Genomic DNA, 576,716 nt, shown 5'->3' with positions numbered 1-576,716 from the left:
AGGAGGGATAAGACGAAGGAGGTAGGAAGCTTGCAGCTTTAACTAAGATGATCAGAGTCAGCATCTTTGAGAAATATGGTGTTAGTGTGTTACTGGGTTGTTAGGCACTTCCCTGGGGTTGCTGAGTGCTCTTCTGCCCAGAAAAGAGAAAGAGGCACTGTCTGTAGTTGTTCCAAAGGGTCTAGCCGACAGTGAGGGGGAAATATGTTCTTTTCTCCTGGCTGCTCCTCTGGTTGGCATTCCTGGAAGTTAATCATGGTGAAAATTGCAGTCATGTCTGGAAGACACAAGGGGTAGAACAGAAGGCCTTATAACCAGTTTCCCTGAGGAGTGGTATTTGAGCCTTGGGTGCCTTGAATAATAGGTGAGTTAGGCCTCTGAATTTTCTCCTTCCTCAAAGGGAAAAGCCCAATATCATGATAGTCCCTCTTTCTAGGTCTCAGCAACTCTGAGGGTTGGGGTAGCTCATTAAAAATAAGTTTTCAGGGACTATACACTTTGCTCCCAGCCTAAAATTTTAATTTTGAGGTTTGTGTTATTTTGATTTCCTTTCAATGCATAGCTGGCTTTGTTCTGGAAGTCTCAGTACCTAATTCATCAGCCTGAGGGTGAAGATGTCTTGTGTTATCTAGCTGCTCTCTCGTTTGACTTCTGTTTTGTAGATTTTCTTATAGTTCCCTTGCTTGCTGTTTCCTAACCCTTCTACTATTTCATTATTTTTCCTGTTACCTCTTCCCTTTTTTCTTTACATGAAGCTGATAGGCAACAAAAATCCCTTAGGCCAGACTGCTGTTTGGTAATTGACTGGAAGCTAAAATTCCTACCTAATGTGTAGAGATGTAATGTCTTATTTCTGTCCTTGGGTTATGTAGAATGCTTCTTGTGGACATCAAGCTCTCAGCCTGTTTGTTATACTGTATGCCATTTGAGGTAGCTGAGAGGTTCAGGGTACCTGTACACTCTGTTTTTAGTTATTTATATCATCAATTTGTGCAGTTGCAATATACAAGGAGACCTATTTGCCATGCTAAAAAATGTGCTATTTTTGATATAAGATTTTAGAAGAAAGGCTCTTAATGAACTTGGGATTGATGCTTAAGAAAAATCTGTTACTTTTAGGCAGAGAGGGTCCTAGGCAGATATCACATTGCTTTTCTTTGTCAGGGTTTGCTGCATGTCAGACTTGACGTCATAGATTCTCACCACATACGCTCAAGTGGTACAGTAATGTATGACTGATATTGTGAATTTTAAAGCCAGTGGCTGTTAATTGGTTATGTTATTATTTTTCTGTAGTGGTTAAAAAGGTCTCAGTGTAACTGACCAAGTAGTTTTGCTTTATTAGTAGAAATGCTTTTAACATAGCTTAGTTTGCTAGTGATAGTTGTTTTTTTCAGTAGTATTGTTTCTGGGGTTTGTATTAACAGGCCCTTATAGTCCTAACAGAGCTAGAAATCTGGCAGTGTGGATTTCAGATGAGTTCGGTAACACCATCTGACAGAGAGGGAAATGCAGGACAGTGTCTGGTAATATTCTTTTTCTTATGGAGCCTTTCTATAAGAAAGAAATTCAGTTTTAACAAGATCACATTGAGGTAGGTAATATAACAGTGAAGTGACATTTTCTTCCAACAACAAGTCTATAATATATTTTACCTGAATTTGTGATCAAAAGCATTCGATTTATTTAAAAGTGTTACATAAACATGATGAGTGCCATTTCTGTCATCCTTATAAAATTTTTTTCCTTCTCCTTTCTTGGTAGGCAAAATAGTGATACAGTGATTTAATTCGCATCTCAGATACTTGATGGAAGGAAACAAATTGTTGACGTGTGGTGCTGCTAGGCTCTGCACTTCATAGGGATGACACAGGCAACAAGGGATTACATTTTTATAAGGATTGAAATCCTTACTTAAAATGTCACAGTCCTAATCAAAATAATGTGACTGAGTTGAAACTGTTAAAGGAGAGGCTACAAAATTAGACCAGATAGTAATAATGTGGGGTTTATTTACTTTTCATAGATTGGTTAACTACTTTATTAAGAGCAAATTTAAAGATATAGTTTTGAGTAAGATAAACTTCTTTGCACAGTTGGCAGTTTTAGATCCTGTAGAGCAAAGAAATAACCAGGATTTTTGCTTTGAGGAACAAACAAGAATTGAGGAAGGTTTCTGTAGGTCAACACTGTTTAGGAGAAATCATATCTTGATTAAGCTCAGCGTTCTTCAGGGAGAGGAAGAATAAAATCTTATCATGTGGGGATTCATTTTTAAGAAAGTGAGCTGCGATAAAGTATGTACAGTAGGAAAAGTGGAAAGATTTCAAATAGCAGATAATCCACTGAAAGTTTAAAGACTTAAAAACCATTTTATTAGAAAGCAAGGGATCAAAAGCACCATACAAAACAGATGGTCATTTGGCATAGTCACAGAGGCTGTGGAGAGGAGAAAAGCATCTTTAAAAAACACTTAAAAACATTTTCAGTCAAGACCGAAGAAACCCACAAAGTGATGGTTAATCATGCATGGTGCCTAGAAATTTTAGGTGAAAGAAGAAAAACATGTTGAATTAGTTAAGTTCTTTGCTAAACTGATGGTAAGAGTTTTTGTTTTTGCTTTTTTAAGAAGACCGTTAGAAAATTGGTAAGACTACTCTATCATGGTGTGAAAGATCCATTCAGAGATGAAGAGGTTGGAGAATTTTCACTTCTGTTTTTCCCTCTTGCCAAGCAGTTTAAAGCTTCTGGTCAAATGATGATAAATGCTTAACTTTAAAAAATAAGAAATTAGGACATGAATTAATCTCTTTTAATGCATATAAAGTACAGAAAAATGTATAGAAGTCCCAGAAGTTATTCCACAAGTGGTAATATTTAGTTAGTCGTTCCGACACATGTTTTTTTCCCGTAGCTGCTTAACTTTTCTGGATCAGATCTCTAAACTTGATGAGATTAAATCTGTCTATCCTAGAATTTAGGAAAAAATTCAAGGATAAACTGTAACTCTTAGTTTTCACTAAGAGTTTTGAAGTACATCACTTCAAATTAAGTAGCATGATCATTACACAAAGGGACTGGAGTAGATTTCACCATAAGAAGGGTTTGGAGGTGGAGAGAATAAAATCTATATTAGAAAGTTGATCAAATGTAAATTAAAGATTGAGATGGCTTGGTGTCATTAATATAGCTTACTGGGGCCAAAGCGATGGGTTAATTTACATAAAGAGAAGTCACATATGACAAATCATTGACAGTTGTGTGTGGGCAGAGTGGTTACCAGTGGACATCGTTTAGTTTTATTAAAGTCAGGCAAAGGCTATTTAAAAACTTTAGTCTTGGAATGGGAGAAAATGTTTTGTTTTGTGTTAGTAAACTGACTTTCTCACAGTAATCACATCCATGTAGGCCTATAGTTCCTTCTCTGTAGTTCTAAAACCCCCAAATTCTGAAAGCTGTTTTTTTTTTTTTTAAGGTAGGCACAAACCTGACTTCAGCTAATGAGGCTATTTATGGTTGTTTTCATTGTTGTTCTGTTTCAAGTAAATATTTATTCATTTTGTTGTAAGAATATTAATGAGTTTGATGTCAGGGTGCTATTCCAGTTTCTACTGAGAGTATTATACTGTATGGTATATTAATTATCTCAGCTTTTTATAGGTGAAATAACAGAGGCTCAGATAAGTGCAGTGACTTGCCCAAGATTCTTGAACATCTACAGGTAGAGTAAGACTAGAATTGAGCTTTTCCTGCTTCCTCCTTTGTTTTGTTTTTTTTCCATTGCACTGTGCTGGTTTCTCATGACATTACCTCCAGAAATCATCTCAATGATAAGTTCTTCTAGGTGGAAGGGTTTAAGCAGTGACACTCATTTTATTTGACAGTTTAATAAATGTTTTACAAAAGTGACATATTCAGGTTTTCTCATGACACTAAGCTCTTTCAAGTGCTTAGGTTCCCAAATTGTTTAAGATTATGCTTCCAAAGTATCTTGGCTGTGTGGAAGGGATGAAAACTCGAAGATGAACTTCAGTGTGGATAGTATTACATTAAAAGGAGGCAGAAAGTCCAAACCACTCTGCTAGCATGAGTATTTCAGCCCCTAGAGGAGCCTGGAAATCTTGGTAAGCTATTCCTTGAAAAATTAGTTCAGTGTGCTGCCAGGGAAATGCTAGGCATCATTAGGAAGAGAACTAAAGAAAGATAAAAAATAAACTTCCCCCTGTACAATTGTCCATATTGTGCCTTCTTTTCATCCCTAAGAAGTATGTATCAGAACTGAAGACCAAATGAAGTGAAGGCTTTAATGAAAATATGTAAAATGATAAAAAAAAAAAAGTCCAGTTTTTAAAGACAGAGGGAATATTATCAGACTCCATCAAGTGATGAGAAGAACTTGTTCACCAGTTCTTAGGATCTGTATTGGATAGAGAGAACCTTTTCAAATTAGAAATAAATTTAGCTTAATTACTGGATTGCTCTTATCAATAGTAAATAAATAAAATTTGTTAACACTAGAGGTAGTAGAAATTAGAAATAGGGTCTAGAAGTGTTTTTTGTGTGGTTTTTTTTTTAATTAAAACTTTTAAGATAATTGTAGGAGTCTCATGCATTTGTAAGGATAACACAGAGGGAACCTTTGTACCCTTTACCAGTTTCCCCTGGTGGTAATGTCATGCAAATATAGTACAATATCATACCCAGATATTGACATTGATACAATCTACCCAGGTTGTTCAGATTTCCCTAGTTTTAGTTGTAGCACTTATGAGTGTGTGTATTTGTGTTAGTCACTCAGTTGTGTCCAACTCTGTGACCCTGTGGACTGTAGCCCATTAGACTCCTCTGTCCATGGAATTCTCCAGGCAAGAATACTGGAGTGGGTGCCACTGCCTTCTCCAGGGGATCTTTCCAACCCAGGGATCAAACCTGGGTCTCCTGCACTGCAGGCAGATTCTTTACCATCTGAGCCACCAGAGAATTCCCACCACAGTCAAGATACAGAACCACAGGTAAAGGTACAGGTACAGGTACAAGTACCACAAAGGTACCTGACATTGCCCTTTTATACCTACTTCACTCCTGCCTCTCATAAGATTTTTGATAAATTATTGGATTAATATGTTTTGTAACTTGTAAGGGAATCCAGGAATATTTGGAAAAGTATATTTTTTATAATATTATTTTTAAATATTTTATTTATCAGATTAATTGTTGTCATTCGGTCGCTAAGTGGTGTCCGACTCTTTGCAACCCCATGGACTGCAGCACACCAGGCTCCTTTGCGCTCTGCTATCTCCCAGAGTTTGCTCAAATTCATGTCCATTGAGTTGGTGATGCTGTCTAACCGTCTTATCCTCTGCCGCCCTCTTCTCCTTTTGCCTTCAATCTTTCCCAGCATCAGGTCTTTTCCAATGCGTTGGCTCTTGGCATCAGGTGGCCAAAGTATTGGAGCTTCAGCTTCAGCAACAGTCCTTCCAGTGAATATTCAGGGTTGATTTCCTTTAGGATTGACTGGTTTGATCTCCTTGCAGTCCAAGATACTCACCACCACCAAAATTCAAAAGCATCAATTCTTCGCCTCTCAGCTTTCCTTATGGACCAACTCTCTCGTACATGACTGCTGGAAAAACCATGGCTTTGACTATACAGACCTCTGGCAGCAAGGTGATGTCTCTGCTTTTTAATACACTGTCTAGGTTTGTCATAGCTTTCTTCAAAGGAGCAGCATCTTTTAATTTTGTGGCTGCAGTCACTGTCTGCAGTGATTTTGGAGCCCAATAAAATCTGTCACTGCTTCCACTTTTTCCCTTTCTATTTTGCCATGAAATGATGAGACCGGATGCCATGATCTTAGTTTTATGAATATTGAGTTTCTAGCCAGCTTTTTCGCTCTCCTCTCACACCTTCATCAAGATGCTCTTTAGTTTTCACTTTCTGCCATCCAGTTCAGTTCAGTTCAGTCGCTCAGTCGTGTCCGACTCTTTGCGACCCCATGAATTGCAGCACGCCAGGCCTCTCTGTCCATCACCAACTCCCGGAGTCTACCCAAACCCATGTCCATCAAGTCAGTGATGCCATCCAACCATCTCATCCTCTGTTGTCCCGTTCTCCTCCTGCCCCCAATCCTACCCAGCATTAGGGTCTTTTCCAATGAGTCAACTCTTCGCATGAGGTGGCCAAAGTATTGGAGTTTCAGCTTCAACATCAGTCCTTCCAATGAACACCCAGGATTGATCTCCTTTAGGATGGATTGATTGGATCTCCTTGCAGTCCAAGGGACTCTCACGAGTCTTCTCCAACACCACAGCATAATCAGTATTATCAGATTAATATGTACACTTTTTTTGTTTTTGTCCTCTCATGAGTTTTATATTAAAGGTCAAATATTGCTTTTAATGAAAATCTGTAATCCACTGTTTTTTTTCAAAGTACACTTTTTTATGTATCAAATATAAGGTACAAAGTAAATGATAATAAATGTTTTTGAAGCTAGGAAAGTAGGTATGCCATTCCCAGTCAGATGCAAACTTAGTTATCACATACATAAATCAAAAATGACACGAAACAGGAAAAACAGAAGAACTTCCTTTGCTTTCCGAAAACAGCTAAGAAACCAAAGAAAACTATTTTTAAAAACTCAGAGAAGACTTTTTTTTTCATAGTAGCCAACATGCCTTCCTTAGGCATTAAGACATATTTCTGTTCATAACCTTACTACAGCCATATTTTTACTCTTTATGAAAATCAGGTCTCCTAGTAAAAATGGTATTTTACCATACTAATCTTTCAATTCCATCACTAAAAATGAAGTTATACTGACCAAATTCTAACCTCTTGGAACATTCTGCATAATGAACTTTAGTCACCGGAATGAGTAATTGCCCAGAAAAGCAGCACTGTCTGAACTGTGGTATGATTTATAGTCAATATTCTTGTTTTCCAGTAAAAAGGAGATCTCATAAGAAGAAACACTGGGCTCCTAGTGGTTTCATTGATCAAGAGAATGTTTCTGATCTGCTTCTGAGCAAACATTTCTTAATAGGTCGATCACCAATCTGGGGTCTTCACTCCTCATAATGGCACTGCCAGACACGATCATGTTAGCTCCTGCCTTTGGCATCATATCTTCCATGAATTTTTGCCCTCCAAACCTGGGTTCCGCTGTCATAACCAATGCTATATCTGTCTGATTAGCCCATGGTGCCAAATACTCAACTGTAGTTACTGGTTTGATCACAATGCCAGTTCAGTTTGTTTCAGTCGCTCAGTCGTGTCCGACTCTTTGCGACCACATGAGCTGCAGCACGCCAGGCCTCCCTGTCCAATATCAACTCCCAGAGCCCACCCAAACTCATGTCCATTGAGTCGGTGATGCCATCCAACCATCTTATCCTCTGTCGTCCCCGTCTCCTCCTGCCCTTAATCTTTCCCAGCATCAGGGTCTTTTCCAATGAATCAGCTCTTTGCATCAGGTGGCCAAAGTATTGGAGTTTCAGCTTCAACATCAGACCTTCCAATGAACACCCAGAACTGATCTCCTTTAGGATGGAGTGTTTGGATCTCTTTGCAGTCCAAGGGACTCTTACGAGTCTTCTCCAACACCACAGTTCAAGAGCATCAATTCTTTGGCGCGCAGCTTTCTTTATAGTCCAGCTCTCACATCCATACATGACCACTGGAAAAACCATAGCCTTGACTAGACGGACCTTTGTCGGCAAAGTAATGTCTCTGCTTTCTAATATGCTGTCTAGGTTGGTCATAACTTTCCTTCCTAGGAGTAGGTGTCTTTTAATTTCATGGCTGCAGTCACCATCTGCAGTGATTTTGGAGCCCAAAAAAAGAAAGTCTCTCACTATTTCCCATGAAGTGATGGGACCAGATGCCATGATCTTAGGTTTCTGAATGTTGAGCTTTGAGACAACTTTTTCACTCTCCTCTTTCACTTTCATCAAGAGGCTCTTTAGTTCCTCTTCACTTCTGCCCTAAGAGTGGTGTCATCTGCATATCTGAGGTTCTTGATCTTTCTCCCGGGAATCTTGATTCCAGCTTGTGCTTCCTCCAGCCCAGTGTTTTCTCATGATGTACTCTGTATATAAGTTAAATAAGTAGGGTGACAATATACAGCTTTGACGTACTCCTTTTCCTGTTTGGAATCAATCTGTTGTGTGAGATGAGTGCAATTGTGCGGTAGTTTGAGCATTCTTTGGCATTTCCTTTCTTTGGGATTGGAATGAAAGCTGATTCCAGTCCTGTGGCCACTCGTAATGCCAACCTTCATTCTACTCTCCTTTGTGTCTTTGATCAAAGCTTCTGGGTTCTCAGTAGTCTCGAAATGAAAGATATATTGATTGGCTCCTGCTATAGCCATTGTTTTTACCCACTTTTCTGGCCTGGACACCTTCATGTACATGTCAAAGAAAGGGTCCTGGTCTAGCTGCTTTTGGAGGCTTTCTGCCACAGGATGACCAAAGGTGATGTTAAGAGCAAAATGCCCGCCCGCCTGGTACATCCAGGTGCTGATAATCAACCTCAGAGTCCAGCATCTGGAGGCACTTGGCCCCTAAATGGCCACATCACTGTTGAGGGTGGACAAGCCAGTTTGTAGCCAGACGCCGTGGTGCTGTTTCTCTAGAGCAAGTTACTGCTCAAGAGCCCCAGCTAGATGAAGGCGCCTTACCCCAATTGGCCATGCCGTTTTTAGTAATCCACTATTTACCCCTTCCCATCACCAAGTCTCACTCCCAGTAGGCAACTGCTTTAAGATTTTCAGTCTTTTTCTTGTATTTACTTCTGTATTTCTAAAAAATAATATACTATCCTATTGTGCTCTCCTTATCAAATCAAATTTTTGCTTTTATCAGTATCCATTATTTATTAAGTAAATATTGAACTATTTAGTATACTACTATGTTTTCTTATACAACTTACGTTTTTTTCCCAGGGTTTAATATCATTAATTACCTCAGTGTTTTTAGTTTGTTATTATAATTTATTCAGACTCTCCAACAGATCTGTAAATCTCCTCACAATATAGTGAGGCCCAGGGTAATCCTTAAATGTAGTTTCTTTCCTTCTTTCCTTTCTTTTCCATCCCTCTAAATATCCTAACCTGTGAAGACTACTGGCCTGATTCCTGTGATCACATGAAATGCTATTTTAGGAACAGGACCATGATCCAGTAGTATAGTCCTTTTATTCATAAGTGTATGATTTTACCTTTTTTAAAAAAGATAATGTGCATATAATAAAGTGCATTGAGTATACCAATCTTCAGTGCATAACTCAGTTTTGCATGTGTATGTGGCCATATAACTACCATCCAGTTCAAGATAACAGAGTATTTCCAACATCTCACAAGTTTCCCTCATGCTTCTTCCCAGTCAGTAAACTCCTCTCAGAAATGGCCATTTTTCTGATTTCTGTCCTCTTTGATTCATAGGTGTTTAAAATGTGATACCTGGACAGTTTTAAGTCTGATAGAATGTATCATACATTTAAGTATGAGGGCTCTCAAGGGTTGGTTATGTCCTGGTTTGTGGGCTAGCCCTATTTTGGGTAACAGCTCTACATGGATGAGGCTGAGGGCCGAGAATATTCTGGAGCAGTTAGGCATTTTAAGAAATGTGAGGACTGGATTGTTTTCTAACTTTTTCCCTAGACTCTTAATAAATCTGTATCCTTTATCTGTATCTTAGAAGAAAGAGAAATCCACTCACTGTTCTGGTAAGTTTGAAGCCTGGTAGGTAATTGAGACAGTTTATAACTAGTGACAAATCAAGCTCAAGTAAGAATGAAGAAGAGAAATGGCAGCCTTGGCACTGTTATGGTTGTGCCCATTGAGGAAAGCAGTGTTCATTCACTCATTTATTGACCAAAATATTTATTGAGGGAGGACTGTGACCCAAACTCTGTTATTAGGATATAATGATGAACAAAAGAGACTCAGCCTCTTGCTCTCAGGGTCCATGCAGTCAGGTGGAAGAAACAAATGTTAATCAAATCATCGCACTGGGAGGTGGGGTGTGAGCAGGGAATGTCTGAGGTAAACGCCGTGCGGCAGTAAGGTGGGAATGGGGTGCAGAGGACAGAGTGTGGCCCTGAGAGAAGGCTGGAGAAGTCAGTCTGGCTTAGATATCCTAAAGGATGTGTGTGTGGATCCCACTATTTTTATGGTTAGTCTGAGTGTAGATACTATCTTTTGATAGAGAAGTTTTCTTTATGTACGCTTTAGAGTTACTATAGGATAGTAGTTAAGAGACTTAGAAAGGGAGATGAGATCTAGAATATAATATAAAAATGAAGGTAATTCCTCATGTTTCCTGAAAAATGCCTGAGTTTTTTCCTTTCCCTCATTCCTGTGAACTTGACCCATATTATTCCCTGTTTTAGAGGTGAGGAGACTGAGCCATAGAAAAGCTTTGCCGTAACAGTTCTGTGTGGAGGGCCAGTTTCTTAAATCTCCTGATTCCTAAGCTAACTCCACTTTTTTCTTGAGAATTTGAAATCACCTCTTTAGTATATAAAGTTTATCTCTGGGGAAGAGAACTGAATTATAAAGGGTTACAGAGCCCTTCAGTTGTTAGGAGATGGGGGATGGTAGAGCTTTATCATCTACTTTAGATGATCTTTGCCTTCTGCTTCTTGGCCTACTTACACACAGGCCTTGGTAAGGGTTTTCTCTGTGAACCAGTTCTACCAGTGAATCCCTGTAGGGTTGGGACTGAATTATTTACATGTTTAGTGTGCTATTTAGCCTATTTGAAATGTATGCTGGTACTAAGCAGTATTGACAAACACCAAGGCTCTAAACCTGAGCCCTGTTGAATAGCTTTGTCTAGTGGAAGTGTCAGTTGATTATGTGAAATGAAACAGGTCAAACCTCATAGTCTTTGTCTGAGAATAGCAGTCTGTGAAGACCATAAAACTATTCATGATATGCAGCATATAAACACTGAGGGACTGAGAGATGCTACACTTTTGCTCTTGTGTCCTTAAGTGACACATGGTCAGAGGAGCTCTGCTGAATTGGATCCATCTTCTCAAAGTGGCACTGTTAGTCTGTCTTTATTTGATTCCCATTGGAGATATAAGCTAAGAGCTGTGGTACTTGAGGATATGACACAGTTCCTTTGTTACAGTAATTAATGTAATAAATTAAGGGAGAGACCCAAAGGAAAGTTGATTGTTTGTCGTTAGAGCCCTAGTTGGAAATTCAGTTGATTAGTGAGGTCTAGTGTGGCAGGTAGAGAGGGAGATGCCTGTTCTTCCAGCTGGATAAGCTGAGTCACCACTGAGGGTTTACATGTTGTACTGGCCTCACCTGAGGTTGACTGAATATGATGTGATTTCAGGGTAGCATCTGAAATTCAGGGAAGATGGTATAATTTGGTTTTCTTCTTGCAACTTTTGTTTTATCCCACTGATTTAGTGACAGTTTCCCGGGACATCAAACCCTGTGAACCTCACACAGTTTAGGTTTGAAGGCCTGTCACGGGTAGGGGTGGTGGTAGTTGGCTCAACAAACTAGTAAATTGGAACAGTTTGTAGAAGAGATAATCCAGATGTTAAAACCATGAGCTTTGGGATTGGTACCTTGGCCATGAGGGATTTTTGAAGCAAAATGGAGTCTTTCTGTCAGTCACTATAGTGTAGAGTTTCATGAGCCACATCTGAAGGTACTCCTAGCCTCAGTGGGAAACCAGAACAACTGAGTAGTTGAAAGAAGAAAGGATTGCGATTTTCTTTCATAAAACTCAAATGGATATCAGTACTACCTATAATTTAATTTGTAAAAGGTTTTCAAATATTTATTTTTCCTTTATTTAAAATGCTTTAGATCCCTGTACAGCTGTTAAACAATCCTGTTTTAGTTGAGACCGTAGAACATTATGAGAATATTTGGGTCGTTTTATTTTTTTGAGTTGTCACATTTTTCAGATTTGGATCCTCATAATATGCTTAGAACCATGATGGATTTTCCCTCCATTTTATAATAAGAAAATTAATATTTAATAAAGCAACTTGACTAACATCCTGGCTAGGGTCATTGGAAATTTGAGTCTGGAAATCACTTCTCTTGATTCTAAGCTCAGTTTTGGTTTTTTCTACACAATGCTGCCTTCCTGGAATTGAGCATAACCTATTTTTCTTTGTCCATACACCTTTTGGTGAGAACTAGCTAGCCAAGACTGATCACCCTCACATCCAAATGCGTATGACCTGTCTGGTCACGAGCAGATAATACTCACTCAAACATAACTGTCACTTGCTCAGACCAAAGCCTGTGAGAAGATTGATCCGAAAACTGTAACAAGAGGGGAGGACAGTTAAATTTACAGTGAAACAGCACTGGACAATTTGCTACTTAGACCAGATTAGCTATAGGTAATTGGCAGTTAAAGAGATCCTGTCTCTTTGAAGTCCTCTAGGATGGATATAGAGCTCTATCTAGCAGAAAAAGAAGTATTAGTTTTCTTATTGTGTTTGGACATAAGTAGGGTCAACTGCTGTTTATGTCCTCTGGGCAGAGCCAGAGTCCTCTCATGAAGACTCTTTTTCCCATTTTTAGCCTGTAAGAGAGGCCTTGCTCATTACTGAGGTAGGGAGGTGGTGTGATCTATGGCATATGCCCTGATAAAAAGCAATTAATGACCTGAAATATGTGATTACAAACCAGTCTGTGGGCTGGAAGTCTGAGAGATGGAGTTGGGTTCCAGAGAGGAAACGGGAATTTGAACATTTGTTGTTATAGACACAGGGAATGGGGAGTGATTGTCATGGCCTATTTTGGTCCCTTAGCTATAGCCACTCAGAGGAGAGTTCTTGATGATCAGGTGCAGAACAAAGTGCAATGGCAATGGCAAGTAATTCCAGAATTTGGTACATAGGGAAGTATAGTACAGTTAGGCAGAAGGAGACAAGAGAGGAAAATATATACAGAAACTCCTGCAAGTTGAAAGTGCCTTGTGGTCTTTGTAAGGTATTGGTTCTCCTGATTCTGTACTTTCTCTGCCATGGAAGTAGCAGGTCAGTGCTTTTCATTTCCAGCTACCATGTTGGTTACCCTTCCTCCTGTGGTTAGACATCTCTGCAGTGACCTGTCAGAGAGTTGGTTATTAGCTGCATAAAGCCAGGGATGCTGGAGGGAGCAGAGGGAAAGTGATTTGGCTGCTACAGCCAGACTGGTAAAGAATCCTTGGCAGTTTTTCAGTATATCTTTGGAAAGGTACCATTGAAGTTACTATGAAGGCTGCTGGGTTTGGAAAGCTGAAATTCTGAAGAGTCACCTGGTTGAAAAGTAGTTTTAACACACTCAGAAATAGGAGGGCGTTGCTCTCTATAGAACATCAGGACCACTACTTATTGGTTCTCAGGATATGTTTTCTTTGTTTTCATTCTGGTCATTCAGAAATTCTAGGTAGTTTTCTAGTAGGGAAGGCACTTTTTGATAGGTACATTAATAGAACTTCAGATTTGAAAAAGGCCCTGGGCATGTCCAGGCTACCCCTACCACACACAGAAGAATTCTTCGTGTAATTAGCTTGACAGGAGATGATGCTTTTTCTGATCACTGCTTTCAGTGATAGAGATATGGCTTCATTAAGCATTGTGGGTCATTGTTGGGAATTTCAGATTATTACATTTTTTTTTCCCTGAACTAAACATCTGTGTTTCTGTAACTTCTACTCACTGGTTCTGTTTATACCCTCAGCATCACAGAATAAGTTTCTCTTCCACATTGCAACCTTCATACCCATCTGCCTTCAATTAACTCCTTTCCATACTAAAGAATACCAGTTTCTAAGACCTTTTCTCTTATGAAATGGCTTCTTGATGTTTTACAATACTCTTGGCTATCTCTCCATTTCATGAATATCTCACTGAAGATGTGGAACCTGAAAATGAGCACAGACCATCAGATGTTCTTTTCATCTCCAGATACTTTTTAGGAAGCACTTTTAAAAAAATGTTAATGGCAATATTTCTGCTTACTAGAAAAACCAAAGCAATTTGCCACAACAATTTGGAATTGGGACAAAAAGAATTTGAGGAAGTCTTTTTCTTTTCTTTTTCTACTGATATTAAGGCTGTAATTTTTGAGGTTTGACATTATTATAAGCATTGATTTTGCCTCATATCTTCTCCAGGAATATATGCATTGAGTTTACTCTTAAGATTATAAAAATAATTTGATATTTATGTTTACAGGAATTATTCATATTTATGCTACACTGAAGTGACTTTAATGCTTCAGATAGTTTTTAACAAGATGGATATGTGTGTGTTACGTAATGGAAAAATCCATAGTTTTAACACATTACAAACAACTTGACTCAGTGTAAGATTCTTGAAAAATAACTTTCTCTTCAAAACTATAATTTTTTATTCTTTTTTAACATTTAATGTTACAGAACAGTCTGAATGTTACAGAACAGTCTGAGGTTGGCCTAATTTTTGTTCTTTGTAATTTAAAATTTCGCTAGAATGTGTGCAAGTTTGGCTTTTTAAAAAATTCATTTTGCTGAAAAAATAGTGAACTTTTTCAAGATCTTTTTCAGTTCAAGGTGTTACTTATTTATTATGTCTTGATGGGTTGCTTTTTTCCCATTTGTTCTAGTCTCTTCAGTTTTGCTTTGAGGATTATTAAATACTTCCTTTTAATTTCCCTCATTATTTTCTTTTTGCTGTCCTTTTTCCTTTGAAATAGGATCCTCTACTATTGGAATAGTATCCTCTACTACTCCAGAGGAGTATCTCAAATTTTCTTGTAATTTCTTCCACAGTTTTAGTTCTGTGCTTTTTTGATTTCTGTGTGAGTTTTGATTGGTGTTACATTTTTCATTTCCTTGCATATTCCTTTAAAAAAAAAATTACATTCTTTTAAGTTCATATCTTTTCACTTCAGCCTGGTATCTTCTTAATGCTCTGCCTTCCTTACTGTCATGCTTTGTTTATCTCGCTCCATACTTGACAGGTCAGCCCATACAGTAGAGTGAGAACTATCAGGAGCTCTCAGTGAGCATTAACATTTTCTTGTACTTTATATTCTTTCCTTTACATACCCTTCCAGAGTCTCTGTTTCATTACCATCCTGTTTTGTAGAGGAAGAGTTTTTGTTTGTTTTTTAGAGGAAGGTCTTCTGAAAGTTCTGTTGTTTTTCCAAGAATAAAAAAGCATGGGATTGGTCTAATGGTTTACATTACATGCTAATGATGGGGCAGCTCCAGAGGAAAGAGGGTCAGTGGTAGGTGAATGTGGGTTGTGCTCTAAGCCTCACCACAGTTGCAGAGATTGAAGAGGTGATAAATTATGATGTCAGGCAGAACTACGCTTTAATAATCCTTTGTAGTGCAGATTCAGTTGGTGTTCCCATTTCTTTGCCCTTCATAATACAATTATTTTCAGTATCATGTTCCACTGCCTTATTCACTCTCATTTTCTGCTGTATTTCCAGTGCATAGTTTAGTGCCTGGGACTTAGTAGGCAATTAATACATATTTTTTTTTAATGAATCAGTAGATAGTATAGAGAATTCCAAGCATTTTACTAAAAATTTCTTCAGAGTTTTAGATCATTTTCAGTGGTGTCATTTCTCTAATTCAGAGATTATGTTGCTTTTACCTTGCAGGTGGCATTTTTTCATAGTTCTTATGTTTTCCCTCATGGTTTTTGTTCATCCTTTTATGAAGTAAGATCTGTGTGGACTCAATACCAACTGTGGTCGGTTGCTGTTGGCACTAAGCTCTCTACTTGGTTAAAGGGTGTATTTTCTTCTCAGTGTGTGTGTGCTAAGTGATGTCAGTCTTAACCGACTCTTCATGATCCTAGAGACTGTAGCCCACCAGGCTCCTCTGTCCTTGGGATTTTCCAGGCAAGAATACTGGAGGAGGTTGCCATGCCCTCCTCCAGGGGATCTTCTGACCCAGGGATCAAACCTGCATCTTATGCCTCCTTGTTGGCAGGCGGGTTCTTTAGCAGTAGTGATTTTCTTCTCAGATCTGTGGCTAAATGGCAGATTAATGTGCAGCCTTTTTTCTCTTAAATCCCAGTTGCTCTCAAGCATTCACTTGGTATAGCTCTGTTCTCCTAGGGTGACATCTTCTCTTGAACAGGTTCTCTTGAACCCTGGTTCTTTGACACTGCCTTGAGAGAGTAGGCAGAAAAGTACAATTTGTCTTGTCCCTGTTCTATCTATAGCATTTACCTGTTAGATATTTACTTCGTAGGATTCATTGTGCCCCCTCTGGTTTCCTCTTTCTGCTCTGCCATCTTCTGAGAGTTATTTTCTAAATGCACATAGAAAGATGGTAAACAAGGGAGTAAGTAAGAACAGAATTCTTTGGCTTCATCATAAAGTAATATCTGGATGGTATATTTTGGCTGTTAGGTTTTCGAGATGGTACACTCCCCAAGGAAATATATATATTTCCTTTTTTACCACCTACTTCACCCACCCCTCTTTTTAGCTATCTCTGTTCCATGTTGTGAGGCCCTGATGTTTATCAATATAGTGTCATCAATCTTACAAGAATAGGGAGACTTATACCACATTCTAACATTAAGTTTTTTAGTACTGTGCAGTTATTGATAGCGTAACATTTTTTTCTCTGTGTGAATGTGTGTCTGTGTATCTTCATGAGGATTTTAGTGGGAAAGAGTACATTGAATTCTGCTATTTAGACATAATTTGAAACCTGGAGTTTAATAAGGCTGGCTTAACTGAATGTAAGCTGATGGGTTAAATCCTCTTTGAGGATTGTCTCCTCTAATTGCAGTTTTTGTCCCTATCCTGATATTGTATTTTTCCCCAGTCCTGTTTACTTTTCTCTTTTGCTTACCTACAATTAGATACCTTCCCCCTGTCCCATATTATTTTTAGTAGGAACAGGCCTGTTAGTAGAGGGATTTAGCCTTTGCTAGGCAATGTTCTAAATCTCTGATAATTCAAGAAGAAGCATGGAGAAGAGATGTGAGTAAAATTGTGCTGGGGGATGTGCCAGGGCCCATATTGACTGAGGGAAGATTGCCAGCTGGCAGTGGTAGTAGAAATCAGTCTCTTGGGAATGGGAAACTAGAGAATTCCTAGTTAAGTCTTAGCACAGAATCTCCGGGCAGTTGGAAATATTGTACTCTCCCCTGGGGAGATGGAGTGGGAATTAGCTTTTTCCTTGATCCAATGTGACTTGGTTGGAAATACAACTGAACCTGTTTGTCTTGTCCATTGTGATGTGATAGCCACCTCGCAAGGGACTGTTTTGTGTGGGAGTTTATTTCAGGCTGTCTCTTTGCCTGTATTGTTTCCTTTAACAGCTCTTTACATTTTCTTTTTCCAGCAATGATGTTGTCCACTGGGCATGTACTGACCAATGTGGCAGGTCTGAGAACGTAGCTGAAGCTGAAACTAGGAAAGCTGGGGGCAAGGAAGAGCCTTGAATCTTGAGGTGGGACGTTGACTCTAAGATGTCCTTGAGCAGTGGAGCCTCCGGAGGGAAAGGAGTGGATGCAAACCCGGTTGAGACATACGACAGTGGGGATGAATGGGACATTGGCGTAGGGAATCTCATCATTGACCTGGACGCCGATCTGGAAAAGGACCAGCAGAAACTGGAAATGTCAGGCTCAAAGGAGGTGGGGATACCAGCTCCCAATGCTGTGGCCACACTGCCAGACAACATCAAGTTTGTGACCCCAGTGCCAGGTCCTCAAGGAAAGGAAGGCAAATCCAAATCCAAAAGGAATAAGAGTGGCAAAGACACTAGCAAACCCACTCCAGGGACGTCCCTGTTCACTCCGAGTGAGGGGGCAGCTAGCAAGAAAGAGGTACAGGGACGCTCAGGAGATGGTGCCAATGCAGGAAGCCTGGTTGCTGCTATTGCTCCCAAGGGCTCAGAGAAGGCGGCTAAGGCATCCCGCAGTGTAGCGGGCTCCAAAAAGGAGAAGGAGAACAGCTCGTCTAAGAGCAAGAAGGAGAGAAGCGAAGGAGTGGGGACTTGTGCAGAAAAGGATCCTGGGGTCCTCCAGCCAGTGCCCTTGGGAGGACGGGGTGGTCAGTATGATGGAAGTGCAGGGGTGGATCCAGGAGCTGTGGAGCCACTCGGGAGTATAGCTATTGAGCCTGGGGCAGCACTCAACCCTTTGGGAGCTAAACCGGAGCCAGAGGAAGGGGAGAATGAGTGTCGCCCGCTAAAGAAAGTCAAGTCTGAAAAGGTAAGAGGTGGCCAGATCTGGCTGCCCACTGCCAGTCAGAACTGCCCCGGACTAACCACCTAATGCTATGTGCACTCTGTGGGAGGCTCATTAGTTTGTGGGTAATGACCAATTACAAGGTCAGAGCAGCTGGTAATGATAATGTGGTTTTGTTCCAAATTAGGGGATTCCCTGCAGATTCATTAACAGCAGGCCTGGACATTTTGGAGAAGGATATCTGTTGTTGGGGGCAGCTGCATGATAGAATGAATTTTCTATAAGCCAAGAACCTCCCACCTTGTCCTTGGCCCACCTGAGTCACTTGTTACTAGAGATTGGCATCAGCCTTTATGTGGTTCCCAGCTTGACTGACATTTCATCCTTAGAGTGATTGATAAACTTAACAAGTTGATAAGCTTAATAGGCTTTCAGTTGAGTGCTGTTTTTAATGGGATAAATGGTGATGCTGGCTGTCTGGAAGAGAAAAGGGTTAAATAATTTTCATTATGTGTAATCTACCAAATGTTCTATTGGTGACTGCCAGAGAGCAAAAGGACCCATTTGGGGCAAGTAAACAATGGAGCAAGGGGTCCTGAGGTACTTAATCAGCTCTTTTGAACTAGTGTTGTGGTCATGAAATTTTGGCCTTGAAAGAGATTCTTTGGCCACTAACATATAGTTCTTGGCCAGGTATCTCCCTCAACTATTGGGAATCGAAGTCTCCTGGTGGTTTAATAGCTGCCAAACAGTGTAATGATACCTTGCCTTCTGCTTGACTTGGAAGGACAGGTGCCTGCAGCCCCACTAGGGGCTCTCCTCCTTTGGGAAAATGGAGCTTGCAGGCCTGGAGCAGAGTGGTTGTGAGTGTAGGGTCAGCTCAGGCTGCCTTAAACTTCTGCAGCTTACAATTTCCTACAAAGCGGCTGGCCTGGTAATGAGCTGTTCATTGGCTCTTGATTTTCTGCTCTCTGCTCACCCTGTGCTTTCAGCTGATCCCAGCAGATGCAATATAAATTGACTTCTCTGTAATTGCATCAGCTGCAACAGGGAATACCTATTTCCATATGTAAGTGTTAATAAATAGAGGCTGGATGTGTATGTTTGGGTGGTGGTGTCCTCTCAGTGCTAGCTGTGTTTTCTTTGCTGTAGGTATTTTGGTCCTTGCCTCTGGCACATCTGTAAGTCTTAGCAACATCTGGGCTTCCTTGGTAACAGGGCTGTGAATTTTTTTCCACTAATAACCCAATGGTTTATTCCCTTTTACCAGTGGCAGCTGCCAGAGAGACTGGCTGTTTAGGTGACAGATGCTACAGGCCACCTCAGCAGAGTCAAGTCCCAGCAGGTTACTGGCGTGGTGCATCCTGTGCTGGCTGTGATTTACCATCTTCTTTGGGGTGCAGATGGGTAATACTGTTTTTAGGAGTACCAGGAGTTCTTGCTTCTGTTCCAGGCCCTTTAGACTGTTCCCTACACCTGGCATCAGTAAGCTTTGGCTACATATCTTCATGTTCATAATCTTTGTTCTTCCTGTGCTGAAAAGTGGCCACTTCTGAAGGTGACCTTCATTTTCCTTTCTGTTTAGAACTCTTGACTCATATTGCAATCTTCTAAGCCCAGTAGTGGTCTGTGGGTGAAAGGATTAATGATGCTTAGCTTCATGTTGAGTTTAAGTCTAAATGTCCTTGAGAGTCTCCAACAGAGAAGCAAATGGAACCGTTTTTCTCTTACAGGTTCAGGGACTAGGTAGGTGGCTGCCCTTCAGATTATAATTGGGCTGAAAGATACAGTATGTTCAGCTAAGAATATATTTTGGTCAAAGGAGGTTTGCTTCTTAATAAGGTAGCTGTATTATACACCTTGTCTCCCAAAAAGACTGAGAATGGGGCAGTGGAATGAGAGAGAAAAAAGAGAGACTGTGCTTCTGTTTTTGGAGGAAAGATGAAAGTGCTGAGAAGTACTTTTAAAAGAGGAAATTTGCTGCGCAGTTTGGTGTTACTCTGGGCAAGAGCCTGCTTTCTCAATTCTTTACCTTGTTCCCTCAAGCCTTCTGAACGGTCTGATTCTGGGGGCTGCCATTCTAAAGCATTTGGCCGTCAGAATAGATAATTATGTAAATAAATGTTTGGAAGTTGCTAGGAGATGAAAACACTGTGCAGAGAGACAGCATTTCTGGAATGGGAGGAGGGGAAGATGCAAAAGGGAACCAGGTTAGGAATCTTGGAGTAGAGTAGCTTTTGAGAAACAAGGACCCCAGGCTTTGGGGCATAAGGGGTTTTTGAGTCAGTGTTTGGTGATTGATACTTTACCTTAAAAGCTAAGTCTTTGAAAACTTCTTTAGGATTTTTCTCTCTGAGATATGGGCTTGCCTATTGCTTAACTGGTTTGGAATGTTCCGTCCATGTGGGGACAACCAACAGAACCAAAACAGCAAAACAGATGTTTTGATATAATCTAGGAATTACATATGCTGAACTGGAAATTGTCATGAAGAGGGGAAACTCATAAAATTTGGAAGCGTTCTTAGCTGGAGTCTCCTTAACCCATACCCACTTCTCTAGCCCCTTGGAAACAGGAGAGAAGAGAATGGAGTTTGTGGTGTAGGACAGAATTGTTACATGTCTACTGCTAGCTAATGAGGGAGATTTGAATATTCAAATTCTCTACTTCAGTATGTTCTCTCAGTCTATGGCTGAGCTAATTCCTATCAGCAAAGGAAGTAGATTTCCCTTCATGGGATCTCACTTCTGCTCCCCATACTTCTCTCTGGCAAGGCTCACTGTGCTGTTTCCCAGAGTTCTAGGAGAGACCAGAGATGGCTCTTAGCAACTACTGCTGCCCTGAATTGTCATCGAACACTCCTGCCTCGTACTTCCTGCCAGCTGAAGAGATGGGGGAAGAGAATGTTGTGGCATAAACAAGGCAGAGCCTTCCGGCTCCTGTCTGTTCCCTTGCCTTTGATTTGATTGATAGGTTGTTAAGTTAAGGATGGAGGGGGAGGTAGGACGAGGGAGGGTGCTGGTCTGAATGTCCCTAGCTTAGTGCTCGCGCTGCTGCTCTGACAGGCAAGAAAAAGAATTTCCGTACCACCGAAGGCAGTGATCTGTCTTGACTTTGAGATAGGGCTTAAGCCAGGAATTTAAGGTGAGGCTCCCCCCCGCCTCCCCACCTAATCATGTAAAGTAAAGCTCTAGTGGCTAAAGGATCTAGAAGTTTGCAACCAGAAGCTCTCCTTGTCTCTTTAGCTGCTGTTTTTGATCTTGGAAGGTGGAAACACTGCAGTGTGCTTTCCCCATATTTGTGTCTCAGCTTTTGCTGCTCTCAGAATGCTGCATACGCATACTTACCACTTCCCCCATTAGTTTAGGATACAAAGAAAGCTCAAGTGTGCTCTTTGCTCTTTCGCCTTCCGATCATGCTTGCTATCATATCCTGTGTTCTAAGAGCATCTTCCTTTGCCCTTGATTTTGTTTTCTTGCCCAGTTTATGCCTTCCAGCTCATTTCTCTCATGTTGCAATCCCTCATTGCTCAACCAAGGTCAGATCTCTTTTATTCCTTATGATCCAAGGCTTTCTCTCTTAACACCTTCCTCGTTTGCTAGCTGTTCTTTCTCAGCTATAGATGACATAGCAGTTAGCCTTGCTTCCTGAAGCCACATGCCCTCAAGCATTTTCCTTCATGGAAAAAAGTAAAAAGAAGTTGAATTGATATTTATGGGGGACAGAGATGCATTCTCAAACTACAATGAAGTCTGAGCTTAATTTTAGTTTTTCTTTAGCACCTCTGTTTTCCATCTGGGTGTTGTAATTCAAGGAGGGCCCTGAGAAAGATTATCTAGTCCAATCGCCTCACTTTATAGAAGAGGGAACTGAGACCAGGGAGGTCATGCGCCTTACCTAGACTCTCAGAGGTAGTCAGTGGCATAGCCGGATTTTTGTTTCCAAGCTCTTGTAGCATATCGTTACTCTGGGATTCTTAACAAATCCTTCATTATGAAGGATTCTATTTTCCCACTCTAAAGACTACCTTAACAACATTGGGTGTATTAATAAATGCCCAGATGCTCTTAAGACTGCTTTCATTGGTTTTCTGTATTGATTTTAATATTGTAGACACTCAGTAAACAATGGATCTTTGAGTTTCGCTTTCTTTGGTAAGGTGATGATGTTTACAAAGAACAGCCATTTGTAGCTGATGCTGAGCCTCTTCTATTGTATATACAGAGGGAAGAATGTACTTTGAGCTTGACTTACTGAGAGTGTGTGTTTGTGTTCTGGAGTATTATTGTTCAGTCAAATTTTCATTGTTATCACTGAGACATTGCCAGCTCCCTCTTTATTTGGCAGTTGCAGCTATGAAAAAACAAAACCCTGCCTTTGTGCTTCTTGAATATATCACTAATAGGCAGACCTTAAATGTATTAATATTGTGGATATTAACCATTTTGTGAAGAGATGATATACTGTTAGATACCATTATCATCTCTCATTCATTCTATGTATTAATTGAGTGAGTTTTAGATTCCAGGTATTATTCTTAGTGCTGGATATATACTGATGAATAGAACAGAAATGGTTGCTGCTCTTTGAGGAGCTTACAGTTTACCAGCTGCAGCAGAGTTCTTGAAATTGTGGCCCACAAAACCATGTGCATCATATCATTCGAGTGTCAGAAATGCAGATCCTTGAACTCTACCCCAAATCTGCTAAATAAGTTTTAGGGGTAGGGACCCAGAAATCTGTATTTCCAGAAAACTCGCCAGATAATTGCTGAATACTTTAATGTTTGTGAATTTTCTTTAACCATTGTCAAAGATGGGCACTTCATAAGGTGGGTATTGGGAGCCACTTCTAACCTAAAACACCAGTCTTGTAAACTTAAATTGCACATTAGCTCTTACTTATAACTTAATGGTTAAGAATATAAACTCTGGAGCCAAACTACCAGGGTTTGTATCCCAGCTTTGCCACTTATTAACTGAGTGATACTGAACAAATTACTTAACTGAGCTGCCTCAGTTTTCTCATCTGCACAATGAGGAAAACAATAGTTCCTTACTAGAATTTTTATGAAAGTAAATTAGTTAATCCATATAAAACACTTACAAAAGTGCTTGGCACATAGGGAACATTCAATAAATATTAGAAAAGAAGAGAAACGTGATTTGAGTTGAAATATGTCTCAGTTGACTCTAGGCAATAGTGAGCTGAAATATCACAACATTCCACCTATACAGGAAGCCCAGTATAAATAGATAAGCATGTTGGCTAAGACTTTCAGCACTGTTCTCAGAAGACGTTCCAAAGCTGGATTGGGACCTCTGTATGCTTGTGATGTGTTCTAAAGGCCTTGGTATTTATAGTGGGGTTTGGTGAGGTAGACGACCAGAAATTGATTTCCAAAGATATTGCAGTGGCCTGTTCAAATTCAGATTTCATATGAATTGAGTTTCCTTTTTGGCCAGAGCCCTGGTGTGGGGTTGAGTATGTTGGATAGATATTGCTGTGGGTTTGCCAGCATGTGCAATCTCATGTATGCTGGAAGAGCACTGAATGTTTTTGTTTCTGCACAAGAGTGCATGAAAAATCTAAGTCCTAGTCCTTAATCTTCCTCCCCCAGTGTGAACTTGTATTTTTGCCATTTGGGTATAAGAGCTGTTACCAACAGAGCTCATCCAGGGAGGCAGCAGGGCTTGGGCTTTCAGGCTGGAGGTGGCAGTAACATGCACAGCTGAGATCCTGCCACTGCTGGCTGTCTGAGCCCTCCTCTCTGTGGTTTTCACTCTTCAAGCCATGCTTGAGTAACCCGCCTCCAGAGCTGCTGACAGGGCTGTGTTCAGAGGCCTTGGAAATTACACTGTTCATTTCCTTATCATCCCCTGACCTGCAGTGCAGATCCTTCTGGTGCAGGAACAAGGCAGAAAGAAATCCAGACGGCTCCCAGCCAGCATGTGTCAGGGACTACAAAGAAGGAAATTGGACTTGCTCACTGAAAAACCATGGGGTTAGGCTTTGATTTTTGGTTCCTGCCGAGAGTTATTTGTGTGTGTGCGCATGTTCTGTCTCAGTGTGCATGTATAGAATGAGTCTGTACATGGCAGAGCTGTAGAGGAGGAGTGTCTGAAAGTAGAAAGCAGAAAGGAGATTGCTTTTCTCATCAGTTAATTTCCCAGTCTTGCCACTGGGTTGGGCCTGGAAGGATTACCGTCAGGAAGGTGCCAGGCCATATTAGTATTTTAAAATATATATCTCTCCAGGTACAGTTTAGTCATGGTTGAGAGCCCCACCCAAGTAAGAAGCTTCCCAGGCTAGCTGAAGAGACATTTTTAACAAATCCTGTTCTCTGAAGTTGTTCATCCTAGATGACATTGACATAGTCAATATTTAAGCTACCTAAGAAAGTAGAGTTCAGTCAATATCGGGTAAAAGGGGTAGCTCTTTTGTGATGGGGGATAGTATGACAAGGAAAGATAGGAAGAATTTATAGCATTTTGTGACTTTTTTTTTTTTAATTTCTGGTGCAAAATTCTATTATGTTTTCAGAGCCTGTCCTTGTGTTTTTAGTCTTATGATCATATGAAACAGTCTACTTCTTTTTTTCTTTTGGCATTTCTCTTGCCCTAGGAGACCCAAAGGAAACACTTTTCAGACTGAAGAAGTACTATGTGTATGGTAAGGTTCTTGAGCAGAGTGTATAGCCATTCAGACCTTAATTTTCCTTTTTCTGTATTTCCACTCCTTTAATGTCCCTCGTGTCTCAGCTGGTAAAGAATCTGCCTGCAATGTGGGAGACCTGGGTTCCATCCCTGGGTTGGGAAGATCCCCTGGAGAAGGGAACAGCTACCCACTCCAGTATTCTGGCCTGGAGAATTCCATGGACTATGTCCATGGGGTCGCAAAGAGTCAGACATGACTGAGTGACTTTCACTTTCACTCTAGTCTATAAAATGCTTGCTTTCTGCAGAGCTGTAATATTATGCTGTCTGCTTGCAATGTTGGTTGATATAAGAAATGGCCAATGTCATTTGTGATACTGGAGCCCTTGTGAAGTGGGAAAAAAAGAAGTCTTTTAAACTTTCAGTCCCTAGAGATATTTTTAAATCCTAAGTGTCTCTTTTGTTGGAAGTGCTCTGTAGAGAAGTGTTTTTACATGAGAAACATGACAGCTAAGATGAGAGGGAATTATTTCCTTTTGTTGTTGTTGTTCAGTCACTAAGTCGTGTTCGCCTCTTTGCAACCCCACGAACTGCAGCATGCCAGGCTTCTCTGTACATCACTGCCTCCCTGATGTTCATTGAGTCAGTGATGTCATCCAACCATCTCATCCTCTGTCACCCCCTTCTCCTCTTGCCCTCAGTTTTTTCTAGTATCAGGATCTTTTCCATTGAGTCAGCTCTTCTCATCAGGTGACCAGAGTATTGGAGCTTCAGCTTCAGCATCAGTCCTTTCAATGAATATTCAGGACTGATTTCCTTTAGGATTGACTGGTTTGATCTCCTTGCTGTTCAAGGGACTCTCAAGAGTCTTCTCCAACACCACAGTTGGAAAGCGTCAATTCTTTGGTGCTCAGCCTTCTTTACCGTCCAACTCTCACATCCATACATGACTACTGGAAAAACCACAGCTTTGACTATACGGACCTTTGTTGGCAAAGGGATGTCTCTGGTTTTTAATACACTGTCTAGGTTTATCATAGCTATTCTTACCTTCTTATAAAGCAGTGATCCCTACATCAGCAACATCAGCATGGCACCTGGAAACTTGTTAGAAATTCAAGTATCAAACCCCACCCCACGTCCCCAAATCAGAAACTTCAGGCTTAAGGCCCAGCAATTTACGTTTTACCATTCACTCTCCCACTGATCATGTTATGTGTTAAGGTTTGAGATCCACTGTGGTAGAGCACATTTCCTCTTAATAGTGAAGATCAAATTCACCAAAAAGTTTAAAAGGTAAAAAATAACTCTGGACAGTAGGTATAATTTTTTTTCTCTTGACTGATGTTCAGATATATCTTTTTCTTTATGGACAAACTGACGGGAACCTAAAATTGGAAGAAATATCTAAGGATTTGGGACTTTGAAAGCAGAAGAGATATTTAAATTATTTATAACTTTTCTAATCCTCACTTATCTATAATGTGGAAGTGAATAGTGACTTCATAGGGTTATTATGAGTAGATTAAATAAAGAACACTCAGCACAATGTCTAGCCTGTAAAGTTGAAAGTAAAGTTGTTAGTTGCTCAGTTGTGTCTGACTTGGTGACCCATGAACTGTAGTCTGCCTGGCTTCTCTGTACATTGAATTCTCCAGGCAAGAATACTGGAGTGGATAGTCATTCCCTTCTCCAGGGGATCTTCCCAACCCAGGGATCGAACTTCAGTCTCCTGCATTGCAGGCAGATTCTTTACCATCTGAGCCATCAAGAAAGCCTATCTAACATGTAGTAAGTACTCAGTAAATGTTAGCTGTTGCTGATAGTACACTGTTACTAGCTATGAGGTGCAGGGTAATTGTGAAATTAAGGAAAAAGGATATCCTTTGAAGAGATAAGCCCCTAGAGGTTTTGGAAAGTAATGAGTTTCTGATAGCTAATACTTTGAATCCTGATTTCCAGGAAGGCCTAGGAAGAGACTGATTGAGAGCATTTGGAACCATTAAGGTTTGGGATTTTACCATTTGCTGGTTAGTTTGAAAGGATTTGTTGGACTCCTTTTGGTTACAGAGTGATCTCATGTTGAAGAACCATGGCTCTTGCTTAGCTATTTCCCATTAATAGCTAAGGCTTGATATGTACTCCAGCCTTCTGAATTATTTTTCTCAGCATTGGAACGGCTATAAAGTGATTATTTTGTGGCAGAAGTGGGGACCCATTCCAGGGCCCAAGAGTGGGCTCTTGTCTAACACTCAGAAATGTCCAAGGAGACACATGTGCTAACAAAGCAAGAGACTATTGGGAAAGGGCCAGGTGGAGAGCAGCAGGATAAGGGAACCCAGGAGGACTATTCTGCCATGTGGCTCGCAGTCTCAGGTTTTACGGTAATGGGGTTAGTTTCCAGGTTGTCTCTGGCCGATCACTCTGACTCAGGGTCCTTCCTGGTGGTGTGCGCTGCGCTCGGCCAAGATATATTCAAGTGAGAAAGAGTCTGGGAGGTTGGCAGGACATATGGATTGGAGTCTTCTCTCTCCTTTTGACTTTTCTCTAATTCTTCCTTTTGGTGGTAGCTTGTTAGTTCTGTATTCCTTACTAGGACCTCCTGTTTAAGAGAACTCATTCAAGTGGTTACTGTCAGGCCTGACTAGGGTGGGTGGTTTTAGTCAGTGGTTCCCCTAACATTTATAGTTTAGAGAGTTTTTTCTTCCCCTCTGTTAATCCTTGAAGAGTGCGGACTTTAGCCTTTTGAAAGGATTAGAACTACAGGTAGTCTAAACGGTCAAGAGAAGAATAAGGATTGAGATACTTCTTTTTGTGAATTTGTCACTAGTTGCAGGAAATAAAAGAGCAGTCCTTAGGTTTTTAGGAAGTGGTCCATTTTCAATTTGAAAAATTGTCCACTGAGAGAGTACAATTTGACTGTGTGCTTGAAAAATACACTAATTGAATATTTTTTAATTTGAAACCAAGGGTTCCAGCCTTAGTGGCACTACTAGCTTGGTTTAAATTAACCAGACCTGGCCATTAAATTCTTTCTTGTCCTTTTTTTTTTTTAATTGAGGTACAATTGACATAACAGTATGTAGTTTCAGGTGTACAATGTAATGATACCATGTTTGTGTTGCAAAATGATCATTTCGGTAAGTTCAGTTACATCCTCATTGCTACAGAAATTTTTTCTTGCATTAAGAATTTTCATGATTTACTTCCTGGCTACTTTCAAATATGCAATAGAGTATTATTAACTGTGTGTGTGTTTGTGTGTGTGTATGTTAGTCGCTCAGTCGTGTCTGACTGTTTGCAACCCCATGGATTGAAGCCCACCAGGCTCCTCTGTCCATGGGATTTCCCAGGCAAGAATATTGGAGTGGGTTGCCATTTCCTTCTCCAGGGGATCTTCCTGACCCAGGGATATGTGGTCTTAATTTTCCAGAAATCCATGACACCCCAATATAAAATAATAAAGACCTTATTCCTGAACCTGCTCCTGGACACATTCAAATTAAATACACTCTTTTAAGAAGAGACAGAATCACTTCACATAGGAATAATAAAGGTTCACTGTCTTTCTTTGCTTTTTTTTTTTTGTAAACACATACTATTTCCTTGAAATCAGGACGAAATTAAATGTTTCTGAATATAAAGTATTTCCCTGGTAGGATTCTAAATCTCATACTCAGGAAAGAGTAATTATAGTTAGAATGCTAATTGTTATCAGAGATGAACATATACTTGAACATGCTGCAAGCTCATAGCTAAAATAATTATGGAATATCATGTTTGAGGCAAAATCATAATGACATAACCTTAAATTTTCATATAATACTTTTGTTTGGTTTTTTAATTTGACTGCACTACATGGTATATGGGATCTTAGTTCCTCAACCAGGGATTGTACCCAGGCCCCTGCAGTGGAATCATGGAATCTTAACCACTGGATTGGCTAGGGAAGTTCCCATATAATAAAATTTAAAACATAGTTTTTAGTACTGATACAAGTGTTATCTATGTTTTCAAATTTTACATTAATCTGTACTTTAGATGGATCTTTTTTGGTTTTGGTGTATGCGTATACCACTGCAAAGGAGAAGGAGAAAATGGCAAATGTAGGGAAGAAATCATACAAAGTAAGTGCACATTTATGTACACCATATTAGTCTAGATCTTAGTTCTCTCAGTGTGTAGACTTCTAAACATCTGGTAGAGTGTCTGTTTTAGAAAAGATATGCCAAAAGGCATTTTTCATTTTACTTATACATATGTGCTTAGATTGAGAATGTGATTGCTTATTACAATTTCAGAAAGAGGTTGAGAAATTCTTTCATTTATGTTTGCACTTTGGTATCTCTCCTGTCCATTCCCATCTCTTACAAGGATCAGGTTCTAAAGTCAGGGTTTGAGATACTTGGTCAGAAAGTACACTTGAAGATTACATGGGTGGTACCATGTCAGAGATTGCCATACAGACTTCACAAAGTCAACATAAACAATTTTTTCTTTAGCATTGAAACCAACCATCATTTCTTTGGTTGAAGTCTCATGTAAAAGCTGGCTTTTATTTGAGGACTGAATTGGTGAAAAATATGTTTTTGTAAATACTAGAATTACCCAAACCCTTCAAAATACTTACACTATGAGGAGACACATGGAAATGGAAACCAGATAAGTTAACAGCCAGTTCAAGTCTTCCATCTCTGGCTTCCTCCAGAGTGTATATATACTCAATGGATGGAATAACTGCAAGGCCCAAACCATTCACATTATTCTTTGTGTTTGTTGTTGTTTTGCCAGTCACATAAAGTTGATTTGTTTATGTTATCTATTTAGTGTACAAAAGTATTTTATGGCGGAAGAAATCTTGGGCTCCACTTTCTCTCTATAGTGTAATATTACAGGTCCGTGGATTGAATCCAGCCTAACGATTATTCTTTTGTAGCATTCCTACCAACATAAATTTTCTTGAGTCTAGTCTCTTTCTTAGGTCTAGTGCCTTTGGTAGCCTCTTTCAGCTACTCTTCATTTTCTATCCTTTTCTGACTTATACTTAGAATCTAAATCATGCTTTTTTAATATCTTGTAGATGTTTTATAATAATTGTTTTTTGTTATTTATGATACTCAGTTTTACATTTGTGAATAGGTCCTGCCCTAACCAGGTGGGATTATATTTAGTTATGGAGATTTAGAGAGGGGGCTTTTCTTTTCCTCTACAACTGAAAATAATTAACTAGGAAAAAATAGTCATTTTTATATGTTCTATCATGAGTATTCATTACAGTCTGGGCATAGCATTGGTTGTATCAAGAAAACCACTGTACTACTAGCTACAAGTTTTTACCCATAGTTTGAAATCACTATTAGCTAATGCTTAGGGATGATACTGTTGTGAATAGAATGCCTTATTTGAAGGCTTGGTGCCAGTGCTATGCTTTTGGCTGTGTACTGGTGGCAGCTCTTGGCCAGAACATTGCAATTGTCCTATAGGACTGGAGAGACAGAAGTTTTCATGTTGAAGAGCTAAGTGCAAATGTTTCTGGGTGTAGGCCAGTACATCACTGAGGAAGAAGAAAAGTACAGTTTGCTACTCCCTGGGAAGCAATCTGGCCAGGGCAAGCCTCCCAGAACTGAAAATTTATTGATTTAGAAAGGTCTGGGGGTTTGTCCCTCAGCCTTTGTGATATGGAACTTATTTTCAAAGCAAGGGAAGGGATGGGATAGAGCAGACTTAAAAGTAATGTCACTTCTAAACTCTGTAATGCCCCTTTTAGAACTAAGCAGGTGGTGGTGGTGGTTTAGTTGCTAAGTCGTGTCCGACTCTTGCGATCCCACGGATTGTAGCCTGCCAGGCTCCTCTGTCCTTGGGATTCTCCAGGCAAGAATACTGGAGTGGGTAGCCATTTCCTTCTCCAGAGGATCTTCCTGACCCAGGAATCAAACCCAGATCTCCTGCATTGCAGGCATATTCTTTACACACTGAGCTATGAGGGACGAGCTAATATCACACAAAGAGGAGAAGATTGTTGTTTAGAAACCAAGTAGTTAAGGCTGTCCCTGGCTTCTGCTGGGTTAGTGACCCGAAGTGGCATTTAATGTAGAGAAAAGTCTGGAAAAGTAGTTGGAAAATAATACTCCAGTGACATTTTCATGTTTGACTAAAATTTTTCAGATTTTTCACTTGTTTTTATTCTGTAGTTACATTTCATCTTCTATTTCATATCTAAACAAAAGCAGGAGCAAAGGGCTAAGTAAATCACACTTTAATCCTTCCCTTTACCTTGCCTGAATAAAGCCTGATACTGAGGAAAGCGTACTGAAATAAACTGAAAGCAGCTGGATAGGTATGCCTGGAAAATTGTGAGGAGGTAGTGGAGTGGGGCTTTGAAATGTATGTGGGGAATGAGTGCGTAAATATAAACTTTGATGGTTCAGTTTTCTTTTTAATAAATAAATACTTTCCTTATCATCTGTTTACTTGCCACTGGCAAGAAAAACAGCAAATGGCTGGTTTACCACCCTTTAAGGATGGTTTTAACTAGGAATTGGAGATAGGGTAGTTTAGGAGTTAATAGTAAGAGATGATATCTTTGATATAAGTAATACAAAAAACAAACTTTTAAAGGAAACTTAATTTTATTTGTTTATTTATTTTATTTATTTATTTATTCTTTTTGGCCAAGCCAGGGGGCTTGCAGGAGTTCTCTGACGAGGGATTGAACCTGGGTTATGGCAGTGAAAGCACCGAATCTTTTTTTTTTTTTTTTTTAGCACGGAATCTTAAACAGTAGACTATGGCTTCCCTGATAGCTCAGTTGGTAAAGAATCCACCTGCAATGCAGGAGATTCAGGTTCAATTCCAGGGAATGGATTGGGAAGATCCATCCCCTGGAAGAGGGATAGGCTGTGGTGGTTTAGTCGCTAAGTCATGTCTGACTCTTGTGACCCCATGGACTGTAGCCTGCCAGGCTCCTCAGCCCACGGGGATTCTCCAGGCAAGAATACTGGAGTGGGTTGCCATTTCCTTCTCCAGGGGATCTTCCCGACTCACGAATCGAACCCAGGTCTTCTGCATTGCAGGCAGATTCTTTACTGACTGAGCTACAAGGGAAGCCCAGGGATAGGCTATCCACTCCAGTATTCTGGCCTGGAGAATTCCATGGGCTGTATAGTCCATGGGGTCGCAAAGAGACACGACTGAGTGACTTTCACTTTCATCAGGGAACTCCTGGAAACTTAGATTTTAGTGTAGTTCTGTTAATATAAATTATTTTTTCTTTAATATTCTAGTGTTAATCTTATCTTAGGAATGGTTCCTTATCATTACATTTATCCTGCTTATGTTCTTCTATGTGTTTCAGAAACATTTCCAAAGTTCGACTTGTAGCTGCTGAGTAATAAGTCTAGTAGGAGGGACAGAATGTAATCAAATAAGCACATAAACTTATGAAGGCTAAGATCAGGGAAAATATCCATGAAGATATCTGAAGAATGAATAGGATCGATAGTTAGTTTGGAGAAGGGAGTAAAATGAATGGACAGCCAAGTGGGAATGTCCCTTAAGGTCCGGAGGTTATGAGGGAAAACTGTAAATCTAAAAATGTGGGAGTCACTAATGTGAACAAATAAATGGTAATTGATGCCATGAAGGTGGGCAAGCTTACCCAAGGAGAATGTGTCTGTTGAATGAGACAAAAAGAAAGGGGCCCAGAATGGATCTCTGAGGAGCACCAAGAATGTAGCTACATAGATGGCCTATTAGGCAGTGCTTCCCTGTGTAATGGAGAGAATATAGAACTGCAACAGGGGACACATGTCTACAAAAACATTTAAAAATTCTCTGAAAGTGATTATAGAACTTGCTTAGTTCTGTAGTTAGATTTGGTTTACTGGACTGAGTCATGCTTTAAGGAAAAGTGCCTTTCCCATGCTGCTTGTGAACAATGAAAGAGTGATCTTTGCTTTTTACTTTAACCACTTTCCATACTTTTTCTGCTTTTCGCAGCCTCTTCCAAATCATGCTTATCTTCCACCGTGGAATTAAAATGAAAGCGTAGACTTTGCAATTAGACCTGTGTTCGAACCCCAGCACTGCCACTTAATAGATGTGGAATCTTGAAAACTTCCTCTTCGGATCTCATTTTCCTTAAATTTTTATGGATTAAAACCACACTGTAAGTGCACAGTATATGGTAGTCTAGTAATTGTTAACCAACAACAAATGTTTGTTCTGTTTTCTTTTTTCTTCCTTGCAGCTTCTCCTGTTTTTCCCAGGCAGGGTGATTTAAAAAAAAAAAAAAATCTGTGATCATGTTAACCTCAACTTTTCTGCTAGAGCAAAGGAGTTTTGCGTTTTTGGTAAAAGCCCTTACTAGAGAAGAAGCAGAAGGAGGGCTTCTAGAAGGTAATCCAAAAGTTTCAACAACAGCATCATTGGCAGTTGGGGCTAGGGGCAGTCCGGTGTATTGTAGGATGTTTAGCAGCAGCTTTGCTTTTACCCACTAGGTGCCAGGAGCATTCCCCCCAAGCTGGGACAACTAAAAACGTTTCCGCACATTGCCAAATGTCCCTGAGAGGCCAGAATTCCATTTGAGAACTGTTTGCTAAAGTACTTTTTCTTGATATGTTTATGAAAAGGCAGTGAGTTGCGTAATAAATGCAGTTTTCTGTTGCAAATGTTATGTTCCCACACACAAAAAAATCTGTAATTCTTTTTTCACCAAAGATGATAGAGAACCAGGCACTGATCAATAACTGTGTCTAAGTGTGTCTACATTTTCATCCTCTTTCAATCCCTAAAAGATGGGGTAGAATTAGTGGGAAGAGAGGTCTATGGTAGGATGGAAAGGCAAAAAATAGTCTCAAAATTTGGCTTCCAAACGTCTCTTTTCAACTCCTAGTTAGTAGGATGTTAAATTTCGAAGATTTCAGTATTGAACTCTGGGTTCAGGACAGAGTTGAATTATTAGCAAAACATGTATCTTCCTTCCCACCCTCTCTTCTGTACTGTGACAGCAAAAGAGAAGGTCACCCGATTTGGTGACCCTCTTTCAACTCTCGAGACCTCATTTCAACTCTTGGTACCTCACTGAACTTACTTCTGAAAGTGTTTGCTTTTATCTTTAATATAAAATCTTTCGGTTTTTCTCTACTTGGTATGGGTGAGTATGTCCTTCTGTATTGAATGATGTTGACTGCTCCCTGTGAATACTGACTGTCCCCAGAGAAGTCCTTGACTAGGACCTAAGCTGCAAGCAGTAAGTTAAGTAAACCACCTCAGTGTCTTAAGAGGAGTCCAAGAAAAGATCCCATTTTGAAGTTTGAAAGATCCTGTAAAGAGAGGGCAGGCGTTAGGCCAAACAGCCTTTGAGGTGGTAACCAGCTCATAAACGAGAACTGGCATGTGCCAACAGAATCTCTCATCCTGGCTCTAGAGTTGGCTGAGGAGGAAAATGTGTGGAAGGCTCTGTAAGTGGAAGGATTGTTCTTGGCTTTGACTGTAGTGTAGCTGGAAACAGCAGGGCAGGAGCTTGGACCTGATCTCTGGCATCTGGGTGTTTCTCTGAGAAGAAGGGTTTTTTCCCTTCTTTTTCTTGTGATATTTTTCCTCTCCCCTCCCTCCTCCTTCGTATTAACATTTCAAGGTACAGGAAATGGTTGGATATTGAGTGTTTTACAGCTCTTCTAGAACAGCCTATTAATATTGGTCTGCCAAGACGAAAGCCAGAAGGGATTTAACTAGGTAGAATCAAGGCTCATAACTTTTATGAAAGTGCCCCGAGCAAGGTATCCTCAATTTATTTGGAAATGTTTAAGTTTTACTAAAATCCCATCATTGCCAACATGTTTTTTATAAATAGGATAGACAGCCATGGTGGCTAAACCAAGGAGAAACCATAAGACCTGAAGTTGGCAGCAACACAAGCCATCTGAGGACAAAAGGAGAGCATTGGTATGGCAAAAAAATGCAGCTATGTCTCTGGACCCCTGTCCCCTCAGTATTCTTTACTGGCCCTGGCAGCTGCCAAAGCTTGCTCAATAGAGTTGTGGGCTGGGAATTGTTTCTTAATCCTTGTAAGGAGTACCAAACCTCAGCTGTGTTATCTAGGCTCTGAGCCTCTGGCACTTGGCGAAGGGACTTGCTGAGGCATCTGGTGACTCTAGACAAAAGCCTATTTTGTCAGTGAGAAGATTGGGGCAAAGTACAAGCTTTGTTATTTCGATGCCCTCAGGGCAAACTGTCTACTTGGCAAGTGGGAGAATCTTGACCTTATGAATTACAGCAACCTCTCCACTGGGTTTTCGGTTTCTTTGAGATTATTTTCTATTTGTCCACTACTAATGCTTTAAAAAAAAAAAAGTTTAAAATAAAAGCATTAAGTGCTTTATTATAAAGAATTTGGAAAATGCAGAAGGTAAAAAGAAGAGAAAAATCATGTTTAGTTCTACCATATTTATTTTCTTCGTAGAAGAATTTCTTTAATGTTGTAAAACTGGTTGAGATTATTAGTTCACAGTTGGTTTGTACATGACCTGTACCTCATGAAGCTCAACCTTGTTCCCTTAAGCGTCTTTTATTTTACCATTTGAGAACTGACCTGGTCTGGCTCTACTTAGCTAGATTTCATTACATTTGATGAAATCTCACCCTGGAGTATGAAGTTATCTTTTATATTTAAGTTTTTATAACTTGTCTCAAGCCAAGTTTTTATCTTCATCTGTGATTGTCTTTAGAAGGCTGGTTGTTTGTTTTTTAAATTAGTGATGGTGAATTAGTCTGCAGGGGAAATTGGTTTTGTTAGTGACTATAGCTGGAAAATTTGGGGGCAAGCTGTGAGCTGAACAGGTTATAGATGGAAATTTTTACCTCTCGTACATATTTTTAAAAATTAAGGTCACATTTCCTTTTTATAAGTGTTTAACTCAGTGGTTTTATAGTCACAAAAAATGGTGCTCCAGCCATCACCTTTTCTTAATTCCAGAATATTTTCATCACCCCAGTTAGCAGTCTCTCTCTCTCTCTCTCTCTCTCTCTCTCACACACACACACACACACACACACACACACACACACACACACACACACACACACACACACACACACACACACACAGCCATTCTCCCTTTCCCCCACCCCCTGTTGATAACTAGTCTACTTTCTATATCTATGGATTTGCCTATTCTGAACATTTCGTGTAAATGGAATCCCACAACGTGATCTTTCTGTGTCTGGCCCCTTTCCCTTAGCATAATGTTTTCAAGGTTCATCCATGTTGTACCATGTATCAGTACTTCATTTCTTTTTATAGCTGAATAATGTTCTATTATATGGATATATCACATTTGTTTGTCCATTCATGATTGATTGACATTTGGATTGTTTATACTTTGGGGCTGTTATGAATAATGTTGCTATGAACATTTGCGTGTAAGTTTTTGTATAGACATGTATTCATTTCTCTTGGGAATATACCTATGAGCAGAATTCCTGGGTCATGTGATATTTAACTTTTAAAGGGATTGCCACCTCTTTCCTAAAGCAACTGCACCAATTTTCCATTTCTACCAGCAATGTATGAAGAGTCCCATGTCTCCACACCTCACCAACACTTGTGATTGTCCATTTTTTGATAATAGCTATTTTAGTGAGTGTGGAGTGGTATCTCATTGTGGTTTTGATTGACATTTCCCTAATGAGTAATGAGGATCACTTCATGTGCATATTGGCCACTTATATATCTTCTTTGGAGATAATGTCTATTCAAATTCTTTGCTCATTTTTTTTTCTCTAAAATTTTGTTTTGTTTTGCCCATATTTTTAACTGAGTTGTTTGTCTTTTTATTGTTGAGTTGTTAAGTCTGTCTGTATTCTGGATACCTGTCTAGTCTCTTAATAAATATATGATAGGCAAAATTTTCTGCTGTTTCTGTAGACTGTCTCCTCAGTTTCCTGATAGTGTTCTCTGAAGCACAGAAGTTTTAAATTTTGAGAGAGTTGAGTTCATCTTTTTTTCCTTTAGTTGCTTGTGCTTTTTAGTGTCATATTTTATTTATTTATTTATTTTGCTGTGCCTTGGGGCTTGCAGGGTTTTAGTTCCCTGACCAGGGATTGAACGGGGGCAACAATGGTGAAAGCAGCATATATGAACCACTGGATCACCAGGGAACTCCCAAGGTGTCATATTTTAAATCACTGTCATGAAGATTTATGTCTATGCTTTGTTCTCTGTTTTATGATTTTAGTTTTTACCGTTTGATCTTTGATCCATTTTGAGTTAATTTGTGTACATGGTGTGAGGTAAGGGTCCAGGTTTATTCTTTTACATGTGAATATCCAGTTTTCCCATTATCATTTGTTGAAAAGGGTGTTTTTTTCCTATTGGATTGTCTTGACACTCTTGAAGAGAACTAACTGACCATAAATGTATGGGTTTTTATCTGAGCTCTCCATTCTGTTCCACAGATCTCTGTGTCTATCCTTATACCAGTATTACCATCTTGATGACCATAAGTTGTTGTTTTTTTTATAAAATTTACTTATTTATTTGGCCCCGTTGGGGTCTTAGTTGTGGCACACTTGGGATCTTTGTTGTGTCATGTGGATCTTTTGTTTTGGTGCGTGGACTTGGACTGCAGAGTGTGTGGGCTCAGTATTTGTGGCATACAGGCTTAGTTGCCCCATGGCATGTGGGAGTTTAGTTCTCCGACCAGGGATTGAACCTGCATCCCCTGCATTGCAAGGCAGATTCCCAACCACTGGACCACCAGGGAAGTCCCAATTACTATAGCTGTATAGTAAGCTTTGAAACCAAGAATTGTGAATTTTCTAACTTTGTTCTTTTTAAGAGTTTTTGGCTTCTGACTCCCTTGCATTGCCATAGGAATGGTAGAATCAGCTTGTTGATTTCTACAAACAAAAAAAGCTAGCTAGGATTTTACAGTGAATTGAATATGTCACATAATTTACAGAGTATTGCAGTCTTAACAATTTTCCAGTTCATGAACATGGGATATTTTTCCATTTATTTAGATGTTTAATTTCTTTCAGTGATGTTTTGTGGTTTTCAGAGTACAAGTCTTACACTTTTGTTAAATTTATTCTTAAGTATTTTATTCTTTTGATGCAATTTGTTTTGTTTTTCTTTTTCAAATTCTTTTCCCATTTAGGTTATTACAGAATATTGGGCAAAGTTCTCTAAGCTATATAGTAGGTCCTTGTTGGCTATCTGTTTTAAATATAGCAATGTGTACACGTCAATCCCAAGCTCCCATCTGTCCTTCTCTGCCTCCCTTCCCTGCTGGTAACCGTAAATTCTCTTAAGTCTGTGAGTCTGTTTCTGTTTTGTAAATAAGTTCATTTGTGTCCTTTTTTTTTTTTTTTTTTTTACTTTCTGTGTATAAGTAATATGATATTTGTCTTTATCTGTCAGACTTACTTCACTTACTGTGATAATCTCTAAGTCCATCCATGTTGCTGCAAATAGCAATTATATATATATATACATATATATATATATATACACACACCACATCTTCTTTATCCATTCATCTGTTGATGGACAGTGAGACTTTTTTCGCTTTATTTGTTTCGTTAATTTTGTGGCTGTGATGGGTCTTTGTTGCTGCATGTGGGCTTTCTCTGGTTGTGGTGAGTGGGGGCTACTGTCTGGTTGCAGTTCAAGGACTTCTCATTGCGGTGGCTTCTCTTGTTGTGGAGCACAGGCTCAAGGCATTTGGACTTTAGTAATTGCAGCAAGTGGGCTCAGTAATAGTGGGCTCATTAAATACAATATAATACTTGTTTCAAATGGCATATTAAAAGCAGCTAGCTTAGTGCCTATTGTATAGCAGACATTCAGTTAAAAAAAAGCTAATATTTTCTGTGTTGTCTTCTTCCACTGAGTAAGAATCATGCCTTATTTTTATGTTTGATAGTGTGGGAGATCATCAATAAACAATTGTTGAATTTGAATTTATTTACTGTGATTTGATGAAATGTTAGGAGGGTCTTATAACATTCCCTGCCAACTTGACTGCTGTTCCTTTGGGATTTAAAGGTTTTGAGTTTCCTATTAAAGTACATACCCCTGGAGAGAGATAATACCTTGCTGTGTTATCAAGAACTATCCTGTGGGAATTAGTTGCTTATCAGCTACTTTCTAATCTGCAGAAGATCTTGCAGGATGAGACTGGGTGGGGAAGAAATGGGAGAGGAAGAGATCTGAGCACATACTATCCTGGGGAACAAAATTGGTGTTTCCCATTTGCCTCAGAATTATTGACGCTCTTTCCTAATTTGTAATGAACATCACACCACCTAATATGTGGGGGCAACATTTGGTAGTCTTGGCTCTGCTCTAGAGCCACAGGATTAGACCATGTAAAAGTAAGTCATTTCTATTCCTTGAAGGTCTGAATTAGTTACCACTTTGTGATGTTACTAGCGTGATTGTGTGATTACAGACTCACTCCCTGTATAGACAATTAATAGCTTTATATTTAGTACTGAGAGAGAATATTCTAGACATAGTTCCTAATTTTGGCCAACTGTCTTGTAAATGGATGTCAGCTATCACCTACCCAATGAACTGCCCAGAGGATTGTTGAGCACAAGATCAAATGATAAACCTAAAAGCACTGAAAAGGCTACACAAATGCAAAGTGTATTATTCCGGAGTCTAATACAGTAACTCCCCTACATTCAAACAAGTTCTGTTCCCAGAGCGCATTCATAAATCCAATTTGTTCATCAGTCCAACAGGGTTACCTTAGGTACCCAGCTAACACATTCAGCTATATAGTACTGTACTGCACTAGGTTTATAATACTTGTCATACAAATAATACATAGAAAACAACACAAAAACTAAAATATTTTAAATCTTGCAGTACACTACCTTGAAAAGTACAGTAGTACAGTACAACAGCTAGCATACAAAGCACATTCGTTTCTTTGAAAGTTCATAACTTGAAGGTTTGTATGTAGAGGATTTACTGTACATGACTTTGGAAAACTCATTTAACTTCCTAGGCCTTGGTTTCCTTATCTCTAAAATGAAAAACTTGGTAAAAGGTATTTCCAATACTACTATCAGTTCTAAAATTCTGGGGTACTCTATTCTGTCTTGCCTTTTAACTGATGTCCCTTGCTTCCATGCAGTCTCAGCACATCAGCCATAGTTATTCTATTAAAGCTTGCCAGTCACTATCGTTTCTTTCCTCAGAACCCTCCATTGACCCTTTGTTTCATCCTGTTAAATCTGGTGGTCCATAATGCCGTGCACGGTCTGTACTTCTCCCTGCCTTGCCTCTATGACCTTATCTCCTATTTTCCCCCTCTCTCAACTCCCCTCCAGCTTTTCCTTTGAACATCTCAGGTGTGTTTCGGGCTCTCACACTGAAAGTTTCAGGTTCTAGAATTCACAGACGGCAGCATTATCAACTCCCTCATCTCCAAGTTTTTACTCACGTCACTGTGTTTTAAATTTGCAGCTGCCTTTTGAACTGAACTTGCACTGCCTCCTCCTTACTCCTTTACCCAGTCCCATTATTTTTTCTCAAAGTATGTATCTCCTTCCAATGTACGAAATGTGTAGTTTATTATAATGTTTATTGTCTTGACTCTATCTTAGACTATAAGCTCTATTCATCCTTGTTTCCCAAGCACCTTTCATAGTACTTGCCCCATTAAATATCTGTTAAACATGTGGATGGGCTGTGCAGTGTGGTGAATACTAATCTCATTTTTAGCTGATATAAGCCTCAGTTGACTCATTTATGAAGTGCTGGTTTTTGATCTCTATCTTTTTTGTAAGAGGTTTTCCTCAGATATTTGATAGTCCTTGGGTGTCTGCTCATGTTTTAAACATCTTTGAGATGGGAACACTCAATGATTGGAAGCTGAGTGCATCAGCAGAGCATATTATAGTGAACTTCACAGTGAGACGGTTATTAAGTTGGCAAACCCTAAATTTCAATATCTTTAGATCTTTCCTCATGAGTTTACCAGATTCCTTAGAAAAACCTCTTCTAATCCTCCTGCAAGGTAAGGACTTACTGCCAGCTTTCTTTGTCCAAGTGTAAAAAGAGGACTGGGGCCTCAGCCTTCAGCAGTCGGTATGCTTAAGTCCACATTTAACCCCCTTACATTAGATGTTCCTTGTGCCCTCCCCTATGCCTGAAGTACTCTAGTCCAGAGATTCTCTGTTTGACACTTTCCAGAGAATAAATCTCTAGGCTTCTTAGTTGGGGAGGGTATCTGAGTGAGAAGAAGGATTAAGGACATAATTGTTTCTGAAACAATTTTCAACCAGCCTTATTCAGACTAAATCACCAGGCTACCTACCACCTACCCACTCCCAGCTTGAGTTTATCTGGCACCACCAGTTCCTGAACTCTTGGAGATAAACTTCTGTGATGGTGATAGGTATAGTTGAAAAGTTTTCTCTATTGCAGGATTAGTAGTCATCATTCTTATGTTGACTTAGTCTGTTAACAGTACTTTTGTTTGCTTTCTAGATCCCAGAATGTTAACTGTTGTCTCCTCCTCTTCCCTTCCTTGTGAGTTTGTCTTTTAGAAAATCCTTCAGTGTAGTTTTAATGTGTTTTTGTCTACTATATTTATTATAGCTATTTTCTTCTCTGTCATTTGCATTTTAAAAAAATATTTATTTATTTACTGGCTGCATCAAGTCTTTAGTTGCAGCACCTGGGATCTTTCTTTTTGGGCACGTTGGCTTTTAGGTTGTATGGGTTCAGTAGTTGGGGCTTGCGGGCTTAGTTGCCCCACAGCATATGGGATCTTAGTTCCCCGACTAGGGATTGAACTTGTGTCTGCTGCATTGGAAGATGAATTCTCAGCCACTGGACCACCAGGGAAGTCCCTGTCTTTTGTTTTTAATTGACATTTTAATTGAGATAATTATTTAGAGTCACATGTAGTTAAAAGAAATAATACAAAGATTTTCTTGTACACTTTACCCATCTTCCTCCAGTAGTAACATTTTGCAAAACTACAGTATAATGTCAACCAAGATAATGACATTGATACAGTCCACCAATCTTGCTCACATTTGTTTGGTTTTGCTTGTTTCTATGCAATCTTATTGCATGTGTAGGTTTGTTTATCTACCACTATCAAGATTCTGACCCAGTCCACCACCATTACATTTACACCACATTTACATTACACCACCATTACCATTACAGTCAGCGTAATTCTCTCAAGATTCATGAGGGCTGTTGTGTGTATCAGTACTTCATTCCTTTTTATTGATGAGTTTCTGTGGTGTGGGTGTGTATGTGCCACAGTTTAACCAGTCAGCTGTTGAAGGACATTTGGACTGTTGCCTGTGCTGTGCTTAGTTGCTCAGTCATGTCCACCTCTGTGACCCCATGGACTGCAGCCTGCCAAGCTCCTCTATTCGTGGGGATTCTCCAGGCAAGAATACTGGAGTAAGTTGCCTTGCCCTCCTCCAGGGGATCTTCCCAACCCAGGGATCAAACCCAGGTCTCCCGCGTTGCAGGCAGATTCTTTACCAACTGAGCCACCAGGGAAGCCCTGGACTATTCCCAGTTTGGGGTTACAATGGAAAAATTGTGGTGAATGTTTATATTACAGGCTTTTGCAAACATAAGTTTTCATTTCTCTGGGATAAATGCCCAATAGTGCAATTTCTGGGTCATATAGTAATTGTGTGTTTAATGTTTTAAGAAACAGCCGAGTTATTTTTTCCAGAGTGGCTGTACCATTTCACATTCTTACCAGCAATGGATGAGAGATCCTTTTTTTTTTGCCCACGTCCTTGTCAGTATTAGCACTATTTTTATTTAGCACTTTAGTCATTCTAAGTGTGTGGTGATGTTTCATTGTGATTTTAATTTGCGTTTCCCTAGTGACTAACAATGTTGAAGTTTTTTTGTGTACTTGTTTGTCATTACATAACCTCTTCAGTGAAATGTCTCTAAATGTCTTCTGCCTTCAGTTAGGGTCAGTGATTCCTCCCACTTTATTTTTCTTTGTCGAGGTTGTTTTAGTTATTTATATGGAAAGGCCAGCGCCTTTAGTTTATCTGTATCTACAGAGAACCTTGGTAGTATTTTGATAAGAATTATGCTAAGGGGAGAACTGACATCTGTCAATTTTTGTTGTTTACTTATATCTGTTTTTGATCTAATGAAAGTTTATATTTTATGAAATCTGGAAGGTTGGTTTTTTTTTTAATGACTCCTGAATTTTGTGTCTAATTTAAAAAGAACTTCCTCATCCAAGGTTATAACAATATTAACCTGTTTTTTTTCTCTTTAAGTTTTTTAAACCATCTAATATTTATTTAGGTATCCTGTAGAAATCTAATATTCTGTGTTGTAAAATCCATTTGGAGAGTCAGTTGCTCTCATTATTTACTGATTATTATTCATTGATTCGAGATGCCATCTTGATCATAATCTAAGTTGTTATATGTATTTGGTCTGTTTCTGGGCTTTCTTAGTCAGTCCACTCATCTATTACATTATCACACCACACTTCTCATAATCTTTTGTAGGCCTACTAGGCAACTGGTGTCTAGGAGGAAGCACAGCATGATAGTTAAGAATTTGACATGGAGGTTCAACTTGCCAAGTTGAATGCTATTGATATTACCACCTTTACTAGCTAAATGACTTAGTACGAGTCATTGAAATTCTCTTGACCTTAGTATCATCTGTAAAATGAGGCTTATGATATTCTATACATTAGTAGGTTATTGTAAAGAGTAAAAGCATTAATATACGTAAAAGTCTTTTAATGTTGTATAACACAGAGCCATGTAAGAGTTAGACTATTGTAACAGGAAAAAGTTGTGCTAATAGTTCGTCTTTCCAGATTAGCTTTCAAAATGTTTTTTATTCTTCCCCAAATCCAATTCAGCTATTGATTGGAATTACATTGACTTTATAAATTTAGTTTGAGGGAGAAATAGTCTTTATAATAATGTAGTAAGCTATTGCATTATCATTATACGTTATTTGTTTACCACCCAAGAACATGGCATAATCTTTTCATTTATTCAAGTTTAGAGTCTTGTGTCAGTTCTGGCTTAATTGATGGAGAGAATATTTTTTGTTCTCTTCCAATCTAAAACATGAAAAGAGAGAAATATTAGAACCTATGTAAGCTTTGCAAGTATAACATTGCCTTTCTTTTCCTCTAGAATAACAATTCTGGAGAAACGTGATCCCATAGATGACATCATTAGCTGCTATGTAGGTGTTTGTACCCATGTTGGTAGTTTAAGCACATCTTCTCAGTGTTGTCTCATATTTCTTTGCCCTAAAGTGCATGAGTATTTTAGCAAATAACGAAAAAAAAAACTCAAAGAATAGTAACCTTTGGAATGATAATAAAACATAGAATATATGTGAAAAAATATATGTATATATACATGTGAATATTGAATGAATATATGGAAATGAAATATACAAATACAATTGATTCCTTTGAATCTGGCCATTGGAATTTCCCTGAGAGCCCCCCGCCCCCCCTACCGCCCCCCCACCCCCCCACCGCCAGGTCCCTGCTTTAGGAGAAAATGCCTGTATAGTCAACCCCTATATTCTTTCCTCCCCTCAGTCTTTCTTATCATCTACCTATGAACTCTAGCTATATTCTTTATATTTTAGATTATTCATTTTTAGAAGAGAAACTGCTTTTGACTGTGTGTAAATGAGACACTTGAAACCCAATTCCTAGTCTGCATGTATCAGATAACTGCTTCAAGAAAATAGCAAATTAAAAAAAAAGAAAAGAAAATACCAAATAGCATGAAAGACTCTTTAATTCCAATGAGGGCTACAGGAGATGTCACGTACACAATTTCAGTTGTACTACATAGTGATTGACAATTTTTGAAGGTTATGCTCCATTTATAGTTATTATAAAATACTGGCTGTATTCCTTCGGTTGTACAATATATCTTTGTCACTTATTTATTTTATGCATAGTAATTTGTACCTCTTAATCCCCTGCCCCTATCTTACTCCCTCCTCTCCACTCCTCTCCATGGATAACCACTGTTTGTTCTCTATATTTGTCAATCTGTTTCTTTTTTGTTATATTCACTAGTTCTTTTTATTTTTTAGATTCCACATGTAAGTGGTATTGTACAGTATTTGTCTCTCTGGCTTATTTCACTTGGTGTAACACACTCCAATCCATATATGTTGTTGCAAATAGTAAAATTTTATTTCTTCTTAGTATTAATAGTAGTCCAGTGTGTGTGTGTGTGTGTGTGTGTGTGTGTGTGTGTGTATTTATACACCTCATCTTTGTCCATTCATCTCTTGAGGGACACTTAGGTTGCTTCCATATCTTGGCTATTGTAAATAATGCTGCTATAAACATTCGGATATGTGTATCTTTTCAAGCTAGTGTTTTCATTTTTTTCAGATATGTACCCAGGAGTAGAATTGCTGGTTCATATGGTAGTTGTTTTTATTTATTTTTTAAATATATATGTATATATACATATATATATATATAAGATTTTTTTGATGTGGACCATTTTTAAAGTCTTCATTGAATTTCTTATAATAGTGCTCTGTTATGTTTTTGGCCACGAGGCATGTGGGACCTTAGTTTCCTGACCAGGGATTGAACCCACACCCCCTGCATTGGAAGGTGAAGTCTTAACCACTGGACTGCTAGGGAGGTCCCTATGGTAGTTCTGTTTATAGTTTTTTATGAGAAACCTCCATATTGTTTTCCACAGTGGCTATACCAATTTACATTCCCATCTACAATGTATTTTTATATAAATGTGGAGTCATACTTTTTTTTTTTGACATGTGGGATCTTAGTTCCCTGACCAGGAATTGAACTTGGCCCTCCTGCAGTGGAAGCGCAAAGCCTCAACAACAGGACTGCCAGGGAAATCCAGGGGTCATACACTTTTGAACCTATCAAAGTCATATACTTTATTGCATATAGTTGTAGTTTATTCACTTTCATTGATCCTTAGTAGTCCATTGTGATAATAAACGGTAATTTATTAACAGTTCTATCGTTGAATATTTGAGCATTTACACTTTTCAGGATGGGCTTCCCAGGTGGCTCAGTGGTAAAAAGAAAAAATCCACCTGCCAATGCAGGAGAAGCGGGTACAATTCCTTGGTTGGACATATCCCCTGGAGAAGGGAATGGCAACCCATTCCAGTATTCTTGTCTGGGAAATCCCATGGACAGAGTAGCCTGGAGGGCTGTAGTCCATAGGGTTGCAAAAGAGTCGGACATGATTTAGTGACCAAACAACAACAGCAAATGTTTCAGGGTACCTCTGGCCCACTTTTTAAATATTATAGGGGCTATGGACATTTTCTGAAATACACTGTTGAGGAAATCTGCAATTTCTTATTTATCAGTTCTCTACTTTAGAAGCTCCATAATAGTGAACATACACCTTTTAATTTAGAAATTTACTGTCCACGTATTCTCCAAACCCATTGTTTCAATTACCTGTAACCTCAGCTGGCTTTTGCTGTATAACAAGCACTCCCAACTTAATGGCTTAAAACAACCATTATTTACTTAGCTTTTCCTTTTTTTAATTCTGAGGGTTAGCCATTTAGGCTAGGTTCTGGGCTTCCCTGATAGCTCAGTTGATAAAGAACTCGCCTGCAATTCAGGAGACCCTGGTTTGATTCCTGGGTCGGCAAAATCTGCTGGAGAAGGGATAGGCTACCCACTCCAGTATTCTTGGGCTTCCCTTGTGGCTCAGCTGGTAAAGATTAGCCTGCAACGTGGGAGACCTGAGTTCGATCCCTGGGTTGGGAAAATCCCCTGGAGAAGGGAAAAGCTATCCACTACAGTGTTCTGGCCTGGAGAATTCCGTGGACTGTATAGTCCATGGGGTTGCAAGAAGTTGGACAGGACTGAGCGACTTTCACTTTCACTTTCTTTCTTGTGATCTGGGCCAGACCTGGCTTACCTTGGTTGGGACAACTGAGCCACCTTCTCCATTGGTTTTATATTCTGTAGCAGGCTGTCTGGGAGTTATTCACTTGGTAGTTATCCCCCTCTCCAGGAGAAAGTGTGAGATGTGTACTAGGCCTCTTGAAAAGTGCCCAGATAGAGAATTGGCAGTGCTTTGCTTCCTCAGTTTCTGTTAGCCAAAGGAAATCACAGGGACAGCACAGATTCAAGTGGTAAAGAAGCTGAATTTCATCTCTTGATGAGAGAATTGCAAGTGGGTGGGTTAGGGAGGGAAATAGTTTTTTACTTTTTTTTGCAGTCTACCATACCCATATTTTAGCATTTGTTCTTAGGGAAATAAATCCCAATGTTCCAGCTTGACTGTCATCTCTTTTGTTTTTGATATGCATTTGTATAAACTTTTTTTCACCTCTGTTTAAAACAGTGTTTGGAGCGATAAGTTGAACTACGGTATTCTTGTGTTAGAGTGGTATTTTAATTTTATTTCTTCTCTCCCTGCTTTTTTTTTCCTGTGCTAACCACCTCATCATTCAAGATGCTTAAGAATACCTCTTCAACAAGCCTTTTCTGACTTTGTGTCGCCTACCCTGTCATCTTTCCTTTGAACATCTCATGACAGTATTTAGTAACATAACATTGCATTACATTCAGTTGTTTTCATGTCTTTTTCTGTTATTAGATTCGAAGCATCTTTCTATATATATCTTCAGTATCTGACATGTAAGTTTTTAAAAATGATAGATGAAATTGTGAGAGAGCTGCTAGACTTTTTTATTTATCAGATCTGTTTTCTCCGCTTTTGTTTTGTTTTGGCCTTGCTGTGTGGCATGCGGGGATCTTAGTTCCCTGACCAGGAATTGAGCCCAGGCCTTTGGCAGTGAGAGCGTGGAATCCTAACCACTGGACCACCAGAGAATCCCCTGTCTTCTCCATTTTAGTACAGAATTGTTTGTCCCTATGCTTCTGTTGGGTGTAAATGCTGCTGCTTTGACTGGATGACAGTTAGTACTGATATTTAGATTTAGGTTACTAAGAAAGGTCAAATATCATCATCCATATATAAAATAATTGCTGTTACTTATTTTTGTAACACTTGTGTTATTTTGATTAAACATAATTTTTACTTTCTCCTAAGATACTATGCTTTTATTTAGAAAGTATTATTTTATATAAATATGCATTTAATACTTTGGAAGATGGAATAATTCACACATATAATGACATTTGTCCCTTTTTAGTGCTACCAATTATCTGAACCTCCGGCCCTTGACAAGATTTCCTCACCTGTAAGTCCAGTGTCTACTGTAAAATCAGAAAATGCCACATGCTTACTCTACTAGCTCTGTTAGCAGTAAGGGTTTGAGACCTGACCCAAGCCTCACCAGCTGAATATGTCATCCCTGGTGTTTTCAACCAGTCCCTGATGCCAAGGGGTAGTGGAAGGTTGTTTATAGTAGTGGTGACAGCACCATCCAATATCCAGTTGTATCACTGGTTCACTGGTGGCAGCAGTAGTGTACTTACCAGACTGATAGTGTGGCATGATTTTGTAAATGGTTCTGGTTGTATAGCCTCTTCCTGTGCCTACTTGTTTTCTGAGACTTACTTTTCAGACTTTCTGGGAGTTCTGTGAGTCACCCACTTGTATCATTTGCTCAAATCAGCCACAGTTAGTTTCTGTGAGCAACCGTGAGAGATACAGTAAGTAGTTGAATTTTGAGAGTGGAAACCACAGTATATATCAAAGAAGCTCATCTTATTGAGAGACAAAACTCATGAGATAGTAGATTTATGTTTAACAGGAAATTGATAGCTTATATAACACAGATTATAAGTAATATAAGGAAACGAAAGATCAGTGGAAGGGTATGAGGAAACTGATTTATAGAGAGAGTGGGACTCAAATAGTGGTAGAGTTTGGATAGAAAGAAGAAATGTTTAGAGAGTTACAAGTCTTATACCTGTATTGTAAATTATCATCACTGAGAACTTTTGAATTATTGTCAACCCTGGTTCGAAATAGGCAAGGGGATGTTAGGAATAGGAAAAGACGGGAATGGTTAGGACTACACATTAAGGAAGCTAGATAAGTTTGTGCTTTCACTATTAGCACTTCTCATGACTGTATACGTGTTACAAGTCTCCCTATGGAAAAATATGTAGACATTTACTTTTTCAGAATTTCTTGTTTTCAAGTTCACTTGAAAGCTATAAATAAAGTTTTTTGAGGACAGGGAGATGTCACTGTTTCTTTCTCTTTCTTTCTCTTAAACTTTAAAAAAAGCTGTTTGATACATGATTTATTTTTGAAGCTCATACTCCCTAAAATTTCTTGATAACCAGTAATCTGTTTGTTCATCAGTTATCCTAAGCCTCAGGGAGCATATTGGAGCTTTCTCTTTCTTCATTTGGTAAATGTATTTAATTTTATTGGAGTATAGCTGATTTACAATGTTGTGTTAGTCTTGGGTGTACAGCATGGTGTTTCAGTTATGCATATACATATATGCATTAAAAAAGGAAATTTTTTTTGTTCTTTTTCAGGTTATTTTCCCATATACGTTATTACAGCATATTGAGTAGAGTTCCCTGTGGATCTACTGTATAGATCCTTGTTGGTTATGTATTCTGTTTATAGTTGTGTGTGTATGTTAATCCCTAGCTCCTAATTTACTCCTTCCCCCAATATCCTTCCCCCGACATTTCCTCTTTAGTAACCATGGGTTTGTTTTCAAAATCTGTGAGTCTTTTTCCATTTTGTAAGTAAGTTCATTTATATCATTTTTAAAAATTAGGTTCTGCATATGTGTGATATAATATGATATTTGACTTTTCAGTCTGATTTCACTTAATATGAAAATCTCTAGATCCATCCATGTTACTGCAAATGACATTATTTCATTCTTTTTTATAGTTAAGTAGTATTCTGTTGTATATATGTACCGCATCTTCTTTATCCATTCCTCTGCAGATGGACATTTAGGTTGTTTCTGTGTCTTGGCTGTTATAAATATTGCTGCAATGAACATTGGGGTGCATGTAGCTTTTCAAATTATGTTTTTCTCAGAATATATGCCCAGGAGTGGGTTTGCTGGATCATATGGTAGTTCTATTTTTAGTTTTTTAAGGAACCTCAGTGCTGTTCTCCATAATGGTTGTACCAATTTACATTCCCACCATCATTCCCACCAGTGTAGGAGGATTCCCTTTTCTCCACATCCTCTCCAGCCTTTATTGTTTATAGACATATTGATAATGGCTATTCTGATAACTATGAAGAAGCTCACTGTAGTTTTGATTTGCATTTCTCTGATAATTAGTGATGTTGAGCAACTTGCTTTTTGGCCATCTGTATGTCTTTTCTGGATAAATGTCTATTTAGATCTTCTGCGTATTTTTTTTTATTTGGTTGGTTGGTTGTTTTTTGACATAGAGCTGCATGAGCTGTTTGTATTCTTTGGAGATTAAGTAAATATTAATGTACTTTACAGTTGACTTTGTCCAGATAAAAGTAAAGATTGAGGACTGTTCTTCTCCAGCAAATAGATTGCAAATGAGTATCCTTTTTCTTTGCTCCCAGGATTGTTTTGCACTTTATTATGGCACTGACTTGTTTTATTCTATTGTAATTTTTGTTTTTGTCTGATTCCCTCCCCTCCCTAACCTTCCCCATCCCAGTCTATGAGCTGTTTGATAAGGACCAGGACTCTTACTCATCTGTGTATCTCCAATGTCTGGCCTGTAATTGGGCTCTATAAAATTTTTTTTTAAAGATGTAATAAATTATTTCCTTTAAGTGCTCCTTAGTAGGAGTTGTGAGAAGAATTAAGATTTTTTTTAGCTCAGAGTTATCATGGACATTAGGATTGTCCAGTTGTTCTGATATGTTTGTTTTGTTTATATGAAAGATTTAAGATACCTTGGTCAAATATGATTTGTTTTGGGGTCCTTTTTTTTCAATGATTTTTTTTTTTTTTACCTTTTAGAGCATTTTCAGATTTACAGAAAAATTGATAATAGTACAGAGTTCTTATATATCCCAGATTCCTTTACTATTAACATCTTCTGTAATAATTTATATGGTATATTTATTGCTCTTATTGAAGCAGTATTAAAACATTTTATCAACTAATTTTCTTACTTTATTCAGATTTCATTAGTTTTTGCCAAATGTCCTTTTTCTGTTCCAGGATCCCATCCAGGAGATCACATTGCATATAGTTTTTTATGTCTCCTCCTCTAATTCCTCCAGCTGTGGAAGTTTCTCAGATTTTCCTTATTTTTCATGATCTTGAAAATTTGTCAAATTTTATAGAATGCCCCTCAGCTGGTATTTATCTGATATTTTTCCTGAAGATTAGACTGGAGTTACAGATTTGGAGAAGGACCAGAGCGGTAAAGTAACATTTTCATCCCATTACTTCAAAGGTAATACTGTTTACAGATTTATCACTGTTGATGATGACCTTTTTCCCCTAGCTGAGGTAGGGTTTGTCAGGTTTTCCACTGTAAAGTTACTCCCCGCCTCCCCACTTCTGTAGTCTTTTGACAGAAGTCACCCTGTATGGCACACATTTGAGTCAAAAGTCCAAGTGCTGTCCCTTCTTGAGGACAGAGTGGCTACATAAACTATTTGGAACTTTTCAGCATGGGTTATTCTGTTACGCTTTTTTCCCTTTTCTGTAATGCTTTTTAATGGTGATGGAGGAAGGTGAAAAGGTACAGGGTGCTCAGTAGAACTTCCTGTTTCCTCGCTCCAAGGATCTTGTCCCCAGGTTCTTGTTTCTGTCGGCAAAGTCATGATTCTTCAGTTGAGATTGTGCTCTAAGTGATTCTTTGGTTTAGATTGTTTTTGTTTCACCTCCTTTTGCTGCCTAGACTGTCTTTGAAGATAGTATTAATAAGCCTGTGGAAAACACCAAGAGCTTTGTCTGTGTACTGTGTCCCCAAAAAATATACCTGGGGCTCTGATGGTTTCTGAAGAGTGAGCTTCAGTTTTAAGGAAGGAAGAAGAGGTTTTATGATTACATATAGCCACTCTGCACATTGAAAGGAAATATTTGTCATAGTGCTTTAGAAGTCAGAAATCAAGATCCACTGGAGTGAATAAAAGAAGGTATATCTTCACTTTTCCTTAAATGTTTATATCTGGTATAGGACTGAAATATAACAATAGTAAATATTTCACTAGTACATTCCTAATATTCCATTAGTTTAGGGCCATGGTTTTTAGAGTGTGGGCCCCAGATCAACACTGTCACCATCATATGGAAGCCTGTGAGAAATGCAGAGTTCCATTTTCATCCCAGAGCTACCATCTTGGAAGCTCCAGCAGTGAGGCCTCGCAACCTGTCTGTCTTAAGCCCCTTAGCCCTTAATGATTCTGATACCCTGTGAAGTTTGAGTATCTGGTCTGGTTTATTGAGTGTGAATGGTAAACTGAAGAGCAGTTCTTAGGGTAGATTGGCTATGTGTAGCATTTGCTTTTCCTACAGGGCCATGAAAAATCTTTCTTCTTTTAATCAGAATGTCTGATATCTGAGATGTTAGTTTATATTTTCTTCCCTTAAGATCATATTTTGAACTGCTATATCTCTTACAGGGGTTGGCAGACCACAGACTACAGGCCAAATCAGAGACACCTCCTGTTTTTGTAGTCTAAGAATGGTTTTAACGTTTTTTTAAAAAACAGCTTTATTGACATATAATTCACGTAACATAAATTTCAGCCATTTAGAACATTCAATTGAATAGTTTACCACTATCTAATTTCATAGTGTTTTATCACCCCCCAAAAGAAGCATAGTACCCTTTAGCATTCAGACCCATTTTTGCCAACCCTCACCCTACCCTTGCCACTCTAACCCAAGGTAACCACTAATCTACTTTCTGTCTGTATAAATTTACCTATTTTGGACATTTCATATAAATGAAATTATACAGTAAATATGTGATATTCTGGGACTAGCTTCTTCCGCTTAGCGTAATGTTTTCAAGGGTCATTCATGTTACAGTCTCAATACTTTCTTCTTCCTATTGCTAAATAGTATTCCATCATATGGGTACATCACATCTTATTTATCTATTCATCAGTTAATAGACATTTGGGTTGATTTTTACGTTTTTAAATGGTGAAAAAAGAAGACTATTTTATGATGTGAAAATTACAGGAAATTCAAATTCAAATTGTCCATAAATAATATTTTATTGATACACAGCCATACCTACTCCTTTGATGTATATCATCTATGGCTATTTTCATGCTACAGTGGGAGAATTGAATAGTGACAGACTGTATAGTCTTCAAAGCTTAGAATATTTACTGTTTGGCCCTTTGGAGAATAGGTTTTTAAACAGTATTTCTCAACCTTTTTCTTCATGATTGTTTCCTAAGGAGACTTTTTAGATACTTTTTTCCCTACTTGCCTTCCTCCCAGTGAAATTTTAATACCAGAGATTCCTGTATCTCTTTGTATATTGATGCCTTGGTGGAACACAAACTGTTACAATATCTTTTTTTTTTTTTGTCTCCTCAGGGATGATATCACCCTAATTGAGAGTGATACTCTAGAGTAGTGTTCTGGTTAGGTTAATATTCCTTTGTTACAGCAGGAGGTGAAAATTTTTTTCAGATGCGTTATATATCTGTCAGAAATATATATATTATATATTTCTAATGTTGAGGTATTTAAGCATTGTATTATGATCTATCGTTAGATCTCTAAGCTATGTGTCAGCATAGAACACAAGATAGTACCATATTGACATTTCTAAATTTTGGAAAATTTTGATGATTCTTCATCAAAATACTGCTTTTGATATTTATAATATATCAAAACGAAGGCTTTTGCTTTAGTTCATATTAATAGGTTGGTTTATTAGATTATCAGTATTTATTAGTAAATTTGACTATAGGCACAGGCCAGAGAGTTTAATTTTTTAAAATTTTGTCTGTAAAGAGAAGATTTTTATTACCATTTGGTTTGTGATATTAACTCTCTGCATTTCTCCTATGCCTTATAATTCATTACAGAAAAATTCTTTTATCTTGCCCCATCCTCATCTTCTTTTCTTCCCTAGAGTATATGTTCTTCAAGAGGTAGGAATACACAGGGCTTTATGCAGATTTGAAGACTGAAGAGAAGAAGGCTGGTCAGAAGAGGAGATTCTGTTTACAATTTACTTTGTAAATTGGAGCAGTCACTGTGGAGAACGGTATGGAAGTTCTTCAAAAAACTAAAAATAGACTTGCCATATGATGCTGCAATAACAGTCCTGGGCATATATCCAGACAAAACTCTTATTAATTCGAAAAGATACGTGGACTCCAGTGTTCATAGGAGCACTATTTACAATAATCAGGATGTGGAAGTAACCTAAATGTCTATTGACTGATGAATAGGTAAAAAGATGTGGAATATTACTCAGCCATAAAAAGGAAAGAAATAATGCCATTTGCAGCAACATGGATGGACCTAGAAATTATCATATTAAGTGAAGTAAGTCAGACAAAGACAAATATCATATGATATCACTTATATGAAATCTATATCACATATGGAATCTAAAAAAATGAAACAAATGAACTTATTTACAAAACAGATAGACTCATAGAAAATAAATCTGTGGTTACCAAAGAAAGGACAGGGGGAGTGATAAAGTAGGAGTTTGGGATTAACAGGTATACACTGCTATATATCAAAATAGATAAACAACAAGGACCTATTGTATAGCACAGGGAACTATATTCAATGTCTTATAGTAATGTAACAAACAAACTATAATGGAACAGAATCTGAAAAAAGAATAGGGGTGTGTGTGTGTGTGTGTGTGTGTGTGTGTGTGTGTGTGTGTGGCTGAATCACTTTTCTGTATACCTGAAACGAACAGAACATGTAAATTAACTATGGTTCGGTTTTTTAAAATGTTTTTTAAAAAAGATTCTAATTTAAAGCAATAGAACACTGATGCTAACTACCTCTTTTCTTTTTGTCAATTGTTGATGGCTTTGCGTTTAGTAACCTAGAATAGGCCGTTCATCTGTGTGAAGACAAATGTGTTTGTTAAATGTAGATTAAAAACACTCAAGTCTAGCAGCGAAACAAAATCCAATTTTGTCCCCTTGCTGTCTTTCTTTTACCAAATAGGATGTACGGAAAAGTAGGAAAGAGCTGCATTTCTTTGGAAGGAGAATACTTGGCAGATTGGAACACTGTAAATGCATTACACTGGAATGATAACTGATTTCATGGAAAGGGAATTGTTATCCAGATGGAATCTCTTCTCTTTGCCCTAGCCTTTTGGGTTCTGCTATTTAGTGAACTGTGACTTTTTTTCTCATCAGTTTATTTCTTCTCTTTAGTTTGTTTCTCTCCTGAGAAAGGTGAGCCCAGAACTTATTCCCCAGTTCATATTTTCTGTGCTATATGAGAGGAAGGAAGCTTAAAAATGGTCTAAAGCTATCCTTCCTCAAACTTTGAACTTGCCTTACAATATTTGTAGGCCTCTTGGGAAAAATTTAAAATATAATTTTTGCCAGAATTTACTGGAATTGTTTTACAAGTAGTTTTTTTGAGAAATGGATGAAGAAATGGTAACCTATTTCAGGCTCTTACATCTATGAGGATGTTATTCCTAACTTAATATTCCTCTCTGTTATTTTTCACATCATTAATGGAATGTCAGCCCTGGAATTCTGAATAGAATTTAAATATTGTCACCTTTCAAGGTTCCATGCACTATAGTCTAGTACTCATTATATTTTAATCAACATATCTAAAATAGTTATCTTTCTACTTAAACTGGATTGTCTAGTAGTATTCTATATCTTGGCGATGCTTAATGCATATCCATTCAGTTGTTGAATCTGAAAAAGTTATTTGTCCTAGATTCTCGCCTTTTCACTTATCCAGAGTCAGAAGTCCTGTGAATGACTCCACTTGAAAATATCCTCTCTTTTCCTCTAAGACCTACAGTCCTTCAGAATCCCATCTCTGATTTTTCCTAGTTTCATCTTCTACCACTCCTCCTCTATTTCAGCCATACCAAAATACTTGCAGTTCCCTAGACATGCCATGGGGTTTTATACCTTATACCTCCTATTGTTTTATACAGTTGTGCCTTTGTATATAATTTTTTTCTCTGCCTAGAATACTTTTCTCTTCCATTTTCGATCAAATAACTTCTGAGTCTGCTTCACTAATCAGTGGAAGTTTTACTCTGGAGGGTTTTCTCCAAGACGTCATATTTATTTGTGTTATAACATTTATCACACCATATTATAAGATCTAATTCTCTTTTCCTCCCAGGCTGTAAGTTTGTTTGAGGGCAGGTGTTGTATTATCTTTATCTTAGGCTCCATACTACTTAACACAGCATCTGGTTCCAAGTAGCTTCTCCATAAATGCTCATTGACTGAATGTCACTCACATTAAAAAGAAAATGTCAATGAAGCAGACAGGTTTTCAACTTGAGCTTTAAGCCCATTTAAGTAATATTAATTAGATCCAAAGTCCAATGGAATCAAGGAATTTGAAAGCACTATGGGGCCTACTGAAATATAATTTGGTGTACTCTATATGTTTACTGATTTCTAGTATCCAGATTCTTGCAGAATGTGATTAAAGTAAATTTTAGACAAATGATACTGAAAGTTCTCTTTTCAGGCTGATTTTCATTCCTTTGTATTGAAACAGCAGGCAGCATTCTCTTTTGCTTATAATGAAGGTGTGGTTTCTTCTTCTGCCTCACCTGAAACCCCTTTACATGGCCATGGATCACTGTCATACTTCGCTCAGTTTTCTCAACAGCAATGTCAGGACTAATCCCTTCTCATAAATCCTCTAAGCTGTCAGCAAACAAACCCCTTCTTACCAGTCTAGCACGAAAGCCATGAGATAGGAATACAGAGCAGGTACATGATTTATTTAAGGGCAGTTGCTTTTCAGTTTCCAGATTGCCAGTGAGTGCTTCTTTCTCTGCTGTTGGCCCATCGAGTTGTCGGTGTTGTGCTGGGTATCAGGGTGGTGCCTAAATGTTGAACACTTGCAGAAAGCTGTGATTTCCCTGTTATGAGAGACCTCTGTACCTGTGGTTTCTGCCACTCTAATTAGCAGGTAAAAGAGATTAAGACTGGCTGCTTTCAGGATTAAGTGAGACTAGAAATCCACTTCTTTCTTAAAGCCTTTGTGTCATTCCTAGATGTACTCTCAGCTGATTCTTTTACAACCAGATCTGCTTGATGAAAGGGGAAAGGACTGATATGGTGAGAAGAGGATCCAGATAATCAGGATTTTAAAAAATTAGTTTGTTGAGGTATAATATCCATACAATAAAAATCATATATTTCAGTGTACAGACAGATGATTTTTGACAAATGATTGCATTTGTTTAACCATCATCCAAGCCAAGTTGTAGACCATTTTAATTTCTTCAGAAAGTTCCTTTGTTTCCCTTTGTAATCGGCCCCCTCCCCACAACCAAGCACTAATCTGATTTCTATCTCTATAGATTAGTTTTGCCTATAAGGAATCATATAGAATCTATTCTTGTGTGTTCAGCTTCTTTCTCTCAGAATGACATCTTTGAAACTTGTTCTTGTTGTTGTATGTATTAGCAGTTTCTTTCTTCTTCTTGTCTTATTGTCGAGTAGTATTTCACTGTATGGATATACCAAAATTTGTTTTTTCACTAACTGAAGAAATTTGAGTTATTTCTAGTATTGGGCTTTTATAATTATATGAAGCTGTAAATTGCTTTTTATGGGTTTCATTTTTCTTGGATAAATATATAAGGATGGAATTAACTGAGTCATATGGTAAGTGTAATTTAACTTTATAAGAAACAGGCAAACGATTAAGTGGTGGCACCATTTTCTACTGTGGCCAGCAATGTGTGAGAGTACTAGTTCCTGCATATCTTTGCTAAAACTTGATATTTCTCTTTTCATTGTAGCATTCTAGTGGATACGAAGTAGTATTTCATTGTGATTTTAATGTTTGATGCTGTTCTAAATGGTATATTTTTAATTTCATTTTTCATTTATTTGTTGCTAGTACACAGAAATGCAAGTGATTTTTGTATATGACCTTATATACGAGTTATTTAGTTCTTCTAGCAGTTTTTTCTTTTTGTGTGTGTATTTTTGTTTTTAGATTTCCTACATAGACAATCATGGTATTACTATTACACTTACCTTATTCAACTTTAGGCAGTAAGATGGGATCAACATAATCTGGATTTTTGGCTTGTTTAATTTTCTGGATATTTGAAAATCTTATCTTTTTAGGCCTTTGCATGCATGTTAGGATGACATAATTGAAGTATGAACCATGAATGTGAAGTGGATAAATAGAGTTGCTGTAATAATGATATGTAGAATTGGCAAGGCAGTTGGTAAAGAAGGCTCTTTCGCTTTTGAAAATTTAGAAGAAAGGCCCTGTGTTCCAAAGAACAATGGAATTTGACTCTGGCCCAAAAGAAGCACTTCCTAAAACCAGGTTACATCAGTTGATATTGGAAGTTCCTCTGGCCATGTGTAAAGCTGTTTACCAATTCATTCATTGGACAAATACTAATATTTAGTGAGTGAGTGCCCACCTGGTACTAGGTACTGTTTTGGTACTTGGGATATACTAGAGAACAAAATAGTTTAAAAAAAAATGAAAAAACCTGTTTTGACTACTTTCTTGTTGGAGGAATACACAGTAAAATATTAAGCATGAAAATCTTCCTCTTGGTCTATTTAGAGTGAACAGGGCTTTGGAGAAAAATGAGGTAGAGAAAGAGAGTAGGGGTAATATAGGAAGTCAGTTATATAGGAAGTATGTTGTTTTTAAGACCTTTATAGACTACTTGATTAAAACTGAAAAGTTGTCAGATTTATCCCAAAAACCAAGTACTAGGAGAAATATTAGTAATTAATTATTCAGTCAATAATGATCCTTTGATGAAGATAATCTCAAATTTAGATACATATTCCCTTTGTTTTCATCTCCAACCTAATTGTATTATTTGCAAGGAGTTTTCAGAAATGGTTCCAAGCAACCTGCATTAATCCCTCGTCGCAAAACATCCATTTTCACAGGAAAAGATTTGAATTTTTCAAGCATCTACAAACACAAAATAGGAAACAAAGGTCATAGTCTTACACGGTTGCATAGTTGTTCATTTTACCATCTTGCTTAGAAATGATCACTATTATGTTTGAGATCAGTAAAGAAAAGGAAATAGAAAAAGTGCTACTTTTGAGTAATTCTACTTGTGGATATTGTAAAACATCAGATTCCATAAAAACAAAACTTTATCAGATGGCTATTAAGCCTTGCTTTTCATTATAGATTGATGAATCAGTAGATATTAGTAAGCGTGCCCAGTTAATCGTACTGGTTAGAATCTCTGAAAAGAAATTCCTAGAACATTGTTCTCCACACATCTGTGGAAACAAACTACTTGAACTACTCAAAATTGTAAATGAAACCTAATGAAAAAATAAGATATAATGGATATCTTCCCTCAGTTTGTGTAAATGGTAGTGCTGCGTTACATCAGGAGTTCACCTCGAAACCTGAATACAAGTGCACAAATTGTTCTATCCAATTTTGCGTTGGAGAAACTCAATTTCGCCTGTAGATCTGACTTCCATAATAAATTATGTTTTCAAAATGGTGAATCTAATAACAATAACAAGCACTTAAAACTAGTACTCACTGAGTGCTAGGACTGTTGCTAGAAGTTCACGTATATTTGCTAATTTAATCACCACAACAGGTTAATGATATAAGTACTATTAATAGTAATGCTATCCCCTCTGTAGCTGAGGAAATAAGACATGGAGCTGTTAGGTAATTTTCCCAGGGTCACATTGCTAGGAAGTGGCAGAGCCAAGATTCAAAGCCAGGTAATCTAGTTCCAGAGTCTATACTCAGTGTTTTTGTTTTTTAATTAAAAAAACATTGTAGTAAGTCATCCCTAACATAAAATTAAACCATTTTTTAGTGTACAAATCAGTCGTGTTAAATGCATTTTTTTGTGCACCCAATCTCCAGAACTCTCTTCACCTTGCAAAACTATGTCCATTAAATAACTCCAAATTTTTCTCTTCCACTGCCCATGGCAACTACCATTCTACTTTCTGTCTCTATGAATTTCAGTACCTCATATAAGTGAAATCACACTTTTTTTGTAACTGAGCACTTTTTTTACATAGCATAATGTCCTCAGGGTTCATCCATGTTACAGCATGTGTCAGAATTTACCTCCTTTTTAAGACTGAATAATATTTCATTGTATATATGTATATATCATATTTTGTTTATACATTCATCTTTTGATGGACACTTGGATTACTTCCATCTTTTGGCTGCTGTGAATAGTGCTGCTTTAATCATATGTATGTGCAGATATTAGCTTGAGTCCCTGCTTTAAATTCTTTGGAATAAATACCTGAAAGTGGAATTACTGACTCATATTGTAATTTTCTGTTTAATTTTTTGAGAATTTCTATATTTTTTTCCATGATGGCTGTATCATTTTTTATATTCATACTAACAGTACACAAGGGTTCTGATTTCTCTACATCCTCACCAACATTTGTTATTGGTTTTTGTTCGTTAATAATTGTCCTAATGTGTACAGTGATATCTCATTTTGGTTTTGTATTTCCCTAATGACTAATAATGTTGAGCATCTTTTCATGTGCTTTTTGTGCATTCATATATCTAACTTGGAGAAATAATCTATTCAAATCTTTTGCCCATTTTTGAATTGGGTTGAATTTTTTTGTTGTTGCTGAGTTGTAGGAGTTCTTTATATATATTTTGGATATTAATCCCTTATTAGATCTATGGTCTACAAATATTTTCTCCCATTCACCTCTTGATACATGGAAGTTTTAAAATTTTGATGAAGTCCAATTTATTTTATCTCTTGTTGCCTGTGCTTTTGGTGTCCTAGTGAAGAAATTGTTGCTAAATCCAGTATCCCCTATGTTTTTGTCAAAACATTTCGTAGTTTTAGCTCTTATGTTTCAGTCTTTGATAATTCTGAGTTAATTTTTACTTATGGTATAAAGTAAAGGTCCAGCCTTTATCCTATGGCTTAATTTCTGGCCCACTGTTTTTACTTCTAGGGGTACTTAACCCTCAATTTAAAGAGTTGACATAAAGGATTTAGGAGAAGTGGGTGGTAAAAAAGTGGCAGTGGTAAAAAAGTATGGATTACTCATTTAGAAATTTTAGTAGTTAGAAGGAGGAGGAAAAGAAAAGAAATGCTTTTTTTTTTTAAAGGAGAGATTATGTTTTTTAATAACATACTCATTGAAAAAAAAATTGGAGAGCGCAAGAAAGTACTAAGAAAAAAGGTAAACATTTTGGATAACAATAATATGTAATGTTTACAGATACGTGTGTGTGTATGTATGTATGTAAAATAAGTGTTTAAAGTCTATGCTTGGCAATGATAACCCCTGAATTCTTGATACTAGTTTTACCTGGGGTGTGGGCAAATGAAGGGGAACAGGATGAGGGAAGGGTACATGTATAATGTTTTAATTTTTTTAAAAAAAGGGACATCTGAACTATTAAGACCTAATATTAAGATTCAAAAAAACTCATTGATGGGTACAAGGTATTTATGTTTATTCTAACCTGTTTGAAATATTTTAAAAATAATTTAAAACAAATAAAAGAGTAAAGCCTAGATAATTTAGTCATATTAAGGGAAGATTAGGTCTTCCTTTAACATAGGAAGGGGCAGAGAAAATAGAAAAGAACTTTGAACTGAAAAGAATAGAAATTTAAAAGAGGTCATACAAATCTGTCATACAGGTCATACAAATCTGACTCTCAATGGCAGAGTCATTTGCTGAGGGTAAGGTGGGATTAATTGAATGGTTTGGGGAGTTCCAGGTTGGTTGGGAAAGTTTGACAGATTCAGGGTAAGGAGTCATGGAGGAAGAAATAAGTTGATTGCTGCATGGCATTAAAGAGCTTCTGAAGGATGGTTATCAGAAATTTGTTGTTGGGTGAGATAAACGGTTAGGTGGATTTACTAACATTGCTCTATTATAGCCCAGGAGAAAAATAAAAGAATGAAAACAAAACAAAAGCAAAAAATTGAGTGATATGGATTGGATTAAGGTTGTATAAGGAATAATTGGGCTATAAGGAAAAGAAGTCCACTCTAACAAAAGTCAGTGGGAGAGTTGCTGTAAGGCTTCAGGAGACAATCATGACAATCATAAGGGCAACCAAAGGCAAAAGAACAGCTAGATACCTTCTGAGTACATTTCTGTCTACATCTCTTCTTCTCTCCTCTTTCTTGACTGGCCTGCTCTGCCCATGGCTCAATATGACTGACATAGCACTTACTTTGCCCAAGTCTCCACCCTCCTCATGAATTGAAGATTTGACTCATTAGTGGGTTATGAAAGCATGTTGGTTACAGTCAGCATTTTTTTAAAAAAAGAAATTCAGTACAGTTAGTAAGGTTAAGTTGTGTGTTTGAATGCATACTTATTGCAACATAAAATTAATTTATCCCACTTACTGAGTGCCTACTTTGTGGCACATAGGGATACATTAGTAAATAACCCCAACTCCCTGCCCTTTGCTTCTTCCTGTCCAAAAAACCTTTTTAAGGCAGGGAAGGCAGAGTTTAGTTGCGCCATGGGAAGACAAGGGAGTCAGTGCAAGGCATAGGGGCAGAATGATTTGAGGATACCTGCATGAGTTATATGCTATATTCATCTTGCCCTGTGTAGGAAACAGAGGTTATCTGCCACTGGGGTAATCTCCACCCCTGAGGTTCAGATGTACCGGTCCTGCCTAAGACTGAAACTGGAGGAAGAGTAATCTGTTCCCACCATTAGCCTTACACCAAGTAACAGGCTGCAGCAGTCTTGGTCAAGAACACGGAGAGATACCTTCTCTATGGCACAGGTATACAAGACCAGCTGAAAACTGAGGATGGAGCAAGAATTCTGAGAAAAATTCTCCAGCACTCTATTCCTTGCACTCAAACACAAGGTAAATTGCCAGTTCACCACTGGGAGAATTTGAAGCCTATGATGTACTAAAACTAATTAAGCAATAATAAAACCCAAACCCAGCTCACTTACTCACTAGATTGATTCAAATCCCCACCTTAATGGCCTGGCAGAAATAGAAGTGCTTATTTCTAAGCAAAATGTTGTTTTCCTCTACTGTTCTTTTAGGCACAGTACTAGTTCAATAAGAAATGAAGAGCTGCATAAAAAGGCAAGAAAGGCAGTGCAAACATAACCAGACCTAGAGTTTATCCAGATGTTGAGGCTATGACATATTGATTTAAAGAACTGGTAAAGAATCTGGAGGAAAAATTCCTACCTTTATGGAATTTATGATCTGGTGGACAGAGACAGACAATAAGCAAAATAAATATGTGGTATGTTAGATAGTGATGCGGAGAAGGCAATGGCACCCGACTCCAGTACTCTTGCCTGGAAAATCCCATGGACAGAGGAGCCTGGTAGGCCGCAGTCCATGGGGTCGCTAAGAGTCGGACATGACTGAGCGACTTCACTTTCACTTTTCCCTTTCAATCACTGGAGAAGGAAATGGCAACCCACTCCAGTATTCTTGCCTGGAGAATCCCAGGGACGGCGGAGCCTGGTGGGCTGCCGTCTAGGGGGTTGCACAGAGTTGGACACGACTGAAGCGACTTAGCAGTAGCAGTAGCAGTAGTAGATAGTGATGAATGCTGTGGGGAAAAATAAAGCAGAGAGAGGAAGTGGGGAGGATTTGTGAAGAAGAGCAGAGAAGATGACAGTTGATAAATAACCTAAAGGAGGTAAGGAAACAAGCTTAAGAGGATATTTGGAGGGAAAATGTCCTTGGAAGATTAAAAACAGCGAGTACAAAGGTACTGAGGTGAGAGGTTGCCTGCATATTCAGGGAACAACAAAGGGGTCATTGTGACTTAGATCTGAGAGAGATGAGGAGGTAAGTAGTAGGAGATAAAGTCAGGGAAGTAAGTGGTTGGGCTGGAGTACATTACAAGTATTTAGGTTTCTACTCTGAGAGTGGAAGCCATTTTAATAACTTTGTTCCAATTAACATACAGTAAATTATGCATATTTAATGTGTAGTCCTGGATAAGGAAATGGCAACCCACTCTTGTGTTCTAACCTGGAGAATCCTATTGACAGTGGAGCCTGACGTGCTACAGTCCATGGGGTCACAAAGAGCTGGACATGACTGAGTGACTAATACTTTCACTTTCGGTGTGTATAGTGATATTCTTTGATATACACACATATATATCTGTGCTATATATATATATATGAAACAGTCAAGATAATGAAGATAAGCATCAGCCAGAAAAACTTGCTGGTGCCCTTTTGTAATCTTTTCTTCCCACCCGGTTCTTTGCTCCTCATCTCTTTCTGCTCTTACCAGGTAACCATGGACCTGCTAATAGTATACATTAGTTTGCATTTTCTAGAATTTTATTTAAATGGAATATATTCTCTTTTGGGAGTGGGGGTCTAGCTTCTGTTAACATTAATAATTTGAAATTAAATTTATATATAGTTTATTCCTTTTATTCCAGAATAATATTCCATTGTATAAAATATATAGCATGATTTATTTATCCAGCTTGTTACTGGACATTTATGTGAGTTGTTTCCAGATTTGGGCTGTTACAAATTAAGCAACTCTGAACAAGTACAAGTCTTTGTATGGAGAGATGCTTCTGTTTCTTTTGAGTAAGTTGTTAGGGTTAGAATGGCTGGGTTACTTTGTAGTATATGTTTAACTCTCTAAGTAACTACCAAATTAGTTTGTCAGGTGGTTATACAATATTACATTCCTACCAGCAGTCTGAGAGTTCCAGTTGCTCCATAACTTTGCCCTCACTTAGTTTGGTTTCGGTTTGGTTTCGGTTTCTTTTTGGCTGGGGTTGGGGGGGGTGCTTTTTGTTTTTTTGTTTGTTTGCTTGGTATTTGGTTATGTATGTATTTATTTATTTACTATCTATATATCTTCTCCAGTGAAATGTCTCTTAAAAATCTATTGCTTATTTTTAATTTTTTTTTAACTCAGTTTTGAGAGTTTTTGATGTATTCTAGATACAAGTTCTCTATCATGTATCTGATTTTGAAATCTTATCTCCCAGTCTGATTTGTCTCTTCATTCTCCTATCTGTGATAAGAGAACAGAAATTCCTATAGGGAGCCCAGGCCTGGGGCTCTGTGATGACCTAGAGGGATGGGATGAGACTGGGAGGGAGGCTCAGGAGGGAGGGAATATATATATATATCAGTTCAGTTCAGTTACTCAGTCATGTCCGACTCTTTGCGACCCCATGAATATAGCAGCACGCCAGGCCTCCCAAGCTTCAGCTTCAACATCAGTCATTCCAGTGAACACCCAGGACTGATCTCCTTTAGGATGGACTGGTTGGATATCCTTGCAGTCCAAGGGACTCTCAAGAGTCTTCTCCAACACCACAGTTCAAAAGCATCAGTTCTTCAGCGCTCAGCTTTCTTCACAGTCCAACTCTCACATCCATACATGACTACTGGAAAAACCATAGCCTTGACTAGATGGACCTTTGTTAGCAGAGTAATGTCTCTGCTTTTTAATATGCTATCTAGGTTGGTCATAATTTTCCTTCCAAGGAGTAAGTGTCTTTTAATTTCATGGCTGCAGTCACCATCTGCAGTGATTTTGGAGCCCCCCAAAATAAAATCTGACACTGTTTCCACTGTTTCCCCATCCATTTCCCATAAAGTGATGGGACCAGATGCCATGATCTTAGTTTTCTGAATGTTGAGCTTTAAGCCAACTTTTTCACTCTTCTCTTTCTCTTTCATCAAGAGGCATTTTAGTTCCTCTTCACTTTCTGCCATAAGGGTGGTGTCATCTGCATATCTGAGGTTATTGATATTTCTCCCGGCAATCTTAATTCCAGTTTGTGTTTCTTCCAGCCCAGCGTTTCTCATGATGTACTCTGCATATGAGTTAAATAAGCAGGGTGACAATATACAGCCTTGACGTACTCCTTTTCCTATTTGGAACCAGTCTGTTGTTTCCTGCCCAGTTCTAACTGTTGCTTCCTGACCCGCATACAGGTTTCTCAAGAAGCAGATCAGGTGGTCTGGTATTCCCATCTCTTTCAGAATTTTCCACAGTTTATTGTGATCCACACAGTCAAAGGCTTTGGCATAGTCAATAAAGCAGAAATAGATGTTTTTCTGAAACTCTTTTGCTTTTTCGATGATCCATCAGATGTTGGCAATTTGATCTCTGGTTCCTCTGCCTTTTCTAAAACCAGCTTGACCATCTGGAAGTTCACAGTTCACGTATTGCTGAAGCCTGGCTTGGAGAATTTTGAGCATTACTTTACTAGCGTGTGAGATGAGTGCAATTGTATATATATATAAAAGTGCAGTCTCTCGGTTGTGTCTGACTCTTTGCGACCACATGGACTGTAGCCTACCAGGCTCCTCCATCCATAGGATTTTCCAGGCAAGAGTACTGGAGTGGATTGCCATTTCCTTCTCCAGTTGATCTTCCTAACCCAGGGATCGAACCCGGGTCTCCCGCATTCCGGGCTTTACCATCTGAGCCACTTATGAGAGGCAACAGAGGATGAGGTGGTTGGATGGCATCATTGACTCAATGGACATGAGTTTGAGCAAACTCTGGGAGATAGTGAAGGATAGGGAAGCCTGTCATGCTGCAGTCCATAGAGTCACAAAGAGTTGGACAGAACTGAACAACTGAACAACAATGACTGATTTGTGTTGTACGGCAGAAACCAACACAACTCTGTAAAGCAATTATCCTCTGATTAAAAATAAAATAAAATCCTTCATCTGACGTGGAAAAAAAAGCTAATTCTTCCAGGAAATATACTAAGTGTTAGAAACCATGGGGGAAAAAAAAAACAACAAAAATTCTTAATTTTAGTGTTCAGTTCATCAATACTTCCTTTAATAGGTGATGCTTTTGGTGTCATATCTTAAATCTTTGTCTGAACCAAGATGACAAAGATATTTTCTTTTTTTTTCTTCTAGAAGGTTTATAGTTCAGGTTTTATATTTTAGATCTTTCATCTGTTTTGAGTTAACTTTTGTATATGGTGCAAGGTGTAGATCAAAGTATTTGTTTTTACTTAAGAATATCGAGTGCTCTAGCACCATTTGTTGAAAAGACTTCTTTTTCTCACTGAACTGTATTTTCGCATTTGTCAAAAATCAACTAACCATTTATCATGCATGTGTGGTTGTATATCTTAATGCCACATTACATTGTCTTAAATGCTATAACTTTATAATAAATCTTGAATTGAGGTGGTATAAATCCTCCAACTTTGTTCTTTTTCAGAGTTGTTTTGGCTCTTTTATGTCCTCTGATTTTCCTATACATTTTAGAATCTGTCCATTTCTTTAAAAAAAAAAAAAGCCTGCTGTGGGAATCCACTGAATCTATTGATAAATTAAAGGAGAACTGACATCTTAACAATACTGTCTTCTGATCCATGATCACAGTATATCTCTCATTTATTTTAGGTCTTCTGTAATTTCTCTTGGCACTTTTATTTTCAGTGTATAGATTTTGCACTTTTTTGTCAGTTTTATTCTTAAGTATTTCACATTTTGATGCTGTTGTAAATTTTTGAAATTCAGTTTTCAGTGTTCATTGATATATGATAGAAATAAAATTTATTTTTGTAAATTGAACTTATATTCTGCAACCTTGCTGAACTCATATCAGTTCTTTGTAGCTTTTTGTAGTTCAGTAGAATCTAGCTAGACAAACATGTCTTCTTCAAATTAAGAGAGTTTTACTTATTCCTTTCCATATTAAATACCTTTTCTTTTTCTAGTCTTTATTGCACTGACTCTAACCTCTATAATAGCTCAAGAGAAGTGATAAGAGTCAATATCCTTACGTGGTTCCTGACTTTAGGGGGAAGGCATTCTGTTTTCATCACTAAGAATGATGTTTTATCTGTAGGTTTTTCATGCATGCATGCTTGCTCAGTTGTGTCCAACTCTGTGACTCCATGAACTGTAGTCCTCCAGGCTCCTCTACCCGTGGAATTTTCCAGGCAAGAATACTGGAGTGGGTTACCATTGCCCGCTCCAGGGGATCTTCCTGACCCAGGGATCAAACCCATGTCTCCCTGTGTCTTCTGTATTGGCAAGTGGATTCTTTACCACTGAGCCACCTGGGAAGCCCAGGTTTTTCATAGATGCCCTTTATCAGACTGAGAAAGTTCCCTTCAATTCCAGGTTTGCTGAGTATTTTATCAGGGATAGATGTTAGATTTTGCTAAGTACTCTGCATTTACTGAGATGATTACATACTTTAAAAAAATTTTAGTTTGTTACTGTTTACTCTGGTAGTGGTGAATTACACTGATTGAATTTCAGATGTTCAAACAACACGTTCCTGGGATAAAATTCAGTCATGATGTGGAAAACTTTTTTATATAGTCTTGGATTTGATTTGCTAATTTTTAAAGAAGTTTTACATCTATACTCATTAGAATATTGATCTAAAGCTTTCCTATAATATCTTTGGTTTGGGTACCAGAGTAATTCTGGCCTCATAGAATGTGCCAGGAAGTATTATTCCCACCTCTTGAAATTCCTGGAAGAGTTTGGGCAAAATTGCTATTATTTCTTCCTTTAACGTTTAGTAGAATTTACCAGAAAAGCCATCTGGGAAGTAGAATTTTTCAGGAGGTGGAGAACTGGGAAAAACAGGAGTGGGAATGCTTTTAACTAAAAATTCTATTTCTTTAACAGATGAAGGGCTATTCAGATTATATCTTTCTCCTTGAGTGAGCTCTGGTAGCTTGTGTCAAATCTGTGATCACCCTTATATTTATTTCTCTGTATGTAAGTCAGCTTTTAAATTTTCAATAAAATTTAAGTAAATTTAGTGAATAAAAATTTTTAAGCTTGGCTGCTTTAAATTTTTTTTTATCACTTGTTTTTATGAGGTTGATTCTGATGTACCTTGATGTAGTTTTCTTCATGCATCTTGTACTTGGGATTTGTTGTGATTCTTGTTGTTGTGAATTTATGGTTTTCATCATCTTCAAAAATTTTTCAGCTATTATTCAAATATTTTTCTTCCCCTCTTCGCTGACCTGAATTACATGCTTGTTATTCTACTTGAAGTTGCCTCTTTTTTTCAGATGTTTTTTCACGGTTTTTAATTTTGTATCATTTCTGTTGCTATGTTTTCTTTCTTTTTTAAATCTTTTGACTGCACCCCAGGGCTTGTGGGGTCTTAGTTCCCCTACCAGGGATTGAACCCATGCCCCCTGCACTGGCCGCTCAGGCTTAAACACTGGACTGTCAGGGAAGTCCCTGTTGTTGTATTTTTAGGTTCACCAACCTGTCTCCTGAATTGTCTCATCAGCAATTAATCTCCAACGGTGTCTGTTTCATCTTGGACACTATTGTTTCATATCTGGAAGTTTTACATAGATATTCTTTAAATATTCTTGCGCTTTATTCTGAGTCGTGGTTAGATTTCGTAGAAATAATTTGTCCTATTAAACTTGCTTAGTAGGGCCAAAGCAGCATTAAGGTAGGGCTGATTTCTTCCACGGCTAAAGCTGAACCCTAGTGTGGATCCTGTCTGATTCTCTGTGAATTACGAGGTTTCCTCCCTGATAGCAGGAACAGGCACTCGTCCTTCTCCTATGTGAGCTATGGGCATTTTTCCCTTCTAATGCTTTTGGATGACTCTCTTTCTAGACTTGGACAGTTTCCTCACAGACACGTGCTAACTGGTACCCAGCTAACAACCTATAGGAGCCTTCTGCAGATCCCCAGAACTGGGACAGCACTTTGCTTTGTTGTACTCTGCCCTGCAGACTTGGGCTGTTTTGACCTCTCCAAACTTCCAGGTCAGTCTTCTCTGGATGACTGCTGGGTTGTGATTGGGTTCCTCCTCCCTAAACAGCTGCTTCTTCTCTCAGGTAGGGCTGGGGCATTTGGAGAACTTACCTCATTTGTTTCTCATCTCTCAGGAATCATTATTTTCATTTCCTGATGTCCAGTGTCTTGAAAGCACTTCATATATTTTTATTGGTTTTATTCGTTGTGTTAGGCAGGAAGATAAATCTGATCTGTTGTTATTCATTGGAAGTGAAGGTCTCACCATTTAGTTTTTAATGGGATCCCTCTAGCCTGTCTTGAGAATGGACTGAAGATTGTCAAGAGTGGAAGCAAGGAGACCATTTGGAAGAGGAGTATATAATAGTCGAAGAGAGATGATTAAATACAATGTAATTTTCACTATATGTTACAGTCAGAGAGGATGTGAGTCATTGATGTAAATCACTCTCCATCTCTTGTTTTAAATTTTCAAAAATTTAGCTTGGATCATTTAGTAGTTCTCCTCAGAGTTAGGTCTTCAATACCTCTCATCCTCCTCTTCCCACATAGTGCCTTCAGTTATTGTAGGTGTCCCTGGAAGAGGTTGGTGTGGACGGGGCAGATTTCTTAAAGGAGGAAGAAAAGAAAGAATACTGAAGTGGAGAAAATATCTTCTTAAAAGAACTTCCAAAAGATATGTCCTAAAACAGAGTATCCATGTGTATTTTATAATAGCCTTCAAATTTTCTTTCCATATATATTTTGCCATCTTCATGTCAAGTGATGGAAGATGGCCCTAGAGCCTTTTCCAGACCTGGTCTGCTATGCCCAGCCCTTCAGGGAAAAGTCCAAGTACTGCTGAAGGGCAGATACTGATGTCCCTTAACTGCCTTTGTTCACCCTGAAAATTCAGAACTGACATTCAAGCTTCAGTTCTGGTGCATTATTGAATACAGCTTTCCAATTTGACATCCTTATGTAAAGAAAATGATTACAGAAAAAATATTATAAAGGAAATTTTTAAAATTTGAAAATTAGAACTATTTTACAGTTGAAAAAATTTAATTCTTTTTGTCTTTTTTTCTTTTCTTCCTGGGAAGGAACTGCCCTTTATTTTGAAATTGCCTTTCCACTTTTGGTCTGTAAATGTTCTTTAATAAAATTATGATGGTAAATGTAGGTGTTTGTAGGTGTTTTTTTAACTAAATAAGTTGTCAATCATGTATTTGTCTCCTTTTTTTTTTTCCATAATTAGCTGTATTCTATGAAATCCACCATAGTGAGATCCTAATTTAAATGGTCTTGAAGTCAAGCCAAGTGCAAGGAAAGTGTTGGTGAGAATCAGGTAAACCTGGAATATGAGAAATTGAAGTACTGGAGTTCTCCAGTGATTCACAGTAACTGATAGTAGGGACCTGTAGGACCAAGGGCTTAGAATTATAATTGGAGGGCTTTTGTCATTTAATATCCTAGAGATGAGGCAGTTCAGAGTGATGATGAAATCCATAGAGTAGCAATGTTTGTGGGGATAAAACTAATTGTGAAAAGTTTCATGTTATACCTTGGTCTTTTTTTTTCTTTGTTTGGTGAGGCTGTAGACTGTTGGGGCTAACCCAAGTATATTTAGTACATTGTCTAAACCAATAAAAGATCTCTTTACTTACTGCTGACTTTTGATGAAATCTAGACTCAGGATGAAGTATTTGTTTTCTCTCTACTGTCATCTTATCCTTGCTGCTACCTGCTTGTTCTTCCTTAAAGAGATGTTTTTATTGGAAGTATGCTGCATGTGGTTTGGAAAACAAGTAAAAACCATCACTTCTCTACACGTGTGGGTCCTAAATGATTTTGGTATAATCTTTTTTTTTTTAAACACAACTTTGTAATAATTGCTTTGGTAGGAATTATTTAGTAGGAATTCTAGTTGTCTCTAGTTCTCTGCATAATAGAACCCAAAGATTCTGTGTTTTTCCAACATGTAGCAATAACCACTTGTAACATTGGGTTTGTTGCTCTTATATACATTTTGCTTCCCACCACTGAGCTCCTATTACTTTTTCAAATTTTTTATTTCATTTAAAATTTTCTGTAAACAGTTTTACATGTTGCTAAATACTTCAGAGTCAAGGTGTATCATAAATTACCCAACAATTTCCTTAACTCCCTAATGTTAAAATTTTAGAGCTTTTTCAGCTTTTTATTTACAAACAAAATTTCAGATTTTTTTTTCATTAAAATAATTTTTAAAAATCTTTTGGTCATGTTGTACAGCATGTAGGATCTTAGTTCCCCAACCAGGGATTGAACCCATGTCACCTGCATTGACAGTACAGAGTCTTAACCACTGGACCACCAGAAAAGTCCTTCAGATTCTTTTAATAGACAATTTAATTTGTATTTATTTTGTGGATAGATTATTAGATATTAGTCCTATTACCATGGACACTTTGGTGCATACATCTTCATTTGTTTCTATTGGGTCAATTCTTAGAAGTAGAATAATTGAGTTGAATAATTTTTCAAATGTTTGATACCCGTTTCTATATATTTTTTGTAAATTCTGTTTTGAATTTTTTTTTTGGTTTTTTTGTTTGTTTTATCTTTGAAACTTTGTGGGTCTCAATTGATTTGTTTTAATTACTTGTATGAGCCCTTTGCTGTAACCACTAATCTGCTATCAATAATAACAGCAGCATTTATTAATTGCCACGATGCTTTGAATACAACACAGAAATCTTTGTCCTTCACTCCTAGCCACTAATAACACTGCTAATCTTTAGTATTGTGCCAGTATGCTTAATCTGACTAGATTAAGCCTCATGACATCATGTTGACTAGTACTCAGTTGTTTATACACATTGTGTTTTAACAATTATAAAATTAGCTAGATCTATTGAGATTTGTTCATAATGACTAAGATAGAGTATATATTTAAAGTATTCACCACTTCTAAGAATTTTCCATTTATATCCTATCTGCTTTGAAAAGGCCATTGAATGTAGCTTACAATAAATGAGACATACAGTAGGATTTTTAAACATTAAAGATCCAAAACCTTAAAGAGGAAACAAGATAATTATACCTCCAAATCTAAGCTCATTTGGTATTAAATTTAATTCTCCTTCCTAACATTTTTGGTCAGAATGAAATTCTGGCTCTTGAGGATAGGCCACATTTTTCACTTAAAATTGTGGTATTTGGTACGTTAGATATTATTCTGAATGCTAAAGTAGCTGCAACTCAACAGACTTGAAATATGTTGTGTTTTTTTTAACACTAGCGGGTGGTCAGAGATTTTTTTTATATATGTAATGATATTAAGGAGCATTAAGAAACTGCACAAATTTACTCTTTTCCCTCCTCTGTGAACCCATTCAAAATTGTGAAACTGTGCAAGTGTGATAAATATATTATTTGTAGGTTGAAGTATGATACAAAGTGTGAAATTGAAATATTTCTTCCAGATTTTTGTTCAGCAGAGTGTTTATTCCAAGAGCAAAAATAATTGTATCTGAGGCTGAAATTTCTGATTGGGATTGGCAGAAAACAAAGTTTTGAAGAGCGATGGAGGCGGTTTCACAAGGCTTAATAATTGGGAATGAATCCTATAGTCAGCAGAGTGCTACTAAAGACTTTTTGAGCAGGGTGGTGATATCATGAAAATGATGTTTTAGGAAGTTGAATTCTGATGGTTGTATAAAGAAGATTGTCCCGAAGGAAGAGACACCGAGAAATAACTTAATAAGCTCATTGTGGATTCTTTAGTGTCTGAGCCACCAGGGAAGCCCTTGCTGTGATATACACACTAATGATTTCTGGGTTTAAAATTGAAAGTCTTATTCAAGGTGTAAGTAAGGAGCCCCAGCTTAATCTGGTTTCTCTTAAATTTCCTTTTTTTTTTTGGCCACCCTGGTCTTTAGTTGTGGCATGCAAACTCTTAGTTGCAGCATGTGGGATCTAGTTCCCTGACTAGGGATCAAACCTGGCCCCCTGCATTGGGAATGCAGGGTCTTAACCACTGGACCACCAGTAAAGTCCCTTACATTTCCATTGTTGACCTTTTCCCAGAGCCCACTATACTGAACTTCCTTCAGTTCTTGCTGTATCTTTTCTCGAAGTTGTAATGCATATATTTCTCTGTCACACTTTTATTTTCCCTTTTTTACCATTTCTTTCCAACTCTCCCCATCACCTCCTATCTTGATGTAGAGAGAAAAATAGTCTCTATAGTACGTTAGTTCTAATCCTGGTTCTGCAGCTTCTTAGCAGTGTGACCTTGGCAAATTACTCAAGCCCTCAATTTCTTCACCTGTACAAGGTAGGTAATAATAATAATGCCTAATTCATAAGGTAGTTGAGAATCAGTTGGTTAATATATGGAATATATATAGTACTTGGTACTTAAAAAGCACCATATAATTATTACTGTTATTGTTGTCTGGCTCATCATATTCATTCTTCTGATCTCTGCTTAAATTTTACTTCTGAGAAGTCTTTCCTGACCTCAAAGCTGGGTTAAATGCACCTTTGTATTCCATTAGATTCCTGTACTTCCCTCGTCATGTTGTATTGTCACCAGCTGTTTGACTGTCACACATTCTTTTTCTGCTACCATCACATTGTCAGATCCTCATTGACTGACACATAGTAATTGCTCAATAAAAATTTGTTGTCTAGTGCACACAATTCAAATAGAAAATTAAAATTGATGCAATGTCAGAAAATTTTTTATTCAAACTAAACTATTGAGGTTTATTTCAAAGAGTTTTATTTGACAGATTCCTTTTTATAGCTTTGAAAGTCTAAAACGTTTTGGTTTGTTTTTTTCTTTCTTTCCTTTTCCTGTTACCATTTTCTTTTAGTCAGCAAGTCTTTCTTCTGGACCCAGGAAGTTAAGCTTATCTGTGTGAATTCATGCATTTACAGTTACATTCACACCCTTAGCTATGAAGAAATGCCCAGAGAGAATAATTCCCAGGCTGGGCCCTAACCTCGTGAACAATGTGGAGCCTCAAACATGTAAATTTTTCATTTTAGACTGTGCAGGTGTTATTGTTATTCTGCTTGTTCTTATTCTGCCTTAATTGCAGTGTTTGGAAAGAAAAGATGCCTTGGCTTAAAGATGGAGATTTGATTTCAGAAGATAAGGAGTGGGAAGTCAAAAGCAGACCTGACTTTCTTGGTTAGCCAGCCATGGGTAGGATGGAGGAAAACCACAAAGATTAAAGTGGCTGAGTGGCAACAACCACTGGGGCCCTGGGGTCTGATACAAAAGGGAGACTGACCGCTGGTAGTCAAGTGAGGACCTTTCAGATGGACTCCTGTGGCTAAACAACTAGAACAGCTTTTGTGTGAAGTATTCCCAATTCTGACATTTATCTGTCATCTGCTATGTTCTAGGTGCAGTGGTCATTGTTTGGGGGAATTAAAACATGACATGGTCTCCTAGAGAATTTCAGAATTTGATGGGAAAGATGTACATATAATGAATTAATTAGATTAATAATGGCTGACATTCCCCATTACTTCCAAGGATATAAATTCTGTAAAAACACAGACCATATCTGTTTTATGTGTTTGGCACATAGTAGCTACTCAATAAATATTAACTGAATAAATTAGTTTACTCCTTCCCAGTTTACAGATGTCTTCATTTAGTATTCCACCGTTCTCTCCTATTCACCCACTTTGTGTTATAAGTAGGATGGATAATAGTATCCATAAGAATAATAGTGTAACATAAGAAAGAATAAATTGAGTTAAGTAGGAGTTCAGATATGATGAGACTGTAAAGGAGGAAAAACTAATTCTGGCTTGCCAGGATCACAGAAAGCTCCTCTTAGGACATAGTCATTTTACCAGGCTTTTTAAGGAGAACAAGGTTTTGATAAACAGAGTAGAGGAGAATAGGAGCTTATGTAGCCATATCTTACACCAGATAGGTTGCTATTTATCTGTCGTGGGCTGGACCTAGAGTAACCTTTTACTCTAGGTCCTTTCAATATCTTTTACTGTTCCTACTGTAGCTCTAGTTTTTGTTTTATTTTTATCAACAAAGGATCCTTTGGCTTTCTATAACCCTTCAGGTGCCATTTCTTCTAGACAGAGTTTATATATTCCTTGTTCATATTCCTCTCATACCTAGTGAATCCCTTATTTCCTCTTCCTGGAAATGAAATACTCTTTTATGCTCATTTAGATTCTGGCAGAGGAAACTCAGGGACCTCCCTACAAAATTATCCCTTCATTTTCTGTGCATTCATATGCACGGGCACATGATTAGGAAAAGGAAGAAAAGAGAGATAAAAAAGATTTTAATTCTTGATTCTTGGCAAAAGGAAAAATAAATGATAGATAAATAAGGAGATACTGGCAAGACTTAACTGACTGGATTAGGGGAGCAAGGAATAGAAACAGGTCAAAGATGACTGAAATTCATAGAATGTGTATTGTAAGTGCTAAATTTCCTCCATACATTCCTTATAAATGTTGAAAGACTATATGAACCTGTGAACTTGAATGAGGAAACAGCATCTTTAGATTTCAGTCAGTCTCAATGTCCCTAATTTCTCTGCTTAAAAATCCTCTGACTCACTTAGTTAGAATAAAATCCAAATTCTTTTACTAAAGCCCAAAAATCCTGCATATCTTACTATGACTGCCTATTTATGTGACCTTAATCACTGTTGCTCATTCATATACCAGTCATCTGAGATTTCTATCTGGTTTTGCCTCGGAGTTTGTGTACTTGCTGGTGTGTGTGTGTGTGTGTGTGTGTGTTCAGTCGCATCCGAGATTTCTATCTGGTTTTGCCTCAGAGTTTGTGTACTTGCTGGTGTGTGTGTGTGTGTGTGTGTGTGTGTGTCTGTGTGTGTGTGTCTGTGTTCAGTCGCATCTGAGATTTCTATCTGGTTTTGCCTCAGAGTTTGTGTCTGGTTTTGCCTCAGAGTTTGTGTACTTGCTGGTGTGTGTGTGTGTGTGTGTGTGTGTGTGTGTGTGTGTTCAGTCGCATCTGAGATTTCTATCTGGTTTTGCCTCAGAGTTTGTGTCTGGTTTTGCCTCAGAGTTTGTGTACTTGCTGGTGTGTGTGTGTGTGTGTGTGTGTGTGTGTGTACTTGCTGGTGTGTGTGTGTGTGTGTGTGTGTGTACTTGCTGGTGTGTGTGTGTGTGTGTGTGTGTGTGCGTGTGCGCCGTCGCTGATCCAGGGATCAAACTTGGGTCTCCTGCATTGCAGGTGGATTCTTTACCCCTGAGCCACTGGGGAAGCCCAAGTCTTAACATAGCAAACCAAAATATATCCTAACTTCAAAAGAGTAATAATGCTACTTACTGAGATTTGATTGCTTAAGGCTTGAGCTTTCTGTATTCTAATTTCCCTTTTGCAATGCAAAACGGATTTTCTCATAGTAGTTTTCTTATCTTTCAGAGCAGATCTCTAGAGGGAAACTTGTATCTATCAAAGTCTTGTATCTACCAAAAACAATCATAGGCAACAGATTAACTGTTAACATTATGTTTCCTGTCCTCTGAGGACTAGGAACTAAACATGGGTTGTGTTGTGAGGATGAAAGTCTTTCAATTAGTATTTTTCAGAGCTGTTCAATGCATGCCGTTTTGTTAAGCTACCTTAAGAACTGGAGTTTATGCTTAAATTTAATTGAGATAAAGACGTATCTATTACTACCTGTGAAAATTTGGATATTATGTTTAATAATGTATTATCTGACATCTGAATCGTCCTTTTGAGCTTCATAGATCTCCAAACTTCTTACAAATTCCTGAGAATAAATCCCAGATCCTGGTATAAAACCTATTAATTTCATTTCAATCTTTACACTCTCCAAAGTCCACTTTTCATTCTTTTAAGTAGAAGCCTATTTATCAGTTTGGCATACTACCAAGGATATTGATGAATGTTGGTTGCCAAATAAATGTAAAAAGTCTGTTCACTAAAAGTCGCTGTAATTAGTAATAATGGCTATCATTTATTTTGAGTGTCTTCAGAGTAGACAGTGCTAGGCAATAATTTCTCTTGATAATCTCACAACAACCTTGACAAGTAGATGGTAACTATTCTCATTTTACATTTGAAGGAACTTTGGCTTAGAAACATTTAATTCTCCAAGATCATACAACTATCAAGGAGCGGAAGTTGATTTATAGTCTAGATCTGTGCATCACTTTAAAACTCGCCATCTTACCACAATCTTGCCTGTCTGTGTGGTTTAATTTGATGGAAGCACTAATATGACACCTACACTGGTCTCACATGTTACTAATGATCCCTCCGTATCACAGCCACACACATTCTTAAGAATTCCTGGTTGAGATAACTATTGAATTCTGTTATCTCTCAGCTAGACAAAGAGGAAATAGGTTTCACATTTGCAATAATCTCATGATTGCTATAATTAAACAATAACCTGAGTTTAGAAGCCAGCAAAAATTTAATCGTAGTATTAGCAGCAGCTTTGTGTGTGCTTTCATGTGTGTGCATGAGCACATGCATGCATGCCTATGAGAAGAGTTACTATGCCAAGTAAGCGGTCTGAAGTCTAATGGAGGAGGGGGTGACCTATACTTATAAAAAGAGTTAAGAAGATAACTAACTATATGCCAAACAATATATGAGCCAGATGAATGATAGTCATAGTAATTGCCCCAGTGGCCCAGAGAAGAGAGAGCTGTTGAAGTCAGGGAAGTTGCTTGTTCGGAAATCCAGTGGAGTGCAAGATAATCACATGAGAGTTGCTGTAAGCATACTAAGTGCTCTTGCTTCTCTGGCCTTATTTAAGTTGGGGGGTGGTACAAGGGAGAGGTTTTTAGCATTCAGAGGTTGAGAGCAAACAGTGAAGGTTTATTTTTACTTTTTAAAGAACTTGAAATAAAAGGTGTTTCGTTTTGTTTTTAGCCATGATATCCATCCCGTAATTAGAACTGATTCTCCAAGGTATTTTGTCACACCAGAGGTATGTTTTGTTGTAGAGCAAGTGAAGAGTACCCATTTCAGAGTGGCTTCAACCTGTATGATCTGAGTTTAATTAAACTGGCTGTATGTAACAGCATGTCAAACTCAACCACTTCCCTTCAGCCCCACCTTCATGTCTGCTTAGGCTACTAAGAATGCTGGTAAGTTACATAAGCATTTTAGTAAATGAATTTAATGTCTTTAATTTTAGAAGTATTGAATGCAAGAAAGAAAATTAGGAAATTTCAGTTTGGCAAAAAGGCATTTGAAATCATTGCTGTGGTGATTCTTATCATCTCTTAAGAGAACCAAGATGGGAAGGATACTGTACAGAATAAGCATTGTTTTGTTTTGGTTTTTTTCTTGGCTGTGGCATGTGGTGATCTTTGTTTCCCAACCAGGGATTGAACCTGTGCATCCCGCCATTGAAGCGTGATGTCTTAACCACTTGACTGCCAGTGAAGTCTCCAACAAGAATCCTTAATATTGAGCCAAGTTTCTTTTTTGTGTCCCTTAAAATTCACGATAAGTTTTGGTTAAAGTAGTGAGGGCAGTATCCACTGACTGTAAATACTGACAGTAAATAGTCAGTAAATACTGACCTATTTATTCATTTAGGTACCTTTCTGTTGTATTTTAAATGAGTCTTCTGGGGTAGTTGTGGAGAAAGAAGTAAGCATGACCATCAGTGACTGCCATCTGAGTTGTTTGCAAAATGGATTTTGTTGTATAAGAACTTCAAACAAGACTCCGTAGGTGGGTACTTGAGAATATGTGTGTATGCAATAGATATCAGAATAGGTGGCCATGATATGATTTGAAGAGACTCTTAAGAGTCAGAAATTCTAGCCATTTCTAAAAAGGCCAGTTAGCTAAACATATTTAATTAGGATTAATTTATTTAGTTGGCTTACAGTTTAAAATTAAATGTGAATTAAAGAACAGGTACAGAAGAAATTGGGAAGGTTTTAGAATTGGAGGGTCCTAAGCTGCAGGTGAGTTTCCCTGGTGGCTCAGACAGTAAAGAATCTGCCTGCAGTGTGGGAGACCCGGGTTTGATCCCTGGGTCAGGAAACTCTGTGGAGAAGGGAATGGCAACCCACTCCAGTATTTTTGCCTGGAAAATTCCATGTACAGAGGAGCCTGGGGGGCTGCAGTCCATGAGGTTGCAAAGAGTCAGACACGAATAAGTGACTAACACTTTCTTTTCTTTCAAGCTGCGAGCGAGGGAAGCGGTAGAGACTGTTGCCTTCTTCCCCATTTTACCTTGAGTGACCCTGGTTACAGTTTACTACTTCTGAGCTGCTTTTGAGAGCTAGTAGAAAGAGATTGTATTACAGCCTTGTAATATATGACTTGGTTCTGCTGGAGGCCACCATCCTCTTCCAGGTCATGGGTGGTATCACTGAGTGTCATTCAGAGGTGAGGACTGTTTCATGGCAGGCAGCCAGAAACTGCTGATAGCACAGAGGCCTTCAGTGGTAAGCTTTGGGAAATCTGATTCCCAGAAAGAGTAAACATCATAAACCCTGTAGAGTGTATAAGTTTCACCTGTTATGCAGTTATAAGGAAATAACAGGCTATAAAGGATCTGGTTCAGTAGAATTGAGAGGAAATATTTATAATTTATAAACAGACTAAATATTTTAAAAGTAGGTTTTTATTTTATACTTTCAATTGCTGTAGTGCAAACTGGCATTCTGTCTTAAAAAAATTACCAAGATAGCTTTTTAAATATAATGGACTAATTATCAATATATTGTGGCAGGAGATTTCCCCTCTCTCAGCCTTTTCTTGTGAACAGTTTAAATATGCAGAAAAGTTCAGAGTAAAATGATCACCCACCACCTATATTCAATAACTGTTCCAGTTTTGCCATATTTACTTTGTCTATATATGTGTATTTCATTTATTTGTTTTGCTGAACATTTCATAAGTTTGAGACATTGTTTCTCTCCTAAATACTTCAACATGCATTTCCAAAAAATGAGGGCATTTGCTTATACAACCAAAATACCATTAGTATATTACATAGTAATTCCTTAATATCATCTGTTATGCATGTGTAGCAAGATATTTTATTTAACCCCTTACTTAAGCATGTTTCTTCTTGCTCAAATAACCCTGCTAGCCCCAGGGCCTTATTTTTTTCTTATGACTTTGCTGTGGACCTGATGCCCAGCAGCAGTTGATGAAATTGTTTGTATGTTCACATGGCTTTAAATTTGAGAACGTCTAGGGCAATGGTTCTCAACTTGGAGTGCATTAGAATAACTTCCGTGGCCTTTAAACCGTGGTATCCCCCCTTCATTCCAGACCACATATGTCCTGATTTCTGGGGCTAGGGGACTCGGGTATCAATATTTGTTGGTTTCCCAGGTGATTTTTTAGTGCATGGCCAAGATTGAGAATCACAACTGTATAGATCCAACTGATCTTTGAGGAGACCGTTCAGAAGTGTTGAATGGTCAGTTGACATTTTTCTGACCAGTACAGAAATGAAGAGTGGTATGTGAAGATCCTTAGGCTTTTTCTTTTTCTTTCAATAAACATTTACGAAACATCTACTGTGTTTAAAGCACTGAGCTAGGAATAAGATATATTAACTGTGATGTCCTGGAAAGATTGTGGACTTGAGGGTCATAGTTCTGTGGAGTTCATTTCTAACTTTACCAGGGGACAGGTTGTATAATTTGACAACCTGAACATCAGTGAGGCTTTACTGTGAGGCCTTTCTTTCAGAGGTTAACTCTACTGCTTGTACCACCTCTCTTTGTGCTCCAGCCATACTGGCCTTCTTTCTGTTCCTCAAACATTATGAAGCTCATTCCTACTCTAGGACTTTTTTTACTAGCTCCCCTACCCCAACCTTGCAGCTCATAACACAGTTTGTCCCTTACTAGTCATTTAGGTTTCGATTTTTTTTTTTAATATTTATTTATTTTGCTGCACCAGGTATTAGTTGCAGCATATGGGATCTTTAGTTGTGGCATGTGGTATCTAGTTCCCTAACCAGGGATCAAACCCAGGTCCCCTGCATTGGGAGCATGGAGTCTTAGCCACTGGACCTCCAGGAAATTCCCTAGGTTTCAATTTAAATGTCATCTCCTTAGTGAGGCTTCCCTGACTACCTGATCTGAAGTAACCTCCCAAATAGTCCATATCTTATCATCATGTTTAATTTTCATTTTGGCACTTACTCTTCTTGAAATTTTCTTGTTTTGTTTGTTATAGACTCTCTCTTCTGTAACATGAGGACACCATGAGAACTGGGACCTTATTTGTTTTGTTTCCTGTGTTTCCAGTAACTATAGGAAAATACCTGAGATAAAGAGGATGCCTAATAAATATTTGTGGAATAAATGAATAAGTAAAGTGGTGACAGTAATCCTACCTTGCATTTGAGATAACTTGTGAAAAGCTGCTAGGGACAATCGCCTATCCATCCTCATATGTCCTTCCTTTCCCCAAGGAGCGTCTTTTCTTATGCTGAAAGCTTAGAAAATCTAAGCAGCTAGGGAGTTTCTGCTGAATGTGTAAGAGTGTGCATTGGTTGTGCCATCTCAGTAATCCCCTCCCCAGACTGGGTTTGTTGGGGTCCTTCTTGCTCTCACAGTGAGTGTCCTTGTGAAAAGGCATCAACAGTATTAGTGCCCATCTTGATACTTCTCCCTCTGAATGAGAATTTGTTGTTTAACCTTTGGGTAATTCTAGAGAAATACAATGTATTGATAAGTCAGTTTTTGTGTATCACTAAGAGTCAAGCACTATGAGGCCGCATTAGTGAACTAGTTAACTTTCTTTGTTATCTTTTACAGTCAAAAAAGCAAGTGTGTTAAATGCACATGTAATATTCATGACTTTTTTTTTTCTTCTGGTGTATTTTTTAAGCCTTAATTTATTGGTCTTATATTATATGCCAGGCACTGAATGATTAGAACCCATGTCACAATATCTCTATGTTGTTCAGTCACTTAGTCATGTCCAATTCTTTGTCTCTATGAGATAGGGACTATTTCTTATTTTTGTGTTATTTGTGAGTCTTAGGAAGTTAAGAAACTTGCCCTAGTTGGCGATTTGTGAAATCAGGATTTTTAGTTCAACTTCATATTCCACAGTTTTAACCACACTGCCTCCCATTATGGGCACCTGGGTGGTGCAGTGGTAAAGAATCAACCTGCCAATGCAAGAGACTTGGGTTCAATCCCTGGGTAGGGAAGATTCTCCTGGAGGAGGAAATGGCAACCCACTCTAGTATTCTTGTATTTTTGCTTGGAAAATTCCATGAACAGAGGAGCCCGGTAGGCTATAGTCCATGGAGGTGTACAGAGTCGGACACAACTCTGTACACAGAGCACACAGGCGAGCGTGCATGCACACACGCACCTCCTATTATATCCTTTTCTCGTCTTGTCTCAATCATTCAAATATTTCTGTAAATGCATTTGCGATGACTCGGTGAATTTATGTTTCAAAGCAATGAATACCAGGAAAACAGTTCCCAGTGGCCTTGTTCAGAATCATGTTCTATTCCAATAAGATTCTTAAAGAATATTTGCGTCTATATTTGTTAATGTGTGTTAGTGGCTAAGTCTGAAAATGGAAACCAAGTTTTTGGTAATTAAAAGAAAATAGTTTTATTCATTCTTAATTAACCACAGTTTCTTAACTAACGTGATATGTGGACGTGTTGGGATGTACATTTCCAAACTTTTGGAGTCAGATTGGATGTCAGCCATTTCCCATCCCACACTGATTTTTAATGTACTTGCTTTTAACTATAGCAGTTGAAAATCCAGTTTTGTAAAGATACAAATATAGAATGATCTAGTGTTGAAACTGCGAACTACCTTGTAGTGTGTATGTTGAGTTTGGTGTAGTTTATATTGGTAACAAACATTGCTGTGTTTCCCTCAAAATTTTTAAATATCCAGCGGTGCCTTTTTGAGTTTGTTGTACTGCCCCAGGGTACCTTAACACACAACTGGTAAACACAGAACTTTACAAAAAAAAAAAAAGCTTCTATGTAACTAATTTTATTTCACAGCACTAAACTAAAGAGCTTCTTGATGAAAGTGAAAGAGGAGAGTGAAAAAGTTGGCTTAAAGCTCAACATTCAGAAAACTAAGATCATGGCATTTGGTCCCATCACTTCATGGGAAATAGATGGGGAGACAGTGGAAACAGTGTCAGACTTTATTTTTGTGGGCTCCAAAATCACTGCTGATGGTGATTGCAGCCATGAAATTAAAAGACGCTTACTCCTTGGAAGGAAGGTTGTGACCAACCTAGATAGCTTATTTAAAAGCAGAGACATTACGTTGCCAACAAAAGTCCGTCTAGTCAAGGCTATGGTTTTTCCAGTGGTCAGGTATGGATGTGAGAGTTGGACGATGAAGAAAGCTGAGTGCCCAAGAATTGATGCTTTTGAACTGTGGTGTTGGAGAAGACTCTTAAGAGTCCCTTGGACTGCAAGGAGATCCAACCAGTCCATCCTAAAGGAGATCAGTCCTGGGTGTTCATTGGAAGGACTGATGTTGAAGCTGAAACTCCAATACTTTGGCCACCTCATGGGAAGAGTTGACTCATTGGAAAAGACCTTAATACTGGGAAGGATTGGGGGCAGGAGGAGAAGGGGACAACAGAGGGTGAGATGGTTGGATGGCATCACTAACTCGATGGACATGGGTTTGGGTAAACTCCGAGAGTTGGTGATGGACAGGGAGGCCTGGCGTGCTGCAATTCATGGGGTCGCAAAGAGTTGGACACGACTGAGTGACTGAACTGAACTGAACTGATTTCACAGCATTGCTGAAACTTTCTACTTCAGTCCCCCCAAAATTAAAAACATTAAATATTTGCCTTTCTTTATGTACAACGCACCCATTTTTTCCACTATTGGTGAATGGTGCATACACCATTCTTCTAAACTACATTTCTTCCCTCCCAAGCTGTACTTTAAGACCTATCTCTTTAGACTCTGGTTACCAGTCTGTCACCATTATTCATATTCTACTGTGGAAGGCTGGAAAAAATGTTCCTCTCAAAAGAGATCCACGTCCTAACCTCTGTTACCTGTAGAATCCCTTTACTTTGTATGGAAAAAGTGCATTTGAGGGTGTGGTTCAGATCTTGAGTCAGGAAGATTATCCTTGATCATCTAGGTGGGCTCTAAATGCAGTCACCTTATCCTTACAAGAGAGAGGCAGAGGGAGATTTGAATACACAAAAGAGAAGGTGATGTGAAGAAAGAACAGAGAAAGATTTGAAAATGCTGGCCTTGTGCATTGGAGTGATGCAGCAAAAGCCAAGGAATGCTGGCAGCCACTAGAAGCTGAAAGGGTCAGGGAACAAATCCTCTTCTAGAGCTTCCAGAGGGAGTTTGGCCCTGCCAACACTTGGTTTCAGCCTGCTGAAACAGATTTTGGACTTTAGCCTTCATAAATATGAGAATGCTATGTTGTTTTCAGCCACTAAGTTTGTGGTAATTTGTTACAGCAGTCACCAAAAACTAATACATCCACTTTCTATATTAGTTAGCACTCTTTTTGGTATATGACATATCTAGGATATTTATTCTTTATAGAGCCAAAGCCTAAGAAGTTCACTTCCAAGCTGTCAAAGTTCCCTTTGATCAGCTCGATATAAATAAATTTATATCTAATTGGTTAATTGCTTAATTTACATACATACTCATTCATTTGATAATTTTTGAGAACTTGCTATGTGCCAAACACTGTGCCAGCTATCATTTTCATGATTAAATGGTTTCTAAAAAAGGCGTCCACCCATAAGTTAATTATTGTTCTTATTTGTTGTATATCATCATTAAGGAAGGAAAATCACGTTGCTAATCCTAAAAGAATGTAATGTTATGTCCTATATTTGGGTCAAACCATATATTTTTAATGTTGAAAGGCATCTTAAAAATAATTAGCCTAACCTTCTCATTTTCTGTGCACAGGGACTCAGTTATAAAGAAGAAAAGTAATTTGCTTGAAGTAATAATAATGGCAGACCTACAATCCTATCCCAATTTATCCTTCTTGCCACTATGGGCAGAACCTAATTTACTTTAACACAGTCTTAGAATTTACATTTAACTCTGGGAATTTTGCTCTGAAGGCTATTTCCCCCCAAAATGGGGAGATTATTTCATTATGGCTTTTTTTTGGCTATGCCAGGCGGCCTGTGGGATCTTAGTTCCTCAACCAAGTGTCAAACCTGCGCCCCCTTCAGTGGAAGCACAGAGTCCTAACCACTGGACCACCAGGGAATTCCTGATTATAGCTTTTAAATACCACACCTATGCACTGAAATACTTAACTCCTTTGGATTCAATCCTTTTGCCTTCCAAACTTGAGTGTTAAAAGCCTAAGATTTCCCAAAATTGAAAGTTTATATATATCTCTTTCTTGGTTTCATTCCTATTAGAATCACCGTATTAGAACAGATTCAGGAGAGACCTGTATAATGAACAAGTTTAGTTCCCTTGTTCTCCAGGTAACCATTTTGAACTGGTGGTTCTATGGAGTAATGGAAAAGGTGCTGGATGAGGAGGGAGAGATTTAGATTCTGTTTCCAGGATCATAATGAACTACCTGTAAGTAACAAGGCAAGTTGGCAAATAACTTCCTTCCTCTGAACCTCATTTTATTCATGTGTAAAATGAAAGATTAATCTGGATAACCTCTAGCATTCTGTGATCAGTGAATCTGGGGATTTTGGCTTCTGGTTCCACACTGTCTTACTACTTACCCTCTAGAGACTTTTAAAGCATATGATCCATAAGGACAAGCTTATGTCTTTTCCTTTTTTTAAGTCCATGACATTGCCAGGAATGAGAAATCATTTTGCACAGAGTGAGAGTTGAGGTTGATACATAAATTCCTTCTTTAGGCTGTTAATCCTAAAAGGGAAAGAAAGAACTTTGAAACCTAGATCCGTCAGTGGAGCAGAAAGTCAGGCAGAGTGCTTAAGATACTTCAGTAGAATAGCTCATAATGCTGCCACTGATGCTGATGGTAGTGAGAATGACTGCCAGCATTTTTTTACTGAATATGGTGCTAAGCACTTTAAATGGATTAATTGAATGGATTAAATGTGTTAATAAAAGTAGAACACATAGAATAATGCTTGGTACATGATAAGAACTATGTAAGTAATCATTGCTATTATCGTTTTCATCGTTACGTTATTGTGGTAGTAGTAGTTATAATTAATTTTCATAGCAGCCCTAAAAGGCAGGTACTATTTTTGTTCATTTTGCAGATGAGGAAGCTAAATAACAGACGTTAAATCGAGAAATATTGACAGAATAAATCTAAACTCTAGTCTATGTAGTCAAGTCTTCATTTGGTTAGTAATGCCTAGAGATATTGGGTAGCTATTATTTTATTTAGAGCAGCCAGGGAAGGCCCCTTTGAGCAAGTGACATTTAGGCTGAAATTGAAAGATAAAAAACTAGCTATTAAAAAATGAGGGCAGGGGGTTGTGCCCTAGGATGTATTCTAGGTAGATAGTAAGGCAAGTGCAAAGGCCTGAAGACAAGAAAGGGGTTGATAAGGTTCTAAACATAGAAATGTGTCAGTTTCTTAGTGGGTACTCTAAAATTACTTGCCTACACAAACTTTCTATCCTCTCTTCCCTGTTTTATTTTCTCCCTAACACTTCTCACTGTCTCACGTATTATGCAGTTTATTTTGGTTTTGTCCACCTCACCCTGCAAAGGGATGTAAGATCCATGGGGGAGGGATTTTTGTCTGATTTATTTGTCAGTAAACCTAAGGCTTCTCTTAGGCCATTAGGCTTCTTTCAGCACATTAGAGAAAAAGTTTCCCTTCTAAGAGGTTGTAGGCCCACACCAGGACAGGCAGCCTAGCTACCTGTCTGGACTTCAGCCTTCTCCTGCCTCCTCAGCCAGAGCCTTCATATAAGACATAATCGAACAAGCATTACATGAGAGTCCTACATGCATCCATAGTACCTACAACAGTGCCAGCATGCAGGAGGCACTGAATAAATATTTACAGAATGACAGCATAGTTTGGAATGAAGGGGGTAAGAGGTTATGAGAGGAGCAGGTAGGCAGAAACCAGATCTGGTGGGGACTTGTAAGGAGTTCAATTATTTTTCCTCTAATAGCAGTCAGCTGAGAATTACTTTTCATTGAATCATAATCTTCCATATTTTTAGTAAGTAGTGCAAGTAATTCTGTAGTAGAGAATAGGCCAATTAGTAAAGTCCAGCTTTCAATACCTTTGGACCTTGGCCTCAGGAATCTGTCTCCTGCTTGCTTTATCCTTGTCTATTTGGTATTGCGGAGCTTCCCTGATAGCTCAGTTGGTAAAGAATCTGCCTGCGATGCAGGAGACCTCAGTTCAATTCCTGGGTCAGAAAGATCTGCTGGAGAAGGGATAGGCTACCCACTCCAGTATTCTTGGGCTTCCCTTGTGGCTCAGCTGGTAAAGAATCCACCTGCAATGAAGGAGACCTGGGTTTGATCCTTGGGTTGGGAAAATCCCCTGGAGAAGAGAAAGGCTACCCGCTCCAGTATTCTGATCTGGAGAATTCTATGGACTGTATAGTCCATGGGATCGCAAAGAGTTGGAGACAACTGAGCAGCTTTCACTTATTTAGCGTTGCCTTTTGTCTGCATACGTTGGTTTGTCATGTTTTATTAAGATCTGTGAGAAGGACTTTGGGATAAGCTATATATATATAATGATTATTTTTCTTATACAATCTCAAATTCAGACACAGTAGGGTAAAATTTTTCAGTGAGGGTTGTTGCAGAAAACCCAAGACCTCTGGTCCTTATGTTTGAATTGTGACTGAGCAGGGAGTTGAGGGCATCTGAGTATCACTCTCTTTTGAGACTCCCTGTATGAATTAGTCAGGACCTTCTAATTTTTCATCAGTTCCCACCCTCACCCCCCAAAAAAAACACCAACATTCACTGATGTAACTTAAGGTTCCCAGTTCACTAGGGAGATAACAGCTGGAATTTTGGCACTAAATGACTGTGTGAGCTTTTGTTTTTCTTTCATGCTGATGTTTTTTTGGTACCCAAGGCCACATTTGAGAATTTACTTTCTCTCTGAGAAGTTTTTGTTGACAGTTTTTGTCCTTGTCTTCTGTGATAGGGTAAAAACGTAGCTTGAAAAAAAAGAAGGGAACTGCAGGGGATTACTGATGGAGTTCCCGCCCCCTAGGCCTTAGGCCTAGTGTGTGCATGCTTCTGATGAATCACTGCTGGTAGTATTTAGTATTACTGATCCTCATATCCAGTATTGTAAAAAGCATAGAATTTGCCCAAGGGACTTAATAGCTGAGTAACCTACTTGATCTGTTGGTTTCTCCCCGCCTCATCTTTGTTGGTGGCTACAGGGAAGAATATGGGAGACATGAAACTGTAAGCAAGAGGAAATCTAGACTGTGTAGCTTTATTGCTGCCTGGCAAGTGGCCTGGGAGTTCAGATGCAAGGATTTGATGCTCTGTGCAGCTGCCATAAATAACCTAACTCTCATTGGGGTGAGGATGAAGTATTTCCACATGGTTGCTCAAGTGTCTGTTCTCTTTGCCCTGATGCTTCCTCCCTCTTTCTGTCTTTTCATTAATTGCTTAGCAGTTGCTGATGCAATTAAAATGAGTTGTGTCTGCAGCCTCTGTGGTTTGCTGTCAGGGCCCTCTCTCTAAGGTCTTCATCTTGCTGCTAGGGACGGGTGAACATCTGATTTTGAAGCCATAGGAGGGAGGGACCTGTGGCTGCAGTTAAATGCATTTTTTTTTTTTTTTTAATGCAGCAGCTTGCAGAGCTAGATTTCTCCTGACACTCTAATCATTTTACCAAGCCAAGTGCTGGTCCCTTGTGCTGTTCATTAATAGAGCTTATATTTGGCAGCACAATATATAGAAATGAATTCTGCTGAATTGCTTTTGTTGGTAATATAGAAAGTGCTTTTTCATTTCTAAATAGGCGAACACAAGATGGAAACAGCAATCTCAAAGTGCGGAAGAGTCAAAACTAATCCCCAGGTTTCTATGAAAAGCAAGAATCTGGAGATGTTAAGAGAGCTGGATTGCAACACTTAATCTGTTTGGGATCACTGAGTAGCATATACACTACACCTACTATTATGTGTATCTCCCTGCTGGCCAGCATTTTCAGCCTGCCTCTGACTTCTGTTCCTTTTTGCTTGTCTTTGTAATTGCCAGGAGATGCTCAGAGGATCTAACCATTGTGTTTCTTCTACTCAGTATCTGGTAGAAGAGTGCTGACTGCTCTTTACCAGTGCTGCTTGGTAATCACGTGGCACATGTGTTGCTGTGAGACATGAATTCTCCATCTGCTTACTTGCATCCCAGACCACTGTGTACGAATTTGCCTCATTCATGCTGCCTACCATAGTGAGATTCAAACTTCAGGATGCATGCACGTTACCTGGAGAGGATGTTAAAACACAGATTTCTAGGTTGAATCCACCAGATATTCTGATTGAGTAAATCTGGTGTGATGCCATTTGGCATTTTTAAGAAGTTCCCAGGAAATACTAATGCTCCCAATCTGGAGACCTTCCTTAGAGCTTAGAGTAGTACTAGTCTAGGGATAACTTTTTGCATGTAAATAAGACTCAGTATACTTTTATTGATTTGATTTTTCTTGTCTTATATGTGTTTATGATTAGACAACTGATCTGATATTGTGTGACTGGATGAAAGGTTCCAATTTTTTCCTAAGGTATGGGAGAAGTACGCAGTATGTGTTTCTTTGTGAACTCTAATTTATTCAGTTCCTTTACCCATCTTGGTTTGGTCAGATCACATTCTACCCTAGCTGCAGGGATCATTATTGTTTTTTCCTTTTAACTGACTTTACTGTTTTAGAGCAGTTTTAGATTTGCAGAAAAGTTGAGAAGGTAGTTTAGACAATTATGTATCCCCATACCCAGTTTTCCCTGTTAACATCCTATATTATTAGATGAAATACTCCTTACAATAGTGAATTAATATTGCTTTATTATTATTGTCTATATCTTATGTAGATTAACCTTTCCTTTTTCTGTTCCAGAGTCTAATCTAAGATACCACATTGCAACTAGTTGTCATGTCTCTTCAGGTTCTTCTTGGTGGTAGCAGTTTTTCAAACTTTTCCTTGTTTTTGATGACTTGGACAATTTTGAGGTGTAGTTATCGTGTATTTTGTAGATCTCACTATAGGAATTTGTCTGAAGTTTTTCTTATGATAAAATAAAGGTTATGGGTTTTTGAGAAGATAACCACAGAAGTAAAGGGCCATTTTCATCACATCATACCAAGCGTTGTACGTGTGGTTAGTCACTTCAGTTGTGTCCAACTCTTGGTGACCCCATGGACTGTGGGCCACCAGGCTTCTCTGTCCATGGTATTCTTCAGCCAAGAATACTGGAGCCAAGCCATGCCCTCCTCCATGCTTTCTTTACACATGAATCAGTGCACATCATTGTCAGAAACTATATCCAAGAACAGAGCGTAGATTTTTTTTTTCTATTCAGCCAAACTATCGGTCTTGTCTGGAAAGCTAGAATAAACTTTCAGTGTCTTAAAAAATGTCCTTCCTTCCCATGCACCATTCTCGGAAGCTACTGAAAAATGTTGTCCGCAAAATAAGGTCATAAACCAGGAAAGACGGAAACGTGATTGAGGAAATGGGAGACTCAGTAAACAAGACAAACTAGGGGATTCCTCAGATTAGAGAATGGAGATTTCAGATAAACAGTTTACCAGCACTGAGAGGGCAGCCAATCCAGATTGGAGAAGGTTCAAAGTCTCCAAGAGAGCCTTCTTTAGGAAGATGAAATAGAATACTTTATTAATATGAATGTCTTGAAAGGAAATTTAGACAATTGGCAAAGATTTTCTGGGGCAAAATGCTGATAAATAGAAATCTAAGCAAATGAGTTAAAAAGATAATACAGAAAAATAAAAAACTTGTGTAGGAAAGGAAAAGGAATCATGGTTTACTGTATGGCTCAAGTGTGAATAGGCTTACATAATCACTACTACTTACATTGAATATTGAACTAGTCAGAATTATAGTATCACTATAAAGGATAGTTTGAGAGATAGAAAGGATGCATGTGTATTTTGGGTACAGAAGGAAGAAAAGAGATCATCTTCCAAAGTGGGAAATCAATGGATAATTCACAAAACTGAAAAATCAAGAAGTAGCAACACAAGCATGTCATTTAGCATAAAGATTAGTTTGAAAATAATTACTTAAAAGAAGTGCAATGGTTTATTCTCTAGGGAGTAGAAATGGGACAGCAACAGGGGTAAGGGGCAACTTTTTTTTTTAAACGCACTTGGTAAAAATAGAACTACCATATGATCCAGCAGTTCCACTACTGGGTATCTTACCCCAAAAGCATAAGCATTAATTCAAAAAGATACACACACCCCATTATTTATAGCAGCATTATTTACAGTTGCCAAGATATGGGCACAACTGAAGTGCCGATCAAGAGTGGAATAGAGGGACTTCCCTGGCATTTGCAGCAACATTGATGGACTTCCGGGGCATTATGCTAAGTGAAGTAAGTCAGAGAGTGACGATGATATCATTTATATGTGGAATCTAAAAAATACAACAAACTAGTGAATTAAAAAAGAAAGGGACTTAGGGATATAGAGAACAAAGTAGTGGTTACCAGTGGGGAAATAGGAGGGGGAAGAGGCAAAATAGAGGTTGGGGGAGAAGTGTTATTATGGGATTATATGAAATCACGTGTGTGAAACTTTTGAAAACTGTAAAACACTATAGAATTTAAAGAATCTTTTGTTCAATTGAAAAAAAATAGTTGTATGTTAAAAAATGGTAAGGGAGAAAAACCAATTTAGAACACAGTTATTCTCTGTAAATAATAAATTTTACTATGGTGAAAATCCTACTTCAGTACATAGATCTTTGTCTACGTTTCTGATTTATCAGTTAATATGCTTTTGCTAACCCTGTTTTTAAATGGCATTAGGAAATTTCTTATCACTCATAACAGAATTTGAGAAATAGGTCAGGTGTGGGTTTTTTGTTTATTTGCTTTGGATTATATGATGATTCCAGCTTTGTAAGAATTTCATCCAAATACCACAACATGAGGTTAAGAAGGGGAATTTGCTTCTAGCTCATAGGAGCAAGAAAGCCCTTCCCAGAAGCTCCCAGCAGACTTTTATTCTTACATCTCTGACCATAACTGGGTCATAAGCCCTCTTTTAAACTAGTCACTGACTCGTGGAATGGGATTTCAATAATTGTCTTGGACTGATATTCTCAGGTGGAATGGATGTTGGAAGCTGACCACAATGTCTGCTACCCTAGTCATTATGTGTTAAGTACCTTTTGAGAAAGTTCCTCTTTCAGGAAGCTTTACTCTTTAGTTGAAGGTAAAAAAGGAGTGGATAAAGCAATCATCAATATGGACAGGGCCACAGGTCCATATTTATTGAATGAATAAGGTGAATGCAAAAAAAGCTGTTTGACATAGATGTAAGTAATTTAGGATTTGTAAATTAGGGGGAAATAAATGAAAATAGTTTAGCAACACCAGACCAGAAAGCTTCTTGAAGAAGAAAGAAGACTTAAACAACTGTTTCCTTATTAGCTAGTCACAGTGCTGGTCTACTTTGGTCCAGGGATGTGCTGGTAAATGTTTAACTACCTTGGAGGAGGAGACATGGCTTTTTGTAGTGGTTACCAATTTTCATAATGTACATAAAACCCTGGATGATTTTAATCTGTCAAGATGGAGTCAACGGCTTTGCATACCGCTTCTCTTAAAAGAGGGTTGTTTAAATTTCTAATTAATCTTCTGAGACCACATATTGACAAAAGTAACATTTCACTTTTTTAGCCTTGTAAATGATAAAAAATGAAACCTAAGTTACCAATATAAGGTAGTTGGTTTTGGTGTTTTGGACAGTGGTGTGTTAGAGAGTTGTAATTTTAAGATAATACTAAATACTGGTCTTTGTAGACTTTGAGAAATGAAAAAAATCTGCTGTTCACCTTAGACTGTAGGTGAAATGTTACTAATTCAGCTTTTATGGAGCACCAACTATGTGCTCAGTGCTGTAAAAACGAAAATAAATAAGACTAGAATCTCACGGGCCACTTTCCTCAGTCTGATAGGAAGACAAAAAATTATCAACAGATAAGTTCAAGTGGAAATGTGGTAAAGACTCTTGGGCTTTAAAGTACTGGAAGAACACAAAAGAGAAGTCAGCTAAATTTGGGGACATCATGGAAGAGAGTGTTTAAATTTTATCTTGAAAGGAAATATGGCATTTTCATTGAGGAGATGAAAGGATCATTCCAGATGATAGGAAGCACATGCTCCTAATTGTTGAGGGATGAAAAATCTAATATGTGTCGTGTTTTTTTCTGTGATGTGCAGCTAAAATCCAGGATGGGTAGAGGATAGAGAGAAAAGAAAGATAAGCCAAGGCCATATTGTGAAAGGGCTTAAGTCATATTGTGGAGTTTGGATTTCCTTATTATTGAGTATGAAACTTCTTAATATAAGATTTTAATATGAAAGTTTCTGCTACTCCGTATCTTTAATCAAACCTGGTGTTTATGAGTCTTTATAATTAATGATGATTTGATGAGGGAGATGCTTTGGACTTTTAATTTGTGCCTTCCTAGTTATTAGTATGGTTGAATATAATTTTTAAAATATATCTGTTGGTCATTTGTATTTCTTCTGTGTGTTGCTTGTTCCTAACCTTTACTCATTTTTCTCTTGAATTATTTGTTTTTCCTAATTTGTAGGAGCAATTTATATGAGCTATAGATATGAATCCTTCATTTTAAGGCTTTTCTAGCTTTTGTGATGGATGGATTGGAAGAAGGAGAGATTATTGTCATTTTGGCCAATTCACCAACATTTGGGAGATATAATCACCTATAGCCATAGACCAGAGGTGATGATGTTTTATTTAGTCACTAAGTCGTGTCCAACTCTTTTTCAACTCCATGGATTATAGCCTGCCAGGCTCCTCTGTCCCTGGGTTTTCCCAGGCAAGAACGCTGACATGGGTTGCCATTTCTTTCTCCAGAGGATCTTCCCAACCCAGGGATCGAACCCACATTTCCTGCGTTGCAGGCAGATTCTTTACCACTGAGCCACCAAGGAAGCCCCAAAGGTCTTTGATAAGACAGTTGTTGTTGTTTAGTTGCTAAGTTGCGTCTGACTCTTTTGCAACCCCATAGAGAATGTGATGTTAAACTATGGCAATGGGGGAAGAGGGCAGTAGACCAGAGATCAAGCTGCCTGCATCCAGTGGCTTTGTAGTGGAGTTTGGATTAAATGTCAGTACTACTGCCTTTTAATTTAGTGCTTTTTCTATAATACATTGTCTCCTTTACTCTCCTTTCCTTCTAATCTATGAAAGAAAAATAAAGAGAGTATTAAACAGCACAGTCTACAGTAAGGTTAAAATGAACTGAGGCTCTAATTTAGGAATCCTATATGAAAAAGAAAACATAGATGAGTATTTTTTTTTTTTCTTTTTTTTCCTTTTTCTCCATGTCTCCCCATTCACAATACAGACCAGGTAAAGGGCCTGCCTGGGCTGAGGTGTATATGGGGTGGGTTTACTCTGCCTCCTCTTTCTATATAGTCAGTGTAAGTACACAGCCTGTGGTAAGCATCGGGAGGCCCATAGATGAGTATTTTTTATTGGCTCTCAGAATATGACTGCCTTTCTAAGCATGAATGCTAGGGGAAGAAACATAAAGGAAAAAGATGGACAAATTTTTACGAAACAAAAAATTTAAATTTCGTTTTGTCCAAAAAGATCATAAACATCTCTATAGGATCCTGCTTCAGTGCAGTCCTCTCATGTTCCTTATGTCAGTCAACCTAAAAGTGGGTGTCATCTTTTTTCCTTCTTGGCACTTGCGGATCACTCTCTCTTTCCTTATTCTTTAAAACCTTCTAGGTTTGTAAGTCTTGTCTTTTGTCTATTTTAGTGATTTTATAGACTCTGGGTTGCTTCCCCTCGTTCACTCATTCATTTTGGCCATGCTGCGTGACATGTGGGATCTTAGTTCCCCAACCAGGGATGGAACCCATACGCCCTTCCCTGCATTCGGAGCACAGAGAAGTGCCCCCTCATTCTTTAATTGGAATGTTTCATTTGGTTACATTTAACATAATTACTGGTGAGATTTATGTCTGCCATTTGCTGTTTATTTTCTATATGTTTTATGTCTTTTTTGTTCCTCTATTCCTCCACCACGTGTTCTTTTGTGTTAAAGGGAAGTATTCTAATGTACCATTTAAATTCCTTGATTGTTTCTTTTAATATAACATTTAGAGCTATTTTCTTAGTGGAATAATCTAGTTTGAATTAATACCAATTTAATTTCAGTAGTATGCAAAAACTATATGTATGTGATAAGCAGAATAATGGCCACCTAGGCTTCCCTGGTGGCGCAGACGGTAAAGCATCTGCCTGCAATATGGGAGACCTGGGTTCGATCCCTGGGTCAGGAAGATCCTCTGCAGAAGGAAATGCCAACCCACTCCAGTACTCTTGCATGGAAAATCCCATGGATGGAGGAGCCTGGTTGGCTACAGTCCATGGGGTCACAAAGAGTCAGACACGACTGAGCAACTTCAAGAATATCCTATGACCCCTGGAACATGTGACCGTTACCTTACATGCATGTGTGTGTGCTCAGCCACTTCAGTCGTGTCCATGGATGGACACGTAGCCCCCCAGTTTCTTCAGCCCATGGGATTCTCCAGGCAAGAATACTGGAGTGGGTTGCCATGCCCTTCTCCAGGGGATCTTCCCAACCCAGGGATTTAGCCTGTGTCTCCTGCATTGCAGGTGGATTCTTTACCAGCTGAGCCTCCAGGGAAGCTGATTACCTTACATAGCAGAGGAATTTTCTATATGTGATGAAGGATTTTGAGATGGAGAGGGTAGCCTGGATTATCCAGGTGAGCCTAGTGTAATCACAAAAGTCCTGATAAGGGAAAGTGGGCGATAGGAAAGTAAGAGAGATTTCAGGATATTATACTGCTGGTTTTAAATATGGAGGAAGAAGGTGCCATGAGCTGGGGCACGCAGGCAGCTTCTAAAAACTGGAAACAAGAAAACAAATTTCCCCTAGAGCCTCTACAAAGAAATGTAGCCCTACCAACATCTTTTACTCTGCCATTCTACAGGAAATGCCCTTGTCAGAGTCACCAGTGACCTCTACATTGGTAAATCCAGTGATCAATTCTCAACATTTTTTAAGTAGGCATTTTCTTGAGACACAATTCACATGCCATAAAATTCACATATTAAAAATAAGAAATTCAGGGGATTTTAGTGTATTCACAGACTTATGCAACTATCACTATTATATGATCACTATTTTAGATCATTTACATCACCCCAGAAAGAAACTCTATGCCTGTTAGTAGCCAGTATACATTCCTGCCTCCTCCTCACCTTTGGAAACCATTACTCTGCTTCTGACTCAACATTTCATATCAGTGGAATTAAATAATATATGGCCCTTTGAGTCTGGTTTCTTTCACTTGGAATAGTGTTTTTAAAGATCCTCCATGTTACAGGATTTATCTATACTTTGTTCTTTTTTTTTAAAGTTTTTTTTTTTTGATTCACTAGGTCCTCAATGCTGTGCACGGGCTTTCTCTAGTTAAAGCGAGCAGAGACTACTCTCTAGTTGCAGTGTATGGACTTCATTCGCATTGTGATGGCTTCGCTTATTACAGAGGACAGGCTCTAGGCGCTCAGGCTGAGTAGTTGCGGCATGCAGGCCTTGTTGTTCTGTGGCATGTGGAATCTTCTTGGACTAGCAATCAAACCTGTGTCTCCTACGTTGACAGACAGGTTGTTAATCACTGGGCCACCAGGGAAGTCCACTTTGTCCTTTTTTATAGCCAAATATTCCATTGTATGGATATAAACACATTTTATTCATCCATTCATCAGTTGATGGACAAATTTGAGTCTCTTTTCTGGATATTATTAATAGTGTTGCTATGAACATTCATGTGCACAATTTGTGTGGACATGTGTGTTCAATTCTTTTGGTTTTATACCTAGGAGTGAAATTGCTAAGTCACGTGATAACTCTGTTTAACATTTTGAAGACCTGCCAAACTTCCAAAGTGGCTGCACCAGTTAACAGTCCTACCAGCGATGTTAGAAGGTTCCAAGTTGTCCTTACCAGCACTTGTTATCATCTTGTTGTCTTTTTATTTGAACCACCTTTGTGAATGTGAGGTGATTTTAATTTACATTTTCCTAATTATTAGTTGGGTTTCCCCAATGGCTCAGCTGGTAAAGAATCCGCCTGCAATGCAGGAGACGCAGATTCGATCCCTGGCTTGGGAAGATGCCCTGGAGTAGGAAATGTCAACCCACTGCAGTATTCTTGCCTGGATAATCCCATGTTCAGGGGAGCCTGGAGGGTACAAAGCATGGTCAGACATGACTGAGCATATGGCACATGATAATTAGTGGTTCTGATCATCTTTTCATTTGCTTGTTGGTCATTTGTATATATACTTACTTTTTTTGGGAAAAAAAAATCTCTATTTGGATCCTTTGACTTTTTTGTTGTTGTTGGTCACCCAACTTGTGGGATTGTAATTCCCTGACCAGGGACTGAACCCTGGAGCTTGGCAGTGAGATCTTAGAAGCCTAACCACTGGATCACCAGGGATTTCCCCAGATCCTTTGCCCATTTTTAATTGCGTTGTCTTTTTGTTAACAGATATGTGATTTGAAGATATTTTCCCCCACTCTCTAGTAGGTTGTCTTTTTACTTTCTTAATAGTTCTCAGTTCTCAATCCTTATCTTACTTGGCCTTTCAGCAGATTTGATTACTTTCTCTTTCTTTACTTGATTTCGAGAACATCACAGTTTCCTGATTGTTTTTCTCACCTTACTGTATTCTTCACCTCAGTCTCCTTTGCTGCTTACTTTTAATCTCTCCAAACTCTAAGCATTGAAGTGCCCATGGACTCAGTCCTATTCTCCAGTATCTCCTCTGCTCTCATTTATATGCTGACAACTTCACATTTACTATCCATCTCGTGTATTCATCTGCCTACCTGACATTTTGACTTAGATAGATATCTGATAGGCATTTCAAACTTAAAAAATGTCCAAAATCAAGACTTCTGAATTTTTTGTCCAAAACCTGATCCTCTCAGTCTTCATCATCTCAGTAAATAGCAATTCCATTTTTCTAATTGCTTGGGCCGAGGAGTTATTCTTCTCATTCTCTCCCTCTCCACATATAATCCACCAACAAACTATACTGGCTTTATCTTCAAAATATTTAGAATCTAACTCTTCTTACCACTTTCCCTGCTTCCAGCTGATCTAAACAACTGTGGATTATTGTAATAGCCCTTAACTAGTCCCCTTGTGTTTAGTGCCTTAGCAGTCAGAGTGATCCCTTTAAAGCCTATCAAATTATTTTACTCCTCTACTTAAACCCATGTAGTGGCTTCTCATATCATTCAAAAATCTCAAAGTTCTTGTAGTCACTTAGATCATCAGGCTCCTATTTTCATTCTTACCTCATTTACTGTGTCCTCTCCCTCTGTCACTCTTTTCCTTAATATTCCTCAGATGCTCCGGGCACACCCCTAGCTTATGGCCTTTATGTGTGCTGTTCCTTGGGTCTGCAGTACCCATCCTTCTGTTATTCTTAGGGCTCCAGTGACAGTGCTATGCAGACCCAAATTGCAGCCAGAAGCCCAAGGAAAAATCAGTAAGATTAATCTGATCTTTACTTAAATCTCAGTATTTTGTTTATTGTGATTTTTTGCATTAATTTTGACTTTTAAAAAATATTGTATTAAAATATCATTTCTCGATTACTGAGGTTCTTGGTACTCCCTTAAATTTTGCACCCATGGTCAATGCTTTTCATGCCTCGTTTGCCCGTCGTTTGCCTCACCCTATTCAAGAAACCAGAAATAGAAGGGAATCTCTTCCTGATAGAGAGTATCTATCATAAACCTACAGCTAACACATTAGCTAACATTGAAAAACTGAATACTTTTCGCCTTAGGATAAAGCCTGAGGTAAGGATGTCCCCTCTTACTCCTTCTATCCATCATTACTCTGGAGGTTCTAGCTAGTCCAGTAAGACCAGAAAAAAAGAAATAAAAGGCATCCAAAATTGAAAAGGAAGAAATAAAAATGTCTTTATGTAAATAAAGATGTTATGATCATTTGTGTAGAAAATGCTACGAGGAAAAAAACAGGTAACATGAGGTTTTAATAGAGAAATTTTTTTTATAATCTTAAAAAGAGAAACTCTTAAGAAAGTTACAAAAAGCTATTAAAACAATAGTAATATGTGAATTTAGCAATAGTGCAGAAGTTCATTATATTAAAATCGATTGTATTTCTGTATACTGGGAATCAGATTGAAGTTTCTAAAACATAATTTTTAATAGCATTAAAATATAAAATAGGGATAAACCTGATAAAAAGATATGTAAAACGTAAACACTGAAAACTACAAACATTGCTGAAAGAAATTTAACACATGAAAAGATACTCAACATTGCTCAGTATTAGAGAAATACAAATCAAAACCACAATGAGGTATCATCTCACGCTGGTCAGAGCGGCCACCATTAAAAAGTCTACAAACAAATGCTGGAGAGGGTATGGAGAAAAGGGAACCCTCTTACACTGTTGGTGGGAATGCAAACTGGTACAGCCACTGTGGAGAACAGTGTGGAGATTCCTTAAAAAACTGGAATGAGAACTGCCATATGACCCAGCAATCCCACTGGGGGGCATACACACTGAGGAAAGCAGAATTGAAAGAGAAATATTGAAAAAGGGTACAGTGTTCATTGCAGTGCTATTTACAATAGCCAGGACATGGAAGCAACGTAGATGTCCATCAGCAGACGAATGGATAAGGAAGGTGCGGTACATATACATGATGGAATATTACTCAGCTATAAAAAAGAATGCATTTGAGTCAGTTCTAATGAGGTGGATGAAACTGGAGCCTATTATACAGAATGAAGTAAGTCAGAAAGAGAAACACCAATACAGTGTATTAATGCATGTATATGGAATTAAGAAAGATGGTAACAACAATCCTATATGCAGAGCAGCAAAAGAGACACGGATGTTAAGAACAGACTTCTGAACTCTGTGGGAGAAGGCGAGGGTGGGGTGATTTGAGAGAATAGCATTGAAACATGTATATTATCATATGTAAAATAGATGGCCAGTGCAAGTTCGATGCATGAAGCAGGGCACTGAAAGCCCGTGTTCTGGGGCAACTCAGAAGGATGGAGTGGGGAGGGAGATGGGAGGGGGGGGTTCAGGATGAGGGGATTATATGCACCCGTGGCTGATTCTGTTGATGTATGGCAAAAACCACCACAATATTGTAAAGTAATTATCCTCCAGTTAAAATAAATTAATGTTTTTTAAAAAGATTATGTGACAAAAACCCTACGATTCCACTTGTAAGGAGTTTACCCTTGTAGAAAGTAATTGGAAACATTTTGCAATAACTTACAAACAAGGATGCTTAAAAGAAAATTCAAGGACTTCCCTGGTGATACAGTGTATAAGAATCTGCTGCCAATGCAGGGGCATGTGTTTGATCTCTGGTCTGGGGGATTCCTCCTGCTGCGGAGCAACTGGGCCTGTGTGCCGCCACTACTGAGCCTGTGCTCTACAGCCGGAGAGCCACAACTACTGAACCCACAAGCCACAACTACTAAGCCTGTGTGCTGCAACTGCAGAAGCCCATGTGCCTAGAGCCTATGCTCTGCAACAAGAGAAGCCTGCGAACCCCAACAAAGAGAAGCCCCTGATCATTGCAACTAGAGAAACCCTGTGTGCAGCAATGAAGACCTAGTGCGATCAAAAAATGAATTTTTTTTTAAAAAAATTCAAGCAACCCAAAATTCTAATAAGGAAGCAAGTTAAGATAAATTTCAGTATATATCCTAAAACTTCCTACTTTATATATATATATATATATATATTTTAATTTCTACAGTGGCTTTCTTATACTCTGAATGCTTTTTCATAATCTCTTGTTCCATGGATGCAATATCTTGTATATGATACAGTAATTTTTTCTTTTTTTCTGCTCTCTACATTTTCTCTACTTGTTTCAAGTTCATTCATTGTTTAGACTCAGAGTGTTTTTTAATCAAATGCCTTGCCATTCTTGATTATCCACTTGTGTTTAAAAGCAAAACACTACAGGGGCTTGCTTCCCCGGTAGCTCAGTGGTAAAGAATCCACCTGCCAATCCAGGAGATGCAGGACACACAGGTGTGATCCCTGAGCTGGGAAGATCCGTTTGAGGAGGAAATGGCAATCCACTCCAGTATTCTTGCTGGGAAAATCCCATGGACAAAGGAGCCTGGCAGGCTACAGTCCATGGGGTCACAAAGAGAAAGGACTGTGCAACTGAGCACGCATACACAGGAACTAAGGTTCCCAGCCAGGTGGTGTATAATAAATACTTGCTAAGATGCCAAAATAATTGAAACTTAAAGAGTGATTATAAAAGCAAAACACTACAATCCATTTTTTTAGAAGCTGTTTTTTCATTGATGAAGCTTGTCAGTTGTTAGGCTTTACTGTAGGGGTGATTGACTGTTTAGGTGAGGGTCACCCAGTCCCCAACATCTGGTCTTTTGACTTAGGGAAGAAGTCATTTTTCCCTCAGAGGAATCAGCCAATCTTTTGCCTGCTTTAGCAGAGCCCAGTGAAGGGAAAGGAGTTTTATGTTTCACTGTTGTTGTCAATGTTGTACTTTATTCTCAGTTGTGCTTGGTGTTGGTAAGTACGGAGTCTGTCTATTCAGCATATCCAGAGAATAAACCTTCAGACTTCTGCTAGAATTGTGAGGGGTAGTGGGTGGGGAGGTGAGGAAGCTGCATTGTTGGTGAAGATGGTTTAGAGTTCTGATGTATCTTTTAAAGACTTGGAGCTGATCTTCCTGTTTTGAGCCCTATCCTCTTTTTAGAAGTACCTGAGCTTTTCCTGGGTTTTGAATGTTTGCTAATATAGTTCCTTTCCTTTACCTTACAGACTGAGGTCTCTCATAGGTTTCCTTTGATCTGCTAGGTTAACATTTGTACATCTGTTTTCTAGTTTCTGAAATGTTTTTGATATCTCATGTCTCCTCTGCTCTTCTCTCTTGCTCTCTTGGTCCTCAGAGATTTGTGCCTATTTTTTTCTGTTTACACATTTTCATTTTAATTAGGTTTTGGAAGACAGAAAAGAAAAACACATATATAAGACATTCACCCTCAGCGGTACAGAGTGTGCCCTTCAGGAAGGTCCCCTCCTGAGAGGCACTGAGTAAAGGGTTGATATCCAGCCTGAGCTTGGCCCACACTGTCTTGAACCTGGTCAATATGTTGATGGCAGCTTCTCTCTAATTCAGAAAGGTCTTATGCTGATGGTAGCCCTAGATGTTTTATTTATTGCTGTTGTCTTTAGGTAATAATTTGAATCTGATATATACAGTTCTGCTTTATTTTTTCAGTTCTACAGCAAATTGTGAATGCTTTTTAACTGAGCTAAGTTACCCAACTTTTGGTAAATATCCCTATATATTCCCTTTGAATACAGTAATAAATAAATTTTATTTCTAAATTTTCTTTTTTGGCTGCGTAGCACATGGCATGTGGAATCTTGTTCTCTGACCAGGGATTGAACCCATGCCCTCTACAATGAAACACAGTCTTAAACACAGGGCTGCCAGGGAAGTCTCAGTTCCCAAATTTTCTTTTTTTTTTTTTTTTTATAAATTTATTTATTTTAGTTGGGGGCTTATTACTTTACAATATTGTAATAGTTTTTGCCATACATTGACATGAATCAGCCATGGGTTTACATGTGTTCCCCTTCCTGGACCCCCCACCCACCTCCCTCCCCATCCCATCCTTCTGGATCATCCCATTGCCCCGGCCCTGAGCCCTTGTCACATGCATCGAACATGGAATGGTGTTCTGTTTCACATATGATAATATACATGTTTCAATGCTATTCTCCCAGAACGTCCCACCCTCACCTTCTCCCTCAGAGTCCATAAAATTGTTCCATGCATCTGTGTCTCTTATTCTGTCTCGCATATAGGGTTATCGTTACCATCTTTCAAACTTTCTTAACTAGTTTGCAGTTTAGCTGCCAAGCACCTAATTGAGTATTCAGTATCCCTAGTTAATGCTTGTTTACATTTGGCCTCATTGACCCCTGTGCCAACCATACTCAGTCTAGATTTAGGCATGAATGAATTACTTCAACATTCCGAGTGTGGAATTCTTCTGCCATAAACAATGACTCACAGAGATGAAAACTGAATATATTTTGAAATGCTTTTTTTTTTTTTTTTTAGTTTTTTAATATTTTTAATGGAGATAATGTACAAAAGGAAATAATGCCTTGCAAAGTCAAATTACTGATGACTTTGTTAAATTTTCAGGAAGCAAGTTAATTGCCTAAGAAGGAAATAGAAGCATAATCCATTTTGAAGGATGTCGATTGTTCCCTTCATGTCCTACCTAATTACGCTACTCACCAACTTTCGTTTCTTAAATTTTAGGTTGGCTCTAGGAAGAAGAAGGGAGTCAGGAATAACTGGAACTGATAATAGGTGTCAGCAGCATTTTCTACTGTGGCCTTTAAAGGAATGCTGGGTAGAATGATGACTGTATTGAAACAGAATGAAAAGCAGCAAAAGTTTTGAGTTTAGTGAATTGAAGTAGTTCTCAAGCTTACAACAACCACCATTTAATGCTTGTCCATTCCTTGTCTCAAATTTTAACCTTTTTTATAAATCACAGGCAGAGGCAGCTGTAAAGTGACCACCTATGGCTCATGTCTTTTATCTCCAGAATAAAGATGTTTGTCTTCAAGATAATAATTTCTTTCCTTGATAGCTTTTCTTCCTATGAGGTATGTCTCTGCCTGTTGCTTTCTAGAAGAGATTCCAGAAGGACAGTGCTTCACTGTTTGTTCAGTGCTTTAGGAGAAGCTCGGAGAAGGCAATGGCACCCCACTCCAGTACTCTTGCCTGGAAAATCCCATGGACGGAGGAGCCTGGTAGGGTACAGTCCATGGGGTCGCTAAGAGTCGGACGACTGAGCGACTTTACTTTCACTTTTCCCTTTCATGCACTGGAGAAGGAAACGGCAACCCACTCCAGTGTTCTTGCCTGGAGAATCCCAGGGACGGCGGAGCCTGGTCGGCTGCCGTCTATGGGGTCGCACAGAGTCGGACACGACTGAAGCGACTTAGCAGCAGCAGCAGCAGGAGAAGCTACTCTGCAGAATGAAGAATAATTTAAGTCACAAGGGTACAGAGACTAAAGGAAATAGTTCATTGTTTGGAGCAGCAGAAGGAAATAGCAGCCCATTGTTTTCCACAGTGGATCTTACCACACACCATTTGTTGAAATCTCAGGCTTGCCTTTGTATACATTTCAGTGTTCTAAGAGGTCAGTGGGGACAATCCTATCCTACCATCTCCTTTATACCACCAAACGGCTGTTTTATAGACAAATGAGACTATGTCTGTCCTGTCACTGCCATGTTTTTAGCACCCAGGACAGTGCCCACTTATAGTAAGACCTTAGTAAACTTTGTTTCATAAATGCTGAAATACCTACTAATTTCTGGGACAGAGGTTCAGACAGCCAAAGAAAGGGATGAAACATGAAGTTTCTGAAGAATTGTGTGTTTTCCTACATTTGTGGAAATACTAGTAATAGTTGCCCCAGCCTAATTAGATTCTCAAGATCATTTATTCATTCAGAAATTTTTATTGTGTACTTCCCATATCGAGGCAAGTGTTAGACCTCGGGATAGAGTGTTGAAGGAGAGAAGGCCTTCCTTGATGGGATTTCCAGTTTATCATGGAAAGGAACATTATACAAAGTTATATTACATGAGATAACTGTGCTGCAGAGGAAACTTCTCCCTCTGAGATACTATGGAAGTGGACCCATTAGCTAATTTTTCTGAAAACTAACATGGTTATGCAAACCTTTTACCACTTGAAAGGGTCATTGGAAAGCTTGGCATATTTCTTCATTGTATCAATGTGTAGTTACTAGATAATAAAGAATATCTTAGTGTAATTTGTTTTCTTTTGTTAGTTTTAGATTGAGAAATGTATCCTGTTAGGGTTCAAAGAATAATGATAAAAAGAGCACATGTACGTGTTACCCACCTTACAAAGTAAAGCTTGACAATACTTTAGGTTTAGAACCTCCTGTGTGGCCCTTTCCTCATTGTACCCTCTCCTTCCTCTTTACCTCCCGCTATCTGGCATTTTATATTAGTCACCTGCTTATTTGTCTGTGTCGCTCTGCTATCTTTCTTAGTTTTACCTGATTCTTTTCTTAATTTAAGTAGAGTCACAGTGTCACACCTTTTTCTGTGACTTGCGTTTTCCTTGTCCGTGTTGCTATATGCAGTATAGTTAATTCGCATTACTTTTTGATGGGCATTTAGGCTCTTTCCAGCATTTTTCTTATCATCAACACTGCTGCTTTGAACATTGTTGTATCTCTGGGCCACAAGTGCCGAAGTTTCCCTTTTGTACAAACCTAAGGGTGGAATTGCTAGGAAGTTGGATGTGCACCTGTTCTACTTTACTAGGTATAGCCACTTTATGAAAGTGGTTGAACCTGTAGTTTATGCCTCCACCAGTCTTGCTTAATCAGTTCCTGGTACTGTCAACTTTTATTTATTTATTTATTTTAACCAGAATCATGGGTACATAATATTGTTTTAAATATGGCCAGAAAGTGATTTAAGGACAGTACGAGTACCTGTCAGTATGTTATGTACTGAAGCCTGTCTTTTCTTTCCCTTAATCTCATGCTTTGAAAGAAACAAACCCAAAGGGGGATACAAGGGTGGAAATTTTAAAATTCTCAGGCCATTCCCTAAGATTTATAAGGGGAAAAGTCTCACTTCCTCTGAGTGCTGTGAAACAAGGACAATGTGCTAAGATAACATCCTTCTAAATATATGTGCATTTAGACGTTCCACCCAGAGAAGGCAATGGTGCCACACTCCAGTATTCTTGCCTGGAAAATTCCATGGACAGAGGAGCCTGGTGGGCTGCAGTCCAGGGGGTCGCTAAGAGTCGGACACGATTGAGCGACTTCACTTTAACTTTTCACTTTCCTGCATTGGAGAAGGAAATGGCAACCCACTCCAGTGTTCTTGCCTGGAGAATCCCAGGGACGGGGGAGCCTGATGGGCTGCCGTCTATGGAGTCGCACAGAGTCGGACACAACTGAAGTGACTTAGCAGCAGCAGCAGCAGCAGCAGACGTTCCACCTGAGTGGAAAGTCTTACTTTCTCTTCCTCATCCTACTCTTACTGGAATGGTAGTGAAACAACTTGGTACTTTGCCACATGGTTTGGAATATACTGTATATGAAATGAGAGCTTCTTGGAATGTTGACTTTATTTTTTTCTACAGGAGATTAGAAAAGAAATTTTTTTATATACTGTTAGGCAAAACCTTAGTGTAAGAGAGAACAGAAAGATCTGGTTTGGGTCTGCTGGTGTAGTCTTACTATGGCACAGAATGGTGCCCATAGTGAAATTTTACTAGGAGTTTCTCTTTTGACCACTGGGATTAAGTGGATGTTGATTAAGGACGTGAGGTAAACAACAAGTTAAAAAGCATGTGTTTCTGCCACTCGGGCTTGTTAGAAATATAAATGTAATATACTTCTTCTATACTGGTCCCTTCCTCCTTTTTGGCAGTTGTGACTTGGTTTATTTTATTCTTACGTGCATGTGCCTGCTTCCTCAGTCTAAACTTCTACTTGATCAGATCCACCCAGCTTTGAGGCTAGAAATCCATAGAATCTCTTCTAGCAATCTGAGCAAAACTGTAAAGGAAAAAAAGAATATCTTTAGAACTAGACTGTAGAATACTAGAGATGTGAAAATCATACCAGGGTAGGCCATTTTAATATTTTATACACTGAAAGAACATATCTCATTGCCTAAGGGATAAATGCATCTCAACTTTTCCACTATTTATTGTATTTGAAATACACAAATCTCTATGGAGCTCTAAAATTGTGTTTCTTCCAACACCTGTCATTCTTGGACCCTATACCTGATGCTAGTCCAAAACCACTGTAGTTTAGGTGCTGCCTTTATCTCATCTGTATCATTTTGAAGAGGTTCCTGGTTGGCACTGTTTTATTTTCATACTGAAAATGTGTGTCTGAATGTAGAGGTTTCATTTTGATGAATGCCCTTATAAGAAAGCTGAAGTTAATAGCAGTGGTATTAAGGATAGCTCTACCTGACAGTCACAGGCTTCCCTTATAGCTCAGTTGGTAAAGAATCTGCCTGCAATGCAGGAGACATTGGTTTGATTCCTGGGTCGGGAAGATCCCCTGGAGAAGAAAATGGCAGTTCACTCCAGTATTCTTGCCTGGAGAATCCCTTGCACTGAGGAGCCTGCAGGCCACAGTCCATGTGGTCACAAGACTTGGACATGACTTAGCAACTAAACGACGACTTGACAGTTAACACCAGTTTGGATTTAAGAAAGATTAGAATTTAGGAATGTAAAATAAAATCCTAGCTGCTTTTTTGTTTTTTTGAATCTCATAAAGAAGCTGAGGTTAAGATAGCTTAAATGACCGCAGCTATTATCTAGAAATTTTGAAGGTGCTAGAAAATAGTCATGCTGCTGCTGCTGCTAAGTCACTTCAGTTGTGTCCAACTCTTTGCGACCCCATAGATGGCAGCCCACCAGGCTCCGCCGTCCCTGGGATTCTCCAAGAACACTGGAGTGGGTTGCCATTTCCTTCTGCAATGCATGCATGCATGCATGCTCAGTTGCTTCAATTGTGTCCTACTCTGTGTGACCCTATGGACAGCAGCCCACCAGGCTCCTCTGTCCACGGGAGTCTCTAGGCTAGAATACTGGAGTAGGTTGGAAAATAGTCATAGAAGCCAGGAAAGCTTCCTTTGCAAAATTAAGGTCTGTTGGTTAGAGAGGGCCTATATAGGAGGAACAAGACTGAGGGAGGGCCTCTCTGATCTTTTTAAATACTTTAAACAGTTTAAGTTTGTTTGAGATTCCCCATAACATGGTATGGAGAAACCTGAACAAACTTTTTGGCCAATCCAGTATTTGTGCTCTTAGGCATTTCCACCTTATTGGAAGATGTCCTACTCATTTGTTTTTCCAAAAATCCCTTCTCCAGCAGGTGATTAGACAGATGCCTCATTGAACTGATGATTAAGTGCTTTCTCTCTAACTCCTTAGAGAATTTTAGGATTAATACCATTTGTCACCTGCTGACCAGTTTTATCTGCTTAGGGAGACTGTGTGCTGGTAGATTATACAGTGTCTTCTACAAGAAGAGATGAATGTACAGACAGTTGGAGATTATGGCAGCCTCTTTCTCAGTCTCTATAGTATGACAGGGACAATGTTTCAGCTACTCATGCAAGACAGATCATTAACTACACATCAGAATGTCATTTGGGGACTTTTTCTCCTGGGTTTGTTCCTGGGTGGCTCAGAGGGACACTAGTAGAGTTCCATTCTAACTCTTCTGAGGGCGCCAGGTGTAGAGGGGTACAGAGATTATGGAACAGGTACTCACCTTGTATACACATCTCCCAACCTGAAATAAGAACAGGCTTGATAAGCTTTAAAAAAAAAAACTCATTTGATATTTTTAAATTGCTGATTTAGTAGCCAACTCTTGACCTGCTTTGAGCCTGAAAAGAGAATATTGATAGCTGACTTGTGAGCCTTCTAACCTGACCTTTACTCGTAGTAAACTCATAATAAAGGTCAGTGGATGATGCCCCTTTGGAGGATCCCTAGGCCACATTTAATAATAACAGAAACTGTAGCAGCGTTTAGCATTTATCCGAGTATGTGCCAGGTAACAAGGCTGAATGCTATTTGTATAGTATTTAATTCTCACAGTAGTTCTGTGAGACATGTATTATGATTTCCATTTTACTAATGGGAAAACTGGCTTAAAAAGGTTAAATGACTTGTCTAACATTGCACAACCTATCGTGGAGGATCTGTCTGAACCTAAGTTGACTATCATCAAAATCCATTTCTCTTAATCATCTCTTTTTACTTATCTTCACCATTTTTCTTCTGTTTGAAGATGTCTTTCAAACCCTTACACGTTCATTCTTAATCTAGAAACTTCCTCTTGTTTAGTTGCTAAGTCATGTCCGACTCTTGAGACCCCATGGACTGTGGCCTGCCAGGCTCCTCTGTCCATGGGATTTCCAGGCAAGAATACCTGGAGTGAGTTGCCATTTCCTTCTCCAGCAGATCTTCCCAACCCAGGGATCAAACCTGTGTCTCTTACATCTCCTGCATTGTCTGGCAGGTTCTTTACCCTGGCACCACCTGGGAAGCCAGTCCACATCTATGTAATTTTTCAGAGATGTCCTTTTATGTGAAATTGTCTGTTTTACAAGGTTCAGATTATAAATAAAGTAGTTAAGACAGTTTTCATATTGGAAATAGCCCCAGAAACTTGAGGTTTGTTGATTATAGAGATTTGTCAAGAAAAACTTCATAGATAAGTGACTGAAAACTGAGACTGATAGATACTGGTAAAATATTAGATGGTATGGTTGATCCTGCTGGTTATGGTAAAAGCTAGAACATCCTAGTTTACTAGAAAGTTGAAGAGCTGCCAGAAGAAGTTGGAGAGAGGAAGAAAAAAACACATACTGCACTTTGCCCCCAGTTCATTTATGAACTTAAGTCTTTCCTGTCTGTCAACTACTTGCTGGTTAGAAATCTCAAGCTCCTAACCTGTACTCCAAGAAATCTAGCCTTTTAAAGATTCCAAGCTCCCAATGCAGGGGCCCAGATACAACCCCTGATTAGGGAACTAGATCCACACCCACATGCTACCTCTAAAGATCCCACATACTGCAATGAAGATCGAAAGATCCCAAATGTCTCAACTAAGACCTGACACAGCCAAATAAATAAAAAAAGAAAGAAAGAAATCTAGCTTTTTATTGTCCTGGCTTAAGAGGCATTCAGACTCTGCCCAGTGTTCAAGCTGTGGGGCCTGAACTATTTGAATATTACCTATGGGCTCCTCTGGTGGCTCAGATGATAAAGAATCCGCCTGCAATGTGAGAGACCTGGGTTGGATCACTGGATTAGGAAGATCCCCTGGAGGAGGGCATGGCAACCACTCCAGTATTCTTGCCTGGAGAATCCCATGGGCAGAGGAGCCTGGCAGGCTACAGTGTATGGGGTTGCAAAGAGTCGGACACAACTGAGCGACTAAGCACAGCACATGGATGAATATAAGGCCATGTGTATAGGAGGAGGCATGATGTATAGGGCTTCCCTGGTGGCTCAGCTGGTAAAGAATCCGCCTGCAATGTGGGAGACCTGGGTTTGATCCCTGGGTTGGGAAGATCCCCTGGAGAAGGTAACTGCTACCCCTCCAGTATTCTGGCCTGGAGAACTCCATGGACTGTATAGTCCATGGGGTCGCAAAGAGTCGGACACAACTGAGTGACTTTCTCTCTCTCTCTCTCTCTCTCTATCTGGGTTTGGAGTAGTCATTTGTAACCCAGGAAAGGAATTAGGAATTAGTGTAGACCTTCTTAAATGAAGGCAAGAGTAGTGGTGATAAATGCCAGTTTACAGGGTTATAGTTTAATAATTTTTTTAAGCTCTAGCGAGCCTGAAAGTTGATGAAATAGTGTGTATCAAAAGCCATAAAATATGCATACCCTTTTATTCTCTAATTTCATATATAGGATATTAGCCTGTGAAAGTCATAAAATGGGTACAAGAGATGTAGCTGTTAAGATACTCTCTTAGCCTTGTTTGTGCAAGTGAAAATTGGGACAGCCTAAATATTTACCTGTAGGAAATTGGTCAAATAAATCATCGTTTGTTCAACATATTTGTGTTTGAGCACAAATATTTAAAATTATGTTTTAAATTACTTGACACAAAAATGTTTGTGGTATAGTGAAATTCTGATAATCTGGGTTTCTGCAATCTGAAAATGCTGTTTGGTCTTCAAGAAAGTTCCCATATTTAATAGTAATTCAGAATGTTCTAACAATGCAACTCTAACTCATTTCTGTAGTATAGTTGAGTAGCTAAGAAGGACTGATGTTTGCTGTCTGGCCATATTAATACTTTTGTGATGTGCCTTAACCATCCCTTAAATGTTTTGTTTGAGGCAGATGCAAAAATTTAATGCTTTTAAGAGCAGGAGAGATTTGAAGGGTTTTGTATCTTGAACAGGCATATTAAGGATGAAGCATGACTCCACCTTCTAAAAAAAAAATGGAATAAGTATTCTATCAACAGCTTATTTTAGAGGAAATAAGTAGATTGATGGTGAACCCCCTCCAGAGACAGGTATCTGGAGAGGCACTGTCATTATCTGTCTTTCTAAGAGCACAGGGACTGGGAAAAGGGCTGTTTTCTGTGGAAAATGGATACTGTGCAGACAAAAACTATAGTGTACTATGTACCTATGGTTTTAAAAATTAAAACCTGAAAAGGCAAAGACTTGGAGGGAATATGCTCAAATATTTACAAAATGTAAAGATTATAATGAGTTCCAGAAGCTGGTCCAATCAGAAGGAACTTCAGGAGTTTTGTTAAAGTGGTTAGGAAAGAACCTGTCTTTCTACTGAGTTGGAGTTAAGAGCACTGCTGCAGCTACCTTTTCACCCAGGAGGAGAGCCTGTCTGAAAGTGAAGTAGAGTGAAAAACAAACAGCACCAAGAGAGGGAGGGATAGAAACTAGGCCCCCATGGCATCATCTGAGCCCCTGTATCAGGTCATGCCTAGTTTGAGCTTTTTAAGTATTATGGTAGCCTAATTTGGACTTTTTGTTTAAGTCAGTCTGGCTGTGCTTTTCTGTCACTTGTAACTGAAAAAGTGCTCATACAATCTCCTTAGAGATCACAAAGTCCAACTACTTCATTTCATAAGGTCAAAGTTTAGAGAAGTAAAATGGCTTGTCTAAGGTTATGCAGCTAAGTAGTGGAAAACGGGGACTAAACCTGGCCTGCCACCTCCTTTATAAGCTCATTACTCCAACATAAATCAGTTTGTAAGTATGTTTGGGGTAAAGTCTTTGGTGAGTTTGAGGGTGCCATTTAAGATAAACTAAATCAGCTATATACAGTGTGTCTTTTGGAATGACAGTGATTGCTATTGGCAGAGAACTGGCTCCTGTATTTTTCAAATTATTAGATAAAAGTTCTGTCCATATGCCATAGCATTTCATGACTGATGACTTAGTGACTCAGTTATCTGTGAACTTAGTGGATAATATTTGACTAGCTGTTCTCATGTTGCCCATTTCCTGGGCCTCCTTAAGCTTCTAGAATAAGCAGCCTCAAACATTTTTGCATAGGCTTGTGTAGTAATTAAATGAAATATGGACCTCAAATGCATGCCAAGCTCTTTCCTGCCTTGGGGGTTTGCATACACTGTTCCCTCTGCCTGTATTGCTCAATCCTAGGTTCTTCATGTCTTTTCATCTTTTAGATGTCAGCTTAAATCCATCCTCGTCAGGAGGCCAAGCCGAGCTATATCCTAGGTGGCTCACATGTCCTCTGACCTCTTACTACTTGCCCTGTTTGTTCCTTAGTGGGATTCTAATTTATAGTTATTCACCAGTCTCTTTCATTTCCCACTCCATACCCAGTGTCTAGGACAAGACCTACACATAGGGAGTATGCAGTAATTATTTGTTAAGTGACTGAATTTTAAAGGTATTCAAGGCTTAAAGAAAAACAATAAAAGCACTGAGTATTGAGACCCTTCCCCTAGCCCTGTCCCAAGTACCTTAAACTGCCCACACACCTCCGACTAAACATACGGCACAAATCCTGAAGACAGCGGAAACTAAAAGCTGTCCTTAACCACTGTACTGATTATTGTCTCAGGCCATTTTTGAGTTAATATTTTATTACCTCTATTCTTTAGCTCGGAGAAGGCAATGGCACCCCACTCCAGTACTCTTGCCTGGAAAATCCCATGGACGGAGGAGCCTGGTAGGCTACAGTCCATGGGGTCGCTAAGAGTCAGACACGACTGAGCGACTTCACTTTCACTTTTCCCTTTCATGCACTGGAGAAAGAAATGGCAACCCACTCCAGTATTCTTGCCTGGAGAATCCTAGGGACGGCAGAGCCTGGTGAGCTGCCGTCTATGGGGTCGCACAGAGTCGGACACGACTGAAGCGACTTAGCATAGCATAGCATAGCATAGCATAGCATATTCTTTAGCTTGTCATGCCTTGTTTTTTCCTCTTCTCTGTGACTTCTCACCTACCCACTTGACTCTGACTCAGACTCCTCACACTGAAAGGGAGTATCGGGGAAGTGAGGTGGCCCTGAGAGCAGGGGAAGGATGGAGTGATGAGGGCCACCAGCAGTCTCTTTCAGAACTCTAATCGCTCTCAGGTCACCGCTTCAAGTCAAGAATGAGGAGGACTTTGAGTGCCTCTTTTTCTTGCACAGTGCCCTCAACTTGAGTGCTTAGCTGGCAGGCAGGCACCTTTTCCTCCTCAGTTACTGTCAGAACAACATGAAGGTCAGGCAGAGAAAGACAAATGAGAGCAGCTCAGGGAAGGGAGGTTACCACGGTAACAAGCAGGCCAGACTGCTATTTGGAAACAGGCCTAATCTTTCTCCTCCTCCTCCCTCCTTCTCAGCACAAGAAGATGGGTATTGTTTAGCTGACCTGCATCCTTGGGGTGGGAACCATAATCCTTTTCTGACAGTTCCCAGTGACACTGGAATGAGCTGCTTTGCATTTTAATTTGATAAGCAGCAGCCGCAGTTTTCTCAGAAGTGCTGGAGACATGGCTTTTTCTGGCCCTGTTCCAGGTAGGATTCTGGCTGCCACAGAGACGGGTTTGGGATTGTTGTTTATTTCTCAACAAAGAATTTGCATATTTGCACATGCGTAGAAGATACCACTCAGTTCTTGGCAATTAGAATCAAATGAATACAGGCAGTCATGGGTTATGAATATTCACCTTACAAAGGTCATAGAAATGTTCATGTAGTACTGCCCATATCCCAGCTCTTAGGAACAGAGGCCAGTCCTGTGGCCCCTTGTCCCAGTGACCTATGCAATGGAAGTACTGACTTAATGTTGTTACTTTTCTGCTTCTCCCTCCTACTTATGTGCCCCATTATTCTCACTCTTTTCACCTACCTGCCAATTTCCTCATTAGCCTAGGCCCCTTTTCTTATAATAAGCCTCCACATATGTAAATATCCCTCCCTTTCCCCTTTTCCTTTAAAATAAAAATAGCTTAACAAAACTAGAATAATAAATTTTCAATGTAATGAAAAAATCAAATAACTGAAAAATATAAGGCTGTGTGCTTAGTTGCTCAGTTGTGTCCGACTCTGTAACCCCATGGACTGTCACCCACCAGGCTCCTCTGTCCATGGGATTCTCCAGGCAAGAATACTGGAGTGGGTTGTCATGCCCTCCTCCCAAGGATCTTCCCAACCTAGGGATCGAACCCAGGTCTCTGGCATTGCAGGCGAATTCTTGACTGTCTGAGCCACCAGGGAAGCCCCCAAAATATAAAAGAAACGAAACATCATCCAGAATCTCACTACTCAAAGATTATTACAAGAATACTCTTCTAGATCTCAACTTCTCTTTCTCACTTCTGATCTGCATAGTACATAAGAAGCATATATAGGGACTTCCCTGGTGGTCTAGTGGTTAAGACCTGAGTTTCCATCCTGCATGCCACCCAGGGTGTCCAAAAAAAAAAGGAATCATATGCAGTTGCATACAATCAGTTTAACATTAATGGGCTAATTTAATACATGCTGTAGTGTAATATTTTTTTCACTCAAAAATATGCTGTAGATATGTGTCCTTGATGCTAGTTATAAATCTGTGCTATGATGGGCATTGAGATTGTTTCTGGGTTTTTGTTTATTTGGTTATTAAAAACAGCACTGAGGGCTTCCCTGGTGGTCCAGTGATTAAGAATCCACTTGCCAATGCAGGGGACAGGGGTTCGATCCCTGGTCCAGAAATATTCCATGTGCCCTGGAGCAACTAAGCTGCTGTGCCACAAATACTGAAATCTGCACACCCTGGAATCCATGCTCCTCAATGAGAGAAGCCACCACAGTGAGAAGCCTGCACACTGCAATGAAGACTTCAGCGCTCAGCTTTCTTTTTAGTTCAGTTCTCACATCCATACATGACCACTGGAAAAAACCATTTTTTTCCATACTCTTGCCAAAATGGATATTGTTCAACTCTTTCATCTACCCCTTCAGATTGTGCACGGCAGGCCCACCTCCTCCTTCTAACACACTTCCAGTCTTCTTTTCCTGGAATGCTAGCAATTAAGCAAAGTGAAAGCAATGTAAAACTAATCTCAGCCTTTCCCCAGCCTCCCCAAATCAAAACTAAACCCTGTTCCTCCTCTTTTTCCTTTCTTTTTCTTTCAGTAATAGAATGCCATTCATCTGAACTTAAGTTCCAAAGACTGGGATTTTGGTCTGTTTTGTTCGTCGCATATCTTCTGCACTTAGAATAGTGCTTGGCATGTGGCAGGTGCTTAGTAAATATTTGTGGAATGAGTAGTCTCCCAACCATATGAATTAGAAATTCTAATCGTACCTGACTCCTTCACTGATTACCTACATGTCTGATACTTCATGAAGTCTTACTTCTTATTGCTTACATACTACATGCCCTGAACTGCTTACATGCCCTGAATATCTCTTGAGCCCTCCCCCCAGGGTTTGTTGCAGCAAGCATCCATCCAGCTAGGGCCCCTCCTTTTCAGTCTCTTTTAGTCTACCTGCTTCTATTAACTTTGCTCTTAAATATACAAATGTGATATCACTCCTTTGCTTTAATTCCTTAGAAGTTTCTTAATACCTGCAAAGTGAAGTCCAAATTTTACTCTCCCTGTACTGGTCCCTATTCCAACCAAACCAAACAACCTGTGGTTCTTTGAACATACTAATTGTGTTTGTTCCTGCTTGTGTACCTTTGAACAGGCTGTTCCTTCTGCTTGGAGTATGCTCTCTTTTTTCTTTTCGTTTTTTTAAATTGAAGTATAGTTGATCTACTTTGTTGTGGTGGTCTCTGGTATACAGCAAAGTGATTCAGATATACATATGTATTCTTTTTCATATTTTTTCCCATTATGGTTTATTACAGGATACTGAATATAGTTCTCTGTGCTGCACAATAGGACCTTGTTGTTTATCCATTCTGTACATAATAGTTTGCATCTGCTAGTCCTAAATTCCCAATTCAACCCTCCCTCACCCCTCTCCCCCTTGACCACCACAGGTCTGTTCTCTATGTCTGTGAGTCTGTTTCTGTTTTTGTTTTATAAATAAGTTCATTTCTATAATTTTTTTAGATTATGCATATAAGTCAGATGATATAATATTTGTCTTTCTCTGACTTAGTATGATAATTTCTAGATCCATCTATGTTGCTGTAAATGGCATTATTTAATCCTTTTTATGGCTGAGTAATATCCCATTGTATATATGTATTATATCTTCTTTATCCATTCCTCTGTCAGTGGACATTGAGGTTGCTTCCATGTCTTGGCTAATTGTAAATAGTGCTGCAGTGAAATTGGGGTGCACATATTTTTTCAAATTATAGTTTTGTCTAGATATATGCACAGAAGTGAGATTGCTAGATCATATGGCAGCTCTGTTTTTAATTTTTTGAGAAAGCTTTTCATACTGTTCTCCATAGTGGCTACACCGATTTACATTCCCAACTGTAGTGTAGGAGGGTTCCCTTTTCTCCACTCCCTGTCTAGCATTTGCTATTTGTAACCTTTTTTATTGATGGCCATCCTGACCAGTGTGAGGTGTTACTGCATTGTAGTTTTGATTTGCATTTCTCTAATAATTAGCAGTGTTGAACATCTTTTCATGTGATTGTTGGCCATCTGTATGTCTTTGGAGAAATGCTTATTTAGGTCTGCTGCCTATTTTTTGATTGGGTTGTTTGGGGGTTTTTGTTATTGAATTGTATGAGCTCTTTATATATTTTAGAAGTAAAAAGCCCACATCATTTGCAAATATTTTCTCCCAGTCTGTAGGTTGTCTTTTCATTTTGTTTATGGTTTCCTTTGCTGTGCAGATGAAGTATGCTTTCTATTCTTTTCTTTGGAAACTCCTTAGGTCCACTCCAGTATGAGGTCTTCCCTATTGCCTCTAGCAGTAACTCCCTGGACAGGGTACTTACAGCCCTCTGTTCATCTTTGTTATGATAATTTGTTTATCAGTTTGTTTCCTAATCTAAAATAAAGTTTTCCAAGTAAGGATATAAACTTTGTGTTGACTCTACAAATACAGGATATCTGGTTTTTTTCTGAGCCTTAAGAGCTTTCCATTTTATTACTCGGATGAATGGATTTGTGAGTATTACAATAAGGACCATGTTTAATAATGAAGGCAGTAAAAATCTGTTACCTAGAATATAGTGACTCTTATTTACATTGTTGGGTTTGCCTAATGCTGTACCTTGGTGAGAGATTTTTAAGGACCGAGTTCTTTCCAGTATTGAATGCTCTGATGCCTTTGTAAGTTATGATATTTAGAAAACTTAACTTTTCTGTCCCTTGAAAGATAATTGCCCCTCTCAGTTTCTATAAGATTTTTTGAGCCCTGTATGCTAAGTATATTGTACAAAATTATAAATTTTATACAGTGTTGTTTTTTCATTTTTGTTGGTCTGTATTAGAGGAGCTAAGCTAAGGAATTGTTGAAAAGTGAAATATAGTTTAGCAAGGCTTAACTGCATTATGATAGGTATTTCATTTCCACTTCAAGAGGATATTTGTACTGAAAAATCAGAGCCGTATTATGATGCAACTTGAAGCAAAAAATTGTTGTATAAAACTAAGGATTTATCAAAACAAATGTACAAATCCAGATCTCAAAGATAGATAAAACTCTTGAACAACCTTTGTTCTTTTTACAAAAGATGGGTTTGCTTTACCAAATACTAAACAGCAAGTACAATCTTTCTTTTCTGACAAAGCACCTCAATTTTTGACAGAGTTCAAATGTCTAAATCAAAATTAATCACCCTGTAAAATTTTGAGTTTGCACACATAGTCAGAGATCCTTTTGTCCAAGGAATCCTGGTAAATTGGAGAGAACCATAAGACTGCAGACAGGCAAATGTCCACATTTTCAAAATTGTAGGCCATCAAATTTCACACTGATCTTCAGCAAAATCCTAGAACAAAATGTTAAACAGATAGTTTGTGAACTATTGACGCTCGCTCTTCTTCCTGGCCATGCCAGAGTTTCTTTGGAGTAGCATTGTGTCATGAAAAAGAGCATAAGCTAGGGAGTCGGACATACCTTGGTTCAAATCCTGACCCTGGTGCTTAGTAACTGGGTCATTATGGACAAATCAATTACCCTTCATGGGACTTTATTTTCTCTTCTTTTAAAAAAAATTTTATTTATTTATTAAAAAAATAATTTTATTAATTTATTTATTTTTGGCTTTGCTGGGTCTTTGTTGCTGCCCAGGCTTTTTTCTAGTTGCAGCAAGTGAAGGCTGCTCTCTGGTTGTACTGTGTGGGCTTCTCATTGTGGTGGCTTCTCTTCTTGCAGAGCATGGGCTCTAGGGCACACGGGCTTCAGTAGTTGCGGCATGTGGGTTCAGTAATTGCCCAGGCTCTAGAGCACAGTCTCAATAGTTGTGGCTCATGGGCTTAGTTGTTCTGCCACATGTGAGATCTTCCCAGATCAGGGATAGAAAACCCTTGTTTCCTGCTTTGGCAGGTGTGTTCGTTACCACTGAGCCACCAGGGAAGCCCAGGATTTGTTTCTTTTCTATCAAATAAAGCAATCATCCACTTCATAGGGGTGTAGGAGATTTACAAGATAACCTACGTAGAACTCATGGCACACAGTTAGGTAACTGCTGATAATCTTTCCTTCACTTGTCCACGCTTCCCTTTACCCAATGTGATTTAACCTTCTGTACCTTACCCTTTCCTGCAATTTCAGCTTTATATAACAGCAGCCTGTTTTCTTCTTAGAACTCCATTTTCCCTTGACTTCTTGTGACACCATTCAGTTCAGGTTCTCACTTTTTTATTATTGCATGGGTTCTGGAGCCAAATGGCCTGAGTTTGAATCCCAGTTTTATCATTTGGCAGGTGTGTGACCTTTGCCAGATTACCTAACTCATAGCTTTAGTATATTCATCCTTAAAAGGAGATAACTGTGTTAATTACGGCAAGGGATGTTTTCAGGAATACATATAAAATACTTTGAAAAGTGCTTGGCACACATCAATAGCAATAATTGAAGTTTGCTTCTATTACTGTGATTGTTACTATTTTAAGCTTCTTTGTAGTCCTTTCTTCCTGGATTTAAGCCTCTAAATGTTGATCATCCTTACTTTCTCTCCCCGGCTTTCTTCTTTTTATTTTCTCTTTTCTGTCCTCTATCCCTAGGGTATCTCACCCAAGCGAGCTCATGCCCTGACCTTTCTCCTGAGTTCCAGTTCTATATATCCAGCTATCTACTTAGAGCTCATATGCAAAGTTTAACTTGTTTTCTGGTTCTCTCATTCATTGCTATTGTTTTCTTTTGTCTCTTGTCCTGAGAAAATGGCACCAGAAACCTTGAAGTCAGCCCAGATTTTTCTTTACCTCTCTGATATTGAGTCACTCACCAAGTCCTATTAATTCTGCCTCTAACTCATTCCTTTCTTTCCATGACAGCTACCACTGTCTTGGTTCAAGCCATCATTATATCTTATTTGGTTTATTATAGTTGGTTTCTAACTGGTATCCTACCTTCTGATTAATCTCCCTCAAAGCCGAGGTGACATTTAAAAAAGCTTATTGGATCGTATCTCATTTCACATGCTAGTAAGGTTATGCTCAAAATCCTTCAAGCTAGACTTCATCAGTACGTGAACTGAGAACGTGCAGATGTACAAGCTAGTTTCAGAAAAGGGAGAAAAACCAGAGATCAAATTGCCAGCATTCATTGGATCATAGAGAAAGCAAGGGGATTCCAGAAAAACACCTGTTCTGCTTCATTGACTATTCTAAAGCTTTTGACTGTGTGGATCACAACAAACTGTGGAAAATTTTTAAAGACATGGGAATACCAGACGACCTTACTCGTCTCCTCAGTAACCTGTGTGTGGGTCAAGAAGCAACAGAACCTTATATGAAACCAACTGACTGGTTCAAGATTGGGAAAGGAGTACATCAGGCTGTATACTGTGACTCTGCTTATTTAACTTCTGTGCAGGGTACATCATGCAAAGTGCCAGGCTGGATGAATCACAAGCCAAAATCAAGATTGCCAGGGGAAATATCAACAACCTCAGGTATGCAGATGATAACACTCTAATGGCAGAAAGTGAAGAGGAACTGAAGAGCCTCTTGATGAGGGTGAAAGAGGAGAGGGAAAAAGCTGGCTTAAAACTCAACATTCAAAAAACTGAGATCATGGCGTCTGGTCCCATTTCTTCATGACAAATAGATGGGGAAAAAATGGAAACAGTGACAGATTTTATTTTCTTGGGCTTCAAAATCATTGCGGATGGTGACTGCATCCATGAAATTAAAAGACACTTGCTCCTGGGAAAGAAAGGTATGACAAACCTAGGCAGAGTATTAAAAAACAGAGACATCACTTTGCTGACAAAGGTCTGTATAGTCAAAGCTGTGGTTTTTCCAGTAGTCATGTATGGATGTGAGAGTTGGACTATAGAGAAAGCTGAGTGTTGAAGAATTGATGCTTTCAAATTGTGGTGCTCGAGAAGTCTCTTGAGAGTCCCTTGGACTGCAAGATCAAACCCGTTAATCTTAAAGGAAATCAACCCTGAATATTCATTGGGAAGACTGATGCTGAAGCTGAAGCTCCAATACTTTGGCCACCTTATCCCAAGAGCCAACTCTTTGGAAAAGACCCTGATAGTGAGAAAGACTGAATGCAAAAGAAGAAAGGGGCGCCAGAGGATGAGATGGTTAGATAGCACCACTGACTCAATGGACATGAATTTGAGCAAACTCTTGGAGACAGTGAAGGACAAGGGACCCTGGCATGCTGCAGTCCATGGGGTCACAAAGAGTTGGACACAACTAAGCGACTGAACAACAGCAACACAACATTGGATTTTATCACTTTCATGCTTAAAACTCCACAGTGACTTTCTTTAGCATGACATGTAATTTTCTACCACTTCCACCATTCCCTTCATGCCGAACTATTGTAGTTCCCTCTCTAACCATGTCTTTGGTATTGCATCTAACTAAAATAACCTAATTTTTCTTATCTTCCTTGAACTTGCTCTGAAAACTCAGCTGAAATATCACCTGCTTCTCTCCCAAGTGTACAGAAGTGGTTAGCCACTTTTGTGCTTACCTCTTTTTGCATCCTTTAATTACTTGTTCACATTTATTTGCCTGTCCAGACCTAGGGATAGGAATCATATTAAGATTAATCCCTTGCCATAATATAATGCTTTGATTGTAGTAAGTATTTACTGTTTCTGAATGAAGAGAGGAATCTGGGAAAGAAAATAATGCTTATTATTATTGCAGCCAAATTAAGTTCTAAAACATAACACTCTAAACTTTCTTTTCCCAAAAGAATTCTTGGATGGGTAGATTGGAGTGCCTTGATTTCTTCAAGATATTTGAAAAAGCCTGTTACGATATTCTTGATGACATGTCAGTGAAAGCTGGACAGGATGGTGATACAGTTGGGTGACTTTATAGTCGGCTGAAGAGCTCCAAATTTAAAGAATATTGGTCACTAGATGTTCGCTCGGATGAAGGTGGTATACCACAACACTCTGCCTTTTGTCTAGTCTTGTTCAGCATTTTCATTATAACTTGTGACTAAATAGAAAGTATGTATATAAATTTGTGGGTGATACGTTATGGTCAAGACTTTTTCAGTTGTGATGGAAACCTGGCTCAAGCTAGTTCAAGCAAACAAGGGATTTATAGGTTCTCACCAGTGGAGTTTTTTAGTTTTTGACAGGAGTTCAAATAATGTCACTAGGATTTTACCTTTGCTCATCTCTCTATTCTACTTTCTCCTAAATTGGCTTTATTCTCAGACAAGCCTTTTTGAAGTATTAAGGAAAAATGGCCACTAGCAGCTCCAGGGTTAATTAGTCCTTCCAGCTTAAGGGACCAGAGGAAAAAAGAATCTCTATAACCTATAGAGGGATTCCCTGGTGGCTCAAATGCTAAAGAATCCTCCTGCCAACACAGGAGACCCAGGTTTGATCCCCGAGTTGGAAAGATTCCTTGGAGAAGGGAAGGGCCCCCCACTGCAGTGTTCTTGCCTAGAGAATTCTATGGACAGAGGAGCCTAGTGGGCTACAGTCCATGGGGTCGCAAAGAGTTGGACATGACTAAATGAGTAACACTTTCACACTTCCATAACTTATGGAGAACCTATCCTGTATAGTCTGAGTAGAGTTGGGCCCACTCCTGTAGTAGAGTGATGTTGGGGGAATGGGTTTCCCACAGGAAAAAGAAATTCCTGTACAAGAGAAGGGAAAACATAATGAAGTAAAAACTATACTAGAGTGAACCACTACAGATGGATAGTTCAACTATTGAATGTCTGAATAGAGATTGACAGTGTCATAAAAGACTGAAATATTGAATTAAATTACAAGATTTTGTTATTATTACTATCATCATCATCGTTGTTGTTGGCTAATATTTATAGAACACTTACTGTGTCTTGGGCACTATACACTGTATACCAAACTTTATATTCAGTTGATTGCTACAATGACCCTATGAAGTATAGATATACTTCCATGTTTTTACAGAGCTGAGATTTCATCCAATCTTTTAGGAAAATGAGGATTTAAAGCTTAAAACAGTTACCTACATTTTTGTTCCATGAGAGATAAGGTACAGAACTGTGTGTGTAGTGCAGTGTAGTACACTTCAGAGCACAGGCTCAGTTGTGGGGCACAGGCCTAGTTGCTTAGTTGCTCTGCAGCATGTGGGATGATCTTGGACCTGGGATCGAACTCATGTTTCCTGCATTGGCAGGCAGATTCTTTACCACTGAGCCACCAGGGCAGCCCCTCAGAGACTTCTTACCCTTAGCAATTTGAGACAGATAGGCACTAGAGAGACTGATCTGCCACACACACACACCTCTTTGGTATTCTCAACTTTTTATTAATCTTTTTATTTTGAGATAATTGTAGTTATAATAAACAATTCATAGAGATCTTGTGTAACTTTTACCTAGTTTTCCCCAATGGTAACTCCTTGCAAAACTCTAGAACCAGGCCACAATAGGGATGTTGACATTGCTGCAATCCACCTATCATGTTCAAATTCTCCCCATTTTACTTGCACTCATGTCGTGTGTGAGTGTGTTTAGTTCTATGCAGTGTCATCACATGTCTAGTCAGGGTATCTACCACAAAGTCAAGAACTAAAATCTTTCAGTTTTAATTTCTAACACAGTAAATATCAACAGATATAGCCAACATAGATAAAAGCTGTGTAAGGTTCTCAATTTAAAAAATCTGTAAAGGTTTCCCAAGACAAGAAGTTTAAGAACAGCTGGCTTAAAGCAGGGAGAGTCCTTCGCATTTCTCCTTCCCAAGCTACTGCAGAGCACAATGTGGTTTGTGATGTCTCAGTTAAAATGCTCGTAGGACCATCGATGCAAATGATAATTAGGTTCTTTAGTACAATTTGTCCATCCATATTGTAGGATAAGCTGAGACTCTTCTTTGACATCTGTGATTCTGAATGGTTCAGAGAAAGGTTTAGCTTTCTGTTGTGTTTACTTAAGTGGGAGGAGAATGGAGTAGAAAAGACACGTTCCAGCCGTGACTTTTTAGGAAATGAGTAGGTAAAAGGAGGTAAGAAGTGTGTTCAGGAAGGGAAGTAGTTGTAGCCAAAGGATGAATTTTTATACAATCCTATATTCTTGAGAGCCAATTCTAGTGCTTCCTTTGGAACATTATAGGAATGGGAGGGGAGGGATCATCAACCTTCTGTGGGAAAAAACTGTGGTCAGTTTCAGAGGTAGTTCTTGGGTTCCTGTGGTTACTCATCACAGGGGATAGCTTTGCTGAAGGAAAATTGGTGAATTCAAGTGGGCAGGAGATTGCAGAGTGAGAAGACTTGGAAGAGCAAAAGAGATGCTGCATTCAGCAAAAACCTTTGCCATAGCATTGGACACTGCCGTGAGATTTGTGTTGTGCGTTGGTTTTGCTTATGAGATTTTTTTTTCCTTTGTTCAATTCCCAGTATAATTTATTCAGTCCCACACTTTGGGAGTTTTAGAAAGGCTTGAATATTAGGATCATTTGATCTGACATCTCCTCTTCACTAGAAGAGGTCTTTAGGATCTGAGCCTGAGATTCTCTCTATAGGGATCATCACAGGAGAACTCCCTATGGCTAATCTGTAGTCTTCAAATTATGTGTTGACTGCAGTTGCACTTTCTAGTGCACATTGAAACAGCCTTCAGTGCTGACCTTGACCAGGTGCTGGCTGGTTGAAATTGAATGCAAAAGTAAGTCTTCTGTGAATAATAGAATATGTAGCTTCTAAGAGCTGTTTGATGTTTGGCTATGATGCCAACTACCACATCTTTTGCTCTTTTTTCTCCTTGTCTAGTGCTTCAAAATGTTCTGAAATTAACCAGAGTTACAATAAAATTCTTCAAAGCAACCCATGTGAAATCTGGAAGTTCAGCAAACCAGCAAACTTCTTTCTCCCCCCTCTGCCTTCCTTTCCCCTCCCCTTCCCTCCTAACCCCTTCCTTCCTTCTTTTCACTCTTCCTTCCTCCCTCCCTTCCTTCTTTCATTTACTTGGAGAGACACTTGGAAAGGTACTTAATGTTTGAAAGAGGCTATTTTCTCCTTCACTACTAGTTAAACGTTAAGCTATTTTGGGATTTACAAGGAATGTTCTGTTGCATTCTGAGAAGAGCTTCATGGAGAGGAAGAATTTGGACTTTGGCCTTCATCTTCAGTTATTCCATGATTTCCACCACCAGCCTCTAGCAGTAAGAATCTTTCAGAATAAGAAAAAAAAATCCTAAATTTTTTAAAATACTTATTTATTTGGCCATGTCAGGTCTTAGTTGCAGCACATGGGATCTTTGTTATGTTGCGCAGGATCTTTTGTTGTGGAGCACAGACTCTAGTTGTGGTGCGTGGGCTCTTGAGTGCATGGGCTTAGTTGCTTGAGGCATGTGAAATCTTAGTTCCCCAACCAGGGATCAAACCAGCATCCGCTGCATTGCAAGGCAAATCCCTAACCACTGGACCACCAGGGAAGTCCCCTAAAATTTTAAAAAATATATTTATTTATTTATTTATCGTTGGCTGCACTGGGTCTTCGGTGCTTTGCACAGGCTTTCTTAGTTGTGGTGAGCAGGGGCTGCAATGGCTTCTCTTGTTGCAGAGCACAGGCTTCAGGGCATGCGGGCTTCAGTAGTTTCAGCACATAGGCTCAGTAGTTGCGATTTGTGGTCCCTAGAGCTCGCGGGCTTTGGTAGTTGTGGCCCACGGGCTTAGTTGCTCCACTGCATTTGGAATCTTCCTGGACCAGGGATCAAACTCATGTCCCCTGCTTTGGCAGAAGGATTCTTATCCACTGGGCCATCAGCAAAGTTCCAGCCCTAAATTAAAAAAAAAAAAAAAAATACAGCGAACTTATTTTATCTCAAATTGCCAATCGATAGAAGACAATTCAAATAATTTGAGAATTTTTCCCCCTGTGTTTTAGTTTGTTGTTGTTCAGTCATCAAGTCATATCCAACTATTTATGGCCCCATGGACTGCAGCACGCCGGTCTCCCCTGTCCTTTACTGTCTCCAGGAGTTTGCTCAAACTCATGTCCATTGATTCAGTGATGCCATCCAACCATCTCATCCTCTGTCGTACCCTTCTGCTGCCCTCAATCTTTCCCAGCATCAGAGTCTTTTCCAATGAGTTGGCTCTTTGCATCAGGTGGCCAAAAAAGTATTGGATCTCAGCTTTAGCATCGGTCCTACCAATGAATATTTAACTTGAGAGAAATAACACAATAAACTGATAAATAGGATTTTTTTTAATTACCTGGTTTTTTTATAATGTGTGTTAGCCACTCAGTCATGCCCAACTCTTTGTGACCCTTGGACTGTAGCCCACCAGGCTTCTCTGTCCATGGAATTCTCCAGGAAGAATACCGGAGTGGGTAGCCATTCCCTTCTCCAGGGGATCTTCCTGACCCAGGGATTGAACCCAAGACTCCAGCATTACAAGCAGATCCTTTACCATCAGAGCCACCAAGATGGCCTTGTGAGCAAATCAAGTTTGCTATACTGTACCAGGGTGAGTACTTACATTTGTCCATGAATCAAGAACATACATTACTGTTAGTGTTACTAATGCTGAGTCGCTATAAAATCTTGAAGAACCTTTGGAATTATTGAAGAAAGAAGACTTCTTATTAATGTGTATGTGTGCACACATGCCGAGTTGTGTCCAACTCTTCGCAACCCCATGGACTGTAGCCTACCTGGCTCCTCTGTCCATTGAATTTTCCAGTCAAGAATACTGAAGTGGGTTGCCATTTCCTACTCCAGGGATCTTATTAATATAGTATTTAGTATATTTGATGACATTCTACTTTCTGCACAATCTTTTCTGATTAATCTGAACATTCATCTAACCATCATCCCCAATAATCTTTCATTCTTGGATAAAAGGGGGTTTCGTAGAGCTACTGAAGTTATCAGTAGAACCAGCTTCCTTTCTGCCTTTTGAGTGTGAAGGTAATGATATCAGACTCATATTTGTGAAGGAGAAAGTCTGTCCCAAATACATTTTCGCTTCATTTTCTACCCCTAAAATTATGTTGCGGTCTTTTCCTCGGTTAGTGCCTCTCAAAAGTGTGGGAGGCAGCTGAAGTCAGTATATAATCACTTCTTGCAGGGAGATTAATGGCTCTGGCCTTTCTTTATTCTCCCAGTCCTCATTTCTGTGTCACCTGCCTATCAGCACTCAGATCCCTAATAGGTGCTATTAGGCTAATATCTAAAGGTGAATTGAAAAGAAGTATCATTAAAAGATAAAGGACACGAAATATTAGGAAACTTCAGAGATCTCCATCTTTTAAGTTTTCTGTCTCTTTTCAGGTTTCTCTTTTGTTGTGTTGTTTACCTTCCCATTTCAGCGAGCCCCTGGAGCCATGGTGGCACTTCTTAGCATTTCAGAATCTGAGAATTGGCCAGCTTTTATTGTTATCATAGCTGTGAAGGTATTCAGTGACCCTAACTGTGCCTGTTTTTATTCCTTATTTTCCCTGCTGGCATCAGTCTTTTGACAATCCCTGCCTTTTGCATCCTAGATATGCAGGAAAGATGGCAAAATGAGTCCTTTTTTGATTTTTATCCTCTCCTGGAGAAAGATAAATGAAGCTATGTTTGTTCCAATGAATAGTAGAATTTGAAATCCCGCAAAGTCACCTAACTTATTAGATGAATATCACAGAGCTGCTTATTATGCACTATGGCTTAATGTAGATTATAGATGTGACCAAACAGTAATTAGCAGAGCTAGAGCTGTAATTAAACATTATTGTGCTGCTCTGTGATTTCTCCTTAGATTTCTGTTGCAAAGTAGAAGGAAATTGAACAGTAGTTCCAAATCCGAAGGCGCGTTTCCTCCCTTCTCATTCCCCCAAATCCCTTTTAACTAATCAAATAGTTAAGTCATCCTCACACAAACAGATACTGAGCTCTACTTAGTAACTTACTAATAACTTCGATTAGTAGTAGTTTGACATATTAATCAGCTCCTCGTGTATTAATTCTGTTATTCTTAGTGATCAGTTCAGCTAAGTTTTTTCTCTTCAGATATTTAGGGTTTAATTTAACAAGCTGCTTGAATACAACAGTGGTGTTTTGTGCTTACATCTTAGATGTTGTTTTCTGAATCTGTCAGTATAGAATTGGGAGCTTACCTTTGTCCAGAATGTCAGTAGCTTATCTTTTCCCTGGCCTCCCAGCAGTACTGAATAAATTAACAGGAAATGAAACCACTTCTAGAAAAGAGCTGTCCTTGATGGCAGAGAGTGTGTAGGTGACTAGCTGGGGACTTGCTTCCTTCTCTGATTTGGATTGCTGCCTCAGCAATGGGACAGGTTGGCAATAGGTCTTGCTCAAGCCAGGCAGTCAGAAAGTTCACAGGAGTGACCTAGAAGGTTTGGGCCAATTTCTTTGTTCAAGAAAGAGGACTTTGCAGGAATTTCTCTTGCTAGTAGAAGAAAGGTATAGAAAAGGCGACAGATTCTAAGCAAAGGAAATGCACATATTAACTAACTCTGAAGTTACTTCTATCTCAATTCTTCCCCAAGAGAAAGACCCAAGAAACAGAGGCGAGGCCAAGAGTAAAGATGATCTGAATACTCTCTAATTTCCCTTTCTGATAATTCTCATGGGTGAAATCTCTAGGAAACTTTCTTTTCAAAGAGTTAATGAACCACTGTCTAAAAGCATTCCTGAGAGGGCTTAATGATTAGACCCAGAATCTAGCACTACACAGGAATAGTAGGAAATCCAGTTTATTTTTTCTGTTGTTCTTACCTTCAGATCTGTGCTTAGAAATTTTAAAGAGTTTTTCAGGGATCTAACACATCCCAAGAAGTTTGTCAGATTGAATTATAAATGCCTCATTTTCAGGAGTACAAAAGACCAAAAATGCCTCTTGGCATTTATCATTATGCAGAAGATTCACTGGACAGGCTTCCACTTTCATTTAATGAAAAGGGTGGAGTTAGGAAAGTACATGGTGGATGTGTGTAACCACAAACAGATAAGGATAATGTTTTGGCAGCTATTCGGGGACGAGAATTAATCAGAACCAGTGTTTTAGCATTCTGTGGACTCTGATAGTGATAATCTGCAAATATCACTTGATTTCTAAGCCAAGAATTCAGAGCTACTTATAGAGAATGTATTCAACACCCAGACCTCGGCTGCCAGGGTAGTGTTTGAGGCCAGGAAGATGTTTGTGAGTGCATATTTGTGTTTAAAATGAGGGAGATGGATTATAGGTAGAGTGGTGGTCATGCAGTAAACTATTTCAGGACCAGAGTCCTGTCACAGAACTGTGCAGCAGCTTTGATAGTGGGTACATGGGTCCCTCACTCTGAATGTGGGCCTGTTGAAGGAGTATATTCAAGCTGGTCTTTCACAAGGGAAAGAGTGTCCCAATCCTTGACTCCTCTTTTTTAGGTCTTCTGATTGGTATCATACATAATCTTTAGGAAGATTGTCAGTGTGTACTGAGTGCCTTTGCATGTGCCAGACACTGTTTAGTTAGGATGTGGGCACTATTATCTCAGAGTTGGTACTTTGTCAACCTGATAAATGCTAGGGTTTAAAGAATTAAGGGATTGTTGCTCTTTGTTACAACTTCTAACTCTAAATGTGTTGCTTTCTTCTTGGAATCTAAGTAAAATTGCATTCTTGTGAGAGGGTCTAGTTTTGGTGGTAGAGATTGCTGGTTCTTTGGGGGTGGGGGGCTGTGCTGGGTCTTCGTTGTCACATGCAGGCTTTCTCTAGTTGCGGGGAGCAGGGGTTACTCTCTAGTTGTTGTGCACCAACTTCTCGTTGCGGTAGCTTCTCTTGTTGCAAAGCATGGGCTCTAGGGTGCCCAAGTTTCAGTAGTTGGGGCACACAGGCTTAGTTGCCCCACAGCATGTGGGATTTTCCATGACCAGGGATTGAACCCACGTTCCCTGCATTGGCAAGCAGACTCTTAACTGCCGGACCACCAGGGAAGTCCCAGACTGCTGGTTCTTGTGTTTGACTATTCTTATGTATGTGTGTGTATTCAGCTTCATGTGCAGACTGCTGTGGATTGGCTTCTGGGTAGTAGTAGTACCTCCTGTTTCTTCTCTGCACATTTGATGTTAGATTCACACTCTGAAATGTCATTGTCGTTAACCTATGGCTGCTATAATCGCTATGGGTTAGAAACCCCCATCAGCCCTCCTGTAACTTTTAAGTACATTTCCTTCTACCCAAAGACGAACTAAAGCTCCAGTCTTCCTGGAGTGGCATTCCTAGGATCTGGATATTTCTCCCTCTCTTTATCCCCATATGTGTTCTTCGATTTTATACCTGATTAATGTATTATTTGTTGAATGATGGGTTGCAGAGCAGCAGAGTGGCAGCAGTAGAACATGCCTTAGAAGCTGAGCCTTTTCTTTCTCATCAGTCTGTGTGCTCTCTTCTCTCACTGTTGAAGTCTGGCCCTGATTCTCTTTTAGTAGATTTTTAAAAGAGACAATTTTTTTAATACACTTTTAGCCAAGCACAGTTTATGAGGAGGGCCGTTAATAAGAAATAGAGCTTCTTCTATCCCAGGGTGCACCCATCTCAACCACTTAGATTTATAGTGGTATCATGAGCTAGAACATGAAAATAAGGACTAAAGTCTTATATTTAAAGCCCTCTGCTTTCTGGCAGGAAAGGAGGTAGGACTAGATTAAATACAGAGAAGATATTTCCTGTAAATGTTCTCTTTGCAACTCATCTACTGCTTTCTCTTCCCCACAGATGGAGTCCCCTGTCTCCACACCAGCAGTGCTGCCACTGCACCTTTTGGTGCCAGTGGTCAATAATGACATCTCATCCCCCTGTGAGCAGATCATGGTTCGTACCCGATCCGTTGGGGTCAACACATGTGATGTGGCTCTGGCCACAGAGCCTGAGTGTCTGGGCCCCTGCGAACCTGGGACAAGTGTCAACCTCGAGGGCATCGTGTGGCAGGAAACCGAAGACGGTAAGTACTACGTGTGGCTTTCCTGTACCTTCTCATCCTGCTTCTGTCAACAAGGACTATGGTTGTAAATAATTCCAAGTATTTATTAGGAGTCTCATATGACCATCGTTTGCTGGTGATACCTACCCAGAAGATTATAGCAAACTTCTCTGTAAAATTGCTTAGCTTCTAGAGACTGCCAGTTTTTTTTAATTATCTCCCCTTCATAGCCATTCAACAGTGTTGGCCCTGGTATTTAAGCAGTCATTTAATAGGTGCTGGCCATATAACTCAAACTGTATCTATACTGTTTCCCTCTCTATCATTTTATATGGGAGAATTTGAATATACATGAACTTTTGGGTCAGGCTTGAAGAGAAAAAGTAACAAAAGGGCAGCTGTGGGAGTCAAGGAAATGGAAAACAGTCAGTCTTAACTTGACTTAGTGTTGACTCATTGAATATGCAAGTCTTGCCTTTTTTAACACCTGGAGGCACAGCCAGCTCCTTCCTACTAGTTGCCTCATTGCCTAGCCACCCACACCACTTTATGCATCTGTCACTTAGTACAGATTGTATAGGCCTAGGCAACAGGGAACTGTTTACATGGGCTTGTTTTCAGGCATTCAGTAAACAGTTGGCTCACTGTAGGGTGCTGCTGCTTGTATGTTCCGCTTGCCCCTGACAACAGAATCTCTTCTGTTTTGAAAGTTTGTTAACCTGAAAAATTAGGGGTGCAAAGGGACTTAACCAGATATTTTAGATCCCCTTGGTACCATCTATGGCAATTTGATTTCGGTGTACATCCTTTTTATAAAGAATCCAAGTCCTTGTCAAAGAATGTGTGGTTAGAGAGGCTGGGCCTCAGAGTCCCATCAGGTCTTTGCATCAGTAACCAGGCTTTCAAAGCGTCACCACTCTGAGGAGTTTAGAAGCTCAGAGGAGCACAGCTAATTATCTCTGATTATCATAAGCTATCTTGTCAGTCTGCCCATGGAAATTCAGGCAATTCATTTTAATCATTCCAGTAAAAAAAAAAAAAATTCTGTTTCTCTGAATATTTTGTTGTGATTCAGTTTTCCATGCAGCAGACACTGATGTGATACAGGTTAAGAATTCTGTGTTCTTGGCTCTCTTGTTGTTAGCAATATAGTAAAGTTTCAGCTTTCAGAATAACATTGCTGATGAGGTTTTATTCTGTGTCTGAGACCATAATGCAAAAAGAAGAAGAAAATAATCCCATTGTGTTAGAAACTGTGAAGAGAGAGGTTGACCTAGAGGTTGACACTGTAAGTATGTATACAATATACAGTCTGGAAATCCCAAGTGGCTATCTCTGATTTTAAAAATGTCGTCTGCCTATGGCCACATGTCTGAACAGCCAGAGTCTATTGGGATTACAAACATATCCAGATCACAGCTCTGTGCCACCAAGCAAACTTCAGGGCCTGTTGCTTCAGTATGTTGAAGATCAAAACCATCAATTTCCTGCCAATTTACTGTATTGCACCCATCTTTATAGTAGTGATTTTCTCCAAGAGCAATATACTTTTCATGTATGTAAACCTGATAAAAACTGTGAGAATGAGGCTAATAACCTTTTCCCTCTCCTGAGAACAACGGTTACCTTTTTATCTGGGGATTCTTGTTCTCCCTCCCTACTAGGGGGATGTTAGCATAGGTTTTTTTTTTTTTAATTGTTTGTTATGAAAGAGTCTGTGGTTGTCACTGGCAGCCTATTAGCAAATTCCCCTGTTACACACTTTCAGTGTACCCTGTACTTTATTTCACAGCACTTACCACACTTTGTAATATTGTATATAATTACATTTTTCTATTTTTGAAAAATATTATTTATTTATTTGGCTGTGCCAGGTCTTGCAGCATGTGGGATCTAGTTCCCTGAGCAGGGATCGAACCCAGGTCCCTTGCATTGGTAGCACTGGAGTCTTAGCCACTGGACCACCAGGGAATTCGCAGCATTTTTCTACTAATGTATATTTCTTCCACTGTTGTAAAAGTTCTGTGAGCTCAGGGACTGTGTTTTGCTCACTATTATATCCCCAATACTTAATGCCAGGCCCTCACAAACATTTATTTGAATGAATGGATGCTTACACCATCTCATTGTCATTTCTGGATCTATGTTAGTATATATGTAATAGATACTATAAACTCAGATACTTTTCAGAATTCTATACCTTCTCTGAAACTCAGAATAAATATTATTTTCACCAAGTTTAAAATCATTCTGATTTATTTAAACCTGTAAGATGTCAGTTCTCTTACTTTTAATACTGTATTTTCCCCCACTTACCATATTGTGTTTCAGGGCTTATTCTTCTCTTCTTTTTCTTTCATCCCAAGGGAAAGAGAACTGTTCTGGAGTGATACACTCTACTCTTCTTTGCTTTCTGGCCATCCCAGAGGGCCTTCACCTGTACTGTCTGTTGGCAAAGGTCTGAATTGGGATCAGAGCTGGTTCACATTTTCATCTTTAGATAACAGAGATTTCCTGCAAAGATCATTCTTGGCAAATCTAGAAGACCTAGTATACTGAGTCCATTTTCAAATTAATAGTAAGAACTATATACATACACTTTAAAAAAAAAAAAGTCCTTCCTGCTGTGTAGGTTTCTTGTCTGCTACCCCAGTTTTTTTATACTTTCTGTCTCTTTGCCCAGCAAACTACTGTCTTCAAACTGAAAAGCCCTTCTGCCTTAGAGAGAAACTATAAATGCTTGGTCTCCAAGGGGAATGGAGGGTCCTGTGCTCTCTGTAGAACTGAGCCCCCTTGCAGAGAACAGGTGTAGGGGTCATGGCCTGAGTTCTTCCTGATTTCTTTGCTTACCTGTTCTGCAGCGTTGCTTCTTTCTTTCCTATTTCTCACTATAAACCTTACCTTGGAGGTATTTTGAAATTCCTGCAGATCTCATCTCTTTTTAGGCTGTTTGTAATTCAGCCGGCATCTACAAAGATCCTCCTTAACTAGGCTCAACTTTAGGACTATTAAGAAGATCCAAGTATAACCTGGACTGTCTGTCTTCCTTTGCTTTTTTGAGATGTATTCTTAGCATTTATGCAGAGGTCTGCTTCTCCCTGATTTCACCTTGTCCTACCTTACTTCAAATCGAAATAACAGGTCCCAAGTCTATTTCTGGTTTACAAATCTTACCTTAACCCACGGTCCTGGAAACAATGTATAAGAAACCTCAATGTATAAGACCATATACTTCTGTTTAGGCAAAATTGCTTACTGGCTTCTATGGTATTTTAAAGAAAGGCAGAGCTGACTTATTAGATAAGAATTCCAGAAAGTGCTACACATTCTCCTTTCTAGACTGCAGCCTAGGTCGAAGGCCATCACTAGTGATATATTTTACTTTGGCAAATGTGCTTTCGAGACAAATTTGTGATATACTGGAAAGAGCCTTGGAGTGAAAAATCAGAAGACCTCTATGTCTCTGCCACTATTGTTGTGACCTTGGACAATTTCCTTAACTTCTTTGGACCTTAGTTACTTCATATCTTAAGTATAGTTGAATTGGATGACCAACAAGGACATATCCAAGCTTGTAAGTTATTATAATCTATGGCTTTAAACCTTGAAATCAGCATGGATCCAATACTAGTTGACTATGGCATCTTGAAAATGAATGGTTTCATATGCCAATCATGAGAGTGAAGACTGAAAAATATTAATACCATTGATGAAATTTTATTATACACTTGTTTATATAGAACAGAAAATTAATCTGCTTATCTTGCCAGTCTCAAATTCAGGAAATCTCCACCTCCCATTTTTCAACCCCCGACCCTAGACTGACAAATGAAAGAATTCACAAAACTGAGCTGTTTTTGATGCAAGTTTATGCTGGCTGACATAAAATGAGCTTGCAGTGCTGCTTGGCAATCCCCTCATTTCTCTATTACATTTGCATTCCACAGTACTTACTTCACTCTCAAGATTTCATCAGTCCAATGCATTCTCTGCTTGTGCTCTTAAATAACTAAGATCAAAGCCACCCACCTAAGTCCTCCAACTTCCCTCCTCTTTATTAAAGTGTGTTTTTCTAATGCTATTACTTCCTTTTTCTCTTATTCCAAAGATTCGTTGACTTGACACCTTGAATTTTATCTACTTTTTTCTTCATCTTCATGCTTTCCTCTTCTGTTTAAGCTCTTTCCCACTTCAATACTTCCTTATAGTGAAAATATTTTCCTCATCGTTGCTACCCCTTTGAACTACTGACCTCTCCCCTTTTCTTCACTTCTTGCTATTGCTATTTTCAGTCTCTTTTTACCTGCCCAGTATCATCTAATGTCTTGCTGTCAGATTTCTTCTGCTACCATTTGACTGAAACATTTCTCATACCAGTGATCATCTGCTTTCCAAAGGTCTTCTCTCCGCTCTTCCTAGACTTTTAAAAGCTCTGCTATTTATTCATTCTCTGAACTCACCTCTCTTCCTTTTGTAATGTTGCACTTCCCCAGATTTCCATATGTTTCTTTCTAAATTGGTTATTCTCTTTATTTTGTGTCAGTCCCTCTTCCTCCTTGTATTCATTAGGACAGAAACTCCTGATGGGTTTTAGGATGCTGAAGTATCGGTCATTCTGTCCTAGTGTCCTCTAGGGTGGGACCTGTGGCAGCTGGTGCCCTAGTCCCTTTCCTCCAGACAAGCAGCTTCATCCAGAGTATGTTTTTTCATTTACTATGTGTGCCACAGTGGGGAAAGTTGAGGAAACATTGAGTTAAGAATGGAGTTTGGCTGCTAGAAACAGAAAATGTTGTAATGTACGAAAATTCTAAAGGTAGACAATCTGAGGCTGGTATGATGGCTTCAGTGTAATCAGTGTTCCAGGCTCCTTCAAGTTACTTACTTATTATGAAATTGCTAATGTAGCTCTAGCTATCACATGTACTCTTCAGGCTTGAAAATGAAGGAGAAAAGTAAAACAGCATCTGCGTCCCACCTAATTCGTTTCCCTTTGTCAAGCTTTTGAAAAAGTTTACAAACCCCTGGTTTTATGTATTACATCTAATACACTGAAAACCCCATCAGACCACTTAAATTTTTTTCCCTTTCAATGATCTTTTATACTTCAAAGAATTCAAGAAACTAGTTTATTATATTTACCCAGACACTTCACATTTCTGTTGTTCTTCCTCCATTCCTAATGTTCTGAGTCCCCTCTGTTGTTTGCATTCTGTCTGAATATTCTCCTTTATTAATTCTTTTAGAGCAGGTCCACTGCCTATTAATTCTCTGAGAATGCCTTTATTTCACTTTTATTCCTAAAATTTTTTTCTTATATAGAAATCTAGGTTTACCTTTCTTTTAGTACTTTAAAAGTGTTTTACTTCCTTTTGCCTATTATAGTTTCTGAGAAATACACCTGTAAGTGTATTTAAGTTGTTCCCCTGTAAGTAGTATGTTATTTTCCCCGGGTCGCTTTCAAAGCTTTTCTGTCATTTTCAGCATTTTGATCATGACATGTGATGTGTCTAACATGGACTTCTTTGAGCTTATCCTGTTTCGGGGTTCACTTAACTTCTTAAGTCTGTGAATTTCCTTTTGCCAAATTTTGGGATTCTGACCTTTACTTCTTCAGACATTTATTCTGTGCCATCCTCTTTATCTTCTCCTTCTAGGACTACAGTGACATGAATATATGCCACCCACAATTCCTATGTATCTTTTCTCCTTTATTAAATTATAAGATGGTTGAGACCAGAAACCACATTTTATGTATCATTTTATTTCTCCCAAGAACTAATTCAGTCTTTACACAAAAAGTAAAATAATCAGTAAATATTTGATTAATCAAATTGTGCTTGTACCCATGTGTTCTAGGCATGCAGGTAAAAATGGTAATTTTTTATTAGCCTCTCTTGGGCTCATTTGCTATGTATTGATCAGAAATAATGAGGGATTTTGTAAGGTATTGAATACTTTCTTTTTTTAAAAAAACAGTGACTTCCACCTTCAATCTTTTGAGATTGTAAAAGTCAGAGATAGAACCTTCAGACATTTTCAGAGGAAATGGTTTGAAGTTATTCTCTGAGGAACATGAGCATGGAGGAACCTCAGAAGCAGTCAGAAGGGGTGAGAGGTGTTGAGTGGGCAGGCCCCAGCTCCACCTCTGCTACCCAACCAGATGCAACCCAGAGCTGTTCTACTTTTGGATGATTTATATGTTAAACTCCTTTGTAAACTATATTTGAAGAGGATTCTGCTGTTAAAAAAAAAAAAGTTCTGATAAGCATCTATCTAGGTTCACCCTCCCATTCCATGTAGAAAACCTTCTTAAAACATCTCTGAAATTGGTCTGATCTTTAACAAAATATCAGAAAGACAGAAGTTGTAATACTTTAAGACCAATTTTTTTAAATGGGGTATATATTTTTTGTTTGTTTTTAAGATTTACTTAAAAATCTTAAGTAAGTGCAGCAAGTGGGGGTTGCTCTCTTTTGCAGTGTGCAGGCCTCTCATTGTGGTGCCTTCTGTTACTGTCAAGCACAGGCTCTAGGCCTGTGGGCTCAGTAGTTGGAGCATGAAGGCTCAGTTGCTCCAAGGCATGTGGGATCTTTCTAAACCAGGGATTGAACCCATGTCCCCTGTATTGCAAGGTGGATTTTAACCACTGGACCACCAGGGAAGCCTTAAGACCACAGTTCTGAAGTGGGAGTAAATACAAATCCCTGGTATGCCAGAGGGTATGAAAAGCTGTATGATAAGCTTGGCCTGTCTTCCAAAGCTGAATTCTAGCTTAATGATTTGGTGGGTAGGAGAAAGTTTTCAATTTTTGCAATTGGAAAAGGTTTTGTCATATATGTGCACAAACACGGAAAGGCTGTGCATCCCCCAGCTCCACATCGGGGTATATATTTTTAGTCCAATAGCTAGGAGTGTCTGCAGCTGTTTAAGTGAGTTGTTTCAAGGAATAATAGTGCTCTAAAGGCATAGTAGTACAGAACAAATACCTCTGAACTAGAGTCTGGAGAGTTGGATTCCAGAACAGATTATACAGTTAGCGAGCAATGTGATCGTGGATAAGTCTCTGAACTTCTCCTGGCCTGAGATTTCTAATTTATGGGGCCTTGGGCTAGATCTGTCCTGTCCAGTAAAACTTTTTGTGGAGGAAAGAGACTCTTCAAAATGATAGTCTAGTGACACATGATATTGAGCACCTGAAATGTGGCACACTGAATTGAGGAACTGAATTTTAATTTTTATTAAATTTAAATATTCTTTATAGCTAGTGGTTTACCATACTGAACATCATGGGGGCTAGGTGGTCTTTAAATTACAAATATTCTGAAAGTGTGTATGTGCTCTGAGATGGAAAGAAAGGTTATCTATGGAGAAGGATGAGGGCAGGTAAATAGGTGACATCTACAAGACCCAGGGTGACTTCTGTGTACTGTGGCCCCTGTTACCTAGCAGAAAAATTGGCCCTGCTTCAGACTCTGTGGTTGAACCTTGTACTTCAGTCTGTGGGCCAAAGTTTTCTCATTATCAGAGTAGTAGGCAGTGGTTTTGCTTAGCAGGAAGTTAGTTTGCCTGTGGTAGCTCCTCTGAGAACCTGCTTCAGCACTTCTTCATCCTCATCTGCTTACAGATCCCAGCTGTGGGTCTTTGTCGTTCTCACTAAAACAAAGAGGCTGTCCGTTAATCTTGCATGAAAATAATAACCTTTATAGTTACCCTTGGTTTATTCTCTGTTATTCTGATGTAAGAAAGTATGTATGTGAACTGTGAAATAATCTAATTTTAGATATTTGTACTGAAAAGTTGGGGCTTCCCTGGTAGCTCAGCTGGTAAAGAATCTGCCTGCAATGCAGGTTCAATTCCTGGGTCAGAAAGATCCCCTGGAGAAGGAAACGGCTGTCCACTCCAGTATTCTTGGGCTTCTCTGGTAGTCCAGATGGTAAAGAATTCGCCTGCAATGAGGGAGACCTGGGTTCGATCCCTGGGTTGGGAAGATGCCCTGGAGGAGGGCATGGCAACCCACTCCAGTATTCTTGCCTGGAGAATCCCCATGGAAAGAGGAGCCTGGTGGGCTACAGTCCATGGGTTCGCAAAGAGTTGGACACAACTGAGAGACTAAGCACAAGCACGCTGAAAAGTTAAGATGGGTCTCAGCTACTGATTTTTCTTTTTCCTTAGCTTAATTAATACTCTTTCACCTTCAGTCTTGCCTCAGGCAGCACTTATGTAGAGAGAGATGGTGCACAGTGACCAGGGTTTCTCCACTGCTTAGCCAGTTGCTTACGAGCCTGACTCCTGCAGAATCAGCTGTACCCATAGCACAGTCATAGAGAGTCTAGCAGCCATTGTCTGGCACCACAAATCTTCATAGCAACAGACCACCACATGGCAACAGCAGACATACAAAGGAAACATTAGGGAAATCAATACTTAACTTTCTCCCAACGCCTCCTGTACAGCAAAGCAACAGCCAGCACATTCTTCCCACCTAGCAGTTTACTCCTAGGGGATGCTTTAGGGCAGTTACATGTTTGAACACCCTGATGGATCGTGTTATCTGTCCACTGTCATATATTTAAATTCCAAAGCCCTAAGGAAAAATTTCAGTTACAGACTAGTTTTTGAGTAGCATTTTGCAAATTGCAAAATAAACTAATCTCCAAACAGAGAGATTCTTTCATGCACTATTACCTACCTCCTCCCTGCCCGCCAGCAAAGGACAGTCAGGCAACAAGGTGGCCAGGATTTGGGCTTGCCAGATAGGTAAGGGTTATTTCAAATGAGATTCTTTCGATATTTCAGTAACAAAAGCTTCTCAGATGGGCTCAAAAAAAGACCCATGTTGTTACTAGTGCTATCCTTTAACAAATAGGTTAGTTCCTGATACTTCTGTGTGAACCTCGGTAAGTGATACCTAGGCAGTAAATATAGTTCTGGTCTAAAGTGGGGGGCTGATCACTATCCCCAGCTGATTCAGCTTTGACGTATGATTCCAAGGGAGAAAAGACTCTATTAGAAACCTTCGCATTTTCTTGCCCTGTTGATGAAGTTATTTAACTGGTCTGGGATTTAGTTGGCTCATTTGTAAAATGAGGAGGTTGGACTGCATAGCTCTGTGGTCCTTTCTGTTCTGATATTTATGATTCTCTGATCATTTGTGTGGAACAGAAGAGGGATTGTCTTTGTTTGTTCATCATTGGTTATGGTGAGATCTGCTGGAAGATGTTGTCTTACCCTCCTGTTTCAGTGCTAACAGTGCTGCTCAAAACAGGTCCTGGCCCTGCCCTGATTGATAAAGCCGCTGTAACAATGATGGGCAGAAGCTGTTAACAAACTTGGCGGCTAGCCTTTTTCTCCCACAGCAGTAGTTTCAGACCAGTTTAGACAGAGCTTTGCTTGCAGGTCGCTGCTGCTGCCTCTTAATGACCCCAGTGAGATTCTCACATTCTTTCTCTCTCCCGCCCCACGCCCCCTCTCTGTCTCTTGACTACTCTGTGAAACGAGAGGCTGTTCTCTACCTCTTCTGCTACTTCATTATCCCATCTCCCTTAGGCTTTACAGAACAAAGAAATCATAGGGCATCAACTTTGTAATTTAGGCAGCTGGAGATAATTTCCCCAGGATAGGGTGGGTAGGTAGATGCTTCCCCCTGGCATGAGGCAGCCCTGCTAAATGGCCATGTGTTTTGTCTGCCAGGCTTGGGCTTTGTTAGGCCCATTTAGGCTCCTCTGTATTTGAGTGAAATTATAGTGGCAAGCCAGGCCCATGTACTTTTAGAGGGTTAGGGGTTAGGAAAAAAAGGAAAGTGTGTCATTTATAGGCGCTGCTACTTGCTAATTACATAAGGAATTTCTGTTTAAACCACTGTCCCTGTGCTTACTGCTGCCAGATCCTTTATTTCCCTCAGTTGCTGCCTTCATGGCCTTCTCCATAGCAACAAGGTCTATGACAAAAAGGCTATGGTGAGAAATTGAGCAGTTCCCCTCCCACAAGTTGTCCTCTATTTTCTCTTAAGGATGTCTCAAAAAAGCCTGAAAGACTGCTATCAAATAATTTTCTACCCCCACTGAACTCATAATCAAATGAAAGTTTTAACCCTGAGCTAATTCAGTGAACAACCTGCTTTCTCCTTATTTGACTCTGATTATTCCCATCTTTTGAAGATTTTCCCATTTCATTCAGTACACTTGGAACACAGTGCATCTTCCCATTTAGCAAACTCCCTTCTGCTTTTTAGCTTTTACTGTGCTCCTTTGAATTGTTGTATTTTTTAAATCTACCAAAATCAAGTATCAATATGGAGAAAGAAAGTGGGAACCCCACGCCCACCCTCACATGCTGCTGCTTTAGATTCCAGACTGGTCTGCCACACTGGCGGCTGGACAGACTGCCTAAAAGATAAAACTAGTCTGCATTTCAGCTGATCCTGGCACTGATCTACAGGAGTCACAAACCCAAAGTTTTTGTTTTTATGTTAATAGATCTTACTCAGCAGTAATATAAATATAAGTATTATACAGGTCCTTGAATTTTCAAGATTAGTGTTACCCATTTTGAACACAAATAGAATATGTACTTTCTTGTGTGTTTGTATATCCTTGTAGCTGTTCAACATTATCCCAGTGAAATTCATCATGTTGTTGCATGTAGTTGTACTTTGTTTATTCTCTCTTTCTTCTTCTTCTTTTTTTTTTTTACAGTATTTTGTGAATATAACACTACTTATTTACTCAATTGTTGATGGACATTGGGCTGTTTTCAGTTTGGAGCTATTGTGAAAAGTGTTGCTGTGAAAATTTTTGTACATGTCTTTTGGGGGAATATATGTACACATTTCTATTCTGTATATATTTAGGAGTGGAATTCCTAGGTCATAAGGTAAACATATGATCAATTTTAATAGATGTTGCCAGTTTCCCAAAGTGTCTAAACCAATTTATAACTCCTACTTCCAATTAGAATCCTGGTTGCTCTGTATCCTTGTCGAAACTTGACATTATGTCTTTTTCATTTTAGCCATTCTGGTTGGTGGGTAATGGTATCTCACTATAGTATTAATTTGCATCTCTATGATAAGTCATGAAATTATTAATCATATAGTTATTGGACATTTGGATATCCCATTTTATGAAGTACATGTTCAGATCTTTTACCTATTTTTGAATTGGGCTGTATGTTTTCTTCTTACTGATTTGTTAAGAGTTCTGTTTATAGTATGGTTAAGAGTCCTTTGTTAGATATATGTATCATAAATATCTTCTCCTGGTTCCTGCATTTTCTCTTAATGGTACCTTGTCATGAATGGAAGTTCTTTGTTTTTATAAAGGCTAGTTTTTTTGCTTTCGTTTTGTGGGGTTTTTTTTAATAGTTAGTGCTTTTGTGTCCTGTTTAAGAAAACTTTGCCTTTCCCAAAATAATGAAGATATTCTCCTTTTTTTTCCTGAAATGTTATTGTTTTTCTTTTGACCTTTAGATCTGTAATGTATCTGAATTTGATTTTTGCTTAGGGTGTGAATAAGGAGTCAAGATTCTATTTTTTTCATATGGATATCTAACTGACCTAGAACCTTACTGAAAAGACCATCCTTTCCCCCACTGGACTTCAGTGTCACATAAGTCATAAATCTACTGATATTTAAGTGGATTTAGTTCTAGGCTCTCTCTTCTGTTCCAGTCATCCATTTGTCTAGTCTGTGTCAGTGCTACACTGTCTTAATGACTATAACTTTATATGTCTTGCTAGCTAGTAGTGTAAATCCTCCAACTTTATGGTACTTCAGGATTGCCTTGGCTGTTCTTGGGCTTTGGCATTTCCATATAAATTTTAGGATCAGCTTGTGAACTTTTACTTGGGGGAGGTGGCGGGAAACCTGTTGAGATTTTGATTAGGACTGCATTGAATCTACAGATCAATTCAGGGGAAGATCTAAAGTTTTATCCTTTTATTTAAGCCTAGTATTACTCAGTTGGCAGGTGGTGCAAAATCAGAGAAAGTCAGTGATATCACTTGAGGAGATTGTTTAAAATACATGTTAGCTACCCTCCCCCCCCCAACCCCCATGCTCATATTCTGAATCATCAGGTTCAGGATGGAGCTTGGGCATATTTATTGTGAAACAGTTCCCCAAGATTTATGATTTGCTGCCATCACCACCGTTTTCCACCTACCTTGTTGGCGAACTACTGACCTAGACTATAATCTCCTTGGCTAGTGGCAGTAATTCACTGAAGCTAGTTAAAGTAAAATCTGACTTGTTTAATCAATACCACTCTGCTGTTGGTGGGCTGCCATAACAATGTACCAAAAGTTGGGTGACTTAAAATGACAAATTTATCATCTCATGGTTCTGGAGTCTAGAATCAGAAATCAAGGTGTTGGCAGAGGTATGCTCTCTCTGACAGTTCAAGGGGAGAGTCTTTCCTTGCTTCTTCTAGCATCTGGTGTTTGCCATCAATCCTTGGTGTCCCTTGGCTTATAGGTGCCATCACTCCAGGTACATGGCTTTCTTTTCTTTTTTCTTTTTGGCCACACCATGGCATGTGGGATCTTAGTTCCCAGACCAGGGATCGAACCCGCAGCCCCTGCAGTGGAAGCACTGGAATTGTGGAGTCTTAACCACTGGCCACCAGGAAGTCCCTCACGTGGCTTTCTTTTCCCTGTGTGCCTTCACATTTTCTTCTTTCTGAGTGCATCTGTCACTATGTCCAAATTTATCCTTTTTATTAGGACACCAGTCATATTGGATTAGAGCCCACTTAAATAACCTCACTGAAACTTGATTATCTCTGTCAGGACCCTGTTTCAAAATAAGGTCACAGTCTGAAGTAGTGGGAGTTCAGACTTCAGTAGTGTACCTTTTTGGGGGGTGGTGGGGATACAATTCAGCCCATAACAGGGGCCATCGAAAATTTCAGAATAATTATTGTCACAAGTTAGAGAAAGGAAGGAAATCTAGAACTGCATATACTAATGAGAGGCATTACTTCCCAAGCCAGTCTGGGCAGAAGAGCATCCACCCCCTGATCCCAACTGTTCCTCTCCTACATTACTTTTCCCCCCTTCCCCTCCTCGGCTCTGAGAGCCTCAATATGGTTCAGTTCTGCTCTGTTAACAAACCCTGAAAATGCCAAGTGGAGATTACCAGCAAGACAAAGAAGCTTCAGCAGTTACCTACCTCTCTCAACCTCTAGCTGAAGAGGGCTGAAAGGAAAAGTACCTCTTGTAGGCTATCCCCTAGCTATGTTCTTATCTTGATTTTTCCTACTAGGTCTTAAAAGCAGTAAAACTGTGGCCAAGTGTGATTCCATCTCAACCCCAGGCAAATATTTCCTCAAAACTGTCCCATTGAGATGATACCTTCCTTCTTAGACCCAGAGGTTTTCAGATAAAGACTTCAGATGGACAGCCGAAGGCGTGATGGCCTCTCTGAGCCACCTCTCACTATGGGTATACGGTGTGGTTGCCTTACCAAGAGGAAAGGGAGGGTGTGAGATTTAAGGGTGTGGTGAAGCAACCTCTGTTACACTTATATAGTTTCCATGGTGTGGGAACTTGTAGGTGGGAGGAGGAACTGTTAGATCTTTAGCTTTCCTCCTCAACCTCTTGGTCTCCATGGTCTGGGGGTGGAGTGGATTACATTGGGTGGATGTTCCACTTTGGCCATACATCTCTAACGTATGCTTGAATATAGTTTTCCTGCTTAGAGTTTTAGCAGCATCAGATCTACCTAACCTACTCCCCTAATTGGTACTTGCCTGATAATGGTTTCAGTTCAGTTCAGTTTTCAGTTCAGTCGCTCAGTCGTGTCTGACTCTTTGTGACCCCATGAACCGCAGCACACCAGGCCTCCCTGTCCATAACCAACTCCCGGAGTCCACCCAAACCCATGTCCATTGAGTCGGTGATGCCATCCAACCATCTCATCCTCTGTCGTCCCCTTCTCCTCCTGCCCTCAGTCTTTCCCAGCATCAGGATCTTTTCCAACGAGTCAGCTCTTCGCATCAGGTGGCCAAAGTATTGGAGTTTCAGCTTCAACATCAGTCCTACCAGTGAACACCCAGGACTGATCTCCTTTAGGATGGACTGGTTGGATCTCCTTGCAGACCAAGGGACTCTTCTCAACAGTCTTCTGTAACACCACAGTTCAAAAGCATCAATTCTTCGGCACTCAGCTTTCTTTATAGTCCAATTCTCACATCCATACATGACCACTGGAAAAACCATAGCCTTGACTAGATGGACCTTTGTTGACAAAGCAATGTCTCTGCTTTTTAATATGCTGTCTAGGTTGGTCATAACTTTCCTTCCAAGGAGTAAGCGTCTTTTGATTTCATGGCTGTAGTCACCATCTGCAGGGATTTTGGAGCCCAGAAAAATAAAGTCAGCCACTCTTTCCCCATCTATTTGCCATGAAGTGATGGGACCAGATGCCATGATCTTAGTTTTCTGAATGTTGAGCTTTAAGCCAACTTTTTCACTGTCCTCTTTCCCTTTCATCAAGAGGCTCTTTAGTTCTTCTTCACTTTCTGCCATAAGGGTGGTGTCATCTGCATATCTGAGGTTATTGATATTTCTCCTGGCAATCTTGATTCCAGCTTGTGTTTCTTCCAGCCCAGCGTTTCTCATGATGTACACTGCATATAAGTTAAATAAGCAGGGTGACAATATACAGCCTTCACGTACTCCTTTTCCTATTTGGAACCAGTCTGTTGTTCCATGTCCAGTTCTAACTGTTGCCTCCTGACCTGCATACAGGTTTCTCAAGAGACAGGTCAGGTGGTCTGGTATTCCCATCTCTTTCAGAATTTTCCACAGTTTATTGTGATCCACACAGTCAAAAGCTTTGGCATAGTCAATAAAGCAGAAATAGATGTTTTTCTGGAACTCTCTGGCTTTTTTGATGTTTCAGCTGGTCTCTATTATTTTACCTGAATTTCTGTGGAGAGAAAACACATAGTCATGTGAAAAGGGTTCCAGGCTGTTGGGTATTACCTTTGTACTTTCTTTGGCTCATTCTGCCCCAGAGGATCCCAGAAATAAGGGTTTAGGGTTTTTGTTTTCTGTCATTCCTAGAACATCTTTGCTGCCCATTAGAATGTGGAGGTGGGGACTTAAAAAGCCCTGATGCTCAGGTCTCACCTAGTTAAATGTAATCAGAATGACTGTAGGTGGGAGCCAGGTGTCAGTATTTTTTTAAAGCTCTCCAAGTGCATCCAATGTACAGCGAGTTGGGAACCACTGCTCCATAGGTTTCATCTGCAGAAGACTTTATCCCAAATTGCTCTATTGGATAACCTCACAGATTTCTACTTAGAATGTTAGTAAAGGGCTCCTGGAAAGTGTAGATTCTCTTTGAAAGTATTCAGGTATTCTCTTTAAAGGAATAATAACCACATTTCTGCATTTGGGTTTCTGGTTTTAAAAGATCCATACATGATTTGATCCTTCCCTACAGTCAAATCTATGACTTGAAGATGAATGAATTCCTAGGATAAGTGAGATAAAAACCTGGAAATGTTGCTGTTAAGCTGATTTTAGGTTCTGCCTGCATGAGGCTTGATAAGACATAGAATTTATAGATAGTAAAACATTCTTTCTAATAATTTTCACTGCAGTAGACAGATTTGGGACTAGAGTTTTCCTTGAAATATGGCACTCTTTACAAAAGTTCCTGATGTTACTACATAGCAAACCCATAAAAAAGTGGTTTTCAGATAATAACCAATTTACAGGGAAAAAAATCTTAGTTGGTAGATGAAACACAGATGGTCCTAATTTTCCCTGGTCTTTTCAGAATTTCTGAATGCTGCTCACTCTTGTGAATTTCTGATTATATTCACCCTTTCTCTGCATCTGTGATTTGAACTTTTGTCCTGGAAGAAACAGTGCTCAGAAATTTGCATAATCTCTTATCACTTGGCAAGATTAAATATTATTCAGTAATGTACCAGAGATAAGCTATGGGCAGTGAGCGATTCCTACATTCCCCTAGTTGAGGCTTCCATGGAGGTAGTAGCACCCGCAGTTTCAAACCAGCCTTCCTCACAAACATCCCCTTGTAACTCCCTCCTAGCTAGTTTCCTGTACTATACTGCTACTGGCCAACTGCAGCTATGCTTACAGATTTCCAGAAGTTGTGACTTACTGACTTTCTTATGATCTCTTTCTCTTACCTGTGTCGCTAGAGGGGACTAGAAAACCTGAAACTAGTGTTGACTGGGAGCTGAGATTTGTTACAGATGCATTTCCCTCCTAACATTAGTAGACAAACATGTCTGTCTTTCTCCTTTAGAAAGAACGTGGACTACACAGAGCCCATTAGTAGGCTCTTGATTATTTAGTGGTGGCTTTATATAGTGATTATTTACCATGGCCCAGATAGGAGGCTTGGGAAGGGTAAGGAGGACTTTTCCAGGAAAGCAAAGAGCACAGCTGAGAAGTATACTCAGCTTCTATAGGACAGGGCTAAGTGAAGTGAAGTGAAAGTTGCTCAGTCGTTTCCTACTCTTTGCGACCCCATGGACTATGCAGTCCTTGGAATTCTCCAGGCCAGAATACTGGAGCGGGTAGCCTTTCCCTTCTCCAGTCGATCTTCCCGACCCAGGAATTGAACCAGAGGTCTCCTGCATTGCAGGTGGATTCTTTACCATCTGAGCCATCAGGGAAGCCCAGACAGTACTAAATTGAACAACAATTTGGCACTAGTATAAAAAGTGTCAGCAACAACCATTAGTGTTTATTGCTAACCATTCCCATTAGGTTTATCCCTTTTTCTAAGGTGACAAGCTTTTTAAAGAAGAGACTAACAAAGAAACAGGTTTGTTTTGTTTTGTTTTAAATAACAGGACTGGTGTTTACACACCCAGGAGTAAATCTTTTTACCAGAGCTTCTCTTGAGATGTGAGTCTTGGGGATCAATTGTAAATTGCATAAAATGTATAAAATCATTTGATACCAAAGGGCTGTTGCCAAGTGTACTAATTTTTAAGTCCAAAGTGGACACTGTCCAAAGATCTGACATCTGTAGTTGGTGAGACAAATTGACGAGCCCTTGATCCAATCTAATCTTTTTTTTACAGGAAGTAATTCTTATGGTGATTTTCACAATATTCCCCAAAACATTTTAATGTTGATTTGAACTATTTTCATTTATTGAGGTATAGTTGATTTATGAAGTAGAGAAGCTTTTATATATATCTTTGGACCAAGAGCTCCTCTACCAGGTCATGTTCTAGTAAAAGGAGGAATCTGGATACTTAAAACATTGTCTTTGTTTTAAGCTGTGTTGTACTGTGCTTTGTATTCAGAATGAGAGAAAATAAATTATACTTCCTCCTACATTTTCTACCCCACTGTTAGCAACTACTTTTTCCCCCTGATGTTTTTTAAAATTACATTTTAAAAAATGATTTTACAAGTAAGCTTTGTTCCTTGGATATGACACCAGAAGCACAGGGCAAAAAAAGAAAAAATAGATAAATTGAATTTCATGAAATTACAACATTTTGCTCATCGAAAGACAGTATCAAGATAATGAGAAAGACAACTTACAAAATGAGAAAAATATTTGCAAATAATATACCTGATAATTAACATCCAGAATATATAAAGAACTCCTGCATCTCAACAACAGCAACAACCAAAAGAACAGAACAACCCGATTCAGAACTGAGTAAAAGGACTTCCCTGGCAGTGCAGTGATTAAGACTCTCTGCTCCCATTGCAAGGGTCATGGTTTCAATCCCTGGTCAGGGAAGATCCTACATGCTGCGTGGCATGGCCAAAAAACAAACAAACAACAAAAGCAACAACCAAAACTGAGCAAAGGACTTGAATAGATGTTTTGCCAAATGACCAATAAGCACTTGAAAAGATGTTCAGCGTCATTAATAAGAGAAATGCAAATCAAAGCCACAGTGATATACCACTTCATACCCCACTAGGATGACTGTACTTTTTAAATGGAAAATAAGTGTTGGAGAGGGTGTGGAGAAGTTGGAACTTTTGTGGACCACAGGTGAGAACATACAATGTTACCGCCATTGTGGAAAACAGTTTGGTGGTCCCTCAAAAAGGTAAACATAGAATTAACAAATGATCTAGGAATTCTGTTCCTAGGTAGGTATGCACCCAAAAGAATTGCAAACAGGTATTTAAACAAAACTTGTACACAGGCATATTCATAGCAGCCTTATTCACAATAGCCAAAAGATGAAAATAGTACAGTGTCCATCGGCAGATGAATGCATAAACAAAATGTGGTATATACTTACAGTGGAATAGCAGTAGAAAGGAATGAAATTCTGATACATGTTACAATGTGTATAAACCTTGAAAATATTTTGCCAAGTGAAATAAGCCAGACAGAAAAAAATAAATGTATAATTTCACTTAGATGAGGCATCTAGAATAGGCAAATTTATAGAAACCAAAGGAGAGAATAGAGTTACTAGAAGCTAGGGGGCAGAGGGAATACGAGTTACAGCGTTTCTGTTTCAGCTCATGAAAAAGTTTTGAAAATAATAGTGAAGATGGTTCCCTTCAAAAAGTAACAGCTTTTTATTGTTGGCAATTTGGGAATCAAAGAAAAAGGAGAAATGCTAAATTTCAAAGAAGAAAATCATAAATCACCCAGAGATAAAGCCACTATTATAATTATGTTATTCATATACTTTTTTTAACAAATTGGTGCCCATCTCTCTATATTTGTAGTCTTCTTTGTTTATAGAGGAAAATACCATGAACGTTTTCCTGTAACAGTAAATGGTCTGCTATAACATTTTACATAGCTACACATTATTCCATGTTAAGGATGTATCATGATTGATTTAGGTAAGTTGTTGTTCGTTTGTTGTTCAGTTGCTAAGACATGTCTGACTTTTTGTGACCCCCATGGGCTGCAGCACGCCAGGCTTCCATGTCCTTCACTGTCTCCCCAAATTTGCTCAAACTCATGTCCATTGAGTCAGTGATGCCATCCGACCATCTCATCCTCTGTCTTCCCCTTCTCCTCTTGCCCTCAGTCTTTCCCAGCGTCAGGGTCTTTTCTAAGGAGTCTGCTCTTGTGGCCAGACTATTGGAGCTTCAGCTTCAGCATCAGTCCTTCCAGTGAGTATTCAGGGTTGATTTCCTTTAGGATAGACTGGTTTGATCTCCTTGAAGTCCAAGAGATTCTCAGGAGTCTTCTCCAGCACCACAGTTCAAAAGCATCAATTCTTTGGTGCTCAGCCTTCTTTATGGTCCAACTCTCACATCCATACATGACTACTGGAAAAAACCAAAGCTTTGACTATACTGACCTTTGTCAGCAAAGTGATGTCTCTGCTTTTTAATATGCTGTCTAGGTTTGTCATAGCTTTACTTCCAGGGAGCAAGCATCTTTTAATTTCATGGCTGCAGTCACCATCTGCAGTGATTTTGGAGCCCAAGAAAATAAAATCTGTGACTGTTTCCATTGTTTCTCCATCTATTTGCCATGAAGTGATGGGACCAGATGCCATGATCTTACTTCTTTGAATGTTGAATTTTAAGCTAGCTCTTTCACTCTCCTGTTTCACTTTCATCAAGAGGCTCTTTAGTTCCTCTTCACTTGCTGCCATTAGAGTGGTATCATCTGCATATCTCTTGTTGTTCATATTTCTCCCAGCAATCTTGATTCCAGCTTGTGATTCATCCAGCCTAGCATTTCTCATGATGTATTCTGCATATAAGTTAAATAAACAGGGTGACAATATACAGCCGTAACGTATTCCTTTCCCAGTTTTGAACCAGTCCGTTGTTCCATGTCTGGTTCTAACTGTTGCTTCTTGACCTACATACAGGTCTCTCAGGAAACAGGTAAGGTGATCTGGTATTCCCATCTCTTTAAGAATTTTCCACAGTTTGTCGTGATCCACATAGTCAAAGGCTTTAGTGTAGTCAATGAAGCAGAAGTGGATTTTTTAATTCCCTTGCTTTTTCTGTAATCCAACGGATATTTGCAGTTGGATCAAACCCATGTCTCCTGTGTCTCCTGCATTGGCAGGTGGGTTCTTTACCACTAGCACTACCTAGGAAGCCCAAGACATGAGAATTTGCAGCTCTTTAAGAACTGAGCTTCATTTCTCGTGTCATCAATAAAATACTCATAGACAAAGGGAACACATTTCCCTTTGCAAAGGGTCCCTTTGCATGGCCCTCCCTATGCAAAGGTTCTGAATCCACAGATTCAACCAAGCATGAAACAAAAATCTTCAGGAAAAAAAAAATTCTGAAAAGCAAAACTTGAATTTGACACTCACTGGGAACTGCTAGCATTTTATTTACAATTGTTTACATCGCTTTACATTGTATTAAGTATTATAAGTACTCTAGTGATGATTTAATATATATGAAAGGATGTACATTGGTTATATGCAAATATTGTGCTGTTTTATATTAGGGACTTGAGCATTCTCAGATTTTAGTACTGGGCAGGGGGTGGGAGGTATTCTAGAATCAATCCCCTGCAGATACTGAGGGATGACTACATGTGTTTCATGATAACCTTGCAGCTTTGGACTTTTGAGTTTCTATCTCCTGTTCTTTTTTCTGTTTCTATCCTCTTGGTGCCTTTTGCTTACTTTGACATTTTCTTTTTGCTTCTTGCCTCTTCTGCTCCATATATTTTTCTCTTTGCCACCAATATGCAGTTTTTATTACTGCTTCTATTTCTTTTCTGGTAGAGAGAGGTCAAACATAAAATCAATGAGCTGCTTCTCAGCCAAAAATAAACCTGTAAGTGTTGATGTCTTTCACTCTAGTCCACAATTTTATTCTCAAGTACAGTACATGGACTATTTAGTGTCTTACACCTGGAAATGTGAGCTGCTGAGAACCAAAAAAGTATATCCTCATCTTGCGAGACAGCATAGTTAAAAATACAGGCTCTAGTTTAAAGCCAGACTGATTTGGATTCAGATCCTGGCTTTGCATCTTGTTTAGCTATGTTACATTGGAACAAATTCCTCTAAGCTTCCATTTCTTCATCTGTACAATGGGAATGATACTTTTGGGGTTGTTGAGAGGATTAAATATAAGATAATACATGGATGGCTCTTAAACACAGTAAGTGGAAACTATTATCTTGAAAGCCATCAAGCCTTCACAGAAATAATGTACACACCACCTCCCCCACCAAAAATTAAAAAAAAAAAATCAGAGAAAGCAACAAAGCGTTTAACCCATTGTGTGTGGGACTAAGCATCTTTTTGTATCATTTAGGATTTGGGAAACCTCCTCAACAAAGTTAGGAGATTAAATTGGAGTCTAAATCTTAATTCAGTGGGCATATTCAGTGTGTGATGATGGTTAAAGTCTAGGATACTACTGATGGTTCATCTCATAGATGGAAAAGGAAGATGGATGCTTATCGCCAAACTTACAACAGATTTTGTCTGACAGCAGGACATAAGTAAAAGGCAAGAATTTGAACTGACTGCAGTTTTGGTTTGTTGGACAAATTCAGATATTTGCTTTTAAATATGAATCCAATGTAATAAAAACATGTTGGGTTTTTACAGTGTTTAACCCTAAGGTGATTTTGAAGAAGTAGAATTTTAACTTGAAGAGAAGCATCAGAAATTTAAGACCCCCTTTCCTTGTATTTGTTGTTCAGAAAGAAAATCTAAATCTTTACACTACATTTTAATACATTTTAATGTAAGCACACTTCATTGGCTTTCCTTCATGTTAAGAGAAAAAATATTTCTGATGTGTTAAATAAACCTTTGGAGATAAATTAGCAGCATGACTTAATTTACCCATTGCTATCAGTCACCTTCAGACAACAGCAAAAAACAAAAAAAATACCATAAACTCATTATTGTTGATAAGGATGTTGTCACTTAGGCTTTCCAACACTTCTTTCCTGAGCTCTAACCTGTGTGCACACGCACACACACACTCATGCTGCTGGAAGTTTGGTGAACCACACTGGGTTGGTAATCAGAAAGTAACTGGAATTTTTAAGTAAGTAGTTGAGGAGTTCCTATTCCCCTTGTCATCCCATCAATCAGAGGTGAGATCTGGTGCCTATCCAAACCCTACCTTGATGGATTGAACCAGTATTAGGGTTATTCATCCTGTTCAGCAGTTACTGAGTACCTACCATGTATTTATGTAGTAAAAGGAAAACTTGTAGATATCACCTCTTCTAATATAGCATCATTGGGGTTTTGGCAGGGGAGCACAGGTTATTTTTCATTTTTTACATGCAAATATAGTGGCTCAGTAGGGCTCCCCTGGTGGCCCAGATGCTAAAGAATCCACCTGCAATGTGGGAGACCCAGGTTCAATCCCTGGGTTGGGAAAATCCCCTGGAGAAGAGAATGGCAACCCATTCCAGTATCCTTGCCTGGAAAATTCCATGGACAGAGGAGCCTGGTGGGCTGTAGTCCACAGTGCACGGGGTCGCAAAGAATCAGCCACGACTTCACACACACACACACACACACACACAGTGGGTCAGTAGAACCAATTTGACAGTCCAGAAACAAGCCCTAACACACACACACACACACACACACACACACACACACACACACACACACACACACACACACACACACACACACACACACACACACACACACACACACACACACACAGTGGGTCAGTAGAACCAATTTGACAGTCCAGAAACAAGCCCTAACACACACACACACACACACACACACACACACACACACACACACACACACACACACACAGTGGGTCAGTAGAACCAATTTGACAGTCCAGAAACAAGCCCTAACTTATATGCAAACTAAGGGAAATGGAAAGGATTTTTTAGTAATCTAGGTATTGGAGAAACCCTCTGTGAGGGGAAAAAAAAAAATAGATTGACCTATCTTACACTCTCTAATGTAAGTTTACATAAACGTATACATATCTGGAATTGACACATTGTATACTTTAAATGTCTGACAATTTTACTTGTCAATTATATATTGATTTTTTTAAATAATTCTAAAATAAAAATAATTTCCAAAATAGAAAAAATAAGTTCTATGTGTACATCTATGTGTATATAAATACACATATATATTCAAGATTCTTAGGTATGTGTTTTTTTTAACTTTTATAAAGTCATTCAGTTAAAATAATACATAAGTAAATATCCAAATTTCTAGATGAAAATGCTTAGCATAAATGGAAGAAATCACAAAGATTGATGGATTTGTTATGTTAGAAATGTAAACCTTCACTAAATCAACAACTTCACCTAACGCTAATCCTACTTACTTTCAAATGAGCCAGAATTAAAAGAAATTTATACCTTTATGTGTTTTTGCCATATAATGCCAAAAAGACAGCTTTGGTTCCGAAATTTGTGGAGTTTTTTTTTCCACATTTGATTTGTATATGGGAGCTCATATTCAGGAAATTTTATAATTGAAGTATCTTCAAATAAATAATGTGTAATAAGTTAATATGTAAATAAGCCCACCAAACAACATGTGTTGAATTCTACGAATGATATAGCTACTAATAATGATATTATTGATAGTCTACTAATAAAAAACTAAGATCATGGCATCTGGTCCCATCACTTCATGGCAGATAGGCGGGGAAACAATGGAAACAGTGAGAGACTTTATTTCCTTGGGCTCCAAAATCACTATGGATGGTGACTGTAGCCATGAAATTAAAAGACGCTTGCTCCTTGGAAGAAAAGCCATGACAAACCTAGACAGTGTATTAAAAAGCAGAGACATTACTTGATTGACAAAAGTCCAAAAGTCAAAGCTTTGGTTTTTTCCAGTAGTCATGTATGGATGTGAGAGTTGGACCATAAAGAAAGCTGAGCACCAAAGAATCAATGCTTTTGAACTGTGGTGCTGGGGAAAACTCCTCAGAGTCCCTTGGACTGTAAGGAGATCAAACCAGTCAATCCTAAAGGAAATCAGTCCTGAATATTCATTGAAGGACTGATGCTGAAGCTGAAGCTCCAATACTTTGGCCACCTGATGTGAAGAACTGAGTCATTGGAAAAGATCCTGATGCTGGGAAACATTGAAGGCAGGAGAAGGGGATGACAGAGGATGAGATGGTTGGTTGGTATCACCGACTCGATGGACATGAGTTTGAGTAAACTCCAGGAGTTAGTAATGGACAAGGAGGCCTGGCGTGCTGCAGTCCATGGGGTTGCAAAAAGTCGGACAGGACTGAGCGACTGGACTGAACTGAATGATATAGCAGATGCCATATAATCAAGAACTGAAAGAGATCACATTTGGCTAAGTTACAGAGCTCAGTTCATTTTCAGTTTCTTTTGAAAGGGTCACTCTGGGTGAGGCAGCTGAGCAGACCACAGCAGCTCTTCTTCAGCCTAGTTATTTTTAACTAGGAGACCAGGTAACTGCAATAGGTACCTGTTATTATAATGGATTAGTTAGGAGCAGTGAGCCATTGCTTAGCTTCTTTTCAGTTGAGGGAGGGAGTGCTCAGCCAGTTTAATCACTAGCATTGGAGGGAAAAGAATGTAATGGGAGCTTTTAAGAGGACTATATGAGAAGGACAAATGACCTAAAGGTTTATAAGCTGCTTTGGCAGTGATAACTGAGAGTGAAGGCCTGGTTAAAAGTGTGTCACCTATGTTCGCCAGACATCAACACTATAGTTTTCTACAGATGCTCCCCTCTCGGGGAGGAAGTGGAAACTGGTTTCTCTTCACATATTATGTGTTAGCTCTCTCACCTTACTCTCTGATTAACCACTGCCATCACCACAATCCCACCATCCTCAGCTTTCTGCATGCTAGGAGTTCGGTTATTCAAATTAAAAAAAAAAATTTATAACATGCAATCTTAGAGCTCAGTCACTCTCCATCATTATACCCCATATTACATGAGACACTGAAGTCTGTACAGAACGCACACCATAGCTGTTCCTGGACAGGGCTTCTGTCTGGGCATATCAGATGCCTGTAGTCTTGGGGAACTACTACATGTACATTCAACAATAACTTCAAGCCAATTTTTTAAAAAATTATTACTAATCTTTAATGAACCCCTTGTATCCTTAGGCAGGTTAGAATATTTTTTACCTACTCTTGTTATTTCTGTGATCTCTTAACATTGCTAGAGGCTGGTGATAATGTCCTCTGTTTTATATTAAGAGTTCTATCCCTTCATTCTAAATTATATGCTTCCCGAAATCAGAGACTGAAAATTATACAATCCCACTTCTCCACCCCAAACACATACAAATAGTACAATGTTTTGAATAAATAGTTCTTTGTAGGATAAGAAACCATTACGGGGTTTGAGTTGTCTGTGACTTAAATTTATTAGCAGTGTCCAGGATGTCCCACTATCCTGGACACTGTATACAAGCCAAAGGGCAATAAAATTGGTAGAGGAGCCATCAAGTTGTTAATGAGTCATAAATTACCTCTTACTCTTTATAATGTAAAAGGAAACTTGAGTTATAAAAGACAATCTGGTTCTAGCACCATCTAGAGGAAGGCATAGAAATGGTTAACAGATTTTACTATAGCACCATATCAGTTCACTTAAATCCAAATACCACATCCTTCCTATCTCTCCTTTTGCACTAAATATGTCATGATATAATAAGGTATAATTCATTTGGCCATTCAACCAAACTTTACTCTCTTTTCATCAGCTCCTGGCTGATAGTATGTTATCTTTTTGTGTGTTTATCTGTTCCAGCTGGATTGTAAGACAGGATAGGGACCCTGGCTTAAAAAAAAAAAAAAAATGTGGAATCTGTCAGTTTTCGTGTGCAGGCTCTTGATTACAGCATGTGGGGTCTAGTTCCTTGACCATGGATTGATCCTGCACCCCTTGTGTGGGAGCACAGAGTCTCAGCCACTGGGCCACCAGGGAAGTCCCTATAACCTACTTTAATGTATTAGTACACTAATCAGTAATTAACAAGAATTTTTTTAGCATGAAATATTAGACTTTTTCAGATCTTCTTCCTGCTCTTCGACACGTAGCCTCAGCTTATTATCACATGGCTTCACTCTTCCTTATGTGTTCAAGCTCATCCCAGATCCTCTTAAAAGTTAAAAATCCTACCTATTCTTCTCTGATCTGTCTATACCACAGTATGTGTAGCATATTTTTTAAAATAATGATTTGATATATATTCATTTTCCCTCCCCCCAAACAGAATAAAATTTTCAGTTAAGTTTCAAATCTCCACTAGCACTTGGCATAATGATGAAGTATAATAAGTAATGTATATTTGCTGGCTCATTGCATGAAAGCAGTGTTTGAGGCATATTCGTCTGAGAGCAGTTTACTGGCTGGATTGACAGAGAGAATTAAAGATTGGAGTTAGAAGCATAATTCAAAGTCTGTTAGAATAATCTAGAGGTAAGTTAATGAGGACTTGGATTCTGATGGTTGTGGTTGGGGATGGGGAAGAAGATACTATTCAGAGAGAGTTCAAAGGCCGAATAGACAGGCCGTGGTGACTGGCTTGTATCCAAATGCCACAGAAAGCCAGCTCTGCTTCCTCTTTTTACTGCCAATCCCTTTTCATTTTGCCCCAAATTTCATGCTTTCTTTAGAGATCATCAGTTGCCTCTCTTTAGGGTCCTGAATTCTCATAACTTAGGAGGATTCCAACTGGGCAAGTGGATCCCCACAAGGCAAAACTGACAATAGTGGTAGAACTGGCTGGTCCCCAAGTTTCTGTCGCCCAGCATGAAGATAGCTGCAACTTAGTTAACATCTCCATAAAAAGGCAGAAGTAAAATAATGCTTGGGTTGTATGCCTTAAGTCAGCAGTCCTTAAAAATTATTGAGGAACTCTAAGAGCTTTTGTTTAATATCTATTGATATTATTGTTATTGACATTTGCCATGGTAGAAATTAAAACAGAATCTGTTAAAAATATATTTATTAATCTTTTTTTAAAAAATAATAAACCTGTTACATGTTAACATATTTATGAAAAATAACTATAGTTTATAAAACAAAAACTTAGTAAAAAGAGTAGCATTATTTTACATTTTTACAGATCTTTTTAATGTCTGGCTTAATGGGAGACACTCTGGATTCTGATATGTACTTCTGTATCCAATCTGTCGAAATATCATGTCATGCCTCCTCTGGAATTGAGAAGTTACCATAGAGATTGTGTGGTCTGCAAAGGGTAAAATAATTTGCTATGGGTTCCTGACATTAAAGGTTTATAAACCTCTGATCTACACCTTCTGGCCTGCCCTGATCTCTGACCTCATTTCTTCCCACTCTTCTTCTTACTCCACTTTAGTCTCATTCTACTTTGCTCTTCCTGAAAACATGCCAAGCACATTCTCACTACAGTGCCTTTGTACCTGCTTTCTCCTCTGCTTCAAGTGTTCCTCCTTCTAATTTCCTCATGGCTCACTCACTCAGGTTTCTCTTGCTTGCATGTCACCTTCTCAGTAAGGCTTCTCTTGACTGCTCACTGTACAACAGCAACATCCCATTCCTCACATTCTTTATTCTTTTGCTCCTTTTCATCTTTCTCCATAGGGCTTACTCTATCTAACATATATTTACTTGTTCTCTGTCTCCCGTCACTTGAATGTAAGTTGTATAAGAGCAAGAGCTGTCAATTCTGTGCATTGCTGTATCCCAGATACTCTGAGCCAAAGTAGATATTCATTTGTTGAAGGGAGCGACGGAGGTAGGTAGGAGGGAAAGGGAGATTTGCATGCTAATCTGGACTTCCCTGGTGGCTTAGACAGTAAAGCATCTGCCTATAGTGTGGGAGACCTGGGTTCAATCCCTGGGTTGGGAAGATCTCCTGGAGAACGAAATGGCAACCCACTCCAGTATTCTTGCCTAGAAAATCCCAAGGACGGAGGAGCCTGGTAGGCTACAGTCCATGGGGTCGCAAAGGGTCGATACTTCCCATAATGCCTGGCAAATAACAGAAGCTCAGTAAGTATTTGCTCCATGAAGGAATAAGTTAATTCTTTGTTGACTTAGGATAAAATACTATCATAGGTTTTCTGTTGTTATATAACAAATTATTCCCAAAATGTAAGGATCTAAAACTTAAAACTTTCTGTGGGTCAGCAATTCAAGAATGGCTTAAGTAGCTGGTTCTGTCTCAAGGTTGCTCATGAAATTGTGGTCAAAATGTCAGCTGGACTGCTATCATCTGAAAGCTTATTTGAGGATCACTTCCAAGTTGGCTCACTCACACGGCTGTTAGCAGAAGGCCTTAGTCTCTGGCTTCATGCACCTCTCCATAGGGTAGGCTACTTCAGTGTCCGTATGACATGGTAGATAACTTCCTCAAGAGAAGTAATCCAAGAAGAAAAACATTGCCTTTTATCATCTAGTCCGAGAAGGCTACGTCCACCACATTCTTGTTTGTTATAAGCAGGTAGCTAAATGTAACCCATACTCAAGGTGAGGAGAATTAGACCTCTCTTTTTTTTCCCCATGATATATATTTTTTTAATTGAAGGAAAATTGCTTTACAGTGTTGTGATGGTTTCTGCCATACAACAATGAAAAGAAGCCATAATTATACATATATCACCTTCCTCTAGAGCCTCCATCCTCTCCCTCCATCCCACCCCACTAGAGCATCGCAGAGCATCTATCTGGACTCCCTGTGTTACATAACGACTTCTCACCAGCTATCTATGTTACACATGGTAGTGTATCATCCCATTCTTTCCCCCAGTGTGTCCACAAGTCTGTTCTCTGTATCTACATCTCCATTCCTTCCCTGCAAATAGGTTGATGAATAACATTTTTTCTAGATTCCATATATATGCATTAATATATGATATTTGTTTTTCTCTTTCTGACTTACTTCACTCTCTATAACAGGCTCTAGGTTCATCCACTTCAGTAGAACTGATTCAAATTTGTTCTTTTTTATGGCTGAGTAATATTCCATTGTATATATGTACCACATCTTCTTTATCCATTCGTCTGTCGATGGACACCTAGGTTGCTTCCATGTCCTAGCTATTGTAAATAGTGCTGTTGTGAACATTGGGTTACATGTTAGACTTCTCCTTTTTGAAGGGAAGAATATCAAAGAATTTGTGGTCATACTTTAAAGCTTCCACAGTCACTCTGATACTCTGAATTGAATAAAGAGACATTTCCCATTTACAGAAAGTGAGACAGATTTCAGAGATGGTGTCATCCTGCCACTTATTTGCCCTTTTCAAGTATATTATTGCCTGTGCTCTTTCCTAAAGGGATAAAAATGTTAACATTTTTGAAATAGTCCTACCAAAATTAATGGCTATTTTTACCTTTTTTTGAATTGGTAACACATGTATATGGTACAAAAATTCAACAGTAAAATGAATATACAATGAAAAACAAGTTTCTTTACCCTGAATTCCAGCCACCCAGTTTCCCTCTGTAGGGGAGACCACTAATACTAGTTTATTTATCCTTTCAGAGACCTTCCATGCACTTATAAACAGATATTTATATGTTTGTTTGTTTTTTACACAGTGGTAGCATACTGTAATTACTGTTGTGTATCTTACTTTTCTTTTTCATTTGCCTGTATATCTCAGACTTTGTTCCACATCAGTCTGTTTAATAGTTGCTTTGTTCTTTTTAATAGCTGCATAGCATTCCATCGTGTGGATGTTCAAAAATGTATTTAATTGCTTCTTCATTGAAGCACATTTAGTTAGTTTCCCATCATTTGCTATTGTAAACACTGCTGCAGCAAGTACCTTGTTCATTTTGTACACTGAGAATATTTGCGGATAAATACCTTCAAGTGGATTTGTTGGGTCAAAGAGTATATGTTTTTTGAAAGATAATGCCAGATTGCCACCAGGGGCTGAACCAGCTTTATATACCCACCAACAACAATATGAATTTCAAGTCATGTCCATCAAGTCAGTGCTGCCATCCAACTATCTCATCCTCTGTTGTCCCCTTCTCTTCCTGCCTTCAATCTTTCCCAGCATCAGGGTCTTTTCCAGTGAGTCAGCTCTTTGCATCAGGTGGCCAAAAAAGTATTGGAGCTTCAGCTTCAGCATCAGTCCTTCCAATGAATATTCAGGACTGATTTCCTTTAGGACTGACTGGTTTGATCTCTTTGCTGTCCAAGGGACTCTGAAGAGTCTTCTCTAACACCACAGTTCAAAGGCATCAATTCTTTGGAGCTCAGCCTTCTTTATGGTCCAACTCTCACATCCATACATGACTACTGGAAAAACCATAGCTTTTACTATATAGACCTTTGTCAGCAAAGTGATGTCTCTGCTTTTAATACGCCGTCTAGGTTTGTCATAGCTTTTCTTCCAAGGAGCAAGCATCTTTTAATTTCATGGTTGCAGTCATCATCCGCAGCGATTTTGGAGCCCAAGAAAATAAAGTCTATCACTATTTTCAGTGTCAGAGGTTGGGTCATAGGGTAGATTATGTTTAGCTTTATAAGATCTGCTTAGAAATACATGAGTTTGGTAGAAATAAAATAGCTTTCCAGAGTGCTTTTACCAATATATACTCTCACTCAGATAAAATTTTTTTCTACCAGGTAAATCATATCTGAAATGACATGCCTTGTATTTCTTGCCTTGTATTTTCTTTAGCTTAAGTCTTTCATCATTGGTAAAAGTCCATAGGAAATAATATTTTATTAGCCATTTATACTTTTAATTGCTTGAGTTTCACAGCCTTTCACAGAATCACAGAATTTTAGAGGTCTAGTCCAACAAAGGAAGATAAAGTAGCTTGCCCAGAATCATACAGTTGGTTACTAACCCAGTTGAGTACAGTACATGCTTATTCAACTCACAAAATAAACCATTACTGTACTCAAACACTAGTAAGACTCCCACTATGTATAAGAATGGAACTACTTGTAAGTTTTTCTTTTATTGACTTAAATAAAACTGCCAAATATTGCTCCAGCAAAGAAGGGTTCATTCAGGACAGAGAAATGCAGTTTGGGGTCTGCAACTGTGATGAGCCACATGCAAGTTCCCATATGGCAAGGGAAGGAAAACACTTTTATAGATGGGAAATGGAAGTTGGGGAGCTAAAGAAAACAAAGAAACCCTGATTGAGTCCTTGCCAGGAAAGAAAAGGATACATTCTTCTTCCTGTTGGGCTCTGCTGTTATCACAGGGCATAAGAGCGCCTTCAAGTCTCGCAGCTCTACTTAGGTTTTTGTTTATTAATTTTTTACACATCCCCCCTCCCTCTTAAGCAAAATCTTTCTCTGAAAGTATCACTGACCAAAAGTCAGTTTAGCTAGTTGGAGTAGGTTTTTGTCTCTCAGTGCCAGGAAGGACCTTTCCTGGGTGTAAGGTCTACCGCCAGAGGGAAAGTACAGATTAGAAACCTATCTGAGGTTACATCCTAGTGACAAGGGAGGGTAGAAGGGAGAATTCTCAATCACTTCTTATTTAAAGTCCATATGTTATCAAGATCTTAAACATTCCAGATCATCTGAAGTGTTATGTCAAATAATCAGAGGTTCGGCAATAAACTTACAATAGGGCTGGTCCAGGTATCTTGGGAAAGTTGGCTTAGTGGATGTTATTGCTTCATTTCTGGGAAATCTTCATTTTCAGATAACCAGATACTGTGAGGTCCTCAGGGTTTGCTGCTTTCTTTATTTGTATCACATGACTCCCCAAGAGTCTGTTCCTTGGAGTTAGGTGGTACAGGAGTTGGTGGTGCCTGATAGGGGCCTTTACAATGAGGTATAGGAGAGTTCAGGAGAAGGAAAAGCGTGGTTATTTTTAATAGAAGCAGTTAGGCCTCTGCAATATTGGAGTATCTCTCCTTTTATTACTTGTGGGTCAAAAGAAGCAGGAGCCAAGTGCATCAGACATCTTATTACTATCTCAAAGGGTGAGAGTTTATGACTTCTAAAAGGGGTAGACCTGAAATTTGGAAGGACTAACAACAACAGTTTTAGCCTAGGTATTTGGAGGGCCTCCACCAATCTTGCAAATTGAATCTTTTTTAAAAAATATGTGTGTGTCCGAGGAAACCAGAATTGAAAGAGACGCGTGTACCCCAATGTTCATCGCAGCACTGTTTACAATAGCCAGGACATGGAAGCAACCTAGATGTCCATCAGCAGACGAATGGATAAGGAAGCTGTGGTACATATACACAATGGAATATTACTCAGCCATTAAAAAAAAATACATTTGAATCAGTTCTATTGAGATGGATGAAACTGGAGCCCATTATACAGAGTGAAGTAAGCCAGAAAGAAAAACACCAATACAGTATACTAATGCATATATATATGGAATTTGAAAGATGGTAATGATAACCCTATATGCGAGACAGAATAAGAGACACAGATGCATAGAACAGTCTTATGGACTCTGAGGGAGAAGGCGAGGGTGGGACGTTCTGGGACAATAGCATTGAAACACGTATATTATCATATGTGAAACAGAACACCATTCCAGGTTCGATGCGTGAGACAAATGCTCAGGGCCGGGGCAATGGGATGACCCAGAGGGATGGGATGGGGAGGGATGTGGGAGGGGGGTTCAGGATGGGGAACGCATGTAAACCCATGGCTGATTCGGTCTTAGTTGCAGCACAGGGATCTCTGATCTTCATTGTGGCATGCAGGGTTTAGTTGCGACACAGGGAATCTAGTTCCCTGAACAGGGATCGAACCTGGGCCCCCTGCATTGGGAGCAAGGAGTCTCAGCCTCTGGACCACCAGGAGGCATGCATGAGTGCTCAGTTGCTCAGTCGTTTATAACCTCATTTATGACCTCATGAACTGTAGCCCACCATACTCCTCTGTCTATGGGATTTCCCAGGCAAGGATACTGAAGTGGGTTGCCATGCCCTCCTCCAGGGGATCTTCCTGACCCAGGGATCAAACCCACATCTCTTGCTTCTCCTGCATTGGCAGGTGAGTTCATTACTACTGGCCACCTGGGAGGCCCTAGTTAGAGAGCTAAAGGTGCCTAAAGTACTTAAATTTGTAACAATTTCTTTTCCAATGTCCTGACTCTTTGCAATAGTAGCAGAAACTGGGGACATTTGGGTTTCGTTCAGGAGCCTTCATTTGCTGGATTTGAAGATTAAGAATTTTGGTGGTCTCCCATTTAGTCTTTTATTTAGCATGCAAGAGAGCTAGTTTGTCAGATTAAATCTCAAGTGGACACAGTTTCCCATTCTATTATGGTCCTTTTTACTAGAAGGGAAAGCTCCCAGTTCAGCTCATTAATAAACACAGAGTTGAAAATTTCTCAGGTGGCATCAACATGTGAAGGAAGACCAGAATTTTTTTTTTAATTTGAATTTGACTTAATATTTATGAACAGGTTCACCAGATTTTTCTGTGCAAACCTGAATTTTGTTTCAATTAACAGGCTTTGAAAAAGCCCTAGGAATTGCTCAGTGAAGTTGCTTAGCAATAGCTCAAACCTGATCATATAGTAAGTTAGTGGGCTGGTCTCCCAGTTGTAATTCTAGAGACATTTCAGGATTTTCCCAATTAGAAGTTTTCCTCCAGTGCTGGGCCTGGCCTTCAGCAACGTGTATATGAACTAGCTAATTTAAGCCAGGGAAACCTGTTTGGTAAATTTGAGTGATTATATTCCTCAGCAAATCTGTGAGGATCTTCCGTTACTTTGGGAAAATCTTTGACAATGGCTTACAGTTCAGTATAAGGGAATATAAGAAATTAGAAGTTTAACCTCTGAATCCTCCTCAGAAGGCTTAATTTTAAAGGAACAGGTTTTAACAAGTTGAGAAGAACAGGGAACTGGGAGAATTTCAGAGATGGGCTAAGTTCCAGGAGAAAATCTGTATGAGGGAACTGAGGGCATGGAGGAGGCATAGGCAGTATAGAAGGGAGGCGTGGAGGCAGAGTCTGGCCACAGGAAGCCAAAGGAAAGAGACAAGATGGTGCTGAAGGTGGAGGAAAAAGGTTGGTGCTGGAAACAGAAGTTTGAGTCATTAGATATGAAGAAATAACAGCAAAAGTTACTGAAGAAAAACAAGCAGAACAGCAGGAAGAAAATCAGGCCAGAGTAGTGTCCTTATCCTGAAGGCCAAATGAACAAAATGTTTCAAGAAGGAGATGGTGAAAGACTTCCCTGGTGGCTCAGTGGTAAACAATCTGCCTGCTAATGCAGGAGACATGGGTTTGATCCCTGGAAGATGCCAAGGAGCAACTAAGCCCGTGTGCCACAGCTATTAAGACTGCGAGCCCTAGAGCCTGTGCTCTCCAAGAGAAGCCACCGTAAGGAACCTGCACCCGACAACGAAGAGTAGACCCAGCTCTCTGCAACTAGAAAAAGCCTGAGCAGCAGTGAAGACCGAGCATAGTCAAAAAATAAAAGTTTAATAAAGAAGGAGAGTGGTCAACTGAGATGGTTAGATGACATCACCTATTCAATGGACATGAACTAGGGCAAACTCCAGGAGATGGTGAGTGACAGGGAGGCCTGGCATGCTGCAGTCCATGAGGTCACAAAGATTCGGACACAACTTGGTGACTGAACAACAACAGCTGAGCATGAGGCTACTAGATCCCTGAGAGAAAGAATGTACTTAGTGGAAATGGTAACAATTAGGGCTCTGGAGGTAAAATTTACTTTTTCGACTCTTGCGCTAGTATCAGTTTTGACTGCACAACTGCTTTGAACTGTCCTCTGAAAGAAAGTAGTGCTTCTTTGGCATCAAGTTGTCTTAACACTGCACTCCTGTGACTTGGGGGAACCTCACTGCTGCCTCATACCTAAGTCATTTCCCCTTTACTGTGTTCCCTTGTTGATCACCTTTAAGAAGGGAGAATACTCAAAACTTGATAATGGTTTATTGAGATTATGTCTGTGAGGCCCATGGTAAATATGCAGATAACCACCTAGAGAAACACAAAGCACTACTTTTACTTCTACTTTTAGCATTATTATTATCTTTAAATATGCCAAGTGTTTCCTTATTTTGTGAACACTTATTCAAAATAGGGAACTTTCTCAAATGAAAACCAATTTTTCTCTTTCTCTTCAGCCTCCTTGCTGCCCTATAGTTAGCCCCTAATAGTGAAACTAGGTCTGTTAAGTGTTATTTTCTGCTTTTTCCTTCCTGTTCTCTTATTCGCCCAGCTGTCTCAAGCCGGAACCTTGTAGGAAGAGAGTTATATTTCAGAAAACTGTTTGCTCTGACATTTAAACAAGCTTCCATTTTGTTTTTCCATATTAGAATTTTTTCTCTTCCCCTCTTCCACTTCCAGCACTCTGTCTGACCTGTCATCTTTTCAGCTCATAAATTATTGTTAAGGTTTGCAGATTATACCAGAGGAAGGAGACAGATTTATAAACCTGTGTTCCTGGCCAGCTGTTTAAAGAGGAGGAATAACATTCTTCTTCTTATTGTATACCTGCTCTCTGTATACATCTGTGCTCATCTGCCCTTGTTAATGAGGCACCTACTTCAAAGTCTTACCTTGTCTAGAAATAAATGGATTCTGCTCCTATTCAAATTGGTTATCCGGTAATCAGAGCAGGTTATCACTGGGAGGAGACATCCATATGAATTCACTTTGCTAACAGCCATAGAGAATTTAGCCCAATTGCTTTCTTAGGAGGTCTATCTGTGTGTACACACACACACACACACACACACACACACACCTGAATCACTTTGCTCTACACTTGGAACTAACATAACATTGTAAATTATACCTCAGTTTAAAAAATAAATACATGAGGGAAAAAAAAAGAAAATGGTAAAAAAAAAAAAAAATCCAATTGACTAAACCAAAGTTCTTTCCTGCCCTGATTTCATTAGATTGAGACTTTCTGTTAGGATAATCTTTTTTTTTTTCAGCTCCCTTGTCTGATATGGTTTTATGATAGAGCATTCTAAAATCTGATTCCAAAGAGAACAGGGGCATTAAAAAAGTACCCTTGATAAGGAATGACTGTTACTTACAGTCATTTAAATTTTTAAAAAACTCAATACATTGGATAAATTCTATCCTGTATGTTGTAGTCAAAGAAAAAAATATAAGTTGCAAGAATCAAAAACAAAGAGAAAAGAATATGAGAGATCAGTATGAATCCTAGGGAAAAAAAAAATGAAAGAAATGGCAGAAATTTAGAACACAATAGTAAAAGTGAAAATTTCCTAGAAGATGAAGGAAATCCCTTAGCATCAAAAGACAAAGAAATGGGAAATAGGTTGGAAAGATAAGAGGATTAGTCTAGAAGGTCCAAATAGTTCCAGTAAGCAAGAACAAGCAACAAGTATAACTAATAAGACAGAAAATTAATAAGGATGTACAAGATTTGAAAAACATTATCAGTCAACTTGATCTATATAGACTACCCAGCAACTGCAGAATATACATTTTGAAATATTCTTTTCAAGTGCACATGGGATATTCTTCAAGATAGGCTGTATTTTATACCTAAATTGATTCTCAATAAATTTAAGAGGATTGAAATCATATATAGTATGTTTTCTAACTACAGTAGAATTATATTAGAAATCAGAAACAAAGAGATAGTTGGAAAATTCCCAGGTATTTGAAAATTTGACAACACTCTTCTAAATAAACCCAGAATTTAAAAAAAAAGAAAGGGAAACTAGAAAATGTTTTGACCTGAATGATAATAAAAACATATTAAAACTTGTGAAATGCAACTAAAGTGGGCTACTAGGGTAATTTATACCTTCAGTGTCAGTGCTTATATTAGAAAAGAAAAAAGATCTAAAACAGGTGTTGGCGAACATTTTCTATAAAGGGCCAAATAGTAAATATTTTAGGCTTTGAGAGCCATATAGCCTCTATGACACACACTGAGCTCTGTCTGCCCTGAGGCGTGAAATCAGGCATAGACAGTGGGTAAATGAATAAATGTGGCTATGTTCCAATAAAACTTTTATTTCTGAACAATATCTGAATTTCATATAATTTCAGATGACATAAAATATTATTCTCATTATCATTTTTTTCTACCACTAAAAATGTAAAAACCATTCTTAGCTTGTTAAAGATACCTTTAAAATATTTCATGGTAGAATGTTCATGGCCTTGTGGTAAGACATAAAAAGCACAAACCATAAAGGAAAAGCTTAATATATTTTACTTCATTAAATATAAAACTAACCAAAAATAATTTAGAATTAAGGCAAAACAAACAAACAAAAAGTCCATGTCAGGGAATTCCATGGAGGTCCAGTGGTTAGTACTCCACTCTCGCTGACAAGGGCCCACGTTCAATCCCTGGTTGGGAAACTTAAGAAATCATTAAGCCATGCAGTGTGGCCAAGGGAAAAAAACAAACAAACAAAAAAAGGTCCATGTCAGACATTTTATACCATGTTAAATTCCAGATGGATGAAAGAGTCGAATATAAAAATTCAAACCATAAAAATACTAGGAGAAGCCATAAGAAAAAAAAACCGTCAATGAAGTGATGGACTGGGGGAAGCCTTTTGAAATACGACAAAAATTCTGAAGCCATAAAAGACTGATAAATCAAACAACCTAAAAGTAAGGAATTTCTACATAGCAATAACCACCATTAACAAATAACAAATATTTGTTTCTGCGACCCCATGGACTGCAGCACGCCAGGCTTCCCTGTCCATCAGCAACTCCCGGAGCTTGCTCAAACTCAGGTCCATTGAGTCAGTGATGCCATCCAACCATCTTATCCTCTGTCATCCCCTTCTCATCCTGCCTTTAATCTTTCCCAGCATCAGGGTCTTTTCCAATGAGTCAGTTCTTCACATCAGGTGGCCAAAGTATTGGAGCTTCAGCATCAGTCCTTCCAATGAATATTCAGGACTGATTTCCTTTAGGACTGACTGGTTGGATCTCCTTGCTGTACAAGGGACTCTCAAGAGTCTTCTCTAACACCACAGTTCAAAAGCATTAATTCTTTGGCACTCAGCTTTCTTTATGGTCCAGCTCTCACATCCATACATGACTATTGGAGAAACCTGGATGGACCTTTGTCAGTAAAGTAATGTCTCTGCTTTTTAATACACTGTCTAGGTTTGTCATAGCTTTTCTTCCAAGGAGCAAGTGTCTTTTAATTTCATGGCTACAGTCACCATCTGCACTGATTTTGGAGCCCAAGAAAATAAAGTCTCTCACTGTTTCCATTGTTTCCCCATCTATTTGCCATGAAGTGATGGGACCAGATGTCATGATCTTCGTTTTTTGAATGTTGAGTTTTAAGCCAACTTTTTCACTCTCCTGTTTCACTTTCATCAAGAGACTCTTTAGTTCCTTATTTCTTTCTGCTATAAGGGTGGTATCATCTGCATATCTGAGGTTATTGCTATTTCTCCCAGCGATCTTGATTCCAGCTTGTGTTTCTTCCAGCCCAGCATTTCTCATGATGTACTCTGCATATAAGTTAAATAAGTAGGGTGACAATATACAGCCTTGACGTACTCCTTTTCCTATTTGGAACCAGTCTGTTGTTCCATGCCCAGTTCTAACTGTTGCTTCCTGACCTGCATACAGGTTTCTCAAGAGACAGGTCAGATGGTCTGGTATTCCCATCTCTTTCAGAATTTTCCACAGTTTATTGTGATCCACACAGTCAAAGGCTTTGGCATAGACAATAAAGCAGAAATAGATGTTTTTCTGGAACTCTCTTGCTTTTCCGATGATCCAGCGGATGTTGGCAATTTGATCTCTGGTTCCTCTGCCTTTTCTAAAACCAGCTTGAACATCTGGAAGTTCACGGTTCATGTATAGCTGAAGCCTGGGTTGGAGAATTTTGAGCATTACTTTACTAGCTTGTGAGATGAATGCAATTGTGTGGTAGTTTGAGCATTCTTTGGCATTGCCTTTCTTTGGGATTGGAATGAAAACTGACCTTTTCCAGTCCTGTGGCCACTGCTGAGTTTTCCAGACTTGCTGGCATATCAAGTGCAGCACTTTCACAGCATCATCTTTCAGGATTTGAAATAGCTCAACTGGAATTCCATCACCTCCACTAGCTTTGTTCGTAGTGATGCTTTCTAAGGCCCACTTGACTTCACATTCCAGGATGTCGGGCTCTAGGTGAGTGATCACACCATCGTGATTATCTGGGTGAAGATCTTTTTTGTATAGTTCTTCTGTGTATTCTTGCCACCTCTTCTTAATATCTTCTGCTTCTGTTAGGTCCATACCATTTCTGTCCTTTATTGAGCCCATCTTTGCATGAAATGTTCCCTTGGTATCTCTAATTTTCTTGAAGAGATCTCTAGTCTTTGCCATTCTGTTGTTTTCCTCTATTTCTTTGCATTGATTGCTGAGGAAGGCTTTCTTATCTCTCCTTGCTATTCTTTGGAACTCTGCATTCAGATGGGAATATCTTTCCTTTTCTCCTTTGCTTTTTGCTTCTCTTCTTTTCACAGCTATTTGTAAGGCCTCCTCAGACAGCCATTTTGCTTTTTTGCATTTCTTTTCCATGGGGATGGTCTTGATCCCTGTCTCCTGTACAGTGTCACGAACCTCTGTCCATAGTTCATCAGGCACTCTGTCTATCAGATCTAGTCCCTTAAATCTATTTCTCACTTCCACTGTATAATCAGAAGGGATTTGATTTAGGTCATACCTGAATGGTCTAGTGGTTTTCCCTACTTTCTTCAGTTTAAGTCTGAATTTGGCAATAAGGAGTTCATGATCTGAGCCACAGTCCGTTCCCAGTCTTGTTTTTGATGACTGTATAGAGCTTCTCCATCTTTGGCTGCAAAGAATATAATCAGTCTGATTTCGGTGTTGACCATCTGGTGATGTCCATGTGTAGAGTCTTCTCTTGTGTTGTTGGAAGAGGGTGTTTGCTATGACCAGTGCGTTCTCTTGGCAAAACTCTATTAGCCTTTGCCCTGCTTCATTCTGTACTCCCAAGGCCAAATTTGCCTGTTACTCCAGGTGTTTCCTGACTTCCTACTTTTGCATTCCAGTCCCCTATAATGAAAATAAGCAGGGTGCTAATATACAGCCTTGACATACACCTTTCCCAATTTTGAACCAGTCCGTTGTTCCATGTCCAGTTCTAACTATTGCTTCTTGACCTGCATACAGGTTTCTCGGGAGGCAGGTAAAGTGGTCTGGTATTCCCATCTCTTTAAGAATTTTCCATAGTTAACAGTCACAAATAAGAAAAGACTATATAATTCAGTAGAAAAATGAGCAAAGGATATGAACAGACAGTTCACTAGAAAGAAAATACAGATGTTTCATGCTGGTATCTTGAAATGAAATAATATACAAACTGATAATAAGAAACATGACATTAAAAGTACGTAAAACACTATTTGTCTCCTCTCAGATTGGCAAAACCAAAAAGTTTGAGAACACTATTGCCAAAGGGAAAGAATAACAAGTATTCTCATGCACTAATGGGTTTATAAATTAGTACATCCTCTTTGAGGACAAATTGGAAGTATTTATGAAAAATACAAATACAAATACTCTGTGAGTAGCAGTTTTACTTATAGGAATTTACCTTACAAATATATTCTATAATATGTAACATAAAGCATGTGTACAAGATTAGTTATTCAGCGTTATTTGTAGTAGCAGAAGAGTGAAGCCACCCAAATGTCCATCAACAGGGAAGTGGTCAAATCAATGACGGTACAGTTTGAAATCATGCATATGCAGCCATTGAAAAGAATGAAGTAGTTCTATGTGTGATCATATAGGATGATCCAAAATATATGGTTACATGGAAATGTGCATAATGTTGGTGTACACTGCTACCATTTGAGGAAGAATATATAAACACATTTGCTTATAAATATATAAAATACCTCTGGAGGATACATGGATACCCATTGATGTTTCTGAGTAGGGTACCTGAGAAGCTGAAGAGTAGTGACAGGAGGAACACTTCATTTTATCCTGGGGTTTGTTTGCTTTTTTTTTTTGCTACCTTTTAAATTTTGGAATGTGGCTGTATTATTTATTCAAACCATTTTAAAATAAAATGAACATGTCAGGAATGTTCATTATCATGTCATTTAGGGTGAAAATGTGCAAGAAACATCTAGATTTCCATCAATAGGATGTATAAATTGTGGTCGAGTCATGCAGTGACATACTTGAGCACCATTAAAACAAATGGGTTAAGCTCTTCATGTCAACATTGATATATCTCAAATTTGTAATGTTAAGTTAGAGAGGTAAGTTATACAACCAGCATGATCCCATCATTGGCAGGTTTGAAAATATAGTAAACAATGCTTTTCAGCTATGATATTTTGTTCTTTAAAAAAGAAATTTTTTACAAGTATAGCATAAAATCTTATAAATCCATTGGGCTGCTACATGGGTACATGAGCTTTTTAAGTTAACCTTTGTATTTTTTAGTGTATTTGAAATGCTGCATAGTTTTTTTAAAAGTTAGGAAAATGTACTTTAACTAGACCATGGAATCTTTGCCAATGTTCCCCATCCTAAGGGCCCCTGGTAGTGCTGTAGGCAGTTCCTGTGGAACTATTCCAGCCTAATGCTGTTAGGCCCGTTGGGACATAGAGCACCCCCTAAACCCTCCTACGGAGCTAGAATGCTACTCAGACGGAAAATACTCTTCTCAGTGGCCAACAGCGTTTCTTTTGTGTAATTCTGAGTCTTCTTGTCTTTCAGGGATGTTAGTGGTGAATGTAACATGGAGGAACAAGACTTATGTAGGTACACTTCTTGACTGCACACGGCATGACTGGGCACCCCCGAGGTAAGCACGCTACAGCTTTTTTTCTATGTTAGTCTGAACCACCCTTATCAGTGATCCCTCATACCATTATCTTGTTAGAGTTGGATAGCTTTTAAAGGACACTCAGCTTTTAAAAGACAGTATGGTATAAAAACAAAGGAACACATCATATTCATCTGGCATTCAAGAAGAAGAAATCAGTTAGGTGTTGGTTTGGGTAGGAATGGTGAGGAGATCCTGTTTAAGCCTTTATCTCGAATGACTGAATTCCGGCTTCTACCTAAAGTCACCTCGAGACCAAGGTCAGAATCTGACTGTGGGTGAACAAGCATTCGTTGATGATGTTTTTTGATAGTAGCTATCTCTCAGAAGTTAAAACTCAAGAACATTTTCAGTTTCATGAACTCCATTAGACAATTTGGATTTCACAAAGACCTTTCAAGTTGCAGTTGGCCATAAGACTGATATTTCAGTGAATTTCGTCTTACAGCTAGTTCCTAATATTAATTTCCAGTTCATCAGGGTTGGGGGAACCCCGATCTTGGGGAATAATTTATAGCTAGCATGCAGGTAACATCCTAGAAGCTCACCAGTAATGTAGTTAGCATGTTTTCAGAAGTTTCTTTAACAAATGATATTTGTTGAAAATGATAGTTACCATCTGGACAGTTCTTCTGGAGGCTGCAGCTAACCTGGTTTGAAGGTGGCTTCTTAATAATATCTTGTTGTGTTTGTCATTTGCCAAGGTTCTGTGACTCTCCCACCAGTGACTTGGAAATGCGCAATGGTCGGGGTAGAGGCAAACGCATGCGTCCAAACAGTAACACGCCTGTCAATGAGACAGCCACAGCCTCCGACAGCAAAGGGACCAGCAGCAGCAGCAAAACCCGAGCAGGAGCCAATAGCAAAGGCCGTCGGGGCAGCCAGAATTCTTCAGAACATCGCCCACCAGCCAGTAGCACCTCTGAGGACGTCAAGGCCAGCCCTTCCTCAGCTAATAAGCGGAAAAACAAACCCCTTTCAGACATGGAGCTGAATTCTAGCTCAGAGGACTCCAAAGGGAGCAAACGTGTCCGTACGAATTCCATGGGCTCAGCCACTGGCCCCCTTCCTGGGACCAAGGTGGAACCCACTGTTCTAGACAGAAATTGTCCTTCCCCAGTCCTGATTGATTGTCCCCACCCAAACTGCAACAAAAAGTACAAGCACATCAATGGACTTAAGTACCACCAAGCTCATGCCCATACAGATGACGACAGCAAGCCAGAAGCAGATGGAGACAGTGAGTACGGAGAGGAGCCCACCCTCCATGCAGATCTCGGGAGCTGCAATGGCGCATCTGTCTCACAGAAGGGTTCCCTGTCCCCTGCCCGCTCAGCTACCCCCAAAGTTCGGCTCGTGGAGCCCCATAGCCCTTCTCCTTCAAGCAAATTCAGCACAAAAGGCCTCTGTAAGAAAAAGTTGAGTGGAGAAGGGGACACAGATCTCGGGGCCTTATCCAATGATGGCTCTGATGATGGACCCTCAGTAATGGATGAAACAAGCAATGATGCTTTTGATTCTTTGGAAAGGAAGTGTATGGAAAAGGAAAAATGTAAAAAGCCCTCTAGTTTGAAACCTGAAAAGATTCCTTCCAAAAGTTTAAAGTCAGCCCGGCCCATCGCCCCTGCCATTCCCCCACAGCAAATTTATACCTTCCAGACAGCCACCTTCACGGCAGCAAGCCCAGGCTCCTCCTCAGGCTTGACCACCACCGTGGTCCAGGCCATGCCCAGCAGCCCCCAACTGAAGCCCATTCAGCCCAAGCCCACTGTGATGGGAGAACCTTTCACAGTCAACCCTGCCTTGACTCCAGCCAAGGACAAGAAAAAGAAAGAGAAAAAAAAGAAGGAATCTTCAAAGGAACTTGAAAGTCCTCTGACCCCTGGGAAGGTATGTCGAGCAGAAGAAGGCAAAAGCCCATTCAGGGAATCATCAGGAGATGGGATGAAGATGGAGGGCCTCCTGAATGGCTCCTCAGACCCCCACCAGAGCCGACTGGCCAGCATCAAGGCAGAAGCTGACAAGATCTACAGCTTCACAGACAATGCTCCCAGCCCTTCAATTGGAGGCAGTAGCCGCCTAGATAGCACTACCCCTACCCAGCCCATGACACCATTACACGTAGTGACCCAGAATGGAGCTGAAGCCAGCTCAGTCAAAACCAACAGCCCTGCATACTCTGACATTTCTGATGCTGGGGAGGATGGAGAGGGCAAAGTGGACAGCGTCAAATCCAAGGACCCCGAACAGCTGGTCAAGGAAGGAGCCAAGAAAACTCTTTTCCCCCCTCAGCCACAAAGCAAAGACTCACCATATTACCAAGGCTTTGAAAGTTACTACTCTCCAAGCTACGCACAGTCCAGCCCAGGGGCTCTGAACCCCAGCAGCCAGGCAGGAGTGGAGAGCCAGGCTCTGAAGACAAAAAAGGATGAGGAACCTGAGAGCATAGAGGGAAAAGTGAAGAATGATGTCTGTGAGGAAAAGAAGCCGGAGCTGAGCAGTTCCAGCCAGCAACCCTCCGTCATTCAGCAGCGTCCCAACATGTACATGCAGTCCCTGTACTACAACCAGTATGCCTATGTGCCCCCCTACGGCTACAGCGACCAGAGCTACCACACCCACCTCCTGAGCACCAACTCTGCTTACCGACAGCAGTACGAAGAGCAGCAGAAACGGCAGAGCTTGGAGCAGCAGCAGCGAGGACTGGACAAGAAGGCTGAGATGGGCCTGAAGGAGCGGGAGGCAGCACTCAAGGAAGACTGGAAGCAAAAGCCGTCAATTCCACCAACTCTTACCAAGGCCCCCAGCCTCACGGACCTGGTGAAGTCAGGACCCAGCAAGACGAAGGAGCCAGGGGTGGATCCTGCCAAGTCAGTCATTATTCCCAAGTTAGATGACTCTTCCAAACTCCCCAGCCAGGCCCCAGAAGGACTTAAAGTAAAGCTGAGTGAGGCCAGCCACCTAGGCAAGGAGGCTTCTGAGGCCAAGACAGGTGCTGACTGTGGCCGACAGGCAGAGGTGGATCCAATACTCTGGTACCGACAGGTAACTGTTCTGGAAGGAAATGGAAATACTGTTGGATAGTCTTTCTTTCTTCCTCATAAATCAGGGCCATCCTTCTGTAAGGAATCAACATAGTACAGATAGCAGGAGAAGTCTATAATGTTAGGGATTCTTTACCTTTTTAAATCATTTTAATGTTTTTTTAAAAGCACTTTTTACACCAGTGAAAGAGGTTTTTCCCATTTAACAAGAGAGGCCCAGGTAAGTTAGCTTGATTTGTCTGGAGGTACTCAAGACTTCACCAGCAGAGCCAGAACTGGAACCAGGTATCTAGTGATGACTAATCGTGTCTCGTCCACTGTGTGGTTACCACGGAATGAGGAAAGGTGGTCTCTCCAGTTTTTAACGTAGGCGGAAGCACACTACTCAGACTGAATTACTCTCAAAAAGATTTTGTAGGCAGAGTTAGAGCTAAGATCTTGGTCTTACTTGTTTCTCTATTCATGAGGCTTAGGAAGGCCCCCTCTTTGTGCCGCAGTTAGCCCACCCTCCTCTGAGCGGAGCGGCTCCTTCAGCTCTCTGCCCCCAAACTTGCTCTGAAGAAGGGAAACCACCTAAATATCCTTGGAACAGGAACAGCTTCTTCCAGTCACTTCCCTCAAATGCTTGTTTTCTCATAGAGAATACCCACCAGTGGATTTTCCCTCTCTTTCCCCACATTTTATATCCTTTTGTTGGGGGGAGGGGACAGGCATTTAAGCAGGAGGGACCATAGTTGATTTTGAACGAAGGTCAGTAGAGGCCAAGATGCCGCAGCGCCCCAGGTGTCTGGTATTATCTGCTCTGCTCTGGTGTTTCTGCTGGGACCTTGGGCTTGAAATCTGTCTCTCTTATCTGTACAACACTCACGTCATTCTGTGATTGTTGCAGGAAGCAGAGCCCCGAATGTGGACGTATGTCTATCCTGCCAAGTACTCGGACATCAAGTCAGAGGATGAGCGGTGGAAAGAGGAGCGGGACCGCAAACTGAAGGAGGAAAGGATTCGGAGTAAGGACTCTGTTCCCAAGGAGGATGGGAAGGAAAGCACAAGTAGTGACTGCAAGCTGCCCACATCAGAGGAATCCCGCCTTGGGAGCAAGGAGCCCCGACCCAGTGTCCACGTGCCTGTGTCCTCCCCCCTCACCCAGCACCAGCCCTACATCCCCTACATGCACGGCTACTCCTACAGCCAGTCCTATGACCCCAGCCACCCCAGCTACCGTGGCATGCCTGCCGTGATGATGCAGAACTACCCAGGTACGGCACCGCACTCCAGCTGCTGCTCCCTTCACTGGGAAGGGAAACGAAGCAGATTTCAAATCCAGTTTTCTTGCTCAGCTTTCTTGCTAAGGCTACTGAGGCTCAGGTAGATGGTAACTCTGATGTGAATGTGGTATTGTGGTCACTCTAACCCTGAGCTCCTGTAACCCTCAGCTCCCCTACTTACAGTCTGTGGGACCCCTCCTTCCTCCCTTGCACCAGGTGAAGGGTTGACTCTGCAGTCAGTTTTTACGGATAACTGAAGGCGAAACCCCATCTCCCAGAGGCATCTTCCCTCAGCTGGGATTTTCCAAACACATACTTTAAGGACTTAACCACTGGCAGTCCAGTTGTTAAGACTCCGCTTCCACTGCAGGGGACGTGGGTTCGATCTTGGTCAGGGAACTAAGATGCCTTGGGGTATGGCCAAAAGAAAACCACATACTCTATGTTTTGCAGCATGCTAGACACTGGGGGGAATATAAAAGAAATAGAGAAGACTACTTCAGTCCCCTCAAGGAGCTCACAACTTAATTACAGCAGGACAGACACGTGGAACAAAGTAAAATTCACATCAGAGAATGCATATATTCATTTGCAAGATCACCTCACTGCAGAAAAGCAGCTCAAACAGTCTTGATATTGATGTTTTAAGGCAGATTCTAAGTAGGACATGTGAGCTTTTCAAACAGAAATAGGACATTGTCTCTTCCTGCAGTATTCCTTTCTCCTGTTACCCCAGTCCTTCTGTATAAAAACAGTAGTTCCATTTGATAAGTACTTGCTCTAGGCCAGGCACTGGACTAGGTGATTCATGTACATTATCTCATTTAATCCTGTCACCCTATGAAATCAGTGTTAATATCTTCATTTTGATGGTCAAGAAATTGAACCTCAAAAGGTTAATTTGAGTTAATGAAATTGTTCATTTGTTCAGAGGTACCCAACTGGTAAGTCTCAGAGGTCAGATTTGAGCCCAAGGACATGACTTCAAATCCAACGACCTTTCTAATCCTATGACTGTAGCACCTCTTGGTGATGAATCTGAGACTGGAGCTCTAAGGAAGTTGATTCCCCAGAAGCTGAGGGCCATGTTCCTAATATCCCTTAGCTGTTTGTCTCCGGAACTCAGTAAAGGAAGGACACACTAAGAGTCTCAGCCTGAAGACACTGTGGTGGAACATCCCTCAGCCTGAGCCTCACCAGGCTCACTGAAGCAGAATCTCTCCTGCCTCTCCCATCTCTCTGACTGCTTTATTTCTCTCTCCCAGGTTCCTACCTGCCTTCCAGCTATTCTTTCTCCCCATATGGCAGCAAGGTCTCGGGGGGTGAAGATGCTGACAAGGCCCGAGCCAGCCCCAGTGTCAGTTGTAAATCCAGCTCAGAGTCCAAAGCCCTGGACATCTTGCAGCAGCATGCCAGTCACTACAAGAGCAAGTCTCCCACGGTAAGGGACGCGCAGAAACACTGGCCATTGGCAGAGACCAGGAAGGGCAGAGCCAGGGTCTGGGAGAAGGTGGGCTGGCTTGATCCCAACAACAGTGTGGCGTGGCCGACCTGACCTGAGCTCCCCCGGGCACCTCCTTGATTCTTGGGTGTCCTGCATCTCTAAGGAGTCAAAGTGTGGGCTCAGGGCATCTTGCTTTCACGTGTGTGCCTCACAGTAGAGCTTTTGTGTCTGCTTTCCTTTCCAGATAAGTGATAAAACTTCTCAGGAGAGAGATCGGGGAGGCTGTGGGGTGGTTGGGGGTGGTGGCAGCTGTAGCAGCGTCGGGGGAGCAGGCGGGGGTGAAAGGAGTGTTGACCGGCCCCGCACCTCCCCTTCTCAGCGCCTGATGTCCACGCACCACCATCACCACCACCTGGGGTACTCACTGCTCCCAGCACAGTACAACTTACCCTATGCAGCAGGTAAGCCTCGTCTCCCCACTGCCATCCAGTAGCACTGCCATAGCAGGGGGGCCCTGGCAAGAAGCCCCTCCTCCTTTTCTTACCCTTGAGCCTCCAATCTGTCCAGAATCCTAGCCTGCAGACAATCAGTATAATCATAACATTTATTTCCTCCCTTGGAGCTCAGGGATTCTCAAACTCCTCCAGAAAATTGACTTTGATATTCAGAAGAATAAGGAACAGGTGTTCCCACAGCCAAAGAGTAACAAGCGACTGAAAAACAGAGCCTGACTGTCTATCCCCAGTTGCTCTATCTGGCCAAGTATCAGATTTTCTTCTGTCAGCACCCCAAAACTCAGTGGAGCTAGGCATTGAAGAAACTCCTCCCAGCACCCACCCAGCTGGCAGAGAGAGCGAGTGCTGCACTAACTTGTCCTCCTTCTCACTCAGGGCTTTCTTCTACAGCCATTGTTGCCAGCCAGCAAGGCTCGACTCCTTCACTCTACCCACCCCCCCGGAGGTGAGAATGGTGAGTAACTTTTTAACTCAGAGAGACAACACAGAGAGAGCAGGGATAGTTGATACCTGGATCACAGAATCCCTGTGGAGCCTCAGTGAAGGACATCTCTGGGCTGCGGTCTGAAAATGGAGCAACCCTGGCCAAGCCTCTTGTATGTTTCCCGGGGAGCCTCTGAGAGGGGCTGTGGACCACGCGCCTCCCCTAGGGACCAGGACTGGCCTCCCCTGCAGTTCATTTTCTTGGAGCGCCACCTTGTGGTGGTTTTACCAGCCGGTTGAGCACCCGGTTCTCTGTCCATGTTTCCCTTGCAGAACACCAAGTGCCCGGATAAAGTCAGCTTCACGGGCCCGGACTGGCTTACCCAAGGAGGTGCTGGAGGTGCCGTTTAGACATCAGTTAAATGGTGTTGATCATCCTGTTTGCCGTTCCCACCATGACTGAAGGCAGACCCTTGGCTATCTCGCCTCCACCAGACCCCCGGACTCCCCGACCCTCCCTCTTCCTCAGGAGCTGGAGAGCTGGTACTTAGCAAAAATATTTATTCTCTTGGCCACGGCCGGGATTGTTGTGGCCTCTGTGGAGATGAAGGCACGGGGAGCAACCAGGGGAACATGGCCTCAGCCCAGAGAAGTCACTGCTCTGTTCCCCAAGCCCTGGTCAGCTGCCGGAGCAGTACCAACCCCCCAGGGAGGGCCCCCCAAGCACTGGGTAAGGTCTGAAGACAGCACAGCAGCCATACCCCTCTCACCGTCATTACCACCACCACCAGACCCTGCATCTCCCCAGTGGTTTGGGCACTGGCAGCACGTGGAGGAATTAGAATCTCAGGAAAGAAATTGGGGGCTGTTTTCTCTGCAGTTGTGAAAACAAGGTCTTCAAACGTGAAGACTTCTCCCCTCTCACATGAGCACATGTAAACGCTCAGAGCCCGGCCTGGAAAGGGAGACCAAGGCATCCGCCCACCGTGGCCTTGGGCTGCCTATCAGGCAGAGGGCCAGAGTCCCAAGGCCAGCACTGGGCTCCCCGGGGATTCCAGGCGAGAGCTGGAGCACGAACAGAGTCTGTGAACGAGACGCTGCATCCCACCAAGTCTTGCTGCTGCTTAGCCTCCCCCTTGCCCTTTCCTCATCTCCCTCCTGACCCCCTGGTGCCTTTCCCAGGGGCATCTCATCTCTCTTCTTTTCCACTGCTTGGCTTTTAAGACTCAGGCAGGTAAAATCCTATTCCCCCAGCATGGGGAGCTTTGGAGTCTGCCGGGACGCAGGCCCTGGGAGCGCCTAGCCCTCTGAGAGATGTCCTGTCCAAGCAGCCATCCAAGTGTCGGCCTCATCAAGGGGTCCAATTCTGTCCAGCCCAGTTTCTCTGTACACAACCACATGACTTCCTATAGTTCAACCTGTAGCCCCATGCGTGCCAGTATGAGCTGTTTCTTTGTAACACACAATTTTGTTCTAGGGAACACTGCACTTCGGAAGGCGTCTGTCTGTTCCTTAGACCCTAGGACAACACATGCAAGCCATTACTTTTCAGAGCCACCAGGTGTAGTCAGTGGAGCTGTGCTCTGAGGCAGAGACAGTCCTCTGCTCTCCTTAGAAATGCAATCCAGTCCAGGCTTTATGTTCTTTGTCCTGGGAAAGTGACAGTGATCTGGTAGCTTTACTACAGTCGCTTCTTCCCCAAGGTGTGGGGAGCTTTAGCCCTTACTTTGTTTTTGAGATATCATCCCTTTGTCCTCCTCCTCTCCTGTCTTTCCTTGACCCTCTGGATTGAGAGATGAAGACTGACAGATACCAACCTAGGTTAGAGACGAGTCTTTGTAACCAGAGTGCCAAAAATGACCATTTAGGAGCAGGGATTTGGCTCTGACAGTGTGGGGCATGGAGATGGAAGACAGTAAGTAAGCACAACGCCCAGCAGAGGCTGCTTTCCAAGATCCCTGGAGCCCTATTCTAGAGAGGCTTAGGGTCTTTTGCCCAAGAGGAGCCCCTCTGATCTATAGACCTTTCCTCTAACTTCCCATGTCCTTGTTTTTGTTCAAGTTGGGTTCTGAGCCCTCTCCCAAACCCCGCTGATTTGGACCTCTTAGCAGGCCCTTGAGCAGCCTCCCTGTCCCCCTCATTCTGCCCCCCGCTGTCCTTTCGGGCAGTGCCCCGAGCAGTGACTTCCCTTTTACCCACGGAAGTCATCGGTGTGGACACCTTCACCCCAACTCACCTGAGTCGTCCCCACCCAAAAGATGGCTCTGAATTTCAGCCTGCTAATGCCCTCCCGGCTCCTGTTGGGTGGAGTCATGGGCCAATCTCTCTTCCTGTTTGTTTTTAAATATTGTTGTGTGTTTTGTATCTGTGGCGCTGCCTTACAGCGTGCTCTGTACATATTGTGAAGAAACCGTTTGGAGTAATTTTCTTTTCCGTTGGGCAGGCATAGCCCGAGATTCCTGCCCTTTCCACTTTGTTCTGTAACAGAGAAGAGGAACTTCCGTATTAGCAGGGCAGCCTTGGGTTCTGCAGAAGGGAACAGCTTTTTTTCTTTCTTTCTCCCCCTTAAAAAACATTTGGCTTTTTGATCCTTATATCCTGAAAAGCAGGAGCTGAGCTGCCCAGAAGAGCAGGTGAGAGCATCAATGGCAGAACAGCACTGCCTTTTCCTGATCCTCCTGGTCCCTGATCCTTGCCAGGCCCACTGTCCCTCCCTGAAGTAACATGAAGCAGCAGCAGTGACGGGTGAAACAGAGCCTTGAGGAGCACTTAGTGAAGGGTTTGCTGTCCACCTCTAGCCTCTCTCCCTGGGGAGGAGGACCACAGGTGGGGAACCCATGGCACTGGCAACCCAGTCATAGGGATGAGACTCTCAAGGATCCCCACCCCACTTCACCCCAGCAAAGGCTGGACGAGTTTGCTGCTAAGGGCCGAGGTCACCAGACCAAGGCTCTCTCTTGAGCTATCCCTGGCCCAGTTCTCTTGACAGACACGGCTCATCCGAGCCCCACAGAGAAGCTGGAGGGAGGCAGCCTCATGCCCAAGTAGGAAAGCCAAGGCTTGGAGACCTGCTCTTTAGGACTCACATCTGCTTCCTCCTCATTTAAGTTGTGCCAGTTCTCTTCATCCCCTTTCCCTGCCTGTACATGTATGTATACATGTATATTTCCTTCTTACCTCACCCCCTCCACACATCTCAAGGTCAACGGACCACATGCAGAAGGCTTAAGAGGGCACCCATGAAATGAAATGCTTCTTGAATCTCTTCTCTCCAGGCTCCAAGGTGGGGGTGGGAGGGCTTGGTCTTGGGAGCGGGAGGAAAAGGCTACAGAAGGGCTAGCGTCATTGTATACGGGCCACTCGTTATCCCACACACCTTATCACCATCTCAAGTGTCTACTCCGATGCCCCCAAGATTCAACTGGGCAGCTAGCTGGCCCCCTAATTCTGGGCCTTTGTTATTTGTTTTATTATTAGGGCATCCCAGGAAGCTTTCTGCTGATCCTCTGCCACGGGCCCCTCCTGGGATCGAGCCCCTCCCAGGCCCCATCCCCAGCCCCTCCTGCCCCAGCCCACCCGCTTGCCTTGGTGCTCAGCCCCCCATTGGGAGCAGGTTGGGGCGAGCTGGAGGCCCGGGCTGGAGGGGCAGTGTTGCTGTTCATAGCTTTTGTTCCATTGGCGTTGCTCTGTTGGATTTAATTTCAGTCTTCCTGATTCTTCCCTTCTGTAAAGTGTACATTACCAAGTTCCTTGTTTTTTTATATATATATATAAATATATATATATACAAACTGTACTCTTTTTGCCTTTGTACATTCAGGCAAGAAGAGAAAATAAATCTTTTTAAGAGACAATCACAAATCTGTGAGGGCTGCTGGTTATTTCTCCTGGAGTCTGCTGCTGAGCTGCCTCTCTCCCCTCCTCACTCTTCCGTCCTCCCTCAGCTCTCCTGATCTTCCGGTCCTGCTCCATACGCATCCTCAGCTTCACCTTCCCTGGCTGATGGCATGCTGTTGAGTCCAGTGTCCAGACTATATGCCCTGCAGCCCTGGCCTGGCCATGGGCTTACCCAGGAGCTTTATCCTGGGCCCTGGCCTCTCCTGTCGCCCCATGCCAACCACCCCTCCCGCCCCGCCCCCATAGATCCCGTTCACCGAAGTGGCTTTGGACACTCACCAGTGAGTGGCTTTCACACTCGCTGTGAAACTATGCAGCTGGGAGCTCTCTAAAACTTTGCACTACTTAAACCCGCCTGGGAGTTAGAATAGACGATTTTTAGGAACATGTGGGAAACTTAACAGTCCCCTAGATGCTAGTCGCCAGAGTTGCTGTGGCTAGAGCCCAGAGCATCATGCTTGGCCGTGGACTCTTGTGGCTAACCGCATCAGAACAAGGGCTACGGGCTTATGGGTCAAGAGCATTTGATCAGAATTTCAAAGGGCGGTACATTCAGAAAGGCAGCCCAACCAAACCATTGTTCCACCTCTTGAACTTTCTCCCTTCCCTCTAATTTCCTCCTCCTCCCCCTTTTTCCCTTTCTCTCTACTTCCTTTTCTTAACTGGCTTTGGAACTGAAGTATATTTTTAAATTATTTGTTGTATTTATTGAATAAAGTTTTTAATGTCCCTGTTCTTAAATTTAGACTTAGTTTGCCTTTCACATATCTCCCCTTCCAACTCCACCCTCCCACTCCCAAGATATTTCACCTTTTAAGTTGTTTTAATTGGAGTACAGAATTTGGATACCATATTTCTGTCCTGCCAGTGGTCTCATCTAGCAAAAGTTTATTATTTTTGAAAGAGAAATAAACCTGAGCTGAGTGCCCAGGTTTCCAATTCAGCCTAACTCTGGTTGTGTTAAAAGAGGATCTACCAGCAGATGGCAGCAAAGTCCCAGGTATGTTTCCTGTCCACTCTGCTAGCTTTGCAAACAGAAAACTTTTTCCTGGTTCTTGATCCCTGTGTTGTAGATTCCTTGGGTTTCAATTTAGCATTCAATCTGAATCCTAAACTGCCTACATTAACTTGGCCATTGTCAGCAGTCACATGGATTCCCATTGTAAATATCTCACTTGTAATGACTTTACAAGTGACTTGTAAAGTCATTTTTCAGACTTTATGTTATCTCTAAGGATTATCTGCTCAGTGGAAGACATTTTCAAAGTCCTTCACATTTCAGTTGAATTCATCTCTAGGCCCAGACTTTTTCTTTTTTGGCTGCACTGCATGGCATGTGGGATCAGATCCCTGACCACAGATGGAACCCATGCCCTCCTGCAGTGGGAGTGCAAATTCCTAACCACTGAACCACCAGGGAAATCCCTATGCCCAGACTTTCTCTACTAATACCACGTGGGATGGAGGTGTTGAACTCACTTCTGAAATGTTACAGAGGGTCCAAGATTAATGACTTGGTCCAGTATGAAAACACAAGCTCCACACAGAACAATGTGAAAATGCGCCAAAAACTCAGAAAGAAAATAAGGACAGCCACAGTTCAACAGTAAGTAAATAGTTCTAAAGTCGTAGGAGGTAGAAGAACATGCCCAGTACTTCATTTGGGAAAACAGAAGCAAAAAAGGGGGGAAAAAACCCACTAGTAAACCCTTAAGAAACTAAGACAACATAGGTGAAGAGGATTCCATCCCCCTCCAGTGCCACTGAGAGCTAATTCATCAGGCTGGTGGTACAGGGAAGCGCAGCCGTGCCTTAGGGCACTGGGCTCCAAAAGGAGAACACTGTCTTCCTAGGGAAGGTGAGTTCCACTTCCTTCAGACATCCCCACAAACAGGAATGTCAGGCAGCTCTGTGTGAAAGCCAGAACCCAGTTTCAGGACCTGGCTTTCTAGACATAAAAGAAGTCGGTCCTGGTATGTCTAGCCTGTATTCTGGATGAAGCTCTGTGTACATACCTGTCTCTAGGGGGCTCCAGCATTCTGTCCCAGACTCCTAGCAACCCCTTGGTTCGGGTTGTAATGTGGCCCCAGAGACCTCAGCCGTTTGTCCTGATGCAAGGCGGCTTTTTTCCTGAGAAGCGTATATCACACCCCTGCTGGGCTGGGCTCTAGACTCAAAAGACAGAAGGAAGCTGGCCCTGGTTGAGGAGTAAAGGACAGACAGACCACAACTTTAAATCAGTTTATTGACACACTAACACAACACACTTGCCTCCCTGACACCCCCCCCCCCAATCTAGATCTCTCTCCCTTCCTTCCCCCTTAGAACAAGCTGTTCAGTGAAAACAGAAAAGGGCAGGCCACTTCTACACCCTCAGTCCCACATGCGAGCCCCGTGGAACAGGGTCTCAGGCACTACTCAGAACCTGTTAGAGAGGGAGGGGGGACAGTTAGCACTAGACTCAGCCAGGCAGAGGCATCTAGTCCCTAACAGCAAATTCCCCCACAACCCCCAGGCCCTGAGTTGCTATTCCTTTTCCTCTCTGCTGTTTGTGACCCTAGGAAGGAGACACCTTGGGGCCTAGGCCTGCAGCCCCAGAGCAAGAACTCCTGGCCGTAATCTGAGAATTGGAGTTTGGCTAGTGTTTTTAAGAGCCAGGCACCCCCAAAATAAAGCCCTGGTGGTAGGAGTAAACTTCAATGCCCCTATTTTGAATGCACTGATAACAGATTAAGCCAGCTTAACCAAATGCCAGAATAACAGTAAGCTGTAAAGGAAGGGTCAGACCTGCTTTCTCCAGGCCATATACAAATGCACAGAGAGAAGCCCAGGTGGAGTGTCAAAAAACAATAGAAGGACACTGCCCAGGGGCTGAAAAGCCTATACTCCAGAGTCCCCTGGGTGACAGGAAGCAAGGAAAGAAAATACACAAGTCTTAAAAACCAAAAAAGAAAGCCCAACAGCAGGGTAACCTGAGCCTGACAGTGCTGTCCCCAGCCCTCCAGGCTTGGCCCCTGGACGCAGACAGTCCTTCCCGTCTAGGCAATGTCCTCCCCTAGGCTAGACAGAGCACATCACACAGCGCAGTTTAAAAAGCTTCTAATGCCAGTTCATAAACATCTTCATTTACTATTGGTGATTACATGTGAATAATATGTTTATACTGTTCTTTATGGAAAACAATTTCAACGAGTCAACTCCGAGAATACAATAGGTAACCCTCACCCTGAGCCCCTCAGCGTCCTTCCCTGGACAGCAAGAAGCCCCCTCCTCTGTCTCAGGGCTGCCTAACTTCCCCGCTTCCCCCACTGTGGCTCTTGGGCAAAGCATCCTCTTTGACCATTAGTCCTCATCGGACAAGTTCTGGTCCAGGGGGTAAACCATGAACATCACATCTGGTCGAGAGGGGACACAGGGATGGCCTGGACGCACAATCTCAAAGCCCAAGAAGCTGAAGGTCTTCAGGAGTGGAGCTGCAGAAAAGAGTGTAAAAAAAGATTCTGATAAGAAACAAAGGTAGGCTAAATCAAGGAGGGAAAACCCAAAACAAAGATGGAATAAATGCACTGGCCTTTCCTAAATTTGGACACAACCAATCCCATGATTTCCTAGGGTTTATACGTCAAACTCAGGAGCCCCACCTCACTAGGAGCCCCCCTTTTCCCTCCCCAGCCTGGTCTCAAGCTGCTCAGCCCCTCACCTCTGTCTTCCCGGCCCTTCCTGAAGCAGATGAAGACGTAGTTCACTTTCATCTTCTCTTCAGCAAACTCTAGCAGTGCTAACAATCTGCAGGAAGCAAAGAAAACCACTCAAGCCCACTGCCACCTGTGGACTTCACCCCACCCCTCTATACCCCCTGCCCCCAAGGCTTTTCTGAGGCTTACAGTCAGCACTGTAAATAGGGAAGCTTCAAGGAGAACTTCCTATTTCAAGACCTCAGGAGCCCTGAGTTCAGAAAAAAATAAACCACAATCACTAAGAAAACTGTTACAGAATTCTCTCTTCCAGGAATAAAGGTTCTTCGTCTGAAATTAATACTAGCCAACTTAATACTAGCCAACTTAATCAATGCAATTTACAAGAAAGTATGGCGCCTAGGAAGAGAACCCAGTTTCTCAGGGGCCCTCCAAAGTTGCCAAGTTTGATGGTGACCACCTGCTGCGGAGAGGCCTTACCACCACCTAAAAGGACTTCAAGAGGCTGGAGCCACTCGCGAGAACGCCATCCTCAGGACTGTTTCTTCCGCAACTGGGTGCTTGGAGGGCCTTGCCCAATGCATTGAAATTCCCACTGCTTCTTTGAGCTTCTGGCCGTTTAAACCACACCGTTATATGACAGGAATTTGGTTAATGTGGTAATGATCTGCTTTCATTATCATAGGCCCATTTTACTGGCTAAAACTAACCTTTAAAAAAATGGTATATACTTGGGCAGCTGAGAGCTAGGGGGAGAAGGCTGGCCATCTGCTGCCTCCAGGAAGCACACGCCCTTCTCCAGAGCGGGCTTCCAGCCCTTGCCCGGCACTTGCTCCTTACCCTTCTTTGCTCCCATCAGCTAATAATCCATCTGGAATTTCTACAAACAGGCTCTGGCTGGACAGGACTGCATCCCAGGAAGAGACCTTCACCTCGGTGACCTCATACTGGAAGTGGACGATGTGAGGCTTTCCATCATTCACAGGGAGGTCCTGGGTCACAGTGAGCTTCTCGTCCTAGGAGGAGATCAGGTCATAGGACCAGGTCACTACTGCTTCTGGCCACTTCAAAGGCTCCCCAACCTAGGTGGTGCTGGGAGCCCTCCTGGGCCAACCTCAGGGTAGCATAGGACAGCACGCTGGAACATCAGAGCAACATGCTGCCTAAATGGAGCCATCACTCATTGGGTGTGAGACCAGTTGGTGGTGGCTAAATGCCAACTTGATTGGAAGGGAATAATTTACCAAGAGCCCACTGGTTGTCAAGTACTGTACAAGGTACTTTCCTATTTTTCCATCACTACAACAAGCACTTGAGGTAAGCATCAGCACCCCCACTTTAAACCTAAGATACCAGGGGCCCGGTAGAATTAAGCACCTGACCCAAGACTCCACAGTGAGTAAACGGCAGAGCTGAGATTCAAATGGGCTCTCCCTAACTGAAAGCCATGCTTGTCCCCCCAGTATTGTGTTATTTCCCTTCCCTCTGAAACAGAATCATCAGAAACAAATGAGGATGTTCCTGAGGTTCAGCTGGGGCACAGGTCAACCCAAGCTGGCTCTGGGTGACTGCAGAGTCCATGTTGTCACCCCTGCCACCGTCTCAAGAGGCCAGGACTCAGCTGCCCTGACACCTCTCAATGCCAGTCTCAGGGAGATGCTAAACCAACCTCTGGGCTCACAGATAAAAAGGCAGCAAAAGGGGCTATCTGTCCCAGCCCAGACCAATCTCAGGACAGACTCCCAGGGTTCTCAACAGCTCCTGGGGTGTGCCCTGAGCTGCCAGGGTGATCCTCTCGTTACTACCCCCCACCCTGCAACATGCGGTGCCCCATGCCCTTGGTATGGACAAAGGGAAAAGTCCTCCTGGCCCTTGCCATTTCTCAGGAGAAAGTGAAGAGCTGCACCAGCAAGAGCTTGTGCATTCCTCCACTCACCAGCCTTCCTCCCCCTAGCTGTGCCCCCTCACTCAGGACCCAGAGCCAGCACTTAAGAGCTGACCTAAGCTGAGAAGACAACAGGGTGTCTGTTTGGTACTCCCCAAAAGCCTCCCAGCAGCCTCAGTTCAAAGTCCTCCCCAGTTCCACTACTGGCCTGAGACTCAGAAGACTAAGGAAAGCCACCGCTGCCCTTAAGCAGCCACTCAGCAGTGTCTAAGGAGGACACTGCTCCGAGCCTTCCATCCCATAGTCCCCTTACCTTATATATTAGAGCTGAGAGAGAAGGATCCCTGCCGCCCCCTCGCCCACCGGGGATCTTCGACAGTGGGTGAGGGGCATCAGGAGCACCACAGAGGCCCCGGAACAATGTGCCTGCAGCACTGGAGCTGGGGACAGTTACTCAAAGGCAAAATACTACTGCAAGAGATAAAGACAGTGAGACAGTAATCAAAGTCCTGAAGATTTAACTCAGCATTCCACCCACCCCTGCCCTGGCTCTCCCTCAACTGCCCCAGTCCTCCCCGCTACAGCTCTCACAACTCCTCCTTAAAGGCAAACCCACCGTTCTACAGAGACAGAGAGGCTCAGAGGGCTCAGGGTCAGGCCGGATGTCTGACCAAAGGAGCCCCCATCAAACATCAAACAAATTTCCATGACACCGGCAGACCTTGGGAGGAACCAGATGCTGGCTTGCCTGCTAGGCAGAGAGCCCCAGACCCCCACCAGCCCGTCTCCTCACCTTAAGTGTCTCAACAACCTGTGTGACAGAATCAGAAAGCCTCCACAATCGCCTCAGGGTGGAGAGGCATATGGGGCTTAGAAAGTCACAGGGGCTAGCACCGTTGTCCCCAAGGAACTCCCAAGGCCACTCCCAAGGCCACATCAATGATGGCCTCCCCGACCTGAACAATGGAACTAAACAAGAAATCACCCAAATCCCTCTAGGGTCAAGAACTGAGTCAAATCTAGGGATTTGGCTCCCGGAGAGGAGATGCACCACAGTAGAGTATTATGGTATCTGAGTTAGTCCCCAGCTACCACCAAACGCAGAGTTACCCTTCTTTGCTGGAATCTGACCTTGGCATGCATGAGTTCAGGTAATACCCATGTGATCAGAAGGGACACTCAAGTGAATGTATATTGCAGGCGTGGGGGTTGCTGGGAGGAATTATATACATGCTGGGACCTGAGTAAGGAAGCCAATCATCAGCTGGGCCACAGAGGGTGAATGGCTCCGAAAGAAGCCCCGTCGCCTTCAGGTGTGTGCCCTTCCTGGCTACCACAATTTTCAGGTGTACCCAACAGAGCTCCAGAGCTACTCCACTGCCTTCTTTGAATCCAATTTACTGGCTCTTTAGGCTGAGATATGGCTCACTCCACAGGTGAAGGGCAAGTGAAGCAAGCGAAGAGGAAAACTGTCTGCACATATAACACCATGACTCAGCAACAGGCCTGGCCCTGGCACAGCGGCCGAAGGCAGGAGTAACATATAGGGGAGGGTGCGGCAGCGGGGTGCTGGAGCCAGATCACCCAACTGTGCACGTCTCTTCCCAACCAAAGTTGTGTTTAATGACAGCATGTTGGTCATAGGGCGAATAGTTAAACCACAGAAATCAGCATATACCATAAACCACGGCCTTTGTTCCCTGAAAACCCTTTGTAAAATAATGAGACACCGTTCTACACACTGTCCTTTGCTTTTGATGGCACAGCGTCATCTGGATTCTTTGCTTAGGCTCAGAGTGCCAGAACTAAAACTCACACCTAACATGGAACCATAACCAGAGACACAGCCCTCTGAGACCCTCAGTACTAACAGACCTATACAGGCATTCCAGCTGAGCCAGGAAGACCCAAAGCATCACCGCTGTAGCTCGGCTCCTCTGTTCTCTCAAGAATTTCAGCCAGTGGCCTGAAATTACACTTGGAAATTTTGCTGGGAAAGGAAGTGGGCCCAGAGGAGCATCAACACCTGGGGATCAACCACATGACCACCTCCTCTGGAGAGCCTCAGGGCATCCTCATCTCCCTCACGAGGCCTCAACCAACAGCTACTAGCAGAAGGGGCATGACAGAGGACTGTGCTGTTTTCAAGATCAGGGCCTGTTTTCTCCTGGGGACAATGAGTTGTTAAAATCCTCACCTTCCAATGTGTTACGGGATAGAAAAATAGAGTCTCCAGGCCAGAAAGAAAAGAAGACAAAGGCGGGAGTTTCCCCAAGCAAAGGCACACACCCACCCCTCATGCAATGGGTCCCTCCCCATTCCCTGGAGACCACCTTCAGGCCTCAGTGGAGGTTCCTGCAGGAGCACCAGGAAGGGTGGGCCACTGGAGAAAGCTGGCTCACTTGTACTGGTCAGTAGGGCTAGCCAGGGACTGAGGGTAGATAGCTGAGATGTAGACTTGTTTATCAGGATAACTGTAGGGGTTCACAAAATAAGCAGATCGCCAAGGCCCTAGCAGTTCTAAAATTCTGGTGCTAACTCACTTCCAGGAAAATTATTCCTCAATGATCTCTAGACAGGAGAGCTACTTTCAACCCCACCCTGCATTCCAACCACCACATTTTTTCTGAACTAATTTTCACTTGCAAATAGCAGAAGTGATGGGGCCAACCCATTGAAAAGAATAAGATTGGTTTTCTCTTTTTTAGATCCAGAAGCCCCTTTGTCTTCCTAGAAATAAACCCTAGGGCCTGCCCCCCCCCCCCCCCCCCCCGTCCAGCACTCATCTATGAGCTCGTGGTGTTTCTGATGTCAGGATCTCACTCCTCCTTCAAATAAAATGCAAGACGTCTATTCCACGGTAACAAATCATTTACTTTCCCACTCACACAAGGATTCTGGGAACTTTCCTCCTCAACAAAATCTGCACAGAAAGCAACTGTGTATGTGTGCGTGCGTGCGAGTTGGGGGTGGAAGGGTGTTTCAGGTCCCCACCCTGAGATCCAGCTCCAGTTCCCTACAAGAAACAGCTGGGGTTTGGGATAAGCTTAGTAGGCAGCAGTTCACAATCGTTACTTTAATCGCCCATCATAATAGATCTGTTTTTAGTTACTTGCTGTGTAAATGCCAAACTGCTCTTTCTCAAAAAAAAAAAAAAAAACCTGTCATTTCTGACATGAAAAGGGAAGGGATATGGATACATATGTTGTGGTTAAAGTAATCAAGGGGTATAAAATTGCCCAGCAATGGCTTTCTCATATCAGCTTTAGTGTTCAAAATATTGTGGCAAAATATGCCACCAACCTTAACAGGGATGTGAATCCTGGAGGAACTTAAGCACAAAAGAAAGTGGCTTTTAAACACAAGTCTCCCTGTCACAGATCCAAATCAGGTGAGGTTTCATATTCAGTTCAGTCTTGTTTCTACTGGCTCCAATGCCCAGCTTTTTCCTTTCCTTCCCCATATCCTGCTTACTCCACTTGGGGGCAGACATGGTTTAATCTCTATCACCAAAGGATGATTTAAGAAGCTCAGTCTAGAGGCTGAAAAGATCAGACTGATTAAGGAGAATCAAATGTGTCAGACTGAACTCAAACATCTAGCTGGGCTGGTCCTGCTTTTGGAGAAGAAGAAAAAAAGACCACACTGGAAATGAGGGTGTCAGGTATCCAAGTCAATTCGGAAGAGAGACAGGAGATTAGTGCCGAGCCAATCTGTTGGTGCTTTTATTTTCTCAGTTGTTATCAGACATGTCCTTGGAAACACTCCTCAGGATACATATGAATGCTACCGACTTACCACATTCTGCTGCCTCTAATTTAAAGCATTCTGTGAAACTGCTGTCCAAAATGTCCTTAGCAGGTTATAATTTCATACACCAGCTACAGACAGGCAGCATATGCTAGATGTATTCCCGGGGAACGCTGCTAGTAAACTGACTTTTTATAATTCAAATCCTATTTTTAAATCTCTAGGATGCTTACTATTTAAAAGAAGTAACCTAAAATCTCTTCAGAAAATAAAAAGATTTCCTGCTAAAGAATCACTTCCAGTTGATTTTATGTCAGTTTTGATTTTCACATTTGGTTTGCTCAAAGAGAGTACAGTCTGCTACACAGAGTAGAGATTTATATAAAAGTAATTCTGTGGCTAGTTTCTATTCAGCTTCATTCAACAAACACTTGAATTTACATTCTCCTTGATATACTTTCGATCATGTTTCACTTGAATCAGTGGCCTAAGCTTATCGGGTCTATACCCTCTCTCTCTGATTTCCATTCCCTGATAGAGGAGGGTCAGATGGCCTTGGTATTACAGACCTTGTGGTGTCAATCGAAAAGACATAAAAAACCACATTCCCAAGCATTCTACATTCAATCCCCTCTTTCAGCCTCTTCTGACCCATTCCTGTCTCAGCCCTGCCTCACAGAACTCTCTCTCTAGGGGGCCCTGACCACCCTTCACACAGGCTGCTTTTACTCTGAGATGGTCTCTGATGACTAATCCCTATGCAGCAAAGAGAGACCAATTCAGGGCTGCCATCGCACTGAGCTAAAGAGAAATAGGAAGAAAGGTGGGAGGTGAATGGCCACCTTCAGTCTAGTGTGAGCATAGAGGCTGATTTCCAGCTGCCAATTCCTTTTCCATATGAGAAAGGGGCCTGGTCAGATGCCAGGCATAAGTCATCTCACTAGGGCTGTTATGTGTGCCAAAGGGAGTCTACTTGCTAAGCACGATTATAAAGAAAATGACATCACCACTCTGAATCACAGACTGAAAGCAACACTGGGTTCTGGTTGATTTTCCACAAGAAACACACTTACGGTGGCAGTCAGAATACCTGTGTCTCTGAGATTTGCTTAACGCGTTACACAGCTGATAACTGCTAGATCTTCCACCAAAGGTAGGCAAAACTACATATGCTGCCAGAGGTGGGGAGATGGCTAGGTGATCAAACAGGATCTTAATTTTGCATTTCAGATACCTCAATTTAGTTTGTGTAGTAAGCTCATCAACCAGTTCCAGCCTCTCTTCCCAGGACAGAATTACTTCATTGTTTACACACTATCAAAGGCCTGGGGAATTTTCTTGAGGCTTATCTTATACCAAGCATTTTACTCTGCTACTGCTAACCAGAAACAACCTATTTTGTTCACTTCAAGTAACAAAATTCTTGCTAACCTACTTGGCCATTTCTGGTCTATAGATTTCAATTCGGCATCATAGCCTTCCAAATCATGGTATCAACTTGAATCAACACTGTGTACCGTTTCAAAAAAGGGATGAATTACTTTTTTTCTAGAAATACACATATAACATTCCTCTACCCCATACTTCAGTCCCCATTTTTTATATTTCTGAGTTGCTCTGAGGCTAAATTTGAATTTCTTGGCAGACGGAGGAATTACTATTATTAGTCCATAGCTTTCTAAAGCATACCTCCAATTTGGGGGGATTCCTAACTATGCTAGGAGTGTCTCTCTCTCTCTCTGTGGGGATGACCTTGAAGGCACATCAAAGGAAAACTTGCTCTCCCTACCACTCCACACCCAACAAGTCATAATGCCAATAAATAAGGAATAATCAAAACCAAATTCTTGGTGGGAGAGACAGAAATCCCATTACTCAGGGAACCATTCACTGAAGATGCTCAGGGTCACTAGGATGTGCCCTTGTACCTTGGCTGCTCCCACCACCCCAAAAAACCACCTGTGGAACCAAATGCTTCTCCTCAAAGCCCAGCAGACACAGACTGATTATAAGGCTATGAAGCCTGGGCAAGCTCTTCTCCACACACTGTACTGTCAAAAGGTACTAAGCAAGCCCCAGACAGACACTTCCTGCCCCCACAATCCAGGGAGAGAAAGGTCCATGAAGCTTGATTTACTTGGATTTAAACCTGTTGCTCAAAAAGCATAATAAAAGTTTTTGTACTAGTGTCTTCTTCCCTCCCCCACCGTTAGGAATTTTGATATTTTGGAGGTACTGATCAGAACAAAACTGGAAAGGAAGAGCCTTGTTTAAAAAACATACTGCAGGCTCCTCTGCAACTGTTCTTCCAGGAAACCAAGCCTCCACCTCTTGAGTATTTCACTGAAGCCAGTGAAGCTCCAAAGCCCATCCCCCACCCAATGGGCGCTCCACCATAGCTCGCCCGCCCCTCGGTGGACAGAAAACATCAATACACTGACTGGGAAGAACATCCGGATCTTAATCCAAATCCTTAGTTAGAGGTCTACCAGGATTCCTTTTAGAAAGTTAGGGGCAGGCCAGAGGAGGCTCAGAAACATGCTATAGAAACAGGACTGCCATAACTCAAAGAAACCAGACACCCTGCACACACCACCCCACCCCCGGGCCAAAGTGGAGGAGCCTCATCCAAGGCCCTGCTCCTGCCCAGGCCTCGCAGGCCAGCTGGCTCCTCCCTCCACCTGCCTTTCACACAGCCAAGCCCCTCAAATTACCAACATGCTAAGCAAGGGTTCTCTGGAGACAAGCAAGCCTGTTTTGCCACTTAGGAGTCTGGAAGAAATCTTCAAAGTTAAGTGAACCCAACCCTCTCTTTTTTTAACATGTAAGCACATTGGCAAAGCCAGGACTGGAACTCACAGTGGGTGAAGACCCTTATAAACTGGTCCCAAGTGCTCAACTCCCAGGGCTCAGGCTGCAAAGGACTTGGCACCTAGACCAGTTCAGTCTGGAGGACTCTAGAGAAGGCCTGCTGAGACCGCACCACCACTTTCCAAATCCCACTGCAGAGACAAGAAGCTAAGACTAGAAAAGAAAAACCTATCTCACAAAGCCCTGGGATTTCTGGCAGGTTCCTCAGCTTCCCTCTGCCCCTGCACTTCATCATGCCCTCTCATACCTGGGTTCTATCCTCAGCACACACAGCCTTCCTTACCACAAGCAACATCTTTTGCATCCAGCACCACCCAAGTACATATCCACCTCCACCTCCTCAGCTCCAGAGGACTGGTTTAGAGAAAATGAAATAAGGGACTGCAGAGGAAGATGGACATCGAGAGTCTTCGAAAAGGGAAACAGCACCAGAATGGGGCTGTAGGTAAAGAGGGCTTGGGAGGTCGGGGTACTGGATCAAACAGGACCATTACAAACCAGGAAATGAGTGGATTTTCTTTCTGCATGTAGGGAAGAAACAAGGATGTGGGAACTAGGTAAGAGTCTAAGAACTAGAAGAAAGTGGCTAAAGGCTGAGAACTGAGTAACAAGGTAGAATTTAAGAGGCTGCTGCAGATATCTTGCATACCTCTAGAGAAATCTTGGAATAGTTCTGGAGAGTTCCTGGGAGAGAAGGACTAAGAAATCCCTGAAGATGACAACACCCTTTTCCTCGGAGAAAGGGCTGACACCCACTAAAGGAGTATGATGGGAAGGGTCTTCTCAGGGGAAGGGAGAGGAGGCAGTGTTTCTCAACCCTGGTTGCCTATTAGAGAGCTTCAAAATATATGCTAATACCAGGCCCCACCCTAGGCTAATTACACAAGATCTTTGAAGGGTGGGGGCCAAGGGATTGATTTTTCACATGTGCATCTAGGGTTGAGAAACACTGAGATGCAAAAAAAAAAAAAAAAGCTGAAAACTCAAAGGGAATATTTAAGGATGGAGCTGCTAAAGGAATGGGAAATAGCAAGTTGAGACTTTTTGTGAGAAGGGAACCCAAGTGTGAGAGAAACCTTGAGTGGTAGTTTAAGAGCTCTGTGTGAAGAAAAGCAATAAGGAGGGCTACTTTTTTAAGAGGAACTAAAATCCATTTCTTCTAGACAGACCATGGCACAACTTAAGGATGATCTGCAGGGAATGAGTCCGCTTGCAAAACAATGAGGCTCAAGTGAGAGGCAGAAGCCAGAAGGCCAAATCCGGAGACAAAGGGCCTGGTGTGGGGAACTAATGAGCTTCAAGCTCATTTTGGAGGGGGCAGCAACAAGTCTTGGGAAACAATGAGGAAGAGAATAAGAACCCAGTTTGTAAATATAAAAGCCAGCAGCTGGGGTTAAAAATCATGGGGAATTAGGAAACAATTCCACAGAAGAATCTGGGGGAGAAATATGGCATATGCTGGAGGGAGAGATGCATGACGAGGGCTGCCTTGGAGAAAAAGAGAAGTAGAGAGGAAAACTGAATAATGAACTCTGCTGAATGTCCACAGGGGGAAGTATATATGAAGCCAACTTTAGAAAACTACTGGTGCTCAGTATCAGAAAGATGTGCAGCCTTTCTCTACAATTACTGAGAGAAAGCTGGGGTCAGGTTTTGAGGCAGAAAATTTGCAAAGGCCCAGTGAACAGAGTATGAGGACTAATTTGAAAGTACTGGAGGTACAGGTAAAGAAGACAGGTCTTCAACAGAAGCTGAATGGGCTGAGTTCTGTGATCTAATATTCTAGAAATGGGGTTCAGTTAGGATGGAAGGAGTAAGAGCAGTCATGAGAGAAAGTGTTTAAAGGGTAGGAATGTTTAGAAGAGTGTTAGGGGGAACGGCATTAGGGGAACAGGATGGTGGACAGGAATCAAGCCCAAAGTGAGAAATAAAAAAGATGATGTTGGGAGACAGGGGAAACGGGGCCTAATTGGGGAGAGGGGTGTCTAAGGAGGACGGGAGAGAAAAGATGAAGCTGGAGTGAGGGACCAAGGAGAGGGCCAAGCATCACTGTAAAGACTATTAGGCCTGGGGGTGGGGCGGGGGGTGAGGATGACAGGTGGGGATAATGGGTTCAGTTGAGAACTGAAGGACGGAGCCAGACCGGCGGGGGGGGGGGGGGCGGAAGCAGCGATAAAAGAAGCATCTGGTTGGAAGGTGCAGTTGAAATAAGGGAAAGGATTCAAAGGGGAAGATGGAAACAATTTGGGGAATGGGCCACCGCTCGGTGGGGCTGAAGGGAAATGTGGACAGGACTGAAAGACTGGGTCACGGTCCGTGGGGGCTTTACGCCGCGATGAGGGGGATGGGCTGGGCTGGAGGGAGGGAAACTGAAGGACGGAAGAAGGCCCAGTTGCGGGGCTGGGGCTCGGACTGGGGTGGCTGAAGTAGGGAAGGGACCCAGTGGGGGCCGTCTGGGGCCTTGTAGGAGGGGCGAGAACCAGCTGGGTGGTTGGGGAGGAGGCCCTCTGGAGCAGACGAGGGGAGGATGGGGGCGGGGAGCCTGGACCGGGCCGTTACCTGTCCTGGGTGTTTATCATCCTCGGCGGCTCTGCTCAGGGTGGGAGGAGGCGGCGCAGGGAGTGGGTAGGTGGATGAGTGGGTGGGTGTGGGGTCGCGCGCGCGGGGCCGATCTCTGCGGGCTAAGTCCCTGTCAGGCCGCGGGCCCAGACCCTCCTCCTGCCTCAGCGAGCGCCTGCCTCCAACTGACCCTCCCCGGCCGCCGCCGACGCCGCCGCAACCGCCCCGCCCCCCGAGTGCCTCATCTGCATAGCCCCACCCCAGCACCGCGCGGTGTCCTGGGAAACTGGGGCCCACAACAAAGGGCAAAGCACCGCCCCGCTTCTGCGCAGGCGCACCAGGGGCCGATAGGGGCGGGACCCGGTAGCTGAGGGGGCCGAGCAGGGGGGTCCAGACGGAAAGCAGCTTGCGGGGTTGATCGTGGCCCGGGCGGAGTCGTGGCCGTGGCTGTGGCCTAGCGCCCGAAACGAAATGTTGAGTTTCAAGCGGCGTTTCCTGAGCATTGGTCTTGGTCTCTAGCCCTTGTTTGCATGGGGCTGAGCTGGGCTGTGTCATTTGTAGGCCCCAGGAGGATATTTTGTTAACCAAAATCGGAAATCTAGGAGTACTACACATGTATTAGTGCCATTTGAGACTAAGCCCAGGCCCACAAATCCGTTACTTCAGCTCATACGCAGATCAATAACCTCAGCTATCAGCTGAGATCAACAATCTCCGCACCTTACAGACAGGTCTCAAGGGCAAGGGCCAAGGCCTATCATTGACTGAGGTCATCTGACGTTTAATGGCTGTGGGTCAGGATCGCAGTCACCTGACAGCAGTAGTGGAAGGAACCAACGCTGATTTGTTTAGAGGAGCTTCGCATCACAATCATGCAAGGTTACTAGTTAACAGTCACTGTCCCTGCTGATCCTTATCCCAGATCAGTGCCAACAGGTTACAGTCTCCGGTGCACAGACCCCTCAGATCACAGTGACTGTGGGCCACAATCACAGACACTTCAGTAGTCATCAGAGCTTCTGACTCTGTTCATAGTCAACCCAGACTACAAATAAGAGAGGTCACATTATCTCAGATCACAATGGACAGCTATCACCTCAAATCCCATTCATTCATTTATTCAACTGATAAATTACTGACCAGCTACTTACTCTGTGCTCTTGGCATGTGCCGGAGTCCAGGAATACTCAATGATCAACTAGGCAAAGTTCCTGCCTTGGATGTCACAATCTGATCAGAGGGACACAGGCAGGCCATCATAATATGAGGTAAGTGCTCAATCTGAAGGAGGCCACAGAGAAAGTTACTAGGGAATTAGAGATGTCTTTAAAGAAAGGGTGATCACAATCACTCCAGATCAAAGGTCACTATGACCCCTAGTTGACAGTAGCCCCAAGTCACAAATGTTCCACCTTAGAGCCATTTAGGACACTATAACTCTTCTTCACAAAAACACACTTTTTTTTTTTTCACAAAAACATGGTTTTTAGATGATGGGAATTCAGGGATGGAAGAAAGGCAGAAGCTGCTGAGCTAAGGCTTTTTCAGCAAAAATTGAAGTGGTAAACCAGAACTGCCCAGATTATCACTAGATATTAAGCACAACTAGTCCCTCAGGGTCCCATACTCAGCTCACTTTAGATCCTCTACCTCGTCCCCATGATTATGCCTACCTGCTTTTCTAAGTTCAAGCCAGGTATGTTCTTAGTGCACAACAGAACTGAACAATTAAATCCAGCCCTGACCTACCCATCTCATAGTCCCAGAGACTTGGGCAATTCTCCTCCTCCCTAAAGGAGCTGGAGTAGTTCACTTCTGCCAACCCCTCACTGGATAAGTAACCCCTTGACCTAAAGGACTGTTTTTGACCAACCAGCAGATAGTAACTCACTGTGTCAATAATAGCCACCATTTATCGAGTATCATACTAAAGCGCTAATTTTTACAACAGCTGCCCACTCCCATTTTACACATGAAATGAGATTTTGCCAACTAATATTTTCAAAGGCCTATATATACCAGGCAATTTAATTTATCTGCTCTAATTCAAAGCTAGTAAGTGGTGGAGTTCGAATTCGGACCCAGAGTTGCATATCCTGTGCTTTGTTTTCACGTTGTGGAGGAGTGAGAAGGGATCTGTCACAACTTGCCGCTTGAAGGAGTGACCACCTTGATGTCTGCCTGAACAGCAAGTGAAAAACTCATAAAAACAGGGAGCCACCTTCCTCTGATCTGTACTGTCAGATATGTCAGCCACTAGCCACACATGGCTATTTAAACTTAATTAAAATGAAACAGAGTTAAAAATTCAGTTCCTCAGTCCCAGTAGCCACATTTCATATGCTTCACAGCCACGTGTGGCTGATCGCTACAGCACTGATCACTGCAGATTTTCCATCCACGCAAAGTTCCAGAGAGCCCTGTATCCCATCCTTCCCCTAACCCTATTTACAGCAGTCATCATCACAGGTTCCAGCCCCATCTCATTCATCTATCATCACCCCATCCTCACACCCACTCCCCTCTCTCTGCCCCAGATCACATCTCCCAGCCCCTGCCTTACGATATGCTACCTTCACCTCTTCACCATACCTGAAACCTGGCTCTGTCCTGAAGACACTGCTTCTTTAGCAGCCCTCTCAGGTGAATGCTATTTTCTTCTCAGTCTTGTGTACCTCAGGGTCAGGAAGAGGGTAAGCCTATTTCTTTTTCACCCTCAATGCCATTCTAAACCCCTCCTTCCTACAGCACTTCCTGTCCCTTCCACTAAACCCCGGTTCCTTGGAAGCTTCACCCTCTGGATATAACCATTTTGGTTGATGTCATCAATCAACTTCCCGGTCGATGCCCCTCATTTAGTTCTTGGCTCACTGCATCTCTCTCTGCCCTCAATTTTGTTATATTTGGAGAGCTCAACATCGCTGTGAATGGCCTCTCCAACATCCTCCTCTCATTTCCTTGACCTCCTATCTCCAGAGCTATTTCTCACAGTCCACAGCAGCTGCCCACTCCTGCACTCACACCTTCAACTTTTTCACCCAGAACCACACCACTTCCAATATATAGACTCTCCAACCACAACCTTTTCCTTAATTAAGCCTTTCTCAACAATTCATGAGCTCTGATCCCTTGACCTTATTTATTTCTCACTATTCATGAGCCCCAGTTGCTGAGTTTCTCCTTCTCTAGCTTCATTTCCATCATCCCTCACTGTAACCCCTCTCTCACCCTGTCTCCTCCTTTGGTGCTTGCTGGCAAAACCCTTATTCTGGATCAACCCACTATTTGCCTTTCCAGTGCTTTTGCTGGAGCAAAATCACATTGCCAGGTAGACTATTTTCACTTCACAAATCCAAACCTCAAACGAGCTCTCAACACTGCCTTGGATTTCCTACTACATTTCTCCAAATTTTCCATTCTCTAAGATGAATTGTATACCTACTCTCCCTCTACAAAACCTCTTTGCCTCTCATCTTAGCTGATGGCCTGACCTCTTTTTTTTCCCCCAGTTTTACTGAGCTATAATGGACATATAACCTTGTATTAGACTTCGGTGTACAATAGGATGATTGGAGATATATATATATATATATACACACACACACACATATATATATACACACATACTTACATAGGGGACTTCCCTGGCAGTCCAGTGGTCAAGACTCCACGAATAAAATGCAGGGGACCTGGGTTCAATCCCTGGTCAGAGAATTAGGATACCACATTGTGCAGTGCGGCCAAAAAAAAAACCCCAAAAGAGGGTCACGTACACACTGCTGTATTTAAAATGGATAACCAACAAGGACCTACAGTATAGCACATGGAACTCTGCTCAATGTTATGTGCCAACCTGGATGGGAGAGGGGTTTGGGGGAGAAAGGATACATGTATTTGTATGGCAGAGTCCCTTCGCTCTTCACCTGAAACTATCACAACATTGTTAATCAGCTATACCTCGATGCAAAAATAAAAATTTAAAGTTTGAGGGAAAACAAACAAACAAACAAAATGTGTGTGTGTATACACATCTCCTTAACCTCTTATGTTACTGAAGAAATAGAAGCAAAGAACTCGCTGTCATTCCTAATACAACCTCAGAGGCATCTGCTTCTCCACCCACGGGTATCCCCTTCTAGTGCCCCCTCCCTTTCAAAAGACCAGCCAGTCCCTCCACAGGAGCTATGGAAACCATCCTCTCTCCCCTTTTCAAAGACCTGGCTCAAACAATCTAATTTCACCTTTCCGCACACAAGTACGCTCTCCAGTCCTTAAAAAATAACAACACAGCCATTCTAGAAAACAGTTTGACAATTTCTTAGAAAAGTAGCCATGCAACTGTCAGGAGACCCAGAAATTGCACTCCTGGGCATTTATCCCAGAGAAATGAGAAGTTCATCCCAGAGAAGTTCACATAAAAACTTGTATGTTCCTAGCAGCTTTATTCATAATAGCCAAAAACGAATCAGCTCAGATGTCCTTCAGCAGGTGAATGGTTAAACAAACTGGTACATCCAAACTGTGGAATATAATTCAGCAATAAAAAGGACTGAACTATTAACTGGTACGTGAAACAACTTGGATGACTCTCCTAGGAATTAGGCCAATTTCAAAAAGGTCACATATGGTATTATTCCATTTATATAACCTTTTGAAATGACAAAAACTTCAGAAATAGAAAACAGATTCGTGGTTGCCAGGGTTTGAGATGGGTGGAGGAAGGCAGGAGGAAGTGGGTGTGATTACACAAGGGCAACACTGGTGGATCCCGGTGGTGATGGAACTGTTCAGCGTCTGATAGTGGTGGTGGAAACATGAACCCACTCAGGGGCTCAAACTGTATAGAATCAAACACACAGGCACATGCAAATGAGGACAGGAAAAACTGGGATAACCTGAATGAGATAGGTAGATTGCATGAATGTTGATATCCTGATCATGAGGTTACAGTATAGTAGGTTTTGCAATATGTTGCCATTGGGACAAATTGGACAAAGTGTATAAGTGCATATTATTTCTTACAACTCCATATGACTCTACAATTATCTCCATCAAATGTTCAAATAAAAGTTTATATATATATATATAAAATGTGATAAGTTTGCATTCTTGTGATAAGGTTATATACATGTATAAATACATGTGATAAGGTAATTACATATATATAAATATAACAAAAAATGTATTTAACAACAACAACAAAAGCTATGAATTAGATTATAGGGCAGAGTGTTCTAGTCCCTAGGAATTGCTCTTGCAAGTAGGCGAGTGACAAACTCAAAGGAAAAAAAAACAGATAAGTAAGGAGAAAATAGAAGAAGAAGTAAAAAGGAGGCTAGAGTGGTAATCAGTGGACCTTAGTGTCTGTAGGATCTCATTCAAGAAGGCTATGTGGTTGATATCACTTATATGTGGAATTTAAAATAAGACACAAATAAACATATCTGCAAAATAGAAACAGACTCACAAATGTAGAGAACAGACTTGTGGTGCCAAAGGAGAGGGAATGATTAGGAGTTGGGGATTAGCAGATGCAAGCTATTATATATAGGATGAATGAACAACAAGGTCCTATTGTATAGCACAGGGAACTATACTCAATATATTGTGATAAATCACCATAGAAGAGAATATGAAAAAGAAACACTTTGCTGAAGAAATTAATACAACATTATAAATTATACTTCAGTAAAATTTTTAAAAATAAAGCTATGTGCCATGTGGTTCAGACAAATCTGAGCTTGGCCATTGCCTGGCCGTATGATTTTGGGCAAGGCAGGTGGCTACTGAGGGCCTGTCTCCTCCTCAGTGAAAAAGAGGGGCCATGGCACTTCTACTCCAAGACTGCCATGGGATTAAATAAAATAGTGTGTGGGGGGACTTCTCTGGTGATCCACTGGTTAAGACACTTGAAATGCAGGGGACATGGGTTTAATCCCTAGTTGGGGAACTTAGATCCCACATGCCAGGTGGCACAGCAGAAAGATTAAAAATATAGTGTATGTGGAAACACCTAGCCCAGGGTCTAGAAGATGTTCCATAAATGTAAATTCAATCCCGCTTCTCTCTATATAAAAATCTCTCCAGAAAAGATCTGATAAAAACTAATTTATAATGATAAAATTCATGAATGGTCATTGATGCTCAAAAGGAAAGAGAGAAATTAAAGGAAGAAAACCCATCATTGATCACCTTTAGAGAATTCAAAGGAACCAACTCATTTTCTGAAAACTGGTAAGTAAAGGGAGAGAATAAAGTCAAGCATTTAACTTGCCTTTCTTATCAGAACTGTATTTCAGGTTAACAAAATGATTGATGGTAGATGATTCTGAAAACTGGTAAGAAACAAGCATTCAACCTGATTTTCTTTACAAACATGCTTCAGGACAACCAATTAGGTGATAAAATGAAGAAGGAATAATAGAGTATCACCATTTTGTAAACCCTTAATGGGATCAGTGGAGAAGGAAATGGCAAACCACTCTAGTATTCTTGCCTGGAGAGTCCCATGGACAGAGAATCCTGGCGGGCTGCAGTCCATAGGGTCGCAAAGTGTTGGAAACGACTGAGCGAAACGAGAGGAGGAATGAGATCATGATCACCAATAGCTCTTAATATGACAAAGGAAGCATATGAATGACAGTTATATGCCTCTTGATGAAAGGATACATCACCACCTATGAAGTATTTAAAAAAAAAAAAAACTTGAATCTGAATCAGAGCAAGCCTTTATATCTATCCCTGTGTGTGTGCTGAGTCGCTTAGTCACATCCAACTCTTGGCGACCCCATGGACTATACCCCATCAGGCTCCTCTGTCCAGGAGCCTGGGATTCTCCAGGCAAGAATACTGGATTATATCTAACTACAGTTTACAGTTCTGTAAAAGGAGACAAAGGAACTTGTCAAACGGCACCATGGGACTGTTAAATGCAATCAGCAAAATCCCAAATGTTGGAAATTTCTGAAGTTCAGAAATCTCTATTTTTTTCACCAGAAAATGAGAAATCTGTAGATTAAAATAGATTTAAGAGATTTATCCACCAAACATAATCAATTACCCTTTTTAGATGGCGATTCAAATAATCCAACTGTTTAAAATACACACACACACACACACACACACACACACACACACACACACACACACACACACACACACACACACACACACACACACACACACACACACACACACACACACACACACACACACACACACACACACACACACACACACACACACACACACACACACACACACACACACACACACACACACACACACACACACACACACACACACCCCTGACAGTGCACCCTGCAGGGAATTCAGGAATAAGAAAAACAGGATACTGGCCCTAGACAGCTGAGATACATATCTAAGAAATGATTGCAATCAGCCCAGACTCTTGCATCTTCTCATACATAGAAAAGGCACTAAAATAATGAATTTGAGATACCTGATTTCTTTTGTGACTAGCAGTAATCTTTTGACATTCAACTATATGGTTTGGTTTTGTTTTCCAGCAAAACTCCTATATATCCTGGCTCCTCTCTTACTCCTTTGGGAACGGTTTCTCAGAGCTGTCTCCAAGATTGGCTCTGAGGCTATAGTCCTTGGTAAGGTTCCCAAATAAAACACAATTAGAAACTTTTAGGTTGCACTTTTTCTTTAGTCAACAGCAATAGTGACCATAATTAACAATACTATGGTACATATATTTGAAAGTTGCTAAGAAAGAGTTCTCATCACAAGAAAATAAAATCTTAACTATGTGTGGTGATGGATGTTAATGTATTCTGGTAATCATTTCTCAGTATATGCATGTATCATTATGTTGTACTAAAACTAATACATGAAGTAAAATTGAAAGTGTTAGTCACTTAATCGTGTCTGACTCTCTGAGACCCCTGGACTGTAGCCTGCCAGGCTTCTCTGTCCATGGAATTCTCCAGGCAAGAATACTGGAGTGGGTAAGCCATTCCCTTCTCCAAGGGATCTTCCTGACCCAGAGATTGAACCCGGGTCTCCTGCATTGCAGGTGGATTTTTTACTGTCTGAGCCATATGTCAATTATGTCTTAAATTTAAAAAATTGGATTTTTTAGGTCTGATAATTGTATTTTTTAAAAAAAGAACCATGTATTTTTGTGAAGCCCACCGAACTATTTATGGGTGAAATGATATGCCTGAGATTAGCTTAAAAGAACAAAAGAAGAGGATATGGATGAAACCAGAAACTATGAGTTGATAATTGCTGAATCATGCTTTTAACGTGAAAGTTTGACAGTTTCTGTAAGAAAAATTTTTTAATTGAAAAAACAAAACGAGGTGAGGGGGACTTCTCTGGTGGTCCAGTGTTTAGGTCTCCAAGCTTTCACTGCTGCGGCCCAGGTTTGATCACTGGTTGGGGAACTAAGATAGCCATATGATGTGGCCCCCCAAATTTTTCTAATTGAGAAAAATACAAAAATAAATAAAAAAACAAAGAGTAATAATAGCAACAACAACAGATCTCAAACCACATCACTGATATCCACCCTACCACTCTACAAAGACTGCTCTATGTAGGGCCCCTCTAATCTCTAAGTGGCCAAATCCAGAGTTGGCTTTCTGTCCTACTGACTTCAGGAATGCTTTTCTCTTCTTTTTTTTTTTTAAATTTGTTATTTTTGGCTGCACTGGGTCTTTGTTGCTGCGTGTGGACTTTCTCTAGTTATGGCGAGCAAGGGCTACTCTCTAGTTGCGGTACATGGGATTCTCACTGTGGTGGCTTCTCTTGTTGTGGAGCATGGGCTTTAGAGTGTTCAGGCTTCAGTAGTTGCTGCACATGGGCTCCAGAGCACAGGCTCAGGAGTTGTGGTGCACAGCATGTGGGATTCTCCTGGATCAGGGATCAAACCTGTGTCCTTTGGCAAGCGGGTTCTTAACCACTGGACCATCAGGGAAGTCCTGACTTCAGGAACGCTTAAGAGTTGACCACTCCTTCCCTCTTGGGACACTCTCCTTTCTTCCATGACACTCTCCCAAGTGGCTCTCTGGCCGATTCTTCTAAATGTCCTTTTCAGTTTCACCAACTCTACCCGCCCTTCAAAGATTTAATCTCCCCAAGATCCAGTCCTGGACCCTCTTCCTTATATCCCTAGGTAATCCCTTTCACTGCCATGGATTTCAGTATCATCCTAGTCTACTAGCTCTCAAGTTGATGTCTCTAGCCTAGAATCCTCCTTTAAGTTACAGACATATAGGTCATATGACATGACATTTGACGAGGCTAGCCTGACATGTCTATTAAGTGGCTTTAACCTGACAAGCCCTTAATTCCTTAATTCCACCTGCCACCTCAAACCTGGTCCTTCCCAGGACTTCCCCATCTTTTCCATCTCCTTAAATGACCCACTAACATTCTGACTGTTCAGGCAGGTACCAAGATGCTGTTACAATTCCTCTCTTTCCCTCATTTCCCCACTCCTTGTCATCCAACTCATCATAACAAGTCCTGTCATTTCTGTCTCCAAAAGGAGTATGTGTATCCTCCATTTCTCCCACCCTGATCCAATCCACCGCCATCTTTTGCTCAGATTATTGCAGCCTCCTAATGGTCTTTCTGTCTCCTTTCTTGTCATCTTCCAATCCATTCCCCTCAAAACAACCAGAGTAACATTTTAAGTATTAAAAATATAGATTGTGTTATTCTTGTACTCTAAACCCTCCAGTGGCTTCCTATCTCACTTGTTGTTGTTGTTGTTGTTCAGTCGCTAAGTCATGTCTGACTCTTTGTGATCCCACGGACTGCAGCACACCAGGCTTCCCTGTCCTTCACTCTCTCCTGGAGTTTGCTCAAACTCACGTCTTTTGAGTTGATGGTGCCATCCAACCATCTCGTCCTCTATCACCCCCTTCTCCACCTGCCTTCAGTCTTTCCCAGCATCAAAGTCTTTTCCAATGAGTTGGTTCTTTGCATCAGGTGGCCAAAATATTGGAGCTTCAGCTTCAGCATCAAAATCCAAATTCTTCACCTCACGTGCACATGAGACCATGCAGGATCTGAGCCCTCCCATCCTCCAACTGCATCCCAAGTCCTCTCCTTCCTGGAGTGCCTCTGGCTCTTTTTCAAGGCTTAAACATGGCACACTGCTCTTTGGCTCAGCCATTTATTCCTACTACTCCCTTGGTCTGGCCCACACTTCCCCCAGATCTCTACCAGGCTAGCTCCCCATCCTTAAGACCGCTCCTAAAATGCCACCTCCTCAGAGAGCCCTGGGGAGCATTACTGTACCCTGGGCATTTCCTTCACAGCAACTGTCACATCAGTAATCATTTAGTCAGTTGTCTCCTTATGCAAAGTGTCTTGTGCCCTTTCAACTGAAAACTCTATAAGGGTGAGAAGCAAACAGCTTGGGCCATAAGAAGCAGTCAGTGAATTTTCTTTTACCATGGTAGAATTCCATGAAGCTTCTGTGAAGCACAAAAGCTTACAGTCTGGTTGGAGACATGGTTTATATGTATGAAACAATTAGGAAGCAAATGCAGATGGCATAATTAGTGTAGAAGTGGGTTGCCTAGCTTGTGAATGCAAGAATGTAGAAGAATTCACACCAGCTTCTTTATTAAGAATGAAGACAATTCATGTGCCACTTTTTCAAGGTGGAAATAGAGAATAGGGCACTGAAAAATGCAGTAAAAAAGAAAGGTTTGCAAAGGCCCAAGCAAGAGGATCAGGATACCAAGAGCATGGCATTTTTCTCCTGTTCCCTCCCAATGCATGCATGCACGTTCAGTCACTTAGTCGTGTCCGACTCTTTGTGACCCCATGGACTGTAGCCTGCAAGGCTCCTCTGACCATGGGATTCTCCAGGCAAGAATACTGGAGTGCCATGCCCTCCTCCAGGGGATCTTCCTGACCCAGGGATCAAACCAGCATCTCCCTGCATCGGCAGTTGGATTCTTTTACCACTGAGCCAACTAGGAAGCCTCCCCCACATGCCCATTCCCTCCCAGGGTTATGCCAAAATCACCTTTGAAAGTCACAGAAGGTTATAGATAGACATTGCTCTTTGTGGCTCCATTTCTCACCTAACACACAAGGTTGGGTGCAGACTCTCGAAGTCTTTTGCCTGTACTCTAGACTTTTTAGGTTTCCAAGCGACCACGTGTAGCCGGGTGAGCAATAAAGGGGCAAGAGATCACTTACAGGGTGAAACCAAAGGTCAAGGGAAAGCCGCTGGGACTCAGGGCTCATCTCAGCACGTTCTGGAACCACACTGGGTGTGTTGGGAGATCAGCCTATTGTCACCTATTCAGTAACTGCTTCTATCCACTCCCAGAGTCAGGACCCAGGGAAGAGAGGGGAGGCTGGCTTTCAGACGCAGCCAGAGATTTGTGAGGAACCCTGCCCCTTGGCTTCCAGGCCAGGAAATGCCTGGCGGAAGGCGAGGCAGTTGAAAGCTCTCAGACGAGAGCCAGCCAGCAAGGGGCAGGTCTGCCCAGGGTGTGGGGTACCGGGCCCAGGGAGAACATTATTTTAGACCCACAGGAAAAATAAAAGTCGTGGTTCCCACCAACTGCCCAGCCCCTGGAATTGGGAATCACTAGCCATCCCCAGGCCTGTGAACACTTCCACCCCTCCCGCCCCACAGAGATGGCTCTATCTAGAGAGGAAGATGAGCCCTCAGCAAGCACTGTTCCAGCACAGTCTCCATTCACAGGGCTTGCTTTTGCCTCTGGAGAAAAACTTTAGGAAAAAAAAGTCTTTTTCAGTAAGTTTCCTGGTGGCCCAGTGGTAAAGAATCTGCCTTGCAATGCAGAGGACACAGGTTTGATCCCTGATAAAGGAACTAAGCCTGCGTGCCATATGCCAAAACAAAGATCCTGAGTGCCACAACTAAGACCCACTGGAGCCAAATAAATAAATAAACATATTCCTTCAAACGACCTTTACTTCCCACCCACCCCCACGGGCCACAATCTCTCTCCAAGCTCAGCTTCAGCCCCTCATACTAGGAATCATACCCCAGTGGGAGCGTGGACACCAGTGGCCACCACGCGGTAGGAGAGGGGAAGGGGAGAGAGTTGTCAGCGATCTGGAGTTCCACAGGGATGGGGAGAAGGTGGGGAGAGAAGTCTGTGGAAGGCCAACCTCCAGGGAAACCAGCTGAGGGGTGGGGTGTGAGGTGGAGAAGGGCAGCCAGGGTGGGAGCCCAGGCCCGCCAAGGACCGGCCCTGGGTCCTGGGCCCGGCGCCCATTCTCTGATCCTCCGCATTGTTCAGCTATTTCCTCCCTGGAAGTAGTAAGCAAGCAGAGGGGGCCACGGGGGTTGTATGGTGGGAGTGAATGGAGCAGGATGGAGCGTCCACTGGGGGAGGGGACCTCTGGTCCATTCCCACGACCAGCTGCCCTTCCGGCTGCCCTGGAGCTGTGTGGGAAAAGGTCTTGGCAGTGTTGGGGACAGTGTGTATGTGTGTGTGTGTGTTTTCATTTTTGTCTGACTGCCTTGCTTGGCTTCAGTCACAGGACAAAGCCCTTTGAGAAACAGTCACCAGTCTACATTCCCACTGGGCTGTGTCCAGGGAGAGGTGTAGGAGCCTGCCTCAGTGCCTGAGAGAAGAGCCCTGCAAGCCTGAGGTCCAACTCTCTGGGGGAGTCTTGGCTTCTCGCGAGTCCACATTGGCTGACTTCCTGGGTTTATGAGGATGCTTCTGGAACCTTCTACTAAGCTCCCAGCATCCTGGTAGAGTTCTGTTACTAGCTGGATGTTGGAAAGGGGGTGGGAACTGGACATGGAGAGTGAAGTCAACCATTCCCACAGCATCTCTGTACGAAGCCCAGAATTCTTCACAACCACTTAGATCTTAGTGCCAAGCGGCTTGCCAAGAGATTATGTGACAGGCCAGTGCTCTGCCTTCAGGCAAGACTCCTTAAAGCACAGACTAGCAGTCCACAGGCCAAGTCCATCCATGCTTTGCTTGGTAAACACAGCGCTTAAAAAGATTTCAAGACAATATTGGGAGATTTCACACCAAAACCTCCATTTTTGAAAAGCCAGCAGGTGTGACTAACATTGTTGCTACATCCTCCCAAGATGGCCGTTCCTCCTGATCCCGTGACAAAACTGAAACCCCTTAGGCTAGGTGCTGTATCAGGAAGAGACCTGAAGCACGGGTTCACGAATCCACGGAAACACGTCTGAGAGAGCCAGCCCCAAACTGAAAACCAAGGTCACCTCTGGAGAGGTAGGGAGGGGACCAGAAATGGAGGAGATGGAACCAAGTTTATCCATAAAGTTTCACTATTGTACAGGGAGATTAAAACCTTACAAGACTTGAGTGTAATTAAAATTAACAAGAAACCAAAATGCCTCAGCTATGAACTGTTAGTCTGACCTCAATTACCTTCCCAGTTCATCTCAGATTACTCTCTTCCACTCAGTCTCCTGAACACACCCTCTTTCTGCTTGTATATCATTTCTCTCTTCTTCGTACCCACAATGCCTTTCTCCTCCCTCTCCCCTCCTTCACAAAGCCACCTCTAATCCACCCTTCAAGGCGGTAGTCTTCCAATAATTTAACTCATGCACACTCTAAACAAAATTTTAAATTATATACTCCACAATAAAGCTGGTTTGGGGGACTTTCCTGGTGGTCCACTGGCTAAGATTCCACCCTCTCAATGCAGTGGGCCTGGGTTTGATCCCTAGTCACAGAACTAGATCCCACATGCTGCAACTAAAGATTCCGCATGCCGCAACTAAGACCTGGTGCCAAATAAATAACTAAATATTAAAATAAATGAAAATAAAGCTGGTTGGGACTTCCCTGGTGGCACAGTGGATAAGAATCTGCCTGTCAATGCAGGGGACACGGGTTCGATTCCTGGTCCAGGAAGATTCCACATGCTGCAGAGCAACTAAGCCCATATGCCACAACTACTGAGTCCACGTGCTCAAGAGTCTGTGTACCACAGCTCTTGAACCTGTGTTTTAGAGACTGGGAGCAGCAACTACTGAAGCCTGAGCACCCTAGAACCCATGCTTCTCAACAAGAGATGCCCCGGCAATGAGAAGCCCACACACTGCAACTAGAGAGTAACCCCCTGGCTTGCTGCAACCAGAGAAAGCCCAAGCGCAGCAACAAAGACCCAGCACAGCCAAAAAGAAAGACATACCCCCCTAAAAATAAATAAAGCTCTTTTTTAAAAATCATGTATTCTCTTAAAATTTTTAAATAAGAAAAAAAAAATGTTTTCCAATCAGCTTTCAATAGTTGCAAAGGATGTGATTTCTGGTATGTCGAAAATATTGACATTTAAAAATAAAACTTAAATGTATCCAGTAGAATCACAGTGATTTTATACCCATCATCAATCCTTTGCAAAATACATAAGCAAACTCTTCTTTAAGAGAGGAAATTTATATCACTGCTTTTTCTCTTTGAACCCATATTTTCTTTCCTCTTCCCCTATATAATGCTGTCCTAATATATAGTTTATGCTTGAAAATCTCTTACTTATCATCAAACGATACTTCTCTACATAAATATATATATAATATATATAAATTAAAACAATAATGAAAAAACAAATTGTAGTATATACATCCAATGGTATATTTTTTAGTCATAAAAAGAGTTCACTCTATTTTTCACTCAGGTACTGATACATGCTACAAACATTATGCTAATTGGGTGAATCTCAAAAACATTAAGTGTAAGAAGCCAAGCACAAAGGGTCACATTATTATACAATTCAATCTATAGGAAATGTTCAGGAGAGATAAATGCATAGAGACAGAGCACAGATTATCGCCAGCAGCTGAGCAGAAGGAATGGGGTGACTGTCTCATGGGTATGAGGTTTTTCTTTGGAGTGAGGGAAACCCTTTGGAACAAGACAGAGGCAGTGAGTACATAATATTGTGGATATACTAAATGCCCTTGAATTGTTCATTTTAAAATGGTTACTTTCAAGGACTTCCCTGGCAGTCCAGTGGCGAAGACTCCACCTTCCAATGCAGGGGGCCTGGGTTCCATCCCTGCTCAAACTAGGGTCCTACCTGTTGTGAGGTGCAGCCAAAAATTAAAAATATATAAAATAAAATGGTTACTTTTAGTTATGTGAATTTTACCTCAATAAATTATGTTTTAGAAGCTTAAAAAATTAAATTTGTATCCTTTTCCTATTTTTGGTGTCGATAAGTCTCTAGAGTCTAAAGTCTTCTTCTGGACTGACTTATCATTCACTGTCGAAACAACAAATATATATCCAAATGCTGATGGGGAATTATTAAACATTAGAAGTAAAATTTTATAGGAAATACATCTCATATTGAGATAGATGTATACAAGCTGGAATGAGACAGTGATCCACACCAATTTTATTTCCACATTTCATTTTTATAGATGCTAATGCTGAGAATCATGTTCACATAGATAAGGATGCAAGAGTGGGAAAAGTTCTGCCAGAGCCCCTCAACACCAGCTTATCATCCAGCAGGTGACAACTGAATTTGTTTCACCTCCTTCAACGTTGAAAGCAAAATATTTCAAAATCTTTGATCTGCAAAAGGATTTATTGCTCAGTCATTTGGAGTCATCCACTTTCTCAATACTGAAATCATTCTTTTATTTGTTTTTATATTTTTACCTGCATTGCAAAACATGAAACTTCCCTGATCAGGGTTCAAACTTGCAGCCCTCTGCAGTAGAAGCACAGAGTCTTAACCACTGGACCACCAGGGAAGTCCTGAAATCACTCTTTTAAATTGTTTCTTTGTTTGGAACCTCAGAGAATTTTACACACCAAGGCAACATACCAAAATAAGATTTAGGATGGGCGGGAGATAAGTCCTTTATATAGTCCAGGCTGAGTTATCCTGTAGGAACAAGTAACCTCAAAATCTCAGTTCCTTAAACCAACAAAGATTCTCTTCTCCTCCACCCCAACCCCCAACTCACGATACATGTCCATCGCAGGCCAGTTGGAGGTTCTGATTCGTGCCATCCTCACTCAGGCATCCAGACTCCACCATCTGAAATGTCATCGATCACCATGGCAGAGAGAAGGTAAGAAGAAGAATCACACACTGACTCTTAAATGTGTCCACCCAGAAAAGATTCACTTTTGCTCTTGATTCACTGGCCGGAGCAAGTCACATGGCAATACCTGACTTCTAACAGGTGGGGAAGGACCTGGAAGGAGAATAGGGAAAGCAGGTGAACAGCACTAGTGATCACCAGACCTTTCTTCTGTGAAGTGGGAGTCAAGCCATCGTGAAAAGGAAGCGAGGAGAGGCATTCTCAGGTGTGGAACAGTACTTCTTCAAGGTGTTTTCTGGAAATGGATCCCCTTCAACACAACCCTGCCACCTACCCTTAGAAAAGGCTTTCTGTATCTCTAGGGGTACAGATGCCCAAGTGTGAAGACCAATGCTGCCCTGGCAAGGCTCCTCTAACTTTTAGGTACAGGGACCTCTCCCTGAGCTTCTGTTCTGGACTAGCCATTTGGAAGCTTTTAGGAATGAGTTACCTTTGATCCACGTGTACCATGTTTTCCTAACAAGCTGTAGTCTTTCAGGATGGGAACGATATCTTCAAGTTTTTATATCCCTTAGGTTACCTCGCAAGGATGCTCAGAAAATATGAGTTCTGCTTGTTGGCTGAATTGGTCACTTTCTCTGTATGCTTCAGTCTCCTCATCTGTGAAACTGGAATTGCAAGGCTTGTCCTTATGATTACAATTAAGATGACAGGAAATCTCTGTCCACTCTCCTTTATTTAACAAGGATCAGCATCTTGACACTGCACATTTGAAAAACTGTATGTGATGATGAGCCACTGAGGGCTCTTGAGAAGCTCTGGGGAAAACGGATTTGGGCAGATCAATTTGACATCAGTGATTGATGGGTGGTTGGGGTACATGGGAAACAGTTTAGGTCAGGGGCTAAGGGCGGGAGGTCCAGGTAGAACGTTTCCCAGGTGATACAGAGGTGAGGCGATAGCACCCACTGGGAGGTGAGGCAGGGAATGGCAAGCTACACTGCATCCTCAGGAATGACCCCAGATGCTTTTCCTGAACATCCACATCTGGATTCAAGACAGATCTGCAACCTTGGCAGAAATCCTCACTCGCGGCCAAAACCAATTGTTTCCTGCACCCTGCCTCTGCCCCCTGGTGGCCTCTGGAGGCATTGCAGATAGAGTGTCACGGCAAAGCGGAATGCTTCTAGTTCCCCACAGGGAGATTCGAGATTGACGTGGTACAGGGAAAGATGACCCAAGTTGCTTCTGCAGTAAAAAAAAAAAAAAAAAAATGGAACAAGGGAGGGATAGGAAGGGGCCTCAGATACCTGGGTAACTGAGAACTTGGGGGCAGTTCACAAAGTGAAAACCAGAAGCAACCTTCGATTTGCCAAACGACAGCATATGGACCTTGGTTTAGCCTGCACAACAGTTTTAAATTTTGGATAGTTGCCAACATCCAGAATCATGAATTTTCACATTAAAATCTCAATGCCCAGTTTCTCTTGAAAAATCAAAACATCAGGTCACAGGGGCTGGTCAGTCTATCCGGCTGACCAGCTGACCGGAGCTGAGGAGAAGCCCAGGCCCCATTCAGTGCAGCATGAGTTCTCCTGCCACCCAGTCACCCAGGCTGCCTCCCCCAGTCCCATCACCCCTGGCTGAGAGCTTACGACTCCTAAGGCGGGCATATCACGATGGAGAACAAGGTAAAAAAATATCAGGACAGAAGCCAACCAGTCATCCAGTGCTTGATTCGCTTGCTGAACATCCCCACTAAGCATTGTCCAGCAAGCATATGCTTGAAGACCTTCAGGGACGAAAAAAGTCACTGCCTTTATGGCAGCTCACAGCACCTTCAGATCGCTCCAACTGCTTTCACAGCGTGGTAACCTCTGTCAAGCATGCATTCCCATGAGGACACATGTCCAGAGAGAAGAGACTTGCCTTCTAAGTGTCTCAGAAGTGAAGGAACCAGTTAGCAGGCTTGTGTTATGTACCATCAGGTGCCCTAGACTATGCTGGTGAGTGAGGATGGCATGACCTATGTCTTAAAGAAACAACCTGTCTGGGCAGGGACCAGCAAAGTCCACACAGATGAGATCAATGCTTGGCAGTGCAGATAAGACTGACATATGGGTCAAGTGCACTGAAAGTGCTCAGTTGCATCTGACTCTGTGACCCCATGGACTATAGTCTGCCAGGCTCTTCTGTCCATGGGAATTTCCAGGCAAGAACACTGAAGTAGGTTGCCATTTACTTCTCCAAATTTTGCTTATATGGCTAGCTGCTTATATGGGTCTTGCCAATGACAAAATAACAAAGCTTGATAAGTTCATCCATGCCCTGTGAACTTTGTGCACTGAAGGGGAACCATCCAAATCAGAGCTCCCAGGGAGGTCTAGCCCAGCCATTCCAGAGGGTGAAAAGTCAAATATGTAAGCTCTGAAGATATCAGCTGTGGTTTTTAAACTCTATGCCATTCCTGGCTTATTACTATGGACATATTGGGATTTCAATCAGTGAGATAGAAAAGGATGCAGGTAACTGACTGGATTGTCTATGAAACCGTGAGTCAGGACACCTGAGTTTGATGTCACTTCTGCATAACTGAATGCACTTGGGCACATCTCTCTGCCTCTGAGGGCTGAGGCTTCTCCATTTGTGAACTAAGTCGGGGTGAATCCAGTTTCTCAGGACCTCATATTCACTGTCCACCTCCAGTGCCAGAGCAGGGACCGGCTACCTATAACATAAACTAGGTATAAATGGAGTAGGGGCTCCATACATGTCTGCAACTGACTACCAACTCTGCCTCTGAGAGCACTGGTCAGAAAAGAGGCTCCCAGGCAGCCCAGAGCAAATGGACCCTGAGTTTTTTTTTCCCAGGCAGAGTTCCTCCTGGAAGACCAAAAGTAAAAAGAATCAGTGAGGCATGTGAGCATTTTTGACCACAAGAGGGCACCCCAGCCTCACTCCACACGCCCAGCACCTGGAAAGAGACAGGCCAACAGTGTAGTTTTTTAAGTCTTACCTTGGGTACCTGGTAACAAGACGCCTGACATGTAGACACAGGTGGACATAGGACAAGGAGCAATGAAGAATGCAGGGGTGGCAGGACCCGCAAGGGGCCAAAGAGAGAGAAAGGGACTTGCTAGGGTCGTCGAGTGCCTAGACCTGGAGTGAGGTCTCACCAAGGCCCCACACCCCCTTGAGGATGAATGCAGTACTCAGTTTCATAGGGAAAAACCTCTCCCTGTGAGCATCTCAGAGTCTGCACATGTCTTGACTTGAGCGCACAGTGAAGAAGGGGCCAGAAGTCAGACTGGGATGAGTCTTGAATGCCTGACTCCGGCCCTCAATCCATAGGCTCTAAATAGGACCAGGAAAGAAAGCTCTTTGAAATCATGAAAGTGTATTTTGGCATGATTCATCTGGTGGCTGTAGACAGAAAGAGCTTTGTGTGTGTGTGTGTGTGTGTGTGTGTGTGTGTGTGTGTGTGTGTGTGTGTGTGTGTGTGTGTGTGTGTGTGTGTGTGTGTGTGTGTGTGTGTGTGTGTGTGTGTGTGTATCTCCATGGAATGTATAAGCAAGACATATTTGGGAGTATGGTCTTTGGGGGAAATCCTAGTGATGACCACTGCTCTTTGTTCCGCTTTTATGGTGCTTCTGCCTCCATCTCTTCTGAGCTAGTTTCCAGGAGATATACTGTTGGTTCCAGGAAGAAGAACCCAGGTCTAGAGAAGCAGGCACATTTGAGACACCTCTATGGTGAGAACCCACCTTCACCAGAGGACGGAATCTGAGTGTCTTGCTCTGGAAGCCAAGAGGGGTGACCTTGGGGTGAAAAATGGGGCATCTCCCTCCATGCCCACCTCTTAAGCTTCCCATGTAGCTGTTCTGAGAAGCCAAGCACAGAACCACACCACTACAGGCTCGCAGGAGGGTCTGTACTCATGCAGGGAGGAAGCAATGGGACAGCATGGGGGCAGGAGAGGGCACCAGCCATTTGGAAACACTGACTCCTAAATCTTCCCCTTCCTGGTTACCACCCATTTCAGTTCCTCCACAATCCAGGCCCTCAGACCCCAGGCAGGACCCTGAGAACAGTGACTGTACCACATCCTCCACCTCAGCCCCAAACACAGGCTCCAGAGAGCAGACGCTCAGTATTCGTCCAAGGGAAGGATGAATGGGTGGAGGCGTGATACTTCCCCAGGGGTGATAAGAACCCCAGAGCTCAGTGCCTCACCGCCGCAGTGGCACTCACTGCCAAATATGACTTTAACACCTCTCCAAACTTGAACTTCCTATCCATGAAATGGAGATAGCTGTTCCCTAGACTACATCCCAAAGACAGGAGGATTCGTGGCTGTGTGGATCAAAGACAGGAGGATTCGTGGCTAAGCCTGTGAACCTTGGTCCCCTTATCCCCATGTGGTTACATTATTGAAAACAACAAACTCAAGCACTTCATCATTAGTAAGTACTCCTTCAGGCAGCACTGAGGATACAGTCACTCACAGACCCTAACGAGATACTCAGACTCAGATACAGGTGGTTGATATTGACACATGAATAATCCTGCTCTGGCCAAACTAGGAAACAAGTCCACTTTAAGAGATTTCTGAGGATGAACTGGGAGATTGGGATTGACATATATACACTACCATGTATAAAATAGATAAGTAGTGAGAACCAACTGTGTAGCACAGGGAACTCTACTCAATGCTCTGTGGTGACCTAAATGGGAAGGAAATCCAAAAAAGAGGGGAGATATATATATATATATAGCTGATTCACTTTGCTGTATAGCAGAAACTAATGCAACACAACGTTGTAAAGCAACCACACTCCCATAAAAATTAATTTAAAAAGATCTTTGCTCACCCTTATCCAGTCAACCTTTTTTCCCTGCCACTAATGGTTATACCCTAATGGTTTATACCCTAATGGTTGTAGCCTTTGTTTTTCTCTTGTTGGTTGATTTCTTAGCCAGGTTACTAGAGAGGCTTGGGGAACTGCTGGCTCTTCTAACTGCTCAAGTAGGGCTTCTCTGGTCCCCATGATGCCCCTCCAGAATCCCCTAGGAGTGCTGGCCTTCATGGGATTCCTATGGCCCAGAAACCCCTAGAATCATTTAACTGTGAATGGTAATACCAGAAAACCAGGGTCTTGAGCCTTCTGCCTGCTGTTGGACCTTCTTAACTTTGGTTTCCACAAGTGCAAAAAATAGATAATAGTGCCTTTCTTGCTTATCTCATAGGGCTTCTGAGAATCACCAGAGATAGCATGTGCAAACATGTTTTGTAAACTATAAAGTTGTATATGAATGTATTACTATAACTTTCTGCTGCTGCTGCTGCTACTATTGTCAGAGCTCTGAAATCCTTCATGGTTTGATCAAAAGGCTAAAGTCAGATTCAAAGGTGCCTAAGTGCCAACAGCTAGCTCTGGGTGCTTGTAGATGGTTTCCACAGCTTCTGGGTCCCTGCCCTCTCCTTCCTCCACCTCTCCTCCCAGCAGGGAAAGGGTTAAACACCTTTCGAGGATTTAATACACTGTTAGAAATATAACCAAGGAGAGTATAAATTAGCATCAACTCAATTTCATTTCTGGTTAAGGATGAAAGAAAGATGAACCTGTGTACTTTAAAGACGACTGCAGCGAATATTTATGGACTACCTCCCCTGTATGAGGCCCATTTCTGCACTTTCATTAATTCCCACAGTAGCCCTGTGAGAAAAGGGCACAGATTTGCAAAGAAATAAGACATCCAGAGAGGAAAGATGGGCTCTCATCGAACTATACAGCCATTCTTTAGTTCTTAGACTCCTTCTACTGGGTTGAGTTGCATTTTCTCTACCATGAACAGAGGTGCAGAGACACAGTCTTGGTTCTTGCATGCCCAGATGGGTCTTGCAGACTCTGTCCTTCAGGTTAAAAAGCCAGAGAGACTGCACAGGGCTAGATTGAAGCTAGATTAGTCACTGGGGGCCCTCTCTTTGTCCCTTGATCAGGGAGCAGCACGCAGGAATCTAGAGAGAGGCCAGGCTGGAGTGTGGCAGGTAGGAGACACCAGCTCTAATCCTGACTGAAACTGCAGAGGAGGCCTCCAAGCCCACGGCCACCCTGCACCTGCTGCCTCTCTGCCCGGGTGCTAGAGAGCATGTGTGTGGTTTTGAAACAGCCATGTGGGGCAACGGACTGGGAATCAGGAGACACAGGTGGAGCACACCTTGGCCACTGTCTTCCTGACCTTAGAGCAAATCTCGTCACCTCTCTGTGCTTCAGTTTCCTCATCTGTAAAATGGGAGAGGGGACTGGATCAGAGTCTCCATGCTGAATTCTGATTCTGACAGGGAAGAGCCCTTCTGATGGTCTGCTCTAAGGTCAAGAAGACAAAATGGCCCAAGGGCACCTGACCTCACTCACTGACCTCCTTCAGACCCCTGCTGGGGCTCCCACCGGCTCACCCAGCCCAACCAGAAGCCAGAGGGTGAGGGGGCCCATGGATGTTGTCCACACTGCCCAGAGGGTGTGGGTGGGCTGCATGACAAGCGAGGAGGTCCAGGGCAAACAGGAGCTCAGGCCCCTTTCTGGTCAGCTCTGGGAACACTGCCGGGGCAGTGCCCAGCCTCTCTCCTCACAAGGGTGCACTCTCAGCTCCTATGGCCCCTCTTCTTTCCTGAGGGAGCACTTCAGGGAGGAGGGCCTGCTGTCCCGGAGGCGGCTCGCCCCAGTGGAGGCCCTGTGGATGGACAGAGGTGGGACAGGATGCAGCCAGGTAGAGAGGTTTTTGCTCCCTCCTCCTAACACTATGCGGTAAAGTCTTTGCTCCCTTCCAGGGTCCCCATCTGGCACTCTCCCTAATCCTGCCCTGAAGGCTTTGCCCTGTTTCTCAGGGATATCTGTGTTCTGTCAGGGAGCTCCTGGAGATCAGAAAGCCTGGATTCTGGGACCTCTGCAAATGAGGCAACGCAGGCATGACAGGTGGAGCAGAGGGAAGGGGTGAGGGTGAGAGCCTGAGCCTTCCCAGCATTTATCTGCACTGACTCTCCTGGAAGCTCAGTGTCAGGGCTTGGGAACCTGCTTATCTGTGAAGGCTCCAAAAGAAGCTACATCCCTAAAAACACTGGCCAGGTAGCAGCACCCAATAACCCAGTCAGGGTGACGAGCCTTGCCCTCAGTCCAGGAAGTACACAGCTGGCTTTGGGCCAGGGCCTCAACAAGCATCCACTTGCCACCAGCCTCATCCGTGTGAAGCAGGATGGGAGGCGTGTGCACTTATGAAGGCGGCCTCCTCCGCCATGGGGGAGATGTCAGCGCTGATGGGAAGGGACCTCTAAGTAAAAGAGGCCTGGTTATTCCAAGGCCTAAAATCCTTCCAGAAAGGAAAGAAGTATTTCAAGTAATCAGATCAGCTGGAAAGGAAGAAGGTGCTTTCTAAATGGGGAGTCAGGACCTGGCCGCTGCTGACCTCAGCTTACTGTGTCCTTGTCTGGAAGCCCTGACACCTCCACGCTAGGTCCAAACGTGACTGTTCACTAAGGCCTCTCTGCAAAGTCCTCACCCTGAAAAAGGCCACCATCCAGCTGGAGAGCCCCTCCTGGGATGGCCTCAGGGCCTCCTTCATGTCAGAACAGGCCCTGCTCAGTAAAGCGTGAAGGAGGCCCCCCAGGGAAGCTGCAGGAGCAGGGGCCTTTAAATTATGGAGCAGCTTTCTTAGCCCCTCTCAGACAGGCCCAGGTGCCCCAGCTAAATAATTCACTACCTCAGGAAGACCCGGTGGCTCCCGCCACAGCTGAAGTAGGTCAGGCATCGGTCTGGCCCCGGGTGGGGGCTGTGGGCCTCTGTGCCGCTTCCCCAACCAGCACTAGGTGGGGTGCCAGGCTGGGAAGGCCTTGCTTGCTTGGCAAGTGCAGAGCCGGTCCAAACACTGCAGAGGGGTCCAGGCAAGAGAAGCGTCAAGCCCCCTCCTCTTGCTGGCGTGAACACAGCCACCAACCCCCTCTCCTCCCAGAGCCTCCCTCTGGAGCCCAGATGACCCACCCACCCAGAACCCAGTTACCTAGAGGGCCAGGGCCTGGCCAGGCTCCTCCTCCCTCACAGCACCTGGGGGGCCTCCCTTCACATGCAGGTAACAGCCGGGCCTACACAGGTCACCCGAGAGCCTTTCACCGCAGACAGGCTCATCAGCAGGACACTTTAGATACAGGCTGCTCAGTGCAGGCCTGGCATTCAGGAGAGCAGGTGAGGCAGGAGTGGAGAGGGACACCCGGGGCACCTTGGTGACCAGGGCCAGCCACAGCCACTGAGGCTTCGCTTGAGCAAGGCTGGAAGGAAGTCCAGCAGGAGGGGGACTCCGGGGCCTCCTCTCCTGCCCTCCCTTTCTAGGCTCAGCATTGAGTCAGGCTGGGAAGGGTGCGGGGTGGAGGGAAGGGGCAGGGGATGGAGGCAGGGGGCAGAGACGTTAAAGACAAACAGCCATCAGGTTAGTGCTCCCACCCTCCTCCAGAAGGAAAGAACTTTAAACCACCATTTCACAGATGAGGAAACTGAGGCCCCAAACTGCAAAAGGGAAGAATCAGGGTCGGCTGCTGGCATCCTGACAGGATCCAGTGCAGCCCGGAGTCTAAGCACCTCACTGTTTCCCTGACCTGGGTACCTATACCCAGCAAGAACCTCTGGCTCCCAGCAAGAACCCGGCTCAGGAATGGGAGCTTCAGCTAGGAGCCTGCAGGGTGGGTGGGCTTAACCCTTTCTGGGCCCAATTCCCGGGTTCTCTGCTTCTCTAGCACAGGGACATGACACACACTGAAAACACTCCCACAGGAGCCCAACCCCTGAAACCACAGTCCTCCTCTACGGAAGGGCTGAAAAGGCCACGGGGTTAGGCCAGCCAGAAGACACCATCGGAAACAACGAAGGTCCCATCTGGGTGCTTAACCTGGGTGCAGGGAATCTCTGCCCCCATTCTCAGACCAGAAAGCAAAGAATGAATTTAAACACAGGCTGGGCTGACAGATAGGCCCCTGCTGCATGACCCCTGGCAGGCCACTTCCTCGGCAGACTCAAGTCACACACAAGAGGGCAGGAAGGAGAGGCCATGTGAACTGAGGCCCCGGTGCCTGCCCAGCACCTGTCCTCTGGCTGCGCCCAGCGATGGCCCTCTACAACCCAAGGAAGCACAGGTCGGAGAGCAGTTACTTTGGATGATTTCTTTTATTTTGCGTTTCATATATTATCCAGTTTCACATTCTCACAGGATCAGCAATTACAACAGCCACCTCGTCTCCCAAGTCTGAAAACGGCAAGACGGCCACAGCCGCGGCCAAAGGCGAAGCACTGATGTGCTCATGAAACAAAAAAATTGCACAATTTTTCCTTCATTTTTCTTAAACTAATGGCTGACGCTAAGGCTCACTGCTGGAGAACGGAAACCCTTTTCTTCTTCATGCCTCAAACGAAAACGTTAAACTTATCTGACAAGGCGGACAAGGTCTCTTCAATAATTAATTGCACACACACACGAAAAAATCCTTTATGTTGCATAAATATTTTGTTACACGGGGTACAAAAATACTTTCACTTTTTTGGTTGGTTTCAAAGTTTGGAAAGAATGAGGAGCCATGGCAGGGGTAGGGTGCACCGGGGAGAGGTAAGCGAAACGGGCAGAGAAAGGATTTTCTTAACAGTTATCGGCCCATCTGAGGAGGAGGAAACAGAGGACCCTGACTTGAAATGACCAGGACAATGCTCTGTCTTGGCTGCGTGGTCGTTCCTGTTCAGCCTGGAAGTGAGTGGGGTGGTAGTGGTGGTAGTGGGGTGCCAGCCGCCGGGCGGAACTGGCTGTGGGGCTTGGTCCTCACTGAAGCCGGGTGGGTGCAGGGCAGGGGTGTGGGGAGAGGGACCTGGAATGATGAGCTGTTAGTGGCCAGGCCTTGTTGCCATGGTGACACAATGTGAGAACAAACTGTACACTCACATATACACAAGTTTAAGTGTCTTAATTCATGCCAGAAAACATGCAAAATTAAACGCCTCGTGTCTTTGAGGTGGGGCTATGCAAGCAGATTTGGACTGGAGGTCAGGCCTTGCTCAGTCCCCAAAGAGGCCTCCCCGCTGGGCCTGGGGGTCCCAGCGAGAAGGCCCCTGAATCCGGCTGTAAGGCCTTGGAGTGGGGCTATGGGGTAGGTCAGGGCTGAAGAGGAAGAGAAGAAGGAAAATAGTCCACTGAGTCAGGCTTAAAATTCACAGTCTTTGGAGGGCAGCAGCAGCAGCTCTGCAGGGCCATCTGGGGGCAGGGGGCGCTAAGGGCGGCTTCCTCCCCCGTGGGTCGGGGCCTCGAGCTGTGGTGACAAGACCTGGAGGGAGGGGGGAGAGAGGGGGCTGTGAGCAGAGGTGGGAGACTGGAGCAGGACCCAGGCCCGTCCCCTTGCAAGGAAGCTGCCAGGTGGAGGGTAGGGACTGGCAGGGTTGGGGGAGTGGGGAGAACCAGCCCGAGCGCCCCCACTGCGAGCTCAGGTCGGGTGAGCACCAGCGAGCCCCCAGGACTCGAGCAGAGGAGCCGTGGCCCTGCAGGAGGCCGGGCTCTGGGAGGCTCTCTGTCCTGGTCTCAGAGCCAGCACTTACTGAAGAACTAACAGAACTGCCGATATTTCCATCCTGGCTGGGTGGTATCAGAGGAAGGGTACCAGCGCACCTGTAAGAAAAGCCAAGGTTAGGAGCTAGCTGAGCAGTCCCTTCGCTCAATGGGGGAGCCCAAGAAACATGGCCTTCTGTGCCCCTGTCCAAGTCCTGGTGCTGTCTCTGATGGCGGAGTCAGGCCAGTTACTCACCGCTGGGTGTCACTTTCCTCATCCCAAAAATGGGAGAGTCCCTTTTGATCTGCCTCTTCTACAGGATGGAGGTTCAAATGAGAGGACGCTACAAAGGTGTTCGCGCTCCTCCACTGAGTCTGGCAGTAGCGGGAGGAGTCCTGGCAGCCGGTGGGGAGTTGGGGGCACGTGGGCCCCAGTCTGCCCCTCCTCCTTAACCAGGAGAGTGTGGGACTCCTAACATCAAGGAAGGGACCTAACACATTTTCGTTCAACTTCTTTGAGTTTCAGTGTCCTCACAGCTCCAGAACAGACATGATTAAGTCACAGGGTGTGACTGAACTTGAGTAAACTCCGGGAAACAGTGGAGGACAGGGAAGCCTGGTGTGTTGCACTCCATGCGGTTGCAAAGAGTCGGATGCCACTGAGCGACTGAACAACAACAAAATCACAGGGTGTCCACAAGGATCAGATAAGACAGAATATAAAAACTCGTTAGAAACCAAAGTCCGTGTGGTCTCCAAGGGGTAAGACTCCCAGATGTTGGTCCTGGCCTTGTAGGAGTCAAGAAAGTCACAGTCATGAACCAGCCTGTGCTTCCACACCCATCCACCATCCGTCCTGTCCCCTCCATTATTACTGTTGATTAGCAGTTCAGTTGTGTCCAACTCTTGTGACCCCATGGACTACAGCCCACCAGGCCCCTCTGTCTATGGGATTTCCCAGGCAAGAATACTGGAGTGGGTTGCCATTTCCTTCCCTAGGGGATCTTCTGCATCCAGAGATTGAACCCACATATCCTGTACCGGCAGGCGAGTTCTTTACCACTGCGCCACCAGGGAAGCCCATTCCCCTCCATTACAAGACTCCTAACTCTACGGATTTGTAACCTACCAGCTGAGCCTGCCCGGAGAAGGCAATGGCACCCCACTCCAGTACTCTTGCCTGGAAAATCCCATGGACGGAGGAGCCTGGTGGGCTACAGTCCATGGGGTCGCTAAGAGTCGGACACGACTGAGCGACTTCACTTTCACTTTTCCCTTTCATGCACTGGAGAAGGAAATGGCAACCCACTCCAGTATTCTTGCCTGGAGAATCCCAGGGACAGGGGAGCCTGGTGGGCTGCCGTCTATAGGGTCGCACAGAGTTGGACACGACTGAAGCGACTTAGCAGCAGCAGCAGCAGCAGCTGAGCCTGCCAGGAGGGGCCTGGCAGCGACCTCAATCCTGCACTTGCCAGAAGGCCCCACAGAGCAGTGGCCCCGAAGCAGGATTCCCAGAGACAGGCCAGGAAACGACAGGTACTCCCTTCTCCAAGGGCCGGGAGTCTGGATTGTGAGCTGTGCTGGGGGCCGAGCCAAGACTGCGAGGAGGCTGCCTGCCCCAGTCACAGACAGCACGTTTGCCCCTGGCTGCCTGGGAGGGTGGGGGCAGGGAATCACAGGGCCCCGAGTCAGGGGTGGGGGGAGGAGAGCTCAGAGATGGGAGCCAGGCTTCTCTTAGGAAAGAGAGGGATGGCTCAGGAGAGCCCTTGATGAGGAAACTGGGCAGCAGCTGGGCACAGAGACAACCCTTATGAAACTGGACAGTCGGACCCGGCACCCACTTGGCTGCCGGGAGTCCCTGCCGCCATGAGCAGAGAAGACATCAAGCAACGCCAGGCTACCTGGCAGCTGAGAACTTGCTCCTGTGCCCCCTCAGAATTCCAGGTGCTGTTCTGTACAGCTTAGGACCACCCTGTGCTCAGCAGGAAGTCGGCGCCAGTTCTTCTGAGATGCCAGGACACTCGGCACATGGCACAACTGGGTCCCGGGCCACCTGCCCAAGGCCAGAAGGACACTCTGGGCTCCGAGGATGGGGCACTGCTGTTGCCAGCACACGGCTGACCCCGACCTGCCAGGACCACCTGGATTAGGACCCATATCACATGGACAGGGTCAAGAGCCTCATGGAGGCATCCAGCCTCAGAGGCCACCTTATTTTCTCTCGTGTCTTTTAAACATCTGGAAGCACTTCCCTCCCCTCCTGGCTGACAGCTGAGTGGGAGGAAGCCTCTCCTCCCCTTTGCTGAGCCGTGAGCTGCCCTCCCAGCTGGAAGCCCAGCTGGACACCAGAGCTCATTCCCCAAGAGAGGGACGATGAGGAAACCAGCACCGCTGCCACGGGACGAGCCTGCAGCCAGTCCAGCTCAGGGAAGTCCTAGTGGGCCCAGACCACCGCCCTTCACCCAGCCTCCGGGTGGAGCAAGGAAGCGCAAGGCAGGCTGGGTGCCCTGCAGGGCTGGAGCAGGGAGAGCGTCAGATGAGAGTGGGAGGGACCCTGGAGGCCTCCAACCCAGCCTCCTCCCCCAGCGGCTGCTGAGGGGCCCCTGCAGCAAGCCTGCCTCATCCGGCCCATCCCTCTTCACTAGGTGCTGTGCCCCGCACTCCAGAGCCTGAGACAGCCGCCGCCTCCTTGGGGAGGAAGTAGAGGAAAGCCCTCATTTCTGAGCTTGGGATGGTCGTGCCACTGAAGTGGACAGAATGTCCTTGAAGCGCTGTGCTTGCACTTTCCTCAGATGCCCGGGAGAGGCTGGTGGTCCAGGTCTCTCAGGAAGCACAGTCCCTTCCGGCCCCAGCTCAGGCTCAGGGGTCACGGCCAGCTCAGCAGGGAGCGAGCAGCCGGTCCCCTCTCAGGGCCTCCAGTCATTCACAGGGTGGGCTTGGGAGTCCTAAGTGGCCATCCCACAGGGACAGGCCATAGGCATCCAGAATGCCTACAGCTCCAAGAGGAGCAGCAACCAAACAAAGGAACTGGGGGCGCACACTCAGTCCCCCCCAAACCTGGGACTGATGGAGAAGATACACCAAAAGGTAGGCGAATGGATGAATCCACGTGAGGAGAAATAGGAACAGCCAACAGATACAGGGGCCTCTCTCATCACAAAGTCAATTTTGGGACTTCCCTAGTGGTCCAGTGGCTAAGACTCCAAGCTCCCACTGCAGGGGGCATGGGTTCGATCTGTGGTTGGGGAGTTAAGATCTCACATGCCATGTGGTGCCGCCAAATTCAACAGTACCCAGTCTTACTTAACCTAGACTGGCAAGTCTACTCTTTGACCTTGTGATAGTTCTAAGAAATTTATATTAAGGAAAACAAGTAGGACAGGTGCCCAGAGAGGTGTGAACAAGGGCGTCCATGGCAGCATAGCCTATCAGGGCAAAAAAAAAAAAAAGTGTAAACAGCCTCAGCCTCAGTTGCCTGCCATCTACAGGGAGCTCGACACCCTTACACGACGGCAGGACAGCCAGATAGATCTACACTTACTGACATGGAAGCATGTCCCAATACTTTAGTTCTAAAAATGATTAAAGATGTAATTTGTGTGAAAAGTTCATACCATGGATTTATTTACACTTCTGTGTCCAACCACCTACCAAGTCTAAGGACTAAAGGTGCTGATATTTTGGGGAGCAGCAAAGGGTAAAGGGGAAAAGCCCTATCTATTTCTTCTCATGAATGCAGACCTCTAACAGCTTAATGCTTAGGCACTTGGCACATGCCACATGCTGTTCTTAGAGGTTTTCACACACTGAGTTCATTTAATCCCCAGAAAAGCCCTGTAAAGTTGATTCTATTATCATCTCCATTATACAGATAAGAAAACAGAGGCAGTGGGGGTTGTGTAACTCATCAGTAAGTGGCTGAGCCAGTATAAGGGGGTTGGGGAGAAGGCCACAGTGAAAGATCCATATCCTCAGGTTGAAATGGAAAAAGAAGTCCAGGTTGGAGGACCCTGGGGTGCATGGGGACATGCAGAACCCTTCTTCTAGGCCAACATCTTCATGTGCCTGACGCTAGCGTGCGCCTGCCACCCATACCCTCTGAGAGGAGATGTTTCTATCAAGATGATCAGAAGGTCCAACAAGACAGCCTCATTCATGCCAATATAGATTCAGGCCTGAACCATCTATCTCATCCCCTTTCTTCCTGCAGGTCTTATCCTCACAACTACATGAGGACCCCGTTCAGTTTCGCTCAGGCTGAGCTACTGGCAAAGGGCATGAGATCAGGATGTACATGTTGGGGTACAGAATGGAAGGACCTGTGTTCATCCCCTTTTGTCTATTGTCTGCTGCCACCTCTCCAAGTCACCTCCTTACCCCCAGGGACAGAAAAACGCAGGCTACTGATCCTCTGAGCTCAGAATAACCTCCTTAGTGTCCACTTCCTTCATGTAGGCATTTGCAACCTCCACCTCTGGGGCAGCCTGTTGGGGGCAGGGAGGGGGCTCTTGGAAGTTAAAGAGAAAGTGCTACTACTTAGAAAATGCTTTTAGGACTTCCCTGGCAGTCCAGTGGTTAAGAATCAGCCTTCCAATGCAGGGGACATGGGTTCGATCCCTGACTGGGGAACTAAGATCTGACATGCTGTAGGGCAACTAAGCCTGCAAGCCACAAACCATGGAGCCAGCCTATGGGCTCTGGAGACCCCGTGTACCGCAACGTAGACTTGATGCAGCCACGAAGGGAGGAAGGGAGAGAGGAAGGAAGGAAGAAAATGCCTTCAGGCCTTTTACTGCATTTGGTCCTAACAGTGTGTTTTACTGTCAAGGACACAGCTGTCCAGAGAACTCAGGTAGCGGGGCCTGAACTAGTCACCACCTGATCCAATCGCTTATTATCAGGCTGCCTCCTGAAAAAAGCCACCATCCTTTGAGGTGGCCTTCATCCCATTCCCAGGGAGGCCAAGGTGACAGGAGCTTAGGCACAAAGAGTCCTCTAGCCTCAGAGGTGACCTGGGGGGAATTAGGTAATAATGGTATTAAATGTGTGCTTAGTTCCTCAGTCATGTCCAGCTCTTTGTCACCCCGTGGACTGTGGCCTGCCAGGTTCCTGTTTATGGAATTCTCTAGGCAAGAATACTGGAGTGGGTAGCCATTTCCTTCTCCAGAGGATCTTCCTGACCCAGGGATCGAACCAAGGTCTCCTGCATTGCAGGCAGATTCTTTACCGCCTGAGCCACCAGGAATGTTAAATAATAACCATCAGCACTCCCTCTATGCTTATAGGCTACCAACCATCCTATAAAGGAGCTACGACTATCATCATTTCACAAAGAAATGAAGACACAGAGAGGTCAAGAAAATTGCACAAGGTCACAAAGGTGTTGAAAGAGAGACAGGCCTTAGACGGAGGCAGCCACAGGGTATGGGGAGGGAGGGAGGGGGCTGGAAAGGCAGACAAGAGGCAGGCACGCAGTCCTGCTGTACAAAAGCTTAGCAACGGGGAGCAGCACACGACTCCCAGCCAGCTGGGGGCACCACCCTGAAAAGGGCAGCGATGTTGGTCCTGAATAATCTGACATCCTGACTGTCCTGGCTCCCAGACTCTGCCTCATGTGGTCATGGCCTAGCATCTCAGAGCAGACTGGGGCAGAAGCTCTCCACCCAATTTGGTCCTGCCCTCTCGTTTTACAGATGAGGACCACATGGAGGCCCAGAGGTGAAGTCACCTGCCGAAGATCAGGTGGCCAACTAGTGGCAAAGCTGGGACCAGAGGTCTCGTGGGGCCCCTGCAGTTAACCTCCCCCACCCCACTGCTTGCTGGGGAGCACCATCCACCTTCTGCACTCCGCCAGGTCAGAGAGGACTGTCTTCACTCAACGGCTCTGTGCCCACCACAGCACTGGTCTGCAGTCAATCCCCAAAGAGTGCCCAGGAGAGGAAGAGCCTTGCCACTTTTCTGCCTAGATCAATTTTCCAGTGTCTGTGGTACACAGCTGGGGAGACTGCCAAGTGCAACCACGTGTCTGCCCTTGTTCAACCCAAGCAGCCGTACCCTCTTTGTGAGGGTAGCAGCCAGGGAATCTGAGCCCTCCACCTTGGGGCTAGGTGAATCCTTCAAAGGCCTGGGATGGGACACACACTAGGCCCTCCCATGAGCAGACCCCCAAATCCTCCCATCTCAGCTTCCGGTTTCTGCAAACCCTCCGTCTTGGCTTCTCATATCCTTGAACTGCTCATCTCCTTCCACTGCGCCGGTCAAGCGACCTGTGTTCCCCACCTCTCAACAGCCAAGCTGCTCTTCCTGAGCCTCAGCTAGCTCACTTCGCTGATGAGAAGCCCAGGTGCGCTCGCCACTCACCCCAGCCCTCCTGTCCTGCCTGGCGGTGCCCTGTGACTGCAGCACCAAGGCATGGCTGAGAGCTGACCACCTGGCGTGGTACCCGGCGTGGTACTGGGCAAGCATAGAGCCCTTCCAGCCCAGCTGTTCCCCCCACCCCCAGAAGCACTGGCTGCATCTTCCGCCCCGCCTAGAGAGTGTTCAGGCTTGGTGAACACAAGGGCAAACAACTGATGGGCACCTCGGAGGTTCCAGGTGCAATTCTAGCCCTTCACATGTCTTAACATTTAATTTTCATAACAACCTGAGGCAGATAATACTATTCCTAATTTTCCAGATGAGTAAGAAAAAAACAAAAAATCCAGACAAATCTTTCAGAGCTTTCTGGAGTTCATGAAGACAGGAGAAGGCAGAGGCAAGCGGTCTTGGCCCAGTGACCACACTCCATCACCATGGGCACAACGGGTACAGCCTTCCCGCAGGCATCTGGTGGACCCACGGCGGTGCTCTCACACTCTGTGTTAGCAGCGTAGCCTGAATGTGGCCTCACAGCTTATCCTCTCCTCCCCCTGTCACATCCCAAACCCCAAAGGTACTGTCAAGCAAGAAGCAGTGCTATGGCAGTTCTGGGGAGCTGGGCAGTCCATGGCCAGGTAGGAATGGAGCCTGGCCAGCTCAGAGCCTTCCTTCTTCTCCCCCATCCTGCTTGTCCTGTGATGGGCTTACCTGAGCATGCAGGGCGGCGGCAGCTGCGGTGGCGGCTGGGTAGGTGAACGCAGTATGTGAGATGGCTGGGGTCAGCTCCGTAGTGTACAGAGGGTAGGGGGCCCAGGCCTCTGGGGATGCAGGGATCAGAGCGGCCCCCATCAGGTCATCTGCAGCGGAGACAAGAGCCCCCGTCATCAGAATGCTGGCTCCCCCTCGCACCACGCTATTCCGAGCAGAGAAGGGTACCCAACACTATCGTTGAACATGAGGTCCCTTTCTCAGCTCCCCTGAAGGACCCCAAGACTCTGGGAAAGAAACCATAGTAACTTAGCCAGGCTTGGCAAGCATCCTGTCTGCTTCAAGAAGCCCTCAGACGGGCTCGTCTCAACCAAGAGGATCAGAGCGGGCTGCGAGGAAGCTGGGCAGAACCGACAGCTCAGGAGCTCAGGCTAAAGTGCAGCAAAGGCTGTGGGGGTGGAAGGAAGCCTGGAACCCACGGGCATGGGTAACGGTGGGTGCAAGAAGCTCCTGGAAAAGGGGGCGAGCATCCACTCCCTCAGGGGTGCCTTCTGCATGCAACTTCATCCACAAGGGCCCCCAGCTCTGCCAGGTAGAAGGCAGCAGACGGCCACTGAATGCCACTCACAGGGGTCCCGTGCGATGAAGTGTGCTCCAAGGGCAGGGTGAGCATTGGTGGGATTTGGTGTAGCCATTAGCTTGTTCTTGGCCATCTTGGTGTTGGCTTTGGCAAACTCTAGCCTCAGGGTCTGCGGGTTCTCAGGATCAAAGCGAATACCCTGTGAGGAGAGGAGGAAGGGAGAGGCTTTACTCTGTGGGACCCAGACTGTCCACTGCAGACCCCGTGATCTATCCTGAAAGACTCAGCCACACAGAGGCCAAGACAGAGGACACGCTGGTTGGGCCTTGTGAGGAGTGGCATTTGGCACAGATGGTAAAGCCAGAGATTCTGCCCCAGGACGGCTGGGGAAGGTACATCTGCGGGCCCTTTCCTTAGGTGTAGAGTGGAGGAAGGTTTTCAGAAGACACGACAGAAACCCCGCTGTCTAGAAGTCTGTGGATTGGAGAAAGGCCTGTTCTCCATCTACTCACGTTCAATGCGTTCTTGGCTGCTTCTGCTCCTGCCCGGCTGTCAAAGATCACAAAACCAACAGGCTAGTAGGAAAAAAGAGAGAATACCCTTGCATCTCTCCCAACACTCCATCTCCCCCTCAAGCATACAAAACATATATATATATATATATATAAAATTCTTGTGCATATCCTCCTGATGTTCAATAGGAAGAACCGTGAAAGGTTCTTGGGCACCAAAACTCTCCCACCCAGGTACCACTTTCTGGGAAATGATGCCAATAGAGCATTATCCCACTGCGTGAAACATCACCCACTCTTTTGCTGTTGTTGTTTAACGCATGCAGGTAATTAAGTGCTAGTGTTTTGCCCAGCAAGGAAGGGAACACTGATGTATCAAGGGCATGGGAAGGAGCCAGGTTCAATCAAGGGGCAATAGGTTCAAAACTTCTCTAACTTCATTTTGCCAAGGTTCAGTCCAGACCCCAAACGGCCCCTAAAGACTCTGGGCCCCTGGGACTTCCCTGGTAGTGGAGTGGTTAAGACTTTGTGCTTCTAAGGCAAGGGATGTGAGTTCAATCCCCTATCGGGGAACTAAGATCCCATAGGCAGCAGAGCAAAAAAAATAAATAAAAAAAAAAAGACTCTGGGCCCCAGAACTCCTGGCACTAGGAGCCAGGGCATAGCCACCACCTCCATGGTCCTCAGCCTCCAGCCCCACTATAGTTTCTCAAGGGCCAGAGAGTGGGGATCAGGAGCTGACCGGTAAGGAGAGGGAACCTGTCTACTTTTTCATCCTTTTACAAAGGAGGCTACTTTTTCATCAGCCCAGGACAGGACCAGGATGACAGGGGGCAGGTCTCAGCTGCTAGATGTTTCAAGACTGAGGACAAGAGAACTATCTTAGGTCCAAGCTCAGCAGTCGGTCGGGGCTGGCAGGAAGAAAAATCTTGGAGGGAAATTACCTGTCTTGATGTGAGCTTGATCAGGGACCCTTCATACCCCTGCAGAGAGAGGTGATCATTAACAGGGAAGGTCAGACGCCTCTGTTGTGCTACCCCAGCCACTGCGCAGCCCCAACTTTCCGCAGCTCACCCTCTTCTCCCCCGCAAAGGCGATCCACCCAGATCTCCACCCCCCGCTGAGTGCCCTCAGCCCCAGAGTCCCACATCACACGGCCTAGCACATGGGGTGGGCATCACGCGGCAGCATGCATCCTTTCATGCAGGAATTCCCCTTTGCTCCATTAGCCTGTCATCTGGAAGCTCAGACCTCCCCTTTTTAAGTTTTCTTATCCGCAAATGGAAAATGCCATGCTGAATCTCAAAGATTCCTTATACGGCAAAGTCTACTGAGGTTCTACTGTCTCCACTTTACAGATGAGAAAACAGAGGCTCAGAGGGGCTCAGCAATTGACAAAAAGCCACATGTGAGTCAGCTGAACAGGGGCAGAGAGCCAGGTCTGTGATTACAGTTTCTAATAGTTCTCCTGCCGCCCAACTCGGGTCTGGACTCATTCCTGATGCTTCTCCTCCATCCGAGGCTCGGCCCATGGGGTGGCTGGGTCCAGACTCACCTTGAACGGCCTAAAGAGCAGGTAGAGTTCTCTGGGTTTAATATCCACAGGGAGCCCACTGACGAACAGTGTCCGGACCTGGGGAAGAGACCACGGTGGTGAGGACCAGGCTTACAGGAGAACAAGGATGATGCCTCCTCCTTCAGGAAACGAACTGGAATCCTTCCAGGGTTGAAGGGAGAATTCAGGATTTCCTGAGCCTCCTTTAGAGGCTGAGGCAAACGAGCACCCAGAGTTTGACAGCATTTAACTTTTCAGAACCCTTTCTGGGCCCTCCCCTCTCGCTGGATTCATCCTGCAGGGGTCACAACAAGCACGAGCCAAGTGCCTCTGTGCAGACTGTCCACTGCCGGACAGCCCCAAGGTGAGCCCTGTTTATCAAGAGCACAGACCAAGGAACCCTCTGAGGCTTGAAGAAACCTACGGTCTCTGACCTCCAAGAAAAGCACAGGTAGAAACATACATATTTTTCAGAATATGCCATAGGCTCCTGGGGGAGAGAGGCTCTGTCTGGTTTGATGGGGAGGCAAAGAAGTAAACTCTATGCCCTGGAGTGATTTCATCAGAGGGCCCAGCACTTTCATATCCATCTCTTCCTGCTTTCTAAGCCAGATGTAGGCTCCTCAGTGGCCAGGAATGTGTTGTGTTCTTGCTTCTCTGACCAGCTCTCTGTAGGGTGCTGGTACTAAATGTTTACTGAATAAGGAACTTAGGGAAGGAGCCAGAGATGGAACAATGATGCTGGGCTTTGAAGAATGAGTACGATCTTGCCAGCTTCTAGTGAGACAGAGGATGCTGTAAGTTTCAAGACTTGCCCTCAATAAAGTTACAAGTTGTTGGTGAAGCTGGGTCTCGATACCAGGTGCCCATCTCATGACCCAGGTTTGGCAAACCTGACCTCCTGAACGGTGGGTGAAGTCCAGGAGAGGACTGGCAGGAAAACTTTCTTAATTCACCTCTGCTGGTTAAATGCAGCCAGCAAGACCAGATCAGCCAATAATCATTACAAGGGAGAGAGGCTTTTCCAGAGTGTAGATCCATTAAAAACATCTTAAAACTGTGCTTTCCTGAGTAATGAAAAATCCAAAAGAGCAAAGCTTCCCAATACACTTGACTCCTGTTTTGTTTTTGGCTGCATGGCTTTTGGGACCTTAGTTCCCTGACCAGGGATCGAACCCTTGCCCTCAGTAGTGAAATCTCAGAGTTCTAACCGTTGAACTGCCAGGGAATTCCCTCAACTCCTGCTGCAAGTTGCATCTCATTCCACGAAGCCAAAAGTAAGTCTTCAACTCATCACTGACAACCAAGAACAAGTTCACATGCCTGATGGCTCAGATGGTAAAGAATCTGCCTGCAATGCAGGAGACCAGAGTTTGACCCCTGGGTCAGGAAGATCCTCTGAAGAAGGAAATGGCAACCCGCTCCAATATTCTTGCCTGGGAAATCCCATGGACAGAGGAGCCTGTCGGGCTACAGTCCCTGGGGTTGCAAAGAGTAGGACACAACTGAGTGACTAACACTTTCACATGTCTCAACCTACCCGTCACGTGGTTTATTCTTGAAAGCCCTTAGCGTGCCACATCCCCTTCCAGAGGCACCAAAGAACTTCTGTGCTCTGATGACAGCCCGCGAGATGAACCCAGGCAATAGCCTTTCTGGAGACAATGGCTTAAACCAGGAGCCCAGAGCAGTCAGGCAAAGTTACACCCAACACACACACTCTCTCTCTCCAATGACACACATGTCAACAACAGAGACAGGAACGGCAGAGGAAACCAGCCCCACCACTGCTCGTGACCCCACCCCCACCCCCACAGGAATAGCTCCAAGCCCACAGCTCACAGAACAGGTTAAGGACAGCTTCTTCTCTCACATGAGTTTCCGCCAAGAAGCAAACCCAGCAGAATCCCCTGCCAGTTAGGACACCCCTGGCCCCTTCAGTGATGCCTTCCCTCGCCACACACACTTCTGCTCCTGGGCTGGGGGTGAGGCCTCCCTATGTCTCACAGCCCTTGGCCACTGTGTCCCTGCACACACAGCTTCTGAGCACCGCCCTGTTCCAGAAACATCTGGGAGAGACCAGACAGCCCAGGCTCCAGGAGGGTTCGATCGAGCTCCTGGCCTCTAGAGGGCAGTTGTCCTCGACACCCATCTGCCCTGTGATGAAAGGCCTCTCATTTGCATGTAAACCCCCAAACAGAAGTGTCTCTCTCAGGTCATGCAGCTTGTTTTTTTAAAGGTAGAAGGACTCAAAACCCAGGTCTCCCTCCCAACTGCTCACCCAGGCTGGTAGAGACGATGCTTGCTTTGGGGTGCCAGACTGCAAAGCCCAGCCTACCCTAGAGAATGGACTGAAAGTGTACAAACCAGTCAGGGCCCTGTTCCCTCCTCCAGGATGATGGAACGTACTTTGGGTCAAAGACACAGAACCAGAGCTGCCTCGCAGCAGAAACCTCTGCCTCAGTTCTCCCCCGGGGCCACCCATCTCACCCCGGCTAATTTTAAATCCTTCCTCCAATGGCTCCTTTCTGGCCAGACTTCCCCAGGGGCCCCCTAAAATAGAAAGTTCTCAGCACAAAGTTTCCTGCTTGAGGAAGCAGACGGGAGTGAGTACGGGGGATCTTTCCCTCATTCCCAGCTCAGACCCTGGTTTCCAGCCTTCTCTGGGCTACATGACTCTTTTCTTCTGCTTCTCATCTTTTAGGTTCTAGAGGCTACAATACAGGCCCCATCCTGTCCTGGGCCATCATCTCTTAGGAAGCAAGCTGAGGTCAAAGCCACCATGGGTTAGGTGGTGGGCTCCCATCTGCCAGTTCACAGACCCTTTGCTGGGAGGCTAACCTGAATGCTCTCCTTGGTTCTTACTTGACCCTGGACACCCCAGCAAATAATGTGCCCTCTGTCTGTCCCCTTTTGCAGACATGGAAACTGAGGCCCCAGAAAGGACTCATGAAAGCTTGGTGCAGAGCTGGGTAAGACCCAGGAAACCCTGATTCAGCCATCCATGCCATTCATCTGGTTGTGGGGACAGAGGGAGCCGCGGCTGGGCAGCCTCGTCAGCTCCAAGGATGGGTCAGGTGCTCTCATGCATCGTTCCAGTAGCCAGGCCCTTTCCTGGGTGCTTGTTTAGGATGAAGGCAAAGTTTCAGTGACAGGAAGCAAGAGCTTAGCAGGCTGGCCAGTCACATGTCGAGATGACAGTTTCCAGAGCCCACCTACCCGCTGTGCTGCTTCAACTGCATCAGGGCCTGCCCCAGCCCACTGACCCTAGGTCCCCAACAAACATCCACATAGACCCGCTGCTTGGCAGCTGCTCATGCTACCCCACAGCCTGCCCCTTCCTCATTCCTTAACTAAAGGGCATCCACCCTTCAGGTCCCTCTATTTCCTCACCCCACTTTCCTTCAAGTCTTACGAAGGCCCTTAAAGACCCCCTGGTCTTTTACTGGTCCTACCAGTCTGCGCTCACCTGGACTCCAAAACCCACTGGCAGGAGAAAAGTCTCAAAACTTTTCTATCCTCCAACGTGTCTAGAGCCATGCTCAACACCTGAGACCTCCCCCATCTCTACATCCCTCGGTCCCTCCAAAGAAGGGACTCAGAGCCACAGACGAATGTGGCCGAGCGTAGCAGAGTGATGCCATAAATGGGAAAGGTTTTAGTTAGCGAGATCAGGGTTTGCATCCCAGCTTTATGCTTGGCTTGGCGAAGCTGCTTCATCTCTCCGAATCCGTTTCCTTATCTGTGCAACATAGGTATCATCTACCTTCCAGGATGACGAGCACACTTTACTCTATGCCCAGCATACAGGAGAGGCTGAACAACATGCTTGTTCACTTAGGGCTCCTGTAATCTCGGCATTTACCTGCACAAAAACCTCACCTATCAGGTACTACAGGCCATTTAGTTATAAGCCTAAGGAGGCTGGGGGGACTTCCCTGGTAGCTCAGTGATAAAGGAATCCGCCTACCAATGCAGGAGATGCAGGTACGATCCCTAGGTCTAGAAGATCCCCTGGAGAAGGAAATGGCAACTCACTCCAGTATTCTTGCCTGGAGAATCCCACGGACAGGGGAGCCTGGCAAGCTACAGTCCATAGGGTCACAAAAGAGAAGGAAAAGACTTAGCAACTCAACAACAGTGAGGCTGGATCAGGCCCAGATCAGACTGGGGCTAGGAATGTACGGGAAACGACCTTAGGCAGTTGCTGGATTCTTTAGTGTTCCTCTTCCCCAGGGAGCTCATGTCCAGGGTGGAAGGCACTGCGGAGATCAGCTAGTTCAACAACTTCATTTTATAGATGATGAAACTGAGGCTCCGAATAGGAAGCTGACAAGGTAATCTAATGGCACAGTCAGGTTCTTTAGGTCTGGCAGGGACAGACATATGCAGTTACTTCTGCAAGGTCTGGTCAACAGTCCTGTGTCTCAGGCCAGCATTGGCAACCATTGCTCCATGCCAATTACTAGTGCCAGCCTCACAACAATAGGACACAACATTCAGTAAAGAGTCAAGCACAGACAGGGAGTCAGGGACCAACTGCCACTGATACAAGATGGAAAGATTAACCAAAGAACCCACGGCCTATTCCACAAGGCTTCCCAGGTGGCTCAGATGATACAAGAATCCGCCTGCAATGTGGGAGACCTGGGTTCAATTGGGAAGATCCCCTGGAGGAGGGCGCGGCAACCTACTCCAGTATTCTTGCCTGGAGAATCCCATGGACAGAGGAGTCTGGTGGGCTACTGTCCATGGGGTAGCAAAGAGTCTGATATGACTGAGTGGCCAACACACTTTCAACACAAAAATGTTTTAGGGTAACTGGAGGAAGTGTAAGGGGTGGCTCACACAATCCCAGCTGCTGGAAAGCACCAGCCTTGTTTACCTGGGCCCTTCTTCCAAACACTCACTCTCTCTAAAAGCATTCACACAAGCCAAGAGAATACCTCTCTTGCCACGAAACATGGAAAGCAACCACGGTCCTGTTGAAATGGTCATTTTCATGGCAAGTACCAGCAGATCATGCTGGACCACAGCCTCATCCTTGGCACAATTAGAAGGCAAATTTGGAACTGGGTGGAGAAGGTAGTGATTGGGGAGAGGTAGAGAAAAGATAGGGAATCCTTCGCAATACCCTAGTGGCCCAGTGGTTAGGACTCAGCGCCTTCACTGCTGTGCGCCGCGATTAGATCCCTGGTAAGGGAACTAAAGATCCCACAACCTTCGTGGCTCAGCCAAAAAAAGAACAGAGGAGGAATCTTTAGAGGCCAGTGAAAGAAGACACATGTTGAGGAACCTGCTGGAAGCATAAAGTTCAACACGGACAAGAAATTTGGCCAGAGAGGTGTCCCCACACAGGACCATCACAGACACGGTGTCTGGCCTTCAGGATGGTCAGAAGCAGACTCACTGGAGGCCCCAGCCAGCACCAGGCCTGCCTAAGGCAACAGGCTGACCTTCAGCACAACGGTGTCCCCAGCCAGCATGGCACGGGGGCTCCCGAGGCTGCTCATTCAAGCAAGCCCTCCTGCCTATCTTTCCCTCAGGCTGCCAGAAGCCAGGGAGTCCAGCCCACAGGCTATCGCTGGTGGGCAGACTTCCTGGGGTCGGCTAGGTCTTCACTGTGTGGTCCTGGGCCCTTTTCCTCCAGCTAGGGCCAGACCTCGGGTGCATGGAGCTCCCAACGACCTCTGGCCTGCTCCTCTCTCCTCCCATGCTCTGGGGAGGGGCGGAGGAAGGCACAGGAAGTGGTGGCCTCCACCCTCAGGCTTACTTTTTTAAAAATATTTATTTATCATTATCTTGGCTGCATTGGGTCTTAGTTGGCGGTGTGCAGGATCTTCGTTTCCTCATGCGGGATTTTTCTTGTGGGGGGCACAGACTCTCCAGTTGTGGTGCATGGCCTCCAGAGTGCCCGGGCTCAGTAGCTGTGACATGTAGGCTTAGATCCTCTGAAGCCTGTGGGATCTTAGTCCCCCAGTCAGGGAGTGAACCTGCGTCCCCTACATTCCAAGGTGGATTCTTAACCACTTGACCACCAGGGAATTCCCCCTCAGCCTTTTTCGTTTTTTAGACTGTGCTGGGTCTTTGTTACCATGCATGGGCTTTCTCTAGCTGCAGCAAGCAGGGTCTACTCTCCAGCTGCAGTGCACAGGCGTCTCACTGCAATGGCTTCTCCTGTTGTGGAGCACCGGCTCTAGGGTGCACAGGCTTCAGTGGTTGTGGTACATGGACTTAGTTGCTCTGTGGCATGTGCAATCTTCCCGGACCAGGGATCGAACCTGTGTCCCCTGCCCTGGCAGGTGGATTCTTATCCCCTGGACTACCAGGGAGCCCTATCAGACTTATTTTGAGGCACACACAGGGTCCAGACCACATAGGGGGGCCTTGCAGGAGGAAAGCCCCCATGTGGGACAGGACGGGGGCGCAGGGTCCGCGAGGCTACTCCCCGAAGTCCTCCCCAGTGGGGGGGGACCCCACACTCAGTCAGCCCAGCCTGGGGCCTGGCGGCTCCACCTTCATTCGCAGCATAAACACTCAACTTCCCAGGTAAGGGCAGCAGCAGGATATTGTGGCTGAGAGGATGGGCTCTGTATGTGCCTGTTTCTTGTGTTGGGTCTCAGCTGGAGCATGCGGGTTCCTCTCTAGTTTTGGTCTGCGGGCTTAGTTGCCCCCCAGCATGTGGGAGTTTAGTTCCCTGACCAAGGATCAAACGCGTGTCCCCTGCTTTGGAAGGCCGATTCTTAACCACTGGACCACCAGGGAAGTCCCCACCAGCTTTTACAAGAGATGAAAGGGGTAAACACTGCTGTTAAAACAGTCGTTCGTCCTTGGATATTAAACCCCCTTATCCTTTAACTCCAAAAGACAACACAGCCAGCCTCCTTCCAAACCCCAGCCTTGTACTGTCCAAGATAGCACTCTGAACTCCAGGGACCCCCTGTTTGGGGCCCAGATCTTTGTCCACAAAGGATGCTGAGGTAGAAAATACCAGGGCCACCCCCATCCTTCCCCCACCCCCAAATAAATCCCAGTGGTCCACCAGGAACACTACTCACTGGGAGAGAACGTGTCAACTCGTGCCTTCTAGGCAAATCTCTGCCTCACAAGGCTAGGAAACTTGACTCTGGGCAATAGAAACATCACACCAAAGAGATAAAAAACCGTCTTTGAAAACTGATTCCTTGTAGCAATCCTTTAGCAACTCTGATAGTTAGAATCCAGTATGGAAAAGGAACTGTTTCAACTGTCCACTCCATCAAAATATCTTGCTAGCCTTGAACCCTGCCTACTTGCTGCTTAGCACAGGGAGCCCTCCTGGTGTCATCTGGATGGAAAACACCACTTACAGAAGCAGGTGGGGGAGGAGGGAAATCCAAACAGGGGAAAAACAAGCCTCTCGTAGGCCCCTCCCACATCCTTCCCCAACTCCCAGCCCTCTCCAGCAACCGAAATGCAGAATATCTGGGCTGGAAGAAACCTTATTTTTAGCTGAGATCCAGGGAGTTGCTCCAAGTCACCGAGCACGTCAAAAGTACCCCAGTGTCCCTGGGTGCCCAGCTCACAAGTCAAGGCTCTTTGGCAGACCTTGATCTCACACCACCAACCCACTCAGACACCAGTGGGGATCAGCCTTAGGTGTCCAGAACAAGTGACCTTCAGTGTCTGAGCTAAGAGGGCAGAAGGATGACTGGGGGAGCACGGGGGTTCCACTGGAGGATCCATGGTTAGTCTTAAACAGTGAGTTATATCAGGAAATCAAAGGGAACAATGACAGACTGCCAACTCTCAGCGGCTGAGTGGGAGCAGCCTTGTGCAGTGGGGAAGGGGGCTAGGAGTAGAGCAGGGCCCCTCACAGCCTCAGGAAGACCCAAGTCCAAACAGAAACCCAGGACACCTCATTTCAGTGTCTCACTACCGCCCCTACCAGCCAGATCACGGGAGTTTATGAGCTTCAGACTGCATTAGATAAAGCTTGCAGTTTTCCTGCTGCAAACGTCCACTGCCCATCATCACGCCGAGGTCAGCTCTGGCTTCTCCAAGGGGAAAAGAACCATTGAGAACCAAGACACAGGACTCAGGCTCAGCTTCCTGCTCGGCCAACAGAGCTGACAAGGAAACAAAAGAAAAAGTGCCTCAAGCCAGCTATCAAAGAGCCTGATTGAAGTCCCAGCCCTGCGGCCAGGCAAGTGGCTTCAAGGCCTTCACCACTGCCTCAGCAATAGAGAGGGAGAGTGGGCTAGACTCAGGGCCCTTCATGCTCTGACCTTCTAAGAAACCAGGGAAGGGGGAGAACGTGATGGAGTCTCCGAGTGATGCTCGGGCACTGTCCTCCATGGGCTCAGAGCTCGTACGCCTTCCTATTTTGCCCACAAGACGGCAAGGAAAGCAGGGGACAGAGGTTGAGAGGGTGAGAGAGCAGGATGCGGGAAGCCAGGCCCTAGGGGTTTCAGAGGGGTCTCTCTGCTGGGGCAACACTGGAGCTGCCAAATGGAAACCTCAGAGCAGGCACCGTACCCTTGCAGGGATCTCAGGGGCCTGGGCCTTTTCTTCTGTATACATGTGTAAGGGGTGGGGTGGGGCTTGGTTCTGCCTGGGTCCTGTGCTTAGCCTTGGCACTGGTAGGTCGCTCTTACCCCTCCCAGGGGAAATAAGTCCCTCTCAGTGGGGCCACTTGACGAGAGGTGGATGGAATGTGGTGACATGGCCTGCAGACCCAGGACTTATAAGGGCTGAACAAGGACACGGAGAAAAGAGCAAGCAGATACAGCCAGACAGTGGAGCAAACAGATACAAACACACACGCTCTCAGAACCCCAGGGCCTCCCATGTCCGCCAAGGAGCTCTGGGCTGCTCAGCTTCCAGCTAGGACACTGCCCGGCTTCCCTCCAGCAGGCCCCACCTAGGACACCTCCAAAGTCACCACAGTCTGACCTGGTGGGTAGAAGTCCAGGCTTGGGCGCTGTTCCATAGTGCTGTGCCTTCCTCTGTCAATTCCAGCCCCAAATCACACGAATCAGGGCCTGGCTCTAAGGCCCTACTTTGGGCAGCACTTTGTAATTTCCACTTCTTTCACACCTACCATGGGAGTGTGAGCCTGAAGGGCCTCTGATGTAACAGGCAGAGTGATACAGGCCCATTTTACAGATGAGGAAACCAGCTCAGGAATTAGGTGCCTGGCCAGCCAGTGGCTGAGCTGGGGGTGAAGTCCAAGTTGCCTGGGAAGTTGGGGCAGGAGGAACTAAGATGGCCTAAATAAGGCTTTGGACCTTATAGTCCAATCTACTCCTAGCCCCAAGAACGGAAAGCTCCACATCGAGGGAACACACCTGGTCACAGCCACTGCGAGCCCTGTTCTACACCTCATTAGGGAACCCAACCAAGTAGCATGAACTGTGCTATGCAGACTCCATGCTCCCAGGCTGCCTGGAGGCAGGGGCCGGGCCGGCTTTCTATCTGGTTCCAGACAGAGCCATAGGACCATGCTTTCACAGGCAACTCAGAAAGACAGGCTCACAGGACCTCCAGCACCAAGCTTCCGGGCACGGCTCCCTTGCCCTCTGTGCCATCCATCCACCCTGTCCCTCCCACTGCTGTGTGGTCAGCCAATACCTGTCTACTGCCTAACCCTGTAGCTGGCAAAGGTTGCAGGTATCACCACTGCTACACGCCACCCCACAGATTTAAGGAGTTGTCCTAGGGGAATCCTACGCCCTTCCCCTAGCTCCAAAGTCAGTACCTCCAACCCTTAAACAATGTAACATTAATCCAGTGAACACATGGCACCATGCACCTGAACACAGAGCGCTGAGCCCCTCACATCTGTACACCACCTGACTAAGGCAGACGAAGTCTGATGAGTTTCCTAAAGGGATGCTCCTGTTGGGAGAGGGTCTCTGTTCAGGGATGGAAATGCTTCTAGAACCTGTATTTTAGTTTGGAGCTGCCCTGTCTCCAACACAGGATGAACCTCTCCATCCTAAGTCGTGCCTATATATAGCTACAGCTACAGATCAGAACAGGGACCAGTCTGGGTGGAAGTTCTTCGCAGCTGTGATAGCAACAAAAGTTCCCCAAATTGGTTACAGGTCCTATTGGAGGAACTTCTCCAGATGTTTCCCAATTAAAACCCCAAACTCAGAAAAAAAACCAAAAACACTCACTTGGGAAGAGGGAGGGTGGCCAACCACAAAGAGGAGGTAGAGACTCCAGGACACTCATAGCATGGCCTGGTTCAGGTCAGGCCCTGCCCTTTCTCCTTGAGGGTGCTAGGCTTGGTCAGAACTATACAGGTAGCCTTGATGACTTGACAGTCAACGGCCTGTCCTCAGTCGGCTCTAAATGGCTATAAATGACCGATGGGCCAAGGCAGACCCTCCTACTATACCCAGCCCCTGCTATCCTCTGGAGGCACCCAACATGGATGGATCCACCAGCAGACTCTTCAGGAATGGAGGACCCAATGATCCTGCCACCTGTCTAGCCTTGACACACCTCACGAGTAACCTTATTCTTTCCATCCAAGGATGGAATAGGGAAAGAAGCTGAAAGTGGGGAGGCCATGCTGGTTCCTGGGCAGGCAGTAGACAGGGTTCGGCACAGGAAGCTTTGTGGGCTGTCTGCAGTTCCCACCTCACAGCAGCGTGGTTTCTGAAGGATAGGAGATGGGCTCTGCTCCAGGTCCTTACACTGTGCCTGGGGTGTGAGGTCCCCTCTGAGGTAGCCATGGTCATGGGTGGCAGAGAAACTGACAAGTTACCAAATGTTGCTGCTGCCCAAAATCAATGGCTGAGCAGAGGCTGGGGGCCACCAGGTGCAGCCAGAACCCAACATTCTAGTTGAGCTCTCGGTAACCAGAGTTGGGTGGCCTTGGACCAGGAGCTCAGCCCTCAAGGCGGGTAGGAGGACTCCTCTCCTCTACCTCTAGGACTCTCTGGAGAACCAGTGTCATAAATGGGGGGAGAGAAGGCAAGCTGAGTGCTGAAGAATTGATACTTTCGAACTGTGGTGCTGGAGAAGACTCCTGCGAGCCCCTTGTACAGCAAGGAGATCAAACCAGTCAATCTTAAAGGAAATCAACCCTGAATATTCATTGGAAGGACTGATGCTGAAGCTGAAGTGCCAATACTTTGGCCACCTGATGCAAAGAGCCAACTCATTGGAAAAAGACCCTGATGTCGGGAGAGACTGAAGGCAGGAGGAGGAGACAACAGAGGATGAGATGGGTGGATGGCATCACTGACTCAACAGACTTGACTTTGAGCAAACTCTGGGAGATAGTGAAGGCAGGGAAGCCTGGCATGCTGCAGTCCATGGGGTCACAGAGTTGGACACAGCTTAGTGACTAAACAACAACAACAACAACAAACGGGTAGAGAGCGTGAGAGCAGAACAAAACACCCCACGGTTCATATCTTGTCTCCAGTTACAGTACTGGCCAGCCTCCCCTGCCCTGCTCCACCCCAGAAATGGAGATGAGAAATCAGAATATCCAAACATCGAATGATACTTAGAAGCTGGTTCTTACTGGGGCAAACCAGTCAGGCTGGCCTCTTACAGGCAAAGAGGAGATAAGGAGACCCAAGAGAAAGGTAAGAGAAAGGCCTCCCAAATGAAAGGCAGTCACTTTAGAGTTACTTGAAGTAACTTTTTTTTTTTTTTTTAAAGTTAAGATGCCCAAAGCAACAGGGAATCAAGGGGTTGGGAGGTGAAGGCAGTCAGCCCCAGCACAGGCTACAAAGGGGATGTACTGTCTGTAGAGAATTCACCTGATCTGGTTTTTATCACCACACAATAACAATTCTAAACATGATCTGTGATAAAACGCTCCTCCCGCAGGGGCTGACAGCTCCCACCACCCAGTCTCAGGATGCGACCAACTCCAAGAGAACTAGTCTGGAGCCAGCCCAGGGCTTTTACTTGGGACCCTGTCATTACCTAAAGCTCAGCCCTAAAGAGCCTGAAATGCAGATCCTCTCGCCTCTCCACCCTCAAGCCTCATCCAAACCCCCTACATAAAACAGAAGAGCCAGCAGAGTGTGTTAAGAGCAAACTCTGGGTTCAAACCTCAACTTAACCATTTACAAGCTACATGAAAGCTATTTAACCTGTGTCTCAGCTTCCTCATTTATAATGTGGTAATAAAACAAGTATGTCACACTGCTGTTAGGAGAGTGAAATGAGTTAGAATGGTCAAATGCTCAAAACACCACCTGTTATGAAGACTAGATATGGGTTCACAGTACTGCAAATAGTTCAATCTCTCCATTAGGTTATCTGAACAGAGGAGACACATCCCAGCAATCCCCAGGGCAGAGGGGAGTCTGATCTACCAGAACCTGTCTGGATTGACGTGCTTGGGTCCTGTCTCCAGGTAAAAGCCCAGAAGCATAGATGCTTCCCTCCCCTTATCCCCTAGAAAGTCTTCAGACAGAGCACCAAGATGTTCCAGATCCTGGCAAATATTTTTGATGGCAGAGAAAAGAAAGGGGGCAGTGCCCAAATCACACCCTGGACCCTAAAATTCCTTCACTCATTTGAGAGCTAACCTTGACCCATCCTCCCAGAGGCTTGGGACCAAGCTGGTTCTTCAGAGACCCCTAGAGGACACATGATGGACCCTGGGGTACCAGACTTGCAGGAAGCAATTTTGACCCAACTTTAGCGGATGCAAAGGACAAAAATGGGGATGGAGAACACGGAGGGGCCAAGACCCTTAGGTCAAGCTGTAGCTCCCTTAGCCACCATTAACCCTGCCTTTCTATAACTTACCGCTAAGCTGGCTTAAAACTTTTTTAACTTTTAGAAACCTGAACCTCACCCTTACCCCAAGATTTCAAATACCACCCTCCTCATAGGGGGCCCTCAATGAGTAGTTACTGTAACTTAATACTACCTTGTATTATGAAAGTGAAGTCTCCGTTTTCAAAATAGAATATACTTTCAAACCAAATATATCTTTCCCCAGAAACACTGTAACTATCCAGCCATCCCTCAAGAATCACTAAGCCAAGACAATGCTTGGGTCTGGGTCTGGGCAGCATCAGGGGCAAGCCCAACCTGAGCTGGGTTCTTGTGCGGTGGTACATCCTCACCTCCTGGGGCTCAGGCACCAGCCAAGACACACACCTCTAGATTGAAAGGGATACTTGATTTTCTAACATATCTCCTTCCCAAGTGACAGAAAAGTGCCGATTTCCTCCCAAGCCTGCATGATCTCAGGCTGTTCACAATGTGGCCCCCAGCATCACTTCAACATAACAAATTACCCGTAGTCACCCAAACAAGTCATGTGGTTCCACAGTCCATCCCTACTTTTATATGCACTATTCCCTCTTCTTGGAATGCCTCTACCATCCCTCCAGGTCTAACAACCACCCGCTCAGCCACATCTTCCTTGATTTCCTAGGTTTGCTTTAGCTAATCTCCAACAGCCAACTGGGAAGAGCCAGCCTAGGTCAGCCGTGAGAGGAACAACCTCTGCTAAGGTGGATTTCCCCAATGGTGGCTCTTGGGGGTTGCAGAACTGCCTACCTAGGGGGCATCTAAGCTGAAGAGAATGTGTCCAGTTCCTGCTCAAACCACTGATCTAAGATGGAACCCTGGAGGAACAGTTTTTGGCCGGAGAAAAGGGGCCAACTCTCGTGCTTACGTGACCAGAGCAGATGTGGTGCTCCAAGAGATCACTGCAGCCCTTGGTTTTAGACCTCTGTAGTAACAAGAGCCCATGCTCCCTCCCCTCCCCAGCACCAACTGCACTGATTCCCTGAAGCACTACTGGGCTGTAGGCCACCTCTGCCCACAAGGAAAGAAATTCCACTTCTTGACGGTTCTGCCGTCTCTCTTAGAAAAGCTACTTAGAAAAATGTGGCCAGTACCTCAAATGATTTCCCCAAGATTCTAGACTGGCCACATGGTTCACCCTTCCCACTTCAAAGGGGTGGGTCTGGGTCTCAGACAAGGTAAAATCCTTGAAGTCAACCCTCCAGCATAAGTTGTTCTGGGTCCATGTCCAGCTTCACAGGAGATGGACAATTTCAGTAGAGACCACACACACACACACACACACACACACACCCACACAGCAACCCTGTCACCCTCCCCCACCTCTCAGGGGAGACTCTGAACAACCAGGTAAGGTTAGGATTGGGTCTTCAAAGCCAAGGGCCTGTCAGCATCAAAGTCCAAGACAGACAAGGCTTTCAGGGCCCAAAAGAACCCCAGCCCACACCACACTCGTGGACAGATGTCAGACCCTCTGGTGTAGCGCAGGGTTGTATATTCCACCTTTCCTTCCCCCCAGAAAGCGGGATCTAGACCTAGATTCTCAAGATGTCATGCCATTGGTGGACTGGGGCTGGCACCAGGCCTCTGAATTGCTAAGAGTGGGAGCGAGCCCTGTGACCCTCCCTCCACCCCTCCCACAGTGAGAAGCCCAGCCCAGCCCGGCCAGTACCGCCATTCTGCACCAAACCTATAGCACGGCGGCCGGCACCACTGGATGGGAGGCAGGCAGCATCGCCAACCCCCACCAGAGGCTCTGCGGTTTCTCCCCCAGACCAAGGGGAAGGGAGCTCAGGGTGGATAACTGGCCCTTGGTTTCCTGGGCAAGAGCATGCCGGACATGACAGGAAGGGTCTCCTGGCCCTAAAGTGACACAGCAGAGGCCCCTCCAGAAAGAGAAAGAGCAGCGAAGCCTGTCTCCTTTCCACACCAGTTTTGTCTCCGCCGGCCAAGCTTCTGGTCTCCATTCAACGATAGCCTTAAGGCTATATCCACACACCTACCCCTCCACCCCGCATACACACACCCTCCCGGGTTTTGCCACATTCAATTAACCAACCACCCAGCTGCTGGTGATTCTACGAAGCCTTCAGACACCCTCCTCCTAGCACATGGCCGGTGAACATTCCTTGTGGAATCCCACCGGGGCCAGCTTTGGGGTCCTGGCTTGGCTGCCAGGGCAAAATCCGACAGAGAACCGGGGGCCGAGAGTCTTCAGGCATCTCCTTCTCAAACCAGTCAGCTGACATCTTTGCCAAAGCCCAGGCTCTCGGGCCGTGAAGAAAGCCCGTCTATCCCGCCATGAGTACAACTCTAGGGAACCAAGGTGCCGCGCAGCCGGCCCAGGCCTCCAAGGTCACGAGGAGGGGTCAGGGTGGAAAGTGCAAGGGAGTGAGGGTGCCGCCCGCCCGCCGTGCTAATCTCGCTCAGTTTCTCTCAGCCGAGGCGGGAGTCCCGGCCTTGCGGGAGGAGCGTCTCGGAAGAGGACAGCGAGCAGCGCAGAGTGTGGCGAACGAGGGGCGCGCGGGCAGCTGGCGCGGGGCGGACGCGGCGCAGCTCGCCCACCGCGGGACGCACGGACGGCGGCCGGCGCGCTACCCGCCCCTAGCCCGGGAGGGCGGGGAGACAATGCCCGCCCGGCGGGGTAGTCCAGGCCGCACGCCCCCGCCCGCCGGACACGGGCTGCTCCTCCCCGGCCGAAGGGCAGCGGCGGGAAGGCGCCGGGAGCCACTGCCAGACCGCGCGGGGGGCCGCGCGCGCCCCGTCCCCCGCCCCCCTCCGCGTGCACTTCACCGGACCGGTCCCGGGGGCGCAGACCCACCTCCTCCTCCAGGGTGCCGCCGGAGCCCGTGCCCGTGCCGGTGCCGGTGCCCGCGCCGGTGCCGTGCTCGCCGTCCGGCTTCAGGTTGCTCATGGTGCGGGGGGTGGGGTGGGGCGGGGGTGGCGAGGGGAAGGGAGCGCTGAGGGCTAGCGCGGCGCCCGGCCCCGGCGAGGAGGTGGGGAGGGGCTCGGTGAGCAGTGCGCTCCGGGGGTGCAGGGCGGGGTGGCGGTGAGAGGGGCAGCCGCCGCGTCGGGTTGGGGGTCACATCAAGTTTGGCGGGTGCGGGAGGAGGGGAGGGGGTGCGGCGTGGGGAGGCACCGGGAACTGGAGCGGAGCCGGAGCGGCCGCCGCCTCCGCCTTTTCAATGCGACCGGCGAGTGCGCCCGCGGCGGCAGCGGCGGCGGCGGCGGCGGCGGCGGCGGGGCGGGGGGCGGGCGCCGGGGGAGGGGGCGGGCGCCGGGAGGCGGCGGGGGGCGGGGGCCGGGGGCCGGAACCGGCCTCAGCTGGGGCCCGGCCAGCCCCCTCCCCCGCCCTGGCCGCGGTCTCCGAGGGAACGCGCAGCCAATCCCCGCCGCGCGCTGCGGTCTCGCCCCGGCCCGGGCTGCGGCGCGCCAGTCTCCGGCGGGGCTTTTCCCCTCTCTCCCGCGTCCTTTCTCTCCCTCTCCCTTTCCCTTTTCCCTTCTCCACCACGAGTTTTTAAACTTGGATGAACTTACCCAGCGAACTTTCTTAAAGAGACCGCGCGCACCGCGCCGTCCCAGTCCGCCGGAGGTGGGACTGGGTGCCAAGCGCCCCGCGCTCCCTCGTCCCCTCGTCATCTTCACCCCGGCGGCCCCACGCGAGGGGGCGCCCGAGGCGGGACTCCAGGGTCGTCGGCTTCAGGAAGGAGTCTCCGCTTTGAACTCTGACCTGGGGTTATGGGTGTCCGGCGCGCTTTCACCTCCCTCCCCAGCCCATCCAGCCCCCTTCCGCCCTCTCCTTCCTCCTTCCCAGCGTCGGACTTGTGGAGGCCCAGGTTCTGGGGCTCATGGCCAAGGCGGGGCTGATACCTGGGCTTCGGCCCGGGCTAGGCGCAGTCTGCTGCGTGACCTTGAGGAAATCACTTCCCCTCTCTGGCCTCAGGCTTCCAGCCCAGAGGGTGGGACTTAGATCTCAAACTCCCCTCCCGCCGGCAGTCACAGACTAGGACCCTGGGCTGGGAGACAAGTATCGGGGATCTAAACGGTTATTAGCCGCTGGAGGCGGCGGGGGTTGGAGTGGAGGCCGTACCTCGAAGGACCGAAAAGGTTTCATTCGTGCGCCCTGCCCCCAACTTTTGGGTCCTCGCCTCCCTCGGCTTAAATACCACCCAACACACACACACACCCATCACACACATACACACGCACGCACATCTTTTCCTCCTCCTCTTCAGAGCCCGAGGCTTGGGCAAGGCTGCGGTGACTGCCCTCTCCGCGGGTCTCAAGGGCGCGGCCCCCGGTTGGGTTTTCCTTCAGACTTTTGGAAACCCGCGCCGACCGCGGCCGGCCCCTGACGCCACCTTGTGAAAACCCGAGCCCACGTCGGGTCGCGCTTGAAGCGCAGCAGCCTGGATTCCCTCGGAGCTGCTCCAGGACTGGGCTTCTCCCCAGCGCCCCCGTCCCCACCTCGAGCTCCGGAGCATCCCGGCCAGAGGCTCGGTAGAGACTGGAAAAGGCTCTGCCAGAAGAGGAGGGAAGTCCTGCGGGACGCCGCCCAGAATCAGGCGTCTCCGGGAGTGATCTTGTCACCTTGCGCCTGGTTCCTGTTCAGACTTTCCCTGCCAAACCTCGTAGCGGCACCTGTATTTTAAGGCTGGAAGCGATACACCGCGTCGGTGGAGTGGGAAAAGCTACTTTTGCAGTCATGAACCAGTTAGGATCCCAGACCTGGGACAAGTGACTCAGCCCTTCAGAGCCTCAATGTGCCTACCTCTAAATAGAGCCGGCAGTATCCTATGGGAGGATGGAGTATGGAAGTATGCAGTGTTTAATCTCCCCAACAAATTATAATCTTTCCTAACCTGCCGTTTCACAGATGAGTACTATAAATTGAGGTCTATAGATAAGCAATATCTTTCCCAATGATATTCATTTAGTAGATAATTGTTGAGCAACCACTGCCAGCTATGGCAAGGCCAGGAATACCCACCCTGGTTTCCCACCACCTCCACTGCCAACACATTGTTCAGGTCCTAGTATGAGGGAAACTGGGGCAAAGAATCCACCCGCCAATGCAGGAGACTTTCTTCGATCCCTGGGTTGGAAAGATCCCCTGGAGGAGAAAATGACAACCCATTCCAGTATTCTTGCCTGGAAAATTTTCATGGGCAGAGGAGTCTGGCTGGCTACAGTCCATGGGGCTGCAAAGAGGTGGACACAACCAAAGGGACTTAGCACATAGGCATGAGGGAAACTGCTTCCTATAGGAATCGGGCATTGCCAAGAGTGATGGAGCTTCACTTTACCCAGAGTTTTCTAGGTACATCCAGCCTCTGGCACCTCCAGACAGAACCAACCCGTGAACCCCCAGATATTCTGACCATCCTTCATAGGCCTGTCTCCAGTTTGGCTCTTTTCCCCAGCCTCTGCTCCTTTCCCTAGTGTAGATCTTTCCAGTAGGTATCTCTCCAACTTTGGCCCAGCAATGTTCTTCCTCCATTACGGTCCCCTCCCGGCCCTCCCTCCGTGTCAATCCAAGTCCTCCCTCCCCTTAAGATGTGGGGTCCACCCTCCTTGTTCCAGGAGAGGGAGGCTGGCCCATTTTCAAAACTCTGGCATCCTCTAGAAGTTAGTTTGAATTTTTCAAAGAGGAAAGATTTCTCAACTTGTCTTTCAGATCTGCCTTTTATAGACAAGGAAGCTGAAAGCCAAAGAGATGACAAATAATGCAGGATCCACAGTTGACCCCCATCACCGTATTTTTCCTAACATGAAGCTGATATTTATTGCTATTCTGATGATACAGCAATCCATGCTTATTGTTGAATAGCTTGAAGATTATAAAATAGTTCAGAGAATAATCTACCATGTAGAGAGCAAGATTATTAATATTTCCTCCTAGTCTTTTTGTCTGTGCATATTTTAAAAAACAAAATTGCTGAACAATTTAAATACTCCTTTTTTGTTCTTAAATCTATCATGAACATTTCTTTTTAAGTTCTTAAGTCATAAATTTTAATGATTGCTTAACCTCCATTAGATGTGCTGTAATTCAACTTATCTCTTGTTGTTAGGCATTTACATTATTTTTTTCTTTTTTGCCTTCATAAGAAACATCTTACATAAGGATGCTTAATGCCTCAGAGAGCTTCCTATATGTGACCAGCCCCAAGCACTTTGAAGGCATCAATTGTCTTATTCCTCCCTGTCCTCCCTGCCGTTCCCACCACGCCGCCCCCCAACCCCCACCCCAGTGCCATGCTGCACCACAGCTGCTTGTGGAATCTTAGTTCCTCAACCAGGGATGGAACCCACACTCTCAGCAGTGAAAGTACAGAATCCTAACCACTGAACTGCCAGGGAATTTCCCTCTCTCTACCCTTCACTACCCCAGGAATGGGGGAATCTCTGACCCCAAAGGGAATTGGATATCCTATAAATGCAAAGGTCCCACCCAGGACAGCACGACTTACCCATCCATGCTGACCTGGGGTTGATACAAGTAGGGCTGGAGAGAGAAGAGTTCAGGGTGTAGAAATGGCAGGTCGCCTGGCGGATGGAAACTCGCATCTGTCTTCCCTGACTGTAACCTAGTAACCCAACCTCTAGCTGCCTCTACAGGTTCTTCCCACCACCCCTAGTGCCAGGCTCCATGTCACCTCTGAGCTTCTCACATTTCTATTCCCTTTGCCTGGAACTACCTCCTTCCCAGACACCTACTCCCCTTCTAGAATGCTCTCAGAGTGCCTTCTCTATGTTCTCTTGAGCCAGGGAATGCCTTGTCTTGCAGTTCACCTACCAGATGGGAAAATCTGACTCTGAACTGTGTCCACAAACCCTGCTGGTGAATACAGCCTTAGCCCTCTACTTCTGCAGCCCCCTAGCCTCCAGGAAAGAGCTTGGTGAGTGGTGGGCATTCGCAGATGTTCAGCGAGCCATTCCTGGGGCTTCTGGGTTATCTGGTGCCTGTGGCCCTTTCTCTTTGATTTCCTGTACATACATTATCCTTTGATGTTTTGTTCTTAGGGTAAGGAAAAGAGTCAGATGGTTTCACTCCTAAGAAATGCTGTCCTGGGACCCAGCATCCTAAGGGTATGCCTGGCTACCTCAGGGTAGGTCCACATTCTAAACCCCAGTTCCCCCACCGTCAAGAAAGTCTGAGCAACAAGAAGGCAGGTAGAGAGAGTGACATTGAGGCCCAAAGGCTGGTGTATATCTGAGGTGTATTTTCTTGGCACATGAAAGTTAAGCGCAAGGGGTTTCAGGAAGGGAAGGGGGGGGGCAGGCTGCTGGCATTTATAAAGTACCTACTCCTTCCTGCCCCAAGCAGGTAAATGCCTTCTCTGGAATAATTCTTGCTATCCTGATAATAAATTAGAAAACAGGCTCAGGGAACTAGGGGAACTTGCCTAGCTACTGGTGGACAGCATGGATGGTGGAGAAAGAATGAAATAGCCCTGTTGTGAGCTTATCAGTTCATCTCTAAAATGGGGATACTAGTGCACAACTTCAGAGACATATTATATAAGAGTTCATGGTAAGCACTTGGTGATTGTGATTATTGCCTTTGGCCCTACTTCTAGTTCGAAGGTCAGGGTCAGAGTGGTAACAGGTCAAGGTTAGAGATTGGGTCATTTTAGTCCAAAATTCCTGAGCTGTCTCCTCTCCTCTTGCCCTCCTTACTCCAAGCCACATAGTTATCAAATTCCCAGGTTCAAATCCAAAGCAAACAGTATTTCCAAAACAGCTGTGCCAGACTCAAATCTGGGTTTGAGTCCAGGTGACTGTGGCAACCTGTGTGATCACGGGCAGGTAGTTTAATCTCTCTCAGAGTTTGTTTTCTCATAAAACTAGAGATGCCCTTCAGGTTCTCATAAGTTACCCAGGTTTTTGTAAGTGTTTACTGAGGTCCTGGCTCTCAGAATTCTTAGATGTCCTCAAAGCTCTAGGACAGTGACTTCCCTGGTGGTCCAGTGGCTAAGACTCCATGCTCCCAAAGCAGGGGGCCTGGGTTCAATGCCTGCTCAGGGAACTAGATCCCATATGTGACAACCAAGAGTTTGCATGCCACAACTAAAGATCCTGCATGCCACAAATAAGACCTGGCACAGCCAAATAAATATAAATACATAAATATTTTTAAAAAGAAGATCTAGGGCAACAGAAGGGTTGATTATAAAATCAGCAAAGGAATAGAACCATGAACTTCACTTCAACCTTCCCAAAAGGCAGTGTCTCCCCATCAATGCCCCTTCCCCAAAGATATTATTTCTTCTGTCTCCACATGGCTGAAAATTAGGGGAAGACCCTCTGGTCAAAGATGGTGTCTTTTTGCATCTTTGAATCCTCTGTGCCTGGCTCAGGTTCAGTAAATAATACTGAATGAATGAAAGGCTTGGGTTTCCATGGGAAGAGCTCTGAGAGGAGTATTTTTATACTCACATGTCAATGACTGCATTTCCCCTCTCCCAATGTGGGAGAAAGAATGGGATACCAGGAACCTGAAAAGGAAGCAGAAGATTTAAAACCAATGATCATAAACCCCAAAAAGGGTGTCTGGCAGGCCAGAGGTTTCTGGCCTGGACTCTGGGGGCTCCCGACTTATACCTCCCTTTCAGCATTCAAAACACCTGCCCCACTGCCACTTCCTACCCCACCACTGGGCCAGTGACCTTTGCAGATGGGGAAATTGAAATTCAGCAGCTGAAATCAACTCACTTGAGGTCACAGACAAAGTCCTGAGTTCATTTCACACTTTTTATTGAATTTTACAAACAGGTGGCTTGGAAATTTTCTAAGAAAAAATAAAACTAATCAAAGATCTTTTTGAACTGAGTCCTCAAATGGTCTCTTATTCCCCAGAAAGTCTATGTGGTTTTTTTTGTTGTTGTTGTTGTTTTTTTAATGAATTTTTAAGCTCTGGCAACAATTAAATGGTACTTGCTAAACTTTTACTGGTTTTGAGTCCTTCCCAGGGAGCCAAAGGTCATTGAGAATGGCTCTCTGGCCTGTTTCCCTGCCTGAGTTGTTGGCCTCCCAGAGCCTGGGAGAGGAGATGGCCCCCCAGACTAGAGAGACTGCAGAATTGCCAGGCATGCCCCGTAAGCTGGCCCCACTGGGCAGAGTTTCAGAGGAAGACCCAGGGGCTGAAAGTAGGAATGGTTGCACTTAACCAGGGTCCAGTGGGGCAAATGGCAATGTTTTGGTGATCAGGGCTCTGCATGGAGTGGGGTAGAGCAGGACAACCAGAGAAGATGGACTGGTTGTACCCTCGCCACTGAAGGTGGCAGCCAGGCTCCTGTGGTCTCCATCTTGACAGTCTCCTTTGCCTTCCAAAAAGCTTATTGCTCTAAAGAAGGGAGGGTGCAGGTGCAGTCACTCTGTTTAAGGCCTTAGGGGTTTAAGGAGGCAGCTTGGGGTGAGGGCAAGGCCTAACCCACAAGAGTGTTTCCTCCGAGGTGGGCATTAAGGCACATAGATCACAGATTCAGTGTTAGAAGGGGCCCTAGAGGTCAATGCAAGCCAGTGGACCTCACACTTGGCTGGAGACCAGAATCACCTTTTGAAAAAGACAGATTCCTAGGGCCCATCTGAAAACAACTACATCCACATCTCTGGGGGCGTACCTTGGGAATCTCCTTGGACCCCAACAGCTAGAACCCCAGTACCAGAATCCAACCCCCTGCATTAGACACAGAAGCTAATCCAGCCTCTGCCTGAATCTGGGGAGAGGCAACTCCACCCCTACCCCCAGCTGCTCATTCTACTGCTGCAACTCCAACTCTATTTGCAGCTGTATTTGTATCAGATAATGATTAGTGATTATTAACATTTGTTTAATACTTGGCCAATGACCTCTTAGCACAGAGGCTAAGCTTCTACATTCTAGGCTGAGACAAGCCTGGATTTAAACTTGCTTCACCTTGTTTTTGTAAATTTGGGTAAAGTAACTAAGGACTTTGAGCCTCAATTTCCTCATCTGTGAAATGGGTATAGCTTGTGTGGAATCACACAACAGTGCTTAACACAGTGCTTGGCATATGTCCTGTCAGTTAAACGTTTAAATTGTTGGGGGTTTCCCTGGTGGCTCAGAGGGTAAAGTGTCTGCCTGCAATGCAGGAGACCCAGGTTCGATCCCTGGGTTGGGACGATCCCCTGGAGAAGGAAATGGCAACCCACTCTGGTACCCTTGCCTGGAAAATCCCATGGACAGAGGAGCCTGGTAGGCTACAGTCCATGGGGTTGCAAAGAGTCGGACACGACTGAGCAACTTTACTTTCATTTTTCTCTGGTGGCTCAGTGGTGAAGAATCCGCCTGCCAGTGCAGGAGACAGAGGTTCAATCCCTGGTCTGGGAAGATCCCACATGTTGCAACTACTGAAGCCTGCTCGGTCTAGAACCTGTGCTCCACAACAAGAGAAGCCACTGCAATGAGAAGCCTGAGCCCCACGACTAGAATGTAGCCCCTGCTTGCCGCAACTAGAGATAAAGCCCGAGGAGCAACAAAGACCCAGCACAGCCATAAGTAAATAAAGTTTAAGTTGTTGGAATTTCCTGGTGGTCCAGTGGTTAGGACTCCATGCTACTAGGAATCAAGGGATCCAGGTTTGATCCCTGGTGAGGGAACTAAGATCTCACATGCCACGTGGTACGACCAAAAAAAAAGTTTAAGTTGTTCCTCCATTTAAATCCAAATCAGTCCCCCTGTGTCTCCACCCAACTCTTCCTAGCATTTGGCCCTGGGCTCCAAAGCTCCATAGAGCAAGCCGTGCTCCCTGCCCTGTCCTCACAGACAGCAGACCCCTTTCCCAGCATCTGATTCTGGTTCCTATACCCTCACACCCTGGCTGGCCCCTTTTCTGGACTGTGTGGCATTAGGGGTGGTGAAATATTATGGGAAGAGGACTCTCCTCAGCAAGTCCAGGCCTCTAGGAGTACCTTGAGCATGTGGGGAATCAGAGAAATTTATGTGAAAAAGACTGCAGAGAACACCCCCTACTAGTATAAAGCCACCAACCTAGGCTGCCAACCATGTGCCAGGCACAGGGCCGAGCATAATACACTCACTGAGTTCATTCACCTCTCGTAGCTGGCTGAGGAGACGACTTTTCCTTATTTTACCTTTGAGATGCAGAGAGGTTAACTAACTTGTATAACGATGCACAGCTGTAACTGACAGGACTGGGGTTTGAACCCAGGACTCCCTATATTCAACTTCTAGAACTCGAATGGAACAAAGGAGTTGAACCTGAATTGAGGGCCAAGTCCAAAACGCAGTGTTCTTCCAGGAGTTATCTAGATGGATATTTGCCAATTTCTTATCTAATCATAAGCCCTTACATTTATTGTATACTTTTTTACTTTTCCATGAATGTCCACCTTCATTTTTTTTTTCTTTTTCTTGGGAAGAGATGATATTTACACATGATATTCCTAGTTTAAAATTCACAAGGTGCAAAATAATTTTTTATACTCAAAATAACTCCTTTTTTATTAGAGTATAGTTGATTTACAATGTTGTGTTAGTTTCTGATATACAGCAAAGTGAGTCAGCTATACATACCATATACCACTCTCTCTATTTTTTCTTTTTTTTGACCATGCTGAGTGGCATGCCACTCAGGATCTTAGTTTCCCAAATAGGGATCAAACCTGTGCCCCTTGCAGTGGAAGCACCAAGTCCTTACCACTGAACCACCAGAAAGTTCCCCTAGCCACTCTTTTTCAGATTCTATTCCCAGATAGGTCATTACAGAATATTGAATAGAATTCCCTGTGCTATTCAATATGTTCTTATTAGTTATCTGTTCTATATATAGGTTCTCCCGGTGGCTCAGCAGTAAAGAATCTGCCTGCAATGCAGGAGACAGGAGTTCGATCCCTGAGTTGGGAAGATCCCCTGGAGCAGGAAATGGCAACCCACTCCGGTGTTCTTGCCTGGGAAATCCCATGGATGGAGGAGCCTGGCAGGCTACAGTCCATGGAGTAGCAAAAGAATTGGACATGGCTTAGTGACCAAACAACTATATATAGTAGTATGTGTATGTCAATCTCAATCTACCAATTTATCCCTCCCTCCAGTGCAAAAGAACAATGAAAATAATTTTCAGTTCTTAAAAAAGTTAAGCATGAGATTTCCCTGGTGGTCCAGTGGTTAAGAATCCACCTGCCAATGCAGGGACACAGATTCAGGAAAACCTGTGTGCAGCAACAAAGACCCAGTGCCACCAAAAATAAATAAAAATTAAATAAATAAATAAAATGTAAAGTTAAAAAAAACACAACTAAGCATGGAACTACCATATGACCCAGCAATTCCACACCTGGAAATGTACCCAAAAAGAGCTTAAAACAAGTATTCACACAAAAACCTATATATGACTGTTCATAAGAGCACTATTCACATGACCCAAAAATGGGAACCTGAATGCCCATCCCCAGATGAATGGATAAAGAAAAAGTGTTACATCCATACAATGGAATATAAAAATCCACAGACAGTAAGGACATGGATAAACTGCAAAAAACACATGGAGTGAAAAAAGCCAGACATAAACGTTCACATATTATTTGATTCCATCCTTATGAAATACCCAGAATAGACAAATCCTTGGAGACAGAAAGCAGGCTTGTGGTTGCCATGAAAGGGGAGATGGAAAGTGACTGCTACTGGGTACAGGGGTTTCTTTCTGGAGTGATGAAAATGTTGTGGAACTAGATCCAGGTGATGGTTGAACAACACTGTGAATATACTGAATTGTATACTTTTAAATGCTTAAAATGATTCATGTTATGTGAATTTTACCTCACTTTTATAAAAAGAATATTGAACATTAACCCCAACCCCATCCCTTAGCAACTGGTACAAGTTCCAGAGATGTTCTGAGCATTTCTAAACATTTGTGTGTTTAGTTTTTCATATAAATGGTAGCACCCTGTATATATTGTCCTGTACCTTGTTTCTTTCACTTGGCAGAGATCTTGGACATTATTCAACGTCAGCACTTAGCAGACTTTCTATGTTGTATTTAATGTCCCTGTACTATTCCATGTTGTAGATGTACCCTGATATGTCAAGCCTGTCCACTTCTGGTGGACACTGATTAATTTTTAAATTTATTTTCGGCTGCGCTGGGTCTTCATTGCTGCACGCAGCCTTTCTCTAGTTGTGGCAAGCGGGGGCTACTCTCTAGTTGTGGTGCACAGGTTTCTCATTGTGATGGCTTCTCTTGTTGCAGAGCACAGGCTCTAGGGCACACGGGCTTCATTAGTTGCGGCTCGCAGGCTCTAGAGTGCAGGTTTAGTAGTTGTGGCACATGGGCTTAGTTGCTGCACAGCATATGGGGTCTTAGTTCCCCGACCAGGGATCAGACCTGTACCCACTGCATTGGCAGGTGGATTCTTAACCACTGGAGCACCAAGGAAATCCTGATGGACATTTAGATTGTTTCCAGTCTTTCACTGTTTTAAACAAGGTGGCTATGAATTGCCTTGTACATGAGTCATTTCACACAGGCCTGTATCTGTGGAGAAATTCCTACAAGTGGAATTGCTGGGTCAAAGACTATGTACATTTTAATATTTCCTTGCATACTTGTTACACAAATTTCTGAGAACTCTGAAGCTTATTGGTTAAAAAATTAAAGAAGCCCTCCCCTTAACTCCAAACCCATGACTCTGGTGGAGCTGCTCCTTCTTTGTCTGCCTCCCTTTTGCAGGCACTTCCTCCCTGGCCCTGGGGTGCAGCTCTCAGAGCCACCCCTGCTTGCCTGATCCTGGGTCTCCCCTCCTCCTCCTGCCCCGCCTCTTCCTTCTCTCATCCCTTAGTAGAGACTTCCCCATCAGTGCCCAGAACCTAGGCTGGGATTGAGGTTCATAGTCAAATATAACCTGTGAAAGTGAAGTGTTAGTCTCTCAATTGTGTCTGACTCTTTGTGACCCCGTGGACTGTAGCCTGCCAGGCTCCTCTGTCCTTAGGATTCTCCAGGCAAGAATACTAGAGTGGGTTGCCATTTTCTTCTCCAGGGAATCTGCCTGACCCAGGGATCAAACCCAGGTCTCCTGAATGGCAGGCAGATTCTTTACTGTCTAAGCCACCAGGGAAGCCCCAAATATAACCTATTCCCCACTAAACCTACCAATGGCAGGCCCCTGGCAAATGCTTTCAAATCATGGAATGTTCAAACCAGAAGGTTAGGGCCTTCTCATCCAACCCTCACATTCTACCTTACATAGTTTTACACAGGAGGCAACTGAGAAAAGTATTTCACATGGTGGTAAGAGCCCTGTAAGGATAAACAGTGACTTGGGTCCAAGAGTCTTTTTTTTTCCCAATATTTATTTACTTGGCTGCGTCAGGTCTTGGTTGCTAGACACATGATCTTCGTTGTGGCCTGTGGACTCTCTAGTTGTGGTTCTCAGGCTTCAGAGCATGTGAGCTCAGTAGTTGTGGGCCAGGGGCTTAGTTGTTCTTCTGCATGTGGGATCTTCCCAGACCAGGGATCGAACCTTTGTCCCCTGCATTGCAAGGCAGATTCCTAACCACTGGACCACCAGGGAAGCCCAGGATCCAAGAGTCTTGATTGGGTGGTGATATCTGAGTTGGGACCTGAAGGATGGGAAAGAGCCAGGTAAACCATCACGTGCAAAGGTCCTAAGGTAGAAAGAAGATTTGTGTATTTGACAGACAAGAAGAAGGCCAGTGTGACTGGAGCAAACGAGGTGGCAAAGGTGACCAGGCCTAATCACTTAGAGCCCTGGAGACAGAGTGAAGTCATTTTGCAATGCCACAAGGTTAGCTTCTATGGTAAAGAGTGGTAACGAATCTGCCTGCAATGCAGGAGATCCAGGTTTGATTTCTGGGTCAGGAAGATCCACTGGAGAAGGAAATGGCAACCCACTTCACTATTCTTGCCTGGAGAACCACACAGACAGAGGAGCCTGGTGGGTTACAGTCCATGGGGTCCCAAAGAGTTGGGCATGATTGAGCCACTGAGCACACAGTTGTTAAGAGCCTTAAGTATATTAACACTTTTATAATGAGAGGCTCAACAAATCATTGTTTGTATCTCATTTGAGGCTTGGATGCCCTTTAAGTCTCAGCTGGTATCTCTGGATGTTTGCTCCAGAAATTTACACACACTCAGACACAGAGTTGTACACACAGTTAGTGGGTGATTAAGGACCTCTGAGACCTTTTTGGGCCTCTGGATAGATAATTCCTAAGGCCTCTTGTGCCTCAGATAGTGACCAGTTGGGGGAAGGTCAGGGGGAGGGCTCTGAGAGGTAGAGTGGGGACCAGGGACTTCTGGGGGTGGACAGCACAGTCTGGGACAGTGGTCAAGGCGCTGGCTGACTAGAGGCCACACAGTCTCTCTGCCAGCATCTGTAGTGTGAGCTCTAGATGGTTGTCTGCCTGCCATCCCACCCACCCCCACCCCCACCCAAATGTGGTCCACATGGCCCCTGGATGAGTTCCTTCCCAAAGTCAATGGCAAGAAAAGCCTAGCTTGGGGCAGGACCTTGGAGGAGACCCCCTAAGTCCAACTCCTGGTGGCAATAGTGGGTCGAACACAACTCTGTGCCTCCAGTGTAAAATAAAGACATGGATTAGCCTCATTCTTTCCAACTGTAGACATTTATGAGCACCTACTGCATACCAAAGACCACAATGGAAAGTTGTGAACCACTATGTTGTACACCTGAAAATTATGTAATATTATACATCAACTAAACCCCCCCCAAAAAAAAAGTGCATTAGACCCCACCAGTGATGACACAGCCTCAAGTACAAAGAACTACTCTTGCTCCCACAACGGGGAGCAAGAGGCCACTTGCAGCCTTCAGCTGGGTCAGCTGGGAAGGCCCCTGGACTCCCTGGATGCCCAGCACTGCAGCTGGACCCTGACGATGAGTAGTTGTGGGCATTCCTGGCAGAGCGCTAGGCTTCTCTGTCCATGGGATTCTCCAGGCAAGAATAGTGAAGTGGGTTACCATTTCCTTCTCCAGTGGATCTTCCTGACCCAGGAATTGAACCTGGGTCTCCTGCATTGCAGGCAGATTCTTTGCCACTCTTAACCACATAAGCTGACCTTATGGCAATGCAGAATGACTTCACTCTGTCTCCAGGGCCCTGAGTGATTAGCCCTGGGCACCTTTGCCACCTCATTTGCTCCAGTCACCCTGGCCTTCACTGGCAGATTCTTTACCATCTGAGCCAACAGGGAATCCCAGAGGGAAGGACATGGGTGTGGAAAACAGCATGTGCAGGGCCTGGAGTGTCAGGTGAACAGAGAAGACCTCTCAGGAGCAAAGAAAGGCAAACTGGGTCCGCAAGTGGCTGAGGCTCTGCCTGGTGAAGCTAGAGCAAGGGCCGTCTGGAGATGCCGACAGCAGGGCTTTAGGGATGGAGAAAGGGCCAAGCACTGGGCCTCTCTGAGCTTTGTGGGAGGGAGATGGTGGGGGACAATGACACAGGGGGCCTGGGCAGAGAACACTGGTAGTAGGACACAGAAGAAAGTTGGATTTGGTAGGATATTTGTCTCTCAAGCAGCTGGAAATGGGAGGCTGGAGCAGGGGAGAGATTAGGGAAAAGACTGCCCACAGTGATTGGCAGGCAGTGGCCACCTTCTCAGAGGGGAGATGTCCTTAGGTGATTTCAGAAGTGAGTGTGGGAGTTTCCATGGCTCCCCTCCCACCCCAGACAGTCTCTAGGAGCTTCACAAAGTGCATTATTAGCATGTGAAAGACTCAGAAAGCAGGCGGTTTAGCTCCATTCTACCCTCTTCCGCTGTCAGTAAAGAATCTGCCTGCATTGTAGGAGACCAGGGTTTGATCCCTGGGTTGGGAAGATCCCCTGGAAAAGGAAATAGCAACCTACTCCAGCATTCTCGCCTGGGAAATCCCATGGACATAGGAGGCCGTTGGGCTACAGTCCGTAGGGTCACCAAGGGTCAGACATGACTGAAGTGACTTAGCGCAGCACACACACCCACTGTGTGTGGGTCTGGGGGCTCACTGAGGCTCACACATGGACTTCCTGGAAGAACACTCCAGACAAATACATAAACTTAAGCAGGCATCAAGAAGATTTAACCACCTGTCAAAGTTAAGTAATTATGTATTTATGTGTCCGTTTGTTTATCAGTGTTTTGAAGTAAACTAGCTTCAGTTCAGGGCTAGTGGTGGGGCCTGAGCCTGTCCATCTCCACCAGAACCATCACCCCTTACAACATTTTAGCCCATGAGGTTGGAATGACTGTCTATCTTCCAGATGGGGAAGCTACAGTTCAGAGAGGTTCAGAAGCTGTCCCAAGATCACGGAGCAAGAAAGTAGGGAAGCCAGGGCTGGGCTGGAACCCAAGTGTCTCTTACCTCAGATTCCTTGCTCTTCACCTTCAGGCCTTACAAACCTGGCAATTAAACTTAACTCTTGAAAACTTGATAAGGGACTTCCCTGGTGGTCCAGTGGTTAAGAATCCGTCTTGTAATGCAGAGGTGAAAAAGTGAAAGTGTTAATTGTTCAGTTGTGTTGGACTTTTTGCGGCCCCATGGATTGGAGCCTGGAGTTAAAAAGAGTTGAACAGGACTGAGCACACATGCTTGTAAAGTGTGCAATTTGATAAGCTTTGTCATAGGTATACGTTTGTGAAACCATTATCACCTTCAAGATAATGAACATATATCACCCACAGAGGTTTCCTCCCCCCATCCCTTCTTAAGCCTTTCAGCTCCTCCCAGACCCGCACCCTAGGGAACCACTGAACTGCTTTCAGTCACTATGGATTAGTTTGCATTTTTCAGAATCTTATGTAAATGGAGTCATACAATGTATACACTTTTATCTTCTTTCAGTCGGCATAATTACTTTTAGATTCATCCATATTGTTGTATAACTTAATAGATTCATTTTTGTTGCTGAGTAGTAATCAATTTCATGGCTGTGCAACAATCTGTTTACATTCACCTCTTGCTGAACATTTGGGTTGTTTGCATGTTTTGACTGTTACAAATAAAGCTGCTATGGGGGCTTCCCCAGTGGCTCAGTGGTAAAGAATCTGCCTGCCCATGCAGGAGACATGGGTTCAGCCCATGATCCAGGAAGATCCCACATGCCACCCATGTACCACAACTATTGAGCCTGGGCTCTAGACCCTGGGAGCCCCAGCTAGAGCCCACGTGCCCTAGAGCTCATGCCCCACAACAAAAGTAGCCCACGCAATGAGAAGCCTGAGGACTGCAACCAGAGAGTAGCCCCTGCTCGCCGCAACTGGAGAAAAGCCCAAGTGGCAACGAAGACCCAGCAGAGCCAAAAATAAACAAATAAGAGAGTTATAAAAAATATTTGTTAAAAAGCTGCTTTGAACTTTCACATATGTCTCTATATGACTATGTGCTTTTATGTCTTTTACAGAAATACCTAGGAGTGGAATGGCTTGGTCATAGGATGGGTGGTCATATGGAAGTTATGTTATGCTTAACTTCTTGCAAAACTGCTAAACTGTTTTCTAAAGTGGTTACACTGTTTTACATTCCCATCAGTAATGTATGGGAGGTTCAGTTACTTCACATCTTCAGCAAACACTTGATTTCAGTCTTTATAATTTTAGAAATTCTAGTCAGTGTCCATAGTTTTAAGTTTTACCTTTAGATCTATTTTGAGTTGATTTTGGTATACACATGAGATATCAATCAAATTTCATTTTGTGTGTGTATGAGTATCAATAACCCCAGATATGCAGATGACACCACCCTTATGGCAGACAGTGAAGAGGAATTAAAGAGCCTCTTGATGAAGATGAAAGAGGAGAGTGAAAAAGCTGGCTTAAAACTCAGCATTAAAAAAACGAAGATCATGGCATCTGGTCCCATCACTTCATGGCAAATAGATTGGGAAACAATCAAAACAGTGACAGATTTTATTTTCTTGGGCTCCAAAATCACTGTGGACGGTGTCTGCAGCCATGACAATGACAAACCTAAACAGCATATTGAAAAGTAGAGACATTACTTTGTCTACAAAGATCCGTATAGTCAAAGCTATGGTTTTTCCAGTAGTCATGTACGGATATGAGAGTTGGACCATAGCTGAGCACTAAAGAACTGATGCTTTTGAACTGTGGTGCTGGAGAAGGCTCTTCCAAGTCCCTTGGGCTGCAAGGAGATCAAACCTGTCAATCCTAAAGGAAATCAACTCTAAATGTTCACTTGAAGGACGGATGCTGATGCTGAAGCTCCAGTACCTGATATGAGGAGCTGACTCGTTAGAAAAGACCCAGATGCAGGGAAAGATTGAAGGCAGGAGGAGAAGGGGACGACAGAGGATGAGATGGTTGGGTGGCATCACCAACTCAATGGACATGAGTTTGAGCAAACTGTGGGAGATGGTGAAGGACAGGGAAGCCTGGCATGCTGCTGTCAACAGGGTCACAGAGAGTCGGACATGATGGAGCAACTGAACAACGACAACGGGTATCCAATTGTTCAAGCATCGTTTGTTAAAAAGATTTTCCTGTTTACAATGAATTCACTTCTTTAATAGATACAGAGCTATTTAAATTATTTCTTTCTGAGTTAGCTTTCACACTTTGTATCTTTTATTAAGGAGTTTGTCCATTTCATCTGACTTGTCAAATTTATTGGCATAACACTTTTATGAATGATATCAACCATCTTTTCAGGTGCTTGTGCACATGCGTCCTCAGTCACTTCAGTTGTGTCCAACTGTTTGCGGCCCCATGGACTGTAGCCCTCCAGGCTCCTCTGTCCATGGGATTTTCCAGGCAAGAATACTGGAGTGGGTTGCCATCCCCTTCTCCAGGGGATCTTCCTGACCCAGGGATTGAACTCATGTCTCCTGGGTCTCTTCTATTGCAGGTGGATTCTTTACCACTGAGCCACTGGGCAAGTCCTTTTCATGTGCTTATTGGCATTTATAAATCTTATTTGGAGTAATGTCTGGTCAGAATCTTTGCCCAAATTTTTATTGATTTACTTTTCTTTTTATTGTCTACTTATTTGAACCCTTGTAAAGATTATAGATTGTATATATAAGTCCCTTATCAGATTTATGATTTGCAAATATTTTCTTCATTCTGTGAGTTTTTTCCCTTTCTTGAAAGTGTCCTTTGAAGCACAAGAAATTTTAATTTGATAAAGTTTATTTTATCTAATTGTTCTTTTGCTGCTTATGCATTTGCTGTCATATCTAAGAATCCATTGGCTAATTCAGAATTCACTACTGTGTTTTTTTCTAAGAATTTTATAATTTTATCTCTTACAATTAGGCTTTTTATCTATTTTGAGTTACTTTTTGTATATGATATGAGTTAAGAGTTTCAACTTTATTTTTTTATATGTGAATATTCAAGTGTCTCAGCACTATTTGTTGAAAAGACTCTTCTCTAATAATGGAATGGTCTTTGCACCCTTGTTGAACTGACTGTAGACACACGGTGTTTATTTTTGAACTCTCAATTCTATTCCATTGATCTGTTTGTGAGTCCTTATGCTAATACCACACTGTCTTCCTTACTGTTGGTTGCTTTGTAGTAAGTTTTGAAGTGGGGAAATAAGGATCCACCAACTTTGTTCTTTTTCAAGATTGTTTTGGCTATTCTGGGTCTCTTGCAATTCTGTATGAATTATAGGATCAGCTTGTCAGTTTCTACAAAGGTGTTAACTGGGATTCTGATACAGATTGTGTTGAATCTGCAGATCAAATGGAGAGTATTGGTATCCTAACAATATTAAGTCTCCTGATGCATGAACATGGGGATGTTTTTCCATTTATTTAGGCCTTGTTTAATTTCTTTTAATAGTGGTTTCTAATGTTTCTCATTTCTTTTGTTAAATTTATTCTTAAGTATTTTATTCTTTTTGATACTGTTGTAAGTGGAATTATTGTAATTTTATTTTCAAGTTGCTGACTTGCATATACAAATACAATTGATTTTTATATATTGATCTTTTAAAATTTTTGTTTATTTATTTATTTTTATTTTTGGCTCTGCTGGGTCTTCGTTGCTCTATGCAGGCTTTCTCTAGATGCGGTGATCAGGGGCTACTTTCTAGTTGCCGTACATGGGCTTCCCATTGTAGTGGCTTCTCTTGTCGCAGAGCATGGGCTCTAAAGCTCCAGGTCAGTAGTTGTGCACACTGGTTCAGTTGCCCTTCAGCACGTGGAATCTTTCCAAAGCAAAGATCGAACCCATGTCTTCTGCATTGGCAGGCAGATTCTCAACCACTGGACCACCAGGGAAGTCCTGTATATTGATTGACCTTTTATCCTATAGCCTTCTTGAACTTGCTTGTTAGTTATAATGATATTTTTTTCTAGATTCCTTAGAATCTTCTATATACAAGATGATGTCAACCGCAAATAGAGGTAGTTTTATTTTTTCCTTTCTAATCTTGATGCTTTTTATTTCAATTTCTAATTGCCCCTACTATTATTTTATTGCTCTCATTTTCAACTTTCAGATCTGCTAATATTTGATTTACATACTTAGGTGATTTGATGCTGAGTGCATATATATTTACAATTGCTGTATCTTCCTACTGAATGAGGCTTTTATCATTACATAATGATTTTCTTTGTCTCGAGTGCCATTTTTCGGCTAAAAGTCAACTTTTTGTGGTATAAATGTAGCCACTTCTGCTTTGTTTTGGTTACTATTTGCATGAAATACTTTTTTCCATCACTTCACTTTCAGAAGGTCTAATTGTCTCTAATGGGGCTTCCCCCGTGGCTCAAGTGGTAAATAATCCAACTTCCTGGGTTGGAAAGATCCCCTGGAGGAGAAAATGGCAATCCACTCCAATATTCCTGGCTGGAGAATCCCATGGCAAGAGGGGCCTGGCAGGTTACAGTCCATGGGGTGGCAAAGAGTAGGACACAACTGAAACATGGACTGGGGCCCACCAGGCTCCTCTGTCCATGGGATTCTTCAGACAAGAACACTGGAGTGGGTTGCCATTTCTTCTTCCAGGGGATCTTCCAGACCCAGGGATCAAACCCGTGTCTCTTGGGTCTCCTCCATTGCCAGCAGATTCTTTACCATCTGCGCCACCAGGGAAGCCCCTGGTCAGGGTTGAGCATGCATGCAATTATCTCTAATGGGTGATTCAAGACTCTGGTAGCATCCCATCCAGCAACTAGGAGGCCCAGAGGGGAAGGCTTTTATAGGCAGAAGGAGGGTGGGGCCAGGAGGTTATTAGCAAAAGGAAAGAAGGAATTGTTTCAGGCCAGGGCGCTTCTTTGGAGGGGAAGGGAAGGGCCAGGTCTTATTATGCAGATTGTCTCACTGATTAGTGCTGTTAGGACATTTAAGGTATCTCTTTAAAGACCACATTCCTGGGAGAAGTTGAAAGTGCAGTTAAGTCTTGGTTTGCTGTCCTGGGGGCAAATAACTTCATTTTGGACTTGTTACTTCTTTATAACAATTCTCCCCTTTTTTGATAAACTCTCACCCTAACAGAGAGATGTGATCAAAATTTAAGGCATTAGTGCCACTCTCAGCTATATGCATGATGTTTTGTTAGTAACTCAAAAAAAGATCTCCAATGGAAATATCTTTTTTTTTTTAATTCATTTTTGGCTGTGCTAGATCTTCATTGCTGCCCTTGGGATTTCTCTAATTGAGGTGATGGGGGCTACTCTTTGTTGTGGTGCATGGTATTCTCATTGCAGCGGCTTCTGTTGCTATATGTGCACAGACTTCAGTAGCTGGGGCTCACGGGCTTAGTTGCTTCACAACATGTGGAATCTTCCTAGATCAGGGATTGAACCTGTGTCCCCTGCACTGGGAGGTGGACTCTCAACCACTAGACCACCAGGGAAGCCCCCAAGAGTCATCTTAAGTCAAGTTTGCTCAATAATCTTATGTAACTGAGTTTCAACTTTCCCAGAAGTGTTAGCTCAGGTACAGCAACTTCACTTGTTTTGTTTCTAACCAAAAAACAAAAATCTGCTGTCCTTATTGGTATGTAATATGTCTTTTTTTCTCAGGCTGCTTTTAAGTCTAAATCACTTTTTTTTAGTATTATTTTATGAAGGAATCCACTTCCACGACTGATCAAGCCCAGGCTGAGTTAAGAGAGATGAGTTCCAGAGGTAATGACACCCAGCTCTGGACTTTCTGGTTGTAACCACTGTCTTCTATCTCTACCTCAGCTGAAAACCCAGACTCCATGAGGTGTCAATCCCTACCCTCCTATTCCTGTAAGATGCCAAAGCCAACTATGAAAGAGGCTTTTTCCGAGGAGAAGATTAATCTGTCTTCCCACAAGACAAACCCTCTACTTTGCTTTATGAGACAGATAGGAATCCCAAACCACAGACAGGTTGGGAATTCTCTTTTTTATTACTCTTTTTCTTTCTTTCTTTTCTCTGGTTTTTTTGTTTTGTTTTGTTTTGTTTTGTTTTTGGCCTGAGCTGCCACATGCAGGATCTTAGTTCCCAGTTCAGTTCAGTTCAGTCGCTCAGTCGTGTCTGACTCTTTGCGACCCCATGGACTGCAGCACGCCAGGCCTCCTTGTCCATCACTAACTCCCTGAGTTTACCCAAACTCATGTTCATTGAGTCGGTGATGCCATCCAACAATCCCATCCTCTGTTGTCCCTTTCTCCTCCCGCCTTCAATCTTTCCCAGCATCAGGGTCTTTTCAAATGAGTCACTTCTTTGCATGAGGTGGCCAAAGTATTGGAGTTTCCACTTCAACATCAGTCCTTCCAATGAACATTCAGGACTGATCTCCTTTGGGATGAACTGGTTGGATCTCCTTGCTGTCCAAGGGACTCTCAAGAGTCTTCTCCAACACCACAGTTCTAAAGCATCAATTCTTCGGTGCTCAGCTTTCTTTATGGTCCAACTCTCACATCCATACATGACTACTGGAAAAACCATAGCCTTGACTAGATGGACCATTGTTGGCAAAGTAATGTCTCTGCTTTTTAATATGTTGTCTAGGTTGGTCATAACTTTCCTTCCAAGGAGTAAGTGTCTTTTAATTTCATGGCTGCAGTCACCATCTGCAGTGATTTTGGAATCCCCCAAAATAAAGTCTGACACTGATTCCACTGTTTCCCCATCTATTTCCCATGAAGTGATGGGACCAGATGCCATGATCTTAGTTTTCTGAATGTTGAGCTTTAAGCCAACTTTTTCACTCTTTCACTCTCCTCTTTCACTTTCATCAAGAGGCTCTTTAGTTCTTCTTCGCTTTCTGCCATAAGGGTGGTGTCATCTGTCTATCTGAGGTTATTGATATTTCTCCAGAAAATCTTGATTCTAGCTTTTGCTTCATCCAGCCCAGCGTTTCTCATGATGTACTCTGCATGCAAGTTAAGTAAGCAGGGTGACAATATACAGCCTTGACGTGTTCCTTTTCCTATTTGGAACCAGTCTGTTGTTCCATGTCCAGTTCTAACTGTTGCTTCCTGACTTGCATATAGATTTCTCAAGAGGCAGGTCAGGTGGTCTGGTATTCCCATCTCTTTCAGAATTTTCCACAGTTTAATGTGATCCACACAGTCAAAGGCTTTGGCATAGTCAATAAAGCAGAAATAGATGTTTTTCTAGAACTCTCTAGGATCAAACCTGAACCCCCTGCAGTTGGAAGTGCAGAGTCTTAACCAGTAGACCACCAGAGAAGCCCCTCTTTATCACTTTTTAAAAGCAATTTGTGATATACTCTGGTATAGTTTTTTTTTTTTTTTCTGAGTAGAATGTACTTTATTGATGACAAAATGGGGTTCCCCAAGTCCCTCCCCCTCTTCAGGGGGTCTGGGGTGGAAAGTGTGTCAAGAAGGAGAGAGTCTCAGAGTGGTGGAAGATTGAGTTGAGGCAGGGACTCCCCAGCAGCTGAGCACCTCTCTCTTCTTGTGCTCTTGGTAGGGCTGGTGGTCCAGGGACTGTTACTCCTCAGAGCCACGTAGATCATAAGATCCATCACCCAGTTACAATAGTCAGATTCATTGTCATACCAGAAAATAAGCTTGATAAGGTGATTGTTGAGGGCAGTGGACTCTGTGATACCTGCTTTACCATCTTCTTTTAAAATTTTATTTAATTCTATTTTTGGCATTGCTGCCCATGGGCTTTCTCTAGTTGCAGTGAGCAGGGACTACTCTCCAGTTGCAGTGCACAGGCTTCTCGCTGCGGTGGCTTCTCTTGCTGCAGAGCACAGGCCCTAGAGCACTCAGTCTTCAATAGTCGTGGTGCACCGACTTGGTTGCCCTGCAGCATGTGGAATCTTCCTGGACCAGGAATTGAACCTGTGTCCCCTGCACTGGTAGGCAGATTCTTAACTATTGGACCACCAGGGAAGTTCTCTAACACCTTCTTTCTCCAAATGGAGGTTAGACCCAGAACCAACAGATTGTTGATGTGTATATATACATATGTGTGTGTGTGTGTGTGTGTGTGTGTGTTACAATGTGTTAACATTTAGATTTTTAACTTTTTTGTTGTTTAGTCACTAAGTTGTGTCTAACTCTTTTGTGACCCCATGGATTGTAGCCCACCAGACTCCTCTATCCATGGGATTTCCCAGGTAAAATACTGGAGTGGGTTGCCATTTCCTCCTCCAGGGGATCTTCTGGACCCAGGGATCAAGCGGTGTTTAGTGTCTTCTCACTTCTGAGCCAAAATCTCCTCTGATGCTGGCCCGCCCTCCTCAGCGCCCCATTTAGTTGTGCAGTGTCCACTCTGGTTTGTGGGAAGCAGCACTACTTGGATGATCCTCCATGGTGTGAGCTCCAAGGATGATCCTCTCTCATCCCCCTGAGTGGTGCTTCCTGGTGGTTTCCTCACGTGCAGGCCCTGAGCAGAACTACCGCTGCAGCACCCTTACAGAGCTTAGAGTTCTCTGTGTGCAGCTCTTGCCTGTGCAGTTCTCTGCCGTGGGTTCTGTTCTCCCAGCTTTTCAGGCTTCTCAGTGCCGGTGCAGGGAGGCTGTCAGAATTCACCTGTCTTCCTCTCGTGCTCTAGCCTGGAAACTTTCTTCAGGCAGTGAGGTGGGAACTTAGAGGGCTCACCTCATTTGTTTCTTTACTTCCAAAAGTCACTATTTTTCCCTGTCTGCATCCAATGTCTTGAGAACCACCGTTTCATATATTTTGTGGGGTATTTTGGTTGTCTAATCTGCCTGCAATGCAGGAGACCTGGGTTTGATCCCTGGATTGGGACGGTCCCCTGGAGAAGGGAATGGCAACCCACTCCAGTATTCTTGCCTGGAGAATTCTATGGACTGTATAGTCCATGGGGTCACAAAGAGCTGGACACGACTGAGCGAGTAACACTTTCACTTTAGTTGTCTTAGGTGAGGATGTAAAGCCCACCCCTGTTACTCCATCTCAGCTGGACGCAGAAATCCTTATGATCAGATTTCCCTGATGGTCCAGGAGCTAAGACTCCGAGCTCGATCCCTGGTTGAGGAACTAGATCCCACATGCTGCAACTAAAGATCCTGCATGCCTGCAGTGAAGATCAACAATCCCTCATGCCACTGCTGAGACCCAGCACAGCCAACAATAAATAAATAAATAAAACAGCTGGCATTTACTGAGGGCAAGCTCATGTGTGCCCACCTCCCACTGGTCTTACTGATCTCCAGGCACTCCAAATTTTCCTACCTCAGGGCTTTGACATGACCCCTGTTCTCTGACCGGCAGGCTCTTTCTAGCTGCGCTTCTTCCCTCAGCTCAGAGGGCTTCTAGGACTAATCTGTGTAAAGTGAACTGCTCTCTTGTTTGCATCACATGTATGCTTTCCTTTACAGCTTCTCTTACTATAACATAGGCAAGAATTTTTGTCTGATTCCTCACAGCCAGCTCAGGGCCAGGCACACTGTCAGTGTTCAATAAATATTTATTGAATGAGTGCAGTCTTTGTGTATTTCATGGTGCCTGTCACGTAACAGCTCAGTCAATTGGAGGTGCTTGACCGACGTGAACACAGCTCCATGACTGAAGATGCCCAACAGGGAAGGGATCCCAGGCCCCTGGACAGAGGCCACCCTCAGCTCACTTTCAGCTGCACTCTCCTTAGTGATAACCAGAGGCCCCACGTGCTGGCCAGGAGGGCTGACAGGTGGGGCTGATGAGTTGCAGACCCATGCCTCCAACAGGCACAGAACCAGAGGCTGGGCAGGAGCCAGAGCCAAACTTCCTTGATGCCGCTGTCTTCCAGGGCCCTGTCCTTGATCCACCCCCTCAGAGAGTCTGCCACCAGCCTCTGGGGAAAGATGGAGCCATCCCCCTGGTTCTAGTCCCAGATCTAGTTGTGTGACCATTGACAACTGTTAGAATGCTCACAGGAGGCGTGTGTGCTTGCTAAGTCACTTCAGTCATGTTCAACTCTTTGTGACCCCATGGACTGTAGCCAACCAGGCTCCTCTGTCCATGGGATTTTTCCAGGCAAGAATACTGGAGTGGGTAGCCATTTCCTTCTCCAGGGCACCTTCCCGACCCAGGGACCAGCGTCTCTTACATCTCCTGCATTGGCAGGAGTGTTCCTTACCACTAGTGCCACCTAGCAAGCACCTTCACAGGAGGAGAGGTTGGCTCTATAAAGTGAATGGTACTTTGTAAACTGCAGACCTTCTACAAGCACTCACGGCACCTTACAAAGTTTCTGTCCCAAACACCTACTTTTGACAGAGGAAGGGACTGAGGTTTAAATGAGATGAAGTAAGGAGACTGCTTAGCACAAGGCTGGGAACTTTGTGTTTCTATTCTAGCTGCTAACCAGCTGCCTACCTCTGGCTAAGCAACCAACAGCCTGCAACTCCTCAGCTGGGGGCCTTGACCCATCTGTCCTCAATAAAGAGGATAGCTACCATTTTTTGAGCATTTACAAGGTGCCAGGCCATGAGCTCAGCGCTTTGCATGCATCATCTAATTCTCTCGTCAGAGGATTAGATAGTTGTTATTATTCCAATGAGGAAACTGAGGCTCAAAGACATTAGGTAACCTACCCAAACCCTTGCAACTAGTAAGTGGCTTAAGCTGTGTTCAGACCCCAGGGTGTGAGATCCCCAAGCTTCTAGGTACTGGCCTCTCTTCCCTCAGCAATCTCTTCTAATAACTGGTATTACTTGCCAGCTACTCCTTCCTGGGCCTTGGGTAAAGGTTTCTGAGAGTCCTTTTGGCCAGTCACCAGATCAGGGCAAGACAGGGTCTAAACCCTCCACCTGAGCTTCTGCCCCAAGGCCCAACTACGAGCTTGTGGAGTTGACAATCAGGACATCTCTGAGGATCAAAGAAAATCCCACCCTAAAAACACAGCCCTGGGGAAGGAGGAGGGGTGGCGGGCGGAGCCCACAGACCCAGCCCGTCCCTCAGCAAGTATCCTGCCAGCTGGTTCCCTGCAGGATGGCAGGAGCTGCAGATGCAGGCAGGTGAGTGCATCCAGCCCCATGGGAGTGCCACATGGGTGAGGTTACTCTGATGGGGCCTTCAGGGGGCCTGGCCACTCCAGGAAGGAGGGAGCTTGAGCCAGCCTCAGAGCACCTAGCCAGTTTGGATGAAGGAGTAAGAGTGGGATGGGCAGCCTCTTAGCACAGAAAAACCTGGAGGGCTACTCAGACCATCCAGCCTTTCCCAGGCTCCTCACCTGTGCCCCACTGTGTGTCCATACCACGGGCTCTGAGTGAGGGGTTGTCAGTGCTTGGTAGGTGAAGACACTTAACTCAGGGTCCAAGGCTGCGGGTGGGATGGGCTGAATGCCCAGGTGGTAAGTTGGATTACCCTGAAGGAGGCCATGGGTGGCCATGGGAGGTTTCTAAGCATCAGGAGGTTACTTAGACAATGTCTGGGGTGACTTATTGCAGGGGAAGAGAGTGGAGCCAGAGGCAGTGTGGAGGCTTTTGGGGCAATCTTTTTTTTTTGGCCACACAGTGTGGTATATGGGATCTTAGTTCTCCAAGAAGGGCCCAAACCCATGCCCTCTGCAGTGGAAGCACAAAGTCTTAACCACTGGATCAATCGCCAGGGAATTCCCTGTTGGAACTGTCTTGAGGGGCTATGAGGTTGCCCTGGGCCAGGTCAAGAGCTGAAAACAGGCCTGGGGTCGAGGCTGTGCTGACGGGAGGTGCAGGGGATCTAAACAGGAGGACATCTGAAACTGCCCTGGTGGCCCAGTGGCTGACTCCGCACTCCCAATGCAGGGGGGCCGGGTTCAATCCCTGGTCAGGGAACTAGATCCCACATGCCACAACTAAGAGATCCCACATGCCGCAACCAAGACCTGGCACAGCCAAATAAATATTAAAAATAAATAATAAAAATAAACAGGCCGTGGTCTTAAAGACCGTCTACTCAACCCATTTGTTTTACACAAGGAAACTGAGGCCCAAAGAGGGAAAGGGAATTGCCCAAAGGCACAAAAGAGGTGAGTGGTAGAGCCAAGCTGGAAAGACCTGGGAAAGCTCAAGGGAGGAGCCGAGTTTCCTCCTACAATAGACCCTCCTTCCCCTAGGATCAAGCCTCACCTGAGGTTACCAGGGGTCCCAATAAAACCTAGGTTGGCTTTTGTCTCACTGTGGGCCCTGGGGGCTTCCCCTACTGCTTCCTGGGCCACAGTTGCTCATCTGTGAAATGAGGTCATGGGATGCGCTGACTGCTTTGGGCCCTGTCTGCTCTAAGCACCCAGAGGAAGAGGAGGCCAGGGCTTCTTCCTCCCTCTGGTCCTGCACCCCCTAGTCCAGCCTGACACCGATGCGCAGGTGGGACTGGCCCACTGGGCTTGCATGCCTGAGGAGTGAGCGCCTGGTCCCCAGGAGGCAACATGATCTGTAAAGGATCCCTGAGTGTCTCCTTTTGAACCCTGGAGAGGGCACCTCCGTCATGTGAGGATCACAGTGGGGGATTAGCCACGCTAGATGGAGGCTGGGGAAGCGGCCAGGGTACCTGGGGAAAGAGGGAGAGGAGGAAGCCCGAGAGGAGGGTCTCTGCGGCCTAAAGGGGGAAGAACTGAGTGGCCGGGGAGGAGCCTCGCTCCTTTGGAGGCAGAAGGGACATGTCACTTTCTGGCTGTAAGTTTCTTAGTGCGTGAACCAAGTCAAAGTGAGCTGTTCTGGAGGCCACGCCAGAAGTAGGAGGATGACCGGGCCAGGAAGCCAGGAGGAGAAGGAGGAGAGGGGTGGTGGGCCTGGGAAAAAGAGGAGGGAGTCAGGGTCCCTGCCGGGGAGCTATACAGGCAGAGGAAGGGTGTGTGTAGGGGCCTGTGAATGATGGCTGGTCCCTGATGAGTCACTGTCAGGTGTCACATACAGCCCTGGCCCCGAGGAGACTTGGCATCACGGAGGGGCAGAAAGCATGAAATTTGGAGTGGCCTGCCTCAATTTCAGACCTTCCCACTCACGGGCTGTGTGGCCCTGGACGGGTCCCTTGGCCTCTCTGAGCCTCTGACTGTAGAACCCAAATAGCAGTTGTTTCATCCTTTCTGGGCAGCTTGAGATTAGATGTCAGTCTTACCCCAGACGCTTCCATTCCCCTTGCCGGTCAAATGCCACCTCTGCATCCAAGCACACCACCCCCAGGTCCTGCCCGTGGTGCTATTTCTCAGCCTCCCACGCCCCACCTCAGTCTCTGGGGCTGCAGGAAGTCTTCTGGGAGGGCCCCAGGCCCTCTAAAGGGGTTGGAGTCAATCTAGGGTCTTTGCAGTGAGGGGACCAAATGGGGGGCTGGGGAAGGAGGTACAAGGACCCTCCCATCCCCCTTCACCCCTGTATCTCCTGTTCTCCCTGCTCTCTAATGGGATATTTGTGACTCCCTCCCCTTTTTGTAAGCTCAGGCCCTGCTCCTTTGCTCCACAACAAGGAGCAAATGTTACTTAAAAGGAGATCAGGAGATTTGCCTTAAATAGGCATGGAGTGCAGTCCTAGGGCCCAGGGTGGGGGGTGGGGGAGGAGGCCATCCTGGGTGGTAGAGAGAAAGGACTGGAACTGAAGGAGAGAACACCCTCCCCAAGGATGTGCATAGGCCTTCGTAGTTTACCCAGATTAGTCCCAGCTGCGGTGATCGCTCACACAGGGTTTATTGTACCCTACCCCCATTCTGAGGATGGGGAAACTGAGGTCAGCTCAGGGAACTGGCAGGTGTGCTAGCTGCCAAGTGGCATCTGAGGAGGATGATACGGTCTTTCTGCTTCAGCCCCCAGGAGTTGGGGCCTCTTGCATCAGGGATGGGGCTCCTGTAGGGTGTGGGGTTTGGGGTTTCCCCCCATACCTACCCCCACCACCCACCAAGGGCCTAGGCCTTTAGTTCCTGCCCCTGGGTTGCCCCGTCTGCCCTCCCAGCCCAAGCCTGTAACTGGACGCCCTCCTCACTCGGCACCTTCCCAGGTGAGCTGGGCTCTGCTTACTGAACCCAATACCAGCTGGGGGAGGGTGGGGAGGGGGCACCCCTGGGCGGGCTCTGCTGGGCAGCTGCCAGGCTGAAGGAGGGAACTGAGGGGGTGGGAGTCCATGAAGTGGAAGGTGGGCTGACTCTCGGTCTCCTCCCCACAGGGCTTGTCAGGCACCGGCTCACTGCCCTATTCAGGGTCTCCTTCCAAGCCCGTCCTCTTCCACCTCGGCCCCTCCCAGCCATTTACGTCTCAGCAGGTGATGCTCTTGGAATCAGAAAGAAATGGAGTCTTGAGTGTGGGGTTTCAGGGACAAAGCTAGGGGCCAGGAAGCACCACCTACTTCCTCCTTGTTGCAAAGGCCCTGAACTCCAGGGTGAGGCGTGAGACAGCCGGTGCCATCCCAGCTCTGCCATTCACAGCTCTGTGACCTTGAGCTGCCCACCTGCTGTGAACCTCCTCTAAACTAGGCCTAAAGATCCGGCCCCCACCCCCACCCCGGAGTCGTCAGAGACACTCAGTCGAGGTGGACAGAGGCAAGAAGAAGGGCCGCTATGACGCAGAGTCATCCACCAGGGCTAGGACTCAGGATTGTGGTGGGAAGGAGAGGGGACCATCCTCATTCTCCCCTTCCCCAGAGGCTAGGCACAACCCGGGCCTTCCAGTAGGGAAGGCTGGGCTCTGCTAATTAATTCTCTTTGTTATTCCCTGGCCACTCTAGAGGTTGGGGGGTGGGGAAAGAGAGATGAGGGGGGTTGCAGGGTGGTCTCTTTAGGTAAGTGTAATAAAGGCCAGTGGGAACTAACCAGGAGGATTTACCACATGCCTGTCCTAACTCCATGGCTAATGATGAAATTTGGGCTCGGGGTTTAGTCAGCACATCCAAGATTACACAGCAAGTGGTGGAGCCAGTATTTGGCTTCAGAGCCCTTTGCTGACCTTGCAAATACCCCCGGACCCTGGGATTTGGGTTCCAGATCCAGCTCACCGTGTGGACTTGGCCAAGACACCTAACTTTACAAGAGATTAGTTTTCTTTCCCCGTGCACTGGGGATAATGTCCCAATCTCCTCTCAGGATTATTATGAAAATCAAGGGGCTAATGAACTCAAACTATGAGACACTCAACAGATACCTGATACAAACTTCTCAACAAAGGAGCTTCCCTATGTCTACTGGCTGCCCAGCTCCTGAGGTACCCCCCACCCCCATCCAGGCACAGAGACTGGAAGACAAAGGACCTGCCAGGTCTCTGGGAAGACACTGAATGACCACTTGGCGCCACCTAGTGGCCAATTGTGTGTGGTGCTTGGGGAGCAGGAAGACTGCTCTGGGATGGAGGGGTCTGAGCACCATCATTGGCTTTGTAGGGGTGGGCAAACTCTGCCCAGACCTCAAAAAGGACGAGGTTACGCCAAGCTAGGGCTTCCCTTGTGGCTCAGACTGCAAAGAATCTTCCTGCAATGTAAGAGACCCAAGTTTCCTGGGTCGTGAAGATTCCCTGGAGAAGGGAATGGCTTCTTGCCTGGAGATTTCTATGGACAGAGGAGCCGGGTGGGCTAGAGTCCATGGGGTCATAAAAAGTCAGACACAATGAGTGACTAACACTTCATTCCTAGCTAAGCCCTCTCTTGGTCTCCCAACTGGGGGGAGGGTAAAGGTGGGCAGTCCTGCCATCTCGTGAACACCAAGGGAAGGGCACAGGATTCCAGTTCTAGCTCTGCCGCTGCCTAGCTCCCTGGACCTCAGCTACATTCTCTGCAAAATGAGAGTGAAAATCCTCACCTCTCAGGGAATGGCACTGTCCCTGAATTCTTTAAATATGAAACATTTTATGAAGTGTCTCCTTTCCAAAGTCATTGTGCGGAGGAGCACTTTGGCACACGAAGACATCTAAGCCTAGTTTCTTGCTATCAAGAGCACCACCTTATTCCCAGGGGAGACTGACATGTAAATTACTCATCATCTGCAGCTGTTGCTGCTAAGTCACTTCAGTCGTGTCCGACTCTGTGCAACCCCATAGACGGCAGCCCACCAGGCTCCCCCATCCCTGGGATTCTCCAGGCAAGAACACTGGAGTGGGTTGCCATTTCCTCCTCCAGTGCATGAAAGTGAAAAGTGAAAGTGAAGTTGCTCAGTCGTGTCCGACTCTTCACGACCCCATGGGCTGCAGCCTAACAGGCTCCTCCGTCCATGGGGTTTCCCAGGCAAGAGTACTAGAGTGGGGTGATCATCTGCAGCAGCAGATCTCAACTGACACTGAGAGAGCATTGAGGCAAGGGAGATACATGGGGGCCGGCAGGAAGGGGGAGGCATAGGAACCACCCTCCCCAGGTGGGCTCTCATCCCAAGCTGAGCTCCCTCAAGGCTAGGTCTGCTTCCCCCAACTCCCAGCTTCTCTTGCTGGACCACTGAGCTCCATCTTTCATACCTCTGTGCTTTGATCCTACACAGTTCTCCTTTCCTAAATGCCTTTCTCCAACTTGTCCACCTGACAACTCCTCTCCAGCCTTCCATCTGGGATGGAGTGCGGAGTGGGAAATACCTATGACCAGGCAAGTAGGGAGGACACGGAGGTCAAGGTGCCGCTTTCGGTGTCTTCCCACTGCCCCCACCCCCGCCCCCAACAAGCAGTGACACAGACACTGTCATCATCAGGGCAGCCGGCTCAGGTGGGTGGCAGGCCTTTCTGGTCCCCTAACTGCAGGCTTTCTGAATCCTTTCAGTCCCATATTTACTCATTCTGCCTGCTCCATTCCAGATCTCTGGGTGGGCTGGGTGGGCCCTGGGGCTGCAAGTCAGGAGGTTCAATCATGTTCTGAGGAACTTTCTGGTGCAGGAGACAAACCCACAGCAAAGAACAGCACAATGCATGTGCTCAGAGACCCGAAGTGACCATTCTGCCCAGGAAGGGGCAGGGCTAAATCCTGGGAAACTGAGGGGGTGAAGACTGAGGCAAGTCTTGAAGGGTTAATCTGGGTATTTCAGATTTGCTAGGAACATGTAGTCAAGTCAGGGAGGTGTGAGGTGGGAAGGTATCTACCCCAGAGGCCCTTTCTTTGACCATCCTAAAAGTGAGCACTCCCCAACTGGAAGGTTCTATTATTTGATTATTTGCCTCTTCTCGCAGTGTGAGGTTATTTGCCTGCTTGTTTGTAATCAATCTCCCACCTGTAACTGTATGCATCCCAAGGCAGGGCCATGTCACTCTGGTGTACTATGGGGTCTCCAGTGTCTAGCCAGCACCTGAATAAATATTTGTGGAATGAATGAATGAATAAATGAACACACAAGATGGGTGAGAAGTCTCCTTTATCCCAGTGTGACGGGATATTACCAAGATTTGCTTCCTATCGTCTTTATCCCTCCACCTCTGCCTCCAAATTCTGAGTGGGGTCACCAGACTTCTCTGTCTCCAAACTGGAAGCTCTCTGAGGGCACACCGTTTCCTGGTTTTTGCATCCTGGGTCCACTTCTCTGAGGGGATTACGTTAGGGATAAGGCGCATCGGGGGCTTTCCTGGTGGGTCAGTCAGTAAGGAAACTACTTGCAATGCAGGAGACCTGCGTTTGATCCTTGGGTTGGAAAGATGCCCTGGAGAAGGGAATGGCAACCCACTCCGGTATTCTTGCCTGGAGAATTCCATGGACAGAGGAGCCTGGTGGGCTACAGTCCATGGGGTCGAAAAGAGCTGGACATGACTGAGCGACTAACACTTTTTTTTTTTTCCCACAAGGAGTCAGAGAAGAAGGTCTCCAAGACTGGAGATCAGTGTCCCCTGGGAGCACCACAGGGAGCTGCAGGGTTCCAAAGGGCATTGTGTGAGGCCCCCAGAGAGGTTATGACTCCGGGAAAGCCTTCTCCCACCCTGCCCTTGGGCCTGGGCAGAGTTATGGCCTGTGGATGCTGGTAACTGCGGGTGTCAGCAGCTACCATGACACCCTGGAGGTGACAGGTCTGCTCCTAGAAGGCCCACTCCCTGCTTGTAAGACCTTCAGGGTGGGGAGCCCCCAGTCTTGACTGAGCGAGGGTTTCCATACACTCCCAGGGATTTAGGTTCAAAGTTAGATCAAATGAGGGCACTTCCCTGGTGGTCCAGTGGCTAAGACTCTGCACTCCCAGTGTAGGGGGCCTGGGTTCAGTCCCTGGTCAGGGAACTAGATCCCATATACTACAACTAAGAGTTCCCACAACTAAGACCCTGCATAGCCAAATAAATAAATAAATAATTTTTTAAAAGTTAGATTAAATGAGATGCCAAGAAAATAAAGAACTGGGAGGTTCCTTGCCTACGTCCCTCATGAGGCAGTCTACTCTCATGATCTGGCCTGAGGGACAGGGGTGTCTGGAGATCCCCCTTCTAGAAAACCAGTTTGCCCTCCTCCAGGAGTCTCCTGGAGAACATCTTCACCATGAGAGAGGATTGCTAAGGACAGGACTTTCTAGTGTCCAGGCGGTCTTGTGAGGAAGACATCTTTAAGCAGGGTGAGTTCATCGGAGACTAGGGAAAGCTGAGATCAGGCTCTGGTGAAGGGAAAGGGGCTGGGGGTGGTGGGGGTGCCTCAGCAGTGTGAGTCGAGGGTGGGGTCAGAGAGGAGAGTCCCAGGAGAGGGTGCAAAAGAAATAACTGCATTTCTAAGACATCTTCAAGAGTCTGACTCTGAAGGATGATGGGAAATTCATCTCTGGGCAGAAGCCTTGGTCCTTCTCGCACCTTGAGGGCATATTCAGCCTCTTGCCAATGGCTGCAGGCCCTGCACGGAAAACCAAGCTCAACCAGCAACATGCCCACCTGTTGTGTAATGGTGATTCACCTTGTCATTTCACTGTGAGTCACCAACTCAGCTACCTCAGTTTTTTGAAGTAACCAGTGATACTAACAAAATCTCACATAAGGGTGCTGTGAGCTCAGCCATCAGCACATAATAGACACCTCTGCGTAAACAGGCTGGGCAGGGGTAGCCTCCCTGCAAAGGGTTAGCCAGTGCCCCAGGCAGGGGTTCTTTATATATTTATTTTTTGGCTATGCCAGTTGGCATGAAGGATCCTAGTTTCCTGATCACGAATCGAATCTACACCCCCTGCAGTGGAAGTGTAGTCTTAACACTGGACCACCAGGGAATTCACTAGCGGTTCTCAAAGGGAACAGACGACTCAACAGTCTTCACACAGTTTACTAGTTTATTTGTCCTAAATAAATACAGTCTGAGAATATCCATACTCCCACAAACAATGTCTTTCCCAAAAGAGCAGCTTAAGATATAGATGCACATTTTTGCAGCATGTGTTCTCAAGTTAGGCTCAGGATGGTGTTTGTCCTGGCTTGTGCAGGACTGGATCTGGCTATGAAGACTCTCCCTAGGTTCCCTTCTCTGCTTCAGACCTGAGTCCCTGCTAGGACCCCTACAGCCTGTTCCTCCTCTTGGAGCACCTGCCGCCTTTTCTCTCCATAGCTCACAGGGAGCAGCGCCCACAACTGTATGGCCCTGTGGCCGGCCGCTCGCAGAGAGCTCTGTCCTGTATCACCAGCTACCACTGCAGGCCCCCTGCCAACTCCTGACCCTGGAAGCAGCTCACCCAGGACAAGGGAAGAAACTGAGGCACAGCTGGCAAATGGATGGATTGCACTTTCCCCTGAGCCCAGCCAGAAGCTGAGAGCCCCCGATGAAGAAAGAAAGGGACACTGACCACCCTCCTCCTGGGATCCCCCAGGGCCTGGCTCCCTAGGGAGCAGGAGGAGGGGGAGACCACCCTTTGTCTTCTCTTCGCAGATCAAAGGTTCGGGTCCACGTTCTCCTGGTCTGACGTTCCCTCCTCATCGTCTGGGGACTCCTATATCAGAGCCAAAGAAACCCACTCATGGGCTTGTACTGTCCCCTCGAGTCACAGCCAGAGGGCCGGCATCTCCTTCCTCCTGCCCTCACCTCCAGTGGAGCCAGAGGAGGCTTTGCCACCCCCACCCCAGTGTTCTTTGGCCTTCCCTTCATCCTAGCTCCCAGGCTACTCACGGTCACATTCCGCCCACCATTGGGTGACTCCTTCTTACCAGGCTGAGGGCCCTGTCCCGCTGCAGGGAAGCATAGAAGCTTAGCACGCGGGGGTCACAGCGAACCACCATGGGGTCAAAGTCCAACACGCGGAGGCCCTGCAGGCTACGGGCCCGGGAAAGGGCCACATAGGCCTGGCCGCTGGCAAACACACGGCCTAGAGACATCTCCACACAATCCAGGGACATGCCCTGGGGGAGGGAGAGACAGGGCTGGAGCCAGTTCAGCCTTATTCCCTTGTGCCCAAGAAGCTGACCCCACTTCCACCAGGCCAGTTATGGCCCCCGATCTCCTTGCCCCGTTCATAGAGTCTAAGCCAGAGAGACAAGATGATGGGTGTCTGAGTAAGGGGGTGTCCAGGAAATATGGATCCAAGATAAGAGCAGAGGGATAAGGGTGAAAGGGAAGAACTCAGGTCTGGGTCAGAGAGGCATGGAAATGAGTCTTGCTCTGCCTGGCACTATGACCTTGGACGAGTTACTTAACCTCTTTGACTTTGGTTTCCTCTTCTGTAAAACAGAAGTGATTATTACAACTACACCTCACAGAGTGGTCATAATATGTTAAAATTAACATACCCAATAGTGGCTCAGAAAATGGCAGGAGAGGAAAGGGGGGAAGTATATGTGTCCAGGAAAGTGATGAGGCAGGATGGGAAATGTACTAAAGAAAGGTTTATTCTACAGCTGGTCTGGAACTTTCCATCACTCCCAAGGCCTTTAAGACCCGCACCCTTCAACGTGCCCAGGTCTATCCTGCCTCTACCCTGCCCTGCTGCCACCCCCTGCACTCACCTGGCTCTTGTGGATGGAAATGGCCCAGGCCAGCTGCAGGGGCAGCTGCTGCCGGCTGAGGAGCTGGCCCCCAGTGGTCTGCACTGTCCAGCGGTCAGCACGGATGACCTCGGTGACTCCACACAGGAACCGTACCTGGGGCAGCCCTGAGGGAGGTGTGGAGAAGTCTCACCTTTTATTCCCACGTCAGGACTCCAAGGTGAGACCTGTCCTCACCTTTCCACACGAGCCTTTTCCTCCATACGCTAACCCTGGGGCCCTGCTGTGAACCCAAGCAGTAGGACTGCTTTCCCACCACTTACCTCTCCCCTCGGCCTCAAACCCGACTACCACCCCTCGGGCACCATTCACCAGGCCCCGAGACACTGCCAAGTTCTTCACCAGCATCACCTGCGAGGGAAGGAAAACTGGAAGCATAGAGAGCCGCGCATCCCTACGCCTGGTCTCAGCTCCAGGCATTGCTATGGCGGTTCTCCGAGGCTGGGGGCTATCACGGAGGGGCACTGAATCCAAGGATTCCTGGAACAAGCTGCTTTATTTCCCTAGGTTTCCCTTTGTGTCAAAGGAGAATACATTTGCTCAGTTTGCCTTAGAAGGAGGGGATAAAGAATAATAAGGTGACAGGGCTTTGACAATCACCATGTCTATTACAGGTTATGTTTATGAACCTCAGTCTTGAGCGATAACCTCCTTCCAACCACTGTGCCTCCAGTTCCCGCTGGGGGCCCTCTGAAACCTAAGGAAAGGCCTCCACACTCTCATATGGAAGGAAGGAGAGACTCACAATATAGGGGGCACTACAGAAGACAATTGTGTGTGATAGGTATTTTACTCTGAATTTATTTATTAATACTTTTGGCTGTGTTGGGTCTTTGTTGCAGTGCATGGTGTGGAGCATGAGCTCTAGAGTAGGTGGACTCAGTAGTTGTGGCTGCGTGCTCTCTAGATGCCGTACTCAGGCTTATTTGCCCTGTGGCATGTGCAATCTTAGTTTCCCAACCAGAGATCGAACCCTCATCCCCTGCATTGAAAGGCAAATTCTTTTTTTTTTTTTTTTTTGAACGGCAAATTCTTAACTACTACACCACCAAGGCAGTCCCCTCCTCTGAATTTAGAGACGAGGAAACCCAGCTTCAGCAAAAAAGAGTGATCTGTCTAAAGCAACACTGCTTGGAGCTCCAAGTGGAAGAAGAGGAGAGCAGTGGAAAATAGAAGACAGAAAGGTGGGTTGGAATGGGAGGGAAAGAGTTTGTTGTGGTCACAGGTGGGTCCTCTGGCCATGGAGCAGCCTGTACAGAAGGGCAGTGATCTGGAAGGCCCAGCCCTCAGGGTTTAGGTCCCACCTCCCACTCACCTGGGCCCCCAGCTTTAGCTGAAGGAGCTGGCTAACAGGACACTGGGCATCCAGGGTCCGGGCTTGCTCAGGGTCACTGTCCATGGCCTCAAAGCTGTGTACTTCACCTGGGGAAAGAGTCAGGCAAACAGACTACAAGTCACTGACTTGTGACTCAATTTCCAAAAAACCACATATTAGCCCAGGGCATGGGGGAGGCAGTGAGGACAGCTCAGGCCTACCTGGGGCTCTGAAATCAGAGGCCTGTTCAAGTCTCATTTTTAGCGTTTATTGGCTGAGTGACTTTGACCCAGAAAAGGTCACATCTCTCAAAGTCACAATACATCTGCAGACGTAGGGGAGTTTATGGCCATTAAGGCTAGGGACCAAGATATTCAAATGACACCAAGGGTCCAGGCTGCCTGGAGTGGGGGGTTGGGGGGAGATGTCTGCCTGATGGCCTTTCCTAGCTGGTCTGGCCTAGCTCCAGCTCCCTGCTCACCTGGTAGTTTCTGCAGCTGCCTCTCGTTGGTAAGGGCCACGTCATCCTGGTGGGTACAGAGCTTTGTGGCCACAATCCCATCTCGCCCCACCTTGTGGGCAGCTGTGGCCTGGAGCTGGCGGGTGACTTCATCTGAGCACCTGTGGAGGCCAGGTTATCAGGGCAGAGCCCAGCCGAACACCAGGGAAAGTAGGGCACGTGGCCCACGTGTGGACCACGTGTCAGGCCATGGACCAGGCCTGGGGACTGGATGGGGTACCAGAGCTAGATTTGCTGGTTCCCAGGCTGGCCAACTTGTTTCTTCCTCACTTGGACCCCAGACATGAAGCAATGGTGCATGAGTGTGATCAGGGACAGGCACCCTTCCCTGTGTCTGTCCTAAGATAGGAGCTAGCCGCCCTCCTGAGGGAGCTGGATCTGATGAGTGAGCACGGGCCAGAGATTTAGAGATGCAGATAAGGCTCTGAGGTTGAGGCTGATACCCTATAATACTGGTACCCTATCATCAGATCACCCTCCAAGGTATAATTTTCTAGTCCCTTGCCTGCTGCCTTAGAGGAAAAAAAAAATCTAGCCTGTGTTTCTATTTTCCCCATTTCAAGCCTTCCTTCTGGGGAAGACCGGGTGCTGCAGCAACTCAAGTGGGAGGAGGGGGCAGAAATTGGGACCATCTCTGACTGCTCTGCCACTCAGCCTTCCTCTTGTCCCCTATACCGCTGGTGTGTGCTGTCACCTTCCTACCTGCCGTGGAAAGCCCCTCACCGCCACCCCTCCCCGGTTTGACTTGGGTCTCAAGGCCCAGCTCTGGCTCATTTCTTCCGCCCTCTTGGCCTGCTCTCTACTCCCGTGTTAGAGCAGCTGTAGGTAGCATCTCAACCTTTTGTCCTTGCTAGGGTGGGATCACATCTGAAACCTCTCCTCCCACACCAAGTGACCCCACAGACTCTAAGAGTAGAAGGAACTTGGGTTTCAGCATCAGACCTGAGTGCAAATTCCAGCTTGGCCACTTACTAGCCATGACTCTGGGCAAGTCACTTCACCTCTTTGAACCCCAGCTTCTGCATCTATAAAATGGGGGTGTCTCTATCTGCCCATAATTCCCTGAAATGTACTCTGTGCCAGGCCCTGTGCTGGCTGATGCTCACAGAGTGACCGTCTCGTATGGGGCCATGAAGCACTTCTCCCCCTTCTCTGGGTTCCTGTACTCCTCTCTAATCCATGCTTGGATCCTCATTCAGTGGCCCCTTCTCTCTTGACCAGGCCCCACCTGCCCAGCCGCACAGCTTGCAGCAGAGAGATGAAGGTCTTGTCCGTTTGCCTCCACACCTCAGTCAGCTCCAGGGTCACTGGGACACACTTCCTCCAGCTCTTGGCCTGGTGGGGGCAAGGTGGGGGAGTCAGGGAGCAGAGCAGACCCCCCCATGGGGGTTAGGGCCGGAGGGCAAGAGGTACCTGGAAGCAGAACTGTGGGAGTTGGGATCCCTTGGTTACAGGCGGCAGCTGCAGGAAGTCCCCACAGATGATGAGCTGGATCCCTCCGAATGGCTTGTTCTGCTGCCGGACAGCTCTGGAGAGGAGCGCGGGGAGCTCTAGGGGCTGGGGTGGATGGGTTCCACCCAGAAGATCATCAGACCCGGTCCTCACTGCACATACTGACCTGGCCACGGCCTCCAGCTTGTCAAACAGGTCTGCTTCCACCATGGAGATCTCATCAATGACTAGCCGCTGGCAGTTCAGCCAACCCTGCTGTACACCGGGCCGCTGGGCCAGGGCCACACACTGGGCCAGGGGAGCCTGGCCCGAGCCAATGCCTGTGAGGGACATTATTCAGCCAGGGCTGAGATCCCAGCGTCTCAACCCTGACCTCCTCTCCCTTCCCACCAGCCTGGCTTGCTGCCAGCTTAAACGCCAGGGCTCTCACATACCTGCAAAGGCATGGAGGGTAGTACCCCCGATGTGGCAGGCTGCCACACCAGTGCTGGCAGTGGCCACAGTGCCCGTGGGAGGCAGTGAGCCCAGGATACGCTTCAGCAGATAAGACTTCCCCGTCCCTGGGCAGAGGGCAAAGTCAGGGCCACTTCTCCTCCATCCCAGCGCCACCCCTGTTCTCACCACACCCACTCTGCCCCACCACTACCTGCACTTCCAGTGAAGAAAATGCTTTGGCCTTTTAGGACAGCCCTCAGGACAGCAGCCTGTTCCTTGGAAAGCTCTGGTTTGGTGGGGGGCAATCTCAGCCTCTTCACAGGCAGAGGCCACCTTGTGACTTCCTGGGGGGAGAGCGATGTCTCAGGACCTCCCGACATCTCCTCGGCATCACCCCCTCCCTTCTTGGCCTGATAGTCCTTTGTGTCTCTGCTGGCTTTTCTCCTTGGAGCCCTTGGGCAGCCTTGGTTCACCTGGAGATTTTGCCAGTAACCACAGGGGTCCAGGTCTCTCCCTGAGGAAGGGACCAAAGCTGGATCTCCACTGACCTCGGGTGTCACCCCTAAAGTCCCCTGTCTGCAGATCTAGATTCTCCTCAGGTTCCTCTCCTGGGTTCCCTAACTCTTCTGGTCCTCTCACCCATCCTTCCTTCTCACAACGCTTCCTGTCACAAATCTGTCTCTCTGACCTACAATCTCCCAAGCCAAACCCTGCTTAGCCAGGGCGCCTTTTTGCCCCATCTCTATCTTCTCTCCAGCTTAGTCTCAAACCCCTGTGGTTTGCGATCCATCTGTTCCAGTTTGAGAACACTGTCACACCCACCAGACTTTGTCCCCGCCCCCCCATCTGATTGGACCTGTGGGCTGCCCCTAATACAGCTGATCACTTTATTCTCTCCAAAACCTCTTCTCCTCCAGGAGGACCTCATTCCTATGTTTCTTCTGAAGCACCTTCTCTGCTTTCTCTTTTAACGTGACTAAGCCCATTTTTCCTATTCTCATTGCTCAGTCTCAAGGATTGCACTATGAGAAATAGTGCACACGCACAATTCCCATATTTCCGTTAGTCTCAGAAGCCTGATGAACATCTCCTCTGAAGTAATCAGCAGCCATCTCAAATACCACCACCATCTTCCCCCCAAACTTGGGCTCCCTCGGTCTCTTCCATCTCCCACTCCCCAAGGCGACCCCCGTTTTCCTCTCCTCACGGTGCTGGGCTTGGCTCCCGCCCGAAGTTCCGTGGGCCGCTTCGCCGGCGTGGTGTCCGTGACTCGGGTGGCCGCCGCTCGCCGCAGCTCCTCAGGCTGCACGGGGCTGATGCTGACGAAATCGCAGGGCCGCGGGCCAAGCAGCTGCGTGCGGGCTGAGGCCGGCCCGGGACCCGGGGCCGCCGCCAGCTTGAGGCGTAGCGTGCGCAGGAAGCGGCGCAGGCGGTCCGGGGGGCAATCGGAGAGCAGCAGCTGGACGGCGCTGGCCCGGAGAGTGCTGTCGGCGGGGAACCGCAGAGTGCTGCGCCCGGCCGCGGCGAAGCGGGTGAAGAGGCGCGCGGCGCGCACGGGGAAGAAGCGCGGCCGCCCAGCGGGCCCGGGCGCCTGCAGCCTCAGCATCAACTCGCGGCGCTCGTTACGACCCAGGCTCAGCTCCGCGGTGCGTAGGGCCTGGCGCCTTCGCGGCTGCCCACCCGGGCTCAGCTCCTCCACAGCCACACGGCACCGCAGTTCTCCGTCCTCGCATTCTGCTGCCGCTGCCTGGGTGCCCGAAAGCATCGCTGCCGCCTCTATAGGTCTGGAAAAAGACCGGAGCACAGGGGTCACAGGGACTCAGGGGACATCATAGGTGGTACAGAAGTCTGGACAGGGAGCCCAGTCAAAGCCACAAAGGGTCCCAGGGCTGTCTCCGGTAACACAAAGGGATCACTGAGACTGTAAAAGCGCCCTGGGGCAAACTGGAAATTCTCCTAGACATTTCTCTCCCACACAATTTCCAGAGCTGCGGATGGGCAGCGTCAAGCGCACCCAGGATTGGGAAACTCTGCTGTCCGATAAGAGCCACAGAAGAATGGAGCCCCTGAACAGAAAAGAAGCTTGCTTCTAAGAGACCCAGGGCGGGCACGGGAATCTTGAGTCCTTTCCGCAAGGAAGCAGGAGACTCTCACTTCTGGAGGAAAGCAGGACTGACATGTTATCAGCGGCTTCTCTCTCCCAGCTACCTTCACTGGTTTATATGCAGCCAAGCTACTGTCACCATTTCCCATGTACAGAAGTGGAAAACAGGCTGAGAGAGACCACAACGGCTGGTAGGAGTCAGGGATCGTGTGATTCGGAAGCTCTGGTGGGTCCCATCTCTAAGGTGGGGTGGAAGTAGAAAATATTTGGCTACGGAAATAGCGGAGGGACCCTGGCTTCCGGGAACCCGTTCACGCGCCGTCTGATTCATTCGTATGCACCCTCCCAGCAGGGACCCCTTGAAGAAGAACGTTCTGCCTCCCACGTCTGGGATCAGGTGGACACTCACTTGCGCCAGCACTTGGACGAACAGTTGAGAAAAGTCGGCCTGCAGGCGAAAGTAGCACACTGGAAACTTTCAAATTCTGGGAGTAGAGAATCATCCTATCACCTGCAGGATCTTTAAATTTTCTAGCCAATCAGAGAAAGCGGGCGTGACAAGGGGCGTGTCTTTCTGTGCGTTTCTACCCTCAGAGCTTGGGCTGTACCAATGGCACGCCAGAGGAAGGAGGCTTATCGTGGTGTCGGAGCATACCAAGTCGCGCGGACGAGTGGATGTGGTGGGAGGGGACGGAGACTGCAGCTGGGCCGTGCGTGGATTAGTGCCACCAATCGCGTCTCTAAAGATTTATTTTCAAGACCTTGCCTCCAACACAGACTCCCTCCCCTCTAGCCCTCACACAGCGGCTGAACTTGGCCTTGGGGAAGAGCTGCCTCTGATCCCTCCCATCTCTGTTTACACTCACGGGACCTTTGTCCATTTCTGGGCAGACCGCTCCCCAGCCCTCGCCCCCTGACCGAGACCTGCTGCTCCCGCTGCCCCCACCCCAGCTCCTTCCACGCTTATCGGTCTTTGTGTCATTTTACTTATTTGTCTTTCCCATCCGTCTGAGACACATCAGTGAAGAACTGAGACCTGTGACCAGGTACTCAGAGAGTACAAGGGAAGTGAGCGAGCCTCCGTCTTCAGGGAATGCGTATCCCTCTCATTGCACTGAATGCATAGGGAATTTGTTTTTAATTTTCTTTTCCCTCATTAAATCTTGGAATGACATAGCTAGAAGGCATCTTACAGGTGAGTGAGCCCGCTCATTTATTGAATTGCCCACATTTTTCATATGAGGAAACCAAGGCTCCAAGAAGTTTTACCGGATGTCACATAGCTTATAGATAGCAAAACAAAGCCTGGAAGCCAAGTCTAAGCCTGTTAGTTTAACTACTACACCACGCTGCTCCCAGAGAGAGAGAGAGACAGAGAGACAGAGGCTGGTCTAACCTGGTGAAGGAAGTCCAGGCCTGGACTGGAATGTCAGCTCCTGAAAGGCACTGTGTTATGCCAGACCTGCAGGTTTGCTGTTACTCTAAGCAAGTTTCCTTAATGTCTCAAGCCTTTGTTTCCTTATATTTAAAAATGGAGAAAGATGAAAATGTGATGATTGCATAACTATCACTATACTAAACCCCATCAAATTAGTTGCTTTAAATTGTATGGTATGTGAATTTTATCTCAATAAAACTGTTAGGAAAAAATAAAAATGAAAAATATTTTTCCTCTTAAATGTTGTTTTGACATATGACTACTAGTGGCATAGAAAAAATTTTAATATCACTGTTGTAAGCAGAATAATGATACCCCCCCCAAATATGTCTACATCCTAATCCCCAGATTCCTTTTGTATGTTACTTTACATAGCAAAAGGGACTTTGCAGATGTGATAAATTAAGGATCTTGACATGGGGAGACTACCCTGGGTTGTCTGGGTAGGCTCAATTAGGATTCTTATAAGGGAGGCTAGAGAGTCAGAGGAGATGTGATGAATAAGTGGACATGTGTGTGTTTGTGTGTGTGTGAAAGAGAGAGAGAGAAAGGCTGATTTGAAGATGTTACTGCTAGCCTAGAAAATGGAAAAAAGGGCCATGAACCAAGCATATAGGATACAGGTTTCTTGAAGCTGGGAAAGGCTAGAGGAAGTGGGATCCCCCCTAGATTCGCCAGAAGGAACACAGCTCTTGATTTTAGTCCAATGAGACACATTTAGGCCTCCAGAACTGCAAGATAATAAGTTTGTCTCATTTTAAGCCACCAAATTTGTGGTAATTTGTTACAGTAGCTATAACAATAAGAAACAAATACAATCATGAGCTAGAAAATGAAAGCTGGGACTATGAACTTATGTCTGTGTCTATTTCCAAAGCCTATGTTCTCTCTTCTCACTACCCTGTGCTTAAAGTAGGCCCAGCACACTCATAGCCTGCTGCCTTCTCCCTTCTCTCTGTGTAGTACCCCAGACTAGTTCTAGGGAAAGCATGGAGACTTCCATATGAATTTTCCCCCAGTATTTTTTTTCTTTTGGACTCACCATACAGCTTGTGGGATTTTAGTTCACCAACCAGGGATCTAAACCAGCCCCTTGCAGTGAAAGCCCCAAGTCATAACCACTGGACTGCAAGGGAATTCCCTCAAAATTTTTTTTTAATTGTAAAATCTACATAACATAAAATTCACCATACTGACTGTTTTTCAGTATACAATTCATTACCATTAACTGCATTCAGATATTGTATAGCCATCACCACTATTTCCAGAAAAGTTTCATTATTCTGAAACAGAAACTTTGTACCCATTAGACAATAACTCCCATTCCTCTGCTCTCAGCCCCTGGTACCCCAAATATTTTATTCTGAAAATATATTCCAACATGTACAGAAAGATTGAAAGACTTTTACAGTGAACACCATATACCTACCATCAAGATTCTACAATTAATATTTTGCTGTATTTGTTTTGTGTGTTAGTCGCTCAGTCGTGCCTGACTCTTTGCAACCCCATGGACTATAGCCTGCCAGGCTCCTCTGTCCATGGAATTCTCCAAGTAAGAATACTGGAGTGTGTTGCCATTCCCTTTTCCAGGAGAACTCTGCAACCCAGGGATAGAACAAGGGTCTCTCGCATTGCGGGCAGATTCCTTACTGGCTGAGCCACCAGGGAAGTATTTAACACATCTATCCATCCCTGCATTCATCAATCCATCTTTTGTGATGCAGTTCAAAGTTGCAGACAACAGTATATTTCATCTCTAAACACTTCAACATGCAATGAATTAGCTAGAGTTTATGCTTACCTTTTTAATGTAAACTTTACATATAGTGAAATGCACAGATTATACAAATATGTATTCTTGTGTGTATTGGCTTCTTTCAGGCATCATGATTTTGAGATTCATCCATGTTGCTGAGTGTATCAGTAGTTGGATCCTTTTTAATGCTGAGTTGTGTTGCTTTGTATGGATATACTGCAGTTTATCCATTTTCCTGTTGATGGATATCTGGATTTTGTGGTATTTATGCTTTATTTTTTCTTGGATAAATACCTAGGTGAAAAATTGCTGAGTCTTGGAGTTTACATTTAGTTTTATATGAAACTGCAAGAGCTTTTCCCAAAGTGGTTGTCTGCTCAACCAAGTTAACAGTGAGTCCTTGGGCAAAGGAAAGCCGGACACCGATTAACGGTTCTCAGGCTCCGCCCTCTTCCCCGCCCCAGCGCCACGGGTCTTCAGCTAGATCTTGATTGGCTGATGAAGGAGGGAGGTGGAGGCAGACGAACTGCTCACATCTGTGACCGGACTTCCTCCCTATCGGTTTTGTGCCGCTTTTGCATCCGCAGGTCTTCTGCTCACTGCTGCCGCCGCGGGGTCAGTTCTAAGCGAAGCGCAACACTGCTCCCTGGTCTCCTCGCCTAACCCAAAGCCTGGTTTTAACGCAAGCTGTCTGGAGGAATGGATTTTCTTCATTATGACATTTCCTTCTCCAGAACTCTCTCTGTTCATCTTATCTGCTTTCTCCCACTTGGCGGTCTCAGTCCAGTCTCCGACTCACTAATAATGACGACATCAGCACAGAATGGGGTGGTTTAACTAATTGCACTGTTAAGGCGTTTTCTCTTTTGATACATAAAAGAGCCAGCCCTTCCCCTTTATGATCCTTTCTCGCCGTGCTCTCCCCACCTTTACAGTTCTAGGCTTACACAGTCTTGCAGAGGAGCATGAAAGGGTGTTTCGTGTTCTTCCAGCTTACGGAGCACGATTCACCTCGCACTGCTTCTTCTTCTTTGGGGCAGCTGACACTCATTTTATTGAACCTCCGGTACAGGTGATTCTGATTCTCCCTCATTAAAATACTCTCAACTTCCACAACACACATTCCCTCATTTTTCCTACATATTGGCGGCTTCATGTCATTCTCCTTTGCTGATCCCTTTTCCTCAGCTAGCCCTCTCAATGTGGGAGGACTTTTTTTTTTCTCCCGTCTTATCCAATCCCACGGATTAATTATTAGCTACATGTTAATTCTCAATATTATGACCCCCGCCTGCCCTTCTCCTCTGATCTCCAGACCATATTCATTTGTCCTCCTGATGCTATCTCCACACAGATGCCTAAATGGCATGTTAAACTCACTGTCTCCAAAACAGATTTTCATCTCCTTCTCCGTGATAGCTCAGCTGGTAAAGAATTTCCCTGCAATGCGGGAGACCTCGGTTCGATGCCTGGGTTGGGAAGATCCCCTGGAGGAGGGAAAGGCAGGCTACTCACTCCAGGATTCTGGCCTGGAGAATTCCATGGACTGTATAGTCAGTGGGGTCACAAAGAGTGAGACACAACTGAGCGACTTTCATTTTCCAATACCATATAAACTTGTTTTTCTCTTGTCTTCATCATCTCTATAAATGGCACCTCCATTTTTAGCTCCAGTTGAAAACTACACCATATTCTTGATCCCTTCTTCACCTACAACATCCAGCTCACCATTGAAAAATATTGTTTCCACCTCCAAAATGTTTGTTTTGTTTTTTAAAATTGAGGTATAGTTGATATAAACAAAATGGAAATGAAATCTATGTACTGGGCGAAAATATTTGCAAATTATGCTACTGACAAAGGCTTACTTTCCAAATATACAAACTGCTCTTACAACTTAATGACAAAAACCCCTAAACAACCCTATCAAAAACTGGGAAGAAGAACTAAATACACATTTCTCCAAAGATGACATACATCTGGCCAATTGGTATATGAAAAGATGTTCAACATCACTAATTATCAGATAAATGCAAATCAAAACTACAGTGAGGTATTGCACCAGTCAGAATGGCCATCATTAAAAAGTCCACAAACAACAAATGCTGGATAGGGTGTGGAGAATGTACACTGTTGGTGGGAATGTAAATTGTTACAGCTGAAACTGTTTGGGGTGGTTTGTGGGGAGGTGGGCTCCAAAGAGCTCCCGGTACCATAGTCCTTTATGTCTCAGTGCAGAAAAGATTTCATCGAGAGGCAGAGTGATAGATAAGAAATGATTTATTACAATAGGATGCTTGTCAGGCTTACAAGCAGGCAGACGAGGGCATGCTGCTGAGAGCTTACTGGGCTACAGTTTTACAATCAAAGGAAAAGTAGGGAGGGGAAGAACTTACTTGTCACTCTTGAGTAGATATCATAATTCCATCACTAGCTTCTCCTCTAGGGTGGGCGGGGGACTTTTCTTGTCCCTACATGGTCATGCTTTATGCGTCCAGAGAACATGTCCTAGGATCATTAACTTACTGTGTTCACTGGGCAGTATGTGTGTCTCATGCCACCATTGTTTTATTATTTGGGGCATGTCTCGTGCTTTTGTTGCATGATTTTGTTGCTAAGCAACGCTGCTTGGTTTTGTGGCTAAGCAAACCTGTTCTCTTTAGTAATCATTAATTTCCAGGGGTCTCCTATATTTTTTCTACCTACAATCCCCTGCTGGAATTAACTATTTAATCACCTATTTTATCCTTTTACTCTGTCCTTATCAAAGTCACTATGGAAAATGGAAGCTGTATGGAGGTTCTCTATACAGTGGTTAGGAATCCTCTGTACAACACAGGGGACATGGGTTCCATCCCTGGTCTGCAGGATCCCACATGCTGTGGGGCAACTAGGCCCATGAACCACAACTACTGAGCCCGTGCTCTAGAGCCCATAAGCCACAGTTACTGAAGCCCACATGCACTAGAGCCCATGCCCTGCAAAAAGAGAGGCCATCTCAATGAGAAGCCCATACACTGCAACTAGAAAGTAGCCCTTGATCGGTGCAAGTAGAGAAAGCCCAAGCACAGCAATGAAGACTCAGTGCAGCCAGAAATAAGATAAATAAATAAAAATTTTTTAAAAAGTATCACTGAAATGTATTTTAAAAGATAAAAATAAAAAAACACTAAAAATAGAGTTACTGTATGATCCAAACAATCCCACTCCTGGGCATATATCAGGAGAAAACTCTGATTCAAAAAGATACATGAAACAACAACAATAAATCCCCAGAAGATATATGCACCCCAATGTTCATAGCAGCACTTTTTACAATAGCTGAGACATAGAAGCAACCTAAATGTCCTTCGATAGTTGAATGGATAAAGAAAAATTTGAAGTATAGTTGATTTAAAATGTTTCAAGCATAGCAAAGTGATACATATATATATATAATATCCTTTTTCAGATTTTTTCTATTATAGGTTATCAAAATGTATTTTGAATCTATTCATTTCCCTCCATCCCCACACCACAACCTAGAGTTAGCAGCCTGTCAGATCTCCCCTGGAATACAAGATGTGTGCGTGCGTGCTAAATCGCTTCAGTCATGTTTGACGCTGCAACCTCATGGACTGCAGCTCACCAGGCTCCTCTGTCCATGTGATTCTCCAGGCAAGGATACTGGAGTGTGTTGCCATGCCCTCCTCCAGGGGATCTTCCCAATCCAGGGGTCAAACCCGAGTCTCATGCATTGGCAGGCAGGTTCTTTACCACTAGTGCCACCTAAGAAATTCCCTGGATTAGAGCAGTTGGCTCATAATCTCACTGGATTCCTGGATTCTGCTCTGTCCCCCCTACAATCCTTTCTCCAAACAGCAGCAGGTGGGATCTTTTCAAACACGTAAATCAGATGTTGCTACTGCTCTAGTTAAAGGCTTTCAATGCCTTCTTAGGCTATTCCTCCTTACCACAGCCTGAGGCCAACTCTCTCCCTTTCTTCCACTGTGACCTCAAATCTTCCACTTTCTTCTATTTATTGATTTAATTTATTGACTGTGCTGGGTCTTCATTGCTCCTCATGGGCTTTTCTCTAGTTGCCTTGAGCAGGAGCTTCTCTCTAGTTGCAGTGCACGGGCTTCTCATGGCAGGGCTTTTCTTGTGCAGCAGGGGCTCTAGGTGCACAGGCTTCAGTTGGTTGTGGTGGGTGGACTCAGTAGTTGTGGCTCGCAGGCTCTAGAGAACAGGCTCAATAGCTGTAGTGCACGGGCATACGCGATCTTTCCAGACCAGGGATCGAACCTGTGTCCCCTGCTTTGGCAGGCGGATTCTCAACCACTGGACCACCAGGGAAGTCCTACCACTTTCTTCTTTACTCACTGTGCTTCTGTCACACTTGTCCCCTTTGTGTTCCTTGAAGACCCCATGCCAGAGTCTGCGTTTGCTGTTTCTTTTGGATGAAATACCTCCCCCCTCTCCCCTTTGCCTCTTTTTGGGACTTTCTCTTTCTCATCTTTCATGTCTCAGCTGAAATTTCCACTCTGTGGAAAGGTTTCCGCCTCACCACTCACACCATATCTAAAATTACTATTTTATTACCTGTTTATTTCCCTTAGAAAACTTACCACATTGTGTTGTTATCGTGGTCATCTGTTTATTTGCCTATCATCGCTTTCTTCCGGCTTCAAGAGGGCAGAGATCACCCTTGTCATGTTATGGCTTTGTGCCTTGCATTCAAAACAGTGCCCGAGACATGGTAACCTCTCAACAGATATTTACTGAATGGATATTTATCAATGAATAATGAAGCCATTCTCTCCAAGTCCTGACCCTCTATCTCTACTATCTCTTGAATCTGCTTCTACCATCCATATAAACCACTGGCCTGGTTCTGGCTCCATCAACTCCAACCTGGATTTCTGTGACAGTCTCTGACCCAATGGGTCTCCATGTCTCTCTTGCCCGTCACCACTCTTCACATACTAGTTCTTTTTTTTGTTTGTTTTTTTAAAAATTTATTTTTAATTGAAGGATAATTGCTTTCAACATTGTGTTGGTCTCTGACATACATCATCAACATGAATCAGCCATAGGTATATATCCGTCCTCTCCCTCTTGAACCTCCCTCCTAACACCCATCCCTTCCCACTGCTTCTAGGTTGTCACAGAGCCCTGTTTGAGTTCCCTGAGTCATATAGCAAATTCCCACTGGCTATCTGTTTCACATATGGCAGTGTATATGTTTCCATGCTACTCTCTCCATTCATCCCACCCACACACAACAGTTCCAAAATTAAGGTATCAATATGAAAATCCATGTCAGGTCCTGTTTCAGTGCTTCAGTGGCCCCCAGCTACTTGCAGGAAAAATTTCAAGTCTCTCAGGTCAGTACTCAAGGCACTCAGTACTCTAGCTTCTGCTGCCTCCTTGGTGGCATCTTTCTGAACTCCCCACCACCATCACACACATATGACCACAGACATCTGCCTACAGTCCCCTAACAAGTCAGGGTGTTCTACAAGTTCTCTTTGTGAGACATTCCCACTTCCTAAATTCCTGTGCCTCCTCCTCTGTCCCCATCCATCTAACCCTGCTAGAATACAGCTTAGTCACTCCAGCCCTCTGGAAACCAGCTCTTAGCACACCGGGTGTACCCCTTCTCAGGTCTTATCTACCCTCCTACTGATTCATACCTCTCCAAGGCAGGGCCTGGGCTTTTGAATAGCCTGGTCACACAATGCTGCCAAAAGACATAATTGGTAGAGAGCACAGACTCTGGAGTCAGGTGAGGTTTGAATCCTTGGGCCACCACTTATCAGTCAAGTGACCTTAAATAGGTCCAAGCTTTGGATTCTTTTTTTTTGTCTGTGCTGAATCTTTGTTGCTATCAGGGCTTGTCTCTAGTTGTGGTGGGCGGGGGCTACTCTCTAGTTGCAGTGTGAAGGCTTCTCATTGTGGTGGCTTCTTTTGTTGCAGAGCACGGGCTCCAGGGTGCAAGGTTTCAGTAGTTGCCACAAATGGGCTCAGTAGTTGCCACAAATGGGCTCAGTAGTTGTGGTTCCCAGGCTCTAGAGCACAGGCTCAATAGTTGTGGCTCTCGGGCTTAGTTGCTCCTCAGCACGTGGGATCTTCTTGGATCAGAGATCAAACTTGTGTCTCCTGATTGGCAGGCAAATTCTTTACCACTGAGCCACCAGGGAGAAGACTCTTGAGATTCCCTTGGATTGCAAAGAGATCAAACCAGTCCATCCTAAAGGAAACCAGTCCTGAATATTCATTGGAAGGACTGATGCTGAAGCTGAAACTCCAATACTTTGACCACCTGATGCGAGGAACTGACTCATTGGAAAAGACCGTGATGCTGGGAAAGATTGAAGGCAGGAGGAGAAAGGGACAACAGAGGATGAGATGGTTGGGTGGCATCACCAACTCAGTGGACATGAGTTTGAGCAGGCTCTGGGAGTTGATGATGGACAGGGAAGCCTGGAGTGCTGCAGTCCATGGGGTGGCAAAGAGCTGGACACAGCTGAGCTGAACTGAACTGAATCACCAGGGAAGCCCCTAAGCTTTGGATTCTTGATCTGTAAAATGAGGATAAAAATTCTACCTATTTCATGGATGGGTACCTACTTTTGTGAGGATTAAATGAAATATATGTGAAGAGTTTAATACAGTGAGCAGATATCGGAGGTGTCCTAAGTTCTTTTGAGTGAACAGACAAATGCCAGGATGATGTATTGGAAAACATACCGTTTCAGAGGCACTCAATAAACTTTGTTGATCAAATGGCATACATGCAAAACAGACTCCATCCCTTCCAAGGCCCTAGACTTTCAATGACATCCCATTGCCCTGAGGTTAAAATGTAGTCTCTCTGACACCTTTAAGGTCCTCACTGTATGGAGCTCTGTCTTCTTCTCCAGCCTGGTCTCCCTACATCCACACACACACACACACACACACACACACACACACACACACACCTGTTTCCTGCCTCCATACCATTGCTCACATTGTTCCCTCTGCCTGGAATGCCTGTTCTGTCTCAGTTTTGGTGCCCTTCCTCTATGCATTTACCCTCACATTTAACACATAGTTTCCTCTGTTTACATGCCTTTCTCTCCTGATAAAGGACAAGGACACTTGGTCCTTCTGTTATCTTGCAGCCATTAGTGTGGGGCCTGACAAATAATCACGGCAAATAAAATATTCGTGTTGAAAGAATGTGTGTAGTGTGGAGGCAACAACTAGAGGGACAGCATAGGCTGGATGGGGAAAAACTGAGACCAAAGTGGTGATCAGTGGCTCACTCTCAGTAGCAACAGAGATGACTGAATTTCAGAACTGACCTCATTCCCACTCCATCCCCACCATGAGTTGCTTCTATGCAACCACATGAATTCCCCAGGGTCTCTGATCTCAGGCAGGTGGAACCTGAGTTTCTAGATACAGGACCTTCTGAGTCCTCAGGCATTGGGTACACCAGCTACACAGTTCTGCAGGTTGAGAGACTTATACCATGTGGTGGCTTTAAGAGGTTGTTGCCATGTACACTGACTTTCTCAGTTTCCTCAAGCTGGATTTTCTTTATCCCTTTAGATAAAGGAACCCAGGCACAGGTATGAAGAAAAAGTATGACCCCCATCTTCCTTCCCCTTGGTCCTGGAGCTCCAGGCTGCCCTTTTCCATGCTGTCTGGAAGTGACTTGGAAGTCTGAGGGCCAGTAGAAGGCAGTGAAAGTGGAGCTGGGTCAACTGGTACAGCTGCTGCTATGGCAGCCAGAGCCAAAGGAGGTCACCATTGATTCCACCCGCACTTAATTCTTCCTGCAGAGGCATTAGGCAGGGTTAACCTAGAGAGCTAAGAGGGAAGAGGGGTGTGTGTGTGTGTGTGTGTGTGTGTGTGTCTGTGTGTGCGCGTGTGTGTATGTGTGAAGGTGCTGGAGGTTGGGATATAGCCAGTCACCTTTTCTCTGTAGATCTCTGTTTCTCTAAGTGTAAAGTGAGGGCACAAGGTATAACTAACACCATTATCCTTACATTTCACTTCCCAGCAAGGTTGTCAAGGCTGCAAGATTCACTGCTGGATGGGGGTGGGTGGACCCCTCAGATATAGGAATTAGCTGCTGCTGCTGCTGCTGCTGCTGCTAAGTCGCTTCAGTCGTGTCCGACTCTGTGCGACCCCATAGTCCTTCTCCGGTGCATGAAAGGGAAGAGTGAAAGTGAAGTCGCTCAGTCGTGTCCGACTCTTAGCGACCCCATGGACTGTAGCCTACCAGGCTCCTCCATCCATGGGATTTTCCAGGCAAGAGTACTGGAGTGGGGTGCCGTTGCCTTCTCCGATAGGAATTAGAGAGGTGGACAATTCTGAGCAATGCCCAGAGAGGGCAGGATAACACTGATTTGGGGACCTGTGGCCTTCTCAGGACCTCTGGCCCTGAGAGCCAGAGGCAGACCTCCACCCCCAAAGGGACGCGGGACTCCAGACTCCCAGCCCCAGGTCTTCCCGTTATACGACTCTCTTGGGATCCCAGCTCCAGGCGCCGCCCTGCCAGGAGATTCCGGGGAGGCGGACCAGGTCGTTGCCACTACCCCAGGGTCAGGGAGGAAAGAAAGAATCTCTTGATTGCCCCCATTTCTGGGCCGTCCAGGCCGGTTAGCCCAGTCTGGCAACCGCAGCCCACTCGGTCAGATCTCAAAGGCAGGAGCAGTCAGCACCTCGGGGGCTCGCTCGCTACTGCCACACCCCGGCCCCGCCCTCGGACCCCGCCCGTTCCCCTCGCCTCCGCCTCTGGCCGGAAGCCCCCTCCCCTTCTCCCTCCCCCTGCCGGTCCCCCGCACCCCTTATTCCTTTCCAGTCCCTCTCCTCCCGCGGGTCAGGGAAACCTCTTTCCGCCCGGTCCCCTCTGTCTTCCTTCAGCTCGGGTTCCTCCATCCAAGTCCCAAGCCCCCGCCGGGCCCCGCCCAGGCTCCTCCCTCGGCCCGGCCCCGCTCCCAGTTTCCCGCCCAGACCGGGGCCTTCAGGCCCCTCTAGTCCCCTCCCCGGACCCCGCCCCCGGCCCCCGGAAGCCTCTCCCCGCCCTCGGCCCCGCCCCCCCGAAGTTTCTTGGGCCCCCGGGCAGCCAGCGGGACAGAACGCGCGGAGCCGCCGCCCGGCCGGCGGTTGATGGAGGTATTGGAGACCGCGCGGCGCCGGGAGTGAGCGGCCGAGCGGTCGAGCAGCCGGACCTCAGCGGACTCGTCATGGAAGAGGAGGTGAGCGCCGGGCCAGTCGGGGGGCCTGGGCTGGGGTCGTTGAGACTCTTGCAGCGGTTGAGGTCCCTGGCTCAGGCCCTTGTTCCAGCCAGCCCCTCTCCTGCGGCCGGCCTCCGGACACCCTCACTCACCCTGTCCACCCAATCCCCCAGGCAGAGCCTAGGCCCAATGAGATGAGGCAGGAGCGGGGGTAAGGGATCGCAGACCCATTCTCCTTCATTATTTCTGTCTTCTCCCACCAACTGTGGTCCTGGCGGTGGTGGTTGTTCCCATTGGACAGATGGGGAGACTGAGGCTCCGGTGAGTTTGATGACTTGCTGAAAGTAGCTTGCGTAGCTGGGCTCGAACCCTGGTTATCACTGACTCCCTGTGCTGTCCACGTCGGATCCTAAAAGGGCACAGTGTGTGTGTGTGTGTGTTTTGTGGTGGATCTGTGGGTTCTGGAGTCCTTGTCTCAAGGAATCTTGAGGCTGTGACCCAGTCTGGTGGCTGGAGGACTGGAGAAGTTGAATTTTCTCCCCTAAATCCCTGTAGGTCCTTTATCCCCCGTGGGTCCAGCTTCTTCCCTGATTAGGTGTCAGGCCCTGATCAGGGCTGATCCTGCCCCTGCCATCCTCACATCCCTGGAGGGCTGATTCCCTGGAGGAGCTGGGCAGCTGGACCAGCAGTGGTCCTTGAGCCTCCCTCATTCCCCTCAGGACCTTCATGGTCTGGAGTGTGGTCAGGCACTCTGTGACCCCTGCCCTTTACTTGCAAACTCAGTTCTCTGAGTAGCCCCCTCTTCCAGGCACACTGCCAGCACTTAATGTGAGACTGTGGAATGAATAAACTAGGGAGGGGCCTGCTGAGACTAGAGGATTTTGCTTCTGGCCCCCCAAGGGGGTCTCAGCTTCTGCCCCTCCCAAACCGAGGGGAGGGGCTGTGTCTCTGCCTGGATAGGTGGGGAGGAAAGATGAAACCTGCACTCTTGGGGCAACCCTGGCCAGCTGGGGACCAGACTGCCTGTGTCCCCATGCGTGCTCATCCCCCTGCTTCCTGGGACCACTGTCCAGGAGCAGCTGGGGTATCTGTCCGAGTTCCCTCAGGCCAGGCCCTGCACTTCTGTGGGATGGTAGATAAGTCACTTCCCCTCTAAGCCTGCATTTCCTCTTCTATAAAATATTGGGCCTGGTCTCCTCCCCGGGTCTTGATTGTAGCCCCTTCTCTCAGAGTGGGTGGAAATAGGAGGCACAGTCAGGCCACTATGATTTGCTGTGGTTTCTTACTGACAGGGGTGGGGCTCCCTTACCCTTGTTGTGAGGGCTGGGCTTCTAACTCTCCTCTTCTCCCAGAGGATGTGGGACAGGACTACTCGATCTCCGATCTGCTCTGGCCACCACACCCCCCTCAATTAAGGGAAGTTCTCCTGGGGCCTCCTCGGCCAATGGCTTGTCTGGTGGTCAACCCAGCCCTCTACTCCTCTGGTCTTGAGTCTCTAACATTGGCATTTACTAACTCCCAGATGCCAAAAGCTCCCTGCATACCTAGGGTATCTAAGGCTTTGCCCACCACCTCCCCACATGGCCAGGGGCTCCCTGTTCTCTACCCCTCCTTTGGCATCCCTCTTTTCCTCCCATTTCTTCTCCCCACCACTTCCTCTTGTTTCTCCAGGCCTCAGTACCCATCCTCCTTTCTCTTAAACACTGCTTAGATTATAGTTACCTTCTCTACCCCATGACCCCAGGCTGGCCTTCTCACTTCACTCCCAAATGGCTGCCTTTAGTTCTCCCCCAGCTTTGAACTTCCTCCCCAGGCACACTGGTGCCAAGGCCCCTCAGTGACCTCCTCCATATAATAGGATGATAGATTCATCAGGCTGAGGTTTGGTGCGGAAGTGAGGGTCTGGGCACTGGGCGTCTGTCCATCTGTGTTCTCGGGGCCACAGTTTCCCCATCTGTAAAATGAAGGAGGTGGGCAGTCCAGAAATGTGATGGTTTATGTGCAAAAGCTTTGAAAGCTGCAGCAATCAGTGTGAGGTTATTGTTGCAACTGGACTCAGGCTTTCCTGTCTCCGCCCTGGGGTTCTGCCCCCCTCCTGTCAGTCATGCCTTTCCCTGGCTTGGCCTCTAGTGGCACCAGGCTGCTCCTTTACCCTTACCCATCTAGAGAGAGGCAGGGCAGTGGCCTGTCCCCGTACGGGTTTTGGGACCTTAAGCTAATCTTCGACTCTTTCTGGCCTGCAGTTTCTCATCCTGTAGTGAAGGGGTTGAGAATGTAGGGTCTTTGATGCCCTTCTCTGGGCCAAGATATGTGTCTCCTTCCTCATAATCCTACCAAAACCCTTCCTTCTACAAGGGCTTCCCAAACTAACCCCAAGCCTTTACCCTACCAGAGAGCCAAGACTGGGTACCCGTCTGGGTAGGTGCTAGAGCCCTCCCGACAGACTGGGATCCTCTCAAGCAGAGGATGCCCACCCAATCCCCAGACTGGGGATTTCCTTGTGCGGGGTCTGTGTTGCGCCCATCGGACTGGAAGTTCCCCACGCAGAGCCTGTGCTTCCTCTCTCTGATTGCTCCATCACAGGGCTCTGACATGGTGGGTTCTTAGCAGAGTTTGGTCAGAGCATCATGGGGTTTAGTCCAGACCAAGAGCAAAGGTCATTATCCTAAGCTTTCTGTGATGTGAGGTGCCAGCAAGTTCTTTTCTGCTGGTCTGTCTCTCCCTGTCATGGCTCCTTTCTGTGTACAGGGCTGGGCTGACCTGGTATCTTTTTCTTTTTCTTTCTTTCTTTTTTTAAACAAATGACCCAGAGACCTTCCCCTTTCAGGCAAAGCAGAGCCAGGCTGGTGCCCGGGGGTGCCTCAGAAGCTGCTCACAGTGGGCATGGGGAGGGGCTTGAGTGAGGATGAGTGGGAGAAGAGAGGGCAAAACAGGAAGAAGAGTGGTCAGCTGGTCAGTGAGAGGAGAGAAGGCCGAGAAACTGGAGTGAGCGGGACAAAACCTTCCCTCTGAGCCCTACCAAGGCGAGGGGCTGCTTATTAAAACTTACTGGGGCATACATAGCCAGCCTCCTGTTTGGAGAGTGTCTGAGGGGCAGGGAGAGGGACTGGGTGAAGGGTGGCAGGACTCTGACCTCCAGCCAGGCCTGTCTGTTGGTGGCTGCTGCTGTGACTGATTCCTGGCCAGGAGACCCTCCCATGAGCTTGGGTTGGTGCCACCTCCAGTCCCTCAGTTGTCACCCCCATCCCCAAGTGCCTTGTCTCAGCCCCATGCTGATATCCACATCCCCAAAGGCTCCGGACTTGCTTCTGGCTCATACAATCATGGCAGTCACTGGGCACTGCTCTGCTACCCGCAGAGAGGATGCATCAGGACACAAGCTTCCAGCCTTGCCCCCGGGAGCTTCCAGCTGGCAGGAAGTTTTCACGTCTCGGGCTGTGGGTGAGGCAGGCAGGAGAGGTCACAAGTAGAGGGGCTGTGAGATCCCGTGGGGTTGTGGGTGGGCCCCTGGAAACAGGAGATGGGCTTGGAGCTCAGAGGTGGGAGATCTGGGCTGCTGCTCTTCTCTTGTGTAAGAGAAGCTTAAGTCTGCAAGTGAGGTGGGGGTGGGGGGCGGTGGCCAGCTGCTATAGTTGCTAATGGAGGGGTGTGACGTGTCAAATGTGGGGGTGGGATTTCCCTTGTCCCACTTCTTCCCCCCCAGCCCTGGGCCTAAGCCAGCTCTCAGGGGTCCCTGAGTAGCGGAGGCCTCAGTGGGTCACACAGCCCATAGGGCTGAACACAAGTGATGAGGGTGGGGCTTTGGGTACATAGTAGGATGCTAGAGCCCCCCTTCTTGTCAAAGGGCCCCGAAGTCCTTTCTCCTGATCAGGGTGGCTCATAACTAGCCTGTCAGCAAGCTTCTCACTTCCTCATTCTCCATCCGGGAACACCATTTGGGACCATTCCACTTCTCCATTTCTCTTGCCATCTATAAGTTAGGGAGAGATCTTTAGGGGGCACTTCATATTCCTGGAGCTCCTGGGGGCATTGAGGCCCAGCAGGTGAGCCCAGATAGGTCTTGTCCTGAATTCTGAACTAGGCCCAGGGACAGGGTCCCTGAGAGGCAGAGGGAAAGACAGTGACAACAGTAACAATGACAGCTGCCATTGACTAAGTTTAGGGGGTCCTAGGCATTGCTTTATAAGTTGTATCTTTTTATTTAGCAACAAATATTTATTGAGCACCTACTGTGTGCCAGACACTGTCTAGCCACTGGGGATACAACAGTAAACAAAACAAAAATCTCCGGCCTCATGGTGTTGTAGTCCTTGCAACTTCTGTCAATATCACCATGTCACCGATGAAGAAACTGAGGCTCAGAGAGATCATGTGACTTGCCTCTGGTCTGCGTGGCTTGGGCTTCAAAGCTCAGACTCCTGACCAGTGGAGTGTGCAGTGCAGTGGGGGAGGGGGCCACAGTAAGGACCAAACTGGGGGTTCCCTGCTGTGATGGAGCTCAGGGAGGCCATGCCCTGCCCCACCCCTGACAGCTCACCACTCTTCTGTCTGGACTTGTCCTTCTAAAAGCATCTGTGGCCACAAGATATCTCTGGGGAGAGATGTGCTCCTTTTAACTGGAGCCCCCTTTTTTAAGCTTTATGTAAATTATGAAGTAGTCAAAATTAGTCAGTGCTGATTTTCTTCTAGCATCCTGTAGATTCTGACATGCTCTTAGCCCCTTCTCCTCCACCCTCCTCTTCACACTCACCACTGTGGGTACCAGTCATTGAAGCAAAGTGGTTAGCAAACTGGGTGTATTTTTATTTTCATTTCACAGGTCTGTCTCAAGCACCCATTATGTGTAAAGAAACAGTACTGGGTGCTGGGTACTAAATGTGAATTTGGCCCCACCTGGTAGGCATATACCTGGCACCCAGCTACCCAGGTGGGTAACCAAGAGACACGAGATGTCAGTGACTGGCCTGAAGGCTCCAGGGTGGCTGCCGTGTCCTCTAGAAGGGTTTGAGTTTACCTCTTGTACCTGCCTGTGGTTGAAGGCAGCCCTCGTCAGGTGGGGTGGCTGCACTAAAGTCCTGACCTGGGGCACGGATGAGGGCAGTGGAACCTCCTGCTTTGGGGCTGGATGCAGGGGCTGCCGAGAGAGCTCTCTGGAAAGGCAGGGGTGAGGAGGAAGATTACCACTCTGCCTGCCTGCCTCCTCCCATCCTTCTGATTCTGCTTGGACATTCTTTTCTCTGAGAGGCCGTCCTATGCCACCCTGACCTGAACCAGGTCCCCCACTATCCTGTCTTGCTCCCTCCTCTTCACTTCACTTTCACTGATTGCTTCATAGCATTTCACACTTGTTCGTGTGTTTATCTCTGGTGTTTATTTGTTCAGCTCCTGCTTCCCCGCACTGTCAGCTCTGGGAGGGTAGAGATGTGTTATTTTTATTCTTCCCTGCCTACTCCAGCACCCGTGACATTGCGGGTGCTCAATACCACGTGTGTTGGTGTGGTTGAATGAATACATGGGAAGCAGAATAGTAGAGGGGAGTGCGAGGTCAGAGGCCCAGTGTGAATTCTGATTTTGTCCTTCCAGTGGTGTGACTTTGGTAAGTCACCTCCCCTGTTGGAACTTCAGTCTGCAGTGACATGTGGATGAGGATGCCACCACCTAGGAGGGTAGTTGCATGGGTCAAATGAGGTGGTTTGTGTAAAACATAATACACTGACTCAATATAAGGTGCCTGCGGTTATTGTTGTGTCTGCTATTATTACTGCCATTTCTGATACTGGATTGAGAGTAACTGCCTCAGGGATTGGGGGGAAAATTCACGTGGGGTGATATCCAGCAGAGGGATACATCTCCATGTGGCCTCAGGGCAGCAGCCCTCATAGTGTGTCCAAATGCTCGTTACAGGGTGTGAAGGAGGGGGGCCAGAAGCCTCGGAGCGCGCAGACGGCGGACAAGGCTGGCTGGATCAAGAAGAGCAGCGGGGGCTTCCTAGGACTCTGGAAGGACCGCTACCTGCTCCTCTGCCAGGCCCAGCTGCTGGTCTATGAGAATGAGGTAAGGACCGGCCTGCTCCTGAGTTTGAGTGTTCTGCGTTGGGGAACCAAATGAGGGCAGCCCAGGCCAGAAAGGGATCCTGGACCTGGGACTGGAAGGCCTGTTTCACTTTGGACCTGCTGTGCAACCTTGTGCAAGTGCCTGGTTTCTCTGGGCCTGTGCAGTACCAGGGTGGTACCTCTAGGTTCGAGTGTAGGGCTCCCAGGTGAGGGCTCTTTGAGGTGTATGTGGGTAGGGATGCGTGCGTCTCCTCAGCTGGCCATCTACTCTACAGCTCGCTGTCCCGGGGCTAGGTTCCACTTACGTGAATGAAGTTTCCAGAAAACCGAAGCTTGCTCCACTCAGTAATGAGAGTAGAAATAATACTTACTTCTCCTGCTTGTTTGGTGATCTTGCCTACCCCTGTTGGACGATGCTCACAACAGTACCTGAAGAGCAGCCATCGTGTCACATTCTACAGAGGAGGATCCTGAGGCCCAGGGGTGGCCAGATCCTGTTCAGCATCTCAGTGAAAGAAGGTCAGATCTAGACCCAAAGTTAGGGAGCTCTCCATCTAGCTATGCCAGCAAGTAAACTCTAAAACTTGTTTTTTATGGAAATCCTCTAAAACAGGGGTCCCCAACCTCCAGGTTGAGGACTGGTACCTCTATCAGATCAGCGGCAGCATTAGATTAGAAATAAAGTGAACGATAAACGATATGTGCTTGAATCACCCCAAAATCATCCTCCCACCCCTGCTCCATGGAAAAATTATCTTCCACAAAATAGTTCCCTGGTGACCAAAAGGTTGGGGACTGCTGCTCTAAAACATGTTGGATATTCTTGTCTGCCTGCTTCAGCAGAAGATGCTGGCCTAAACAGTCTTCCTTAGTGACTCAGTCACTAGTGAGTGGGCTGTTCCTACTGCCAGACTGTACTTTCCAGCTTTTCTTTCTCCTTTAACATCAAGCTTCCGGTTGCCTCTTTTGCTGTCCTTGTGCCTGTTACAGTCCTCGCATCTTTCCACTTTAGACTCGTGCCCCTTTTCATTTCGGCAGGCTTGGAATTTAGGCAACCCAGCACGTGGAAGTTGTGTGTCGAGTAAGTGTTGATGAAGTTCTGGGTAAAGACCTGAGGTGAAAAAGTGGTCTTTACTTGGGAATGCTCTTTGTGTTCTGGAGTTGAGGCTGTAAGAGGGCTGTTGCTGTGTGCCTCTGACCAATGGGTACGCAGGGAAGAACTGGGCCGGGGGCAGGGGAAGGGGGATCCTGCCTGTTCCCCATCAGCCCCTGTTAGCGTGCCTCAGGCTGACTTGGTCAATTCGTCCTTGTCCCAGGCCAAGAGAGATCTAGGTGTTTAAAGGAGCTGCCTTTGAGATGCACCTCACCCTTCCTGACTGAATCCCCAGGCTCGTGGAGTTGGGGTGTCAGAGAAACAGCCAGAGAAGGCCAAGGGGGTGAATCGTGCAGATAGTCCCCAGACGTTCTGCACTGCCACCAAATTAGGATATGCTGTGGTGGCAGCAGGGGGCTATTTTTATAAGTAAAGGGGGTTGTCACAGCCTCCTCCAGTCCCAGCTACCATAAGAACGGAGTGACAGGCCCCCAGCTGTCAGCTCGTCAGGTGCTGCCAGCCTTGTCCTGGGCCACCTCTCTACATCTGGCCACGTCTGGGAAGCAGGAAGGATTTCACATCCTCTAAACACGAAAAGTCTAAATCACGCTTAAAAAAAAAAAAATCACTATTAAAAACCTCAAGGCAGTTTCAAGAACTTAGCAGGGGTGGGGGAGCTTGGCACAGGAGAGGGAATTGAGAAATGTTCAATTCCCCTTTCTGATGTAAGGAACTAGGCGAGTGCGAATGACTCTTGGCCGTTTCTTTGCTGTCAGTGAGGCTGACATTCCAAAAGTGCTGCCCCCGCCCAGTGCCTGCTGGGTTATCCGGATTTTTCTGAGCTGCAGAAGGACCAGATGATTCAGCGATTCAGGTTGAGAGGAGACCCAGGTCAGGCAGCCGTGAGGAACTGGGTGTTGGAGATGGACTGACCTTTTGTTTCCAGACAGAGGAGGGTGTGTTTGGGCCAGTTATCTTCCCAGTGGGGGGAGGCCTGTGCATGTGGGGTAGGTGAGGATCTCTCTCTGGGATTGGAAGGCGGGGTGGGTTTCTTCCTGGAGTCTTGCTCTGAGTCAGGCATTCAGTTTAGCAAACTTTTCCTCTGGAGCACTGTTCCTTATAGGGCACTGGCAGGGGAACAGAAAGGAGACACAGGCAATAGAGGGGGAGAGAGGTGGCTCCAGGGAGTTAGGACATCCTTCCCCATGACAGCGTGTCCCTAGCACCTAGTAAGATGCCTGCAGATGGGGAATGTCAGAGGAGAGAGAGCACTGAGGCTCAGGCTTGTGTGGGAGAGCAGGGCGGCTTCCTGGAGCAGGTGGATTTTACCAGCCTTGTGTTGAGTGCAGACACCTGCCATGGATTGAAGACTAAGGGTTGGAAAGAGGTGCATGGAGGCAGGAATGGGAAAAGATACTTGTTTGAATCTACATGGGAGAGACAGGTCACCCTGGCTACCTATTGCCCTTTCCGTGAGGGGCTGAAGAGAGAGTAGGTCAGTGGTTACAAACCTTAGCTGTATAGTCATTTGCTTTGGAAAATACTAATGTCTGAGCTCTGTCCTCCAGGGATCCTGATGTAATTGGTCTGGGATGTTGCCTGGGCATGGGGATTTTTAAAGCGACCAGGTGCCGCCAAAGTTGAGAATTTCTGGTGTAGGACAGAGGTTTGCAAACTTTTGGAAACATCAGAATCACCTGGAGGGCTTGTTAAAACTCAGATTGCTGGCCCATTCCCCCGAGATTATGATTCACTAGGGTGGGGGCTTGGGGATGAGCATTTCTGACAAGTCCCCAGGTGATGCAACTGCTGCTGGCCCAGGTACCACACCTGGAGGACCACTGGTGCAGAGCAACCTGCTGCTAGGGCCACTGTCCAGCCTCTGGCTCTGGCTAGAAGGAGTGTGGTGCGCTAAAAGGGCTCCGGCTTGAAAGTCAGAGGATATGTGTTTCCATTTTGCACTGTTCCTATGTTTGGGTCTATGTGTGCTCAGTTGCTCAGTCATGTCCGACTCTTTTGTGATCCTATGGATTGTCACCTGCCAGGCTCCTCAGTCCATGGGATTTTCCTGGCAAGAATACTGCAGTGGGTTGCCATGTCCTCTTCCAGAGGATTTTCCTGACCCAATGTCAAACCCGCATTTCCTGTGTCTCCTGCATTGCAGGTGGATTCTTGACTGCTGAGCCACTGAGGAAGCCCATATTTGGGTCTGTGCCCTAGGGCAGATCCCTTTGCCTCCAGGTCTCATTCTTTTTCTCTATAAAATGAGGCAAATCCTGGGATTCTAGGATTTCAGGGTGCTTGAGGGACTCTGGAGAATCAGGGAGGCAAAAGGGCTTGCTAAGTGTCAGGGTTTCTTAGTAGATGAGAATTATCATGGAGGGAAATTGGGGTATTTCCTCTGCAAAGAATCGAGTCAACTGCCTGCCTCCCAGATATTCCACCCAAAACTGCGGAGCCCTGAGGTGGTCCCTGGTTGGATGCTCCTGCTGGCTCTGCATGGTGTCAACAGCAAGAGTTGACTTCACTTGCTGGCCAGTCTCCCAGGGCGTGCAACTACTTCCCTGGTATCTCCAGGGGGAGAGTGTGACACACTGAGGAAGCTATTTCAGCCTGGTCTTCCCCAGAAGAGGAAGCAGCTGACCACCATGGAGGGAGGAGCATGTCCCAGGCCGCTTGCTGGAGAGGCACCTGGTGGGTGGAGCCCTGGAGGAGAATACACTCAAGAGCCAGGGCTGGTGTGTGGGAAGGTGGCCCAGACAGTATCCAGAGGTGGCCGAGAAGAGACTGGTCAATGTCCTGTCCACCAGCCCTACTAGTGATGAATCCTCACGGTGGCAGGCTCGGGATGCTCTTGAAGGAACTCTTGCCAGGTCTACTGTGCTGGCCATGGAGAGTGGCCTCTCACCCCAGGTGAAGGGTCAGAGGAGGAAGATGCCCAGTGGGGAAGTCAACTCTGGATCACTGTGGTGAAGTCAGGTCTTATAGCCCCAAACAGCTTCTCTTCGTGGCTCTACCTGGAAAGCCTTTTTTTCCTTTCAACTTGCTCCTCCTTCAAGGCCACCTCTTGCACTGATCTCTGCCTCGCTTCTGGGCCTGCATGGACTCCCAGGCACACTTGCCTAAGCCCTTCCAGCTTCCTCTGTTTCCTCCTTTGGCCTTAAGCACATCTGAGTCAATCCTGCTACCTACCTTTGTGCTGAGAGCCCATTTCTTACATGGATGGAGAGCTTTGAGGACATCCCTCCAACCAGCGTAGACTGAACATCGTCTACTTGCCATGTCTGAATGCCGCCTCTTGGTGGTTGATTGGCAGCCCGAGGGCCCCCGCTGACCAAGCGATGCCCTCACTGAGTGGGATCAGAGTCTGGGGCGGGCCTGGGTGTTTGAGGGTCTAGGGGCATCTGGCGCTTACTGTGTTCCCTCTGTCTCCCTCCCCAGGATGAGCAGAAGTGTGTGGAGACAGTGGAGCTGGGCAGCTATGAGAAGTGCCAGGACCTTCGTGCCCTTCTCAAGCGGAAGCATCGCTTTATCCTGCTGCGGTCCCCGGGGAACAAGGTAGGGCTAAGCCCACTGCTAGCTGACCTCCCTCCAGCCAGGCTCTGCTGGGGAAGGTCACCCTGGAAGTTCTCAAGACAGGCTGGGCCCCTGGATGCAAGCCTGCTGGGTTTCTGTTCAATGTGGCAGAGCCTCAGACCCAGGTTCTGCTGTGGGTGGGACCTTTGGCTTGTTTTTGTCTTGGAGCCCCCCAGCCCCTGGTTGATAGGAGGTGTGTTTAGGGCTCTGCTGAGAGCTCCACTCCTGTCTCCCCTTCTAGACCCTGGGGGCCACCTTCCGGGCTGTAGTTGGAAAGTAGTCTTTGGGAGGTGGGCCCTTGGCATTCTCCCACTGCCTGGACACAGGAGGCCAGGGGCCGAGGCAGGAAGGCTGGGGATGAGGTCTTCACCCCACCAGGCCTCGACACCCTGCCATAGCCAGGGAACCACACCCTTCCTTCATCCCAGGCCTTCCTGGGTGGGCCACCCCTCCTACCTTCCATCCTAGCTTCAATGCTCGGACCTACAGCTCCAGCTTTCTTCCCTTTGCATTGTCCTTTCTTGGCTGAAGCTGGAGGAAGTGTCTTGCCTGAGAGGTTCATTCCCTGGGACAGGCTGTGTATGTGGACAGAGTTCGCTGTTTGTACCCCTCATCTCTGGCAGGGAGTCCGGGTGGGTGTTGCCACGTGGTGGAGTTTCACAAATGTCAGGAGGGAGATCAGCTTGGAGGCTGGTGTGTACAGTGCTGCTCGCCAGCTAGCGCCCATCTGCAGCTGGGCCGTACCTCGCCCCAGCTTCTGCTCGTCATGTGGAGCCTCGCAGAGAGGGGCTGAGTCACAAGCTGGGGGCTAGGGAGCGGGCCTGGTCTGGGCTTGCCCCAGGCCATTCTGATTCTTTCGTAGCTTTAAGGGCCAGGAGCCCAGTCCTCTCTGGTCCCCCGGGGGAGACCATGATGGCTTGACTCAATAACCTTCTGTCCCACTCGGTGGTAGGTGGGGGCAAGGAAGCATGGAGCTCTGATCCTGGGGATGGGGTTGTGCCAAGGTCAGGAGCAGGTTTCACTTGACTTCTGCTGCTTACAGTTCCATGAGGAAGATGGGGAGAGCAGCCATATTTTGGTCTTTCAGGCCCTAGAACCCCTACCCTGTTCTGGAGGCGGGCTTTCCCTCTGAGTGGTGCTGTATTTGTGTGTGTGTGTTTGGGAGATGTGTAGAGTGTGCTGTGTGTGAAGGTTGGCCTGTGTGCCTGAGGCCCGTGTGTGCACCTCTGTGTGCAGGAGAGTGTTCGCCTGGCCCAGGGGTTGTCTGCGTCTGTGTGTCCCTCAGTGAGCACCTGTGGGTGTGGGCGGAGGGGTCTTGCTTCTCTGTCCTCTGCCAGTGCCATTCTGTGGACCACCTCATTTCTCTGAGAACCAGCTGATGGTGGGCTAGATGGTTCGGGCCCCACTCAGGGTGGGACGTCACCTTCCGAGTAAGCGGCCTGTTTGTGCAGCTGCATTCTAAGCTGCTTCGGCCAACACCCTCCCTTTCATCCCCCAGTCAAGCTGGGAGTTCAGGTTGGCTCTGAGTGACTCTAGGAACAGGACAGTGAGTTGGGGAGATGGGGCTGTGGAGTGATTGGTGGGGGCTGCTGGGTAGCGGGAACACACCCCACCCTGGTTTCAGCTCAAGGGCCCCCGGCCCTCGGTACCCCAGGAGCTCACACAGAGAGTGGGGGCTCTCCAGAGATCAGATGCTGGACTGCACAGAGCACTGCTCCCCCCGCCCCCAGCTCCCCCGCATCCTCTCACCCTCCTTTCCTATCGCCTTGGGTGTTCCCGTCCTCAGTGAGGCCACAGGCTGGCCAGGAGGTCACATGACCCCGGCTGTCTGGTCCTGAGGCCGCCTTTTTTTCCCTTTAATCAAATAAACAAAGACTCCAGTGTCTTGCATGCCCCTCTCCCTCCTGCCTCCCCGTCCCCACACCCCTGCCATGAGGTCACAGGCAGACGCTGCCAGGAAGCAGGGTGGCCTCTGCTAGGCCTTGCTGCCCTGCTGGTTTCAGCCGGCTTGGCCCTTTCCTCTTTCCTGCCTCCTCTCTCCCCCTCCCACATCTTTCCTCTCTGCCATTTTGTCTTACCCCCTTTCCTAGCCAAGTGGGCTTTCTCTGTGTCCAGTCCTGTTAGCTTCTAAACTCCTGGCAGGACCTGTGCCCTGGAGCGTCTTGGGAAGGCTTGGGGAGGGACCATGGGTGCAGCCTGTGGCTCTTCAGGATGTGGGGTGGGGGTGGGGCAAGAGGAGCAACTTCTTGGTCTTCTGTCTGTCCCTATTCTCATCACCCTTCTATCTGTCCCTATTCTGATGCCTAGCTCATTCAGGCAGGATTACTGGGTTCCTTAGGGTGGGGCTGGGTCCTGTATAACCTCGTATTCCCTCTTCTGGGGAACCCCTGGGCCGGCACACTCCCCCCAGCCTGCCTAGGTGGGCTGGCCAATGGGAAAGAGTTACAGTTTGGGTTGGGTGCAGTGGTTGGATTTTTTGTTCCATTGAGGCCCCCATTAGTAAAGAGACCTTTGCAGTTCTCATTGAAGGTTAGTGGGACTAGAACTCTGATGTTGACTCCTTGGTCAATGCTTATTCTCTGCCCCACTCTTGCCGCATCTTTTTCTGAGTTCAAGTGTATGCCTCTCAAGCTGTCTGGGATGCTTAGTCCTGCACCAGGCAGGGGCCCCACCCCACTGACTCTGGGCCTGTAGGCAGGGGCAGTAGCTGGGCTGATGGGCTGCCTCGGGCCACCGTACTCACAAACCCCATCAAAGGGTTGAGCTGGCCCTTTCAGAGCTCAGATGCAGTGCTGTCCCTTCCTGAGCCTGGAGCAGCCCTGATGGCTGGGCTGAGGCAGTTGCCAAGGTGCCCTGGGGCTTCCGACTTAGCTGCCGATCTCCTGCCAGGATCGAATTTACCCTGGTCATGCAAATGAGCATTTGGCTGTGCCTGGCGTGGGGAAGTGGGTGGGACCAGGGCCCTGTATGAGGAGAACTCAGAGGCAGCCAGCAGGAAGTTATATAACGAGGATGCTAAGGGGGCCAGGCAGGCCGTGTGTTACATAACCAGGAGAATGGCAGGAGGGAAGGCGCGATCTAACACTCGGGCAGGGATGGGCAGCTGGTGACCTGCCCGACAAAGAACTAGGGCATCTCGAGGTCAGAGAGTGGGCAGAGGCCCCAAAACGGGAACCAAGGGCCAGCTCATTCATTGATGAGCTGTTCATTCCGTAACTACTTACTGAGTACCAGGCCCTTACCATGTGCCAGGCCCTGGCTTTGTTGTTATTTAGTTGCTAAGTCTTGTCCATCTCTTGTGTGACCCCATGGACTGTAGTGAACCAGGCTCCTCTGTCCATGGGATTTCCCAGTAAGTTGCCATTTCCTTCTCCAGGGATCCTCCTGACCCAGGGATTGAACTCACATTACCTGTATTGGCAGGTGGGTTCTTTACCACTGAGTCCCCAGGGCGTTCAGTTCCCTCAGCATTGCTTTTAGTAGGCAGTGGCGTTCCTTCTTCCAGATAAGGAAATTAAGACTGTTTTGTGCAGGAGAGAAATGGTGACAATTCCTATGACTGAGCACCCTGTCTGTGCCCACTTCCACATTTAACACTTTGCTACATCATTGATCTTCACAGCTCCCTGAAGTTCGGGGTCAGCTAGCTGTGAGTGCTGGTCTGTCCAGCTCAGGGGCCCTACTGCTGTGTCCTCCATGGGAGGCAGCTCCTCGGTTTGTGTGGCTTCACTCCTTCCACTATTTCCTGTCTGACCTTGGGGCCTGGCCAGGAGGGGCCTCTCTGAGCTGCCTTATGATTCTAATGTAGGAGCTTGGAGCTCCTGCCTGAGGTAGGAAGGAACCTGTGGCGTGGGTTGGGGTGAGGGGGGATGTGAGGTCGAGTCATGGGATTACTTCAGGCCACCTTGGCCAAGTCCCATCCCTCTGATGAACCTCATCTATATGATGAGGGGGCTGAAATGGACCCCCTAATGCCCTTTCTCTCTTTCAGTCCATGACTCAAGGCCATAAAGGAGACCCTGGGACTTTTTCACTTGGCCAGGACTGGGTATGGGGTCCCTGGGCATCTGTAGGTGGCCCTTGTTCTAGTAGGCCTTCTCTGATGGCCACCCCTCATGCCTGTCACGTGTGTCATTGTACTCAGCCTGGCAGATGTAGACGGGGACTATATTCCTACTTCACAGAGAAATCTCAGAGGTCAGGCTGTGGTCTAGGGGAGTCACAGAGGGTAAGACCAGATCTGGGCAAGGCCAATTTGAATCCAAATCCCTGGCAGCTGTATACATGGAGAGGGCCCCTTCTCTGATGGGTCTGTCTCCTCTCTTGCTCTGGAGCCCCCGTGTGAGACCTGATATGGGGGTCATTTTGATTTGCTCCTGACCAGCTGTGGGAAGGCAGACTTCAGGCTGTGGTGGGAAGTTTCCTTAAGACCCCAAGTGTGAACCCTTGTAAACGTCTGCCATTCATCACACCCATGCCTGTTGCAGGTCAGTGACATCAAGTTCCAGGCACCCAGTGGGGAGGAGAAGGAATCCTGGATCAAAGCCCTCAACGAAGGGATCAACCGAGGCAAGAACAAGGCTTTCGATGAGGTGCGATGCAGTCCTCTGGACTGCTATGGGTCTCTTTTCCCTCCAAGTGTGATCTCAGAGTGGACCCTGCCCCCTACCCAACACCTTGATTATGTCACTGCTACAAACACTGGGGCACCTGCTGTTGCTACCTCATTTAATTCTCATAACACACTTCAAAGTATGTGTCTGTGTTCCCATATTACAGATGAGGAAACTAAGGTGTAAGGAAATTAAGTATGTATTTTAAAATTAAAACATGGGTAGAATTTAACTGGTTGCAACCGTGCTCCTTTCCAACCCAGATCCAGCTGTAACAGCAAGTGAGCCCAGGGTAGAGAGGTCTGGGGTGAGCTGAGAGCCTGACAGCTCACTCCAGCTGGGCCGTGAAGTCTGAGCTTGACTGGCTCTAGGCCAGGCCCTCCTTACCTGTCTGCAGTGGCCATCCAGCCCCCTGTCTCTAGTGGTGATGCCAGCAGGGCCGTGATCAGGCTCTGGGTAGGAAGGGTGTCCCACGGGGCCAGATCTCCTAAAGAGGGTTTATCTTTGACATTATGGAGTCATAGCTGTTTGGGCTAAAATGGACCTGGGGGCCACGTAGAGTGACCCCTTGGATTGCAGAAGACTGAGATTTATGGGGGACTAATTCTCCCAGGCAAGTTCCCTCTTAATACCCAGGTTCCCTGACTGGCAGCCATGGCTCCCAGGTCATGTCTTATGTGACTGTGTAATATTCAGCCCTTCACTAGTTTGGTAAAGTGTCCCCGTTTCATGGAAGAGAATGTTGGAGGCCACAGGAGCATGGCCTGGGCCTCAGCCGACAGCTGGAGCAGGACACAGCTGCTCCACTGCAAAGACCCCCAGGTGGGCCTGAGTCTCACCTCGGGGGAGAAGAGTCTTAGAATACCCCCCATCACAGGGACCAGCTGTGCTGGGATTCAGTCTGGATTTCCCACATGACTCTCACTGTGGCTTCCTGGCTACTCCTTGCCCGCATTCCTCACCCTCAGAGAGGGTGCCCTCCAGGCTTCCCGACCCAGGGGGGAGTAGAGTCCGTGGTCTTTCTTGAGCTTTCTTTCAGGATCCTCAGGGGTCCTGGGAGAGTGACTGGGGCCAGAGAAGGCCTTTTCTGGAAGCCAGGTACTAGGGGATCATGGGCTGTCTCCTCCCCACTCCCCCCAGCTTAGCACAAATACAGCCACAGGGCTGCTTATATATTTGCAGTGGACTGAGAAGTGAGGGCTGATAGCCTGCATTTGGGCAGGAAGACTGAAGGACAGAGGGCAGCTGCAGAAGAGAGAGAGCCTTAGATTGCAGAGATGACAAAGGCCGTGTAGAGAGAGGGTTAGAAAAGCAGAGACCTGGACGCAGGGAGAGGCCTCAAAGAGAGACAGCGTGGGGCACTTAACCCTGTCAAGCAAGGAGGAGGTGCAGATCCCACCTCTGAGTCAGATCATCATCTGGGCATTTCTTCCCCTCCCCAAGGCTGGGTGGGGACTGACACGGTTTCCTCGTTCCCAGGTCAAGGTGGACAAGAGCTGTGTCCTGGAGCATGTGACACGGGACCGTGCACGTAGGGACCAGCGGCGCCGGCCCCCTACGAGAGTCCACCTGAAGGAGGTAAGGCCTTGCCCCCAACTTGGAAGGCTTGGGGGTCAGTTGAGTCTAGGACTGCAGCTGCTTAGGTGGCAGCGGGCTGGGGGCCACCTTGTCCCTAAGCACTCTTGGCGTCAAGCTGAGCTGACCCTTGCAGCACAGGGAGGGTTTCAGTGGGGAGACTTGGAGTGAGGGAGGTCCTGGGTGTAAGGAATGGTGTGAGTTTGAGGCCCCAGCAGGGGAGTTTAAGGTGTGCTCCATCCCTTTGACCGGGAGATGGTGTGGGAAGGTGGGGTTGGGAGAGGAAATTGTGGAGGTCTTGAAAGCAGGTTTGGGGGCAGGATGGATGGAAGGGTGCGTTCCAGATGTCAGTTGGAGGCCCTGGGTAGTATGGGGTGGGTTGATGCAGGGAAAGGCAGGAAGCCAGGAAATAGAGACAGAGGTAGGGCCTCCAGTCTCCAGGAGGGGTGAAAAGGGAGGGGCCAGTGGGAGAGACACTGGGCAGCAAGAGCCACCTGGGCTTGTGACTGAATTCAGGGCTCAGGGAGGCAAAGTGGACACAGAGGGAGGGTTGTCAGAGCGCCCCCATGCCTGGAAACCTGGACGTGGGAGGGGGAAGGACACAAGGAGGCCCTGGACACCAGGAATTGGGGAGAAGTTATGGCAAGGGGAGGGGGATGGGAGGAGTCCTTCCTCATACCATTGTTACTGATGGGGGTAGATGGTTGGGGGAGAGATCTTCGAGGACAGGAAAGAACCTCTACAAATGTTACCTTTGAGGAATGAGGGGCACAGGGAGCCAAGGAAGAGGAAGCCGGAGAGGGGTGCATCCAGAGAGAAGGGCACTGGACCGTGGGTCATCAGCCAGGTTGGCAGCCACAAGTCATGGGGCAGGACTGGGGAAAAGGCAGATGGTGATGATTGCAGCACATTTTCTCAGAGAAGGAGTCAGCTTAGGGCTCTCATGGCATGCAGAGCTGGGGGGTGCTGGCGCAAAGGAGACCGTGGCGGGGAAGGAGGGAGACAGAAGGGGGTCTAGGTCATTGGATGGTTTGCTTTTGAGATGGGACAGCCTGTTCACGTCTGTCAGCTGAGGGAAAACATCCTGCAGAGGGAGTGACTGAAGCAGCTAGAGAGGAAAGGCATGTCTGAGGGAGGAAGCCTGGGAGCTATGGGGAGGGCCAGCCTTGGAGAGGGGGACCCTCTGAGAAGAATTTAGGGAGGGACTCATGTCCAGTGACTGAGTACATGTATAGGCCTGGTCACCCTTTGTGTGTGAAAGGGAGTGAGGACCTTGAGGGACCTTGGGCAAGGGGGCTCCTGCCCAGTCTCTCTCCAGGCCCTCTGAGGAGGTGTCCCCATGACCTTGGGGCTGCTGGGTGTCCCTATGGGCCCCTGGGGCCAGGTGGGGACAACTGCTTGCTGGGTGCAGCTGTTCTCCTCTGGCGGTCAGCTGTGGTCTCGGGCTGCCCATGTCTGGGGCCACGTGTGATGACATGAGGAGAATGGGCACTGGCTGCTGAGCAGCTGGGCAGGGGAAGGCTGGAGAGCTCTGGCCCAGAGGGCTGGCCATGGGGCTGGCAGGCCAGACAGAAGTCTCCATGGCGAGTGAGCGCAGGGTGATGTGGGAGACTCGTGTGTGAGATCTGATCCTGTCGCCTGCTGGGTGGCTGGTTGCAGAGAAAGGACCCTCCCAAGGCCTACAGCCAACTAGGGGGCTGAAATAGGGCTGGAAACCATGATCCCTGCTACCTGGGCCAGCACAGTTGCGTTTCAAAAGAGCAGCCTATTACACAGGCTGGAAGAAGCCAGGCTGAGGCCTGAGAGGACACCTTGGTTCTGGCTTCCTGGCCTGTGATTCCAAAACCAGGAATTTTATGGAAGTGAGAGAGGTGAGAGGATTCATCAGAGAATCACTTTAGCTACTAATCAGGTGGCTTTGGAAGCCAGAGCAGAGGGCATGGATGGCGTGGGAGGCCAGGGGCATAGGAAGCTTGGATGAGAGGACTTGAGTACTCTTGTTGGTGGGCACAGCTGACCCAGTGGCCGGTCATCCAAGTTGATGCCATGTCCTGCCCCTGCAGGTAGCCAATGCCACATCTGATGGGCTTTCGCGTCTGGACCTCGATGTTCCGAACAGTGGGCCGCCAGTGTTAGCCCCTAGCAATGATGTCGATGCAGCCCAGCCCCGGGAGACACCCCGGCCTCCCATGCCTCCTGCCAAGCCTTCCCCAGCGCCTGAGACCAGCAGTGCTGGTGACAGAATGGAGACCCCTGTGGGGCAAAGCGCCCTCACCCCTGTCCCAGCAAGCGCTGAGGCCCACCCTGAAAGCGGAGAAGACTCGGAGACTCTGGTGGTAGAGGACAGTGACTCTGAGCAGCCCCCTGACAGGATCCTGCCTGACAAGCTGAAGGTGAGCTGGGAGAACCCCAGCCCTGAGGAGGCCCCTGACTCTGAGAGTGCAGAACCGCCCCAGGTGCCGGGTGCTGAGACTTCTGAGGCTGGGCCCAGGGAGGGTGGGAAGCCCCCTACCCCCCCGCCCAAGATCTTATCGGAGAAACTGAAAGCGTCCATGAGTGGCGTGGAGGCTTCTGGGCCAGCTCAGAGTCCTCGGGCTTCTGAGGCGTCTGCCCCAGGCCCAGCAGAGGTCTCAGTGAATGGTGTGGATGACAGTCCTGAGCCCCTCCAGTCATCCCAGGCTGCAGGCATCCCAGGAACTCCCCCAAAGGCTGCAACGACATCCACCGCCCTGCCCCCCTGGGACCCGCAACCTCAGTTCCATCCCCGCTGCTCCTCCCTGGGGGACCTGCTGGGGGAAGGCCCCCGACGTCGGAGGCAGCCTGGGGAGCGGCTGCATCGGGCTCAGCTGGAGGTGAAGGTGGCCTCGGAAAAGACAGAGAAACTGTTGAACAAGGTGCTGGGCGGTGAGTCGGCCTCCGTGAATGCCGAGACATTGCTCAGCCAGGCTGTGGAGCAGCTGAGACAAGCCACCCAGGTCCTGCAGGAGATCAGGGATCTGGAAGAGATGAGCCAGGAAGCACCTGGGCTCCAGGAGAAGAGGAGGGAGCTGGTGACCCTCTATAGGAGAAGCGCACCCTAGGGCCTGCCAGGCCAAGGACTTTCTCTGCTGGCCGGCTTAGTCCCTCAGAGCCCAGCCCTGCCGAGAAATGTGCTTCTTCAGGCTATAGAAGGCCCATCAGGCATGTCAGGGTTCGGCCAGGACCTGTAGAGACTCCTGGGATCCTTCCCTCCCTGCCCTGGCCAGAGGTGCCAGGTACCTCCCAGGGCTGCTATTTGGCTGGGCCTCTGGCTCTGGGCTTGGGCTGGGAGCACACACTCGGGACGTCTGTGCTTGCATGGTTGTTCCGAACAGCCCCAGGGCCTTGGCACAGTGCTCGGGGTTTCCGGGGGCAGCATCATCTCTACTTCCCGCCCTCAATAGTTTACATTCCTGACTTCTGAATAGAGCACAGCTGAGCCCCCTTGCAGCCTCCATGGCCAGATGTTCCCAGGCAGAGCCTCATGGCAGAGGCAGCTTCAAGCCATAACTGACCCTCCCCACCCACCTCTTCCCAGAAGTGGCTGGGGCCTCGGGTCTAAACCAGAGGTTCAGGCTTCAGTTGAGTGTGACCTGGATCCCAGCTGGGCCTCTGAAGGCAGGTGGGAGGCATCTGTGTGAGAAAGCCATCAGCTATGTGGCCTCTCCCTGGGCCCGCTGCCTATTCTGCAGGCCTCCCCTCTGGTGAGCTGGGCTGGGTGGACTCCAGGCTGGAGGAGGAGCTCGCAGGGTCTCATAGTCTCTCCCCTGCCCCTGGACCAGCTTGGGTCAGCCTTGCACATTCCTGTTCAGGTGAACCTGATGTCAGCATCAGAAAATCCTGTGTGTAATTCATTATAAATCAACATTCAGGAGGGAAGCTGCCCCAAACTTCTGTGCCTCCCAGATGGGATTTGTATCTGGGTCTCTTTGGTTCCTTCTCAACCCAGACAGGTCCAGTATCCCAGTTATTTCTTCAAATGCTGATGGGAGCTGTTGGGCCTGAAATCACCTCCCTCTCCCCTTTCCCCCTCTCCCGTGGCTCCGGCTCCACATGGACTGCTCCTCCTGAACTTCCTTGTGGAAGGAGCTTTATCTCCTATCCCTCTCCTTGTCCATCCCGTCCCTACCCGCTCCCTGCAATCTCATCTCTGGCTCTGGAGCACATCTGGTCTCTGTCCTGCTGCAGCGGCTGTACTGAGGGCAGAGTCTGTAAGGTGCAGAGGCTCTGAGGGCCACAGCTGCTCCCTGGGGCCTGTGGGAGTAGGAGCAGCTTCTGACGGGACTGCTCAGGGGTTTCTGCAAGTGCACTTTTGTTTACTGAAAGAGAGGGAGGCTCACAGCTGCATGCTTTGGCCTTCCTGCCCATCACCCCACCCCCAGCCACTAGTCATGCCCACTGAGGCCTGCAGGTGCAGGTCCCTGCCTTCTTTACCCTGCTTCTACTTGGTTCTTGAGGGTAGTGGCAGGTATCATGAGGGGCACTCTGTGTCCACTCTGTGGCCTGACTGGGCAGGGGTATGGGCGAGCAGCAATGTCATGACGCATGAGCCCCCGTTGGCCTCCCTAAACCATACTCCTTGAACAGAGAAGGCTCCCAGACCTAGCCTGTGTGAGGTTTCCTCATACATCAAGTTAGATCAAGGTCCATCCGTCTCTCCAAACGTCTCCAATATGAGAACAAGAATGTCACCAGGGGCCCACCTTCACGTAGCCCCCTGCAGTCTTCTTTGGGGAACAGCCTTCCCTCACCAGCCACCTGGGCTGGGTGAGACATTCACCAAGTCACCTCCTTCCTGGGACTAGAGCCTCAGTTTCCTGCTCTGATAAGTGACCAGGCTGAGCAAGCAGCTTCGGGGTCACCTCAGTGGCTTGATGCCATTGGTTCCTATGGGGTGCCTGTGCCTTGGCAGCCTGGACCCACAGGGGACGCCAGCTTCCAGGGGAGGGGAGGAGGATCTGGAATATGCAGAGGCTGCCTGGTTGGCCTCCCAGAGGAGGATGGCATTCCATGTCTTCTGCTTATGAAGCGCCTTTCTTGAAGTTTGGCAATAAATCCCTTTTTATGGAACTTCTCTGCCACAAGCCTGTTTGTTGGTGTGGAGACCAGCTCCAGGGCCTCATGGAAGCAGAGGATAGTTGGTGGTTGATGAGGGCATCACCAGTCGTCCAAACTCTGTTCCAGGGGCCCCTTCTCATACGCCAGGCTAGGGGGGCTCACCTTCTCACAGTGCTCCATCCTTGCTAAACTTGGTCTGGCCTTGCAGTCTCACCTCTTCCACCCAACACGTTTCTACAGCCTGAGGGCTAAGTATCATAGGGAACAGTACTTTTCAGTTTTTAAAAACTTTATTTGGAAACAATTTCAAACTTAGAGAAACACTGCAAGAGTAAGTACAGTACAAAGAACACCTATATACTCAGGTTGACCTGTTGGCTTATCTCTTGAGTGCCTTTTTTCTGTTACAGATATACAATTCTTTTGCAGAGTCTTTGGAGAATTAGTTATCATGCCCCCTTTCCTCTAAATACTTCAGTGTGTATTTCCTAAAAATAAGCATATTCTATTATTAATCATAGTACAGTTAGCAACTTCAGGAAATTTAACATGGATAGAATACCATTCATATTCTGGTTTTATCATTAGACCCATTAATATCCTTTAATCATATGTTGCCTCCAGGGTAGGGTTGAATATTGCATACATGTCCCTTTAAGTCTCCTTTAATCTGAAATGTTTCCACAGCTTCTATTTTTCATGATGTGGGTATTTTTGAAGAATACATCAAGTTAGATCAAGGTCATAGAGTCTCAGCCAGAGAACTGCACAGGTGATGTTAGGTCCTTCCCAGGACATCATATCTGGAGACAATCTCCATCTACCCTTCACTGAGAATGTTAATTTTGATCACCCAAAATGTCTAATTTTTCTACTGTATAGTTACATATTTTTCTCTTGTAACTAATAAGCAATCTGGGAGACATTTAGAGAGCATGCACAGGACTTCCCTGGTGGTCCAGTGGTAAAGACTCCATGCTTCCATTGCTGGGGCCACTGGTTCGATCGTGGTCAGGGAAATAAGATCCCGCATGCCACATAGTGCGGCCTAAAAAAAAAAAAAAAGGACCATTCATAAATGTGTTGCATCTCATCAAAATTTCCCTCTAGATCCAGTCTCCACTGATGATTCTTGCCTGAACAGGAATTTCCTATGATGGTTCAAAATTATTCCAGCTGCCATTTTAACCTCAGAGCCTGGTCCTGGTTGGGGTGAGCCTGGGCCTCACCTGATGCCTGTGGCACCCCTGACACATCTCAGCAGGACCCAGGGCTTTGCTGAGTGCTCTTTAGAAACCCCTGGGCCAGCAGACAGCTCCAAGTCAAGCAACCAAGTCAAGTCAAGCTGCTAGCAAGATGTTGAGTCCCACCAGGGACCTCAGTGAAGCTCAGCCTCTGGAGGCCTCAATTTCCTCACTCATAAAGGGGATCAAGTGCCACCCGCTCCTGACGTGGAAAAGCACCGCAAAGTGCTCCCCGAAGGCCGGCTCCCTTCCTTATCTGTGAGGGCTGCTGAACAGGCCTGGTGGTCAGCACAACAGGAAGCACCTGACCCGGGACTTACTGACTGTTCTCTGACCTTCATATTATCCCTCAGGAATTCCCCTGCCACTGGCCTGATGTGTGTCCACCATACCAAGTGGGTGGCCTGCAGAAGCAGGGGGACCCCAGGTGAATCAGTTCACTTCATGTGTGAGGGAGGTGAGGGAGAGAAGTCCCTTTACTGACTGGGGTGTGCCTTCACCCTGGCCCAGGAGCAAGGTCTCCTCCTGAGGGCCACCTTGAAGGGAGCAGCTGCTGGGAAGGTGTCAGTGGCCAGCCAGCCGCAAGACTGAGGAAGGATGTGGTGAGAACTTTCTTTCCTCCTGGCCCTGGGGGCAGGAGGCCTGTGCAGAGAAGCGGAGCCTTTTTCTTCTAAATACGAGTCCTGGTATCTCTGGTCTGAAGCCCTGTGGGGTTTTGCAAACCACAGATGGCTGCCTTCATGCAGGACTCAGGACAGAGGGGGAGGATCAGGTGGGGAAGAGGACATCCAAAGTGCTTCTGCTTCTGGTCCCACCTGAGCCTGAGCCCTGGAACCTCCCTTTCTGGAGCCACCATATTTTGTATCCCCCCAATCTTGTGTTCCTGTCTCCCCACCTTCCCGACCCCTCTCTCCTATCCCAGACAGGAGACATGTCAGAAACATGAGGCAGGGCTGTCAGAAAAAAAGACCTCATGAACTCACTCAAGTGGAGGTTTCTGAGACGTTACCAGGAGGCTCTGTGGGGGTACATGGAGGGGTGGAGAGGTCATGGTAGAATTCCACCCTGTTGTCATAATTTTACTAAAGGAACAAAGTTCCTGGAGGAAGTAGCAGGGTGTAAGTAGAAAAATATGACTTTAGATTTGGAGGCAGACACATCTAGATTCAAATTCTAGACATGAATGAGTTTACCTTAGGTAAAGCCATTTACCTTAGGTAAAATGTGCCTCTGTTTTTCCTGTTTGTCAAATGGGCTAATCTCCCTCTTCACAGGATTATTGTGGAACACTTAGCCCGTGGTCTGCCTCAGAGACAATGAGGTTAATAAACTCTAGCAGCCCAGCCTCACAGAGCCCCCGCTGTTTGGCAGGCCTGTTTTGGTCTCTCACTGTCAGCAATGGCCTCATGAGGAAGATTTCTGTAAAGTCCATTTACAGGTTAGGAAACTGAGACTTAACTTGCCTAGGAGACCACAAGTTAAGCGTGGGGACCTGGGATTCCACACCCTAGGTTCCGGGCCTGAGGTGACAATCAACTGCTTCCTGTTTCTTCTCTGGAGAGTCTGTGATTTCAGATGGATGCTCAGCCCAGGGAAATTCTCGCCGACTTGGGACATCCCCACCTTTCCTGGCCCCTAAAGGACACCCAGAGACTGGCCTGGCTCTCTACCAGCCAGCCAGGGCCCAAGGGAGAGGCTCAGGAGGCCCTTCCCTTATAAGGACAGCAACTCGGCAGTGATGAAACTTCTGGGCCTCCCAGCTGGGTGGGCGGGGGAAGGGAAATGACAGGCTCCAACGGCTACAGTTCTCAGCCTGAGCCTCTGCAGGAACTCGCCCACGAGCCTCCCCTCTCCCCTTCCTGTGTCAGCACTCAGTGGGGCTTTCCAGAGGGTCCCACTGGCCAGAGTGGGGAGGAGGAGCCAGGGCGTGGGAGCCCAGGGCAGGCGGTGGCCCATGGAGGGAAGATGCGTGAACAGGCCAAGAGAGGGGACAGGACCCTTGTAGGTCCTGCAGGAAGCACGCAATCTGGATTCCAGGGTGGCCAGGCAGGGCCATGCGAGAGGGAGGAGGCTGAGGAGAGGCTCTTGGGCAAATCTCTTTCTCCCTTTAGACCTCTAAGGTCTAGTCATAGAGGGGTGGGGACCCGGATGGGGGATGGTCAGCTTGCAGCATGACCTTCCCCTCCCCTTTCCTTAGCTGTGTCCCCAGTGGCCTGCCCTTCCCAACAAAACTTATCAGTCCAGATCCATCTGGGCAACTAGTTGAAGAATCATAGGTTATCAGGACTGATATTGATCATTGTGACCATCTAGTCCCTTCCTGCTGGTTTTAGAGTGTGGGAAGTAAGCTTGGAGGGAGGATCTGAACAACTTGCCCATCTATTTTGTTTAAAATATATATGTATATATATAATATACATACATACATATATTAGTGTGTATGTATATATGTGTATGGGACTTCCCTGGTAACTCAGACAGTAAAGAATATGCCTGCAATGCAGGAGATCTGGGTTTGATCCCTGGATTGGGAAGATCCCCTGGAGAAGGGAATGGTTACCCATTCCAGTATTCTTGCCTGGAAAATTCCATGAATAGAGGAGCCTGGTGGTCTACACTCCATGGGGTCACAAAGGTCAGACACAGTTGAGCAGTTGCTTTTTCATATACATATATGTTTGTGAGTGCTTTTTCTTGGTTTAATATTTAAAGTTACTTTTCAAGAAATCTCAACTTGTTAGTTGAAGAAAAGGACGAAGCGCTTTTTCTGCAACCAGGTCCAGTTAGCTCTGGGTGTTGGTGCTTCGCTGGAGACCTCTGAGCTTGGCAGTGGGGGTGAGGCAAGATCCTAAGGAAGAAACAGGTGTGGCAGATGGAGAATCAGTCTCTGACATGGCTGTGCATAAGTTGTGTGACCTGAAGCAGCTGTAGCCTCTCTGCAACTCAGTCTCATCTCTTCTGGAAGGGTGATCTTGAGGATAAAATGAGATTACTTCAATAAAGCATCTAGCTCAGGGCCTGGCACAGAGTAAGGGCTTAGTAAATGGGTGACATTACTGTGTTGGACACATATGCCTTGCCAATATTACATTAGGTGCTGTGAATTCCAAGGACAATAAAATAAGACAGACACCCTGACTCAGTGAATGCAATGGGATCAGCCCTGGGATAGAGGGGCAAGTTTCTGCAGTAGCATAGAGGAGAGATCAACAGGCTACTTTTGCTGGTAAAATCAGGCAAGGCCTCATGGAGGAGGTGACCTTTGCTTGGGCCTTGAAGGAGGAGTAAGTGTTTACAAATAGGAGTTGGGGAGAACATTGGAGAGAGGGAACAGAGTGTGCAAAAACAGAATCACAGCATATTATTGGAACTGGGACAAATTCTATGTAGTATCCTGTAGAAGGAGGTGCTGAGGGAAGGGTAAGGGGATGTGAAATGAGGTGGCAGAAGGCAGGGGTCATGATGTTTCCCTAAAAGCTTGAACTTAGTCCTAGTGACTAAAGAGAGTCATGGGATAGTTCTCAAGAGGCCCGGGACATGCTGGGTGGGGACTGGAAGCAGGGAGACCAGTTAGGAGATGGTTGCAATGAACCAGGTGTGGAGAGGTCAGGGGCTGAGCTGGGACACTTGCTCCTGAGGTAGAATGAAGGAATAGATCCTTTTTATTATAGGAAGCAGAATGGGGGATTTGGGGTCTTGCGGGTACAAAAGAGATGGAGTGGGGGGAGGGGAATCAGAGATGACTCTGGGGGTCAGGGCTGGGAGTGTGGAGGTGCCCTTTCCTAAGACAGGGAGCACTGGGGGAGGGGCAGCTTGGAGAGAGGATGGCTACTGTGTGGAATTGTCCAGTGAACTACCAGGACTGGGCTGGGGCAAATCTGAAGTTCACAGACATGTGGACAGTGGGTGATTGAAGCCACAAGTATGGCAGAGTTATGTATGTTACTTAGGATTAGATTTGACTGTGACTGACAAGAAGCTGTGGTATCAGGAGAGTTCATCAGAGGCTATAATCAGCTCTGGAGAAATAGCCAAGATAGCAGTGACTCAAGTTTATTTCTCTCCATGAGTTAAGTCCAGCGGGAGAGTCCATCTCCACCACAGCATCTCCACGGACTTCCAGGACCTGGCATTTCTTCCTTACCATGTGTTTTGCCATATTAGCTCTTGATACCCTCTTCATAACCCATGAGTGACACTGCTCTGGTCACCACACTTGCATTCTAACCAGTGGGAATGGAGCAGAAGTCATAAGGACACAAACCTTCCCTTTAAAGACAGTTCCTGGAAGTTGCACTTCTGACTACCTCTCCTTGGCCAGATCTTAGCCACGTGGCTACATATAACAGCAGTGGTGGTCTTGCTCCTTGATCTTTGATCCTGGTGACTACGTGTCAGCTGAAAATCAAAAGTCTTATTACCAGGACTTCCATGGTGGTTCAGTGGTTAATAGTCCACACTTCCACCACAAGGGGAAGATCCCACATTCCTTGTGCATGTGTGCATGCTAAGTCGCTTCAGTTGTGTCCAACTCTTTGCGACCCCATGGAGTGTGTAGTCCACCAGGCTCCTCAGTCCATGAGATTCTCCAGGCAAGAATACTGGAGTGGGTTGCCATTTCCTCCTCCAGGGGATCTTCCCAACCCAGGGACTGAACCTGCGTCTTTTATGTTTCCTGCATTGGCAGGCGGGTTCTTTACCACTGAGCCACCAGTGCAGCCAAAACATCTTATTACCAAAGATAGGGAGAATGTATCTAGAGCAGTGCTTTTCAACTGGGGACCCTGTTGCCCTCCAGGGGACATTCGGCAGAACTCGGAGATATTTTTGTCACAACTGGGAGGGATGCTACCGGCATGCAGTGAATAGAGACCAGGGACCCTGTCAAACATACTACAATGCCCAGTACAGCCCCCCCTCCCCCCACCCCACCCAACAATATCTGGCCCAAAATGTCAGTGGTGCTGAGGTTCAGAAACCCCGACCTTGGCAGACAATTTATAGTTCCACTGCCATGACCAGAAAAGTGTGTGCAGAGTGAACGCTTGCTGGTGGGCTGGCAAGACATCTGTCCCCAGTAGGCCGCATATCAAGGGGGGTCCAAGTGCTCAGACCTAGGCTGAGGGGATTTTTCAGATTAGCCCCAGCTTGGAGGGGCTTCTGCCCTCTTACAAAAGCGAAGAGACTTTGTTTCATTTGTGTTTCTTTGTTCCACGCATTTCTTGCTGTTGGGCTCAGAAGTACAGTTTTCCAGGCTGGACTCTTGGGGAAGGGGCTTGTTTAAGCTATAGGCGTTTCTTTGCCCACGAGCCACCAGCCCTGGCCCTCGCTGCTGGTGAGGGAAAAAGCCACATATCCTGGACAGCTGAGGCCGGGCGTGGGCTCAGTCCCTCATTCACAGTGCAGCCTTGTCAAGATCCTCTCTCCAGCCTCCTGGCCACAAGCCAGGGCTGAGTGGCCCAGGTAAGGCCCTGGTAGCCCTGGATCTTCAGAGATACCAGGGCAGCTTTGCTGGCTTTGCCCACAGCTCTGGGCTGGGCCTCTGTGCTTCCTCCCTCCCAGGCAGACTTCTAGCCAAGTCAGCGTTTCTGGGCCCCTCCCACCTTCATTTCCTTCCTGGGCTGTGGCCTTGGGCCTGAAGGGAAATAGGCCTGACCAGCTGTGGCCAGTGCCAGGCCATGCTCGGCTTAGCCTATGGGTCCCCAGAGTCTTCAGGACGTGGTGTGGCCAAGAGTGTGCCTGACTGTGAGTGGAGAGTGTGTGAATGGCTCTGCCCCTGGGGAGGGCTAGAGAGAGAACTGTCTGGGGTCCTTGCTATGAGTGAGCCAAGGTCTCCTCAGGTCAAATAGTCCCCCACTCTCCTCTGGCTGAGAAAAGACTTTCTGAAAGAAATAGGTCTCAGAAACATCCACTGAGCCTGAGCCAGGGTCAGTTCCTGCAGTAGGCCTAGGTGGTTCGGTCTTTGTAAGCTCAGAAAGGGTTAACTCCTGCCTCCCAACCTGTTTCTGGAAGTCCCGAGGGACCCTGAAGTTTTTCTACCCTTTATCAGAAGGTCTCCTCAGAGAAGTCACTCTGAACTTATCACAGAAAGTCCATGGTAGGAGGGACCTCAATAACCTGCATTTTACAGATGCAGACACTGGGAAGGGACTTGCCCAAGGTAACCCAAGGGAGCCTGTGGCAGGCTATCACTGGTCTGGGCAACATTCTTCTCCCGCCCTGTCCTGGGGCTCTCCACCCCCACTCAGGAAACAGGCCCAGTGCTTTCATTTGCACCATTGTTGGGAAGAGCCCCAGATACCAACAGGCTGTTTTCCTTCTGTCCAGCTCAGTGTTGATGTCTGGAATCAGGAAGCGGGGTGATGGGAAGTGTCCTGTCTGACGTCCTCCTGCTGGGGTGGGGGGTCGGGGCGGGAACCTCACAGGGCTGGGCTTCCTGAAATACAGTTGTGGCAGCAACTGCAGGAGTTGGCATAACATGCAGCATTCATTAAAAAAAAAAAAATCAAACATTGAGAATGATTGAGAAGGGAGGAGCGATGGGAGAGATGGAAGAAAACTAACTCTTGCTGCAGAGAATAAATTGAGTGATTCTAGAGTTGATAAATCAGGAGGTAGAGCCTGGTGGGCTACAGTCCACCAGGGGGGTTGCAAAAGAGTCGGACATGACTTAGCAACTAAACAACAATAACAAGAAGCATCAAGCATATTATCTGCAGGCAGGAAGAGAATTCACAAGAGCTAAAAATCATTACTAAGCCACTACTGAAGTGATTACCTCTGGGCAGTGGTAAAATTTAACTTCATTTGATACTTTGGAACACTATTCGAAGTGTTATCATCATTATTTGCCATATGTGTGTGTTACATCTTTAATAAAATAGTTAATGCTGAGCTCCAATGCAGGCAGGGGCTGCTTGGGCAAAGCTATAGTGTGGCTTCATTCGTCTCTAGGCTCCTTGGATGTGACACGCCCTCTGAAGTGCTTGTCAGGCATAGAGGGAATTCTGTGTCATTCAGGCTTTATCTGGGCCCTCCCTTCCTGCCCCCCAAGATCTGTTAAGATTGGCTCCAGGGGTACTTCCTTGGTGGCCCAGTGGTTAAGAATCTGCCTGCTAATGCAGGGGACACGGGTTTGATTTCTGATTTGGGAAGATTCCACATGATGTGGAACAACTAAGCCCGTGGTGGGCCCCAACTACTGAGCCCAAGCACCTAGAGCCTGAGCTCCCCAATAAGAGAAGCCACTGCACTGAGAAACCCGCGTACCACGACAGAGTAGCCCCCAATCTCTGCAAGTAGAGAAAGCCTGAGCAAAGCAACGATGACCCAGTGTAGTCAAAAATAAATAAATACAATTATTTGAAAAAAAGAACTGCTTATCAAAAGACACCTTGAATAAAATGAAAGACAAGGCTACAAACTGGGAGAAGATAATTATTTTATATAACCCACAAAGGATGAGTAGTAAGAATATATAGATGGCTTCACTGGTGGTCCAGGGGTACAGAATCCACCTGCCAGTGCAGGACACATGGGTTGGATCTCTGATCTAGGAAGATCCCACATGCCTCAGAGCAACCAAGTCAGTGTGCCACAACTAGTGAGACTGTGCTCTAGAGTCTGTGAACCACAACTACGGGGACCACGTGCTGCAACTACTGCAGCCTATGCACCCTAGAGCCCGTGCTCCGCAACAGACGAAGCCACCACGATGAGAAGCTGGCGCGCCGCAATGAAGAGTGACCCCACTCACAGCAACGAGAGAAAGCCCGTGCAGCAGTGAAGACCCTGCACAGCCAAAAATAAATAAATTAATTAAATAAAATAAAAAAGGGACACAGTTGTCTAAAAGAAAAAAAAAGAATATATAAAAAAAACCAGAATTCCTATGAATCAATTAACAAAAAGGTATATAATATGATAGACAAATGAACAAAAGATATGAATAGGCTTTTCCCTGAAGGGAAAATATATCTGACTAGAAGAAGTACTCAACCTCCTGAGCATTCAAGAAAATGCAAACACACATTATAATGAATACCATTTTACATCCATTTGGCTGCCTGAAGTTTGATAATACAAAGGCAGAAGAGGTTGTGGACAATCAGATCTCTTAAAACACAGCTATTGGGAATATACATTGGCACAACCACTCTAGAAAACAATCTGAAGGACTTCCCTGGCAGTCCAGTGGTTAAGAGCTTTTACTGCAGAGCGGGCATAAGTTCGATCCCTAGTCAGGGAACTAAGATCCTGTTTGTGGCAAGTGGTACAACCACGCTCTCCCCTGCCCCCCAAAGAAAACAGTTTGATATTTTCTTGTCAGGCTGAATATACATCTACCCAGAAGTAGATTGAATTATTATTTCCAAATGAGGAAATCAATGTACAGAGTAATTAAGTGACTTACCAAGGTTATACCTAGTGTCAGAGCTGGGGTCTGATCCAGACTGTGTAGTCCCAAAGAAAGAAGATAGGGCATTGATGAAATTCTCCCAGACACTGGGGTAACTGCAAGCTGGGGCTGAGATTTTCTCTGACCCCGGAGGGGAGAGGTAAATGATATATGTGAGAACAATACAGATGTAGACATGTGATCATAGCTTCACAGGGAGGAAGGGGCCTTCCTGGGCTTCGGGCCCTGCTGTAACGTGAGTTCTGGAATAGTAATTACAGGTGCCCCGAGTTGTGAGTACAGAAGAGATGCACCGCTTTCTCTTGCAGGTCAGCCCACTGAGATGAACATGTAAGAGGCCTAGATAGATGCTGTGCTGGGAGTTGGGGTGGGTGGGCACTTCACCCTGCAACTCATTTCACCCTGCAGGCATTTCTGTATCTCCTGAACACGTGAATCCTAGGAAGACCCTCCTGAGTTGGGGTTATCACAGGCCCTTTACAGACAGGGTGTGCAGACCCAGAGATGGCCAGTGACCTGCCATGGATACACAGTTTGGGCACAGCAGAGCAGGGTCTGGAATCCAGGCCTTCTGCTGCAAAACCCGGCATGATTCCCAGCAGGTGACCCTCCAGGCCCCCACACCGACAAACGGTTTGAACGTGCCCTCTTGTGAGCCTCAGGCTTGGCTCCTGGGGTGCAGCACCTCTCCAGCTTTCCTCCTCAGAAATGGGTCCCATCCTTCCAATCTCCCTCTTCTCATTGTCCCTCTTTGACAATGGTTGAGACAAACAGGATGAATCACTTCTAAAGCAGAAGCAAATCTGCATCACCCACAGCACCTACTCAGTCAATTTCCTGTGTTAGGTATAGGGGTTATTTCTCCAGAGTTTTCAAACTCCCACTCAGATCCAAGACCAGACTCTGCCTCCAGGGGCATGTCTTGTTTGGGGTATGATTTAGGAGACAGGGTGGGACTGTGTGGCAGGGCTTCGAGTTAAATGCACTCTTCCTGAAACACCACCACTTTCATTTCTCCAGTAGGATCCTGATAATTGAAACACATCTTGTAACTTGTCAGCCAGGATGAGTCCCATATTATAGCTCTGAAAATGCTTTAGAGTTTATGAAGTGATTTCACATCTAAAAATGTTCTTGGTCCTCAAAACAGCTATGAAAGGTAGGGCAGCAATTTAGACGCATCATGTGGGACTTCCCTGATGGTCCAGTGGTTAAGAATCTGCCTGCCAATGCAGGGGACACAAGTTCAATCCCTGGTCCAGGAAGATGCCACATGCTGTGGGGCAACTGGGCCCCAGTGCCACAGCTACTGAAGCCCACATGCCTAGAGCCCATGCTCTGTAACAAGAGAAGCCACTGCAATGAGAAGCCACTGCACTGCAACTAGAGGGTAGCCCCTGTTTGCTGCAACTAGAGAAAGACCGGGTGCAGCAACGAAGACCCAGCACAACCATAAATAAGTAAATTTAAAAAAACACATCATGTAATAGATGAGGACACTGAACAAGGCTCAAAGAGGAAGAGGACTTCATAGCTATTCAGAGCCAATATTTGAATGCAGGTCTTTTCACTCCACGGAGAAGGCACTAGCGACCCACTCCAGTACTCTTGCCTGGAGAATCCCATGGACGGAGGAGCCTGGTAGGCTGCAGTCCATGGGGTCGCTAGGAGTCGGACGCGACTGAGTGACTTCACTTTCACTTTTCACTTTCATGCATTGGAGAAGGAAATGGCAACCCACTCCAGTATTCTTGCCTGGAGAATCCCAGGGACGGGGGAGCCTGGTGGGCTGCCGTCTATGGGGTCGCACAGAGTCGGACACGACTGACGCGACTTAGCAGCAGCAGCTTTTCACTCCAAATTCCGCTTACCTCAGATAACTGGGAGTTGCCTTAAAGCAGAGGCTGACAGGACTTAGAGTAGGAGGGTTTTGATAGGAATGTGGAAAGGATGAGGGGAAAAGGTTCTGGAGAAGGGGCACCTGGATGGCAGACCTTGGCTAGAGGGAAGGGAATGAGCCCCACGGCATTGACAATTCAGGCAGGGGAAAGAGCGGCCTGGTCATGCCTGCGTGTGTGCTGTCACTTCAGTCGTGTCCGACTCTGCGACTCCATGGACTGCAGCCTGCCAGGCTCCTCTGTCCATGGGATTCTCCAGGCAAGAATACTGGAGTGGGTTACCATGCCCTCCTCCAGGGGATCTTTCCAACACAGGGATCGAACCTGGGTCTCTTATGTCTCCTGCATTGGCAGATGTGTTCTTTACCACTAGTCCCACCTGGAAATCCTGGCCTGGCCATGGGGGAGGCTGCAGAGGAGAAGTAGGTCCTGAAATCTGGGGAGTCAGAGCCTGAGGGCCTGGGGTCAGCCTCTGTTCAAGGCTTCCGTCTGTCCTCTGGGGTCTGAGGGCCTTGCAGCTCCGCACTGTCTGCTGCCTGATTCCTGGCCAAGTGTCTTGTGAGCCTGTCAGCACTGACCTACTCACACTGGCTCGTGACTCTGTTCTTCATGTGACCACAAATGAGTCAAGAAGGGAAGCAGGCGCCTAAGGGCTTTTGGGGAATTCCCGGGATGCAGGCCATTCGAGGTTTGAGTGTGAGAGGAGTCAGGGGGCCTGAGAGGCTGGGGCTCGAACGGCTGGTTGTGAAGCCACCCTCCTCCAGGTCAGGGGCCAGTTAAAATGTTCCCAGATCCAATGTAATTCTTCTCCTGCCAAGTGGCATCAGTGTGAGGACGGGCACAGAGGCCCCACTGGTGGTGGAAGGCCTGCCTCTGTGCCAAGCGGTCTGCGGGCATCTGGGGCACAGTGCCTTGATGTAACCCTGGGAGCTCCACTTTGTGGGTGAGCAAACAGAGGCTCTGTTTTTCCTAGGAGAACAAATGGAGTAACCTTAGCAGGAGCTCTAGGCCTTAGGCACAGAGATTCTCATTTCTCATTTAATATTCTCATTCTTAATTATTCTCATTTATTTGTAAACTTAATCATATTTTAAAAACCACATCTACATATTACACACATATGCTATAAAAGATAGAACTAGGCCAGTTCTTAATCTAGGGTCTGTGGGATCCCTAGAGATCAAAGGATAGAATTCAGGAGTCTGAAAGTTGGAAGGAGAAAATAAAAATTTTTATTTTCACTGACCTCTACCTGAATTTTCCTTTCCTCATCAATAATGTGGCAACATCATTGCCAGTAGCAGTATTAGCACTGGCAGTATTAGGAGAAATGATGCTAGTGTCATGGGGAGAATTACAGTTATTTTCAAATCATTTTTTTTCAGATATTTCAAAATATGGTTTACATTCATTGCTGTTTTGAAACCACATTAGTGATTATACTTGTTGCTAGATCTTGGTATTTTATGCATTGATTGAGAAGCACTGTCTACATTATTTTTTAATATTTGAAAGCTACACTTTAATATAGTTGGTTTCCTTCATAGGCCTATGTTATTTATGTTATGCATTTAAGAACATTATTCTGAGAAAGGATCCATAGGCTTCTCCATATGACAAAGGAGGTTATGGCATAGACTCACACAAGGTTACAAGCCCCTGATCTAGGCCTGTGCGTGTGTGTGCACGCGCCAGTGCTAAGTCACTTCTGTCGTGTCCAGCTCTCTGCAACTCGATGGACTGTAGACCGCCAGGCTCCTCTGTCCATGGGATACTCCAGGCAAGAATACTGGAGTGGGTTGCCATGCCCTCCTCCAGGGAATCTTTCCGACCCAGGGATTAAACTCACATCTCTTATGTCTTCTGCATATTGGCAGGTAGGTTCTTTATTACTTGTGCCACCTGGGAAGCCCCATTCTAGGTCTGCCCTACAGTCTTTTGGGAGGATCCTGATTTTTTTAAAAGACTATTTTCCAGTTACATCAGAAAGCTGAATGCTGATCTGGTTATTTTACATAATCAAGTGAAATTTAGGGATTTTCCTGGTGGACTAGTAGTTAAGACTCTGCACTTCCACTGCAAGGGGCACAGGTTTGATTACTGGTCAGGAAACTAAGATCTCACATGCTGGGCAACCAAAAAAAAAAAAAGGTGAAATTCAACTTCCTGCCTTCACTGGACGGTGAGCAACCCACAGCTCTCCAGGTGAACATATGTAACAGCCTATTAGCAGAGAAGTCTTTCCGCTGAGGGATGGCCCAGGATGGCCAGCCATCGTCTGGATAGTCGCTGTTTTCTCATTGCTACCCACTTCTCTCCTTTATCACCCTGTCTCTCTGGGGTCCTCGTTCCTCTTAACAAAATGTGCTCTGGGGGACTTCCCTGGTGGTTCAGGGGCTAGGAATTCGTGGTCCTAAAGCAGGGGATCTGGGGTTCGATCCCTGGACAGGGAACTAGATCCCACACACCGCAACTAAGAGTTTGCATACTGCAACTAAAGGTCTTGTGTGCCAGAGTGAAGATCAAAGATCTTACGTGCTGCAGCTAAGAGCCAGTACAGCCTAATTAATTAATTAATTTAAAAAAAAGTGCACTGGGAGAAAGGTCCTGAGTGAGAGGGGTTGGGGTGGAGGGAGTGGCCCACCTAACAGAGGAGCTGGTTGCAGTGCTAGCTAGGGCATGGTAGGACCAGTCACCACACTTCCCTGAGTCTTGTGTTTCTCAACTGTAAAATGGGCGTAAAGATATCTGCTCTTTTTGGCATGAACTCAATAAGATGCTAAATGAGAAAACAATAGTGGTACAAGGTCACAATGATCATCCACTCACACTAAGGTATAGGCAACTGATAAAGCTCTAAGGATGACTACTCTTGGGACTTGCCTGGTGCTCCAGTGGTTAAGACTCTGCACTTCCAATGCAGGGGACATGGGTTCCATCCCTGGTCGGGGAACTAAGATCCCACATGCATCACAACCAAAAAAAAAAAAAAGGAAAAAGATTACTATTATCAATGTGCTTGGTATTGAAATTGGGGATGGAGTTAGGTTGAAGAATCCACTTTCTTCTCTAATAGTGAGCCCTCCCTTCACACACATAGGGAAACAGCACAGATTCAGAATCATATCGAATCCTGGCTCTTCCCTGACAGATGTCTGACCTTGGACAAGATGGTTTCACTTCTTTGAGACCCATTTTACCACCTGCTTAGTGTTGACAATAACAGAATCGACCCTGAGTGTTATGAAGATTCAGTAAAAACCTGTGTCAAGAGCACTTAACCCAGAGCTTTGGGGGAAATACTGGAAAAATGTTTATTGATGAATATGATCTTGATCTTTTAGGATTCAAATCCTGGGTGGGTGACTAGGCCATGAGTCATTAAGGCAGGCTGGACCCACCAGAGGGCTAGTGTGGGGAGGAGGCTGAAGGAAGATGGAGCTCTCCCCCACCTCCCCCACAGGGCTTCCTACTAACATGGGGAAGATGCTGCCCAGAGGGCCTGGGGGGTGAGTGCAATCGACATTCCCCATGCCAGTCCCCTTGGAGCTGACCCCAGACCGCAGGGTCAGCCGGTTGGGCCCTTGCAGGTTTTGTGTCCTCCCTCAGTCCCCTGGGTTTAGGCCGCTGGACTGCCGGCAGGCCTGATGCTCAGCTGCGAGTGGATCTGGCTTCTAGGCCAGGCCTGGAGACCCATGAGGAAAGGCCCAGGAGTGGAGCTGCCTCGTGGGTGAGGCCCAGAGTCTCCCTCCTGCCTGGACGGCTCCTCAGAAAATGAGCAAGGCTGAAACTGGTAGGGACATAGCAAAGTGGGAACCAGGACCCAAAATGAGGAGCTAAAACCTAGAGAGGAAGGGGCACCCACACAGAGCATACCACATGCCAAATGGCGCTCTCCTCAGAGCTGACTGCAGCTCCCAGGGACTGCATCTCACTCTCTGAGCCTTGCAGGCCGCCCTTCCTCATGCCCACCTCCCTCCCCAGAACCTGGCAGCTCATCTCTCCTCCATCTCACCTCCCCCAGGTGAACTGGCCCCTCCACACACACCAGAGCCTGAGCTGCTTGGCTAGGACCAGACAGGTGGACCGGGTAGGGGTGGGGCACACACTCAGGAGTCGCCCAGGTGTTTGCCAACAGAGGCCCATATTTAATGCCTCCGACGGAGTGGTTACAAGGATTGCTTCTAAAGCTTCAGCCATTCATACATTACTTACTGGAGTTTTGTTACCTAAACGATTAACCATTTGATATTTCTCAACTCCTTTCAAAACTTAGACTAGTCCCAAGCAATAATATCTGTGAATTCATGAGTTTGATGGCAGATTTATTTGTTCTTGATTTATATTTGGATCAATACATTGGTTTTTGTTTTTTAAATTTGGCCACACAATGTGGTCTGTGGGATCTTAGTTCCCCAACCAGGGACTGAACCCACACCCTTGGCGGTGAAAACATGAAGTCCTAACCACTGAATTACCAGGAAATTCTCAGATCAGTATAGTAGTAAAACAATGAACAATTCATCCACATATCATCTAAACTCACCTTATGGATCAGGTTTTTAAATTCATCTTGTGGTCTGTGTGGAGGAACTATTTAGTGGAAAGACAAGGATTTTGGGATCATAGCACACAGGTGAGCTTGGGAAAGTCACTTAACCTCTCTGGGCTTCAGTTTCCTCATCTGTAAAATAAGCACAGGTGTGAATACTGAGCATAGAGTCCAGCCATGGTAGCTTTTCTCCTTCTCTGGGAATCCTGCCCACTTCCATGCAGGATAACTGAAGTAGAAATCCTAGTCTCTTCAGCCCTCTTCTTAACCATGAGGAGCTACTGCATTCTAGGGTATTCTCTACTCTAAAGGCATGACTGCGAGGAGGTGAGTGTTCCTTTGGCACCTTACTGAAGAACCCCAGGGGAAGTGCTTCCTGGCTTCTGTCCTGAGACCCTGTGCTGCAATGTCAGCTCCTGTCTTGTATTCCACCCTCAGTGGAAATGAGAGTTAGGGACCCTCCTTCATGGGCTTCCCAGGTGGTACAGTGGTAAAGAATCCACCTGCCAATACAGGAGATGCAAGAGACCCAAGTTTGATGCCTGGGTTGGGAAGATCCCCTGGAGAAGGAAATGGCAACCCACTCCAGTATTCTTGCCTGGGAAATCCCATGGACAGAGGAGTCTGCCAGGCAATAGTCCATAGGGTCACAAAAGAGTCAGACACGACTGAACACACACACACACACACACACACACACACACACACACACACGTGACAAAGGAGTCTGCCAGGCTATAGTCCATAGGGTCACAAAAGAGTCAGACACGACTGAACACACACACATACACACACACACACACACACACACACACGTCCTCCTTCAGGGAAGAGCAGCCTGATGGTGTAGAAAGGCTTGTGGGAAGCTGAGTGCAATCCTGACACCACCATTGCCTCCTTCTCTGTTTTCTCATCTGTGAAATGCGAGGTACCTTGGATGTGAACCTGGCCTCTCCTCTACGCAACTTCCCCCACTGCAGATGGGGTGGGTGGGAAGGACAGGGACTCCTGCCCTTTCCTGAAGGTAAGAGTGTTTGTCTGCCAGGCTCCTCTGTCTATGGGATTTCCCAGGCAAGAATGCTGGAGTGGGTCGCTATTCCCTTCTCCAGGGGAACTAATTTGTTTCCTACAGAGGAACTAATTTGTTTCTCTTCTGTTTGGGAATATGGGAACCAGGAGGGAGCAGGGTGAGGTCCGGTAGGAGTGGAGAGGAAGTTGCTGATGAGGGTGGGAGACTTTGCTCCTAAGCCCTTTCCCCCTGGAAACATCTTCCCTGTCCCCTCCCCCATACAACCACAGGGAAGAGTCTAGCCTAGGTTTCCAAGGATAGTATGGGAAGGGTTAGATCAATGTGAGGTGGGGAGTGTGCCTAAAGAGAAATCAAACTGTGCATGGCGTCTCCCTCTGAAGAGTGTACTCTGTATACTGATCTGTCTCCATGAATGAGAGGGTTCAGAGAGCACCTAGTCTCCACCCTGCTATTACAGAAAGGGGAGCTGAAACCTGGAGAAGTGTTGTTTGGGGATCACACAATGGCTTGGCAGCAGAGTCCCGCCCCCTGCTCCCATCCTTTCTGCCCTGCCTTCCCACCTTTCATCCCCCAAGCTCTGAGGACACTCCCAGAGAGATTTGGGCTTCTATTTAAAAAAAAATGTTCTAATTGATTCTTAACAGGAAGTGTAGGCTTTTTTTGGCTCTGAGTTGACAACCACAGCAGCTACACACATACTCAGATAAGCAACATATGCTCCCACATACATCCCCCCTTCAAGTCTGCACAGCTGCGTGCACACACACAGAGCCACCTGCTTGTACTTGTTGGCATTTAGGTGCACAGATAAGACATACCTGTGCACTTCTCTCCCTGGTGCCAGGAGAGGCCCAATCAGAGGCTCTCACCTGGTGCTCTGTGACCTGCCTTATGTTTCTGTAGTGGAGGGTGGGTTTGAAGGGGTGGAACTGAGCCAAGGGGATCAGGCATGGATTCAATGGGTAGCAAAGGCCTCCATGACCCAGGTTTGGTCCCAGAGCTGATGTCCACAGTTCTGGGCCTGGAGGGGGTGTCATTCACAGGACAGAATGAACAGGAAACCACCAATGTGGCATGGGTGGGGGGAGGTCAAAGAGCCTGAAGAATGGGGCTGTGGGGAGGTGAACTGCATGTAAATGGCAAAGCCTAGACTTGAAACCAGGCTCCTGGTTCCATAGGCACACTTTTTTTTTTGCTCCAAAGCAGCTGATCCACAGAACTTCCATGGACAAAATAAAGGAAACAGTATTAGTGGGTGTCTAGGTGGGGTTGAGGGAAGCTTCAGGGATGAGTTGGCATTTGAAGCTGATTTAAGAATGAATGAGACTTTATTATTAGGTGAGTGGGAGGAGACGGGGAAGGGCATCCCTAACAGTGGGAACAGTATAAGCCAAGGCAGTGTGAGAAGGTGCAAGGGACAGGGCAGGGCAGAGTAGCAATGGAACGGGAGCAACTGGCAAGAGAGGTGTGTGGTCAGAGCACTGGGTTGAGCTAGGGGATTGATGTGCATGTCGGGGGGGGGGGGTGGTGGAAGAACCTTGGGTGCCAGGCAAAGGCATTTGGGTGCCAGGATATCCTGGCAGGTGTGTAAGAAAGGGTGTGCCTCCATCAGTCCTGTGTTCCAGAGGCTCACTCTGCCTCCAGGAGGAAGGATGCTAGTGAGTGGAGCAAGGAGGAGAGGCTAAAGAGGGGAGTGTCCAGGCAGAGGTTGTGGGGCTAGAATCAGGCCTGGGACAGGGAGTGGAAATGAGGGGGTGGTGGCAGAAGAGAGACAGCCTGAGGATGGACAGAGGAAGGGAGAACTATGCAGCCACCGGGCAGAGCTTCTACGACCACTGAGTGCCCACCTCCTCCCCAACCCAGGCCACTGGGTTTAGGCTGGAAGGCCTCAGAGAAAGTCTTACCTCTGTTCAGACTCCCCGCCCTTTCCAGGTTCTGCCCATCTCCTCTACTTCGCTGGGAGAAGCAGCAGGGACCCCACCTGTAGGCAGAGCAGGATTTTCTCCTTTCTCTGCTAGCTGAGGAGGAATACTGAAAATTTCTCTGTAGAAGACGAGCAAAACAAAACAAACGTTTATATTCAGAGCTGGAGGGACAACACTAGCTCCCAACCACTGACAATAGACGCAGGCTCCACGAGCAGTGAACCAGGGACCCTGCCCCTACAAATGGCTGCTGGTGCCTCTGGGAAGTCAGGTGGAGCCCTGATTGCCATGTTGGATGTGTGCAGTTATTGCTTCAATAGCAGGTGTGGAATGGTCATGCTGATTGGCCCAGCCTGGTCACATGCCCAGCCTTAACTGCAAGGAAGGCTGGGAAAAGGAGTATCTGGCATACTTAGTCTCAGGCATGGAAGTTGGGATCCTCCTCATGCATGAAGACTATCCCACACATAGGAAGGGGTTTCAGATTCTGAGTGGTCAACACGAATGACAAATGTCCAATATGCTACCTTATAGAGATGTTTGTGAGAATTAAATGACTTATTCCATGTACACATGTTTTGCAAAGCATCTGGTATTGGCTTGGTCAATGTCAGCTCTCACTCTATTAAACTGTAAGCTTCATGAGGGCAGGAATTGAACCTCTTTTCTGCTCTCTACTGTATTCCTAGTGCCTAGTGTAGTGCCTGGCATATAGCAGGGCTTGACAATTTAAAAACTTTTTCATTTTTTAAAAAAAATGTGAACCATTTTTAAAGTCTTTATTGAATTAGTTACAATATTGTTTCTGTTTTATGTTTGGTTTTTTTGGCTGCGAGGGATCTTAGCTCCCCAACTACGGATAGAAACCTCACCCCCTGCATTGGAAGGAAAAGTCTTAACCACTGGACCACCAGGGAAGTCCCACAAATATTTGTTGTATGAATGTCTTGCCCCTCAAAGCTGGGCTCTGTCCAGCCTTTCTCTCCTCCCCCTTTCTTCTTTGCCTTGGCTGTGACCACAGCATTTTCCAAGGAGAAGGCACATGCCAGAACATAGAGAACAGTGTAACAGGAGTCAGGTGCCCACAGCTCAGCTCCACCATAAGCTCTGTGAGGAGGGCAAGTCACCTCCCCTCCCTTGGTCTGGGTTTCCACACCTGCAGAATGGGTACAATAACCTCAGCTGCTATGTCCCATATCTCTGGTATCAGGGACAAATGAGAAAATGTGAGAAGTTGATTGCAAAGCCACAAAAAACCTTCTGCACCTAAGCTGGGGAGGAAGTTGCTGCTCAAGCCATTCAAGGAGAAGTGTGAAGACCCCACCCCTAAGGATCCGCTTTTGAATGGGGGCCAGGGGAATGTAGGTGGGGAAATGGCCTTCCTCTTCCCTCAGTGGAAAGGCCTCGTGTTCATGCACTGTGAACTGAAGCTATTTTTATTTTTAAGCACAACTGTGATTATGACAGGGCCTCTTCCTGAAGGGGAAGGGTGGGGAGTAGACCTGAGTCATCAGTGGGGCTGCACAGCTGACACAAGTCTGCAGTGAAAATTAGTCCTATCCCCCAAAATGACTCTCACCTTCTGTCTTCCTCAGTAGAGGTGCCAAAGAGAGCCGAGGGGTGGACTACATGCTCCAGGAAGGACTAGGTCAGTCATTGGGCTCAGGGCCTGTCAATCGTGGTTGATCTTCCAGTGAGCTATGGGCTGGCAGTGTCCCTGGGCGGGAACCTGAGGACCACCGGAAAGAGCTGGAAGAGAGGACTGAACTGTGCCTGACACATCCTTCTGGCGCCCTGCTGGGATGGCCGGCTGAACTTGAAGTTCAAAGCAGCGTTACTGGGAACTGATTGTGTGTCTGCACTGTGGATATGGACTTTACATCTCCTTGACTTGAATTTTCCCAACATCCTCCCGCTTAGGTAGAGGTGACTTGCCTCGGTCTTATAGATAAGGGTGCCTAGGCTCCATGTGGATATGACTGACTCAGCTCCACTGCACTCCAGACTATGAATCCTGAGCTGAGGGAGCCAACAGGAAGGGTGATTATTTTCTTTACTGGAAGGATAGGGAAAGGCTTCCCAGAGAGGGTGACGTTTGAGCAGGCCCTAAACAATGAGCAGGATTTAGCTCTGTTAGGGGGCAGGGAGAGGAGAGAAGGAAAGGCCTGTGACACAGAGGGATATGGCGTGGACAAAGGTACAGAGGTGAGACAGTGCATGGCTTGTTGGGGCGGGGGGGGGGGGGTGAGGGTGGGGGGATGGTGTCAGGTAACTCTAGGTGACTGGGGAGTGTCACGGGCACTGAGGATGCTAGGGAGGGGCCTTGCCTGCCAGACAAGGGGTTAGGGCTCTTCAGGGTTCCCGCAGAGCTGGGTAGGCCCTCGGCATTGTCCCGGAAGTGCGGTCATGCAAAGAGAGGGGAGGGGAGCCCACAGGGGGAGGTAGTTTGGGGGGGCCGTTAGGCCCAGAGGAAACCAGATGGGTTTCCTGTCCTGGAGCCTGAGCTCAGGCATTGGTGGGCCAGGGGCCCTGCAGGCTGCTATGCCTCCATCAGAGCCTTGGCGCCTGGCTCCCCTGTGCTCCCCAGGGCTCCTCTCCTCTGCCCTTCTCTGAGCGCCTCCTCTGTGCCAGCGCCTTTGCACACAGTGTTCCCTTTAATCCTCACAAACACCTGCAAGGTGAGTGTCACCCCCGTTTTGTGAGGGAGGAAACAAGAGCTTAGGGGACTTGCTCCTGGTCACACAGCTCCTCTGGGTGATCTCATGAAGCCTCCACCATCATCCTTCAACAAAAGGGTCCTCTGAGCTCTGCTTTTAGTCAGGGCAATGACAGCCTTCTCCCTTCAGTGAGAAGGGGACCCTGAGGCCAAACCTAGCTGTTACTCACCTGCCTCCCAGGCACCCACAGTACAGATTCAGATGTTCACTCCTGAGAGCCCCGTAGAGATCATTTTGTCCCCTCTGCATATTCCAGATGGGGTAACTGAGGCCCCGAAAGGAAGAGACTTGCTTGGGTTCCCACAAATGGCCCTAGTGATGATTGGCCAGCTTCTTTTGAACAAGAGTCTCTCACTGAGGCTCTAGCTCAGCTGAGAAACTGAGAAGTGAGGGACAGGTGGGTTAGAGCAGAGGCCTGGGGGTGGTGGCAGTGTGTGGGACAGAGAATGGCCTGGGACTTCTAGGAGCTCAGAGCCAAAATGCACTCAGCCCCTTTATCCCACTCGGCTCACTTCAGACAGATGTCCTCCCCACCCTCCAACCCCAGGATGCTTTACTGCCATCTGCCTGAAGAGTGTCCTAATAACTACGCAAAACCTGGTGACATTGAGGTGACTGTGCCCCTAGAGTTGTGCAGTGCATAATTTGTACAAATGTGAGTGGCTGCCCAGCCCCGAAAATATTAACTATTCCCACTTCTCTATCCCCTCTCTTCTTCCCCTTACCTCTTCCCACAGAGCCAGGGAGCAGGAGGCCATGTCTCACCAGCGTGGGAGAGGGAAGGAGGGACAGAGACAAGGGAGGAGGGAGGCGAATGTGGAGGGCGATAGAGGGAAAGGGTAGGACTCATTTCTGCTATCAGAAACCAAAACCGAAACTCCTGACAGGAGGCAATGTGAAAGGCAGGTCTGCAGATAGACGCTAAGATTGCAAGGCGACACTGAAAGAGCACAGCCTCCATAACCACCTGGTCAGAGACTCCCGACGTTGTGTCACCTAGACCAGACCTTGCCCTTCATGCTGACAAGAAGTGTGCAAGGCCAGAGGCATTTCCTCTGTCCATGGAATTCTCCAGGCAAGAACACCGGAGTGGGTTGCCATTCCCTTCTTTAGGGAATCTTTCTGACCCAGGGATCAAATCCTCATCTCTTTTATTGGAGGCAGATTTTTTTAATGTCTGAGCTACCAGGGAAGCCCAAGGATTCAAAAGGCTCCTTTAGACATTACAGTGCCCAACTCTAGGGTTAGAATCTTTGCTGGAATACAGGAGAGGGCACTTCTCAAGCCACAGAGTCACCTAATGTCCCAAAACTAGGTGACCCTTAGCCTTAGTTGGTGTTAGTGTCTGTGTGGACATGCACACAGCAATGAAGCACGGACAGCTGGCATCAGTGTGCCTAGAAGAATGGGACTGTATTTCCTCCAAGTTGAGTTCAGGACATGTGAAGTCACATGGATTTTTGTGACCCATCTGGCTGAGATGGTTTATTTAGGTGCCACAATGTTTAGAAACCTCAATCTGAGGCTCTTGCTGCTTTATTCCAACAATGAGATGGAATGTTTGAAACTTGGGTTGCCTTTAGAAATTCAGAATTTGTATGGTTACCATTTATTATGACGTTTGTGATTCGATGAGCCAGTCCTATATCAGGGACCCAGGTGTCACCCCTCCATGGAGGTTCCTGGATACTTTATGTGGGGAGGGATGCTGTTCCCAGAGCGCCATGGCTGTTGGCTCCAGAATGGGCAGCCTCTTGTGTTTAATTAATCTTTGTATCTCTCATTATGACAAGAAGCCTCCCCTCCCCCTGGGGTTCTCAGAGTGTAAGCTCCTGGCTTCTCTGTTTGTGGGGTGACACCTACTCTGTGCTGGCCTCACAGAGATAGGGAAGAAGTGGACAAATGAAGGGGCAGGGCCTAAGGGGATCTGGCTCCATCATTTCTCAGCCCTGTGGTCTTGGACAAGTTCTGTTCCTCTCTGAGCCTCAGTTTCTTCAACTGGAGATGGGGATGACTTAAATAGCTGACTTTTCTTGAGCACATACTGTGGGTCAGGCACTTTGTTAAGCGTATTACATGCAGTAGCTTGTTCAGAAATACTGACAAGGGCTTCCAATGTGCAAGGGCCACTACAAGGTCAGCTGATGAAGTGGAGATTTGGATAAGTTAGGTGACTTCCCAAGGTTATGTGCAGATGAGTGGAAGAACTTGTACCCCAGAACCCACACTTCTAACCAACTCACTGGACTAGATGGAGCCCAGGGGGCCAGGAGGACAGGCCTGTGGAGAGCTCAGCATGGAATTGGCTTAGGTAAAGTTCGGGATGGTGGTGCTGTTATCCATGGAGGCCAGGCCCAGCTGGGCTAGAAGGTGCTCAGCCTGACTCAGGGGCTGGAGCAGGGAGAGTCCAGCCAGGTGACTCCACAGGATACTGTGGGAAAAGGTCCTCTAAGCCAGGATTCATAAAAAACATGGCCAGCAGGAGGGGTGAAGGCTCAGAGCCCTAAGAAAGGGAGCTGGGCTACCCCTGAGCAGGATCTTTCCTCTCCCCTCCCCTCGGATGCCCCCACTGAGGGCAGGAGCCTTAGAGAAAGACAGCTGAGCAAGTAATACAAGAAGGAGCAGGTCACATTCAGTTCTGCCAAACCCTCAGAACCCAGGCTGAAGAGCGTGGGTCTGGGAGTGCCCCAGAAAGCAGGTCATCGATGTGGCAACCATCAGTCCACTCACCGGGCTGCCTCTGGGGATCTGGCTTAGCCTCCCTTTGTAGTGCCACAGCAGCTGAATCCACATTGACCCTGAACCAGGACCCACACAGAGATGGCCCCGAGCAGAGGGAGTTGTGGCTTGCTTAAGGACTGCCCTCCCTGTACCCAGCTAAGGCTGGCAAATCTCTCAGCCTGCCAAAGAGGAGATGCATCTGCAGTGTACAACCCCAGGGGCTGGACACACACATACACACAGGCACACATGCCCACAGCACTCAGAAACCCAGGCTGGGTGGATGCAGAGAAGTCACAGGAAATCTAGTAGCCCAGCTAAATCCAACAGGCCAGAGTCTTTGGATCACCCTTGCTTCTTTTCTCTCATACTTCACACTCAATCTGTTAGCAAACCCTATGGGCTCACTCTGTCCCCACTGCCACCTGAGCCACCACTGTCTGTCTCTGGGACACTCTAGTAGCCCCCGCACTGACCTCCCTATTTCCATCCTTAACCTCCATAGTCTGTTCTCAACACCACAGCCAGAGTGACTATTAAAAGATCATATCATTCCTCAGAGTGAAGTCCTCCAGTGGCCCTCTTTCTCAACACACTCCACTAAGATACCATTTCCTACTGCTCCCTTCACTCTGCTCCAGCCACTCCAGCCTTTCTTCGAAACAGTCAGTTATGAGACTTCCCTGGTGGTCCAGTGCTTAAGGATCTGCCTTGCATTGCAGGGGTTATTGTTGTTGTTTAGTTGCTAAGTCATGTCCGACTCTTTGTGATCCCATGGACTGCAGCACACCAGGCCTCCCTGTCCCTCATTATCTCCCGAAGTTTGCCCAAGTTCATGTCCATTAAATTGGTGATGCTATCCAACCATCTCATCCTCTGCTGCCATCTTCTCCTTTTATCTTCAATCTGCAATGCAGGGGACGTGGATTCAATCCGTGATCTAGGAGCTAATATCCTACATGCCGCAGAGTCCTTGCACCGCAGCTACTGAGCCCATGCGCTCTGGATCCCATGTGCTACAACTAGCTGACACAGCCAAATGAAAAAAAAAAAAGGGTCAAGTGTACTGTCATATCTCTAGCATGGTCCCCTCTGCCCAGGACTCTCTTCCCTTGGATATCAGCAAGGCCTGATCCTCAGCCTGCTCAAATGTCACTGTACTTCTCAGTCTTTCAGCAGAATACAACACTCAGGATTATTCAAGTACTATTGGCAGAAATGTGGATGTAAGGAAACCCAAAGGGAGAAAGCAATGCACAAGCCCAGGAGTGTGGGGTGCCTTTAGCTGCTCCCAGGCCTGAGCGGGAAGGAAAGAAGTGGCTGCCAGAACCAAGAAGGTGAGGGAGAGGGCCAGCAGGCCAGAGCTGTGACCCCACAGGGAGAGAGCTGGGAGAATAAACCCCTCCCTCTCCTTCTTGTCTCCTCTATGAGGGCTGCCCATCGCTTAACCAGGCTGATGGCAAATGGATGTCCGTCATCTGTTTGCCTCCAATTCCCAAGTTCTCATATTTTGCCCTGTTTTCTTTCAGGGTTTTTTCCTATCATATTTACATATTCACTCGGTTATTTGTATTGTCTGTAAACTCCAGGAGGGCAAGAAATCTCATCTTTTTCATTCTCTGGGACTGATGCTGAAGCTGAAGCTCCAGTACTTTGGCCACCTGATTTGAAGAGCCAAGAGCCATTGGAAAAGACTCTGATGCTGGGAAAGATTGAGGGCAGGAGGAGAAGGGGTGACAGAGGATGAGATGGTTGGATGGCATCACCAACTCAATAACATGAGTTTGAGTGAACCCTGGGAGATAGTGAAGGACAGGGAGGCCTGGCATGCTGCAGTCCATGGGGTCGCAAAGAGTCGGACATGACTGAGCGACTGAATAATTGATGTCTACTATGTGCCAGGGATATCTGTTGTTGTTCAGGCATCAATAAATAATCCCTGAATAAATGAATGCTGGGACTTGCCTGTTTAAGAATCCGCTTTCCGATGCAGGGATCCCTGGTCAGGGACCTGAGATCGCATGTGCAGCAGATCAAGTAGGCCCATGTGCTTATACCCGTGGGCCTGTGTAGCATGTGTGCTCCTGTGCGCCACAACAGGAGAGCCCGTTTGCTGCTACAAAAGAGCCCTCATGATGCAATGAAGATCCTGTGTGCCGAAACTACGACCCAAAGCAGCCAAATAAATAAATTAAAAAAAATAAACGAATGCCTACTCAGTCTCCCTGGGCATCGGGGAGAAGGCCTTTGGGTCCTTTGGGTCCTGCCTGGGGAACGATTGGGTGAAGGACATTATTGTCTGGGGCTACGGATCAGAGAAAAGATAGCGGACCCCGGCTGGGTAGGAGGTAAGTCTGACGGCCTGTGCTGAGAGCAGCCTGCTGTATCTGAGGTTTCCAGAGCAGATCCCTGCCTCCCTGCAAGTCTGTGATGTTGAGTCCATAGGACTGTCCTTGGCAAAGGTGTTACTGTGTTTGGTCTCCTGAACAGGATGCCACTCTGTAAAATCTCCTATATTGTGAATTAGTTCTTTGAGAGTACGTCTGGCCCCTCTCCTGGACCTGCAAGGAATGTTTCTTTCAAGGTGGCCTAAGTTCACCCTGCAGTGGAGGTCTAGGAGTCACAGGCCTCCCCTGGCCAGGCCTCAGGTTCAGACAGACAGGGCTGTGGGGATCCTGCCTTACCCCACACTGCCCTTTGGGCTCTTGGGCTCTCTTTCTTGTTAGGTACCCAGAGTGCTGGGGTCTCCTCAAGACGGCATTGTCACCCCCCTCAATAAGCCTCAATGTCCTATGGAAGACAACAAGGTGACTTGCAGCCCTGCCCCCCTCAGTTGTATAGTTGTGCATTTTCTTTATGGGGCTTCCCAGGTGGCTCAGATGGTAGAAGAATCTGCCTGCAATGCGGGAGACCCAGGTTCCATCCCTTGGTCAGGAAGATCCCCTGGAGAAGGGAATGGAAACCCACTACAATATTCTTACCTGGAGAATCCCATGGACAGAGGAGCCTGATGGGCTACAGTCCATGGGGTTGCAAAGAGACTGAGCGACTAACACTTTCACGTTTTTTTTTCTTTATGGGATCTGTCAATCCAAACACCAATAGATTTGGAGAGGAAGCCTCGGAAAATGATATTAATCTTCTAGAAAAATAAACATTTGAAACTAGCAGGAAAATTCTGGAAAAGGAAAGGAATGTGCCACATAATACTTAGAAGTCTTAAAGTAAAACATTGATAATTTGAACATGTGAAAGCACTGAAAAACCTGAATGGAGAAAATTATATATATATGTGTCAAAAGCCTGTAGTCCACACTGGGAAAACTATTTGTAACACAATGTCAGATAAAGAGCTAATCTCCTTAATATACACATTTTAGAGATCAGTATTTAAAAAGACAACTAAATTTTAAAATGGGCCAAGTATATAAACAGACAATTCACAAGGAAAGAAAAATTTTTAATGAACTGTTATTACATGAAAGATACTTACCTTTCCTCATAATTAAAGAAACGCATAACAAAATAACAAATACCATTTCAACTGCCAGATTGGTACCAATTAAACTGTTTCACAATGAATAGTATCAGTAGGGAAAGTCAGACTTGAACACTGTTGGTGGAAATGTAAACTGACCATTTTGGAGGACAATTTGGAAATGCCTACCGTGGTAGAGTGAAAGTGTCCACGAATTCTTTGAGACTTCTCCCATAGGAAGATGGGGTCTGTGTCCCCTTCTCTTGAACTTGGCTAGTCTATGAGTTCTCTAATAAAATGCAGCAAAAGTGATACTGTCCTAATTCCAAGTACATCCCCTTAGCTTGTCCAGTGGGTTTCACTTCTTACATCTTACCTGAACTGTGATTACCTGACATCACCTGCTCTGATGAAGCCAAACCATGTGGGGAATCCCTGGAGGATATGACACCACATGGAGAGAGAGAATTTGAGGAGCACTGAGGCTCGGTTGCGTTAAGTGATAAAACCAGCTCAGAAGAGAACCAAAGATGAGTCATCCAACTCAGCCCTTCCTGAATTCCTGACCTAAAAATCATGACTCAAATAAAATGGTGGCATTAAACACTGAGTTTTGGGGTAGTTTGTTATACAGCCATAGGCACCTGGAACATTCAGATTTAAATTTATTCTTGAGCTTCCCTGGTGGCTCAAGAATGTGCCTGCCAATGCAGGAGACATGGGCTCCATCCCTGATCCAGAAAGATCCCAGATGCCTCAGAGCAGCTAAGCCAACGTGTCACAACTTTTGTCTGTGCTCTAGAGTCTGGGAACCACAACTACGGAGCCGGTGCGCCCGAGAGCCTGTGCTCCCCAACAAGAAAAGCCACTGCAATGAGAAACCTGTACACTACAAGGAGGGCACAGCCAAAAATAAATACATGGATAAAATAAAAAAAGAGAGAAACTTAAATAAATAAATTTATTCTTTGAGCTAGCAGTTGCCCTTCTGTGAATCTAAACTACCAAGATGTTTCCACAAGTGCACAAAAACACAACAAAAACACCTGACTGAAGAAATTCATCACAGCATTGTTTGTGATAGCCTGAGACTGGAAAAATCTATCTGCCCATCATTAGGGGAATGGTTAAATGAATTCTAGTATATCTAATTAATGTTATATACTGCACCTGCTGATACCCTGAGACAAGAAAAAGTCTAATTTATGGTTCTGTGAGCCTCGGGTGACATAACAGAAGAGTTAAGAGCATAGATTTCAGAGCCATAGACCCTGGCTCTGCCATTTATGATCTGTGTGACTTTAGGAAAATTGTTTAATCTCTCTATACCATAATGACCTCACCTGTAACACGGGAATGATAATCATAGTCCCTACTTCAGACAGCTGTGGTGAGAAATAAATGAGTTAAAATGACAAGCCTGGGATATACCTGTGATATATGTACTTTGAAGATGCAAAGAGCTTGGAATTTCAGTTGGGTTGGGCCAGATGGTTAATATCCTAAAGGGACTGCATAGCAAAGGATCTGCTGGATTGCCAGCCTAGGACAGGAAAAGAAGAGTCAACAAACAAAGGTTTGAAGGCAGTGGGTGGGAGAATGTTTGTAAAAAAGAAAAATGGACTCATCCTCTACTTCCTATTCTGCATCTTGCTTTCTTTAGGAGATTCTTCCTACCTCAGCATTCACAGACACACTTGGTTCTTTTTAACAGTTGCTCAGCATTGCATTGAATGATTGCACCTCAATTTATCTCACCATCCTCTACTGACAAGACTCTTGCATTGGTTCCTGTACTTTGCTATCATTACAGACAACACTGCAGCAGACATCCTTGCACCTTTATCTCTGCCTGCTCACTGATATTATTTCTATGATATAGATTCTTAGAGGAGTTGTCAAGCATAAAGTATATGTTTCTTTTAAAAAATTATGATAACTCTTGTCAAATTGCTTCAATATCTGGTCCCATTTTCCCCTCCACTGCTTTTGTTTCCATACCTTCCATACTGTTTGTTTGCACATTTTTTTAGCATTGTTTTGCCAAGTATTATTAGATCTTGTTTTCAAATGAATACACTAGGGCTGAATTAGCCACCCTGCATGCCTTGAAAGGTTCACTGTCTGGCAGGATTGGCGTGGGGATAGCAGTGTAGTGCGGAATGATAGCTGCGGACAGTTACTTCCATCAAGGCCAGAGCTGGCACCAAAGACAGGACCATTGGCTCTGGGAACCTGTAAGAAAGAGCAGCATTTTGGGTCTGGGGCAATCAAGGAAGCCTTCACAGAGGAGGTATTCTGCCTAACCTTTGCACTGGCTACAGAGCACTTTTAGAACACTGACTCATTGAATTCTCACAACAGCCCTTTGCACTAGGTAGTAGTATCTCCACCTTTCAGATGAGAAAACTGAGTCCTGGAGAATGAAGGTCTTGCCAAACTCTGTCCCCCTAGCTCTGAACTGCCTTTTCCCTTTCTCTTTGTTGTGCTTTCTCCATCACCTCTACCCCTAGCCCTCCTGTCCCCATCCTGTGCCACACTGATTGGGCTGGCAGAGCCCTGGGCTGTGGGCACTACCCATGGACTCAGTCCAGGCCTGGGTGGCCTCCTTACAGAGCCCTGGGACACAGACCTCATTGTGCAGGTGGACTGGGCTTTCATAGCAGGCTGGCCCTGGCTCCTCCTCTGGGGCTCACCACACGAAGCTGTCCCATTTCCCCACCCAGGAATGCCAGGTCATCACATCCCTTCTCCACATCCCTTGTCCCACTTTGCGACCCTGTGGACTGTAGCCCACCAGGCTCCTCTGTCCATGGAATTTTCCAGGCAAGAGTCCTGGAGTGGGTTGCCATTTCCCACAGTAATTTCCAAATATTCTGTACAAATAAAGTCATTCTACCTTTTCCTTCAAGATTAGAAAGGCCCGAGGTTCTCCGGGAGGTCCCTGGTGAAGTGGGAAATAAGGGGAGTGGGAATTAAACTGGAAGTTAACTCCACATTACTAACATCCCTGCCACAACTCTTCCTCACCCAAGTTCTTAGCCTGACATTCAAGGACTTTCATTGGCAATTTTGGGGAAGCCTCAGAAAAGAGAGCAGCAGGAAATCAGAGTGGAAGACACAGCAGGGAGAGCCTCCTCCTTCACCAGAGGACACAGTCAACCATAGATCAGATTACAGCCTGTGTCCACCAGCCTCTCCGGTGATCGCAACAGATTACTTATGCTCTCACTGGAGCAAATTACATCGGGTATTTCCCGATGACAGCTCTTTGCCGGCTCTGGCTCCCCCGCTTGTAGACAATGGGAACTGCAGTCGAGCAAAATAGGCTCCGCCCACTCCCGGAGGAGTTCCAGGGGGAGGTGCAGCTTGGGGAAGCAGGGCGCCCACGCGCCCCATAACTCTCTTGTCCGTTTCCTCTGCACCGGGGTGCTTGCTTGCGCTGTTTCCTGAGGTTTCCCCCCAGATCGCTTTCCTCCTAACGACAGAGCTGCCCCGTAGAGTTGGAGTACCCCCGCGGACGCTGGCCTGAAGAACGTCCTATGTCCTTATCGGCAGTCGCGGTCACTGCCCCGCCCGGGAACAGCGCTGGGTAAGGCGCCTTGGGGCACCTGAGTTCGCCTTTGGAGAAGCACAGCTGGATTCCACTCTGAACTCACACTTGCTTGCAATGTGACTCTGGGCGAGTCATTAACCTTTCTGAACTTCACTGTCTCCTCTGTAAAATGGAGCTTAGATTTATTATTTACTAGCAGTTGCATCCTAGGGTTGTAAGGATGACTCGATGGGATGGTCCAGATGGCAGGTGAGAGCAAGATAATAATCACCACCATAATGGGACACTCCCTGGGTGCAGGTAACTGCTCTAGGCATTTTGAAATGGCCCTATAAAAAGGTATCATTAACAGATGAGGTATCATCCACAGATGAAGTATCATCTACTAGTTAAGAAATTGAGATTTAGTGATTTTCCCAGAGTCAGACAACTAGAGAGGCCAAAGCTGGGACTGGAAAAAGGTGGACATGGGTACACAAGTGCTGGGAAGTGTGGGTGGGGGTCCAAGGTTTATGAGTTTAGGGGGGTGCTCAGAGGCCTGAAAAATATCCAGCTGTTCCTCCCTTTGGGTCATTATTCAATGTTTTCTGATAATGGATTATTCATGCCTTCTTAATGCTTTTGTGGGCAGAGACCTCAAAGACCATCCACACCTCTTTCGTTATGGACAGCCAGGGAGAGACTTTCCAGGGTCACATTGGCTGGGCAGCTCCGAACTGTACTGGAGCTCAGCTCCTTTCCTGTGCTCCTGCTCCTCCACCCATCCTTCTGCTTTGTGGGAGCAGTTGTAGTGGGGGATGCGCCTTCCCACCCACAAACTGCCCACTCAGTACAGGTCCCTCTCCAGAGCCTCCCACTGGCCACTGCTGACCCCACTTGGCCAGGACCTTCTGCCACTCCCCTCCTCTCCCTCCTAAAGATAGTCTCGGTCCCTCCCTCCTCACAGGGGTAATGCCCTAACCAGTGCCTCCCCTGACTCCCAAGTGCTGGCATAAAATCAGCCAATATTTTACTATTCTGTGCTTGTTCGTGTGCATCTTTGTTTTGTTTTGTTAGAAAGGGGCTAAGCAACAACAGTAGAAGGTTGTTGTGTCAGTCAGGATCCATTTGGGGAACAGAATCACTTTGAGGTTGCATGATAGAGGCTTTATGATAGTAATTTGCCTTGCACGGTTGTGGAAGGAGCTGGGGAAGACAGTGACCAGAGGGGAGTTACAGCATCAGTGGAGTCAGTAATCATTCTGAGCAGCCAAGTTGGTCCAGCTGTGAAGGGGAACCACAAGGGAGACTCCAGGAGGTCTGTGGGAAGCTGTTTCCTCTGTGTAGAGGGTGCCTCTGGGTCTGCACTGAGCATCTGTGGTGGCAGGAGGCCACTACTGGTCAGTTGGATCATCAGTTGGGAATAAAAGCTGGAGATGGAGTGGAGGAGAGAACAAGATGGATGCTGCAGGTCTTAGATAACTGACTATAACAACCTTCAGAGACTTGACTTTGAAACCTGTAAACATTTTATATAGTTCTAAAACAAAAGTACGTTAAACGTATCTAAACAGTTCACTGCTGTACGTGATATATGAAAGAGTAAATCCTAAGAGTTCTTATCACATGGGAAAATTTTTTTTCCCTTTTCTTTAATGTTGTATCTTCATGAGATGATGGATGTTCACTAAGCTTATTGTGGTAATCAATAATGTATGTAAATCACATCATTATCCACACAGTACTGTATGTCAATTACAGCTCAATAAAATTGGAATGGAAAAAAATCTAAAAAGCAAAATGAGGACTTAGCTGGTGATCCATTAGTTGAAAATCCGTCTGCCAATGCAGGGAACACTGGTTCAATCCTTGCTCTGGGAAGATTCCACATGCTGCAAGCTGCAACTACTGAGCCCATGTGCCACAACTGCTGAAGCCGGAATGCTCTAGAGCCCATGCTCTGAAATAAGAGAAGCCACTGGAATGAGAAGTCGGCACACCGCAAATTGAGAGGAGCCCCCACTCGCAGTAACTAGAGAAAGCGCTAGAGAAAGCCCACACGCAGCAGTGAAGACCCAGCACAGCCAAAAATAAATAACTAAATTATTGTTTAAAAAGCAAAATGAAATAAATAAACCTATGCCTGTTGAGTTGGTAGCATAATCACATAGAGAGGAACTATTCCAAGTGGCTTTAAAACAGTAGTGTGACTATATAGTTACCCCTTGGTATCTTCGAGGGATTGGTTCCAGCACCCGATAACCCAAATCTGCAGATGTTCAGGTTCGTTATAGAGAGGCATGGTGTTTGCATCTAGCCTACCCACATCATCCCACATTAAATTATCTCTAGATTACTCGTAATTCTGAATACAATGTAATGCTATGTCAGTATGTGACAAATTCAAGTTTTCTTTTTTTGAAAGTTTCTGGATTTTTTTTCCCAAATATTTTCGATCTGGGGCTGATTGAATCCTTGGATTCAGGCCCTGCAGATATGGAGGGCCAGCTATAGGTCCCTAGTGGGATGTATACAAAATGGCAAGACAAACTTTAAAAACAAAGTTTTCAGGAATCAAGTTATTGGTGATTGTGTTGAAATTGTTATTCTGAGACTGTTGTGAATAGATTATAGGGTAAAGTAAATGAGGAGTTCCAACATGGGAGAAAGAAAACACAGATGTAATTTTGATGATGTTAGGTAAAACCCTGTTGTCTTGAATTTGAGTTGATAGTCATGAGTAGGAACTTGTGATATATTTTATCAGAAGACAAATGAACAAACATTTCCTAGCTCTATCTACCGAAAGGTCTTAGAAATAAGATCAACCCAATAACAGTTATCACCCCTATGTTTACTGTTTATTATAAAAGGATAAAACCCAGGAACAGCCTTATGGAAGAGATGCACAGTGAAAGGATGGAGAGTGAAACCACCCCACCTCCCCCTGCCCCAGTTGCTCCAGGTCATTGCTCTCCTGGAATCTCCACGTGTTCACCAATTTGGAAGCTCTGATTCCCCTCTGTTTTGACTTTTATGGAGGTTTCATTACATAGGAATGACTGATGAAATAATTGACCACTGGTGACTGATTCAAACTCCAGCCCTTCTCCCTTCCTCAGAGTTTGGGGAGGAAAGAGGACTGAAAGTTGCCACCATCTAATCTCAACTGGCTCCCCAGGCAACAAGCTCTGAGTCTTAGGACATTTAGAAAAACGGAAGTGTTAGTTGTTCAGTCATGTCCAACTCTTTGCGACCCCATGGACTGTAGCCCACCAGGTTTCTCCATCCATGGGATTTTCCAGGCAAGAATACTGGAGTAGGTTGCCATTTCCTTCTCCGGGGGATCTTTCTGACCCCGGGATTGAACCTGGGTCTTCCGCATTGCAGGCAGACTCTTTACCATCTGAGCCACACCTAGAGGTTTACCAAATCACCTCATTAGCATAATAAAAGACACCTTTCTGGCACGCCACAGGTGCAAGGTTCCAAGGATTTTAGGAGCTATGCTCCAGGAATGGGGACAAAGACAAAATATGTATTTGTTATTATGAATCACAATATCACAGTGGTTTAAAAAACGAATTTGGGAAATCATCAATGGCTGCTAACTTCACACAAAGAAGGAAAAGATGTTTTGTACTTTTAATGAAAATGCACACCGCTTATGAAAGGAGCCTCTCTAAAACTCTATTTACAAAGTTTTTGATCAATTTATCAATTTAAAGGAAACACAGGAGGCAGAGGAGTGTGTTAAATGTTATCTTAGGGAAGTCACCAGCAAAATATAGACTGTGGGAATCTCTACAGGATACACAACCCAGTGCAGTGAATCAACAAATAAATTGTGAAGGGTAGAGGGCAGGAGAAAGAGTGCACGCACAGAGTGGAACTTGTAGATTAAGAGACTTAAGAGACAAATCAGCAATTTTACTGTATGGAGCTTATTGGAATTCTGATTAAACAATAGTACAAATATATACATATGACAGTTGGGAAAAATGGAACACTGAATTGATGATATTAAGGAATTACTGTTAACTTTCAAGTGTGAAAATGGTATTTTAGTTATGTTTTAAAATGCAGCTTTACTTATAGAGATACTGACATTTATGGATAAACTGATATTTATGAATCTGCTTCAAAATAATTCAGGAAGAGGAGAAAGTTAGCCATGGATTGCTAATTGTTGAAACTGGTTGATAGATAAGCATGTGGGTTTCATTATATTGTTTTTTGTGTATATTTGAAAATTTCCATACTATTTACAAAACTCCTATTTCTTAGATAAGATAAATATGGCAAAATATTAATATGTAATTCTATTCTTTCCACTTTTGTGTAGGTTTGAATTTTTCTTTCTTTTTTGGCTGCACTGGGTTTTTGTTGCAGCGAACCAGTTGTGACGCTCAGGCTTCTCTTGTCGTGTTGCCCCTTGGCATGTACGATCTTAGTTCCCCCCATATCCCTTGCATTGGAAGGTGAATTCTTAACCATTGAACCGTCAAGCAAGTCCCAGTTTGAATTTAGGAGAAAAGAAATTGTGGCTTTGTCTTGCTCCTTTTGCCCCAGCAGGAGTCCTCACCGCCCAGACTTTGGGCCCTTAGGGGCCCTTCTGAGCAGTCCATTGGGCCTGGAAGAAGTCTTATGGTCACAGGCTATCACCTGGAGCAGGCCCCAGATCCTGCAAGCTCAGAGTTAGGAATAAAATCTAGACATTTCTGGATTCCTTTCTGAAGTTGCCTGGGGCACCTGGAACTTTGAACCCTCGTGCTCAGGCTCCCATCAACTTGGGGAGTCCTGTGCCACTGAGACTTGCCCTCCACTGTCCCTCTGACTATCCCTCCCTCCCTGTGATTTAATGGTGAACAAAAATGCTTAAAGGGAAGTGGGGAGTGGTTAGATAACAAATGTCAACTACAAATTGGCTCCAAAATCACTGTGGATGGTGACTGCAGCCATGAAATTAAAAGCTTGCTCCTTGGAAGGAAAGCTATGACAAACCTAGACAGTGTAGTTAAAAAGCAGAGACATCAGTTTGCTGACAAAGGTCCATATAGTCAAAGTTATGGTTTTTCCAGTAGTCATGTACAGATGTGAGAGTTGGACTGAAAAGGAGGTTGAGCACCAAAGAATTAATGCCTTCGAATTGTGGTACTGGAGAAGACTCTTGAGAGTCTGTTGGACAGCAAGGAGATCAAGCCAGTCACTCCTAAAGGAAATCAACCCCAAATATTCCCTGGAGGGACTGATGCTGAAGCTGAAGCTTCAATACTTTGGTCACCGGATGAGAAGAGCTGACTCATTGGAAAAGACCCTGATGCTGGAAAAGATCGAGGGCAGGAGGAGAAGGCGGCAACAGAGGATGAGATGGTTAGATGTGACCACTGACTCAATGGACATGAATTTGAGCAAACTCCAGGAGGTAGTGAAGAAGAGGGAAGCCTGGTGTACTGCATTTTATGGAGTCACAAAAAGTCAGATATAACTTAGCAACTGAACAACAGCAACAACAAATTAGCACTTTACATGGGTACTTGCCATCTACCTCTGCAAGGATTAAATCATGTGCTGCTGCAGCTGCTGAGCTTCGACACCCCATGAAAGAGTTCAGGGTAGAGAGCAGAAATGAGGCACTCTGTGCTCAGGGAAAAAAACTGGCAAGTCAGGTCTACAGATAGTTACATATTCTCAGGAGCTGATTTTATGAGCCCAATTCTTGTATCTCCTCATATCCAGAGAGGCACTAGAATCCTTCATGGTGACGACTGTTTCTCGTGACTAGCAGAAGCTTCACGAGACCAGCAGAAACTTTCAACCAAAAAATCTGTGCCTGATTGCATGTACTCCCCCTTTACCAAAATCACATATATACTGTCCGTCCCCCCTATCTCTTTGGAGCAGTTTCTCAGAGCTATCTGAGCTGCTGTCTCTTGGGCTGTAGTCCTCATTTTGCCACAAATAAGACTTAACTCACAACTCTCATGTTGTGCATTGTTTTCTAAGTCGACACAAGCAAGTAAGCAAATATTCACATGGCATAGTGTAAATCAACTATACTTCAATTGAAAAAAAGTATTAAGCGAGGAGTCTTTTTTTTAATTTACTTTTTAGTTAGAGTATAATTGCTTCACAATGTTGTGTTAGTTTCTGCTGTACAACAACATGAATCAGCTAGGAGTATACATATATTCCCGCCCTCTTGAGCCTCCTTTCCCCCTCCACCTCCATCCTTCTCCTCTAGGTCATCAAAGAGCCCTGAGCTGAGCTTCCTGTGCCATACAACAGTTTCCCACTATGAGCTAGGAGTCTGAAGGAAGAAACTGGCTGCTTGTGGGCACCCCACAGGGCTACTGGGGGATGGAGGAAGTCCCAGTGGCAGGAGGGGTGGGCAGACCAAATTGTTTATATAAGAAATGAGGCTGGGCAGGGAACATTTGGGTGTCACAAAAGAGTCTGGTTAAGAGAGGAGAGGCAGAGCTGATTTGGGACAAGAAGTGGGGGCCCTATTGGGATGAGTGGGACTTTGAGGAAAGAGACACTGAAATACGATTTTTAGGACATTTTGTTCTGTCTGAACTTCCCTGAATTCCTTGCCACTTGTGTATTGGTTTGATATGATTTCAAACCCAGCTGTTTGTGACCCATGTGCAGTCGTTTTAATCCAATTGTTTGTGTCAAAGACAAACAACAACAAAAAAAGAGCTGTTTTTAGAAGTGAAGTTGTTTTGATATGAAAGTGAAGTAAGCTGTGCTGGGATGTCTTCATCTCATCTGTTGCTGTTGATAAGCACTTAGTGGCTCAGATGCCGAGGGACCCGGATGGGAGTTTATCGATAAGAATGTGTAGAGAAAAAGCTATTGCAAAGGGGACATTTAGACTATAAACACTGAGAGTTTGGGGGGAATATCTGAGAGTTTCAGTCTGGGCAAAACTACCTCTTGCTGATCTAGCTCTCTGAAGACCTTGGGGCATTAGCGCCTGCCCTGGTAAAGCCTACTCCTTTATCAGAGGTGGTGACAAACCATGCAGCCTAGAAGGACATCTGCCTGCCAGTCAACACAGGCACCATTTTGCCTAGCAACATGCTCTAGCAACAAGGGACTTTTTATTTTTGTGTTGGTAGCTCGATGTGGGCTTCCCTTGTGGCTCAGCTGGTAAAGAATCTGCCTGCAATGTGAGAGACCTGGGTTCAATCCCTGGGTTGGGAAGATCCCCTGGAGAGGGGAAACTCTATCCCCTCCAGTATTCTGGCCTGGAGAATTCCATGGACTATATAGTCCATGGGATCGCAAAGAGTCAGACACAACTTTCACTTTCACTTAGGGGCTTCCCTCATAGCTCAGTGGGTAAAGAATCTGCCTGCAATGCAGGAGACCCCAGTTCGATTCCTGGGTCGGGAAGATCCCCTGGAGAAGGGATAGGCTACCCACTCCAGTATTCTTGGGCTTCCCTTGTGGCTCAACTGGCCAAGAACCCGAGCTCGATGTAGCTCTCTATCGGCAAAGGTATCTCCTGAGAAACCAAAACTGGTAGAAAAGGTACACCTCAACTGAGTTTCTCTTCATCTGTCCCTGCCTGGAACAATAGTGTAATTAATCTATCATTTGTTCTGAGTATGTTATTTCTTTATTGGCTTTTTAAGATATATTACCTTGTAATATCTCTATTTCACAAGTAATAGCTTGTGAAATTGTTATAATTCCTGCAGTGAGCCTGTGTTAAATAAACTGTTGATGAAGAAAGTCCCACTTGCATTATTTTTCAAAGCTTTGGAACCACACTGGTGTTTCTTTTGAGTATGAAATGATACAACAAGGAGTTCTGAGTGGGAAGAGATGGACCCAGTGTTACTTGTGTGTCCCAGAATTACAAACTGTGACCTCTCTCTGGAGGAAAAGGCATCACGGAGAGGTTAGTAAGAGGACATGAGATAATGCTGATAAAGGACTGACACAGTAGCTGGTACACAGCTGGTGCTCAAGAAATGATGACAATTCAGAGATTAATTAGACCTGCTTGGGGAAAATAGGCATAAAAGCCTGAAAATGATGGATTGGAATGAAGTGGTGTTGACAGCTTAGAGCAGTGCTTCTCATATTTCGATGTACATAGGAATCACCAGAGATCTTGTTGAAATGCAGGTTCTGATTCAGTCAGTCTAGGGTGTGGCCCGAGATCCTGTCTTTTTAACAGAATGTCACCCAGATAACAAAGGAGCATGCAATCAACTAGGTAGATTATGAAATACAGGTCACAGTACTTTTTTTGTAAAACAAAACTCCCTGTCTAATTTCTGAAGTGATGAAGTAAGAGCAAGGAAAAACCAGGAGGGTCATCTTGTGGAGGAACTGGCCCAGTGCTAGGGGCCCTCAACCCCTCTTGGGTGATCTCAGGAAAGATCACTGTGCCTTGTCTAGCCAAGAACCATCAGAGCTGGACGGCTCACAGGTCCTACCTCCAACCCAGTGGTTTTTACAGATGAGGGGACTGAGGCCCTCAGAGGCAAAGGGACTGACCTAGATCACCAGCTAGTTATAGCAAGCATCTACAAGGGAGACTTCCTGGGAGGCTGGAAGCTAAGGGTGTGTGCTGTGGAGTTGAAGTACGGGAAGGGGTTGGATAATGGGCCAGTTTAGTCCAGACTGACATGTAAGCATGGTGCAGAGAGTTTGAATCCAGCCTCTCACACAATTTATTGCTGTGACCTCAACAAGTTATTGGACCTTTTTGAGCCTCGGTTTCCTCCTATTTAATGGAGTGACATTGTCACTCCTATTTTGCAGAATTGTTGTGAGGAGTAAGTGAGATAATGAATTAAAAGCCCGCTAACTAGGGACTTTCTGGTGGTCCAGTGGTTAAGAGTCTGCATGTCAATGCAGGGGACATGGGTTCGATCCCTCATCCGGGAGGATCCCACATGCCTCAGGGCAACTAAGCCCCTGAGACACAACTACTGACACAGCCAAAAATAAATAGATAAAATAAAAATCCCTGGCCAGAATGTGGGAGCACTGAAGGCTGGGGAGGCCTCCTAGAGGAAGCCCATAGAACCTTCCAAGTTTACCTGGAAGCACCAGATAGGTGTGGCCTGCCCTGGTCTAGGGTGGTTAGTCTGGAAGGAAGGGCCAGGCTTCTGTCGGTCGCTCAAGGGTTTCTCTAATGCTGGCTCATGGTCACTTGGGTCTCACCTCCAGGTTCACTGGGGGAAGTGTGGAGACACAGACCATCTCCTGGCAGCAGTGGCTGTAGGAAGAAGGTGATAAAGCAGCAGCCACTTCACTCTGCTGGCTCAGGGCCATGGACTTCAAGGATGGCAGCTGGGCAGCTGTGCCAGTCGACTGCTCCTTGGCATCTCTGCATCCATCTGGGAGGCCAGGGTTTGGACAATGACCAACCACCAGCTGTCTGCAGCTTTGACTCCATCAAGGGTCCTGTTTACCACCAGATCCTCATGCTGTGGTTCTTAAATCAGACCAGCTGGGTTAGAACCCTGGCTCCACCACTTACCTTGTGAGGCAGGGAGAGTTATTTACCCTCTCTGATCTTCACTTTCTCCCCCATAATCAGGTGGTACTAATGTCCATTTCATAGGGTGGGTTGGGGGACAATAGGAGATAATCCATACAGTCTTTACTGTGGGGCTCATTAATTGTGAGCTCTTCTCATTATATTATTTTCCGAAGTCCATTTCAAGTACTTCCTTCTCCAGGAAGCCTTTCTGAACTACATGAATGACTGAAAGATATTTGTCCTTCTCTGATCCCAGAAGAAATAGAAATGACTTCTTGCCTTGGGGCAGAGATGCCTGGGACCTCACTATCCCCAAATCTAAAGAAGCTGTAAATGCCCATAAGGCAAAAAAGAGGAGACATGGACACCCCCCAGGGTCTCAAGTACAACCCATTCTGTTGAGTTTAACAGTATCTTTTTGTTTGTACTATATGTATCTTTGCAAATCTGTGTTGTTTTATTGGTATCGTGTTTTAGGTCTCATTTAGTCGGTTTACTTTTTCTGTTCAGCATTTGGTGTTTCAAACCATGTTGGTGTAAACACACCAGGTCCCTTTCATCTGTAGTTGCATAGTATTTTGAATTCTCAGTGGTGTCTGACTCTTTGAAACCTAATGGACTGTATGTAGCCCGCCAGTCTCCTCTGTCCATGGGATTTTTCAGGCAAGAATACTGGAGTGGGTTGCCTTTTCCTTCTCCAGGGGATCAAACCCAAGTCTCCTGCATTGGCAGGGGGATTCTTTACCACTGAGCCACTTGGGAAGCCACCTTGCATGGTAGTATCACATTTTACTCATCCATCCACTTTCCCAATGTGGACACTTGGGTTGCCTCCAGCTCCCAGCAACCACAAAACAACAATGCAGCAATAAACGTTATCTAACATGTCCCCTTATGATCCTGTAACAGAAGGAGCCTGATTTCAGGGTCACGATTCACTGTGTTTAGTTTCCCTCATTATTGCCAAGATTCTTGGGGAGAATGGCTGCCCCAGGCTACCCCCACCAGCACTGCACCTTGTCAGAACACCCCTCAGTCCCCATCACCATTGGACATTATCCAGTTTTTCTAATTTTTGCCAGCCTAATTGGTGTAAGTGGTATCTCACTGTCATTTTAATTTGTATTTTTCTGGTCATAAACAAATCTGACCATCTCTTGAAGTGCCTTCAGGCTTGCAGAGGTTTCTGCTCTGTAAATGCCCATTCAAGCGCTGGGGGTGTGAATTTCAACGCCTGGGGGCTCCAGACCAGGCTCCCAGGGCCCTGGGGGAGGTCGTACATCCAGGCCAGGGAGAAAAGCACTGGGGAATCTGCGGAGTCCCGAGTGGCTCCCACCCACCTGGCCGTGGCCTGGTCGAAGGAGCCAGAAGAAGGACCCTCAGCCTGGCCTGGGAATAGGGGGCGAGGGGGAGGCCGCCGCACCTGTCTCCATATTATACCCAAGGTCGGCGGAGAGACGAGGGGTCTGGAGGACTGTTGACTGCACCCGGACGCTTTCGCTCCCGGGAGCCTCGTCCTAACCCCGAACTCAGCTCGCCCTTCCTCCGCTCATCCGGTCCAAGCCTGCGGACGGAGACAAGCGGCTCGCGCTCAGGCACAGTGCAGACGCGCTCCGAAGCGGAGGCACGGAGGAGGAGCTGGCGTGGGAGGCCCACGGCCGAGAGTCCGCGGGGAGGGGGCTGGGGCTGGGGCTGGGGCTGGGGCAGGGCGGGCAGACGCCGAGAGGATACCCCTCACCCCCGCAGGGGCGACCAAGGCTGCGATTGTCCTGATTGGCCACCTGCGTCATGGGCTTCTTTGTGGCGCGAGGGGAACGGGCGCCTCCTGGCGGAGGATATGGGCTGCTCGTCTGGGACTCGGAGGAGCTCCCCACCCTGGAGCGGAGAGCTTGGATGGAGGAGACATTAGCTAGAGAGCAGATGGCAATACGATCCTTTACTGAGTACATTGTGTGCCAGACTGAACCCGGGCAGGCAGTCCTCCAGGTAGGACTCACTGTTACCTCCATTTTGCAGAAGAGAATGCTGAGGCACAGAGTGATTAAACACGGTGCCCAAGATCACACAACCTTCCAGTGGCAGACATGTTGAAGGCCTCGGCTCCCTCAGCGTGTCCGGCTGGATGGGAGTGAAGATGGTGTGGTGTGTTGCAGGGGGTATGAGGACACCTCAGCGCCTCCCTCCAGGGGTGTGCTTGCTGCTCGGACCTCTAGACCGGGCAGTGGCATCCCTGTAGACTTCAGCCGGCTTGGGGACCTTTGGCTGCACTGCCTGGGTGGGGCGAGAGAAGGACTGTGCCATTGTCCTCACTGGGGTGGGGTTGGAAGTGGGGGCTCTGTCGGTGCTAAGTCTTTCCAAGGGTACAGAGTTGTGCCGGAGGCAGACATCACTTGTTCAGTCGCTCAGTAGTGTCCAACTCTTCCTGACCCCATGAACCACACACCAGGCTTCCCTGTCCTTCACCATCTCCCTGAGTTTGCTCAGGGACAGGGACAAGGAAGCCTGATGTGCTGCAGTCCACAGGGTCATGAAGAGTCGGACACAACTGAACACACACACAAAAGAGAAAGAGCTCATTTGGAAGCAGTCAAGAAAATCTAGTTTTAATTAACTATAATTTCTTAATTTAAAAGAATTCCCAATAATCATACCACTTTAATATGATTCCTGTTTCTAGTTTGAAACATGTCCTTCCAGTTTAGTCTGCTGTTCAGTACTACATGGGACTTCCCAGGTGGGGCTGGGGTAAAGAACCCACCAGCCCACGACATAAGAGACATAGGTTCCATCCCTGGGTCAGAAAGATCGCCTGGAGGAGGGCATGGCAACCCACTCCAGCGTTCTTGCCAGGAGAATTTCCATGGACAGAGGAGGCTGGTGGGCTACAGTCTGTAGGGTCACAAAGAGTCAGTATGACTGAAGCAACTGAGCATGCATGCACAACACTACACGGAAAACGTATCCTGTCCTCTTATTATTGTATTTTCCATGTAGTATCATCATATCTTCAGTTCAGTTGAGTTTAGTTCAGTTCAGTCGCTCAATCATGTCTGACTCTTTGCAACCCCATGAATCGCAGCACGCCAGGCCTCCCTGTCCATCACTGACTCCCATGGTTTACTCAAACTCATGTCCATTGAGTCCGTGATGCCATCCAACCATCTCATTCTCTGTCAGCCCCTTCTCCTCCCACCTCCAATCTTTCCCAGCATCAGGGTCTTTTCAAATGAGTCAGTTCTATGCATCAGGTGGCCAAAGTATTGGAGTTTCAGCTTCAACATCAGTCCTTCCAATGAACAACCAGGACAGATTTCCTTTGGGATGAACTGGTTGGATCTCCTTGCAGTCCAAGGGATTCTCAAGAGTCTTCTCCAAAACCACAGTTAAAGAGCATCAATTCTTCGTTGCTCAGCTTTCTTTATAGTCCAACTCCCACATCCGTACATGACTACTGGAAAAACCATAGCCTTGACTAGATGGACCTTTGTTGGCAAAGTAACATCTCTGCTTTTTAATATACTGTCTAGGTTGGTCATAACATTTCTTCCAAGGAATAAGCATCTTTTAATTTCATGGCTGCAGTCACCATCTGCAGTGATTTTGGAGCCCAAAAAAATAAAGTCTGACACTGTTCCCACTGTTTCCCCATCTATTTCCCATGAAATGATGGGATCGGATGCCATGATCTTAGTTTTCTGAATGTTGAGCTTTAAGCCAACTTTTTCACTCTCCTCTTTCCCTTTCATCAAGCGGCTTTTTAGTTCCTCTTCACTTTCTGCCATAAGGGTGGTGTCATCTGCATATCTGAGGTTATTGATATTTCTCCCGGCAATCTTGATTCCAGCTTGTGCTTCCTCCAGCCCAGCGTTTCTCATGATGTACTCTGCACAGAAGTTAAATAAGCAGGGTGACAATATACAGACTTGATGTACTCCTTTTCCTATTTGGAACCAGTCTGTTGTTCCATGTCCAGTTCTAACTGTTGCTTCCTGACTTGCATACAGATTTCTCAAGAGGCAGGTCAGGTGGTCCGACATTCCTATCTCTTTAAGAATTTTCCACAGTTTATTGTGATCCACCCATTCAAAGGCTTTGGCATAGTCAATAAAGTAGAAGTAGATGTTTTTCTGGAACTCTCTTGCTTTTTCGATAATCCAATGGATATTGGCAATTTGATCTCTGGTTCCTCTGCCTTTTCTAAAACCAGCTTGAACATCTGGAAGTTCACGGTTCATGCATTGTTGAAGCCTGGCTTGGAGAATTTTTAGCATTACTTTGCTAGCGTGTGAGATGAGTGCAATTGTTGGTCGGTTGAGCATTCTTTGGCATTGCCTTTCTTTGGGATTGGAATGAAAACTGACCTTTTCCAGTCCTGTGGCCACTGCTGAGTTTTCCAGATTTGCTGGCATATTGAGTTCAGCACTTTCACAGCATCATCTTTTAGGATTTGAAATAGCTCAACTGGAATTCCATCACCTCCCCAGCTTTGTTCGTAGTGATGCTTCCTAAGGCCCACTTGACTTCGTATTCCAGGGTGTCTGGCTATAGGTGAGTGATCATACTATCCTAATTATCTGAGTTGTGAAGATCTTTTTTGTAGAGTTCTTCTGTGTCTTCTTGCCACCTCTTCTTAATATCTTCTGCTTCTGTTAGGTCCATACCATTTCTGCCCTTTATTGAGCCCATCTTTGCATGAAATGTTCCCTTGGTATCTCTGATTTTCTTGAAGAGATCTCTAGTCTTTCCCATTCTACTGTTTCCCTCTATTTCTTTGCACTGATCACTGAGGAAGGCTTTCTTATCTCTCCTTGCTATTCTTTGGAACTCTGCATTCAAATGGGTATGTCTTTACTTTTCTCCCTTGCTTTTCACTTCTTTTCTTTTCACAGCTCTTTGTAAGGCCTCCTCAGACAGCCACTTTGCTTTTTTGCATTTCTTTTTCTTGAGGATGGTCTTGATCCCTGTCTCCTGTACAATGTCACGAACCTCCGTCCACAGTTCATCAGGCACTCTATCAGATCTAATCCCTTGAATCTATTTGTCACTTCCACTGTATAATTGTAAGGGATTTGATTTAGGTCACACCTGAATGGTCTAGTGGTTTTCCCTACTTTCTTCAATTTAAGTCTGAATTTGGCAATAAGGAGTTCATGATCTGAGCCAGTCAGCTCCCAGTCTTGTTTTTGCTGACTGTATAGAGCTTCTCCATCTTTGGCTGCAAAGAATATAATCAATCTGATTTCGGTATTGACTATCTGGTGATGTCTATGTGTACAGTCTTCTCTTGTGTTGTTGGAAGAGGGTGTTTGCTACGACCAGTGCATTCTCTTGGCAAAACTCTATTAGCCTTTGCCCTGCTTCATTCTGTACTCCAAGGCCAAATTTGCCTGTTACTCCAGGTGTTTCTTGACTTCCTACTTTTGCATTCCAGTCCCCTAAATGAAAAGAACATCTTTTTTGGGTGTTAGTGCTAGAAGGTCTTGTAGGTCTTCATAGAACCATCCCAACTTCAGCTTCTTCAGCATTACTGGTCAGGACATAGACTTGCATTACCATGATATTGGATGGTTTGCATTGGAAATGAACAGAAATAATTCTGATGTTTTTGAGATTGCATCCAACTACTGCATTTCAGATTCTTTTGTTGACTGTGATGGCTACTCCATTTCTTCTAAGGGATTTTTGCCCACAGTAGTAGATATAATGGTCATATGACTTAAATTCACCCATTCCAGTCCATTTTAGTTCGCTGATTCCTAAAATGTCGACGTTCACTCTTGCCATCTCCTGTTTGACCACTTCCAATTTGCCTTGATTCATGGACCTAACATTCCAGGTTCCTATGCAATATTACTCTTTACAGCATCGGACTTTGCTTCTATCACCAGTCACATCCACAACTGGGTGTTGTTTTTGCTTTGGCTCCATCTTTTCATTCTTTCTGGAGTTATTTCTCCACTGATCTCCAGTAGCATATTGGGCACCTACTGACCTGGGGAGTTCATCTTTCAGTGTCCTATCTTTTTGCCTTTTCGTACTGTTCATATCTGCAGAGTAAATCCTAATTATTCTTCTAACTGCTGGACAGCTAGGTTGTTTCCAATTATTCAGTAACAACTACATTTTACATTTTTATTCATATAGTATTTCCATGTTTGGGGATCTGTTCTTAGGACTGAATCTCAGCTGTGAAATTACTGCATCAAAGAATATGATCTTTTTTGAAATGACAGTATATGTTTCCACATCTCTTCCTAAGAGGGTTGTACCAATTTACATATTATTGGTAATGTATGAAAATACCTCTTTCAGCATACCCTCCCGGCACTGGATATCTACTGTTTTAAAAAATATTCTGACAATTTAGTAGATCAAAAAAATACCATCTCATTGTTTTGATTTGCATTTCTTTGGCTTTTGGTGAGATTGAAACTTTTTCCAAGTTTATGAGTTTTACTTTTTCTTATTGAGCATTCTCTGTTCATGTTCTTTTTAAAATTATCTTTGGCCATGTCACATGACTTGTGGGATCTTAATTCCCTGACGAGGGATTGGACCGAGGCCACTGAAGTATAAGTGCCAAGTCTTAGCACTTGGCACCAATTCCCACCAATTCCCTCTCTTCATTTTCTGTATATATTTATTTTGAGGGACTTGTGGATCACAATAAACTGTGGAAAATTCTGAAAGAGATGGGAATACCAGACCACCTGACCTGTCTCTTGAGAAACCTGTATGCAGGACAGGAAGCAACAGTTAGAACTGGACATGGAACAACAGACTGGTTCCAAATAGGAAAAGGAGTACATCAAGGCTGTATATTGTCATCCTGCTTATTTAACTTATATGCAGAGTACATCATGAGAAACGCTGGGCTGGAAGAAGCACAAGCTGGAATCAAGATTGCTGGGGGAAATATCAATAACTTCAGATATGCAGATGACACCACCCTTATGGCAGAAAGCAAAGAAGAACTAAAGAGCCTCTTGATGAAAGGGAAAGAGGAGAGTGAAAAAGTTGGCTTAAAGCTCAACATTCAGAAAACTAAGATCATGGCATCTGGTCCCATCACTTCATGGCAAGTAGATGGGGAAACAGTGGGAACAGTGTCAGACTTTATTTTTTTGGGCTCCAGAATCACTGCAGATGGTGATTGCAGCCATGAAATTAAAAGATGCTTACTCCTTGGAAAGAAAGTTATGACCAACCTAGAGAGCATATTAAAAAGCAGAGACATTACTCTGCCAACAAAGGTCCGTCTAGTCAAGGCTATGGTTTTTCCAGTAATCATGTATGGATGTGATTGTTGGACTGTGAAGAAAGCTGAGTGCCGAAGAATTGATGCTTTTGAATTGTGGTGTTGGAGAAGACTCTTGAGAGTCCCTTGGACTGCAAGGAGATCCAAATAGTCCATCCTAAAGGAGATCAGTCCTGGTTGTTCATTGGAAGGACTGATGTTGAAGCTGAAACTCCAATACTTTGGCCACCTCATGCAAAGAGTTGACTCATTGGAAAAGACCCTGATGCTGGGAAGGATTGGGGGCAGGAGGAGAAGGGGACGACAGAGGATGAGATGGCTGGATGGCATCACCGACTCGATGGACATGAGTTTGGGTAAACTCCGGGAGTCGGTGATGGACAGGGAGGCCTGGCATGTGTGATTCATGGGGTTGCAAAGAGTCGGACACGACTGAGCGACTGAACTGAACCGAACGCTTTCTTACTAAGTGAGCTGTTACTACCACAACTACTACCACCACCACTGTGTAGTGATACTGACACTTAGTACTGGCCCTCATTTGTTGAGCAACCATAATATGTCAAATATTGCACTAAGATCTTTACATATATTTTAAATCCTCACCACAATCCTGCATGGAGAAGGGAGACTCAGTCTCAGAGAGGCTAAACAGTTTACCCAAGTTCACATGGTCTTGGATGGTTACTTTCTGTTACAAACTCAGCCTCAGATAAAGATATGTTGTTGTTGTTGTTCAGTTGCCAAGTCATGTCTGACTCTTCGTGACCCCATGGACTATGGCACACCAGGCCTCCCTGTCTCTCACCGTTTCTCGGAGTTTGCCCAAGTTCATGTCCATTACAATGGTGATGCCATCCAAACAGCTCATCCTCTGTTGCCCTTTTCTCCTTCTGCCTTCAATCTTTCCCAGCATCAGAGTCTTTTCCAAAGAGTCAGCTGTTTGCATCAGGTGGCCAAAGTATTGGAGCTTCAGCATCAGCATCAGTCCTTGCAATAAGTATTCAGTGTTGATTTCCTTCAAGATTGATTTGTTTGATCTCCTTGCTGTCCAAGGGACTCTCAAGAGTCCTCCAGCACCACAGTTCAAAAGCATTAATTCTTTGGCACTCTGCCTTCTTTATGGTCCAGCTCTCACAACTGTACGCGACTACTGGAAAGACCATAGCCTTTACTATATGGACCTTTGTCAGCAAAATGATGTCTGCTTTTTAACACACTGTCTAGTTTTTTCATAGCTTTCTTACCAGGAAGCAATCGTCTTATAATTTCATGGCTGCAGTCACTATCTGCAGTGATTTTAGAACCCAACAAGAGGAAATCTGTCACTGCTTTCACCTTTTCCCCATCTATTTTCCATGAAGTGATGGGACCAGATGCCATGATCTTAGTTTTTTTAATATTTAGTTTTAAGCTGACTTTCTCAGTCTCTTTCTTCACCCTCATCAAGAGGTTCTTTAGTTCCTCTTCACTTTCTCCCATTAGAATGGTATCATCCACATATCTGAGGTTGTTCATATTTCTCCTGGGAATCTTGCTCCAGCTTGTGACTCATCCAGCCTGGCATTTCTCATGATGTGCTCTGCATATAAGTTAAATAAACAGGGTGACAATAAACAGCTTTGTCATATTCCTTTCTCAATCCTGAGTCAGTCAGTTGTTCTGTACAAAGTTCTAACCGATATGTCTTGACTGGCATACAGATTTCTCAGGAGACAGGTAAGATGGTCTGATATTCCCATCTCTTCAAGAGTTTCCCACAGTTTGTTATGATCCACACAGTCAAATTGACTTTAGCATAATCAATGAAACAGAGGTAGATGTTTTTCTGGAATTCCCTTGCTTTTCTATGATCCAGCAGTTGTTCGCAATTTGATCTCTGGTTCCTCTGCCTTTTCTAAACCCAGCTTGGACATCTGGAAGTTCTCGGTTCACATAATGCTGAAGCCTGTTTTTCAGGATTTTGAGCATAACCTCACTAGCATGGGAAATGAGTGCAATTGTTTGGTGGTTTGAACTTTCTTTAGTACTGCCCTTCTTGGGAATTGGGATGAGGATTGACATTTTCCAGTCCTATGCCCACTGCTGGGTTTTCCAAATTTGCTGACATATTGAGTGCAGCACTTTGATAGCATCATCTTTTAGGATTTTAAATAGCTCTGCTGGAATTCCATCCCTGCCACTAGCTTTATTGACAGCAGTGCTTCCTAAAGCCCACTTGACTTCACACTCCAGAATGTCTGGCTCTGAGTGAGTGACCACACCATTGTGGTTATCTGGGTCATTAAAATCTTTTTTGTACAGTTCTTCTGTGTATTCTTTCCATCTCTTTTTTATCTGCTTCTGCTAGGTCTTTACCTTTTATGTCCCTTATTGTGCCCATCTTTGGATGAAATGTTCCCTTGATATTTCTAGTTTTCTTGAAGAGATCTCTAGTCTTTCCCCTTCTGTTGTTTTCCTCTTTCTTTGCATTGTTCATTGAAGAAGGCCTTCTTATCTCTCCTTGCTATTCTTTGGAACTCTGAATTTAGTTGGGTGGACCTTTCCCTTTTTTCCTTGCATTTTAGTTCTCTTCTTTCTTCAGCTATTTGTAAAGCCTCTTCAGACAACTACTTTGCCTTCTTGCTTTTCTTTTTCTTTGGGATGGTTTTGTTTGCTGCCTGCTGTACAGTATCATGGACCTCTGTAGATTGTTCTTCAGGCACTCTGTTTACTAGATCTAATCCCTTGAATCTATTCATTGCCCCTATATAACCATAGGGGATTTGATTTAGGTCAAAGCTGGCTGGCCTAGTGGTTTTCCCCACTTTCTTTAAACCTGAATTTTGCTATGAGAAGTTGATGATCTGAGCCACAGTCAGCTCCAGGTCTTGTTTTTGCTGACTGTATACAGCTTTTCCGTCTTTGGCTACAAAGAATATAATCAATCTGATTTTGGTGTTGACCACTTGGTGATGTCCATGTGTAAAGTTGTCTCTTGTGCTGTTGAAAAAGGATGTTTGCTATGACCAGTATGTTCTCTTGGCAGAATTTTGTTAGCCTTTGCCCTGCTTCATTTTGTACTCCAAGGCCAAACTTGCCTGTTGCTCCAGGTATCTCTTGTCTTCCTACTTTTACATTCCAGTCCCCTATGATGAATAGGAGACTTTTTGGTGTTAGTTCTAGGAGATCTTCTAGGTTGTCATAGAACTGATCAACTTCAGCTTCTTTGGTATCAGTGGTTGGGGCATAGACTTGAATTACTGTGATGTTGAAAGATTTGCCTTGGAAATGAACCGAGATCATTCTGTCATTTTTGAGGTTGCACCTAAGTACTGCATTTTGGACTCTTTTTTTGATTATGAGTGCTTCTGCATTTCTTCTATGGGATTCTTGCTCACAGTAGTAGATATAGTGGTCACCTGAATCAAATTCAGCCATTCCTGTCCATTTTAGCTCACTGATTCCTAAGATGTCAATGTTTCCTCTTGCCATCTCCTGTTTGACCATGTCCAGTTTACCTTGATTCATGGACCTAACAGTCCAGGTTCCTATGCAATATTGTTCTTTACAGCATTGAATTTTACTTTCATCACCAGAGACATCCACAATGAGCGTCATTTCCGCTTTGGCCCAGCTGCTTCATTCTTTCTGGAGCTATTAATAGGTGTTCTCTGCTCTTCCCCAGTAGCATACTGGACACCTCCTGACCTGGGGGCTCATCTTTCAGTATCATATCTTCTTGCCCTTTTAATGCAGTTCATGGGGTTCTCACAGAAAGTATACTGGGGTGGTTTGCCATTCACTCATCCAGTGGATCACATTTTGTGCGAACTCTCCACTATGACTTGTATATCTTGGGTGGCTCTGCACAGCATGGCTCATAGTTTTATTGAGTTACGCAAGCCTCTTTGCATCGACAAGGCATTGATCCGTGCAGGGGATGTAGAGATATACTGTAGCTTTATTGACATAACAAAGATATTAACCTTTTGAGATTTTTTTTCCCAGGCCTGTCTGCCCTTTTACTTTAGCTGTTGTTTTTTTTTTGACATAGAGAAGCAGCATATAAACTGTAACTGTAAATACTTTTCAAAGCAAAACATGTCTTGGCTTTAATAGATGTCACATAATGGCCATTGAAGATAATAAAAAGACAAGACATGCTTGATTTTCTCTACAGACAAATTAGGGCCTAGATTAATGTGTTTCAAATCATCAAACAATTACTCCTATATCCTGTATTTACTAATCTTTCTCTTCCTTATTGATGTGAGTTGCATTGTTTGTCATGTATATAGTAAGATCTATATTTGGACTTGTCTTTATAAATCTAGCCTTTTCTTTGTACATTCGTCACATTGTTTTAATTACCATATCTTTATATGATTAAAACAGAATAGGGTTGACCTTCTCACAACTAATTTTTGTTCAGTACTTTCTTCCCTTTTTATTCTCCAAGTGAACTTCAGGATCATTTTGTCAATGTGGGCAAAAATTACTCTTCTTTAAAAGAAGTAACTCAGAGGAGTAGACATTTTGATTGGTATTGTATTAAACTTGTAAATTAGTTATTTTCATATGCAGTCTTCCTAACTAGGAATATAACTAGGAATAAATAACTGGTTACTTTTCCAAGTCTTACTTTATATTTTTATTATAATATGCATTTTTTCTTTATAACATCACTACGTAATATCTTAAGACTATTCCCAGGCAATATGTATGTTTTATTTATTGTTATAAACAGGACCCTTTTTTGGTTTGTTTTTGTATAGCTTCTAGTACTTAAAAATGTTATTGATTTTATATATTTTATATTAAGCTGTATTTATAAACTTCTATTCATTTTAATCGTTTATCAGATAATTCCTTTATATTTCCTAGATACACAATTTCAGTTTAGAATGATGCTTTTCTTTCTTCTTAGAAAATTCTGTCTGTAGAAAAGAGCTAACAAAGCAAGCCTGAGAATGCTATCATTAGACAGACTTGCTTGCATAGTTGGCCCTTGGCTGGCTTCTGGGAACTTGAACTTTGGGAGGGTTTCCATCATTCTCTAAGTGATGAGTGGTTTAATATTTTCAGACTGTGCAAAAATATGGCTTTCCACCTTCCTTCTGAAAGTCTGAAATTTTGTTACGTGCCAGGCAGACGCTGCTTATGTGACCAACTCCAACAAAAACTTTGGGCACTGCGTCCCTAATGAGCATCCCTGTGGACAATGCTTCACAGGTGTCATCACAACTCATTGTTGGAGGAATTAAGCACAGCTGTGTGACTCCACTGGCAAGGACCCTAGGAAGTTGATGCCTGGTTTTTTCTGCACTTCACCCCACATGCTTTTTCCCATTGCTGACTGTACTTTGTAGCCTCCTATTATAATGAACCATAGCCACAAGTACAACTATGTGTGAATCTTGTGAGTTCTTCTAGAGAATCCTTGAAATTGGTATAATTTGTATCTCTTCTGTGGGGTGCTTTTTGTCAAGTCTAGGTATCAATATAAATGAATCTTCTCTGGGTGACTTAGATGGAAGAGAGGTTTGGATCCCCTGTATGCCTGTGTGCTAAGTCGCTTCAGTCGTGTCTGACTCTGCAACCCTATGGATTGTAGCCCTCCAGGCTCCTCTGTCCAATGGGATTCTCCAGGCCAGAATACTGGAGTGGGTTGCCATGCCCTCTTCTAGGGGATCTTCCTGACCTAGGGATCGAACCCACATTTCTTATGTCTCCTGCATTGGCAGGTGGGTTCTTTACCACTAGCGCCACCTGGTAGCTCCTTTAGACCCCCTACTGATCTGACTTCCTGCCGGCTCCTCTCCTGTGCCCTCCTTTCCTGGGGCTCTGGAAAGTGGACCATGAAAATTACTGGTGCCTAGTATCTTCCTACAACTGCAAATTTTTATCAGTGTCGTATCTCTGTGATCTTTAATTTTATTTTGTGTTATTTTCCCAGTTAATTTAATTTGTCTTTCCTACCTCTCCTTCTTCCCCAAAGAATCAGCTTTTGGTTCACTTATATTTTTTCTCCTTCTTTCATTTATTTGTCTTTATCATTTTAAATCCTATTTTGCTTAGGAACTGTGTTCTTTTTTAATTAAATTGTAAATAATGTTATCTCTTTTTCATATTAAAAATACTTGGGCTGACAGAGGATGAGATGGTTGGATGGCATCACTGACTCAATGGACATGAGTTTGAGCAAACTCTGGGAGATGGTGAAAGACAGGGAAGCCTGGCGTGCTGCAGTCCATGGGGTTGCAGAGTCGGACATGACTGAGTGACTGAACAACAACAGTGGCTTTCCCTCTAAAATACAGGATCCTATACTTTTTGTTTTTTTTACATTCATCAGTTTAATTATTTACTAAAACAGTTTTAGTTATTTCATCAAAGAGATTCCCATCCTGTTCCCATGGCTGTTCAATAGTCTGAAAACGTAAAAGAAGTCATATTTAGACTAATCCCCCAGATGAAACCAACTAAAAAATGTGCAAAGATTTAAAAAACCTGAAAAGCATAATAAAGATAAGATAGTAGGGATTTATCAGGCCAAAATCTGAATGAAAATGGGGATCTGGAGGGAAACTAGAACACTGAGGTTGCTTTTGCCTCTGAAGACATCTGCCAACTAAGGAAACTTGGTTGTTATTTTTTTAAGTCCTCTGAGGGCCCATGAGTTTAGAGATTAAAGACTTAGTTGTGCAAAGATGGAGAGCATAAGAGGAAACCTTTCCCTACAAGGCTAGGATCCTAAAGGGTTATTATTTCCTCAGGTTAAGAATGAACCAGAAGTAAACCTGCTCACACTCAAATTCTCATTCCAAAGAGACACATGAAAAATAAAATCCTTTGATGCTGCACAGTGCAGAGGGAGTAAAGAAAAGAAAATCCCTACCCCGGGTAAGTTAAAACCCCATGCTGGCAGAGACTGTGGGTATGTAACCCGATTCACCTTTCCTGGTTCGTCCAAAAAATATCATGCTGTGAACTGGTCTAAAGTAGTCACGGACTGACTCTAGCTGCCTGGCCCAAATACAGATCCTCTCTGGAGGAAGGCACCATCATCCGAGGCCTTAGAGAATCTCAGAAATACGAGCAGTTAACATACTAACAAGCTCATCAGGAAATGAGACACCAGAAGCCAGATTCAGCAGAAATACACCTACAGTGGCTTCAGGTATCCTTCATTATCTACATTCTTATTTTGAATTCCAGAAACCAAATAGATTGAATTTACTAGAATTCCCACTCTGTACAAAATTTTGCCACATACTGCCCAGATTCAAGAACCTGATAGATTCAGATGATGAGATGGTAAAAATCAAAATGCAAATGACAGACAACATTCTATAAATGGGGAAAAGACCTTAACAGATCTTCACAGACAGGGATATCCAAATGCCAATAAACACATGAAAAAGTGCATACTGCTGCTACTGCTGCGTCGCTTCAGTCGTGTTCGACTCTGTGACCCCATAGACGGCAGCCCACCACGCTCCGCCGTCCCTGGGATTCTCCAGGCAAGAATACTGGAGTGGGTTGCCATTTCCTTCTCCAGTGCATGAAAGGGAAAAGTGAAAGTGAAGTCGCTCAGTCGTGTCCGACTCTTAGCGACCCCATGGACTGTAGCCTACCAGGCTCCTCCGTCCATGGAATTTTCCAGGCACAGGTACTGGAGTGGGGTGCCATTGCCTTCTCCAAAAGTGCATACAGGAATATGCAAATTAATACCACAGTATTATACCACTATACAGTCCTAGAACAGCTAAATCGAAATAGAAAGACAATATGTAAAGTATTAATGAACATGTGGATTGACTAGAAATTTCATACAGTGCCGTGGAAGTAGAACCTAATAAAGTCCATTTTGGAAGACTGCTTGCAGTATGGACCAAAGACAAAACCTATGACCTAGCAATTGCATTTACAGTTGTTTCCTTAACAGAAATGTATGCTTATGCTCCCAAAAGATGTGTACAAGAATGTCTATTACTATCTGTAATAGCCCCAATTAGAATATCTCGAATGTATATCTTCAATGGAGTGGATTAATCTATTGTGATAAATTCATACTGTGGAAGACTATACCCCATGACAGTGAAAATAAATAAAATATAACTATCTGAACAACATGGATGTATTTCATAAGCATAAAGCTGAATGAAAAAAAAGCCAAATACACACTGTGTGATTTTTTCCTATGTAAATAAAGTTCAAAAGCAGACAAAATAAATATATAATATTAAAAGTCAAGAAAGTGGCTATCCTTTGTGAGTGAGATTGGTAGCTAAAAGGGGATTTTTAGAGACATGGGATTCTGGTGATATTCTGTTTCTTAATTTGGGTGCTGGTTAGTTATCATGCTTAATTTGTCTACTTATAATTTCTAGACTTCTGTATGTATAAGTTAATAAAACCCCCCAATTTTAAAAGAGACATTGAAGAAGACATAAGTAAACTGGGAGATACACCAAATTGATAAATTTATCAATAGATCAGGTGAAATCCCAGTAAAAATCCCAGCAGGTTTTTTGTTTGTTTTTGGTGTAACTTGGCAAGTTTATTTTAAAGTTTCTGCTGAAACACAAAGCACTAAGATTAGTAAGGTCCTTGAAATTCTTGAAAAAGAATTAAAAGAAAAAGATGGATTTAGTGTACCAGGTACTATAAAACTACAGTAACTAAGACAGCAAGCTAATGGAATAGTATAGAGAAACTGGAAACAGAATACATATTTAGAAACCTGATATATGACAAGATAATATTTAATATCAGTGAGGAAAGGATGGATTTTTTGATAATAAGTTCAATTGGAGACAACTGGTTATTTATATGGTAAAAATACAGAATTGAATATCTATATCACACCATACACAAAATAAATTATAGGTGAGATAAAACCTAGAAGTGAAGGCAAAACTATAAAGCCTTTATAAAATAATGTGGAAAAATATTTCATAATTCCAGTTTAGGAAAGAAATTTCTCAAGCAGGACATGAAAAGCTTAACCATAAAAGAAAAGTTTAATAAATTAGATTCCAATAAATAAAACTTCTATTCATTAAAAGTCACCATAAAGAGACTGAAAAAGATTACAGAATGGGAAGATATTTTTGCAACACATGTAACTAACAGAGTAACAACATACAGTGAAGTGAAAGTTGCTCAGTCATGTCCGACTCTCTGTGACCCCATGGACTATACAGCCCATGGAATTCTCCAGGCCAGAATACTGGAGTGGGTAGCCTTTCCCTTCTCCAGGGGATCTTCCCAACCCAGGAATCGAACCCACATGCCTCCTACATAGTAGGCGCTCTTCTAACAAGGCTAACAACATATAGGACATCTACAAATCAGCAAGAAAAGACAGACATTACATGACAAACCTAGGCAAAAGACCTGAACAAAAGTTTTATAAAAAGAGAATTTCCAAACTGCCAATAAATATATAGAAAAGTATACAGCATCATTAATAACAAGAAAAACACATTAAAACCTCAATGAGATACCATTACAAAGTTGCGAGAATGGCTAAAATAAAAAGTCCAAAATTATAAGTGGAGCAATGTGAGCTACCAAACAGTGCTGGTAGTAGTATAAATTGGAAAACAATTTTTATAATAAAAAATAAGATGTACATACTCTACAATCCTATAATTCCACTCCTAGGCATATGCTTTAGATATAACCTTTTGCTTGGCTGACATTATACAGTACATGATAAAATAGTCAAAGTAGCATTATTTGTAATAAACAACCCCAATGTTCATTGGCAGCATATGATATATTCATACAATAGAACATTATTCAGCGTAGATATCATATGAACTGCAGCTATACAGTGAGGTGAATTTCAGACATAATATGTAGTAGAAGCTGCCTAATTTCCCTTTCCAGGCCAGGGCACCCACCCCTCAGCTCCTGTATTGGCTGATAATGGTTCACAGGTGGCCCCTGCTCTGGAAAATTGCCCTCTTTTAAAAATAAAATTATTTATTTATGACTGTGCTGGGTCTTTGTTGCTACGTGGGCTTTTCTCTACTTTCTACTGGCGAGCGGGGGCTACTTTCTACTTGCGGCTTCCTACTGCAGTGGCTTCTCTTGTTGCAGAGCACCGGCTCTAGGGCATGTGGACTCAGTAGTTGCAGCTCCCTGGCTCTAGAGCAAAGGCTTAATAGTTGTGGTGCACGGGCTTAGTTGCCCTGTGGCATGTGGGATCTTCCCAGATTAGGGGTTGAACCCACATCTCCTGCATTGGGAGACGAATTCTCTACCACTGAGCCACCAGGGAAGCTCCTGGAAAATTGCACTTGACCTGAAAAGGCCACCCCCAGTGCACCCTGGCCAAAGACTGCTTATGACCTGTGGGTCCAGCACTGTGGTGTTTTTGCTCAGGGAGTAGGCTGCAGCTGAGACTTCATCTTTGCTTAGCACTTGTAACTGCCCTGTCCCAGCTTCCTTCACTGCCTTTCTCCTGAGAACACGAGCTCCACAGATCACACACACCTGAAGCCCTGTCTTGTGTCTGCGTGGGAGGAATCTGATCTGAGACACAGTGCTAAGCTAGGGAGAAAGATATAAAAGAGTACATATTTTATGATGCACATTCAGGTGGTAAAGTAATGAAAAGTGAAGACATGGTTATCCCAGTGTCAGGATAATGTTCACCTCTGGTTCTGTTTCTTGACCTGCATGGCATTTATTTGAATGTTCACTTTATTATTTAAACAATATGTGCACATTTTATGCACCATTTTAGTACTAATCTCTGGTAATGTTATTCTGTGAATGAATGCCCTTTGCTTAGTTTTATTTCACAATGAAACAACTGTTAGGCTTGGACCCAATAAGCATCTGCACGAGATGAAGAAGCAGCTCCTCTGGAGGAGCATCTTTCCCTCATGGGCCAAAGGCTCCTCACTGCCATTAATACTATGAGCATGTGAAGTAACGAGCTGTGATGACTGCCTGAACAGAAGTATTGTAACGAAGTATTACAGATAACACACTTTGGGGAGTTAGGTGTCAGTGATTATTCTACAACTGAAAAGATCTAAGAATCAGAGGTCAGAGAAACATTATGAATGGAGTCTTTTTTGCGTATTTTTTGGTCATTTGGCCAGTATTTTCTCTCTTTTTTCGTGGAGCAGTGGTTCTTGAACTTGAACATGCATGAGAATCACCTTAAAGCAGTCTGCTGGGCCCAGCCCCAGAGATTCTGATTCTGCTGTTGTGGGGGCGGGGCTGGGGAAATGTATGTTTCTAACAAGTTTCAGGTGATGCTGAGGCTGCTGGCCCAGTATCAGGCTTTGAGAAGTGCTGGCCTAGAACACAGAAATCTTCAGTTAAATGAGCAAGAAGGCTGTGTGGCTAGTGAGTGTCTAGGACCATCATACTGCTTTTATTCATGGTATCCTTTCTCTCCCCAAAAGCTTCAGGAGTACCTGGCCCAGTCAGCCTTTGATGGACTTTTGGAACTAAGTTAATGGTCTTAATCACTGGCCCTTTATTAACATGGCTGGGTGGTTGTTGTTGTTGTTCAGTCGTGTCCAACTCTTTGTGACCCCAAGAACAGCTGGGTAATATATAATTAAAATCCACAGTTGACCCAGAAGCTTCATTAGCATTGTAACAGCAATCTTCTATCCAGGTATACTGGCAATGTCAGGAAAAAAAGAAACAGACTTTTTTTCAGAATTCTTCCCTCTCCTAACTTGGTCCTGAATATATTGAAAGAAGACTAAAGGCACAGCTGAGTCATAAGTTGGAATCCTCCCTATCAGCTCTACCTATTAAAAAGCTGTACAACTCACCTTTCCGTGGTGTGGCCTGAATTCAGCTCCTCCTCTCCTCTTTCCCTCTCTGCTGGCCTGGTACTCCTGGGCCTGCATATTTGGCATTTTTGAGCTTCCTCCCAGTAGAAAGATCATCAAAGGGGGCCCTTTCTTCTGAGCTGGTGCACTCCACGTACAGGCAAGCAGCCAGGCAAGCGAGTCCTTGTCTGCATGCTCTCTTGTGTTTGACTCTTTGTGACCCCTGCACTGTAGCCTGCCAGGCTCCTCTGTCCATGAAATTTTCCAGGCAAAAATACTGGAGTGGGTTGCCATTTCCTACTCCAGGGGATCTTCCTGACTCAGGGATGGAACCAGTGTCTCTTGCATCTCCTGCACTGGCAGGCAGATTCTTTACCAGTGTGCCACCTGGGAAGCCCAAGCAGGTCCTACTCACTTCCTTAACCAGCACTCTGGTCTAGTGCATGGACTGTACAACTTCATCAGGCCCCCATCTGCCCATCTGCAGTCCATGCCACCAGCATGACCTCCCTCAAACTCCATTCGAGCTGCACCTTGGCTTCAAAGTCTGCAGTGAGAATATGGGCCCCACAAGAGCTCCAACCCTTCTCCCTGGACCCAACAACCTTGTTGGTGTGAAAACTGCATCTATTTTCAGCTTCTTTTCCTGCCACCTCTTCTCATAATTCCCAAGCTACTGCCAAATGGAGCTACTGAGCCTGGACACGCCATACTCCTTTATTCCTGCATGGCTTTGCACATACTGGTCCTTTAATTTGAAAGCTTGTCCTTCATGCCTTTTCCCCTTGTTTTCTCAGCCCATTTCTATTATTTTAAAAAAGAATTTCACATAAAAGAAAATTTTACTTATTATTTTAAAACTTGGAAATATGAAGAATTATGGGGAAAATGTCCATAAAAAAGATAACTGTGGTCCACATTTTCTCTGGTTTATTTTTTCAAGGTCTTATATATATATATATGTACATACACACACACACACACACACACACACACACATATACTTTAATTATGGATCATACCTTAAAATAGTTTGTATCAAGCTTGTTCCACCTCATATGACACTGTAAGCTTTCTTCTCAATTTTTATAAATTATCTGAAAACATTTTCTTATATGGTTGCATTATTTTCATATATGTATGTGTGTGTGTGTATATATATATATATTATACATGAAGAGTTTGTCTAACCCTTGTTTCAGTCATTTAGATGGTTTCCTTTTCATTTTTTTGCTATTTTAAACAATGCTACAAGGAAGAGTTTTGCACATAATTGTGACAGCCCCTCTGATTATTTTCTGGAAGAGAATTCTAGAGTGGAGTCACTGGAATGGTAGAAAACAACACTTTTAGGCTCCTGATATGCACTGTCAGGTTGCTATTGAGAAAATGTGAACAGGGCTTCCCTGGTGGCTCACTGGTGAAGAATCTGCCTGCAATGCTGGAGACATGGTTCCATCCCTGGTCTGGGAAGATCTCATATGCTGTGAAGCAGCTAAGCCGGTGCACCTCAGCTGTTGAGCCTGTGCTCTAGAGCCCGTGTGCAACAACTACTGAAGCCCAAGTGCCCTAGAGCTCGTGCTGCACAACAAGAGAAGCCACTGCGATGAGAAGCCTGTGCACTGCAAGTAGAAAGTAGCCCCCACTCGCCACAACTAAAGAAAAGCCGGAACAGCAACGAAGACCCAGCACAGCCATAGGTAGGTAGATAAATAAATAAATAATTTTTGAAAAAAGAAAGAAAAGGTGGACAAATTTATAAACTCACCAGGGAGCACCAGTGTTCTTTTTATTTAATAAGAGCCCTTCTGTTATTGACAGTCATAATTATCTTTGTCTGTGGTCCTTGATAATTTGATTTAGCATTTCTTTGGTTAGACAGGAATTCTTTTTTACATTTATTAACCATATGTATTTCCTCTCATGTGGACTACTTTAGTCCTTTCTTTAGTTTTCAACTGGAGTCAAAATTGCTACTCATCTTCAATACTTGACTTCAGTATCTTCTCACTGTGCAGTTCTAACAATCCTACAGAACTACCCCGAGTTAGGGTTAGTGACAACCCTACCCTATGCAACCCCGAGTTCAGATTTTCTCTTCTAATGGGACTCTGCATGCACATTTATTATTGGGATTTCCATATTCTGTTGTAACTGTTTACGTGCTTGTCTCTCCCACTGGACAATGAGCAACTTATGGGCCAGAACTAAGTCTTATGTATTTTTTTCCTCAGCACCTAATTGCCTGGCACAAGGTATGTGTCAATTAAAACTTATTTAATAATATAATGAATAAATCAATGAAGATCATTGAAAAGTTGACTTTTGACTTAACAAGGATTTCATACAGATAGTGTATCTACATTGTGTTAGACAGAAAGGACCACTAATTCCTTGGATACTAAGTCGCTTCAGTCGTGTCCGACTCTGTGTGACCCCATAGACGGCAGCCCACCAGGCTCCGCCGTCCCTGGGATTCTCCAGGCAAGAATACTGGAGTGGGTTGCCATTTCCTTCTCCAGTGCATGAAAGGGAAAAGTGCAAGTAAAGTCACTCAGTCGTGTCTGATTCTTAGCGACCCCATGGACCATAGCCTACCAGGCTCCTCCATCCATGGGATTTTCCAGGCAAGAGTACTGGAGTGGGGTGCCATTGCCTTCTCCAATTCCTTGGATAAACCTATGCAAAATTGTTTAAAGTAACGTGTATGCTAATAGGACAGTCTATAAAAATCCATTCTATTAAACTGCTAGAGAATGAAAGGCTGCTGGTAAACTTTTACTCAAAACAATGAAACAAAACCAAAACATGAAATCCTTTTCTTTCATTTGAAGAAAAGTAATTTTCTTTGTAAAATATTATAAAATTATGCTTATTGATTCATTTGGGAACTTTTCAAATGATCTTGACAATGATCATAACACTTTCCAAAAGGAGAGCATAAAAAAATGAACTTCCTCTGACAATAAAACACACAGGCAGTTACACATTAAGTACACAAGCGAGAGTTAAAGTTGAAAACGAGTGTATTTTGCATCACATCACACTCTCAGATTATAATTCGTGTATTCCTGTGTTTGTCCATTTCACAGTTTTGGTATACACAAAAAATACAAATATATTTCCAGGTTAATACCATCTCTGAGATAAACCAGAGGTAAAAATGGGGCTGCTGCTAAACTGGAAATAAGGCAAATACTCTGGTCTTTGGAAGGCATCGCTAAATGGGGGTCTCAGGCTATTCAAACATCGCTGATTCTCCAGCTCAGAGTCTGTGTTGGGTACAAAGGGACCCCACAGATGCCAAAAGCCCTCTGAGGCCCCCAAGTGTTGTTCTGTCCAAGGTGAAAGTTCTTTGCTGCAAGCTGGGTCTGCAGTCTCTTGTTTGGTTTAACAGCTGCAGCTGTATTTTCCCCACTTTTCCCTTTTGGTCATAGTGTTGCTAACATTTGTAAACATTATGTACAATTAAAGTGCTTGGTTGTGCTCCATCTCAGCCATATCCTGCTCCAGCTTGAAACTGTATTTCTCAGGAACCTCCATAAGATCTTACCATCTCCACCAAGGGCAGAATATGGCTTTAACAGGTAGGTGTTAAGGGCATCGTCACCACGCTCAGCTGAGGCTGACTGAGCCCCGGTGAGCTTGTTGCTGTGCTGAATGCCTGGCTCTGTTATAGCCATTCGTAGTAAACATGCTTTCTGGGAAATTATACATCCCAGTCTTTCAAAGAACAATAAATCCCTCCCCACCAAAGAATCCATCAATATGATAAACCTACAAAATGGAGGTTCCAACAAACTGAAACATTTTGTAGCCTACTCCCAAATTTTCATGCCTACTGACACACTCCAAATAAGAAATTGAACTTAAAGGATAAAAGGAATGTTTTTCTTCTTTGGATTGTAGACCATAGTCACACCTTGCCTCGCATTTACTTATTTATAGCTTTGGCTCTTCACACAAGGCAGTGAGCCTTCTCTCAGGGGCTGGCCGGAGAGGGATGCTCCAAATGCCTGATCTAGTTACTTTTCACACCTCCCTTTTAGGAGCGGCATCTCTTACTCAGGCTGTAGTTGCATCAGTTGGCAAAGAAAAGATTTAAACAGGGGCAGTTGTGATACACAATAAACAAATCAAGTTTCACTAGAAATAAGGCGAATAAGAAAATTTAAGAAAAACCTATTACATAATTGTAAACAGTGGTGTTTCTTCTGGATTTAAATAAAGACTCAGAGGCCTAAGATCTCCTCAAAAAATTAGGCACAACAAGTACAAACATTGAAACAATCACTATAATTGCTTTAAGACTTTAAACATTGTTTGGGTTAGTTGCTAAGTTGCATTTGACTCTTGCGACCCCATGGACTGTAGCCCATCAGGCTCTTCTGTCTATGGGATTTCCCAGGCAAGAACAGTGGAGTGGGTTGCTATTTCCTTCTCGAGGGGATCTTCCTGATGCAGGGATCGAACCCAGTTCCCACCCCAGAGAATGAACCTGGGTCTCCTGCTTTGCAGGCAGATTCTTTAGCAACTGAGCCACCAGTTGACAATATATGAAAGTGTAGTTGCTATTATAACTCAAAATGAAAAACTCCGCTGAACTGATTCATGAATACAGAGGGACAACACATTATTAAGAATGAACAAACAGTTTTGAAAATACATTTAGATACTTTGTTATGGAACATACCTTTTAAGGATATAAATTATAAGATCTTTTTGTGGCTCATGGTTCTTTGCAGAAGATGTGATGTATTCTTGAGTTTATGTGAGAGGGTGACATAGTTATAGACTGGATTCCATGTTAGTTTGGCAAGAATTGGTGTGCCAGTTTCTATACATAAGAGGCCTTATGAAAATCTTGTGAAAAAACATTCTAAACACCGATGTTCTGAAAATGATGAAAATCCAAGGGTCCACAATTGAGATCACAGAGAGAAAGCGCAAGGCTCGGAGGTCTTCAATTTCTTCAGTGGTTCCATTTTGCTCGGGAACAGCTTTAAACGCTCCATAGTAAGCACGATACTGTTTTAAAGAAAAACATGAGATTAGGATAGCAAAAGGCCTATGGCCGCGATAAATTCCCTTACTTCGCTTAGGAAACATTATTTTTCCATAAGAATATGGCAGCTTGCCTTGTGATATTCATTTTGGCCACTGTCAGGGATGGGCGCAAGTGAGGAGCCAGGGAGGTAAAGGTCCTCCTGGAAGCCCCAGGCTAATCCCTGGAGCTAGCCTGCCGACAGTCAGAGCTGCAGGGCTAGCGTTACCTGGCGGTGCAGAGGAAGAGCTGAAGTGGGACAGATCCAGTCCACTGAACTGTTTACAGACAGGGTCACCAGACTCCCAAAGGTACTAAATTTCTTCTCTTCTTTCTTCTGCCTCCTTCCTGTTCTTGATTCTTAGCGCAGAAATAAGTCACACGTGAAATGTCACATGTGTGGAGGCACCAATGAAACAGAAACTTCCCTTTCTCTGAACTTTTTTTATTGAAGTATAACTGATTTACAGTGTTTCAGGTGTACAGCATATACATATATATACACACCCAGATGCATATATATATATACACATACACACATATATACATCTATGTGTGTATGTGTATATACATATACACATATATGTGTGTGTATATATATATCCTTTTTCAGATTCTTTTCCATTATAGGTTACTATAAGATATTGAATATAGTTTTCTCTACTATACTGTAGGTCCTTTATCTATTTTATATATAGTAGTATGTATCTGTTAATCCCAAATCCCTTATTTATCCCTCCCCCCAATTTCTCCTTTGATAACCATAGCTTTTTTTCTGTGTCTGTGAGTCCATTTGAAACAGAAGCTTTTAATCAATGTGAAAAGACAGGAAATATTCCAGTGGAGGGGCTTCCCAGGTGGAGCTAGTGGTAAAGAACCCTTCTGCCAATACGGCAGATGTAAGAGACATGTGTTTGATCTCTGGATGAGGAAGATCCCCTGGAGGAGGGCATGGCAACCCACTCCAGTATTCTTGCCTGGAGTCCATAGGGTCACATGGAGTCAGACAAGACTGAAGTGACTTGTATGCATGCATGCATTCCGGTGGAAAGACAGGAGACAACTCATGTAAAGTAGTTATTTTTAGCACAGATGCTTATCCTTCTGTGGTTGGCATCCTCTTTTCAGACAAGGAAGAAACCTACAACATTCCAGGCACTATAATTCAGGGACAGAAAGATAAGCCTACATACCTGTGCCCAGCCACTCCTATTGTCTTGCTCTTCCCTGAGGTCTCTGGCCTCTGGGAAGCCCTGCAAACTGCCTCATCCCTTTCCTGCCATTCAGTCAACACTGGTGTTTTGACCATCACTGCAACTGCCTCCCACTTGGTTGGAGGCCAGCCGCTTTTTCTCAATACCCTTACATCCCCCAAGCCCGTTGAGATTTTAAAATTCATAATGGGACAAAATGGACGCTAATGGACCAGAAAATATGCAAACCCAACATTAATGTGAGGGGATACAAATAAGTGCACAGACCAAACCCTTTCAAGGCCGTCAGGGATATGAGAAGATGTATGTTCCCATAATTGTTTCCTTACCTTTTTGTTCTCTTTTCGGTAGAGCATTTCAGCAGGCTCAGATACTCCCATCTAGTGCACTTAGGAAGACAGACGTTATCTGGAAGCCCTCCCCCATTATAACTGTTCAATAACACAAAGAGTAATAATAATGGCTAATGCCCATACAGAGTTTCATATTCCTAGGCACCATTCTAAGCATTTTACTTTAAAAAGTTTGTTTTATACTCACAAAAATCCTGTTAAGTATGTTCATTATCTCCATTTTACAGATGTGGAAATTGATCATGTGCCTAAATCCTAACTTTTTTCCAGGCCAACCTAAAGTATTACCCCCATCTCGAAGCCTCTTTGAAGTTATGGTTAAGCTCATCAGCTTTAGAGCCTGACTATCCAGGTTAGATAGAATCCTCTCACTGGCTATGACATTTCAGGCAAGTTACTCTGTTTCTTCATTTATACAATGGGGACAATCGAACCTATTTTCCAGCATCGTTACAAAATTCGAATGAGATAGTATGAGTAAAACCTTGAGAACAGGTCCTTGCATATAATAATAATTCAACAATTAGCTAATATTACTATTTTATCAATTAGGAGTTAATCCTTTCCTTTTCTAAACTCTTTTCTGGCCCTACTCACTCCCTCTCACCCCCAGGATTATAGCTCTGTGGGCAGATGTGAGGTTTTTCTCATTTTAATTCCCTGCAATGAATTACAGTGCCTGGAAAGTTGTAGGTTCCGGATTTGAGATGAATGAATAAGTGGATTGTGACAGGCTACACACTTGAGTTGATTGAAAAAGGAAACACTTCATATGACTTAAATCTTTATATTTGCTCCTTTCTCCTCAAAGTGGAGTCCAGAAAGATATAATTCTTAATATTTGAGAATGCTTGATTAGTTGGCATCTGGGTAACTGAACAATGTTTAAATTATGAAGACAAATCATTTCTGTGCAGTATTCATCAATATCAATTTTCCTGCATATCAAGTTATTTTAATTGATATTGTCAAGTCACTTGATTTGTATTAGAAATGTAATATTTATTCTACGAATGGCCTTTTAATTTTATCTATTTTTGGGGTTTACTGAATTTATGACAAATTTATTCACTTCTGATAGTGAACAAAATACATACTCTATTCAAGATATCTGTTTGAACACAATCTAGACTTTCAAAAAAATCTCTGATGATCAGTAGTATTCCCGGGAAGATACTTTATAAAACTGCTCCTATAAAAGAGGGTTGACTAAGAAACACACTCAGGATATACAATGGGCTTGTTTAAGGAATGCAGTCCATTACAGGGAAAATCAGGTGGGAAGAGTGCCCTCTGCTGAAACTAGGGATCCACGAAAAAATGTTGCTGTTGCCAGCTCTCTGGATACTTAGCTCTGATTTGCTAACTCCTGCTTCAGAGTGTGGCTCTTCAAATGCGATCTCCACATCAGCAGGTGAGGTGGAGGATGCTGAATTCTTCAAAAATGTCTGAATCAGCAACTCTGGAGAACAGGGCCAGCCAGCTATGTTTTTAAAGGTGCTGCTGATGAGTCTGAGTGTGCTAACGTTTGAAAACCATCGCTAAATACCTCCACCTATATCTTTATCTCTTTGTTTATATAGCTATATATTTATTTATTTTGGGGAGTTCCGATCCTAATCCAGACAAATATTGGCCCAATACTAAGACCTTCATTTAAGGGAAAAATCACATTATATGTCACTTTCATCTACCCTTGACAGTAATGTCCAAAACTGCTACACTGCCATAAGAAACTTAACTTTCCTATTCACATAAGTCTCAGGGGTCCAAAAACATGGACTTGACAATGAACTTATTTAAACGTTGTTCATGTTGAACAAGTCCACTGTGGAGTCAGCAGAGAAAGAGGAGCAATTCTTCCAGCCTCAGCCACTCCTATAAGTCTTGGCAGGGATCACAGGAGGAAACACCTTCAAAACGACGAAGTAATTCAATCTGCACCACCACTTGCATCAGTAAATTGAAACCCAAGACAATGGCTCTCATATCACCTCGCTTGCCAAAATAGAAACAACACCGGTCGAGACAGGTTATCAGAGCAACACAACCAGTTGAAACCTTCCTCCACACCTGTTAGTGCAAACAGCCTTTCCGCCTCTGCAGCCACCATCCCCTGCAGCGGCAGCACGGGAAAGGGCGCCCTCCCCTCCTCAGTTTACACACCAGTTTAAAAAAAAAGACTAAACTAAACCTCGCGTCTGCAAATCACTTTGGCAGGGTTACAGCTTCCCTTATTCCCTTTCCATACCAACACCGGGGGCGGGGGGTGGAGTGGGAAGAACGCCCAGATGTCATTTGCGCATTTCTGATGCCACTAAAATCGTGGGCAGGTGTAACAAAATAAAACCTAGCTTAGCCAACGGAGAGTGGGGAAGGACTCGCACTGCCGAGGAGAAGCCAAGTTCTGCTTCTCCAAGTTCTGAGGTGCAAAAATAGTCCTGAGACCTTCTCAGAGGAAAGCAGACAGCACTGGAGAGGTTCTGCCTTGCTAAGGGGACACCGTCCGGCTCCCGCTTTCCCTAAATTTCTGTGGCTTTACCTCTTTTAGCTCAACAAATTAGATTCTATCTCCTGAGGACTGCTTCTGGAGAAGGCAATGGCACCCCACTCCAGTACTCGTGCCTGGAAAATCCTATGGACTGAGGAGCCTGGTGGGCTACAGTCCGTGGGGTCGCGAAGAGTCGGACACGACTGAGTGACTTCAATTTCACTTTTCACTTTCATGCATTGGAGAAGGAAATCGCAACCCACTCCAGTGTTCTTGCCTGGAGAATCCCAGGGACGGAGGAGCCAGGTGGGCTGCCGTCTATGGGGTCGCACAGAGTTGGACACGACTGACGCGACTTAGCAGCAGCAGCCTGAGGACTGCGGAGGGAACGGAACCTGATCCGCGGAACGCGGGAACAAACCCTCCGGTCTCGGCGCAGCTACTCTTGCACCGCGCCCAACACGCCCCACCTGTCCCTCCCCTCTCCTGCAGCCCACAGCGTATCAGTCTCTCGCAGCTTTAGCGCGGACAACTCACAATTAAAGGCAGGGAGCACATGGTGAAGAGCACGGTCATGAGGGCTAGCAGAAGAAGGTGATCCAGCTCCTCCAGCTGCAGCGGGGTCGCCTCCCTCTCGCCCGCGCCCGGCTCGGCGCGTTCCCTGGGGCCAGGGCGCAGGAGTCGCCGCAGCCGCTGGTGCATGGCATAGAGGTTGCGCATGGCGCTCAGGTTGCACAGCACGATGGCGAGGACCAGCAGCAGCATGAAGCTGGCGTAGAGCACCGAGTAGCTCAGCACCGACAGCGAGCGCTCCTCGTGGACCATCTGGAAGAAGCACCAGGTGCCAGGGCAGTACTGCACGAACCTCCCGAAGCCCACGAAGGGCAAGGCGCAGAAACCGAGGCAGAAGGCGCCCACCACCGGCGCCACCATTGCGCCCCGGCGCGGGGTGAGGTGCCGTCGATAGAAGAAGGGGTGCCCCAGGGAGAGCCAGCACTCCAGGGCCATGGCCAGCAGCTGCAGCGTCGAGGCGAGCCCGAAGAAGGACATGAAGAAGGCGAAGGCTTGGCACAGAGAGCTGTCGGATCCAGGCACCAGCCCCCGCAGGCTCCGGTTCTGCGCGTAGGCGGCCAGCACGAAGGGGCTCACGAGGCACTTGCCCAGGAGGTCTGTGATCGTCAGGCCGAACACCAGCACATAGAAGACAGAGGGCGGTGGGCGCGGCGAGCGCGGCGGGTACGACCCCAGACCGGAGCGCGCCAGTAGCCCCAGGGCCAGCAGGTTGCCCACGAGGCCCGTGCTGAAGAGCACCCCGCTCATCATCGCCGAATTGCCCTTCTCCACCGACGTGGTGTTGTGGCAGCGGTACAACAGCGGCCTCATGACCGGCGGCGCGGTGAGCCGGGGCGGAGGCTGCGGGAGGAACGGGGCCGCAGGGGTCCGGGTGCAGAGAAGCCTCCCGGCCGCTCCGCGCGCGTCTCGGCCGGAGAGGTTGCGCCGCTGAGGAAGCTCCGTGGGTGGCGGGGTGTTTCCTGCGGCAGGCGCCTCCTATCCAAACTCTCTGGTCACACCCCGCCCCTCGGGGCGGGACGCGCGGCGGGGTGCGCAGCCGGCACTGGCTTTGCAGGACGCGCTGGGTCCTGAGCAGAGAGACAGACCCTCAAGACGAGTCGGGGGACTAAAAGAAGTAGGTAGTCTCTCAGCGTCGAAGACCAGTCCTTGCGAGGCAAGCGAACGTACTGAAATTGAGGGGAAATGAAGCGGCAGCCACGAGGCTGGAGAGGGGTGAGAGGAAGTGGTGGTGGCCATCCCCCTCCACCCCCCCCCAAAGACTCTGAAGTCGAGCGCCGCTGGGGCGCTCAGAAAGAGCGACACTAGGCTTCACCTTAGTGCTTTGAGGAGGGGAAAAGGTAACCAACCTTCACGTTAACACCTATGCCCTGAGACAGGGTTTTCTAGATCCTGAGATAGGAACAATGAGCTTCATTCCCTAGGTGAGGAAACACACCTTGGAAGGTCAAGTCACCTCTTAGGGTGACAGACCTAGTCGTTGGTCGAGCTGTACCTGAAACCCGAATCTGCTATTGAAAGAGCCCGTCTGTCTTGCTTCCATGGTTTCTCCTCTCAAGATTTCAGGGAAGTAGCTCCAGGAAACAGCCACAGGAGATGTTGGGTGGCATGAATCACGGTGGTTGTGTAGGCACAGTGAGAAGAGGATGGTTAAGAACGCTGATGATATCATAGCTGGATTTAAGTCCTGGTTCTACTACTCACTGCCCGTGTGACCCTGAGAGACTTGCTTAACCTCGCGAGAAGTAACGATCTAACAGCTTGTTTGCCTCTTGGGAAACATAGGGATAACGTATGTAAAGTGCAGACACATAGAAGTGCTGAGTATAGTACATTTATCTGGATTCTCCCGTGTTTTAGGGAGGCTGTTTTAGTAGCTAATGTTTAGCTGCAATCTTGAGCATGGGTTTTGAAACCAGAAAATAGGCGACTTAGTTTGGAGGTTTTTCACTCTGGTTTGTGACTACTAGGAAACATTTCTTCTCTTCTGGCCTTTGACTTGGTTATATCGGAGAGGCAAAGGAGTTAAATTGTGGTAAGTGTGGTAATATCTCTAATTAACGCTTGATACCCTGTGAGAGTGGAGAAGGAAATGGCAACCCACTCCAGTATTCTTGCCTGGAAAATCCCATGAACGAAAGAGACTGGAGGGCTACAGTCTGTGGAGTCACGAAGAATCCAACATGACTGAGTGACTAACACACACCATGAGAGAGCAACTGGCTTGAGTGTATAAATTTGAGTAGGATGACCAGGGCCCTATTACATAAGCAAGTAAATTATGCCTTGGCTTGAAGAAGCTAATTTTTAGGCTCAGTGCCTGTTCTGATGGACAGACTCAGAGAGAGAGAGAAAGACTGTTTGGCTTAAGACGTAAAAGCCTTAAGGGTAGCAAGAAAGGCTGCTTTCAGACTGAAAGCCTGGCCAGGAATTCAGGTCATGGGGTGGAGATGAAGAGTCCAAGCTTTGGAGTTAGATAGTTCTGAACTCCATCATTAACTGTGTAACCTGGGAGTTATTTTACTCAATCTCTCTTGAGTCTCATGAATAGGATATGGGACTTATGCTGACCTTGTGGGGTTATTGTGAAGCTGGGAAAGCATAGGGCATTTGTCACAGAGTAATAAAAATACTGAGAGCTAACATTTATAGGCCCTTGTTTATATATGCGGAACCCTCTGTAATCCTTTCACATCTATTCACTCAGTTAATAGGTCTTCGAGGGCTTAGTTACTTTCTCCCTCTCCTTCCTACCACCTCTCATGCCCACCTCCAGCCCCTAAAGAATAATGATGGATTTAGAAGAGCTCCATTTGCATTGATAAAGTGGAAGAAGTAGCAGTCTCAATAACCAAAGGGCATAAGAATCTGATGAATCTGAGGTCTGTTCTCTAGACAGAAACACACACAGGCACAATTTATACCAATTTCAGTGTTTTCACAGTTTCACTATGCTGCCCAGAGGAAGCCCAATGAACTCTAGCTTAAGAATCTTCCTCTAATGATGTTGTATAGGGATGTTCTCTGAGGTGAACCTATTCCCCCCTGCCTTTTTTTTTTCTTTTTGCAGTCTTATTTTTCTCTTCTAGCTGCCTTGACCTCTACAGCCCTTCCAATAATGTAAACACCCTTTTAGAAGCAACTCTAAAGTGGGACTGAAGGGGCACTGTGGATCCTTGACATGATCTCTCTATGTCATGCTTCAAAGGTTGATGGCTTTGAACGGATATAATTCAGGAAACCACATGCTTCCTCCTGACCAATGTAGCTGGCCTTTACCATGGGGTTTCTGGCCTGTTCTGCCTATTCCCTCTGGTTCATCCTGCCCTGTTTTCAGGCTTAACTTTGGAGTCTCCTGTCCCTCCTCATAAGGAATCTTGTTTTACAGCTTCACTCTTCAGCCCAGAAAAGAATCATTTGTTCATTCATCAAGTATTTTTTTGAGCTTTTACTTTGTACCAGGCATGGGGGTGAGTTGTGTGGACTTTGAGGAACATACAGCAAAGAGAGAAGCCAGTGACTGTCATGTGATTTTTACATGGTTACATTGATACATTTTTGTATCAGTTTTCAGAGTAACTAGAAGTTGACATAGGCACATAAAACATGAACTTAAACTTGAGAAGTAATGGTAGAAAATTTCTTTTTAGATTTGTGATATTTTTAATACAGTATCTGTAATAATTATCTGAAAAGATTTTAAACAGAAAACAAGTGTATGCTCATGACCAGATTTTAGGAAGGGAAAAGTAGGAAAAAGAGTAGTATTTCCTGGATCCATCCTGACTGTCCTTACCCATCCCTCACTCCCACTGAACTCTAAAGTGATATTTTGGGCTGGGAGATTGTGAAGAGCAGAGAATAGAGAGGAGGAAAGCTAAAGAGTAAAGAACAAACTTAACTAACGATTTTAGAGCATCTGCTGTGTGCTAGTAGCCATGCTGGACACTCTGCACATGCAGGGGTGAGGGGGTGGCATGTATATCAGTGTGGTAGTGATGGAGGGAGGGGAGGGTCTTTGCAGTCATACTGTGTGAATTCACATCTCAGCTTTACCCCCTTGCACAGCTTTGTACCCTTGAGCAACCTTCTAACTTTTCTAAATCTGTTTCCTTGTCTGTGAAAATGGACTGAGGAGGAGCCATTGTACTGAAGTCAATGAACACATATGGTAGTTTTGTGGCTTAAATAAAAATACTCTTCATGGAGCTATCATTCTTAGTCTTGGCTGTACTTTATTTATTCTTTTTTAATTGAAGTATAGTTGATTGACAATATTTCAGGTATATAGCAAAGTGATTCAATTAATAGGTTTATAAACCTGTAACCCATTTTGATATCTTTTGCTGCCTAAGCAAGTGATTAAATCCTCCAGAGATTCTGCCAAGTAGGTGTGTGTGTCTTGGCTCAGTGGACCTTCTGTGTCCACGTGTAAATCAGGATCAATGTGTCTGTATGTTTGGGTCTTGGAGAAAACATATTCTGAGTTATGGCTTGGCTATAATTTCAACTCTAAAGATCAGAATGAAGTTTTGAAAATGCTTTTGTGTGATGATGAGCTGGGAATAAACAAATGGTGGAATATACATTTGTTAACCCAGTTATAGGTTTGACAGTCCCCTGATTACTGAGATTTTCAAGCAGTTTGCTCGTGGTTCTAAGGAATATTGTTGACAGGTGTAGCTGGTTTGCTCCCTGTGACGCAGATGCTGAGATGGAGGCTGGCACATAGGATATTCATTAGGGAGTGCTTGGGGGATTAACATCTGTGAAAGAGAAGGAACAGAAGCAGGACTGGGTCGAGGGAGGAGTCAAGCTGTGATCCAGTTTCAGTAAAAGGCCTGAACTAACCTAACTGGAAGCTCAGAAGCTGAAAGGGGTCCTTAGAGTCGCCCTGAGCTTGGGAGCGAGGGCCTTATCGCATTGGGTAGGGTGGGCCAGACACTGGGGACTCAAAGAAGGGCTCATGGCTTTGGGTGCAGGAACTCTTTTGAGACCTGGAGGGGGCTTCCCTGGTAGCTCAGAAGGTAAAGAATTTATCTGCATTGCAGTAGACCTGGGTTCGATCCCTGGGTCAAGAAGATGCCGTGGAAAAGGGAATGACTACTCACTCCAGTATTCTTGCCTGGAGAATTCCATGGACACAGGAGCCTGGTGGGTTACAGTCCATGGGGTTGCAAAGAGCTGGACATGACTGACTGACTAACACTTACCTACTACCTGGAGGGAGCTGACAGCCAAGGGCTGTGTACCAGTAGCTGGAGGAATAAGCCCTTTAGTTTGGAGGGAGATCTGGGTGGTGCGTCAAAGCGTCCGCTACCTGGATGATACTGGTGGGGCTCTCAGCTGAGACCTGGAGGCAGTGGGCTCTTAGGCTTCACCCACACTTACCTCAGGTTTAACAAAGCCTCCCTAAACTTCTTTGTGGTGTCCCAGGCAGGTTAGGCCAATGCCTAAGTTACAGCATTCCAATACTATTTTTTTATTCATACTTTTTTTTTTTGTGATCTAGCTTTCCTCAGCATAGTCTTGGATTTTTATTTCTTCAGATTCTTCCCAGAAGTCACTCTCATCCCCAAACCTAAGAAACCCATTCTGTTGGCCTCCCTGGAAGTCCCATTGCATTTACTGTATTACATTGTGTTGTGTGTTTGCACATTGGGGTGTGAGTCTCTCATGAGCAGCCATGTCTTATTCAGCTTTCTCCCACATATCCCAGCACACACTGCTAGGCATACAATAAATATTTACTAAATGAGCAAATAACCAAAATAACTTTTATTTATTTTTTTGTCCTGAAAGACTATCCTGAATCTGAAACAATTTTCATCTTTCCTTCTAGGAAGCTAAGATATTCTTCTGTATTCAGCTGCCAGGAAGAAAGCCCAGGGTCAAACAAATTTAAGTTGTATGCATACACAAGGCTGGGTCTCAAAATTATTTTGTACATCTGTATATGTGGCTCTGGAGGAAGACCTAAAGGAAATAATGGAGACTGGATTTTTCTTTTTTTTTTTTTAATTGGAGATAGTTGCTTTACAATGTTGTGTTAGTTTCTGCTGTACAGCAAAGTGAATCAGCTATATGTATACATACGTCCCCTCTTTTTTAGATTTCCTTCCCATTTAGGTCATCATGGAGCACTGAGTGGAGTTCCTTGTGCTATACAGTAGGTTCTCATTAGTTATTTTTAATTTATGTCTGTGCTGGGTGTTTGTTGCTGTGTGTGGGCCCCTTTTCTGGTTGTAGCACTGGCTTTCTCTAGTTGCAGTGAGCTGGGGCTACTCTTTAGTTGTGGTGTGTGAGCTTCTCATTGTGGTGGCTTTTCTTGTTGCAGAGCATGGGCTCTAGAGTGCCTGTGGGCTCAGTCGTTGTGGCTCATGGGCTTAGTTGCTCTGTGGCATGTGGAATCTTCCTGGCCAGGAATCAAATCTGTGTCCTCTGCATGGGCAGGCAGATTTTTAACCACTGAACCACCCAGGGGAGGCTGGTTAGTTATTTATTTTACACGTAGTAGTGTGTGTGTGTGTATATATATATATAATGTCAATCTCCCAAGAGACTGGCTTTTGAAATCAATTGTTTTTCTGTATCTGTGCTAATTTATATGCAAGATTGTTCAGTTGATCAGTTGTGTCCAGCTTTTTTTGACCCCATGGACTGCAGCAGGCCAGGCTTCTTGTCCTTCACCATCTCCCAGAGCTTGCTCAAACTCATGTCCATTGAGTTGGTGATGCCATCCAACCATCTCATCCTCTGTTGTCACCTTCTCCTCCTACCTTCAGTCTTTCCCAGCATCAGGGTCTTTTCCAGTGAGTCAGCTCTTCGCATCAGAGTATTGAAGTTTCAGCTTCAGCATCAGTCCTTCCAAAGAAGATTCAGGATTGATTTTCTTTAGGGTTCATTGGTTAGATCTCCTTGCAGTCCAAGGGACTCTCAAGAGTCTTCTCCAACAGTTCAAAAGCATCAGTTCTTCGGCGCTCAGTCTACTTTACAGTCCAGCTCTCACATCCATATATGATTACTGGAAAAACCATAGCTTTGACTATATGAACCTTTGTTGGCAAATGTCTGCTTTTTCATACACATAGCTTTCCTTCCAAGGAGCAAGCATCTTTTAGTTTCATGACTGCAGTCACCATCTGCAGTGATTTTGGAGCCCAAGAAAGTAAAGTCTGTCACTATTTCCATTGTTTCCCCATCTATTTGCCTGAAGTGGTGGGACTGGATACCATGATCTTAGCTTTTATTTTTTTTTTGATCTTAGTGTTTTGAATGTTGAGTTTTAAGTCAGCTTCTTCACTCTCCTCTTTTACCTTCACCAAGAGGCTCTTTAGTTCCTCTTTGCTTTCTGCCATAAGGGTGGTGTCATCTGCATATCTGAGGTTGTTGATATTTCTCCTAGAAATCTTGATTCCAGCTTGTGCTTCATCCAGCCTGGCATTTCACATGATGTACTCTGCATATAAGTTGAACAAGCAGGGTGACAATATACAGCCTTGATGTACTCCATTCCCAGTTTGGAACCAGTCCATTGTTCCATGTCCTGTTCTAACTGTTGCTTCTTTAACTGCATACAGATTTCTCAGGAGGCAGGTAAACATGTGGGTAAATCTAAATAAATATATCCTATACAGAACAACAATCATAAAGCCTTGTATAGTTTAAATATGTTTAGAATTAAATGAATGATGACAATAGCACAGGAGGCATGGGGATAAATGGAGTTAAAATGTTTTAAGGTTTTAGCATTATCTAGGAAGTGGTAAAAGTATTAATATGTACACTATAGAATAATAAGTCAACAATGCATGTCATACTCTCTAGAGGTTCCTCTATATTCTATAGTGTATATATTAATATTTTTACCACTTCCTAGATAATGCTAAAACCTTAAAACATTTTAACTCCATTTATCCCCATTTCAAAAGAAGGGAAAAAGAAAAAAACATAAAATAGAAAAAGCTAATAGTGAGATGGTAGATACAAACTCAAATGTATCATCAATAATATTAAGTGTAAGTGAATTAAAGTCATTGCAGACTTTTAATTTTGAAAAATATTAAGCTGCTTCTCACTGGTTAGAAGCACATAGAACATACTAGGTACAGTGAAACTAAGAAAATTAGCAATTTACGCATCATTTAAAATTAAGTAAAATTATTTTTGCAAGCTACGGACATCTCCTCTGCCTCTTGTTTTTCCAAATGATATCTCTCATGTTTTGAAACATCAACTGGCAGTGAGGAGATAGAGTGAATGAAAGAAAAACTAAACCAAAAAAGGGAAAGGACTTACATACAGCTCTTTAAAAAACTGACCTCTATTGCCTTTGTGAAAGGCTGATGCTTAAATACTGAATAAAAACCAGGTAACTCATATTTTCAAGATATTAAAAAAGAAAGATGTTAGTACATCAATTCATGCCAATTAAATGAACATTATTATGGCTTTTTTTTTTTTTTAATAAATTTATTTATTTTAGTTGGGGGCTAATTACTTTACAATATTGTAATAGTTTTTGCCATACATTGACATGAATCAGCCATGGGTTTACATGTGTTCCCCTTCCCGGACCCCCCACCCACCTCCCTCCCCATCCCATCCTTCTGGATCATCCCATTGCCCCGGCCCTGAGCCCTTGTCACATGCATCGAACATGGAATGGTGCTCTGTTTCACATATGACAATACACATGTCTCAATGCCATTCTCCCAGAACGTCCCACCCTCACCTTCTCCCTCAGAGTCCATAAAATTGTTCCATGCGTCTGTGTCTCTTATTCTGTCTCGCATATAGGGTTATCGTTACCATCTTTCAAATTCCATATATATGCATTAGTATACTGTATTGTTGTTTTTCTTTCTGGCTTACTTCACTCTGTATAATGGGCTCCAGTTTCATCCATCTCAGTAGAACCGATTCAAATGTATTTTTTTTAATGGCTGAGTAATATTCCATTGTGTATATGTACCACAGCTTCCTTATCCATTCGTCTGCTGATGGACATCTAGGTTGCTTCCATGTCCTGGCTATTGTAAACAGTGCTGCGATGAACATTGGGGTACACGCGTCTCTTTCAATTCTGGTCTCCTCGGTGTATATGCCCAGCAGTGGGATTGCTGGGTCATATGGCAGTTCTATTCCCAGTTTTTTAAGGAATCTCCACACTGTTCTCCATAGTGGCTGTACTAGTTTGCATTCCCACCAACAGTGTAAGAGGGTTCCCTTTTCTCCACACCCTCTCCAGCATTTATTGCTTGTAGACTTTTGGATAGCAGCCATTCTGACTGGTGTGAAATGATACCTCATTGAGGTTTTGATTTGCATTTCTCTAATAATGAGTGATGTTGAGCATCTTTTCATGTGTTTGTTAGCCATCTGTATGTCTTCTTTGGAGAAATGTCTGTTTAGTTCTTTGGCCCATTTTTTGATTGGGTCGTTTATTTTTCGGGAATTCAGCTGCAGAAGTTGCTTGTATATTTTTGAGATTAATTGTTTGTCTGTTGCTTCATTTGCTATTATTTTCTCCCATTCTGAAGGCTGTCTTTTCACCTTGTTTATAGTTTCCTTTGTTGTGCAAAAGCTTTTAATTTTAATTAGGTCCCATTTGTTTATTTTTGCTTTTATTTCCAATATTCTGGGAGGTGGGTCATGGAGGATCCTGCTGTGATTTATGTCGGAGAGTGTTTTGCCTATGTTTTCCTCTAGGAGTTTTATTGTTTCTGGTCTTACGTTTAGATCTTTAATCCATTTTGAGTTTATTTTTGTGTACGGTGTTAGGAAGTGTTCTAGTTTCATTCTTTTACAAGTGGTTGACCAGTTTTCCCAGCACCACTTGTTAAAGAGATTTCCTTTTCTCCATTGTATATTCTTGCCTCCTTTGTCGAAGATAAGGTGTCCATATGTGCGTGGGTTTATCTCTGGGCTTTCTATTTTGTTCCATTGATCTATATTTCTATCTTTGTGCCAATACCATACTGTCTTGATGACTGTGGCTTTGTAGTAGAGCCTGAAGTCAGGCAGGTTGATTCCTCCAGTTCCATTCTTCTTCCTCAAGATTGCTTTGGCTATTCGAGGTTTCTTATATTTCCATACAAATTGTGAGATGATTTGTTCTAGTTCTGTGAAAAATACCATTGGTAGCTTGATAGGGATTGCATTGAATCTGTAGATTGCTTTGGGTAGAATACTCATTTTCACTATATTAATTCTTCCAATCCATGAACACGGTATATTTCTCCATCTGCTTGTGTCCTCTTTGATTTCTTTCATCAGTGTTTTATAGTTTTCTATATATAAGTCTTTTGTTTCTTTAGGTAGATATATTCCTAAGTATTTTATTCTTTTTGATGCAATGGTGAATGGTATTGTTTCCTTAATTTCTCTTTCTGTTTTCTCATTATTGGAGTATAGGAATGCAAGGGATTTCTGTGTGTTAATTTTATATCCTGCAACTTTACTATATTCATTGATCAACTCTAGTAATTTTCTAGTAGAGTCTTTAGGGTTTTCTATGTAGAGGATCATGTCATCTGCAAACAGTGAGAGTTTTACTTCTTCTTTTCCTATCTGTATTCCTTTTATTTCTTTTTCAGCTCTGATTGCTGTGGCCAAAACTTCCAAAACTATGTTGAATAGTAGTGGTGAAAGTGGGCATCCTTGCCTTGTTCCTGACTTTAGGGGAAATGCTTTCAATTTTTCACCATTGAGGATAATGTTTGCTGTGGGTTTGTCATATATAGCTTTTATTATGTTGAGATATGTTCCTTCTATTCCTGCTTTCTGGAGGGTTTTAATCATAAATGGATGCTGAATTTTGTCAAAGGCTTTTTCTGCATCTATTGAGATAACCATATTATGGCTTTTGAATGTAGGTTCTGGGACTCATGGCTAGATAGAGGCCATTTGGGAGCAATTTTTATTGCAAGTGTCTCAAACTTGGACTCCTGTTCATATGCCCCCAAATTAATAAGTTTGTAAGAATTTTTAATGTTATACTTTTATTTAAATAATTTAAAACATTTGTGTAAGTCTGTTCTGGCTAGTCAATATGACCTAGTACTGTTCCCATGTTTCTGTTCATAATCACATGGTGCCAAGGCCTTACGATGTCATAGCACAGTGTAAAAAGAAGTGTTTCACACTTACTCCAATAAACAAAAACTGTGGAAGAATCATTTTACCACGTGGCACATAATGATATAGGCCCACAGAACCCAAGAGAAACTTCAAGCCGATAGTCAATTCCATATTCATATTTACAATGGATGTTTTTGGTAGATCTACCCACTTTGCAAATTCCAGCAGCATTAAATGTAGTAGTAAAAACCCAATGAAGACTTCTCTGTTGAATTTATATTTTGGGGTACACACAAACAAATGAGCCATCAAAATCATAGATCTGTGGCTTAAAATGAGTTCACTGTAAAAAGGAAAAATAACAAAACATGAATGATGACAGTGATTCATCACCTTGAAGACCGAGTTGTAGAGAGCTATAGCTGGGCTCCCTTCGCTATGGTCCAAATGAGAGCTTGGCAACAGCCGTAAGAATGTCCCAAACAAGTAACCACAAGGATTCATGCCTTGGGTATCTTCACAAAAAGGAAACCTTGATGCTCTAGGGAAGATCAACATCAACTGACAGGAGCGTGCTCAGACTCTCTGGGTCCTTAGGAGATGAAGAAGGGTGGAACCTTGCTGACCCTTAGAGAACAAGAAAACCAAGAAACAAAAATGTTTCCTTCTGGGAGTTGCTTGCTATAAAACAGCAACAGACTGTTAAGCTATGTAGGTAAACTGGGTCTCTATGACCAGCTCCAAGAGCTGAGCTCTAAACCTAAGGAGCCAAGCTTTAGTGGAGAAGAACAACTAAAACAGGCTCCTATACACCAGAGGCACAGAAAGGGAATGGCGATCATTTGAAACAGCAACAATAGCAAATATAACAGCACTTAAGGAGATTTGAGTCTAGCTCAAAATTTTTTTCCTGAAACTAAAACCATGCGTGTCTAACACAACTTAGTAGATGAAATGAAGAAGTTGCTTTCTTTTAAGACAGAGATGCTTTCTTTGGCTGTCTGGTTGTTTATTCAAAAGTTCAGCTCCTTTTGTGGATTATGGTTGGAATGGTTCATAGCCTCTTTCTGGACCCCATCATGGCCTGAGAGATTTGGGTTTTGGACCTTAACATTTCTCTGTGTTTACCCAGGTATATTTTTCAAACTCATTTACACTGTTCCTAGGATTAGAAAACTTGATATGCCCCTGAAAACTGCCCTGAAGCCTTGTATCAGCATGCTGCTCCTCAGGCAGGTCAGCTGTCTCCCCACTGTGGGGTCAGGAATGCAGGTGCAAGACCCTTGGAGGGCTTTGCTTGAGGTTCTTTTACTTTTCTAGGGTTGCATTCCCAAGGCCTCTTCCTGGGCTCTGCAGGTACTTCACCTCCCTTTTCTCTTCACAACTTTTCCATTAGTATTAATAGTACTTAATATTAATGACTAGCAATCTACATATATGTGACCCAAAATTTTAGAGTTCTAGAATTTATGTTCGTGGTTTTTATATATTCCAGTTCTTTTGTGAAGCTTTATATCCTATCATGAATTTTTACTGAACATTTTAATCAGTTATTTTAAAGTCCATGGCAGATCATTCTAATATCTGAGTTGTCTGTAAGTATATTTCTATTGTCTGCTTTTTCTCTTGGTCCTGCCTGATCATTTTTTAATTGAATGCTGAACATTGTGTAAAAATTCTGTAGAAGCTTTAATGAAGTTATCTTTCTCCAGGGAGGGTTCACGTATCTTTTAGAGGATAACTAGAGTGAGGGCAAATGACCTTAATCCATCAGGGACTCAGGCTTCTCTGGTGGCTCAGTGGTAAAAAATCTGCCTGCTAATTCAGGAGACTTGGGTTTGATGTGCAGGAGGAAATGGGAAAATCCCCTGGAGGAGGAAATGGACATGGACAGAGGAACCTGGTGGGTTATAGTCCATGGGGTCACCAAAGAGTCAGACAGAACTAAACAACAATAACAACAATAACCAGAGACTAAGCTGACTTGAGGCTGAGTGCAAGTCTTTGTAAAGCATCCTAGGCTGAGGGAGTGAATGGGGGCTGAAATCTAGCATGTAACTGCTCCCTAAGCCATGATTCCCATTGTGATCTGCATATGCCCAGAGAAACATATGATCTATTCAATTCATACAAAAGTATGCGTATGGGCCAAGTAGTTGCCCATTTTTAGCTCTTCTCATTGCTGTCACATTCAAGGAAAATGGGAATGGAAACAAATCTTTCAATGAGGTCTTCCAGTGAGGTCTTCTGTGGCAACCTCAGTTACAGCTATGGTCTTCCAAAACTTGTTCTGAAATTCCAAGAAACTTATAAGACTAACTGAAAAGAGAAGCACCAGTCCATTAAAAAAGAACATGAGTAGCATCATGATATATAAATCTACATTTTTAATAATAAATTTGTAAAACATTGTCCTGAGGTGTTTAGATGTCTAATTAATTCCAAGCAGTATTGAGTGGCAAGTGTCAAGACAAAGGGGCCAGGATACAGAATAGATGCTCTCTGAAGAGTGACAGGCAAATTTTCTCCAAAATCCCACAGGTATGTTCAGTGGACATTTATAAGCCTTCTTGGTTTCAAGATGATGGGAACAAAGAGAGTAGTAGTTGTTGTTTTTCAGTTGCTAAATCATGTCTAACTCTTTGCAACCCCATGAACTACAGCATGCCAGGCTTCCTTGTCCTTCACTATCTCCTGGAGTTTGCTCAGATTCATGTCCATTGAGTTAGTGATGCTATCTCATCCTTTGCCACCCCCTTTTCCTTTTGCCTTCAGTCTTTCCCAGCATCAGGGTCTTTTCCAATGAGTCAGCTCTTAGCATCACATGGTCAGAGTATTGGCACTTCAGCTTCCTCATCAGTCCTTCCAGTGAATATTCAGGGTTGGTTTCTTTAGAATTGACTAGTTTGATCTCCTTGCAGTCCTAGGGACTCTCAAGAGTCTTCTCCAGCACCAGAGTTCGAAAGCATCAATTCTTCGGCGCTCAGCCTTCTTTATGGTCCAACTCTCACAGCCATACATGACTACTAGAAAAACCATAGCTTTAACTATACAGACCTTTGTTGGCAAAATGATGTCTCTGCTTTTTAACACACCATCTAGGTTTGTCATAGCTTTCCTTCCAAGGAGCAAGCATCTTTTAATTTCATGGCTTCAGTCACCATCCACAGTGATTTTTGAGCCAAAGAAAATAAAATCTGCCACTGTTTGCACTTTTCCCCCATCTATTGGCCATGAAGTGATGGGACCAGAATCTATGATCTTAGTTTTTTGAATGTTGAGTTTTAAGCCAGCTTTTTCACTCTCCTCTTTCTCCCTCATTAAGAGGCTCCTTAGTTCCTCTTTGCTTTCTACCATTAGAGTGGTATCATTGGCTTATCTGAGGTTGTTGATATTTCTCCCAGAAGTTTTGATTCCAGCTTGTGCTTCATCTACTCTGGCATTTCACATGATGTACTCTGCATAGAAGTTAAATAAGCTAGGTGACAAGAGTAGAAGACCCAGTAAATAGCTAAAATCTCTGCCAAAGCTAGAAACCAGGCTGCCTCATCAAATAGGGTCCCTTCAGACTGACCCACAATAGATATACACTTGTTCAAAATACTTCTTCACTTAGTTAAATCACTTTATTTATGACATTGGGCCTCAAACAACAAAAATATTTAGAAGTAACTCTTGCAGTTTGTTTTGACTAAAGGAAGTACCACTTCATCTGATCCCAAACAACTTTGCAGTTGGGCTTCTCTGATGGCTCAGTGGGTAAAGAATCAGTCTGCAATGCGGGAGACACAGGAGACTCAAGTTTGATCCCTGGGTCAGGAAGATCCCCTGGAGAAGGAAGTGGCAACCCACTCCAATATTCTTGCCTGAAAAATCCCATGGACAGAGGAGCCTGGTGGGCTACAGTCAAGAATTTCGCAGAGTTAGACATGACTAAGCACAGCACAACTTTACAATTACATCATATTTTCCATGAATTAGTAAATTAGGGTAAATGATATGAAACAGAAAGAGAAAGATGTTGTAGCCTCTGCTGTAAGACGGCATATTAAAAAGCAGAGATACTACTTTGCCAACAAAGGTCCATCTAGTCAAAGCTATGATTTTTCTAGTAGTCATGTATGGATATGAGAGTTGGACTATAGAGAAAGCTGAGTGCCAAAGAATTGATGCTTTTGAACTGTGGTGTTGGAGAAGACTCTTGAGAGTTCCTTGGACTGCAAGGAGATCCAACCAGTCCATCCTAAAGGAGACCAGTCCTGGGTGTTCACTGGAAGGATTGATATTGAAGCTGAAACTCCAATACTTTGGCCACCTCATGCGAAGAGCTGACTCATTGGAAAAGACCCTGATGCTGGGAAAGATTGAAGGCAGGAGGAGAAGGGAATGACAGAAGATGAGATGGTTGGATGGCATAACTGACTCGATGGACATGAGTTTGAGTAAGCTCCAGGAGTTGGCAATGGACAGGGAAGCCTGGCGTGCTACAGTCCATGGGGTTGCAGAGACACAACCCAGTTGGACACAACTGAGCGACTGAACTGAGCTAACAGATAGCTTCTAGCATATTTATGATAGTTCACACCATTTAGAGTCACTTATGAATTTCCAATTAGAGATACCTAAATATGAGAGAAAGAAATCTGGGAAAAAAGTATCTTTCATGATCTTTCCTTCTTTGTTAATGTATGTGTCTGTATCCTGTCCACAGATCTTGCCCTATGCCCTGTTTCATTGTATCTGGATATTCCCTTATGACTAAAGGCACTGTAAGTAGGAAAGTATGCGCTCCTTCACATTAGGGCTCTTCTGTTCTTCTTTCCTGTTACCCAAGTGTGACCTGTGGGTCTGGCATCTGCAATGGGAAAGGAAAAGCCCTAGGGGCAGTCACGCTGGCCATCATGTTCTATCTAAAGAATGCTGCATGGTGTGGGTGTGCTCAGTTGAGTCCAAGTCTTCGTGACCCTGGGGACCACAGCCCACCGGGTCTCCTCTGTCCATGGGATTTTCCAGGCAAGAATACTGGGGTGGGTGCCATTTCCTCCTCCAGGGGATCTTCTCGACCCAGGGACTGAACCTGCGTCTCCTGCATTGGCAGGCGGATTCTTTACCACTGAGCCACGTGGGAAGCCCAATCTAAAGTATAGTATATGGTGAAAGCTACACCCTTCATCCATTAGGGTCCAAGATTTTAGAAATTTAGAGACCTTTCTCTCTCATAACCATAAGCTCTAACATGAATTTCAAAATCCTCAGTACAAACTGAAAAGCCAAGTCTTACTTTCTTTGTTTCTTGGCTGTGTTGTTACAAGCCTTCCCCTAGGGGCTGCACAGGTGGCGCTGGTGGTAAAGAAGCTGCCTGCTACTGCAGGAGATATACGAGATGTGGATTTGGTCCTTGGGTGGGGAAGATCCCCTGGAGGAGGAAGTGGCAACCCACTCCAGTAGTCTTGCCTGGAGAATCCCGTGGACAGAGGAGCCTGGCCAGTTACAGCCCATAGGGTCGCACAGAGGCAGAAGTGACTTAGCACTCAAGCAAGGCAAAGATAGAAAACCCTTTCTGTTTGTTCTGGGGGATGGGCCAAATGTACAAGACTTCAGAAAAACTGTGATACCACATGAGGTGTCATAACAATTAAAAATATTTTTTCACAGCTAATACCCTTCATAATCTGACCAGGCCTGCTTTTTGAAAAACCTTGTCATTTATTCCCTGCCTTCCTCTACCCCCTTTCCCAGCCCCCTGCCTGCCTTCTCACTCACCATTTATCCTGTGGTCCAGCTGTTCAGGACAACTTTTCATTTCCTGAGCATGCTGTGCATTATCATGTCTCTGTTCTTTGCTCATGCTGACACTGCCTAGAATGTTCTTTCATCCTCTTACTCTCTCTGCTGCTGAAAGCTTACTATTCTTTAAGGTTCAGCTAGTGACTTCCCTGGGCTTCCCTGGTGGCTCAGTGGTAAAGAACTTGCCTGCCAATGCAGAAGATGTGGGTTCAGTCCCTGGATTGAGAAGATCCCCTGGGTGAGGAAATGGCAACCCACTCCAGTATTTCTTGCCTGGGAAATCCCATGGACCAAGGGGCTTGGCAGGCTACAGTCCATGGGGTCACAAAGAGTTGGACACAACTTAGTGACTAAACAACAACAACCACAACAATGACTTCTTTGGAGAAGCCTCTGGCCTGTGCCTTATCCTGGATTCTTCCTCTACACTTTACCAACAGGTAGTTCCTACTATTCGGAGAAGGCAATGGCACCCCACTCCAGTACTCTTGCCTGGAAAATCCCATGGACGGAGGAGCCTGGTAGGCTACAGTCCATGGGGTCACTAAGAGTCGGACACGACTGAGCGACTTCACTTTCACTTTTCCCTTTCATGCACTGGAGAAAGAAATGGCAACCCACTCCAGTATTCTTGCCTGGAGAATCCTAGGGACGGCAGAGCCTGGTGAGCTGCCGTCTATGGGGTCGCACAGAGTCGGACACGACTGAAGCGACTTAGCATAGCATAGCATAGTTCCTACTATTATAAAAAAGGCATGTATCATATCATTTATGGCCAACCCAACATCTGTGGGGTGGGTCTCCCCTGTAAAGATGAGCCCCTAGAGAGATGGAATGTTGTTCCGGGCATCTTTGAACTCCTGCTGCTTCTGCCAAGTCGCTTCAGTCGTGTCCGACTCTGTGCGACCCCATGGACTGCAGCCTACCAGGCTCCTCTGTCCATGGGATTTTTCAGGCAAGAGTACTGGAGTGGGGTGCCATTGCCTTCTCCCTTTGAACTCCTAGTGCTTAGCATATGGAAAGCATTCTATAAATGGAAAGTATTTGAATAAATGAAAAAATGAATGGGAAAAAAGCAGAGAAGTCTGAAGGAGGAACAAATTTAGATGAAGGGATGGTAATAATGGATTTGATTTTAGATACATTAAATTTGAGGATACCAGTGGGACATCCAGGTCATGCTTCCCCATCATCTAAGTTATCCCTAGTATTCCTCCTGGATTCACAGTGGCTGCTGCATGTGTCTTCAGGTTATGCTAATTGGACCCATTCAAGGTTGGAACTGTATCAGTTAGGTTCTGGCAAGAAAGAGATACCATCCTTAAGTGGGAGAATTGAAGAGAGTAATGGACTGATTACGGACTCACTGGGGGAAAGTACCTGGGGTGTTGAAGCACATACTAATAGTATATTTCTTCATCTTGAAAAGGCAAGGAGTGGTTACTGGAATTTACAAGAGTGGACCTGGGGTTGTGGTTGTAGTTGGAGCTGTAGGAGAAGCTGCCGGAGAGAAGCTGTGGTCTTTCGTGGAGGGATCCAGCCGCTGCCAGCCTGTAGTCACACGGAGGGAGCTGAAGGAATAAATATCCTGCCTTCTCGTTCCTACGTAAGGGCTTCCAAGGTAGCTCACATGGTAAAGAATCTGCCCTCAGTGTGAGAGACCTGGGTTTAATCCCTGGGTCAGGAAGATCCCCTGGAGAAGGGAATGGCAACCCAATCCAGTATTCTTGCCTGGAGGAGTCCATCGGGTTGCAGAGTTGGACATGACTGAGTGACTAACACACACACATACTCTTTCCTACTTACCCCTAAACTCCAGCCATTCCTTTCCATTGGCCTAACCCAGCTGGAAATCAGTGGACAAGGGATCCTGTTTACTATCCATGGAGTGACCTCTAGATAGTAGACAGGACCCCTTCTAGGGGCTGGAACAGGTAGAAAGGTATGGAGAGTGGATCTGGAGGGAAACCTAAGATCATCTGGTACAGAGGCTCTCTAAATCAAGCCAGCACCGCAGTTTGCATTCTTCAGCAGAGCTACCCTCTTGAGCATATGCCATTAGAGATTCCAGGTCTCATGCTGGATAGACAAGGTGATGAGCTACAAAGCAGGGATCTCAAGGGAGTAATTGTCATGGAGTATGGTAGCTAGAAGTCAGAGCTGGCTAGCAAAGCAATACCAAACCGAAGTCTATGGAGTGAGACCAATAGAGGAATGAGTGAAGGAGTTAGAACGAGAGCAGGAAGAAGCAGGATGTAGATGGCTGGAGTGGCGGGGCTGTGTGTTTCGGGAAAGGAGAACAAAGGAGGTGAGTTGTTACAGGTGAGCTCTTACCTGATCAAGCATCACAGCAGAATAAAGAGAAATGGCAGCCTCTTCAGTTAATTATGCCAGGCCAGCCCCCACATAACTTTTGTTGTCTTTGCATTGACTGTTTCCAATTGTGACCACAGTTCTTAAGCTCTGCCTTCAGCCCAGCCTACCTCTCTCAGCACTGGAGCTGCCTCCTACTTCACGTGGGTGATTGAAGTCATCAGAAGTAGGTTTGCTCAACCTCTACTCGTTGCCTCACTTCCTGTCTTCATTTCCTCTTGTCCCAGAGAAAAAGTTTTCTTTCCTCCTCTGTGTGGCTCTCTGAGCCTTCTCCTATGTCCTTGATCTCTTCATCTCCCCCATTCTCCAAAAGGAAGTTGACACATCAGTTGTCTTCTCTCTCTCTAACACTTTCCACTAGCTTTCCTTCACACTAATTAGCCTGAGAAAACAAAAATCACAGACTGATCACCCTTTTCCAGCTACTGTCCTCTCACTCCTTAACTTGCGTACGAAAACCCTAGAAAAATTAGCTCATGGTCACTGCCTCCCAATTCTACTATCTGCTCCCTCTTTACTTCTCTGTGTTTTGACTCCTTTGACCGTCTATGGGGTCGCACAGAGTCGGACACGACTGAAGCGACTTAGCAGCAGCAGCAGCAGCAGCAGCTGAACATGAAGTCTCCAGCGGCCAACTAATCAGCCCCTCAAAATTTTTTTCTCCATCTGGAGTTATGAATTGTTTGAGAGATTTTAATTATAAACAACCCTTGCCTTCTTGAAACTCTTTCCTTTATATCCATGACCTAGTGTTCTTCTGGACCTCTGCCCTCTTCTTCCAAAGTCCCTGTGCCTTCTCCAGCAGTGTTGGGCAGGGTGCAGCTCTGGAATTAGACTTCCTGGGTTCACATCCTAGCTCATCCACTTCCTATTTGTGCAGTGTTGGACAAGTCACTGTATCTTGCTGAATCTTGGTTTCCTTGTCTGATAAACAGAAGTGGGATTGGTAGCTGCCCTTTTGGGTGGTGTGAGAATTCAGTGGCATGAGAAACAAAGCACTTTGCAGGCTGCCTGGCTTGTAATAAGTGCTGCATTAGCTGTCAGCATTTTTATCTCTCCCCTCTTATCTCTGATATATTTTCTTCCATCAGGTGTACCTATACATCATTTCTTGAACTTTCTTTGTGCTTGCCTGCTTTTTGCTCACATCATTGTCCTTCCCTGGAAGGTTCCCTTCTTAACTTCATTTATTGAAATCCATCTACTTCAAGACCCACTTAAATGCCACCTTCTCTCTGAAGCTCTCCCAGGTCACTCAAGGCAAAGCTTATTTCTCCTCCAGTGAAAGCTTATAATCTTTTGTTCATTCTTCTGGCATATTTTGCTTTGTATTGTAATTATATAATTTACCTTATTTATTTTCAGTTCTTTGATTGCAAAGGGATAACTGGTGGGTGTTGAGTAGTAGGTGGTCATGAATACATTAATATGGGGCCATGTATCCTAAGACAATGAGGAAAGCATTACATTAGATTCAGTGGAAATATCTTTATAAGGAATATAGACAATCTCAAGGGAATACTGAACAGAGTTCATTTAGGTGATTTTGAAATATGATGACATGGGAAAAGCAAAAGAATGAGCACATGAATTCTTCATTTGTTTTTAATGAATACAAAACACTGGGGAAATATGTAGAAAACTGGAGGTTAAACCTCAGAAAAGCTATTTGACTTTAACACATGTAAGAATGAAGTGCTGAGTCAAAGTCAATTGTTTAGAAATTAATCAAGTAAAAAAGAAAAGTTTATATATTCCATGCCTGTTCTCAGAAACTCAGAAAATAACTGAGAGAGCTTAAATTTGGCTGAATATGAGAGAAGGAAAGAGAGATAATAGAACAGATCTTGCACATTGTGGGTCTTTGTTAAATATGAGTGAACAAATGAATTAAGAAATGCAGCCATCAAAGTAAACTCTTGCTGCTTTAAAATCACCATATTCAACAAGAGTAAATTGAATTTGATTGATTTGCCTGTGTGGCTGTGACAGTGAGCTCTTTTTACTCTGTAAGTATTTGTCACTGATGCACATTTTCTCATTAATGTTCCCTCTTGTCCTGGATCCTTTTGAGATACTGCTGTGATGGACCTAGAGATGATCATACTAAGTAAGTCAGACAAAGACAAATATCATATGGTATCACTTATATGTGGAATCTAAAAGAAATGATACAAGTGAATGTATTTACAAAACAGAAATAGATTCAGACATAGAAAACAAACTAATGGTTATTAAAGGGGAAAGAATGGTGGGGGCAGTGGGGATTAACACATACACACAATTATATATAAAATAGATAAATAATAGGGACCTACGATATATCACAGGGAACTGTATTCAACATCCTCTAATAACCTAAATGGAAAAGAATCTGAAAAAGAATATACATATATTTGTAAATAGCTGAATCACTTTACTGCATACCTGAAACTCACACAACCTTGTCAATCAGCTATGCTCCAATTAAAAAAAAATACTGCCATAGTTTTCTTCCTACTTCTCTAGCTACACATTTTCAGTATCTCTTCTTCAGCATTCCATTCTTCGAGTGTGTCTCTTCTCATTTTGCTCTCTATATCCTTTCTACATGATCCATCCATCCATGCCCATGGTTTCAAGTCTCTTTCATATACTGATAACTCTCAAATATGCATTTCCAGGCTCCAGACACACATATCCAACCAACTACTTGAAGTCTTCACATTTCACTCATCAATACTGAGCTGAACTCACTGACTTTTGCCACCCAGCCTGAGACTGAGGCACATGAGCCTCTTAGCTAGTGGTGAGCCTTCATGTCACCCTTTCAATATTGACTGATTGATTGTATAATTTATAACATATTAGTTTCAGGTGTACAGCCTAATGATTCATATATATTGCAAAATGACCACCACAATAAATCTAGTTAACCTCCTCAACCTTTATGTAGAATAGAGGCTGAGAGCTTTTGAAAGGCAGGATAGAAAAAAATCGTTAGTGTTTCAGAGCTCCAGCTTCTATTTCCCTGGCCAAATCTGCTTGGTCCCAAACTTGGATATCTCATTAAGAAAAGCAAAAGCCATGTGGCTAATCAGAACCTTCCTCCTTAGGAGTCAGTCCAGTGAGTTGCCATCTTTATTAGAATGTTTCATCACAGGGAGAGGAGTCTCAAGTGGCTTATCTGAATATTCTGTACAACTACATGTAGTGATCTCTTCCATTGAGATTCTGACCATAGTTTCCTCCTACTCCTTGTATTTCTGGTGATATTTTGGGATAATAGGCAATTTCTCCTGGAAGCTTCCCGCATAGTATGGCTCTGCCCTAACTCAAGGCTCACTTTCCTATAGAATTAGTAATCTAAGTAAATGGTACCACATTACATATTTTCCTAAGCTGGAACACCAGATGTCATCTTTATTTCTTCTTTCTCTTACTCAACCACCAGACCAGATCTGTTTCTTATTTTCTAAAATTAGCCCACTTTCTTATTTCAAATAGTTTATTCATTGAGTCTCTTGAATTCTTGCACAAGAGTGATACCATCTGTGTGTAATGATAGTTCTATTTCTTTCCTTCCAATCAGCATGCCTTTTCATCTTTCCATTGGACTGCCAGTAAAATGTTAAATGAAAATAGTGATAGCAAGCATCTGGTCAACTTCCTTTTTGAAAGGAAATATTTCTAATGATTCATCATTAAATATAATGTTTGCTGTAGATTTTTGGTGGATACTCTTATTAAATTAAGAAAATTCCCATGTATTTCTAGCCTGCTAAGGGATTTTCTTAGAAGGCTATACAGCTTTTATCAAATGTTTTTTCTATATATTTGAGATGATCATATTTTTGGACTCACACAAATCTCTATTCACTTGGAGGCTGGTCTAGATTTTTATTTTCTCCTATTGCTCTTGTCTAGGTTTAGTATCAAGCATTTACTTGCCTCATAACAAGAGATGGGTGAGTTGACCCCCTTTTTTTGACTCATTGGAACAGTTTATAAAAGCTTGAGATTATGTGTTTCTTAATGTTTTGCTGGAACTCACCTATAAGACTGACTAGACCTAATGTTTATTTCTTTCCTTTTTTTTTGGAAGATAGATTTTAGTTTCTTGAAAAGCTCTAGGCCTATTCAGGCTTTTTCTTGAGTCTGCTTTGACTAGTTTTTATAGGAATTGTTACCAAATCCAAGCTTTCACATTTACAAACATAAAAAATTTTTAATGTCTTTCTGTCTCTGAATGTGATATACTTTACTTCTTTAACTGCTCAGTAATTCTTCAAAAGTGTATAGATCATAAAAAACATGTAAAGACTAAGGAAATGTCACAGATTGGAGGAGACTGAGGAAAAATAGCAACTAAATGTAATTTGGTACCTGGATAAGATTCTGGAACAGAAAAAGACCACTAGTGGATAAATAGGTGAGATTTGAATAAGGTTTGCAGTTTAGTTAATAGTATTGTACCAGTGTTAATTTCTTAGTTTTGATAATTGTACTATGCTTATGTAACATGAGAAGTTTAGTGGAAGAACTCTTCTATTTTTTTTCAACTTTTCTGTAAGTCTAAAATTAGTTTAAAGTAAAAAGTTAAAAAACCAGATAATTCTGGTAGTGTGTAGAAAATAAACTGGGAGTGGGGGCAGGCTGGACACAGGGAAAATAAGTAACAGTTCAGGAAAGGTGGTTTGGAAGAGTAAAGATGAGAAGTGGTTGATTAATTTTAAAACTACCATGTCTGTACCTCTGTCTTATTTTTGATTCCTAATATTATTTATTTTACTGTCTCCCTTTTTTAACTTAATAAATCTTACTAAAGTTATATTGACTTTAATAGTCTTTTCAAGGAACTAAATTTTGAAAAAATTCTTTATAAATTTTTTTCTTTCTTTGCTATTACATTCTTTTTTATTATTTCCTTAATAAATATTTATTGTGCTCTTAGTATATACCAGGCATTTTCTAAACACTATAAATAAATCAGTGAACAAAAGTGACTAAGATTCCTGTCATCACATCCATGAAGTCTTAAAGTCAGAGGTGCCCAGCAGCAGCACCTAGTGAGAGGGCGATGGTACATCTGGGACTGAGACCAGGAAGAACCAGAGAGCATGAATCAACTGTGTGAGCAGATAGTCCAGAGCTCCATGTCACCCCGACAGGTGCACGGGTGCTCCTTCCCCAGCTCATACTGTGGCCATGTGGAGAGATCCTTGTGACCATGCAATGGTGGGCGTAATCCCAGGTTTGTTTACAAATGAATTGGCTGGGAATATCACGTAAGCTGAAAATTATAGCCACATTTGTCAGTGACCTTGAAAGACTTCAGAGGGTGCAAATCTTCCCAATGGATGGAATGTGAGAGGTGCACCTGGTCATCTACTTTGTGCTGAAGTGGCCTGAGGTGAGGATGCACATAGATTCCTGGGAAGTGGCCAATGGCTTGGCTGTCTGGACAGGAAATGTACTGGGAATCAGACACAAGGAAATCTGGTGTAGAGATGAATGGATGGACTGTTGGGAGTGAGCATGAAGTGTAATGATCTTTGTGTCTCTTGTAATGCCCACCAGAAAGGATCCCTCATGGGAGAGACTCTGAACAACCAAGTAGACAGACTGACTCAGCCAGTTGTCAATCAGCAGTTGTAGGCAGCCTTCATCATCAGCCACCCCAGAGCTGGTCTTATGGGCACACGACTGGAGTGGCTGCAGTGACCGAGATGAGGGCTACTGACCTTATTTAGCAACTGTGGCCTCTGAATGTCTGACTTGTTAGCAATAGAGACCAGTGCTCAGCACCTGGATATGGTACTATTCCCTGAAAAGATTTATCAGCCACCTGGTGGCAAGTCAGTTACATTAGGCTGCCTTCATCCTGGATCAGCAATTGGTTTTCACAGGGATAGATGCTTGTTTTGGGCATGCTTTTTCCCTTTCCTGCCCACAGAGCAAGCCTTAGCCAGCACCCTTATTTGGGGGCTTATAGAATGTTCAGTCCACAGGCATAGGATCCCACACAGCACAGGGTACTCATATCACAGTAAAGAACAGGTGGGAGTGAACTCATGCCCATGGGAACCATTGGTTGCCTCACAAGCCATATGCCCCAGAAGAAGCAGGTCTCAGAGAGTTCTGAAACTGTCTTCCAAAGGCACAGCTGAAGCCCCAGCCCAGCTCAGACACAATACTATGAGAGACTGGGGCATTATCTTTTAGGATGCAACATGTGTCAGAGACTTCTGTATGGCACTGGGTCCCCAAGTGAAATAATGTATGGATTGGAGAACGGAGGAGTGGAAGCATGAGTGATACCCCCCCACCCCCCCGCCCACTTTCCATCACTCCTGATGATCCACTGGGAGGTATTGTCCTTCCTGACCCTGCAACTCTCGAATTGGCAGAGTTAGAGATCCTGGTCCTTCAAAGAGGCTCATCTTTACCCAGGGACTAAAGCCCTTTGTATTTCTTGTGTCCAGGGTCAAGTAGGCAAGAAGAGGTGCCTCTGTCTCAGCAGGAAGTAGAGCTGCTGTTATACAGGGGGGCAGGAGGAACACACATGGAGCTAGATGACCCGCTAGGGGGCCTCTGGGTGGCCTCTGGCTGCTTGTAACTGTGAATGGACACATGCCCAACCTGAGAAGATGCCTCAGGAATGAAGGTTTGGGTCACACCACCAGGGAAGCCACCTAGACCTGCTAAGGTGATAGCTGAGGGTGAGGGAAATTTAGACTAATTGTGGAGGAGGGAGTTATGCCCTGGTAACTACTCCATCAATCCCCCTCCTCTAAGCTTTCCCTTAAGATTAGGGGCCATGGGAACTGTGGCCCAAACTTACCTTGAAAAATAGATCTATGCAGGTTAAGGGGTGGACTGTGGCCACCGTGGGAATGGACCACTCAGATCTTCTGCTGGGGGGAGTATAGCTGCCTGACAACCCCTCTGTACCCACCGCTATGTTCACACCGAAGCCTTGTGTCCTCTGGGTTCTTCCAGAGGAGCACAGCTGGTTGCTAGTGCTGGCCCATTCTTGAAAGTCATGGGAAAACTCTAATGGGAAACTTTGGCTCAAGGACTTCCCATCAACGTAGTCAAACTTTTTGGGAACTGAGCTGCAGTTTGAGACTCTTCCTACCCAAACCTCCTTCCTTCCTCCTCTCTTTTCACAGGTATCATCATAATCAGAAGCCTCTTTCAGCCTACTTCTGCTTCCCTTATGCTTCACAACAACATATGAATCTCTTGCACATATAATCCCATCTTGGTATCTGCTTCTTGGAGGACCGTGAGTAACACTTGATATTTAAGGTCTTGAGACTGGGGGAGGTGCTCAAGGTTGTGAGTGCAGATAGAAATGAGAAGGGAACTGAGCTCTGGGGGCTCTCCAGCATTGAGTGAAGAAGAGAAGATTAGCAGCAGAGACCAAGAAGGAGTGGCTAGCAAAGTAGCCAAGAGAATGTGGTGTTCTTGAAACCAAGTGAAGACACTGTATCTGAGAAAAGGAATAATTGACTATGTCAGGGATGCTGCCTGGTTGTGTAAACTAAGGGTCATGGATTTAGCAAGATGAAACTCACAGTGACTTTAACAAGAGCAATTTTAGTGAAGGGTTTGGATGAAGCCTGGTTGGTGTGTGTTTAAGAGATAATACGAAAACCATTTCAAGTTTTCGTACCCGGGATTTTTCAGTAGTGCTAACTAGAGCAACTTTATTGAGGAGATGTGTTGCAAAGAGAAACTGGGAAATGGGGCAGTAGCTGGCCAGGGAACTGAGGTCAATGAAAGGATTTTTTTTTTAATTAGTTTATTTTCTATTTTTTAACTTTACAATATTGTATTTGTTTTGCCATACATTGACATGAATCCACCATGGGTGTACATGTTTTCCCCTTCCAGAACCCCCCTTCCACCTCCTTCCCCATCCCATCCCTCCAGGTCATCCCGGTGCACCAGCCCCAAGCACCCTGTATCATGCGTTGAACCTGGACTGGCGATTCATTTCACATATGATAATTTACATGCTTCCATGCCATTCTCCCATATCATCCCGCCCTCGCCCTCTCCCATAGAGTCCATAATACTGTTCTATTTATCTGTGTCTCTTTTGATGTCTTGCATACAGGATTATCTTTACCAATTGACTAAATACCATATATATGTGTTAGTATACTGTATTGGTGTTTTTCTTTCTGGCTTACTTCACTCTGTATAATAGGCTCCAGTTTCATCCACCTCATTAGAACTGATTCAAATGTATTCTCAATGAAAGGATTTTTAAAGATGCTCGAGATAACGGCGTATTAGTTGTGCTGATAGTGGCTGACCCAGTAAGGATAAAAAAAAATTGTTGACATAAGCAGAAAGTGAAGCACTTGTGAAGTGGAGTGCTGGTGACTCTGTGAGAAAGGATGAGGTCACTAAAGGGGAAATCTCTTTAAAGAGGATTCACGCCAACTCCCTGCTCCTCCCAGGCCCATGCCTCACCTGAGGTCAGTTACCCTTGAGTCCCTGAAATAAAATAGAATTTCCCTTTCACAGGGAATTTCACAGAGAATTTCTCACCACTCGAATTTTCAGTTCCCTTTTTGCATTTGGTATCTAGAGATTTCACATAGCCTTTTGTGATTTTTGACTATACTTCTAAGCTTATTTTAAAACTTTAACCCATTTAGTGTTTTTGTATCTGGACTTTTTTTCTGGCTATCTCAGTTAACTATCTTAGTGGAAGTGGGAGTCTCCTGCAGGGATTTTTTTTCTCAAGTGCAGATCTTGTTAGGGTACTTCTTTGATGGTTTACAGACATAGGAATAAGATCCAGGCTTCTCATGATGATGTGTAAAACCTGTTTCTTTCTTGTCTGGCTCCTAGCTGTCCATCTCTTGCAGTTTCAGGAGACATGAATAGGTCCTAAGGCTCATCATGCTTTCTAGTGCCCTTTTATCTTTGCATATGTTGCTCTCTTCCCTATAAAGGCATCCCTTCTCCATAAGTCTGCAGCTTGCTCACTGTGTAAGACCCATTTTGGGAGCTGATGCCTAAGACCAATCTTTCCAACTCACCTCATTCCCAAGACTAGTTTAAATGCCTATCTCATGTGCTCCCACACTCATAGCTCTGGGAAAGCTTTTTGCCCTGAGTATCATTGTCTTTTTGCGTGTTGGTTTCCTCTGTCTGGTTGGCTCCTGGCTGCCTCTGGCATTTCCAGTGCTTCTACATCCTAGGCATACTGTACCTTGGTAATGTTGGGTGCTCTTCCCTGGTGGCTTAGGTGGTAAAGAATCCATCTGCAATGCAAGAGATGCAGGTTTGATCCCTGGGTCAGGGAGATTCCCTGGAGAAGGGAATGATTACCCACCCCAGTATTCTTGCCTGGAGAATTCCATGGACAGAGGAGCCTGGCAGGCTATAGTCCATGGGATTGCAAAAAGTCGGATATTACTGAGTGACTAACACGCATAAGTTTTCTGTATGAGTCATAGAAGTCTCAAAATTTCTTCTGGATAGGGAAACATATCTCAGTAATATTTTTTATAAAATATATTTTATTGATTGTTAAAGCCTTTATACAGCATTGGCACAACTCAGATAAATAAAGACCATTAGAATTTCAAATCTAGAAAGAATCTAGATATTCTTGTTGTTCAGTCACTCAGTCGTGTGTGACACTTTGTGACCCCACAGAATGCGGCACACCAGACTTCCCTGTCCTTCACTATCTCCCAGAGTTTGCTCAAACTCTTGTCCATTGAGTTGATGATGCCATCCAATCATTCATCATCCATCACCCCCTTCTCCTCCTGCCTTCGGTCTTTCCCAGCATCAGGGTCTTTTCCAATGAGTTGGCTCTACTCATCAGGTGGCCAAAGTATTGAAGCTTCAGCTTTAGCATCAGTCCTTCTAGATGGACTAGTTTGATCTCCTTGCTGTCCAAGGGACTCTCAAGAGTCTTCTCTAGCACCACAGTTCGAAAGCATCAATTCTTCAGCACTCAACCTCCTTTACGGTCGAACTCTCACATCCATACTTGTGCTTGTGCTTAGTTGCTCAGTCATGTCTGACTTTTTTGCAACCCCATGGACTATAGCCTGCCAGGCTCCTCTGTCCATGGGGATTCTCCCGGGAAGAATACTGGAGTGGTTTGCCATGCCCTCCTCCAGGGGATCTTCCCAATCCAGGGATCGAACCCAAGTCTCCTATATTGTAGGAGGATTCTTTACTGAGCCACCAGGGAAACCCAAGAATACCATAGCTTTGACAATACGGACCTTTGTTAGTAAAGTGATGTCTCTGCTTTTTAGTATACTGTCTAGGTTTGTCATAGTTTTTCTTTCAAGGAGCAAGCGTCTTTTAATTTCATGGCTGCAGTCACCATCTGCAGTGATTTTGGAGCCCAGAAAAATAAAGTCAGCCACTGTTTCCACTGTTTCCCCATTTATCTGCCATGAAGTGATGGGACTGGATGCCATGATCTTAGTTTTCTAAATGTTGAGCTTTAAGCCAACTTTTCCACTCTCCTCTTTCACTTTCATCAAGAGGCTCTTTAGTTCTTCTTCACTTTCTGCCATAAGGGTGGTGTCATCTGCATATCTGAGGTTATTGAAATTTCTCCTGGCAATCTTGATTCCAGCTGTGCTTCATCCAGCCAAGCGTAGTTAGCAAATATTTATTGAGAGCCCCCTGATAGATGCTGGAATCTACTGGAAAGAAACTACACCCAAAGTTTTCAGTCTAGCCAGGTTTGCAGATGTAAATGTTATGAGTGCTATAAAAAAACAAGAGGGGTCAAATTTATTTATTCAACATGCATCTCTTGACCTTCCTTCTTGCTTTGTGCAAAGCATAAGTGTTACATAAATTGGGAAGTAGATCAACAGAGGCTTCCTGTAAGGAGTTGAGTGCCAGCTAAAAATATAGGGACTTTCAGATGTCATAGGTAAATGAGTTGCCCTTGTAGTGCATGAGCCAGATAATCACCAAGGCACTGGCAGAAATTTCCCTCCTGTCTTCCTACTGCCTGCCACCCTGAGAGCCACACAGCACATGGACTGCCATTTCCAGGGAGGCAGCAGGGCAGCTGTGGAAGTCACCTCGAGCCAACAGGTGGAGAGGTCAGCAGAAGGACCTAAAGTGTCAGTGGAGGGGAAATGAGGCAGAGAGAGAGATATCTTCCCATCCAGGGAAGGTTCTGAGCAGGCCCAAGTGAAGAACAAGTATAGATCTCTACAGCCATGTTCTTCCCCTGTGCTCTGAAAATGGGAATTTCACATCCTTTCCAACTTAGGTGTAAATCCTAAATCACATTAAGAACCATGCCTTCCCTCCCCTCACCCAACCATTCATTCAAGCAGCCATCAAATCGTTCAGCCAAAACCTCACATTTCTCATTGAGTGGCCTTTCTCATAGAGCTCTTCCTCCATTTTTTTCCCCCTCCTGGGTGGTTTTCAACCTTGGATACATATTGGAATTATCTGGGGAGTACTTGAAAATACTGATGCTTGACTCCCATCCCAGAGATTCTGATTTAAATGGTCTGAAATATGGCCTGGGCATCATGATTTTTAAAAGCTCTCCAAGTAATTCTAATGTACTTACAAGGTTTAGACTCATTAGTCTTAAAAATAATGTGATCAATGTTCCATCTAATTCATTAGAGGAAAGAGAGCACTGATAATCATGTTCATCTGTTTGTCAGGAAAAAAATCACAAACTTGAATTAGAACCATAAGATTTTAAGTAGATATTTGGTTAGGATTGTTGTCTATAAGGAGTTTCCAGGGAAGAAAATGAAGATGGCAGTGGCCAGGGGATGGTCCTTCGAGACTGTGGGCTATAGAGGGCAGGGTGAAATATGGTGTCTTTGGGAACAGGGACAGCTCCTACATCATGAAGGACATGCTCTCAGGGCCCCATCCCAAGACCCTAGAAGAACAAGTAGCCACAGCCAAGAAGTATAATATGCAGGTGGAAGATGAGGAGCCCTGGCTGGATGATGGCATGGGATATGACAACTACTCGAAGTTCCCTAACAGTTCACAGCAGGAGAAGGATCCATGGTGTGACTGGGACCACCCAGACCTGATGTTGATCTGGGATGAACCAAGGCTCTGGGACCTGGGTGTGTATATTAGGAAATGTGTGGACGCGTCCTCCAGGCCTGTTTCTTGGAATCTCACATGTAAGCAGCTCTGCATCCTCACGGCCTTCATGACATTCATGTTTCGGGTGTGGGGAGAATTTTGCCACTCATCTGCCCATGTGTAGAACCAAAGCTGCATCCTTATACTGATCGGCAACTGGAAGTAGTCTGCAATCCCACCACAGAGATAGAGCTGGTGGTTCATCGTGAGATCTGGGGAGGCTTTGTTCCCTTTAAGTGGCTCTCTCATCCCTGGAGATTGAACCTTAATGAAATTCCTAATGAAACTTAGTGCTGTGGAAATAAAAAACAAACAAAGAAAAAAGAGGTTCTACTTCAGTGTAGAGTTGTAGAAGCAAGTCCAGAAGGAGGCAGCATGTAAATACTGTGGTGGCATCATGGACTGAGTATTTGTGTCCCCTTAGAATTCATACAGTGAAATTCTAACTCCCAATGTAATGGGAAAAGGAGGTGGGGCCTTTGGGAGGTAACCAGGTTGTGAGGGTGTAGGCCTCATTCATGGGACTAGTGCCCTTATGAAAGAGATCCCAGAAAGCTCTCTCTCTCTCTTTCTGCCCTGTGAAGATACAATGAGAAGATGGCAGTCTGCAACCTGGAAGGGGACCTTCTGTATCCATTTGGTTTTAGTATCGCCTTATTGTTTAAGCCACCTGGTCTATAACACTTCTGTTGTAGCAGTTCAAGCTAAGACATTATGACAATTAATCAAGGAAGTTAGCATAAGGGAAGGTAAGGAGTTGTAAGCAAGCATTATCATGTTGGATTTATCAGGAGAATGCCTGCCCAAAGAAATTTTATACAATTTAATCAGTTCATTTGGGCGTGTGGACAAAGGATAGGTTAATGCACTGAACAGTGACAGATAGTTCTAAGAGGAGTTGATTGCCTTCTTCAGATATCCAAAGGGTTGTGTCATAGAATGAAAATTAGATTCTTCGGAGCCAGAACAAAGAATGAGGGTCAAAAAGGCAGTGCTTCGTGAAAACATATATTCATTCAATATAAGGGGAACACTGTTGTCTTTTCAAAATGCTGCCAGGTAGTGAAGTGGGCAGCCTCAATGGGTAGAGAGATTCTTGACTCAGGAAATATTAAATCAAAGACTGCAAAATCTTTTATATGTTATTCTTTTTTTGAGAGATGGGTATATGTGAGAGAGATGGTAGGAAGAGTCATGGTATCCACCAGTCATTGTGATGTAAATACTCATGTTTAAACATGTACATATGTGTAACACACATGTATAGAACGTAGACTTTTCTTTATTAAAAAAAAAAAAATAAACCTTGAAATGAGAAAAGAAAATGCAGCCAAGGTTGAGGTCTGGATCCCATGGAAATCAAGGCCTGAGTAAGAGTCTTTCTTCTCATCTCCATTCCTTACAGTGCTCAGTGCCACTTAGAAAAAGTTGCCCAGGATAGTATCAGCAATCTGCCATGTACATACAGAGGAGGGGCTTGTGTCAGCCATCAAAAGACTGAGGCAGAGTGCCGTGTGGACTGGATACTCTCTGACCTTTCTGTTCTCCTGGTTCACATGAACCCTGTTCTTTGACCCTCAGGTCTCTAAACAATCATGGTGCCTTTCTGTTGTGCACACCTGACCCCTGCCTTCAAGGTGTCTGCTGCAGAATGCCATCCTAATGCTCTCATGTCCATTATTCTGTCCTCTCCTCTCCAACCTCCTTTCTACCAGATTCCCTCCCAAACTTTCCAGTCTGTTTAATCTCCAAATATAATGATCTGAGAAATTTATGTTAGTGTTTTGAATTGGCTCACCTGTCCTTGGGAAGCAAGAAAGTAAGTGGAGGTGCTCTGGGTTATATGTGGTGGATTTGGAGGGTAGAGGTTGGTTTGTGGACCTGCAGAGAACTTTTTTCTCGTCCTCAGTTCTAGGGCCAGGCAACCTGGAAGCCTATTTGCAAGACTGCCAAATTTAGATTTAATTTATGGGTACTGAGATGAAAAGTGCTGCCCTTCTTAGCCAGGTATTTCTTTCTTTTATAAAACTGGGCAAGTTGTAGACATTGTTCCTGTAATAATTTCTATGTACAATAATTACAAAAAATTTCTCATATAAAGTTCAGTTTTAGCGTGGAAGAGAAAGTAAGCATGGCACATTTCCAAAGTAGGAATATTTTCAGGAAGAACATCATCTGTTTCTTGTAATAAACACTCACCCGTGCAACACCCAGGGGCCTTAAGGTTTCTCTAAGAATTTTATTTCAGTAGTTTGCCATAAAAGAATAAAACTAGGAGCTTCTTTTCCTTGAGAAAAAAATAGCAAGATTTTTTTCTGTCTGGGAAGACTTTTTTTTTGGTCCGGGAAGATTAAAAAATTTTTTTTCCTGGTTTTTATTTTTATTGCATTTATTTATTTGGAGTACCCTCATCTTTATTCCTAGGTGGCGCAGTGGTAAAGAATCTGCCTGCCAATGCAGGAGAATCAAGAGACTCGGGTTTGATCCCTGGGTTGGGAAGATCCCCCGGAGGAGGGCATAGTGACCCACTCCAGAATTCTTGCCTGGAGAATCCCATGGACAGAGGAGGCTGGCAGGCTACAGTCCACAGGGTTACAAAGAGTTGGACATGACTTAGCGACTGAACAACAACAACTTCATTTGGGAAGGGGAGAAAGGGAATTCTGGGTCATCACCTGCCCCTCCCTGCTCCATGATCTAAACATGCTGTCCCCAACCCCTCTTTCTTTCTTGGGTGAGGGGAGAGAACCAGGTGGGTGTGGGCATCAGGAAGTAGCGGAGTATGAGTGTGGAGGAGGGGCAGTCATGGGGACTCCAGTGCGGGAGGGTCAACTAACATTGTGGTTGCATGCAGTGCTAGGGTGGGAGGTGGGGTGTTCCAGGAGGGGCTCACAGGAGGATGTCAATTACATGTGTATGAGTCTAGAAAGTTCAGCGGGTGTTGACCTGCTAAACGTTTTACTCCCTTCTAACCTGGCCTCCCATTTGCACTTCTAGGCTGCAGCTTGCCTTATCTGTGGCCTGAGCAGGTATTCACCCTTTCAGGCTGCATGGGGAGAGGAGGGAGGCCAGGAGTCAAGAATAGGAGCAAAGTCAGGCGGTGGCACATTGGCAGGGCGAGGGCCCCAACAGGTGCTACCGTAAATACTAGCAGAGTTTAGCCAGTCCTGAGCATACCCTGTCATATGATAAACCTGGCTCTTTCTCTGTGTCTGTCTCCCTTTTGTCCTCCTCCCCTCCCCATCTCAGCTGCCCACTCTCTGACTCCTCGCCTGCCATCATCCTTCTGGTGGGTACCACTATCATGCCCATTATTGTCTTCCTTGGAGAGGTGAGCCAGGGAACACAGACAGTGAGAAGAGGCCAGTGCCTGTGCTGAGTCCCAGCAGTGAAGGGGCTGTAGCTTCCCCAGGTGGTGGGGTCAGGGCAGGGCGAGAGCCTGAAGCTGGGAAGCTGGTGGGCTTGGAGTTTCTATCAGATAATGGAGTTCAGCTCAGGAACTGTGACCTGCTTATTAGCCCACAGGATGATTCCTAAGAACTGCTGCTACTACTCTGGGGAAAGGAAGGGCGGGCCCTGGCACTTATCCCATTCAGTCCCTTGAAGATTTCAGCTTGCTTGTGCATGTTGATGTTAAAGCTGCAGGATATTTTGTGTGCTTAGTCCCTCAGTCCTGTTCGACTCTTTTGCGACCCCATGGACTGTAGCCCACCAGGCTCCTCTGTCCATGGGATTCTCCAGGCAAGAATAATGGAGTGGGCAGTCATTCCCTTCTCCAGGGGATCTTCCCAACCCAGGGACTGAACCCACATCTCCTACATTGGCAGGAGGATTCTTCACCACTGACCGAGCCACCTGGGAGGCCCTAGGATATTTCATAGTACATCACATAATGATGCTGCGTCTCTGGCTTCTTGCTGGCCAGCTTGTCACATTCGAGTTTAAGACTATGGTACTGAGCCTGCAGCAGCTGAAACTCATCTTTGATGAGGTCGCAGGGGTCTGAGGTGGTGAATTTGAGTTGCTGGAGTGGATGTGACGAGCTGGAATGCCTGCTTTGTGCTGACATCTTGTTAAGTCATGGCAGGGTGCGCCCAGGCTCCAACTGCTCAGGGCAACCTCGCCTTTGTCCCTGCAGCACGGATCCGAAGCTCCCAGGGCCACCACTGCAGCCTCCTGTGCCTAGCCTCATCCGCTTCCTGCTTTCTGTCTTTTTACATGCCTTATCTGAATTTTGTAAATCAGACTTACCCTCCCCTAAGAGCAGAAATGTGGGTAAGAATAGCAAACATCTGAGAAAGTGAGCTGCAACAGATTTTATTTCCCCCTGCCCTAATAAAGGACTAGCAGTCTAACATAAGTTAAAATTTCTTTCTCAACACTCTCAACCTCACCTCTAGAAATTTCATCTATAAAATTTTGCCTGGTTGATAGCTGGAAGAATAATATCCACCCCCACCCCCCAACTAGCTCTCTCTCCCAATCTGGCCTCACTTTTGCCTTCACAGGCATTTTCCACAAGTTTGAAAGGGGACTTACAGTGAGACGACAATGTCCCCAAATCACATTCTTTGAGGAGCATGGCTCCCAGAAAGAGTTACCACCTGAAGCTGCGTGTTTTTCTTGTGTTGTGTTCCTGCTTGGCCAGGCCACAGAGACTGGGCAGGAAAATGAGCCACTGGCATATAGGTAGGCGGGTTCACTCCTGATTATGTAGAATAGAGCAGAGCTGTCTAACATTCATATATTTATGAATCACTGGGGATCTTGTTAAAATATAGATTCTAATTCAGTAAGCTTCTGGGATAGGGCCCAAGAGCCTACGTTTTGATGTGTTTGTAGGGGGAGAAGCGAGCTCCATGTCCTTCTACTTGGGCCATCTTGGGCTCCTCCCCCTAGAGCCTGCAGTTCTAACATGCTCTCAGTGATGCAGATGCTGCTACTCTGTGGCACAGCACACCTCTCCTTGACCTCCTCTTCTACTACCTTCTCATCAGAGAATTTTAGAACTGGAGGGAATCTTGAACATCTTGTTTAGTCAACCCTAAAATACTGGCCTATGGAGTAGCCTCATCTGAACCACTGGAAGAGCTTTAAAAACTTAGACTCCCAGAGACTCTGATTCAGTCCCAGGCATCTGTGTTCTTTCCAAGCTTCCTAGATCAACTGGAGGAGAAAAAACGCTTTGAACTATTAACTCTGTTCTTTTATAAATAAGGAAACAGGTTGTGGGTGATTATGTGACTTGTCCAACAAGACCCAGTTAGTGACAGCATCAGGACCAGACCTTAGAGACCCTTTCAGCTCACCACTCTGTTATTTCCTTTTTGGCTTCCCAAGGCAGTTGCTTGTGCTAAGAAAGGAAAGCAACTTTCCACTTCTGAGTAAATGATTCTTAAGTGTGAAATAAAAGCCAGGTTCAGTGTGGTTTACTGGGGTGCCATTTCACCCAGAACATTTTCCTCTGCTGGAAGCAAGCCCAAAGAGGTCTAATGGGCATTTGTTTCCATCCTACTCTGGAAGGAAGTTGCATGGACAAGTGCACTGTAGAAATGGAAATGGTTCACATTGTATTCCCCTGGGAGATAATTTCATACTTTAAAGGTTTTTGTCCCTAGGTGTTTTTGACACTCAATGAAAATATCACTGTTTTCAATGTAATCAGCAATCTTAAAATTGACACACTGTAATCCTTTCTTCTTAGAACTTAAAGCTTTCTTATTTATTTTCATCTCAGGTGCCATAGCTCCTGGATTGGGTTGCCTTTATCTGGTCTCTTTAAATTTTGGTGGGACACTGAAACTTGGCATGAAGTCAACGTCTCCCTCCTTACTGAGCTGTGCCAATTCAGAGAGTGGAACTATGATTTGGGTTTTTCCTTCTCTCTGGGTAATTCCTGCTTTACTATTTTTGGTTCTTTCTCTTTGAGAAGAAAATATCTCTGTTAACGTTAAAGGAAAGTATATGCTAGTCTCATTCCACATAAACAGGCCTGTTGTCCAGTTGAGGGAGTTTCTACATGTTAAAAGGGTTTTCTCCGCAGTATCTGCATTTCCAAACTGGACCATCTCCTCTGCACTTGCAGTGAGCTGTCTCAGCTGGAGAACTTCTTCCATTCTGAAGCCACACGGGCTGCTCTGGCCATTAGAGACTCCAGCCTCTGGTTACCTCCTGAAGGACATCTTGTGAGCCATCCTTGGGTTTCTCTGCTAGACACAAATCTGTTCTTACCCTGTGGATGCTGCCTCTAGAGAAAGAATAAACACACAGCCTTCATCAAGTGAATTTTCTTTCTAGAGCAGCTTTTAGGCAAGTGACCTAAAATTAATTCTTGCTTAAGGACTGTGCAAACATTTTCAGGGCACTGACTTTCAGCAGGTACCTTCCTTATACTGTGGGCTTAGCTTGGACTAAGACTAGATGGTTGAGTGCCAGCCTCAGCTCCCCTCTGCATGGTCAGGAGTCCTAGAGAGCTTCAAGCTTCCCATTCTTACAATGAGAATAACGTCACCTGGACTGTTTAAAATGGGAGGAGATATGTAAAAGCACTTAGCAAGATGTATACCTTGAAACAAATATAAGGCAGTACTATTATCACTCCAGTACTCTTGCCTGGAAAATCCTATCAACAGAGGAGCCTGGTAGGCTGCAGTCCATGGGTTCGCTAACGGTTGGACAGGACTGAGCGACTTCACTTTCACTTTTCCCTTTCATGCATCGGAGAAGGAAATGGCAACCCACTCCAGTGTTCTTGCCTGGAGAATCCCAGGGACGGGGGAGCCTGGTGGGCTGCCGTCTGTGGGGTCGCACAGAGTCGGACACGACTGAAGTGACTTAGCAGTAGCATTATCACCAAGAAATAATGTTCTACGTGTTATGTGGAATCATTGGCCTTCTTCCCTGTTAGACTTTTATAAGCTGTATAAAATATGATGTGGCAGCTATGTGGGGGTTGGGAAAATTCTCCACTCGGACCTCCTCCTTGGAAGCAGGGTTTAGCCCTTGCTAGTCGCCACAGCATCAGGCCCTATTTTCCAGGGACTGCTCCCAGCCAAGGCTACGTGTGGCAGGGGATTTAAGACATGGAAACACAGCTCCTCTGAAGGGTGATTTTGACTGAGGAGTCTCCATCAGTCTTGCTACAACTTTCCTGGGAAGTGTACAATGTTTCATACCTCCCTCCCTTCTCTCTCTCCTTTGAAGAAGTCTGAACTTATTGTAGTTTGATTGTCCTCCCTGCCTCTTCTCCCCCGGCCCCCCTCATTTTTCTCCACTGGTGTTGCCTGTTTTAATTCCTTAAAACAAACTTCTTGCCTCCCTTAATCTCAATTTACTGTGTGCTTCTTTGAGACTTGGACTAATGCAGATTGTAAACTCAACTTTCTATGACTGTTCCAGAGCATTCGGAGCTATTAGTGACAATTTGGGGAAGCTTCCTTGGATTAGGTCAGTTCTCTGGTTCTACTCATTTCTTGGGCACAAGACTGGTTCTCATACAAGTGTCCTGCTTTGGCCCCAGCACTCTCTGGACACTAACTGCCTATGTGGCACTGGTACGGACCGACCGGGACTTACTCATTAACCTCTCCACAGCCTCCCCCTCAGCCTGCCACTTCTCTCTTTAGTCCCTCATCCACAAAAGCCCTCATTTTGCCTTTTCTCACACACAGTAGTCCCTAATTTCCTCTATTAGAATGAATGAGCTTGTAATGGAGTTAAAAAAAAAAAAATCAGTGACTTAAAAGAACAATGGTTTATTTCTCTATTACCCTGTGTGTCTGCTGTGGCTTGATAGGAGGGCTCTGCTTGTTACAGTCACTTAGAGGACACAGGCTAGCGCTGAAAGAGGCTTCCTCTCAACACGTGCCATGCCGATGATGGAGGCAGAGAAGAGCAGACTGTGTGGTATGAATACTTACAATTAAATGCTTTGTCCCGGAAGTGATGTAACTGATCTGTTTGCATTTCACTGGTCAAAGCAAGCCACGTGGCCCTGCCTAACTTTCTGGGGGCAAGGATGTAAAGGGGAGCAAATGAAATGCTTAACCCCACAGTTCTTCAGAAAAGATAGGTCTGAACGAGCCCCAGTTTTTCGTTCATGAACTCAATTGATGTCCCTGGAAGCTTAGGAGAGTTAAATTCTCTGAACTGACAAAACTTTAAAGGAATGAAAGAAGTCCTGTCGGAAGCTGCCTAAGAAGGGAAACACCATCTTGATCAATCCTTGGGGACCTACACTCTCAGAGATGGATGTGGAACGATTCTTTCTCCGGCCTTGGCTAAATGAGTCTCTATACATAGCTTGTCTGACCCTTGCTTTTCCCTGTGGATGTGGAGAGGTTTCTAAGTGCCTTGGATTTAAAATGCCAAATATAGTGTGGATTGAATTTCAGTTCTGTTGGGTGAGTTGAGTGAAGGGTATTGCACATGGTACCTTAAGCAGATCAATTCAATAGAAAAATTAAGTCAGATGATTTTTTTTCATACGTGTGCAACATAATGGTCAAGTGAACTACAATGTCCATTTTCCCAGTGGCAATTTTTAGAAAATGAAAGATATAGAATATATATATAAAGTTATGTAGAGTCCTTCTTTTTAAGAGGGTAATGGAATGTGTAGTGCAAAGGGGTGAAGCATCAACGAGAGAACTTTTGAACAAATTAGCTTGAAACAGTATAAAATTCTATTTGCCTCAAAATAAGACTTTAGGTCCCAGAGTTCACTTTCTCTGAGCTATATTACTCCAGTGTAGCATTCTTGTTCCTCTAAGTTTTAAGAAATTCATTGAAAAAAATCTTATTTGCAGTCATGAGCCAGAGAGCACAGTAGGCACTGGGGATGTGTTAGTCAGTATTTCAGCATAGCTGGCAGCATGTTGCCCTCTAAAAATGGGCTAATAGCCCATTTCCTGTATGGCTGGAAGCTATTTTCTAAGAGTCAGTATTCTTACAGGCAAGTAACAGAGTCCAAGTGATATGCAATTCAAGTCCGTTAAGAGTTATGTATTAATTAGAATTACTTCAGCTGCAAATAACAAAATATCCTACTAATAGTAGCTTAACCTAAAAACATTTAAGTATTTCATTTAATAGGAACTCTAAGGGTAAGTGATTCCAAGGTTAGATACTGGCCTAACAGTATCAGGCTATTAAGTCAGCATCTCTACAGTTGTTTTGGCCTTTAAAATGTCACAAGGTATTTGTAGTAGCTTTGGCTTCCCAGGTGATGCTAGTGGCAAAGAACCCTCCTGCAAATACAGGAGACTTAAGAGACACGGGTTCAATCCCTGGGTTGGGAAGATCCCTAGAGGAGGAAATGGCAACCCACTCCAGTATTCTTGCCTAGAGAATTCCATGGACAGAGGAGCCTGGTGGGCTACGATCCATGGGGTTGCAAAGAGTCGGATACAACTGAAGTGACTTAGCACATCATGTCCACATATAATAACATCCAAAAGATAAGAAAAAGGTGACCAGAAAAACGGGACTCTCTCCTTTTGCACCTTTTCTATTGGGAGGAAAATCTTGTCCAGATACCCAGGCTTCTTCCTACAACTCATCAGCCTTACAGCATCCTCCCCTTACCGACCCATTACTGTCAAAGGGATACAAATAGGATTGTTATAACTAGTTTAAACAAATCATGATTTATCCTCAGGGACTGGGTTCATTGCCTCCTTGATAGGCAGGATAAAGGCCCTCCAAAGATTTTTTTTTTTTCTCAAAGATGTTTATGTCCTAGATCCTGGAACCTTTAAATATGTTACCTTACATGGGAAAGGGGACATTGCATATGAGATTAAGTTAAAGATCTTGATATGGGGAGAGTAGCCTAGTTTATCTAGGGGGCCCAGTATAACCACAGAGGTCCTTATGAGGTAGAGGCAGGAGGACTGAAGTCAGAGAAGGAGATGATTGAAAAAGAAATCACAGTGCTGTGGGTCCACAAACCAAGGAATACTGGCAACTTCTAGAAGTTAGAGAAGATGAGGAAATGGATTCTGCCCTGGAGTCTCCAGAAGGATTATTGACCCATTTAGACCTCTGACCTCCAAATCATAGAAGAATAAATTCTTGTTGTTTTAAGGCACTAAATTTGTGGTAATTTTTTACAGTAGCAATAGGAAACCAATGTACCTCATAAAGAAAGTTGAGATTGCGTTATTAAGAATGAAGAGGGAATAGCTGTTGGTGGATAGCTAAAAGTGTTTCCTATATTCTTGGAGAAGAATCTGAGTCATTGCAAGGCACAGTCTAGTGTATACTGAATAAAGAAAAAGCCAGTAGGTACAGCTCATGGTTTGATGGGTTTGGAGTAGATGTTTGAATGGCAGCACTTGTGGGCCTAACCCATCTGACCTGAGCACAATATGACTGAGTTGTACTTGGGGTCTAATATTACTAGATTAAGTTGTCTGCAGAAAGGTAGATCTTTAGAGAATTGTCCAGGACAAAAGAACAAGCTACAGCTGAGAAGGGCATTAGATCTCTGTAAGAGGCAGCCTGAAAAATAAGTATGGACTATTGGAAATGATAAAGCAAGGGTTTTAGAAATTAATGAAGATTTTTAGTCAGGACCCAAGTAAGTCAGAGAACTCTCTCAACTGCATGCTTTACTTAAGAAGATGCCTTGGACCTAGCATCCTTCAAGATGTTTGGTCCACTAATCCTAGGATGTGGCTTTTGTCTTCAGGTGGTCTAATGTCTCATCTGATGAAGGAAGGAAAGAAGAAGGGTAAGCTTTCTTTATTTTTTTTTAAATTGAAACATACTTGATTTATAATGTGTTAATTTCTGCTGTACTGCAAAGTGATTCAGTTATATATATATGTATGTATGTATATCTATATGTTCTTTTTAATATTATTTTATATATTAAAGTTATATATATTTATATATTATATATATTATATATAATATTATATATATAACTCAGTTATATATATTTATTATTTTTTGTATTATTTTCTGTTATGGTTTATCATAGGATATTGACTATAGTTCTCTGTGCTATGCAATGGGACCTTGTTGTTTATCCATCCTGTATATATTAGCTTGCATCTGGTAACTCCAACCTCTGACTCCATCCTTCCCCCAACCCCCTCTCCCTTGGCAACCACAAGTCTGTTCTCTATGTCTGTGAGTCTGTTTCTGTTTGTAGATAGGCTCATTTGTGTCATATTTTAGACTCCACATATCTGTGATATCATATGGTATTTGTCTTTTTCTTTCTGACTTATTTCACTTAGTATGATACTCTCTGCATCTGTATTGCTGCAAATGGGATTATTTCATTATTTTTTATGACTGAGTAGTAGTCCATAGTATGTATGTACCATGTCTTCTTGATCCATTCATCTGTTGATGGACATTTGGGTAGTTTCCATGTCTTGGCTGTTAACAATAATGCTGGTATGGACACAGGAGTGCATGTATCTTTTTCAATTAGAATTTTGTCTGGATATATGCTCAGGAGTGGGATTGCTGGGTCATATGGTAATTCTTTTGTTAGTTTTCTGAGGAACCTCTATACTGTTTTCCATACTGATGCACCAACTTACATTCCCACCTGTAGTGTACGAGAGATCCCTCTTTTCCACATCCTCTCCAGCATTTGTTATTTGTAGAGTTTTTAATGATGGCTGTTCTGACCGGTGTGAGGTCAGATATGTGATACCTCATTGTAGTTTTGATTTGATTTTGACTTTCAGTTTTGATTTCTCTAATAATTTAAGCTTTATTCATTTTAAGGAGGCATTCCAGAAATTCCATATATCACTTCTGTTTACTTTTCATTGGCCGGAACTTATTCACATGGTTGAATGAATACACTATAAAGGAAATAGGGAAATGCCATTTTTTAGCTTTATGGTGAGCACCCAATTAAAATTAGAGTGCTTGTACAAACTTCCAGCTATAAAATAAATAAGTACTGGGAATGTAATGTACAATATGATGACTTATAATTATCCTTGCTGTATGGTGTATTTGACAGTTGCTAATTGAATCAGTTCAATTCAGTTGCTCAGTCATGTCTGACTCTTTGTGACCCCTTGGACTGCAGCACACCAGGCTTCCCTGTCCATCAGCAACTCCCAGAGCTTGCTTAAACTCATGTCCATTGAGTTGGTGATGCCATCCATCCATCACATCTTCTGTTGTCCCCTTCTCCCCCTTTCTTCAATATTTCCCAGCATCAGAGTCTTTTCAAATGAGTCAGTTCTTCGCATCAGGTGGCCAAAGTATTGGAGTTTCAGCTTCAGCATCAGTCCTTCCAATGAATATTCACAACTGATTTCCTTTAGGATGGACTCCTTGCAGTCCAAGGGACTCTCAAGAGACTTCTCCAACACCACAGTTCAGAAGCATCAATTCTTCAGCACTCAGCTTTCTTTTTTTTTTTTTTTTAACTACTTATTTATTTATTTGGCTATGTTGGGTCTGAGTTGCGATACTTCGGATCTTCGTTGTGGCTCAGGGGCTTAGTTGCCCCGCAGCATGTGGGATCTTAGTTCCTTGACCAGGGATCGAACCTGCATCCTTTGCATTGGAAGGTGGATTCTTAACCACTGGACCACCAGGGAAGTCCCCAGCACTCAGCTTTCTTTATGGTCCAACTCTCACATCCATACATGACTACTGGAAAAACCATATCTTGACTAGATGGACCTTTGTTGATAAAGTAATGTCTCTGCTTTTTAATATGTTGTCTAGGTTGGTCATAGCTTTTCTTCCAAGGAGCAAGCACCTTTTAATTTCATGGCTGCAGTGATTTTGGAGCCCAAAACAATAAAGTCTGCCACTGTTTCCATTGTTTCCCCATCTATTTGCCATGAAGTGATGGGACTGGATGCCATGATCTTAGTTTTCTGAATGTTGAGTTTTAAGTCAACTTTTTCACTCTCCTCTTTCACCTTCATCAAGAGGCTCTTTAGTTCTTCTTTGCTTTCTGCCATAAGGGTGGTGTCATCTGCATATCTGAGGTTATTGATATTTCTCCTGGTGATCTTGATTCCAGCTTGTGCTTCATTCAGCCTGGTATTTTGCATGATGTACTCTGCATATAAGTTAAATAAGCAGGTTGACAATATACAACCTTGATGTATTCCTTTCCCAATTTGGAGCCAGCCCATTGTTCCATGTCCAATTCTAACTGTTGCTTCTTGACCTGCATACAAACTTCTCAGGAGGCAGGTAAGGTGGTCTAGTATTCCCATCTCTTGAAGAATTTTTCACTGTTTGTTGTGATCCACACAGTCAAAGACTTTAGTGTAGTCAGTGAAGCTGAAGTAGATGTTTTTTTGGAATTCTCTTGCTTTTTCTATGATCCAACAAATGTTGGCAATTTGATCTCTGGTTCCTCTGCCTTTTCTAAATCCAGCTTAAATGTCTGGAAGTTCTTGGTTCACCTACTATTGAAGCCTAGCTTGGAGAATTTTGAGTTCTAGGATCACGTACTGTTGAATAGATCTTAAAAGCTCTCATCATAAGGAAAAAGATTGTAACTATATGAGGTGATGGATGTTAACTAAACTTATTGTGGTAATCATTTCATAGTATATGGATATCAACTTATGATGCTGTACACCATAAACTTATTCAGTGTTAGATGTCAGTTATATCTCAATAAAACAAAAAATTTAGAGTTTTTAAGAAAAAAAGGAGAATAGATGCTGAGTCAGAACTAACAGTCTCTGTCATGGGAAGTAAGTTCAGCACTCTATAATTGGGGCACTGCAGTTTTCTTGACAGCATGAACAGTAAACCAAGAAATCTGTTTTTTTATTTCCAAAAATAATTAATAAGGTATATCCTATTTTCAAAGAAATCTGTTAGGGTTACCAATTAAATATGTTAAGCTGAACACAGACTTCTTTTGCTCTCTTCCCAATCTCTACTAGAATGACATTGACTCAATTATAAAACCAAGTGAGAATGAGGTACCTTCTGAAACCAGGAGGCTTAAGGGAAAGGTTGTGCACTGAATGGTGTGATCTCTTCCGATTATCTTTCTCTTTTTAGTGCCACAAAAGTTGGTGGTCAGATTTATTACCTCTTGTCTCCTCTTCCCATATCCCCACCCTCACCAGGCAGGAGATTGGAAGTCTTTCTGGAGAAAAGAGTGGTTTCTGAAAATATATTAACTTGAAAATACTTTAATCTAGCTATGCATAAAATTAAAAGAAAATAATAGGTTATAAGGTGTAAAATGTATGTAGTAAGAAACATGGAGAAAGAACTTGGTTGAAACAAAGTATTTCAGATTCAGAGTTATTTGCTTCAGATTAATGAAATATTGATAATTAAGGGATTCTTATATTCTGAGTGTAGCAAGAATACAGTGGACACAATTTTTGAGTCAGAGAGGCAAAGTTCTCTTTAAGTTTATCTTTTTAGTTTACACATACTTTGACTCCTTAAAGTATAATTACACATCTTCTTACATATTTAGTTACTAAGGGCAGAGAGTCTCCATGATATTTAACTTTTAAATACAGTAGTAGTTGTAATTTATAATCTTGATGGTACATAGACTGTAGAAAATTCTATTTGCAAGAGAGAATCGTGTTTGTTCGCTTAAGTTGTAAACTTTATTCCTCATGGAGGCTTGATTTTTCTGCACCTTTTTCTTATAAGTAGACCATTGATTAGAATCATGCTTGTCTTGCACAGTTAACTTTACCAGCATAAAGAGCCATATAAATTCCCTAGATATTTCCTCCTTGTCACTGTGTTAGTAGAAAATAGAGCAGAGTTTACAAGATATTCGTTTCTAAAACACAACTCAAAATCTCATTCTTGTACAGACTCAAGAGAAAAGAAAGATCTCTAAGCACTGATGCATTGTGATCCTCTGAGATGAAAGCAGCACTCTCTTCCCCATCAGGCAAACCCCACCTATGCACACAGAGCTTTCAATCACTCCTTTAAATTGCCCTACTCTTAAATATAAATGGAAATCCATGGGACATCCAGATATTTGAAGATGTCCTCCAACACCTAAGACAGAGAACAAAATAATCAAGGAGAAGCCTCTCAGAGGAAGCAGAGGCCATGCAGCAGCAGAAAACTTTAGATCAGAGAAGATATGCTATCCATAATAAATTATTGAGATTTATATAAAGATGGAATATTCAGAAATAACAAAAGAGCTTTTATAGAAATTAAAAATAAAATAGCAAATACATTTTAAAGGATTGGATACCATCAACTTTAAATTTTAAGTGGAGCAAAAAGATGCAGAGATAGACCAGAGAAGAGAAAATAAAATAAAATAAGATATCAACTCAGGAGTCCAACATCAGTCTAATAGATGGTGGACCAAGAGAGAACAAGAGAAAAATGGAAGGGGAGTAACCATCAGAGAAAAAATCAAGGCACTTTTCTAGAACTGAAGGATAAAAGTTTTCAAATTTGAAGAGTTCACTGAGAACCCTGCAAAACAGTTGAAAAAAAGATCATATCAAGGCATATTCTTGTGGAGTTTTATTTATTTTTTTTATTATTTTAAAAAATTTATGTATTTTTAATTGAAGGATAATTGCTTTACAGTATTGCATTGGTTTCTAGTGAATATCAGCATGAATCAGCCATAGGTTTACCCATGTCCCTTCCCACTTGAGCATCCCTCCCTCCAGTGGAGTTTTAGATCACTAAGAGTGAAGCCAAAGCTTTTGACTTCTTGACTTCAACACTGGAAATTAGATGAAAATGGAGTAATGTCTTCACGTTCAGAAGGGAAATGAATTTCATCCCCAAACTATTAATCAAGTATGAGTATAGAATAAAAACTGTTTTTAGACATTCAGTTTTTCAGACACTTTACCTGTCACACACCCAAGGAGACTCAAGCACAAAGGGAGATCAAGGAAGATGCACAGAACTCAAAGCGGGAAGCGCCCAGGCCTCATGGCAACTGGAGAGTCACAAGCCTGCTCCATCTTTCTCTGTCCCTTACTGGAGCTCTGGTCTCTTATCTCTGCACATCTTCTCTGTGCTTTCCATATAGACCACTTCTCTGAGTCTTTCAGTATCTGCTCAGATCCTGACTTGATTGGGATTCTGACTTTGTTGATGCTGATAGAGAGAAAATGAAGAGAGGGAGGTTCTTGAATACCTCTGACTAATATGCAAAGACAATCACAGACTTAAGTTCCAGAATAATTCAGCGAAGCTATAAATCATTAAAGACCACAGTGCTAGTGTTAAAACTTGAGGTGTGTGGCAGAGGTGAATAACTGTTTCCCGATATCCACTCTCTTCTTTCTTATAATCAGACCCCCACTTTTTAACCTAGGTACATGACTGCCAGGTAGAGACATTCTCAGGCCTCTATTGGAACTAGATAGATGTAGCCATGTGACTAGTAAGTTTCAGTCAGGGGAATGTTAGCAGAAATCATGTGTCCTCTTGTAAGTAATGTTTTACCTTTCATTGTCTCTTTATCCCTTCCCACAAACCAGAGCATGAATGGAGCTTCTATCACGAAGACTTCACTCTGGGACAAGAGTCATCAAACTGTAACCTGTGGGCCAAATGTGGCCTGCCATCTGTTCTTGTGACTGAAGTTTTATTGGAATAATGCCATACCCACTCTTTAACATATTGTCAATGGCTGCTTTCATGCTATAATGGCAGACTGAAAAGCTTACTAGCTCCTGTTCTTTGTGATTATGAATCAACAAGAGAAAAGGAGACTGAATACTTGGATGACCCCATGGAATGGAGTCTCTTATTTGCCTAGACTGTCTGCCTACCCCTGGACTATTACCAGAGAAAAATAAGTTTCTCTCATTTGAGTCACTGCATATCTGGGTCACTTTCTTATAGCAGTTTATTTAACTTAATATGCTACAAAATTTTTTTGTATTACTGAACTAAATTAACAAATTTAATTTCCTATAATGAACATATAATGAGTAAATTTAATGTTTCCATAACTGATAACTAAATTTAGCTTTTAGCCACGAGGTTAGGGTTGTCTGACAATATGGAGTCACTACCCTAATGTCGTTTAATATTTACATTCACAATTTTTTCAAAGTAAGAGTTTTCTAAACATTCTCCAGTTTTTACTGTTATTGAATAAGACCCAATGTCTGGTTCAGTCTTGTCTATTCAAAGCAGCTGTCCACAAGGTCTAATTTCTTGAAGTTTTCCAGTAAACTCCAAACATATCCTTTGGATTCAACTACAATTTCTAGCCATGGCTGAATTTAAAAATATATGTCATAGTTTTCTGTTTCTAGAAGAGATAAGGGGTTTAATACTAAAGGAAATCAGAGGTCAATTATGGAGAGCTTAAAAAGGTTGCCACAGGACAGAGTGAAGGGGAAAATAAACGAATTTCCTCTTCTGTGTGGCCTGAACTATGTTCACAGCTACCCTCTTTATGTCTGAGCTCTCTGCATTTCACCCAACAGACTAAAGGATAAAAATGTAAAAACCATGCAATTTTTGGAAAAATTACTAAAATTTACTCAAAAGAAATGAAAAAAATATATTCATATGAAAGCCTATATGTGAATGGTTAGAGTAGCTTTATTGATAATCACCAACAACTGGAAACAAGCCAAAGTCTTTCAACTAACGAACTGATAAACATTTTACTCAGCAATAAAAGTAGGATAAATACTTCTCTACAATAAAGAGGGGTACTTATTGATACTTGCAACAATATGAATGCATCTCAAGTGCATTTCCAGGGAAGAAAGCCAGATTTAAAGGCTATTCACTGGGTTATTCCATTTATATTACATTCTGGAAAAGGCAATACTGTCAAAATAGAAAGATCAATGGTTGCCGGGGACGGAGTGGGGGAGGGTTGACTACAAAGTCCAACACAAGGGAATTTTGGAGGCAATGAAAGTGTTCTGACTTGATCCAGGCCACAGTTACACAAGTCTAGGCATTTGTCAAAACTCAGAGAACTCAAAACTGAAAAGAATAAATTAAACTATATGTAAATTAAAAAAGCTAAAGAAAAGCACAAAGCTGAAAACAAGATAAAATTTTAAAAGTTGTGTGAATAGAACCTACAAGACAGATTCTACACATGAGTATTCTTCTCTTTTTGAATTTATATTTTAAAATTATTTTAATATTTACTATATTATTTTTGTTATAAAATAAAATACAGATACATAACACAAAATAAATGCATGACTTAATTATTATAAGATAAATATCCTGGTAACCAACAAGCAGGTCAAGAACTTTTCAGCCACCCACAGAGCCCCCTGAGTGCCCCATCTAATCACAAGCCCTGTCTCCCACCATAGGTAACTGTATCCTGACTTTTTTTTCCTAATTTTATTGAAGTATAGTTGATTTACAGTGTTGTATTAATTTCTGCTGTATAGCACAGTGATTCAGTTATACAAGCATATAGTCTTTTTCATATTGTTTTCCATTATAGTTTATCGCTGATAAAATATCACTATAGTTCCCTGTGCTATGCAGTAGGACCTTATTGTTACCCATCCTATATGTAATAGTTGGCATCTACGGATCCCAAACTCCCAGCCCTTCCCTCCCCAACTCCCCTTCTTCCTTGGCAATCATTCGTCTGTTCTCTATGTCTGTGAGTGTGTTTCTGTTTCATAGTTACATTCATTTTTCTCATATTTTAGATTCTATATATAAGTGGTATCATATGGTATTTGTCTTTCTTTTTCTGACTGACTTTGCTTAGTATGATAATCTCTGGGTTCATCCACATTGCTGCCAATGGCATTATTTCATTCTTTTTTATGACTGAGTAATATTTTAGTGTGTGTGTGTGTGTGTGTGTGTGTGTGTGTGTGTGTGTGTATGTCTGTTCATCTGCCCATGGATATTTAGATTCTTTCCATGTCTTGGCTATTGTAAATAGTTCTGCTATGAACATAGGAGTGCCTATGTCTTTTCAGATTATAGTTTTTTTTCTGGGTATATGCACAGGAGTGGGATTGTTGGATCATATCGCAACTCAGTTTTTAATTTTTTGAGGAACCTCCATAGTGTTTTCCATAATGGCTGCATCATCCTGACTTTTATAATAATCACTTGCTTGTCTTTATAGTTTTCTCAGTTTTGTGTGCATCCCTAGCCTCTATAAATAAAGACTTACTCATTTTTGAAGTTTATTTTTTTAAAGTCTCATATAATCTATAGATTTTCCTTCTGTCCTGTTCTTTTCCTGACATTTATCTTTGAAGAACCCAGGCCCCTTGACATGCAGTTTTCCATATCTAGACTTTGCTGCTTGCATACTCACAGTGGAGCTTAGCATGTCCCTCCCTCTGTCCCTGTATTTCGTGCAAACTGATTGCTAGATCCAGAGCTTGATCTGACTTGGACATAGGTTTAGATGCTGAGACAAGGCCACATGTGGTACTTTGTTCTTTCATCAGGAGTCCCTCTTATTGAAGATGGCAAATTGATTAATCAAAATTCACAAAAGTAAATAAATATAAATACATTTAAATAATTAAACTTCTAAATGGCAAGATTTGTGTATCTGTAACATTTATACTTTTGAAATTTTAAGGCTTAAAATTGCCCTAAAACTTTTGGGACATCCTCTTACAAAGAAAAATTACTTCATGAATTCATAATGATATGTGCTGTGTGCTCAGTCATGTCCAACTCTTTTGCAAGCCCATTGACTGTAGCCCACCAGGCTCCTCGGTCCATGGAATTTTCCAGGCTAAATACTGGAGTGGGTTGGCATTTCCTTCTCCAGGGGATCTTCGTGACCCAGGGATAGAACCCATGTCTCCTTCATTGGCAAGCAGATTCTTTACCACTGAGCCACCACGTTACCACTGAGCTCACTTCTGATTCAAATTCAAGACTCTAGGGTTTTTACTTAATTTCTTCACTTTGTTACATTTGAGTCTCCTTTTGTCTATACCAAAATTTCTGGTTCTCAAGAACATTAGAGATGAGAGAATTAAAATAGCAATGTTTGAGTATTCTTAACCATAACATTATGCCCCTGAGTATAATAACAGGGACAGAGTAAAATACTCATGATCTTGTGAAGTCTGTGCTTTGATTTAGAGACACACAGATGAAATTAATATTGTATGGGTAAACTATTTTAAACTGTATATGTGGAACTAAATTATCCCCCTCACTGTTTTTGATTCAACCTTAATATAAAGTTAAACTCAGAGGTCAGATTGTTTTGAAGCAAGAACTTGTAGGAAAACTTTAAGAAGCCATTGATACAAATGCCTTTGTAAGTTGAAACCATTGAAAGCACTGGATTAGCAATTTATTTAGGTAGCTAAGGAAGATGGTAAACATTTACAGTATGATTGGCCATAAAATGTAAGTTAAATCTATAATTACTCTGCTTCTTATCATGAGTTTGCGGCTTCCTCTAAATCTGTTTACTAAGAGGGCAAAGAGCTTCCTTTAATATTGAAAGTTTGCACTGAGAGTTTCAAAGAGTGTTGAGAGATGAATGCTTGATAACACACTTGTTGCAAGGCGGGCTCTAGAAAACTGGGTTTGTTCACTTAAGCTGTCAACTATGATTGCAAGAGGAGGCTGTTCTGACTCACCAGCTTATTGGAACTAACCAGCTGATTGTGACCTCACTGATCTGGTATTTTGCAAATTAAAAAAAAAAGATCCCTAATATCTAAATTTTAGATCATAACAGATACCCTCTTTTCTATAAAATGTATTACATATCAATATGTAAAAATTAACTTCCAGGTATCAGATGCTGCTGCTGTACTTTAAAGTTTGGCCATGAAAATATAAAAGGTCAAACTATTTTATTTGCTAGGTAAGCTATAAGATCTATCTTAAGTTGTCTGGCTTATTTTTCATTTTAAATATGTTTATACTATTTAATTTTTAAAACTGTTGAATTGGTGGGTTGAAGAGATTACCCTATAGATCTATATATCAATAGTATTTGCTACTCATTGCAAATATATATAACTCTAATAATATAAGTAAATGAGATTTTAATAAACAATAAGGGGAAATAAAGGTGAATCAATAATAAAATAGAAGATATAGGGGGAAAGACAGAAAAGCTTAAAAAGAAAGTAATGTTTAGTGATTAATTAACTGAGCAAAACAGAATGGGAAGGTTTAAATGGTATAAAAAGTTTAAACTAATAAGATAAAAATCAAAGTGAGGGTTGTCTCATATGTGATATTCATTGTTTTGCTTTGGGTATGCAAAAAAAAAAAAATGGAAATGGGGGAGCTTTCCTTATATCTCTGTGAAAATGAAAGTCACTCAGTTGTGGTCAGCTCTGTGCAACCCCATGAACTGTAGCCTGCCAGGCTCCTCTGTCCATGGGATTCTCCAGGCAAGAATACTGGATTGGTTACCATGTCCTTCTCCAGGAGATCTTCCCGACCCAGGGATCGAATTGGGTCTCCTGCATTGCAATTGCAATTCAGTCTTTGCTAATGGTGGAAAACTTAAACTTGCCAGTTCAGTTTAATTTAGTTCCTTCCAGTTTAAAATAATCTGTTATGTCTAATTTTCCTATTCATTTGACATTCTCCATCTTCCTGCTCCCTGGAGGTGGCCTGAGACTCCAGAGGCTACACAGTGTTCCAAGGGAGGGAATGCCTGTGAACTGGTCAGCCTCTGCCCTTGCTGGCCTCTTCTCTCTGGCCTTGACCTTGTTCTGTGTTCACTCAGTTCCCTTGCTGGTGTCTACAGCTCCACAGCTCCATCTTGGCTTGTAGTCAGCAAGTTCCATACACACTACTTCCTCTTTGTCCCAGTTATGAGCTGTTTTCTATCTGTAGCCTTCTCTCAAACCACCTCTGTGTTCTTCAGTTCGAATACCAGTTCCAGAAGCTCTTCTGTGTTACCTGAGTGTGCATGGGCCTCTGTGGGGCTACTGTCAAGGCAACTTACCTGGACATGACACTCAGCATTGCTGTTTCATTGCCTTGAGTCAGGTTGGACTTGAGGCTTGTCTAGGGCCCTTCTCTCAGTTTCCTTAGGGAAGTCAAGTACAAAACTCCTCGTTCTGGAGGCCCCCAAACTCATCAGAAAGTTCTCATCAACCCTGCAACGTTTGGGCTCAGCCTGTAGGAGAAGCAACCTGGGTCCAGGCTCTTCCCAGAAACTGCATCTCAGCATCATGTCCTTTTACACCTCCCTTTGTGGCCATTGGTTTATTTCTTATTTCCTTTAGGGAGGGGAAACATCTCTGATAACATCATGTACCTGTCCTCACAGAGAGACCTCAACGACCTCCTCTGAGGCCTCTGGGCCCCCAAATTAGAACGTAAACAAAGCACTTCTCATGCTTGAACTGCTAGCCTCCTCCTCCAAACCTAATCCTGGAGAGGCCTCAGAGCTGAAAACAGTAAATAAATAAAGGAAAGACTTGAGTGAAGTGCTCATGGGAAGCCGTAAGCGAATAGAACTGGTATGTGGGGGTAAGGACAGAGAGCTGGTCAGAGGCAGGCAGAGGTCCAACCCCTGAATGTCTCTCCTCTCCATCATTCTCAGAGGCTCAGAAAAGTGTGACAGAGAGGAATTTTAAAATAGAGAAGACTTGGGGTGGGAGAGATAAGCAGGGGTTTCCCAGGGGCCCAATAGCCTGATGATGAGAAAAAGTAAGAGTGGTAATTCCAAGCTGGGCACCTCCGGTGGTAAGGTCTGCCCTCACTCTGGCCCCTTAGATATGCCAGGAAAGCACGAACTAAGGCCCTGGCATCAGCCTGTCTCCTGGAGCACGTTGATAATCAGGGAAGCTGTGGAAATGACTGAAAATTGTCTACTAACATTTGTTCTCAGTTTTTTATACATTGAAAAAACATATTTTTAAACTGAACACATAATTACCCAGAATAAAAACTAAATTTCCCAGCTTCCTTTGTAGCATTCATATGATAATATTTTCTAGCAACTATATGCTGATAAATCTGGAGTTTATAAAAGTAAATTTCTGAGAAAAATATAAAATTAATATTGTCACAAAAAATAGCTTGAACAGGCCAGTAATCATTAAAGAAATTACAGTGATAGTCATCGGAGATCTTCCTCAGTCACTCTAAAAGCTCCAGACTTAGACAACTGCATAGGTAAAGGCATAGATAGATAAACAGCAAGATAATGCTGTTTAATGTAAGTTGTTTCAAAAAACAGGAGAAAAAGATGCCCAACTCTTTTCGTAAAGTGGTTTAAACTTGTTTCAAAAATTGCATAAGGAAAGAAAAGCAAAGAAAGTTATAGGCCCATTTTCACTTATTAACATAGAAATCAGAAGTAAATTATTAGCTAATCAAATCCAGCAGGGTGTGTATATGTATCTATGTATGTATATAGATATGTATATATATAAATAAATATATTAGGGTAAAGTAGTTTCTCTCAAGACTGCAAGAATAGTCTAACATCTGAGAAATCTATTAATGTAGCTCATTACTTCAATGTAATAAAAGAGAAAGATCACATGTTTATTTCAATAGTTGTAGAAAATGCATTTGATAATGTTCAACACCTAAAATAAATAAGAAAATAAACTAAGGAAAGAAGGAGTGAGTGAAAATTTCCTTAATTTCATGAAATCTGTATATCAAAAACTAATGGTAATAATCTTAAAAATGGAGAAAAGTTAGACACATTTTTTTTTAACTCAAGAAACAAACAGGGATTATCACATTACCATTATTTTGTTGCCGTAGTAACAGGTATCCTGGCTACTGCAGTAAGTCAATCAATCAATTGATTAAAAAAAAGTAAGAGGTGAAAATAAAGATAGAAAAAAAAAAGCTTTCATTATGGTAGACCAAACAATTCTGTAAAAAGAGAATCCAAGAGAACTGACAGACATACTGGAAGTAATAGTGAAATTTCATCAAAGTTATTTGATAAAAGATTCTTATACAAGAATCTGATGGCTCAGCAAGTAAAGAATCTACTTGCAGTGAAGGAGGCAGGAGACAGGAGACTCGGGTTCAATCCCTGGGTCAGGAAGATCCCCTGGAGAAGAAAATCTCAACCTACTCCAGTATTCTTGCTTAAAGAATCCCACGGACAGAGGAGCCTGGTGGGCTACAGTCCATGGAGTTGAAAAGGGTCAGACACAACTGAGTACTACAGTACATCTACACTACATCTACATACAAAAATCACATTCCTTTATACTAATGTTTGGTCAATGTAATTTTTTAAAATAAAAACATCATTTTCAAGAATAATAAGAAATAGAAAGCATTGAGTGCTTTCTATTGAATATCACAAAATATGTATCAAATCTTTGAGGTGAAAATATTAAAGAAGACCTAAATAAATGGAAAGATTTATTATTATTTTGTAAATAGATGGTGGCTCAGATGGTAAAGAATTTGCCTACAATGCAGGAGACCTGGGTTTGATCCCTGGGTTTGGGAAGATCCCGTGGAGAAGGGAATGGTTACCCACTCCAGTACTCTTGCCTGGAAAATTCCATGGACAGAGGAGGCTGGTGGGCTCCACTGTCCATGGGGTCACAAAGAGTCAGACATGAGTAAGCGACTAGCACTTTCACACTTTCAGAGTAAATAGAAAAGGTTAATAAATATTGTTAATATAACAAATCTTGAATTAATAAATATGAATACAATTAAAAACAATTAAAAATTCTATTTTTTGCAGAATTTAGTAAGTTGACTCTAAATTTAATACAAAAGAGCAAAAGGCCAAGAAGAGCCAAGAGAAATTTTAAAGATGAACTAGCAGGGAGACATGCCTTATCAGATATCAAAATTGTAATGAAACTAAGTAATTAAAACAGTGTGATTTAAGTACAGAGATAGACAAATGGAATAATAGAAACAGATAGACAAATGGAGTAATAGTACAGATTAGAGTACAGGAACAGGCCCATGCATGTAAGAAAACATGCTAAATGAATAAAGAGCTATAAATACAGATCAGCAGAAGGATGGACTATATGAGACATGGTTCTGGGGGAAATAGTTAATCATAGGAGGAAAATTAGAATGAGAGCTCCACATTTCATTATGTACAAGAGATTACTCCAGTGGAATTAGACTTTGATGTCTAAAGCAAAATTTTAACTCTTTTGGAGGAAAAATTAAAATTTCTGTATGTTGGGGTATGAAAGTATATTTTAAAAGGCAAAATAAGTTCAAACCATAAATGAAAAACTGGAAAATTTCACTAGATTTTTTTTCAAAAGTCTGTATTACAAAAGATAGCATGGAGACAGTGGGGGAAGGAGAGGATGGGATAAATTGAGAGAGTAGCATTGAAACATATATATTACCATATGTAAAATTAGATAGCCAGTGGAAATTTGCTGTATGACTCAGGCAACTCAAATCTGGTGCTGTGTGACAACCTAGCAGGTGGGATGGGGTGGGAGGTGACAGGGAGGCTCAATAGGGAGGGGACATATCTATCTAGGGCTGATTCATGTTGATATATGACAGACACCAACACAATATTGTAAAGCAATCATCTTCCAATTAAAAATAAATTAATTAATTAAAAAAGATAGCATGGAGGAAATGATAATCTATAGACTGGGAGGAAGTATTTGCAGTACAGGTGATGGACAAAGAATTGGAACTTAATATGTAAAGGATTCCTAAAACAAACAAAAAAAAGACAGATAACACAATATAGAAATGGATAAGAATATAGATAGGCAATTCATGGAGGAATAGGAGTTTAACCTTAGTGCAAATGGAAACCACAGTGAGGTGCCATTCACACTTAACATATTGGTAAAAGTTAAAAAGTCAGACCATCTCAGTGGGTAAAAACAATATGGATCAACACTGCCAAGGTGGGAGAGGAAAGTGTAAGTTGATCAATTTGGAAAAATTTAGTAAAGTTGAGAATACGTATTCACCATAATGCTGCAATTTCACATTAAGGCATCTACCCTAGAAACTCTTGCACAAGGAGGCATGTAGGTGATGCTCACTGCAGCATTGTTTGGAATAGCAAATAGGTGAAAGTCGCATCAATGTCCATCAGCAGGAGAACGAATAAATAAATGATGGTGTCTTCATACCAATTATTGGCAGTGTGATCCAGAAATAAAATCTATTAATAGCAACAGCAGCAATGGAATTAGTACTAGTAGTAATAGTAGGAGTATTTAGCAGTACAGTAAATGTCTCAACATGGCTTAATTGCACAATTAAGGGACTGGGAGAAAGAAAGTCACAGGAGAATATATACAATGTAACACCATTTGTGTAAAGTTTAGAACCATTAAAGTCATACCATATAATGTCTGTGGATACACACATATGTTATGGAATTGTAGAAATATGGATGGGAGTGATGAACACCAAATTCTGGATGGTGAAAGGGAGGTGGGAGTAAAGAGCTGCAGTATTATGTGTTTTTTTTTGAGAGTTTGCTTATTATTATTATTATTGTTTTATAAGAAAAACAAATAGCTATGCTCTCAGGAAAACAAATTTAAAAAGAAAAAACCCACAAATTTACTAACAGCATTTAAGATAAGGATTTCGAAAGATTTATTGAAATAAATTCTCTCAGTCTAAACACATATTCATCATTCTATTTTCAATTACTTCTCAACATTCTAAAAACTTTTTTATGTAAAATATAACTTTGCCAATAATTTTAGACAAGTAACACTTTAAAAAAAACCTTTTTATTTTGTATTGAAGTATAGCCGATTAACTCTGTGGATCACAACAAACTGTGGAAAATTCTTCAAGAGCTGGGAATACCACCTTACCTGCCTCCTGAGAAATCTGTATGCAGGTTAAGAAGCAACAGTTAGACTAGGACATGGAAAAATGGACTGGTTCCAAACTGGGAAAGGAATAGGTCGTTTGTATATTGTCACCCTGCTTATTTAACTTCTATGCAAAGTACATCATGCGAAATGCCCTACTCGATGAAGCACAAGCTGGAATCAAGACTGCCAGGAGAAATATCAATAACCTCAGATATGCAGATGACCCCACCCTTATGGCACAAAGCAAAGAGGAACTAAAGAGCCTCTTGTTGAAGGTGAAAGAGGAGAGTGAAAAAGTTGGCTTAAAATTCAACATTCAAAAAAGTAAGATGATAGCATCTGGTCCCATCACTTCATGGCAAATAGATGGGGAAACAATGGAAAAAGTGACAGACTTTATTTTCATGGGCTCCAAAATCACTGCAGATGGCGTCTTCAGACATGAAACTAAAAGGCGTTTGCTCCTTGGAAAAAAAACTGTGACAAACCTAGACAGCGTATGAAAAAGCGGAGACATTACTTTGCCAGCAAATGTCCATCTAGTCAAAGCTATGGTTTTTCCAGTAGTCATGTATGGATATGAGAGTTGGACCATAAAGAAGGCTGAGCCCTGAATTGATGCTTTTGAATTGTGGTGTTGAAGAAGACTCTTGAGAGTCCCTTGAACTGCAAGGAGATCAAACTAGTCAGTCCTAAAGGAAGTCAGTCCTTAATATTCAATGGAAAAACTGATGCTGAAGCTGAAGCTCCAATACTTTGGCCTCCTGATGTGAAGAGCTGACTCGTTAGAAAAGACCCTGATGCTGGGAAAGATTGAAGGCGAGAGGAGAAGGGGACGACGGAGGATGAGATGGTTGGATGGCATCACTGACTCAATGGACATGAGTTTGAGAAAGCTCCGGGAGTTGGCGTACGACAGGGAAGCCTGGCGTGCTGCAGCCCATTGGGTTGCAAAGAGTCGGACACAGCTGAGCGACTGAATAACAACAATGGCCGATTAACAGCGTTGTGACTGTTTTAGGTGAACAGCGAAGGGACTCAGCCTTACATATACATGTGTCTATTCTCCCCAAAACTCCCCTTCCATCCAGGCAGCCACATAACATTGAAATGTTAACAGTTAACATTATTAATCAGCTATACCCCAAAACAAAATAAAAAGTTTAAAACGAAGTGTTGCTTGGGCTAGGATCATACTTAATGTTTCTCATTTTCCCATTGTTCACATCCCAGTTACACATCTGCTGCTTAGAAAAATGATTAATTTAAATCGAGGAAGCTGTCATTAAAAATGCCCAAGGCAATCTCACTTCAAAAACACTTAGAAAATTATTCCATTTTGTCCTATTTGGCTCATACACAAGTTTCTTTAGAATTGGGGCTGTACTGTCTGTTTTCCTGGTCATTCAGCATGTATAAAGGTTAAAAGTACATTATACAAATTAGTTCTCTGGAATTTGAAAATAACTTTTCCATGGAATATTTTAAACAGAGTGATTAACTCCCCACCCTAATCAACAAAACCCTATTTAATCCTTGTTGTTGCTTAAAGTGAAGACAATTACGACAAACATAAGAAATCATGCGTATTTTTTCCCTCAGTACAATAAAATAACATCAGCCTCAGTAGAAGTCTCCTTTCATTGAAAAAGGAAAATACTAAATTAGCTGGCATTCTAAATTTCCTTTTCTCTCTGAGTGTTTAATAACCTCATCTGTTTGAAAATATATGACTCAACCAATTCCAAATATGCTGTAATTCAGTTCAGTTCAGTTCATTACAGTCGCTCAGTCATATCCAACTGTCTGTGACCTCATGGACTGTAGCACGCCAGGCTTCCCTGTCCATCACCAACAGAGCCTACTCAAACTCATGTCCATCGCATTGGTGATGCCATCCAACCATCTCATCCTCTGTCGTCCGCTTCTCCTGCCTTCAATCTTTCCCAGCATCAGGGTCTTTTCAAATGAGTCAGTTCTTCACATCAGGTGGCCAAAGTATTGGAGTTTTAGCTTCAGCATCAGTCCTTCCAATGAATATTCAAGACTGATTTCCTTTAGGATGGACTGCTTTGATCTGTTTGCAGTCCAAGGGACTCTCAAGAGTCTTCTTCAACACCACAGTTCAAAAGCGTCAATTCTTCAGCGCTCAGCTTTCTTTATAGTCCAGCTCTCATATCCATACATGACTACTGGAAAAACCATAGCTTTGACTAGATGGACCTTTGTTGATAAAGTAATGTCTCTGCTTTTTAATATGCTGTCTAGGTTGATCATAGCTTTTCTTCCAAGGAGGAAGCATCTTTTAATTTCATGACTGCAATCACCATCTACAGTGATTTTGGAGCCCCAAAAAATAAAGTCTGACACTGTTTCCATTGTTTCCCCATCTTTTTGCCATGAAGTGATGGGACCGGATGCCATTATCTTAGTTTTCTAAATGTTGAGTTTTAAGCCAACTTTTTCACTCTCCTCTTTCACCTTCAACAAGAGGCTCTTTAGTTCCTCTTTGCTTTGTGCCATAAGGGTGGTGTCATCTGCATATCTGAGGTTATTGATATTTCTCCTGGCAGTCTTGATTCCAGCTTGTGCTTCATCCAGCCTAGCATTTCACATGATGTACTTTGCGTAGAAGTTAAATAAGCAGGGTGACAATGAACAGCCTTGACTTACTCCTTTGCTGATTTGGAACCAGTCTGTTGTTTCATGTCCAGTTCTAACTGTTGCTTCTTAACCTGCATACAGGTTTTTCAGGAGGCAGGTCAGGTGGTCTAGAATTCCCATCTCTTTCAGAATTTTCCACAGTTTATTGTGATCCACACAGTCAAAGGCTTTGGCATAGTCAATAAAACAGAAATAGATGTTTTTCTGGAACTCTCTTGCTTTTTTGATGATCCAGCAGATGTTGGCAATTTGATCTCTGGTTCCTCTGCCTTTTCTAAATCCAACTTGACCATCTGGAAGTTCACAGTTCACATACTGTTGAAGCCTCTCTTGGAGAATTTTGAGCATTACTTTGCTAGTGTGTGAGATGAGTACAATTGTGCAGTAGTTTGAATATTCTTTAGCATTGCCTTTCTTTGGGATTGGAATGAAAACTGACCTTTTCCAGTTCTGTGGCCTCTGCTGCATTTTCCAGATTTGCTGGCATATTGAGTGTAGCACTTTCACAGCATCATCTTTTAGGATTTGAAATAGCTCAACTGGAATTCTATGACCTCCACTAGCTTTGTTCATAGTGATGCTTCCTAAGGCCCACTTGACTTCACATTCCAGGATGTCTGGCTATAGGTTAGTGATCACACCATTGTGGTTATCTGGGTCATGAAGATCTTTTTTGTGTATTACACAAAATCTTCTGTGTAATACACAGAAGATCTTCTGTGTATTCTTGCTACCTCTTCTTAATATCTTCTGCTTCTGTTAGGTTCATACCATTTCTGTCCTTTATTGTGCTCATTTTTGCATGAAATTTTCCCTTAGTATCTCTAATTTTCTTGAAGAGATCTCTAGTCTTTCCCATTCTATTGTTTTCCTCTATTTCTTTGCAATGATTGCTGAGGAAGGCTTTCTTATCTCTCCTTGCTATTCTTTGGAACTCTGCATTCGAATGGGTATATCTTTCCTTTTCTCCTTTGCCTTTAGCTTCTCCCCTTTTCTCAGCTGTTTGTAAGGCCTTGTCAGACAACCATTTAGCCTTTTTGCATTTCTTTTTCTTGGGGATGGTCTTGATCACTGCCTCCTATACAATGTCACGAATCTCCATCCATTATTCTTCAGGCACTCTATCAGATCTTATCCCTTAAATTGATTTGTCACTTCCACTGTATAATCATAAGGGATTTGATTTAGGTCATAAGTGAATGATCTAGTGGTTTTCCCTACTTCTTCAATTTAAGTCTGAATTTGGCAATAAGGAGTTCATGATCTTAGCCACAGTCAGCTCCTGGTCTTGTTTTTGCTGACTGTATGGAGCTTATCCATATACATTCTTCAGAAATGGATTTCCCTCAAAGATGTAAATTCTTAATTCAGAGCCAGCACCTCCCAATGGATCTGTGGGGACTTCCAAGGGGGCTGTCAGGAAAACCCTGCCCTAAGTCAGTCCCACTTCTTGGGTGACTGGATCCCACTCTCTCTCAGAGCGGTAGAGACAGCACTGCTAGGGAGGAGAACAGGGCATCATCAGGAAGATCCAGGTTGAAGCCAAGAAGACCACAGGCTCTAGAGGCAAAGCATCATGGACCAAGAATGAACAGGGTTGAGAAGCAGAGAGAAATTAGGTTGTTCAAAATCAAAGCTGTTGAGGGATTTCCCGGGTGATGCAGGCTAAGACTCCAAGCGCCAATGCAGGGGTCCTGAGTTTGATCCCTGATCAGGGAACTAGATCCTACATGCTGCAACTGAGAATCAGCATATCCAAATATATATTTATTTAAAAAGCACACAAATCAAGTCTGTTGATCATGAGTTTGGGCTGGAGTTCCCAGTAGATGGGAACTGTGCACCTGAGCTAGAGGCAGGGTCTTGATGGAGTTTATAGACAGGACATCTGGAGGAATTTCTTCTTGTCTTCCATCTGGAAATTAAGATCCATCTTTTTTCCTCCTTTTCGTCCTTCTCCTCTCCTTCTTTCTTTCCTCCATCTTCATTTATTTTGAAAAAACTTTTTATACATTTCAAAACTTCACATGGATAAATGTTAATATTTTATCACATTTGCTCCAAATATATTTTTTATTTTAAAAATTTATTTATTTTTTAATTGAATGATAATTGCTGTACAGAACTTTGTTGTTTTCTGTCAAACCTCAACATGACTCAGCCATAGGTATACATATATCCCCTCCCTTTTGAACCTCCCTCCCATCTCCCTCCCCATTCCACCCCTCTAGGTTGATATAGAACCCCTGTTTGAGTTTCCTGAGCCATAGAGCAAATTCCTGTTGGCTGTCTATTTTACATATGGTTATGTAAGTTTCCATGTTAGTCTCTCCATACATCTCACCCTCTCCTCCCCTCTCCCCATGTCCATGAGTCTGTTCTCTATGTCTGCTTCTCCACTGCTGCCCTGTAAATAAATTCTTCAGTACCATTTTTCTAGATTCTGTATTTATACGTTAGAATATGGTATTTATCTTTCTCTTTCTGATTTACTTCACTTTGAATAATAGGCTTTAAGTTCATCCACCTCATTAGAACTGACTCAAATCCATTCCTTTTCATGGCTGAGTAATATTCCACTGCATTATGTACCACAACTTCTTTATCCATTCATCTGTCGATGAACATATAGGTTGCTTCCATGTTCTAACTATTGTAAGTATTGCTGCAGTGAACTTTTGGGTACATATGTCTCTTTCAATTTTGGTTTCCTCAAGGTATATCCCTAGGATTGGGATTGCTGAGTCATATGGTGGTTTTAGTCCTAGTTTTTTAAGGAATCTCCATACTGTCTTCCATAGTGGTTGTATCAATTTACATTCCCACCAACAGTGCAAGAGCGTTCCCGTTTCTCCACACCCCTCTCCAGCATTTATTGTTTGTAGACTTTTTGGTGATGGCCATTCTGACTGGTGTGAGGTGATATCTCATTGTAGTTTTGGCCTGCATTACTGTAATAAGGAGCGATGTTGATCATCTTTTCATGTGTTTTGTTAGCCACCTGTGTGTCTTCTTTGGAGAAATGTCTGTTTATGTCTTTTTCTCACTTTTTGATTGGGTTGTTTGTTTTTCTGGTATTGAGTTGTATGCACTGCTTGTATATTTTGGAAATTAATCCTTTGTCAGTTGTTTCATTTGCTGTAATTTTTTCCCATTCTGAGGGTTGTCTTTTCACCTTGCTTAGAGTTTCCTTTGCTGTGCAAAAGCTTTTAAGTTTAATCAGGTCCCACTTGTTTACTTTTGTTTTTCTTTCCATTACTCTAGAAGGTGGGTCATAGAGGAGCTTGCTTTGATTTATGTCATCGAGTGTTCTGCCCATGTTTTTCTCTAAGAGTTTTACAGTTTCTGGTCTTACATTTAGATCTTTATTCCATTTTGAGTTTATCTTTGTGTATGCTGTTAGGAAGTGTTCAAATTTCATTCTTTTACATGTAGCTGTCCAGTTTTCCCAGCACCATTTGTTGAAGAGGCTGTCTTTGCCCCATTGTATATTCTCGCCTCTGTCAAAACTAAAGTACCCATAGGTGCATGGGTTTATTTCTGGGCTTTCTATCTTGTTCCATAGGTCTATATTTCTGTTTTTGTGCCAGTACCATAGTGTCTTGATGAATGCAGCTTTGTAGTATAACCTGAAGTCAGGAAGGTTGATTCCTCCAGTTCCATTCTTCTTTCTCAAGACTGCTTTGGCTATTCGGGGTCTTTTGTGTCTCCATATGAATTGTGAAATTTTTTATTCTAGTTCTATGAAGAATGCCATCAGTAATTTGATGGGGATCACATTGAATCTGTAGATTGTGTTTGGCAGTATAGTCATTTTCATAACATTGATTCTTCCTACCCAGGAACATGGAATATCTCTCCATCTGTTTATGTCACCTTGATTACTTTCATCAGTGTCTTATAATTTTCTGTGTGCAGTTCTTTTGTCTTCATAGGTAAGTTTATTCCTAGATATTTTATTCTTTTTGTTGTAATGGTGAATGGGATTGATTCCTTAATTTCTCTTTCTGATTTTTCATTGTTAGTGTATAGAAATGCAAGTGATTTCTGTGTATTGATTTTGTATTCTGTAACTTTGCTAAATTCACTGATTAGTGCTAGTAATTTTCTGATACTATCTTTAGGGTTTTCTGTGTACAGTATCATGTCATCTACAAACAGTGAGAGCTTTACTTCTTCTTTTCCTATCTGGATTCCTTTTATTTCTTTCTCTTCTCTGATTGCTGTAGCTAGGACTTCCAAAACTACGTTGAATAATAGTGATGAAAGTGGATACCCTTGTTTTGTTCCTGATTTTAGGGGGAATGCTTTCAGTTTTTCACCATTGAGAATAATGTTTACTGCAGGCTTATCATATACGGCCTTTACTATGTTGAGGTAGGTTCCTTGTATGCCTGTTTTTTAAAGAGTTTTCATCATAAATGGGTGCTGAATTTTGTCAAAGGCTTTTTCTGCATCTATTGAGATTATCATAGGGTTTTTATCTTTCAATTTGTTAATATAGTGTATCACATTGAATGATTTGTGTATATTGAAGAATCTTTGCATCCCTGGAATAAACCCAACTTGATCATGGTGTATGAGCTTTTTTGATGTGTTGCTGAATTCTGTTTGCTAAAATTTTTTGTTGAGGATTTTTGCATCTATGTTCATCAGTGATGTTGACCTGTAGTTTTCTTTTTTTGTGCTGTCTTTATTTGGTTTTGGTATCAGGGTGACGGTGGCCTCGTGGAATGAGTTTGGAAGTGTTCCTTTCTCTACAGTTTTTTGAAGGAGTTTTAGAAGGATAGGCATGAGCTCTTCTCTAAATGTTTGATAGAATTCTTCTGTGAAGCCATCTGGTCCTAGGCTTTGTTTTTTGGAAGATTTTTGATCACAGCTTCAATTTCAGTGCTTGTAATTGGGTTGTTCATAATTTCTATTTCTTCCTGGTTCAGTCTCGGAAGATTGAACTTTTTTAAGAATCTGCCCATTTCTTCCAGGTTATCCATTTTATTTATAGTTGTTCATAATATCCATTTTATCCATTTATCCATTTTATTTATAGTTGTTCATAATAGTCTCTTATAATCCTTTGTATTTCTGCATTGTCTGTTGTAACCTCTCCTTTTTCATTTCTAATTTTGTTGATTTGATTCTTCTCTCTTTTTTTTCTTGATGAGTCTGGCTAAAGGCTTGTCAATCTTGTTTATCTTCTCAAAGAACCAGCTTTTAGTTTTATTAATCTTTATGATTGTTTCTTTTATTTCTTTTTCATTTATTTCTGCTCAGATCTTTATGATTTCTTTCCTTCTACTAATTTTGGGTTTTTTTTTGTTCTTTTCCCAGTTGTTTTAGGTGTAAAGTTAGGTTGTCTAGTTGATGTTTTTCTTGTTTCTTGAGGTAGGATTGTATCGCTATAACTTCCCTGTTAGAACTGCTTTTGCTGCATCCCATAGGTTTTGAGTTGTCATGTTTTCACTGTCACTTGTTTTTTAGAAATTTTTTGATTTCCCTTTTGATTTCTTCAGCAACCTGTTGGTTATTTAGAAACATATTGTTTAATCTCCATGTGTTTGTGTTTTTTTACAGTTTTTTTCTTGTAGTTGATATCTAGTCTTATAGCATTGTGGTAGGAGAAGATGCTTGATACAATTTCAATTTTCTTAAATTTACTGAGGTTTGACTTGTGATCCAAGATGTGATCTATCCTGGAGAATGTTCCATATGCACTTGAGAAGAAGGTGTATTCTTCTGCATTTGGATGGAATGTCCTGAAGATACCAGTGAGATCCATCTCATCTACTGTATCATTTAAGACTTGTGTTTCCTGATTAATTTTATGTTTTGATGACCCATCCATTGGTGTGAGTGGGGTGTTAAAGTCTCCTACTATTATTGTGTTACTGTCAATTTCTCCTTTTATGTCTGTTAGTGTTTGTCTTATGTATTGAGGTGCTCCTATGTTGGGTACATAGATATTTACAATTGTTATGTCTTCCTCTTGGATTGATCCCTTGATCATTATGTCCTTCCTTATCTCTTGTAATATTCCTTATTTTAAGGTCTATTTTGTCTGATATGACGATTGCTACTCCAGCTTTCTTTTGCTTCCCATTTGGATGGAATATAATTTTCCATCCTCTTACTTTCAGTCTATATATGTCTTTAGATCTGAAGTGGGTTTCTTATAGACAGCATATATATGGGTCTTGTTTTTGTATCCATTCACCCAGTCTGTGTCTTTTGGTTGGAGCGTTTAATCTGTTTACATTTAAAGTAATTATTGATATATATGTTCCTATTGCCATTTTCTTAATTGTTTGGGGTTGATTTTATAGATTTTTTTCTTCTCTTGTATTTCTTGACTATATAAGTCCCTTTAATATTTGTTGTAAAGCTGGCTCCAAATATTTTTAATCAAAAAATAGTGTTCCAAATAAAATTGTCCCTCTCTTCAGCCTTGTTCATGTCTGCCCAAGCAGGTAATCCTAGGTGAGATCACTTGACAGAATTTTCTAGTATGTAAGAATATTGGCTTGAGAACCAAACTGCCTGAGCTCAAATCTTGTCTTAGTCTCCAAATAACTGAGGCTCTAGTGTTAGCAGAGGAGTTAACGTGTGTTGTTATTGTCCCTCGGTACTTTTGAATATACCTCCAATGTTTGGGTGAAGGACACCTGCCAGCACCTGGTCAGATGACACCACAGAGAAAAATGGCACAGGTGCTTTGCCTCGGTATGGAGCTGGCCAAGGCCACGGCTCAGGCCCAGTCTGGCCCAGCCATATAGAAGGGTGAGGCAGGGGGAGATAACTAGATTTCCGTCCTCCTGCACCCAGTCAAGAGGAGGAAGGAGTTGAAAGAGAGCCTGGTGGAAACAATGCCCTGACAACTAATCAAACCTGATCCACATTCCTTCTCCCCGGGGTATAAGAAGAAAGGGAGAGGAACCAAGAGAAAAGAGGAGCTTTCTGAACTTCCCCCTTCCCAGGCAGATGAACAGAGAGGTGTTCGCAATGCTGGATCCTGGTGAGTCTGGGTCCCACCTTCTTCTCAAGCCAAGACATCTGTTACAATGGTAGAGTTAAAGCTTTTGCCCAGAAATCTGCAGATAGACAAAATAGAATATGCTTATAGGAACACTGAGAGAGAAGGTAAAGAATGTCAGGAGTTTGGGTATTAGTTAAACTCTATTTAAGAGGAGTGGGAAGTTGTTGAACAGTTCTTCCATTCTCTCATCGAAATGTTAGTAAAATGAATTAGCTGTAACATGTTATGCATGCTTATGTGTATAAAACACTCATCATAAAATCATATCAAGATAGCTAAATTCAGCCCTAAAATATTAAAAAATTTCCCTTCATGTCATCTCAGAACCATATTTTACACCTTGGAATATAAACTGTTGAAAAATTTCCCTTCATGTCATCTCAGGATCATATTTCAAAGACTTGGAAAAATTCTGCTGGTTAATCTCTTAAGTCACCTAGGCTTTGGACCACAAGATTGAAAAAGTCTAACTGATGATCTGGTAGTAATTTATTATCCTGTGGCTTGGATAACTGAATTGTCATGATGTAGACAAATGATATAAAATAGTATAAGTGGTATAATGAAATTATATAAAATCTTGGTTTTTACAGAAATCTTAAAATGATTTTAAAAATAATTCATAAAGAAAAAATTTTATTTATCTAGCATCAGTGGTCCTTTTCCCCAATGTCAGAATGCTCTTTATGTTTGTTTTTATGTTTCTTTCAGTTTTTTTAAATAGGCTTTATTTTTTAGAGCAGTTTTAGGTTAACAGCAAAACTGAGTAGAATGCATGGGTTTCTCATATACCCTTTCCACCCCTCATATGTGTAGCATCCCCATTATCAACATCCTTCACAAGAGCAGCACATTTATTCTTGCGGTTTTCTTCTGCTTCCCAAGACTATGAATCAACAAGATTTGATCTTTTAAAACCTTTGCTATTTAGTTGAATCTTCTTCATCCCAGCCTTGTTAATTATCATTGACAAGACTTCTTTTACTAAATGGACATCTTTTAACTCAGCCAAATATAGCCCAGTTGATGATTGCAAGAGGGCAAGCTGGAGAGAGCACCTCCAAACTAGGATTTACAAAAAAAAAAGACAGAGTGGGAAAAAAAAAAAAAAAGGATGTGGTAACAGTTAAGAGACTTTGAATTGTGTCCCACTGCCAAAAAATGTTTAGGGGAAATACTAGCCTCATATGATTCTTCAGGAAGAAGGGTCATAATGTCAATTAAATTTGTGAAAACCACACACTATTCACCTCTCTTAGAGACTTCTGATACATATGAGTTCATAAAAGACCAAGAAATCCTCTTCTAAAAGAATCTTATTTAATTTTTTTTCTAACCCAGTATTACCTAGATTTATTTAACCACAGGGGGCACTTTTTCTTAAGTAATCCTATTCTACTAACCTTTATGGAATTTGTGCTCCATGAAAATTATTTGGAAAAGTTCTGATCAGCATTTGGCATCATGTTATCCAAGATGAAATAATGGACCGTAAAGCAAAGAGAAGCATAAGACTAAAAAAATGTCTGAGAAAAGGAGCGTGAAGAGATGAAGAGATTGAAGTTTCAGGAAAGGGATCATTAGTAGAGTCTTGTAAGAACTCCTAAGGCCTTCCCTGGAGGTCCAGTGGCTAAGACTCTGGGTTTCCACTGCAATTGTGATGGGATCTTAGTTCCTGGTCAAGGAACTAAGATCCCTGCATGTGGCACAGCCAGAAAAAAACCCAAAACAGCAACCACCACACACACAAAAAAAGCCTCTTTAATATTTCCAGCAGCCAAATGAGATAGGTATTATAAACTGACATTTGACAGTTGAGAAAATAGAGTCTCCAAAAGGTTAAGTAAGTTACCCAGGGTGATTAGTTGGTTAGTTACAGAGCTGGGCTTGAAGATCAGGTGTGCACATTAACAAATTAAAAGATGAAAACCATATGATTATCTCAGTAGATGCAGAGAAAGCCTTTGACAAAATTCAACATCTGTTTATAGTAAAAAAACCCTCCACAAAGCAGGCATAGAAGGAACATACCTCAACATAATAAAAGCCATATATGATAAACCCACAGCAAACATTATCCTCAATGGTGAAAAATTGAAAGCATTTCCTCTAAAGTCAGGAACAAGTCAAGGGTGCCCACTCTCATCACTACTATTCAACATAGATTTGGAAGTTTTAGCCACAACAATCAGAGAAGAAAAAGGAATAAAAAGAATCCAGACTGGAAAAGAAGAAGTAAAACTCTCACTGTTTGCAGATGACATGATCCTTTACATAGAAAACCCTAAAGACACCACCAGAAAATTACTAGAGCTAATCAATGAATATAGTAAAGTTGTAGGATATAAAATTAACGCACATAAATCCCTTGCATTCCTATACACTAACAATGAGAAAACAGAAAGAGAAATTAAGGAAACAATTCCATTCACCATTGCAGTGAAAAGAATAAAATACTTAGGAATAAATCTACCTAAAGAAACAAAAGACCTATATATAGAAAACTATAAAACACTGATGAAAAAAATAAAAAATGACACAAATAGATGGACAAATAGACCATGTTCATGGATCGGAAGAATCAATATGGTGAAAATGAGTATACTGCTCAAAGCAATCTATAGATTCAATGCAATCCCTATCAAGCTACCAATGATATTTTTCAGAGAACTAGAACAAATAATTTCACAATATGTATGGAAATACAAGAAACCTCGACTAGCCAAAGCAATCTTGAGAAAGAAGAATGGAGCTGAAGGAATCAACCTGCCTGATTTAAGACTATACTACAAAGCTACAGTCATCAAGACAGTATGGTACTGGCACAAAGACAGAAATACAGATCAATGGAACAAAATAGAAAGTCCAGAGATAAATCCACACACCTATGGACACCTTATCTTTGACAAAGGAGGCAAGAATATACAATGGAGAAAAGACAATCTCTTTAACAAGTGGTGCTGTGAAAACTGGTCAACCACTTGTAAAAGAATGAAACTAGAACACTTTCTAACACCATACACAAAGATAAACTCAAAATGAATTAAAGATCTAAATGTAGGACCAGAAACTATAAAACTAGAGGAAAACATAGGCAAAACACTCTCTGACATAAATCACAGCAGGATCCTCTATGACCTACCTCCCAGAGTGATGGAAATAAAAGCAAAAATAAACAAATGGGACCTAATTAAACTTAAAAGCTTTTGCACAATGAAGGAAACTATCAGCAAGGTGAAAAGACAGCCTTCAGAATGGGAGAAAATAATAGCAAATGAAGCAACTGACAAAGAATTAATTCCAAAATATTCAAGCAGGTCACGCAGCTCAATTCCAGAAAAATAAATGACCCAATCAAAAAATGGGCCAAAGAACTAAACAGACATTTCTCCAAAGAAGACATACAGATGGCTAACAAACACATGAAAAGATGCTCAACATCACTCATTATCAGAGAAATGCAAATCAAAACCACAATGAGGTACCATCTCACACCAGTCAGGATGGCTACTGTCAAAAAGTCTACAAGCAATAAATGCTGGAGAGGGTGTGGAGAAAAGGGAACCCTCTTACACTGTTGGTGGGAATGCAAACTAGCACAGCCACTATGGAGAACAGTGTGGAGATTCCTTAAAAAACTGGAAATAGAACTGCCATACGACCCAGCAATCCCACTGCTGGGCATACACACCGAGGAAACCAGAATTGAAAGAGACACAGGTACCCCAATGTTCATCACAGCACTGTTTACAATAGCTAGGACATGGAAGCACCCTAGATGTCTATCGGCAGATGAATGGATAAGGAAGCTGTGGTACATATACACAATGGAATATTACTGAGCTATTAAAAAGAATGCATTTGAATCAGTTCTAATGAGGTGGATGAAACTGGAGCCTATTATACAGAGTGAAGTAAGTCAGAAAGAAAAATACCAATACAGTATGTTAACACATATATATGGAATTTAGAAAGATGGTAACAATGACCCTATATGCGAGATAGCAAAAGAGACACAGATGTAAAGAACAGACTTTTGGACTCTGTGGGAGAAGGCGAGGGTGGGATGATTTGAGAGAATAGCATTGAAACATGTATATTACCATATGTGAAATAGATTGCCAGTCCAGGTTTGATGCATGAGACAGGGTGCTCAGGGCCGGAGCACTGGGATGACCCTGAGGGATGGGATGGGGAGGAAGGTGGGAGGCAGGGTCAGGATGGGGAACACATGTACACCCATGGCTGATTCATGTCAATGTATGGCAAAAAACATTACAATATTTTAAAGTAATTTGCCTTCAATTAAAATTAAATTAATTAAAAAAATAAAGTATTAAAATAGTAGCTTGTGTAAAAGGAAAAAAAAAGATCAGGTGTGATTCCATAGACTGTGTTCTCTCCACTGTGCTTTTTTTTTTCTGCATGGGTGCTCCTGTTCGACTCTTCGATACCCTCTGGACTGTAGCCCGCCAGGCTCCTCTGTCCATGGAATTTCCCAGGCAAAAATACTGAAGTGGGTTGCCATTTCTTCCTTTAGGGGATCTTCCCGACCCAGGGATTGAACCTGAGTTTCCTACATGGCAGGCAGATTCTTTACTGCTGAGCCACCTGGGAAGCCCTGCAATTTTTTAAGTCTTGGCAATTTAGTCTTCTAAATATTTTCCCCCAATTTTCTCTTCTTTTCATCCTTCCACTGGAGTAGTAGTGGATGATGAGTCAAGTGTCTGGACATTTTGAATTGAGGTTCACAGAGAACAAGCTTCATTTCTTCCCTTCAGTTCACTGCACATATTTCCCCTTCTGGTCTGAATACTTTGAGATCTCTTTCCTAACTCCCTATTTGCCTCCAGGCTTTTGATAAATCTCCAAAGCAAATACAGTATTAAAAAGATTATAAATTGATGGAAATATTTTGTTATGAAGAGAAGAGAATATTGACTTAAAAATAAGCTCCAAAGTGATTTAAGAATACTCTGGAAGATGTTACATCCGGAAAACATGTTGCCCGAGTAAAGCAAATACATTAGCTTATTTATCTTCATTGTTCTTGCTGTTAACTGATTTCTGGAAGAAATCTTGCTCATAATAATGTTAAAAAAATTAAACTCCAGTAATGCAAGGATATTTTAGGACAAATAAGTATAAAGATTTTAATAACATCTGTTTCCTGAGTCACATGCATTGTACTCAGTACACTGAGTAAAGAAAACAATGTTATTCCCAGAATAAGCCTACAAGGTTAAATTGAAAATGAAGCTGCTTCCAATGCATGAGAGATCTGGGGACTGACCTTTCCTCCAAAACTTCATTGTGTTCAGGGCAAAATGTTTTAGTACGGTTGCAATTGTCAATAGTGAGTAAATCCACAAACAACCTTGATCCACTACCTCCAGATCTTAGAATCACATCTTCTGTTTGCTTTCTTCACCTGTACTCCTTTCTCTTCCCTCTACTCCTGTTTATTTATTTTCTTGTGTTTATGGGTTGTTTGAAAATATCTTTAAAAATATTTGAAAAAAATTAAAAATAAATCTGTATAGTAAATGCTAAGATAATAGGATATATATCCATATATCTATATCAGCATATTATATAGCTAATAGAATATATACATATATATGTATATATGTGGATGTATATGTATATATATATATATATATATATGTATATATATCGATCTCTGCCCGTGGTTCTTGGCACAGGGTTCCCAAAATCCTTGTAAGATTCTAAGTGATGAGACCACTAGGGGCATCTTTTGTTCTAATGATGTGACTCTGAGTGGGCTCCTAAATGGCCCTGGATGAGGGCTTGCCATCAGAAGGACCAAGTCATGATTAGAAGTCTGTTATTTTAAGCCTCACCCTCCTTACCTTGTGGCTCAGCTGGTAAAGAATCTGCCTGTAATGCAGGAGACCTGGGTTGGGAAGATCCCCTGGAAAAGGGAAAAGCTACCCACTCCAGTATTCTGGCCTAGAGAATTCCATGGACTGTATAGTCCATGGGGTTGCAAAGAGTTGAACACTACTGAGCAACTTTTACTTCACTCCTCACCTTTCATCTTGAGAAGAAAGAAGTGCTGAAAATAGAGTTAATGATCCATTATGCCTATGTGATGACGCCTCCATAAAATCCCCAAAGTAAGGTTGTTTGGAGAACTTTTAAACTGATGAACACATCTATAATGGAGGTTGGTGATGCATCCCAACTCAATGGGAACAGAAACTGCTGTACTCCGGACCCTCCCAGACCTGGCCCTATGTATCTCTTCATCTGGCTATTCATCTATGTATGTGCATGCTCAACTGCTCAGTCATGTCCGACCCTGCAACTCCATGGACTGTACAGCCCACCGTGTTCCTCTGTTCGTGGAATTTCCCGGGTCAGACTACTGGAATGGGTTGCGATTTCTTCCTCCAGGGGAATCTTCATGACCCAGGGATTGAACGCGCATCTCCTGCATCTCCTGCCTTGGCAGGCGTATTCTTTACCATTGAGCCACCTGGGAAGCCCTTTATTCATCTCTATCCTTTATCATATGCTTTAATAAACTGATGAATGTGTTTCCTCAAGTTCTAGAGAATTAATCAAACTTGTCGAGGGGGGTCTTTGGAACCTCTGAATTGTATCCAAATCGGGCAGAAGTTGTGGGTAACCTGGGATCTACTAGCAATTGGCATCTGAAATGTGGTGGGAGGGGCAATCTTGTGGGACTGAGCCCTTAACCTGTGGGATCTGATGCTAAGTCCAGGTAGATGATGTCAGAATTAAATTACATTGTAGAACACCCAGCTGGTGTCGTGGAGAAAATCCTCCACATAGTTAGTGAACAGAGTCAAGTGTTCTGTGTGACTAGTAAGGGAGACACATGGGAAGGAAACACACAGTAGAAAGAAATGATTTTTTTCCTACATAGGGAGGTAGAAGACAATTTTTTCATTATATATACCATTAGAGAATTTAGGGGTGAATATAAAGATTTCCATTCTTTCTTTTGGCATCAGTTTATATATTTTCACTGTTAAAGTTGTGTTGGTTTTGTTACATTCAAATATTTATCAATAAGCATGGGAGTACAGTCAGTGGGGTATCTAGTTAGCAGAGTGGTCTTAAATAGAGAACAGCGTCTTTTGTATGCTAATAAGATTCTGATCATATTAACTCACAAGACCAGAAATATGAAAGGATAATTTGATTTTCTGGTTAGAGTTCAAACAGAAATATCTTTCTAATGCATGTATGCTTAGATGAAACCAAGCACAGTCACCTAAGGCCAACCAGAGACTTGCAACTCAAGTGCTTTGCCAGCTCTGTGAGAGAAGAATACACCATCTTTCATTTGCAAAATGTATAATCTAGTTGGGAAGACAGAGCCAGCACACAAGAAATACAAGGGAATCATGCAAGGGAGTATGCAATTCATTGTTAACTCTGGAATATACAGAACTGTCATCACATAATATTTTGACATTTGCTTTTGACATCTTCCAAGTCCTCATTTCTGTGTTCCTCTTCTCTTCCCTGGGTCTTCCTTTCTAACCTCCTAGGTACCCAGAATATACACTCTCTTTCCCACCATATCTGACCTCAAGTATGTTTGAATTCAAGATGCTATAGATGATAAAATATAGCATTATTTTTTGTACCACTATGAAAAAATCATGTCAATTAAATTATATCACAGTGCTTTCATATAATTTAAAATTTTAAATCATTTAGAATTGGACTTAAATTTTTTATATGTAATATTCTTCTGCATACACAAAAAGGAAAATAAAGTTAATGATTAAATCATTACAGTTTTCTCAGATCTTCACAACTTTCAATAAAATAATGTTATTAAACTAATTTTTATTGAGTTATAAATGACTAGTCCCTGATTTAATTTTGAGTCAACACATATTTACTGAACATCACTATATATCCTATGCTACAGAAGATCAGAGAAGTTCAGATAAAGTTAAATAAAGAGGTTAAGGTTTAACTGGACCTTGTTGAATAGATGAGATTACTCTTTTAGGGGGATGAGATGCAAGAATTATTCAATGGTAAAGGCAGAAAGTTGAAAAAGTAAACCTCTGTGATGTGAATGATTGTTCAGTTGCAAAGAGATATTGCAAGTACCAGTCTGATATCAGAAACAGACAATTCATATAAAAATAAATAAAACCAAAAACATATGAACACAGAGTTATCCATTAAAACTACCTACTCTTCAACCAAAATGTCCAAACTGAAACAAAGTTCTTAATCACAGCAATAATAAAAAAATAAATGCTAAAGCTTGGAATATTATACAGATATATAAAATATGGAAACTATTTATAGTATGGTATCAAGTAAAAAGTGGGATACAAAATTATAGCATAGTTACAGCAATAAAAAATGCATTTGCCTGTAACCCAAATTGCAGAAAGAACTTAGGTCGAAATACATATGATTCTTCCTTCTAGATTTTTTGACATTGTCTTTATAATCACTTTTAAATTATCAGTTTAAAAGTACATATGAGGAAAAGTGAACTATGAATGATATAGTAGGTAAATCAAAAAGAGATAATAAAAAGAGAAATTATTATCAGAATATATAAATGCTAACATAAACCTATTACACTTCTGCTTCATTTTAATATAGTATTCTAATAAGTTAACCAAAGAAACCAGCAAAAGAGAAGCATGCTATAACAGAGATTGCACTAGTTAAATGCCCTGTATTATTGTTTCAGGGCCAGTTTTTTCCATATACAATCTAATGAATGCTGTAATTTTTTTCTTTTGCTTATAAACAACAGAAATCTATTTCTTACAGTTCTTCAGGCTGAAAAGTGCACGATCAAAGTGATGACCAATTCAGTGTCTAGTGAGAATCTGCTTCCTCACAGACCACAAGCTTCTCACTGTGATCTCACTTGGTAGAAGGGCAACCCTGTAATTTTTTTAAAGCATGAAGCTGGAAAACTACAGTGGTCACTGACCTACTGACAGCCTAAAATATCTACATTTGGATTTCTCATACATTATATTTTCAGAATCAAAAATAGCTTTTTCTATTTTATGTATTACCATTACATGTACTCTTTATTCCTTTGTATAAATCCAAGTTTCCAACCGACTGATGCCATTTTCCTTTATCCTAAGCTTCCTTTAACACATCTTGCAGTGCAGATTTGCTGATAAGAAAATGCCTTTATTTCACCTTCTTTTTTGTTTTAGCTGTGCCACATGGCATGCGGGATCATCATTCTCCAACCAGGGATCAAACTCACGCCCCCTGAATAGGAAGACGGAGTCATGACCACTGGACTGCCAGGGGATTCCCACACCTTCATTTTTTAAAGGTTGTATTTTCTGAATATGCAGTTACAGGCTAATAACGGTTGACTGGGTCCCCTTTCCCTCTCCCTTTAGCAATTTTAAAATGTCATTCCATGTCTCTTGACTTGTGTTGGTTTTGATAACAAGTCAATCATAATTCTTATCATAGGTCCCTGTATGTATTGTTTCTTTCTCTTGGGCTGTTTTAAATATTTTCTCTTATCATTGGTTTTCAGCAGTGTAATCACAGTGAGTTTTGGTGTGATTTCCTTTGTGATTATCTCTCTTGGTGCTTGTACGTTTTAGACCAGTGTGCTGATATTTTCCATCAAATTTGAAAAAAAAAAATTCAGGCATTATTTCATCAAATATATATTCTTTCCCACTCTGTCCTATAAACCCAATTACATATATGCTGTATCATTTGATATTGATGGTGTCCCAAAGGTCACTGAACCCTTCTTCATTTTTTAAAAATTATAGACTTAATTTTTTAGAACAGTTTTAAGTTTACAGAAAAGTTGAATGAAAAGTACAGAGAGGTCTTTACCTACCTGATCATTTTGAATTTTATGCTGGATTGTGCTTATGTTTAGTACATTGTTGAGTACCTCGATCTTGTCTTGTAGGTGGTATTGAATTTTGTTCTGATGGCAGTTAATTTATTTGTGGATTGACACAGTACTGTTGAATCTTGTTTTTGAACCTGGTTGGGGAAGATCTAGTCTTTGTTTTAGACTAAAAGATCCATTGTACTAAGGTGTAGCCTTTCTTGGCTGTCAGCTGAGTACTGGGGGTCTGTGAGGTCTCTCCTGTCAGACTGGTTAACACTCCAGTGCATCCCAGCCCTGTGCAAGCTGCAGGAGACCTGTGATGGTTTTCTGTTCGCCCTCAAGGAGTCTCACACTGTGCAAGATCAGCTAAGAATTCAGTAGAAGTTACAAGGGGAACATCATGCAGATTTCTAGAGTATCCTTGTGAAGCTCCTTCCTTTCTAAGAAAATTCCATTCACCTCAACAACTTTGAAGTTTAAACTATGTTTCCTTAGCTCAGTGAAACTGCCAGCCTCTGCTTGGGTTCCCTCTCCTTACATCATGGTGAGGAAAAGTATCCCTGGTCAGAAAACAAAGGTGATTGTGAGACTTCATTTCCTTCCCTGCCATCCCAGATCACAGTCTGTCACTGCCTCTGGTCCAACATTTGACATGATTGTTTATCATAGGTACCAATTAGTCTATCACAGTCAGAAACAAACATCCTATAGAGTTTTTTATTGAAAGAATTTTTATGATGGAAAATTTCAAATACATGTAAAAGAAGATGGAGGAGTAAAATGAAGTCCTAGATAAGTAGTTCTCAACTTCAGTAATTAGTAGCTCATAGTCAATCTTGTTTCATCCATACCCATTCATTCATTTGCCTCACTCCTGTTTTATCTGGAAGCTTTTATCAGCCATCATAGCATTTCATCCACACATATTTCAGTATTTAACTCTAATAAGCAGGGTTTTTAATGCAACCACAATACCATTATCATACTTTAATAAGTTAATGATAATTCCTTAATATAATCACATAGAGAGTAAGTGTTCATAAAAGATAAGAGGTAAATACTATTCATATGTTCTTAGGTAGTTCAGTTAACTTCCTGGTGCTTCCATTTTGTAACCTATGAGTCTGTTGGAAGGAAGCTGGGTTGGCTCAGGCCCCTTACCTCCCTCTCTGTTCTACACCTGAAAATCTTGTACTCTTATATTAAAAGTCATTATCTTGGTTTTGAGCAGCTTGTATTATTATTATTTTTTTAAGTAGAGTCTTCAAGTTTCAGTTGTGTCATGAATGTTGTAATTCTTTTCACAGTGAATTTGAATTAAGACCCGAATATTTAAAAACCACAATAGAGATAGGAAAGAAGTTGGAAGGAAATTGACTCATGCAAGGCCAGGGAGTATGGAGTTACAAAAAGGGGGGATTATTGAGCAATAGCTGATGCTGCAGGAGGGTCAAATAAGAAAAGAGCTACAAACAACATGACTACTGGATTCAACAGTAAAAGTCTCAGCAAATTGCTTTGCCAGAGCAGCTTTGGTGATAGTGTGTAGGGGCAGGGAGGGAGTGCAATCCAAATCACAGGGGATTGAAGAGTAAATGGGACTTGAGGAAGTGAAGACAGGCATCAGTAAAGCTTTCAAGAGGCTTGACTATGAAGGGAAAGAGAATGGAGTGGAATGTAGGTCAAGTTTTTTTTTAAGGTGAGAAGGTCAAAATAGATATTTAAAGCTGACGTAAACACAAGCTGAAAAGACACGTTAGAGACACAGAAGCAAGATGCTGATGTCTGAAGGTGGGCTCCTGAGGAGATGGGAGGGAGTGGAGAGCAGAGCTGAGGTAAAAATGCCAGTGTTCTGTTCCCTCCATGCTGATGGAGGGTGACACCAATACAGTTGTGTAAACCTGATTGCTGGGGTGCAGGAATCTGGGCTGCATCTCATGGGATGGTATACAGTGGAAGCGAAGTTCATCTGCTGAAAGTAACAAGGGGGTGGTTAGAAGAGCAGTGAGGCTGGAGATAGGTTTCGAGGAGGGTAGCAGATAGAGAGGGAAGAGGCTCTAAGAAGGCTGAGGGCCCAGCAAAGGGTAGAGACAGATGTTTTGATGGGGCACCATCTGTGCAATGGGGTGATTTTCTTTAGCCACACTCAGGATACTGGATGTTGGTTATTGCTGTATCTACAGAATTTTTTTTTTTTTTTTTAAGAAAGCTCAAAGGGTGTAAGGAGAGTTCATTGCTTTTTCTTCGTGTTCTATCAATTTGGTGATCTTCAGATTAGATAGCCACCTTTTGGAAATCTGAGAGAGGAGGCTCATGATTCAGTGAGAGGTCTAATTAGGGAACTCTCCAATCTCTTCTTCAAAAATGCTCTATGATTTAGCCTTGATTAATACCAAATGCCTTACTTAACCCTATTTTCCCCTATCCTTCTCCACACATCTTGATCTATAACTACAGGTCTTGTACACTAATAATCTTAGCACTGCCAGGTTGGTTTTCAGCCAGATTGGATGGCTGGATCTTCCTTGTACCACCTCTGCCAAGGTCATGATACCAGGTAGCCTTCTTGGAATACCCTCTGGACTTTCCTCTTAGTGGGATCAGTTTCAGAGCAACCTCATTTCCAGTAACTCAAGCTTGATTAGTCTGTAACTCAGTCTGTTATGCTTTTCTCTGGGTGGTGACAATTAGGATTTCAGCCTTTGCTAAATAAGGATTTTTAAATGTAAATATATATACTGATGTCAGTGATAAGAGGATTCACTAAAAAAATTCCCAAATTGGCAAAGCAAATCATAAAAATCTGCTGTGATCCCAAATCTCAGAAACCTCCTAGTATCTTCTCAGTTGGTGGTTCTATGAGGTTGTAGCCAATGTTGTTTATTTCTCTCTGAAAAAGAAAACAAAACAGAATTCTTGGGAGAGAGTCTCACCATATTTAAATTAATTATGAAAGTAGTGGATAATTCTTTTCCCTTAGAAAAAAATATCTATGGCATTTGCAAGATAAAATGTCAGTAAAGACAGCAATCTAGGCATAAAGTGGTTATATCTTTTTTCCCTTTATTTTTGGAAAAAATACCTTCTAAATTCTGAGCACATTTATTTTCAGAGAACCTTGCCTAAATATCTCTTTATAGACTGAAAGCTTCCTTCATATTCACAGTGAAATGAATTATTTTCTCCTTTCTTTTTTAAAACAAATGAGCAAAATTTAACCATTAATTTTTTTTTTTTAAAGTAAACCACACACAGATATGTGTGCATCTTTCCTGGAAGACAAATTATGCATATTGTAATGAGGAGAGAAAACCAAATGCCTGGGAAATGCCTATGAGATGTGCGGTATTTTCCTGACTTAAGACTTTAGAGAAAAGCTGACCACTGAGCCAACCTCAAATGAATTGATGGAATTATGACTGGATGTGTGGCCATGGTAAGATGTAGGTGTCAGAAGGCCTCCCTACTATTGGATTTTGTGCTGTAGCAAAGTCATCTGTGCCTATCCGTCTTTTCCAGACAGCCAAAATGTTCTCATCCTGCTGCTGCTGCTGCTGCTAAGTTGCTTCAGTCGTGTCCGACTCTGTGTGACCCCATAGACGGCAGCCCACCAGGCTCCGCCATCCCTGGGATTCTCCAGGCAAGATTACTGAAGTGGGTTGCCATTTCCTTCTCCAGTGCGTGAACGGGAAAAGTGAAAGTGAAGTCACTCAGTCGTGTCCGACTCTTAGCAACCCCAGGGACTGTAGCCTACCAGGCTCCTCCATCCATGGGATTTTCCAGGCAAGAGTACTGGAGTGGGGTGCCATTGCCTTCTCCGCTCATCCTGCTAGCAGAGAGCATAAGAAGGCTTTTTCTTAGGTAGAGACAAAAGACACAATAGGGAAACCCTTTGATTGCTTTCTTCAGTTCAGTACAGTTCAGTCACTCAGTCGTGTCTGACTCTTTGCAACCGCATGGACTGCAGCATGCCAGGCTTCCCTGTCCGTCACCAACTCCGCAGTTTACTCAAACCCATGTCCATCATGTTGGTGATGCCATCCAACCATCTCATCCTCTGTCATCCCCTTCTCTTCCTGCCTTCAATCTTTCCCAGCATCAGGGTCTTTTCAAATGAGTTGGTTCTTTGCTTGAGGTGGCCAAAGTATTGGAGTTTCAGCTTCAGCATCAGACCTTCCAATGAACACCCAGGACTGATCTCCTTTGGGATGGACTGGTTGGATCTCCTTGCAGTCCAAGGGACTCTCAAGAGTCTTCTCCAACACCACACTTCGAAAGTATCAACTCTTCAGCGCTCAGCTTTCTTTATAGTCCAACTCTCACATCCATGATTGCTCTCTTGGTGTCCTGAAACTCTGACCTTACTTACTCTAAAGCGGGCTTCCTCTGAGTGTAGAGTCCTTACCAGAGCATCAGCATCAAACTTGTTAAGGATGCGTATTTCAGCTCTACCCTAGACCTGAGTGATGGGGCCCAGGAATGGTTCAACAAGTTTTCCAGGTGATTCTGGTGTATGCAGAAGTTTGAGAATCACTGATATAAAGACAAATAAAAGCCTAGCATGGAGAGAGGGGGCCGTAGTAAAGGAATCAGCAGAGAGCAGTGAGACTGACAGGAAAAGAGAAGTTAATATTGAGATCCCTAGGGATGGGAGCTGGGAAGGGCACAGGGCTTGGGAAGGAGAGACATCACCCTCTCCGAAAAAGATTTGGGAACCAAAAAAAAAAAAATAATTTTTTTTAAGTTGTAAGTGTAAGGGAGGATAGTTACAGACTTCATACTTGACCACCTCTGTGTTCTTAGAGAATTAGGTGATTAGATGGGGAATGGAGCAGAGTTGGGGGCTTGTGAAAGAGCTAGTGTTGATTTTTGAAACCAGCAAGAAAAAAGTGATAATAATAATAATCTGCCTGGCTCAATGGCATTAATTCTTTGGGAAATTTGAATTAAAACCACAAAGAGATATCACTACCCATCTGTCAGAATGGCTGAGATAAACCAAACCAAACTGCTCTGCCAAGAGCTGGCAAGAATGCAGAGCACCTCTCATATGTAGGTAGGTATTTAAGATGTGTAGCCAGTGTGGAAAGCATTTTGGTTACAACCTAGCGATTTCATTCCTGGGTATTTACCCAAGTAAAATAGAAACCTATAAATGTATGTTCATAGCACTTCACTCACAATGGCCAAAAACTGGAGACAACCCAAATGCCCATCAACTGGAGAATGGATAAACTGTGGTATATCCATATAATAGAATATTATTCAGCAATAAAAAAAGAACAGTTTATTGATATTCTCCACAATATCTGATGAATCTCAGTACTAAGTGAAAGCAGCCAGATCCACAAGGCTACATACTGGATAATTCCATTTGTATGACATTAGGAAAAAGGTAAAACTCTTGTGATATGAACAGATCACTGCTAGTCAGTGATTAAATGTTGGTGATGACTACAAATGTGTAATATGGAGGAATTGTGTTTTTTTTAAGGTGATAAAGCTACTCTGTATCTTGATGGTCATGAAGGTTGCATAATTTTATACACTTGTCAAGATTCATTGAACTGACAGTAAAAAATGAATTTTATTGTATGTAATTTAAAAAGAGAAAGATAAACTCCCTGGAATGGCCCCTTGACTCTCTCAAAACAGGATTTAACTTTTCAAGTACTACTGCTCTTTCATGGCCCAGTTCAAATGTTATCTCTCTTCTGAAACATTTTCCAATTCACAGAAGCCATTCCCTATCATAATGACTTACTTAGTCTGTATCCCTGTAGCACTTCATTTTTTTCTGTTTTCATCACCTTATTTAGTGATATTCTAAATATTTCCCCCTACCCAAAATAAATGTGAGATACATAAGAGAAGGGAATATGCCAAGAGTCTTTATCTTGTTGGTACGCCAAGCACCGTGTTTAGCACCTTACTCATGGGACACACCTAAGTGTATGTCAAAAGAAGTGAGGGGACTTCCCTGGTGATCCAGTGGCTAAGACTCCACATTCCCAATGCAGGGCCCAGGGTTTGATTCCTGGTCAGGGAACTAGATCCCACATGCCACACTAAGAGTTCTCATGCCATAACTAAAGATTCTGAGTACCACAACTAAGACCTGGTGCAGCCAAATAAATAAAATAAAATAAAATAAAAAGGGAGTGAATGGGATCAGTATGTTTGTCTGTCTTTTTTCTTTCTTTCTTTCTTTAGCTGGGCTGTTTCCAGGTTCCCCAACCAGGGATTGAGCCCAGGCCCTTGGCAGTGGAAGCGTTGAAGGGATAGCCAAAAGATTCCTTTGTCTGTCTTTAAAACCTTTTATTATGGAAAATATCAAACATATTCAAAAAAGAGAGAAAGTAGTATAACAAACCCACATGTTATACAAAAACTGCCTTCATACTCTCTGACACCCCACTAGATTATTTTAAGCAAATCTCAGATATTATATCATTCCTTCTCTTAATACATCAATGTGTATCTCTGTTAAGCAAGGGCTCCCTTTTGTTTAATATAACCACAGTGCTATTTTCCTTAAAAATAAACATATTAAAACATATTCTTAACTTCCTTAATATCTGTTATACTTCATATTGTCCAATATCCATTCAGTGTTCAAATTTCCCAGTTGTCTCATGGGTGGCTTTTTATAGTTGGCTTGTTTGAATCAGGAGCCTAAAAAGGTCCACACGTTGCATTTTTTGATAAGTTTCTTAAAATTTCTTTTGTTCTGTGACAGTTCCCCCTGCAGGTCATTTGTCCTGTAAAACTGCATGCATTCTGGATTTGTGGTTTAGGTTCACAGGTGGTGCTGTATGTATTTCCTGTTGCATCACACCAGGAAGCAATTATGCCTGTTGTCTTTCTTCTTGTGATGTTAAGATTGATCTGTGGGTTAGAGTAATTCACCCATTATAATATTCCTCATCAGCTTTTCACCTAATAACTTTAGCAGTGAAGATCCATTATTTCATTAGGGGTTATTAGTGAATGATAATGTAATTATGTCACTCCTTCTGCCTGTATTAGCTGGAATTCCATTCATATAGGAAAGGCAGAATGAATGCTTGCTTCTATCCTTTTATTTACCATTTTTCATATTAATGAATTAGTGTTCTAGTAATCTCCAAAGATGAGCATTGATTTAAAACACTATATATCATTATGGACTCCCAGGGTCTAACATCATGTATTTCAAATGTTGCATTATTTTTGATGCTTTAATTGGTCTGCCTTCAACCAGTTGAAACTTTTTTCGATTTGTCTCCAAGGTTCTTTGATTCTTTCCTTTCTTCTGAAGTGTGCCAAGATGTTCCAGATTTATTTCCTGCGTTTCCTGCTTCAGTTCAGTTCAGTTCAGTTCAGTCTCTCAGTTGTGTCCAACTCTTTGTGACCCTATGGACTGTAGCACACCAGGCCTCCCTGTCCATCACCAACTCCCTTAGTTTACTCAAACTCATGTCTATTGAGTTGGTGATGCCATCCAACCATCTCATCCTCTGTTGTCCACTACTCCTCCTGCCTTCAGTCTTTCCTAGCATCCGGGTCTTTTCAAATGAGTCAGTTCTTTGCATCAGGTGGCCAAAGTATTGGAGTTTCAGCTTCAGCATCAGTCCTTCCAATGAATATTCAGGACTGATTTCCTTTAGGATGGACTGGTTGGATCTCCTTGCAGTCCAAGGGACTCTCAAGTGTCTTCTCCAACACCACAGTTCAAAAGCATCAATTCTTTGGTGCTCAGCTTTCTTTATAGTCCAGCTCTCATATCCATACATGACTACTGGAAAAACCATAGCTTTGACTATACAGACCTTTGTTGGCAAAGTAATGTCTTTTCAATATGTTGTCTAGCTTGGTCATAATTTTTCTTCCAAGGAGTAAGCATCTTTTAATTTCATGGCTGCAGTCACCATCTGTAGTGATTTTGGAGCCCAAAACAATAAAGTCTGTCACTGTTTCCACTGTTTCCCCATCTATTTCCCATGAAGTGATGGGACCAGATGCGATGATCTTAGTTTTCTGAATGTTGAGTTTTAAGCCAACTTTTTCACTCTCCTCTTTCACTTTCATCAAGAGGCTCTTTAGTTCTTCTTTGCTTTCTGCCATAAGGGTGGTGTCATCTGCATATCTGAGGTTATTACTATTTCTCCTGGCAATCTTCCATTCCAGCTTGTACTTCATCCAGTTCAGCATTTCTGATGATGTACTCTGTATATAAGTTAAATAAGCAGGGTGACAATATACAGCCTTGACATACTCCTTTCCCTCTTTGGAACCAGTCTGTTGTTCCTTATCCAGTTCTAACTGTTGCTTCTAATTCTCTAATTAAGAGCCTGGGGTTCCTTTTAGTGAGAGATGATATTGATAGTGCTAGTTGTTCTCATTTCCAAAAGTTGACCATTGTTTCCGGGTCTTTTCAGTGGACAGTGATGGGAAAAACATTATGGCTTCATTTCCCACTTTTAAAGAAAAAAATGCGTGATTCAACCAACTTATTGGTCTTAGTTGCTACTGGATAGAATCAGTGGTTAAAATGAAGTGCTATTTAAGGTATATATTTAGGCATTTGTAACAAAATCAGAGACCAGCAAAAAAAATCACAGAATAAGTGGAGTGAGAGCCCATAAAATATAGATAGCTTACAGGTACTGAATAAGCCATTGTTAAAATAAGAGGTAGAAAATTAGAAAAATTAGACACTTAGCACAGTGCTCAGCCCATGATATTACCTCACTACATGATTACTTAACATTTTTTGGAGACACTCACATATTAAGAGTGAGACATAGTCCCAGAAAAATATATTTGTGAGCTGTTGTGGATTCCTTCCCTGTTTTTCTTGTTAACAAGATCTGGGTTGGAACTTTTTAACATCTCCCTGTAGAATTTTCAAGTGAAGAGTGAACCCTGCCTTGTACAAGTGTTTGGTATCTGAGCATGCATGCTATGAGATGCAAAGTCTTCTCAGTACCCCCCCAAATTATAACTCTGGGTAGGGGAAAGAGAGGGTGGGGGGAATGAAGAGAGTAGCATGAAAACATAAGCACTACTGTATGTAAAATAGACAACCAGTGGGAACTTGCTGTATAGCACAGAGAGCTCAGCTTGGTGCTCTGTGACAATCTAGAAGGGTGGGACAGGGTGGGAGGTTTAAGACAGAGGGGACATATGTAAACCTATGGCTAATTCATGTTGTTGTATGTCAAAAATCAAACCAATATTGTAATTATCCTTCAATTAAAAATAAATAAATTTAAAAAAGGAAAAAATAGAAAACCTAAAAAAGAAACAAAAGAGGGAGGGGACATATGTATACCTTTGGCTGATTCATGTTGATATATGGCAGAAGCCAACAGAATATTGTAAAGCAATTATCCTTCGATTAAAGATAAATAAATGAAAAAGAAAATGACCAGAGGGGATCGTCAAAAAAAAAATAAGAAGAACTTAAATGTTTTCCTAACATTTTCCTATATTGTAAAAGTTGGTTTAAGAAAGTCTCTTTTCAATTTTGAAATATTTTAAATGTAGTCTTTTGCCTAAATGAATAAATTAAAAATCCATTAGAAATTATAACTCTGGGTGGTTTCAACTAAAATATCGTGTACTTCTAATGAAAATATGCACATGTACTAATCTTATCTGGGTAGTTTCAACTGAAATAGCTTGTACTTCTAATGAAAATGTGAATGTGTACAAATCTTATCTTTGATGATCTGTATCTCATATTTTAAATTAGATTTTCATAGTTAAAATACTGTTTTTTCCTTCCAAATGAGTGAAAGCTGTAACAACAAAACCAAAGTTTATTGCTTAGTGACTCAACATTTAATCTACAGTTTCATCAATCTAGAGATTACTCGTGACGTTAAAGGTTTGATCTTTTCTGACATTTGACACAAGAATTGAAACAGGATACTGAACTAATTTTAACAATTTTGAAACCACAGTGTCTCTGCTAAAAAGTTATTTTCCTTATATAAAGGTTGCCTGAAGAGAGATGACTTGGTTCAAGTTAGAAACTTTCCAATAAATGAGATTTGGGGGGATTTTTAAATGTGGTTACAAAATCCAGATTTGAATTCATTCACTAATTGAAAGAGAATTATTGGGACTGTTCAATCTCAAAGCCCTCAGAGTACCATAAAATGAATTTTTAGAGGAAAAACACTTCCCCATACGTGATCTCCTGAACAGAGAGCCAATCTGTTTCAGAGATAATTGTAAATAAATCTTTGGTAATGTAACGGTGACTTTTATCATCAAAAGCTTAATTTATTTATCAAAGAATTTGGGGACTTACCAAGGTCAAATAAAAATCATGGAAAATGTCCAAAATTGATCATTTTGATTCTCTTTTAAGGGAGACAGTTGGTTTCCTTTAAGTGCCAATATAAATATTTTTTATAATAAATGAACATCATGAGCTGTGCAAAGATATAAAGCTTAATAAAGGACAATACTATATCAGACATATGCTCATAAATGGAAAATATTTTGTATATCTGGTCTCTGCTTGGTTAGTAGACATAAATTCAGAATAAGACCAGTGAGCTTGCCTGAGTATTCTTCTTAAAAGTACCACAGTGATGAGTTAGACTGAGGTGGACCCTCCAAGCAGCATTTAGAACCTGGTAGTATATAATATTGGAGAAGGCAATGGCACCCCACTCCAGTACTCTTGCCTGGAAAATCCCATGGACAGAGGAGCCTGGTAGGTTGCAGTCCATAGGGTCGCTAAGAGTCGGACACAACTGAGCAACTTCACTTTCACTCTTCACTTTCATGCATTGGAGAAGGAAATGGCAACCCACTCCAGTGTTCTTGCCTGGAGAATCCCAGGGACAGGGGAGCCTGGTGGGCTGCCGTCTGTGGGGTCGCACAGAGTCGGACACGACTGAAGCGACTTAGCAGCAGCAGTATATAGTATTTGTCTTTTCCTTTCTGACTTATTTCACTCTGGATAAAGGCTCTATGTTCATCCACCTCACTGGGACTGACTTAACTGAGTTCTTTTTAATTGCTGAGTAATATTCCATTGTATATATGTACCACAAATTGATGAATGGCAGAAACCAACACAATATTGTAAAGCAATTATCCTCCATAAAGAAAAAGAACCTGGTAATAAAAAAAGCAGGTCAGAGAATGAGAGTGAATAGCTGAGTACAAGCCATCACACATGTATTTACTGACACAGATATCTCACTTTTTTCCCTAATTGCATATTTTTAATCCATTTCATTACATAATGATCTCCCTGTCTTTCCATAGAGTTGTATTTATACTAGTGTCTTGATTTAATCAAGGAAACTGAGACCTAAATTGCTTAGAATTTTAATTTGGCTTTTAGAATCTCCCATCCTCTTATACAAACATAGCAAAGAAATGGAAGTTCCATTTAAGTAACACAGGACACCCAGCAGGTTTGACTTGCAACTCTGCTACAGGCTGAATTAGGGAAACAGCTTGACCTTTCTGGAGACCTATAAAACTTGATATTAATATTATCTATCTTTATGTATGATCAAACTAGAAGAGATAACACATGACAGTTATTTTAGCTTTTCAGAAAAAAAAAAAAAAAAGCCCTAGCTTTAGACAAAGTCGAGTAGAACTAGTATTAACTGTTACCCTCTTTCTTGGGTAAACCAGCTATGCCTGTTAATTATACACATGTACTTTTCAACTAGGTCTCTAAAAAAATTGTCTAACTAGAATAGATTTATTGATTTTCTTCTTATAATTGTAGTAAATTTATCATGGTAAAAGGACACTAAAAAGTAAATTGCTTTTTATTATTTCATTAGTATTTTAAAACTTTTGCCTTCTTAAAAAGTTAAATAATCCAAAGAGCATGATATTGAAAACATCCAGGGAGTTTCCTGTTGTCCCTTAGGAGTGAATGGACAGGAGCTACAGTCCTGTGCCTCTGTTGTCCCCTTGCTGGAACTGGGAACTGCCCACCTCTCTTTTTTTCTTTCTTCCATTGCTTCTGTAAAACTCTTCCATAGCTTATTATGCCCTCACTCCCATCCTGGCCAGTAATATAATGTATGGGGATCTGAGTGAGGAGAAGGAGGGCCACACAACCTCCTCCCTCTTCCTGGATAATTCCCCACCAACATGCCTTTTCCCAGTCTCTCGCTTCAGTTCCTCTGAATTCCCACCCCCCTCACCCTCTTGATCCGGTCCCATCTCCTTTCCCTGAAACTCCAGTTTCTCATCCTTCTTTTCATCCCTGAACCACACCAACCCATATGGGCATTTCTGTGCTGGTTAAAATCATGACTTGTTATGTTTCATATGTTGAAATCTTAACCCTCAATATTTCAGATATGACCTTATTTGGAAATAGGGTCATTGCAGATATAGTTAGTTATAATGAGGTCCTGCTGGAGTAGGGTGGGGCCCTCATCCAATATACCTGGTGTCCTTATCAAAAGGGGAAATTTGGACGCAGAGGCAGACATAATCGGTGGGAGAAGGTCCTGTGAAGAGATACATGGAGAAGATAGCCAACTACGAGCCAAGGAACATCTGAAGCTATCAGAAGCTAGGACAGAGGTCTGAAACGGATCTGCCCCTCATAGCCCTGAAGGAACCAATCCTGCTGATCCCTTGATTTCAAATATCTACCCTCCAGAATTGTGAGAGAGTAAATTTCTGTTGTTTTATCCGGTTTGTGGTACTTTGTTACAGCCGCCTTAGCAAAGTAACATTGGTCCTTTCAAATCAATATTCTTGAAATATCTACTGATGCTTATTTTAAAGAAGGCACTGTCAGCTCCCACTGAGGCAGGACACATTTGTGTTTCTCTTGTAATTCAATATACGTGAGTCTTTGTAATTTACTCAGGGGATGTGTTATTCCTCATAAACATCAATACCTCCTCGAGTCAACCCAGGTTCCCAGCTTCTAATCCAGCTTGACCCATTCTAGATGTCCTGCCTCAGGGCCCTGCTGATCCAGGAGCCTGCTAGCTTTGGATTAATTTACATAGAATCTGCTTTCCTGTGAATTAGGGATAAATGTTCTTTTAGTACTTTTTGTAAAATTATGGTTCTAAGCAGTGCCTTGGTATCAGAATAATCTTTGGAGCTAGTTTATAAAGATACTCATGCTTATGATGCCCAGCCTCCAAGTTTTGGGCCAATGAATGGGGATTGGGGCCAGCCTTTGGTGCTTGTTAAGAAGTCCCCTTCCATTTAGGGGTCATCACGCATAACCAGAGATGGCAACTGCTGGAGAGTCAAGAATGTAGCCCATTATCTTTCTCTACCTGGTAGAAATTAAAGAAAGTAAATTGAGGCATGGAAGAGACAATACTGTCATTGCTTTATTTCAGAGGACATTCCTTTTGTTATTAAGACAAAAAGGAAATGTAATACTTTGTTGTTGTTCAGTCACTCAGTCACGTCTCTCTTTGCGACCCCATGGACTGCAGCACGCCAGGCTTCCCTGTCCTTCACAATCTCCTGGACCTTTCTCAGACTCATGTCCATTGAGTTGGTGATCCATCCAACCATCTCATCCTCTGTTGTCCCCTTCTCCTGCCTTCAAACTTTCCCAGAATCAGGGCCTTTTCCAATGAGTCGGCTGTTCACATCAGGTGGCCAAAGTATTGAAACTTCAGCTTCAGCATCAGTCCTTCCAATGAATGTTCAGGGTTGATTTTTTTAGGATTGACTGTTTTTTTCCTACTCTTTGCACAAAATAGTCTCATCCTTTCTCTCCTCTCTTTTGAAAATATTTAAAACATTTAGACCTTTTGAGATTTGTTAAGGATTGCATATCTCAAGAGGCCTAAGTGTTTTCAAAAAAGAGGAGAGAAACAGTGAGATTGTTTTGTGCAGAGAGTAGAAAAGTCAGTGTCAAAGCTAAGAAACAGATATGGGCAGTGGAAAAGGAAGCAGGATGGTAAGTTCAGTAAGAGATGTCAGAGGTAGCCAGGGAGTCAGCCAGGACAAAGACAAGTCACCAGACAGTAATCCCTGGATGGATTACTAAGTTTTGACCCTGCTTTTCAGAGCCTCATGCTTCTCAGAGTGGGAGGGAGGTTAGGCCATGAGGAACACTGGTGGTTGATTGGTGTGGATGGTCCAAGGGCTTCCCTTGTGGCTCAGCTGGTAAAGAATCCACCTGCAATGCAGGAGACCTGGGTTTGATCCCTGGGCTGGGAAGATCCCCTGGAGAAGGGAAAGGCTAGCCACTCCAGGATTCTGGCCTGGAGAATTCCATGGACTGTATAGCCCATGGGGTCGCAAAGAGTCAGATACGACTGAGTGACTTTTACACACTCAGAGCCTCATGCTTCTCAGAGTGGGAGGGAGGTTAGGCCATGAGGAACACTGATGGTTGATTTGTGTGGATGGTCCTTGCAGCAGCACTTTTCATGTGTCTCTATCTCTCACAGCCCTCTCTTTCCCTTCCCTTACCCTTTTAGATATTGTGTGGTTTGTGTGTGGGTTGGATGAGAGCGGGTGAGGAGAGGTGTGATGTATAACAGGATGCAGTAGAGATAAGGCACTTCTTACAGAGATCAGGGGTTAATTTTGATGATTTTAATTTTTATTTTTTAAATTAAACTGTTTATTTTGAGATAACCATAGATTCATGTACACTTTTAAGAAGTAAAATAGAGAGATCCTGTGTAACCTTTACCCAGTTTCCCCCAATGGTAACATCTTGCAAAATTATAGTACAGTATCACAGCCGGGATAGTCACGTTATAAAGTCAAGATACAGAACAGAGCTGTCATCATAAGGATTGCTCATATAACCCCTTTATAACCACACCCACCTCCTTCCCACACCCTTCTCTGCCCAAATCCCTGATAGCCACTAATCTGTTCTCCATTTCTTAGTGTTGTCATTTCAAGTATATAATAGAAGTAGAATCATACATTTATATGTGTATGAAAAAAGCCTTTGAGCAATCTTGAGAAAGAAGAATGGAACTGGAGGAATCAACCTGCCTGACTTTAGGCTCTACTACAAAGCTACAGTCATCAAGACAGTATGGTACTGGCACAAAGATAGAAATATAGATCAATGGAACAAAATAGAAAGCCCAGAGATAAATCCACACACCTATGGACACCTTATCTTCGACAAAGGAGGCAAGAATATACAACGGAGAAAAGACAATCTCTTTAACAAGTGGTGCTGGGAAAACTGGTCAACCACTTGTAAAAGAATGAAACTAGAACACTTCCTAACACCATACACAAAAATAAACTCAAAATGGATTAAAGATCTAAACGTAAGACCAGAAACAATAAAACTCCTAGAGGAAAACATAGGCAAAACACTCTCTGACATAAATCACAGCAGGATCCTCCATGACCCACCTCCCAGAATATTGGAAATAAAAGCAAAAATAAACAAATGGGACCTAATTAAAATTAAAAGCTTTTGCACAACAAAGGAAACTATAAGCAAGGTGAAAAGACAGCCTTCAGAATTGGAGAAAATAATAGCAAATGAAGCAACAGACAAACAATTAATCTCAAAAATATACAAGCAACTTCTGCAGCTGAATTCCAGAAAAATAAACGACCCAATCAAAAAATGGGCCAAAGAACTAAACAGACATTTCTCCAAAGAAGACATACAGATGGCTAACAAACACATGAAAAGATGCTCAACATCACTCATTATTAGAGAAATGCAAATCAAAACCACAATGAGGTACCATTTCACACCAGTCAGAATGGCTGCAATCCAAAAGTCTACAAGCAATAAATGCTGGAGAGGCTGTGGAGAAAAGGGAACCCTCTTACACTGTTGGTGGGAATGCAAACTAGCACAGCCACTATGGAGAACAGTGTGGAGATTCCTTAAAAAACTGGAAATAGAACTGCCATATGACCCAGCAATCCCACTGCTGGGCATACACACCAAGGAAACCAGAATTGAAAGAGATGTGTGTACCCCAATGTTCATCACAGCACTGTTTACAATAGCCAGGACATGGAAGCAACCCAGATGTCCATCAGCAGACGAATGGATAAGGAAGCTGTGGTACATATACACAATGGAATATTACTCAGCCATTAAAAAAAATACATTTGAATCAGTTCTATTGAGATGGATGAAACTGGAGCCCATTATACAGAGTGAAGTAAGCCAGAAAGAAAAACACCAATACAGTATACTAATGCATATATATGGAATTTGATAGATGGTAATGATAACCCTATATGTGAGACAGAATAAGAGACACAGATGCATAGAACAGTCTTATGGACTCTGAGGGAGATGGTGAGGGTGGGACGTTCTGGGAGAATAGCATTGAAACATGTATATTATCATATGTGAAACAGAACACCATTCCATGCTCGATGCATGCGACAAATGCTCAGGGCTGGGGCAATGGGATGACCCAGAGGGATGGGATGGGGAGGGAGGTGGGAGAGGGGTCCAGGAAGGGGAACATATGTAAATCCATGGCTGATTCATGTCAATGTATGGCAAAAACTACTACAATATTGTAAAGTAATTAGCCCAACTAAAATAAATAAATTTCTTTAAAAAAAAAAGAAAAGAAAAAAGCCTTTGAGATTGACTTTTTTGATTCAGCATAATTCTCTGGAGGTTCATCAGGTTGTTGTATCTATCAATCAGTCATTCCTTTTTACTGCTGAATAATATTTCAGTACAGAAGTACCACAGTCTGTTTAATCACTCATTGAAGGATGTCTGGGTTGTTTCCAATTTTTTGGCAGTTATGAATAAGGAAGGCTCTTTATTTATGTACAGATTTTTGTGGGAACTAAGTTTCATTCTTTGGGATAAATGTCCAGGAGTGCCATTGTTGGGTCATATGATCATTGCATGCTTAAGTTTTTTTTAGCTTTTGTTTATTTTATTGAAATATAGTTGATTTTCAATATTGTGTTAGTTTCAGGTGTACAGAAAAGTGATTCCAGTTATATAAATATATATCTTTTAGATTATTTTCCATTATAGGTTATTACAAGATATTGAATGTTGTCCCTGTGTTATATGGTAAATCCTTGTTGCTTATATCTATTTAATATATGGTAGTGGGTATCTATTAATCCCATACTCCTAACTTATCCCCTCCCCTTTCCTTTCTCCTTTGGTAACTGTAGTTTTTAAAATGTCTGTGAGTCTCTTTCTGTTTTATAAATAGATTTACTTGTATTATTTTTTAGATTCCACATATAATGATATCATACAATGTTTGTCTTTCTATAACTTTCTTCACTTGATATGGTAATCTCTAGGTTCATCCATGTTGCTGCAAATGGCATTGTTGTATTCTTTCTATGGCTTAGTAGTATTCCATTATATATATATTTAACCACATCTTTTTTTTATCCATTCATCTGTCAGTGGACATTTAGGTTGCTTCCATATCTTGGCTATTATAAATAATGCTGCCATGAACATTGGGGTGCGTGTATCTTTTCAAATTAGAGTGTGTATCTTTTCTGGATATATTCCCAGGAGTGGGATTACTGGATCATATGGTAGCACTGTTTTTAGTTTTTCAAGGAAACTCTATCCTGTTTTTCATAGTGGTTGCACCAATTTATATTCCCACCAACAGTGCAAGAGGCTTTTCTTTTCTACACGCTCTTCCAGCGTCTATTGTTTGTAGACTTTTTGATGATGGCCCTTCTGACAGGTGAAGGTGATATCTCATTGTGGTTTTGATTTGCATTTCTCTAATAATTAGTGATACTGAGCATCTCTTCATATGCCTGTCAGCCCTCTACGTGTCTTCTTTGGAGAAATGTCTATTTAGGTCTTTTGTCCATTTATTGATTTGAGTTGTTTGGTTTATTTGATATTGAGTTGTACAAGCCATTTATATTTCAGAAATTTACCTCTTATCAGTCACATGGTTTGCAAATATTTTCTTCCAATCTGTTGGTTGTCTTTTCATTTTGTTGATGGTTTCCTTTGCTGTGCAAAAGCACTTATGTTTGATGAGGTCCCAATTGTTTATTTTTGCTTTTATTTCTTTTGCTTTGGGAGACTGATCTAAAAAAATATCAATATGATTTATGTCAGAGAATGTTTTGCCTGTGTTCTCTTCTAGGAGTTTTCCAGGGTCATGTCTTATATTTAAGATCATTTTGAGTTTATTTTTGTATATGATTTGAAGGAGTGTTCTAATTTCATTGATTTACATGTAACTGTCCAGCTTTCCAACACCACTTGCTGAAGAGACTGTCTTTTCTCCATTGTATATTCTTGCCTCCTTTGTTGAAGATTAATTGACTGTAGGTGTATGAGTTTATTTCTGGGCTCTCTATTCTGTTCCATTGATCTATATGTCTGTTTTTGTGCCAGTACCACACTGTTTTGGTTACTGGGATGCTTCATTTTTATAGAAACTGCCACAATATTTTTCAGAGTGGTTGTACCCTTTTGCCTTCCTACCAGTAATGCAAAAATGATTTGATTCTTCTCCAAAATTTGGTGTTATTATTATTTTTTATTTTAGCTATTTTGAGAGGTATTTGGTAATAGAGCATTGTGGTTTCAATTTGTATTTCCCTTGTGGATAATGATATTTAACATCTTTTTGTGTACTTATTGCCATTGGAATATCTTCTTTGATGAAAGGTCTATTCATGTTTTGCCCATGAGTTATTTGCTTTTTCTGTTGAGTTTTGAATTCTTTATATATTCTTTGCTTGCAAATATTTTTCCCACTATGTGGCTTGTCTTTTCATTGACTTAACAGAGCTTTCACAGAGTAAAAGTTTTTAATTTTGCTGAAGTTCATTATAACCATTTTTTTCTTTTACAGATCTTGCTTTTGGTGTCAAATTATCTTTGCCTGCCCCCTTTTCTCCTATTTTTTTTTCTAAAAGTTTTATAGTTTCATGTTAGCCTTTAAGCCTATGACCCATTCTGAGTTAATTTTTGTATAAGGTATGATGTTTAGGTCATGGCTCCCTCCTTGCCTATTGATGTGCAATTTCTTAAAGCACTGTTTGTTGAATAGACTATCTTTTCCTCCACTAAAGTGCTTTTTCATCTTTGTCAAAAATCATTTGGGCATTTTTGTATCTATTTCTGGCTTTTCTCCTATTCTATTAAACTATGTGTCTGTCCTTCCACTAATACCACACAGTCTTGATTTTTGTAACTATACAATAAGTCTTGAAATCAGATAGATGGATTCCTCTCATTTTATTTTTCTTTTTCTAAGTTCCATTAGTTAGTCTATTGATTTTCCTTTCCACATGCATTTTAAAATAAACTTGCCTATAGGTTATGACCAACCTAGATAGCATATTTAAAAGCAGAGACACTACTTTGCCAACAAAGGTCCGTCTAGTCAAGGCTATGGTTTTTCCAGTGGTCAGGTATGGATGTGAGAGTTGGACGGTGAAGAAAGCTGAGCGCCGAAGAATTGATGCTTTTGAACTGTGGTTTGGAGAAGACTCTTGAGAGTCCCTTGGATTCAAGAAGATCCAACCGATCCATCCTAAAGGAGATCCGTCCTGGGTGTTCATTGGAAGGACTGATGTTGAAGCTGAAACTCCAATACTTTGGCCACCTCATGCAAAGAGTTGACTCATTGGAAAAGACCCTGATGCTGGGGAGGATTGGGGGCAGGAGCAGAAGGGGACGACAGAGGATGAGATGGCTGAATGGCATCACCGACTCGATGGACACTGGTTTGGGTAGACTCCGGAAGTTGGTAATGGACAGGGAGGCCTGGCGTGCTGCGATTCATGGGGTTGCAGAGTCGGACACGACTGAGCGACTGAACTGATATCAGCAAAAACTCTCTTTGAGATTTGATAGAGGTTGTATTAGATGTCAGTTAGTTTGGGAGAATTGACATCTTTACTATAGTGACTTCTCCTAGCCATGAACACAGTACGTCTGTTTATTTTAGATTTCCTTGACTTCTTTCATCAGTATTATATAATTTTCAGCTTGTAAGTCTTATACATATTTTCTTAGATTTACAACTAGGTATTTCTTTCTCTTTTTTTGAGTGATTGGCCACCTCATGTGAAGAGTTGGCTCATTGGAAAAGACCCTAATCCTGGGAAGGATTGGGGGCAGGAGGAGAAGGGGACGACAGAGGGTGAGATGGCTGGATGGCATCACCAACTCGATGGGCATGGGCTTGGGTAGACTCCAGGAGTTGGTGATGGACAGGGAGGCCTGGCGTGCTGTGATTCATGGGGTCGCAATAGTCGGACACTACTGAGCGACTGAACTGAACTGAACTGATGCATGTTTGTATCTGTGTTAATTCATAGTGTATAGCAGTACAGTTGATTTTGTATGTTTACCTTGTAACCTACAACCTTGCAGAAGTCACTTATTCTAGATTTTTGTTGTTGTTGTAGGTTCATTGAGATTTTCTGCATATGTCATCTACAAGTAGTAACAGTTTTATTTCTTCTTTGTTCTGTATGTATCTCGTTTCCTTTTCTTATCTTAATGCACTAAATAGAAATAAAACATTGTGTTGAATAAGAATGATGAGAGTGAACATCCTGGCTAAGTTCCTGATTTTAGGGAAAAGGCACTCAGTCTTTCACTAAGTATGATGTTAGCTGTAGACTTTTTACAGATGCTGTTTGTCAAGTTGAGGAAGTTCTCTTTTATTTTTTCTAAGAGCTTTTTCCCTAGTATCATGAATGAGCAAATAACTTATGAATTTGCCAAATGCGTTTTCTGCATTAACTGATATCATCATGTGATATTTTCCCCTTCTTCTTTAGCCTCTTAATATGGTTAATTGATTGCTTTTCATTCATTGAACCAGCTTGCATTCCTGGAAGAAACTCCACCTGGTTATTGTGTAAATTATTTTTATATATTGCTAAATTAGTTCCAAAGAACAGCAAGGAGAGATGAGAAAGCCTTTCTCAGTGATCAGTGCAAAGAAATAGAGGAAAACAATAGAATGGGAAAGACTAGAAGTCTCTTGAAGAAAATTAGAGATACCAAGGGAACATTTCATGCAAAGATGGGATCAATAAAGGACAGAAATGGTATGGACCTAACAGAAGCAGAAGATATTAAGAAGAAGTGGCAAGAATACCCAGAAGAACTATACAAAAAAGATCTTCATGATTCAGATAACCACAACTGTGTAATCACTCACCTAGAGCGAAACATCCTGGAATGCAAAGTCAAGTGGGCCTTAGGAAGCATCACTACTAACAAAGCTAGTGAAAGTGATGGAATTCCAGTTGAGCTATTTCAAATCCTGAAAGGTGATGCTGTGAAAGTGCTGCACTCAATATGCCAGCAAATTTGGAAAACTCAGCAGTGGCCACAAGACTGGAAAAGGTCAGTTTTCATTCTAATCCCAAAGAAAGGCAATGCCAAAGAATATTCAAACTACCGCTCAATTGCACTCATCTCACACGCTAGCAAAGTTATGCTCAAAATTCTCCAATCAAGGCTTCAACAGTATGTGAACCAAGAACTTCCAGATGTCCAAGCTGGACTTAGAAAAAGCAGAGGAACTAGAGATCAACTTGCCAACATCCATTGTATCATCAAAAAAGCAAGAGAGTTCCAGAAAAACATCTACTTCTGCTTTATCGACTATGCCAAACCCTTTGACTGTGTGGATCACAACAAACTGTGGAAAATTCTTAAAGAGATAGGGATACCAGACCACCTTAACTGCCTCCTGAGAAATCTGTGTGCAGGTCAGGAAGCAACAGTTAGAACTGGATATGGAACAATGGACTGGTTCCAAAGTGGGAAAGGAGTATGTCAAGGCTGTATATTTTCACCGTGCTTATTTAATTTATATGTAGAGTACATCATGCAAAATGCTGGGCTGGATGAAGCACAAACGGGAATCAAGATTGCCAGAAGAAATATCAATAACCTCAGATACACAGATGACACCACCCTTATGGCAGAAAGTGAAGAAGAACTAAAGAGCCTCTTGATGAAAGTGAAAAAGAAGAGTGAAAAAGTTGGCTTAAAACTCAGCATTCTGGGACTTCCCTGGTAGTCTGGTGGTTAAGAATCTGCCTTCTGATGCCAGGGACGCAGGTTCGATCCCTGCTCAGGGAACTAAGATCCCACATGCTTGCAGTGCAGTCAAATAAATAAATAGAACTCTTTAAAACAACAACAACAACAAAAACCACTCAGCATTCAAAAAAGTAAGATCATGGCATCCAATCCCATCACTTCATGGCAAATAGATGGGGAAACAATGGAAACAGTCACAGACTTTATTTTCTTGGGCTCCAAAATCACTGCAGATGGTGACTGCAGCCACGAAATTAAAATATGCTTGCTCCTTGGAAGAAATGTTATGACCAACCTAGACAGCATGTTAAAACTCAGAGACATTACTTTGCCAACAAAGGTCCGTCTAGTCAAGGCTATGGTTTTTCCAGTGGTCATGTATGGATGTGAGAGTTGGACCATAAAGAAAGCTGAGCTCCAAAGAATTGATGCTTTTGAATTGTGGTGTTGGAGGAGTCTATTGAGAGTCCCTTGGACAGCAAGGAGATCAAACTAGGCAATCCTAAAGGGAATCAGTCCTGAATGTTCATTGGAAGGACTGATGCTGAAGCTGATGTTCCAATACTTTGGCTACCTGATACGAAGGACTGACTTACTGGAAAAGACCCTGATGCTGGGAAAGATTGAAGGCAGGAGGAGAAAGGGATGGCAGAGGATGAGATGGTTGGATGGCATCACCAACTTGATGGACATGAGTTTGAGCAAGCTCTGGGAGTTGGTGATGGACAAGGAAGCCTGGTGTGCTGCAGTCCATGGGGTTGACTGAGTGACTGAACTGAACTGAATCAAATACTATTAAGGGCTTCTTCATATCTGTAATCATAAGGGATAATGGTCTCCAACTCTACCTCTGGGGATGCCTTTCTTCCCAGGTTCAGGGGTGGCCCATGAGGAATATCAGTGATTGGTTGGTGGTTATGGTCATGGTGGTAGCATTTCTTGTTTATCTTTCTCTCTTCATCCCCTTGCCCAGTTGGGATCCATTTTTGGTCAGAAAAGATAAACCAGACACTGTGAGGTGTGCAGGGGGAGGGTTTGTTGAGTAAGGAGGAAGTGGTGGGTAGGAAGCAGTGTGATGTAGATCATGATTAGGTGGAGATGAGGCAGTTCTTACCCAGATCTGGGAATTCAATTGTGCTTCAAAGAGAATGTCCCACCCTCCCACACCACACACACACACACACACACACACACACACACACACACAAGGTGCTGGGAGCACAGGGTATGTTTTCTTTTTTTCCCTTTCTTAAGCCCCCCCGCAAATAACCTGTGAATCTAAGATCCTGAAAACTCTGCAATTTAGCCTGGCCATAAGGAAAACAAGATTCCCTTTTCAAGTGTTCCAGGAATAGAGCTCTGATGACTCTCTGACTTCAGCAAAAGCTTTCAGAAAATACAAACTTTGAAGTTCACGCGCTCATGCCCGTGCTGTTTCTCAGTCGTGTCTGACTCTTTGCAAGCCCCTGGGCTATAACCCACCAGGCTCCTCTGTCCTTGCAACTTTCCATGTAGGAATATCAGAGTGGGTTGCCATTTCCTCCTCCTCAGGATCTTCCTCACCCAGAGATCGAATCCACTTCTCTTGTGTCTCTTGCATTGGCAGGCGGATTCTTTACCACTGAGTCACCTAGGAAGCCCCAAACTTTAAAGTTGTTAATTCATTGTTGTGATGAATGTGATGACCCTTTGGATGTACTATTTCCTGTGCTGGTTCTACTTATCTGACTGGCAAGGTGAACCTTCTCTTGTCATTTTTTTGTGTGTATCCTCTGTAAAGAATCTGCCTGTAATGCAAGAGATTGCCTGCAATGCAGGAGACCTGGGTTTGATCCCTGGGTCTGGAAGATCCCCTGGAGAAAGAAATGGCAACCCCCTCCAGTTTTCTTGCCTGAGAAATCGCATGGATAGAAGAGCCTGGCAGGCTATAGTCCATGGGGTCACAAGAGTCGGACATGACTTAGCGACTAAACTACCACCACCACCCCAATGTTGTCTAAACTACCACCACCACCCCAACGTTGTCACCGACTCAATGGACGTGAGTTTGAGCAAGCTCTGGGAGTTGGTGATGGACAGGGAAGCCTGGCGTGCTGCAGTCCATGGAGTCGCAAAGAGTCAGACACGACTGAGCGACTGAACTGAACTGACTGTGCTTAGGCTTTTTCAGGTTATGGGGAATCCATACTTCTTATACATGGAAATGAACCATGTCTTCCAAATGGTGTCTTAAAAATTTCCTGATATGAGCTATTTTTCTGCCGCATAGTCTTTAAATGTTTCCTACGTCATCTGTAAGTACCCCAGACTCTTTTTCTCTGTTGCTCAGCTACTGTCAGTTTGATTCAGTTCAGTTCAGTCGCTCAGTCTTGTCCGACTCTTTGCGACCCCATGAATTGCAGCATGCCAGGCCTCTCTGTCCATCACCAACTCCCGGAGTCTACCCAAACCCATTTCCATCGAGTCAGTGATGCCATCCAACCATCTCATCCTCTGTCGTCCCCTTCTCCTCCTGCCCCCAATCCTACCCAGCATTAGGGTCTTTTCCAATGAGTCAACTCTTCGCATGAGGTGGCCAAAGTATTGGAGTTTCAGCTTCAACATCAGTCCTTCCAATGAACACCCAGGATTGATCTCTTTTAGGATGGATTGATTGGATCTCCTTGCAGTCCAAGGGACTCTCAAAAGTCTTCTCCAACACCACAGTTCAAAAGCATCAATTCTTTGGTGCTCAGCTTTCTTCACCGTCCAACTCTCACATCCATACATGAACACTGGAAAAACCATAGCCTTGACTAGATGAACTTTTGTTGGCAAAGTAATGTCTTTGCTTTTAAATATGCTATCTAGGTTGGCCATAACCTTTCCTCCAAGGAGTAAGCGTCTTTTAATTTTATGGCTGCAATCACCATCAGCAGTGATTTGGAGCCCAAAAAAATAAAGTCTGACACTGTTTCCACTGTTTCCCCATCTATTTGCCATGAAGTGATGGGACCAGATGCCATGATCTTAGTTTTCTGAACGTTGAGCTTTAAGCCAATTTTTTCACTCTCCTCTTTCACTTTCATCAAGAGGCTCTTTAGTTCTTCTTCACTTTCTGCCATAAGGGTGGTGTCATCCACATATCTGAGGTTATTGATATTTCTCCCGGCAATCTTGATTCCAGCTTGTGTTTCTTCCAGCCCAGCATTTCTCATGATGTACTCTGCATATAAGTTAAATAAGCAGGGTGACAATATACAGCCTTGACGTACTCCTTTCCCGATTTGGAACCAGTCTGTTGTTCCATGTCCAGTTCTAACTGTTGCTTCCTGACCTGCATACAGGTTTCTCAAGAGACAGGTCAGATGGTCTGGTATTCCCATCTCTTTCAGACTTTTCCACAGTTTATTGTGATCCACACAGTCAAAGGCTTTGGCATAGTCAATAAAGCAGAAATAGATATTTTTCTGGAACTCTCTTGCTTTTTCGATGATTCAGCGGATATTGGCAATTTGATCTCTGGTTCCTCTGCCTTTTCTAAAACCAGCTTGAACATCTGGAAGTTCACGGTTCACGTATTGCTGAAACCTGGCTTGGAGAATTTTGAGCATTACTTTACTAGCATGTGAGATGAGTGCAATTGTGCGGTAGTTTGAGCATTCTTTGGCATTTAGGCAGATGTTTTAAAATCAACCAGGAATGCACCAAGAGCTATTATATTCAGACCATTTTGCTGAAAAATATCTTGAGCCAAATAGACTCTTTCCTATTGTGCCTTTCTCATCTGTAACATTGAGTGATTCATTCACTGTCACAGTTAGTCAGCCACAGAGCTGGGAACAGAGTCATCATCTTCTGACCTTGGATTGGCTCAGAATATTTTCCTGGAGTTGTGCTGTGAACCAAAAAAGAAAGGGCAGTTTTAAAAATGTTCACAAAGACCTCTCTTAACCCATATGCATTTTTATTGTTGCTCGTTTCTGAGCTCAGTAACAGTTCATAGTTGCTCTGAAGGCAGACTTAGTTCTGCATCTTTGAGCAAATTGCTTGTTTTCACTAAGCTCAATTTCTTCATATGAAAAAGGGGGATAACGAATAGGCCCTTCTCATAGGGCTGCTAGGGATTCCCTAGTGGCTCAGATGGTAAAGAATCTGCCTGCAATGCAGGAGACTGGGGTTTGATCCCTGGGTTGGAAAGATTCCCTGGAGAAGGAAATGGCAAACCACTCCACTATTCTTTCCTGGGAAATCCCATGAACAGAGGAGCCTGGCAGGCTTCAGTTCATGGGGTCACAAAGAGTTGGACATAACTGAGCGACTAACACCCCCCCCACACACACACACACAGATAAGGCTGCTATGAGGGTTAACTGTAGTAGAGCGTGGGAGAACATTTAGAGAGGGTAACACATTTGTTAGATGATTGTTCCTCAGGCTGTGTATGAAGTACATTGAACTTCAAAAATTTCATGTTAACAAGGGATACATTTGATGCTCTGAACAATATAATGATTGACTTTTGAACATCTTGAATTTTACCTGTTGTCTTGTTCAGATCACTTCCTGTTTTCACATTTCTTCAGTCAGCGATGGCCCAGACCATAATACGAACATACACTTTTCTCAGAAAGCTCAATTTTTACCATAAGCATGGTTTCTCTGCAATTGTGAAAATTCTGCCAAAATTGCTTAACAAGCGGCATGTAATAGTTTACTGTGGAAGGGAGTGATGTCAGTCTCTACGTTTAAAGATCTAGATGAACATAACCTTTAAGCAAATGTGTATTGCATGTCTGTTGTATGTAAAGCATTGTTTCAGTCACTGGGAACACATGAGTCAATTGGATCCATAAGCTTCTTTTTTCATGAAGCTAAGAATCTAGTGGACCAGGTGGACCAAACAAGACAGAGCCAACAAAGGAAAATGGGGAAAGAGAGGGAGAGAAGAAGGGGGACAAAAGATAAACGAAGAATGTTAAACATGAGAAAAATGCCGGCTCTGGAAAGCATCCCAAATTGCTACACACTGAACGAGGTCATGTTAAAGCGATGGCAGGGTGACTGCCTTTGCGTGGCGGCCAAGGGAAGCCTTTTTGAGGAGGTGACATTTAAGTCAAGTTTCAGTGTTAAAAAAGAAAGCAATAGCAACCTAAGTGGAGAGACTATTCCTAAAAGAGGGAGTGGCTGAGGAAAGACCAAGGGAGGGATCAGCTTGTGCTGGAGACAGCGGGGTTGGTGAGGAGGAAGCCCAACTACCAGGTGGTCAGAGAGGCAGGCGAAGCCAGATCATTTAAGGATGAGGATCATATAGGGGCCAGACCAGATGGTGGGCTCAATTTCAAATCTGAAGAAAAGCTGCTGGCAAGAGTGATAAGATCTGACTGCTGATCACCACCCTGATATTGCTTTATTCATGGTCAAAGTTGGTTCACAACCATTGAGTTCAGGGCCCTAGCATGGACCAGAGACGTGGACACATACTTTAATATGTCATCTCCCTCCTGTTTGGCCTGAAACTGAGATCAAAGGAGGGAAGATATTGCTTCTGGTTTAAGAAAACCTCCCACCTGCACTGTCCCACATCTTCATTGAAGAGAAGCTCCAAATGCGCTTATAGAAGGGACAAAATATATTCTGAGGGTTGATAGGAGTATTCCTAAAATAAGCAGAACATCCTGAATTGTTCATGGGCAGAGTTGTGTCTTAATTACCTTGACATCTCTGACATCCAGACAAGTGCCTTCACCAACATTCACTCTCCATAAGCATTTGTTCTTTGCTGGATGAACTAGTAGACAAATGCATTTTAGGGCAGGGTATTCCCTCATTTTACACATGTTTATTGGGTACTTGATATAGGCCAGACCCCATTCTAAATTCTGTGATGGAGCATTGAACAAAATAGACAAATATATCTGCCCATGAACCTTACCTTCTAGTGTTACATGGGTATGTCATGACTTTTACACATTCCTGGGTATCCTGCATTGTGATGGAGGTGATGGTTGTGGTGGTAGTGGTATGTATGTGTGCCTACAAATATATTCTGGGGAGCAGTGAGGAAAAGGAAAATAATGGAGATTAATATAGAAAAGTGTATGATTTGCAGAGCAGATAATAATAGTTGATTGAAGGTGTTAGTGAACCAGGTTAGTTTTGTAAGCCAAAATGCTGAGACACCGAGGTTTGCAGCAAAGAGAGGGTTTTCACAAGTCAGCCAAGTGAGGAGATGGGTGAACAAGTGTCAAATGTGCCTTCATGGAGGCAAGGGGCTCAGATTATTTATGGGATAAAGGAAAAAGAAACAGAGTGGTCTGAGGCATGGGGAGTGTGTGGAAAGGTAATTGGATAAAGTGTAGTAACTGTCATTCTGTGCAGGTGTAACTGAGCTACCGGCCTTTGCATGTTCAAAAATGGAGGCACTTAGCATGATGTCAGGGTGGAGTTTTCATCCCTCTGATGTCAAGAGGTCACTGAGTAGACACTTGCGCATGCCCAGTTGGAGGGTCAGTGGTCCTATCCGGTCTTAACCGGCTCAACTGCAACTAGCCACAATTGACTCCAAGTTCTTGGAAAACAACTCAAACTTCAGATTGTTCAGGCTGCTTGGTGCTTGGAGGACATGCAAGTCTTATGTAGCCACAGTTAAAACAAACTTGACTAGTGAAGGCAGATTATAGGTGAAATGGATTTAACTAATGATGACCCATGGTTTCAAAAGCAGCAAAGCATGCTATGTATAGTTTCAACTCTGTATGCTCTGACTGTAAACGAGAGGAATCTCTAGAGTCTGGAGGGACCATCAAGCCAGCATTCCGGTGGCCCTGAGGACTGTGATTTGTGTCAAGTCAAGATCTGGTCTGAAAATAACCTGAATTTCCTGTAGCAGCCAGAGCTCTTAGTTAACAAAGAAGAGTATTCTCTAGCTAGTGAGAGCAGGAAGAGTATTTATTAAAAGATATTTGGTAGAACATTAGGAGAGCCAGAGAAACAGTCTTGGAGGCTGTGTGTCAAGAACTATGCCCAAATTGCCTGGAGAACTACTCCCTTGGAGTGCAATGAGCTTTCAGCTCACATGGCTGATACCAAGATATAAAGACCTCTGTCTTCCTCCTTCGGGAAGCTCCATGTCTCTCCCATATTTTTGCCACAATTGAGTTTTTAAAACGTTGTTTAAAAAATAAAGAATAACACACGTGCAAAAAATGCAAGCTACCATATAACCACTACCCTGGCCAAGAACTTGAAATTTCTCTAGAACATTCAGCCCCTTCCAGTCCCCGCCTCTCATCAAAGGCAGAATGGCTCTTCCTGTTGTTCTCTGGGCTGCATCAAAAATCTTGCGTCCGACTGGAGGGAACTGGGTTACATTCATATATTTTAATCTTAACTAAATCTGAGAAAGTGAGTTTCTGGCATGACCCTAGGGACACCAGGATTTAAAAGATGGAAATTTCCCCCAATATAGGAAGGGTTTGCATAGGTTTTGAACAGCTTCCCAACATGACAGATGGTTGCCCTGTTCTCCAGTGGGTAAATAACATCTCAGCCTTGTTAGGTGGAACCAGGTGAAATTTCTGTTTTTGTAGGTTAAGTGGTTGAATATTGGCAGGTCTTTGTGGTTCAAACTAATGGAAAGGACAGAATCAGTCTAAGGGCAGGAAATGGAGAGTTATCTGAGGGAGATAAAACTAGAAGTGTCAGGAAAACTGAGAACTGCTTCAAGCCAGCATCAGTGATATGAACCTATAATTTACCTACTTTGTTACCCCAAACTCCCCCCACTGCTATACTAGAAGTTTGTGGACCTGGGACACATGGCTCTGTGTGTGTGTGTGTTGTTTAGTAGGGAGCCCCAAAGGATGGAGCTTTGTGGGTTATTTAAGGGGACCAGATGTGAAACCTCAAGACAGGAAGTTTAACACCTTGGTAGATGCTAGTGGAGAAATGTCAAAGCAAGATGGAACTGCAGCGTGGTTTGAGGCCTGCCCTAAAGGCAGGAGGGTGGGTCGTGTTACCCATTCTCACAGTTCTAAGTGGCTATTGTGAAAATGCACATTGTTAATTCAAGGAAATCATCAGATGGCACAAAGATAGGCTATAATTAAATTTAGCTCAGCAGTGCTTAATAGAGGAAAAATAGAAATAGTCGAAATGCCCACTTATAGATTTATTAAGTAAATTATTATTTATCCATGCACTAGAATGCTAGGTTGTACCTAAAAATGGTGTTGCAGTAGAATGTGATAAGAAAAGTTGGTCAGGAATCATGCATGCTAAGTCGCTTCAGTAATGTCTGACTCTGTGTGACTCCAATGGACCATATGTAGTCCACCAGGCTCCTCTGTCCATGGGATTCTCCAGGCAAGAATACTGGAGTGGGTTGCCATGCCCTCCACCAGGATCTTCCCCACCCAGGGATTTAACCCGCGTCTCCTGCATTGGCAGGTAAGTTCTTTACCTCTAGCATCACCTAGGAAACCCTGATCAGGATGCAGTGTAGCCTAAAGCTTCAAAGCATAGGCTGCAGAGCCAAATGTTTTGTCTTGGCTTTGCCCTTTACTGGTTGAGAGTCAGCAAGTTCCTCATCTGAGAGCTTAAAAGGGTTACTACATAGGAACTTCCCTGGTGGTCCAGTGGGTGAGAATCCACCTGCCAATGCAGGAGACCAGGTTCGATACCTGGTTAAGGAGGATCCCACATGCCATGCCACAGAGCAACTAGGCCTGAGCACTGCAACTACTAAGCCCGCACTCTAGAGCCTGTGAGCCACAACTACTGAGCCCCTGCGCCTAGAGCCTGTGCTCTGCAACAAACAGTGTTAGTAGCTCAGTCATGTCCAACTCTTTGCAATGCCATGGACTGTAGCCTGCCAGGCTCCTCTGTCCATGGGATTCTCCCGGAGTGGGTTGCCATTCCCTTCACCAAGGGATCTTCCTGACCGAGGGATTGAACCCGGGTCTCCTGCATTGCAGGAGGCCTCATGCAGTGCAGGTGGATTCTTTGCTAACTGAGCCACCAGGGAAGCCAAATGAGTAACTTTCCAAGAGGCAGCTTAGAATTTAGGCTGAAATATCATCTTCTTGTGTGCTGTGGGTGCTCAGCCACGTTTGATCCTTTGCAGCCCCATAGACTGTAGCCTGCCAGGCTCCTCTCTCCATAGAATTTTCCAGACAAGAATACTGGAGTGGTTTGCCATTTCTTTCTCCAGGGGATCTTCCTGACCCAAGGCTTGAACCCAAGTCTCTTGCATTGGCAGGCAGATTCTTTACCAACTGCACCACTTGGTGTCTTTTTGCCTCTACAGGTTCAAAATTATAAAGTGTTGTCTTCTTAAGGCAGTTTTGAAAATTCTACCCTTATCCTGACTTTCTCTCCTTCCCTCTCTCCACTGGTAACTGCTACTTTTGCTTTTTATGTCTGTGAGTCTGTTTCTATTTTGTTATATATAGTTGCATACAGTGAGGCACTAGTGGCTCAGATGGTAAAGAATCTGCCTGCAATGCAGGAGACCTGGGTTCGATCCCTTGGTTGAGAAGATTCCCTGGAGGAGGGCATGGCAACCCACTCCAGTATTCTTGTCTGGAAAATTTTCATGGACAGAGGAGCCTGGTGGGCTACAGTCTATGGGGTCGCAAAGAGTCAGACATGACTAATCGACTAAGCACAAAGCACGTCTAACATTAATCAGACATGAGGGCAAAATACCGGTATTTTTCATTTGCAGAAACTCAAAAATATCACCTGTCATGTGCTCTTCCTCAGGAAGCTGTTGGAGGAAGTGGCCAGGGTGGAAGGGGGTGGGTTCATAGGATTTAGAATCTCCACCACACTTTCCTATGGAAGGGGCAGTGGTCTGGTGGGCACTATAACTGGTCCATCCAGGCCACTATCCATTCATCTAGACTACTGCTTATTGGTAGACATTTGTCTTGCAAAATTTGAATTTTCTAGTAGCTCCATTTAAAAAGGTAAAAAGAAATGGATGAAATTAATTTCAATAATATACTTTATTTAAACCAGTATACCCCAAACATTATCATTTCAGCATTTATCAATATATTCATAATGAGATATTTTACACTCTTTTTCATACAAAATTTCACAATTTGGTATGCATTTTACACTGAGGACACACCTTAGTTCAGACTAGCTGCATTTCAAATGCTCAGTTAGCCGCCGAAGCCAGTAGCTACCATATCGCACAACGTGTCCTGGATACTTTATTTTTAGCTGGTTGACAGCATGTGGAGCACAGAAAATTGTTTTTGGGAGACTGGGACCTAAGATAGGCATTCTAACTAAGGGGTGGGGAGGGGCAGATAATAATGGAAAAGTCTGAAAAATGGTGTACCCAATAGAGCGCCCGAATACTTACTTTAATACCATGGATTCTAATGTCTGCATCCCCTCAGGAAACTTTTCTACCAGTTTTTCTCTGTCTTCTGTATCTTCAACCTCACCATCCTTTTAATTCCTAAGTCTTGACTATTTCTTATTCATAATCATCCCTTCTCCAGCGACTGTTCTTTTTTTTTTTTGGCAGCGCCCTATTCCCCCCAAGGAACCACCCTTCTTCACTTCCGAAAAGTTCCAATCACAATAGACTATGGCCTGTTATAACCATTTTCAAAAATAATGAGATAATGCAAGTTAATTGCAGCTCAAGAAAGGAAACAACCATTGGACGTCAGACATTAGTATTGCAAGATATGTTTTACCAATTTACCTTCCCTGCTCCACAAAATATTACTTTGATCCTGTCTACTCTCTTCTTCATGTCATTGGAATTGCTCCCTTATCTTTCTATCCAGTTTAAGAAGTACTTTCAAATTCATATAAAGCATTATAGCTCTCTCCCACCATTCCAAATGTGATTTTGTCCTGATTTTGCACATATAAGAATTTATTTTGGGCTTAGCTAAATAAGGAATTATTTGCTCTATGACTTTATCATGGAAAAAAATACAAAGAACTGGCAGAAGCTTTGAAACTACAGTTATTCTTTAATATAACCCAGGATCAAATTCTTAGGCATAGATTCTACCCACAGAGATCCAAGGGGTATGAGCTGTTTCCTTATTACAAATGATTATCTTGCCAACTTAGAAGTGATTGTCATGTTTGCTCAGCTGTTCTGACTGCTTCCACCAGTGCACCACTGCTAACAAAGCTAGGGTAAGTTTTTCTCTGGGACCCACAGCTCCTTTGATTAACTGTAGACTCTTATGGTTTCTAAGCACTTAAAAGAGCTTTTATACCCTCCAGTAAAATGCTCTTCTAGCTTTTACCATTTCCCCCACTGGAAATGGTAAAGATCTTCAGTCACAAAATTCCATTCTCCTTCAGCCAAGGTCTATTGGAGCACTGCCCTAACTGCTCCTGATTCCCAGGGTGAGTAAGGTGATGAGACCTCCTGACCACGAGTTAAAGGGATCTTTGAGATGACGTCGACCCACCTCTCATATCACTGATGAGAAACTGAAACCTATGGACACAGTTAATTGGTGGTAGATCCAGAGCTGGACCTCAGAACTATGGTCTCTGTTTCATTATTTTTTCCACTCCATAAAATGAATGGGTGAGAGAAGAGTCAGGGAGGCCATTTTTGTTGTTCAGTCACTCAGTGATGTCCGACTCTTTGCAACCCCATGGACTGCAGCATGCCAGGCTTCCCTGTCTTTCACTATCTCCTGGAGTTTCCTCAAACTCATGTCTATTGAGTCCATGATGTTTTCCATGATGTTGTGAGGGGACAGGGATGGGCGAAGCAGGAATTCACTACTTTAAGGACCTGATGTTAAAAGGAAGTAGAGAGACCTCTGAGAAGGGTGAACAGATAATCTTGGTGTTCAGAGAATGTTGGACTAATACTAGTCCAGTGTATGATGTTTGAGACTTACATGACTCAGGAGTTGGGAAAGCTTGTTGCTTCAAGGAAGTGGCTTAGAGAAAAATACGTTTAAGATTAAAAAGGAAAGTCTCTGCTGGTGTACTTACAAGAGGTAGGACACAAAGTGCATTCTTTTAAATAGAAATCCTCTAGCAATATCCACCTCTAAGGCTTGACCAAAGGACAAAGTTATGAGCAGTAGCTGGGTGCTTCATCCTGGGTGCTGGAACCCTGCTGAGTTCTCCCTCCCTTCCTTTAGGCCATCAACATATCTCTCAAACAAATCAGTCCTAAAGGAAATGAACCGTGGAAGACTGATACTGAAGCTCCGATACTCTGGCCATCTGATTCGAAGAGCTGATTCATTGGAAAAGACCCTGATGCTGGGAAAGACTGAAGGCAAAAAGAGAAGAGGGCAACGGAGGATGAGATAGTTAGATAGTATCACCTACTCAATGGACATGAATTTGAGCAAATTGGGGATTAGTGAAGGACAGAGGAGCCTGGTGTGCTGCAGTCCACGGGGTCACAAAGAGTCGGACACAACCTAATGACTGAACAACAGCATCTCTACTTTTAAGACTCAGGTTCAAAGGGTCATTTTCTAGACTGACTCCTCTCCTCATTAGCTGCAGAGGACCCGAGAGAGAGTAGGGAATTTTCAGTGGCTCTAGGTATTATTTCAGGCTTATCTATCCATTAGCAGGGGATTGGCACCTGCTCTTTCATTTCCACAAGGGAATAAATGAAAGACTTGGAACGACATTGCTGAAAGATTAACAAAACAATATAAATCATATAAGGAACAGTTTGCGACTGAGTGTCCAGGATATGAAGCAGGAGAGGTGAAGGGAGAATTGAGGATTGGTCTGTCAACTCCTGTAAGGTCTTAGAAATGAAACGAGATGGGAGATGACTGATGGGACCCATTGAACTTCCCATTGGCAGTAGTCTCTGAATTCCATGCCTTGGGAATTCCATAAAGAATGTGCTTTAGTTTTCATCACTAAAGCCTAGCAATTGCATCTCAAAGTGTGCCCAGCAAGGTATAGGAATGTTCCCTATGAAAACATTCTGCTGAGATTCAAGATTTTATTTCAGCAGATGAAAACTAGAAGGCTCTGCCCACAAACAGCTCTGTCTTTTGCTGTCCATTCTGATCAGGCCCAGCAAAGGGTATGGGCAGAACTGTAGCCTTCTGGGTGAAGACTCAGGCCTGTTTTTTTGTCACATAGGGCAGATGGCATCAGGAATATCTGGGCTACTTGCCTGATGGTAGAAAGACAAACTGTGACCTTTGGGGAGGTGGTGGTAGGAGACAGGGCCAGCCATAGAAAGGCTCCCTTTTATGACCTCCTGGTGATGCAGCACTGGGCTTAGGACTTAGGAATCCTGGATTCAAAGCCTGGCTTTCACATTAGCTATGTCTTGCACAATTTTCTCAATTTCCTAGAATGCTGGTTTCCTTGGCTGTGTCCTGGCGCTGTTCTTGTCTCTGAATGGTTCATGTGTGCTAAGTCGCTTCAGCCTTGTTCGGACTCTATGCGACCCTATGGACTGTAGCCCACCAGGCTCCTCTAGTCTGTGGGATTCTCCAGGCAAGAGTACTGGAGTGAGTTGGTGTGCCCTCCTCCAAGGGATCTTCCCAACCTAGGGATTGAACCAGAGTCTCCTGTATCTCCTGCATTGCAGGCAGGTATTTTACCCACTGAGCCACCTGTGAAGTCCCTCTAAATGGTAGGGGAATATATATGTACATATTTATTGAGGTCTAGTTGATTTATAAGTTTCAAGTGTACAACATAAAGATTCACAATTTTTAAAGGTTAAACTCTATTTATAGTTATTATAAAATATTGGCTGTATTCCCTGTGTTCTACACTGTATCCTTGTAACTTAATAGTAGTTGGTACCTCTTCATCTCCTACTTCTCTCCACTAGTAACCGCTGGTTTGTTTTATAATTCTGTGAATCTCTTTCTTTTTTGTTATATTCACTAATTCATTTTTTAGATTTCACATATAAGTGGTATCATATCTTTGCTATTGTACATAATAGGTTGTTTTTATGTCTCTGCTATTGTAAATAATGCTGCCATGAACACTGGGATGCATGTGCCTTTTCAAATTAGTGTTTTCGTTTTCTTTAGATATATATCCAAGGGAGGAATTGCTGAGTTATATGGTAGTTCCACTTTTAGTTTTTTGATAAATCTCTGTACTGTTTCGACAGTGGCTGCACCAACTTACATTCCTACCAATAGTGTATAAGGGTTCCTGTTTTTCCACATCCTTGCCAACGTTTGTTATTTCTTTTTTTTTTTTTTTATGATAGCCATTCTTAACAAAGAATGTTCCATCTATGTTTTCTTCTGGGAGTTTTATGGTTTCTGGTCTTAACATTTAGGTCTTTAGCCCATTTTGAACCTTCTCTTGGAAAACAAAAGAGGAAAACCAGACATTTTCCTCTTGTCTCTCTTGTCATAGATCCAAGAGAGACTTAGTCTATACAGACACCCCTTCTTTTTTTCTTTTTTAATAAATTTATTTATTTTAGTTGGGGGCTAATTACTTTACAATATTGTAGTAGTTTTTGCCATACATTGACATGAATCAGCCATGGGTTTACATGTGTTCCCCATCCTGAACCCCCCTCCCACCTCCCTCCCCATCCCATCCCTCTGGGTCATCCCATTGCCCCAGCCCTGAGCATTTGTCTCATGCATCGAACATGGAATGGTCAGACACCCCTTTCTTATCCAGGTCTCCCATCCCCAGGACAGCTGGGCTCAAGCAGAAGTGATTAGCTTGATGATGGTGATGATACTACTACTACCAATAACGATAACTTACTGTATATCAGGTACTATCCCAACTACTTTACAAATACTGCCTCATTTAATCCTTCCACAACACGATGTGATTCCTGGCTTTATTATTCCTGTTTTGCAGTCATAAAAGGGGAAGTGATAAAGTAGTTCACCATCTCTTATATTAAGTTTGTCTTAACTTATACTACCATAGCAGCTGCCTTGCTCAATGACTATGCTAGATGTATAAAGAAGTACATGCAATGTGTTGTAAATGGTATAATGTGCCCAGGGTCACTTACAGGCCTGGTAGTGGTCAAGAGGGCAAGCTCTTGTATGGGAAGCCCTCGTTAGAATCCTGACCCCATTCACTTGGACAACTGACTTCACTTTTCTGTACCTCGTTGTCTTCATCTGAATCAAGGAGATAATAGTGCCTTCCTCATAAGAGAGTGGGAAGAATGAAAGGAGATAATCTAGGTAAAGCTTTTAGCACAGCACTTGCACACAGTAAATTCAATACATGTTTGTCATTATAACCATAATTCAAATAAATGATGTATTTGTTAGGAAGGGCATCAAGGAGTTGGTGAGCTCCAAGATCTTGGGAGATAAGAAGGTAGAATATTTGGGGCATGCTTTATTTACTGACTTTCATCATAATGTCAAATAGTTTTTGAGCAAGACAAATGCTATGATAGTATAAGTTAATATATAGTTAATATAAGTGACTGTGAACTACTTTTATCAATTCCCCTTATATGACTGTGAAATAAGCTTCCCTGGTGGCTCAGGCAGTAAAGAATCCACCTGCCAATGCAGGAGACCCAGGTTCGATCCCTGGGTCAGGAAGATACCCTGGAGAAGGAAATGGCAACCCGCTCCAGTATTCCTGCCTGGAAAATTCCATGGACAGAGGAGCCTGGTGGGCTTCAGCCCATGGGGTTGCAAGAGTTGGACATGACTTAGTGACTATACCACGACTGTTATATGACTGTAAGACGGGAATAGCACCACATATGTCATACATTGTGAAAGGATTAAATGAAGCAATATTTATAACGTAGTTGGGAAAACTGAAGCATAGTTAATTCAGATTTCTTGTAGGGTATTAACCAATTAATTTTGCGTGGGCAGCATTTACTCTCTTTCTCTGGTAAAACCACTCAGTTTTGCTTTGGGAAATGGCCCTTCCCTGTTCTATGGGGTTCTGACCTGGTCCCTTCTCATCCCAGGCCACAGCGACTCATTTCTGTTTCCTTCTGGATTGACTCAGCTCATGGGACCCATGCTATGGATAAAGTGTACTCAAGGCATGGAGAGCCAGTCAGAGCTCCCAGGAGATCACTGAAATTCTGGGTTCAGATGTGCCTGAAACCAGATGCACACCTGGATGCCCCAACTTGTGATTTAATAGTTCTGCTTTTAGCTTAACCTTTTTGAATTTAGTTTTCATCTTTGTAATTGAAAGAGTACCCCAGGGATCCTAGTTCTAAATGCTATTTAAATATAGCTCTAAATTCTGGGTATACTCTTATTTTGTGTTTTATTACTTATAGAACATTTTTGTCTTCACTGCTCACAAATAATAATAATAATTACTTTCATCATCGTCATCAGTATTCCACCTATACCTGATCTCTCTGCCAGCCTGACAGCAATTACTAGGTTAAGTGATTTGTTCAAGGAATAAGGAACAGAGGTGAAATTCAAACTCACGTCTCTCTGATTGTAAAATTGGTGCGTTTTCTACTACACCAAGGCTCCTCTTCACCTTGAGGTAAAAATGTTTTCCATCTGAATGCATCTTTGATATTATGATGAAAGTCAGTGGAAAGATAAATTTAGCAAAATTCACTTTAAACATCTTTCCTGAGTCAAATCCTTTTTGAAAATTACAACCTCTATGGTGCTTCATATTACATCACTGAAGTTCAACCTGCTAAATCCCTGCCCCTGCCAGTCACACCAGTGTCCTTGTTTCTGAGAGAAAACCTTGGTTTTCTTTCCTGGGAGACATGGAATTAATGCATATTTTGCAGTGAATTCTGTGCAAAGTAACTATGAAGGAATAGGGCTGGGAGTGGCCTTTGCTTTCAAGGAACTTGAACTCCAGTGGGGAAGATACAGATGCAGTGAACTACATCTCTTCCAAGCCAGTTGGATATATGCAACCATCAGCCCCAATAATGGGGCGACAGCTACAGAGGAAGGGTCAAAGTATTAGTCGGATGGTACGTTAGGGAAGGAAGACTTTAGGGAGTCAAAATGTTGAGCTATGTCTTGAAGCAAGAGAAGTGTTAGAAGAATGTATCCTCAGGTGATCTAAGAGTTCACCGTCAAAGGTGGAGCCTAGAACACTCGAAGGTTTCATGGTTTGCCTGCTGTCGGGCACCGGGACACTGCCGGGCACAGGGAATACAACAGGAATGTGGACAAAGTCCTCACCCCACAGTGCTTGCAGTTTGGCAGAGACAGACTAACATAGCAGAGTGATACATGTGTAAGTCCAGTAAGGACGTGCTGCCCGGAGCATTCAGGGTGGCCTGGTCGCGAACGTCTCAGGCCGCATCTGATGGGTGAGAGGAGGGAGCGCCACAAGGGGGCGCTCGAGAGGCTGAGGCGCAGTGGGGGCTGGTCCAGGAGTCTGGCGAGAAGGTGGCTGGTGGAGGGAAGGGCTGGTTGTTTGCCGCAGCATTTCCAGGTGGACCTGGAACCAGATGCGGCCGTGAGAGAACACGTGGGGACCACCTGGAGATGGCATGAAAGAGGAGTAGGGGTGGCCCTGACCCCACCCTCTGCCTTTGACGCTGTTGTAAAATCCAGTGAGATGAATTTAAGGCTTGTGAGAAAGGACTCCAGGGGTCTCTCTTTTCTTTCCCTCATTAGTCAATCCCTCTTCCCTCAGCTCAGCCTGGCAGAGTTCGGGTTTCCACCTCCTTCTGTGTTCCTTGTTGCCAGTGGATAACCTCACAGAAATGGCTTCCTGGAGCTCGCAGAGCAAAGCCACCAGCACCCAAACCCTGGACTGTTCTTCCCCTTTTCTAAACTGCATGGATGGCAGCTTGCCTGTGCCCTGGAGGCATGGTTGGCTGTAGCTCTTACCTCACCATGGGGGATCTGGGCAAGAGGGTAAGGGAGAGGGAGAGGGTTAAAAACCTCGGACTATGATTCTCTATCTGCCTCAGGAGCCACCATCCCTGGGTCCTGTTCCCTTCCCTGCTGTCTTTTTTCCTCAGGTCTCCACTGGGGCACCAACTCTTGTGATACATGCATGTCTCTTGTGATACATGCATGTCTCTTGTGATACACGGGTGTCTCTGGTAACCCTGGCCTTCAGAATTCTCTCAAATATCCAGATCTGCCACTCTGTCCTGAAATGTAGAGAGGGCTGGGTTAGAGCCTCTGTGTGGGGATTTTGTCTACCTCTATGAGATCTCAGTCAAGTGGGCTTTAGGAAGCATCACTACGAACAAAGCTAGTGGAGGTGATGGAATTCCAGTTAAGCGATTTCAAATCCTAAAAGATGATGCTGTGAAAGTGCTGCACTCAATATGCCAGCAAATTTGGAAAACTCAACAGGGGCCACAGACCTGGAATATGTGTTTTCATTCCAATCCCAAAGAAAGGCAATGCCAAAGAATGCTCAACCGACCAACAATTGCACTCATCTCACACGCTAGCAAAGTAATGCTAAAAATTCTCCAAGCCAGGCTTCAACAATGCATGAACCGTGAACTTCCAGATGTCCAAGCTGGTTTTAGAAAAGGCAGAGGAACCAGAGATCAAATTGCCAACATTCACTGGATCATCGAAAAAGCCAGAGAGTTCCAGAAAAACATCTATTTCTGCTTTATTGACTATGCCAAAGCCTTTGTGTGGATCACAACCAACTGTGGAAAATTCTGAAAGAGATGGGAATGCCAGACCACCTGACCTGCCTCTTGAGAAATCTGTATGCAGGTCTAGAAGCAACAGTTAGAACTGGACATGGAACAACAGACTGGTTCCAAATTGGGAAAGGAGTACGTCAAGGCTGTATATTGTCACCCTGCTTATTTAACTTATATGCAGAGTACATCATGAGAAAAGCTGGGCTGGATGAGGCACAAGCGGGAATCAAGATTGACGGGAGAAATATCAATAACCTCAGATATGCAGATGACACCACCCTTATGGCAGAAGGTGAAGAAGAACTAAAGAGCCTCTTGAGGAAAGTGAAAGCGGAGAGTGAAAAAGTTGGCTTAAAACTCAACATTCAGAAAACAAAGATCATTGCATCCGATCCCATCACTTCATGGCAAATAGATGGAGAAACAGTGGAAACAGTGTCAGACTTCATTTTTGGGGGCTCCAAAATCACTGCAGATGGTGACTGTAGCCATGAAATAAAAAGACGCTTACTCCTTGGAAGAAAAGTTATGACCAACCTAGACAGCATATTAAAAAGCAGAGACATTACTTTGCCAACAAAGGTCCGTTTCATCAAGGCTATGGTTTTTCCAGTAGTCATATATGGATGTGAGAGTTGGACTATAAAGAAAGCTGAGCACCAAAGAATTGATGCTTTTGAACTGTGGTGTTGGAGAAGACTCTCGAGTGTCCCTTGGACTGCAAGGAGATCCAACCAGTCCGTCCTAAAGGAAATCAGTCCTGAATGTTCGTTGGAAGGACTGATGTTGAAGCTGAAACTCCAATACTTTGGCCACTTGATGCGAAGAGCTGACTCACTAGAAAAGACCCTGATGCTGGGAAAGATTGAAGGCAGGAGGAGAAGGGGATGACAGAGGATGAGATGGTTGGATGGCATCACCAACTCAATGCACATGAGTTTGAGTAAACTCTGGAAGTTGGTGATGGACAGGGAGGCCTGGCGTGCTGCAGTCCATGGGGTCGCAAAGAGTCGGACACGACTGAGTGACTGAACTGAACTGATGAGATCTCAGTGGAAATAGAATGCGGCATAGAGGGCAGCCTTTGAAACCTGGTCAACCTCCCCTTTATAATTATATGTGAAGACCCTTAGAACTCATTTTTTAAGCTTGTATTATAGAAAAGTGAAAAACTCTAGGATTATAGTTTGTTCCTCAATGGAGGGTAGCAAAGGTTTTCACTGACCCAGACAGCCAAGCCTCGGAGCACTGGGAGAAAAGGGGTGGCAGGAATGCCCCTGAGAATTAAGCAGGCATTGGTTATTTTCACCAGAGACCCTATCCTCAGCCTTTATCATGATGATAACTTATTCTCCTGCATTTTAGTCACTAAAGGATTAAATACATTTAGATCCTTTTTTGATAATTTAAAACATTTTAATTTTATTGAAGTATAATGTATTTGCAATGTTAATTTCTGCTGTATAGCAAAGTGATCCAGTTATACATATACATATATATTCTTTTTGATTGTGGTTTATCACAGAGTACTGAATGTAGTTCCCTGTGCTGCACAGTAGGTCCTTGTTGTTTACCCATCCTATATATAATAGTTTGCATCTACTAACCCTGAACTCCCAGTCCTTTCCCCCTCTCCCCTTTGGGAACCACTAGTCTGTTCTCTATGTCTGTGAGTCTGTTTCTGTTTCATAGATATGTTCATTTGTGCCGTATTTTAGAGTCCACATATAAATGACATCGTATGGTATTTTTCTCTTTCTGACTTAATCCACTTAGTATGATGATAGTTGCATCCATGTTGCTGAACATGGCATTATTTCATTCTTTTCTATGGCTGAGTAGTATTTAAGTGTATATATGTACCAATCTTCTTTATCCATTTACCTGTCGATGGACGTTTAGGTTGCTTCCATGTCTTGGCTGTCATAAATAGTGCTGCTATGAACCCAGGGGTGCATGTATCTCTTTGAATTATAGTTTTGTCTAGATATATGCCCAGGAGTGGGATTGCTGGATCATATGGCAACTCTATTTTTAGTTTTTTGAGGAACCTCTATACTTTTTTCCATAGTGGCCACACCAATTTACATTCCCACCAACAGTGTAGGAGGGTTCCCTTTTCTCCACACCCTCTCCAGCATTTCTTATTTGTAGACTTTTTAATCATGGCCTTTCAGATTGGTGTGAGATGGTTCATTATTGTCGTATTGATTTGCACTTCTCTAATAATTAGCAATGTTGAACATCTTTTCATGTCTATTGATCCATATGTCTGTTTTTGTGCCAATATCAGATTTGATCACTATAGCTTTGTAATATTGTCTGAAGACTGGGAGCATTATGCCTTCTCTTTTGTTCTTTTTCTTAAGGATTGCTTTGGCTATTCTGGGTCTTTTATAGTTCCATGTAAATTTTGGGATTATTTGTTCAATCAAGTTCTTTGAAAGGTGTTATGGATAATTTGATATGAGTTGCATTGAATCTCTAGGTTGCTTTGGATAGTATGGCCATTTTAACAAGATTAGTTCTTCCAATTCAGGAGCATGGGGTATGTTTCCCTTTCTTTGAGTCATCTTCAGTTTCCTTTATTAATGTTTTATAGTTATCAGTATATAAGCCTTTCTCTTCCTTGGTCAGCTTTATTCCTAAGTATTTTTGATGCGATTTTAAAAGGGATTTTTTTAACATTCCCTTTCAAGCACAGATGTTGAATGTGAATGCAGAAAGTGTAGCTGTAAAATAATGCCTCTGCCACATCAACAAGGAAACCGGTCTCCTTTGCTTACATGGAGTAGTCCTGCTGCGTAATCAGCTGCATTGTTGATGGTCTACCACCAGGGGGCAGAAGAGCATAAGTTTTCCTCAGAAGACTGTGTATTGATGTATCAGGTCTCCCTGGTTCTGGAGTTTTCTCTCTATTTCTGCTTCAGGCTAACTCTCTCAAGAGACGTTTTAGAGGAAATTACACAGTGCAGTCTCTAAGGCAGGAAGGTTGTCTGCCTCTCTGATTCTTATAGTGTGGTTCCCAGATTTCTGAAGGTGACTAAGACTTTCAGGCAGCCATGAAGTATACTATTTTCAGATTAATACCAAGACATTATTTGCCTTTTCCCCTGGGCTGTTACCAGCACCAATGGTGCAGAAACAATGGCAGTTAAAACTGATAGCACCTTAGCATGAATCAAGATAGTGGCACCAATCTACTAGTAATCGGTGTATTCTTCACCATCATACATTTGCAATAATTTAAAAAAAAATCATCAGTTTCACCTAAGAATGCCCTTGATAAAGTAGTAAAATTCTTAGTTTTAGCAAATCTTGACCCTTGAATTCATATCCTTTTAATATTCTGTGCGACAAAATGGGAATATGAATAAAACAGTTCTACTGAATGTCAGAGAAGAAAGGTCACTTTGAAGAAAAACACTTGAGTATCCTGAACAAAATTCCCTTTTTTCTGGAACACCATTTTTACTTCAAAAAGAAAAATAATTTGGCAAACAAATTATGGTTTTTTCAGACTTCAGTATCTGGCAGATACTTAAAAAAAAAAAAGGTGAATTTATCCCTTTAAGGAAATTAATTATCAGTATTTGTGCCCATGATACAATTTGAGCTTTTAAGTGAAAATTAGAAATCTGGAATATTTGTATCTACCACAGTTAACTTCACAAATTCTCTATATTTGAACACTTTTCTGGTGAATTTGGTGGCAATAGGAATGAATTTTGGTACTGCATAATGAAATGTATCAAAATTTGAAAGTTCTGCCTAGCTCAGTGAATTACTATTACCCGATGCATGAGTAAAAGATTTATTCAAAGCATAAGATAGATCAGTGGATTTTAGTGTAATAGAGTACAAAAAGTTCATTGATACGGTTTCAGATTCCATATTGTTATTGTCTTTTAGAAACGATCATTTTGGCAGTTTGGTGTAATGTGAAAGATCACCAGCATATCTGAAAAGCTACTAAAATTCCTCTGTCATTTCCAGCTAACTCTCTGTATGAGACTAGGTTTTCTTCACATGCTTCAACCAAAACAGTATCTCACAACAGACTGAATGCAAAAGCAGACATGAGACTACCATAGCCACTAACAACTATTCTACCATTTTTTGAAGAGACATTCAAGGAAATGGATGTCTTGATTTGTTCCCGTCATTTAATTTCTCCAGATAAGCATGGCTTCCTTCTCTGTCTACAAACTGTCTTCTTTAGAAAACATCAAGCCTTGACTAAGATAATTTCCTTGGCTACTCTGCTTTGCTAACAGTAGTGCGATAATATCACCTTCTATTGTAAATGTCGGAGAAGGCAATGGCGCCCCACTCCAGTACTCTTGCCTGGAAAATCCCATGGACGGAGGAGCCTGGTAGGCTGCAGTCCATGGGGTCGCTAAGAGTGGGACACGATTGAGCGACTTCACTTTCACTTTTCCCTTTCATGCACTGGAGAAGGAAATGGCAACCCACTCCAGTGTTCTTGCCTGGAGAATCCCAGGGACGGTGGAGCCTGGTGGGCTGCCGTCTATGGGGTCGCACAGAGTCGGACACGACTGAAGTGACTTAGCAGCAGTAGCAGCATTGTAAATGTTTTTCAGTTAACAAATACCAGACAGTCCACTCAAATACCGTGAGGAAAATGAGGTCAAGACAGGTTTTACCCACAGCCATATAGTAAATAGCAGAAGCCCAACTGAAACTCTGCCTTTATGATTCAAGGTCATTTGCTCCCCTGATAAGTAATTACCAAAGGTGGTTTGTTAGAGGAGGAGGGCGGGACAACATTAAAGAGGACAACCAGTTCTGCATTTGGAAAAGACCAAATCTATCTTGCTTAGTCAAAACGGAAGAGGGATGCTTGTGTGTGTGAGGTTATGATGCTTGTGTGTGTGAGGTTATGAGCTGAACTACATGCAAGCAATTCATTCTTTACTCAAGTGATAGGGAGTTGTGCAAAGAGGGGAAAAACAGTACTGTGTTTGCTTCAGAATCTAATGCCATGCTCCTTCCAGCTGACCTTTCAAGAGGGCACTAGAGGTTATACCTTCTCTTTGTAGAAGTAAATGAAGTAGCCAGGTACTGGTTATAGAGTACTGGGCTTCCTTTTAAATTGCTGTGTCTTCACGTTATCTATGTGGTATGCCTTTGTTTCAAACATAAACAGATAAGCAGGATAAAAATCAAGGGAGGAAAGCTATGTATACAATCAAAATGATGATTTTTTCAGTAGCTGAGTAGTTTATATAATCTGTCATGTGTGTCTCTTCCATTTATTCTGTTTTTCTCCTTCATACAGCTCCACCAGAGACTAGGCAACTTGAACAATGTTTACATTTGTGTGGTCCCTCTTAATTTTCAGAGTATTTTCACAATCATTATGTCCTCTGAACCGCAGATACAGCTTTATCTCTGTGAGAAAAGGAGGGTGGGTGTTGTTTTCTCGTGGTGCCTTTGGTAAGCAGAATTGTTTCAGTGTGATGCGCGCAAGATCATTCTAGACTTCCTGGACTGAGCTGGTGGGATGAAAAGGAACTACCCCAATGCAGTGTCCCAGAGGACCAGCACCACCTCCCATTTGGAGAAGAGGAAGCACCAGCATACACCATGCACTTCTATCAAGTTCCTGGTAGATGATATGGTCTGAGGACTGCGGTTTGGGAACCAGTACTGTAACTCATACTGGATGTTTTCAGAATTGGTCTACAAACTTGTAGCTAGGAGGGTGGCATCCATGTCTATGAAGGAACCTACCTTTTATAAGCAGTCCTTTTTACTGATGAACAGAGATTAAGTGACTGGTCCAAGGTCATACTGATAGAAATTTGATATCGTTTAGAGTAGACCCAAAGTCTTCTGATTCCTAATCAAAAGTAGTTCCTTAAGCTGTTAGTCTATTGTAAGTTTCTTTAATAGCAGACAGTGACAATTGACAATTGTTATATGTTCAACAGGTATGTCTTTAGTTGAACCTTTTGCTGAGCAGGATCTACGTAAATAGCAAAGGAAAAATAATCCTCCCTGTTTTTTTCCGAGATGCATTGTAGGAGATAGAAGTGCCCTTCAGCACACCTGAGACCATCAGGCATAGAAATATATAAAATACTTAAATTCAGCTCTTTGGAATTGCATGTCTAAATGCTGTGGGTTTCTAAAGATAATAGATTTTAATCCAGTTTAATTTTTTTGACTTAAATTTTTAATTGAATTATAGTTCATTTACAATATTAGTTTCAGGTATACAACATAGTGATTCAATATCTTTATAGATTATGCTCCATTTAAAGTTATTATAAGGCATTGGCTTTATTTCTTGTGCCATACAATATATCCTTGTACCATATTTATTTTATACATAGTAGTTTATATCTCTTAACACCTACCCATATTTTGCCTCTTTCTCCTTTCCTTTCCCCACTGGTAACCACTAGTTTGTTTTCTGTATCTGTGAGTTTGCTTCTGTTTTGTTATATTCATTAGAACAAAAAATTGTTTTTATGTTTACTCTGAGCAAATAACTCTGCTAGGTCTGTAAATGAGATCTGGTCTTTGACTTACAGGAATTTATAAACTAGTGTCAAGAGCAGAATGTTCACAACTAACTACAGAATTATGCCAGATAGAATGTGGTATCTATAAAACCCAAGGTCCACAGTATACAGCGCAGGGAGACAGTGGAGAGATAGATTTCATTTAGGGAGAGCTAATGAAGGAATTGCATCTGAATATGAAGGCAGTAGCATCTGAACTGATCCTCTGAAAGGGAGGAGGATTTTGCCTGGTAAAGATAGAGAAGAAGAATCTTCTGGGCAGAGAAAACTGCATTGGAAAAGATATAGGTAAGCACAGGGCTTTCTTGGAGAAGAGCTACTTTTCCATGTGGTCTGGGAAGGGCACAGGAGTGCAGTGTGTGATACAGCTAGAAAGTCATCGGGGACGGCCAAGAGTGAGTGAACAGTTCTGAGCCAGGAGAGATAGGAGCCAAGGGGTGCTGTAGAGGAGGTGGCTGTGGACCAGAGAACAGACCAGTGAGGAGGCGGAGGCCAGCAAGGAGGACTTTTCAGAAGCTAGCATGAGTGAGAGAGTGGGTTTGGGGTCTTCTGGTTTTAAACCTGGTTTTGAACCTGATTTCACTTACTACCTCTGTGACCTTAGGCAAAATATGACTCTCTTTGGACTTTAGTTTTCTCACCTCTAAAAGGAGAGGGTAGATCCTGGCTAACTTCTCTCTCCCCCTAACATTCTTCGATTCTGAGGACCTTATTTGCCCTCTGTTGCAAATCTAATTCTGGATGGCTTGAATCCATTGTTCATCCTTCTTTCTAAAATGGTATGGCTCCTTCTGGGATCACAACGTGAAATAAAATGCAGTTGAAGGTCCCATTGATCTGGCCATGGTTTGGGGCAGAAGTGAGAAAATGAAATTCTTGAATTAGAGCTTCATCAAACCTACCTTATTTATAGCTTATTTCAACTGTACCAACTTTTCAAGCATGGCTGATTTGCAACAGAGAAAACTTTATCTTGCTGAGTTTAAAGCTGATGGAAGCATGATTGCAGCTCTGAAAATGTGTGGGTTACTAGGGTTATTTCTTATAAACATAAGGGTTAGCTTTAGGGGTAGAGGCCAGATTTCATGACTATAACTGGAAATCTTAGGGAACAGATGAATCATATAATACATCACTTCAACCGGAAATTGACCGTGTCCCCCTGTTAGAGTTTATCTCAAAATGTTTTGTGAGATGAGCTGGAGGAACCACAGCCCAAACCATGTATGGGATGGAGTGATTAGATTCCAGCCATAAGACCAAATATCGCCTTTTGTTCTTTCCTGGGGGTGGGGGTGGGAAGGATATGGAAAACAATGTTCTGGCCACAGAGAAGATTCCAGGGAGTAAAAATGAATCATCCCCAGCCGCCAGGAAACACCAGGAGTTCTCTAAATGGAATGAAGTCCTCCTGTACCTTGGGTGGGAGCAGAGGGGATGAGAGAAACAACAGCTGGTGGGGGAGCCGGAAGCTGGAGAAAGGGACACCGAAGCACGGCTGAAACCGGCCACCGTGGCAGAGGAACAAACCAAAAGGGATGTGAGTTTGTGCGGGTTTCCTGTGGGGTCCCTCAGGGAGAGGCTATTCCAGAGCTGCCCTCCGTGGTTTACTAACCAGTTGCTGCTGCCTCTAGTCGCCACCCTGTGTGTGCAGCAGCATCTGCATAAAAATGTGGAGAATGTAACAAGCGATCCACGCATGTCCAAAAGGGCTCTGCGAATGAGAAAGCTGCACGTGATCCACGCATGTCCAAAAGGGCTCTGCGAATGAGAAAGCTGCACGTGCAGCCCGCTCCACAAAGGGCCTCCCGCCAGCTGCCTGGGAACGGGAACGGGACCTGCCGCCCTAGGCCAGGGAGGCCCAGGGGTCACTGGACATCTGGAGCCAAGTCCAGGCCCTGGACCGAAGCTCTGGGGGACGGCAGGCACCTCCTGCTGCTTGCTGGAGCCTGAGGCGTGGAACTGGGGTTGGATTCTCTCTTGCTTCCTGTGTGCCTTTAATTAACTTCATTAGTTAATTATATCCTAATATCTCTCCATGTATTTAGGTCCTCTTTAGTGTTTCTAAATAAGAGTTTGTTTCTAAACAGAGTTCTGTTTTTTTAAAACTTTTTTTTTATTAAGGTCATTTTCAAACATACAAAGAACATACAAAAAAATAGTATGTTGAACCCTTACCACCTAGCTTTAGTATTTATCAGTATTTTGCCAAATTTCTTTCACTTATGTCTCCTCCACTTCTTTTTCTTCCAGTGTATTAAAGCAAATCCCAAATATATCATTTCAGCTACAAAAACTGAATATATTGCTGGCTGGTAAGGTCCCTTTTTTCCACATAATAATGCTACTATCATATGTAATAAAATGAGTAATTTTTAATATCATATAATCATGGATAAAGACCATATATTTCTTGTACTACAGGATTCAAACAAGATCCACACAATGCATATTATTTCCTCTCTTTTTAAAAAGTTTTAAAAGAATATTTATTTATTCATGTCTGTACTGGATCTTTGCTGTTGTGCTCTGGCTTTCTCTAGTCGTGGCAAGCAGGGTCTACTCTTTGTTGCAGTGCACGGGCTTCTCAATTGCAGTGGCTTCTCTTATTGCGGAATACAGGCTCTGGGTTTGTGGGTTTCAGTAGTTGTGGCACATGGCCTCAGTATTTGTGGCAGGCAGGCTCTAGGGCGCTCAGGCTTCAGTAATTATGGCGTACAGGTTTAGTTGCTCTTCGGCATGTGGAATCTTCCCAGATCAGGGTTCGAACGTTGGCAGGCGGACTGTCAACTAGTGGACCACCAACGAAGTGCTCTCTCTCTTTTTTAGTGCCATTTGTTTGTAGGAGAAATTTAATCAAACATTTGATCAAATCTACAGAATTTCACATTCCATGTTTGGCTGTTGCATCCTTGTTGTATTTTCCCAAGGATTCCTAGTTCCTTTTCATTGGGAAATAGTATTTAGAGACCACCGTATGGGCATGAGAGATATTCTTGGCTACTGAGTTATCATTGTTTTGTGGATTTTTCAGAGTAAAGAGTGAGAACATTTACACATTTGAAAATGAAGAAACTTGAGTTCTTACTGATATTTCCAACTTAAATTTAAGATTACAGGGTTTTTCCTAACTGACTTGTATTTGTATGTTACTTCTCCCTTGCTGATCAGTTTGATTTCTGTGATATTATTAGTAACATCATTACTTATGAGCTTTAGTTTGAAAATAACACATTTAATGCTGGTTAAGATTTCTTTGTAATAAATCCATGGGGGTAATATTATCTCTTGTGTCTCTGAGGATATTAATTATAATGTTTTTTACATCGATATATTTTTAAGTCCTTTTATTGTTTCTGTTTTCAGTGTTCAGATTTTCTTAAATATCTGGTGAACCTTACCTTGGCTGTTGACTCAAAAATAAGAGATACTGAAGCATCAGTATTACTAATAACATAAGATGACTAATATAAGAGCATAAAACCAACAGAGTTAAGTAAAAATCCCATAATCTCATATTTGAATAGGAAATATCAGTATAAACTCATTTTTTGTCTCTTAAAAAGAACATATTTCATTGTTCTGACTGTTGAAAAGGCTTAGAAACAATGAATTTAATAGTAATAAGCACAATAGGCATTCACATTATGGTCTCTGAATACCATTCCCTACTAAGAGGAACCAGAAATCTTTGGGGAAATGCCTGATTCCAAGTTTGCCCTGTGCTGTGCTTAGTCACTCAGTCGTGTCTGACTCTTTGCGGATTCCAAGTTTTAGAACTGCCATATGACCCAGCAATCCCACTGCTGGGCATACACACCGAGGAAACCAGAACTGAAAGAGACACGTGTACCCCAATGTTTATTATAAAGCAGCACTGTTTACAATAGCCAGGACATGGAAGCAACCTAGATGTCCATCAGCAGACGAATGGATAAGGAAGCTGTGGTACATATACACAATGGAATATTACTCAGCTATTAAAAAGAATACATTTGAATCAGTTCTATTGAGATGGATGAAACTGGAGCCCATTATACAGAGTGAAGTAAGCCAGAAAGAAAAACACCAATACAGTATACTAATGCATATATATGGAATTTGAAAGATGGTAACGATAACCCTATATGTGAGACAGAATAAGAGACACAGATGCATAGAACAGTCTTATGGACTCTGAGGGAGAAGGTGAGGGTGAGACGTTTGGAGAGAATGGCATTGAAACACGTATATTATCATATGTGAAACAGAATGCCATTCCAGGTTCGATGCATGAGACAAATGCCCAGAGCTGGGGCAGTGGGATGGCCCGGGGGGATGGGATGGGGAGGGAGGTGGGAGGGAGGTTCAGGATGGGGAACACATGTAAACCCATGGCTGATTCATGTCAATGTATGGCAAAAACCACTACAATACTGTAAAATAATTAGCCTCCAACTAAAATAAATTAAAAAAAAAAAAGTGAGTCTGGGACACAATCTTAAGTCAAAGAAGAAATGAGGAAATCTTTCAAAACAAATAGTCAAATCGAAAGATGTAAAAGCCATTCTTAAGAGGCTCCCACTGGCCAAAGATGGGGCAATTTGTACGTGAAAAAAAATTAGAACACATCAGATAATGAAAAATTAATGAATTTATGCAGGTCAGGAAGCAACAGTTAGAGCTAGATATGGAACAACATACTTGTTCCAAATAGGAAAAGGAGTACGTCAAGTCTATATATTGTCACTCTGCTTCTGTAACTTATACGCAGAGTACATCATGAGAAATGCTGGGCTGGAAGAAGCACAAGCTGGAATCAAGATTGCCGGGAGAAATATCAATAACCTCAGATACGCAGATGACACCACCCTTATGGCAGAAAGTGAAGAAGAACTAAAGAGCCTCTTGATAAAAGTGAAAGAGGAGAATGAAAAAGTTGGCTTAAAGCTCAACAGTCAGAAAACTAAGATCATGGTATCCAGTCCCATCACTTCATGTCAAATAGATGGGGAAACAGTGGAAACAGTGTCAGACTTTATTTTTTGGGGCTCCAAAATCACTGCAGATGGTGACTGCATCCATGAAATTAAAAGACACTTACTCCTTGGAAGGAAAATTATGACCAACCTAGATAGCATATTAAAAAGCAGAGACATTACTTTGCCAACAAAGGTCCGTCTAGTCAAGGCTATGGTTTTTCCACTAGTATGGATGTGAGAGTTGGACTATAAAGAAAGCTGAGCACCAAAGAATTGATGTTTCTGAACTGTGTTGTTGGAGAAGACTCTTGAGTGTCCCTTGGACTGCAAGGAGATCCAACCAGTCCATCCTAAAGGAGATCAGCCCTGGGTGTTCATTGGAAGGACTGATGTTGAAGCTGAAACTCCAATATTTTGGTCACCTGATGTGAAGAGCTGACTCATTTGAAAAGACCCTGATGCTGGGAAAGATTGAAGGTGGGAGGAGAAGGGGACAACAGAGGATGAGATGGTTGGATGGCATCATTGACTCAATGGACATGAGTTTGGGTAAATTTTGGGAGTTGGTGATGGACAGGGAGGCCTGGCATGGCTGTAGGTCATAGGGTCACAAAGAGGTGGACACGACTGAATGAACTGAACTGAACTGATAATGATTTAAAAAAATATGTCGTTGGTCATTTTTGGAGGTCACTAGGGCACCAGATCATCACTCAAAAATGTATTCAATTCAGCTCAGTCACTCAGTCGTGTCTGACTCTGTGATCCGATGGACTGCAGCACACCAGGCTTCCCTGTCCATCACCAACTCCTGGAGCTTGCTCAAACTCATGTCCATCAAGTCGGTGATGCCATCCAACTATCTCATCTTCTGTTGTCCCCTTCTCCTGCTGCCTTCAGTCTTTCTTAGCATCAGGGTCTTTTCCAACGAGTCAGTTCTATGCATCAGGTGGCCAAAGTATTGGAGTTTCAGCTTCAGCATCAGTGCTTCCAATGAATATTTAGGACTTATTTCCTTTAGGATTGACTGAATGGATCTCCTTGCAGTCCAAGGGACTCTCAAGAGTCTTCTTCAACACCACAGTTCAGAAACATCAATTCTTTGGCACTCAACTTTCTTTATAGTCCAACTCTCACATCCATACATGACTACTGGAAAAACCATAGCTTTGACTAGATAGACCTTTGTCAGCAAAGTAGTGTCTCTGCTTTTTGATATGCTGTCTAGGTTGTTCATAACTTTTCTTCCAAGGAGTAAGCATCTTTTGATTTCATGGATGCAGTCACCATCTGCAGTGATTTTGGAGCCTACAAAAATAGCCTGCCACTGTTTCCACTGTTTCTCCATCTATTTGCCATGAAGTGATGGGACCGGATGCCATGATCTTAGTTTTCTGAATTTTGGTTTTAAGCTAACTTTTTCACTGTCCTCTTTCACTTTTATCAAGAGGCTCTTTAGTTCTTCTTCACTTTCTGCCATAAGGGTGGTATCATCTGCATATCTGAGGTTATTGATATTTCTCCTGGCAATCTTGATTCCAGCTTGTGCTGCATCCAGCACAGCATTGCACATGATGTACTCTGCATATAAGTTAAATAAGCAGGGTGACAATATACAGCCTTGACATGCACCTTTCCCAATTTGGAACCAGTCTGTTGTTCCATGTCCCATGTCCAGTTCTAACTATTGCTTCTTGAAATACAAAAATGTATTAAAAAGGGAAATATCAAGGATTTTATTCTGCCTTTCCTGTATGAACTATATTTCATGATAACCAAATTATTGATAAGGGAAAGTTCTTTATGGAATAATTCAACCAGTGAATGCAGAAGGAATGATGGAATTATAAAATCATCATTTTGCAACTCCAAATAAAACAATGGATCTAGGCAACAATTATGTTCTCTAAAACAGTTAAGTTAAAAGTCAGTGAAGAGGGACTTCCCTCATGGTCCAGTGGTTAAGACTGTGCTCCCAATGCAGGATATACAGGTTCCATCCCTGATCAGGGAAATAGATCCTGCACATGGCAACAAAGATCCCACATAACTACAACTAAGACCAGGCACAGCCAGATAAATTAAAAAAAAAGTCAATGAAGAACTTCATAATGGAAATATTGGATCGCTCTCACCTGAATCCACCGATTCCCTTGGTATAATTAAAAGTAAAACAACTGGACTGTATAATGATGTCCTACAATAAGAAAAACACACCCCTTAAGAAGTATTCTAGCCTAAAAAAATCAGACCTGAATCTTATCAAGCCAATAGCTTTAGCTATCAGCTCACAGAAAATAAGGCAAAGAATATTTTAAACAAAACCACTAAGATGCAATAAATCAAATCCTGAATGAGATATTCTATATGCCAAGTGAGCTAGTTTTTCCAAAATAATGACATAAAAATTGAGGGATGGATTTATAAACAATGAAAGATATTTAACCAAATCCAATGTATGAACCTGTTTAGATTCTGACTTGAATAAACTTATGACAAAATACATCTGAGATAATCAAGGAAATTTGAAGATAGACTTAGTATTCAATTATATAAACAAATTATTTTAAGTTGTATTATTATCAAAATGGGATGATTGGCATTTTTTAGACTTCTTAACAGTAAAAGATGTATATGGAAGTATTTCCAGGTGAATTAATATCATGTCTGAGATTTGCTTTAAAATACACCAGGAAAAAAAAAGGAGAATAGATTTTTTAAAACTGCTGTTAAGTTGGTACTTGTGAGTTCATTATACTTTTCTACTTTTAAGTTTGAAATTTTCTATCATTAACAGTTTTGAAAAAGATGAACTATTGGAAACTAAGTTATCTCTAAATAAACACAGTTTATAAAAAATAGGAAAAATAAACCTTGGTAAACATAGCAAAAGAGGGAAAAAAGGAAACTGGACATTTCCAAAAGAATATTTAAATGAACAAAATAATCTGGTGAACTAACCATCTCCTCTATATATTTCCATTTCTCTCTATATTGGCACCACCAACCTTAAAGAACCCAGTTATCTCTCTTCCATATGATTCTAGTAATATTCAGACAAATTCAGACAAATCTCAGTTCCTCTGACTTTTTTCTTAGAACTAGCTCCCTTCTGTTTGCATGTGTAATGGACCTAATCCAGGCCATGACAAAATTTCCTGTGACTGATGTGATTTACAGTTTGTCTTATAAGGTTATATCTTAGCTTTATTTTTCCAGAAGTCACTAAAAGAGACACCCAAACTGCATAAGTAAGCCCTGTTTGAGTCACAGTACAAGTTGGGATACGGCTTATTCCCCGTGAGCCAGGTTGGTTCTTCTCCACTGGCGAGTCCTGGCTTTGCCACTTCAGCCCTGACACCAAGTTGGGGGCCTATTTTTCTCCCAAGCCTGTTACCCACCATGTACTTACAATAGTGACCATAAAAGGAAATGAATATTTCTCTTTCTGAAAACTAATCTATTTCACAACGTAGCTAACAACCAGCCTGATTCAAAATTAAAACGCTCCCAGTACAGACTTCTCCTTCTCCTCAGAGTCAAGGGCTGGGGGAACAAGTGCGCCTTGTGTTCTGCCCTCGAGGTCAGCAGAGTGAATGTGGCCTTGTGTGTGCAGTGAACGTACAGTGCATGACATCATGCATATTCAGTGGGCTTTCCAACTACTGGAGGCCAGTAGCTGGCCAAAAATTTTCTTTTTAGAAAGGCACTTCTCTTTGATTTCTGAGATTGTTCTACTATCCTGGGACTTTCCTTTTTTTCTGCCTTAGCCATGACTCCTCCTCCTCCTCCTGACTTGCTCCTTTTCCTCTCCCCTTGCTTTCCCTCTCTCCTGTCTTCTCCTGTTCTCTCCTTCCCTCCCTTTTCCTTCCCCTCCCTTCTCATCCTCTCTCTTTCTCTTTCCATTTTCCATATGTAAAACTAATAGCAACTATTAATTTTTTAAAATATCAATTAGGTTCAGTCGCCCATTCATGTCAACTCTTTGCAACCTCACGGACTGCAGCACGCCAGGCTTCCCTGTCCATCATAACTCCTGGAGCATGCTCAAACTCATGTCCATCGAGTCAGGGATGCCATCCAACCATCTCATCCTTTGTCGTCCTCTTCTCCTCCTGCCTTCAATCTTTCCCAGCATCAGGGTCTTTTCCAATAAGTCAGTTCTTCACATCAGGTGGCCAAAGTATTGGAGCTTCAGCATCAGTCCTTCCAATAAATATTCAGGACTGATTTCCTTTAGAACTGACTGGTTTGATCTCCTTGCAGTCCAAGGGACTCTCAAGATTCTTCTCCAACAACACAGTTCAGAAACATCAATTCTTCAGCACTCAACTTTCTTTATAGTCCAACTCTCACATCCATACATGACTACTGGAAGACTCTATGGACCTTTGTCGGCAAAGTAATGTCTCTGGTTTTTAATATGCTATCTAGGTGGTCGTAGCTTTTCTTCCAAGGAGCAAGCATCTTTTAATTTCATGGCTGCAGTCACAGTCTGCAGTGATTTTGGAGCCCAAGAAAATAAAGTCTGTGACTGTTTCATTGTTTCCCCATCTATTTGCCATGAAGTGATGGGACTGGATGCCACTATCTTCATTTTTTGAATGTTGAGTTTTAAGCCAGCTTTTTCACTCTCCTCTTTCACTTTCTTCAAGAGGCTCTTTGCTGTCTGCCGTAAAGGTGGTGTCATCTGAATATTTGAGGTTATTGATATTTTTTCTGGCAACCTCGATTCCAGTGTGTGCTTCATCCAGCCTGTCATTTCACACGATATACTCTGCGTATAAGTTAAATAAGCAAGGTGACAATATACAGTCTTGATGTACTCCTTTTCCAATTTGGAACCAGTCCGTTGTTCCACGTCCTGTTCTAACTGTTGCTTCTTTACCTGCATACATGTTTCTCAGGAGGCAGTTAAGGTAGTCTGGTATTCTCATCTCTTTCAGAATTTTCCAGGTTTGTTGTGATCCACATAGTGACATAGTGATCCATATGTGACTATGATCCACATAATCAAAGGTTTTAGTGTAGTTACTGATGCAGAAGTAGATGTTTTACTGGAATTCTCTTGCTTTTTTATGATCCAATGGATGTTGGTAATTTGATCTCTGGTTCCTCTGCATTTTCTAAATCTAGCTTGAATATCTGGAAGTTCTCGGTTTATGTACTTTTGAAGCCTTGCTTGGAGAATTTTGAGCATAACTTTGTTAGTGTGTGAGATGAGTGCAATTGTGCAGTAGTTTGAACATTCTTTGGCATTGCCTTTCTTTGGGATTGGAATGAAAACTGACCTTTTCCAGTCCTGTGGCCACTGCTGAGTTTTCCAAATTTGCTGGCATATTGAGTGCAGCAAGCACTTTGACAGCATCATCTTTTAGGTTTTGAAATAGCTCAGCTGGAATTCCATCACCTCCACTAACTTTGTTCGTAGTGATGCTTCCTAAGGCCCACTTGACTTTTCAATCCAGGATGTCTGGCTCTAGTTGAGTGATCACACCATTGTGGTTATCTGGGTCATGAAGATCTTTTTTGTATAGTTCTTCTGTCTATTCTTGCTACCTCTTCTTACCTTCTGCTTCTGTTAGGTCCATACCATTTCTGTCCTTTATTGTGCGCATCTTTGCATGAAATATTTTCTAATTTTCTTGAAGAGATTTCTAGTCTTTCCCACTCTATTGTTTTCCTCTATTTCTTTGCATTGATCACTGAGGAAGGCTTTCTTATCTCTGCTTGCTATTCTTTGGAACTCTGCATTCACATGGATACGTCTTTCATTTTGTCCCTTGCCTTTTGCTTCTCTTCTTTTCTTGTCTATTTTTAAGGCCTCCTCAGAGAACCATTTTGCCTCTTTGCATTTCTTCTTCTTGAGGATGGTCTTGATCACGGCCTCCTGTATGATGTCACGAACCTCCATCCTTGGTTCTTCAGGCACTCTATCAAATCTAATCCCTTGAATTTATTTGTCACTTCCACTGTATAATCGTAAGGGATTTGATTTAGGTCATATCTGAATGGTCTAGTGGTTTTCCCTACTTCTTCAATTTAAGTCTGAATTTGGCAATAAGGAGTTTATGATCTGAATCACAGTCAGCTCCCAGTCTTGTTTTTTCTGACTGCATAGAGCTTCTCCATCTTTGGCTGCAAAGAATATAATCAGTCTGATTTCAGTATTGAGCATCTGGTGATGTCCATGTGTAGAGTCATCTCTTGTGTTGTTGGAAGAGGGTGTTTGCTATGACCAGTGCATTCTCTTGGCAAAACTTTGCCCTGCTTCATTTTGTACTCCAAGGCCAAACTTGCCTGTTACTCCAGGTATCTCTTGACTTCCTACTAAATATAATTTTATTTATTTTACTTTTGGCTGTGCTGAGTCTTCATTGCTGCGTATGGGCTTTCTCTAATTGTGGCGAGCAGGGACTTCTCTGTAGTTGTGGCGCTTGGGCTTCTCATTGCGGTGGCTTCTCTTGTTGAGGAGCACAGGCTGTAGGGTGAGCGGGCCTCAGTAGTTGTGACGCTTGAGCTCGGTAGTTGCGGTTCCCAGGCTCTAGAGCACAGGCTCAATAGTTATGGCATATGGGCTTAGTTGCTCCTCAGCATGTGCGATCTTCCCCCACTAGGGATTGATGTCTCCTGCATTGTCTCCTGCAACCCATGTCTCCTGCATTGGCAGGCGGTTTCTTTACCACTGAGCCACTAGAGAAGCCCCCAGATTCTTAATCTAGTTTTAAGCACAATTATTTCTGGCCACTCAAAGGAAATTTCAACTTGTACTTGGTACAGCATTTTGAAATGAAAGCCTAAGTTTAGGCTAACCCAGCCAGGGCTTTCCTGGTGGCTCAGATGGTAAAGGATCTGCCTGCAACGTGGGAGACCTGGGTTTGATCCCTGGACTGGGAAGATCCCCTGGAGGAGGGCATGGCAACCCACTCTAGTATTCTTGCCTGGAGAGTCCCCATGGACAGAGGAGCCTGGTGGGCTACAGTCCATGGGGTCACAAAGAGTTGGACACGACTGACTGACGAAGCACAGAACACACAGCCAGATATCTCAGAAGCCAACCCTCTGATGGCCATTGGGATTAGTGCTTATTTACCCATCATTGCTAAAGTGAGACAAGAAGAGGAATGAACGTTTGGTTAAGAAGCAGGGACAATTTGTTTTTCTTAAAGCTGATTTCTGGTTAATATCTGAATGGGAAGGTATTTGAAGCTTGCATCCAAAAGAATATTGTTTCGTCTTTGAGAAATGGGCCACTCAAAGTCAGAAACACATGCAGATATCTCCATGTATTTGTCTGTTGGAGTTTGAAATTATATAATCCTCAAATAAATGAATTTAAAGCCCCTGCATCTGGCAAGACTTCTCCTTTAGGCTGAGAAGCAGTTTGGGTCCCGGCAGCTGGAGAATTTATAGACACCAGAGTCCAGTCCAGCTGATCAGGGGAGAGGCTCGAGCAGAAGCCATCCAGGTGCAGGCCAAGCTCAGGGCTACAACTGGGGAGAGGGGCTTCCATGTAGGTGAGGGTCAGCCCGCGGGCAGATTCGGCAAAGCCGAGATGATCTGGAGGGCTCTGGAATTCTCATTAGGCCTTGGCGGTGAGACGAAATTTGGACTTTGATCATCTGGGCAAGGTCAGCCCCCGTTGAAAGGGATTCTAATCAGAGCTTACCCTCTGTTTCATGGAGAAGGGGAAAAATTGCAACGTCCTGAACAAGGAAAAGAAACCTCTTTTAAAGCTTTTTTCAAAGGGGAAGTGTGTCATTTTAGACATTCAGGTACAGTGTAAACAGGATTTCATAGCTTAGCTAAGAACTTATTGCTTTGTTTGCCTTCAAGAAGCTGTGTAAAAATATTCAGGACTGCTTGACCATTTTCTAAAATTTAAATGTGTGTGGCCTACACTGGGGGTGGGGGTGGGAAAGTGGGGTGGGTGCTTGGCATGTAAGGATGGTCCAGGGCCCTAATGATACATTGACCTGGTCATGTGGTTTCGTACAATTCGCAAGAGTAAAACCAGTGTCTCTTTCTGTGCTGACTTCTATAACCACCCTTTTGTATCACATGGCAGCCAAGGATATTTTGGGGTATGGCTAAAAGGATGTTAAATTAAAGATATACGTTGAGTTTGGGTTCAGTGAGATATATTTATATAGTTTGCAGGTATTCTGCATACACTTATTTCTGGCTGTTTGAATATAAGAGTGGCTTTTAGGAATGATCTTAAAATTTTTAAGTTTAGCTATAACTCATATATCATAAACTTGACCTTTTAAAAACATACAGTTCAGTGACTTTAGTATGTTCCTAATGTTGTGAAACTATCAAGCTCTCTAATTCTAGAACATTTTCATCCCTCCCCTAAAGAAACCACATCAGTAGTCACTACCTGTTCTCTCCCTTCCTCTCACCAGCCGACTCCTAAATCCCTTCCTAAACTACCTTCTGTTTCTGAATTCGCTTATTCTGGACACTCCGTATAAATGGAATCATATAATATATGTGCCTGTTGTGTCTGGCTTTCCTCACTTAGCACAGTATTTTCAAGGCTTATCTACATTTTAGCATGAATCAATACATTATTCCTTTTTGTGCCTGAATAGTGCTCCATTTTGTTAATCCATTCATCAGTTGATAGACATTTTGGGTTATTTCCAGGAATATTCTTCCTAATCAGTGTATTAATTCTTTCAGCATGGAGGTCCAGGGCCAGTGGTGTTATCATACTGTGAACATGGCTCAGGGTGCCTGAGCCAGAGTGTGAGGGTTGTAGAGGAAAAATAGGTTTGAGATAGAGTCAGAAACTTTCATGCTAGAGGAATGACCTAACCTACCTATTCTTTGGAAAAACAACAAGACCCAATTTATAAAACAGGGAACTACATTTAATATCTTGTAATAATGGAAAAGATATGAAAAATAATATATATATGTATGTATATATGTATGTATGTATGAACATATAACAACCACTTTGCTGTGCAGGAAAAATTAACACAACATTGTAAATCAACTATACTTCAATGAAATAGAAAAAATTTTAAAAATGAATCTATCCTCTTAACATGTGATATGACCACAGTGTTGTCCGAGACTATCAAAATATTTGCAGGCAAAAAATCTAGGACAATATTATAGAGGCATGTTAGGTAGTTTGTTAATTAAAATATCCTTTTACTGGATTTGGGGATTTTTTGGTAATTATCAATTTTTTCAAAATGTGTGATTTGTGGTTTATTTTCTCACTTTAAATAACTTTAAAATCTAATTTTATATTTGTAATTTTGTATTTCTTTTCTTAAAGAAAGCCCCTCCACCCCTGTGAAGTTATGCATATAAGCTGGCAGCCCATACAATGAGGATCCACCGTGCCCGAGGGCAGCCCTTTCAACCCACTTTCTTTGTCATATACTTAGAGGTCGTCAGATGTGAGGGATTTCCTCCCAGGGAATTACACAGAAAGCTGCTCATTTTGTGGTTTTTCCACCCTTTTCTTGTCTACCCTTTTCCTTCTCACCTCGGGAGCCCTTCCAGGAGAAACTAGCTCACGGAGCACCTTCACTGAGCATGCAATACCTTCAAGAGTTGCTGTAATGGAATGTCGCTTAGCAGATGTTCCTCTCTCTGCTCCCCTTCCTTTTAGGATGGAGTCTACTTCCCCATCGATGATGGGCTTGGCCATGTGACTTGCTCTGGCCAGTGGGATATGGACAAAGAAGTCCACGTGACAGTTCTAAGCACCAGCTTTAGGAACTTTGCAGTTAGATCAAGCTCTAGAAGCCCGTGGTCCTTCAGTGTGGGCCCTGGAAGAAGATGTACAGGATGGACCTGCGTCCTGAAACCTACATTCAGCCTGAAGAGGAGCAGCTGCCACAGACCTGCAGACTGTGAGTGAAAAATAAACATTTGTTATTCCAAGTTACTGAGATGGCCAGTAGTACTGCCGCAGCAGCTGACTCATAAATTGCACATTGCCAATCTGAACAGCATAACTAATATCATTTATCTCTCAGGAGGCAACTAAGCTTAGTCCCAGAGTGAATCCCAAATTGAGTACAAGAGGACCTTTTAGTGTCTACCATGGTGTGAGCTCTCTACATTTTTCAGAGAAGGGGAAATTCTAGATTCAGTGTTTTCCTGCTGAGATAAACAATGGTAAGGAAATCAAATCAATAAAATGAAAAAGATAAACTGTAAGAAGAGAGAAATAGAAGTAACATAAAATTGTTCAACAATGTGATCAGCTGAAAAAGATCACAAAGACTGTCTGAATAATGGTGGTTAAAGCAGCAACAGAGGACAGAGTGGGTTTCTTCACAGCAGGTACTTCTTACAGGCTGAGCATCCCTACTGGAAAGCCTCAGACACTCTGGTGAGATGAAGATGGAGCAGAAGACAGACTAAAGGTGAGCTGGAGGAGACCATTGTTCATTTCTCTTCCTGGCTCTGCATTAGTGAAATCAGCTATGGTGGGAGCATTTACACCAGAAAAATGAGCAAGTGCTATATAGATAAGGGGTCTTTTCCTCAGAGAACTAGTTGTTACATGTTTAACAGTGCATCACTATGACAAACCATAATAATCTTTCAGAGGAAATACCAGAGAATATCAAGCAGTCCTGGCAGAAGTTCAAAAGCATACAAACCCTTAACCACTTCATCTCACTACCCCCTGCCCACTGCAGTGTCCCACGACTCCCTTGAAAGCCCACTTTCTCAAACACTTTCTTGTTATGCCAAGCAGGAAGCTTCCCAGGGGCTCTTAGAACAGGCCAGAAAACAGGGTACATTCTCAAGGAGAAGCAAAAGAATGGATGAAAATATGACTCCTGACATTACAGGGCATGCCACCCCTGAGCACAAAATGAAACTTGAACTATCCCTTTGATCTTATGAGGAACGTATAAAGCGAAGTAAAAGTGCCCTTAACAGCACTTGTATTTGTAGAAGAGCAAATCTCACTTCCCTTATGCTTTTTCTCCAACATCTGCAACTCTGTCTTGAGTAGAATTGCAGATGGTTTTTCATTCCCTTTTTTTAAATGTCTGGAGAAACAGCTCAACTTTCCAAGCAGAATTATTAAAAGAATTTGGGGTAGGATGTGAAACCTTTCACTTTTTCCTACTCGTCAACTCTTCCTACATTATCATAAGTTCTCATAAGCTTAGTGACTTCCCTCCTGTTCCCTCCCCTCTTGGGCTGCACTTTTGTAATTTTGTCAGTAGGCTCAAGGGACACAGTTCCCTCCACTGACTGGGTTGTGGTGGGATGAAGGCAAGGGTGTGGGGAGAGAGAGAGAGTGACTAGGCAGCCATGTTGAGTTAACATGACATCCTTTTTTACATAGTCCACTTTGCATGGTTATCCTTTTTCGTGCTGGTGTCTTTGTCTTGTATGTATGACTCCATCAGTGCTGTCTGTAACATCCTTATAAGAACAATTAAAGTGTAATTTAATGGCTATAATAAGTAGAGAAAAATGAAAAGAATCTCCACATCCTGAGAAAGCTTCAAAAAAGATAAACTCTGTACTTTAGTGAGAAATAATGCTTTAATGTTTTCATCATAAAAGCATCCATGCATATTAAAGAAGATTTTACTTCTATGGAAGCAAAGCCCAAAATAGCTAAATCTGCAGGATATGGACTTTTTTGTTTTCTAGAGTTTTCAGGTCCATTTTGGTTGGATTGTCTCTAACATCTATTGATGTGTGTACGCTTGTAGTTATTCAGATACAGAGCAGAAGATGCAAATGGGCAGCTTTGGAGCCAAAAATATCATCTGGCCTGTTTTATCTGCCCTATGAAATATATTTATAATTTAAATTCAGATATAACATGCAAAAATGAAGAGATTTCACATGAAATCCATACTTAGAATTTTTCTTGAAAACTTTAAATGCATTCTCAAATGTCAAGAGCGAAAAAGAGGTGGTTCCTCTCAGAAGGGGCAGGTGCTTGCCAACTTGAAAATTGTCCCAGTGCAGTTTCTTTTATTTGTTTATGCTGCGTTTGACTCCTATTGGTATTTAAATTTGATGTTCTTGATGTAGAAGTTTTTAAAATAATTGCACCCATTTTTTCCATGTAACTTTATGTTCAGCTTTTTTCTCTAAGCAGTATCTCACTAGGCTTTCCATATGTTTTCTCTCTGACTGTACCAATGCATGTGAAATAGTACATATCAAGTACATGATAGTATAAAGAGCAAGATAACTATTATTTGTAATGTTTTCTTCCCATATTTTCTATGTGAATATCCTTTTTATTAGTGGGAATCATATTACATATGCAGTTTCATATCCAGCTTTTTAAATTTTTTCTTGTATTATAAATACTTGCACTACTCATTGAGTATGTGCTGCTTAGTTAACTTAGTCTCCCCCACTTCCCTGATAGCTCAGTTGGTAAAGAGTCCACCTGCAATGCAGGAGACTCTGGTTTGATTCCTGGGTCGGGAAGATCCCTGGAGAAGGGATAGGCTACCCACTCCAGTATTCTTGGGCTTCCCTGTGGCTCAGCTGGTAAAGAATCCACCTGCAATGCAGGAGACTCTGGTTTGATTCCTGGGTCGGGAAGATCCCCTGGAGAAGGGAGAGGCTACCCACTCCAGTATTCTGGCCTGGAAAATTCCGTGGACTGTATAGTCCATGGGGTCCCAAAGAGTCAGACATGACTGAGCGACTTTCACTTCACTTCACTTCACCCCCACATGTTTACCTATTTAGGTTTTTCTTTTTCTGTCATAATTATATTATAAGAAATATCTTTGAGCTTGAAAGCTTTTTTCTCTATTGAGGATTCTTCCACTAGGATACATGCCTAGAAATGGGCTAGGAGAAAAGGGAAGGTTAGACAACAGTCTGATCCAGATATCATAGCCAAAGTCCAAAATAGCTATATCCACAGGATGCAGATTTTTCATTTTTTCAGCATGTAGTGTTTTGGGGTCCAAAGTCCTAATGAGGCTGGTAGTCTTGGAGGCCACTTTATATTTTCCTCCACAGACAATTTCTCCATTTCTTTATCCTTCTCTCCAGTTCATCCTACCACCTGGAAATTCTTCTTGAAACAAGATTCATCCAAAGCTTACTGTCCTGAATCTGAATCATTTATTTAACTTTGTTCACAGAGGTGTGTAACCAAACTAGAAGCCAGGTACCATGAATCTGGACTGTGGGGCTGGATTAAAATTACCTAAGATGGAAAGGAGAGGCTGACGTGGCTGCTCAGACTCCCAAGCCAAGGGCAACAAGGGGAGTGGATGTTGCTCACTGCCTGGAGCTGTTTACTAGTAACGTGGAGTCAAACAGCTTTTCATATATTTCTTTCTGTGAACACTTCATGAAGCCAATGTTTGGAGGAAAAGGGGAAATATGAAAATCTGAAACCTAATTTGAATAAATGAATATACCTAACCGGAGCAAACTGTAATCAGACTTGACAGGAGCAAGTTGTTTCTCAGTTGAATTTGAAACTTATTTCATTAACATATTTTTCTTAGTTTCTGTCTCTGGGCTTTAGGATTTGATTCTAGTGATTTTACTACCTGGGAAACTGAGAGGGTCTGTGTATCTGTAACTTTCATATAACTTTCATGAAGCTGTAGTTAGTTGTCCCTAGTTCACAGCGTTGTTGTTGTTTAGTCACTTAGTCGTGTCCGACTCTTTGCAACCTTACAGACTGTATGTAGCCCACCAGGCTCCTCTGTCCATGGGATTTCTCAGGCAAGAATACTGGAGTGGGCTACCATTTCCTTCTCCAGGGGATCTTCCTGACCCAGGGATCGAACCCGCATCTCCTACATTGCAGACGGATTCTTAACAACTGAGCCATACTGTGCTTGGTAATGTAAAAATGTCAGCAGTCACGTGCCTGGAAACTATCAAAGAAGTTTCCTCTCAGGGATTTGTTCAAGTTCATTTCCAGGCATATTCAAATAGAGAAGACTAACCTGTTAATATTCTCATTTCAGTGGTTTTATGCAGCTTCATAGAGGCATTTATTGCCATTAGTAAAGAAGAAAACTAGGTACTTCTTTATAAAGTAGGTACACTAGTGTTCAAGTTAATAAAAAGAGTGATGGAAATGAGTTCAAGATAAAGAAACTCAATCTCAGGGAACATAAAAAAGGCCAGGTGGGACTTTAATTTGTAAACACATTACTTTGTAAATATAGTTCACAGTACATTAATATAAGTATTAATTTTCACATCAGGGCTAGCAAACCTTGCCAAATCCTAGCCTGCTTTTGTTCAGATTATGAGCTAGGAAGATTTATTTGTGTATTTAATATAAGCTTCTTTCACTAAAATGTTAAAGGTAGTGAGTGCATATTTCTTCTTCCTGTGTCTTTCATCTAAGTTACAGCAAACACTTAGCAGATGCTTCTTTAGTAAGCGATGACTACCTATTTATGTAATATCTATCAATGTATATGTATAGATATGTATCTATCAATGTATAAAAAGCAGAGACATGATTTTGCCAACCAAGGTCTGTCTAGTCAAAGCTATTGTTTCTCCAGTAGTCATGCATGGATGTGAGAGTTGGACTATAAAGAAAGCTGAGCGCCTGAAGAATTGATACTTTTGAACTGTGGTGTTGAAGAAGACTCTTGAGAGTCCCTTGGACTGTAAGGAGATTCAACCAGTCTATCCTAAAGGAAATCAGTCCTGAATATTCATTGGAAGGACCGATGCTGAAGCTGAAACTCCAGTACTTTGGCCACATGATGTGAAGAACTGACTCACTAGAAAAGACCCTGATGCTGGGAAAGATTGAAGGCAGGAGAAGGGGACGACAGAGGATGAGATGGTTGGATGGCATCACCGACTCAATGGACATAAGTTTGAGTAAACTCTGGGAGTTGTTGATGGACAGGGAAGCCTGGTGTGCTGCAGTCCATGGGGTTGCAAAGAATCAGACACAACTGAGCGGCTGAACTGAACTGATCAATGTATAAATGATACTGTTTAGAATAGGCTCAATTACCATGGGCATCTAAAATTTATAAATTATTTTTATTTACTTATATTTTAATGGCTTTCCATAAGAATATATCATCTAGACTGTATACCTGTGTGTAAAATTATAGAATATATGAGGATGAGAGTAGGCTTTTTATCTTTTCCCAGTTTTATTGAAATATGACTGGCATATAACATTGTATTCATTTTAGATATATAACATGATGATATGATTGTGTGTATATATCACAAAATGATCACCACAGTAAGTTTAGTTAACATCCATCACTTCATGTAGTTATGAATTTTGTGTTCTTATCATGAGAACTTTTAAAATCTAGCCTCTTAGCACCTTTCAAATATGATACAGTATTGTTAACTTTAGTCACCATGCTCTACTTTATTATTTTTTTAATATTTATGTATTTGACTGTGGTGGGTCTTAGTTGCAGCATGCAGGATCTTTAAAAAAAATAATTTATTTATTTTAATTGGGGGCCGATTACTTTATAATATTGTAGTGGATGTTGCCATACACTGACATGAATCAGCCATGGGTGTACATGTGTCCCCCATCCTGAACCCCCTCCCACTTCCCTCCCCATCCTCTCCCTCAGGGTCGTCCCAGTGCACCGGCTTTGAGTGCTCTGTCTCATGCATTGAACTTGGACTGGTGATCTATTTCACGTGTGGTAATATACATATTTTAATGCTATTCTCTCAAATCATCCCACCCTCGCCTTCTCCCACAGAGTCCAAAAGTCTGTTCTTTATATCTGGGTCTCTTTTGCTGTCTTGCATATAGGGTCATTGTTACCATCTTTCTAAATTCCATATATATGCGTTAACATACTGTATTGGTGTTTTTCTTTCTGGCTTACTTCACTCTGTATAATAGGCTCCAGTTTCATCCACCTCATTAGAACTGATTCAAATGCATTCTTTTTAATAGCTGAGTAATATTCCATTGTGTATATGTACCACAGCTGTCTTATCCATTCATCTGCCGATAGACATCTAGGTTGCTTCCATGTCCTAGCTATTGTAAACAGTGCTGTGATGAACATTGGGGTACATGTGTCTCTTTCAATTCTGGTTTCCTCGGTGTGTATGCCCAGCAGTGGGATTGCTGGGTCATATGGCAGTTCTATTTCCAGTTTTTTAAGGAATCTCCACACTGTTCTCCATAGTGGCTGTGCTAGTTTGCATTACTACCAACAGTGTAAGAGGGTTCCCTTTTCTGTGTACCCTCTCCAGCATTTATTGCTTGTAGACTTTTTGATAGCAGCCATTCTGACGAGCATGAGATGGTACCTCATTGTGGTTTTGATTTGCATTTCTCTGATAATGAGTGATGTTGAGCATCTTTTCATGTGCTTGTTAGACATCTGTATGTCTTCTTTGGAGAAATGTCTGTTTAGTTCTTTGGCCCATTTTTTGATTGGGTTATTTATTTTTCTGGAATTGAGCTGCTTGAGCTGCTTGTATATTTTTGAGAGTAATTCTTTGTCAGTTGCTTTGTTTGCTATTATTTTTTCCCATTCTGAAGGCTGTCTTTTCACCTTGCTGATAGTTTCCTTCGTTGTGCAAAAGCTTTTAAGTTTAATTAGGTCCCATTTGTTTATTTTTGCTTTTATTTCCATCACTCTGGGAGGTGGGTCATAGAGGATCCTGCTGTGATTTATGTCAGAGAGTGTTTTGCCTATGTTTTCCTCCAGGAGTTTTATAGTTTCTGGTCCTACATTTAGATCTTTAATCCATTTTGAGTTTATCTTTGTGTATGGTGTTAGAAAGTGTTCTAGTTTCATTCTTTTACAAGTGGTTGACCAGTTTTCACAGCACCACTTGTTAAAGAGATTGTCTTTTCTCCATTGTATATTCTTGCCTCCTTTGTCAAAGATAAGGTGTCCATAGGTGCGTGGATTTATCTCTGGGCTTTCTATTTTGTTCTATTGATCTATATTTCTGTCCTTGTGCCAGTACCATACTGTCTTGATGACTGTGGCTTTGTAGTAGAGCCTGAAGTCAGGCAGGTTGATTCCTCCAGTTCCATTCTTCTTTCTCAAGATTGCTTTGGCTAGTCGAGGTTTTTTTTTGCAATTTCCATACAAATTGTGAAATTATTTATTCTAGTTCTCTGAAAAATACCATTGGTAGCTTGAAAGGGATTGCATTGAATCTATAGATTGCTTTGAGCAGTATACTCATTTTCACCATATTGATTCTTCTGATCCATGAACATGGTCTATTTCTCCATCTATTTGTGTCATCTTTGATTTCTTTCATCAGTGTTTTATAGTTTTCTGTATATAGGTCTTTTGTTTCTTCAGGTAGATTTATTCCTAAGTATTTTATTCTTCTTGTCGCAGTGGTGAATGGACTTGTTTCCTCAATTTCTCTTTCTCTTTTCTCATTGTTAGTGTATAGGAATGCAAGGGATTTCTCTGTGTTAATTTTATATCCTGCAACTTTACTATATTCATTGATTAGCTCTAGTAATTTTCTGGTGGTATCTTTAGGGTTTTCTATGTAGAGGATCATGTCATCTGCAAACAGTTAGAGTTTTACTTCTTCTTTTCCAATCTGGTTTCCTTTTATTCCTTTTTCTTCTCTGATTTCTGTGGCTAAAACTTCCAAAACTATGTTGTATAGTAGTGGTGAGAGTGGGCACCCTTGTCTTGTTCCTGACTTTAGGGGAAATGCTTTCAATTTTTCACCATTGAGGATAATGTTTGCTGTGGGTTTATCATCTATGGCTTTTATTATGTTGAGGTATGGTCCTTCTATAGCATGCAGGATCTTTAGTTGTGGCATGTGGATTTCTTAGTCACGTAATTACTATGAAGTTACTAAGTAGTTACAGAGAACAGTGCCTAGTTCTCTGACCACGGGTCAAACCCGGGCCCCTGCAATGAGCACATGGATTCTTAGCCAGTGGACCACTAGGAAAGTCCCACCATGCTGTACTTTATATCTCAGAATCTATTCATCTTATACCTGGAATTTCATGTATTGGCCACCTTCATTGATTTCTTCCACTGCCACCCCACCCCCAGCCTCTGGTAGCCACCACTTTATTCTCTGTTTCTATGAATTTGGATCATAGAAAATATGAGCAAGATCATATAGTATTTGTGTTTCTCTGTGTTGTTTCACTTAGCATAATGGTCTCAAGTTCCCTCCGTGTTGCTGCAAATGGCAGAATTTCCTTGTTTTTATGACTGAATAATATTCTATTGTAGATATACCATATTTTCTTTAGCCATTCATCTGTCAGTGGACACTTATGTTGTTTCCATGTCTTAGCTGTTATAAATAATCTTGCAATGCCCATGGGGGTGCAGCTATCTCTTGGATATGTTATTTTCATTTCCTTCAAATACATGTCCAGAGTGGAATTCCTAGATCATACGGTAGTTCTATTTTTTAATTTTTTTGAGGAAACTCAATACTGGTTCCCATAGTGACTGCACCAATTTACATTTCCATCAACATTCACTTTCCCTTTTCTCCAGTTCCTTGACAATGCTTATTATTTCTCATGTTTTTGATGATAGCCATTCTAACAGGTGTGAGGTGATATCTCATTGTGATTTTGGTTTGCATTTCCCTGATGATTAGTGATGTCAAGGACCTTTTTATATACCTGTTGGCCATCTGTTATTCTTCTTTAGAAAAATGTCTATTCACTTCTTCTACCCATTTTTAATTGGATTTTTTTGCTATTGAATTGTATGAGTCCTTTATATATTTTGGATATTAACCCCTTATTAGATACATAGCTTGTTCACAGTATGTTAATATAAGTATTGATCTCTATGTCAGGGCGAGCAACTTTGACAAATTCTAGTCTGCTTTTGTATAGTCTGTGAGCTAAGAATAATTTTTCAATGTTTAAATGGTCAGGAAAAAAATCAAAAGGAAAATAATATTTTGTGACTTGTGAAAATTATATGAAATTCAGACTTTAGTATCTATACATCAAACCATATTATAACACAACAACCATGCCTGTTTACTTATGTATTGTCAATGGCTACTTCTTTGCTATGAGGGCAGAGCTGATCAGTTGTGACAGAGACCATCTGGCCTACAAGACCTAAAATACGTACTCTCTCTCCCTTTACAGAAAAATTTTGCTGACTCCCACTCCAGTGGATTTAGAGACATAACCTGACACATCTTAACCCTCTTACCAAGAGATTCTGTCATTAGTAGAATATCTAAGAGAGATGACCCACATGACTTGAAATCAAGTATTGAACCTATATTGGCTAAATTTGTAGGTATCTCTAAATCAGGCAGGATAAGGAGAAAGTTGTTCATTGAATGTTAGAAAAATAATTAAAATGAATATGATAAAGGATTATTTTGAAATAGTCATTTAGGATCTAAAATGAAATACTGAAGGCACAAATTGAGGAAAACTGAGGGAAAGTATGGGATTAACATTCTGATGAACAGTGTCAAATCATAGTGTTAAAAAGTAACTCACATTCACAAGAGAAGCAAAGGTAGGCAAGCTTTAGTAACAATGACATTCCTGTCAGCTTGAAAACAATGCTTCCCCCAAGCTTAGGAGCTGTGCCTTTTGGTTCTTAGGATTCTCTCACCATAGACTCCATAAAGGCTGTTGACTCATGAGCTGATATAAATGCTGGTGTCTGGATTTTGGAGCTCCAAACTCTAAAAAGATGTGGGACTAAGGGTTCTACAAAGATAACTGTGAGTGAGGAGAAATAGATGGATGAAAAATGGCCCTCAAAGCTGGTATGTCTAAGCTGGGGAATGAAGACAGAGCAGCTAGCACACAGACTGGATGTGAAAATAAGCCTCACCACTTATTAGCCAAGTACTTTAATCTATCTAAGTTTCTTTATCTAAGTTTCCTTATCTATGAAATAAAAATATCTCTTTAGGTGATTCTTAAAGGAATTAAAAGAGATAATGTCAAAAGAACTTTGTAAAACACGAACAGATGTGGGACACTGTTGTTGATAGAAAGCCGAGCTGGGACAGTGATTATCCTCAAGTACTGAAGAAGTATTCCATGCGGTTGTTGAATCTGTACACCCAACAAGGGGTTGCAGCCAAAATGGCCAATGGGGGTTTGCTAGATTGCTCTGGCTCAGACTGAATTCATAAAGGATATAAGAACACCTTTCTCACCCTAAGGCATCCTCTGCCTGCCAGGACAAGCACCCACCCAGAAGAAGTATCTTTCTCCATTCATTTTCATGAAGGTGCCATGTAGGTTTTGCACATTTATATATAAATATACAGCAGCATTGTATATTCAATGGTAGTCAAGAGCATAATGCTAGACAGTTGTTTTCCATCTCCTCAGTGGAGATGCAGTATTTGCTGAACTTGAAGTAAAGGAGAGCTCAGGCAAAGAGAAGTTCTGTTGATCTAAGAGAGCTCAAACATTAGACCACTTGAGGTGACAATAGGATATCCATCTTTGAAAAATCTTTTAAGACAAAATAGAAGATCTTCTAGATGTCTGCCATCTAAACATCTCTCTGACACTTTTTCTAGTTCTCTGATTCTCATATTATCCTGAGTTTAAAAGACTTTAAGCCTGCCACGTGGCTTTTCCCTGGTTCACTCACCAGGAAAAATAAAAAATTGTTTCTTTTTCTTAGTTGGATTTGTATTTGTCAAACACCAAACTGCATTGCATAGTAATAATAAAAAGTTAAACAAAAACAGACAGGAAATATTTGAAACTTTTGGGAGTCTATAAATGTCTCGGGTGCACAGAACTTCTTTACAAAATTTTTTCTGACATGTATTGCCTAATCCATTCAACTTTGTAACCTAGTCTGTAAGAATTGCTTCCCAAATGGTGATGCTTCCTCTGCATTAGCATGAGGTTAGCAGTGAGCGATATAATCTGTCGGCATCAACAGGGATAATACTGCCTGCTCTGAGCCAGGAGTTGAAATCAAAGCAAACAGGTAAGCTGTTGGCCTGAGCCAGCTATACCTTCCAAAGATCCCAGCATGCTGATTCCCCTTCCATTTTTGGAAATGCTGCAGGAATTATAGCTGAATATTTCTGTGTTGAAATAATGGCTTTACCCTCAGGACTACTGTATGCAGAGGACTCTGTTTTCAATATAGTCTTGCAAAGCAGTGACCTTATCTGTATAAATTTGCCCCATAGAGAACCATCATTTTTTTTTTCCAGTGATAGCAAATGGCCCACAAATAAATACTGCTTAAAATGCATTCATTGACTGAAGGAGTGCTCAAACACTTCTAATATAGAATAGTTTACATTATAAAATACCTTTAAATGTTATGTAAGCTTTTATAACAAGTCTAAGAGTCACAGACAAATATGATCCTCGTTTAACAGACGAGGAAATACACTTGGAAGGAAGTTAAATGTCAGAATCAGAATCATAAAAGTTAAATCAAATTCACCCCGTTACTCTTGGTCAGGTTCTTTTTTATTTATATATGTATAATTTTATTTATTTATGTATTTATTGGCTGTGCTGGGTCTTCATTGCTGCAAGGGCTTTTCTCTAGTTGTGATGTGCAGGCTTCTCATTTGTGGTGGCCTCTCTTGCTGTGGAGCACGGGCTCTAGAGCCCACTGGCTTCAGTAGTTGCGGCACGTGGGCTCAGCAGTTGTGACTCCCAGGCTCTAGAGCACAGGCTCAATAGTTGTGGTGCACAGGTTTAGTTGCCCTGCCGCATGTGGGATCTTCCTGGATCAGGGATCGAACCCATGTCTGGTCAGATTCTTTTTGGGCTACTCTTTCTGAATAACAAGCAGAAATAGAAGCTTATTTTTGCGTATTCTGAAAGGTAAATAAGGGGACACCACCACACAATCACGTTGGATATTAAATTATATTAATTCAGTTAACCTCTTACTGCTACATTTTCTAATGTCACACAGTTTAAAAATTATTTTCAAGGATCTTCTGCATGGAACACAGGTTAAGATAGGAAGTTCTTGACCTACTTTTAATTGTTCTTCATTTCTGTAGATTTAAACCTCTAGAGGTTATTTTCATTCTATCATCAACCAATTAGACTCCCTATTCATACTGAATAGTTGCCCTTGAGAAATTTAGAGTTGAGTCAGGGAGGCCAATTATACATATTCCAATTGGAAACTATAAGTGTAATCCCAATGTCTAAAGCTGCTAAACACAAATGTGAGTCTATTAACACACATATGCAAGTCTTCATGGCTATTGACTGCATGTTCAATTTCTACCAGTGTTTCTCTCCAAATAAATCTTGGGATTCCCAGAGATGCACACGTGGTTGTCTAAGACCCAGTCTTGGTTACTGAAGCAACAGTGGGTGACAAAGCCAAGATTCAGAACTCCTGGTTCTGAAAGTGCCTCAGAGGTGTGTCTCTGAGAGTGGAATACTGCTCGCCCTGAATGGCCACTGCCAGGGCCATACCTGTGATGACCACCAGGAGGACAGTTGGGTTGTCCCTTCTAAGGGTTGAGAATACTTCTATAATTGATCTCCATCTGTGCAGGGGAGAAAAACAAACACACAATTTTATTCAAACACCTAAAGAAGCAGTTTACCATGAGGGCTTTAGTCACTTTTTGATGCAGTGTCATCAGTAAAGGGTTCAGTTCAGTTCAGTCACTCAGTCGTGTCCAACTCTTTGCGACCCCATGGACTGCAGCACGCCAGGCTTCCCTGTCCATCACCAACTCCCGGAGTTTACTCAAACTCATGTCCGTTGTCGGTGATGCCATCCAATCATCTTATCCTCTGTCGTCCCCTTCTCCTCCCATCTTCAATCTTTCCCAGCATCAGGGTCTTTTCTAGTGAGTCAATTCTTTGCATCAGGTGGCCAAAGTATTGGAGTTTCAGCTTCAGCATCTGTCCTTCCAATGATTATTCAGGACTGATTTCTTTTAGGATGAACTGGTTGGATCTCCTTGCAGTCCAAGGGACTCTCAAGCGTCTTCTCCAACACTACAGTTCAAAAGCATCAATTCTTCAGCTCTCAGCTTTCTTTATAGTCCAACTCTGATATCCATACATGACTACTGGAGAAACCATAGCCTTGACTAGACGGACCTTTGTTGGCAAAGAAATGTCTCTGCTTTTTAATATACTGTCTAGGTTGGTCATACTTTTCTTCCAAGGAGTAAGCATCTTTTAATTTCATGGATGCAGTCATCATCTTCAGTGATTTTGGAGCCCCCCCAAATAGTCTGCCACTGTTTCCACTGTTTCCCCATCTGTTTGCCATGAAGTGATGGGATCGGATGCCATGATCTTAGTTTTCTGAATGTTGAGTTTTAAGCCAACTTTTTCCCTCTCCTCTTTCACTTTCATCAAGAAGCTCTTTAGTTCTTCGCTTTCTGCCACAAGGGTGATGTCATCTGCATATCTGAGGTTATTGATATTTCTCCCAGCAATCTTGATTCCAGCTTGTGTTTCATCCAGCCTAGCTTTTCTCATGATGTACTCTGCATATAAGTTAAATAAGCAGGGTGACAATATATAGCCTTGACATATTCCTTTTTCTATTTGGAACCAGTCTGTTGTTCCATGTCCACTTCTAACTGTTGCTTCCTGACCTGCATACAGATTTCTCAAGAGGCAGATCAGGTGGTCTGGTATTCCCATCTCTTTCAGAATTTTCCACAGTTGGTGGGTAAAGGGTAGAGAAAATAAAGGGTAAAGAGTAGAGAAAGACAAACATATATGAAAGTAACAACAAGTATTTTTTAAAAATTAGAACGGATATTGTATTCAATTTTTAGTCAGTCTAGATCTAGTCAGGAGAATAAGTCTCAAAGGATTGGTTTGATCAGTTTTAATTAACCAAGTGACTGTTATCTCTTTTATTGTCTAATTGTTTTGTCTTTTTTGATGTATTTACCCAAACACAATAAAATGCATGAAGTGTTATTAGACTCCATCTTGGATGGTCTAGGACAATTTTATTTTTTAGAACACCTTAGGCAACAAATTTATACTAGGTTCTTAAGCAACTCAAGTTTGCATTTTTTAACTTGATAATGAGGCCATTGTCGGAGATAAATTATGGATCTTTCATCATAGTTCAGAAATCCTTGTGAAAAAGTGAAATCCAGTATAAGGACAACTTTTGGTAAGTTGTCATGTAAAACTCAGTGAAAGATGAACAAATGAAGGAATGGCTTTGAACACTTGGAAAGACTAGATTACCATGTCTAAAGAACAGATCATGTTTTGGAACAGTGTCAAAAGGTTGTCTCATTAATAAAGAAGGATAGACTCAAGGATAGCCACTGACGTTCCTTTTAATGGGAATAGATAACAATAACATTTTGACCTTAATTGGTCTAATTGTGGAGGACAAAATCCCAGAGAGAGTTTAAAAAATTATGCAATGATTCTGCATAGCTTTTTGGGAAAATAATTGGACCAGTTTGCTTAATTAGTCTCATATTTCCTTATTCTCTGATGTCTTTGGATCCCTTTGAGTTTCTGAGAAATATCAGTAACAGCAGCTAATTGGTAGGGACCTAGAATCCCATTAAAGTGTATAGATGTGTCAGAGCTAAAAAAAATATATATGTAATAGTGAATTTTGAGGCTGTATATCAAAATTAATATTTAGAAAGTTTGGTAGTGCTAGTGCTTAGTCACTCAGTTGTGTCCAACTCTTTGCAATCCCATGGACTATAGCCTGCCAGGGTCCTCTGTCTGTGGGATTTCCCAGGCAAAGATACTAGAGTGAGTGGTCACTGCTATTCTTTGAGAAAGGCAAATTTAGTTGAGACATTCATGGGAAATGAAGAAGTTAAGAAGAGAGCAAAAGAGATTAATGCAAAAGAATATAAGTAAAGAAGAAAGAGACAAAGAATACATTTCAAGTTCAAAGATAAGGCCTTTGATCCAATCATGTATGTTCATCCAAACATATAAAAACATACTTGATGTCACCTTTTTCATCCATCAAGGGTTGGTAAGGAAGCTGTTAGCTTCCAGAAACTGTCTGCTTCTGGAGGCCTTTTAGTGAGCCTTGAGTCAGATGTACAGTGGTCTAGATTGGACGATTCAGATGAAAAGCCTAAGTATGTTTACTAGCAAACTTGTCTGTGATATGTGTCGTGGAACTTAAAATCAGTATTTGTGTTTAAGAACACCTGAAATGGCTCTGTTCTATGTAGTTTGAAGGCTGGCTTTCATTGTAGTCTGAGTATATTTGACTTCCTAAATCTATAACATGTGGTGGTGAATTGAGCCAAGTACCTTCTAGAATCGCAGCTCATATCTGTTGGACCTGTGACTACATATCAACCTGATCATATCTGACAAGGCCGCAATGTTCCAAATGGAATCTGTTGGAGGGAGAGTCAAGTCAAGTCTCACAGGGCTTTATGTACCAGTTTTATACAGTGAAGATTGACGGGGATTTTGACAGATCCCACTAAAATGGAAAACTGGGGTAGTTTTGATTATAAAACAATGTAACTCATTTTATGTTTCAGAAATGATGTGTCAGTGACATACTTCTTTAAATATTTTAATGGTAAAGTGACATTTAAAAAAATCATTCAGTTTTCCCTGGATTATAATACTTATTCACAGGGTAAAATTTCATCACCTGTTGAGTCTCTCAGGTAAATTTTTTCCCACCCATAATTTTGTAAAGTCTGAGCCAGTTTGACCCTGACACTCCCACTGGGTTGTTTTTCTTCTTCTTTTTTTATGGTTCATTAAGAGTAAAGGCCTGGAGATATAGTTTGGAGAGACATGAAAGGATGTGAGAAAATTTTGATATAGTTTCTTTTTTTTCCTAGTGGAGTAAATTGTTATATTTGAGTAAGTCCATTTTATTAATAAATCAGATTGAACAACTGTCTTTTAATGGCAGCAACACCAGTAAGGGTCGTTAATTTTGTACAGTAGTAGGCAGGTGTGTTTTCTTTTAGGATGGGCTTCAGTCTGAGTTACTGAAATTTTCTTTAGAGGTTAGATTGTTTACAGTAAGTGGATATTAATTTATTTTTTAATGTTTTTATGGGAGTGTCAAAAGAATTCAGAAAAGCCCTTTTAAAAAAGTAATATGTCAAAATCATGAACAGTGTTAACTTTGACCTGTCTTAATTGTGACATAATCATGTGGCGCTAGTGGTGAAGAACCTGCCTGACTAATGCAGGAGTCTTAAGAGATGTGGGTTCGATCCCTGGGTTGGGAAGATCCCCTGGTGGAGGAAATGGCAACTCACTCCAGTATTTTTGCCTGGAGAATCCTATGGACAGAGGAACCTGGCAGGCTACAGTCTATAGTGTTGCAAAGAGTCACGACTGAAGCGACTTAGCATGCATGCACACATGCATGTCAGAGCTATCTGGGGGACAATAAGCTATTGGTAGCAGAGTATTTGGGCTTCCCAGGTGGTTCAGTGGTAAAGAATCTGCTTGCTGATGCAGGTGATGCAGGAGACGCAGGTTTGATCCCTGGGTCAGGAAGATCCCCTGGAGGAGGAAATGGCAACCCACTACAGTATTCTTGCCAGGAAAATTCCGTGGACAGAGGAGCCTGGCAAGCTATAGTTCATGGGGTCACAGAGTCAGACATGACTGAGCACACACACACACACACACAACAGAGTATTTAGAGTCTATTATTATTATTCATATAGCACTAAGTATACATTGATTATTCTTAAGATGTAGTCATCCCCAAATAATATCATCTTAGGATTGTCATCAGGGTCAAACATCAGCCAATGAGAACTGGGCATGCTCTAAAGCAGCTCTTAGATGTCATGAGATTCGCTTATATAGGGAAGGGAGATAGGGTTATCTACTGCTGTGTAGGAAGCAGACAACACAAGAATTTTATAGGTGATAATCAAATGGCCTCATGTGTTCGTTATTGTTTGCTGCCTCTAGTAGATAAACAAGGTGGATAAGCCTTAGATGAGGGGTGGAGAAAAACATAAGCTATGGGCTTATGATAAGCTCTGAGTTTTGAATAAGTACCTTTAAAGTATAACCTTGTCCTGAATGCACAGTGTGAAAGAAGGGATTGGCATAGGTCAAAATGTTCAAAGCAGGGGATTAGTCTAGTTTTGCTTAAGAAAGGAAAAGGCTCATTTGGCATCTGAACTCAGAAAGTGAGCATTGACGTAATGGTTCCAGTCACTTGTGTCATTGACAGAGCTAATTAAAATATGAAGAGCATGAAACAAGCTTTATTATTTTTGTATTGCTCCTTTCATAAGGTGAAGGGATAAATCTTTTTGGTTACCTAAGGACTATCTGGAAAAGCCCAAAGATGGTTTTGATGTAAAAGAATCTTAAAAGATTTTTTAAAAATAAAATTTGGATTTGGGGTTTAAATTTAGGCAAGAGGAGAAAAAAAGGAATGTATATGCTTCAGGTGGTGTGATAGGAATAATGCTAAATAAAGCATTTGTAGGATGGTCTGGAGTGGAGAAGGTCTGCAGTGGAAATGAGGTAAGCAGATATCACAGTGGTCTAGGCATGAGGGGATGAGGGCCTAAATGAGAATCTGTCATTGAGACTGGAAAGGAATGTGCAGCAGCACATGAAGTGAGAACTGGCAGAACTTAGTGACTGCCTGCGAGGGAAGCACAGGAGCAGGGAAAGATCATGCCTAGCTTTTGATCCTGGGTCTCTGGGAGAGAGAAGGGAACCTGGGACAGAAATGGGTTTGTAGTTATGGTGGCGTGCATGCATTTTTAGTCGCTCAGTCGTGTCCAACTCCTTGCGACTCATGGACTGTAGTCCACCAGGCTCCTCTGCCCATGGAATTTTCCAGGCAAGAATACTGGAGTGGGTTGCCATTACCTCCTCCAGGGGGTCTTCCCCACCCAGGGATCAAACTTGCATCTCCTGTGTTGGCAGGTGGATTCTTTACCACTGAGTCACTAGGGAAGCCCTTGTAGTATGGTGGAGCTGAGGTTGAAAAATCGAGGGACTTTTTTTTATTAATTTAATTTTGTTCCAATATAAGATGATGGATGTCCATTAAACATATTGTGACAATCACTTCATGATGTATGTAAATCAACTCAATATTATGCTGTAATCTTTAAACTTATACAGTGCTATCAATTATATCTCAATAAAATTGGAAGAAAAAAACCTTAGAATTTCCTAAGTGGAAAAAAATTAATTTAAATAAATAAATACAAATAGTATATTTTCAAATAAAAAAACAGGAAGGGAAAAGGCAAGCGTAACCTTGTAAATTAGGAAGAGATAGAAGGAAAGATATGTGCCTTTTCATTCATTCATTCATTCCATCACTTCATGCTGCAATAGATCTGAAACCATCTGTAAAATTACATAGATTATAAGTAGATGAGGGAATTGGTAGATGAGAGAAATAAACACAGGAACTATTAAACCCAGATGTGATATTGACACATAAGTTTACATACTGTAGACACTACACTGCATGTTACGAGGGCGATAGTGTAAATTTGGGTCTAGACTTCCAAATAATCTGTGCAGGGACAGAAGCATGCCAATAGAGGATTCTCACTAATTTACTAAAGTAAATCTCCTCTTTAGTAGGAGCACAGCTTTTCATGACATTGATCCGTGAATGTTTTCCTGCTGTCACAGAAAGAGGACATAGTGATGTAACAGATGAGGTAGTCTCCTGTCTGATGCCTACAGGGATTTGTAATGGAGAAAAGGCATTACTATATGCATCCTGCTGGCTTTTCCCTCTGCTCTGCTCTTTAAAGAGTATTTTCACTTTGTTCAGTTCCTTCTCCTCATCTGTCATGTAAGGACAGTTCTGCCTTTCCAGACTTTCCCCCCAGGATTCTGTGGATGACTAATTGAGAAGAAAGGGGAAGGATGGGAAGCCAAGGCATATGGGTGAACTAATATTGGGGGAGGGACCCTGTAAGGAGTTTTCAGAGGAGAGGTCAGGCTGCAGAATATTCCTAGATGGCTGGATGGCATTGATTCAATGGACATGAATTTGAGCAAGCTCCGGGAGATAGTGAAGGACAGGGAAGCCTGGTGTTGCTGCAGCTTGGAGGAGCCATGAAAAATGAAAGAGGCACAAGGAGAACAAAATGGTTTTGAGAAACATTACTGTTGACTGTGGGTCTCTTTCATAATGTTTGAGAAATATTAATCAGGTATTATTTTACTTTGAAATCTTGGTTGTTGGAGTTTCTTCCATGGATGCTGGTACCACTCTGAGATGGCAGGATGTGAGTCCTTGTTTCATTATGGAGATATGGGAGGGGGGCACTGCCAGTGTTGGGGGGGCGGATGGTGGACCTGAAATGCTGCACTTCATCCCTGTGCTAGACTGACATCACTGTGCACCTGAGGTCTGTTTCTCTCTGACGGTTAGATCAAGAGCACAGGTGGCTGGCCTTGAAACATCAGAACAGTGGCCAAACTTAAAGATTTGGTCCACTAAGAGTTGCAGACTAAGGGATAATATACTGGTGTGTATTCATTAAATAGAGATTGCCTCACCAGAAACAAAACGAGAAGGCTCAAGAAATGGCAACGTGTTGGTTTCCAAGTCAGTAGAGATGAATGCCTACTTTTTAAAGACAACTCCAAGAAGAAGCATAATACAGACCTATGCTCTGCATGGCTGGGATTGTCCCAGAGGCACCTTTGATTATAGGACATTTATTTGTCAGGGCTACAGAATATTCCTAGATGGTTGGATGGCATCACCAACTCAATGGCCATGAGTTTGAGCAAGCTCCAGGAGATAGTGGACAGGGAAGCTGGGTGTTACTGCAGTCCGTGGGGTCGCAAAGAGTCAGACACAACTGAGTGACTGAACAACAACAGACATCCATGAAATCATCACCGCAATCAAGATAGTGAACTTATCGTTGAGATTTTTAAGAGATATTCTGTGAATTTTGTATTGTCTTTGCTCTATTTAAGAAACACATGGCAGTTCTATTCCCAGTTTTTTAAGGAATCTCCACACTGTTCTCCATAGTGGCTGTACTAGTTTGCATTCCCACCAACAGTGTAAAAGGGTTCCCTTTTCTCCACACCCTCTCCAGCATTTATTGCTTGTAGACTTTTGGATAGCAGCCATTCTGACTGGTGTGAAATGATACCTCATTGTGGTTTTGATTTGCATTTCTCTAATAATGAGTGATGTTGAGCATCTTTTCATGTGTTTGTTAGCCATCTGTATGTCTTCTTTGGAGAAATATCTGTTTAGTTCTTTGGCCCATTTTTTGATTGGGTCGTTTATTTTTCTGGAATTCAGCTGCAGAAGTTGCTTGTATATTTTTGAGATGAATTGTTTGTCTGTTGCTTCGTTTGCTATTATTTTCTCCCATTCTGAAGGCTGTCTTGTCACCTTGCTTATAGTTTCCTTTGTTGTGCAAAAGCTTTTAATTTTAATTAGGTCCCATTTGTTTATTTTTGCTTGTATTTCCAATATTCTGGGAGGTGGGTCACGGAGGATCCTGCTGTGATTTATGTCGGAGAGTGTTTTGCCTATGTCTTCCTCTAGGAGTTTTATAGTTTCTGGTCTTACGTTTAGATCTTTAATCCATTTTGAGTTTATTTTTGTGTATGGTGTTAGGAAGTGTTCTAGTTTCATTCTTTTACAAGTGGTTGACCAGTTTCCCCAGCACCACTTGTTAAAGAGATGACCCAACAATCCCACTGCTGGGCATACACACCGAAGAAACCAGAATTGAAAGAGACGCGTGTACCCCAATGTTCATCGCAGCACTGTTTACAATAGCCAGGACATGGAAGCAACCTAGATGTCCATCAGCAGACGAATGGATAAGGAAGCTATGGTACATATACACAATGGAATATTACTCAGCCATTAAAAAAAATACATTTGAATCGGTTCTACTGAGATGGATGAAACTGGAGCCCATTATACAGAGTGAAGTAAGCCAGAAAGAAAAACACCAATACAGTATACTAATGCATATATATGGAATTTGAAAGATGGTAACGATAACCCTATATGTGAGACAGAATAAGAGACACAGATGCATAGAACAATTTTATGGACTCTGAGGGAGAAGGTGAGGGTGGGACGTTCTGGGAGAATAGCATTGAAACATGTGTATTATCATATGTGAAACAGAACACTATTCCATGTTCGATGCGTGAGACAAAGGCTCAGGGCTGGGGCAATGGGATGACCCAGAGGGATGGGATGGGGAGGGAGGTGGGTGGGGGGTCCAGGAAGGGGAACACATGTAAACCCATGGCTGATTCATGTCAATGTATGGCAAAAACTACTACAATATTGTAAAGTAATTGGCCCCCAACTAAAATAAATAAATTCATTAAAAAAAAAAAAAAAGAAAGAAACACATGTTAAGAGTTTGCATTTTTCTGAAGTTACTTTTTGGCTGCCAAACTGTGTTTCTCTGACTAGGATTCCGCTAAGATTCTGGGCTTCAGTAGGATTATATTTAATACAGAATTTAGGTGGCTGTTTCTTTAACATTCTTCAGTTGAAAAAAGAACTTCAGAAAGTAATCTTATGGCTGATGGGTGACATGGGAGAGAGAAGGAGGCATAACGGTACAGCTGTGGTTGCTAGACCGTCTGTTTGGGCCAAGAGCAAGGTTCCTCATCTCCAGTAGAATGAGGATTCTGTGCATGTTGGCAAGCTCCATTCTTGTAGCTGAGCTGGACCACAGAGAGTTGAAAGTTGTAATATTTAGCAAAAACTTAGAGTATCAGTATTCTGGGTCACTGATTAAAACCAGATCCAAATGCTTTGGCAATCAGCAGAGCCCAGGGTAAAATTATGATTTTCTTATTGAAATTAGGGAGCCTAACCAGGACAGTTGTCTGGGCAGAACCATGGCAGAACCAAAGTCATCCCCAGGAAATATGTTCACTTGTGTGCTAGCTAAGTTGCTTCAGTTGTGTCCGACTCTTTGTGATCCTATGGACTGTAGCCTGCCAGGCTCCTCTGTCCATGGGATTCTCCAGGCAAGAATACTGGATTGGGTTGCTATGCCCTCCTCCAGGGGATCTTCCCAACCAGGGATCGAACCCATGTCTCTTGAGTCTCGTGCATTGGCAGGCAAGTTCTTTACACTAGTGCCACCTGGGAAGCCTGAAATATGTTTGGGGCTCTTCTAATTTATTGAGTGACAAAGACTCCAGGACTCTAAAGTTCTTGTGGTATGGAACAGATCATCTAATCATAAGATTAGAAAATTTTAAAAGAAGATAGTATTCATTTCCTGCCGAAGTCATAGAAAAACTTAAATAAAATTCTCATAGAACTTCTGATTCTAAGCAGTGTACCTTTCTGGTTTGTTCTCCAGTAGAAATTAATTGTACATTGAATTCCCAGCGACCACATCAGGATACTTTCAATTGCGAGTAACAGAGACCCTGACTCAACTGGCCTGAATAATAATGGAGTTATTTCTCATTTAACAAACCCACAGTTTGAGCAGCTCCGGAGTTGTTTAGTTTAGTGACTAAAAGACCATTCCTCATTAGAGTATCTGACTCATCTTCAGGCGGGTTCTCTTCCTATCACAAGATGGCTACAGATGCTCCAAGCATTCCATTCCTATTCAACAACATCCAGTGGCAATAAACTCATTCCTCATCTTTGTTTACTTTTTTAAGATCAAGTATAATGTGTCCCCAAAGCCCCTCAACTGTCTCCCCTTCATATCTCACTGGTTCAAATGGTGAGTAATTCACCTAAATGAATTACTGGCAAGCTGAATGGGATCCCTGGACACACATAGACCAATAAAGATCCAACACTACTTTGCTGGAGGAGAGATGGTTACTAAAACGAAATCAAGGATCTCCTGCATTGCAGACAAATTCTTTACCATCTGAGCCACCAGGGAAGCCCTGCAGAACAAAATCAAGGTTCTGCTAAAAGGAAGAAGGGGAAGAAACCATATCTGTCATTCAGAATTATAGAGAGAATCTGATTAGAATTGAAAACATATACCAGAGTTAACTATTTTTTATCAGGATTCTTTCTTAAGCCGTTATTTCTGGCAAAAATTTATTAGTAAGACTAATAGTCTATAAAGACCCCTCCTAGAACATTGCTGTAAAACCATAACCTTTGCATTGAGAATGTGTGTTTCAATTCTTAATAGCAGGCATTTAATAATGAAAATTCAAGTTAAAAAGACAGAACATCTCTTTTGTGCAGTGCTACAAATGGTTATCTGATCAATTGGAAGATGAACCTTATCAATCCTGACCCTCAGGATCTATTGAGGTGTGAGTTTTGGCTGGAGTATGATTACCTGGAGGCTCCATACTGAACTCATTCAACCTAGCCCTTTCAGACTCATGACCATAGAACCATGGGCTAAGAACAGTCAAAAGCAACTACAATCAACTGTCTTTATTCCTGTCTTTATCAGGAAACAGAGAACAGGATCAAAGTCAATAGCAATCGTATCAAACACCTGCATCATACCTCACTTGGTCTGGTTCAAACCCCCTGTGGGAACTGGTACTGACGTGTGCTCAAATAAACTTCATGCAGGTGCCCCCTGCCAGGGCGCCCCTTTCTCTATATATTGAACCTCTGTTGTCTCCAGCCCCTTAGCTTCCCTTCTGATGCTGAGGTGTGGGTCATGCCCTATTGGGTACTCACACATGCAGTCCTGAAAGTGCAGAAAGCAGTAACACTCCATGGGGCAAACCTCTGACCAGTAGAGAAGGAAACTGATGGGTAAATTCTTCCTCCTTTATCCCTACCCCACATGCAGCTTTTATCATGGCTTTTTAAGAACAGTCCCAACAGTATCGAGGCGTCAATTGAATTTAATCGCATAAAACTATGAAGTATCCTTCCATTGGCTTACTTTCCTTCCTGCCTCACTCTCCCTGCATCTCATGCCTGCTACCTGCGTGTGCATCCCTAATAAGGTAGTGACATTGAAAACCGCTTCAGGCGTTGCTTTCTGGAAAGCTCAGGTTAAGTCAGAAGAGCAGCTAAACCTAAAATCTACCTGCTCCTTGTGTAAAACGTGGGGTTAAGGAGCCCAGGCTCATAATTAATAATGGAGAAAACAGACACAGAGTTTAGAGGAGACATTTAACAAATATATTGAACACATTCAACAAATAAAAATTGTAGAGATTTCCCTAGTGTTCCAGTGGCTAGGACTCTTGAGTTCCCAGTGCAGGGACCCTGGGTTCTATCCCTGGTTGGGGAACTAGGTCTCGCATGCTGCAACTAAGATCCAGTGCAGCCAAATAAATAAACAAAAAAACAATTAAATAAATAAATAAAAATTGTGTAATTTGGGAAGATGGGGAAAATTCCGTATTTAAAATATGATAGGCTAAAGTCTGGGTTCTTCTAGGAAGGAGATGTAGATTTAGGAAGATGGGGTGTGTCATCTTGATCTTTTTAGCTCTTGTACCTCCTTTATGCTGACTATCGTGTATATGCTCAGTTGACACTTGTTGAATGAAATGAAAGAAAGTGACAGTGTTTTTTTTAACTTTCACTTTTTCTTTTTTAAAAAAATTAATTCATTTATTTTAATTGGAGGCTAATTACTTTACAATATTGTAGTGGTTTTTGCCATACATTGACATGAATCAGCCATGGGTATACATGTGTTCCCCATCCTGAACCCCCCCCCCAACCTCCCTCCCCATCCCACCCCTCAGGGTCATCCCAGTGCACCAGCCTTGAGCACCCTGTCTCTTGCAACAGTGATATTTTTAAGTGGTGCAGAGGAGGTCTGGTTAGCGGGCAAGTTGAAGGCAGGAAGTCAAGAAGAACAGGGTGTGACTCTAAAATCTGCCTGGCTGGCACTATGAGCAAATCCCATAATGTCTCTTAATCTCTAAAGCCTCTTAGTACTTTTCCTACCTAAAGGAAAGGTGTGGGGCTTCTCTGGTGGCTCAGTGGTAAAGAATCTGCCTACAAACGCAGGAGATGCGGGTTTGATCCCTGGGTCAAGAAGTTGCCCTGGAGAAGGAAATGGCCATCCACTCCGGTATTCTTGTCTGGGAAATCCCATGGACAGAGGAGCCTGGTGGGCTACAGTCCATGGGGTTGCAAAAAGAGTTGGACATGACTGAGTGACTAAACAACAATGACAGTGACAAAGGTTGCCTGAACCAGCCAGGCCCGGAAGCCTGAGATTGTGAACGGAAAAGCCAATGGCTGGAGAGACCCAGAGAGGGTGGATGATAATAGGAGGCCTACCAAGCCAGACCTGGGGGTCCACCTGGGCACAGGGAGAAACGAATCTAGAAGGAGGTCTGTTCAGTTCAGTCGCTCAGTCGTGTCCGACTCTTTGCGACCCCATGGACTGCAGCACGCAAGGCTTCCCTGTCCATCACCAACCCCTGGAGCTTGCTCAAACTCATGTCCATCGAGTCAGTGATGACATCCGACCATCTCATCCTCTGTCGTCCCTTTCGCCTTCAATCTCTCCCAGCATCAGGGTCTTTTCCAATGAGATGGAGGTCGTTGCTCCTAAAAATATGGAAGGGGAGAGGTATTGCCACGTGGGAATTTCACTCAAGGGTAGCCTGAAGAAGCAAAATTCCAAAAGTCAATTCAGAGAAGACTCAAAGTTTAGGGTCTTGGAGATGAAAAGGTACAGACTAGGAAAATTGCGCTCAGAAGGAGGCAAAAGAAAAAAAAAAAAAACCAGACTGAGCTCTAGACACAGTCAGTTAACAAGTTATGCAACCGTAAGAAAAGGATTTCACCCCTTGGAGTCCTGTCCGTGGAACAAAGTGCAACTCTAAGGTTCTATCTGTCTTTCATCTTGCATGGTAATTAGAGAAGGAAATGGCAACCCACTCCAGTACTTTTGCCTGGAAAATCCCATGGACGGAGGAGCCTGATAGCGGTCACAAAGTCCATGGGGTCGCAAAGAGTCAGACATGACTGAGCGACTTCACTTTCACTTTGCATGGTAACGGGGCAGGGGTGATACAGCTTATGATACTGTTGTTGTGCCAAGGAAATTCTGTATAAGAATAAAGAGGCAGCTGTCCATAGAAAATCTTGATTTACCTTGCTAGAGATGACATCAGATGCCTTATGTGCTCCTGACAGCCCCTCCAGAAAAAGCAAGAGGCAGATGGTGGGGACGGAGAGGAAGTGAGAGACTTACCCAGAACACTGAATGGGGCTGCATGGACTGTCGTCTCCACATCCTTCCTTCACGAGCTCGCGGGGTGTGGCTTTGGTGTGGCTTCCAGGGCTCTGCTGCTGCTGTGTTGCTTCAGTCGTGTCTGACTCTGTGCGACCCCATAGACGGAAGCCCACCAGGCTCCGCTGTCCCTGGGATTCTCCAGGCAAGAACACTGGAGTGGGTTGCCATTTCCTTCTCCAATGCATGAAAGTGAAAAGTGAAAGTGAAGTCGCTCAGTCGTGTCTGACTCTTCTCGACCCCATGGACTGCAGCCTACCAGACTCTTCTGTCCATGGGATTTTCCAGGCAAGAGTACTGGAGTGGGGTGCCATTGCCTTCTCCCTGGCTCTACCAGTGTTCTAAAGTCCTGTCTGCTCTCCTTTTCCTATCCTCCCAACCACAAGCCCTTGCAACAGAGTGAAAAATGAATCGCCCATCACCCAACTGGTCAATTGGACTGTCTTGAGCCACTGCAACAGATGTCTGCCAAGGGCCTCAGTAGGAGGGTGACCAGCTACCCCCTTCATGATGAGGTACCTGGAGAAAAGGCTTGGAAGTAGACAGAGACACCAGCCCTGTGGGTGTCTGAGCTCTTCCTGCAATATGGCAAGGCCCAGGCCCATGCCCTTCATCCACATACCTCTGAACCACAGGTTTTTAAATTTTGAATATTCCTTTCTCCAGATTCTGTGTATTTGAATATTTTGAAGCCTGTTGCTTCCCAAGTTTTGGGCTTTTCTTTTTTTTAAGCAAAAAAGGATGAAAGCCTTAAGATAGTCTAAGGAGGAAGATTCTCTTGTTGGCATTGTATCAGATTCTTTTCTCTGGGGGAGGCCTGCTGTTGAGGCAGGGTGGGGTGGGTTCAAAAAGGTTGTAACATGTTCTGGCTTGGGGCCCAACATTGTTGAAAAATGCTTAGAGGAGACTCAGAGCACTTAAAGAGTTTTGGCTTTAAAACTGTCTTTGTTTAGATTTTCAAATTTGTTTAAATATTTTCTCAAACAGAGACAATAGAAGAACTTGAATAGAAATTTTTTTCCGTGAAACAAATTCTTTCCTAACTTAGGCTGACAGACTTTTTACAATAGTAACAACCATTATCATCTATTTTTTGATGTTACTAAAGATTTAGGTCCCGTTCGAAGTGTTTCACATGCTTTATCTCATTTAATTTTTTCAACAGTCTTCAAACTTGGTACTGTTACCCCCATCTCAAAGATGAGAAACCAGAGACTCAGATGGCTTGAATCTACTATTTATATACAAGAGTATATTAGTAAGCATCAGAGTTTAGATTTGGCTACAAACCTAGATTTATTTGACTTCAAAGCCTGGTCTCTATCAGTGGTATGCTGGCAAATGTCCAACAGCCAGCTCTGTGGGAGGGGAGGGGAGGTCTGCTTTAGAGTGTTTGCCAGTTTCCTAGAGTGTGAATACCCCCAACCATGGCTGATTTCAAGCTACCAACTTGACTTCACTGAAAATGGAGTTGGGAAGAAATATGTAAAATCAACTCTCGCTGGTATCAGTTGCCACTGGTATACCACAGATTATCTTGTATGTTATATTGTTATCGAACACATTTTGGAGCCTGGAGCACACTTGTGTCACCTGCAATTTAGTGACAAGATCCCCAGTCTCTTTACTCTTCATATATCCCTATATTTATTCTTGAAGCATGTTTCTCACCTAATTTCCCCTACAGCCGTTTTGAGGAGACTGCTGTTGTTTTTCTCTTATTTCATAAAATGAAGAAACAGATGCTCAGAATGCTCAGGGAATTTGGTGAAGGTCACACAGCTCACAGCTAAGGCTAGATCTGAATCTGTGAGTCTTGATGAACTTTTCAGTAGAACAGGAAAATAAATAAGAGGTTGGAGAGTAGTGTTAGCCAAGCAAGCTTGGACATAGATGAAGTTTTATCTCTATGATGCAAAAAAAAAAAAAAAAAGCACTGTTATTCACTAGTATCAGGGTAGTAGCAAACATCAGAATGATTGGCAGTATTTTAATTTTTATAATTTTTATCATCTGGATAATCTGGGAAATTAATTTTATCATCTGTATAATTTAGCAAAAGCAATCGTGGTACAATAAACTTATGGAAGACCCTGATGCTGGGAAAGATTGAAGGCAAAAAGAGAAGAGGGCAGCAGAGGATGAGATGTTTAGATAGCATCACTGACTCAGTGAATTTGACCAAACTCCAGGAGATAGTGAAGGACAGGGAAGGCCTGCATGCTGCAGTCCATAGGTCACAAAGAGTCAGACATGACTTAGCGACTGAACGACAATGAAAACGTATGGAGGAATTGAAGGGTCTAGATTGAGTCCACCTTCAGCCGCATCAGCTACATGATCTTGGATGTGTCCTTTGACCCTTCCTAGCTTTTGACTGTCTCATTTATAAAACAAACAAGCATCACTGGAGACAATGTAAATGAATGGCATTTATAATCCAACTGTTTACATAATATTAAGTTTGGGGGTTGAATAGACAAAACTTGCAGAAAGAACTTCCTTTTATTCACAGCCTTTGAGCTTTCAGGAAAAAATGTTAAAAGTTGACAATTGGCTCAATTTTATAATGTGGAGTTTAGTGATAAAAAGATAATACATAATTTCTTTAATCTTTAAGGGCTTTAAAAATATGTCCAAGATAAGTGTATTTTTCATGGAATTAAAAAGTTGTGAACTTACAGATGAATATCCAAAATCAGTCTTCGCTAGGAGAACTAGGTCTAGTTGGGCGGGCTTCCCAGGTGGCTCAGTGGTAAAGAGTTCACCTGTCAATGCAGGAGATGAATGTTTGACCCCTGGGTCAGGAAGATCCCCTGAAGGAGGACATGACAACCCACTCCAGTATTCTTGCCTGGAGAATCCCGTGGACAGAGGAGCCTGGCGGGCTACAGTCCATGGGGTTGCAAAGAGTTGGACTTGACTGAGCACACACATGCACATTTTATTCTGTTTCTTACACTAGTTAGTTCTTGCTAATCTTAAGGTTAGGTTAGAAAACCACCTGAATACAAATGGACTACTGTTATTCCTGGCGCCTTCTTAGAACTGTCACCATATGCATGGAAATAGTAAGGGTATCTAGCCAAAGCCTCGTGAGAGTTGTCTTATACATTGATATGTGCATATTACAAGCAGTCTTAGGTTAAGGCTTGATGCTTAAGAATTTAAATCCTTTACATTCTCCTTTGACCAGAAGGAATGCTGAGAAAGAAAAGTATGGCTCTGTTTCCCTATGTATGCGATAAAGTCTGAGACTTGCAAAAGAGCTTAAGTAGTACAACTTGTGTAAGAAGAATGCTTTGGGTGCAGTTAGTATAAACAAAGGGTCCTTGGCACGAACAGAGAGTTAAGCAGCTGCAAGAGATTTGCTTAGAAAACCAAAAGATTAAATGCTCTTAGAAGAGAGGGAGAGGAAATACCCACTAAGGTCTCTGATATTTCCATTTTCTTTCCTCCTTCTCAATAGCCTTCTAAGATTAAATATTTCTATCTATGGCTACAAAAGAAAACCCCCAAACCAAAACAAAAAAACCTCTTCTACTTAAGAATAATCATATTGTCAGAATTTTCCCCTAATTTTCCTAAATTTAAACAAGCATGGAGGTTTAAGTTTAAGTCACAAGAAATAAATCATTTACATTCCTTTGCCTGTTATCTGTTCTCTGTGAAATCATTCATAAAAGGATACTGATAGTAATTTAACCCCCATGAGAATATTATGAGTTAGTAGGAATGATTGAGGCAGAAAGGAATTGCCTGTGAGTGAAATAATTAAAAGCATGTACCAAAATCAGCTTGTTTAATACGGAAAACCTGGGGGAACAATAATACAGTGTAATAAATTTCTTTGTAGTCTTGCTATTCCCTATGACAGAGCACTGTCCACATGCCAAGTTTCTTAAGACACAAACATGAAATCAACTGGAAACTTGTTTTGTATTTCCACATAATTCAACTGGTTACATCTTTCTAAAATAGTTCTTATTGCGGCAACAAAGTTCTCAGTTCAGAACTGAGAAATGTGCAATGAGGAAGTTTGTACAACTTTAAAATTTTACTCAAATGTACTAGAAATACTCATTGCTATTATCTTTAAAGATATAGAATCATCAAAATGTGATATTTTGTACTTAAAATCAGAAAAAATTCTATTTCATTAGAAAATGCATGTTTTGCTATAAGTTTTACATTCATTTTAGGTTTCAAGGATTCATTAGCAAGAGAAACCACTCATTAAACACAAATAAACAATTTCAATTTTTTATAGAAGATTATTTGACTTAATTTCAATATACAGTCAGTAAAAGAAAAGAAATAGAAACAATAGAGAGAAGTTATAGCATATACATCACCAAACTGGGCTGACCTACATCCAGATTTGAACAGCACTGGGAAGTCCTGAGTGACAGTTGTCAGGAGCCCAACTGGGAAAGGATCCAGGGTGGTGTGTCCACCCCACAGGTGAGACTTCAGATTGCAGTTTTGGGGATTCCCGATTATAATCCCAGGCTGCAAACATGTCATCATCAGTTTGCACACAAGAATGCAGCTCTGGTTTTACTTTAACTTTCACAACGCTGTTTGTTTCACCTTGTGAGTTATATGACTTCTTAGACCCAAGGGGGCTGACCCCAGGTCCTCAGGGGCTTAAGAGAGTCCAAGACCCATTCCCTTTTTTTCTCTTTCTCTTTGGCCGTGCTGGGCCTTTGTTCCTTAACTGGGTTTTCTCCAGTTGTCGTGAGCAGGGGCTACTCTCTAGTTGTGGTGTGAGGGCTTCTCATCGCAGTGGCTTCCTTTGTTGCGGAGCATGGGCTGTAGGGTGGAAGGGCTTCAGTAGTTGTGGCACATGGGCTCAGGAATTGTGACTCCCAGGCTCTAGAGCACAGGCTCAGTAGTTGTGCCGCACAGGCTTAGTTGCTCTGCAGCATGTGGGGTCTTTCCAGATCAGGGGTTGAATCCGTGTCTCCTGCATTGGCAGGCAGATTCTTTACCACTGAGCCACCGGGGAAGCCCTCCCTTTCTTATCTAAAGTGCCATCTGACTTAATGTCCTTACAGGCAGACACAGAATCTAGACAGTGTCCAGGCAGGTCAGAAGCAGGACAGAGACCTGCTCCCCTGCTTCTGAAGCCTGAAGAAGACTTCCTCCATTTCTCTTACTATGTGACACAAGACAACTGAATAACACAGTGTGAAAAACTATCCAGGATTACTATTACATGATTAAAAGCAAGTTTTCAAACAGTGTGTATAAAATACCACCATTTTTGTACTGCTATAAATACTATATATGTTGGCTTATACATGAAAGAACATACACTAAGGTGTTAACAGTAGCTATGGCTAGAAAGTAAAATTATTAAACTTTTGTATTCAATATAACATATTTCTCTAACATTTAAAATTTTATAACAAGCATGTATCACATTTGAAATCAGATAAAGACTGTTTTAAAAATCTGTATGTACAGAAGGTAAATAAGCATATGAAAAGATGCTCAACATCATTAAAATTAGAAAAATACAAATTAAAGCCACAATGAGCTACCACTGCATATCTATCACAATGCTTAGAGTAAAAAATAGTGGCAACATCAAATGCTGGAAAGGATGGGAAGAACCATGTTATTTATAGATTACTGATGGGAATGCAAAATGGTACCGCCATCCTGGAAAACAGTTTGACATTTTGGTATAAAGTTAAACATATACTTAGCATATGACTCAGAAATTGCACTTGTAGCACAAAAGACAGAAAAACTTATTTTCACACAAACACCTATACATGAATGTTTATAGCTGCTTTTTCATAATCAGCAACATCTGGAAAGAGCTCAATACCCTTTAGCTGATGAGTGGATAAAGAAACCACAGTGCACCCATAAAATGGACTGCTTGGCAGTAAAAAAGAATAAGGTACAGGTACATGCACCAACATAAATGAATCTGAAATGCATTATGCTAAGTGAAAGAAATCCAGTTCAAATAGCTCTATGGTTTCATTTTTATGACATTTGGAGAACAGATGAGTGGTGCTCAGAGCTGAGGGGTGGAATGAGGAAAGTGGACGCACTGGGCAGTGTTTCAGGTGATAGAACTTTTTATCTCTTGATTGTGTTGGTGATCATATAACACTAAGCATTTGTTGATTTTCGTAGAACTGGACACCAAAAAGCGAAATTTATTGTATGTACATTTAAAAATAACTTTTAAAACAGAAAAATTGTTATTGGAAAAAAGATCTAATTGATGTTTTGTGAAAAATATGTATCTCTCTCCACAAGTCTTTATTCATTCTATTAATTTTCTGGGTAGAGTTAAAAAAGACTGCTTTTAAATTGACAAAGATGGTTGCCAAGTGTAAATGAACTGTGATATTCTTGCTACCTGAAGAGAGATTGGGAGTTCAGAGCCATCGCTTGCAAACTCTGTATAAACAAAAAATGTTTGAACTGTAGATCAATGCTCAGTTGTTCAGGAGTAGACGTCAGATTGTTGAAGATATATGTCCATCATTAAGGCTTCAACCCCCTTCATGCCTGAGGGTTGCCTTTTCCCACCACCAATTAGATGCAAAATGTTGTTTCATCCTATTTAACTTAAATGGCTATGCTCCTTCTTTCTTTCCTTTTTGCGGCACCGCAGGGTATTCCTGATCTTAGTTCCCCGACCTGGGTTCAAACCCATGAACCCTGCATTGGAAGAGCAGAGTCTTAACCACTGGATGACTAAGAAGGGAAGTCCTCCTTCTTTCTTTTATTAAAGCCATGAGTAAAGAAGGCCCTTGAGGACCACAGTAAGCAATGATCTCCCTTCTGTGACAGTTTCGTGGACCCTAACTGTATATATCTACCTGGACTCCACACTATACGATGGAACACTTTGGTGGGTGGCCATGAGAATAATCTCTTCAGCAGTTAGCATGTGTTGTATTAGTCGGTCAGTCATGTCTGACTCTTTGTGACCCCATGGACTGTAGCAGGCCAGACTCCTCTGTCCATGGCATCCTCCAGGCAAGAATACTGGGGTGGGTTGCCATTCCCTTCTCCCGGGGATCTTCCTGACCCAGGGATTGAACCTGGGTCTCCTGCGCTGCAGGTGGATTCTTGACCGTCTGAGCCACCAGAGAAGCACTGGTATTTGCCAAATGAAAGCAATGTTTTCAGTTACATTTTTTATTTAAGTTTCTGTGTGTTATGCAAGAGCAATTATAAAAAAAGAAAAAGAGGAAAAGGAGGAGGAGGAGAAGGAAAAAACAACCCAAGAAAATCTGCCAGCCTGAGGTCGGAAGGCTAAATTTTTCTTGGTCGCGTTCATTTTCCAGCTCAGCCTAGAGACGAGGCCTGTCCTATTCACATGGCTTATTAATGAGTCAGGCTTGACAAATTTGGGTTGTAAACAGAAAAGGCCAAAACAGATCGTTCAGTGTAAATAAGTCTTTTAAATGGCATCCTAAGTAATGGTTAGAATGCACCAGATGTTCTTGGTGAAGTCACCACTTCACAGAACAGCTTACCCAGGAGTCTCAGCTGAGGAAAGTGCCCAAATGCCTATCATTTTATTTCCCCTTTTGGGATAGAACACCTTTCCCCTCCCATCAGAAGATAACATTGGGAAGCTAGCTCGCTGCTTATGTGATTTTGTTATTCTGTTTACTGTGCCTGCCAGATGCTTCAATTAAGGGCTATAAGGGGGTCTTTTCAACCCAAACTATCAAGAGAATGCTTCCACATGGAAGTCAAGTGAATAGGGGTCTATTACGGCCTTCCCATATACCTTGTCTTTGAAGAGGTCATAGACAGAGAGCTCAGCAAAGAGCTCACCAGCACTTTGAACTGATCTGAGAGAGGGTGCTTCTCTCCATCATCTCTGTTGATTGCTGGCATGGCCTGGGGCGAAGGCCTGGAGCTCTGGCTCTGTGCTAGCTTCAGGACTTGTTGATTCTTTTCCTGCTATGATTTGTGAAAGAGGGACCGAAACTTTCTGAATCAGAGTTTTGTCACACTAAAGCAAGGGGATTTGAGCACAGGATATCTCAGGCCCTTTGCAGTTCTGAAAGGCTACGAGTCTATGAAATAAGAGGGAGAAACATTTGGAACTCAAAGAGATCAAATCAGTAATGGAGTTCAAGGATACATAATGCTCAGGATTTTTCCTAAATCATGAACTCACCTGTTCATCAGGACACTGCTCATTCAATATACAGAATAAAATAAAAATTAAACATGTGACAAGGGGAGACAGAGAACACTGTTAAAGGACAACTTAGAAAGATAGAAATGTTTAAAATTCGAGGGCACATGGTATGATGATGTTAAATACTCATGTTTTTGTGACAGCCTACCCAGGTTTGAATTTTAACCTCAGTACCTGGTAGCTGTGTATCCTTAGCTAAATTGCTTTTCTAGGCCTCATCAGAATTAAAAAAAAAAGATGTAAAAAGAGATAATAATATTTTTTTTTCTCAAAGAATTGCTGGGAGGATTAAATGAAATAGTGCATATTTGCCTGGAACATGAAACATTTGAAGTAGACTGCCAGTACTACACAGGGTATGTAGTGAATGATAACACTCCAGAACTACACAGCAGAGGATGGTTGGGGGGAAGGGGAGAAGGGAAGGCTCTGGTGGAGTGACTAAGGTACCAGGCTTGGCATCCAGAGTCTAGGGTTTTAGTTCAAGATGACACAGAAGCCTTTGTGTGTTTTTGTGCCCACAAACAAATTTCCATAGTGTCAATGCCATTGGGTTTGTATTGCCGTTTACTAGCTAGGTGACTTTTGGCCATGTCTCTTGACCTCTCCAAGCTTCAGTCTCTCCTTGAAGATACTGATCCTTGTCTCTCAGGGTGTTGAAGTGAGCTTCATGAGATGATCATACACTGTAAATCATACACTGTAAACCACAAACTCCTCTGCTGACAGGAGGATTGTTATGATCTAGTAAGACAATGAATGAAAACCTATGACGGAAGTATTTCTAAAATGATATATCCATTTCTCTGACATGTCTTTGCACTTTTTTTGGATGATTCATCTTCAGGAACATGTATTACTGACACATAAAACGTACCTGTCTGTGGCGCTTTACCATTTTAACCTGCTTTACATAACCTTCTTTCATTCCCACAGCCTGAAAGGTGCTTAAGCTGTCTGTCCTCATGCTGACCCTGTGCTTAGTTCTAATCAGCGTCTTCCTCCCCAGCTGCCGTGGTCTGGCCTCGCCTCCTGCTTCTCTTCACTCATTTTGTTGTTGTTCAGTCACTAAATCATGTAGTTATTATTGGAAGCAGATGTAAGAATAATATCAAACACTCATCTTGAATTTTAGGTCAAGGGGAGCTTTTGAACAAGGAAAGTGCATATACAGGTATTTTAGGAAGCTTACTTAGCAGCAGCTGGACTCTGATAGACTGGAACTTGTGGGCTAAGACTGGGTAGATTAGAGTGTTGTTTATTGACAAGAGGAGGTGGTAAGTGCCTGGACTTGAGTGATGGCAGGACGATTGAAAGAGGGCAAAAGACTGGGGACCAGGAGGCAGGAAGGAAATCTGCAGAACTTTATTAATTCAGTAAATATTTATTGAACATTTACTGTGTGTCGAGTGTTGCATTAGGGGCAGAGAATACAATTAGTGAGCAAAAGAGACAAAATCTTAATCTCAGTGAATTTGTGGTCTGTGGCGTTTGTCAAGTAATTGGATGTACATGAAAAGGGTAAGTGAGAAGTCAAATAGAGGTGCCTGTGGTTTCCAGTTTAAGTGTCTGGGAACATGGTCGTGCAGTTGACAGGAGTGGCAGGCAGGAGGAGGACTAGGTTGGTGTGAACTGTGACACATTCAGTTTTCAGCCCAGTGAACTTGGAGAATTGCTATCTAATTAAAATGCTTTCCTGAAGGAAGTGAGCTCAGGATTGACTTTTGGGTTTTGTGACTGGAGCCATCAGGTCTATGTGGAGTCATACAGTTTAGTCAATATTTGATCCAAGAGACACCCATATTGGGCTGGAAACACTTATTCTTGGTTCTGAATTTTAGGAAGCATTTTTTTTTATAAACCTTGTATGAGAAAATTTGTTAAAATAGAGATTATCTTTAAATACAGTTTCATGAAAAGATAATGAAATACTTATCAGGTTGACTTTTCTCATAAAGACCTTCCATAAAAGTTGAAAGCATAGAATTAAATCTTAACTCAAAGTATTTTTTGGAAGCAGTAAAATAACATAACCCTAGTGCATTGTTTTCTGATGATATCACTTAATACAGGGATGGAATGTAGAGAATATATGTCCTTGGGCTGTGTTTCAGATATCAGATGCATCCGGGCATCTGCTGAGGGCAGATTTTGGTTAATTTTGGATCACATTCTCTGCCTGGGGCCTGACACAGCAATATTCAGTGTGGCAAATCAAAAAAACCTCTGTAAGTCACAGATATGCACTAACGGAGTGGGACTGCCTGGGTTTGAATTCTGGTTTCAACCCTTGCTGGCTGTGTTTAGTCAAGTTCCTTAAACCCTCTCATCTTAGTTTCTTCATCTGCACACTGGATATGTTCAGTGGATTCAGGAAACCATGCATTTCCAGTTCTATCTAGAACCTGGTAGTGGTGGTTTAGTCACCAAGTTGTGTCCAACTCTTGTGACCGCATGGTGGGTATGGGATTTCCCAGGAAAGAACACTGGAGTGAGCTGCCTTTTTTCTTCTGCAGGGGATCTTCCAGATCCAGGGACTGAACCCTCATCTCCTGTATTGCAGGCGGATTCTTTACAGACTAAACCACCAGGGAAGTCTCATAACTAGAAACTGGTACTTTATAAAGGTTCAATTAAGGCTTGTTATGATTATTTTTGGCTTTATTAGCATTGTTCTGACTCATGCACTAATTTCTAGAGGAAGTAACAATGGCCAGCTGGTCACATGTGGCAGAAACGAGGTGACTCAATTTGGTAAGAAGCACAGGATGTCTAGGAAAGCAGTGTAGATGAAGCCAAGGACAACAGCCTGTGAAAACATGGCCACAGCCAGTGCCCAGCGGAGAGAGCACACACTGAGATCACTCCTGGGCAGTCTCTCAGCTCATTAGAAGTTGCCCAGCCCTTATTTATTCAGCATTGTGTTCGACAGCCAAGGGAGTCTTAGAGGAAGGTAAAAGCAGGACCTTTGAGGAACTTACAGTCTGGGCACAGAGAGAAGTCTTTGTGAAAGGAGCTGAATGCCAATGTTAGAGGAATCAAATGCTAACTTGGGTGGTTCAGCCTATACTTGGGGTGGTACTCACAGGAGGAGAGAGAGCAGGACTGGCTTTTCTGCACTGGTCTCTCTATAGGCATCTTATGCCCTCAACTGCAATACCTTCAAACATATTCAGTGGTGAGACTCTTGTCTACCCACATAAAAGCTACACCTTAAATTTTTATTTTCCCTGCAACAGTCTAGAATATAATTAATATGTAAAGAAGCAGGGAGCGGGTTATTCAGGAAAAAGTACAAGAGTTAAGAAAGATTTCTTTACAACACTTTCACCTTCAAATCAGCAGCGGTTTACTAAGCAGCCCAGAGGGTTGTAGCAGGTACTGTGCTAGACCTGGGAGATTTAGAATATGAAGAAGAACTGATTCTGTCCTCGAGGGATGGTTCACATTCTAGCAGCCAGATTGGACTGTCAAGACCTGTCTCTCTTTCTGTGCTCCAGCTTGTGGTAAAAACAGTCTGAAATAGACATAAGAGTGCATAAGAGAAAAAAGAAGACAGAAGATTGTCATTACAGGAAAACTACCTCTGAGGCCCTTTCAACCAGAGGAAGGGGCAGATATAAAGAGGCCATTTCAGTAGTTTCTGTGAGGAACTAAGACAGTCGTGTGCCCAGGTGTCATAGCCGCACAGAGGAGAGGTTCTCTGCCCACGTGATGTGATGTCTGCACAGAATCCTGAAGGGTAGGAGAGACCATCAGGAGATGGGCAGGGTGCTTTGGGCCAGGAATAGCGTGACCAGAGGAACACTGGCGGCAAGCGACTCATGTTGATGTGGAACTAAAAACAGTTGGGTGTTGCTAAAGGTCTGAGTAGGAGGGGGCAGGAGAGGACAGGTAGGGGCCAAGCCGCAGGGGCCCTTCTGGCTTAAGACTCATCCTAAAGTTGAGGGAGATCCACCAGAGGGTCTTAGACAGGAACATGTGATGGTCAGATTTGTGTTTCAGATACAAGTAGAGAAAAGATTTAGCAAGGTATCTGTTAGGATTAGATACTGCTGCATGAAACACTGGCTTAAGCCAGCAAGGTTTGTTTTCTCACATAAACAGTGTAAAGATGGGCAGTCCCTCACTGGCTAAGACATTTGCATCCTTGCTGTCTTTTTGTTTTGCCAAGATTTTGTCCTCACATTGTCACCTCATGGTCAGAAGATAGCCTTCTGAGCTCAAAACAACACATCTGTGTTTAAGGAGGCAGGAACAGGGAGAGATGCAACTCTTCCCTTTAATCATCAATGTAAAAGCCCTCCAGGAGACCACCAGACTTGGAGTGAACTACCGGTTATCAGGTCAGGACTATACTAGCTGCCACCTCTAGCTGAAACAGAAGCTAGGAGAGCAGTGATTGTCCTACATAGCAGGTTTGGGCAAGGGAAGGGGTGGGGAATAAGTGGTGTGTAGCTGACCTATAATTTCTGCCACAGAAGGTAGTAGGTAGGAGGTAATGAGGACCCAAAACAAGGCAATGGTAATAGAGAGGGATTGTTGCTATTAACTGAAACTGAAAATTCAGAAATTCTGAGCAGTGGATCTCATTCTCAGTGTTTTGCCGAAAGTTTTCCTTTCGTTTTAGATTTGAAGAATTCATTAACGAAAGGAACCACTTGTTACTCACAAATAAACAATTTCAATTTTTTTATGGAGGATTATTTGACTTAATTTCAACATACACTCATTAAAAGAAAAGAAATAGAAACAACAGAGAGAAGTAACAACGTATACATCACCAAATGGTGCCAACCTACACCTAGACTTGAGCAGCATTGGAAAGTCCTGAGTGACAGCTATCTGCAGTTCCAGTTGGGAAAGGGTCCACCCCACGGGGAAGACTCCAAATTGCAGTTTTGGGGGCTACTGCTTATAATCTCCAGCCATAAACTGATATCATCATCAGTTTGCACACAAAAATGAAGCTCTGGTTTTAACTTTTACAATAATGTTTGTTTCACCTTGTGAGTCATTTGACTTCTTAGACCCCAGGGGGGTCTAAGTTGATGGAGTTCTCCAATAAGTAGGGGTCCCAAATGCGAGAAGTATGTCCACATAGCAGTCTTTCAGTAGCTTTGTCAATATGTGTTAATAAGCACATATGGTTATCAAAGTCCAAATTATTTCCAGTGAAATGAAGCAGCCAATATTCGTCTCCAAAAAAAATAGGTAACACATGAAACTGGCATATTAAATTCATTTTAGCTATACTGTAGCGGTACAGAGTTCCTTAGTACCAGGTGTCACTGCATTTAGTAATGCTTTCAGGGATAACTACCCAATGATTGTCAGGAATCCGTTCTTTAAATAATTTCTTTCATGTGTACACATTAGTAGACATTAAAATTCCTTGGGCCTTATCCTTTTGCTGCTGCTGCTGCTGCTGCTGCTGCGTCGCTTCAGTCGTGTCCGACTCTGTGCGACCCCATAGACGGCAGCCCACCAGGCTCCCCCGTCCCTGGGATTCTCCAGGCAAGAACACTGGAGTGGGTTGCCATTTCCTTCTCCAATGCATGAAAATGAAAAGTGAAAGTGAAGTCGCTCAGTCGTGTCCGACTCTTTGCGACCCCACGGACTGCAGCCTACCAGGCTCTTCTGTCCATGGGATTTTCCAGGCAAGAGTACTGGAGTGGGGTGCCATTGCCTTCTCCTATCCTTTTGAGCAAGGTAATATAATAACTGCATAGAACAAGTAGTCCAATCAAATATGTCAGTTAATGATTTAGTTTGGTGTAGATGAACTATTACTGAGTCATTGTTATTGTTGTTCAGTCGCTAAGTTGTATCCAACTCTGTGATCCAATGGACTGCAGCATGCCAGGCCTCCCTGTCCCTCACTATCTCCTGGAGTTTGTCCAGGTTCATGTCCATTGAGTCAGTGATGCTACCCAACCATCTTTTCCTCTGCTGCCCTCTTCTCCTTTTGCTTTCTGAATCATTAAATAACTGTATGATTTCTTTATCATAAATCAAGCTATGTTCATGGGGCTTTAGCATCCATTTAGCACTGATAGTTAAGGCTTGAGCTATATATTTACCAGTGCTATGTAATCTAGCAGAGAGATAAATTTTGTCCATGGAAAGTCAGAGATAAGAAAGGACAGGCCTTGTTTGTAGGGTAGGTGAAGGTATCCTGAGTTCAGGTCTAGCTTATATTTCTCCAGTTGAAGATTCCCCAGTGACTTTCTTCATATTTTCTTTTTTTCCAAACTTTTTAGTTTGTATTGGATTATAGCCAATTAACAAACACTATTGTGATAGTATCAGGTGAACAGTGAAGGGACTCAGCCATCCATATACATGTATCCATTCTCCCCCCAAATCCCCTCACATCCAGGCTGCCACATAACATTGAGCAGAATTCCATGTGCTATATAGTAGGACCTTGTTGGTTATCCATTTTAAATATAGCAGCGTGTACACTTCATATTTTCTTTTAATTGTACCATATCCTTGAAGTTTGTGGTGTGAATGACAACACACATTACAGTCAGGCTTCCAAGAATAGTCTATTTACAAGAATAACAGTGGGTTCTGTTTTTCCTGTCCAGGGATCATCACTGACACAGTGTTGCCCTTCCCTTGCACAGTTGTATCAGCAGGTTTGGGAGGACCATTAGGCTGCTTCACCCAGACTTTTTGCATGTATATCATTTGTGGATCCAAACCCTCCATCACCTCTAACCTTTAGTAAGGTGGGAGGTTCTCCTTTTTGTACTTTGCC

At 43.2% G+C, this 576,716-nt stretch overlaps 7 protein-coding genes, 3 long non-coding RNA genes, 2 other non-coding genes and 1 pseudogene across 36 annotated transcripts in view; 6 read left to right on the top strand and 7 right to left on the bottom strand.

Annotated features, from left to right (window-relative positions):
- ZNF609 (zinc finger protein 609) overlaps positions 1–180,513 on the top strand; it is a 190,727-nt gene extending 10,214 nt beyond the window's left edge. The window contains exons 1-10 of one of the 8 annotated variants that reach the window (XM_081507350.1): positions 63,806–64,064; positions 126,963–127,116; positions 131,352–131,577; positions 173,135–173,222; positions 173,948–176,288; positions 177,177–177,543; positions 178,818–178,993; positions 179,241–179,457; positions 179,887–179,965; positions 180,268–180,513. In XM_081507350.1, the coding sequence (XP_081363476.1) occupies positions 131,352–131,577; positions 173,135–173,222; positions 173,948–176,288; positions 177,177–177,543; positions 178,818–178,993; positions 179,241–179,457; positions 179,887–179,960 (3,489 nt within the window). In that variant the 5' untranslated portion in view covers positions 63,806–64,064; positions 126,963–127,116 and the 3' untranslated portion in view covers positions 179,961–179,965; positions 180,268–180,513. Of the gene's footprint in view, positions 1–17,336; positions 18,211–63,805; positions 64,065–126,928; positions 127,117–131,351; positions 131,578–173,134; positions 173,223–173,947; positions 176,289–177,176; positions 177,544–178,817; positions 178,994–179,240; positions 179,458–179,886; positions 179,966–180,267 lie in introns of those variants that run through there. The other 7 variants (XM_081507348.1, XM_081507347.1, XM_081507346.1 and 4 more) reach the window with 7 other exon arrangements.
- Positions 6,992–10,346, bottom strand: LOC145512825 (ribulose-phosphate 3-epimerase-like). Of its 2 annotated transcripts, none has more exons than XM_081507356.1 (2): positions 8,274–10,346; positions 6,992–7,247 (listed from the first exon to the last, which is right to left on the bottom strand). In XM_081507356.1, the coding sequence occupies exons 1-2, from the start codon at positions 8,510–8,512 to the stop codon at positions 6,992–6,994; spliced, it is 495 nt and encodes a 164-aa protein (XP_081363482.1). In that variant the 5' UTR covers positions 8,513–10,346. The 2 variants fall into 2 exon arrangements, with proteins under 2 accessions (XP_081363482.1, XP_081363483.1); XM_081507357.1 differs by having other exon boundaries at positions 8,214–8,413.
- LOC145515997 (small nucleolar RNA SNORA51) lies at positions 95,222–95,357 on the bottom strand. Its single transcript, XR_014061184.1, has one exon. It is a non-coding gene; the product is annotated as a small nucleolar RNA SNORA51 (small nucleolar RNA).
- On the top strand, positions 153,232–153,359 carry LOC145515993 (small nucleolar RNA SNORA19). The gene has a single exon (XR_014061180.1). It is a non-coding gene; the product is annotated as a small nucleolar RNA SNORA19 (small nucleolar RNA).
- Positions 180,514–186,058: 5,545 nt separating the features above from the next.
- Positions 186,059–198,774, bottom strand: OAZ2 (ornithine decarboxylase antizyme 2). Its single transcript, XM_081507355.1, is given in 6 exon segments — positions 186,059–187,304; positions 187,532–187,617; positions 188,367–188,542; positions 189,725–189,805; positions 189,807–189,882; positions 198,592–198,774. Coding segments are annotated over 6 exon segments (570 nt in total). The 5' UTR covers positions 198,612–198,774; the 3' UTR covers positions 186,059–187,173.
- Positions 198,775–223,811: 25,037 nt separating this feature from the next.
- On the bottom strand, positions 223,812–251,342 carry RBPMS2 (RNA binding protein, mRNA processing factor 2). 2 transcript variants are annotated; one of them, XM_081507340.1, is made up of 8 exons: positions 251,223–251,342; positions 234,903–234,980; positions 234,292–234,330; positions 233,348–233,410; positions 232,884–233,034; positions 232,256–232,404; positions 225,241–225,310; positions 223,812–224,972 (listed from the first exon to the last, which is right to left on the bottom strand). In XM_081507340.1, exons 1-7 carry the CDS (start codon positions 251,322–251,324, stop codon positions 225,248–225,250), a joined length of 645 nt encoding a protein of 214 aa, XP_081363466.1. In that variant the 5' UTR covers positions 251,325–251,342; the 3' UTR covers positions 223,812–224,972; positions 225,241–225,247. The 2 variants fall into 2 exon arrangements, with proteins under 2 accessions (XP_081363466.1, XP_081363468.1); XM_081507342.1 differs by lacking the exon at positions 251,223–251,342 and adding an exon at positions 250,507–250,887.
- Positions 251,343–284,199: 32,857 nt separating this feature from the next.
- PIF1 (PIF1 5'-to-3' DNA helicase) lies at positions 284,200–292,231 on the bottom strand. 3 transcript variants are annotated; one of them, XM_081506162.1, is made up of 14 exons: positions 292,148–292,231; positions 290,842–291,418; positions 289,846–289,978; positions 289,634–289,759; positions 289,366–289,519; positions 289,161–289,275; positions 288,976–289,082; positions 287,709–287,848; positions 287,228–287,334; positions 286,176–286,263; positions 285,874–286,019; positions 285,079–285,270; positions 284,784–284,864; positions 284,200–284,724 (listed from the first exon to the last, which is right to left on the bottom strand). In XM_081506162.1, the coding sequence occupies exons 2-13, from the start codon at positions 291,397–291,399 to the stop codon at positions 284,805–284,807; spliced, it is 1,926 nt and encodes a 641-aa protein (XP_081362288.1). In that variant the 5' UTR covers positions 291,400–291,418; positions 292,148–292,231; the 3' UTR covers positions 284,200–284,724; positions 284,784–284,804. The 3 variants fall into 3 exon arrangements, 2 of the variants coding, with proteins under 2 accessions (XP_081362288.1, XP_081362287.1); XM_081506161.1 differs by having other exon boundaries at positions 284,200–284,864; XR_014058511.1 differs by lacking the exon at positions 286,176–286,263 and having other exon boundaries at positions 284,200–284,864.
- LOC145512474 (uncharacterized) lies at positions 291,252–293,417 on the top strand. The gene is made up of 2 exons (XR_014058512.1): positions 291,252–291,964; positions 292,088–293,417. It is a non-coding gene; the product is annotated as an uncharacterized LOC145512474 (long non-coding RNA).
- A 10,631-nt stretch (positions 293,418–304,048) lies between these two features.
- On the top strand, positions 304,049–326,148 carry PLEKHO2 (pleckstrin homology domain containing O2). The gene is made up of 6 exons (XM_081507336.1): positions 304,049–304,171; positions 310,055–310,204; positions 314,738–314,854; positions 319,360–319,464; positions 320,965–321,063; positions 323,124–326,148. The coding sequence occupies exons 1-6, from the start codon at positions 304,160–304,162 to the stop codon at positions 324,138–324,140; spliced, it is 1,500 nt and encodes a 499-aa protein (XP_081363462.1). The 5' UTR covers positions 304,049–304,159; the 3' UTR covers positions 324,141–326,148.
- Positions 326,149–326,407: 259 nt separating this feature from the next.
- PTGDR (prostaglandin D2 receptor) lies at positions 326,408–396,849 on the bottom strand. 14 transcript variants are annotated; one of them, XR_014058823.1, is made up of 11 exons: positions 395,865–396,849; positions 390,919–391,253; positions 358,841–359,615; positions 357,020–357,064; positions 356,122–356,355; positions 355,552–355,663; positions 345,184–345,322; positions 342,244–342,381; positions 340,581–340,650; positions 335,794–335,919; positions 334,805–335,171 (listed from the first exon to the last, which is right to left on the bottom strand). XR_014058823.1 is itself a non-coding variant. In XM_081507337.1 (2 exons), exons 1-2 carry the CDS (start codon positions 396,708–396,710, stop codon positions 391,014–391,016), a joined length of 1,086 nt encoding a protein of 361 aa, XP_081363463.1. In that variant the 5' UTR covers positions 396,711–396,849; the 3' UTR covers positions 387,981–391,013. The 14 variants fall into 14 exon arrangements, 1 of the variants encoding a protein (XP_081363463.1); XR_014058819.1 differs by lacking the exons at positions 335,794–335,919; positions 340,581–340,650 and having other exon boundaries at positions 357,020–359,615; XR_014058822.1 differs by lacking the exons at positions 340,581–340,650; positions 356,122–356,355 and having other exon boundaries at positions 357,020–359,615.
- LOC145512820 (uncharacterized) lies at positions 369,018–382,589 on the top strand. Its single transcript, XR_014058829.1, has 2 exons — positions 369,018–369,155; positions 381,186–382,589. It is a non-coding gene; the product is annotated as an uncharacterized LOC145512820 (long non-coding RNA).
- Positions 396,850–396,901: 52 nt separating the features above from the next.
- LOC145512819 (uncharacterized) lies at positions 396,902–574,694 on the top strand. Its single transcript, XR_014058828.1, has 6 exons — positions 396,902–397,014; positions 422,294–422,409; positions 437,956–437,997; positions 472,883–473,007; positions 535,286–535,529; positions 572,464–574,694. It is a non-coding gene; the product is annotated as an uncharacterized LOC145512819 (long non-coding RNA).
- LOC145512443 (TLE family member 5 pseudogene) lies at positions 430,444–431,331 on the bottom strand (annotated as a pseudogene).
- Positions 574,695–576,716: the final 2,022 nt, after the last annotated feature.

This window comes from Giraffa tippelskirchi, chromosome 7 (genome assembly GCF_054371585.1).
Source record: "Giraffa tippelskirchi isolate mGirTip1 chromosome 7, T2T-mGirTip1v1.2.pri, whole genome shotgun sequence".
In the NCBI taxonomy this organism is placed as follows: Eukaryota; Metazoa; Chordata; class Mammalia; order Artiodactyla; family Giraffidae; genus Giraffa; species Giraffa tippelskirchi.
Note: the sequence above shows the minus strand (reverse complement) of the source record. Positions and strands in the feature narration are given on the sequence as shown.

Excerpts from the sequence above, each read along its gene's own strand:
- PIF1 (XM_081506161.1), bottom strand. The coding sequence starts at position 291,399 with ATGCTTTCGGGCACCCAGGCAGCGGCAGCAGAATGCGAGGACGGAGAA. Across the intron at positions 287,849-288,975 it reads CAAGCTGTGCGGCTGGGCAG|GTGCTCAGATGAAGTCACCC; the intron begins GTGGGGCCTGGT and ends TGGCCTCCACAG. Across the intron at positions 284,865-285,078 it reads GGGACAGGGCCCTCAGCCTG|GAGTCCCCAGACGATGAGGA; the intron begins GTAAGAAGGAGT and ends GCTCTGATATAG.
- PTGDR (XM_081507337.1), bottom strand. The coding sequence starts at position 396,710 with ATGAGGCCGCTGTTGTACCGCTGCCACAACACCACGTCGGTGGAGAAG. Across the intron at positions 391,254-395,864 it reads TGTGCTCCCTGCCTTTAATT|TATCGTGCTTACTATGGAGC; the intron begins GTGAGTTGTCCG and ends TCTTTAAAACAG.
- RBPMS2 (XM_081507340.1), bottom strand. The coding sequence starts at position 251,324 with ATGACGAGGGGACGAGGGAGCGCGGGGCGCTTGGCACCCAGTCCCACC. Across the intron at positions 233,411-234,291 it reads TCAAGCTCACATCAAGACAG|CCTGTTGGTTTTGTGATCTT; the intron begins GTAATTTCCCTC and ends TTTTCCTACTAG. Across the intron at positions 232,405-232,883 it reads CTTCATCGCACGGGACCCCT|ATGACCTGATGGGGGCCGCT; the intron begins GTGAGTGGCATT and ends TCTCCGCTGCAG.
- LOC145512825 (XM_081507356.1), bottom strand. The coding sequence starts at position 8,512 with ATGTACCAGGCGGGCGGGCATTTTGCTCTTAACATCACCTTTGGTCAT. Across the intron at positions 7,248-8,273 it reads AAGGAGAGTAGAATGAAGGT|TGGCATTGTGATCAAACCAG; the intron begins TGGCATTACGAG and ends AACAAACTGAAC.
- PLEKHO2 (XM_081507336.1), top strand. Across the intron at positions 314,855-319,359 it reads TGCGGTCCCCGGGGAACAAG|GTCAGTGACATCAAGTTCCA; the intron begins GTAGGGCTAAGC and ends TGCCTGTTGCAG. Across the intron at positions 319,465-320,964 it reads AGAACAAGGCTTTCGATGAG|GTCAAGGTGGACAAGAGCTG; the intron begins GTGCGATGCAGT and ends CCTCGTTCCCAG.